The sequence below is a fragment of the Orcinus orca genome, chromosome 10, assembly GCF_937001465.1.
Source record: "Orcinus orca chromosome 10, mOrcOrc1.1, whole genome shotgun sequence".
Classification (NCBI taxonomy): domain Eukaryota; kingdom Metazoa; phylum Chordata; class Mammalia; order Artiodactyla; family Delphinidae; genus Orcinus; species Orcinus orca.
In genome coordinates this window covers 64570766-65147481 of record NC_064568.1, presented here as the reverse complement: position 1 = coordinate 65147481, position 576716 = coordinate 64570766, and the positions used below count along the sequence as shown (strand labels likewise).

Below are 576716 nucleotides of genomic sequence, written 5' to 3'. Positions count from 1 at the left end.
TTTTAAATTTTTCTTTCTTTTTTTTTTAATTGAAGTATAGTTGATTTACAATGTTGTATTAGTTTCAGGTGTACACCAGAGTGATTCAGTTTTTTTTATATATATATATATATATATATATATATATATATATATATACACACACACACACACGCACATACACATACATACATACATTATTATATTCTTTTTCAGATTCTTTTCCATTATAGATTATTACACGATATTGAGTATAGTTCCCTGTGCTATACAGTAGGTCCTTTTTGATTATCTATTTTATATATAGGAGTATGTCTCTGTTAATTCCAAACTCCTAATTTATCCCTCTCCTCCCCATCCCCCCTTTAACAGAATCCCTTCCTCTTTAGTTATGTGGTTTACTAGCTCAGGAGCTCATGAAATAAGCAGAAGCGAGAAGCTGGGAGCAGGCCGTCTGGAAGATGGCGAGTCAGGGAGATGAGAGCTGAGCTGCACAACATGAACTGGAGTCTGTGGGGGAAAAGGAGCCCTGGAGGACTTTCTGATGGCTAGTGGCTGAAGTACCTGGAGCAGCAAAAGTGCCTCATGATCTGTTTTCAGTGGTTTGCATTCTGCGGGGTGAGGACTCTCCGTGGCACAGAAGTTTCGGTAAAGCCTGCTCTCCATAAACACTGGGTGGGTGTTTTGAGCGGAAATCAATGAAGGGTCACCCAGGTGGGCAGAGATGACAGGAGAGCTATGGAGATAGGCTGTGATGGAATGTCCAACAGAGGGGTCACTTGGGGTCAGAGGTGACAGACACAAGCCTAAGGCCCTTGGCCAGACCCTGAAATGCAGGTGAGGGCATGGAACTTCCCAATGGCAGTGACTTTGAGAGGTCAAGCCAATTTTATTTAAATATCAGGGGACTTCCCTGGTGGCACAGTGGTTGGGAGTTTGCCTGCTGGTGCGGGGGACACGGGTTTGATCCCTGGTCTGGGAAGATCCCACATGCTGAGGAGCAGCTAAGCCCGTGCACCACAACTACTGAGCCTGCGCTCTAGAGCCTGCGAGCTACAACTACTGAGCCCACACGCTGCAACTACTTAAGTCTGCATGCTCTAGGGTCCGAGTGCCGCAACTACTGAGCCCACATGCTGCAACTACTGTGCCTAGAGCCCGTGCTCTGCAGCAAGAGAAGCCACCGCAACGAGAAGCCCACGCACTGCAATGAAGAGTAGTCCCCGCTCACCACAACTAGAGAAAGTCCTTGTGCAGCAACGAAGACCCAACGCAGCCAAAAATAAACAAATAAATAAATAAATATCAAAAAGGCCTGGAGACCTCAGCTGACGTCTGGGCCACACCAGAGTTAATCCACTTGTCCTCACTGAGAAGGACGTGCTCGTTCGTGGACGGGTCACAGGGAACAACAATGCTGTCTCCATCTCTTTTTTAAAACAATTTTATTTATTTATTTATTTATATAGCAGGTTCTCATTAGTTACCTATTTTATACATAGTAGTGTATATATGTCAATCCCAATCTCCCAGTTCATCCCCCCCACCCCCACCCCCCACATTGTCTCAATCTTTATTGTGGAGATGGAACCTGCCTGCGAGAGGAGCTGTTAGTGACTCTGCGAACAAATGGGACACACAGAATGAGCAGAGGCCACATGCCAAGAATTTCCAGATAATAGACTCCAAGCATTACCTTTTCAAGGGGAACCAAAGGGAGATGTTTTATTATTCACACACGTGTAGGTTTGAAGCAGGAAGCCCTGGCTAAGATAAGTTCAGGCCAGCAGCACAGATGTGTTCAGAGTTCCCATCAAACTCTGACTTCCGGAAAATAAACATGAGGTCCATCAATGAAGTAGAAACTTTCGTGGAGACTGCAGCTAACCCAGTGAATTCCCACTGCTTGTCCCAATAACTTCTAGAAATGCCAGCTGTGCTGGGGCTGTGCTCAATATAGTTAAGAGCTTCTTGACGTAAGTGGACACTTGCGAGCCATATGCTCTGTTGTGACATTTTAAAGGTGGCAGCACTGTTTTGGATAAGACACACTTGGAAAGGAGAAAACATGTACATTGCAAGCACTTCTGAAAGTATGAGGCAGTTTGCAAAACACAGAGCACGAGTTCTCTGACTCTAAGCGTATAGTCACTGAGGGCTGCCTTTTGGTGTCAAATAATGAAAACAGTATACGCATGAAAGCCTCGAGGACCAGCTCTCATTTGCGGTGGCACCATTGAAGAGTCCACCTTCTAAAATGTAGACGCCTGTTAATCAGAGAACTTGCCTTCCTGGCAGCGTTTGGCTTAATAAAAGTGAGATACTGAGTCCTGTGGCCACACAGGGTTAAAATAATATGTTTCTTTACCAACAAGTTTTGATAGCATATCTTGTCCATCAGTAACCTTCTTTTCATCGATCCCTTCCCTGACGTACCTGCCTGTCTCTTTCCCACCCATCTCCCAGACTTTTCTATGTGCCTTCTTCCATGTTCCTGCAATGCCACAGGCATAGCTTTGTCTCGTGACACCTGCCACATTATACTAACGTGGTTTTCCCCTCCCTAGCCTATGTGACCCTGAAGGACAAGGTCCTTGTAGTGTCCTTTTTTTTTTTTGAATCTCTGTACCCAGCATGGTGCCTGATACCTGATCAATGCTCAAGAAAGTTTGTCATTCTAGGGATTTGCTTGTATTAATAACCCACTAGCTCTAGAATAAAGCAAGACTGAAACAAGATTAAACAAGACCCCAAAGATTAGCTTCTCATTTTTCTCATTAGCTACATTGTCAAAAAAACAAAAACAAAAACTGTTTCTGTGACCCTTGGAAGTAATTTAAGATGGAGCTAGGAGGTTGAGAAGAAGAGAAAAGAGAGCAAAGAGAGAGGATTCCTCTGAAGGAAGTTCTTGGGAGAGCTATGGCATTTTCCCTTTTGGGGGGAGGGGGAGAAGTGTGTGTCCTCCCTTCTCAATCCAAGTGAGAAAGGCTTTGAGGGAGTCACTTCAGGTGCTTGATCTGTGTCCTCTGGAATTCAGTGGACTAGTGTCTGAACTCTGAGGATGGCTGTTTAGGTTGCACACTGTACAAGTCTACAGGTCCCATTCACAGAGATGACAATGTTTATAACCTGTAAAACTGTGCTTGAACTCCCTGGGTGTCTGACTCTCCATGAGGCTATTGTGGCTGGAGCTGCAGTTAAGTAATAGCACTGGGAGCAAGCTGTAATTTTTCCAACAATGGGACAAGGAGGTAAATGCTTTTCTGATTGATTGTGTGAGTTCTTGGGAGGGACCTGGCCTGGAGCCTTCTTTTCTTAGGAAGGATTGCCCAAAGAAAAGGCTTTCTAGAGGGTTCTTCAAAATAGAAGCCTGAGGGTTGAGTGATGGTGAAAGTGGGCAGGCCGAGGAGTTACGCTGTCATCATGGAGTTCCCAGTGGGGAATCTTATGAGGGAAGCACCTTGTAACAGAGTCAGCCCTGAATGCCAAGTCCAATGAGCAGCAGCTCCAGACCAGAGGCACCATCCATAGAAGACTGTGCCCTTCGTCCTAACCCTCTTGCCCTGGGCCCAACATGGAGGGGTGGGAAAGGCAGCTAGTGAGGGAAGGCAGTGGAAGAGGAAAGATGCCCGCCTGCCCTGATGGCCCCTGTGCCCCTGACCCCCAGGACTCCCACTCCAGGCTTCTTGGCCTAAATCAGGCCTCAGCTCAGGGAAGGGAAAAATTTTGGAATTTGATTATTATACTAAACTGAACATTATTAATTACTAAAACAAGACTTTCCTAAAGACCAAAGGTGACCTCAGGACATTACCGCCCACCCAAGAGTGACTGTTTGAGACTTCACACAAGGACAGGTGAAGAACCAGCCCATGCAGCCAGTGCAAAGCAGCAGAGGCTGGGGAGCAGACCCCAAAGTTTCTCTTTGTACCCTATTGAGCACCAAGCCTTCCTAACCAGACCACTTGCGAAACCCTTCAAGAGATGCCTATCAATCCTGAAGCATCTTATTTACACTTGAAACTTAAAAATGTACACTCACCCCCAATTTCTCAATGTACAGCCAAGGCCTTTTGTGTGAGCATAGGTGAATAGATCTTTCTTTAACTCGCCCACAAAACATTGATTGTGAGTTCCAATTTTGGTTTCCTTATACTGGATTGAAAATTTTGAGAAACTTGTAAGGAGACCTAAATATAGTTATAAATGTATATGATTTCTTTTCTCTTGTCTTATACAGTTGTCTCATCCACACCCATTTTTAGAAGCTTGCATTTAACTGTGTTTTAGAAAGCATTCAAGTTAGCGTTTCATAGAAACAACAACCTTCTTTTTGTACTAATATTTCAATTGGTTCACATAATATTTAATTAAATTATTTAATTAAATTCTGTAACAGGTAGTTCTGGCATGAACAGGCTTGGGGACACACCCAGCTGCCTCTTGGTAAACACACGGTTGAACCTGTGGGAGCAGAAGCCAGGGTGTGCTGGAGGACAGCCACTGCCGAGAGCCTCTGTGCATCCCGAGCGTGGCCTACACCTCTCAGGAACCGGAAAGCGTGGATGCTCTGCTGAGTTGGCAGGTGGAGGTCACTTGAGCAAGCCCCCACTTTCAGGTACAAAGTTGGAAGTAGCCAGCTTAAGAAACCCACATTTCCTGAGTCTCTACCATGTGCCTGGCAGGACCCCGGGCATGTGACAGCTCTTCAGGTTTCACAGATATGATTTTCCCCCATTTTATAATAGAGGAAGGTGGAGTTTGCAGAGATTAAGTCATTTACTCTAGGCCAATAAGTGGAATAGTCAGTGCCTCTCAAACTCTAATGTGCCCAGGGATCACCCAGGGTGTACGACGTGAAATGCGTATTTTTTTAATGTATATATATATATATATATATATATATTTTAAAAAATATTTATTTTATGTATGTATGTATATATGTATGTATGTATGGCTGTGTTGGGTCTTCATTTCTGTGAGAGGGCTTTCTCTAGTTGTGGCAAGCGGGGGCCACTCTTCATCGTGGTGCGTGGGCCTCTCACTATTGCGGCCTCACTTGTTGTGGAGCACAGGCTCCAGAGGCACAGGCTCAGTAATTGTGGCTCACGGGCTTAGCTGCTCCGCGGCATGTGGGATCTTCCCAGACCAGGGCTCGAACCCGTGTCCCCTGCATTGGCAGGCAGATTCTCAACCACTGTGCCACCAGGGAAGCCCCTAATATATATATTTTTAATTGAAGTGTAGTTGATTTACAATGTTGTGTTAATTTCTGTTGTACAGCAAAGTGATTCAATTATATATATATTCTTTTTTAATATTCTTTTCCATTATGGTTTATCATAGGATATTGAGTATAGTTCTCTTGAAATGCGTATTTTGCTGGCAAAGGCCTGCAGTGGGGCCTGAGATTCTGCATGACTAACAAGCTCTCAGAGGCTGGTGATGCTGCTGGTCCGCAGACCATGCTTTGAGATGCCTCAGTTCTACCCCTGAGATTCTGACTTTCTTGCTTGAGATGGAGCCCAGGCTGTCGCTATGTTCTAAAAGCTTTCCAGAGTAGAAGTGATGAGTAGCCTGGGACCCTAGGGAGGGCAAGAACATTGAGAAGTGGACTGCTCTAGAGGTGCTTAGTTTTGAATACTTCAGTTAAGCAAGTGTTCTAAAAAGATGAGTAATCTAACTTGAAACTATGAAAGTTTATAAAATAAAAGAATCCTCCATTCTTCACATAGTATAAAGAATATTTTTTTTTTAAATCAAGCTATCCCTGCACGCACGTATGCCACAATTTTCTAACTCAGCATGTCATGAGCCTCTTCCATCGTCAGTACCTGTAGACCTACTTCGTCCTTATCGACATGGTGTTGTATTCTACAGCGCGGTTGAGCCATAATTCATCTCACCAGCCCCTCATAAGGGGGACATTCAGTTGACTCTAATTTTTCTGTTTTACAGATAACACTGTGTGCACACATCCATGGGCACATGTACATGATGTTCTGTAGGACAGACTTGTAGACGTGGAATTGCTGGGTTATTTAAATAGCTCTTCTCAAATTGCCCTCCAAATTATATCTCTAAAAGGCTCACCAAATTACATACGCATCATCTCATATAAAAGTGTCCCTTCTCCCTACCACCTTGCAATTAATGGGTATTATCAATAGTTTCAAGATTAACCGATCTGATATGTGAAAAGTGGCTCCCATGGGTGTGTTAATTTGCACATCATGATGAAGGCATGAAGATGAATGTCTGTTAGACTTAAGGATCTCTTCTTGGGATTGCCTGTCTATGGCCTTTATCCCTTTAGCTGTTTGGTTACTTAACTTTTTACAGTAATCTTTTGTCTACTATATGTTACAAGTATTTTCCTTCTAGACTATAGTTCATTGTTCAGTCTGTTTGACAATGGTTCACAGACATGTTCCCTTTCTATATAGTGAGGTCTGTCAATTGTCTTTCATGACTTCTGAGTTTTACTTCTTGTTTAAGAAAGACTTCCTCATCACAAGCTTATAAAATATATCCCTGGTTTTTCCATCTACTACTTGCATAGATTTGTCATTTATTAATCCATTTGATCATTCGTCCGTGCACAAAATACATATTTTACTTATGACTTAAAGTTGAGCTCTTATTGGGTTGACCAAAAAGTTTGTTCGGGATTACCCACAATACTTTGTGTCTTTTATTTTCAAATTCCATCCTCAGCATCGAACAGGCCTTCTGAATTTGAAATACCTCCTTTATCATATAATCAACCTCACAGATATAATCTGGTTCCTCTTTTCATCTCTTTTTTCATTTGTGTGACTGTCCAAGCTGCCATAATTTCTGCAGTTTCATAGAACTTCTAGAAAGTTTAGTTTTCATTTTTCTTCTTTTTTTTAAACAAATTTCTTCTCTACTTTTTTCCAGATGGATTTAGAATTCCCATGGCAGGTTCTAAAGCAGTCTTATTGGAATTTTTACTGAAATTGCATTTTAATCCATTAATGTGAGTGGAATTGATATTTTTATAGTATTTAGTGCTCCATGCAAAAACAAGGCCTGTCTCTCCATTTATTCATGTATGTTATTCATATATATTTTAATACTTTCTTCACATACATAGATCTTGCACATTTATTGTTAAGTTTCTTCCTGATACAGATAGAGAGATATGTCATCATTCTAACTGATTATTAACAGTTTATGACAGCTACTGATTTAAATGTATTTATCTCCTAAATATAAATCTTACTAGGCTCATAAGCCCTAATAATTTAATTGATTGTCTTTGGAGTTATTAAGCCTTCTTTTTACAAAACTCATTTATTTAGTTTCTCTTTAAAGCTATAAAACTAACAAGTATGAAATCAAGAAAATTAGAAATGTAGAAAAAAATTACCCCAACAAACAAGGACAACTATTACTATTATATTATTTTACTTGTATCAATTTTCATTCCTTTATTAAAATCTTTTAAAATTTTTATTTATTTATTTTTTTTTTATTGGTTGAAAGTTTGCCTTACAAGGTCTTTTTTTTTTTTACATCTTTATTGGAGTATAATTGCTTTACAAGGGTGTGTTAGTTTCTGCTTTAAAACAAAGTGAATCAGCTATACATATACATATATCCCCATATCTCCTCTCTCTTGTGTCTCCCTCCCACCCTCCCTATCCCACCCCTCTAGGTGGTCACAGAGCACCGAGCTGATCTCCCTGTGCTATGCGGCTGCTTTCCACTAGCTATCTATTTTACATTTGGTGGTGTGTATATGTCCATGCCACTCTCTCACTTTGTCCCAGCTTATCCTTCCCCCCACCCCCAGCCCCGTGTCCTCAAGTCCATTCTCTACGTCTGCATCTTTATTCCTGTGCTGCCCCTAGGTTCTTCAGAAGCATTTTTTTTTTTTTAGATTTCATATATATGTGTTAGCATACGGTATTTGTTTTTCTCTTTCTAACTTACTTCATTCTGTATGACAGATTCTAGGTCCAACCGCCTCACTACAAATAACTCAGTTTTTTTCCTTTTTATGGCTGAGTAATATTCCATTGTATATATGTGCCACATCTTCTTCATCCATTCATCTGTGGATGGACATTTAGGTTATTAGACATGTCCTGGCTATTGTAAAGAGTGTTGCAATGAACACTGTGGTACATGTCTCTTTTTGAATTATGGTTTGCTCAGGGTATATGCCCAGTAGTGGGATTGCTGCGTCATATGGTAGTCCTATTTTCAGTTTTTCTTAAGGAAACTCCATAGTGTTCTCCATACTGGCTGTATCAATTTACATTCCCACCAACAATGCAGGAGGGTTCCCTTTTCTCCACACTCTCTCCAGCATTTATTGTTTGTAGATTTTTTGATGATGGCCATTCTGACCGGTGTGAGGTAATACCCCATGGTTTTGATTTGCATTTCTCTAATGATTAGTGATGTTGAGCATCCTTTCATGTGTTTGTTGGCAATCTGTATATCGTCTTTGGAGAAATGTCTATTTAAGTCTTCTGCCCATTTTTGGATTGGGTTGTTTGTTTTTGTGATATTGAGCTGCATGAGCTGCTTGTAAATTTTGGAGATTAATCCTTTGTCAGTTGCTTCATTTGCAAATAGTTTCTCTCATTCTGAGTGTTATCTTTTCATCTGGATTATGGTTTCCTTTGCTGTGTGAAAGCTTTTAAGTTTCATTAGGTCCCTTTGTTTATTTTTGGTTTTATTTCCCTTTCTCTGGGAGGTGGGTCAGAAAGGATCTTGCTGTGATTTATGTCATAGAGTGTTCTGCCTATGTTTTCCTCTAAGAGTTTTATAGTGTCTGGCCTTACATTTAGGTCTTTAATCCATTTGGAGTTTATTTTTGTGTATGGTGTTAGGGAGTGTTCTAATTTCATTCTTTTACATGTAGCTGTCCAGTTTTCCCAGCACCACTTATTGAAGAGGCTGTCTTTTCTCCATTGTATATTCTTGCCTCCTTTATCAAAGATAAGGTGACCATATGTGCGTGGGTTTATCCCTGGGCTTTCTATCCTGTTCCATTGATCTATATTTCTGTTTTTGTGCCAGTAGCTTTGTAGTATAGTCTGAAGTCAGGGAGCCTGATTCCTCCAGCTGTGTTTTTCTTTCTCAAGATTGCTTTGGCTATTTGGGGTCTTTTGTGTTTCCATACAAATTATGAAATTTTTTGTTTTAAAATCTTTTTTTAAATTGAAGTATTGCAGACGTACGGTATTATATTAGTTTCAGGTGTACAACATAGTGATTCAATATTTTTACATATGATCACCACTATGAGTCTAGTTACCCTCTGTCACCATACAAAGTTATGACAAGAGGAACTGTGTTCAATATCTTGTTATAACCAGTGATGGAAAAGAATCTGAAAAAGAATAGAGATGTGTATATATATATATATATATATATATATATATATATATATATATATACATATATAACTGAATCACTTTGCTGTACACCTGAAACATTGTAAATCAACTATACTTCAATAAAAACACTTCACAAATTTTGAAAAGGTATGACAAGATATACTTGCACAGCTTCTTCTACATAATTGTAATCACACAGCATAATCGACTGGTGTACTTTTTAAATGAATAAATGCCTTCTATTTGCCAAAATTGGTTTGCTGGAGGTATATTTGTCTTACGAGGAGCCATGTGCTTCTTACTAAGGGGCAGAAATGCTAATGTAACCTGTGCACTGAGATTACTGAGTTCAGGTCAGTCCTTCTTCTCCTGCCAGCCTGGCCTGCTGGCGTCTGCCCCACCTGGCTACGGTTCAGTGTAACCAGGCCCTCTAGCCCTCACTCCACACATAGCTGCTAACCTCACTGCACACTCAGCTGTCCCTTTGCAGGCCTCTGCGGAATTACGCTCAGGGCACAGGTGACGTGGAGGTGGCTAGGGCTTTATGATTCCATTTAAAAGGCTGACCAGACTGTGACATGATAGAGGTTTCTAAAGAACACTTTCAAAAACCTTTTCTCATGTGGCTCTTCCATGGGTGGATTGGGGGGCAGAGTTGCTGGTTCTGGAATTGGTGCATCTCCGTCAACCCTACGGGGACGTGGCTGGCTCCCGCTGCTGGATGTGATGGTGCCTTTCCCCCCTTCTCTGGGCTTTAGCATACTTCCCTGCAACAGGAAAGAAAGCATTTACCTGATACCCTATTACTCTGCTAGTCTAGCTATTGTCTTGGGAGTATTGGAAGGTGACATCTGGGGTGTCAGGAGTTTCTGTGAGCCACTCAAGCCATGACAAGTTGATGACTTTCCAGTATAGCTGCAATCACTCACATGACCGACGTGAGGAGTGAACTTGGGACGTGGGCTTGGAATTCCATCCTTGCTTGTGTGGAAATGAGCAGAAATGTCAGCAAATGGCCGCTGAAGATGTTCAAAGTCTAGACGAGGCTTTTGCCATTTGGAAGCGAGCCAAGCTGGATGAATGACTTTGCACCTGTCCAGCTGAAGAATCTTAAAATGATAATCCCAAGGGAGCAGAACTAGTCCTACACTTGACTAAGTCCGGTTTCCTGGGTGGAATAAAACAACCACATTTTTTTAGGTTTTGAGGAGTTGGTGAAGATTTCATATTTTTTTCCTTCAAGCCTGTTAACAGGCTTCAATTTTCTTTCGCCTGAGTTACGAAGGGGCCCACTTTAGCATAATTCCATAGATTGGAGCTTTACTAAGTGGTGATCTCAGTGGCAGCTTTGAGTATCTAAAAACCCTGCGTGGAGCAGACCCAGGTCTGTACCCACAAGAGCAGCAAGGAGGGCGCTCGGTTCAAAGGAGCAGATCAGACTGAACAGGGCCCCTACTAACAGACACCATGACAGACCCCACACGAGGCCTTTCCTCTCCAGCAAATGATATCTGTGATGGAGAGAGAGCTGAGACACGCAGCAGGACAGAGTTTGGCAAGCACAGATCATCCCCGAGCCTCAACCTGGCTATCTCCTCTGAATTTCTAGAACATTATGGCTTGAGAACCCAAAGTATTTGCCCACAGTTGGCATGAAGCTGAGGCGTCTTCACTTGCTGCAAACAGCCTGCCAATGTTGAAAAAGGGACTCATCTCATACACAGCTTAGATTGCTGATTAAGTCGGCTCCGACTGGAGCGGTTTAAAACAACCGCACTGAAATTAACCAAAGAGCCACATTACTTTAAAAGAAACATGTCATAGGCAATCAATAAATATATGCTGAACGGAAGCACAGAGCTGTCTGAACTGCTGTTTACAGGTGAACAGGGAGACGTAAGGAGAGCATTGGAAGGGCTGCTGGATTTCATGCATGTGACTGGAGGGTCTGCTGACACCAGAGTGTCACCACACCACCAAGGGTGGTCCTGGGTTCCTACTCCCCACCTCCATCTTCACAATCTCTCAGCAAGTCCTGCCAGGTCCACCTCCAAAATACAACCAGATTCGCCTGCTTTCTCCATCACCAGGAGTCCTCCCTGGCTTCCTCTCCACCCCACTTATAGCCATACCAGCAGCCCAGGCCACTTCTCTGCTTACCACCCTCCAGTTCATCAGAGCCCACAGGGCCCTTCACAATCTGACCTCTGCCTCCCTCCCTCCCCTCTGCTTGTACCTTTTACCCTCAGCGCAGTACATGTCAGACACACTGCATGCTTTAGATTCTCTAACGTGCCTCGTAGCCTTCGCACTGCCGTTCCCTCTGCCTTGACTGTTCCTCGCGTGGTTCCTCACTCAGCTCACAGCTTGAACATCATCTCCTTAGAGATGCCCTCCCTCGCTGCCTAAGTCACTGCTCAGTCACTCTACTGAGTGACCTCACTTTATTCCTTTTATAGCTTTGTTACAACCCAGCATTCTTCGTTTGCTTACCATCTCCCTCTAATTGAGGCAGTGACTTTGTCTTATTCACTGCCGTGTGCCCAGTGCCTACTCATTCTCAACTAATAATGGTTGAGTTAATGAAACAGATGCTACTTTTCCTCACCATTTCTTTCTATTTGGACTGTGACCTCTCTGCGCCACCCCCCCCCGCCCCCTGCAAATCACAGAAATGTGACGTGGGACAGTTGACAGGAAACTGGGACCACGCACTCCCCGTCCCTCACGTTGGGATGGGGGGCTGGAGGTTGCAGTTTCCAAGGCAATTTGCCCAACAGCACACAGCTCACCAGGGGCAGAGACCAGAATAAAGCCAGGTCTCATGACTATCTGACTTCCTCCCTACAAAACCCGTGGACGGAGCCAGGCTCCAAAACAATTGAATTTTGTGGCTGAGTGAACAGTAAAAAGGAATATGTGATGAAAGGTGGAAGGAGAGCCTCGGAAGAAAATATTATAAGACCTCTTAACGGGGATAGGGTACAAGATCCCGGAATAACAAGTAAAGGAAAATACGTGCGTGGGGAAGAGCAGTCGTTATTATGGGCAGTGGAAGTCATGAGTACAGGGTTTATGCCAGGGCCTCTATGGCAGGCAAAGGATGTGGAAAGGGTGTGGAGGCTGCCTTGTAAGACAGCGTGCTGAGCACCGAGCCAGGTAGGGAGGGCAGACCCCGCCTGCAAACATTCACAGGCACTTCTTAAATGCTCTTCTGGGCAAATGTAAACTTTTTACGGGGCTGGATTCAGCCCAGGGGCAGTCAGTTTGAATCCCCTGACACAAACCCTCAGAATCTGATTGGGTCTTGGGTGGTTCCAAATATATAATGAACTTGAATTGTGGTCAGTGCCAAGCAGAAGATCTCTGATGGGAGAAATGGGAGAAAAAGCCATAGGGTTGCTTCTAAATCTGTGTCATCTTCTCTTTCTCCGAAAGCCATGCTCAGGGTTTGACTGTGCAGGCGGAAAAGTGACTCAGGACGCGGCGAGAAGAGGGAGCTGGCTTGTTGGCTTGTGCTGTGCGCTCTGCACGCACACCTGTGCACATACCTGTGTGCATACCTGTGCACACACATGCCATTCTTCTTCTTTACATGGACTCCAGGCTGTGACGGATTGTGTCTGGGACTTAAAGATGGTCAAGTACTCTGGTCCCTGGGTGGAATCCCAGAATTTGCTATTGAGTTAGCAAGGAAATCCAGGATTGGTCTGGAAAGCAAGGCTGATGGGAAAAGTTAGGACATTAATATCGAGGATGGATATAGTGAGAGGTATCAGAGGGTAGCAAGTAATTAAAAGGAGAACTCTTTAAATGCAAGGATCTTTGAAAGGTAGGAAGACTACTCAGGGTTGCATCCATCAGTCTACTTTAGTGACTTATTCTTTAACTTATTTATCATACCTAATAAGCTGTGTGTGTGTGTGGGGGGTGGGATTTGGATAAAAATAAATAAAAACAGACCAACGAAAAACGCTTTCAAGGGACCCACTGAAGTAGTATCTGATTTCTTTGCGGGTTAACCTGACCCCAGAGAAACTTTCTGAAAAATAGCAATACAAGATCCTAAGACTTGGCTTATTTTGGTGGAAAAATGTTCCGAGGACAATAGAACTTCATCTAACGCATTGCACTGGCTGACGATGATGCCTGCTGCACATTACATTCCAGTTCAATTCACAGATGAATGTCTTCAATAAACTGGGCAGGAGGAAAGTGAGAGTAACGATAGCTTTAGGGCAGGAGGACTGCTGCCACGAACCCATCCTCTCCTGCCCCAGCCCCTTAAATAAGGCACACGCTAGCTTGGAGGTCTTTCTTCCTGACTTCTGTGGCCTGTTTGACCACACAGATGAGAGCACAGGCTCCGGAACCCGGTGAGGAGGTGTCCACGTGGAGGGACAGCCTGTGGGGGTCAGGAGGTCTGTCTATGCAGGGGCAGTAAGGTCTGGGGATCAGGGCTCAAGTGGAGGGAAGAGGTCATACGATGTAGAAGAGCGTGGCTCAGGGTATCGCATCCAAGCAGAGTGAGGGAGGTGTCCACACAGGGCAGACTGTCAGAGCACAGGTGGAGGGAGGGGAGCTCCCACGCTCCCGTGGGACTGACATGGGAGTGGAAACAGGGTGGGAGGAAAGGAGCAAACATCGGGGAAAGGGGTGGCAGCGGCAGTAAGAACGTGGTTATAAGGAGGGGATTGATTCGATAAGTAAACGTATCAAGAATGGTGGGTGCCAGGCCTCTCACTGTCAGCGAAGGGAGCTATAAATATGAAAAGGGGGGAAAGCAGAAGGAACCCTGTGGTGTGTGATTAGAATTGGCACTGATGCTGTGCATTCGTGGGTGTGTGTGCATGTGTGTGTGGAGATAACCGGCTAGAGTTCTGTTTGCTGAGACCCTGGGAGCAGGGATGCTCCATTACCTTTGCGATAGGACTCTGAATTCTAAATACCATTTTCTATGAAAAGGAACCGGGGGTCATTGAAGAATTCGGCTGATTCCAGGGCAAGGGCAAGGAAAATACATCTAGAAATGACCGTGCTTTTGTATTCACCTTTTTTTGGAGGTCTTCTACCACTAGGATGATCTTGTTCTACAACAGCCTGTGTGTTATTTGTTCTCCTCTGCACCTCCAGCCTAGCACACTATAGGTTCTCAGTATAAATATTTGCTGAATGAATAAGTGACACTTTCACTTTCATCTTTTGGAAAGCTTTTTTCATCTTTTGGAAAGCTTTTGAAAACACAGAAAGCTTCAAAAAACTTCTACCTTAAATTTTAACTCAACACTTCTATGCTAAATATTTTATTTATTTACTTATTTTATTGAAAAATAGTTGATTTACAATGTTATGTTAGCTTCTGGTGTACAGCAAAGTGATTCTTCTTCAGATTCTTTTCCCTTATAGGTTATTGCAATATAGTGAATACAGTTCCCTGTGCTATACAGCAGGACCTTGTTGTTTACCTATTTTATATATAGTAGTTTGTATCTGCTAATCCCAAACTCCTAATTTATCCCCCTCCTCTCACCATTGGTAACCATAAGTTTGTTTTCTATGTCTGTGAGTCTGTTTCTGTTTTCTAAATAAGTTCATTTGTATCATTTTGTAGATTCCACATATAAGTGATATCATATGATATGTGTCTTTGACTTCACCTAGTATGATAATCTCTAGGTCCATTCATGTTGCTGCAAATGACATTATTTCATTCTTTTTTATGGCTGAGTAATATTCCACTATATATATATTCTTTATCCATTCATCTGTTGATGAACATTTAGGTTGCTTCCATGTCTTGGCTATTGTAAACAGTTATGCTAAATATTTTAACGGGAACGTTACTTTCAGCCAATTCATTACTTAAGAGTATGACCCAGGCATCAAATGGGAACACACACTTATTGAATATTTTGAGGGAAGAGGGAAATTATAGAAGTTAAGATTTTTTTCCTTTCTTTATAAAAGCATTAGAAAATTCTCCAAATTTTAGTGGAAAGTTAAAGAATAGTTTAATTTTTCTTTTACTCTCTGGGCCAAGAGATTTCCATGGAATTTTTCACATGCTCAAGTCTTGCATATTGTATGGGAAACTTTTTTTCTTTTAAAGGCAACTGCCCCCTGACAAGGCAAATCTACTGGGAGAACAGGTTAAGCGGAGAACGCTACACGGTGAAGGAGCCACAGGTGGAAACACACCTGCTCATTTCTACATTCCCTCTCTGGACCAATGGCACCCCCACATCTGTCACCTAAGACATAAAACTATTGGTTGTGAAAGGTCCCCTCTCCTTTATGCCTCCCAGAAAACACCCACATACGCACCATGAAACCCATCATCTTATTCTAACCTCTTAAATATCTCTTGTCTCTGCCTGGGGCCAGCTTCACGGCTTTGCAACCCGACAGGGCCGGGCTGTCAGGGGAGCGTGTACTTGGGGCTCAGCGCTCTGCAGCTGTTGTCTCGCAAGTCTTAACCAGTTTGTCTGAATCTGTGTTTTGTGATGAAGTCTAACGGGGGGATGGAGCAGGCTCCAGGGGCCTCGGAGCCTGGGTTCACCGCGGTCCCGCCTCCCCGCCGGGAGCTCTCCGCCTGCTCCCCGGGGCCCCCAACATTTCTCACGCTGTCCGGGAGCGTCGGAATCAGACACGTGGGCCCTGTGCCGTCTGGAGCGGGGGTGCGGGTGGAGGTTGGCGAGGCGGCTGCGGTTCCCATCCCGGGCTGGGGCCGTGTGCGGCGGGCGGGGGGCTAAAGGAGGACGCTCTCTGTGCAGCAATCTCCCCGCCCCCGCCCCCGCTCCCCTCCCCAAGCGGAGGAGCGCCTCCGGGCACGGGTTTAAGAGCCTTGGGAGATCCTGTCCCGAAGGGCTTGGGGCTGGAGGCGGTGGGAAGGGAAACGCCTGGTTTGATTCCCCCAGATCCCACCTGGACGCGAGCAGCACCTTGGGAACCCGGGGGCCCTCAGACGGGATCAAAAGCACCCCGTGTCTCAGCCCCGCAGCGCCCGAGGGCAATTCGTGCCTCGGGAATCTCTTTCCTCCTTCTAGCCTTCCTGGAGGAACCCTCCGGAATGAGCCACGAAATTCAAAGTGTGTAATTCCGCAGTTAAAAACTCTGATATTTGTACTTAACACTGGCGTCGCACAATATAAAGATGAGGGGTAAAATTCATTGTAGTAATGTAGAATTTATTTTTCTTTACTGGCAAAAGCATTAAGTAGCAAATAAAAAATACCCTAAGTTGAGAGAGGTTTGGGGTGGAGGTGGGGGGCTATGGAAGAAAGGAAAACACTTGTACCTTTCACGACTTCTTGACACTGTCCCTTGAACAAGGGGCTCTGCCTTTCGGTTTGACACGGAGCCCTGCAAATTCTGCAGGCCCCCCCCAACCCCCCTCACCACCCCGCCTCACCCCCGTCTCAACCTCTTCATCTTCAACCCGCGGCTACTTCCTTGGCTCCGGCCCTGATCTATCTCCCGGACCGTTTCAACAGCCTCTTCCCTGTCTCTCTGAGTCCTGCCTGACGCCGTTCCACCCCAATGCTTTCTCCAGTTTGCAAAAGCAAGATTTTAAAATGCAAGATTTTAAATTTAAAATTCTAGTGGTGTCTTCTCTGCCTGTGCAAACTGCATAATAAAATTCCAGTCACCTCTCCCGCCCTGTCATTTTCCAGTATTCCCTTCCGCTTCACTCCGAAAACCTTCCTCAGTGCCTGTGAGTTCCCAGGGCTCCCTGGCTGGGTCTCTGCAGGGCCTCCTCCTTGGTCCCTGATGTTCACCCCACCCTCATTCTCTCTTAGGAGCTCACCCTCTGTGTCTCAGCTCAGGTGACCTTACCAATACTGCCTTCTCAGTTTGCTCCAAAGTTAGACACTTGCCCCTTCTCTCTTCTGAACTGAACTTTGTATATTTCTATAGTAGCATATTTATTCCATCATATTATAAAAACTTCTTTTGCATTTACTTCTCTTTTTGAGTCAATAGCAACTTGAAGCCTAGTTCTATTTATTTCTTAATATTCATTGATTTATCTGTTCAGATATTCTTGTTAGGTGTCTAGGATGTCCTAGGCACTCTTCGGCTAAGAATCCAATGGGTAACATTAAAAAATACCTGCATTCATGGAGCTACGATTTAGTCGTGGAGATAGACCCTTAATAAGTGAATCACATAGTAGATTACATTTCAACAGAGAGGAGTGCTTTGAAGGGCGCTTCATGGGGGTCTGATCTAGTGAGGGAAACAGAGATGGCATTCCTGAGAAAGAGATGGTTAAGCAGAGAGCTGAAGGCCGAGTAGGAGTCCCCCAGGCAGAGCTCAGGGAGAGAGGTTTCAGGAAGAGGGGAGAGCGTGTGCAGAGATTGTAGGGAGACCTGTGAAGCTGGAGGTCAGGGCGTGAGGACCTAGAGGGTGAAACAAGACCAGAGGATAGGTGGGGTTTGGTTTTGTGCAACACAAACCCAAGAAGTAAAGGAAAAATAGATTCAGCAGAATCTGACCATACTTTCTGATGGTAAAATTCAAAAACACCTGGATAATATCAGCCAGGGTGAGAGTGTGGGAAATCAGGGCTCTTGTAGGAAGCTGGGGACACCTTTCTGGATGACAGTTTGGTCAAGTGTATGATAAGCCCCTTAATATCATTTGACACAATAGTTCTACTTCTAGGAACTTACCGTAAAGAAATAACCAGATGAGGGCACTAGGAGAGTATTATTTAGACTTTGCATAAAAGAGGATTTCACACATGGGAGACTGTTACTTTTTTCAGTATTCCTGAAGGAATTCCTCTTAATTGTTCTTTTTGAGTATGCAAATCAACTTATTTATCTGAATGTATATTTTTTTCTGCCTATGTCCATAACAAAGTAAAAATAAAACATTATTCGTTTAGTCAATATCTTAGTTGATTCCAAATATGATAAGGCCATTTGTTAAGAATGTAGAGATTTTTTTTTCTTTTAAAAAAAGAATCCGAACCACGTGTCTTGGTGGATCTTGCTACTTAAGGTGCTGTTTGGGAGTCACAAATCCCTGCCTGTCCACGGCAACTGTTGTAAGTAATGTAATTTTGCAACATGGCAGCTTGGACGCTGGCCTGCTTACGCCTGCAAGTGATATGGGTCGGTTTTCCTGCCTCCACTATATAATATGGTGGCCCTGGCAGGTGGATTATAGGCCTTCAGGTCTACAAATGTGATTTTACAGTGATTTAAATGCGGTTCCACGCATTTTGGAATGTCCTCAAGAACTAGGGCTACCAACGATCACCTTGGAGTTCCTAGAACCACATTAATACTCAGCATCATTGGTCTCACCAGGACACTAGTAAACCATACATGAACCGGGACTCAACTCTAGGATCCACGAACATGGATTCTGCTGCTTCCAACAGTTACCTAACCAGGAAACAAGAGATATGTTAACTTCTCTGAACCACTTTCCTTATCTACAATTGGAACTAACAGTAGTATCATCCCCTCAGGTAATGCATGTGGATTAAATCAGCTAATACAGGTAAAGAACTAAGAGCTATGCCTGGCTCACCATAATCCCCAAACAATGTCAACCATCCTGATCCACCATAGAGAGATGCCGTGAGAGATGAAAATTTCCAAGTTAAAAGTAGTTTTGAATCCACTGGGAGAAAAATGCTGTTATTGAAGAAAAGGGAGACACGTCTGAGTGTAGCCTTAAAATTCCTGCTTCAAGAAACCCAATCTCTTTGTTGCCAGCCAAAAAGTGACAGAAGAAGAACTGCTAGTTTCCGGGTGTGAGAGGAAGGGGGCAGACAGATGTGGGAGATCTGGGGGAAGAAGAAGTGACCAGAACCTACAATACTGTCCTGGTGGGGAGGCTGGGGGTAAGTTGGTGGAGGCAAATTTAAAGGAAGCAAACTGACTGGACATAGAGAATGAATGGTTACCTTGGAAGAAATCATCTCTAGATAGTCACGGGCTACATGACTTTGTGGTAAGCACAAACCTCCAAAATCCTAGAGTCTTCTTTTCTATTAGAGGGTCTATGTCTTTTCCTTATGGTTACTTGACATCTTTCAAAGGGACAGTTTGTGGAGGTTCAGTGCACAGACCCTGAAGTCAGAAATGTCTGGATTTGTATCCTGCCTTTGCCACTCTCTTAGCTGTGTGACCTTAGGCATGTTAATCAATCTCTCTGGGCCATGGATGATATTAACTACATCCCCTTCAATGAGCTGCTGTGAAAATTGTGATAATCTGTTTATACATAAACTGTTTCGGTACTGACTAGCACTTACCAAAATGCTATTATTATATGTACTGTTATGTCTTTTTTCATCTTCCAGTCCCTGGAGCCCTGGTTATTTTTAATAGATGCTCAGCACCTTTCTGGGTTCTCCCTCTCTCTCTCTTTTTTTTTTCCTTACGAAGCCTGGGCTCCAGCCTGTCATTTTACAGTAACATCCTCCACTACGCTGGATTCCCTGCCACTAGGACCTAAGGTAGGTTGCTGAATGGAGAGGGGGCAGGAGAGCTCAGCTGCATTTCTGCAGGATGTCAAGGCTGCTACTATTTGAGAATAGCAGCTTTGGAGTCAGATGGATCCGGGTTCCAGTCCTGATTCTGATCTCTGACCGTCTACATGGCCTTAGGCAAAGGAGTCCCTCTACGCCTCAGTTTGCTCACCTGTCAAACGGGCCTACAGCACCGGTTGCGATTGGAGCTTATCCAGGGCTTCGCCAGGTGGCGCCCTTCCCCCTCCAGCCCTGCTCTGTGCTCCGGAGGCAATAGGCAGCCCCGCTCCACATGGGAAGCACCCAGAGGTCTGTTCGTACAGCCCCCTCCCAGGAGGGCGCACGTCGGTTCAGACTTCGGCAAACGCAGCTCTAATGTTGCTGCTGGGCACAAAAAGCCTAGCCCGTGGAGTGAGTCTACAATTGTCGCCTGTAATTTTACATAGTTCCTGACGCGGCAGGAATCTAACTCTGATCTCTTCTTACTCCGCCTCATGCTGATGAATCCAGATCCCTCTGGTCACCATCTCCGCGGGGCGCGCACGCAATTCCCTGCCTTTCTGCCTCTGCCAATCCCTGCCGGGTCCTGACTGTGCAGGACTAAACCTTGCCCTTGCTCGCGGCCTGGCTCAAATGCCTTCAAAGGCACCCCCCTCTCCTCCCAAACACAGGAACTGGTCTCTTGCAAGAACCCCCATTCCTGTGTGTGTATCTTTCTTTTGGCACTTCATCACTTCCTGCCTGGATTATAATTGCACCTTTTATTTCCCATGTTGTTTTGGAAGTTTCGTGGGGAAATGCCCCGGTGCCCCCACAATTACCTGCCCACGGAGGCAGCTCAACAAACACTTCACGAATGAGGCGTGTTGTGTTCGTGGGTGGGTGACGTCCACGCGCCGGTTGAAAGGGTGATACAGACTGGATTTGCTTGTAACCAGCACTTTGGGGGATGTTCAGCTATCTGAGTAAGCATTGTGTTTCTGTAAAGCACTGCTTGGCCTGGGGGGAAGGATGAAGAGTAAATTCATCTCTAATCTCTCTTTTGGATCACTGCTACTTATAGTTCATGACAAAACCCTGTCTAAAAAGGCCTGCTCGGGGTAACCCTGCATGGATGGTGATATTCCAGAACAGATGGTGGGCCCCTGGGAGGGGAAGGTAAGAAGGGAGAGGGCAAGGCAAAGTTCTCACTCTCTGCCTGCCAACCCGGAAAAAGAAGACACATCCTCTACGCTGCAGTCTTTGATTCCCCTCTCACATTAGGACACAGGATGAATTATGTTTATGACTCAGTGATAAATTCAGTCAAGATGTATGAACTTGCACTGGGTGTCCTGGCACTGCCCCATGCTTTGGAGGATCCCAAGGGCTGGAGGCAGGGTCTCAGTGTGTATCGCTCAAATTTCTGTGGGAAGCAAGATCAAAACTATACCATCCACAGCAAGGAGGCACATGGATTTGTTCATGATTTGACAACTTTCTGCCCCAAAGCCATTCATGAGTTGAAAGTATTTTAATATAATTTGAGATCACATTACATGGGCCAGATTCTCCATGCCTACGTTACTCTCTGGGAAGAAGTAAGGTTCCTTTAAGGCAAGCAGGGGTAAAAATAGCTTGCCATGAACTTTGAGTTTCCCTCTTAGGAAGCAAGCTTCAGTGGCTCCTTGCCTTTTGGACTCCAGACCCGCCCATAACTTCTGTCCCTCATCTCAGAAGCTCAAACTGACACTGCTGGTTGTGGCCATTGGAAGGGAAGTGTGCAGACTGGCCTCGGGTCCTGGGGGTGGGCTGGGCTGCTGGCAGGAGCAGGGAGCAGGTTGGGTGACCCAACACCCAGCCGGTGGAGCCCGGGGACTCCTTTCCCCTAAGCTTCTATTTAACTGGTACTATTTCAGATTCGTTTACAAAGTCCGTTTACAAAGTTCATTTCCATTACATGGAAATGAAGAAATGAAATTTCACGTTTTTTAATGATACTTGCTTCTCTTGTCCGTTTTCCCAGCAGCCCGCTTCTTAGGTTGGTTGGGAAGATGAGCTCAAATTGGTTAAAAGGCTTGGCAGAGTGAAAGCGCAGAGCAGCATGCAAAACTATTAGGGGTTATGTATAAGGTTCATCACTTACTATTCTGTGTCTCAGCCTATTAACTCCTTGAGAGCAGAAACTATAATTGAATCTTTCCTGATTACAACCTAGCACGTGGCATAAATACATTCCTCACTTGTACTAAGTCATTAATACTATCTGATGATGGATCCTAAAAAAGTGATTTTTAATAGTAACTGCTACAAATGAGTCCTCATCCCACGTGTTTATTGCAGATATCCCTCAATCCAGCGCTACGTGGTTCGGGAGAGGGGACCCTCCACCTTTGGGCCGGCGGGGCTCCCTTGCTCAGAGCAGTATTCAGAGCAGCTTGGGGACAGCCTTGGTGTTACTGCACTTGTGTACGTTTTTTTTTTTTGGTCACAGATGGACAGACATCAACTCTCGCAGCTGCTCTAATGTCTCTGTCCAAAGGAAAGCCACTCTCAAAATAGAATCAAAGGGAACAAATGGTCTGCCTAATAGACTATTTTGAGGTACAGGAGGGCGGAGGATCCAAAATTGAAAGAATGTCCTCAAGTAGGAAGAGAGGCACGTAGAGTTTGGAGAAGTTTGGGGACGTGATTTTTACAAAAAGTTTCAGTTGGCCAAGTTCATGGCTCTGTGCTGCCTCTAAGAGACTAAATGTGTAAAATTGTCAATATTGGATACAACCCAATGTTTAAAGTTTTACATGATGCTTCCTATATACAGCAAAGTCCTCTGTATCTTCAGGACACCATTTCAAGTTTTCAGAGTAAAACTCAGGCCTTAACAATTGTGTCAGGGGCCTGTAGGTGTCCACTTCAGAGAACATTTACCTTCTCCACTCCTGGGACGCCTGGTATCACCTTGAAATAAACCAAGCTCCAGCATGATGCGTACAGCCACCCGGGACTCCATCCATGAGCTCACAGCCTGAAGTCTGGCCCGGGCATTCCCCTCATCCCCGTGGGCTTCCAATTTTCCTTTCCCTCTCAGTAAATTGGGGGTGATCTAAATGAGGGGTCAGCAAATCAAGCAGCAGCACAAAATCCATTTGCGTGGACTGATGTCATACATGGGAACCCCGAGTACTGTGTCCAGAACCATTGTTAAGTTCTTAGTGCATGTTCTAAGACAGCGTTTTAAATAATTATAGATGTAATTATACTATTTATACAGTTATGTTTTTTACCTTTCCACCTATCTTAAAAGTCTTTTCACCCATAATACATTCATTACATCTTTCAAATGACTTTGTCAAATGTTTAAAAATGTAAATAACATACAGATGTGTCGGGTAAAAAGTTAAAGCTTCCTCCCGTATCCTATACCCAAGAGGTACTAGTCCTGTGTATATTTTTCTAGAGATCTTTATCTATGAGTGTGTGTGTCTACATAAGCATGTTTATGTATAGAATAATTTTTGTTTACACTTATGGAATCAGTATAAACAAAAGTTTGGCAACTTGTTTTTTTCACTTAACAATGTACTTTGTGTTGTCAGATTTAGTACATAAAAATACAGGATGCCTGGTTAAATCTGAATTTAAGATAAACAACAAAAGTTTTTAGTGTAGGACTTCCCCGGTGGCGCAGTGGTTAAGAATCCACCTGCCAATGCAGGAGACATGGGTTCGAACCCTGGTCAGGGAAGATCCCACATGCCACGGAGCAACTAACCCCGTGCGCCACAGTGACTGAGGCTGAGATCTACAGCCTGCGAGCCACAACTACGGAGCCCGTGTGCCACAACTACTGAAGCCTGCAAGCCTAGAGCCTGTGCTCCGAAACAAGAGAAGCCACTGCAATGAGAAGCTCGCGCACTGCAACGAAGAGTAGCCCCTGCTCGCCGCAACTAGGGAAAGCCTGCATGCAGCAACGAAGACCCAACACAGCCAAAAAAAAAAAAAAATTTTTTTTAGTGTAAATATGTCTCAAATATTGCATGAGATATACTTATGCTAAAAAAGATTCATTGTTTATATGACATTCAAATCTAATGGGGCATCCTGTATTGTGTACTACAAACTTGTTTCTGTATCCACACATTTAGATCCACCTCTTTGTTTAGAGCTGCCATACTTTTCCACATGCCTAAATGTGGCCAGGCAATATCTCCTGGTAGTAGAGTTAAGGGTAATATTTATCTTCTTATTTTTCCTCCTTTGTCATTATCAGAAGTCTATCACTGTAAGCGCCTTATAAGGAGGGTAGGTCCTGCCAAAGGAAGGCCTCTGTGTCTATAGAGGACCTTGATTGGTGGGGCCATGGAAGCCTGGGAGGGAGAATGTGGAACTTTCTTTACTCTGCTTTATATGAAGGAGAAATGCAGAAGGAAGTAGATGAGGAGAAGACCAGTCCAGCCCCTCATAGGGTCCTCAAAATCGTCCATCGTCCTTTAGTGCCTGGGACAGATGGGGTCAGCAGAACATTCCAGGTGGGGGACCCTGAGCCCAGACCAGGGTTTGTATAGAGTCCCAGGTTCCCTGAGGGCCCTGGCCCCTCTGTCTTCCTTTTGCGGCACCCTCTGATCCTCCACCCCCACTTCCCACATGTGAGGTTGACCAGATGTCCTGAGGATCTCGGAGACTTTGGGGCCTGTGGAGTTTTCTGGGAGCCCTGGGGCTGGGCCCCAGTTCCAGAGGCTTGGCAGGCGGGTCACCCCCACTGCCCAGCACCGTATTTCCTTCATGAAATGCATAAGGTTGGACAGCCGGTATGGGGCTGACATGCTAATTTTGAGTGACTCAAATGGTTTGTACAGACAAGGGGGCAAAAAATATTTGTCCTCTCCCACCTAGCACCCTAGGGGCAGTCCTGGAGAAAGGAATGGGGAAGCTGGACAAAAAGAGGGTGCCAAGTTGCCAAAGGGGCTGAGAGAGGCCAAGAAACTCAGCTGAGAAGGATTTTGGAGAATGTCCAGTGATAATAATAATATATAATAAATGATAGCTAATTCCCACACAGGATCCTTATCGTAGCCAGGTGTCTAAGAACTTTACAGATACTAACTTGTTCCATCCTCACAACAACCCTAGGAGGTAGGGGCTATGGCCACCCCAATTTACAAGAGAGAGTGCAGGGAGAAAGGGAGAGAGGAGGGAAGGAAGGAAGGAAGGAAGGAAAGAGAAAGGGAGGAAAGAAAGAAATTGGAGCCCAGAGAAATTAGGTAACTTATCCAAGATCACACAGCAGCTAGGAGGTGGTAGAGCCAGGGTTTGGTTCCTAGAGTTGACTCCAGAGGCTATGGTCTGAAACAATTGGCCACATGTGTCTAACGTGGATTTTTAAGTTGTTGACTGCATGGTGCGAGTTATGATCATTTCTGTTACCCCCAACTTTCCCCCCATACTCATGAATGACTGACTTTAAAAATCTTACTGTGTTAAGGAACCATTAAAATAGCTGCTTCTTGTTTAGATCCATAAAGTGAAGAAGCAGGGTTGCCTGGACAGCAGTGCACATGTGACCATAAGACCTTCTGGAGTCCAAAGGAATCACTGGGAAGGAGTGTACATATGTCAGGACACCAAGAGGGAAAGACCACACCTTCAGGGGGTTTAACTGAGAAGAGTTTAATGAAAAAAAGAGGGGGACAGTGTTAGAGGAACCAGCAAGCACAGGTGACACACAGGACTAGCAACCCAAAGGAGCCTTCACACTCCTGAAATTGAGCAGGACCCTGTGGGGCTTTCCCTGGACAGACCTCCACATCCCCACTCCTTGTTTGTAAAAAACCTTTAGCCACCTAGGCCTTCCCTAAGTTCCGAAGAGCAAATTTAATCAGAGACATGAGAAAATGCAGAAACAAAGGAAAAGAGTCAAGCAAGACAACATAATAATAGTTTAGTCATAAAACAAAGTCAAGGACCTTTAGTTCCCCCTCAGGTTACAAATGATATCCTGAGTCATAGCTTTAACTTGTTTTGCAGATATTAAAACCCCCACCAGGTGGAGGAAGTTGACTGCTGGCCACCAGCATGTAGACCCCAGACCAGTTAGAACCAGTAGGTTGATGACTGAGATTCCCAAAACAGAACCTGTTACCTCACCATCAACCAATTAGAGAATTCTGCAAGAGCTGATCACACACCCCACGACCCTCTCCCTCACACTGCCTTTAAAAACCTTTCCCTGAAAACCATTGGGGAATTTGGCTCTTTTGAGCACCAGCTAGCTGCCTTTCTCCTTGCTTGGCACCTTGCATTAAACTCTGTACTTTCCTTCACCATAACCCAGTGTCTGTAGATTGGGCTTTGTTGCACGTCGGGTGAGCAGACCCAAGTTTGGTTTGGTACGCGTGCAGTCCTTAGGGGGCAGAGGGAGGGAACTGCATTATCCAAGTCCACAGAGAGCTTGGAACCTTGGAAGACAGACTGTTCACCTGGAGCTAAGACTACAGAATGTAGGCAACAGAGGACAGAAGCAGAGGGAATCCGTGTCTCTTCCTTTTGCTCTTTCCACTCACTGATTTTCTGTATGTGTTTCAATTGGCCAAACCCTACCGAGAAGCCAGGAGGCCAGGGACCGTGCAGGTGCCACCTGCAAAGTTCAGCCCCCTGGGACACAGAGCAGGCAAGGAGGGATGGGGCAGGGGAAGCAGACAGAAATAACTAGCACTGGAAGCAGGACTTCCACAGGCTCTGGAATTGGAGGTTCTGGACAACTTCCCCATGTCCTCTCAAGTGGGGGACCCCAGCTGATACCTGGGTCATATTTGTCTTCTGATATTTCCACAATGAACGTGTGTGTGTGTGTGTGTGTGTGCGCGCGCGCGCGTGTGTGTAGAAAGATAGTAGTTTGGATTTGGGTTTGGGTACAGGCTCTGTCTAGGTTGAGTTTCAGAGGTTCCTAGATTTCCCTGAAAGGCCAGGTATATCCCAGGGAGAATGAGTTCTCTGAAGGGATGTACTTGGCCTCCCCAGGAGAGGACACCACCTGTCCTGCCCAAGTCAGAATGCCAAACCCAGGGCTTGGCCTGGACCATCTGGCTTCCCGAGGCCAGTGGCTCACCTGTCTGGTGTCTCACCACCTCTGGACCAGGCACAGTCAGAGGGACTCCCACCACTCAGATGCTGGTGGTGCTGATGGTGAGGGATTCACAGACTATCCCTGTGTTCCCCAGACACTGTCCAGCTCATGTGAAGGACATTACTTTGTGATTCACTGTTTTAAAAAAATTTTATAATGTTGTTTGTAGTCTTAACATACCACATAAGTGACACCTAATTCTCATTTGCTTATTTTAGGTGAAATCTTCATTGGAAACAGTGGTTGCTTTTACATTTTACTAATCTTAAGATAAAGAGATCTTTTAGGGGGGATTTTATCTCAGAATAAATTTCTCCTGCATAGGCTTTCATTTATTATCCTGAGAGCCCCACGAGATCTAATTGTTTGAACTGCAATATCTTTTGAAATCAGAATTGCATCTTCTTAGAATAGGGTCAGTATTATACTGATCACGATAAAATGTGACTGCCATTGTGTGGTTTTCCCTCTACCCTGTAAACCTGAAAGGTGGAACAGGGAAACAGTTAACAGTTTTTAGGAAGCAAACTGTTGTTAAAGCCACAGCAATTCATCCACAAGCATTTATTTTATCAGAAAATGTCAGATATGTGTTGGCCAGCCAGTCATTGGAGGCAGCAAAGGTGATTATCTCCTTGAGGATGGAGAAATGAGGGTGACGTGTTGATGTGGATTTTGTGGGGTGGGCTTCCTCTTTTTTTTCTTTTGCATTATAGGTTATTACAAGATATTGAATATAGTTCCCTGTGCTATACAGTAGGTCCTTGTTGTTTATCTATTTTATTTATAATAGTGTATCTATTATACACTAATCCCAAACTCCTAATCCCAAACTCCTAATTTATCCCTCCCATCTCCTTTCCCCTTTGGTAACCATAAGTTTGTTTTCTATGTCTGTGAGTGTTTTTGTTTTTGTAAATAAGTTCAACTTGTATAATATTTTAGATTCCACATTCAAGTGATACCATATTATATTTGTCTTTCTCTGCCTGGCTCACTTCACTTAGTATGATCATCTCTAGGTCCATCCATGTTGCTGCAAATGACAAAATTTCATTCTTTTCTGTGGCTGAGTAATATTCCATTGTATATATGTACCTCATCTTCTTTATCCATTCATCTGTTGATGGACACTTAGGTTGCTTCCATGTCTTGGCTATTGTAAACAGTGCTGCTACGAACACTGGGATGCATTTTTTTTCTTTGAGATTTAATTTAATTTTTATTTTTATAATTTTTCTTTACATCTTTATTGGAGTATAATTGCTTTACAATAATTGTGTTAGTTTCTGCTGTATAACAAAGTGAATCAGCTATATGTATACATATATCCCCATATCCCCTCCTTATTGAGCCTCCCTCCCACCCTCCCTATCCCACCCCACTAGGTGGTCACAAAGCACCGAGCTGATCTCCCTGTGCTATGCAGCTGCTTCCCACTAGCTATCTATTTTACATTTGGTAGTGTATATATGTCTGTGCCACTCTCTCACTTCGTCCCAGCTTACGCTTCCCACCCCTGCTGTGTCCTCAAGTCCATTCTCTACATCTGCGTCTTTTTTTTAAAAATATTTCTCTTTAGGTTTTTTTTTAAATTAATTTATTTTTATTTTTGGCTACGTTTGGTCTTTTTTGCTGCGTGCAGGCATTCTCTAGTTGTGGCGAGCAGGGGCTACTCTACGTTGCGGTGCGCGGGCTTCTCATTGCGGTGGCTTGTCTTGTTGTGGAGCATGGGCTCTAGGCTTGTAGGCTTCAGTAGTTGTGGCTCGTGGGCTGTAGAGTGCAGGCTCAGTAGTTGTGGTGCACGGGATTAGTTGCTCCTTGGCACCTGGGATCTTCCCAGATCAGGGCTCAAGCCCATGTCCCCTGCATTGGCAGGTGGATACTTAACCACCGCACCACCAGGGAAGTCCCCTACATCTGCATCTTTATTCCTGCCCTGCCACTAGGTTCATTAGAACCATTTTTTCTTTTAGATTCCATACATATGTGTTAGCATACGGTATTTGTTTTTCTCTTTCTGACTTACTTCACTCTGTATGACAGACTCTAGGTCCATCTACCTCACTATAAATAACTCAGTTTCATTTCATTCTATGGCTGAGTAATATTCCATTGTATATATGACCTATGTCTTCTTTATCCATTCATCTGTCGTTGGACATTTAGGTTACTTCCATGTCCTGGCTATTGTAGATAGTGCTGCAATGAACATTGTGGTACATGTCTCTTTGAATTATGGTTTTCTCAGGGTATATGCCCAGTAGTGGGATTTCTGGGTTGTATGGTAGTCCTATTTTTAGTTTTTTAAGGAACCACCATACTGTTCTCCATAGTGGCTGTATCAATTTACATTCCCAACAACAGTGCAGGAGAGTTCCCTTTCTCCACCCTCTCCAGCATTTATTGTTTTTACATTTTTTGATGATGGCCATTCTGACTGGTGTGAGGTGACACCTCATTGTGGTTTTGATTTGCATTTCTCTAATGATTAATGACGTTGAGCATTTTTTCATGCATTTTTTTGCCATCTGTATGTCTTCTTTGGAGAAATGTCTATTTAGGTCTTCTGCCCATTTTTGGATTGGGTTGTTTGTTTTTTGATATTGAGCTGCATGAGCTGCTTGTATATTTTGGAGATTAATCTTTTGTCAGTTGTTTCATTTGCAAATATTTTCTCCCATTCTGAGGGTTGTCTTTTTGTCTTGTTTATGGTTTCCTTTGTTGTGTAAAAGTTTTTAAGTTTCATTAGGGCCCACTTGTTTATTTTTGTTTTTATTTCCCTTACTCTAGGAGGTGGGTCCAAAAGGATCTTGCTGTGATTTATGTCATAGAGTGTTCTGCCTATGTTTTCCTCTAAGAGTTTTATAGTGTCTGGCCTTACATTTAGGTCTTTAATCCATTTGGAGTTTATTTTTGTGTATGGTATTAGGAAGTGTTCTAATTTCATTCTTTTACATGTAGCTGTCTAGTTTTCCCAGCACCACTGATTGAAGAGACTGTCTTTTCTCCATTGTATATTCTTGCCTCCTTTGTCAAAGATAGTGACCATATGTGCATGGGTTTATCTCTGGGCTTCCTATCCTGTTCCATTGACCTATATTTCTGTTTTTGAGCCAGTACCTTACTCTCTTGGTTACTGTAGCTTTTCTAGTATAGTTTGAAGTTGGGGATCCTGATTCCTCCAGCTCCATTTTACTTTCTCAAGTAAAATTTTACTTTCTCAAGTAAAATTTTTCAGGGTCTTTCGTGTTTCCTTAAAAATTGTAAAATCTTTTGTTCTAATTCTGTGAAAAATGCCATTGGTAATTTGATAGGGATTGCACTGAATCTCTAGATCGCTTTGGGTTGTATGGTCATTTTCACAATATTGATTCTTCCCATCCAAGAACATGGTATATCTCTCCATCTGTTTGTGTCATCTTTGATTTCTTTCATCAGAGTTTTATAGTATTCTGAGTACAGGTCTTTTGCATCCTTAGGTAGGCTTATTCCTAGGTATTTTATTCTTTTTGTTGAGATGGTAAATGGGATTGTTTCCTTAATTTCTCTTTCTGATTTTTCATTGTTAGTGTATAGGAATGCAAGAGATTTCTGTGCATTAATTTTGTATCCTGCTACTTTACCAAATTCATTGATTAGCTCTAGTAGCTTTCTGGTAGCATCTTTAGGATTCTCTATGTATATTATCATGTCATCTGCAAACAGTGACAGTTTTACTTCTTTTCTGATTTGTATTCCTTTTATTTCTTTTTCTTCTCTGATTGCCGTGGCTAAAACTTACAAAACTATGTTGAATAATAGTGGTGAGAGTGGGCACCCTTATGTTGTTCCTGATCTTAGAGGAAATGGTTTCAGTTTTTCACCATTGAGAATGATGTTGACTGTGGTTTTGTCACATATGGCCTTTATTATGTTGAGGTAGATTCCCTCTATGCCCTCTTTCTGGAGAGTTTTTATCATAAATTGGTGTTGAATTTTGTCAAAAGCTTTTTCTGCATCTATTGAGATGATCATATGGTTTATGTCCTGCAATTTGTTAATATGGTGTATTACATTGATTGTTTTGAGTATACTGAAGAATCCTTGCCTTCCTGGGATAAACCCCACTTGATCATGGTGTATGATCCTTTAAATGTGTTGTTGGATTCCGTTTGCTAGTATTTTGTTGAGGATTTTTGCATCTATATTCATCAGTGATATCAGTCTGTAATTTTCTTTTTTTGTAGTATCCTTTTCTGGTTTTGGTATCAGGGTGATGGTGGCCTCATAGAATTAGTTTGGGAGTGTTCCTTCCTCTGCAAGTTTTTGGAAGAGTTTGAGAAGGATGGGTATTAGCTCTTCTCTAAATGTTTGATAGAATTCACCTCTGAAGCCATCTGGTCCTGGACTTTTGTTTGATGGAAGATTTTTAATCACAGCTTCAATTTCAGTGCTTGTGATTGGTCGATTCATATTTTCTATTTTTTCCTGGCTCAGTCTTGGAATGTTGTACTTTTCTAAGAGTTTGTCCATTTCTTCCAGGTTGTCCACTTTATTGGCATATAGTTGCTTGTAGTAATCTCTCATGATCCTTTGTATTTCTGCAGTGTCAGTTGTTACTTCTCCTTTTTCATTTATAATTCTCTTGATTTGAGTCTTTTTTTTTTCCTGATGAGTCTGGCTAGTGGTTTATCAATTTTGTTTATCTTCTCAAAGAACCAGCTTTTAGCTTTATTGATCTTTGCTCTTGTATCCTTCATTTCTTTTTTATTTAATTCTTACCAATCTTTCTGATTTCTTTCCTTCTGTTAACTTTGTTTTTTTTTAAAAATATAAATTATTTATTTATTTATTTTTGGCCATCTTGGGTCTTCATTGCTCCATGCAGGTTTTTTCTAGTTGCGGCAAGTGGGGGCTACTCTTCATTGTGGTGTGTGGGCTTCTCATTGCGGTGGCTTCTCTTGTTGCGTTGCATGGGCTCTAGGCACGCGGCCTTCAGTAGTTGTGGTGCACGCGCTTAGTTGCTCCACGGCATGTGGGATCTTCCTGACCAGGACTTGAACCCGTGTCCCCTGCATGGGCAGGTAGATTCTAAACCACTGTGCCACCAGGGATGTCCCAACTTTAGGATTTTTTTATTCTTCTTTCTCTAATTGCTTTAGGTGTAATGTTAAGTTGCTTATTTGCGATTTTTCTTGTTTCTTGAGGTAGGATTGTATTGGTTTAAACTTCCCTCTTATAACTGCTTTTGCTGCATCCCATAGGTTTTAGGTCATCATGTTTTCATTGTCATTTTTTTCTAGGTATTCTTTGATTTCCTCAGTGATCTCTTGGTTATTAAGTAGTGTACTGTTTGGCCTCCATGTGTTTGTATTTTTTACAGTTTTTTTCCCCTGTAATTGATATCTAGTCTCATAGTGTTGTGGTCAGAAAAGATACTTGATATGATTTCAATTTTCTTAAATTTACCAAGGCTTGATGTGTGACCCAAGATATGATCTATCCTGGAGAATGTTCCATGTGCACTTGAGAAGGAAGTGTATTCTGTTATTTTTTGGATGGAACATCCTATAAATATCAAGTAAGTCCGTCTGGTCTAATGTGTCATTTAAAGCTTGTTTTTCCTTGTTTTCCTTGGCTGATCTGTCCATTGGTGTAAGTGGGATGTTAAAGTTCCCTACTATTATTGTGTTACTGTCGATTTCCCCTTTTATGGCTGTTAGCATTTTCCTTATGTATTGAGGTGCTCCTAGGTGGGGTGCATAAATATTTACAATTGTTATATCTTCTTCTTGGATTGATCCCTTGATCATTATGTAGTGTCCTTCTTTGTCTCTTGTAATAGACTTTATTTTAAAGTCTATTTTGTCTGATATGAGTATTTCTACTCCAGCTTTCTTTTGATTTCCATTTGCATGGAATATCTTTTTCCATCCTTTCACTTTCAGTCTGTATGTGTCCCTAGGTCTGAAGTGGGTCTCTTGTAGACAGCATATATATGGATCTTGGTTTTGTATCCATTCAGCCAGTCTGTGTCTTTTGGTTGGAACATTTAATACATTTACATTTAAGGTAATTATTGATATGTATGTTCCTATTCCCATTTTCTTAATTGTTTTGCATTTGTTTTTGTAAGTCTTTTCCTTCTCTTGTGTTTCCTGCCTAGAGAAATTCCTTTAGCATTTGTTGTAAAGCTGGTTTGGTGGTGCTGAATTCTCTTAATTTTGCTTGTCTGTAAAGATTTTAATTTCTCCATTGAATCTGAATGAGATCCTTGCTGGGTAGAGTAATCTTGGTTGTAGGTTTTCCCCTTTCATCACTTTAAATATGTCCTGCCACTGCCTTTTGGCTTGTAGAGTTTCTGCTGAAAGATCAGCTATTAACCTTATGGTGATTCTCTTGTATGTTATTTGTTGCTGCTTTTAATATTTTTCTTTGTATTTAATTTTTAATAGTTTGATTAATATGTGTCTTAGCATGTTTCTCCTTGGATTTATCCTGTATGGGACTCTCTGTGCTTCCTGGACTTGGGTGACTATTTCCTTTTTCATGTTAGGGAAGTTTTCAACTATAATCTCTTCAAATATTTTCTCAGACCCTTTCTTTTACTCTGCTGCTTCTAGGCCGCCTATAATTCGAATGTTGGTGCATTTAATGTCCCAGAGGTCTTCGAGACTGTCCTCAATTCTTTTCATTCTTTTTCTTTTTTCTGCTCTGCAGCAGTTATTTCCACTATTCTATCTTCCAGGTCACTTAACCATTCTTCTGCCTCACTTATTCTGCTATTGCTTCCATCTTGAGTATTTTTAATTTCATTTATTGTGTTGTTCATTATTGTTTGTTTGCTCTTTAATTCACCTAGGTCTTTGTTAAACATTTCTTGTATTTTCTCCATTCTATTTCTGAGATTTTGGATCATCCTTACTATCAATACTCTGAATTCTTTTTCAGGTAGACTGCCTATTTCCTCTTCATTTGTTTGGTCTAGTGGGTTTTTACCTTGCGCCTTCATCTGGTGCATATTTCTCTGTCTTCCCATTTTGTTTAACTTACTGTGTATGGGATCTCCTTTTTGCATGCTGCAGGTTCATAGTTCCTCTTACTTGTGGTGTCTGCCCCCAGTGGGTGAGGTTGGTTCAGTGCCTTGTGTAGGCTTCCTGGTGGGCAGCACTGGTGCCTGTGGTCTTGTGGGTGGGGCTGGATCGTCTCTCTCTGGTGGGCAGAGCCACGTCCAGTGGTGTGTTTTGGCGTGTCTGTGAACTTACTATGAGTTTAGGCAGCCTGTCTGCTAATGGGTGGGGTTGTGTTCCTGTCTTGCTAGTTGTTTGACATGGGGCATCCAGCACTGGAGCTTGCTGGCCGTTGGGTGGAGCTGCGTATTAGTATTGAGCTGGAGATCTCTGGGACAGTTCTTGCTGATTAATATTACATGGGGCCGGGAGGTCTCTGGTGGTCCAAAGTCCTGGACTTGCCTCTCCCACCTCGGAGGCTCAGGTCCGATACCCTGCTGGAGCACCAAGGCTCTGCCAGCCACATGGCACAGAAGAAAAGGAAGAAAACAAACAAACAAACAAACAACGAACAGACAGAGCCCCAAGAGAAATGGTAAAAGCAAAACTAAACAGACAAAATTACACAAAAAGAAACATACCCACACACACTCACAAAAAGAGAAAAAAAAGGAGGGGAGCAACAAAACCAATAAACAAACCCACAAATGAAAACAAACACTAAAAACTAAAATAAGATAAACATAAAACCCAAAACACATCAGACACAGAAAGCAAACTCCAAGTCCACAGTTGCTCCCAAAGTCCACCACCTCAATTGTGAGAATACTCGTTGTCTATTCAGGTATTCCACAGATGCAGGTATTCCACAGATTCAGGTATTCCCTGCGCTGGTTGCAGGGATTTAATCCACTGCTTCTGAGGCTCCTAGGAGAGATTTCCCTTTCTCTTCTTTGTTCGCACAACTCCTGGGGTTCAGCTTTGATTTTGGCCCTGCCTCTGCATGTAGGCTGCTCTCAGGCATCTGTTCCCTGCCCGGACAGGAGGGTGTTAAAGCAGTAGCTGATTAGGGCCCTCTTGCTCACTCAGGCTGGGGAGAGGGGGAGGTACAGTAGTCATAACTGGGATGCCGGGAGTGTCTGCAGCGGCAGAGGCTGGCGTGAAGTTGCAACAGCCTGAGGCGTGCCGTGTGTTCTCCTGGGGAAGTTGTCCCTGGATAACAGGACCCTGGCAGTGGCGGGCTGCACAGGCTCCCAGGAGGGTGTGGGTAGTGACCTGCACTTGCACACAGGATCCTTGGTGGCAGCCGCAACAGCGGTAGCAGTCCATGCCTGCCTCTGGGATCTGAGATGATAGCCATGGCTTGCACCCATCTCTGGAGCTCACTTTAGGCAGCGCTCTGCCATCTGTGGGCACAGAGAGCAGGAATTTCCTCTCTTTGCGCACTCCATAACAACGGTGTCTTCCCTCTCCGGCAGGTCCAGACTTTTTCCCGGACTCCCTCCCGGCTAGCTGTGGCGCACTAGCCCCCTTCAGGCTGTGTTCATGCAACCAACCCCAGTCCTCTCCCTGGGATCTGGCCTCTGAAGCCCGAGCCTCAGCTTCCAGCCTCCACCCGCTCCAGCGGGTGAGCAGACAAGCCTCTCGGGCTGGTGAGTGCTGGTCGGCACCAATCTGTGCAGGAATCTCTCCCCTTTGCCCTATGCACCCCTATTGCTGCACTCTCCTCCGTGGCTCCGAAGCTTCCCTCCCTGCCCACCACTCTTTCCACCAGTGAAGGGGCTTGCTAGTGTGTGGAAACCTTTCCTCCTTCACAGCTCCCTCCCACTGGTGCAGGTCCCGTCCCTATTCTTTTGTCTCTGTTTTTTCTTTTTTTTCTTTTGCCCTACCCAGGTGCGTGGGGAGTTTCTTGCCTTTTGGGAGGTCTGAGGTCTTCTGCCAGCGTTCAGTAGGTGTTCTGTAGGAGTTGTTCCACGTGTAGATGTAGTTTTGATGTGTTTGTGGAGAGGAAGGTGATCTCCACAGCTTACTCCTCCACCATCTTGAAGGTTGCCTCACATGTATCATTTCGAATTTGAGTTTTCTCCAGATATATGCCCAGGAGTGGGATTGCTGGATCATATAGTAACTCTATTTTTAGTTTTTTAAGGAATATCCATAGTGGCTGCACCAGTTTACATGTAGGATAGGCTTCATCTTGATTCCAGCAGTGGTGTCAGAGTTTTGGGGCTCTACTGAAGCCTTCTAGCACTTTCTGCTATTACATCAACTGATCTATGTAAGTGATGTCTCATTTGATTCTGATCTTAGCTTCTGCTTGATACAGTGAGAAATCCAGGATAAGGCATCTAGTGTGATACTCCATGATTTTGTGGGTAACATGACACTGTAATATACATATAATATATGTGTAATATATGAGATTATCTTTGAAACCCTTCAAGGGTTTCATTCTTACCTTTTTGGGGAAGGAGCGTTGGCCCTTTATGCTAGGGATTTCTTGCCCTTTTTTATCTCCTTGTTTTTCGGTACTCTGTATCATCTTGGCTTTGGCTCTGGCTCTGTGGTTATTTTAAGGCCACTGTTGTGACCGAACTTCTCAGTGAACTATCCCAGCGTCTCCCAGGGCACAGGGGGGTGAAGAGAGGGCTGGACAAGCTGGAAGAGTGAGGATGAGAGGGTCAGGCACTTGGAAATGCCACCCTACTAAAACCATTCACAAGGGGGATAAATTCCAGCAAACATACCTTTCCAGGTGTTGCTGAACTTCCAAGCTATTAAAGCAATCCCTAAAGGCAAAAATCTTAAAAATAGGGCTTCCCTGGTGGCACAGTGGTTGAGAGTCCACCTGCCGATGCAGAGGACACGGGTTCGTGCCCCCTTCCGGGAAGATCCCACATGCCGCGGAGCGGCTAGGCCCGTGAGCCATGGCTGCTGAGCCTGCACGTCTGGAGCCTGTGCTCTGCAACGGGAGAGGCCACAACGGTGAGAGGCCCGTGTACAGCAAAAAAAAAAAAATCTTAAAAATAAAAACAAACCAGAAACTAGCATGGGAAGAGAGAGCTGTCCTGGGAGCCCAGGCAAAGCCGATCTGTTGTGCCTGCTTCCTACACACGAGTCATTGCTGACCATGGCTGTAAATTGAGAAATGTCAGTAAATTGGAAATGTGGAAGTCTCTTTGGCTCAGACAAGATTTCCGCCCCCAGGATGTGAATGCTTTGTCAGCTTCCCCTGACACTGTGGTGGAGAAATTCCATAATGAGGGGAAATGCATTCACCCCGAATTCTTACCCAGTTTGGTCATTTGTTCTGTCTTAGAAGTGCTAACTGCACGAGTCTCCTCCATCTTCGTGCAAAACAAAGCACAAAGGATCAGAGCATCACTTCCGGCCCCACCGTATTCCACACACAGCCTCGGCTGTGGCTGCATCTCCACCAGCAGCCTGCGAATATTCGGGGTCCTTGTTCTACACCCCTTCCTCATCCTCCTTAGCCAGGCCACTTTCACCTTTTCTTCTAAGGCTCTCTATTGACCATTGTATTTCTTTTTTTTTTGGCAGGTAACATGTGGCTCCAACCGTTTATATTTTTATGAGAATCAGTATTTTGTTTGTTCCCAGAGTCTCATTGATTGAGTTGCCTGCCTCTCTCTTTTTTTCCTCCATGAGCCATGTTGCTTTTAATGTAAGATATCACAGACTGTGAGGCGTTTATTTTTAGGATTATATACATTTATCAAGTGTTGGTGCAAACCCTGGGCCAACACAGCTGCTGCAGCCGAAATAACCCCGCCCTCTAGTGGCACAAAGGTGTAGGCGCAGCGGCTGCTCTGCCTTCCAGCTGCACGGGGCTGCCAGGGATGAATCCTTCAGCCCTCTTCGTTTCTCAACCTTTCCCTTCCAGTCCTGAGAGCTCTTGCTCGAATTCTTGTTTCTTGCCAGACGAAGATGAACTTTACTGGGCAGCAGCCGTCTTGGACCCTAGTTTGAATTAAAGTGCTTAAAAAATGTAGGACCTCCAGCTGCAAAGAACATGCCGCTTTGCAGTAACCACGATGGGATCCAGCCCCTTGATGGAGCCTCCAATTCAGCGCAGTGGTGGCTGATTGCAAGCTGTCAGGGAGCTGTGGCAGGGCCGGGGTCCCCCTCTTCACCACTGCCTGTATCTTTCTCACACTCTTTCCTGATGGGGAGTGCATGAGTCAGCCAGAGAAGAAATAAGAGATTTTAGGTATAAATATAAATATAGATGAATTATACTATATATATTAGAGATAGAGATTTATTATACGGAGTTGGCTCATGCAGCTATGGAAGCTGAGGAGTCCCCGGATCTGCCTTCTGGAAGCCCAGGAAAGCTGGTGGCGTAATTCCAGTCAGCATCTGAAGGTCTGAGAGCCAGGAGGGCCGATGGTGTAAGTACCAATCCAAGCGTAGGAGAAGACCCAGATCTCAGCTCAAGCAGTCAGGCACAGAGGTAGAATTCAACCTTCCTCTGCCTTCTACTCTGTCTGCTTTACTCAGCCCACCAACTGAAATGCTTCTCTCTCCCGGAAACACCCTCACAAACATCTGGAAATAATGTTTAACCCGATTATCTGGGCATCTCACAGCCCAGTCAAGCTGCTAAGTAAAATGAATCGTCAAAGGGAAAAATGATTTCAATGACAACATAACAGGAAAAAATTAAGGAATGTGTTAGCACAATAATGAGAGGAGATGAATGGTGGCAAAAGGAAGGCTTGTCAGTCTTGAAGATGCTCTGAGAGGAAAAATTCTAAGTTGCTTACGGTCAGCACACGTACAAGCTCAGTAGAGGCTGCCACCCAAAGTCCCAGATGCAGCCAACAGGGAGCTTCAGAGATGGGGGCATCTCAGTCTACTGTTCAGAGATGAGGCTGGGACCCCCAGGAAAGGGCAGGGAGGTCCTCAGAGCATCCTGAAGAAAGCGCAAAAGAAGGACCGAAGGGAGGAGTTGTCAGATGCTCATCTGAGGGGGACTCTAGAAATTAAAAGGTGACTCATAAGAACAATAAAAATAAATATTTTGGCACCCTTCCTACTGTTTATGTATTCATTTTAATTTTAATACTACTTTCTTTGTGAAAACAGATTTTACCTACATACCATTTCAGGTGTTGAAGGTGCAAGTAAAAGTTAGATAGAGGTTTTAATCCATTCCTGGTGCTCTAGAGAAGAAAAGGAGGTGGTGGGTATCCTGAACTGGAATTTTGTGTTTTCCCTACGAAATGTCATCTGCGTATAACTCAAGAGGTCTCCACCCTGACTTCACGTTAGAATAATCTAGAGAATCTTCAGAAATTAAATTGGACCGGGGGAGGGGCAGCAGGTAGGACATTTGTGTTTTTCAGAAGTTCCCCGAGTGATCTGAAGCTGTCAGTGGCCAGGATTGAGAACCTGAGCACTTAGCACTCCTGCACTTCGGGGGGATTAGGTGGACATTTTGGAGAAGTGGGGACATATTCTCACATGACCCCTCTGAGGAAACGTCCCCACTACCAGCCAGCAGCCCTGTCACCCCCTGGGGACGGCACACACTCTAAAGATGATATTCCAATGCCTTATCTCAGGTCAGTGTGGTTACGCTGTTGTTTTCTTCCTGGATTGTTTTTAACCCCAAACCTGAAAACTAGAAAAGTTTCTGGTTAAAAGAACAGGGTTTTTTTGGTTTTGGTGGATTTTTCGCGGGCTACTAGCTATTGGCTTTTTCTCTTATTTTGCATTTGGATTTTGGTTTTCTGTCATGTATTCTGTTATACGGAAAGCACTTTGTCAAAAAGCCATCTCTGTTCCTGCCTGGTTTTTCTCCTTCACCCGGTGATTTCTGATCTGGTCTCTGAGCCTCAGCACACTGAGGCCTTGGGGATACACTGCCTGCAGGCTCACACCTCATCTGACTTACACCCCCTTCCCCCGAGCTCCCTCACGTTGCCTTTAGGACGGTGCAGTCTGCTGATGAACTCACTTGTCGGCCTCGCCATAATACACCTGCGGCGGGAAGTGTCCAAGAGGCGCTGGGGTCCGAGGCCAGCACAGCCTCGGCTCATGCAAAGGGCTGAAATATTTTAATGAATAAAATTTATCAAAGGCAAGAATCTTTTCTTCCAAAGAAATATTGAATTTCAAAGCAATTCAAGTACTGCTTGCCTGGCCACCCCGCCGCCCCTTGCCTTCAGAGGTGACTCCCCCAGTGGGATGCGAGTTAAGGGATGGAGAGAGTCCTGAGTGGAAGTAAGGTCCGCCCCGCCCTTAGCCCTTGGTTCCCACTTCTGCTCGGGGACAGCGCTTAACACGGAAGGGTCTGCGGCGCCCTCTAGTGGTGGACACGCCGCATGACCCCTCCAAAGAATACCTTCAGGAATTATTACTCTGTAGTGGTAGTGATAATAATAACAATAGTAGTAGTAGTAGAATAATAATAATAATAAGCTCTCCACGGTTGTATTGGAATGCCAGCCTGTGTAACAACCTGTGTATGACATATCTGGCTGTTCTCTCAGCGTTCTTTTGCTGTTTTCCAGAAGAGGTGAGGGATCCTATGGTCAGGGTCTGTAGACATATTCAGCAGGAGATTTTGTGTTTAAGAACAGTCCTCACCACTCTACATGTTGCGGGTCCCAGCAGCAACCCATAGGCCGCTTCTTTCTTCCCAATTCCAGATATTTCCCCATTGGTATAGGGGCACCTGTGCAGATCTGACTAGGCAAGGCTCCTTTAGGCTAAATATTCAAATAAAATTCTATCATAGTAATTCAACATAACTGACCCACTATGAACCCTGAGATATTTCATCAGGCTTTACTGAGTTAAAGAAAATTACTTTTGTTTTTTTAAATTGAAGTATAGTTCATTTGCAATATTGTGTTAGTTTCAGGGGTACAGCAAAGCAATTCGGTTATACACACATATGTATATATCTATATTCTTTTTTCCATTTCCATTACAGTTTATTACAAGATATTGAATATAGTTTCCTGTGCTATACAGTAGGACCTTGTTGTTTATCTAAGAAAGTTACAAAAGTAAGTCTCTGAGTTTTGTTGTTGTTCATGGTGGTGGTGGTGTGATGACTTTTTGTTTGTTGAAGTTTTTCATTTAATCATGACAACAGAAATCAGTTGTGGGGCTTTGGGGATGAAATCTAGATTATCCCCGAGGCCAGCAGCTTTATGGACCCGACCACACAAAATCTGTTGATAAAGGAAAAAGACACTCTGATTCCCATCTGACCTTTTTTAGGTAGGGGCTGTGTAGACAGTGAGGGACAGTGCAGGAAATAACACGGTATCTGCAGAGAGTGCCTGCTGCCTGTGACCAGCGCTGTGTCCTTCGGACTGTTACAAACACTCTCTCCAAACTGCAGGCACATTTTTGAGTTCCCACAGTGCGGTTCACGAAGTAATTTGTAGTCCTGGTTTCTTTTACAAAATGATGATGTTTAAGAACATCTAGTAATTAGGCCAAAGGAAAACAGTGTTTATTCTATGAGCGGAGGGGAGGCTGCGAGTCTGAGTTCTCATTAACCCAGTGGTTGATTCGCTAACGCCCAGTGTCTGCTATCAATGAAGACGTGACAGCGGTCTGACAGGTAACGTTTGCAAGGGGCTTCTTTATAGCAGTAGCTCACAGGCAAATGCTGGTTGCTCCATACCCTGAAGCAGTCTAAGGAAATGTGTAACGATGAACTGGATTCTTCTCACTTCAAACCTATGTGGGAGGAAACAGACTTCCCCCCAGAAAATGTGTACAGTAAGGCCCCTGGAAAAATGCAAGTATTCACAGATGAAAGTATTAGTCCATGCATTTTGAACAAGTAGAGACAGCAAGGCTTAAGAGACAAAGCTCTGATTTCAGGGCTAGATCACAACCGACTTCAGCACCCCAGGGAGCTAGAGTCAGAGCTGGTGTCTTGGGAAGGCTTTGTTCACGTTCTGCTTTCTTTTTGCAGAATTAAGGCTTTGACTGAAATGCTAATTGTAGAAAAAAGTCTCCTTGGGACCCAGTAGGGCTCCACTGGGTCCCAGGCCCAGGGAGATTAAAATGTTATGACAGTTATGAAGTCCCTTTCTGGTAAAGCTCCACAAGCCTGTGAAAAATGTCAAGGATTAATTAATGCAAAAGCAGGACTTCACCTTGTACCTCAGAGTTGAAGGATGGAGTAGAACATTAACTTTAGTCACTCCAGTGTGACAGAAATGCTACATATTCCTGCTGCCTCAAGTCCTCAGACCGTTCTTGATAACACACACACACACACACACACGCGCGCGCACACACACACACACGCGTGCACGCGCGCGCGCGCGCACACACACACACACACACACACACACACACACACACTAACCTCCTTTAGTCTTTCTAGCAGAGTGTGTTTCCTTGCTGGTGGTCCTCTATGTGGGAGGCAGGTTAAGGAGAGAAACTCTAGTTTAAGTGGAGGCATGAGCTCTATTTAAGAACTTGAACCTTGTACCCCAAGGCCTAGGTACCTGGATGTAGCATGACTCCCACCTCGATGGTAACTCAGTTTAGCCGTGAACCCAAACAAAAACTCTCATCCTCCGCATCTCCCTCCCCTCCTGTCCGGAGCTTCCCCACTCCTTCCTTCCCCTGACTGCCCTCCTCCTCTTGAAGGGAGCTGACTTTGGGGTCAGTTTCCTTCTCTATCTGCTTTCCTTGGTGCTTGACTGATAGGAAAGGGCAGGAGAAAATACCACGCGGACAGCAGCGCCGTGAGTCTGAGTGATTCCTTCTAACTCAGTTGTCTGCTGCCCTTCAGAGAATCTCGAAAGATCCCCCACTTCTTGCCCAGCCTTTAATCTCGTTGTGTGGCGTTTCTCAGTTTAAAATGGGGGTGTTGAGGCTGAAGATCTGCAAGAGGTGGCCCCAGGCAGAATCGTGGAACAAGTACTTGGCGTCTTCCATCACCTTCTAGTTTCTCACCCCCTCTTCTCCCCTTCGCTCAATTCCTTTCCTTCCTGGCTCATTCAGTGCAGAACCTTCCAGGAGCAAATTTGCAGCCCTCCCACCTGCCCCCTCTTCAGCTGATCACCGGCAGGCCGGGAGGCGCACTGCATTTAACGAGGGGTCTTCATCCCTAGTGGTGACAAGCTGGTGGGCAGCGACCCTCTCCATCCCCTGGGATCGTGCCCCTGTGGAGGCTGCCCTGGGATGAATATGGTCAAGTTCTTCCTGGATGACTCGGTTGCTCTGACAGCCTATTCTAGGACTCTGCTCTATTGCCAGCATCGCCTGCAAAGTTACCAACAGAAGATTGACGATAGTTACCCACGTGAATTTCTCTGATAAAAGTTGATTTTTGATCTTAGAGGGATTTCTTCTTGCTTTAATCCAACAGCTACTGTTTTCGTGGGACACAGCGTTTTTCAGATGTGACCATTTTTTCGAAACAAGCCTGAGCCTGCAAGGATCTGGGTCCTCAACTTCGTCTGCCACTTGGCACTGTGTGGCCTTGAGCAAGCTGCATCCATTCATTCTACGAACATGAGTGCCTGTGGGTACCAAGCCCTGGGATGCAATAGTGAGGAAGACACAGGACATGGCCCAATGGCACAGGTCATGACAATTTGTGCTAAAGGGAAAGGACATGACACCAAAGAACAGAGAGGAAAGAACTCCTGGGTCTGTTGGAGGGGGGGGCCTTTCACAAAAAAGGTAGACTATCAGCTCTAGTGCCGTGAAATACCTTGTTAGCCGCACTCAACCACAAGCTTTTTGAGAGCACCTGTTGATTTGACAACTATATATTTCATTTCTCTTGGTGGTGATGGTTACAGTCTGATCACACATATGTGACTTTCAAAGTCCGAGGTTAACAAATGCCTCTACCTCCTAATAGACTTTAGAACATTCTCAGCCAACACTTTCCTCTGTCTTGTCATAACTCCATCCTTTTTTATAACCACGAGTCAATATAGTTATTAGGCTGCTTTATGCCATCAAGGCCTATCTAAAAGAATGATCTAAATAGTTAGTGATTTCTTTGCTTACTATACATTTTTGTATCTCAGTCCTTCCTTCTGAGTTCAATTTTTTTCTTCCTGGAATAAGAAGGTCTGTTAGGGGTACACTCTCTATTATTATATTAATGATATTTCAGTCCAGCACAGAGTTTTAGGTTGGTGACTCTATTATCTCAGCCCTTTGAAGATTGGAGTGTACTGTCTTCTGATGTACAGTGTTGCTGTTGAGAATTCTTATATGAATCTTTTCATTGTACATTTTGCGTAATCTGACTTCTCCCTCTGACTTTTGCCTGGTAAGATCTTTGTCTTTGCTATTCTTCTGCTCACTACAGTGTGTTTATTATTTACTTTTATTTATCTTGATCAAGATTTCTGTTCTTTATTGAAGTATATCAATGTTGTGTTAGTTTCAGGTGTACAGCAAAGTGATTCAGTGATATACACACACACACACGTAGTAGGAAAATCGTACAGCTGAAGGGGACCTTGGAGATGAATGTTTTACTTTGTCCATCCATCCATCCATCCATCAGTTATTTGATTCATGTTTACTAAAATGACCCAGAAACTGCTGGGGATACAGTTACTCCTCTTATAAAGCTTATCTTCTGATAGGCAGCAGCACACAGTGAACAGTAGACAAGTGATTAAGTAACATAGTTGCAGATGGTGATAAAGGCTGCAGAGAAATAGACAGTGAGCGCTGGGGAGGCATCAGCTTCTATGAGGAAGCAACAATGAGCTGACCCTAAACCATGAGAAGAAATCAGTTACAAGAAGAGCCAGGGCAGGAAGACAGTCTGCAGTTCAACTGGCGGCGGGAACCCAAGTGAGAAACAAGGGCAGACACATGGTTTCAGAACCCAGAGTCCAGCTGTGCCAGAGTTGGCCCTACCCGGTGCTCTGATCCTACCTCTGCTCTTCTCCAATCCCCAGCCTCTCACATGTGGCTAATCCTCAAGCCAGCTGTCCTGCTTGGCCCTGTCTTTAGACAAGCTGTCATCTCCCACGTCAAATAATTCAAAGCGCCCACACGAGCCACACGGATACCTGGAATGCCTGCTTCTCAGTTATTTTGTGTCTCTTGTTCCAAATCCTCAGAGCCTCTGCAATTAATGACTCTGAGTTCTTGCACCTGTTATTTTTACATGATTCCGTGTGTGTTCACTTGAATAACCACTAATTATGTTCTGGTATAATAAATATAAAATTTGCTGTTATGGTTTTAGAAACAAAGAAAGTTCTTGATATGTTAATAGAAAAATCTCTAGCTTTAATTGTAAAATTCCCATTCACTTTTTTTACGTATAGATCTATACGGTGGATTCAAGTTAACAAGAATGCATATACACATCCAGGTGTATATGTATTTATATGATAGTCTCAAAAGAAAAAGAACTCTTTGGAATTTTATTGAGTCTTCTTTTCCTTATAATATTAGTGATTAATAACTGCAGATTCTTTATACTTTTAAAATATTGTTTACTTGATTTCACCTTATTTTCATAATAATCATATAAGCTAAGCAGTTTATTTCCCTTCTTTTACAATGATTTGAAAAGTGAGTCCATAAAGGGAACAGATTTGTCTATGATGGCCTAACACAAAATATTTCTGAGAATAGAGGAAGGGTAAAATATTTGTACTAAGTGAAGGGCATCCACATTTACAACTTAATTTGCATTAATTCAATATTTTAAATAGCTATGTCGTCTCCTATCATTAGTAGGAAGGCTGCGGTGCATGAATTTTCTTTTAAAATAAACATTCATTGACCAAGATTCGTTATTGAATCTAATATCTAAATTAAAATTTCAGGGCTTCCCTGGTGGCGCAGTGGTTGAGAGTCGGCCTGCCAATGCAGGGGACACAGGTCCGTGCCCCGGTCTGGGAAGATCTCACATGCCGCGGAGCGGCTGGGCCCGTGAGCCATGGCCACTGAGCCTGCGCGTCCAGAGCCTGTGCTCTGCAACGTGAGAGGCCACAACAGTGAGAGGCCCGTGTACCGCAAAAAAATAATAATAATAAAAAAAAATTCAATTTTTATACTTAGATATGATTTGATGTTCTTTACCTTGTTTTTTGAAGGCCTTTCGATAGGAAGTCAGGGTCTTTTATGAATTCTAGAATAAGATATATTTTTGAGACATTCATCACATTAAATGGAGTTATGTTCATTAATCCTCTGTTGAGCAACTGGAAAGAGATGTTGAAAACATTCAGCTTAGACACACAAACATCCCGTAGGAGGCCCATCCCAGGACAGCCGTGTTTTCTGCAGGTGCAGTCTTAATTTAATCTTAGTGTCAGCGCCGCAAATGGAATATTAGGATTTGGACTGTTAGCACTTGTCACGTGACTTTTCTCAGTGACAGTGTTGTCTCAGTGTCCCCATCCTGACCATCCTGTCACACTCCTTCATTATGTACTTCAGGACAAGTTAGAACACAAATCAGGAACTGAAAAGCTTTCTGACGAAGCTACGCTGCGTTTCTGGTTTTGTTTTACTTGCTCTAGTTAAGTGTCTTCAGTTGATGGAGAGGTACTCCATCCCCTGATGCCTATAAAACGTGCCAGTCAGGACAATAAATTGTATGGAATCACGCGCACCTGATTTCTAACCATGTCTTGAATAGCTAAGCTTTGGGAGGAAAAATAAGACTTATCTAGGATCTTCACTTATGTATACTAGATAAGTCTGTATAGTACTGTACTGTAGAGTACTGTAGAGACTGTCCTTCACTAGAGGCTATAAATAGAATGAGCAGACAAAAAATAGTAAAAATGTGAGGATTTAAGCAACATGATTAACAAGCTTGACATAATTGACATATACATATTGGAAAATGCACCCAACAACTGCAGACTACACATTTTTTTCCTGGTACATATAGAACATTATAAAAAATTTGACCATATACTTGGCCATCAAGGAAGTCTTAACAAACATCAGAAACAAATAGTGCAGAGAATGTTCTCAGACCACAATGTAATTAAGCTGCTAATAAACATACCAATATGAAAATCCCACAATTTTAACAATTAATGCTACATTACTAAATAACCCAGTGGATCAAATCAAAAATCACAGTAGGTATTTGAATATATTTTTAATTGAGTGTATTGAAAATATGAGACATCAAAACTTGTAGGCTGGGGCTTCCCTGGTGGTGCAGTGGTTAGGGATCTGCCTGCCAATGCAGGGGACATGGGTTTGAGCTCTGGTCCAGGAAGATCCTACATGCTGTGGAGCAACTGGGCCCGTGCACCACAGCTACTGAGCCTGTGCTCTGGAGCCCGTAAGCTACAATTACTGAGCCCATGTGCTGCAACTAATGAAGCCCACGCACCTAGAGCCCGTGCTCCACAACAAGAGAGACCACCACAATGAGAGGCCCGTGCACCGCAAAGAAGAGGAGCCTCCGCTCGCCGCAACTAGAGAAACCCCATGCGCAGCAACAAAGACCCAACGCAGCCAAAGATAATAAATAAATTAATTAAATAAATTAAAAACAAACAAAACTTGTAGGCTGCATCCAAAGCTATGCTTCAAGGGAGATTTATAGGTTTAATTGCATCTACTAGAAAAGTAGAAAAACTGAAAATGAATGATCTAAGTCTCCATTTCAAGAAGTTCGAAACAACAGAAAACTCAAAGAAAGTAGAGAAGGTAAATAATAAAGAACAAAGTAGAAAACAAAACAAACATCCAATGAAGTTTGTCTGATCTAAAAGTTCTATCATTTAAAAAAAAAAGACTATTAAGTTGACAAACACCTGGCCAGTCTAATCAAGAAGAGAGAGAGAGAGGGAGAGAACGTGCAAATAAGCAATTTCAGGAATGAAGTCGTTGAAAAGATCATAAGATGTCTCTGTGAATAATTTTATGCCAGTAATTTTGAAAATTTAGATATGGACAAATTCCTAGAAAACCCAGTAAGAAATAGGATTTAAATCTACATCTGTATAAGTATAACTGAATCATTTTGCTGTACACCTGAAACTAACACAACACTGTAAATCAACTATACTTCAATTTAAAAAAAATAAAAAAAATAAATCTACATCTGTTAAAGGAACTGAACCTATAATGAAAATCTTTGCCAACTTAGATGATTTACTAGTGAGTTCTACCAAATATTTAAAGAGATAATAAAATCAATCTTATGTAAACTTTTCCAGAAAATAGCAAAAGAAGTACTTTTTATGAGACCCACATAAGCTTGATACCTAAACCAGACAATGACATACAAGGAAAGAAGTTACAGGTCACTCTCTCTTATAACATACATGCAAAAATGCTAAAAAACAATAACAAATCAAGTCCAGTGATAGATTTAAAAAGAGAAGCTGGGTTTATTTCAGATACATGAGATTGGTTTTGAATTTAAAAATCAATGTTTAAATTCACCACAGTAAGAGATAAAAGAAAAAATATTATATGACTATCTCAGTAGATGCATAAAAAGTTTTTTATAAAGCTTTTGATAAAACTCAACATTCATTTATAATAAAAACTCTTGCCTTCCCCAAAATATCTAAAAAAAAAACCCACAAGTAATATCATATTTAATAGGTAAATATTGAAAGCTTTTCCTGTAAAATCAGGAACAAGACAAGAATGGTTTCTTCAGTTCAACATTATATTAGAGGTTCTAGCCAGAGCAACAGGAAAAAAGGATTAGATTAGGATTTAGAATTAGAAATTCTAATTAGATTAGAAAGAGAAATAAATCTTTAGGATTAGAAAGAGAAAGAAATCTGTCATTATTCATATATAATATAATTTCATAGGTAGAAAAATCAAAGATGTCTGCAGATAAACTATTAGAATTAAAAGGAGAATTGAACAAGCTCACTGCATAGATGGTCAATAAACAAAATCATGTAGTTCATTTCCACATATAATTAAATTTCTATAACCTGACAATAAGCAATTAGAAAATAAAATGTTACACATAATACTATTTATCAACAGAATACAAAAAGCGTATGTCTAAGAACCAAACTAAAAAAATGTTCAAGACCGTGACACAGAAAACTACAAAACGTTGTGGGGAGAAATGGAAGAACATCTAATAAAGGAGAGATTGAGCGTGTTCATGAGGTAGATTCACATTATAAAGGTGTTGTTTTGTTACCACTCCAGAAGTAGTGGCTGAAATCAGCAACAATTCTATCATTGCTGATGACTCCATAGATTGATGGACTCAGCTGGACAGCTCTGCTGGTCTCACTGGGGGTCCCTCCTGCAGGTGCAACTGGATGGCAGCTGGGACTATGACGTCCAAAACGGCTTCATTCACTGTCTGACGCCTTGAGGGACAGCTGGGAGTCCAGGCTTCACTCCTCGTTTTCACGTAATCCAGGGCTTTTCCCTCCGCACATGGCCTTTCCATATGATCTCCCCAGCGGAGCATCTGATATTCTTATACAGCAGCTCAGGGATCCCCAAAGTACAGAGTGGAAGCTGTCTGGCCTTGTTGAGGCTTGTGTGCAGAACTGCCGTGATGTTACCTCTGCCCTACTCTAATAGAGAAAGCAAATCACCAAGTTTAATGTGGGAGGGGACTGGCCACCTAGGGGCCTGAATCCCAGGAGGTGAAGCTCCCAGCTATCACAGTGTACTTTCTGGTCTTCAAGGAGTCACCTGCCTCACAAGCAAAATGTACTTACACCTACCTCTCTCTGGACTCCCAAAGCCTCACCCCATGATGGCGTCTTGTCATCTAAATCATGTTCAAATTCAGATGGGGCTTTTCAGAAATTTTCCCTCAGACATAACTCCTTGGGTGTGGTTCCTGGGTTGCAGATACAGATTGTGTAGATTGTGAATCAGAAAGAGAAGTTATTCTATCTCTTTCCTCCCCCTCCCCCCCCCCCCACATACACACACTCAACATACATCTGTAAGCTAGAGGTAGACACTTGCATTCAAAAGGGGCGAGTGACTAGAAGGTACAGAGCAGTTAGTGATCCACAGCAATTCCAGAATCCACTGGGCATGTGTTGCTAGTTCGGCTTCTTGGAAGAGTTCTCCAGCGTTCTCCAGGCCAGCCTCTGGGAAGCCTCTGAGACATACTACCTTTTTCATTAAAATGACCTGTGTTTGCAGCTGAGAAACGCTTACCCTGATTTCTCCCCATAGAAGTTTGAGGACCCGGAAGCTCTTTTCATTTTGGCACGTCTCTGCTTGAGCTAACACAGTTCTTAAAAAATCCTGTGGGTTTCTGATGTATCAGATGATACATTGACTAACTAGTATAAAGTACCAGTTAGTGGGGAGAAAGACGGGTAACATCCTATTTCTTGGCCAGGTGGTCCCCTCATTCTCCACTGTGTCTCCGTCTCAGACCCTCTGAGTCCCATTTGTGTCCTCTGTCTTATTAGTGATCTCAGGTGGCCTCAGCCTGCAGCGGCTTGAAGCAGGATTTCGTTCTCAGCCAGAGACTGAAGTCAGGCTGCGGCAGTGACCAGTGACAAGGCCCTGGTTCCATACGGCTTTGCAGGAAATGAATTTCCACTAAGAAACGGAAAGTAGTGAAACAAGTAAAGTGTTTACTAGGAGGGAAAAGAGTACGTGTGGATAGATACACGGGTGGGCTCAGAGACAGAGTAGCACCCTCGTGGTAGTTTGAATCACTTATATGGGGCATTTCTTCTGGGTTTCCTTTGGCCAATCATCTTGCCTGGTTCTGAGTCTGTATTTGGTTTATCTAAGGGTCCTCCCATGTGTTCATGTGCATCTCTTAGCCAAGATGGATTCTAGCGAAGAGGCCTATGGGTAGGTTGACATCACTTACTATGGGGTGGCGCCCGCTCCCTTTTTGACCTTCAAGGAGTCTCTCTGCTCGTGTGTAATCAGGAAGGTCTCCTTGACTTCGAGAATGAGGAATATGTGGTCTTTTGTCTCTTGTTTGAGCAGGACTCAGCTTTTCTTGCCTCCAGCTATTTTGGAGTATCTGTCCACAGGGGATGAACTACAGCTGCTCGGCCTGGGGCCCATCTATCTCCTGCCTCATTAGCGCCAGAAAAACACAGGATGATCAGAACTGGATGTTAGGTACAGAATTCTTAGTGAAAACTGCTCCTTTGAAGTGTATTAGTGGTGACAACTGAATGAGTGTCCCAAACCCAAAATACCAGGGAAGATGCGTATACAGGAAAGTCCCTGCCTGAGCATTCATTTGCTACAAGTAGCATTTCCTGTTTTTCATCAAGTCCGAACCAGCTATTATTCTTAGGCTTTTCCTCATCCAAACCAGTTCTACCTGTTATAATACTTTACCTCCTAGAGCTTGATTGTTAAGGAAATACTCCCCCCTCCCAATGGCAAAATGAAAAAATCTACCTTGTTCAGGTCACACAAATAGGAACCTAACAAACATACAGATTTCAAACTCATTGATCAGAGAAGTGTTAATTAAGATGCAATATTATTTTGCAGGTATCAATCATATTGGCAAAGATTTTAAAGCCTGATAATGCAACTGTGGGAAAAAGGAAACTCATACACTGCATGTGAGATTGGAAAATGGTTTGACCATCTTGGAGTGTAAACACCCTAAAGAGTTAAAGGTGCACTTACTCATTGCCCAGAAATGCCTCTTCTGGGTAGAAACTGTGCAGAGACTCTCAAACACTATCATGAAAACCCAGTGCTTTCCTTTTGAATTTCCAACCTATTGAGGATCAATATATTTATAAAATAAAAGAAAAAGCAATTCATAAAACAAACGAAATTTAACAACAGACCTACAAAATACAAGCCTGACTAATTTTTTAAAATTTATTTATTTTATTTATTTATTTTTGGCTGTGTTGGGTCTTCGTTGCTGCGCGTGAGCTTTCTCTAGTTGCCATGAGCGGGTGCTACTCTTCATTGCAGTTCGTGGGCTTCTCATTGCGGTGGCTTCTCTTGTTGTGGAGCACGGGCTGTAGGAGTGTGGGCTTCAGTAGTTGTGGCTCACGGCCTCTAGAGTGCAGGCTCAGTAATTGTGGTGCACGAGCTTAGTTGCTCTGCGGCATGGGGGATCTTCCCGGACCAGGGCTCGAACCCGTGTCCCTTGCATTGGCAGGTGGACTCAACCACTGCGCCACCAGGGAAGCCCCTAATTTTTTATTATTAGATTTGAAAGACGTAAAAGTCTCAGTTGAATTACTTTTAAAGTTTCTAAATGTTTATCCTACAATTCTGCAGTTTCTAGCCATGAATTGCTAACAGTCTGCAGTCCCCAATTTGAGGAACAGTGCTATCAGTAACTCCAGCCCATGGCAACAGGAGATTCATTTAAAGGAGAATGTTCATTGCTGCACTGTTTTGAATATAGAAAAAAATTAAAATTTACTATCATAGGGGAAAATAAACATTATAGTCATACAATGAAATACAGTACAGCCATTAAAATACACTATATCTATCGACACATATTAACATGGATAGATCTTTTAATTAATTAATTAATTATGGCTGCGCTGAGTCTTTGTTGTGGCGTGCGGGCTTCTCTAGTTGCGGTGTGTGGGCTCTAGAGCGCGTGGGCTCAGTGCTTGTGGTGCGTGGGCTTAGCTGCGGTATGGGGGATGTTACTTCCTCAACCAGGGATTGAATCCAGGCCCCCTGCATTGGGAGTGCAAAGTCTTAACCACTGGACCACTAGGGAAGTCTCTAACATGGATAAATCTTGAAACCAAAACACTGAGTGAAAAAAGAAAATGTCAATAGAATCTTTCTTGTATGATGTCATTTATAGGCAGACCTCATTTTAATGCATTTTATTGTGCTTTGCAGATATTGCATTTTTTACAGATTGAAGGTTCGTGGCAACCCTGTGTCAAGCAAGTCTATTGGAGTCATTTTTGCAACAGCATTTGCTAACTTTGTGTCTCTGTCACATTTCAGTAATTCTCAAATGTTTCAGACTTTTTTTGTTATTATTATATGTGTTATGGTGATCTGTGACCAGTGATCTTTGATGTTACTATTGTAATTTTTGGGGGGATCCATGAACCAGGCCCATACAAAATGGCAAACTTAACTGATAAATTGTGTGTTCTGACTGCTCCACCAACAGGCCATTCCCCTATGTCTCTCCTCTCCCTGGGCCTCCCTATTCCCTGAGATACAACAATATTAAAATTAGGCCAATTAATAACTCTACAGTGGCCTCCAAGTGTTTGAATGAAAGGAAGAGTTGCATGTCTCTCACTTTAAATCAAAAGTTAGAAATGATTAAGCTTAGTGAGGAAGGCATGTTGGAAACCAAGATAGGCAGAAAGCTAGGCATCTTGTGCCAAACTGTTAGCCAAGTCACGAATGCAAAGGAAAAGTTCTTGAAGGAAATCAAAAGTGCTATTCCAGTGAATAATAAGAAATGATAAGAATGATAAGAAAGTGAAACAGCCTTACTGCTAATATGGAGAAAGTTTTAATCTCTGGGTAGAAGGTCAAACCAGGCACAACATTCCTTTAAGCCCAATCAGAGCAAGGCCCTAACTCTCTTCAGTTCTGTGAAGGCTGAGGGAAGTGAGGAAACTGCAGAAGAAAAGTTTGAAGCTAGCAGAGGTTGGTTCATGAACTTTAAGGAAAGACGCCATCTCCATAACATAAAAGTGCAAGTGAAGCTGCAAGTGCTGATGTAGAAGCTGCAGCAAGTTGTCCAGAAGATCCAGCTAAGATAATTCATGAAGGTGGGCTACACTAAGCAGATTTTCAATATGGACAAAACAGCCTTATACTCGAAGAAAATGCCATCTAGGACTTTCATTTCATAGCTAGAGAGGAGAAGTCAATGTTTGCCTTCAAAGGACAGGCTGACTCTCGTGCTAGGGGCTAATGCAGCTAATGACTTGAAGTTGAAGCCAATGCTCACTTACCATTCCAAAAATCCTACGGCCCTTAAGAATTATGCTAAGTCTAATCTGCCTGTGCTCTATAAATGGAACAACAAAGCTGAGATGATAGTACATCTCTTTACAACATGGCTTACTGAATATTTTAAGCCCACTATTTAGAACTACTGCTCCGAAAAAAAGCCAAGGAGATTCATGTTATTTTCATGCCTGCTAACACAACATTCATTCTGCAGCCCATGGATCCAGGAGTAATTTCAACTTTCCAGTCTTATGATTTAAGAAACACATTTCATAAGACTATAGCTGCCATAGATAGTGATTCCTCTGATCGATCTGGGCAAAATCAATTGAAAACCTTCTGGAAAGGATTCAGCATTCTGGACGCCATGAAGAACACTTCTGATTCATGGGAGGAGGTCAAAATATCAATGTTACCAGGAGTTTGGAAGAAGTTGATTCCTCATGGATGACTTTGAGGGATTCAAGACTTCAGTGGAGGAAGTAACCGCAAATGTGGTGGGAAAAGTAGGAGAACCAGAATTAGAAGTGAAACTTGAAGATGTGACTGAATTACTATAATCTCAGGATAAAACTTGAATAGATGAAGAGTTGTTTCTTATGAATCAGCAAATAAAGTGGTTTTTTGACATGGAATCTACTCCTGTTGAAGATGCTGTGAAGATTATTGAAATGACAACAAAGGATTTAGAATATTATACAAGTATTCAATATTCTAAATATTTATAAATATCACCCAAAGTTCATAGTTTACTCTTGGTGTTGTACGTACTATGGGTTTGGACAAATGTATTCATCATGTACTTTTTGTTTCAAAGTTCTGTCTTAAAACTGGAATACTCCATAAACTTAGTAGGGCTGATAGAAAAAGCTGCCCCCTTTTGAACACAAAATCTATGTCCCAGTCCCAGGTCTTCCTGTACCCACAGGAAGAAGAAAAATCACTGGCTTTGAAGTGAGGCAGATCTTGGTGTGAGTTCCAGCCTTGTTCTGTTGGACCCATGGTTACTCATCTTTAAGTACAAATCACATATAGCCTCCCTGACAAATGATGTTTACAATGAGTGTCTAATAAGTGTTATTTTCTTTCACCCTCCTTAAGCTAAGGCACAGAGCATAAAGACACTCCATGCCTGCCTAGAGGTGATGAGACAGACAAGTAACAAAAGATAGCAACTGAGTCAGATAAGGGCCGACTAGATACACTGGTAGTACTCTGAGGTCGTTGAAACAGCAGCAAGTAACTATTATGCTATACTGTGTTGCCATTTAACTATCTGGGTTTCAATTTATTCACTTATAAAATGGCTCTCTGCTTACTATTGATTGAAAAGTGAGAGCATAAAAAATGAAAGTCTTGATATGTCATAAAGCATAACACCAGTAGGAGGCAATGTTCATGCCTCACCCCCCCCATTCCCTCACCTGTTCGCTAGGCAGAATAATGGCCTATCAAAGATGTCCATGTCCCCATGTTACCTAGCAAGGTGGACTAAAAGATGCTAACCAGCTGTTCTTAAAATAAGGATCTCATCCTGGATTCTCTGGTCAGTTCAATATCATCACAAGAGAAAAGAGTCAGAGAAAGTTTTGAAGATGCTTCACTGCTAGCTTTGAAGATGGAGAAGCCACAAACCACAGGAGCGCTGGTGGCCTCCAGAAGCCAGCAAAGGCGAGAACATATTCTCTCCTGGAGGCTCCAGAAAGAACGCGGCCCTGACAGCAGCTCGACGTTAGCCTGTTAGACCATTTCAGACTTCTCACCTCCAGAGCTGTAAGGTCATAAATATGTGCTGTTTTAAGCCATTAAGTTTGTGGTAATTGGGTTACAGTGGTGTTGGGGCCCAGGGCAGGCTGCCCCCAAATATGCCAAAGTGGTATATTGATTATCTTGAATGAAAGTTACTTAAGAAACAGCCAATGTAAGAAGGACGCTCTGACCCTCCTTCCTGTCTCCCTGAAAACAGGAAATAAATTTCCCATGTGAAAGGTGCCCTCCCTGCTTCTGGCATCCTTATCACCAGAGATTGGGAATTCAGGGCCAAAAAGTCTCTAGAAACAAACCTTGTTACTTCTTTACTAATTTACCATCCAAGCCCAATTCCATTTCAATTCTTCACTAATTAAGCACCCAAGTCTAAATTTCTTTGTCCTCTCCATTCCTCTTAAACTTACTGTTTCTTGTCTAAAGAGTATAAAAGCTGCTGCCTTGGTTACTAATTAGGTCTGTTTCTATGAGACCTTCGTAGATATGAATTAAAATTGTTTTTTCTCCTGTTAATCTGTCCTGTGTCTTTTTACTGATTAGACCAGCCAAGAGAATTCAAGAAGGGTGGGGGGAAATTGTCCCCCTTCCCAACAGTGGAAATATGAAATGAATACAATCCTTTGAAGATAGCAGCATGAAGAATGGATTAGTGTGGAAGGTAGCATAGAATGTGTGTCCTACTTTTCATCTTTTAAATGTCACTGTCCATCAAACCAAAGACACGGGGTTCAAATGGCCCCAGGTCGATCTGGGCCTAGTTTCAGCAGGAGGAGGCCTTTCATTAAATTTCCTCTAGCTCAGGGCAGCTCTGGCAGCCACAAGGCAGTGCTCATCACTATGTACTAGTGGCTCTGGAATATTCCATGACAGGCGCTGAGCATGGATCTCCCAGAGCATCCCTGACCCATATCCCTCAGAACATTTCTTGGAGGCCAAATACTGTGCACGAATGTTCCTTGATTTCTCTTGATCCTTATGTCAGCTGTAATCATCCCTCAGGATGTAGAGCCAGGGTCCTCTCCTTTGGTAATTGAGTTTCGGGCCCCACTTCTTCACTTCCCTGTAGGGCATCCACACTGACGTCATGGAAAAGTGGAGTATGCTGCCCGGTCCCTTGACTTTGGGTGTGGCCATGTTACTTGCTTCAGCCAGTGGAATTTTAGTGACCACAGTGAGAGTTGAGACTTGAACTCTTTTGGAACAGTTGAACTCTCCCGCTCTTTAGAGATGCACTCTGAGAACAGACTGTGATCTAAGGAGGAGGAGAGCCATGTGGAGTGGAGGAGAGGACCCCAACACAGCCAGCAGCCTAGAGCTGGAACCCAAAGCCTGGAGTCAAGCTCAGCCCAATGGTTTGGCCATTGTCTTGTAGACCATGAGCCTAAGGATTATTGTTTTCAGTCACCACGTCTTTGAGCCATGAGCTGCCCAGCATTACCGTGGCCATAGCTGGCTGATACTCCTCCTACAGGAAAGCTTTTCTAACTCCTCCCACCTGATAGAACTGACCATGCCTCCTTTGTGCTCATCATCCTGTCTTACTGTTCTCATATCCGTCTCCCCAACTGGACTTAAGTTCCTTGAGGGCAGGTGCCAGGTATTGACTTTGTATGTATGACCCCAATCATAATGCTCAAAATATAATAGCCTCCTGATACTTTTTTTTTTATGAAAAGAAACAATTGAATGAATGGATACAAGGAACACGCTTTTCCAAGTCTGTGACCTTGAAATAGGGACAGTGAGGGGAGGAGGAAATCATAGGTTTCTGGGCTGCTGCAAATTGCATCCAATTCATCAGGGGCCAAACTTTGTTGGTCGACTGAAAAAATCATATTTTGCAATGAAATTTTCCAATAGCATAAATGCTATTTTGATTCATGAGACAAACAAATTTACTTCAAAGTCACAGCAAAGGTGCAGCTGCTAGTGATCATTTATATGTTTCCTCAAAAGATGTATTCAAAAAGAACAACTCAACTCATAGGAGGAATGAAAAGTTTTGACATGAAAAAGCAGCCTTCCTATTCCAAAATATTGAGAACTATTGTTCTAGATGATTCCTTTGAAAGACGCCATCAAGAATCCAGCTCCTGCTTGTTGACTTATGGCCCATGGAGCAGGGACATAGCGTGTCTGTCTGGCTTATTCTCACCCTGAATCTCCAGGTCACTGCACGTTTACATCATCAGGGCAGAACTACTGTCAGCTTTCAAGACACCTCAAAGAAAATTATAAGCTTTCATTCTTTCTCCACTCTTCCTTTCACAAAAGCTGTCACATCACCGCATTTTGCAGCTCAGTCTTGGGTTTGTAATTATAGTTGTTGCCATAAGAATGCTTCCAAAAGAGAGGCTTATTAATAGGAAGGAACTCACATACACAAAGGAAAAGACTGCCAGTACAGGAGTAACGACTGAACGCTGATCATTTAAAACATGAAAACTATACACCAAACGTGGCTGGGAGTTGACTTCAGCCATGTGTCTTCCTGTCCTAAATGTTTATAGCAGCAAAGAGGTTTCTGTGCAACTGTTGAAGCACTTTCTTTCTCTTTAACTGTGTTTATTTTCTTTCATTCTAATTCATTTAAAGGATGACATCTCAAATCTGTGGCTGGAACACAAGATTGAAATATTGAGGGAATTCCCTGGAGGTCCAGAGGTTAGGACTTGGCGCTTCCACTGCATGGGGCACGGGTTCGATCCCTGGCCTGGGAACTAAGATATTGCATGTCGCATGGTGCAGCCAAAAAAAAATTATTGAAGGGTTCAAGGGCATTTTATGGGGACTGAGAGTGGAGGTTGGGGAGGGGGAAGCAATAGACCAATGGTGACTTCCCTTAGAATCTTTATCTACTCACCGGTGACTTTCAAGGTCTTAACTAGGCCATGACACAGCCATAGCTCTCTGGGGCTGATGCAACTAATAGGAGATATGGGAAAGGATATTAGATAAATATTTGCTGATGAACATGTGAATGAGTAAGTGAATAAATGAATGCGTGCCTCAGACTAACCCTTCACTCTCGTGCTCCCCTGGTCATCGTCCCTGTAATCCTGCAGCAACAAACTGCATGCGATTTCCCAAACATCATGCTTCTTCTTGCTGTAACTTCTGGCTTCCTTATCTGCCCCATGCAGCCCATCATCACCTTGCCAGTCCCTACTCAACCTTCAAGTCACAACTCAGGCTCCAGGCTCGGGCAGTACTTCATACCGATATCATGACGCAACAGTTGTTCCCCAACTTAAGTGCAGGAACCACGTATTTTAATCATTTGCACTAAGCAACTGGCTTGGTGCCAGACACGTCACAGGTATTCAATGAGTGATCACGGAATAACCTTTATGCTATTTGACTCCTCCAGTGCCTTCCAAGTCAGACTATAAATTACTTCAATGCAGGATGATCTCCTCTAAAATTCTTTACTTATGTGTCTTCCATTTCTCGTGCATGGCAGTCCCTCACTCTGCCCCAAAATTGATCAAGCAAGGAGTGGGGGAAGACACAATTCTGGGTGTTGGGTGCTTCCAATGGGTTAATCCATTGGAAGGATTTTAGTTGGGACTGACGTCATCACATCACCTGTGGGAAAGAAACATTATAGTTTAGAGAGAACAGCATTTAGAAGTAGACAAGAAGGTCATGGGGACAGTCCAGAAAAAAATGATTGCAGATTATTACAGATTTTTTTGTGTGTGTGTGGTACGCGGGCCTCTCACTGTTGTGGCCTCTCCCGTTGCGGAGCACAGGCTCCAGAAGCGCAGGCTCAGTGGCCATGGCTCACGGGCCCAGCCGCTCCACGGCATGTGGGATCCTCCAGGACCGGGGCACGAACCCGCGTCCCCTGCATCGGCAGGCGGACTCTCAACCACTGCGCCACCAGGGAAGCCCTACAGATTTTAACTAGGTTCAGAGCAGTGGGAATAGAGACTTGGGATGTATGTTATATATTTCAGAGATGGCACTCACAGGATTTGGTGGATGACTAATAATGGTGCAAAGGATGGAGGAAATCTAGGATGACTCCGAGGTCATTAGCTCAGGCAGATTGTGTGTCCTTCAACACAGTGGGGGAATATGGGAGGAAGAGGTCCACCAGCAGAGGGAGAAGTGCCCTGAGTTCAGTGCTGCTTTTATTGCAAATGAGGAACCTGTGGATCAACCAGAAGATAGGTACCCACCCGCAGATGGTGGTTTTGGAGCTCAGCAGAGCGATCTGGACTGAAGATGCAGATTTCAGAGTCATTAGCAAGTGGAAGTTGAAGATAAGGTGATGACTGACTTTGCCCGAATATTGTATAGAGCAGAGTTTCTGGGGGTCTGGGGTGGGAAGAGGTTACATGGGAATTTCCCCATCTGAAAATGTTTAGGTTTAGTCGACCTAAAGAACACGTTAGATACGTGTTCCATATGGGCCGTAGCAGCTTTATTGAGACTTATTGAGAGCATAGAATCCTCCCCCAGGGGTGGCTCCCTGTGTGTGTCTGATATCATCTCTTGTGAGCCTCTGTGGAATCCACTTCTAGAACCCAGGATACACCCATTCACAGATTTGACTTTCCTGCTAGGTTCTGCCCTATTGGAGAGCCGGAAATTTGTCTTGTTCAAAGTATATCCCTAGTACTTAGCAGAGGATCTGGCATGCAGGTTTTCAAGTGTTTTATGAGTCAGATGATCTCACTTACTGTTGACTTCATGAGGTGTGGCTTGTCACTGACATTTTAGATGTGAGAAAAGGAGGCCCCACAAGATGAAGTAACCTGGTCATGTCACACAGCTAATAAGTGACTCAGCAAATCTTCTGCCCCAATGTCAGTGCAGGGCTCTCCCCTGTAGCACACGGCCTCTGCTCATTCCTGACCTGCCACCACCATCAAAAGGTGGGATGGGAGATTTGAAGCAACATGGATGGACCTGGAGATGATCATACTAAGTGAAGTCAGTCAGAAAGAGAAAGACAAATACCATATGATATCAATTATATGTGGAATCTAAAATATGACACAAATGAACTTATCTATGAAACAGAAACAGACTCACAAACACTGAGAACATACTTGTGGTTGCCAAGGGGGAGGGAGTGGGGAAGGGATGGAGTGGGAGTTTGGGGTGAGCAGATGCAGACTATTACATATAGGATGGAATAACAACAAGGTCTTACTGTATAACAGCTATATTCAATTCTACTGTGATAAACCATAATGGAAAAGAATATGAAAAAGAATGTATATAAGTGTAACTGAATCACTTTGCTGTACAGCAGAAATTAACACAACATTGTAAATCAACTATACTTCAATTAAAAAAACTACTGAACAAAAAAAAGAAGAAAATAAAGTTGATAAATGGTTGTTAAAAAAAAAGACTCTCATTAACCAAAAAATTGATAGGTGGATGCTGGATTTAATATAGAAAATATACACAAAGGAAAAGGAGAAAAGTGCTGAGAAAGGAGGAGGGGGCTAGAATGGAAACTTTGTGATTGAAAAATGTAGAGGGGGCAGTAGGCTCCTCTGAGGTGGAAACATCTAATACCCGTCGGAGAACTTGGATTCTCCACTGGCCAGAGCTCCCCGAGGAAGCCTGCAGCTTCCAGAGCCCGTGGGTCCGAGTGGAGACAGGAAGACCCTGAGAAGCCAGCGAGGCTTCAGGGAGTTTGTCTGAGCCTGTAGGTTCTCATGGAGGGGATGCCAATTGGAGACTCAGTAGGGTAAAGGGCCAGCAGTCACTCAAACTTCATCGGGATTAGTATGATCAGTTCACTGTGTAACAAATAATAGTGCCTCCTCAGGTAAGGGGGTTGAGTTGGGGCGGGCTTAACACCCTGGAGGAAGTGAAGGACAGAGGTGACCTGAGGCAGGAGAGGGGTACAGAGGTCAGAAGGGTGCCAATTGTGCCATTACAGAAAATTTGCTAACGGCCTACTGTGCCCCAGGAAAGGGGAAAGAATTCTCTTTCTCTTACCACAGACCTGGAAGCCTTACGGACATTCCTGGGTCCTTCCTTTCCCTCCTCTGCCCTTCAGGGTTCCTTGTTCATCCTCTACCTATAACAGCTGTTTTTGTAGTTTTCTGAATTGACCCCTTGATTTAAGCCCACGAAGGGAAATAACACTTAACATTAATCAGACATACTGGCTACTTTTAAAATTATTTCATCTCATTCTTATGACAATCCTTAGGGCAAGAACTACCACCATCTCCAGGAAACCAAGGCTTAGAAAGATAAACATTTTGTTCAGATTCACAAAGCACCAAGGAGCAGAGAAGAAATTCAGATCCAGGTCTCTCTAAATCCCAAATCCGTCCTCCAGACACTGCCTGTGTCTCACGAGGCCCAGGATCATGTCTAGCATCTTGTTTTCCACTCAGAGTACCCAGCATGGTAACCCGCATGTGGTAAGCGCTCAACTCACATTTACTGAATTGATTTTGAGTTGGTCAATCTTTCTTTCTTTTGTTGAATTGACCTCAGGGTCACTGAGAACGTATGCTATCAGGGATGTACCCGATGCAATTCTTGTCTCTTCTCAGATTCTCTCAGCTGCCTCCCCTCCCCTCCCCCCCACTCCCTCCCTCCACTCCGAATTTGGATTAAAGGTCACATTCAGGACATTGGAGCTGGCTGAATGGCCAGATGACACAAGACTGAAATGTGGGGGAATTAGGTTCCAGTGGGATGAAACTCAACCAATGGTAGGTGGAGAGAAGAGGGAGCCGGGCGGATAAACCTTGTCCTTTCTTTTCTTGAACCCTGTGGAGAAAGTCCCTGATACTGGAGAACAGAACCGTGTTCAGCACAGAGCTGTGCTTTCTGAGCTGGTTGGAAAGTGGTGGCCAGCAGGGTAACTCATTGCCTCACCCGGCCTTGCATTTTTCCTTACCTCACTTCCTTTTTGCCTCACCTGCACTGCCCTGGGCTTTCACCTCCCAAGGAAAATGACAGCACCAAGACAAGGAATAAAGAGAGACATTATGTGTCGTAATGGGAATAATCCAAGAAACTAAAACAAACATGTACTTATGTGTACCTAGCTACAGAGACTTGAAATATAAAGAAAAAAATTGATGCCACAGGGAGAGATGGGCAAACTCTAAATCATAGTGGGAGGTTTTTATTTTTTTAATTTCTATTTTTTTTTTTTTTTGCAGTATGCAGGCCTCTCACTGTTGTGGCCTCTCCCGTTGCGGAGCACAGGCTCCGGGCGCGCAGGCTCAGCGGCCGTGGCTCACGGGCCCAGCCGCTCCGCGGCATGTGGGGTCCTCCCGAACCGGGGCACGAACCCGTGTCCCCTGCATCGGCAGGCGGACTCTCAACCACCGCGCCACCAGGGAAGCCCCGTAGTGGGAGGTTTTAATGCACCTCAGAGGCTGATAGAAAGATTTCAATACTTCTCCCTTTGAAGCGGAGAGATCAGGAAAAAAAGAAACAGTAAGTCTATGCCGGATTTAAGTGGGAAAAAAATGCAACATATCTTTGAAAACCCAAAGGAGACTGGAATTCTATTCAACAGTTATAACATAGTTTCTATGGACATATAGGTTTTGAGAGTTCAAAAAAATTTTTAGGACATTACAACTTTATAAGTATGGGGAGCCCGGTCCACACCCCTACCCCACCCCTGGAGGGACTGTTCTGTGCGTCAGTAGAAGGTAGGCCTTGGAAGGTTTGTGGTTTTTGCCCCCAGCCTCCTACTTTAACTCTATCCACGTGGTGAGTCCCTACTTTCCAAGCAGAGTTAACTCTGAGCGCTTCCAGAGAACTGTGAGAAAGTTGTTGTGATGTTAATACCTTTACTGAGTTATGCATTTGAGATTCTTGGTGGTCTTTTACATGAGTGAATAAGCAAGGGAGTAAGTGTAAAATTTTACCCTGTCAGAGTTTTCGTCTTCTTCTCTGTATTCAGTTGCTATTAGTTTGAATTCCTTTTTCCCTGAACAGCTTGCTGTTTGGAGTTTGCCAAGGACACATTTTATTAATTTAGAAAACACTTTTAATTTTTTCTCATTATAAAAGCAATACTTGTTCACTGTACAAGACTCAGTAAATACAGAAAAGGAGGAAGAAGGAAATAAAATGCATTTATTATCCCACCACTTGGGGGCAGCCACTTTCACTTTTTTTTTTGTGAGCCTTGAGGCAGGCGGGATCCTAGTTCCCCGACCAGGGATCAAACCCATGCCCCCTGAAGTGGAAGCGCAGAGTCCTAACCACTGGACCGCCAGGGAAGTACCCACTTTCACATTTTATTTGACCCCTGTGACAACTTTTTGAAGCTCACTAACTGGACTTTCTGAAGACCTCAGGCCTGGCCTTCTCCTCCACCTCCATCCTTCTGCCCTGCTTCTCGCCTCTCCCCTCCGCCATTTCCTTTACATCTGCCACTTAGCACTAAATAACAAACCGCCCCCCCAAATTAAAATTGTAAATGTCACTATGAATATTGTATTAACTCAGAAAATTTAGGTGGGACAGATCCAGAGGTGAAGATGTGAATTTGCCCAACAAATCTGATATGAAAGGTAACAACTAGCACATGTCATCTGAGGAATGAATTGGGTGAGAACCAGGAAAGAGTTAGCTCCAGGGTTACCCAAAAAGCTCACTTTCCCCAGCTTTACAGAGTTGGCAATCTGGACTTTTCTAGAGCAAAGGCTATCTTGCTTACTGTGTCCTAATAATAATGGTACACAGCACACAGCATTTACTATGCACCAAACCCTGTTAGAAGTGCTTTATATATACTGGGAATTCCCTGGTGGTCCAGTGGTTAGGACTCAGCGCTTTCAGTGCCGGGGCCAGGGTTCGAACCCCGGTTGGGGAACTAAGATCCTGCAAGCCATGTGGCCCACCCAAAAAAAAAAAAAAAAAAAGTACTTTATATATATTAAATTCATGATGCTATCACTCCCATTTTGCAGATGAGGACACTGAGCCACAGAAAGATTAAGTAACTTGCTCAGTGTTGTGAAGCTAACAGGAAACACAGCTGGGATTTGAACCCTGGCTGTCTATTTCTAGAACCTGTAGTTTCAAACCCCTGTGCCATGCTGCCTCTAAAGCTCTTTCATAGGCTCTAAGCTATGATTTCCACAGTGCTGGATGTGAGACAATTTTAGGTGGTTCTTGGAGAAATTTTTAAAAATACCATGTCTTTCATGTCTGTTAGAAAAAAAACTCTTGCACAAGTGTAATGTCACAAATGTTTTCACATAGGATGAATAAAGTTTAAAAGTCAGCTCCAAGAAAAATATTAATAACAGTACAAATAGTATGAAAAGTTTGCAGAGATAATAAAAGTGACATGCTAGTGAAATCTGGGAAACACTTAATTTAAAAATCAAAACCAAGTCCCCACTTCCAACACAGTGATGCACCTGGGGGAGATTTTCCACCAGCAGAGAGTGGTTCGAAGGTTCAGAGGTGGTGGGCTCAGACCTGCTGTATAGCACAGCGAACTATACTCAATATTCTGTAATAACCTATATGGGAAAAGAATCTGAAAAAGACGATATATATACATGTGTGTGCATGTGTGTGTATGTGTGTGTATATATATATATATATATATATATATGACTTAATTGCTTTGCCGTACACCTGAAATTAACATAACATTGTAAATCAACTATACTTCAATAAAAAATAAATTAATTTAAATAAAGTAACACTCTTTACTCTCCCATAAATTATAATCCTATTAGTTTTTAAGATATTCTCTGCCTTGAAAAGTTGTCAGTGTGGGTTTCTGAGGTTCTACCCAAGGGGCAGGCAGGGAGCTGACAGTTACTGCATAACTAATCTTTACTATATTTTTATCGACTTGCCGAGAAATATGTTAGAAATAATATTGATGCAAGATTGTGTGCAGTTTTTATGACCAGTGCTTCGGCCGTGGGTTGGTTACGTGAGAGGCATACAGACCCCCTGTCACTGAGCTGTACCAGACTCTCCCCCCAGAGGGGTCAAGGTCGGGATGGACAGTGTGTCTTGGCAGCTCTGGTAGCCGTTTGCAGTGGATAAAATACACATGTATTTTAAACAAAACGTGTTTTGTCTGCCCCTCCTTGAAACTTATGCTTCAACGACTTGATTGATGCTGTAATCTTATAAAACTCTTGGCTGTACAGAAGTTGAAAGAAGTTTTTCAATTTTTTACTAGGTCCTCTTTTTGACAATGCAGGAGGCATTATTTCCTCTAGTCTCAGTTACAGAAATAGATCTTTTTATTTTAGCAGATTGTGAAAATACTCCTTGTTTTCATACAATAAAACTCAGAGCCCAATGAAACCCTCTGTCTTAGCCATCAGTGGCTCTCATATCTCACAGACACAGGACCTAGAGAATGCAGTTTTTTGACTGCTGTCTCATAATTTTCCCACTTATTTTTCATTTGGCTTATATTTTTCATTCTTTTATTCAAGATTGTGTTTTCTTCCATGGCACATATATCCGTATAATCCATTTTATGTCTTACACGGAATAAACCAGAAGGTAAATAAGGAAAATTATTATTCCCCAAACATTAAATAGATTATGACTCAAATTGCTAAAGGCACAGAAACCGTAGAAAGTGTTTTTTTTTACTGCCAATCACCATTAATTTGGCTATGTGAGTCAAACCTAATGTATGCATCGTTTCCAATCCTACTCCCAGACATACATATTCATGGTACATTTGACAGCCTGCTTCTCCCCTGGTGCTTTATGTCTCAATAACAGAGCTAATTGCCTGGGTGTGGAGCCCATGCAAGCAAGCCTTTTTTTTTTTTTCCTATAAAGACTGTCCAATCTATTTTAGACAGGGTCTGGATATTTGTAATAGGCACGATTCTCTTGTTCTGTTACAGTTCATGGTCATTCTGATCATAGATCTATTTAAACCTTTAAAAAAAAGCTGAAGAAATTCACAGCAAGAAGAAAGAAGTTAGGAAAACCAAAGTGCTAGTCAAAACACTTTCCTGAGGCTCGTGTGTAAAGGCCTAAATAAACATCTTTGCCTTGCCCTTGTCAAACTATTTTTGGTTTAGCCTTTTAATTAACCTGTCATCAGGACCTTTTTTAGAATCCCGCTCTACCCTCTGCTGATTCTGAAGATGGGGGGAAGTTGCATACACACCTCAAGATCTCAGTGATCACTTGAGACTCAAGTTTTATCTGCCAGGGACACAGGGAGCTCACGTGTGGGCTTCCGGGCGTCTACAAACTTGTATGCAGAATTTAAAAAAATTTATTTAAGTGTAGTTGATTTACAATGTTGTGTTAATTTCTGCTGTACAGCAAAGTGACTCAGTTATATATATATATATATATATATATATAATATATATATATATACATTCTTTTTCATTATGGTTTATTACAAGATGTTGAATATAGTTCCCTGTGCTATACAGTAGGACCTTGCTGTTTATCTATCCTTATATAATAGTTTGCATCTGCTAATCCCAAATTCCCAATCCATTCCCCTGCCCATTCACCTCCCCCTTGGCAACCACAAGTCTGTTCTCTATGTCTGTGAGTCTGTTTCTGTTTCATAGATAAGTTCATTTGTGTCATATTTTAGATTCCACATATAATTGATATCATATGGTATTTGTCTTTCTCTATCTGTCTTACTTCACTTAGTATGATAATCTCTAGGTCCATCCATGTTGCTGTAAATGGCATTATTTCGTGCTTTTTTATAGCTGAGTAATATTCCATTGTGTGTGTGTGTGTGTGTGTGTGTGTGTGTGTGTGTGTGTATCACAACTTCTTTATCCATTCATCTGTTGATCAGCCATCAGTTCTTAAATACTCTTGTCTGCAAGGATCAGGAGGCCATGAGGGAAACAAGGATAGTTCTGGTCTCATCCAGGCCTTCCAGGAGTCACAGTCTGATCAAACCTTCATGTGCAAGAGAATCAGCTAGGGATCCTGTTCCAATGCAGATTCTGATCTCATAGTTGTGGGGTGGGGCCATTTTCTTCTACATAGAAAGAGTAATTATTAGTCATATCAGATACTTTACACATGTGCCTTACTTGAAACAAGCAAACTCAATGATGGCAAACCTGGATTTATTAAACAGGTAACCAGGAGCCGATCATTTGCTATTGTAAGGAAGGCACCGTTTAGTACATAGGGTCCCCTGCTCTGCTCACACTGCAATCACCTGGGAATCTTTAAAAATCTCCTCCTGCCTGGCCCCCACCCCCAGACACACTGATTTAATTGGTCACGGGGCCATAGGAATTGACAAGCTCCCCAGGAAATTCTAGAGCACAGCAAAGCTTAGGAACCACTGATCTAATAGCCACCATCATTGTCTCTGCATCTTCTAACTTCTGAAAGTGATTAGCAAAGTCAAGATAGAAACCTCGATCTGCCTGAGCCCTGAGCCTCCTCCTACCAAAAGAGAACTTCTGAGCTTTCAACTCAAACACTTCATACCCATTTTTTGTGAGTTTCTCTGAAATGTTTTCTAGGACTTAACTCTTACATTTTCCTATTATGGTAAAGGCCAATCTTGATACTGAAGCAAAGCCAGAAGAAATTAGTTGTGCAGGGTGACATAAAATCTATATTGCTAAGTATAATCCTAAGTGGTGCAAAGAACAAAGAATAGTTCAAAGCAGTATTAACAACTGCTTCGTAAACAGGTAATGAAAGTTTCCTGTAAAAATATGTAAGATCCTAAAAGTGGGTTCTGGACCCAATTTCCAACATGTGGCTGAGGTGTTTCTCTCCACACCAACAAGCAGTTCTCTAGACACCCACAGGTTAGGGGCCCTCCCCGCCTCACTTCTGATGCCAATCAAATGCCCAGGCTTCTGCCTGGCCCACTAGAGGTCAGAGGTTCCAATGATCCCAGCCGTGGGTTCTTTTTTTTTTTTTTTTTTTTTTTTAATTTTTTTAAACATCTTTATTGGAGCATAATTGCTTTACAATGGTATGTTAGTTTCAGCTTCACAACAAAATGAATCAGTTATATATATATACATATGTTCCCATATCTCTTCCTGCTTGCGTCACCCTCCCTCCCACCCTCCCTATCCCACCCCTCCAGGCGGTCACAAAGCACCGAGCTGATCTCCCTGTGCTATGCGGCTGCTTCCCACTAGCTATCTACCTTACGTTTGGTAGTGTATTAATTTGCTCACAGAGCTCAGAGAAACATTTTACTTACTAGACCACCAGTTTATCATAAAAGAATGTTACTTGGGGGCTTCCCGAGTGGTGCAGTGGTTGAGAGTCCGCCTGCCAATGCAGGGGACACGGGTTCGTGCCCCAGTCTGGGAAGATCCCACATGCCGCGGAGCGGCTGGGCCCGTGAGCCATGGCCGTTGAGCCTGTGCGTCCGGAGCCTGTGCTCCGCAACGGGAGAGGCCACACAGTGAGAGGCCCACATACGGCCAAAAAAAAAAAAAAAAAGAGAATGTTACTTGGGAACAGCCAGATGACAGCAGTGCATAGGGTAAGGTATGTGGGAAAGGGTGTGGGGCTTCCGTGCTCTCTGAGAAGGACCCCCGCCCCCATCTCCGTGTATTCACCAACTGAAGGCTCTCAGAAGCCAGTCCTTTTGGGTTTTTATGGAGGCTGTGTTACACGGGCACGACTGATCGAATCAATTGCTGATTGATTCAACCTCTAGCCCCTCTCCTCTCCCTGGAGGTCAGGGATGAGGCTGAAAGGGCCAACCCTCTAATCACGTGATTTGTCTTCCTGGCAACCATATAGTGTTTCTGGATAAAAGAACTAGAAATAGAACATAACAGTGAACTAGCTGGACTAGAGAGGCAGACTCCTGTTTGGGTCCCAGTTTTTCCATTTATAACCTCATGACCTGGGACCAGGATTCACGGGACATGGAAGGTGGGTACGATCAGGCCTCAACCTCAGGATGAAGGCTGTCAGGACCCACCACAGCTGCGGCCTCTGGGTGACCTGGGGCAGAACTTCCCAAAGTCTAGTGTGGGAATCACCGGGGTGTCGGGGGTGGGGGGAAGGGTGGGGTCAGAATGCAGATTCTGATATAGCAAGTCTGGGATTTGGCCTGAGATTCTGCATTTCCAACAAACTCCTGGTGATGCCACTGCTGGTGTACAGACCACACTTAGAGAGGATCTAAATTTCCTTAGTACGAGAGCTACTCAATTCCCTGTTTTGGTGCTTGACCGACATCCTGGTTCTTTCTCTGTTTCTGTGTCTCTCCACGTATCTGTAGCTTCTGTTCCTCTTCCAACTGCTTGTATCTTAATTACAACTAATTACAAATTTCCGCAAGAGAAAAGATCGAATTGATTCATCTCAAGGTGGTGGAAATATAGGTACTTTTAAAAATATTCTTTCATCCTTTCTAATACTCTTTCATCTTTCTAAATATTCTTTCATCTTTCATACCTTCTAAATGTTCTTTCATGAGCTAGCATAACTTGCATAATCAGAAAAAAATTATTTTCTCCTGTTTGGAAAGGACCACATTATCCCTTTGCTGTCTTATGTGCAATGCTGGCCAAACTTAAGCCCTTCAGAAACCCACAGAACTGGAGAGGAAAATACAGATTTGAAAGGCAGGAACTAGAACCCAAGGCACTAAATGACACATCCTAAGGACACAGCCAGCATCTTTGGAAGGAATTGCAGGATTCCAGAGGGTCCAGCAAATGGCATCCAAACTTGACGAGTCCTGCTTTCCTGGCCTGAGGAGATTTTTGATGTTCTTGTGTGTCAGGGGGTCCGACCCCACGCTGCAGCTCTGAGGGCTTATTTTGGAAGAGAGCAGGAGAGTTTTGTCACTCTGCGGTGGCTTCTGTCTTTAGACAAGCTTGCAAAAATTCCACTGCCTGCCATGCACAGTCCCTTGTCATGTGAACACAGTTAAAATGCAAGAGAAGCTTATCTGAGCATGTCCACAGCAGCTAGAATCGGCCTGTGGGTAACTAAAAGGCCTAAGAAGATTGTTCTGCAGATTTGTGCTAATTACTGGCTCAGGACTTCACTGGCACAAGATGGCATGTTCTACCAGCCTTTTCTATTTTGCAGTCAGTAACTTTGTCAGAGAAACAAGTGCCTAACATAATATAATAGGGTGTAACTCCCCTTCTGTGGAAAGCTCCAGGATTTGACTGAAAACTGCTTCATAAAATGGTCCAAAGACTCGCAGTCCTCTCAGCACTTCAGAGCTGAAGGGTGGTTCCACTTTTGTTAGGCTTCTGACTCTGTTTCTACAAAAGAAAGGGCTTTTCTGAGCCTGGGGCCTTGCCCTCCCCACTGGTCACTAGCCTTTAACAGCAGCTGCATGAGAGCATTGTTTTCTGGACTCAGGGGGCCTGGAAATCAGTTGATCCTGCCTCCTGTGGACCCCCATCTCCCACCCTCCAGTAGATGTCATGTAAAACTGCACTTGCCTGAAGATTGACCCTAAAGTTCCCCACTCATATTTTAGTGGGAAGGACCACCCTCCATGCTGCCCTTTGAAAGGTTCTACCAGGGCTTCCCCGGTGGCGCAGTGCCGATGCAGGGGACGCGGGTTCGTGCCCCGGTCCGGGAAGATCCCACATGCTGCGGAGCGGCTGGGCCCGTGAGCCATGGCTGCTGAGCCTGTGCGTCCGGAGCCTGTGCTCCGCAACGGGAGAGGCCGCAACAGTGAGGGCCACGCGTACCGCAAAAAAAAAAAAGTGTTCTACCAGTCCAACCCCAGTTTTCCTGCTGGGGGCGCTCAGAGCACACAGAGCTGCCAGTAGCATCTTATGAGCTGCTGAAGGTCTCAGACAGGCAATGGCGAGGACCACACCGCATTTCCCAATTCAGCGCAGGAACCATATGCACGTTGCAGACATTATCCCATTGTGTAATTTGAGCCCATTGACATGTATAGATATTCCTATCTAAGCCATAGCAACTGTTTTCCAGGTTGGTTTGTTTTGCTGGCATTCCCACTTCATCCCTGCCCCAAACCTTCAAACACCAGCTGCCCCTCCTTGATGTCATAAAGACTTTCTGTGGTGGCTTGAGGCCATTTGCTTCCTTTTTCTGTGCCTTGCCACAGTGGTTCAGAGAAAGCAAATTAAAACAAGGGGGAAGGTCAGCGTGCTTCTAGAAGGAAGGACAGAGAAAACAAGGCCCACCCTAGTGGCAGAGCTGAAGAGTGTCTTCAGGAGAATAGAAAGGTCTAACGGGTAATTTTTAATGTTTGCTGACCGCGGGCAATGCAAATCCCCTCTGCTGTTTGTCGCATAAAATCTTCACTAAAGGATATGGTTCTGACTGACGATTTTGTGTGAATGAAATATGTAAGAGCATGTGAAGATTTGCTGCATTCAGGTTCTGGTGGATGTGAAGAAAACACAGCACTCCCGGGCAGAAGGGCTGGAAGATGGGGGCCCCCGGGTGTGTTTGCCCAGGTCGTGCGCTGCCTGCAGAAGCCCTCCTCATGTTGGAGGTGAATGTCGCCCCCAAAAGTGCCATGTTCTCAACTTGCACAGCCATCTTTGGGGGCCCTAAATCAAAGGTCAGCTGTTAAGTGGATTTGCATTTTTATATCAACACAGTTACAGAGCATCTCCTGTGTACATGGCTAGAATTTTATTCTTGCCCTGGAGTTTCCCATATGATGTATGGAAGGTGAAATGAAATGAAGAGAGAAAAATATAACATAGCATATGCTAAGTGTCACATGAGTGGTGCAGAAAAGTCTTCTGAGAAACTCTAGTCCCATTAGATGCTTTGTGAACTGTCCCAGAGTGCATTAAGCTGGGGAAACACTCATGGGGGCCCCTTCCTTGGAGATTCTCTGTGCATATTAGCCTATGAAGGCTGGGGGGTGTCTGCTGCAATGTAATCTGCAGACCTTTTGTTAATGCCAAGTTCCCCATTTATTTGAACATGGAACACATTTTTGTATAAAACCAATGAAACATTCCAAGAAAATGGGGAGATGCTGTTGTAGAGGATACACACTGAGGATTTAAGGATGGAAGAAATCAACCTGGGCTGGAATCATTGTTCTAGGGAAGCATTTCAGGGAAGCAAAGGAAAAGCAGCTCAGCCTCCCGAGATCGGCAACAGTCAGATGAGCAGAGCCAGGGAGGGAAGAGAATGCTCGAGAACCATGACAGCAAGGAACACACACACAAACACACACACACACACATGCGCACAATACATGCACACACACACACACACATACACAGACATAAACACACATGCACACACATACACAGGCACACACATACACATACAGACACACGGGCACACACATGCACACACATACACATACAGACACAGGCACATACACACACATACACAGACACACATGCATATACACACATACACGTACACACAGACACATACACATATACACATATACACACACGTACATACACACAGAGACACACAGGAACACACAGGCATACATACACTACTGTACCACAAGGGGTTTCAGTGTCCTGGCTGCCAGTGAAGAGTTGTGTTGAGGTTGCCTGGAAGATCCCATCAGCCTGTATCATTGTATCATCTTAGGTCCTGGAATAATCATCTTAGAGGGAACCTAGTCTTAATGGTGGTAGAATTGCTATTAAACTTAGGTTTCCAAAATATCTTACTCTTAAAAACAAATCAACAGGTTGATCATGTGACAAAATGGCACAAGTTCTTATTTTTTACCCATTTCTTCTGGTATTTTTAAAGTTACCCACAGTGAATAAACTGGCATTGCTTAGTCTATTATACAGAAAAGAAGTATTCCCCTCCCTATTACCCCTTTGATTGGTTACACTCATTAGGAATCACTTTGGATAACTCTGTAGAAAAATAGGTAAGATTAAGAACTTTATTTCCATTATACCTTTAGGCAAGGCAGAGATTTTGTGAGGCTTTTAAAGGTAAGGATAAAACAATGAAATGTATGTTACCAGAAGGTGTGGAGAAAAGGGAACCCTTCTGCATTGTTGGTGGGAATGTAAGTTGGTGCAGCCACTATGGAGAACAGTATGGAGGTTCCTAAAAAAACTAAAAATAGAGTTGCCATATGATCTAACAATCCCACTCCTGGGCATATATCCAGACAAAACTATAATTTGAAAAGATATATGCACACCTATGTTCATAGCAGCACTATTTACAATAGCCAAGACAGGGAAACAACCTAAATGTCCATCAACAGATGAATGGATAAAGAAGATGTGGTACATATACACAACGGAATATTACTCAGCCATAAAAGTGAGTGAAATAATGCCATTTGCAGCAACATGGATGGACCTAGAGATTATCATATTAAGTGAGGTAAGACTGCCAGAGAAAGACAAATACCATATGGTACCACTTATATGTGGAACCTAAAATACGACACAAATTAACATATCCATGAAACAGAAACAGACTCACAGACATAGAGAACAGAGTTGTGGTTGACAAGGGGGAAGGGGAGGGATAGAGTGGGAGTTTGGGATTAGCAGATGCAAACTATTATATATAGAATGGATAAACAACAAGGTCTTACTGTATAGCACGGGGAACTATATTCAATATCCTGTAATAAGCCATAATGGAAAAGAAAAAAAATGTCAAAAAAAGAAATATATGTTACCAAACTGAACACAGTTATATCAATACTTTATCATTTAGAACAATGATTCTCAACTGGAGACAATTTTGCCCCCCAGGGGACATTTAGTAATAACTGGAGACATTTTTGGATGTAACAGCTTGGGAGAGGGGTGCTACTGGCATCTAGCAGGTAGAGGCAGGGATGTTGGTAAACATTCTATGTTAATAGTGCCAAGGTGAAAAAACTCTGATTTCCAGATACAGACAGGGTGGCTCAAACCTGTCTTCTAGTTTCTCAAGTGAAATGTTTCATAGGTGTATGAACAGAGTTCTTGTTAAAAGAGGGCAAAAAATAAAAGTCACTGCATGAAGCTTCTCTAAATTTCATAGGGATAGAGTTGGTGGCATTCAGCTGATGGTAATGTAATCACCACTTCCGACTTCATTTTGGAGCACAGAGCTTAATTATACATGACAGCACCCGTGGTGAGAAAAGAAAATTGTCATGATGGTACAAGAAGACCACCTTGAAAAGTCCTGGAAAAGTTTTAACAACAAAAGTGGTAGCCAGTGGAAATCGAGGCAATTGACAGTCACCCTGTTCCTGAAACAGCTGAACCCTCCTGGAGGCAACTGCCATCAGCGTGCTGTGTCAAAAGGACCTTGTCAAGGAAAGGCTGTAATTGCCAACACGTTCCCTGGGAAGAGGGCGAGAGAAAGAGCTGAAAATTTCCATCATTCTGTGAATTGCTGAAACACAGAGCACAAAGGGGAGGTGGACTTGACAGCTTTTAAGCAAACAGCCGCTCTAGGTGAGCTGGGAATAGAGCGACCCTGCAGATGTTTGTTTGTTTTTAATTATTAATTTAATTAATTTATTTTTGGCTGCGTTGGGTCTTCGTTGCTGTGCGCAGGCTTTCTCTAGTTGCAGCGAGCGGGGGCTACTCTTTGTTGAGGTGCACAGGCTTCTCATTGCAGTGGCTTCTCTTGTTGCGGAGCACAGGCTCTAGGCGCACAGGCTTCAGTAGCTGTGGCACGTGGGTTCAGTAGTTGTGTCTTGTGGGCTCTAGAGCACAGGCTCAGTAGTTGTGGCGCACGGGCTTAGTTGCTCCGTGGCATATGGGATCTTCCTGGACCAGGGCTTGAACCCATGTCCCCTGCATTGGCAGGCGGATTCTTAACCACTGCGCCACCAGGAAAGCCCCCGTAGATGTTTAATGAGTCCATAAGAAGACACTTTGCTCCATCCCACTAGATGCAGACGATTTTCACTAACATCACTGACTAGGTGTGCAAATGTTTCTGAGTAAAATGTCTTGCCATTTCTCTTGGTTGCCTATAAATACATTGGAAAATGTACGCCTTTGTAGAATTCTAGTCTGCTAGAAATAGAAGGAGGTAAAGAAACGAATGGTGGGTACTGTTTACTCCTGCACAGGACAGAAGAGAGAAGATTCTGAAAACTGGTGAGTGCACAAAACATCCGGAATCATTCACAAAACATCAGTGAATGGTAGGTACCTTCCCTTTCTTCCTCTACACTGAAAACACCCCCAACTCAGAGTTGCCTCAGTGCTCTTCCAGTAGATGATAAAGGATGGTAGGAAAGAAACCGGGAATGGGAGAAACGTGTCTGGTGGGACAGAGTTCTGGGGAGAAGCACACTGCTGGGGAACATCCCAGAATGGTTTCCAGAGGCTGATTTCCAAGGTCTGAAGGCGAGTGGCCAGGGATGGGGGTACATATGTCCCAGCCGCCAGCAGGAGTGCAGCTCGGGCTAAATTAGAAAAGAGGACCCTTCCTCAAGAAGCTTTTCTGCTGTCTTCCAGAAAATTGTCATAATAATTACGCAATCTACAATGACTACTATGTCAGCTCCCCACCACTCGAGTTGTGCAAAGCACAATCTACAAAATCATAAAGAAGCAGCTTTGGTGAAAATAACAATGGTCATTAAAGCCTGAAATTTTGAAATTCAGTGGTCCTAGTTCGTCCCCAGTTAACAAGAGAAAGCTCTTTCTTCCCAGAACAAAGCCAGCAAACAGATTTAGGAGAAAGTGTGGAACTAGAAAACGCGTCATTTTTGCAGCTCCCATTTAAATAATTGATGTAGCCAAAGATCATCAATGAATGCTAAAACTACTAGGTGAAAGGTCATTGGAGAATAATATTTCCATGGTGCCTAAGTATCACCCTAGAAATTACTTGTTTTTTTGTTTTAAAGAACCAAACATGTCTTTTTCTTTTCTTTCTTTTTCTTTTCTTTTTTTTTTTTTTTGCGGTACGCGGGCCTCTCACTGTTTTGGCCTCTCCCGCTGCAGAGCACAGGCTCCGGACGCGCAGGCTCAGCGGCCATGGCTCAAGGGCCCAGCCGCTCCGCGGCATGTGGGATCTTCCAGGACCGGGGCACGAACCTGTGTCCCCTGCAACGGCAGGCGGACTCTCAAGCACTGCGCCACCAGGAACGCCCGTCTTTTTCTTTTTTCATTTAACTCCCCCAATATATTTTTACTTATTTGTACACTGTATTCATTTACCATTGTGCTAATGTATTTCTAAAACACACACACACAATACATCTAAAAGAGTGAGTTAGAATAAACAGAAAAAGGTACGAGGCAGGATCAAGATGGCAGAGTAGGAAGACCCTGAGCTCACCTCCTCCCATGGACACAACCAAAACCACGACTCCATAGAGAGCAGCTCTCTCTGAAGTCTAGGAGGACAGCTCTTCTGCAGCTAAGGATATAAAGACAAAAATCACATGGAGATGGGTAGGAGGGGCAGAGATGTGGTCTAGCTGGACCCACACCCCCGGTGAGGGGACCCACAGCAGGAGGGGAAATCACAAAGGCGAGGTCCTCCCTTAGGAGAAAGGTGTTCAAGCCCCACATTGGGCCCCCTGGCCCTGGAGACCTACACATGGAAGACGAGCCTGCATAACGCGTGGCTTTGAAAACTAGGGGTGCTTACATATGGGAGGGCCGCGGAGCTGTGGGAAACTGAGACTGCACTCTTTTTTTTAATCTTTCTTTAATTGAAGTATAGTTGTTTTATAATGTTGTGTTAATCTCTGCTATATAGCAAAGTGACTCAGTTATACATATATATACATTCTTTTTTATATTCTTTTCCAGTATGGTTTATCCCAAGATATTGAATATAGTTCCCTGTGCTCTACAGTAGGACCTTGTTGTTTATCCATCCTATAGATAATAGCTTGCATCTGCTCATCTCAAACTCCCACTCCATCCCTCCTCTGCCCCCTCCCCCTCGGCAACCACAAGTGTGTTCTCTGTGTCTGTGGAGACTCCACTCTTGAAGGTTTCACAGCCAAGTCCCAGTGCAGAGGCAGCGGGTTGAAAAGTGCCTGTCCATGTGTGAAAAAGTTTCGCTGACTACTTTTAGGGTGAGTGCCAAGGGGTCAAGGATCTGGTGGAACTTTTGCTAGGGACCGAATCACTGGTGGGTTCCCCCTCTACCTAGCTGGTGGGGTGCCACTTCTGGCTTTGGCCAGCTGCCTTGCCAGCACTGCGCGCCCCAGCATTCCCCTGTAGACTCGCCCAGGCTGCACCCCTCCAAAGAGGCTCCCCACTCCCACCACACTCAGAAGGCAGCCTTGGAAGCCACCAATGCCCTGATCACCCTGGTTTAGGCAGCATGACCCCTTCTTTGGTCTTTCCAGCCCCTTTTCCTGCTTTAAAATCTCTCTCGCGGTTATTACTTTCCAAATGTGCTCATGCTTTGTGTATGTAGATTTACTCTGTATATTACGTGTTGATTGCCTCTCTTGCCTTATTAGAACGGAAGCTCTGTGATGCTACCCTCGTGGAAGCGTGATGGTGCGCCATAAGTTGCGTAGCGTTTGCTGAATGAAAGAGCTCATTATGCATTCATGGAAGGACCGTGGGCCTGATGGTGTTAGGACAATAGGAAGATGGATAAAATGCAGCCTTTGCTCCTTGCAGACAGGGTCCACATGCCTCCCTGCCTCTGCTCCCAGCACTGTTCTCACAATCATTATCTCACAAACACAGACCTTTTGTTTTTATTCCCCTTTCCCTTTTCTCATATTCTAGTGTTGTTGTTGTTTTTTCTGCCTCAACTCTCTCACCCAATTATTGTAGGGAAATAGTTTTCCCTCCCTTAAAAAAACAATCACTCTGACTAATGAGCATAAAAGGCAGTACTAGTAATTACATATTTATTAACAGAAAGGCAAATTTGAAGAGAAAACCATAATAATAGTATTATCAGTTGTGAACATCTATTAAGTGTCTGTCATATGCCTGACTCTCTGCCAAGCAGTTTCTATGCGTGGCCTCGTTGAATCAGTACCAATAAGGAAACTATGCCAGCAAGAAGTAACCTGTCCTGGTCATAGAACTAATAATTGGTCTGAACCCATGTCACTCTGATACCAGAGCCAGAGCCATCCTGGGGGGTAACAGAGGCCGTGCTGTTGTGTCTGATGTAACCCACATGGGGCTTTCCTCCATCCCCTCCCCACGCTACCACCATTCATGTTCCTGCAGAGAGCTGCTCACACCCGACTTCAGCTCTTATCAAGTGAAATGTGAGGCATGTGTCTGGAAGGTGCAATCGGGTGTGATTTTCCACTCATTACCAGTGTCATTCATTGCAATTAGCGTAATAGAAGCAGGACCTTCATGTATTATTAGCATATCTTCTCACAAACCAGAGTTCAAAACCAGCATCTGCTACTTACTAGCGCTATAGAGTTGGGCAAATTATTATTATTGTTATTATTATTATTGACTGTGCCGTGGGGCTTGTGGGATCTTAGTTCCCTGACTAGGGACTGAACCCGTGTCCTCAGCAGTGGAAGTGCAGAGTCTTAATCACCGGACCGCCAGGGAATTCCCTAGGGTCGGGCAAATTATTTAACCCTTCTGAACCGTAGGTTATGCATGTGTGATGTGGGGAGAACAGTTCCAGTGTTTCAGAGTAATGAGAATAACCACAGATGTGTCTGTAAGGTGCCTGGCACACAGAACAACACAGCTGCTCCGTGAGCTGTGTCACCGTCCACATCTCTCCTGTCCCATCCCCTGCCTCCCTTGATTCTAACTCTTCCGCTGGACCTTATATAGCATTTCAGCTATGTTATGTGTTACCTGTCATGGTTTGAATTAGTCATCTATGGCTGTGCAACAAACTACTCCAAACTTAGCAGCCTAAAGCAATAAACATCTATTATCTCCAGGTTTCTTTGGGTCAGGGATCTGGGCACAGCTTCCTGGGTTGGTTCTGGCTCAGCCTCCTGTTGAGATTGCAGTCAAGATGTCAGCTGACCTGCAGTCAACTCAAGGCTCAACTGGGGGAGAACCTGCCTCCGAGCTCACTCACGTGGCTGCTGACGTGTTTCAAGAGATCTGCTTCCAAGCTTTTCAAGTGGGTGTCTCTGCAGGGCTGTCTCAGGCCATGGCACTGGCTTCCCCCAGAGCAAGCCACCTAAGACAGAAGGGGACAAGACACCTAAGATGGAAGCCATGGTCTTTTTATAATTGAATCTCAGAGGTGACATCCCATGACTTTTGCTGCCTTTTTATTCCTTAGAAGCAAGTCAATAAATGCAGCCAACACTCAAGAGGAGGGAATAATACAAGAACCTCTATTGTATACAGAGACGTGGAGATCGTTGGGGCCATATGAAAGTCTGCCTACAATGTGGTTTAGTCTTACAGAGCTAGCCTGGGGATTGTGATGTGTCCAGTTGTATTTCATCACTTTCATAGGAAAGTTAGTCCTGTCTTTCTGTAAGAGACTCACACCCTTTGGGAACAAAAACACTGCTAAGCAGCTTAACCAGCTGTATCAGAAGAGCTTCAACATACCCCACGAAATAATAACAATCATGACTTCTTTTGCATAGTATCACAATACAACAGTGTTACAACTTATCACACCATGGCTACTTTCAATTCCCACTCTAAGCCTAGTTATACCTTTCCTCTGATCTGGTTTGTTTCTTAAGAACCTTTTCCCCTTTGGCTATCTCCCTGGTACATTTTCCACGTCCTCCTCTTTGGTCTACACACACACACACACACACACACACACACACACACACACACACTCCAGCTTCCTTCCTCAGGGAGCCCTAAAGATCAGGAAGGTAGTCATGGTGACATGTAAATACCACTCCCAGCCCACACTGAGAAGGCAACTTGTTTATTATTCCCAACTAAGCCACTGTGTGCTCCAGCCACCTCCCCAGGGTGAAGTGTTCTGCCTCTGGATGATCTCTCGGCTCTTCTTTCCTCTTTCTCCTGCTGGCTGCCCCTTGGCCATGGCCCTGCCTAGCTGCATTAGGCTCCCAAGAGGGAACCATGTAGATCAAATCTGACAGTTGCATCCTTTCAGGTTTCAAAGACAGATTATGTAAATACTAAACTATGCATGACGTAACTAGACAAACCTATCATAAATACTAAATTAGTATTATAAATATTAACATTTTACTGTATTTTTATTGTACAAGTAGAAAAACCTATCTTTTATATAAATACGACTTGCTTGGAGATTAAGAAGTTCAATCCAACAATTTGACACTTTGTGTTCTTCTGTTTCTAATAATTACTGAGAGTCTATTTTATTAGGGACAATATTTAATTATTGGGCTGTCTGTGACAGCCAATCACTCTATTAAACTTAACAATTTCTGTTTTTGAAGTATTCTTTCTCACTAAAGTAGAGAGAAATGAGGAGCCAGATGAACAGACAAAGAAAAGAATGTAAGGGACTATGAACAGTTGAATATTCTGAGGCAAAGCGATTTGATGATGACAGTTACATTGGGAAGAGGAAAAGTGATAATGGAAAAATGGAGATGCACTGGCTGTGAACCCTGAAAGAGAAATGTTTACAAAAATGAAAACGTGAAGGCTCATTTCCTTATGATGGATTTTGTGCCATTTACTCTTGCTAAAAGGTACACTGAGCAGAACATTGTGCAGAAGAGGAATTATAGTCCTTTTAAAAGGAGTTGTCAGAGACCTTATATATAATGCTTTGTCATCCCATCTGCTCTGGTTAGAGATGAGAAACAGGCACAGGAGAGATGAATCTTCTGATGTCCAGTGTTATTTTGTTGAAAAGCCAGGACTGAGACTCACTGAATTCCTAATTCAGTGGTTTTTATTAATAATTTTACTTTATGGTCTAGAAGAGAATTAGTTTAAGTTTTTCTTATAAATGTGAAGTTTGTTATTTTCTATATCACTTAAGATGTTTAAAAATATGAAACAAGCCTACTGTATAGCACAGGGAACTATATTCAATATCTTGTGATAAACCATAATGGAAAAGAATATGAAAAAGAATGTCTATATGTGTATAACTGAATCACTTTGCTGTACAGCAGAAATTAACACAACATTGTAAGTCAACTATACTTCAATAAAATAAATTTTAAAAAAATATGAAACAAGCCTATCAAGTAAACTCTCCTTATACATGTATGTAGATTTTAGCAAGTTGTGCTTTTAATGTGAATTTTCCTCAATTCTTCTTACACAGCAGGTCTAAGAGAGATTCAAACTGTCTGGTGAACGTTCATGTTCTGATTGGCTCCGGACTTTCACAGAGTAATGTCTTCACTGTTAAGCACAGGTCTTGAATAATAATCATATTCAAGACTAATACAGTTATACTTAGCTTTGTGCATTAGAGGTCTACCTACAAAATTGTATGAAACAATTTTTTGGTAAGTAAAATTCAATTTCAGTGTATTAAAATAATGATCCATTTAAATCCTGCAGTAAATCTTTTTTGGCAAAGCAACAAAATTGAGAGAAAGCATCTCCCCATCGAAATTTGCTATAAGATTAGGTATGTTCATGCTTGATTTTCTTATAGCAGATATACGTGTAGTGTTGTCTTCCTACAAATTGATTCAGCTTATCCAAATGATAGATTTATAATAATATTACTTACTGATATTTTCACACTAACATTTTAATTTTTTACCTCTTTTAAGGTGCCAGTAGAATTAATAAAAAGAAATGCATTTGTTTACAAATTACTCAACATATTAAGAAAATAAAATTTTTTACAGCAAGATAATGCTCTTTAGAAAGATTTCTTCCTTGTGTTTTGTGGGGGGAAATGGAAAAAAAAAAGATTTGATGATTGATCCACTAATGGAAAATACTAAGAATAAATTAGAATTGAGGAGGCCTCTAGATGGTTTCTGAAGTAAAGAAATATGATCGGATAATATATAAATACTGTACTTTTAAATAAATAAGTAAATAAATAAGACATATTTCTTTATTGTTTGATTAGTAATATAATTGGAAGATGAAAAACAAGCTACCTGGTATTTTTTTTTTTTTTTTTTTTTGGCGGTACACGGGCCCCTCACTGCTGTGGTCTCTCCCGTTGTGGAGCACAGGCTCCAGACGCGCAGGCTCAGCGGCCATGGCTCACGGGCCCAGCCGCTCTGAGGCATGTGGGATCTTCCCGGACTGCGGCACAAACCCGTGTTCCCTGTATTGGCAGGCGGACTCTCAACCACTGCGCCACCAGGGAAGCCCCGCTACGTGGTATTCTTAAACAGTTAAAAAGTTTTTTTGTTTTTTTTTTTGGGTAAATGTCAGCCTGGAAGTTCACAGCTATCTTTCTTTTCTTTAAGAAAGCTTCATTAGCGTCCCAGTCTAAGACAGCAACATAGGAGTCTTCTAAACTCACCTCCTTTTCTGGATACACTAAATCTATGGTTACACACAGAGCAATTTCCTCTAAAAGAAATCCAGAAACTAGTTGAGTGATGTCTGTACGTTGGGCAAATGAGAAAATACCCATATTGAAATGAGCCTTGGCACACTCTCAATTACTGGGAGCCAGTAAGAACAAAGAAGGCAGCTTGGACAATCACAAAGGTTTCAGAGACAACAAATAGCTCAGGTCAGGCTGAGCAATAAGGTTAATCTCTCACACAAGACCACTCTGTCCAGACTGGGAGAGATGGTTGTTTTACCCAATGTGCAGAATTCAGCACAGAGAGTCAAAGAAAATGAAGAAAAAAGAAGAGTATGTTTCTTCTTCCAAATGAAGAAAAAAGAAGAGTATGTTTTATCTTCCAAAGAAGATAAAACTCCAGAAACAGACCTTAATGAAATGTAAGTGATTTACCTGATAACGAATTCAAAATAATGGTCAGAAATATGCTTACTGAAGTCAAGAAAGCAATGCATGAACAAAGTGAAAATTTCAACAAAGAGAGAATATAGCAAAGTACCAAAAAGAAAAAATAGAGCTGAAGAAAACAATAATCGAACTGAAACATTCAATAGAGGAGTTCAATAGCAGACTAGATAAAGAAGAAGAAAAAAATTAGAGAATTCAAAGAAAGGGCAGAGAAACTCATCCAATCAGAAGAGCAAAAAGAAAAAAAAAGAATGAAGACAGCTTGAGGGACTTATGGGAAAACATCAAGTGGACCAATATTCATATTATAGGGGTCCAGGAAGAGAAGACAGAGAGAGAAATGGTCAGAAAACTTATTTGAAGAAACAACAGCTGAAAACTTCCCTAACCTGGGGAAGGAAATAGACATTCACATTAACAAACTAAGGTATAAAAATCATATGATTATCTCAATAGATGCAGAAAAAGAATGTGACAAAATTCAACATTCATTTATAATAAAAGCTCTCAAAGAACCGGGTATATAGGGCACATAGCTCAACATAATAAAGTCGATATATTATAAACCCACAGCTAACATAGTATTCAATGGTGAAAAGCTGATTTTCCCTAAGATCCAGAACAAGACCAGATGCCCACTGTTGTCACTTTTATTCAATAGAGTATTAGAAGATCTAGCCAGAGCAAGCAGGCAAGAAAAAAAAAAAAATAAACGGCATCCACATCAGAAAGAAAGATGTAAAACTATCTCTAGGGCTTCCCTGGTGGTGCAGTGGTTGAGAGTCCGCCTGCCAATGCAGGGGACACGGGTTCGTGCCCCGGTCCAGGAAGATCCCACATGCCGCGGAGCGGCTAGGCCCGTGAGCCATGGCCGCTGAGCCTGCGCGTCAACCTGTGCTCCACAACGGGAGAGGCCACAGCAGTGAGAGGCCTGCGTACCGCAAAAAAAATACAACAAAAAACTATCTCTATTTGCAGGTGACATGATATTATATAGATAGAAAACTCTAAAAACTCCACCAAAAACTGTTAGAACTAATAACAAATTTGGTACATTTTCAGGATACAAAATCAATAGACTAAAATCAGTTGTGTCTCTATTCATTGATAATGAACTATCAGAAAGAGAAATTAAGAAAGCAATCCCATTTACAATTGCATCAGAAAGAACGAAATACCTAGGAACAAAGTAGTGAAAAATCTGTACACTGAAAAAACACTGATTAAAGAAACTGAATGAAACACAAATAAATGGAAAGATATTTCATGTTCATGGATTCGAAAAATTATATTGTTAAAATGTTTATACTACTCAAAGCAATCTACAGAGTCAATGCAATCAATATCAAAATTCCAATGGAATTTTTCACAGAAATAGAGCAAACAATCTTAAAACGTGCATGCAACTGCAAAAAACCCTGAAAAGTCAAAGCAATCTTGAGAAAGAAGAATGAGGCTGAAGGCATCAAGTGTCCTAATTTCAAACTATATTACAAAGCTATTGTTATCAAAACAGTATGGTATTGGTAGAAAAACAGACACATAGATCAAAGGAACAGAATACAGAGCCCAGAAATAAATCCATGGATATTTGGTCAACTGATTTACTACAATGGATCCTAGAATATAAAATGGGGAAACAATAGACTCTTCAGTAAATGGTACTGGGAAAACTGGAGAGCCACATGGAAAAGAATGAAACTGGACCCCTTTCTTATACCATACACAAAAATCAAACAGAGAAAGGTAAATACTACATAGTATCACTTACATGTGGAATCTGAAAAAAAGAGTCAAACTCATAGAAACAGAGAGTAGAAAGGTGGTTGCCAGGGGGCAGAGGGAAAAGAGTGAATTTGGTAAAAGGGCACAAACTTTCAGTTATAAGATGAATAATGTCTTATGAGCTAATGTAAAACATGGTATCTATAGTTGATAACATTGTATTGTATAATTAAAATTTGCTAAGAAATTAGAACATAAATGCTCTTACCAAAAAAAAAAAAAGAAAAGAAAAGAAAGAAAGAGCTAAGTGTGTAAGGTAATGGATGTGTTGATTAACTATATGAAGGAATCCTTTCACAATGTATACAAATCACCATGATATACACTTTAAATATCTTACAGTTTTGTATGTCCATCATACCTTAATAAAACTAAAATTAAAAATAATCCTTATCAGTAACCTCACAACATTTTATTCTGACAGGGCTTAAAAGGTGTTATTTCTCCAATCAAGTTTACATAAATGTTATGGATGGTGCAAAATTCACTGGAGAAACATGACCTTTTCTAGGTTTATTCTAGTGAACTGATCAACACACTTTTATTAGCAGTGGTATTTGAATTGTCTGAATGACCCTGGTTGTTAGAAGGAACACAGTTCTGCTCATTGATATCTTTTTCTCTTATTTTTTATGCAGTAGGTCTTGGCCTTCAGTGAAGACTTAGTGTCCATAATACTTTAATTTCTATTGTAGGCACCATAAGTATAAAATAAGAGTGATATGAGAAAAGGATAATCTTTATGTTCTTCTTAAATCCTTTGTGGATCAAGGTGGAAAACAAATGAAGCAATAAATGAAGGCTCTGTGTTTATCCAAATGACTAAAAAATACATTTTGATCAAGTGAGATGGTGTATGTTATGGCTCTTTAAACTAAAAAGCATTATACAAATGGAAATCGTCGCTCCAACCCGAGGAAGCGTGCTCATGAGCCTCCTTTAGGCTTTGCCCCATGTGTTTCTGTTTACTGGAGAGGGAAGGTGTGAGACAGAGGCAGAGAAAAAGATGGATTCAGTGGTGGGTGCTATAGTTTGTACTGGGCTCCTCTGGTATAGTCTCTTTCATGTTGAAAACTTTACAGTCTAACTTCTCCCAATCCAATAATTTACATATTGTTTACCCAAATGGAGTACTCACAGGATAGGCTTTCTTTTGGCTGGTAACTGAGAAAAGAGTACTGACAGTGACTAATGTCTAATGTATAGTTTTCTGGGGCACGGAAAGCTCTTTTGACTACATTAATCCACAGTTTTCTTGACAGCTTTTTGAGGGTGGCATTTTTCATCTCTTTTGCAGAAATAAAGAAAATGAATACTGGAGTTAATATGAATCACCCAAGATCTCATCCCTAGTTAGCAGCAGATGCAAAAATTCAGTGCAAAATTATGAGTTTTTTCCACCAGCCTACATGACAGACAGTGTTTGCTCATCTCCATCAAGGCAAAATGTTGTTCAATATTTGTCTCATCATGAGCACATTTATCAGATTGAGAAAGACAGAAGAGTAGATAAACACAAACTGGTCATCTGTAACTTCTCTGAATGGAGGAGCAGTTTAAGTCTTCGTAATGTGAAATTTTAGACTGTTTACATACTATTACAACCTGTAAAGCTGAATAAATAAATGATTCTGATTAATAAAAAGCAGGGAATAGTGTTTTATCTTTAGTAATGACTGAGTGGGAAGGTTATCAGACCAACCTTCCCACAGATAACAATTATAATGTTGGACAAAATATTAAGAAAAAACTATCTGAAGATCCTGGAGAGTGACCAAAAGCAAGTGGAAACTGAAGGGGAGTCTACACTGGAAAGAGGAAATAACACTAGGTGAGGTTCTGTTTTCATGGTTTTAACAAGCGTAGCCACTATTCTCTACTGCACAGAACAGGTAATATTTCTTGTATAAATGAAAACAGCTAATGTTTAGAGCAGTCTGACAGAGCTGAGGTGACCACAGCAGTTGGCAAGTGAGAGGGGGAAACCTCAGAAAGGATTGAGTGACAGTGGATGCTCCAAATTCTGCATAAACTCTGCCTGTATCTCTGACTGACCTTTAATTATGCATGTGTAGGTCAGTTTTCAAGCATCTCAGTTAAGCATAAAATAACTCAACACAAAATTTCAGCTGCCATCCAGCAGAGAAGATAAAATGCTATAGACTGAATATGTGTCCCTCTAAATTTATATTTTGAAATGTAATCCCCAATGTGATGGTATCTGGAGGCAGAGACTTTGGATGGTGATTAGATCATGAGGGTGGCACCCTCATGAACAGGATTAGTGCCCTTATAGTAGAGACCCCAGAGAGTTCCCCTGTTCCCTTGTACTGTGTGAGGACACAGTGAAAAGACGATCATTTGTGAACCAGGACGCAGGTCCTCACCTGACATCATATCTACTGGTGCCTTGATCTTGGACCTCCCAGCCTCCAGAACTCAGTAAATTGATCAGTGACTGGCACATAGCGGCCACTCAATAAATAAATAACACAACATGACTTGGCCCTGGATGTAATTTACAACTGCCTGTTGGGTATATTTACCTGTATACTATTTGTTAACTTTTTAAATTAATTTTATTGATGTATACATTTTAGACAATAAAAGGTTCCCATTTTAAGTACACAGTTTGATGAGTTTAATAAATGTACACACCCACATAACAACCACAATCAAGATGTAGAATATTTCCATCATCCCAAAAAGTTCCCTCATGCCTTTTGCCATCAATCTTTCTATCCACATCTCTTCCTGAATCCCTGGCTGCAGGTACCCAGTGATCTACGTTGTACCACTTATACTAGTTTGCATTTTCTAGAATTTATATATGTATATAAAAGGAATCATACAGTATATACTTTTTTGTGTCTGGCTTTTTTTGCTAAGCATGCTGTTTTTGAAATTCATCCACATTGTTACAAGTATTAGTAACATTAGAAAAGTAGTAGAAGAGGAACAAACTTCTTTTTATTGTTGTTATTCCATTGTTTCAGTGTACTATTCATTTATCTGTTGATGACTATTTGGATGGTTTCCAGTTTTTGGCTATCTTTAACAAAATTGCTATCAACATTTGTAAACAAGCTTTTGTATGGAAGTACCCAGGGGTAGAATGGCTGGATCATTAAGGTAGGTATATACTTATAAAAAAACTTAAAAATTGTTTTCCAAAAGTGGTTTTATCATTTTACACCCCCACCAGCAAAGCCTGAGTTCCAGTTGCTCCATATCAGTAACATTTGAGACTATCAATCTTTTTCTTTTTAGTCATTCTAGTGGATGGGGGTGGTGTCTCCCTTTAAAATTCACATGCTCAAACCTCTGAATCCCCATTTTACCCCATCTTACCAGCTATCACTTTGGACTTTCACTTTAAAAGAAATTAATATCAACCATCATAGTCAAAAAATTAATAATAGTACAACAACAACACCATAAATGGAGAACTTTTTTTTTTTTTTTCCTGCGGTATGCGAGCCTCTCACTGTTGTGGCCTCTCCCGTTGCGGAGCACAGGCTCCGGACGCGCAGGCTCAGCGGCCATGACTCACGGGCCCAGCCGCTCCGTGGCACATGGGATCTTCCCGGACTTGGGTACGAACCCTCACGGCAGGCAGACTCTCAACCACTGCGCCACCTGGGAAGCCCCCCATTAACGGAGAATATATCGTTCTTAACCTTAGAGTATAAGCTTCATGAGGGCAAGACCTATCTGCAGCACCATGTGTGGAGCATGGTAAGTACATTTACTAGTTATCTGTTGCTGTGTAACAAATTACACCAAACCTTAGCAGCTTAAAATAACAAACATTCGTTTCACACAGTTTCTGAGAGTTCGGAATCCAGGAGCAGCTTAGTTGAGTGGTCCTGGTTCCTGGTCTATCAGGAGGTTGCACTTAGGGGATTGGCTGGTTCTACAGTCATTTGAAGGCGTGACTGAGACTGGAGGGTTGGCTTCCAAGGTTACTCACTCACATAGCTATGGGGAAGACTGTCGTGTGGGTCTCTCTATTGGGTTGCTCAACACGGCAGCTGGTTTCTCCAAAGTGAGTGACCCCCAAAACAAAGATAGACGTTGATTACACAGACAAACCAGTACATAGTGAATATTTATTGATTGAACAGATGTGTGCCTGACACTATGCTAAGCGTTTTACTAACACCATCTTATTTAATCCTGATAACAACCCGTGGACCATTGTCCTCATTTGTGCTGATAAAACCGAGGCTTATAAAAGTGAAGCAACCTGTTCAACAAAGCTATTAGGTGGCAGAGCCAGAGTTGAAAGTCAGACCTCTCTAGCCCCAATGGATGTGAAAAATGGTTCACACTGAAAATGAATTGCATTATTCCAAAAAAATTAGATTTCTATGGCCGTTTAAATTTTGTTTGAGTCCAAATCATATACATATGGGGAAAGAAACTAGAAATTATATCAATAGGGAAACCCTCAAACTCTTCAGGAGGCTAAAGAATTGCTTCCCTAATTCTCCACTTGGCAAAGTGTTTTCATTTCTTCTCTCTTACCAGACTAATGTTTCAGATTCTCGGCAAATCTTTGGCAATGAGGAAAGTCAAGAATTCTGCCACTGACTTTCCAAAGAGCCAAGACAAGCCGGTCATTCAGTGTACATATGGAACTATGGTAGTTGTAGGGGTCTACAGAGCAAGTGAGAGAGTACCTGATGTCCAAAAGGTCACAGTCTTTTGGGGATTAAGGTGATACAAAAATAATCTAACACAGGGAAGTATAAGTGCCATGGAGAGGCACACAGGGAATGCTTCTTGAGGTTTGAATTTTTAAAAAGATCAGCCACATTTTAAAGACACATTTGGTGTTTATTATAATAATCTAGTGTGATAATCTCTGGAAGTCAATAGAAGATTAAGATGGGGGGCCAGGCCTTCTTTATTTTTATTATTATTTTTAAGCAGTTGGAAAACTTACAAGGCCAGTGACTTGCTTACCATTCCAGACCCAGGCTCTCAGGCAGGAACCACAGTCTCCCACTAAAGGTGGCACAAAGTGGGTTTCTGGAATGCAAGAATGAAGGAAGAGTGACTAAGGTTCAAAGTCCGGGTAACCTCCCTTGAGAATGTAGGAATCAAGCCAGGACAAGGTGGAGTGGGTAGGGCAGTGGAGTTTAGGGATTGATTTGAATTAGAGTTAAGGTGATAATGCCAGGGTAGAAGCAGACAAGGCAATGGTACTTGGACCTATCCTCACTGACTGGGAAGTGAAAAGCTGTCCTAGTAGAGTTGAAATGATGAAATGTTCCCCTCCCCACTCACCCCAGGAAAACTGTCTGGTGCACGGTTGGAACTGAGACCACATATGCCTTGCAAAAACTAGTTTTGGACCCAGATTTGCTTTGGCCATGGAGCGCACACAGCTTTCAGTCTTCTGCAGAAATGCGGATTCTGTGGCTCCAGATTTTAGCAGTTTGGGGGCAGTAGTGGGCGTGGAAAAGCCTGGGTGGTGTCTACTCAGAGGTCATAGGCCCAGTTCACTTGAAGCAGAAGGTGTGAGGACTAGGGAGGGGGCCAGGTGAGGAGTCAGAGTAGACCCCCAAAAAACAATCCATAAATGTGATTGGTTTTCACCTGGTCAGCAACCCTTTGCGAAGGAGCCAGTTTGGTTATTTGGAGATAGGAGGAGGGTCAGTTCAGGGTTCTGGTCCTAGTCCCTTGATACGAATCAGGGGCAAGGGAATGGTCATTATCACCCAGTGGTGAGCCTCCTGGGTCCTCCCCAGCTACTCCTTGGGCTGCAATCTACTGTTTGCAAGAGACTGGGTGTTGGTGCAGAAACGCAGGAGCCAGATGGAGGATGCTCAGCCGGCAGCCCCCACGAGACCTGCCCCACCTCTCCCGCTCCTCCCTCCTCACCTGTCCAGGCTAGTCGCCAGGGACCAACATCTGGCCAGGCTGGAACGGGCTCAGAAACTAATCTTTGCCAGCTCGTTTTTGTATGTGGGCTCCTGATGGGGTGCATCCACATCTGTGAGAATCTCGTAGACTCTCTGACGCCTATGTTGGTGGTTTGCGGAGAGGGATCTCCTATTACTGTGTACAGAGACGATGATTACTGAGAATGCTACACAGCCTGCAGGCGGTGCCCGAGGACCAGGGGCAGGGCAGGGGCCGGGGGCGGCCCGCTCACTTCGGGGGGTGTTGGAGCAGCGCGCACGCAAGTGGCCAAGAAAGCCGCAGCCAGGGCGGCGGAGACACCTCAAAACCACACGGAACCTTGGGGCTCCGGCCGCCCACGGCGCGCAAGGTACGCTTCGGGGCGGTCCCGCCTGACCCCGGAAGGGAAAGTGGTTTTGGGGAAGGGGAGCGAGGAGAGCGAGTTAAGTAAAAGTAAAAAACAAAGTTATTCTGCTCCCCCCGGGCTGCCTCGCCCCTGCCTCTTCTTTGCCCCGGGCTCCTTCAGAGGGGCTCCCTCCGATGCCGCGACACTCCCTGGGTCCCAGCCTGAGTAGGGGGACCGCTAGCGTCTGACCGCTGCTACCCCGACCCTCCGGATCCAGGTCGCCGCGAAAACCCGGAGCGGAGCATCTCTCGGGCGGGAGCCGCCCTGGGCGCGAGCCCACTGGCGCGCATGCTCAGTCGCGCGGCGGCGGCGAGTAGGAAGCTCAGCGCGGCGGTGGCGGCTGCGGTGCGGCCGGAGGGTGGGAGGGGCGCAGCGGCGGGCGGGCGGGGGCGCGGGGCCGGGGGGGGGGGGGGCTCTCGCCCGAGGTTCCTGGGCGCCTTTGGGAGCGTGGAGCCCGGCGCGAGGTGCGAGCGAGCACGGGGGCCAACGAGCGCGGGGTGGGCGGCGGGCGGAGCGCAGCCGCCGGGCGGGCGGAGCGGGCGGGGAGCCTAGGTCTCCGCGGCTCGGGACCCGGCGGCGGGCGGCGATGTTCCACTGCATCCCCCTGTGGCGGTGCAACCGTCATGTGGAGACCATCGACAAGCGCCACTGCTCGCTGGTCTACGTCCCCGAGGAGATCTACCGCTACGCCCGCAGCCTGGAGGAGCTGCTGCTGGACGCCAACCAGCTCCGCGAGCTGCCGGAGGTGAGTGTCCAGCCTCACCTGCGCGCCGCCCTGGGGGAGCGCGGCCGGGCCCCGCCAGCCTCGCGCCCACCCCTTCCCCCCACCCCGTCCCCTCCTCTCTCGCCCCCTCTTCCACCTCGGGACCCGGCAGGCAGGTCCCGCGGAAACCACGTCTACGTTCATTCACCTGCTGCTTCCTCCCACACTCCTCCTCCTCCCCTCCCCTCCCCCTCCCGAAAAGTTCCTTTTCTTTCTATACAAAGCGACTTGCTGTTTTCTGAGTAGTTGTTGTAGCTTGTGCAGTTGGGAAAACGTTCTGTGCCGATAAGTAGTTTATATACATATCTAGGTACTAGTGCCCGGCACTTGTGACCGGGCAGGTGAGGAGCCAGGTGGCCGGGGCCGTTCCCGGCTGGAAGGACCGAGCGCGGCATCCGGCTCCCGGGGCGGTCTCCTTGTCTCGCATTCCCCGATCGCTGGCCGGGGCGCCTTTTCCCTTCGGCCTGGACTGGGCCGGGAGGAGGTGGGCAGCGCGCGAGAGAGCCGCGCTATCTCGGCATCTTCCGAAGAATGTGCTCCGGGCCTTATCGCGGGTGGGCCGTGCCGGGAAGAGCCGTAGCTGCCCGGGCTCCGGGACCGGCCGTGGGGGGCGGGGCAGGAGGGGGGCTGCGCGCGCGGAGCTGTGGGCAAGTGCCCTGGTGCCCTGCCTGCGTGGACCTGTTGCGTGGAAGGAGCCGCGGTGAACGTCAGCAGAGGCTCTGCCGTGTGGGCCAGCCTTTCAGCCGCCGCTCCCAGAGCGGCCAGGTTCAGCCTGCTGACTTCTGCCCTTGCAGCGATGAGTTACCTCTTCAGAGTTGTTTATGTAAATTAATCACCCTGCCGCGGCCAGGCTTGTCAAGCGACACATGCTGGTTGTGCTTTAATGGAGGGTCAGGGACTGCGAACTTTTACCCTTCGAGCTTGCCCGGAAAACTTAGCTTGAGTAAGCCTGAAGGAGGAAGGTAGCCCAAATCCAGGGCTGTGCAGGAAGTCGGGGCAGTTAATCCGAAGGTGTGCAGGAAGTAGGGAGGCTGCTGGCAGGCGAGAGAGGATCTGAAGGCCCGAGCGTTGGAACTCAGATGTGTTGCAGGACCCTTTGTTAACACAAAGCCAAGACATGGTCACAGAAACACTCACCAGTCAAATGTTCTGGCATGTTAGAATGACCCGATTTGTCCTCCAGCCCGATAGAGTGTTTTAAACAGCAGAACTGTGTTTTTCTCAACATTTCAAGTGTTGTTATTCTTCTTGGATTAACTTTCCTTGGTCTGTGTAGAATTCATTGGATGGTTTGCTGTGTGCAGTGGGGGTGTGTGTGTGATTATCCTCACTAGGATCTTTGCAAAGCCCCCCAGGCTTTATTTAGCTTAGAAGCAGAAAAGCCATCCAGTTCTCTCCGGCATTATTATTTTGCGGGCATTTTCAAACACATGGTTTTGTCTGGCCTTTAGCTTCCTTAAATTTGACTTAAAAGTCATGAGTTCACTTACTGCCTTAAGTTATAATAAGTTTTAGGCATTGCTACTGCCAGGAATATAGAATACTGTATGTAATTTAATACTTTTCAAGGGCTTCAGAATAAAGTTGTTAAAGCTTGAGTGAAAAGCTGTTGGACTAGAAATGTTTCAGTGCTCTTTGTGGTGTTTTTGTTTGTTTGTTTTCTTTTGTAGAGCTGGAAGGTTTCCTGTGACTGGATTGGCTTTTCACTCCCTTCTGCAAAGTTTGTGGGTTTTTCTGTAATGTTGGGGGATTCAGCTTGGTATGGGAAATTATGGGGTTTGGATGTGTCAGGTATTTCTACTGATTCTAAATGGAAACTTCTCAGAAGCTCAAAATACAGTCTGATAGCCCTCAGTAAATATGGTAATAAACAAGCTTTTCAAAGGCTAGAAGTGGTCTGGCATATGGGTAATTGCTCTTACAGCTCTTAAAGTAGTTTCATAGTTTTCAAGTTGTGTAAAATCTGTTTCTCCCTGACTTTTCGTGTGCCTGGGTGTGTACAAGCCAGACTCCAGCAACCACCTTCAAAACACGGATGTTTCATTCACAGTCTTTGCTTGGGCATCCGTTGTCTCCCGTCTGAGGTCTGCATAACTCATTACCGCTGCTCACTGCAGTCCTGGCCCCCTCCCCCAGCCCGTCTTCTTACCTGCCACGTCACCAGTGGGCCTCTTCTTCGGACAAAGCTCCAAGGTCCTCGTGGTGGTGGCCATACCTGTATTATGTTCTCGTCTCTGCGATTCATTTGCAGCCAAAGGGGAAGCCTGCATCCCCCAACCCCAATAGCAAAAGTACACATGCTCCCCAGCCTTCAGCACTGAGAAAAGCATCTTCTCTCCCTGAAAGTCTGCAGCCTCTGATTTGCTCCAATCCCCTTGTTTTCCAAATTGAGACTCAGGATTGAAGTGACTTTCAGGGCTGTATAGCTGGTGTGATACAGTCGCTATGGCCAGCTCCCCCCCGCCCCCCACCCCACAGCTCTCCCCTTTCATGTATCTGCCAACTGAGCGGGAATCTGGACTATTGGGTTTCTCACCTCCATCAGAAGAACCTCAGTTATTTAGCCCCTCCTTGTTTACTCCTGTCATGAAAGCTTGACCTCAGTAGAGCCTTTATTGACCCTCCAGGATTTGCTAGTTGTGGGGGATACAGAGATTAAAGAAGGTTTAATCAGCAGCTTTGTGGGGAGACAGTGACTTTGGTACAGGTGTGGTGGGTGTGGTTGGAGCGGGCACTGCAGTTATCAGATGCTGCAGTGGTTACTGACCTAATCTGCCGACCTTTTGCTGAACCCGCACCACCGTCCTCAGCAGTGTCTCCACCCTGTGAGCCTCTCATGGCTGCAGGGGACTAGAGCCCTCACCTTTGGCCTCACTACCCCTTCCCATCCTCCAGCTGGTCCCCTCCCCCAGCCCCATCCCTTTGGGGTGTGTGTTAACAGAGACACCTCGAGGTGCCCCCTTGGGAGCACGAGCTCGGCGTCCAGTGGGTCCTGCTGGGTAAACCCCCGTTTATCTGTTGAATGAAGGCTGCTGAGTCTGATGCGGATCTTTCTCCTCTGCTGCTTTCTTGTCCCCTGAAGCTCATCACTGCTCCAGCATCTGTCCTTCTCTAATGGAGTCAGAGAATATCCAGGTCTGCAGAAGTGAAGGTCATCCACGTGGTGCGGTTGTTTTGTCTTCCTCTCTGTGTTCCTGATGACATCAGTTTTCCCCTCAATCTGTGCACGATGCTCAGATACCTTCAAACATGTGTTTACTGTGGTCTCTCTAGACCACTGCAGGGCCTGGTCTACTAGGCAGCAGACACTTGGAGTGAACACTCTCAAGCCTCTCTAGCTTAAAAAGTTGAGTTTCATCTTGTCACCTCCTCTTAGAGTTCAGTCAGTCCTTCCGTGATCGCCAGATGACATTATCTCAGATACCTGCCCCTGCCCTTCCTTCTTTCTCGTATCCTGCTTTATTTTTTTCCCTAGCCCTTAGAACATTCATCACCCCCTGATTCCAGACTGTGTCCTTGCTTGCTCGTTCTTTGTCTCCTCAGCCAGAACTTAAGCTCCGTGCCAGCAAGGGGGTTTTTGTTTGTGGCTGAACCTAGGACAGTATCTGGGACACAGTGGGCATGTCTGTTGCCTGGATGAGTCCTTACGTGCTGTCATGGGGAGATAGCCCTGTTTCTTCGCCATCGTGATTGCCTGTCCCAGACCTGACTTGTACTGTGCACTGGTCTATTGGAATTAGTAAAGACACAGATGTTCAGAATTCAGTGGTCCTGTCCTGCCTATCTTTGTTCTCCATCTCTTCTATGCTGGACGCTTTTGTATTTTGGCCGTGCGTGAGGCTTGTGGGATCTTAGTTCCCCAACCAGGGTTTGAACCTGGGCCCCCGGCAGTGAAAGCACCAAATCCTAACCTGTGGACCACCAGGGAATTCCCTTGTGCTGGACACTTTTGACCGACTTGTCTGTTTGAAATAATCTTCATGCCTTGTAAACATAATTCCTGTGTAACGAGACTTCAACCTCTTCGCCTGTGATCTGTTGAGAGGATATCCATCCCCACTTGGAATAAGTCCCTTTTGTCTTAAACCCACTGTGTTTCAGTTTAAGTCTGGCCCCCTGCACTGGCTTCTCTCCCCAGCAGTTCCATTTCTGGAGGCCGGGCCAGCCGTTCTTCCTGGCTCACAGGTTCAGGGACTTACCTTCTTGTCTCCATCCATCCTGTCACTAGGTCCTGTCATTTCTTCCTTGAGAATGCCACCTTCCCTCTGCGTCTCTCTCTCCCCCAGCTGGTTTCCCCTGGATCCCTGCTGTGCGTGGCGGGCCGTCCTCTGCAGAGGCTGTCAGGGCTGGTCTGGAAGGAGCAGGGGGCATGGCTGCTGGAGTCAGTTTAGGTGCTGCTCCATCACTTTCATTCTTTCTTCAAGCCTCGGTTTCCTCACGTGTCACAGTAGCACCTACTTTATAGGGTGGTTCTTGGGATTGAAGAGAGGATGCACCCAGAACACTTACAGTTAGGTCTGTGATGTCTAAGATCTTTCTGGATACTATGGCAAGACGCTTTTATTGGGAAACCATGTTTTTTCCCCATATAACAAATTTATAGTATTTATACAGTTACTCAGGTCTTTCACCAGAATATAATATTTTCTTGATTTTTGAGGAAACAATGTGTTTTAAACTAGAGTTTAAAGACATCTTCCTGGGAATTTGCAAGTTATTTTTTAAAACCAAAAGTAAATTTTTAATATTCTTTTAAATAATAATTTAAAAAATCATAGATTCTGTAACATCCAGGTGACCTTCCAAATGAGGCATGTCATAAAGATTTCCTGCCAGCGTTAGACTGCGCACCCCTTTGATCGTCTGTTGCACACCCCTTTGCTTGTCTGTAGCGAAGGGGAAAGGACAGATGTGGACTTACCGCAGAAATTGTGTTTTGGGGTCAGACGAGGGCTGGAAATTCATGAACAAAGGGTTCACGACAGTCCGTTAGAGAAGAGCGGTGGCTGGCTGGCTGAGGGGATTCCAGCCCCGCGGTGGTAGGGCCCCACAGAGTTGCCAGGAACTCTCTCCAGGTATTCTTGTACTTAACACACTGTGTGAGCAGTCGAGCACACGGAACAAAATTGCATCATTGTCATACGTCACGTTCAGCGAAAGCTGAGCTCTCTTTTATTGGTTTTTATCCAATTTTTACATTGTCTCACCTTACAGTTTTATAAGGGCTAAAGCGTATGAAGCTTTAGATTTGGACAGACTTAAGTAGCATTGTAATGAAAATAATTTAAGGCAAAGCCCAGGAGGAAGGGCATCCAAGAGAGCGCTTGCCCCTGAGAGCCGTGACCTGCACATTTCTCAAGTTAGGGAAACTTAAGTTCTGCTTTCTCAGAGAGCCTGCTGCTGTTACACAGTTTAGCTCTTTGTTGTTTTCCTGTTCTGTTCCGTGTTAGTCCAGTGCCCTTCCCTCATCTCCTGTTCCCTCTCCCCCCACCCCTGCTTTACAGGTGAGGAAACTGAGGCCTGGGGAAGATGTCATTTGCCCCAGGTTGGTGGACGTTGGAGTGTCTTTGATTAACTTTGAGTATCTGCTACTTATTAATAATATTCTACTAGACGCCACTTTCTGAGATTTTACTGAGCTCCAAACATTGCATTAAGTTCTCTCTAGAAATTAGTTCCCTTAAATGGAATCACCGCTCACTTTAGCCCTTATATTCCAGTTTTGCCAGTGTGGGCACCGAGACTTACTTAGGGAGTTGTTTCGGAGGCTCGTGTAAGGAACTGGGCCAAGGTCAGCTGTGGAGCCAGGGCGTGCCTCCAGCTCCGTGTCACTTGCCCCTGGGGATGGGGCCTGGCCCTGTGACAGCTCTGAGGCATCTCCCCCTTTGGGGAGATGAGGGAAGACTTCAGAGGGGGTGACATTCACGTTAGAAGGAAGAAAAAACCTGTCGTGGTCGTCAAAGCCCATCCTTCCCAGGTGGCTCGAGCGAGGCTGCCCAAGTGGTCGCGGGACTGGAGAGGGGCCAGGCGGGATCTGGATGGTGTGTCAGGAGAGGCGCCGCACAGGTGGACCTCTCTTCTGGGAAGGTGGTCCTGGGAGGAGCAGAGGATGCTGTCAAGAGCTGCTGTGGTGGTCTGGGTGGGAGGAAACAACCCGGCACCTGTGGGGTGGGCAAGGTGGGATGGATCATGTCATCAAGGACGTTCGGAGCCGGGGGGGGGGGGGGTTTCCTGCCCTCTGGTCCAGCACCGTTTCTCCTCTTCCCCCTGCCGTGTTGTGCTGACTGCCTGAGGCCCTTCATCAGGGCTCGGGGGACACTAAGCACAAAGCATTTACCTCCTTGTTGTGGACACATTTTCCTCGATTGTGGGGCGTGTCAGCATTGAACTTGTAAATTGCTCGCTAAGCTGTGTATGTAGGCATTGGCTTAGGGGAGAGATGGACGGCCAGAGGTGCTGGGGGTGGGAAGAGTTTTTTTTTTTTTTTTTTTGGTTTCAGTTGAATTGGGTCATCAAGTTAAAATTGCAGCCATAGTAACACTGGAGATCCTGTGGGTTCTTTTTTCCCAAGTAACATGAGTATGTGTTATGTGTGTACTGGACCACGGGCCTCAGTTTCCTCTGTCCTCTGTTGCTGCTTTAAAACACTGATGCTTGGAGCCTTTTGATTTCCAGAGTCACTTGAAGTCAACTCGTTGCTGAAATGTTGCAAAAAAAATTGCTCAATTCTTTGAGAAAAAGTAAAACTATTCACTTAATAAACCTTTCCTAGAGTTGAGAAAGTTGAGTCATGCTGGTAACGGCAAAATGAACCCATTTCCCCAGTCCCCCTCCCCTCTTCCCAGGGGCTTCCAGAGGGAAGGGTCCACTTCGGCCCCTCTCACAGCTTCCGGAGCGTTATCCTCTCTGCCAAAAATTGCAGCTTCTGTAACTCTGATACTTGGGTACTTGGGATTTCCTTAAAAAGGACACTTTACGCAGGCTTGAAATTTGGGGGGTAAAGCATAGCTGATATTTACACAAGAGGGTCAGAAATAGCAGGGTAAACATTTCTCAGCAGTGATGACAAAAATCCCAACCATGGTCTCGCCGAGCCATGAACGGAAGCGTTGGGCTCTTCTGGGTGTGGATCCAGTGAGGCTGCAGGCTTCTCTCTTTGCTCACAGAAGTCTAAAGGAAGTTTGCCTATTTTAGGATTTTCCCCGGAACACGGGGCTAGATGTTTGTCCTCCACTTCATGGAATAGTTATGAGGGGCGATGAGATCATGGGCCAGATCTTAGTAAATGCACAGGAGAAACTGCTGGATGTCCATTTACTTTCTCTTGGGTATTATTTAGTGGACAGGGATGGTAATTTACTATTGCATGTGGTATTTTAGAAGATCTAATCGAGTTTGTGTGTGTGTGTGTGTGTGTGTGTGTGTGTGTGTGTGTATGTTCCTGTAGTGTAAAATACTTCGAATTTCTAGAAGTAAGATGGAATACTAATTTTTTTTTTTTTTTTTTGCTTATCACTGTCTGGAAGAATTTCCTTATCCAGGCTGTAACTTCTAGATTCCAGAGAATTTGACTCAGTTGGGAGACATTTGGCATTTCTGTTTCCGAGAACCACAAGGCATGGATTTGTCATGTGGTGGGTGGAAGGTGTTACACCTAATTGCAGTGTGTTCCAGACTGATTCCTGGATAGCGTGGCCTCCCATCCTGACCGCTCTGGTCACCTTTCTTTCCACAATGCACACCCACTTCTGGGGGAGAGATAATCGGAGGGACTATCAGCTGACTTGTGGTGGACGTGGGGAGCTTGTCAGATGAGCAGCTGTGAAGCCCAGAAAGGAGCTGCCAAACCTCTGAGGAGGTGACCTGGGCTCTGACTGCCTGACCTGATGTGGAAGATGCTGAGGCCTCTGAGGCTCATGCTGTTAGTGCAAGCTGCCTGAATTTGACTATGATGTGGCCTTGTTTTGTCTTGTTATTATGTGTTGGATGCATAGAAGAATTCAAAGAATAAAAAATGTGACATTTTCCTTGATTCCTTCCAAGTGATACCAGACATGAACAATTTTAGAACGTATCCTTATAGACTTTTCCTCTTCACATACCACCATATATTTATCATTGTTAAAAGGAAAAGAGGAGTCCTATATAAATTACTTCTACATAAGTTACTATATAAGTTGCGTCACCGCTTGCTGTTTTGTACTTAACTCCGTATCCTGGATGTCTTCTGTGTCAGTATGTATAGATGTATGTTAACATCAGTGCTGGTGCTGTAGGTTCCCTTATATAGGATATACCATAATTTATTTATTTCACCATTCTCCTATCGCTGGACATCTAAATTGTTCCAAATTTTTGCAGCGATGAACTACACTAGATTGAATGTTCTTGTTCATATTACTTTGTACACACATGCAAACGTTTCTTTGCATGGGTTCAAGGTGCGTAATCCTGGGATGAAAGGGTACATACTTTACAAATTTCAGTAGATGTTGCTAGCTTGTCAAAGATGATTATTTTTTAAATCTGAGTTGGGTGGAGGCCTAGTGATAGGAGACATCTACCCACCTTACAGCTAAACAAGTGCAAGACGAGTGAGGTAAAGTGATGGATCAGAGCAAAGTGAACATGTGGGCGGTCCTCTCCCACTCCTGGCTCCAGGTCCTGTGCTCTTTCGGGGGGCTGGAGAAATAGGTGGGAAGATGGGTTCTGTCATCTCTGCCCCCGCTCTCCTCGACTGGGGCTGTTTCCCAGAGACCTGGGAAGACCCTTGGGTGGGCTTCCGTCAATCCGATATTCGTTCCGGGTCTTTGGAAGATCGACATCTAATGCTTGCATTCAGGTGGCTTATGCTGTTTAGTCGGGCAGAGAGGTTGGCGTCACGGAATTCCTAATGTGGGTTGATGTGGTTTCTGGAGCAGGAGGGCAGGGCAGCGTGCAGGCTGTAGGGGCCCGGTCAGCCCCTCCCTCCGTCCCTTCTACTGATGTGTTGCTTCTGGCCTGGATCTCTTGCTTGTCAGGAAAGTGTGTAGCGTTGGTTAGGAGATCGACCCCTTAGCTGTGACACCTGGGACAAGTAACTCAGCCTCACTGGGCCTCAGTTTGCTCATCTGTACAAAGGTACTAATAGACCCCACCTCCTGTGTGTGAAGAGTAAATGGGTTACTATGTGTGCTGGAAACAGTGTCTGTTACATAGACAGCACCCGATCAAATCTGCTGGCTGTTGTCATCGTTCTTGGCTGTTTTGTGAGAGAGGCTTCAAAGCCCTTCGTCCTGTCTTCTTCAAATCCTGTCTCAATTCTTGGCGGGAGAGATCTTTCTAAAACACAGATGTGATGGGTGACTTCCTGCTGCAGTGGCTCCTGGCCTGCAGGATACAGCCTGGCTCTTCTACCTTATCTCGCATCTCTTCCCTGCTTGAACCTTGCGTTTCAGCAGCACTTAGCTGCCCTTGGTTACCAGTCTTTTCATGCCTCAGAGTCTTCAATTTTGTGCTCTGTCTCCTGGGAGTTCCTCTTTGTTGGCTTCTTTGTCTGCCTCCCTGCTGGTCATCCCGTGGGACACAGCTCAGGCGATCACTTTCCTCTGAGAACACTTCCCTTCCCTCTTCTCTGGTTTCTGGGGACACCTGTGTCCTTACTGTTACCTCTTTGAAATGATCTCTGTCCCCCATCGAAGCCACAACACACCTTTTCTTCTTTGCTTTCCTGCTGCGTCACAGAGCAGACATTGAAGACATATTCGAGCAGCATTCTTGGGGACGTTTTCAGCCCTTTTGGCAAGTGGATTTAGAAATGGGTTGGGGGCAGACTGTAAGTTGAGCTTGCCGATTACTCCATGAAGAGCCGGGCTGTCTGCCATCCTTGCTTGTATGGATGGCGTCATGGTGGTGGTAGCACTGGTCTTGCAGTTGGATAGCCCTGGGCCTGTGTCCGTGCTCTGACTGACACTAGCACTGACCTTGGGCAATTCACATAATCTCTCGAGCCTCAGTTTCCTTATTTGTCTTGAAGAGGTGGTGTTAGTGATGTTCAAGGTCTCTTTGAGTCCTGACCTCCCTGGATGCTAATTTTATGACGTTTTATGACTCGATGCCACAGCGCCAACCTGAGGGGAGTGGTCCCCACTTGTGCACGTGACCCATGAGGTTGCTCAGTGAGGTTTAGTAGAACCACAAGTCCAGGCTTAATCATTATAATCAAGGATTCGATAATAAGGAGAAGCTGTTCCAAACGCTTACCCTCCTGTGGTCAGTTGTTGATTCCCAGAACCAATTAAGGGAAAAAGATCAGCAGATTTTCTTTGGTTAAAACACACACACACAGACACACACACAGACACAGACACACACACAGACACACACACACAGACACACACAGACACATACACAGAGACACACAGACACACACACAGACACACACACAGACACAGACACAGACACACACAGACACAAACACACAGACACACAGACACAGACACACACGGACACACACACACACACACACATACACACACACACACACACAGGCACACACACACACAGAAACACACACCCCCCAACAACCTCTGAACACTGAGTTTTTTCCCCTGTGTCAGTTGCGTTCTCCCAGCTTTTAGAAGTGAGGTAGAATAGGCACCTTGGCTGGGGCTTTTTGTCTCCTTTTTAAATGAACTCAAGCAGAGTTCAGAGGCGGTTGTTTGAAAGTTCACTCTGGGTTGATGTGAGCACCCGAGACTGTACTTTGGGAAACCTAATTTGGGGACTGATGATTAAGGAATATCTGTGAGTTAAAATCAGACTGAGGTGGCTTTTCGAGGAGTATATTAGGATCAAAAGCTACAGCCTTCTACTCTTCTGCTGAAATTTGCTTTCCTGACTAGATGCTGGTGTCAGGCTTCCCAGACAGTGTGATTCAGGAGTGGGGGTTTGGGGGGTCGATCTCTGCTGGGTCCTGGCAGACCCTCCCTCCCCCTTCCCCTATGCACCCTGCATCTTTATTATTTATTTATTTATTTATTTATTTATTTATTGCGGTACGCGGGCCTCTCATTGTTGTGGCCTCTCCCATTGCGGAGCACAGGCTCCGGACGCGCAGGCTCAGCTGCCATGGCTCACGGGCCCAGCTGCTCCGCGGCATGTGGGATCTTCCCGGACCGGGGCACGAAACCGTGTCCCCTGCATCGGCAGGCGGACTGTCAACCACTGCGCCACCAGGGAAGCCCCCTGCATCTTTATTGAGTGCCAGCTGTGCTACAGGCATCCTTCTGTCTGGCAAGGTGGGTATTTTGCCTTGTCCTAACGGAGCTTCCATTCCAGGTAAGGGAGACTGCTGGTAGATGGATAAGCAAATAAGAATTTCAGATAGTGATCAGAGCTATAAAGCAAACCAAATGGGGAAATGTGGTTGAGAGCCATGGAGAGGTTTCTGTTTATTCCGAGAATACCTCTCCCAGGAGGGGACCCTTGCCCTGATGCGGTGAGGCAGCTGTGAACAGTGCAGAGCTCCTTGCAAAGGCTCGGGATGAGTTTGGGGTGTTTGTGGGCAGAACGAAGGTCAGTGTGGCTGGTATGACAGGGTGGGGGGTGGAAAATCAAGGTGAAGATGTTGGTGGGGTTAATGTATGTTGGCGCTCAGAGACCCCGGTGAGGAGTTTGGATTTTTTTTCACCAATTGGAAGTATGGCAGATGGTAAGCCTATAGATATCTGATTTGTATTTTAGAAAGTTCACTCTGCTGGCAAGTGAGAGTTTAGTCTCGAGGGAGGAAGGGTTCACAGAGCAGAGAGACCTGGAGAACTGATGGGTTCTTGGACCGGGGTGGTAGCAGTGAGTGATGAGATTTATCTTGGGGGTACAGTCAACAGAACCTGCTGATGTATTGGATGTACGTTTTTGGGTTTATCAGCTGGGGTGCTGGCAGAGCCTGTACGGGGTTTGGGAGGACCAGGAAAGGGAGTATAGTGGCCTAGGACCTGGTAAGTCCTTGAGTTGGGATGTGGTGAAGTGTTTATGAGACCCAGAACTTAGGGGTGGAAGCCTGGGTATCGATAATTATAATAAAGACAGCAGACATTTTTTGAGCAATGTGCCCCGAGCTGTGCTTTGCCTAAACACTTCCCATGATGAACTCACTCAATCCTCACAACAAACATAAATAGCTTTATTATCCTCTTGGGGACACCAGGACGCGGAGAGATGACTTAACTTGCTGAAGTCACACAGCTAGTACGAGCAGAGCTGGGGGTCACAGTGGGGCTGTCTGGTTCAAGAGCCAGTATTCCTAACCACTGGACCGTCTTTCCTCAAGGTCACATGCACAGAGACCACGTCTTTGGCACCAAAAGCCACCTGATGGGCCAGGAGTTGCGTCCACTCTGGGAAAGGGGACAGAGACACCTGTGCCCCCTGGGTTATTTTTGAACTGTTAAGAAAAAGAGCACTGAGCTGAAATATTTTAAAAATTAGGTCACCAAATATTAATGTGCTTATTCACGCTTAATCTTTCAAAGAAGATTAGTGGCGCCCATTTTGGGGGGCTGGATTTTTTTTTACCTTCAGGAGAGAAAATGAGCGCTGGTTTTATCCTAGGAGTGTCTCCATTATAATTCTGCTGCCAATAATTCAGCTATTATACTGTTGATCTCTGTTGTCAAAGCATGATATCAAGTGATTAGTTCATGAGGCAGTTACGAGTCTTGACTGTAAAGGTCAGACTCATAAAGAGGTTCTAATGTACTTTCTGGAAGTATACACATTCCAATACTGCTACACATGGACGCTAATAAGATTAGGTTAATAGAAGCTATGCGTCTTATAGGAGATGCACCTTACCTAGTAGCATGTGACAGTAACTCACCTACCTTGATTTGCGATAACTTGGTTCTAAAATGGCAAGAGGCGGTAGAGGAAAGTGTCACGTTCTCTCTGATAATGGTGGTGATTTACTGAAGTTACACAGAGGCCAAGAGAAAGCAAGCCCTACCCCCACTCTTCAACCTCACCCACGCCCACCCCTCTTTAGCACTTACTGTTCGAAAAGAAAATATCTCTCAAGATGTCTTTGTCAGGCAAGTAGAGCAGGGGGTAATTGCTTGTGAGGTGTAGTTCCTGTAGTCTTTAAAAATTTCTATATTCTAAAATGTTTGATTTCGACATTCGGGTTTAGGTCCAAAGTAAGGTAACTTGTATGGTTTCAGCTCACTGGTCATTTCCCCTCATAGAGGGTTTCAGCCTTGAAGAAACAGGAGCGCCTTTGGAATATTCTTGTCTGCGAGTGACAAACATCTCAACCTAAGATGCCTTAAGTGACAGAGGCACTTAGGGCCCTCACGTGTCAGGAGGCCCGAAGGAAAGTTAGGGTTAGTTTAGCAGGTCGGCAGTGCCGGGCACTGAGGGGACTCCTGAGTGACCTGCAGTTCCTCGTATGGTGGCACCCGGGGATGGGCGTATGCAGGGTCACGGGTGGACCCTGGACTCTTTTTCTGGCCTCTAGTGGGAGGCAGGAGGCAGGGAAGGTGAGGGGTAGACAGACGGGGTGGGGATGGGTGTGGCTGCAGTGCTTCTGAAAGGAGGAGGGGCAGAGACGGTGCCGCCTGCTGGCCCTTGCAGATGCCCTCCTTTTGTGACGTCTCTCTCGTTTAACGCTGTGTCTTCTGCCAGAAACACAGGGACCGTCTGCTGAGGAAAAGTCTCTGGCAGGATTGATTTCTGTTCCAAGGTATTCTTAAGAAAAAGAAAAGCTTGGACATGTCGATGTTTTCCCTAGGTTTCCTTCTCACTATGTGTGAGAGAAAATTTGTGAGAGAAGAAAAAATAAGTCAAGAAGATATTATAAAGATTGAATTACCAGATATACTTATTTTCTAAGTTGTTAAATTCTAACATGCTAAGTACATTTTAGTACTTTCTGACTGTGGTCTTTAATGGTTAAATTTCTGTGACTCAGTGGTCTCGCGTCTTCCAGACCTCCATGCCTGTCGGTTGCTGTGCGCTCCACTCAGAAACCTCTTCTCCAGGGCAGATGCTGCCTCCTCTGAGAAGCCCTCCCAGCTCTGCAGCCATACCCATGACCCCCTGTCCCCGCAACCACCCCCCTCCTTCCCCCCCCACGCCCCCCCACCGCAGTCCCTCTTGACTCACCTCTCTCTTGCTGTTCCTCAGGGTTAGACTTAGCTGTGCATCTGTTTGTTTCTCTCGGTTTGTCATCAGGGACTTGTTTTATGCATCTCTGTCTCAGGCAGTGGGGAACTCAGTGCTTTATTCACAGGAAATGTTCAAAATGTCTGTTGCATTGAAAAAAAATTTTTTATGGGGTAGCTGAGATACATAAACCCTCGGACGTTTCCCTTTGGTGCCACAGCGTGGTGAGTTACTCCGAGGGACCGGTGGTGCCGCAGTCCAGCCTCAGTCAAGTTCAGCCTGCGCCTGGTGTCCCTGGAGGGACCCGCCGGCAGCCAGCGGGGCGTGTGGTGGGGCTTTGCTCTGCACTCGGGTGGGAAGCTGGGGCTGAGGCAGGGTCCAGGGAGAACACAGCATTGGTCCTGCTCAGGCCTGTGTCTTTGCAGAGGTGTGCATGAGGAGTGAGATGGCCAGGCGGTGCGGAAGGTCTGCCCATGCGCTGGACCGCCTGCCCTCGCCTTGGAAGAGCGGAGGGAAACCTCAGCTACGGTTTTGAAAACACCCAGTGGAGCTCTTTGCTGACCGCCTACCGTGTTTCAGATGCACAGCTAGGCACATACTCAGGATTTGCCTGGTCCTCAGGTCAGCCTTATGTGGGAGGGTTTTTAAAGGCCCCATTTTACAGATGAGAACACAGAAGCTGAGCCCTTGCCTGAGGTCACCCACGTGGGAAACAGCCTGGTGGGAAGTCCAGGTCCGGGGGCTCCAGAGGCCCTGCTTTTTCATGCCATGTTCTCATTAGGCAGAGCCAGGCCGGGGGCCCTGAGATCAACACGCAGCTCACGTGCGTTGAAAGGCCAGTGCATTTATTAGGTACTGGGCGTGCAAAAGTGAGCAGGGGCATCTGACACCCGGGCACGTTGTGCCGAGCCCGTGGAGCTGGTGGCACAGGCTTCCTAGGGGTGGAGGGAGGGGTGTACAACCCAGCCACATTTTTAAGGAGAGGGGTCAGGACAGCTGGAGCCCCGTTGTGCGTGGCTGTGAAAGCCAGGTTCAGGAGGCTGGGCCTTATTTTGTCGTGGAGGCGTGTCGTCAGTGGAATTTCAGTAAGCCCTGGGGCCCTGATCAGACTTGTGTGGAGACGGCTCAGCCTGTTGGCAGCCTGTGCGCGGATTTTCAGGGGAGCGGGACAGGGGCAGGGTTTGGTGACGGACTGGCTTGGAGGGTCTGGGCTCAAGGATAACGGCTGAGTTTTCAGCTTGAGGAACTGGGTACCACCTTCAGAATTGGAGGACAGAGGGAAAGGGTGCGTGTGGTTAATAAAAGATCAGGGCTGGGGGCTTCAGTATTCTCAGTGGAGGACGGGGTGGGGCACCTGCAAGGTGAGGGAGGAGGGGGCGCGGGGGGGCTCAGGGCATTCCTGGGTGGGTGTGAATTCCCGGGGGTGCCTTTGGCCTTCGTGGGTTTTTCTGTTTTCCTCCAGAAGGCTCAGCTCTACTGGCCTGGGATAGAGGAGGGTGGGGTGTAGGTGCCCAGTCCACCTGCGGGGGAGGCCGGCAGGATGAGAGGGTGTGAGGCCCCTGAGGTTTCTGATGCATAAGGTTTGGGATGCTGTTTCGTTGGGGAGAGGGGAAGTTTCCTGCAAGGGGAGAGGGTCGAGGAGAAGCAGAGGTGGAGGTCGTGGGAGAGGTTGTGGCAGGTCTGGAATATCGGAGTCGAGGTGAGTGACAGGAAGCAGCTGGAGGGGGGTCAGCGTTCCAGGGTGTGACCAGGTGAGGATGGTGACGCCCAGGGTGTGGTGGTCACTAGCCTCAAGGAAGCCGGGGGCTGCGAGGCTCGCCTGTCTCAGGATCAGCTGCGCAGTGACAGGTGGGGGGCGTGGGATGGGGAGGTCCAGCCTGAGACAGGCCCGTGGGCAGGAGGCGCCCACACCCCATCTGGAGGGGATGCCCCCACCTGACCAACCCAAGGTGGGGATGAGGGCCTCCTGCTACTGCCTAACTCAGTGCTTTGTTTTTCTTTTGCTGGAAAACAAGATTTTCTATGTGAGGTCTCCTGATTTCTAATTGTTGACATCTTATTAAACAATTTAAAAACCACACCGTGTATCAAGTGCACGGGTTGGGTTTGGCTGGGCTCCTGTCGTCCCCTCTGCTCTACAGACCCTAGGACTTTGCAGGGGTTCGGGGGTGACTGGGAACTGGAGCCCCCTGTCTCGGTAGCTCCGCGCCTTCCTGGGCATCGCCTTCTGTTTGGAGGATGGAGGTTTTAAAGATAAAGTCCTAACTAGCTAATTAGTTTCCCAGTGGGAGCTAATAGGGGGGTGATAGTAATCTGAAGCCTTTGGCTCAAGTGAACTGCAGATCCTGATAAAAATGTGTGAGCAGTCCCGCTCCTTTCCTCTGGACAGAGTGTCCCTCTTTGGCAATCCTGTTTCTTTTTCCTTTTTTCTAGTTTGCTTCTTGACTTGTCCTTCCTCTTTTGCTTCCTTACAGCATTTTCTTTCCTTACCCTTTTGCCCATCTCTTCTTTCCATATTTACTTTCTCCCCAGTTCATTTTCTCACAGAGTTCGGCTCAAGTTAGTTGGCTAAAGCAATGTGTAGATCAATTTTTTGGGGTGTTGATTCAGTAAGCTTTTATGTTCTATTTTCTTAGTTCTCAAACTTGGCGAATGAGCTGTAACGTAGGCGCACGTGCATCCAAAGGCATGGTTTGCCCTTCAGATTAATCACCCTGCCGGGTTTTACTCAAATTTCAAAAACACTGTTTATCCTCAGGCCACCCACACATACCTTTGACCATCCCTGGAGTTTGCAAGTCTTTGTTCCTTTGAAGGGACATTTGATGTTTGGGACAGGCTGGGACTAAGTCTAGAGAATAAGGTTATGGATCTGTCTGGGAAATAGCGTAGTTCCCTGAAGCACTGACCCGGGTCTTCTGTCTTGCTGGGTGGAGGGAGGGGCCCCAAGGTGGCTCCAGTGGGGAAGTGCCCAGATGTTGGAGCAACGGCGCCTGCCTGGGGTCTGTGCCACTTCTCTGTTCTGTTTTCAGCCTGGCTGTAAAGGCTTTGAGTCCAGACACACTGTATTTGTGAAGTGATGAACCGTTAAATTTTCCCTCTTCCAAAGACATTTCACTTAGACCTGGAGTTAGGTAACGAAGGTGTGATTTCTCTTGGCCTTTGAAATACTGCAGTGGACTCCGAGACCCGTGTTACTGTCTTCGTGGGCCTTTTGGGCTCTAGGCTCTAGGTTGGGAGCCCCTGGGGTCTGGGCTCCCTCAGTGGGGACTGTAAAGAATGATGTGCATGTGGCCACACGCCGGCGCGGCTGGTTGGTGACCAGCACGCGCACGAAGCAGGTTTCTGGCCGCGCTGCCTCCTCTGGCTGCTGGCGGGCAGGCACCACAGGGGTTCAGACTTGGTTCTTTATCAGAAGCACCTGCGGAGTTCTTTGGAAACCTATGGATTCCGGAGCTGCATTTCCAGAGATTCTGATGCATTATGTGCCCAGGGAGGGTGCGCCCCAGGTGAGTGGTGCTGGGGGTCCCGCAGCCACACCCTGAGAACCCCGGGCTCAGTGGGCTTTGGTTCGAATGGGTCAGGTTCCTGCCCTGCCTCCTCTGTACTGATTCCGTGGTCTCGCCGAGTTACTTCACCATCTTTGAGCCTCGTTCTCTCGTCCTTATTGTTTGTTTTTGTCTTGTTTAACTTTTTTTTTAACATCTTTATTGGAGTAAATTACTTTACAATGGTGTGTTGGTTTCTGCTTTATAAAAAAGTGAATCAGCTATACATATATCCCCACATCTCCTCCCTCTTGCGTCTCCCTCCCACCCCTCTAGGTGGTCACAAAGCACCGAGCTGATCTGCCTGTGATATGCGGGTGCTTCCCACTAGCTATGTTTTACATTTGGTTGTGTATGTATGTCCACGCCACTCTCTCTCGTCCTTGAAGTGAGGCTGGTGGTGCCACCCGGGGAGGGCGTTGGGAGGAGTGCAGCCCGTATACACAGGGCACCCGCTCTGCTTGGCACGTGCTATGGTGCTCATCACCTAGGGTTGGAGGTCAAGGGTCTCCATCATACTCTGAACTTCTGGTGTATTTGTCGGTGGGAGTGGTTAGCTGCTTCCTCCTCTGGCCTAGAGTCCCTTCCTCTGTGGGGCCCATGGATGATGGGCCCCCTGTCCTGTTGTCTCTGGAGTTTGTGGCTCAGCCTATAGGTCCAGGTGTGCCGTGGGGCCCTTAGTGGCCACAACTTGAGATGTGCCCTTCTCTCGTTTTCTATTCTGCTCTCCCACTGGGCCCTTCCTCTCGCGTGCTTGCACATGTGCACACACGCGTGTACACACACACGTGCACGCACAGCTGAGCTGGTCCCAAGGAGCTGTATTTGAGGCCTGGCTCAGGCCCAGTCCTCTCCCCCCAGGTCCCTGAAACATGGTGACAGTTGTCTGTGGGCCTGGCCTGCCAGGGGGACTCTGCAGCCTGTCAGAGCTGGCTTCTGCCTGCTGGGCCTGCAGGGAACTCAGGCACCAGTTTTCAGGGACAGACCTGGGTTCTCTTCTCCCTCCCCTGCATCCACAGGCTAGTGAAGCAGGCTCAACGCACAGACAGCTGTCTCCGTGAAACTTCGTCTCAGCCAACGTGACCTTGATCTTCCTGGAAGACAGGCAGGCCAGCTTTTACGAAATGTTTTGTTTTTATTGGTTTTTAATGCTAGCCCCAAAAAAGAATGCCTTGGTTTTGCCTCAGGGTTCTGTCAAAACAAAACCCTTCCCATATCCAGGATGGAAGCAGGTTTGCCGAGGACCCGAGCACGTTGCTGTTGAGTTTCCATCTCCCCTTTGTGACTTTTGAATAACTCCGCATTCTTTTCTCACTAATCATTTAAAATCTTAACTGAAAGTTTGGCTCTCATAACGTGAGCAGTTTTGGCAAATGCATGAAGGTGTGTCTGATGTAATTCCAGTCTCAGAAGCAGTTTTTAAGGAAAAGAGGCTTTAATCTTCAATGCCTTTGTCACTGGGCTGTTCACTAGATATTTTGAGGATATAAATTACGGTGAGCACAGCACCAAAGGGCACATTTTTGTTTCTCGTTTGGTATATTTCCTTATTCTTGGCTTGCTAATTATATTCGGTATAATTTAGGCTTGGACTACAAAGTAGGTGTTGGGTCTGTGTTCTCTGATTGTTATATACTAATACTTCTGCATTCATTACCTGATGGAATATCCAAATGTATTTTAGGAATTGAACCCCTTCGTCTCTCTCCCAACAGGCTCTTGAATCTTAAGCAAAAGAAACACGTGGGGAGAGAGAAATCATGGAGGTGGAAATTCTAAGTGCCTGGCGCCTATAGAAGTCAGTCAGAAGCCTTTTTTTGTGTTCATTTTGAATTACCAAAATCAAAATAGAGCTAAACTTGTAGTCAATGGTTTTGAATATAGCTTATTTCCACAGAATATTTAAATAGTATGTTCAAGTTCCTTATTCAAGATTTTAATAATTTTCTAGTATTCTTTGTAAACTAAGTATTTCTTTGAAAGTCAGCTCATGGGGACTAAAGGGAAGGGTGATAGGTGTGTACCAGCCCTTCTTTCCTGTTCTTTCTGATTCACGCATCTTGGGAATGCTTTCCTAGGTGCCAAACAATCTGAAACAGTGTGAGGGCGCCCGAAAAACCCAGCTTTCTTCCTCTTTACAAACATTTCGTCACATTAGTTTCATGGTAAGACAGAGAAGATAGCCAGAATTTTAATTAGTGCTTCAACTTTTAAGCTAAAGAAAGTTCAGCTGGGTTGATAGTTTCGATGCTGCCAATTGATTTTGGGGGGTAGTATTTTCTTCCCTGCCTCTGATTACAGAAGTGATACTAATGCCCATTTTGGGAACCTTGACAAATGCAGAAATGTTTAACGAGGCGGAAGAAAGTCCCCCATAATCGCACCTAAGATTCGAGTCCCTGACTTCAGTGAGAGGTGGTGATTGTCTAGAGCTCCACTGCAGGGCATCCAGCCAGCTCCCCAAGGAGCCCAGGGGCTCATCCTTCACCCTCCAGCATCCTGGCTGCCACCTGGCATTGTGGATGTCTTTCTCTCTACTGGACTCGGAGCACCTTGAGGGAAGGGCTGCCTTAGTTTTTTTTTTTTTTTTTTTTTTTTTTTGCGGTACGCGGGCCTCTCACTGTTGTGGCCTCTCCCGTTGCGGAGCACAGGCTCCGGACGCGCAGGCTCAGCGGCCATGGCTCACGGGCCCAGCCGCTCCACGGCGTGTGGGATCCTCCCGGACCGGGGCACGAACCCGTGTCCCCTGCATCGACAGACGGACTCTCAACCACTGCGCCACCAGGGAAGCCCATGCCTTAGTTTTTGTATCCCTAGAATCTAGAGTAATGGAGGCACTCAAAAATGGTAAAGTTGGGGCTTCCCTGGTGGCGCAGTGGTTGAGGGTCCGCCTGCCGATGCAGGGTACACGGGTTCGTGCCCCGGTCTGGGAAGATCCCATATGCCGTGGAGCGGCTGGGCCTGTGGGGCATGGCCGCTGGGCCTGCGCGTCCAGAGCCTGTGCTCCGCAGGGGGAGAGGCCACAGCGATGAGAGGCCCGCGTACCGCAAAAAAAACCCCAAAAAAACAAAAAACAAAAAACAAAATGGTAAAGTTGAAATGAAATTCCATGCATTTTAAGCTCACACCATTGAATTACACATGGCCAGTGCTCTTATTTGGAATGTCTAGAGATATTTTAGAGAGCATTTTATATTTTGAGTATGTAGTGTATGGACGTGGTAAAACATTAAGACAGCACCAAAAATGTGTATAGCGAAAAGCAAAAAGCAGTGCCCCTTCCTGAGTCCCAGGCCTGCACTTCCCTTCAGAGGAGAAAGCCACTCTTTTATTACCTTGTATCTTTCTAGAGGTAGTCTGTGCATACACAAACACCAATGCCAATTATCTTCTAAGCAACCTGCCTTTCGGATGCAGGGCAGGGGTGGACATGTGAGTGATAGGGCCCTTCTGGAAGCTGTTCCTGCACTATCGATGAAAATTGGACGCCCAGCCCAACAATTCCAGCTCTGACATTCTGTTTGAAAAATAGAAATACCAGCGTGTCAAGATGGAGATTGAAGAATTTTTATTAATGCATTTTTGTGGTGGCCAAAAAAAGGGAAAAGGAAAAGGAAATAAAGTGAACGCTTGTCAGGGAAATGATTGTGAATGAGTTGTGATGCACACACAGCATGGCTACGTTGCCGTCCTTGCAAAGATGAGGTAGTGCTTTATTAAGTAGTTGTTATGGAGAAACTTTCTTGATATATTTTTATCTAAGAAAAGAAAGATGCAGAGAAGATCGTACAATGTCTCCTTTTTACAAAATAATGAGAAACTCTGCATGTGGCTGTGTGTTTGTATGTTTACGTGTGATGTTATGAGCGTGGAGAAAGATGGGGGAGGGGCGAGTCAAGTCAAAAAACGCTTTCTAAATTAAATTTCTTTTTCTTCGTTTTCTTAAAATATGCCCTGAATCCTTCCTGGAATAGGAGGCGTCCTGGTCATTGAAGTGATTTGCCAAATCTCCTTCCTTTCACTTCTAGGAAATGGACTTGGGTACTTAAATCCTCACGTAATCTCATTTCACGAGTGCTTTTATCGTTTGGGGTCCGAGTCACCAGGGAGCCCAGGGAGCAGAGCCCAGGGACACCCATGGAGTGCTAACTGCCCTGGCACCGCAGGTGGCAGGTCCTGCCCTGTGCTGGAGATGCTCAGAGCCTGCATGAAAGCTCTGTGGGACCAGAAAAAAGAATTGCTGAGGCTGTGGAAGAGCCAGAGATAATTGAGGGTCCGATGGTCACTGGAGGGTCTTGCCAGAAAGGTGAGTTAAGTGGCATAGTGACCCGATGGTGAAGGCAACAGATGGAAAGGCGTCGGGGAGAAAAAGGGGGTTTGGGGGTCTCCGCTGGGTTTGTATCTCAACACATCGCTTTGTGGCCTTTCACATTTATCTTGTTAGCCTTGCCTGGATTTATGCTTGGGGCAGGTAGAGCTGGGAAGAGTGGGAGGTGTAGGTGTCGTTCAGGGGAGCCTTGGAAAGTGCTTGAAGACCTCGTGTCCCTCCCCCGCCCTCACAGACGTGCCTACATGCTTCCTGAGTGACTGTGTATTAAGTCCTGGGAAAAAGTCTAAATTGCTATTAGCGGGACCCTAAATTATTGAGTCTTTCGTTGAGGAGGTACCTTATCTGCTCAGACATCTGTAAAGGAGTCTAGAACCTCCGCTCCGGACCAAAGTAGTGTAAATGTCAGATGGAAGGGATGCGGGCAGCGGGGGCTCTGCCTGTGTGTGAAGGGATGTATACCAGCATCCTCTCTGCCGTGATTCTCCCCTATCCCCTTCTATAGAATCTGGTCTTCGATTTAAACTTTCTAGTTCCTTTATTTTGCCTCATTATGCTCCTAGAGGAGATGTTACATTTCACCAGAGACGCTTTTTAAAACACGGTGCCCCAAGTGAGATTTACCAGTCAGCGCAGAGAAGGGCTGCTTTCTTCGTTCTGGGCATAACATGCTCATAAATGCAGTCTGAGAGCATATCAGTGCATTCCTAACTATTGAATGCGTATTGTGTTTATTTTTTAAAAAAATATTTATTTTTAAATTTTATTTATTCTGGCTGCGTTGGGTCTTAGTTGCGGCACGCAGGATCTTCATTGCGGCATGCGGGATCTTTTTAGTTGCAGCATGCATGCGATATCTAGTTCCCCAACCAGGGGTAGAACCTGAGCCCCCTGCACTGGGAGCGCAGAGTCTTGCTCACTGGAACACGAGGGAAGTCCCTAGTATTGTGTTTATGGCTTAGTTCGTATGTATAGTCTGGGTTATAAAATGCTTGGTTAACACCATCCCCCAGTCTTGCTCATGCATGTTGCTTCTTTCAGGCTGAGTCTCCATAATTCTGTATAGGATTTTAGTTTTTATGGATCCGAATGCAAGACTTCACATTCTTGGGGCTAAATTTAATCTCATTAGATTAGCACATTAGCTCTACTGTAGCTGCCTTTCGAGAGATCTTTTTTTCCACCGGATTTTCTAACAACTTACCAGCTAGTTTCAGGGACCCTGAAAATGAAAGAAAAATGTGTCATCAAATGGAAAGAAGGTGGAGCTGGGGGCTGAACTTAGATTTCAGCTGTTTGCTGGTTGTCTGACCTTCGGCAGATTACTCAGGCCTGTGAACTTCCATCCTGTACGCTACCCTTGGTGTGAAATGGAAACTTCTGTCTCTCCCAGGTTTGTTATAAATAAGGGTGTGGTGAGTCCACGCACGGCAAGCATCTGAAATGGAGCTTTGCACATCATAGGCTCCCTGTGGAGGAACATCAGTGTCTTATACTCATTTGTTACAGCACCGTGTGGTGTGAAGCCTGACTGGTGCCCCGTGGTCACTCCTGCAGTTGGATGACATGCCCACCGGCCAGCGATCTCTGAGTTGACCTAGATTGTTCCACCAGTTTCCAATCCCCCCCGTTTTCTCTTCAGCTCATCCCTCCATTGGTCCAGGGCACCCTAAGAGGTGTTCCCACATACCTTGGTGAATTCCAGATGCTCTATTTAGAGACATAGGAGATGATTCAGGATACAATATTACAGGAAAAAGGCAAGATGTTGGAGTGTACAAATCACAATTTGATGAAACAAAAAATTTCAAAGTGGAATAGATATGACCAGGGGAGAGAAGCATGAGGCAACACACTCAACGTCAGCACTGATGTTACGGGCACGTCGGCTGTGTTTCCATATCCAGGGTGGCGGCCACACAGAGCAGCTCCTTAAGGGCTTGTTGGCTCCTTTGCTCTTTCTTCAGGTGCCAGAGCTTGTTTTCTCTCTGCTTTTCAGGGAGCACTTGGGCATCTGTCACCAGCACCAAGCTTTCTTTGAACAACTGAAAGAAAAATGATTTTTTTCCTTTCCTCTGTGCCTGTTGTAATCTGCAGAGTGGAGCCCTCACTGCAGAAGGTCATTTGTGTCACCGTCCCCTGGGTCCCCGTGTGTCTGCCGCGGGCCCTGGGTAACCAGCCTCACTGGCATCTGTGTTTCCTCTGTGGACGGAGCTGGGCATGACTGTCCTGGGGCCCGCTGCAGGCACTTTTCCTTCATGCGCCCCTTCCTTCATAAAAACATTACCAGCTATATTTTACGAGTGTGATATATAATCTTATATTCATTTTTTTCTTTTGATCTTAAATGAATATATTTTTGAGCCCCTCAGAGTATCCTGGGCCCTTGGCACCGGGCCTCCTAGGTTGAAAGGCTCAGGAGCGCCCCCTCCACCCTGAGGGCCACGCGATTTCTGGTGGCTGTGCCTGTCCATTTCGTATCCTCATTTACTCTGAGAATACTGGACGGTCCCGATGACCATCTGAGAAGTCACCACTTGCGTTTCCCATCTTCATTTTCTCTCTCTGCTCTTTTCTAGGGTGTCGGGCCCTGGCTGCCTTTCTCAGATTTTGTGCAGACCTCTGTGCTATTAAAGACGGCTGTAAAGGGGACATTTTTTTCAGTAGCTGTCTGGCCCATTGAGAGGCTGACTTTGGAAAGACTCTAAGGTTAATGCGTTGCCTTCTAATGCTAGGCTTTTAAAACCTTAAAAAAAATTTCTTTTCAATGTTGTGAGACCATTCTGTTCTTTTCCTTTTTGAATGGAGCGTGTCAAACATATTTAGGTTTTGTCAATAATTATCTTGAACTAAGACTCGTGAAAGAAAATATAATCACTGCACTTGTCATGGATTGAGAGACCGTTTGCTCTTGGTTCTTAACCCAGCTGTATATTTCTAGGTCCTGTTAGGAACAGTGCATCCACCGTTCAAGTGTCAGATGGCTGGTGAGGGGTACGGCTCCTTGACAAGAAGAGCATAGCAATTGAGGGAGGAAAATTGCAGAGGAGTTGGGGAAGATGCAGCAGCAGCAAAGACTCAGACACCAGTGAGAGAGCAGGGAATGTGGTTTAAACTTGCTTGTTGAGTGTCCAAACAAATGGGCGACACTAAAATAAAGGCCTGCCAAAAGCTAGAGCCAGTACCCTTGAATGAAGTCCACCCTCGGACTGGACAAGGTCAGGGAGAAATAGGACGAGGCTTGTTCTGTGTCTTGCTGTGGCCTAATCAGAAAGGTGGCTCTGGCATTTTGAGAGCCAGAAACACTGTTGGCATCTCCATTGTGCTCTCAGGTAAGTGACCTGGAGCAGTGAAAGCGTGTCCTCCTAAAGGCGCTGGGGAGGGCGAGCGGCCGGCCAGCGCTCGGGTGGTTGCTGGGCAGCATCCAGGTCCTGCCGGGCTCGTGGACGGAGGAGCGGTTGGTTCAGTTTTCTGTGGTTCACTCAGGATTAGTAGACAAATGGCCACCTGGCCAAGTACCAGAATCTCATTGACTAGAATTAAATGCCCTTTCGCTTCTTGTTTGCATCCTAGGTCCTAGTGGAATGTGCTTCTTTATAATGGGTGGGAAGAATGGCTACACAAAGAATTCATTCTCTCTTCTTCTTGTTCTTGTTCTTGTCCTTGCAGACGTGTGATCCACGTGTGTATTCTCGGGAGACGTGAGTGTGTTCCCGGCAGTGGGGAAGGTTGAGCCCAGTTTAGGTGGGAGCCTCTGGGCGCTGGAAAGGGCTTGAGCAGGTGCGGTTGTGTGAGGTACTCTCTGGCTTCTCCAGCTCAACCGTCACCGGTATAAGGATGGGGATTGGATGCCAGGATGCATCTCCCAAGGTCAGATTCCGAATTCTCCGTTTCTGTGACCCTTGGGGTTATCACACCAGCCTTAAGGCTGTGGCCCACCTCACCTGGACCTGCTATTCTGTACTAGGGAAGGACCGTAGTATTCCATTACACATTAATCACTAAAGAGATGTTGCCTATAAGCTTAAATTCTACATAATGGCCCATGTCTGGGAACCCTGCCTCCCAGGTAATGAGCGTCAAGCTAAAATACCTTTGTTTAGCTCACAGGAAATGTCCTGACCAGGCCCACCTGTGAATGAAGGACTGCAGGAAGGGAGGAATTAACACATCCCCTCTGGAGACTGACCAGAACCAGGAAATGCTTGACTTGACCCCCTCCCTTTTAAGTATAAAAGAAGCCTGAATTCTGACTCAGGCAAGATGGTTCTTTGGGACACGGGTCCCCCATCTTCTCGGTCTGCTGGCTTTCCGAATAAAGTCGCCATTCCTTGCCCCAACACCTCATCTCTCGATTTATTGGCTTGTTGTGCGGCAAGCAGTGCGAGCTTGGACTCAGTAACAATTCCCACTCAGTGCTATTTTCATCTATGAGGTCAGATCTTTGGATTTCAAAACAGAACAGAAACCTCCTATTAGCATGGAAAGTATTGATAGGAATCAATTAAAATTCCGTATTTTAAAAGTTCTTTGTAACTCCTGAGGGAGGACACAATCCTTTCTTGAAGAACTTAACATATTGACGCCCGCGTCCTTGTGAAGAAGCCAAGTTGGTGATTCTGTCTTGCCAAACTCTTTCTTTTCTCCTTCCTTCCGATACCTGTGAAAAGTCGTGCTATGTTTTTGCCACCTGACTTGGTCAGTGCTTCCTTATTTTTCTTCTCATTCACCAGGGGCTGTGACATCACATTCTGACTTGAATTTTGGATGCTGAATTCTGACCCCAGATAACAAGAGATTGCTTTGCTGCCTCTTGCAGACACTGTACTTGGTGCTAGCTAATTACAGGCCAAAGCGCGTGTCACAGGCTGTTATCTAAGAACCTGGGTAGATTTTGAGTGGGAGAAGGAGCATGCTGAGGGAAATTGAACTTGCAGAATCTCGGGGTCAGACAGGCACTTTCTAGATTCACTTCCCATCTAATCCATCAGTTCCCGTCAGGAAACTGCACTAAGCAGTCATCTGCCCTGTGCTTGGGCAGGGAATTCACCGTATCCCCAGAGGACCCCATCACGTTTTAGTTGAATATATAGAGGGACTTTTTTCTTTCTTTGGTTGGGCCCTACTGAGCAAGTCTGATTCTTTTACCACGTGATAGGTCTTCAGATACTCGTAAGCTATTTGACAATCCCTGCAAATCTAACTCCCTTTCGGTTCTTCCTGGGGTGTGATCAGGGCTCATCACTCATCACCAGCCTTGCTGCTCTGTACTGAGCTTGTTCCAGTATCCTGTGCAGTCCTCGTTTTTGCCTGGCAAGCATGCATGGGAAAGAGTGTGACGTTGTCCTTAGACCTTCGGTCTGTGTGGTTCTTAGATATATTGATACTTCATAATGGCAATCAGTTCCAAATCTTGTATATGTGGTGGGAGAGGAATGCACTTTGTTCTTTTTAAATTGAAGTATCGTTGATTTACAATGTTGTGTTAGTTTCTGGTGTACAGCGAAGTGGTTCAGTTATACATACATATGCGTAAATGCATATTCTTTTTCATATTCTTTTCCATTAAGGTTCATTATAGGATATTGATTGGGTAAAAAGGCTTCCGAGAGGTTGTGACATTTGGGGTGAGTGAGCTGTTGCTAGCCGGAGAGAGGTGCTGGAGGCAGTCAGTGCCTGGTGTGGAGCAGATGGTTCCCTGGGGCTGTGGGTGTGGGGACTGAGGTCAGAAAGGCCACTGGGCAGTTGAGGGCAGAGGTTAGACCAGACACCAGACTTGCAGCCAGGGAGGCTGGACGTGAGCTGTGGCTTGGTTGCCTTACGTACCATATTGTCCTTCTCAAGTTCAGCTCGAATGACTGATTGCTCCATGGGCGGTTCTGTGGGTGGCGTGAGGTACGAGGCAGCACTTCGCAAGCTGCCAAAACCTATAGAAAATGTTGATGCTTTTAGTAGAAGATGCCCAGGTTAGGAGAGCCCCAGTTGTGCCCCTCCGAGGCCTGTGCCTCGTTCTGTAAGCAGTGGCCGGCGGCTGGAGGCTTCAGGAAGACACATCCAGGCTGCTGGGGGTCGAGCAGACTCGTGGGGTGATCCGGAGACTCGGCCACGTGTGCAGTGTTGCCCCCGTGTGTGCAGAGATGCGCTCTGAGCTTCCACCGCTGACCTGCAAGTACATGTTTGGAAGCTGACCCGTTTGAGAGGTGGAGGCTCTCGGTTCAAGGCCAAGGGGGAGAGACGTGGGCAGTTGCATCACCCGCTCTCCTTCCTTTCTCATAATTAGACTCCCAGGCTGTGGGCCCTGGAAGAGAGCCCAGAGCCCTAATTGAGTCCCTTTGGCATCTGGAGTGCCCAGGCCTCTGCTGCTGGTCATCACAGTGCCAGGCCTGGAGGAGCCGGGCCCCAGGGCAGCACCCACTGGCCCGAGCCAGGCAGCCCTTGAGGGGCCGCTTCCCAGAACCGGTCTCTGCCTGCGTGGGCTCAGCCCTCCTCCTGGGCGGGCCTCCTGGCCTCCCCTCCCACTTGTGTGCCTCTCAGGACCAGGCTTGGCCCACCCTGAAGTCTTGACTGACTTTGCCCTTGCCGGGTCACTGAGCTTCCCCGAAATCCTTCCAGCCCTTTCATGTATGTTTTAGTTCACTCTTGCTTTATTTTGTTTTCGATGATTTGATGAGTAGGAAATACTGCTTTCGAATTTACTTGCTGTGTTTGGATAGTAGCTCGAGTACTGGGTAGACTGGGGTGACTGGACTTGTTAACTGACATGTAACGTTAACTAACATGTAAGGACCTCTCCAGGTCCTGTAAGCATTTGGTCTCAGCAGTCTGTTGATTTATGTGTAATAATGTCTTTTTGTTTGTGGTCTTTCTCTGCTTTTGAAAATAACTGAAGTCTTGAAATGTATGGGCATGGTTCTCATTTAGCACTTAGCTTCATCCTAACAGTATAATCCAAGGGCAGCAAGATGTTATAACTGGATCTTCATTTCTTACACTTGAAAAGTTTAAGTAGCTTGGATATATAGGAGGGAGTGCTTTATGGTGAGATAATAGTAATAATTATAGCTAACATTTATTAACCATTTCTTATATGCCAGGCACTGTTCTACATATTTGACCTCGATTCACTCATATAATTGTCACTGCACTTCTGTGAGGGATGGGTACTATTATGACCCCCTTTTACAGATGGAGAAACTGAGGCATAGAGCAGTTAAGCAGCTTGCATGAGGTCATACACACAGCCAGCCAGTAACTTGGGGAGCCAGGTCTACAGACTTTGGACTCCACAATGCTTCTTGGCCTTGCTGTTTATAGTGGACAGGTAGGAACTTTGGACCGGAGTTTGAATCCTGGCACTGACACACCTGTGTAAATGGGGCCCAGGTGTGTACCCTCCCTGTGCTGCACTTTCATTATTTGTGAAATCCTGGTAGCTGTCAGGCTCAGGGTGGTTTTTAAGATTAAGTGAGGTGATGTTTACAGAGCCCCTAGCCTAGTACCTGGCACCGTAGAGGCATCTCTTATTTAGTTTAGAGCTTCTTTGGTGAAAAGTGAAGTGCTGAAACTTTTTGAAATTAGACTTTCAAAGTCTACTCTGGTCATGTAGCATTTTAATTTTAAATTGCTTGGACCTATGCATACTTGATGCTCTTCCCAAGTCTTTGATGCGTAGTCAGCCGCAGTGCCAGGCTGTCGAAGATGCTTTCCAGAGAGAACGTGGTGCTGGGTCGGGGTCAGCCCCTGTTGGTACTGATGGGGTGGGTGGGAGGTGCTGATGGGATTCCATGACAGGGATGAAGGGATGACCTGATGTCCTTTTATTAGACGCATCTGGCTAAAAAGCTGGACTCAGGGCTGGGAGTTGGAGGCTGGGGGCCTGGGGAAGTGGTAGCACGGAAGCTACTGGGACCCTGGAGCTACTTCAGAAAATTACGCCAAGAACTTACGGGGGATGGTCCATGCCATTGTGTCCAGACACCTGATAGGTCTTGCTTGTTTCCTGGGGTCCAGGAGCTGAAGGAAGGTGGCTGTCTCTTCTCCTTCGCTTTGGGATTCATCCAGGAGTTCCCTTTTTCTCAAATGTCCTTTTTGGTCACATGCCGAAAAGAGAGGTTTCTGATCCAGAACTCTTGAGGTGATGACCTGAGTAAGCACTTCTCCCAAGGAGGCGGCTGGTCAGCGGCTCGAGCACACTGCGGGGACCTCTCTGTAGGGCTTGGTGACAATGGAGGAGCTGAGTCCTTAGCTGCTGAGCTGAACAAGTGGAGTGGCTGATGGGGCAGCCTCGGGTCCCCACCCAGCACCGCTGTACTTTGCAATGTTGAACGAACACCAGGAATGTGTGTGTGGCCTCTGACCAAGGTTGTTGGCAAACAGTAGCAATAAAATCTAAAGAATGTCCAAAAGAGCAGCTTAAAGAAGTGGCTGGGGGAGAGCTTTGCCTGTCCTCTCCACACACAAAGCGTTTACTCAGATGGAGACCATGGGGGTGCAGCATGTTCTGGGAGACACTGATGGTTTCTCTTGTTCCTTACACGGTAGGCAGTTCAGACAGTTTTCAGAATTAGGCCTTGTGTTTCTTCGTCTGGATTAATATGAGAATTTAATATCTCGTTCAGCTCATGGAGCTAAAATGCAGGGCTCGGCAGGTGCTCCGTTATGTTTTTGCATAACTGTGTGGGAGTTGCCAGGGAATCTACTCTCGGGTCTTACCATCTTGCTTTGCACTTAGCTGTTTGGGGCAGCCGGTAGGAAACAGTTATGCATTGAGCGTGTGTGAGAAGCTTGAACACGAGAGATGATCTCTTTTGAAGATGCAAGGCCACTCTCATAGGAGCTAGAAACACTTTGGAACCCAAGCCTATCTAGGTGGAGAGACACGCTCATCCTAAAGTTCCTGAATTATGCCATTTTAATCTTAAATTGTGATTACAGATGCCAAAGTACATGTTGTAGCTCATGCATATTTAGAATATATTAGAAAATGTTTGGCGGCAAGGTAAGCCCTTCTGCACTATTAAATTTGACAGCGATCACTATATTTCTAAATGCCTGAAATCTGGCTGGGGCCTAACAGTGACTTCTTCATCTGTGCAAAGACCGAACTGCAATATTTAAATTGTCTGGAGTCTTGTGGGGCCTCAGCAGATGTGCATCCCGTGCTTGGGTTATTTCTTCTCTTGAGTTTCCTCTGTTACTCGATGATGCGCCCCCCTCCTCTCGTGGAAAAGTCCTTTGGCAATTCCTCGAAACAAACTCTCCAAAATAAATATGGTACTGTGATGAGTAGCACTGCAGGGCCCAGCCCCTGCAGCAGTTTGTTGGACACAGATTCTGGGTGGAAATACATCAGATTCACTGGTGACTCAGGTCCCTCCCCCATCCTTCAAAAATCTCTCGATAGTGGTTTATGACAGTTTGGTCATCTTAAGTGTTATTGAGGATAAGAGATAAAGTCCTTTTCTTTCCCTTTACTTATAATGAGTGTGCACCCAAAGTGCCGTTATATGTCACCTTAGAAGATTAGGAGCCATTTTTTTGTCTTGTTTTGATTTAATTTATTTCAAATCACATTGATGGGCGTTTTAAAATTCCTCCCTGGGACTTCCCTGTTGGTGCAGCGGTTAAGAATCTGCCTGCCAATGCCAGGGACATGGGTTCGAGCCCTGGTCCGGGAAGATCCCACATGCCGTGGAGCAACTAAGCCCGTGCGCCGCAACTGCTGAGCCGTGGTAGGCACATTTTCTGTGTAGTGCTTGCTACTGCTCTAGAGCCTGGGAGCCACAACTGCTGAGCCCGCACGCCACAACTACTGAAGCCCGTGCGCCTAGAGCCCATGCTCTGCAGCAGGAGAAGCCACCGCAATGAGAAGCCTGTGCACCGCAACAAAGAGTAGCCCCTGCTCGCCGCAACTAGAGAAAGACCCTGTGCAGCAACGAAGACCCAATGCAGCCAAAAATAGATTAAAACAAAAAAAGGATAAAAAATAAAATTCCTCCCTTACAATCAAACGTCCTGTGCATTGTTTTCAGTGCATCTCCTCCTTTGGGTATCCCAACCCCTTCTCTATTAAGGGCCTTGAATCTTGCCTCAGCACCTTATATCCTCTGTCAGCATCAGATCAAACACGGGCTCTCATGCCAACCAGAGAGAAAAGCCAGCGCTCTTAAAGGTAAGTGTGGCCTGAAGGGCACTGGGCAAGTAGTGTGCGATAGCCCAGGATGTGCTGTGTTGACCTTCACACTCCTTCAGGCTTCAAATCCACGGCAGACCCTGACATGGTTTTATATTGACATTCATATGAACAATTCTAAGATATTCTGCATATGTTACAACAAGAAGTCACACAATGACTGTTTTCACAATGTGGTATCTCCAAACAAAATGTTCCCCTGTGGAAGGGCTTGGAGTCTCTGTGACGTTTCCCTAATGGACACTTCCTCCATCTTAGGACTCAGGCTGATTCGGGGCATCGTGGAGTTGGTAGTGTGGTTTGACTGGGGACGGTGCAGAATATTCAGGGGGAAACGACACAGTACAATGTGATTTGTTCAGATTATATAGAAAAAGACTCACAAATTAGGCCTGTCATCACTCTAAAATTGTAAAGCCAAAGAGGTGTTGATGAGCTTTCTGGTTACCAAGAGAGAGTCTTTACCAGTTTCTTGAGTGATTGTGATCTGGTAACTCAGATTACTTTTTCTTTTTTTTTTTTTTTTTGCGGTACGCGGGCCTTTCACTGTTGTGGCCTCTCCTGTTGCGGAGCACAGGCTCCGATGTGCAGGCTCAGCGGCCATGGCTCACGGGCCCAGCCACTCCGCGGCATGTGGGATCTTCCCGGACCGGGGCCCGAACCCGTGTCCCCAGCATCGGCAGGCAGACTCTCAACCACTGCACCACCAGGGAAGCCCCTCAGATTACTTTTTTAAATGCTGTGTCAGTGACTGTGTTCCTCCATTTCTTGCTCTTTCTCCAGAAAGATCAATCCTTGGCTAGGGGTGCTATTGATTTATTACTATAGAAGATGGAAAACATTAACGAATAGGCAGTGGCCATATTCTCTTCATCCAAGATATGCGTTCATTAGTGTTGCCCATATCTTTTTTCTTAGCTGAGCCTGGAAGAACTCAGAGCATTGATCTAAATGTTGGTGAATTTTCTGAGAAAATTCAGAAACGACCTTCTTAACAGTTTCTCTGAATAATCCATTCTTAAGTGATGTCTCATAGGAATCTTTGATCTTATTGGTGTGGTGTGATTGACCATAAAATAGCCTAATGGACCTTTTTTTTTTTTTTTAACCTGAAGGAGCATAATAGATGTAGTTTCTGACAAGACGTTTATTATCCTTTCTTAGTATTTTGAACCTCACTTGTGATGATTTGCACTTTCTCCCTTGTATTTTAACTACTTGATCTACCTGTTTGTGTCAGCCCCTGGGTGTCCCTTGAGATTAAGGACTACACCTGTTTGATCATCTTTTCCTCCACTTCAAAACCCTGCACGTGGTAGGCACATTTTCTGTGTAGTGCTTGCTACTGCTTGTTAGCTTGGATAAATTGTATTGAATCTAAGCCAAAACATCCCCCGAACACAGTTTTATTCCATTTGAGTCATGTAATGCCTTCGTGAGTACAATGTGTGAAAAATTCAATCTTATTCAAAATCCTGTGTCAAAATATAATAGAAAGCCACTTTAATAACCTGAATTGAATATCTGTTTGTCTTCTTGCTGGAAGAGCTGTTTTTTTGTATGTAAGCTGGTTTTAGCTCCTTCCTTTCAAGTTTTGCTTGAAGTTGGTTCAAGTTTGAAGGAAAAACAACTCTTTCTTCAGATAAATAGTCTTTGGTTTTCTGTGGTACAAAATATCAATACCCCAAAGTTGAGTGATCCTTAATCATTGAATTTAAGTTCTTTTTTTCTCAGCAGATTTACCATTTTAAAGTTGTTTTTTAAAAAAATTAGGGATCAAACCCATGTCTCCTGTATTGGCAGGTGGATTCTCAACCACTGAGCCACCAGGGAAGCCCTTAAAGTAGTTTTTTCCCTAAAACTATATTATATATATATTTTTTAACATAATAGGGATTGTATAGTTTATACACTTTTTTTTTTTTTTTTTTGCGATAACGCGGGCCTCTCACTGTTGTGGCCTCTCCTGTTGCGGAGCACAGGCTCTGGATGCGCAGGCTCAGCGGCAATGGCTCACGGGTCCAGCCGCTCCTCAGCATGGGGATCTTCCCGGACTGGGGCACGAACCCGTGTCCCCTGCCTCGGCAGGTGGACTCTCAACCCCTGAGCCACCAGGGAAGCCCTAGTTTATACACTTTTACATTGTTTTTTCATAGCCCTAGAACACTTGGATTTATTGTATTATTAAACATTCTCCAGAAACATTTTTTTTTTTTGCGGTACGCGGGCCTCTCACTGTTGTGGCCTCTGCCATTGCGGAGCACAGGCTTTGGACGCGCAGGCTCAGCGGCCATGGCTCATGGGCCCAGCCGCTCCGCGGCATGTGGGATCTTCCCGGACCGGGGCACGAACCCACGTCCCCTGCATCGGCAGGTGGACTCTCAACCACTGCGCCACCAGGGAAGCCCTCTCCAGAAACATTTTTAATGGCCATACAATAGTTCATTGTTTGACTTTACCAGCCTGTGTTTAATCCTTCCCCTTTGTTAGTGTTTCAGGTTGATATCTTGTTCTCACCACGGCATGTTTGACCCTTCCCATGCTGGACCACTCCTGCTCGTCCGAGTCTGTCCCTTCTCTCTCTGTGCCATCAGCCTGCCCTCCAGTGACCCTGGCTTTCCCCTCATTCAGGTTCTCAGTAAAGGAACGCTGTCCTAATCCATCGTACTTTCAATGAAGGTTTCTCTTCTCCAAGCCATTGCAATACCAGTCCCAGCCTCATCCAGGCTTCTGATCATAGCATGATAAATGATGCATTCCTGGTTTTATGATTTTTCAAAGTGATTCACACCTGAGCTGTTTTAATTACCAGGGGTGCACCCTTGAGGCATTCATATCCTCGTTAGTGTTCATTCATGATGCCAGCTTGATAATGTAATGAAAACACTGTAAAAGTGTGAACATATATTAGCAAATGAGAGAGGGTAAAATGATTAGTGGAGACCAGAGACAGAAAAATTGGGAAGAGAAATATTCCAAGCAAAGTAAACATCCTTATTATAAATGCTCAAGTATACATGTCAGCACTCAGTGGGAAACTCATTTGCTTCTCTGAACTTTGATTTGACTGACTTTCTAGGGCCACGCAAGGAAAAGAATCCGCACTCGTTTTGTTGCCAAAAGAAAAGGTACCTGTGCTGCTCAATCAGGAACTGATTAAACATTGTATTTTAGAACAGGAGACTTTTTCCCCTGTGGTCTATCTCATTTATTTGTCTTATGGGCAAATCAGTGGGCAAGGAAATATATTTCTCCCTGCTTTGTATTAGTTTTACTGAAGGGATTGAACCTTTTATCTCATTTCATGTTTCTTATCTGTACCCTGGCCCAACGCAGTAGTGTGCGGATATAAGCTTCCCATTTTGTGAATCAGCGTTTCAAATTCTTTAGTATCTGTGACTCTCTTTTGAATTCCATTCTATATCTATCTGAAAATCGTTCAGAAAATTCGAATTGCCAGTTGAATAGACAGTGTAGTCAGTCTTTTTTGAATTCCACCAGGGCTGCCCTGCTGCTGGGTGATGTTTCCTCCTTTGCCTCCAAAAGTAGACCAAGCCTTTCTTCTTGATGTGCCCCTTTTGCTCTGTCATGTTATAAACTTGTATCACATTCTGTCTCCTGGTTTCCTGTCTCTTTCAGCCTTTCCCCTGGCCTTAGGCTTTATCTGGAGTTACCTCTCCAGGCCCAAGATCCTCTAGAAGTTACTCACTTTCTTATCTATCTAGATTTCTTCTCTTTCACGTCTGCTCTCTCTGCCTGGATTGAATTGGCCACAGTGCCCCTGCCATGAGGGCTTGTTAGCATGTTCTTTTCTTTCCTACAGCGCTGGCAACATTTTAGTGTAATACCTATCCTAGCCCCAATTTCCCCTTCCCATGACTTTGTTTCACTTAGCTCTTTAGAATATAGTTTCACAAATGTTTTTTGTTTGCCAGTTACTTGAAAATTTATTATTCTGTGATCCTCCAATGCTGTTATGCCTGAAAGAATGTTATTAACTAGCAGCAATATCAGGGAGCCGTGAAATATTGCTGAAACCTCAGTTTCCTCATCTGTGAACTGAACATAAAAAACTTTACCTCACTGGTGCATATAGGGATTTGATTAAATAAAAGTGTCTAGGAAAACTCTAATATGAAAAGATATATGCACAATGTTCATTGCAACACTATGCACAATAGCCAAGACATGGAAGCAACCTATTATAAATGTCCACTGACAGATGAATGGATAAAGAAGATGTGGTACGTATATATAATGGAATATTACTCAGCCATAAAAAAGCATGAAATAGTGCCATTTGCAGCAGTGTGGGTGGACCTAGAGATTATCATACTAAGTGAAGTCAGTCAGACAGAGAAAGACAAATACCATATGATATCACTTATATGTGGAATCTAAAAAAGTGAGACAATTGTACTTATTTACAAAACAGGAATAGACCCACAGACATAGAAAACAAACCTATGGTTACCAAAGGGGAAAGTGGGGTGGAGGGGAGGGATAAATTAGGAGTTTGGGATTAATAGATGCACAGTACTATATATAAAATAGATAACCAACAAGGACCTACTGTATAGCACAAGGAACTATATTCAATATCTTGTAATACCCTATAATGGAAAAGAATCTGAGAAAGAACATATATATATATGTGTATATATATGTAAATATAACTGAATCACTTGCTGTACACCTGAAACTAACACAACGTTGTAAATCAACTATAATTCAATTTTAAATAAAATGTCTGTGTGTTCCTAGCTTAGTCTTTCATTACCAAAGGGGATTCCTTCTTTATTGTCTACCAGTTCTGTGTGTGATTTGACATCTTTATTAAGATTAATTCACAGGCTATACAATTCCCCCATTTAAAGTGAATGATTCATGGTTTTAGTATATTCGCAGGGTTGTGCGGCCATTACCACAATTAATTTTAGAATGTTTTCATCGCCCCAGAAGGAACCCCATACCCATTAGCAGTCATTTCCCGTTTCCTAGGCAACCACTAATCTACTTTCTGTAATTTTATGCATTTTTAACTGCATGCTTATTGTATTGCGCGTTAATAGGATTTTCATGTTTCTTATGGTACATTGAAGGTATTTTGAAATGCGGTCCTAATATTTTTAGAACTAAAAACAGCCCTTCAATCATTTAATGCTTATTTTTTACACAGGGACACAGAGGACCAGGGAAGTCAAGTGATTCACCTGGGGACATTACCATTTCATCCCTCTTTACTAAAACATATTAGAAAAAGTATCTTATTGATGCTTATTTCATCAATAGTTCTTATTTTTGAGTGTTTGCTGAAACCCTTTCAAATTCAAATTCTGGACGTGGGATATGATTATTTGAATTCTCTGCTTTAGCCAATGGATCTTTTAACTATTCTGTGAATATTTCTTGGGCTTTTCCTTTTATCCCTAACTTTCTCGTGTATCAAAAGTCATGTCTTAACCAAAGTTTATTCAGTATATTATTATATTTTCTGTTTAAATTTCCTTGGGAAAAATCATTACTCTGTGATCAACCATAGAATTTTCTAGGATAATCTGTGCAGTTTTTATATGTGTTCTTCTGTGGCACCCCTGAGGCCCCTACCTCATTTTGCGGTAGACCATTTAATCTACCAGATTTCTACCCTCCCATGCCTCTTTTCAGTGTGATTTTTGCTGCTCTTTCCATCTGCCAGTGGAGACTATTTCTCCACTCCCCTGACTGTGGACTGAAATGACATGGTGCAAATTTTAAGGTCTCGTCCCCAAGAGTCCTCCCAGACTCTTTGTCCCTTTTGAATGTTACTCAGAGAGCTTCATGTAAGAAGCCACTCAATCGTAAGGGAGAGGAAAGAGACCTGTGGAGAACAGAGGTGCTCCAGCTGGGTGCTGGCACTAGTTGCCAGACCATAAGCGTGAGGCCAGGGTGGTCTTCCAGCCCTTCCAACCCTCCAGTTGCTTGTAATTGCATGAGTGAGCTCAGGTGAAAACAGCAGAGGAACTGCCCAGCAAACCCACAGAAATGTGAGAAATTTCCAAAAGTCATGTTGCTTTTGAGTCACTAAGTTCGGGATGCTCTGTTATGCAGCAGTGGCTGACTGATACATGTAGGTGTTAGCACTGTGGTGATGTTGAGACGACTAGAGTATGTGATCCAGGTAAAGTCCTTAGCTCACTGCTGAGCACAGAGAATCCGTCAGTAAAGGTTGACAGCTATATCATAATGGCTACAGAATGATCATTCTAATGTTGTTGTTTTGGTTACTATTGGTCGTTTTATTTCTCCTCCTTCTCCAGACATAATGCCATTGCTTTTTATTATCATTAACTCTGATGAGTTAAAGAATTTGATGTCATGGTGCTAATTGTCTGGTATTTTTTCTTCCTGATTAGTAAGTAGTTTAAAGCTTTAAAAAGACTTTTCTTACTGTGAAATAAAAATATTTCACATATACTGAAAAGTGCGTAAGGCATAAATGTACAGCTTACAGTATATAACAAATTATAAAATGAATACTCGTAACTGCCACTCAGCTTAGAAGGTTTAACATTGGCAGGCCTCCTAATGCCCATTGCATGACCTTCCTGATCATAATGTTTCCCTCACACCTAGAGGTAGCCACTAACTTGATTTAATAGTAATCACATCTTTGCCTTTTTTAAAAATATTTTTTACCGCCTCTGTACGCATCTCTAACAAAGCAGTTTAGTTTTGGTGATTTTTCAACATTATATAAATGGAATAATACAGTATGCCTTCTTTTGTGTCTGGCTTCATTTGCTGAATATTATTTCTAGATTTCTCCATACTATGACTAAGAGTAAGCTTCCATTTTCATTGCTGTGAAAAATTTTATTACAAGAATATACCTCTGTCAGATCTACTATTGATGGGTATTTGGGTTATTTACAGTTTTGGGCAATTACGAACAATTCTGTCACCCACGTTCTTGTATATATTCTGGAATAGAATATGTGAGAGCTTTAAAAAAAATTATAAGGTATATACCTAGGAGTAGAATTTCTGGGTAATAAAGTCACAGTTACGTTTTGTAAGTGTCGCAGAAAAGAACACTGCCAGATGATACCAATGATAAATACTGTAACAAGTGTTATTCTCACCTGGAGATTAGAACCATTGATTTACAACATCTTTACCAAGGAGGCTGACCACAAAGGCAGTTCAGGTCTTTGGGGACAGGAGTAGGGATGTGATGAGAGTTATGCAGGATGGCAAGGGGTCAAATTTAGTTGAAGGGTTAGAAGACCCCCAGAAGGAAGTCTGTGAGTAAATTTGGTGTCATGACAGCTCAAACAGTTTTTTCAGGAGTTTAATAACATTCTTTATGTTGTCATCTCCCAGGTGAATCTGTAACAGTGGTTCATGTTTTCTTCACCTTATGGGGACATTTGGGCAGTGGGGGACAATCGATCATTGGCCGTATAGTGATAGCAAAGGACACAGCTCTCTTAGGACTGAGTATTCCTAAGAAGAAGGGAGAGGAACTCACACTATCAAGAGAAGGAAAAAGAATCTTGCCAGAAATGGAGAATGGGAAAAAGAAACATTCTGTTCAACCAGATTAAAGACTCTGTATCTACTAAAAACAATGGTGGCTATAAGAAGACTGTGGTGTAGCAAAGCAAGCCAAGGCAATTTGGGTTTCTTTCCATGTCATTGTACAAAATGTGCTCTAAGTGGGCCAGTGCGCTGTAATCAACATGGTGTGGTTGAAGAATGGTGTCTGTGTACCCTGTCACATGATCACCCTGCTGAGGCCTCCTGCCAAGAGGGCTACAGGAATTGTTCCTCATGTGCCCTGGCTCATCTCAGAGAGAAGGCAGAAGCGTTTATAAGCTTGTGGAGTTTTCTTCCATGACGATCTGCGGAAGTTGAAAACTTGAAGATTTAATCAGTCTTAGTGGCATTGTGTCTATCTTATAGAATGTAGTTAATTTAAAGCATTTGGACACCGAACTAAGATCCCATCAGGATAATGAGGGAAGGATTGAGGAATCACTGTTTTCGTTGTGGGATGCTGTCAGATAGGGTTGTTTTTCCATCTGGTATGTGCATCCCCAGTTGAATAAAGTAGTATTTGTGACAGGTCCTTTTTGAGGATGCTTTTACTATGCAGAACAAAACTTAAATTTGCTTGCTTTAAATTAGGATTTAAAATTAGGATTAGGATTAAATTAGGATTTCTATTGGACGTTGGGATTTGCAGGTTATCATTTCCACAGACATACAACTAGCTTATTATTCACTGTAGATCTAAGTCCTGGTTGACTTGGTTTCTTGTATTATTTCTGAATGGTCCTTGAATGTATGGATTTGGTGATGGTTTTTGTGCTGTTGCTGTTATGCCTTTCCTGGAAAACAAAGTGAGCTTTTCATGCCTGAGTAAACACATCGATGCATTATTAAACTGTCAGACTCTTTGAACAACTGGCATAAGCTCAGTTATTCAAATGTGACTCTTTTGAATGGCTTTTGTGTCAGCTAATGCTTTAGTATAACCCACATAAAGAAATTTCAATACCTTTCCTTAAGAAATTAAATTTCAGCCCTATGATTAAAGAACTCCAGAGGATTAGTCCTTTTGTTGAGCACGCTCATTGTCATATATAGCTAATTGGTAGCATTCATTTGCTGAGATTCATAGTTCGTTTTATTTTAAAACATCTTTTTTGTTAAAAAAATAAAGTTGTTCATGCATTTCCCTTGTTGCCTAGCATAACTTTTTCCCCCCTGTTCCCTTTTCAACATGCACGCGTGCTTTTTTCCATAGAGTACCTGCCATTTTGTCTTCTTTTAAAATTATATTTGCGTCGTCAATCTTTTTCAAGTTCTCTGGTCTTTACAGTAATCGTTTTTGTTGTTTGCTTGGTATTGAGTTATTAATAACATGCTAAGCATTTCCCTTATTTGACATGCTTTTCATTTGTAATGATAAGAATGCAAAGGCATATTGTGCACCGTAGCTGGTTTTTCTTATTTTCAATTATGTTAGGAGAATAGATGCCCCAAAGTATTGTTATGATGTCAGTGGACTTGAAAAACTTTTTACGTTTTGTGTATTGCCCAACTGGTTGTCAAAGATGATGCCTTCTTTTTGATTGTATAAGTTACAATCCCTTTTACCAAAGGAAAAGAAATGATGAAGCTTATTAAATGTTACCATCCTTTGCAACTATCATTTGGAGCACCCTGTCATCTTAGTAGAGACTTTTTCCTTTGTAAATTCAATTTCTATTTTTAGCAAGGTAATATATGCAAATAATGTTTTAAAAATCCAATAAGCCTCTTGCCCTCCCCCTCTCCCACTCCAATTTCTGGCTTTTGCGAACCCTCAGCTCTGGGATGTTTCTATTGACATTAGCTTCCACATTGCTAAATGGCTTGATTTTACTGTTTGATTCCCCCCCCCCACACACACACTTTTTAGTTATTTATTGATTTCCTTCTATGGAAGATGAGTCTTTAGCACTTGCAGTTTCTTTCCCATCCTCTCAGTATTGACATAATATAAATTTTGTTTTTGACAGTATATAAATATTAAAATATTATGACTGTATAAGTATTGTTCATAACCAAATTTTATATTTATATTATGACTATATCTTCTTTTACTCTGTATTTTTTCTGGAATTAATAACTCCCTCCTTTTTTGCTTGCTTTGTTTTCTGTTTCAGTTTCTAATTTGTCACCAAATAAATCTTCCTGATACTTCCAAAACATGTCAGATAACCCCTCACATGTGTTGGTATTTTTAATTTTTTTTATGGGAGCCCTCATATTTTCTTCAGTGTAGACAGGTTGCTCTTGGGACCTGCTGCTCGGTTGCCATCTTGGAATTCCTTCACTGTTTTGTCCTTTGTCTCTGTTTTGTTGATTCTCTGATTTCTGGATCTCAGATCTTCCTCCTTTTAGATTTATTGGGTTGACCAAAAAACTCATTCAGTTTTAAGTGAAAATAAGAGACACGTTTTTCATTTTCACCAAGAATTTTATTGAACAACATAGTCACTAACCAAATGAACTTTTTGGCCAACCCAATACTTCCACGTTTTGATGGATTCTGTTTTTTTTTTTTTTAATGAATTTGTTTATTTTATTTACTTATTTTTGGCTGCATTGGGTCTTCATTGCTGCGCACGGGCTTTCTCTAGTTGCGGCGAGTGAGGGCTACTCTTCGTTGTGGTGTGCGGGCTTCTCATTGTGGTGGCTTCTCTTGCTGCAGGGCATGGGCTCTAGGTGCGCAGGCTTCAGTAGTTGTGGTGCGTGGGCTCAGTAGTTGTGGCTCGCGGGCTCTAGAGCACAGGCTCAGTAGTTGTGGCGCACGGGCTTAGTTGCCCCACGGCATGTGGGATCTTCCCAGGGGCCAGGGCTCGAACCCGCGTCCCCTGCGTTGGCAGGCAGATTCTTAACCACTGCGCCACCAGGGAAGTCCCTCGATGGATTCTTGAGAAAGGTCCAAGGAAGATAAATTTTTTGAGACCATGCGTGTCTGAGAATGTCTTTATTCTGTCACATACCTGACTGATGGTTTGGCTGGGTATGTGATTTTAGGTTGGGAATAATGTTTTCTTGGAATTTTGAAGGCATTGCTCCATTGCCTTCTTACTTTCAAGGTTGCTGTTGAGTCCAGCACCATTCTGATTCCCAATCCTTTGTTATGACCTCCCTTCCCCGCCCCACCCCCCAACCCCTTGGTCTCTGGAAGCTTTTAGAATCGTCTTACTTCTGGAGTTATGAACTTTTATAATATTCCTTGGTATCCCTATGTGTTCTGTGTCATTCATTTTATTGTCCACGTGTTGGGCCCTTTCAAACTGGAAACTCATGCTCTGCAGTCCCTGTGTTTTCTTTCTCTTTGTAATACCTATTCATTGGATATAGTACCTTGAGGACTGATCCTCTAATTTTCCTATTTTTTTCTGTCCCGTTTCTCTACCTCATTGTCTTTCTTTTCTACTTTCTGAGGGATTTCTGTTAACTTTATTTTTCATCTCTTTTATTGGATTCTTATATTGATGCTGCACTAGTTTTTAATTTCTGAGAGTTTATTCTTTGAAGCTTGCCTTTTATGGCATCATGCTGCTTCACTTCCTCTTATTTCTCTGTGGCTATTAATTATATTTTTTTTGGTTGGTGAAGTTTTTCCTGCTCCCTACATCACATTTGTTTCTTCTGAGATGTGTGTGGGTGCCCACTCTCTTGCATGTAAAGGGCTTTCCTCAAGTGTCTGGAGAACCTTGACTCTCTTTAAATGAGATCCAGGCACTTGAAGTAAAAAAGGAGAGAATTGAAGCTCTGAGGGCATGGGTGGGGCTTGTAACCTGGGGCTTCCCTATTGTATAATCCGTGTCTGTAAGTCTGTCTGTTTCCCCTGCTGGGAGCCTGGCTGCAGGGAGGAGGGGGTGGATCTCAGTGAGGAGGCTCTGACCCCCTCCACCTGTTTCCAGTTGGGTGCCTCACCCCTGCCCTTAGCTGTGCTTACAGTCAGCTCTTCTGGGGGAAATTTCCATTCCCCTGCCTGGTTGTGCAGGGGAGAGGAGGGCTTATGGGGCCTAACTGTCTTTATATCCATTTTCAGACAGTTCTCCTTCCTTCAGAGGTACCTGGACCTAATCTGCTATTGGCTACTCACTCCATAGGCTTAAATTTCAGCTTTGTATCGATTCTTTCGTTAGCTGTCATTTAATTTATCTGTTTTCTAGCTTCAAGGATTTTGTTGCATGTCTAGTTTGCTTCTCATTCCCTCTCATCTTGAATTGTCTTCATGCCTTTATTTCATATTTTTATATCTATATCCATCTCCCTATAAATTCCTTTAATGCTATTTTAGTACAGTTTTTAAAGGGTGTGGCGCAAAAGGCACCTCTGTGTGCCGTGGTTAATGGAAGGATCCAGTGCAGGCTCTTTTTTAGATTGGCCAAAAATAATTTTTTTCTCCTCCACACATTTGTGGGATATTTATATATTTTCTAATGCACAGTAATTTCTTTTAAAAATGTTTAAGAAATATTTTACTCTAATTTTCAAATATCTTTATTTAACATTGCAGATTTCATATCAGGTTCCATAAGTAGAAAATGTGACCACCTACTGGATAATATAAAGGAGTCATTACTATTCTCATTGAGTTACTTATTCATTGTTAAAAAATTTTAATTTTGAAATAATTGTAGATGGTACACAGAGATGGCCTGTGTACCCAGTTTACCCTGTTGGTGACATGGCCACATGACTTTGGTACAATATCAAAATCAGGAAATTGACATTGGTGCAATCGTCACTAATTTTTAAAAGACATATTGTTTTTAAATTTCATATTGGGCAAAAAGTTTACACTGCAAATAGATGTGAGACCTACATGAAACTATTTTGTCTTTCAGCAATTTTTCCAGCTAGTCAAGTTACGAAAGCTCGGACTTAGCGATAACGAAATTCAGCGGCTCCCTCCAGAAATAGCAAACTTCATGCAGCTGGTGGAACTTGATGTGTCCCGAAATGGTAAGAAAAAATGATTCCACCTGAATTGTTCATTTGTCTCTTCTGATGCTGGTGCTTACAAGTTTTAGTAAATATGGCTGGATAAATGTTCTTGGAGGAAAGCTATGTATATGTTTTGGGATGAAATTAATGCCGTTATTGAATACTTTAGTCACCTCATACGTATTTACCCAAAATGTCATGACAGTTTTTAGGCGATAACTTTCTCCAAGTTGGTTCAGTCTGATTCACAGCGGTGGAGCTGCGGACAGGCAAATCCGCAGCTTGCCCCCACGTTTGATTGGAGGTGACATTGAGGGCTACTAGTATGGTCATTTGTCCAGATCTCGGAGGACTGCTGTGGCGGGGAAAGCGCCCTAGGGAAGGGTTGGTTTCTCCTGGCTGTGGCCTGGTTGCCTGGGCTGCTCCCCTGAGAATCTGTCTCCCTGCTACAGTGAACAGACCTGCTTGCCGTCCAGATATTTCTGTCAGTTTCATTCAGTTCTGATTAGGCCCCGGGTAGGTCTGCCCACTTGAATTATTTGTGTGGCATATTTGTGAGTTTATTTTGATTTTCAGATTTCACTGTAATGTTGCTTCCTTTTAAGTGAACGCCCTAGCAGGGTGTTTATATCCTGTTTAGCCTTTCACTTTTAAATGGGTACCCTGGTTTTACCTTGGGTCTTATAGCCCTTAGAGCATTCCCCGGGCAGACTGGTCCCATGGCTTGTTGGAGCATGTTTGATTAATTACTTCAAGTTAAAGTGGCAGCTCCCAGGGGTCCTGTCTTTAGTGATGGAATTCAGTCCTTGCAAGAACTCCGGTTTAATGTCCTGAGGATAAGCCCATATGTAATCTATTGTTTATAAAAATGATAATCCTTTTCTGTCTCTCCTGTTACACACCAGCATTGTGTTTTGTTTTGCTTTCCTACAAAAATCTGTAGGTTCCTTCTCAGTGACCCTCAGGTCTGGCTCTTTCAATCTGATGTCCTCTGCAGAAACCCCAAGGCTGGGATAATAGTATTTTCCTGTGAGTCACTGTTATAAGGCAGCAATAATAATCAGTACTTGATTGAAAACGTGGTGAAGAAAGAATGATTTTACCCTCCACTTTGTAAATTGCTACCACCTCTCAGATCCCATCCATTGGAAACTGTCTTTAGGCCAAGCCATATGCTCTTGATATAGCGTCTACCTTTATTTGTCATGAGAATTATTTCTTCCCTTGCAGGTACTAGAAAGAGTGAAAAACATTAGTTTGGGAGGCTTGTTTACAATGGCTTATTTGGTTGCAGGGGGGTCAGCTCTGCTTAAGTAAAAGGGATTTGATGGTAAGGATGGGGTGTGGGGTGGAGCTGACTTGCTAAAAGCATTGCCCCGGGGTCCACATCTGACACCATTTGAGTGGTTTCTTGGCCTCTCTCTTCTGTTTCTGGGTGCTCTGTCCTTTGGAGCTGGCCTCTGCAGACCCGGTTTGTTGTGGTTTCTCACCATGCACTTCTGGGCCTCTGCCCTTGCTGTGGCATCTGGCTGCCATTTCTAAATGAGGCCTGGTTGACCCAACTCATCTTTTTAAGCCAACCGTAAGCCATAGCGCCCGGTCACTGGGCACCCTGGGTATTGGCTACCCTGGTACAGGGGTGGCAAGCAGTACAGAGCGCGGCCCTGCCCTCATTGCAGAAGTTGTTGATGGGCAGCGTCCCCTCACACTGCAGGGTGGCAGGGGGCGGACCTCTGAGGCCAGCCTTGCCTCTAAGGCTGTCCTGCGTCTCCCTTACCTAAGGCGTATGTGATTGAAACTGCTCTCTCTTGTCTTAGGGATGATCTCAGTTGTAAAGACTGGCTGGCTATGAACTCTGCAAGGAAGCAGTGACTTTGAAAAATGGTCGCTGAAATCACACAGTCCCAAGAAATCAAATAGTCATTTTGAAATTGGCATTAGGAAGGAAGAGAAGCAGGGGTCCAGAAATACTTGAGACAGAGGAGAAGTATTGGCTTTAATTATCTGGGAGCAGAGAACGCATAAAGCTTGAAGGTTGCAGTCCTGTTATTGACTCTGATGGGAAGAGATGCTCTGTGGGAATTCAGCATTGTCAAGTGGCCAGTTTTACCAGATTCCACATCAGCTGTGTCTTTTCAAATATTCAGAGGAAGAAAGAAGGGCTACGTGCCTCTTTCCACATGTCCATTTATACCTTCCAGCATGTTGATAAGAGGAGGTGAGCTTTCACTGTAGTCGTGTCAGGTCACACAGTGTTTTATCTCCCTGGGATGCCTACCCTCCTTTTCTCCCCGCCTCATTTTCAACCTCTCCTTCTGCAGGTGTTGGACTTTTGTGACGGATCCCGCAGATCGGCTCCCTTTTAATCAGGCTCTTGTAGAAATGCTGGGGGAGTTAAACTCCCCCTTCGCCTATTGGCAAAGCCTTGCTCTGGCTCGTGTGTGTGGTGGGAATGGGGTGGTGGTGGTGGAGGGGCCTTTCTTTGTGGTTGTGAAAAAACTGCACAGATGACAGAGCAGAACAAGGTCATGGTTTTACTATAACCAACAGGAACGTGGGTCTGGAGCTGTTTCCAGGTCAGGCAAATCTCCCTATGTCTCCTTTCTCATTCTTCTGGCCCATAAAATCCCATTAATGTGAGTTTCCTAGGCAGCTGAGTAGGTGAATCCAGGTTACAGAGTCTGCAGCCTGAGAGGCAGTGGGAGGACCCGCACTTTGCGTGGATGCAGGTGTTTGTAAGGGTTTGGGGCTCGTGTCTGGAGCCCCGTGTGTCTTCTGCAGCCCCAGCGGAGAAGGCCCTCTCCGTGATCAGAGGCTTTTCCTGCCCAGTCCCTGGGTTGTAGCAGGGCCATGGCCAGCACTGGCCACTGTCGTGGTAGGACCTTTGTTGCCTTCCTCAGTTCCTGATTTTCCGGAAAGTGTCGCTCGCCCATGGAGGAGGGAGGCAAACGAGATGTTGGTGTCAGACCACTCAAGCCCTTTTGGATCAGTGCTTGTCAAACTTGACCGTGCCATGAATTACCATTGGATTTTGTTAAAATGTAGATTTTGATGCAGTAGGTCTGGGGTGGGTCTGGAGATGCTGCATTGCTAGGAAGCTCCCCAGGGATGCCAAACACACTGAGGAGGAGATCTTAGCCATCCCCACCCCCAAGCCCGCTCCTAACAGCCCCTCAGCAGCTTCCTGTGGCTTTGAGCCCAGGTTCGCTGTTTCTCTTGGTCCCGCACCTGCCCATGTGGAAGGTGGGAAACCTCCAGGATATTCCTGGCTAAAGGGTAAGAGGCTAGAGCTGACTGAAGTTCAAGTCGGCTTTGATTCCAGGAGCAAAATTAGACGTTTCCTAATGTTCCCTGCTCAAGGGAGGGAGATAGTACTATAGGCTTCAAGTTAAGGTCTGATGCAGTTTTCTGTGGTGAAGCGCATCCGCTTTCATGCCCGGACTTTTTGTCTGTTTTCTCTGCTCACTGATTCTTAGCTCTTGGAGACAAATGCTTTCTGGATACGTGAGAAGAGGTACTACCCCAGAGTACTATCTCGCTGTCCACAAGTGTAGGGTGGACTTTCTTAGTGCATCATGAGTCCTGCCCAGAGGGTTAGTAATTTGAATTTTATAGTCTATGCTGTAATTCGACTTACATCACAGTACTGTATCATTATCTGTTTAGTTCAGTTTTTTTCCCCCAAAGTGTTAGGCATACGCCACCAGCACTGCTAGAGAAGATTTTAAGTGGTACTGCAAAACAGCAGTTTTTAATATTGAATCAGAGCGAGGAAGTTATCCTCTTTCCTTTTTATTTAAAATTTTTTTTACTCCCTTTAGGTTGCTTTCTGTAAAACTTAATCGCACTATATTGTATTGATTGTTATATTTATCTTTTATATCTGGTGATGATAATGGCTTTCTATTCATGTTAGTGATTTAAAAATAAATCTTACTCAACAAAGTTGATTTAAAAGAGTGAGGTAAATAATAAAGAACACAGGTGCTCTGCCAGGATGACAAAAATTGTGAAGGTAGAACAGGGATGGATGAAGTTAAGGAAATGCTATTAGTATTAGCACAGCCAAAGAAGTCATGAGTTTATTTCTCTTATGGGGCAAGTAATACTGCATGCCGAACAAACATGGCCAGAGACTGCACATTCTGGAGAATTACTTTGCAAACTTGAGTGAACAAGAAACTAAAAGACAGTTTTAGTACAAAACCCTCAGTGGCACTGGGACAGAGCTTCAGAGTTAGGAGATGGACAGCTTATCCAATCCGTCAGCAGGATCATCATCCCACAAAGTCGAGAGGCTAGACTTGGATTAAATGTTTGGGTTAGTTGCCCTCTGTACAGCTGCAAGATGGGGATCAGTGTCTGTGCTCTGTGGCAGTGGGTTTGTTTAATGAAATCTAAGATCAATTTTGAAGCCTGCTGAAATGCCCTTGTATAACAGCACGTCTTGGTGCTTCTGAGTGTGTCCTGAAAAAAAGCTCTTTCTGGCAAGCCAGGCAGCCAGTGCGCCTAGAAGTCCTCCTTCTTGGTTATGAACAGTTAGTGCTTTTTGGGGGTAATAACTACATACACCCACAACAGAAGTGTGACAGAGGCCAGTTCTCGCCCACGCAGGCTTAAGACTTTACACAATCAGGCCATTGTTCCCTTCTCTGTCTCTGCCTAATTTGGGGCCAGGCTTAGTGCTCTGCCTAGCACACCGCTGGATTAACACAGACTTAATCTGTGTTATCAGTCGGTGAGTTTCTTTGTCACAGTCACTGTGAAAATGGTACAGGAGACACCCCTCAAAGAGAAGCCCCACAGGGCCACTCTGCCTTGAGGGTGGAGAGCTGACAGTTTCTACCCCAGACCTGGCTTGGTTGTCTTTACAAGTACTGCCACGTTCCTATCACAGGCCCTTTCTCTGTCTGAACTTTTTACCTGTTCTTTTGTTAGGGAGAGGGGTTAATAATAGAAAACATATAATTGCCTTCCACTCACATTTTAATTCCAGATAATAATAATTATTTTCAAAGTGGAGGTGGAAAGAAATTTGGCGTCTGTGACGTTTTCTAATCACCTTTCCATTTTAAACACTGAAAGAGTTGGAATAAACTATGCAAACAGATCCTTCCTTCCTTTTTTTTTGTCCCATAAAGAAACATCCATGATATTTTATCAGATAAACGTGAAAATCTATCACAAATTAGTGATGCAAATTGTTAAATCCGAAGGGAAATTTTGACAGCAATGCCTCTGCTCAAAATGATTTTGGAACTCTTTCAGAATTTGTCACTTTGCGTATCCTCAGACCAGTGGTTTCACGTTTTCGAGTGGATCAGTTTTCAAAAACAACCATGCATTACTTAAGGCTGACTTAGGTAAATAAACCAGGACACTGATAATTTTATAGTACTCAAAATCTGCCTCGGATGGCAATTTCAAAAAAGTATAAAAGAGTAAACTATTGTTACTCTTTATTAATTCATATGGTTCTCTCCCACTTACCAGAAAAATTGTGGCTGTGCTGAATAAGTTGTAGGTTTATATAACTTTCTCTTTCTTGTTTTCTCTTTAATGAGCAGGTTTGTAATAGAGATGGTGCCCTGAGTTTGAGGTCAACACCTCTGAATATATTTTTTAGGTCAGTACGAACTTCAGTCAGTCCTGGGTTCTCTAAACGTTTAGAGATTGTCAGTAGCTCCTCATCCCTCCTCCACCCCTCCCCCATTCAGTCATTCACTCAGTCCTGCACTGCTCTGTGGCCGGGTGATGAATTTTCCAAAACAGTGTTGGATTTACACAGAATGGGCTAAGATGAAGGCACATAATTGTAGTGTTTTCTCCTGAAGTAAAACAAAACCCTGGGCATATATCCAGAGAAAACTCTAACTGGAAAAGATACATGCACCCCTATGTTCATAGCAGCACTATTCACAATAGCCAAGACATAGAAGCAGCATAAGTGTCCATCGACGGATGAATGGATAAAGAAGATGTGGTATGTGTGTGTGTGTATATATATATATATATACACACACACACACAGGGAATTATTATTCAGGCATAAAAGGAATTGAAATAATGCCATTAGCAGCAACATGAATGGACCTAGAGATTATCATACTAAGTGAAGTAAGCCAGACAGAGAAAGACAAATACCGTATGATATCACTTATATGTGGAATCTAAAATATGACACAAATGAACTTATCTGTGAAATAGAAACAGACTCACAGACATAGAGAACAGAGTTGTGGTTACCAAGGGGGATAGGGGTGGAGGAGGGATGGATTGGGAGTTTGGGATGAGCAGATTCAAACTATTATATATAGGATGGATAAACAACAAGGTCCTACTGTAGAGCACAGGGAACTATAGTCAGTATCCTCTGATAAACCATAATGGAAAAGAATATGAAAAAGAATGTATAGATATGCATAACAGAATCACGTTGCTGTACAGCAGAAATTAACACATTGTAAATCAACTATACTTCAGTGATAAAAAAAAAACCCAACATGTGGAATGCCAGTCTCTGCTCACTTTCTAATTAGGCAGTTTTCCTTGGTATCAGGTTGACAGTGCCCAGCTGTAAAAGTGGTTGAGGGTGGGTGGCCATGGCGCTTCATTTTTGATTTTGAGGTCACCTGTTTTGTCACGTGACTTGGGCTGGAGCCAAGAGATGCTAAGCCTCCAGGCAGCTGAGGGCTGGATGGCATCTCTCCCTAAGAATGGTGACAGCAATATGCTGCCATGACCAGAAACAATGCTCTGAGCTTATTAAGCTAGAAAAGACACGTCTTAGAAAAGGATGAAGAAGCCGAGGAGGAAAGGGGGACTGAGGAGCAGGACTGAGAACTGAAACTAGAGGATTATATATAGAAATGATTTGGTTTTTATTTTATTTTATTTTATTATTTATTTTTAAATTAATTAATTAATTATTTAACTGGCTGCGTTGGGTCTTCTTTGCTGTGTGCGGGCTTTCTTTAGTTGCGGCGAGCGGGGGCTACTTTTCCTTGCAGTGTGTGGACTTCTCTTTGCGGTGGCTTCTCTTGTTGCGGAGCACGGGCTCTAGGCACAGGGGCTTCAGTAGTTGTGGCACGCGGGCTCAGTAGTTGTGGCTTGCAGGCTCTAGAGTGCAGGCTCAGTAGTTGTGGCGCACGGGCTTAGTTGCTCCACAGCATGTGGGATCTTCCTGGACCAGGGCTCGAGCCCTGGCTCGTGTCCCCTGGATTGGCAGGTGGATTCTTAACCACTGTGCCACCAGGGAAGCCCAGAAATGATTTGGTTTTTAAATTGACTTTGTAAGTATTGAATATGTCCTCAGTCTAACACACCTGCTCCAAGCTAATAATAAATTTTGATTCTTACATCTTTTCAGTTTGAAAAAGCCTTGGATCCAGGCCATTTTTTTTTTTTTTACTGTTTGTGGTTATCAACTATAGCTCATAATTATTATTTTTTTAAATTCAAGCAACATTTATTGAGTACTTACTGTGTTTGTGTAAGGCTCTTTGCTGAATTCTTCTATCCCTTAAGGAGGTAATTCTACAGGCACAACAGACATATGTAAGTAATTTAACATTGATGGCTTATACAGTTATACAAATAAAGTGCTCAGGGCACACAGAGAGGTGTCAGTTACAGTGTAACTGATTTGAAAGAGACTTGAGAGAATAATGGGGATTTTTGGTTTGAAGTTGGAAATCATGCAGTCTTTAACAATTCTTATACTTGAGTTGCAAATTTGGAGGGAGTTGAAGAGTGGACTCCTCAGCTGAGTTGTTGTTTGTTGGAAAAATTTTTCAAATATTTGTTATACATTTATGGAGTCAATGATATCATTAAAATGCAGATATCTCAGTGCTTGTCTGTTGGTTACTCACTGAAAATGTTAAGATTCATCCAAAATCAGAGAAGAGGGAATTCCCTTGTGGTCCAGTGGTTAGGACTTGGCGCTTTCACTGCCATGGCCCTGGGTTCAATCCCTGTTTGGGGAACTAAGATCCCACAAGCCGTGCTGCGCGGCTAAAGAATTCTCAAGGGCTCAACAGAATGAGAAATTTTATTGCTGATCAATTTACAGTCCCTTCCAGTGTGTGTGTGTGTGTGTGTGTGTGTGTTTTTGGTGGGGGTGTGTGGAATGGGGAGGTGGTTGTGAGAGGCTCTCTTCTGTATATTCAGGGATCTATATATCTTCCTCCTTGGATGCATGTGTTGCTTCAACTAGCGGCCACCAGGGTCCTTGTGGGAGGGGAAAACGGGGTTTGTGCCTGGGTGATTTTTATGGGCTGTGTTGAGAAGTGGCCTACGTCATCCCCATCCATGGTCTGTTGGCCAGTTTCATGTCCCCAGCTTAACTGAAAGGAGGTGGGAAGTGCAGTTAGGTATTTACACAAGAAAAAGAGAAAGCCAGCTGTTGGTAAGGCGTGAGCAGCAGCTGCCCCAACTGGCATTTAATTGAATCCTGGAATTGTACGGTTTTATGTCACTGATCACATACAGGCCTAGTAAACACACACACACACAGACACACACACGATTCTGTTGCACTGTCACAACCTTCCAGTGAGTGACCCATGTGCAGGAAATTCAGATGTGTGCCCCCAAAGAGGAAGGGTAGCCTCCTTTCCACACCTGCACGGAAATGTGTAAACCCAGACACGGATCGACATGATGGGTGGCCACCCATTTGCTAACTGCATAAGACCTGTGCAAGTATGCATGATTTTTTTTTTAATTTGAATTTTTAGAAACTGGTTTAAAGTATAATTTGAAAACAAGAGTTTTATGTATGAGGGGTGTTTGAGGCGCTTGCTCTGGTGAACATGGGGTCCTGAAAGATTTTCAGGACAGGGGTCACCATCTTGGATAAGTTATTTCAGTTCTCTGTGTCTCAGTTTCTTCATCTGGGAAATGGTATTGTGACTCTTAAAAGAGGCTGTGTGTGTAAAGGGCTTAAAAACATGCCTTGCATGTAATGAACACTCAGTGTTGGCTGCTGGAATTAACCCTGTTATTGTCCTTTGTTTTGGGTCATGAGGATCTGCACTAGGACTGTGAGAATAAGCATGCAGGGCAGGGGTGAGGACACGAGCACGTCTGAAGGCTAGAGTGACACAGGGAGCTTTCTACCTGAAGTGATGTCTAGATACTGTGTGCCTTACGCTAGGCATTGTGCTGTTTCGTCACACCCGTATTTTATCTACTCAACGCACCAATCTTGGGAGCTGGGTAGAAGCATCTCAGGGTGACTGACGAGGATGAGGAGGCTGGGGCTTGAAGAAGTTGTGGTATGCCTCCAAGTTGTATTTCTAGTTAGTGATGGAGCTGAAATGGGAAACCCAGAGGGGTGGCACTTTTCATTATTTGGGGAACATTGAGCATGATAAAGGTAGAGCTGATAGTTCTAGTCTATTTTGAGAGAAAGAATACAGGCAATATTTATGACTAAGTGCTCTTTGCATTTGGAGATGAAAATAGGAAAAAGTCATCCTAAGAGAGTTAAACTCATGAAATTCTACCTAGTGAATGAATTCAACCACCAGTAGAACTGGTCCACCCTATGAGGTGATTTGTCCATCTTTTTTTTTTTTTTTTTTTTTTTGCTGTACACGGGCCTCTCACTGTTGTGGCCTCTCCCATTGTGGAGCACAGGCTCCAGATGCGCAGGCTCAGCGGCCATGGCTCACAGGCTCAGCCGCTCCGCGGCATGTGGGATCTTCCCGGACCGGGGCACGAACCCGTGTCCCCTGCATCGGCAGGCGGACTCTCAACCACTGCGCCACCAGGGAAGCCCGATTTGTCCATCTTTTATGTCCAAAAAGGAAATATCATCTAATGAAAGAACATAGGGCTTTCTTGGGATGCTCTGATGTGACCCTTCTAAGGTCATCGTTGTGCTGTCTTGGCAAAAGACCGGTGTGTTGCCAGAAGCGTAGAACAAGGAAAGCCAAAAATGAAGACTGTATGGGGCTTTACCTTTGAAAGAAAAGTAAAGAGATTAGACAACGTGAACGTCCCAGGTCCCTTGGAAGTAGGTGTGGCCCTCTCCTATGGATAGGACTTTGTCTCTAACTGCCAGTGGCTAAGATCATATCATGTTCTTTTCTCAGAGTGTGAATATTCTGCAAGCACTGTGATGGGGCGTTTTATTCTTGAAAAGGACGCTGAAGACAGGTGACACGCTGACATGTTGACATCAGTACCTGGCTCCATCGGCATACAGATCGATCACTGGTCCCACGTGAATTTACTTAGCGTGGCACACATTTTCGTAGCCTTATCTTCTCTGAGCACACTGTCACTGACCTGGCGACTGGGTGACTCACCTGCTTAACCCACCGACATTCATCTCACCCATGGAGTACACCTGAGGCTCTGCCTGGGCTAGCCAGCAGGTTTCCCTCTGGGAAATTCTTCTTTGCAACATAGAGTAGCCCCAGTTTAGCTGGTGTCCTTTTTTTTTCTTTTTCCTCACTGTACTTAAAGTGAATTCCATTTGACCTGTCCTTGAGAAGACTGGGGAAGGGTAGAGCAAGGAATTATCAGGATCGTTGCTTTTCCAGCTTATGTGTTTTAAAGCACATGTTGCTTGTTGAGAATTAATAATAAGGAAACGTAAAGAAACACTGTTGAAAACCCAAGAGAACTGTGTGAATCTTTATCCCCAGAACACTTACTGAGGGCTTACTGTGTACGAGCTGTGAGGCTAAGCAAGTGCGTCGTGTGTTATCGCCTTTAATCCTCAAACCACCTCCAAGAAGGAAATTTGCATCCCCCTTTTTAAACAGGTGAGAAAACCGAGTCTCAGATTTAAAAACCTTGTCTTTGGTGGCAGGGTGAGTGAGCAGTGGATCCAGGTTTGTTAGATTCCAGATCACAGTTCTGTCTCCCCAATAGAAAAGTGTCATATCTTACTACCCAGAAATAGTCATCATTAATGTTTTTATGTTTTCTCTTTATCTTTTTCCTTTTCATAACCTGCTTCACAAAAATTGGGGTTATGCACCACATAGATATTTCTGTCTTGCTTTTGTTCACTTCACATAGGTTTGCGAACATTTCCCAAACCTTTATTGTTAAATATTTAACTGTTTTAACAAGGCAGATTCATCAATAACTCTTGCCTTTTCGTCTTTCTGGAGAAAACACGAACTGATGTGTAACTTTAATGTCAACAGGAAGCTACAGGTTTCAAAGGTAGGATTGGTGTAGATAACCAACAAGATGGAGAAATTTCCAGAGGATGTGATAAGTCAAAGGCAGCCAGACAGAGTGAGGCAAGAGGTGAGTAAGAAGTTTAGAAGTCTCTACCTGACTTAGGATTCTCGTGCTGAAATCAGTCAGGGAGACACAGCCACCCCCAGGGCCATGTGGCTGCAGAGAGAGGGACACGGGAAAGAACGTGGGCAGAAGCAGACCCAGCACTAGCGCTCCGCTGCTTTTAAGGTTCTGTGAAGCAATCAGCTCCGTGTTTACCTGACATACGTTTTGTTTGTGAAGGTGCTCAGTGGAAGTGCTATTGCACGTTAAGGGTTGATGCCCTGGAGTGTTTAACTTTGCTCTTCACCCTTTGTTTGATGGCGTTGCAGGATGTGAAAGCATAGGCTTCCTCCATTCAGTCGGGTGGATGAGTGGTAGACCAAGAGGAACAAGGGGGCCTGAGCAAGGTAGACAAACATGGGAGGGCCAGGTGCCAATGACTCCACACGCGTCCCCAGCAAAAGGCGGCCTGGAGCTGGGGAGTGGGGTGGGGGAGCCCCAGGTAACACCACAGAGGCCTCAACTAAGTCGGGGTGGCAGCAGGCACCCCGGGAACTGAGTGGGTCACGGGTGTTCCTCCCTCCCTCACCTAACTCGGGCCTTCATAACTTTTTTTAAATTTAATTTTTATCTTGTATTGGACTACAGTTGATTTACAATGTTGTATTAGTTTTAGGTGTACAGTTAAGTGATTCAGTTACACGTATACAGCCATCCATTCTTTTTCAGAGTCTTTACCCATATAAGTTATTACAGAGCACTGAGTAGAGTTCCTTGTGCTTTACACCAGGTCCTTGTTGGTTGTCTATTTTTATATATAGTAGTGTGCATATGTTAATCCTAAGCTCCTAATGTATCCCTCCCCCCGCCACGTTTCCCCTTTGGTAGCCATACATTTGTTTTCTATGTCTGTGAGTCTGATTCTGTTTTGTAAGTTCATTTGTATCTTTTTTTGTTTTTTAGATTCCACATGTAAGTGATATCATATGTTATTAGTCTTTCTCCATCTGACTTACTTCACTTAGTATGATAATCTCTAGGTCCATCCATGTTGCTGCTAATGGCATTCTTTCATTCTTTTTAATGGCTAATATTCCATTATGTGTATGTACCACATCTTTTTCATCCATAAGTCAGACCTTCTTATCAAGGTCCCTGCCTTGGGCTTTTGTCCTGGACCAGTCAGCCTTTATATGTGACCCACTGGACCATGGCAAAGAGGTCTCCCTGTAGCTCGTTGGCATTTCCTAAGCAGATGGTCTTCTGGAGACCTTCCCTGCAGCCAGCTGAAGTTATTCTTATTTCTAAAATGCCTCTTGACTGTGCTGGCAACCATTCTGACCTTCCTCAGGGATCCAGATGGGAAGAGAGAAACTCAGATAAGCGTTCTAAATAACGGCAGAGTATTTCCAAAGGCCCAGCAAAGCACTGGTGAAGTCTTGGCCGGAACGCACACTTCACTGAGATAAGGGACAAGGGAGCAGGAACAGAGTTTTAGAATGAGTTGTATTCATTTCCTGAATTTTTAAACTAGCACCAGGTATTCGAGTTCTGTGCTAGGAGCCAGTGGTAGCTGGCTAGTGGTAGATTGGCGATGGCTCTCAAGGGATTTAGGGGACAGGAATGAAAGGACCAGGTCCATCTGCGATGACAGGACGGTGTCAGAGGTGTGCCTGAAGGAGCCCAGGGTGGGGTGGGGTCTCCGTCATTCCTGGGGAAGGGAAGAGTATTAAGAAGACTTCCTGGGAAAGATGACATTTACTCAAGCTCTGAGGAACAAGTTGCAGGTAGAGACGAAGAAATGACAAGAAGGACAAGAAGGATGTTCCTGGGCAGATGATATAGCATGTGTGTGTGTGTCTGAAGGTCTGAAATTTGGGAAACGCAAGGTATTACCGTAGCGCATGGCAAGAGACGAGGCCGGAGAGAGGTGGATGGCGGCGGGATCACGGGGGCCTGTGGGCTCGGCTAGGGAGTGTTTTCTTGAAACCCGGGGGGTGGGGGTAGGGTTGGCGCTGTGAAAGGGTGTCCAGCCGGGGCGTGACTCCCAGGTCTCCCGGCACCAGCAGGGAGCATGGGGTTGAATGGGGGCAGCCTGGAGGCAGAGGCTAGGCATCCATGTGGGTAATGGAGAGACTGGAGGGGGGGGGCAGGAAAAAGGGAGATACTGGACCAGGCGTGTGGGTGACAGATGGGGAGGGGATGTGTTGGATGTGGAGGAAAGGGCGAGTGAGAGGTCTGCGACTGGGATAAACTCCCACTTCCCACCGTGGGGAGACGGGAGACGCAAGACAGGACAGGACTGAGAGCAAAGATGAGGGGGAGATGCCTTTGGAAGATCCCAGTGGAGGTGTTCGGTGGGCAGCTGAGTATCAGGGTCTGAGGCTCAGGGGAGGTGAAGGTTAGGGAGGCATCCTTGTGCAGGGGATATCTGGGGCTGCGGGAATGAAGGGCAGGGGCGTGCAGGATGTCACCATTTAAGGCAGAGCAGAGGAAGATCCAAGAAGGAGCGGCGGTTGGTCTGCTCAGCAGTGCTGGCTGGTGTCACAGACAAGCCGAGCGAGAGCGTGGCCGACTGCCACCACGTCAGACTCCCCGGAGGACTGACCTCACGGGTGGAGCTAACGCTTGCAGATCAATGGATGGAGTTGTCGCCACAGATGAGACGGTCCAGGCACGGCTGTGGGAAGGCAGGACCTTGGGGAGCACCGTCGTGAAAGGACCGATGAAAAGGAGCCTGAGACAGAGGCTGGGAAGGAGCAGGTGGAGAAACGGGAGCATCCCAAGACCTTGCCTGGGAGCCAGATGCGGGAAGCACATCCGGGAAGGCTGCCTGGAAAAAGGGGCTGGATGGGCAGTGAACGTGGGCTGATTTGGCATCTGGGAGGTCATCTGTGACCGGAGAAGCAACGCCCGAGCGGTTTATGGCATTCATTGCTTGTTGTTTTGTGCCTTTCTCCGGACTCTCTTTGCGAGATCAGAGAAGTGCTTGAAAAACACCTGCAGCCCCCATTTCCAGGAGGAAACAACAGCCATCACGGTTTCCTGCTGGATCTGCCAGTTCTAAGGCACGGGAGCGACCCTGACGTGATGTGTGTCTTGGACGGCTGACCGTGATATAATTAATGGAGGAGTTTCATAAGTTGGGTCATAATGTGTATGGGTTTGATGGGTGTCTGGCATGGGAATGAGCCGTCTCAGGCACACCCAGAAGGCAAAAGGTGGGGGAAACCAGTCACCAATATTCTTTTTTCTGGAGTCTGGTCATCAGCGATGGTTGGGACGAGAGTGGACTCTGGCATTTTAAGCCTGGTTATTCCATGTTAAGTGTTGAGGACCACAGACAGTGTTTCTCCTTCTAAGATCCTTTAATGGTTGCATTTACCCATTGTATTTCCAAGTTTATTTCACCTTGGGATTTTTTTTTTTTTTTTATAATTAGGAAAGCAGTATATGGTTCATTATAAAAAGTCAATGGAGGCAAAGTTTAAGTCATCAACCTGCCCTTCCCACTCACAGGCTCTCCCCGCCCTGGTGAGGTTGCCCGTGTTGGGTGTCACACTGCACTGGGCTTATTTTTATGACACCTCTCTTCCCCACTGCATTTTAAGATCATTGTGGGCAAAGGCCGTGCCTCACCTTTGCCTCCTTAGCTTCTGCAACATAGCCTGACATAAGTCACCAGGGTTCACCAAGTATTAGCTGCGTACATAGTCTGATATAGGGACACGTGAATGAATAGGGTGCTCTCTTAGGCTTTGCCCTTGCTTCCGTTTTAACTTCAGAGAGAAACTGGATACAAGAGGAGAGCCCCTGTTCTTGTCGCTTTTTGATTTGTAGGGGCGCTTATTCTCTGAATGGTGCTTTGTAACAAGGTGCAGGGTCTGCAGCCCCTCTATCCAGCCTTAGGTGCAGATTTCTTGAATTATGTGAATTAATCAGTTCAGAAACTGGTAGATGGCTGGCAGAGAATCAATGAAATGTGAGGTTTAGCACTTCCATGGCATTATAAGGTGTGATCTTTATAACGGATTTTAAGTTCTTGAAAAGAAGCACATAGGAACTTCGAGAAAATTTTATTGTGCTTTCTCTGCATGCCAGGAGCTGGCATGTTATCACAGATAGAGCAGAAGGAAGAATCCTGTCCAAGAAACGACAAGCTACAGTCTCGCCGCAGAGGCCTACAGACCATGTGGGCAAAACCATGCTTGTAGGTGTAAAAGGGAGGATGGAGAAAAAGATGACAAAGTCCAGCAAATCAGAATGTCCTGCTGACCATCAGACCACAGAGAAAGGGGATTTCAGATATGATGGGAGCAAGAATTCTTTCTACCTGGAAAGTTAGACTTTGGATTTTGGTCTTCCTTCCTTCACTTGGAGCAGTGTTTCTCCAGGTGGGCTCTGGGACCGCCTACGTCAGAATCTTTGTTAAAATTGCATATTTCCCACCTTCCCCAAGGACTACACGTTCAGAATTCCCAGAGCAGGATCCCCGGAGTCTGCATTTTAATCTCCAGGGAAACTCATGTAAATTAAATTGGAGCCAGGAGCCACTCATTTAAGAACCTAACCGTAACCATAATTTGAAAAGATACATGCACCCCAGTGTTCATAGCAGCACTATTTACAATAGCCAAGACATGGAAGTGACTTAAATGTCCATTGACAGATGAATGGATAAAGAAGATGTGATTGATATATCTGTCTATCTCACAGATACACAGATGTATATATGTTTACCCACACACACACATACACATATATACAATGGAATACTACTCAGCCATAAAAAGAATGAAATAATGCCATTTGCAGCAACAGGGATGGACTTAGATATTATCATACTAAGTGAAGTAAGTTAGACGGAGAAAGACAAATATATGATATCACTTATTTGTGGAATCTGAAAAACAAAAGATACAAATGACCTTATATAGAAAACAGAAATAGACCCACGGACATAGAAAACAAACTTATGGTTACCAAAGGGAAATGGGGGGGAGGGATAAATTAGGAGTTTGGGATTAACAAGTACACACTACCATATATAAAATAGATAACAAACAAGGACCTACTGTATAGTACAGGGAACTGTACTTAATATTCTGTAATAACCTATAAGAGAAAAGAATCTGAAAAAGAATCTGTCTGTATATATCTATATGTCTGAATCACTTTGCTGTACACCTGAAATTGTTACTAATATCATACCTTTTCTACAGTATTTTTTGGAATAGCATAAACATGTTTTTGAGCCCTTTTTAGAATACTTTTGCACTCTGTTTTCTAGTTTAACCTCTTTTCTTTTTAGGGTTAGTGTTGAAAAAGTGTACTTGTATTACAGGTAGAGGGAGTTCTTAAAAATTGATTTTATCTAAAAATGGGAAGGAGGCCGTTAATTAGATTCAAACAGACCCCCTTTGCATCTTTACCCCACCTCTTCCCCCTACTCTTGTCCCCATCTTCTTCCAAACAACACGACAGCTTTACTTTACCTCCCATCACTGTTCTGGCTCCCTTTGAAGCAGTCTGATCAAGCAGGCGCTCAGCGCACGTAGCCTTACGTGTTGTACGCTGGGCTTCCGTCTAAGAGCAGAAATAGCTTTACTCTGGAGGTGGATGGTGGACAGGAGCTGTGAGTAATTGTCGGGTAAGTTGGGTACCACACCAACACAGCCAGGGCCTCATCATCAGTGGGCCCTGACCTGGCTGCATCTTAGATTCACCTGAGGTAGGGTTTTTTGTTTTTTTTTATTGCCATATAGTTGATTTACAATGTTGTGTTAGTTTCTGGTGTACAGCAAAGTGGTTCAGTTATATAAATATATATTCAGTTATAAAAATATATATGTAAATAAATATGTTAAAAATATATTCTTTTTCAGATTCTTTTCCATTATAGGTTATTACAAGGTATTGAATATAGTTCCCTGTGCTATACAGTAGGACCTTGTTGTTTATTTATTTTATATATAGTAGCGTGTGTCTATTAATCCCAAGCTCCTAGTTTATCCCTCTCCACCCCCTTTCCCCTTTGCTAACCGTAACTTTGCTTTCTATGTCTGTGAGTCTGCTTCTGTTTTGTAAATAAGTTCATCTGTATCATTTCTTTTAGATTCTACATAGAAGTGCTATCATATGATATTTGTCTTTCTTCCTGGATCCCACGCAGGCTGACTTACTGCAATCTCGGGCGATGATGACACCAGGTGATTCTGATGTGCGTTCAGGGCTGAGAACCAATTAGGTTAAATGCCTCAGTGTTTCTCGTGGGCTTGAAGACCCTTTTACTCTGCATCTCCAGGAGAGCTGGATTAAAATGCAGATTCCTTCTCCAGACCCTAGACCCTGTGAATCCGTTGGCTCGGAGTGGGCCCAGCCCTTTCATCGAGTAAGCGCTCCGAGTGATTCTTCTGTTCTGTGAAATTTGGTAATCCCCAGCCTCTGGGATCCTCAGTGTTTTTTTTGGCCCCGGGTTAGGGATGTGCCCTGGGAGGGGCTGGTGGGAACTCTTGACCCTCAGCGTTCTGGCGAGTTCCTCTGGGCCAGGAGGCTTCTCCCTGCACTTGTGGAGAACACACTGTCGCCCCCAGCCCTGCGCCCTGTCCTCTGTTCTCTTTGTTCCACAGAGCGTGGCTTTAGGAGTCTGAATGACTCACCCCAGCCTGTGGTCTGTCAGTTGGCAAACACCGTGTGTGGTGTGGTGGTGTGAGAGGATGTTTATCTCAGCTGACGGTCACAGATGCTAACTGGAAAGGTGAAGTACACTTATAGAGGTGTCACGAGCAGCACGGGGCCAGACCCACGGAATCCACGTGCAGGGGGACCCTGACCCAAGGTGCTTATCTGCAGTTCAGGGGAGGGAAAGGGTGTGCGGTCTCAGAAGATGGAGGGGCTTGGGGGAGAGCAGAAGCCTTCATTTCTGGATCATAGCATCCTGGATCCATTGGAAGACCTCATTTCCCTAGAGAATTTTGGTGCATAGATACCAGGAGTTGTGATTTTGTCCATATCAAATGGGAGTAATTAAAATGAGCGGTAATTTTGAGTGACTGTTAAAATAGCTGATGAATACAAATATTGTTTTTTGGTTTCGATATTTAGTTGCTGTTATCTTGAGGTTTAAGTAGACATTATTTCAAAGTCCTATATATTTTATTTTGGGAGGAGGGCAAATAGAAAGAATGCCAAACTGTCCACATTCCCCCCAACCCCCCTTCTTATTCGGTATGAAACCTAACATTTACTTTTCTGTAATTCTTTCTTTCCGGTGAAATTTTTTATTTTTTTTTCCAAAACAGGAGATCTTGTATCTCGGGACATATTTGTGTTTATTGAGCCAACTCTGCTGGGGAGGAAGAGCTGAGGAGTAAAGGTTATTTTTGTAATTGTGGCTGGAATTAGGTGAAAACCCTCTGGGCTGGGAAAATTTGTTCCCAGCACAAGTTACCAAGACTCAAAATAAAACTTTGACAAAGGGCCCGTGTCCCACCTTCCCCATGCACCACGCAGAGGCCACGCCAGCCTTTCTGCCCTGCACTGTCTGTTCCCATTTTTCCTTCCCGATGCTGGAAAGGCTGCCGGGGCAGGAATCACGTCTTTTGTCTACAAAGGCCGGCTGCCTCCTGGGCGAGTCCCTGGGTGTTGGAATAATGTGATAACTGAGATGGTGCCTTTGAAAACAAAAAATGTCCACTTCACATTATTATTTTTTTCCCTGCACACCCTGAGGAGCAGCTGGGGCAGCAAATGCAGACTGGGATCACGCGTTCATACTGAGCCTTTCTTGACAATCCCAGGTATTTTTAAGCAGGATGGTATCAGGCAGCCAGCAGTCAGCCAGCCCGTTTGGCACACAGGGCCCTGTTTTACCTGAGTAAATAGTCCTCAATGAAGCAGCATGATGGTACAGAGCGAGCCTGAAGTCATAGCATTCAGTATTTCACCACGGCCCGGCAGCATCTCTTTTCACGCGCTCATTCTGTTCACGGCTGGTTGTTTAGTCCTTGTGTTTGAATCCTGTCTTTGGCCAGGCCTGCATTCATGGTGTTTATGCGTGACGGGATCCCCCTCTCCATGCCAGGGTGAGCCTCCCGTCTTCCCTGCCCACTGCATGCACCTCGTGGATGCGGGGTTCACTGTTTGCTGAGCATGTTTCACGTTGGGGGTTTTGTCACCTGCCTCTGCTGTGGGAATGGGCATCTCCCAGCCTGTGGGCTTCTCCCTCGTCTGCACCCGTGCCTCCAGGTGCCCCTTCCGTCTTTCCCTGTGGATGTGGACAGGGACGGGGTTCTGAAGCCTCCACCCTCAGCCTCCCCACGGCCCTGCATCCCCTCCGTGCTGCCTTCTGAGCAAAGACGGGCATGAGCACCCACGCTCCTTCATCCTACTTCTGTCTGCCTCTCCGCGCCCCCCGCAGATGTCCCAAACAGAAAGATCAGACCCAAGCACGCTACAGTGAACTTTCCCCTTGACCTTGGTTTTCTCCTCAAGCCATAACCCCCTCCCTCCTCTTCCCCCTGGATTGCCAGGCCTTTTGATGGCACACTCCGAAGTCTCCAGGCTCCAGGCTCGCAGACTTTCAGATGTAATGGAACAGCAGGATTTAGTTTAGAGGGATTGTGACACAGGATTGCTAAGTCTTTATTTTGGTAAGAACTCATTGTCATTGAGTAAAAAGCCAGGAGATTTCGAGGCCGCAGTCAGGCTATAATCTCGGATTAAACAGAGCCCAGAGGACAGTGACCCTTGTCAATACACACATCTGGCTTCATGGTCGGAAAGTCGTGCCGCTGTCTCCCCGTTTCCCCATGTTGCTGACCAGGAGCCCCGTGTCTGAGACTGGAGTTGGGCAGCTGCTCTATGCCCTCCGTTCCTCTCTGTCCACAGGAACCGGCAGGCGACCTGGCTTCTCCACCTTTGCGGTTTGATTCCCCTCAAACCACTCTCTCTGTTGGCGCCTCTGGACGGTGGCAGCAGATCCCTACGGCCCAGCCCGTGTCCCCTACCTGCTGGCCGCACCATAGACCCACCCCCTCGGGGACCCCTTTGCTCCCTCGACCTCTTGGCTCTGCCCCCAGCTGCCTGTTGGGGGCTCTCACAACAGAGTTCACCCACCCCGTCTCTGGGTGAGATGACTGCCCAGGCCTCTCTCGGAACCGCGGGCCTGTATTCCCACCTCGTCTGTCTCCCCAGGTGCATTTCCTCCAGCATCTCTTTCTCCAGCACGTTTGGAACCGATGGAATCTGACTGTCCTCTTCCTCGCTGTGAAGCAGATGGACCCGAATTTCAAAGCTCTGCTCCTCCACACGTGAGCACAGTGACCTTGGGCTGTTTAGTTAATGTTTCCAGGCCTGCTTCTGCATCTGCTTGCGGGACCACCACCATCCATCCCACTCTTTGTTTTTGGGATTAGATGATGCATGAAGACCCTCAGAAAGGCATCTCTTCTTATCTGGGGCCACACGGTCAAGTGGTGTAACAGGGTTCGGAGGAGTTCCTCTTTCAGACCTGTACCTGTCACTTCCTGACCTTGAGTCTGTCCCCTGCTGTTCTCTCAGTGCCTGAGACCTGCTACTTGTGTCCAAGGTGGCGGTGACAACAACTGTCAGGTGACCGATTGTAAAGGGGGCTTCTCAGAGCTCCAGGCAGTGGGGAGCAATTTCAAATCTTCCTCTAAAGTAGAAGTACTGTGCTAAAAAGTATAGGTGTATATGTGGTTGAAGGGAGGTGTGTGTGCGCATGCCTCCATGGCGACCAGCACTGGCTGGTGGGCCCTGGTGCACATTTATTCCCAGGACAAGTCTCGAGGTGGCTTGTGGAATGTCACCGCAGAGGCCAGGGGAGGTTAGAGTCTGGTACCCGGGTGCCTCTGGGACGGCCAGGTGGCTGTTGGGTCACCTCTGCCCCTGGATCTCTGAGGGCAGTTCAGGGGTGGCTGTCGTTGCCATGGCGCCGTTTGCTTGTGCTGTCTTATTTTTTGTTTGTTTCTGATGTGGTTTAGTATCAGTGATGCGTTGAGGTACTGCCCTCAATGCCTGACGGTTCGTGCAGCTGCACATTTCTCTGAGATGGGATACTGATAACAAAATGCTCAAGTAGAGACTCAGTTCCCTCTGTGCTGACAGAGGTCTTGAGGACAGTTTCCCCTCTGGTCTGAGTGTGTCGGGGTGAGAGGAGGGGGGGACCATGTGCCCCAGATCCCACATGTTGATAGAAAAAGTGACAAAGCCAGCCTGTGCCCCTCGGGGGAGAACACCTCCCCCCACCTAGCCCTTTACATTTGTGTACTTTACCACGTTACCCTGTACATCATCTCATCGTACCTCTCAGTAGCCTGGGGTGGTGGACAAGGCAGAGAAGGCCAGCAGCCCTTTGCGAGGAGCAGGGGCGCCCGGCAGTGAAGGCATCCCCGTGCGCAGGGCCTGGAGTCTGTCTCTGGATCCCAGGCCCAGCGCAGTTGGTAGGTAATTCAGTAGTGTTGCACGCCTGCTGCGGGCCTGCAGACTTTCGTTCTGCTTCGCATTTCATGATCTCTTGGTGGAGAGAGCCTCGTACTGTAACTGCGGACCTCAGACAGGTCTTGAACCCAGGAGAAGAGATGCTGTTTATATAGAACCAGAAGAAATGCCAGTGAATAATTCAGTTATTCAGAAAGAACTTATTCCGTTGAGCACAGGGGCTGCGATCATAGACTGGACAGGCCGTTCGTGCACCGTTCTCTGTGACAGGAAATGCCCTGGAAGGTTCTAAACTCCTTAGAAGGAGTTAGAAGGAAGGTCACACAGTCCAGCCTGTGCCTATCCCAAGGGGGGACCCTGAGATGGTGACAGCTTTTCAGGAAAGGGCGTGGTCCACCTTGAGGCTTCTGGGCATCGGACTCCTTATAGAGGATAGCAGGCTAAGGCTCTGTATTACTTCTGAGGGTTAGGGGGCTGGGGAAGGTGGAACCCCAGCCTGATATGTTAAAAATGGATGCTGAGAAAATAGGAGGAGTGCCAGGAAGGGCAAGCACTGTCCTTCTAAATCACTTTCTAAATGACAGTATCTGCGGTGAAAAGTGTATTCTCTCTCAGAAGCCCTTGGGCTCATGGTGCCAGGACGGTTGTCTGCTTGGTGGTGGTGACGATTTTTGGCACTGCAGAGTTTAGAACTGATTATCAGTCGCCTGTATACAGGTGGTAGTGATGGTTATATTGGTAAACAACAGATTCAGTATTTTTATTTTTGAAGTGCAACCACATCTCACTAACTCAAAGCAATTCTGATTCAGAAATGATGGTAGTTTAGAATGGGTCTGAATTGAAGGTTATTTTAAGAAAATGGTAGGGAAGAGATTACTTAATTTTACAATCATTTTCAGACATTTCGTAAATATCAAATTTTATGCTTTTGTTCTTGGACGTATATAAGACAAAGCCAGTTTAAATACATGAAAAATATGAGTAGAGATTTTTTTGTTTGTTTCACCTTATATAGAAGCTTGAACTGAGCTGAATGTTGGCAGCTATAAGTTTGGGGGCACCTTCTTTAATGAGAGGAAAAACCTCATGAGTTATTTCTAGTATTTGTATGTAAATAGATGTTCATTCAGGGTTTTATTCCTTCTCGGATAGAAGCAAAAGCCCTCTCAGGCCTCTCATCTCTATTAATAACGCCACTCTTCTTCAAATTATTCGGCCTTCATTTGTAGCAACATGGATGGACCCAGAGATGATCATACTAGAGTGCAGTAAGTCAGACAGAGAAAGACAAATACCAGATGATATCACTTATACGTGGAATCTAAAATACGACACAAATGAACCTATCTGTGAAACAGAAACAGAATCAGAGACATAGAGAACAGACTGGTGGTTGCCAAGGGGGATGGGGGTGGGGGAGGGATGGAGTGGGAGGCTGGGGTTAGCAGATGTAAGCTATTATACGTAGGATGGATAAACAACCAGGTCCTACTGTATAGCACAGGGAACTATATTCAATATCCTGTGATAAACCATAATGGAAAAGAATATATATATGTATAGCTGAATCACTTTGCTGTACAGCAGTAATTAATACAACGTTGTAAGTCAGTTATATTTCAATAAAAAAATTATTTGGCTTTGAATGGAAAATAGTGGTCCTCTCTACTGATCCCCCACCCAGTATAAAAAAGAGGTCCAGTAGAGTGTACCATGTGCTTTTATTTGTGTGACTCTCCTTCATTCTTTTGCAACCCTAAGCTGGAGCTGTGATTATCCCTCTTTTAGAGAAGAGGAAACTCCTTGTCTGGCAAATTAATTGTAAACAGCTCAGCCTGGCATTGGTAGTCTTCTGTCAAGAGATTTCTCCGGCCTCCTCTCCAGACACCCGCAAACTGATATCCTGAAGTTCAGGCAAACTGTGCCCAGGGCCTACCCTCTCCCCACTTTGCATCCAGTGTCACATTCCTGCCTATGCTGCTCCTCTACTCTTATTTGGTTCAAAGTGTAAGTGTCCTTCTTTGTTTCATTTTCTCCCTTCTCTGAACTTCTGCAGCACTTAAGGTATGATATACTGGTATTATTTGAAAATATCTGTTGATGACCCATTTTACAGATAAGGAAATTAGGCACAGGTAGGTTAAATAGTTTATCCGAGGGTGCAGACCTCATAAATGCAGAAAAGGTTGGTGGTCAGCCTTGGCCTCATTGAGAAGTGGTTTTTGTCTATAGTTTTTCATATGTTTAGTCTTAAACCTCACATTTGTCCAGAGCAAAACACTTGGAAGACAGTTAAAGGGGATTGCAGCTGGGAATAACCTGCAGCCTTTATACTATCTCTTGTAAGAGATCTGGGACCAAGCAGTTTTCTTACTAGTAAAACAGAGATAATACCCACCCTACAGGGGATATTTCATGACTCAGATTAGAGAGCAACTGTCTTTGCAGAGATTTAGCAATGTGAGTTTCTCATTTATTCATTCAGTACCTGTGGGCTGTTTAAGCTTAGTACAGTCACCCCTCGGCCCCCGTGGAGGACAAAATACCAAAATCCGAGGATGCTCAAATCCCTTATGTAAAATGGCATAGTATTTGCATATAACTTTGCATATCTTCCCATATCCTTTAAATCACCTCTGGATTACTTATAATACCTATTACAATGCAAACAGTTGTAAATACAATTTAAATACTGTATAAATAGTTGCCCAATGAGGCAAATTGAAGTTTTGCTTTTTTTGGACCTTTCTGGAATATTTTTTTAATATTTTGATCCACAGTTGGTTGAATTCCCAGATGTGGAACCTGTAGGCCGACTGTACTATGTCAGCTTTGGGGAAACAGCAACAGACAAGGCCCACATGGTCTTTCTTCCCAGTGAGCCTAGAGTTCAATAAGGGAGATTGACCATCACCAAACAATTATTTAACTAAAACTGTAACAGATTTCAGGAACCTGAGAGCACGGGGATCCAACCGAATCTTGGGGCCCAAAGGAGGTGTCCCTGAGGGTGTGATATTTTAGCTAAGTATTTAAGAAGGAACAGACGTTCCCTTCCTTAGTTTTCTGCTCTGATAATTTTAGTAATTTAAAGCAAACCAGTAAGCAGGACTCTTCTAGCCACACTGTTGCCTTCCTTGTCTAAAGCTCTTATTTTTACAGGCAAATACCTTCTTTTCAGTTAAATTAGCAACATGCGTATGGTAGAAAGAAATGGTCTTTGGAGTTGAGACCTATGTTCTGTTTGCCGATCTTGTGTACAAACTGGTTTGCCTAGGGATGGAATGTCTTCCTACAAGGCAGCTCTGTCTGGACTGGGTCCAGCTGTGTTCTCTGGAAGTTGCTGTTGTTACCCTCAGATACCCTGACTCCAGACCAGCCCCGACCAGAGTTCATGTGTTCCTTGGTAGGCCCATCTTCCTGAGCTTCAGGGATGTTTCTGATGGTCTGAGAAATATTAAAGACTTCTACCAAATTGATGTGCCTTTCCTCTTTCTCTGTTTCCTTGATCTTTTCCTCAGATCAAGCAGAAAGCTGCTGTACAGTGTGTGTGTGGGTGCCAGCTTGATCTTCCCTAGCACTTGTGAGGTGACGGGTGCAGCCCTTGCACCTCTTTTTTCAGCCTTATAAAAACTGCTCACTAGGACCTGAAATGGTGGCCGAGGAGGGACAGTCAGGAGTGCAGGGCTGACCAGCACCTTTTACCTGGGCAGGCCTCACACCCTGGATAGCCGTGCTGGTCCTGTAATGATGGATGGATGTACCTTTGTTTGTTCCTTCTTTTGTTTTTTCGGTCTTTTCCTTTTTTTTAAAATTGAAGTCTAGTTGATGTACAATATTGTATTAAGTTATAGGTGTACAATATAGTTATTCACAATTTTTAAAGCTTATGCTCCATTTATAGCTATTATAAAATATTGGCTATATTCCCTGGGTTGTACAATATATCCTTGTAGCTTATTTTATACCTAATAGTTTGTACCTCCTGCTTCCCTCCCTCTATACTGCCCCCCACCCAACTGGTGACCACTAGCTTGTTCTCTATAGCTGTGAGTCCACCTCCTTTTTGTTATATTCACTAGTTCATTCTTAATGTGGATAAGCCATATATATATACACACACACACACATATAGTGTGTATGTATGTGTACACACGCATGCAACATGTATGTATACACACATGCACACATGTATGTGTACATATGTATGTATGTGTGTGTGTATGTGTATATATATATATGTATATACTGCTATCATATTTATGAAACTAGGATCATTAATAGTATGTATTCTTCATTACCTTATACGACCATGCAAGGCAGAGAATTGTGTGAGGCAAATGTTACCACAAATTTAAATATTTGCAGCTTTTAAATTTGTACTTGGAGCTTTTATGTAGCTTCTGATTACTTTGTGGTGTTGGAGCAGGGCATCCATTTTTCCCTTTATTTCTCCCGTCTCCTTTTCACCCCCAATTTAGAAATATTTGGTATGTTTTGGCTCTGCTTGCCTTTGTCGAGCTGGTGGAAGAAATGGCATGGGATCAAGAGAGCCTTTTCTATTTTAGCCCTTCTTAACATTAGTACGTCCAAAATAAATGTATTCTTGAAATTAAATGCTATGAACTAACCTTTTCCAGCCCTGAAAGCTGTAACCTCAGGGTTTAAACCAAGAGAAAGAGGAATTTAAAATAGCATTTTTGGTCATTTCAAGAATCGCAATGTTTAGTGGCAGGTAAACGTGGGGAAAAATATTCAGCCTCATTAGTAATCAAAGGAATATAAAAGAAAATGTTGCCAGACTATTTTACCAATAACATGGGCAGTTTTTCAAATGTAAGAGAAAGAAAGGAAGAAGGGAAAGATGTTGAATCGGGTGGTGGAAGTATAAAGGTGTACCTTGCCCCCTCGAAGGCAATTTAGCAGTATTTGTCAAGTGCTGCAGAGGTGTTAGTGCCTCTGACACTGATTACACTCTGGGAGCTTAGCCTAAGGAAATAACCAGAAATGGACATAAATATAATTATAACGTTAGGAACTTGGAAACAACCTAAATGTCCAACAACTGGGGATTGGTTACATGAAATATGAAAATGTGTGCAGTGGGCTTTTGTGCCACTAAGAATGGGAAACTATTTGGAAAAATAATGACAGGGGAAAAAGCTTGTAAAATAACATAAAGTGAAGCTTGAACCTAGTATTTTGAAATATGATCTATTTATACGCACACTCTGTATGTGTGTCTGACAATTAAAAACATACATCAGAATAAAATATTGTCTCTGGGTGATGGGAATGTTGGTGGTTTTTTATTCTTCACTGGAGTTTTCTGTATTTTCCAAATATGCCTATAATCAGAAGAAATTCCATAATTTTAAAATGCATACTTTAGAATACTTTGTACTGATATAACCATATGAAAACATAGGGGAAATAAAGCCTACAGGGAATTACCAACCGAATGCCCTCAGTGAGTTTTGATGAGGTGATGGGACTTGGTGGGGTGGTTGTTTTTTATGTTTTTCTTGAACGTGCTTCTGTTTAGAATATATCTTATATTAGGAAAGCAAATGTAAAATAAATGTAGAAAAGTACTTCAGGAATCCATGCCATGTTTGAGCGGAGTTAGTACTTTGTAGATATTCCCTTGCGACTGTGGTCCATCTTGAGGATGATGAAAACTGTTAACAGTCGTGGTCAGTGATAGACGTTTTCTTTCCTTCTGCAGATATTCCTGAAATTCCAGAGAGCATCTCATTCTGTAAAGCACTACAGATCGCTGACTTCAGCGGAAACCCACTGACTAGGTAACCTTTCTGCTTGCTTTTCTGTCCATAGTACTAAGGGTACCCTTTTTGAACACGGGGACGTCAGGAGCCCCTCCTGTGGCTCCTGGCTCAGTCGTGAGCCCACTGACCAGTGGATTCCAGGTGCCTGTGTTGCCAGGGTAACTGAGTTGATGCCCAAACAGCAATGCAGGGACCAGACCTCCAGAGTCCATTCTAGATGTCTCTCTGGGCCAGGTGGGCCCATTTATAAAATTTCTCAAGACTCTGTAAGCAACCTCGAAGAAAGGAAAGTACTCTTCCTTTCCTTTTCATTCCCTTTTTTTTTGTTTTTTTTTGAAGTGTCTAGAAAAATTGAGATTGAGTTAAAATTTGGGATTCATCTCATCTGTCTCAAAATTGCTTAGATCTTCTTGGGTATGGAGTGCTGGGGAATGCCCTATTTCGTTTTGTTTTTCCCGTATCTGCTTATTTTTAAGAAGTATAAATATGTCTTAAAAACAATTCTGGTTTTTGTCTTTTGAATTTTAGTTATTATGTTACTAGTAATATTTATTTTTATGAAAAATAGTACTCTAGTAGGCTCTAGCCTGATAGCTTTCTAACTCACCACCGTTGTCACGTCTTGTCCTCTTTCTTAACCATCATCCGTACGGTTGTCCCTCTTTCTCAAACCTTTCTGTAGCTCCCCGTCCCTGTAAGATCAAGTGGGAGCTCCTGGTGTGCTGTGCAGCCTCCCCACCGCCCTCTGTCTGACCTTGGCCGGCCTTTCCACCTGCATGGCCCTCAATTGCCTTGTCTGATGTTGTGGCCTCTGTAATAAAGGCTCCAGGTCTCTGATTTCACTCCCCCTCGTTTTGACGGTGCCAACCCTTTCGCTCTCCTTTAAGATGCAGCCTGAGCATCACATTTCTTCAGGAGGCCTTTCCTGACGACTCACCGAGGCCCCTCCTCTGGGCCCTGTAGCCCTCTGTGCGTACTTTTCTCATAACACTCGAAACCTACACGTAAATGATCACTTTGACCAAGGCCCGCCAACGAGATATATTCCTCTGTCATTTACGGTTCTATCTGCAGCCCTACTGTACTTTCTGGAATGGAGTGAGCCCTCAGTGTTTGTTGAACTGAACTGAGCTATTTGTGCTCAAGGCAGCTCGTAGGCTTGGGCAGCTGGGAAATATTATGCTGTTCTGGAGTTTTTTTGTTAACTCTTCAGTTGCTTAATCCCCTTGTCTACTACTTTAGTGTTTTTCCCCTAATGTCTGCTGATATGTGACTTTATCATCATTTCAAAACTCTCTTGACCAGAACACACTGCATCGTATGAGGCCTTACTCAGTTTTCACCCTGGACTTGTTTTTGGCAGGTTTCTTAAAGGAAAGCCGTTTTAATTTGGCAGGTGTGCTCTTTTAAGAATTAAGACGATGTCTGTGAGTTGAAGGGACCTTAAAAATTATTCAGCGTGGCCTAGTGATTTTATGGCTGAACAAACTGAGGCTCCAAGAGGTGAAATGACCTTTCAAGGTCATGCAGCCTCTGAGCAGCAGCTCAGACTAGCTTTCCTCTCTCCCGACCTTAAGTCTGGCCTTCCTCATCGGGTCACATCACTAGTTTGGCTCTTAATGTTAAGAGCCAGTGAAAAAAGCAGATCAGCCATTTAAAGATACAATTTCCTTATATTTACGATCATTTTAGCTAGTTTTAAAATTATATATAGTTTCTGGTAAAAACTCAGAACTGTTAAGTTGCATCTTTTGATATATAAATTAAAAAAATCTTAGCTCTATTACACTATGGAAGAGGTTGCAACTTTGTAAAAACCATTCCTGAGAATGTATTTCATCGATTATGAAAATCCTAGTTAATACTCTTGTCTTTCGGGGCCTGCATTTGGTTTTGAAGTTTGGAATTACCTGTATTAGATGTCAAACAGCATAGGAATTTTTTTTTTTTTTTTTTTTTTTTTTTTTGCGGTACACGGGCTTCTCACTGTTGTGGCCTCTCCCGTTGCGGAGCACAGGCTCCGGACGTGCAGGCCCAGTGGCCATGGCTCACGGGCCTAGCCGCTCCGCGGCATGTGGGATCTTCCCAGACCGGGGCACGAACCCAACCACTCCCAACCACTGCGCCACCAGGGAAGCCCAGGAATTGTTTTTTAAAAAAGGAACCTAGAGGGGCTTCCCTGGTGGTGCAGTGGTTGGGAGTCCGCCTGCCAATGCAGGGCACACGGGTTCGTGCCCCGGTCCGGGAAGATCCCAGATGCTGCGGAGCGGCTGGGCCGTGAGCCATGGCCGCTGAGCCTGTGCGTCCGGAGCCTGTGCTCCGCAACGGGAGAGGCCACAACAGTAAGAGGCCCGCGTACCGCAAAAAAAAAAAAAAGAACTTAGAAAGAGGAAAGAAATGAAAGATTCTAATCTAGAGACTATCACTAAGGCAAGAAGTCCTCACCACCCCCTGCAAAAAAATGAGTTATGTGTTCTTTTCTCCATGTTAGCAGATTTATGTATAAGCATTTTAGATGCAATGAGATGTTTTTTACTTTCAGTTTGTGTTTTTTCCTCTCCAAATAGTAGTAACCATAGAAATATTGAAAGTAAACTTTCTTTGCAGGTATTTAAATAATACTTTTATTTTGAATCCTCACTCTTCAGTAGCCTAAGGGAAGTATACAGAATTTCTCTTTGTGTAGAACGTTGTGAAACATATAATCATCTCACATGATTGGCATATTAAATCAAATCAAAAGAAAAATATTAAGAAAGTAGCAATTGGCTGTCAGCTGATCAATTGTAAGTAATCCGTAGCTTTGCTCTGGGTATTGTAAGCTATAGGAAGAAAAAAAAATCAAGCAACTCTCTTGTGTTTTATTATAATATTGTGGACTAAAATTTCTATTTTCTGTTAATCAATAAAGTATTTTCACTCTTAGGCACTTTCAGCTTCAGGAACTATGTATCATTTTCTTTCATAGCCATACACTCGGTAGGCTCACAACATTGTTTCTCCTTTATTCTTACAGCTTGAATATCTTTCCTCTCTAATTATTTCTGGATCACCCTGTCAGCAAGTATTTATCATACCCCGGTACTGCTAGGTAGACCAGGTCCTTATTTTTTTCCTTATAAATAGAAAGACAAGACAAATATGCCATACATAAAGTAATTTTAGGAGGTGATTTCAGTCAGCATACAGAAGAAGTCTTTATATTTATGTTAGTATGCACCATATATGCACTTCTCTTTTTCAACTATAACATTTTTTTTTTTGTTTTAGATTGCCAGAAAGCTTTCCCGAATTGCAGAATTTGACATGTCTTTCTGTAAATGACATCTCACTGCAGTCTCTGCCTGAAAATATTGGCAAGTAAGTTTTTATGTGAAGTTTGCGTATACAGGGTGAAAGGGCGTTTATATCATCAACTCCACTTCCTTCGCTTTTACAGGTCTTGTTTTTCTACTCAGAAAGCCATTTAGCCAGTCTTCAGTATCTCCCTCAAGAAAGATCATGCAATATCTCCCTCAAGGAAGCCTCTGTGTTTTTGCATCCAGTTGCCCCTAAATTTTAATGGTTAAAAAGGATGCTGCTACTTGTTACTAGTGAAAAACCTAATTTGTTTTGAAGTTTTCTCTAAACTGATGGATTCCAGAGTAGTTAATTGAAGCGAAGTAGCATGTGTTATATAGGTGGTTATTAAATACTGTCAGAAACGACTACTCGTAGTAATTTCATTGAAAACATAGGGCATGTGCCCTAAACAGCAGCTCTGACAGCGTTTGTGTGCCGTGGACCTGGGAACAGGGAGTTAGGGTGGTGTGTCTGGAGAGCAGGTGTGGTGTGTGTGTGTGTGTGGGGGGGTGGGCTGGGGAGAGGGGTGGGATGGGACGGGCACGTGTCCACGATGCTGGCTCGGAGGTCGGGGAGGACAGCCATGTCAAGAAATAAAATCCTGTGGAGAAACTGTATGCTGGTGAATCAGTGTTCTTTTGCACATTCCCACAGATGAACTGATTGATGGAATTATCTTAGTAGGTCTTCTCGTCTTCTCCATCCCTTCAGGACAGACATTGGCTTAAAGCAGTCTGGTGGCTCATGCTTGACCACTTAAAAGCCCACCGTGGCCAGCTGACACTGGTGGACCGGTGTGTCCTGCCGTCATAAAGGATTTCTCTCGGCCTTACCCGTCCTGCCTAAGTTCTAAGATAAAACAGAAGCTCGCCTTTTGGGGAACTGCAGTGTATCTGGGTCTGTTCTGCAAAGGTTCTCTTGCCAGACGTCTGAAGCCCCCTGCGTCCCCTCCTTGCAGGAGGAGGACGGCTGGCTGCCCTGTTTCCATCTGCAGGTCTCTGTTCCTCCGAGGTTCACGCTGATGCTTGGACCCTGGGCCAGCACATGTGCTGATTAAGAACTGTGCGCCTTAGCTCTCAGGAAGGGACAGAGACAAGAGGGTCCCTGAGTTCATGGTACCCGTTGTGGAGGAAATTAACAGTGTTTTGCCATGGATTTCATGCACTGCACTCTTGCTGTGTCAAGTTTCATATATTTCTAATTAATATAATAGCCACTGAAATACTGCTGCTGCCCTCCTCCTGCCCCTTGGGGTCTCTGGAATCTAATTCCCTTGAGACCCTCCTCCACTCTCCCCGGCCTCCCACTGGCCTGATGGCTGCCCCTTCCATCCCCTCATTCATGTCTTTTTAAACAGGTTTCATGCTTTGAGAGAAAATATGTTCTTATTAAACCAGAGTTCCCTCTCACTCCCTACTGCATTGTTTTTATGGAAAATGTTACTTAACAATCCTTTCAGGATAATTTACAATAGTCTTTATGCCACTTTTCTGTTAATATCTATGTTTTTGTCAACGTTCAGCGTTTCTTGTGTATCTGCTTTTTTGATCAGTAATAAGGGCAGTTTTTTGTTTTGTTTCAAGTTTAGATTTAATCAGCTTGTGTTATTATTACAGCCTCATATATACCGCTTGTTTCCAAAATAAAATGCCACTTTGAACTTGAACCGTGTGGTGAATAATCACCCAGAAAGTAAGAATATTGGTTAGAGGAGTGAATCAACTGATTTTTATTAGGTCAGCTGGTGAAAATTAATGGGAAACGGGACGTTTCCTATTCCTGGTTTTGTTACCGTAGCAAGAGACTCCATGGTTTCTTCCTGTTGGACTTAGGGTTTATGTGTCCGTTCTCACTTAGTAGAAAGAAGCGGAGAGCAGACTCCTCCCTGGGGAAGACTGGACCCCTCTTGTGCCCTGGACGGTGCTGAAAAGGCACTTGAAACGGCTGCGTTGGTGACTGTCCAGGAGATCTTCTGTTTGCATAAGCATACTGTACTTTAAACAAATCGTTATTTGACACTTACCAACTTTCCTCTTGGAAGGGACTCTTCAGTTTCCCGAAGATTCCCACATGGTTGCTCGGGAGCATTTAACCAAATATTTAGTAACCAGAATACTTCTCAGAGACAGTATGGTATCGTAAACAAGGCACAAAGATCGGGTCTTACAAAAAATACGAAAATGACATCGAATGGCCACTTGCATGACGGATACTCACTGTTGTCTCTGTGGATTCTGAAGTGGAGGTTTGGGCATAAATTAACCCTGCCGGTTTGGTCAGATGGGGCAGCTACCTCAGCATTGGCCTTTTGAGCCTCAGTTGACGATGGGATCTCGGCGTCTCCTTTCGGCACCTGGCACAGCACGTGGCCTTAACTGGGAGAACTGTGGGTTTCTCCAGGATTGGGTGGGCGTGTCCCGCCTGGAGGAGAGAGCCCAGCCTTTAGGACAGGCAGCCTTGCAGGGCCTCGGAGCTGAGGGCAGCCTGTCCCATCCCGTGTGATTCGCTGACGGCAGTTTGAAGAGCATTCGGGCGTTGATGGCAGAGTTGGAGGTGGAGTCCGGCACTCCTGGCCCCAGGCCTGCTTTTCCCCCACTCCACCCCCATCACTGTAGGACAGCCGCCTCCCGTGGCCCTGAGGGGCTCAGCGACTTTCTCCTCATTCCCCTAGCGACACCTAACAGTCCATTTTTTAAGTAGTCAGGTCCAAACAACTTGATAAGCATTTTTGTCCTAACAACCTAGCAGCTGTTCGAAAAAGTAATAGTATACATTGAAAGACTGAATGTTTGTATTTCCTTCTTAAACATCCCCAAATCTGTGCTCTGGGAGGTGGGTTACCCGATGGGCACCTGCCCAGCTTCTCAAAATACCATGGCATTTCCTTTTCCACGTCCTCGGTGTTCGTCACCGCTTTGCAAAGATGCACTGTCCTCGACAGGCGTGCAGAGGTCCCGTGAGTTTGCCTCAGTGCACGGTAGCCCGCTGCCGGCGGAATTGCTGAGTGCACTGTTTGGGTGCTTGGGAGTCTGCAGCATCAGCTGTTGGTGATGAGCAGCAGCCAGCATCACCCAGGTGGTTCATGTTCTACAGGGCGTGGCTACGTGCCAGGTAACCGTCAGTGCAGTTACCTTGACAAAGCAAGTCTCTCAGGTAGTAGAATCTTCATAATACTTGTGGCAAGATGAGAAATGATCAGGAAAATCTTTTGAACCACAGAGAGTTATACGGGCTACTTCGTGCAAAAGCACACATTTTTCTTTCACTAGAATAAAAGTGTCTCAAATTTGCTGACTCTTTTCTGTGATGGCCCGTGAGTACATTACTTGGTCCTTCAAAGGAAAGGTGATACCTAACAAAGAGCGGGAAACGAACTCACCTTCAATGGGTGTTTTAAAACCCCTTTGTTAAAAATAGAAAAATACACCTTCTGATTAGTCTTTATGAGCAAGTGTTTGATGTTGGGGAAGATGGGAATTTATCAGCTGAATTTCAGCAAAGACCTTTCCATAATCAGAAGAAATTTGAAAAAATTGGTCCTAGGGTGATTTAATAAGTGCAGCTGATGACGCAGTTCTTGGATCAGTGTAACTTTGTGAGGTGTCTTTTTCACCTGTTACAGCCATTAAACAAGTATCAAAACAAATCATTTAGAATCAGTTTTGTCCCCAAATGTAAAACAAAAGATTTACTACATAATACAGTATTTTCAGTCTCATTGCTTTCACTAATGAGAGCCAGAAAGATTTTTGTATCTTTAGTGAAATATTTAAAAATATTTTTTCTTTTGTTTTATCTTCTACTTAAATTTTTTTGGTTTTATATATTTTATAATGTGTACAATATAATGGCACATAGTGCTTCTATATATATTTTTTAAATAAATAGAAGGATTAGGAAGGTTTACTCTTTCTTTTTTTTTTTTTTCTTTTTTTTTTTTGCTATACGCAGGCCTCTCACTGTTGTGGCCTCTCCCGCTGCGGAGCACAGGCTCCGGACCCGCAGGCTCAGCGGCCATGGCTCACGGGCCCAGCCGCTCCGCGGCATGTGGGATGCTCCCGGACCGGGGCACGAACCCGTGTCCCCTGCATCGGCAGGTGGACTCTCAACCACTGCGCCACTAGGGAAGCCCCTGAAGGTTTACTCTTAAACGTGTGGGGACCACCACTCTAGAGCAGACTGTTTGGGAGTCCCTTAAGCCAGAGACCAGTGGTTCTCAAACTCTGCCTTGTTGGGCCCCTAGGTGTTCCCGGGAAGTCTCTGCCGGGAGTTGTGGAGAGTGTGGACCAGTGCCCTGGTTCGTGGTCTCTGCTGGTCCCTGTTTGTACCACCACAGCTCTGCTATTAGCTTTAAAGTTTTTTTTTTTTTTTGTATCAGTGTTCCATATAATATTTTCATTTAAAAAGTCTGCTGTATATGTGTTTCACTCGAAGTTTGGAGACCCCTGTTTCAGATGCTTGGTGGTGCTTGTTTATTGTAGCAGCATGCATTGGGGAGTTTTCACTGGGTTATAGATCCCGCTGAGCTCTGCTCAAACCAAGCAGAGAGCTTCAAAGCCTTTTATGAAAGTGAACTTCAAAATTCTTTACCTGCCTCCTCTCTTTACAAACTGGCTGAGGTTTTTCCCCACCTAATGGTTGAAATTCTGCCTCTTTCATGAAACCTCCAGTGATTGGAAGAGGTGAAATAGATCCCAGACTCAGATTCCCTGACCGCCCCTCCCCTCCCCCCACATCGCACACACAATCAGCCCTTGAGTGCTTTGTCTGTGCACAGAAGGCTAGTTCAGTGTTTGATTGTGTGTGTGTGTGTGTGTGTGTGTGTGTGTGTGTGTCTGTTAGCGTGTGCACCCAGGCCACCTTGTCTCCTGTAGCCGTGGGGCTCTGGGTCTGAGACCCTCTTTGTGTCTCTACTGACCCTGCCGTGGCTCTGACACGCTGAACAAGTTCGTGGGACAAGGTGCACAGTGTTACCTCCTGCATGCTGCTGGTTTCCAAGCTGACATCGTAGATGATCCAGTTAGGTTCCAGACGCTTTGTGTTGGGACCTCGTTAACCTGTTCCTCCACTGTCACTTTTTGGGCTAAATGCTATATAGTTTCTATAAAAGGTTGACATAAAGAAATAACTATGAAAAGAACCTGCTTCCATTGCCCTGAAATCTTCTACTGAAGAATAATTATTATCCATTAATATTGCTTAATTTCCCCCATATAAGGAGCCACTAGGGAGAGATTTTTAATATATTTATTTTTTAGAGGGAAAAATGCCTCACCGGGAGAACTGTAAGCGTCTTCCTTTTAATAACAGTTCTGACATTTATCACATTTCCCTTTCTGCTTTTGTTGCCAGAAAGCTCAGAGCTGGTTCCCACGATCAGCGAGAGCAGCTGTGTTAGTTTCCATGGGATGAAAGGACCTGGAGACCTGGGAGCAGAGGTGCTGCGTGGCATGCACAGTGGGTGGGGGGGAGGCGGGGCGGTGCTCTGATGGGCACACCTGTCCTGTTACAGCACCCTACTCACAGGTTAGCATGAACCATCCCTAGTTTCATTAGCTTTGTCTGTAAAATGGGGGTAAGTAATCTGCCCGTGTGTGTGTGTGTGTGTGTGTGTGTGTGTGTGTGTGTGTGTGTGTCGCTGGTGGGTGGTAGAGCGGGGGTTTGAACTTGGTTTCTCCCTGGAAAAAGCTGCATTTCCTTTGCTGCAGGTGCCCCACTGAGCACACTAGTTTCCTCCTCCCTTGCCCGGCCCTCATTTTCTCATTCATGAAACTTTTTACATATTTGCACTTTTTAAAGAGCTCTGTAAATCCCTCTTAGAAAAAGTTGGGGTAAAGTTAAGTAAAGGACTTTATCATCGAAGGTGACACTTAGCACAGAAGGGCAGCGGTGGAGGAGGAGGGAGACCTTCATAGGACCTTTGAGAGTAGAGTTCCACGTCCGGGATGGGCTTTAAGAAAACTGTCTGAATAGAACGGATTTTTCAGATAGGCCCTTGAAAACAGTGCCAAGTGACAATGACTTTTTACTATCGCTAAACACACCCGGAAGATTCTACCGGTCAAGCCCGAAAGGATAATTTTGCTTTAAAGAGTTTTCAAACGTTGGTACAAAGTGTGAATGAATTTTTCTCTCAAAAGAGCTTGTTGATAGTGAAAATAGTTTTCTTGAGACCAGTTGTATCAATTTCTACTCAAGTAAATCACAAACTGCATTTTTTTGCTTATCGAAAGTGAGGTAGCCTGCAGACAGACATGATATTGTATATAGAGAATCCTAAGGAATCCACAGGAAACTATTAGAGCTGATAAATGAATTCAGCAAGGTTATAGGATACAAGATGAATGTACAAAAATCAGTTGTATTTCTATATAATAGCACTGAACAATCCAGGATGAAATTAAGAAAACAATTCCACTTATAAAGCACCAAAATGAATAGAATACTTAGGAATAAATTTAACAGAAGAAATGTAAGACATGTGCACTGCAAACTACAAAACATTGTTCAAAGAAGTTAAAAATGACCTAAATAAATGGGAAGACATCCTGTGTTTATGGATTAGAAGACTTAAAATTGTTAAGATAACAGTACTCCCCAAATTAATCTACAGATCAACTCAATCCCCATCAAAATCCTAGCTGGCTTTTCTGTAGGAATTGATGAGTTGATCCTAAAATTCATATGGAAATATGAGAGACTCAGGATAGCCAAAGCAGTCTTAAAGAAGAAGAGCAAAGTTGGAGGAGTCATGCTTCCAGATTTCAAAACTTAACTGCAAAGCTACAGCAATCAAGACTATGTGGTACTGGCATAAGAATAGACATACAGATCAATGGAATAGAATTGGAAATTCAGAAATAAACCCTTGCATTTATGGTTAACCAATTTTGACAAGAGTGCCAAAACAATTCAATGAGGACAAATAGTTTTTTTTGTGTGTGTGTGTGGTACGCGGGCCTCTCACTGTTGTGGCCTCACCCGTCGCAGAGCACAGGCTCCGGATGCGCAGGCTCAGTGGCCATGGCTTATGGGCCCAGCCATTCCGCGGCATGTGGGATCTTCCTGGGCCGGGGCACGAACCCGTGTCCCCTGCATCGACAGGTGGACTCTCAACCACTTGCGCCACCAGGGAAGCCTGAGGACAAATAGTCTTTTCAACACATGCTGTTGGGACAACTAAATATCCATCAACATGCAAAAGAATGAAATCACACCCCTACCTCACACCACATACAAAAATTAACTCTAAATAGAGCAGAGACCTAAATGTAAGAGTTAAATCTTTGATAGGAAAACATAGGGGTAAATCTTTGTGACATTGAATTAGTCAGTGGTTTCTTAGATATGACATGAAAAGTCTGAACAACAAAAGAAAACATGGGTAAATTGGATTTCATCAAAATCAAAGGCTTTCCTGCATCAAAGGATACTATCAACAAAGTGAAAAGACAACTTACAAGTGGGAGAAAATATTTGCAAATCATATATCTAGAATACATAAAGAACTCTTACCACTCAACACTAAAAAGACAAATAACCCCATTAAAAAGAGGCAAAGAATTTGAATAATTTTTCCAAAGAAGATATACAGATGGCCAATAAGCACATGTAAAGATGCTCAACATCATTAGTCATCAGATAGATGCAAATCAAAACCACAGTGATACACCACTTCACACCCATTAGATGACTGTCATCAAAAAGATGAATGAATGTTGGTGGAAAAATTGAAACCCTCATACATTATTGGTGGGAATTTAAAATGATGCAGCTTAGGGGATGTAAATTGGTGGAGCCACTATGGAAAACAGTATGGAGCCTCCTTAAAAAACAAAAAAAAGTTTTACTGTATGATCCAGCAGTCCCACTCCTGGGTATGAATCTGGAGAAAACTCTTAATTCGAAAAGATACATGCACCCCAGTGTTCATAGCAGCACTATTTAATACAATAGCCAAGACATGGAAGTAACCTAAATGTCCATTGACAGATAACTGGATAAAGAAGATGGGGTATATATATACAATGGGATATTACTCAGCCGTAAAAAAGAATGAAATAATGCCATTTATAGCAACATGGATGGACCTAGAGATTATCATACTAAGTGAAGTAAGCTAGACAGAGAAAGACAAATATATGATATCACTTATATGTGGAATCTAAAAAATAATACGAATGAACTTATTTAGAAAACAGAAACACTCTTGCAGGCATAGAAAACAAACTTATGGTTACCAAAGGGGAAAGGTGGTGAGGGATAAATTAGGGGATTGGGATTAACAGACACACACTACTATATATAAAATAGATAAACAACAAGGACCTACTGTATAGCCCAGGGAACTATATTCAATATCTTGTAATAACTTATAATAGAAAAGAATCTGAAAAAAGTGTATATATATATAACTGAATCATTTTGCTGTACACCTGAAACTAACACAATATTGTCAATCAACTATACTTCAATAAAAAAGATGCAGCCCCTCATTTGAGGGCGCAGGTCCTTCCTCAAAAAGTTCAACATAGGTACTATATGACCCAGCAGTTCCACTCCTTGTTATGTTTACCCAAGATAATTGAAAACATATGAAACATATGTTTTCATATGGGGAAAACATATGTCCCCAACGCAGGGGACACGGGTTCGAGCCCTGGTCCGGGAAGATCCCACATGCCGCAGAGCAACTAAGCCCATGTGCCACAACTACTGAGCCCATGTGCCACAACTACTGAAACCCGCACGCCTAGAGCCCGTGCTCCACAACAAGAGAAGCTACTGCATTGAGAAGCCCACGCACCGCAACAAAGAGTAGACCCCACTCGACGCAACTAAAGAAAGTCCGAGTGTAGCAACAAAGACCCAGTGCAGCCAAAAATAAATAAATTAATTTATATTAAAAAAAAGAAAACATATGTCTATAAAAAATGTGTGCATAGATGTTCATAGCAGCATCATTCATAATAGCCAAAAGGCAGAAACAACTCAAATTTTCATCAGTGATGAACTGATAAACAAAATATTCTTATGTCTATGTAATGGAATATTATTCAGCCATAAAAAGTAGTGAGGGGGCTTCCCTGGTGGTGCAGTGGTTGAGAGTCTGCCTGCCAATGCGGGGAACATGGGTTCGTGCCCTGGTCCGGGAAGATCCCACATGCCGCCAAGTGGCTGGGCCCGTGAGCCGTGGCCACTGGGCCTGCATGTCCGGAGCCTGTGCTCCGCAGCAGGAGAGGCCACAGCAGTGAGAGGCCCGCATACCGAAAAAAAAAAAAAAAAAAAAAGTAGTGAGGTACTGACACATGCTACAATGTGGATAAACCTAGAAAACATGTTAAGTAAGGAAGTCAGACAGAAAAGGCCACATGTTGTACGATTCCATTTATATGAAATGTCCAGTATAGGTAAATCCGTAGAGACAGAAATTAAATTAGTGGTTGCCAGGGGCAGGGGTGGGGTGGGCCAGGGTGAGGGGAACGGGGTGCGGATAAGGAATGGCTTCTGATGGGTCTGAAGTTTCTTTTTGGATGATGGAAATTTTCTGGAATTAGGTAGTGGTGATGTTTGTACAGCCTTATGAATATACTGAAAACCACTGAATAGTACACATTGTAAAGGTGGATATTATAGTATGTGAAATGTATCTCAATGAAAAAAATAAAAAGAATGGACGTTAGGCAGACTTGAGCCTGGTGCTGCCGAGGGATGAGGCTATACCTGGGAAATGGACCTAGGTTTACTCTTACAGGCACTCCTCCCCGAGGTAAGCTTACAGGCAATGTGCTGAAGTCGTTTTGTCTCAGTTACTGGCACCTGCTGATCAGGAGGTCTGCACAGCCAGAGCCTCCAAAAGGTCCAGGTGTTGTGGAGGGGTGGGGGCGGGGTAGGGAGGATATAGAAGCCCCATCGGGAACTTGTGGAGGATTTGGAGAATCTGGGGAGGCTCTGCCTCCATCGGGAGCTGCTGTGTCTTGACTTTGTGTATCTGGCTCCATGAGATTCCATATCCTTTGCCATTAAAGAAACCGGTGGCATCAGAAAAAAAAAAAAAAGTTAAGTTAGCCTCAATATGTCTAGACATCTCTACTCTGTTTAATTAAAATTTCTCCTTGAAAAAGAGCATTCTTTAAGAAGAAGAAATATAAGCAATGGACTGGCATGGTGCCCAGAACCCAGTGGTCAGTCACTAAATGGTTATTATCAATAAAGATTTGATTGTCACCATATGCTAATAGAAGTGGAAGAAGCAGATAAGCCCTGGGTTCTCTGGCAGATTGAAGTCAAGTGTGTGGTTGTGATTTTGTGTCTGCTGCCCTTGGGAATGGTGACCTGTTAGTACGTGCTGCCTGTGAGGAATCAATCTTTTTGAAAACTGTTACTGTATTTAATGGTCTTGTTTTTTTTTTTTTGAGGCCCAGAAATTTCTGTAAAATATTTGTTGTTCCAAAAACAAAATGAACAATTTTTAGAAAAATTTCTAGAGCAAAGCCACCATAAGGAAGTTTGTAACTAGAGATTTCTTAAATACTAATCTGGTATTAAAAAAGCAGAAACACTATGAATGTGTGTTTCTCCCCCGTTCCAGTCAAATGTTATTGCCGTAAATGTTTACAGATTTTATATTTTAATGGTTTAATACTGTACTGCCATTTGTTTGCTCGGGGCACCTTAATTTATTCTTTACTTTCTTAATGATGTTGGCCACCGAAATGGAAAAAAAAATCCAAGTGGTTTAGAAAGGAATTTTTGAAATATAGTGGAGAACAGATGTAAATTTTTTTAAAGTAACCCCTCATCCAGTCCCTGAAATAGAATCCTAAAAATATAGTTGGCCTACATTCTGGCTTACAGAAGAGTATAACTCTTGTGCCTGCTCTCAGGGACCGTGTAGAACATTAAGATCAGTGTTCTGGAAAGAAAGCCTTCTGTGCACACTCTTTCTGCAGGAGCTTGTTAGGTGTTTGTCTTTCTTTTCTTTTTTTAAGCCCCATTTGGTGGTAAAAACGGCGGGAGTGAAGGGAGGATAGAAGATAGTGGTTTCTGTAGGAGGAGGATGAGGTCCTCCTGATGGTATCACATAGAAATTTAATTTGCCAGAAATTAAAATTGAAGGGTAAAATATCTGTTACTAGGGGAGTGGTTAAAAAAATTAAGGTCTATATAGATAGAGAGATACTATGCAGTTAAAAAAATACTGGGGTGTACAGATAAGAAAGGAGACAAATATCTGCTCTGTATAGGATGCTACCTTTTGTGTGAAAAAAAGGAGATAAGTCTATACATTCATACCTGTTTGTCTCTGCATAAAAGGCAACTCTGGGTGAACACATAAATATCTAACAAAAAGGGTTATTTCTAGTGAGAGGGTCTAGGTGGTAGAAAACCAGATAGATGAAAGACAGAAGTAGGAGGAAACTTATTACTGAATACTTTATTTTACATACATGTAGGTTCATGTATTACCTATTCACAAAGTTGACTTCACAAACTCAAGGGTGAGAGATGGCAGAAGATGGTGATTAAAAACGCAGATTCCCTGGTGAATCTTGGCTCTGCCCCTTCCCAGTTGTGGAAGACCTTGTTCAGGTCCCCTCTCTGTGCCTCCATTTTCTCATCCATAAAAGTTAGTTCTTGGAAAGCGCTTGCACCAGTGTCTGTTGTATAGTAATCTGCTGATATCATTATTAGAAGTCGGAGGATTAAAGACCAGTCATTCTCAATTTGCATCTCAGTGTCTAATCCTTGGTCACATATGTAAAAGTATTAGAAGTACCGGATGCTTTCTTTCATCTCTATAATACCACGTGTTGACTGAAGCAGCTGATAAATGCATGTGGAGTTTCTCTTGGCCTGTGGTTAAGAGCCTGGCCTCTGAAGTAGACAGAATTGCATTCAGGTCCCCCAAATGCATCACTTCTCAGCAGCGTGTCCTTTACTCGGTACTGCTGAAAGATATGCAGAGATGCTGGAGTGGAATTGACCAGGTTGCCTTGATGGGGAAGGCTCCATCCTGAAATCTTTTTTTTCTAACATCTTTATTGGAGTATAATTGCTTTACAATGGTGTGTTACTTTCTGCTATATAAGGAAGTGAATCAGTTATACATATACATATATCCCCATATCTCGTCCCTCTTGCGTCTCCCTCCCTCCCACCCTCCCTATCCCACCCCTCCAGGAGGTCACAAAGCACTGAGCTCATCTCCCTGTGCTATGTGGCTGCTTCCCACCAGCTATCTATTTTACATTTGGTAGTGTATATATGTCCATGCCACGCTCTCACTTTGTCCCAGCTTCCCCTTCCCCTTCCCCATATACTCAAGTCCATTTTTTAGTAGTTCTGCGTCTTTATTCCTGTCTTGCCCCTAGGTTCTTCATGACCATTTTTTTTTCTTAGATTCCGTATATATGTGTTAGCATACAGTATTTGTTTTTCTCTTTCTGACTGACTTCACTCTGTATGACAGACTCTAGGTCCATCCACCTCACTACAAATAACTCAATTTCGTTTCCTTTTATGGCTGAGTAATATTCCATTGTATATATGTGCCACATCTTCTTTATACATTCATCTGTTGATGGACACTTAGATTGCTTCCATGTCCCGGCTATTGTAAATAGAGCTGCAATGAACATTGTGGTACATGACTCTTTTTGAATTATGGTTTTCTCAGGGGTATATGCCCAGTAGTGGGATTGCTGGGTCGTATGGTAGTTCTATTTTTAGTTTACTAAGGAACCTCCATACTGTTCTCCATAGTGGCTGTATCAATTTACATTCCCACCAACAGTGCAAGAGGGTTCCCTTTTCTCCACACCCTCTCCAGCATTTATTGTTTGTAGATTTTTTGATGATGGCCATTCTGACTGGTGTGAGATGATATCTCATTGTAGTTTTGATTTGCATTTCTCTAATGATTAATGATGTTGAACATTCTTTCATGTGTCTGTTGGCAATCTCTTCTTTGGAGAAATGTCTATTTAGGTATTCAGCCCATTTTTTGGATTGGGTTGTTTGTTTTTTTGATATTGAGCTGCTTGTAAATTTTGGAGATTAATCCTTTGTCAGTTGCTTCATTTGCAAATATTTTATCTCATTCTGAGGGTTGTCTTTTCATCTTGTTTATGGTTTCCTTTGCTCTGCAAAAGCTTTTAAGTTTCATTAGGTCCCACTTGTTTATTTTTGTTTTTATTTCGATTTCTCTAGGAGGTGGGTCAAAAAGGATCTTTCTGGGGCTTCCCTGGTGGCGCAGTGGTTGGGAGTCCGCCTGCCAGTGCAGGGGACGCGGGTTTGTGCCCCGGTCCAGGAGGATCCTATGTGCCGCGGAGCAGCTAGGCCCGTGAGCCATGGCCGCTGAGCCTGCGCGTCTGGAGCTGTGCTCCGCAACGGGAGAGGCCACAGCAGTGAGAGGCCCGCGTACTGCAAAAAAAAAAAAAAAAAAAAAAAAAGGATCTTGCTGTGATTTATGTCATAGAATGTTCTGCCTATGTTTTCCTCTAAGAGTTTGATAGTGTCTGGCCTTACATTTAGGTCTTTAATCCATTTTGAGTTTATTTTTGTGTATGTTGTTAGGGAGTGTTCTAATTTCATTCTTTTACATGTAGCTGTCCAGTTTTCCCAACACCACTTATTGAAGAGGCTGTCTTTTCTCCATTGTATATTCTTGCCTCCTTTATCAAAGATAAGGTGACCATATGTGCGTGGGTTTATCTCTGGGCTTTCTATCCTGTTTCATTGATCTATATTTCGTTTTCTTTGTGCCAGTACCATACTGTCTTGATTACGGCAGCTCTGTAGTATAGTCTGAAGTCAGGGAGCTTTATTCCTCCAGCTCCGATTTTCCTTCTCCAGATTGTTTTGGCTATTCGGGGTCTTTTGTGTTTCCATACAAATTGTGAAATTTTTGTTCTAGTTCTGTGAAAAATGCCAGTGGTAGTTGGGTAGGGATTGCATTGAATCTGTATATTGCTTTGGGTAGTAGAGTTATTTTCACAATTTTCATTCTTCCAATCCAAGAACATGGTATATCTCTCCATCTGTTTGTATCATCTTTAATTTCTTTCATCAGTGTCTTATAATTTTCTGCATACAGGCCTTTTGTCTCCTTAGGTAGGTTTATTCCTAGATATTTTATTCTTTTTGTAGCAGTGGTAAATGGGAGTGTTTTCTTAATTTCACTTTCAGATTTTTCATCATTAATGTATAGGAATGCAAGAGATTTCTGTGCATTAGTTTTGTATCCTGCTACTTTACCAAATTCATTGATTAGCTCTAGTAGTTTCCTGGTATCATCTTTAGGATTCTCTATGTACAGTATCATGTCATCTGCAAACAGGGACAGCTTTACTTCTTCTTTTCTGATTTGAATTCCTTTTATTTCTTTTTCTTCTCTGATTGCTGTGGCTGAAACTTCCAGAACTATGTTGAATAATAGTGGTGAAAGTGGGCACCCTTATGTTGTTCCTGATCTTAGTGGAAATGGTTTCAGCTTTTTACCATTGATGATGATGTTGGCTGTGGGTTTGTCATATATGGCCTTTATTATGTTGAGGTAAGTTCCCTTTATGCCTACATTCTGGAGAGTCTTTTTTATCATAAATGGGTGTTGAATTTTGTCGATAGCTTTTACTGCATCTATTGAGATGACCATATGGTTTTTCTCCTTCAATTTGTTAATATGGTATATCACATTGATTGATATGCATATATTGAAGAATCCTTGCATTCCTGGGATAAACCCCACTTGATCATGGTGTATGATCCTTTTAATGTGCTGTTGGATTCTGCTTGCCAGTATTTTGTTGAGAATTTTTGCATCTATATTCATATATTCATCAGTGATATTGGCCTGTAGTTTTCTTTCTTTGTGACATCTTTGTCTGGTTTTGGTATCAGGGTGATGGTGGCCTCATAGAATGAGTTTGGGAGTTTTCCTCCCTCTGCTATGTTTTGGAAGAGTTTGAGAAGGATGGGTGTTAGCTCTTCTCTAAATGTTTGATAGAATTTGCCTGTGAAGCCATCTGGTCCTGGGCTTTTTGTTTGTTGGAAGATTTTTAATCACAGTTTCAATTTCAGTGCTTGTGATTTGTCTGTTCATATTTTCTGTTTCTTTCTGGTTCAGTCTCAGGAGGTTGTGCATTTCTAAGAATTTTTCCATTTCTTTCAGGTTGTCCATTTTATTGGCATATCGTTGCTTGTAGTAATCTCTCATGATCCTTTGTATTTCTGCAGTGTCAGTTGTTACTTCTCCTTTTTCATTTCTAATTCTGTTGACTTGAGTCTTCTCCCTTTTTTTCTTGATGAGTCTGGCTAATGGTTTATCAATTTTGTTTATGTTCTGAAAGAACCAGCTTTTAGTTTTATTGATCTTTGCTGTAGTTTCCTTCATTTCTTTTTCATTTATTTCGGATCTGATCTTTATGATTTCTTTCCTTCTGCTGACTTTGGGGTTTTTTTGTTCTACTTTCTGTGATTGCTTTAGGTGTAAGGCTAGGTTGTTTATTTGAGATGTTTCTTGTTTCTTAAGGTAGGATTGTATTGCTATAAACTTCCCTCTTAGAACTGCTTTTGCTGCATCCCATAGGTTTTGGGTCGTCGTGTTTTCATTGTCATTTGTTTGTAGGTATTTTTTGATTTCCACTTTGATTTCTTCAGTGATCTCTTGGTTATTAAGTAGTGTATTGTTTAGCCTCCATGTGTTTGTATTTTTTACAGGTTTTTTCCTGTAATTGATATCTAGTCTCATAGCGTTGTGGTCGGAAAAGATACTTGATACGATTTCAATTTTCTTAAATTTACAAAGGCTTGATGTGTGACCCAAGATATGGTCTATCCTGGAGAATGTTCCCTGAGCGCTTGAGAAGACAGTGTATTCTGTTGTTTTTCAATGGAATGTCCAATAAATATCAATTAAGTCCATCTTGTTTAATGTATCATTTAAAGCTTGTGTTTCCTTATTTATTTTCATTTTGGATGATCTGTCCATTGGTGAAAGTGGGGTGTTAAAGTCCCCTACTATGATTGTGTTACTGTCCATTTCCCCTTTTATGGCTGTTAGTATTTTCCTTATGTATTGAGGGGCTCCTATGTGGGGTGCATAAATATTTACAATTGTTATATCTTCTTCTTGGATTGATCCCTTGATCATTATGTAGTGTCCTTTGTCTCTTGTAATAGTCTTTGTTTTAAAGTCTATTTTTTCTGATATGAGAATTGCTACTCCAGCTTTCTTTTGATTTCCATTTGTATGGAATATCTTTTTCCATCCCCTCACTTTCAGTCTGTATGTGTCCCTCGGTCTGAAGTGCATCTCTTGTAGACAGCATATATACCGGTCTTTTTTTTTTTTTTTTTTTTGCGATACGCTGGCCTCTCACTGTTGTGGCCTCTCCCGTCACGGAGCACAGGCTCCGGACACACAGGCTCAGCGGCCATGGCTCACGGACCCAGCCGCTCCGCGGCATGTGGGATCTTCCCGGACCGGGGCACGAACCTGTGTCCCTTGCATTGGCAGGCGGACTCTCAACCACTGCACCACCAGGGAAGCCCCCGGTCTTTTTTTTGTATCCATTCAGCCTATGTCTTTTGGTTGGAGCATTTAATCCATTTACATTTAAGGTAATTATCGATATGTATGTTCCTATTACCATTTTCTTAATTGTTTTGGGTTTGTTATTGTAGGTCTTTTCCTTCTCTTGTGTTTCCTGCCTAGAGAAGTTCCTTTAACATTTGTTGTAAAGCTGGTGTGGTAGTGCTGAATTGTCTTAGCTCTTGCTTGTCTGTAAAGGTTTTAATTTCTCTGTCAAATCTGAATGAGATCCTGCTGGGTAGAGTAATCTTGGTTGTAGGTTCTTCCCCTTCATCACTTTAAATATGTCCTGCCAGTCCCTTCTGGCTTGGAGAATGTCTGCTGAAAGATCAGCTGTTAACTTTATGGGGATTCCCTTTTATGTTATTTGTTGTTTTTCCCTTGCTGCTTTTAATATTTGGTCTTTGTATTTAATTTTTGATAGTTTGATTAATATGTGTCTTGATGAATATGTGTTTCTCCTTGGATTTATCCTGTATGGGACTCTCTGTGCTTCCTGGACTTGATTAACTATTTCCTTTCCCGTATTAGGGAAGTTTGCAACTATAATCTCTTCAAGTATTTTCTCAGTTCCTTTCTTTTTCTGTTCTTCTTCTGGGACACCTATAATTCGAATATTGGTGTGTTTAATGTTGTCTCAGAGGTCTCTGAGACTGTCCTCAATTGTTTTCATTTTTTTTTTTTCTTTATTTGGCTCTCCAGTAGTTATTTCCACTATTTTATCTTCCAGGTCACTTATCTGTTATTCTGCCTCAGTTATTCTGCTATTGATCCCTTCTAGATATTTTTAAATTTCATTTATTGTGTTGTTCATCACTGTTTGTTTGCTCTTTAATTCTTCTAGGTCCTTGTTAAAGTTTCTTGTATTTTCTCCATTCTATTTCCAAGATTTTGGATCCTCTCTACTATCATTATTCTGAATTCTTTTTCAGGTAGACTGCCTATTTCCTCTTCATTTGTTTGGGCTGGTCGGTTTTTACCTTGCTCCTTCATCTGCTGTGTGTTTCTCTGTCTTCTCATTTTGCTTAACCTACTGTTTTTGGGGTCTCCTTTTCGCCGGCTGCAGGTTCGTAGTTCCCATTGTTTTTGGTGTCTGCCCCCAGTGGCTAAGGTTAGTTCAGTGGGTTGTGTAGGCTTCCTGGTGGAGGGGACTAGTGCCTGTGTTCTGGTGGATGAGGCTGGATCTTGTCTTTCTGGTGGGCAGGTCCACGTCTGGTGGTGTGTTTTGGGGTGTCTGTGGCCTTATTATGATTTTAGACAGCCTCTCTGCTAATGGGTGGGGTTGTGTTCCTGTCTTGCTAGTTGTTTGGCATAGGGTGTCCAGCACTGGAGCTTGCTGGTCTTTGATTGGAGCTGGGTCTTGGCGTTGAGATGGAGATCTCTGGGAGATATTTGCTGTTTGATATTACGTGGAGCTGGGAGGTCTCTTGTGGGCCAGTGTCCTGAACTTGGCTCTCCCACTACAGAGGCTCAGCCCTGACGCCTGGCTGGAGCACCAAGAGCCTGTCTTCCACATGGAAGTTGCAGGTATATTGCCTGTCTCAAAAAATATCTTCTGGAAGAAGATCTTCAGGAGAAAGTCTTCTAGTCATGCACTTAAATCACTTTTTTAAATTCCGTAAGACATCTTCTTAGTAGAATAGGCCAGTATCCATTTTTTAAGTGCTACGGATTACAATGGGAGTTCCATCTTTATATTCCATACACTATCGGAGGCCTGAGTAGCGGAAGCTGTGGACCCGTGTTCAGGGCCGGCTGAGGTCTCCAGTCTCAGAAGGGAACCGCTGAAAAGGCACAGATGGCACCTGCCACCTTCAGACCAGTCCCGACTTCAGGTTAGGTAGCGGTAAACTCAGTAGCTGTAGCAGGACCTTCTTGGCAGCAGCCAGCTCTTCCTTCACGACCTCCCCAGCGTCTTCCCATCCTGAAGTCTTGATTGAAGATGCCGTGTTTGGAAAAGCCAGGAGGGGAGATCATTCGTCCATTCATTTTGGTCTTAATGTCTCTGGTCTAAACGTGCGTTCAGGCAGACCATGTTTTATGTCAGTTCTTCCTAGAACGGCCTGGAGAACCACGTTCTGGAGGGGCTGGTAGGATTCTATGTTTGGTCTGGGACTGTCCAGGGCAAGTTACTGATGAGAACCAAACCCATGGTTTCATTTGAGAATCAGTTAATGATCGAACTGAGAACGAACAGTCCAGCTTACACTCCGAGGTTTGGGGTTACGTGGGAGGTGGGCGTCTGTAGTCAAACCACTGTCTTTGCTTTTTATTCATTGTTGTTCCTCGAGTCACCAATTATGGGTGATGTATCCTTAAAAATTGGCCAGTGCCAGCCGCTCCGCATCTGTAGGCCTGTCCTTGGAGGAGGTTTTGGGCAGAGAGGGTGACTCCTGTGGTTGATAGCATCTTATAGCAATCTTGGGGCACACGTATTTGTGAGGCCCCTGATTGAGCTTGGGCACTGGGCTATCTCAAGGAAGCAAGGTACCAAACTGGCTCTGTTAACTTGAAGGGAATATATATCATGCCCTATTTACTGCAATAGATATGACTGTATTCATTTTAGGGGAATTGAGGTGCTGTGATGAAGCACTTCAGCCAAGCAAGTCCAAGTAGTTGTGAGGGATGGCCCTCGTTCCTCTCAGACTTTTTAGATGACCTTGCATCAGTGGGTCCCTTGAGTCTGATTATAATATCCCAGTTTCTTCAGTTTAAATAGTTTAAGATAATGGGGAAGCATCGCCCCAGAAAGGATATTATTTTATACACTTTATTTTAAATTAATTTTTGAGTTTTGAAAGGTTACAAAAATAGGATATTTTTTGTTGTCACTGTAACTAACACCCATGCATCCACATTTCCCTACTATCCCCAAATGATAGAAACTAAGAGGTTTTATAGTCAGAACCTTCTTACGGTGTTATAGGTGTTATATTTGGGTGTTAGCACGATAGGTGATGTTGTTATTATAAGTTCTGTATATTCACAAGCCTGTTGGTGTTTTTGCAGCATTTTCACTCAAGAATGATTTGCTTTCAGTAACTGTGGCCTGTGCCTTTTCCCCTTAAGACAAAATTTAGAGATAATTTCAAAATGTGTTATCATATTTTTAAAGTGACATAAATCAACAAAAACCCCAATGTCCTTGGTGTGGTTGAGGAGGTAAGATTTCTATATTTGCCCCAAATTGACAAGTGTTTTTATTTTATTTTATTTTATTTTTAATATTTATTTATTCGTCTGCACCGGGTGCTAGTTGTGGCACGTGTGATCAGCATGCAGGATCTTCGTTGTGGTGTGTGGGATCTTTAGTTACGGCATGTGAACTTTTAGTTGCGGCATGTGGGATCTAGTTTCCTGACCAGGGATCGAACCCGGGCCCCCTGCATTGGGAGCGCGGAGTCTTAGCCACTGGACCACCAGGGAAGTCCCTGACAGGTGTTTTTAAAATGTAAAGTATAAAGAGAGAGTTCCAGAGAATGGTGTTCCCCAGGGCGAGGGCAGAGTCTTGGCTTTCACCAGATTTGAATTGTGGCTTTGCCGCTGTCTGATGGACCTCACTTTCCTAATGGTGTCATCCCAGTGGTATTGACAATGTGCTGGTTGTTCCTGGTCCAGAGATGACCCAGGTAAGGCGCCTCAGCCAGCGTCTCCTGCCCCAGGTGGCGTCCCAGGTGGCGGGCGGGTCCCAGCTCTGTTCTGTTTCAGGCAGGAGGCCTCAGACCAGGACTGCAGACCTTGGTGCAACACTCAGTAGCAGGGCCTGGGTGACACTGCTTCTTTGCAAGATGCTTTTGATGCTGCCCAGGGAGTAAAGATTTTGAAGCAAAGAAGGACTTTTCCCCTCCTTTCATTAGTGGATGTCTTTAGTGGGTCAAAAGAGGCATGAAAGTAATGACCATTAAACAGATAAAATGACAATTCTATCAGTGGTTTTTAAAATAGAAATGTGAAAGCAGCCAAATGATGATCACCTTCCCCATAAAACTGGTTCCAGGAGCATTTAACATTGGAAACAAAGCCCTTTGTTTTTAAGTTTTTACTTTTACAGTGAGTTAACGTCCTGTCTCCCCCTTATCTACAGGTTGCTTTTGGGGGCAGAGACTGCACCCTCTCCCTCCCACGTTCTATTTCTTCTACATAAAGCCTTGGCCCCGAGGCAGTAGAACTGGGTAGCTGCGACTCCCACCTGGGTGCATTTTGGGGAGAGACTAATTGATATTAAATTCACAATTACTTATTAGCAGGGATATTGACTTTTTCTTTAAAAAAAGTATGTTATAAAGAGTTGTATTTGTTTGCTCTTGCTTTAATTGTGAAAACCGTTACTCAGCTTCTAAATTTCTAAAATTAACTTTAGTTCTCTAAAATTAGAGGAGGAGATACCGTATCTGTGCATTTCCTAGTATAGTTCAAATACGCTTTCAAGCCCATGGGCTTTACGTGTGTATATGTATCGTTCCTGAAAATCAAATTTACATTTCTGATATTATGAAACCGGCTTTGTCAGTGCCCGCGATTCTGGCTTTGATGTTGGAAGGAGTACAGAGGATTAAGGCAGATGAGAGTGTTGGGATGATGTCTGACTCCCCGTGTTCTGTGCGCTCACACGTAAATGCCTTCCAAATCTTGTCGTTCCTCTGGTGACATTAGCAAAAGCTGGAGTTCTCTATTGGTTAGAGCTTAGCACAGTGGCTGCTGGAGAAATAGACCAACCGATGATCTACTGAATCAGTACCTCGTGCCAGTGCTGACATACTTGGACGTGTGTGGTGTCTGCTGATTCAGAATTGCCACTGCCACCCAGATCGTCGGCATCTGGGGAGAACATCTGTCTCCTTGCACCGTGTTCCTAGTAGACATGGATTACAGCTGAGAGGCAGGAGAATCTGCTGAAAAGAGTGCCATTCGGGGTTTATTAAGAATAAAAGCGGGCTTCCCTGGTGGCACAGTGGTTGAGAGTCCGCCTGCCGATGCAGGGGACGCGGGTTCGTGCCCCGGTCCTGGAGAATCCCACATGCCGTGGAGCGGCTGGGCCCGTGAGCCATGGCCGCTGAGCCTGCGCGTCCGAAGCCTGTGCTCCGCAACGGGAGAGGCCACAACAGTGAGAGGCCCGCGTACCGCAAAAAAAAAAAAAAAAGAATAAAAGCAACATTACCACAGCCACTGCTTATTGACCACAGTCTCGCATCGTGGGCACCGCGTGGAGTATGTTATTACTTGAGTCCTCCTGCATCTCAGTGCTCCCTTGCCCTGTAAACTTGTGGTCTTAAGTAGAGCATGTGGACTTTCTGGACCGATATGCCCACTGCTTTCAAACGGGCATGGTTTCTCACTGATGTTTGTAAGAAGAGCTCCGTGAGATTAAAGGCTTTCCTGTTTTTATGGCAACAGCACATTTTCGACATTCTAAAGCCTAGAAGCACATATTCGGCTGCTATCTTGGTCCTGGGAGTGGTTGTCTTTCAAGGGCTAGAGAGTTATTTTCACATATCAACTGTACAAAGTATAGGCATGAGGGTGCCTTACTGTGATGACCCTGCTCTTTTTATTTTAATATTAAAACTTGGGAAGTGGAGATGATGCTGTTTTCAGTGGGGGTGGGGGTGGTCATAGATGTTTTCCCCTGGGAAGTGACGTACAAGGTCTTATTAAGAGTTGCTCCTTGTGGAGTGTGTACTTTGCGGGGGGTGGAGTAGGAAGAATCTCAGGAACTTTCCTTATACTTTTTCCTTCTGTTCATTTCTAGTCTTTATAACCTGGCTTCACTGGAACTGAGAGAGAATCTTCTTACGTATCTCCCTGAGTGAGTCTCTGGGGAAAAGGAGAGGGGGTTATGTACTGAATGAACTTCTTGAAGCATTAAAAAGAAAAAAAAGTACTACAGTATCTTGTCAAAAAGAAATTCTGTGTCTTTTGGAAAATTTGAGAGATGCCAGCCTTCTCTCAATAGTCCTTCCTGTGCAATAATTATGACCATAAAATCCAGATGAATCTTATTTTGGGAAACTAGTCCAAGTGAGGAATGCCGTACTGCTCAGCATTTCTAAGTCCTAAGAGCTCCCTCCCTTTGTTTTTTTGTTTTTTTTTTAATAGCTCTCTAACCCAGCTACGGAGACTAGAAGAACTTGATTTAGGAAACAATGAAATATATAATTTGGTAAGTCTGTACTGAAGAGAGATTTGAATTTCACCTTGTCCTTAGTCACGATCACAAAATATTTGGGGGGAGATCTGTAGGGATGCTTGTAAGCCAGTGTTTCCACGGATACAGCTTGGCAGCATTAGAGAACGTGCTTCAGTTCACACAGGTTAAGAATGATGATTCAGGGGTGGAGGGTCACGGCTAGAGATGATGGGTATCAGTGGAAACAGCTGGCATTCTTGGGGAGCATTGGGGATACTTTTAGGAAGGGGGGCTGATATTGGAGAAGTACCAACGAACGACCTCTACAGTACCCCATTACTAACTGTTGAATTAGGGTTCTTTCTTAATGGAAGCCTTGAAATTGGAGCTTTGCTACCATAACATTGCTTTTTGTTTTAGCCAGAATCGATTGGCGCTCTCTTACATCTAAAGGATCTCTGGTTGGACGGAAATCAACTGTCAGAATTACCTCAGGTGAGTGGTAATTTCACACTGTCTCCCCCAAAAGGTAAAACCACCACCACCTTCATGTGTTTCCTGCCTCTACATCAGATTTTCTGTAGGAGGGATCTTGAAAACCAAAACATTGGTTGAAAAAGCAGGTTTGGAAAAATATATTGAGCATTCACCGTGCTGCCTTGCTGTAGGAAAACTGAAAGCCTCCACCCACCATTTCTAACGATAATAAATATATCCTGTAGTGTGTGAAGTCTGCATTTTATTTCATCCTTGCTCTATGCTTGGCTTGCCTGCTTGAAGCCCAGCAAATTTGGAAGTTACCAGGATGCCAGATTGAGATGGTAGAAGTTTCTGCCACTGTTTGTGATGTGCCAAGTGCTTTGGGATAAGTTGGCCCCAGTTTGCCCCGTAATAGTTGATGTAAAAGCAATGCAAAAAGCTTTTATTTCATATTTTTTCCAAGTGTTGCTATGGTTTAGCTGGAATGTCACACGCTGTTCATGTTTTTCCTGCTGTTACCGAGCGTGAGAACCATGTTCGGAATGAAATGGAGTCTCGTGTGGGCTTCTGAGTACGTCGTGGTCACCTTGTGGGTCCCAGCAAGCAGGACCCGCTTTCTGGTCAGTTGAAAGAGAAACTTGAACTAACAACAACACACGGGCATTTCCCCCCTTACTTTGTTTTTCTCCAACTATTACTGAAGTTTACTCTTTGCTGTCTCTTACAGCCAGGGTTAAAGTCAGAATATATTTCATGATGGTCTAGGTGTGTGTATTTTACAGTAATTCAGAAGCTGTCTGCTGGGCTGTGTGAACCTGTCGTAATGGGACCGTGTACTTCGGGTGGGAAATGTGTATCGGTGCAGGGAAGCCTAACACTAGAAAAAAGCATTTAAGTAAACTTCTAATTGTTGTAGTTATAGTGCTGGAATTACCATTGACATCACCCACGACTAATGCAACTAAGGAACTAATTTGAGTGTATTTCTGAGTTCTTGGCTGCATTTGGGAAAAGGATAGGACAGAACAGTAACTGGTGTGGGCAAGGGTTTGATTAGCACTTAGATTTCTCTAGGAAGTTATGAGAAATCTTGATTGAGAGGATTCTAGTTACTTAAGAGTCAAAGGATGGGGGGAAGATGCCAGGAAGTTATTAAGAAAGTAATAAAACATCAGCTGTATAGGATGGATAAACAAGGTCCTACTGTAGAGCACAGGGAACTATATTCAATACCCTGTGATAAACCAGAATGGAAAGGACTATGAAAAAGAATATATATATATATATATATGTATAACTGCGTCACTTTGCTGTACAGCAGAAATAAACACAACATTGTAAATCAACTATACTTCAATAAACTTGAAAATATCAGCTATTAGACATGCAGGGGGAGAGTATATGTGTGGACAGATGTACATAAACAATTATGTGCAAAATGCCATGTCCCAAACACAAAGAAATGAACACGCCACTGGTCATGTTATTAATGGTTATTTCAACATCTCATTTGCCCGCTTGTATAACCTTCTATTAAGCCAGGACTAAACACATCAGACAGTCCCAGATAATCAGAATTATTTTCCTGTCTTCACAGATGACAGAAAGAAAAGGAGACAAAGCCATTGTTAAAAGGAATGAATGAAAAAGTGGAAGAACCTCAGGGGCCTGGCATGAAATTAGTAGAAATGTAGTCTGATTTCCTACAGGCAGGGAATGCAGGGGTGGGGCTCACAGGATGTATATTAGGTGGGAGATAAACTTGGAAGAATCGATCCCAGTTCAATGCCGGCTGAGGAGTTTGTGCTTATGTAGCCATCAGGGAGCCACTGGAGTTAGAGGAGGGGTCTGATTCCGTGACTGGAGCGATGTTTCCTGGAGGGAAAGATGGAGGCGTGGTTTGTGAACAGACGTGGGCAGAGGATGCCCAGACCAGTCCAGGTGGGAGGGTACTGAGAGTGGGAATGTAACAGACTGGCAATGGCACGGAACAGTGGAGGCGGTTATCAGAGAGAAACTGTGCCCTTGGAGAGCGGAAGGGTACGATCTCTCTTGAATGGAATGTGAGACTCATAGAGGCACCTCCCTCACTCATGGGTTGGCTCTTCTGCTTCAAAGCAGTCTGCCTTTCTTGTCCCGGGTGTTAACGGTGTCGGCGGGTCTGTGTGCTCCAGTTTGGCTGGGGAGCAGACGCACCGATGTCGTAACAAGCGCTGTCTGTCATGGGAGATAGAAAGTAGATGGCTTCCTTCCAGGACATCTCAGGCTCACTCTCAAGTACGAGCTGCCTTCTGAGTGATTGATTCCAAACTTGGAGAACTGGATTCTAGCCTCCTTTTTTTCCCCCCACTAATCTGTGGGACCTTAAAACGACTCATCTTCTCTTGGTGCCAACCTCCTCATCTTATTAAGGGAGTGATTCCTCACCTGCGTGGCGTCGGAGGGCTTGGCGTCCCTCCCAGCTCCGTGTGTGTGATTCACACTGCTTTCGGTTTTCATTGGAAGGGGGTCTGGAAACTTACCCCTGCCTTCACACTCACACCGGCGCTAAGGAAACATCCTTAGGACCACTCTGGGATTCGATTTTGAAAAATCGCTGTAACAAATTCCTCCATACCGTGGCAGGTTCAGGCATGACTTTCTTTTCCTGTGTCGTTGATGTAGGAAATAGGAAATCTGAAGAACCTGCTCTGCTTAGATGTCTCTGAAAACAGGTTGGAAAGACTTCCCGAAGAAATCAGTGGCCTGACGTCATTAACGGATTTAGTCATTTCCCAGAACTTGTTAGAAACACTCCCAGATGGCATTGGTGAGTATTGAAAATAACTAACTACCAAGGTGCTGGCTCTTCTCAGGTGCTGGGGACGTGATTCCTTCAGTCATTTGTTTTTAAAGAAGGAAAGCAAGGAATATTTAATACAATTAAAGTTTCTCCATATGCAAGCGTTTCTGTCGCCCTGGTCTGGTAGCAGTTATACGTGTTGTTACTTTTAAGTGTTGGCCCCTGTCTACTTCCTCCACATCTTATTTCCATGATTTCAGTAGGGATCAGCCCAAATCACAGAATGTGTTTCAGACATATGAACAACCACTAAGACATTTCTAATTGAGCATCGTAAATAATTTATGGGAAACGACCTTTGACCTTATGGTGTGACCCAGGTAAGGGCTGTTACGGGGAGAGTGGGTGTCGTATGGAACCTTTTCTGGTCTATCGAGAATCATCTTTTCCTTGAACCATTCTTTGCCATTTCCTTTAAAAAAACGTCCAGACATTTTCTTTCCCGTAAAGGAACACAGCCCAGGGTGAGAAAATAAATGCAAACAGAGAAGATATAAACAGACATACGCTGTCAGCTCCACTGTAGCCAAGCTGCCTAGAAATTGTAAGAAATTATATTTAACTGTGTGGTTGACATAGGATAGCTGTCTTTGACCTTCACTTAACTTGTATTCAGAACATCAAAGGGAGTTTGGGGAAGGTTTTCAGTAGTTGGAGAAGCTGTGTGACAGAGGACCCCTTCCTTTCTGGTATTTGGTCCAGATGATAATAGCGACCTGGCAGAAATACAGGCTCTGCATTTTGGTTGAGGCTGGTTGGGAAATTGATGGGGACTTTGACTCCAGGTAGAAACATTTGCTGAGAATCATATATGGCATCGGAAAGCAGTTGTAGGGACTGGGGATGTTTTGTCGTTGGGAAAAGGGAGAAATAGGAGTCATGAGACGGTTGATGTCAAGCCTTTGAAAGGCTGTCAGGTAGAAGGAGATTTATCCCGTCTTCTAGTTCAAGTGGGTGAAAGAAAAGGGTTGCTAATCTCAGTTTGATTTAAGAAAGAGCTTAAAATGCATCTGTTTGGGCTGCTTAGTGAAGAAATGAGCCTCCCATCCCTAGAAGTATTCGAGGAAAGGCTGTCGGACCACTTGTCAGTGATGTTGTTGAGGAGATTCTTGGAGTGAGCTCTGTCAGCTGTAGGGTTCCATGCCTCGCAGAAGGATATGGGTCTCCTGGCCTGAGGACTTGGGGGGACTCTCTGCGGACAGTGTTAGTTGGTACTGATTATGCTAAACAAGGAGCCTAGCAATCGGTGAGTTCCTCTGCCTTGCCCCGGGACCGCACGCAAAGCGAGTTCATCCCTTCAGCATCTCCACATCTCCAGATTTATGTCTCTTTTACGATAGAGGCTGTTCTCCGATTTTCCTGGGGACAGTGTCATCATGCCGGCCACTCTCTGTGGATAACAAGGACCTCTGCTCTGTAGGCTCAGCCCCTGACGAAGTAGTAGTTGAAAGTGAGAATCTGGTGATGCAGGATCTCCTCCATCCCGCGGGGGCTGAGGAGGCTGCAGTAAACCCCAGTTCCTTTCCCGTGGCCTGAGGGCATTGCCCGTGGGTCCGTTTTCCCCACCCAGAGTGAAATAGATCAGTCTTAATGTGGCTTTTCAAAGATTACCATCTTTTTTTCAAAAATTTATTTCTTTTTGGCTGCGTTGGGTCTTCGTTGCTGTGCGCGGGCTTTCTCTAGTTGCGGCGAGTGGGGATTTCTCTTCGTTGCGGTGCATGGGCTTCTCATTGCGGTGGCTTCTCTTGCTGCAGAGCACAGGCTCTAGGCGCGAGGGCTTCAGTAGTTGTGGTGCATGGGCTCAGTAGCTGTGGCTCGCGGGCTGTAGAGCGTGGGCTCAGTAGTTGTGGCTGGCAGGCTGTAGAGTGCAGGCTCAGTAGTTGTGGCACGCGGGCTCTAGAGCACAGGCTCAGTAGTTGTGGCTCACAGGCTTAGTTGCTCTGTGGCATGTGGGATCTTCCTCGACCAGGGCTCAAACCCGTGTCCCCTGCATTGGCAGGTGGATTCTTAATCACTGCACCACCAGGGAAGCCCAAAGATTACCATCTGACTCTGCATTGACAGAAATACTTCATCGTAGGGATCTTCACGGAGTCATTGTCATCCACAGGTGATAGAATAAACTGCACTGTGCTGTCTTTTGTTTTTAGTGAGGATGATTGTTAGAGTAACATTAACGTCTCTCCTCTGTACACGAGACATTTCGTCTTCTCAAAGATCCATCAGATTTCCTGAAATCTCTGGGCTTTGACGTATTTTTAGGTAGTGGCTTTCCAAAGGATTTGCCGCTAATTGCTGACTGTTTCTGACATTCTGAACAAATGATTTTAACTCTCAACTGTTCGTGGTCGAAATGAGAATGGTACAGTTTCATAATCTGAAAAGCTGGGTGAGGAAATCAAATGAGCAAGGACAGCCGATAGGAAGTACCAAGCGGTGATCAGGAAGACAGTGATAACTAATGAGTTTGAATAACGCTTTTACAGGAAAACTAAAGAAACTGTCAATCTTGAAGGTGGATCAGAACAGACTCACCCAGTTGCCCGAGGCGGTTGGGGACTGTGAAAGCCTCACGGAATTGGTTCTTACGGAAAACCGGCTCCTGGTGAGTGTGGTTCCAGGGTCAGAGGGAGACTTATGTTGTGGGTTCTGTATCACAAAGGCTCCTTAGGTTCGATTCTACTTATTTGTAATTTGGGTAGACCAGATGGAAATTGCCTTACATTGTAACTAACAAAGGGACCTGAGAAGCAAGCATGTGACATAAAGATGATCCGTTTTGACGTGTCCAGGTCCCCCATCAGAGAGTGTGTCCCCATTGTGATGCTTAGGGTACAGGGACTGAGCTGGACACTAGGGGGCCCAGGGAGGCGGGGGGCGGGGGGTGGGTGGGGACTGGCCCTGTCAGTGGAGGTGCTGATGCCTCCATCGGGGAGTCCGAGGATGGGCCAGAGGGGGAGGGAATGGTGGTTGTCTCGGGAAGCCTTGGGAGCACTGGGGGTGGGGGGATGCTCTTTTGGAGGAGCCAGAGCACAGCTTTGACCTTGATCTTGCCCCATCTGAGAAGCTGGGTGAGGCAGTTCAGGTTCCCCGGGCTTGGACCAGAGAGAGGCCTCTGCATCTTCCCGGGGCAGCACCTGCTGGGGCGGGTTCCCAGGGCGACGGCAAACCTCAGCTGCTTCTCGCCTCCTGCTGCTTCCTCTCCGTCCATTGTCCTTCACCTCCCACCCCATCTGTTCCCCTTTCTCCTCTTGTCGTTGTCTTGTAGCCGCTGTTTTCTTTAGTTTATTTTCCTGCCATTCTCTTTTCTCTATATTTTGTCACTTTAGTTTTTACTCTACTTTCCTTTTTCCTCTTTTCTTCCCTTTTCTCCTCTCTTTATAAACAGAGTAAGTAATGCTCTTTAGGTGAAAAGATCAGAAGAAGACAGCAAGAGTGAGTGAAGGATGTATGGTTGGTAGTGCGGGGTGTGCCCGGGCATCTCCCCTCAGACAGGACAGTGGCCTCCTCGGGCAGGTTGGGTGGGAGGGACTAGGCTCTCCTTCCTTGTTTCTGGGTTTAGAATTACAGATGGTAGAGACTTCCCTGGCGATCCAGTGGTTAAGACTTCGCCTCCTAATGCAGGGGGTGTGGGTTCCATCCCTGGTCGGGGAGCTGGGTCCCACATGCCTCACGGCCAAAAGACCGAAACATAGAACAGAAGCAATATTGTAACAAATTCAATAAAGACTTTAAACATGGTCCACGTCAAAAAAAAAAAAAAGAAAAGAGGAATTACAGATGGTAGTCATAACAGTCAGAAAAATAATATTCATCCCTGATTCCATCAGGGTTGAAGACCCCCCCCCTCCCCGTGGGCTCCCACACCAGCCCGGGTGGCCCCCCTCCTTCCCCCAGCCTCATGGCCCCCACCCCCCGCTCGGGTTCTCACTGCCTGCTGAGCTCTCTGGCCTCCACAGGCATCTAAGCCACCATCTCTTGGAGTTCTCAGAGGTGCAGGCCGGGGAGGGATGAATCTCGAGGTTGCAGATTTCACTTTGTTGACTTAAAGAGCCTTCAGTACCTCTTTTACTTGGTGTTTCTCAGTTCCCAGGCCTGTGCCTTTGACCTCATTTCATTGAAACATACTCTCATTTCTACAAAAATACAAAATATGAGATGCCACGTCCCCCAAGTGAGTGTTACAAACACCTGATATCCAGGAAGAACCGTCACTTCTCTTACTGGATGAGATTAGATTCTCTCAGTTCTTGAGAAGATCTGTTTTACTCTGAGCTGTGTGAAAAGTATGCAGTAAGTTAATAACAAAAATGTTACTTTAACAGACTTTACCTAAGAGCATTGGAAAACTTAAGAAGTTGAGCAACTTGAATGCAGACAGAAATAAATTAGTGTCTTTACCAAAAGAGGTACGTGCTTTTAAGAAAATAATATAATGATAATTATAAAGAAATAATAACACATAAGGGGTCAAAGATGTCAACTACTTTAAAAGACTTATGTGATGCTTTTTAAAGGTGTCAACTCTCATCTGTGGTTTCAGGGATGGTTGGAGGAATTGTATGAAAGAATGACCATCAGTAACACTAAGGAGAGTAGGTGGGTCCAGATGGTTGTGAGCAGAGTTGAGAAAGGTGAATTCGTTGGGGGACAGAGAGAACGACATTTTGGGGTTGACCTAGGAGAACAGTGACACCACGGACAGGAAGGGGTGATCTGGGAGTTGGGCAGAGGAAGGGGATGACTTTGGGTTTGACTGGGTTTGATGAGGAGGTTAAACTGCCCCATAACCATTGGAGTCATAAAAATGGATCTTGATGGAACGTCTTCCTGGGCAGAGGTTTGCCTCCGGGAGAGAGGGAGTGAGCCCTCTAGGTAGAGGAGGACGCCCGCGAAGGTCGGGCCAGGTTCTTAGGATGTTTTGGTCAGTGCTCCAAGCAGGAGAAAAGAGACAGTCACCATCGTTTGTAGGCATAGCTGTGCAGCTTAGTGGCGTTTCATTTCTGGCAAAGGAGGTGCCAATACTGAGAATGGGGAGGAAACCTGAGACAGATCACACAGGGAGGCATCTGGGCCATTGTTTAAAAGGAAGACTCTCTTTCTATTTGGAACCAGGAGAACCTGATTGGAAATGGGTCGTACTGAGCTTGATTTTTTATTAGCAATAGAGCCTAAAATAAAGTTTAAGATGCCGTTTCTCCACTCTCCCCCCCCCCCCGCCTCCGCCCATCAAGTGAGCCGTTGGTGAGCCCCTCGCCCTGGCCAAGGCCTCATATGAAAAGGTGCTGTGTCCTCTGATGTGATGACCACTGGCCAGGCACCGTTTCCTCCTTATTTCTCTGTTTGACCCTTTCTAACATCTGTTTTGGAATAGTTTCAAAGCTGCCCTCCAACCAGCCAGAGCTCGAGGGGTTCTTATGCTCCCAGGGCCGCTTCTCTGGGTGTCCGACTTGGCTTGGTCTCTTCTTTCCCTTCCCCATCTGGGTGTTCTGCTCTCGGCAGCCCAGGCTTGTCCCTGGGTGAGAACGGCCAGCCTTCCTGAGTGGAAGCATAAGGATGTTTGTTATAAATGTGACTACGTTCTGTTTCCAGCAGAAAGACCTAATTCTTCATCTCAGCTAAACTGGGACAGCAGAGAGTCTGCTCATCAAAATGTTTTGGTTCCAGTCTCAAAGCAATAAACCGAAACACAGAGCTGGTGTTCTGAGCATTTAATTGTACTCTTGTTGGAGAACACGTGTGGGTGGGTGTAGATCGGACACATAAACACATGCAGAGAGAAGTAGAAAAGATTCATGACTTCCTTTCTCAATGTCCTGCACTACACTAGCTGCTGTTGTGTATGTTCATTGAATCGTCACAGCAGCTTTTTGAGGCCGTGAGGGTTTCCTCACTTTACAGATGAGGAAACTGAGGCTGGTGAGAAGCTTTCCCCACCGGGGCTCACACAGCTGGGAGTTGGGAGAATGGGTTCCAGACGTGTCCCCAGATGGCCAAGCCCATAAAAGCAGATTGAACCTACCTTTTCATCGCTGTGACCTTGACGTAAGGCAGGACCTTGATTGGGTAAAGGAAGGTCAAATCATCTTTAGTTTGGACACTTTAGAAAATTAATACATTTGAGGAATAGTTTCAGTAAATGCCAAGGAGAGGGCTTCTGAGTATGATATTAATCCCCAGCAAGGTCACCACCCACCTGCCATGTCCCCATCCCTCTCTTTGGATCTGCTCTTTCAAAGGAACACATTTTAGACAAGAATGTGAGGAGTTTCTTCTTGTAAACTGTCCCCATCATATTAGCATCAGCCCTGTTGTCACTCTGAGAGAATGAAATTATTGATATGATTGCTTCCCTGGCATTTGGAGTTTCATCAAGGAATGAAGTTTGTGCCTTTTCCTTCAGCTGCCCGAGAAAGCAGAGCTGTTTAGGACCCCAGGGACTGGCTCTTTTCTAGCCCATTTCACTCCGACTCACATACTCTGAGCTCCCAGGCTAGGACGTGTCCCAATTCTGCTGTGGGTCCCAGCTTGGTGACCCTGCAGAAACGGGCAGTGCTGGCCTCTGACCCTCGGGCTGAGCTGCCGAATCATCGATGGGCCCCTCACCTTCAACGGGGTCTTGTTTGTTGGTCTGGTGTGAGTGTGAGTGTGTGTGCAGGGGGAATGCCACGTGTGTGCATACACTCTGCCTCCAAGCTTGATACCATCCTATCAAATCCTGCACTCTCCTGATTGGATTCTTTTCTTTCCAAACGTGATTACTTCCTCTTGAACAATTAAGTCTCACGCATGACACATCTAAACTGAAATGCTGACCAGTTCCATTTATATGCCCCAAATCCATAGTTGTATTAATGGCCATTGGTCTGGTGTGCTGTGTAGTTGTTCCTCTTTTTTGTCTTTTTTTCCCCCCATTGGATAGTATCACATATTGTCAGTTTTACAGCACAGTTCCTTCGTCTATAGCAGCATTTATTTGCATTTTTTCCCCAAATGGTTGAGGGGAAAATGTTTGCACTGTGTGGGTCACAATAATAGATTCTGTTTGTGTTGTGTGGTGTTATGTGTAGTAAACATTTGCAAATCAATGAATGTCTCTTGTTTTCTTAATTGTTAGCTGCTTGGAAATTTAGAAAAGTCAGGTAAACTTGCAATCTTGTAAGTATTGTTCAGACCACAGTTGCATCTCTGACTTCCATTCTGCTTCTCAAATGCATGAAGATTCAGATCGGCTGACAGCTTTGTGTGCTCTTCATTGTAAAACATCGGACATTTTCCTCGAAACTCAGTTTTTTTTTTTTTGTTTCTTTAAATGACTGCATGGCCTGGAGCCTGGTTTTGCTATGTGTTTGTCAGACTTGTTCCGATTACTCTCTCTCAAAAGAATGCTTTTCTGTGAATTACATCTTAAGTTATTCAGAAATTCTGAAGGGCATACCTTGGGGGCTCATCTGCCTTCACCAAATTCTACTTTGTTGGCACGGTTCTGTCTCTGAGGGACAGGCTAGGATCGCTTTATTTGCTACATGTGGCATGCTTCTGATTTTTCAATCCACTTACCTGCGTCTTTTATTTCTCATCCCGTTGCTCAAGTGTGTATGTTTCTGTGATAAGGAAGTTCCCTAAAAAACCCTGTTTTTGGTGGAGGGAAGAATTAAGGGGAAGAGACTCTGATTCGTGGATAGACAGGACGTCGGTGTATCTGTGATCATGGGTATGAGGATAGACACAAACTTTATAGTATTTCTAGCCACATCTTATCGTTAAATGACCTAGACCACAGAGAGTTTCTGGCTGGAAGAAATGGAGTATATATCCAAGTTTAGGGCTTAGTCTCTTGTCTCCATTAGGTCAAAATGGAAGTGACTCTACCTACATCATACCTGTCCAGTCAGATGAGACAAGGGAGGATTTGCAGATCATTCGTCAAAGCTTTCCTTTATCAGGCAATCTGTAAACACGAATCACCCACAGATATTGTGCTATTCAGAAATGTCCATGGTGATAGAGTATTCATTTTGTAGACAGCTTTCTGCCTTCTTATTAGTACAATTTAAAATTCTTCTAGAGTAAGTTCCCATGATGTTCTAAAGTAAATTATTGATAAATAAAAGAGATACGACAAAACCTAAAAATGCTAGAATTAAAAAAAAAAAAAAAAAGCTGACCGTTGGGTTTCAGGATAGAGAAGGCATTCCTAAACTTGAAAGAGGAAATAACTCATAAAAAAACAGTTGATGGATTTGTCTATGTGAAAATGAGATTTCTGACCTTCAAGAAAATAAAGACAGGCTGGGGGAAGGGTGATGTTTACAGCATCACACGTGAAGGCTGTCTTTCCTTACTCTGTTAGAAATTCTTTCACATCATTGAGAAAAGAGATGTACCCACTCTAGAAAAGTGGACAGAAAGAAAAGCAAAGAACCCCCCCACAAAAACCAGTGATTCACAGGAGAAAAAAATAGAAATGACTTTTAATGTGAGATCATTATTCACAAAATGTTAATTGAAGCATTTTCACCTATCAGATTTTCAAGATTTAAAAAATATAATAATATACCAAATATTGGTTAGAGTACAGGAAAGTGCCTGTTATCATGGAAATATAAATTATTATGGCTTCTCTGGAAGGGAATTTGGTAGTAGTATTAAAAATTTGAAAAATAGGCATACCCTTTGATTCTGTAATTCCACTTCTAGGAATTTATCCTAGGAGAACTATTATGGATGTACACTGAGAATCATGCATGAGATTATTTCTCCCAGTGTATGCAGGAGCGTCTAGCATGTTCCAGGCACCATGCCAAACATGTCCGGAGGCAGCTGACATGTGCCAGGCCCTGTGCCAAGTGCCTTCAGGCTAATTCTTGTCTGATTTTCACAACAATTCAATGAGGTATAGGTAAATCATCATCAGCATCCAACAGATATTGATTTCTAAACTAAGACTCAGAGAGGTTAAGTAACTTGCCCAGGATCACACAGCAAAGAAATGGTAGAACTAATTAGCAGTGTCTACAGTGGTGATCTGCTAAGTAATCTGTGATACATATGTAGAAGGAAATAACTATGTGGTCAGTAAAAATTCTGTTAGAAGCAAAATGACCTGGGAAGACATTCTTGATTCTGTATGCAAACAAAGGTGCTAAAGATCATAGGGCTGGTTCTAATTCTGTTGAAGTGCATATTTATAATCACAAATGCATGGCATTTGAACCTCAAAATGTTAAGACTGATTATCCCTTCATGGCAGGATTTGGTTTGAGTTATTTTCTCATTGTGCTTTCGTGCGTGTGTGTATGTGGTTTTTATTTTCCAGTCAACTAAGTTACTTTCTTATAATTAGAAGAATGCTGTCGCTGTTAGTGGATATTTTGATGTCAGTGGCCCAACAATTCAGGGAGTCCCAAAACCACATGGTTTCCAAAATATTTCTGGAGCAGGGAACATTTGAATAATATGCCACAGATGACCATGGGAAAGGCAAAAAATAGTCTTTGGTTTCTAAAATTATACCTCATGTTATTTCTGTTCAAATAGGATTTTGACCAGATTTTGCTTATTGTACATTTTCCCTCTTGCCAGTGAAATGTGGGTTCAGTTCTGTTACAAATAATATTGAAAGGAAGATGCCGAAGGAAAATGAAAGTTCCTTTCCACTCGGGGCAGGTATTCACAAGGCAGGCTACAGGCAAAGGTGACCAACACAGGCTTTCTCTTTGAGTCACGCAATCTGTCTGATTAGCTCCTTTAAGCTGTCACCTGCAGGCAGTTAATACTCAGGGAAAGTTGACCTTACTGAAGGTTTGCTCAGTGATCTGCAGGTCCCATATCCTTGAGATGGATCAGATCAGTGCCAAAGAGTTAAGGACAGTATTGTCTTGAATTAGGAGAACACAGAACAGCTCAACAAGGATCCTTAGCTACGTTCTGTAATTCTCAGAGAATCCAAGTCCAAGCCCTCGTATTCTTTTCTCTGGTGCTGCCTTCCTTGTGTGCTATTTTGTGGTTAAAGGGAGTTTGAAAATATCAGCTTCCTACGTAACTGGTAATAAGTTATTTAAACAGTGACTCTGCTTCCCAGAATTTCTAAGTGATGGAGACATTTTATCCTGTTGACTCCTAAGGAGCCTGTAAACTCTGCCTCCTGAACCCAAAAGAGAAAGCACAAATACACGCGAATGATGCAGAATGCAATACTGAGCTCAGGCCAGTTCTTCAGTCCTATGAACACAAAATGTCACTGTGATGCACCGTCAGGGGGACAGTATTTTAGGAGGTTCTGGGGCATCCAGGGCGGAGGTGGGCAGCCTCAGCACAGTTCCAGCAACATGGCAGGGGCTCAGGTGTGGACAGCCTGTCACTGGGACCTGGGACTTTCACTTCTTGGAAAAACAACAGCTACATTTATTTGGCAGCAGCAATAGGCCAGGTCCTAGGATAGGGGCTGTGAGATAGGTGGTTTCGTTCAATCTAATGCTTATTGTTACTTTTGCTAAAGTAACATATCCAAATCCACAGGACCTAGGACGGAGCCTAAGTTCCACCCCTGGTCTGTGAGATCCCAGAGCCCCCCCTCTCCGTCACCCCGCATCCCCCTCTGACGTCTGTGAAGAACTCTGTCTTTTGAATCATGGTTTTGACTGCTCGATCATCTCTTCCAAAAGCCAAAGCTTTGCGCCGTGCCCTCCCAGCTGGCTTGGTGTGAGCGTGTCCTTTGCTTTTTGCCGCGTTAGGCAGCCCTCACACATTCAGCCCAGATGGACTCTCTGTCCTCATCGTTTCCTGAAAACATGGCCAGTGGCGCTCAGAGGCCACTCACCTGCCTTGTCCGCCCAGAGTGCCTGAGGCTCTTGGATACACTGCCTTCCTCCTCTTGACCTCTCAAATGGTGTGAGAGTAGAGCGGGGAAGGAAAGAGAAAAAAATAAATCACAGGCTGTAAGCACGTAGCCAGTGCACACCCTCCACTCGGAGTTCCCGTTCTTTCCCCCAAAGTATGTAAGCGGTGTGAACTTGTCCAGAACTTTTATTGCACGGGCGACTTTCAGAGACCTCTCTGACCCGCTTTCATTAGTTAATTAATGTTTAGGAGTAGATGATATAGGCACACGGTACAAACTGAAAATGTTCACATGGTGTATGCAACAGTAGGCCCCCCAGACAAAGACCCCACCGGTGGCGGGGGCAGTGGGCGGCTTCCTGACAAAGCGAAGCCCCAAGTCACGATGCAGCCTCGGCTCTGTGTGTAAATAACCGATACCTGCTTTGCCTCCCTGGAGTCCAGATAAGCCCTGTCTCCTCAAAGCCAGGCCGGCATGAGGCGTGACCAGCCTCAGCCACGTGCTGACCCAGTAGGCGCCCCTTCCTGGCTCGCAGACCCGGTGCGGATCCCCGTCCACATGGAGCGGGGCCGGGCCCCACGGGGACCTCCGCATGGGTCGATCTTTGTTGGGGGTCACCTAAATTCATCAGAGCGAATCTAATCGTGTCAGTCCTCACTCGATCCAGGGTGTCCAGGGTTTTGATTCCTTTCCTTCTGGGAGGTGCCTGGGCACCTGGGTTAGACTGAGCCCCTTCCTCAAGGGAGGGAAGAATGCCAGGCCCCACAGAAGATGTGCCTCTTTTAGGACATGATATTTACAAAACGTGAGAGGCCGCCCTGGTAATTCTTACCAGGGAAAAGAGTTTTGCGGTCTCCATTGTTACACATAGAAGCAGATGACAACTTTAAGTAGCAGCCTTTCAGTAGTAAGTAAACAAATACAAGTGTGTAGACATACCTTCATGAGGAATGTTGGTAGGTAGCTGGGCTTCACCTTTGGGCAGAGAGGATGCCAAACACCCTGATGACATGTAAGCGTGCAAATTAAACAGCCCCTTCAAACGATCTGTCAGAGGGTTTGTATGGACCATAATTAGAAAGGAAACGAATTGACGTGGACCAGGGGCTCTGGGAAGGCTTTTCGGGGTAGAGGATGTTTAGCTAATTGGGGGTGAAGATTTAAAAAAGACAGAAAGAAGAAGAGTGTATCTATAAGAAACAGTGCGACCAAAAATATAAGATGTCTTTTAGAGGACAGTGAGCAAACCAGTTTTTCTGGGATGGGAAATGTGAATACTGAGAAACGAGGGGAACAGTATGTCTCTGGGTGTTTCCAGGTGACCAGAGAGGAATGTTAGTCTGTGTTTTCTTGTGTGTTTAGTTTTCTTTTACATTCATTATGGTTACATGCTGTGGTTAAATATATTATTTCAAAATCCTTATATTAACTCCTAAGGGAAGACATAAAAAGATTGTGCACAAAGGTAATTATGTAGCGGTTTCATAAATGTGCATTCCGCTTTTTAAGATACACACGTACATTTAACACAGAAATAAATAGAAAAGGGCAGAAGGTATATTCAGATACTGACGAAGAGCTGGGTGTCTTGCTCCTCCTCTGGCGGAGGCTCTGGGGTATTTTTCCATGTATCAGAATCAATAGGTCCCTTCATCAGCCCTTTTCCCCAGCCGCCCTGAGTCAGAACAGCGCATGTGTGGAGAGTGTAGCGTGGACGCGGGCCTGCGGGATGTTGTGTCTGGGACCCAGCTGGTTTTGCAACCCCTTCGTTCAGCTTTCCTGACTGTAGAAACCACAGACAGCTTATTCAAGAGAGTCCTTGAATTCTTTTGCGAAGACTAGACTCTTACTAAGCTCAGTTACCTTTGAATCGGTTACTTAAAATAAAAAGGGAATCAAATTTGGTGTGGACGCAGATATTGACTTGTGCTTTCAGCAGTAGGTCTTAGCCGACCAAATTCATTTTTTGCTACAAGATGGTTCATTTTGCATTTGTCAAAGGGCAATGAATTTATCAAATTAAGTTGTGAATGACCAAAGGCTATTAAAAGATGTATGGTAGAAATCAATGTATCATCTCTCAGATGTTCCTCGTTTTCTTTTATTTTTAAAGAAACTGGAACACTGAAGTTAACATAATGGGCAGGTCTTCAAAGGGGTGTGTGTGTGTGCATGTGTGTGTATCACCTTTGGCCTGACTTTTGAAACCTAGAATTCTTTTTTATTTAATTTAATTTTTTATTAAAGTATAGTTGATTTACAATGTTGTGTTAGTTTCTGGAGTGCAGCAAAGTGATTCAGATATTTATATATATATATATATATATATATATATATATATATATACACACACACACACACATATCCTTTTTCATATTTTTTTCCAAACTAGAATTCTTAAACTCCCATATTACCAAATACTATATGTCTGGACCTGTGTTGTCTGGTTAACATATTTAAAAGATGCAGTTGCATTAGGTAGCAGTAGAAAATGACTTTCTGTTCAGAATGCAGTTTTTGAACTGTATTGTTTATTTTCTTGACTTAATTTAGAACATACGTGTTTAATGTTTTGCAGAGATTTTTAAGCTTACTGGACGACTCAGTGTTTTATATGATTTAAATCAATCATAGCTGGTCATCAGTGAGACTTAAAATCGTGTGATGTTATTTTGTGCATCCTTTTCATGCCATTTGATGAACAAGACCCTCCAGTCCCACCCCCATCTCCCAGAAAAACCTGGAAAACAGTCATGTTTTCTTTCCCATCATAGATCGGCGGGTGCAGCAGCCTCACCGTGTTCTGCGTGCGCGACAACAGGCTGACTCGGATCCCTGCAGAGGTGTCACGGGCCGCTGAGCTGCACGTCCTGGACGTGGCAGGGAACAGGTAAGCCCGAGACAAGCAAACGGTCATCCACCCCAGCCTTGGCTGTCTTGCCTTTGCTCCACCTTGTAAAATATATACTGATTGGTCACATTAGCCAGGCCTGGAAGCTCCCAGTCTGGGAGCTGGAGTGATGGAGCCCGATGGAGTGGACAAGGTCAAGGGCAGCCAGAGCGTGGAGTCCTTTAAGGTTGCGGTGGGCACGGCCGGACACATGCTTTCCAGATGACGGTACCGCGATGGAAGGGGGAGGGAGACCTAGGTCTTGGCTTTTATAACCGGCTTCCGTATGTCATTGTGGACCTTGGTTTCCTCATCTGAAAAAAGAGCTCCCATGAGTCTGAGCTAGATTGTAGCCAGGGGTCTTGATGTGTCTTGCCCGTGACTCTGAACCCCCTGACATTGTGAACAAAATTGTATTCAGGGACACTTTGCTGGTGAGAAGATCCACAGCTAATGTCAGAATTGCCAGGTGTTTCATAGTCTAAAAAACCTGACGAGCCACCAGTCGGTGTCCCCAAGGTCACAGCAGCGCCATCTCTCGAGTTCTGGGTCAGAGGCCTGCGGGCTGCTTGCCAGACTCTGGAATGTGGACTAGAGTCATTTCAGCCATTCTGAACCAATTTCATCACTGCGAATGTCATCGCACTTTCCTTCCCCTGAGCCCGCCTACCCAGGCTCTTCTTTCCACCTCTGACACCTTCTCTGTTTCCCCACTTTTATCCTTTGGCACTCATGTTCCTCTTTTCTCCAGGAAGCCTCCTCTCTGGGTCTGCATTTCTGAATTACCCTGATGATAATTGCTTGTTTACCTGCATGCGACCCTCCTGAAATTAAAGTTACCTAAAGTTAGATGTGATGGTTTGTGTGTCATTGTGATTTGTCCCTTCAGTTGCCTGGTGAATATCTGTCGACTGAATGGAAATGTTAAAAATGTTCATTTTGCAGAATGGCTGGCAGGCCACTGCAAAGGGCCTGATATCACAGGCTATGTTGCCAAAAGGAATTTAAAAAATGCTTTTGGGTGTTATATAGTTAGATGGGAGAGAACGTGCTGGACCAGGGGAAGATGATCAATGCTTCAAAATGGTAAAGGCCAGCGATCCAAAGAGTGTCTGGGGGATTGTGGCCTACGTGATTCGCTGCTCACAGGTCAGGCACGAGCCACCATTTTTCACTCCTGCTAATGGATCGTGGACAGCCGTGCTAAACAAACAGCAGGACACGGGGGAACCTGGTGATGAGCTATGGCCTCAGGAAACCCTCACCGTTTTAAAGTTGATGCTTTCAGGACATCTTGATAGATTCTTAAGGCCATTCACTGGTGACTGGAAATTCAGAATTAATTTGAGCTAGATGTTGAATTTCTGCTTGGATTAAGCCCAACAGGAGACATGCAGCTTGAGAAGGGCCCTTCCATCCTAACCTCTCCCTACAGCAGTAGAAGCTCGGTGATTCCAGACCCGCCCCAGTTCTTGCCACTTTGGGGAGCATGGATTTGCGTCACTAATTCTCGAGCAGAAAGATGGCTCTGACCTCTAAAAACTGTTTTTCACACGAGTGAAGACCCCATTCTCAAGTTCTCAGGAGAAGGGAAAGTTCAATATTTATTATGCCTGGGCCAGGGTGGACAAACGCCAATTAAAAAGTCGAGTGCCATAGCTGTCATCTGAGTCAGTTAGGTGTGTCCTTTAGTCCATTGTATATATAGACGCATAACCAGATTTTAAGCTTATTAAAATATTTAATTACTACTTATTTAAAGTATCAGTAGAGAAACTGATACCCTCCAGGTGAAAAGAGGCTACCATGTTAGCTTTTCAGCTTGCAGAAATGTCACACCATGGGAAGTCCTACCAAATACAACAGAAGTTTCTGCCTCTGCCCACAAGCATATAAAAGTAGCAAACGGCACAGGGAGGCTGCATATCAGTTCCCAGAAACTTTTTTGACACGTTTGATAGGAAAATTATAGCAAGGATAACGCTGAAATGCCACTTGGAGACTAAAGCCCCAAGCCTTCTGGTTCAGTAATAGAGGAGTTGCCTTGTATCAGCAACCACCTATGGGCCCAGAGTACAGATGTCCTTAACTCTTAGGTTCTTTCCCATATGACTATCCACCAAGTACACAAAATCGGGTATTGGAGCATCTTCCTCACAATATTACTAGTACCAAACACTGCAAACCATGGCTGTCGACGGAGAAATCGTTTGTAACTTTGAATTTCATGATCCAAAAAATAAATTAAAAAGCCTAAAAGGTATCACCTTATACCTATTAGGGTGGCTTTTTATCAAAAAGACAAGGGGTAACACGTGTTGGTGCTGACACAGCAAAAAGGGAACCCTTGTGCAGTGTTGGCGGGAATGTAAGTTGGTGCGTCCACAATGGAAAACAGTTTGGGGTGTCCTCAGGAAATTATAAATAGAACCACCGTATGATCCAGCAGTTCAACTTCTGGGTATATACCCAAAGGAAAAGGAAACAGGATATCCAAGAGGTATCTGCACTCTCATGTTCATTGCAGCTTTCTTCACAGTAGCTAAGATATGGAAATAGCCTAAGCATCCAACAGGTGAATGAATAAAGAAGATGTGTGTGTGTGTGTGTGTGTGTGAGAGAGAGAGAGAGAGAGAGAGAGAGAGTGTACACACATATATACATATATATGAAATGGAATATTACTCAGCCATGAGAAAGTCGGAAATCCTGACATTTACAACAACAAGGATGGAGCTTGAGGGCATTTTGCTAAGTTAGACAGAGAAAGACAAATACTGTGTGACCTCATTTTTATGGGAAGTCTAAACAAGCTGCACTCATAGAGACAGAGAGTGGACTGGTGGTTGCCAGGGGCCAGCGGGTGGGGGAAATTAGGAGATGCCAGTCAAAGGGTACAAATTTCCGGTTAGCAGATGAATAAGTTCTGGGGATCTAACATACAGCATGATGACTGTAGTTAACAACACTGTATTATATCCTCTAAAGGTGCTAGGAGAGTAGATCTTAAATGCTTCCAACACACAGACACACACACACACACACACACACACACACACACACACACACACAGACACACACACACACACACACACACACACACACTGTGGTGATTATGTGAGGAGATGGAGATACTAAGCCTACTGAGGTAATCGTTTCCCGAAACAGTCATCCCTCTGTATCCCTGGGGGGATTGGTTCCAGCACCCCCGAGGGCACCAACATGGGCAGATGCCCCAGCCCCTTATATAAGATGCCGCAGCAGAGTTGGCCCTCCGCATCCGCAGGTCCTGCATCCTCAGACACTGAACACCAACTTTATATATCAAATCATCACATTGTCCACCTCAGATTTACACAGTGGTATATGTCAATTAGATCTCAATAAAGCTGGAAAAAATATTAAAAGACAAAACACAACAGTGTAGCCAGACTGTGGAATACTGAGCAGCTAGAGAATGATCTGTTTCTCTGCGTTGTGACCCACGATGCCCAGGGCAAAGAGTAAGTGTGGACAGTGCCTGGTGCTCTCATTTTTGTTTTTGTTTTTAAAAAGTCTTACCTATAGAGAACACCAAAATATTAAGTGGTTCCCCTAGAGGAGGGCTGGAAACTTGAGGTTACAGGGGGCTTTCACTTTAGATATTTTGGGATTGTTTAATTTTTTCACTGATTATGTTCTCTCTGTGTATCTCTTTAAACATTTTTGAAAACGTTGCTTAAAACTAACAATTCTACTAGGAGGTAACAAACAGATGAAATATTCAGTTGTAAGAAGCATTCAGCCATAGGTCTAGTTAGTATAACATGAATCAGTAGGCCATGTTTAGGTGCTAAATAAATTTGATAAAGCAACTGCTGTCATAGCCAGAGGTGGGGAAGGTCACTTCAGTGGGCTGGTCACCGATGTATCTGGAAACGAGAAGCTCACGGTTTGGTTGTTCATTTGCTTTATTCCTTGTACTGTTGATGTAAATAGTAACCACGGGCTTTTTATTTCTGAGGCGATGTGGTCCTAAATGTAGCACAGAGATGTGTACAAAGGGGGCTGCGGCTTCTTGTGTTGATCCTGTAGTGAACAGAAGGTACCAGCATAAACCAAAAATGTATTACTAACTCCCCTGGAAAGCAGATTTTTTAAAAAATCTGTTTTCTGGCTTGTATCTGGGATGGCTCACCCAAGAGAAACAGAGGAGTGTGTGTCTTTCTCCCCAAGGCCGCAGTGAGTCAGTGACAGGGTCGGCCCAGCCCGCAGAGTCTCTGTTTGCAGACTGGGCAGGGAGCAGGGCTTTTTTCCTCTTTGACACTGGGAACACCTCTGTCCATAAGACACGTGTGAACGAGCTCATGTGTGGTGTGTGCTTGGCCGGCAGCAGCGGAATCCAAGCTGGCACGTTGATTCTTTGCGGGAAAACCAGTGTTCTAGACCACGCATCCGTCTTACCTGGCCTGGTGGCATGTGATTTTAAGACCTGTTGTTGTGGAGTCTAGTAATTTATTTTAGCTTTGATGACATGATTTGCATCCTTAGCAGCTGTTATTTATTATTGATGCTCTGTTTAGCCTTTTGTTTATACCTTTGCTTTAGCACTTATCTGGGAAGCCAGTTATTAGTCTGAGAAGGCACGACGACCATGTTTTTAGTATCTGTGTGTCATGCCAGCTTTCAAATCTTGATTTATTTTTTCTTTACTCTCTCGAACGTAGAGACGCTGACTATAGATTTCTTGCCCAAGACGTTGAAACTTGAAACATTCTGGAGGATATTAGCTTAATTCCTTTTTAAAAAAGAAATAGGGACAAACTTTCAAAAGAAATTACCCTTTGGTTCAATAAAATGAAAAAGGGTTTGATGTCTTTTAAGCACCCCCCCCCCAGTGTATTAGGATATTCTTTTTAAAAAGTCCTGTCACAGTGTCTGGCAGATACCTGCCTTGTGTCTTTAACTTCCTTGCATTTGAGTATGTGTGTGACAGCCTTTGGGCAGAGGGAGAGATCATTTGTACGCTTATACAAATAAGCACAGAGATTTCACTTTCTAGTCCCCTCAAAGAACCAATACCTCAGAATCAGGGGAAGTGGGGCTGTGAGTTGCTGCGCCCTCAGACCCCTCCAGGCATCCTCCTGGTATGTGCATGTCACTGCACTGGGTGGATTCTGGGATTTAAAAACACATATTTCCCACCCAGTTTGGCTGTCATTGGTGAAATAGTGGCGTGTACAACACACGGAGTCTTTTCAAGGGTCCTTTCACGTAGGCAATTCTCATGGCATCGACCTGAGAACCTCACTCCCACGTGGACACAGTTCCCTGTATTTAACCAACACTGTACCCACTGAGTGTGTATGGGATGGGTCAGCCTTGACTGGACTAACTTTTAGGAAAAGAAAATATTTTCTCACCTCCATAACTAGGACATGGGAAGCCTTTTGTGAAATGTATTCATTATTCTTATAGAAAGTTTGTTAATACGCTGTCTGCATTCTTTGATCATTTCTAACTTCATCTGTTAAATTAACTTAGTTGGTCTGTGCTTACGTTTTACTTGGATTCGTTTTATAGTATTGGAGTATAACTGCTTTTTCTAGTTTATTTCTAGTTTATTTCCCATAAGTCTGTCAATTCAAAATACGTCTGATAAGTCTGCATTAGTCTGTTGGTGAGACATTTAGGCATCTCTCCCATATATGTTAAATGGAGATAGAGGTACCATTTCTTAGAAGAAAGAACCCCAGGAATACACGCTGTCACATAATTTCTTATAGAATTAATGGGCCAGAGATTTCTTTTAAGAAAATGTGCCTCCTATTGTAGGTAACAGACTGTGATTAGCTTATTTTTAGCTAACGTATGAAGTCATTTCTAAGATGGAGCTATCCTTTAATCCACGGAGCTGTCCTTAGAGTGAAAATACTTGATCAAATATAACCTTAAGTTCTTTAAACCTTAAATCCTGGTATCTGCAGAGGTTCGGGTGTTTTCAGCGTGAATTAAACTTGTGTAAAGCCTTGGTTTTTACCAGAGCAGCGTTTCACCCTTGGCAGCGTTCCATTTGGGACTGGATAGTTGTTTGTTGCGTGGCTGTCCTATGCGTTGTAGGGTATTTAGCAACATCCGGGCCTTGACCCACTAGATGTCAGTAGCACCCCCAGAAATGTCTGTAGACATTGCCAGGTGTCCCCGGGGGCAAAATTGCCCCTAGTTGAGATCCTCTGCTCCAAGTAATCTTCGCCAAGTACCAAGTGCATATGATTTCTGGTGACGGTCATCACTAAATAGATTTAACTGGTCAAATACTTGTACAAACATAGGTAGAAAACTAATCTTTAGGTATCACATTACAGTTTTTAAAGTGCTTTATCTCCTTCGAAACTGAAGCAATCTGAGGTGGAAATTAATTATCACGTAGGTGTCTGAGAAGTGGAAGCTTTCAGAGACTTAAAAGTCTAAAATGGAATACCTAAAATAATCTCCCCAGAGAGAGCAAGTGGAGTCCATAAAGAAACACTTTTAATCTTTATTTTAACTGCAGTTTAAACTTTGCAGCGCCCAAGGCCTCACCTTCCTCACGTCCCGATTTGCCAGGTGCTACCGGGGGCAGGTAACGCCATGGTCTTATTCCAGCCCTGCGGGTGAGGCTGTCCCCATTGACTTAGGAAGAACTCGGATTCTGGGTTCTTCCACAATTAACACTGGCTTCCCCACTCCCCCGCCCCACCCCGGCCTTTAAATGGAAACTTCCCAAGAGTAAACAGCGCGTGCTGTAATTTCCTCATTTTTTGCCCCATGGCCTGGAGGTGCTAATGAGAGAGGTGATGACAGAAAAGGGAAGCACAGTCACCCACTGAAGCGTCCACTGGCAAAGGGTAAATCGAGTATCTTATTATAAACATAATACCTTTTCACATATTGAACCCAGTCCCAGGAAGCGGTTTTTATTTTTTTTTTCCTGTTTTGTTTTGGACAAGACTTGATTTAATCACAGATTGTAAGCTCCCCATGTCTCCTTTTGTTTTCATCGAGGCTGTCGCACCTGCCTTTATCCCTGACTGCTTTAAAGTTGAAGGCTCTGTGGTTATCAGACAACCAGTCCCAGCCCCTGCTCACGTTCCAGACGGACACTGACCACACCACCGGGGAGAAGATTCTCACCTGTGTCTTACTTCCTCAGCTGCCTTCTGAACCTGCCTGCCAAGGTAAATGGAAGGACCAGGTTCACTTGGCCCCGAGAATTAGCAGCAGCTAATGCCTGTCCTTAAGGCCTCTCACTCACACACGGGACTGCGTTGTGTCTTATCTGCCTGCAGAGCCAGCCTAGGTGTGAGGTCATTGTGGGTCTTTTCTGGGAAGCTTCCCCTGTATCTCTGCAGAAAAAACGTGCTGCTCATACCCGTGTATCACATTTGATATTCTTTAAACAGCCTTCTGGTTTTGAGTTCTAGCTAAGGCTGAAAATGCAAATACATACTCCTAAAAGAGGTAAGAGTCCCTTAAAATCCAAACAGTTTGGAGGATTAGTATTGAACATCTCCAGCAAACTCTTTTTAAAACAGGGAGTTGTTTTGAGTGACTGTACCTTTGTTTTGTAAATTATGTGTGGTTTAAAAAAGCATTCAGGGCTTCCCTGGGAGCGCAGTGGTATGAGAATCTGCCTGCTAATGCAGGGGACACCGGTTCGAGCTCTGGTCTGGGAGGATCCCACATGCCACGGAGCAACTAGGCCCGTGAGCCACAATTACTGAGCCTGCGCGTCAGGAGCCTGTGCGCCGCAACAAGAGAGGCCACGACAGTGAGAGGCCCACGCACCGCGATGAAGAGTGGCCCCCACTTGCCGCAGCTAGAGAAGGCCCTCGCACAGAAACGAAGACCCAACACAGCAAAAATAAATAAATTAATTAATAAACTCCTACCCCCAACATCTTCTAAAAAAAAAAACGTGATTACTTTAAAAAAAAAAAAAGCATTCACACTCATATCACATGACTGTCATAAATCCTTTTCTGGGAGCTGGTTTTGATAGAATAAAGGGAGAAGGGTCTGGGCGAATGGAGCCACCTTGCCTATCCCAGCCTCGTTAGAGGAGCATTTAAGACCCCAAGAGAACAATTGCGGTAGGTTGCGCTGCCAAGCAAAGTACTAGATCCAACATGTGCGGCCAAATCATGGTCAAGAGGAAGTTTCTGAAGTGAGTGTGTAAAAAAGAAACATGCAAAAGAACTCTATGAACCATGATGACATTCTGGAATGAAATAGTAAATATTGATTTAGCAGATATCTTATGATCTTAAATAGAATTATGCATCCTTGAAAAGAAAGGGCAACCTTGCCAGTCACGGGAACCCTGCTGACGTGGTCTTTGTCCAACAGAGAACCTGCCTCGCTGTGGTGCCCTGGAGAGCTTGGTGAACGATGTGTCCGATGAGGCCTGGAATGAGCGTGCAGTGAACAGAGTCAGCGCAATCCGATTTCTGGAAGATGAAAAGGACGAGGACGATAATGAAACGGTATGGGATTCGAGCTTCTTGGCTTCCACAGACGTTCAAAGTTTAAAAGCCTTCCGAGATTGAAAGTGACACCCGATAAAGATCTCTCTTATTTTCAAATAGTCTTTTCTCTGTTCTGCCTTCAACATCTAAGAATTGTTTTTAGAAGGCAAAACTGGGAGTTTCTAAGGTTCTGAGTCACCAAATGAGACTTTGTTTGTTTGTTTGAATAGTTTGTGGGTGCTTCTTTTTCTTTATTTGTGATAGTTACCCCTCCTGCCCCCACTGCTTTCTTAAAATTGGTTGGGAATTTTTTCTTCTCTGTTGTTCCCAGTGAACTGAGTCTCTCCCTGCCCTCCACCCCCATTTGTAGCCGTACCATGGGGATTCACCCATGTTTCACCACGTGGCTTAGCTTGCCTGCTGTCCTCCTGGACTTCTTGCTTATCTTCACATAACCGGGAGCCTTCACCTTCATGCAGAGAGCTTGTGATGTTAAGTAGGATTCCCTTATGGGTTTTCATTCAGAAATCAGGAACAGGTTTGAAAGGACCACTCAGCCCTACTTGCCTCCATCCTCCGTATGTGTCTCAGCCATCCAGCTGAGTCAGGGACAACTCTCGGAGTCTTCCTGCAGTTTGGCTTTGGCTTCGTAAACTCCTTGCACTAATTGAGATTTTCATAAGCAGAACTCAGAGGGAGTACTTGCAGCCCCCAAGACAAAGGGCAGTTTTTAAATTACTGCCTGGAGTCTTTGTTATTCCAGCTGTCCCCAAGTGGGCTTTCATTCACTTACAGTGGCAGAGGGCAAAGTAGGAATTAGGCATGACAAAATGACTCCAACGTAAATGACTTTATCTCGTGACTTCTTAGAGCATGATTATTTCACCAGTTACGCGTTGCCTTAGTACCGCTCCTCCTTTGTTAACCTATCGTAGCTCCTCCTGAAACTCCCGGACTGGCCATTTATAAGATGTAAATACTGTTTTAGGAGCAGAAGAGCACAGAACATGTTAAATAATATAATTTTAAAAACATTGCCCATACCCTGTCACTTCACTTCCCACCCTGTGGTCTTTATTAGAAAAATGTGAACTTTCTTCAGTAGGTCATAAATAAAACACAGCAGCAAAATTAGAAAAGAAGTCCTTCCTCACTTCCCTTTTCCTTCACCTCCCGTGCCTCATGGGTTGAAGGAAGCCAGAACCGCTTCAGATAATAGTAGAACATTCTAGGGATTTTAATTTTAGAATTTTTTTGACTCCTTTCTCTTCTTGCTCCCCTCCCCCCACAATTCTATCTCACAAATCTTTTATTTTTTTCTTACTGCACGTGGAACTTTGTTCTTATCGTAACACTCATCTCGTATTTGCAAAGTATTCTTTTATTCTGAAAGGAGCCCTTCCATCTTGACTAGGTAAGTTATACTCAGCACTTTCATCTTCCCTTAACCGCGAGGGAGCAGTTGATAAATGCACGTACCTCCAAAGCAAGCTTTTCGCCCACTCTGCCTCTTAACCTCTAGGAAGGGGAGACCTGTGTTGGAAAGCTACCCAGGAAGCTTCGCATTTGAAGGAGTGATGGAGTAAAACCCAAACACTCACCCCGCTCCTTGCTTTCCAGAGAACACTCCTGAGACGAGCCACGCCCCACCCAGGGGAGCTCAAGAACATGAAAAAGACGGTGGAAAATTTACGGAACGACAGGAATGCTGCTAAAGGACTGGATTCCAACAAAAACGAGGTCAACCACACCATTGACCGCGTGACCACGTCGGTGTAGATGGCGCGTCCACGTCATACCTCCCGAGTCGTCCTGCTGCGGAGCCAACCTGTCCCCGCGTGGAGCCCCCAGAGGCCCTGGCCTCCACCGGACCCCGCACCGGTCCCCACCCACGCGTCGGGCTGCTGCGCCCCCGGGAAGTGCCTTACTCTGATCCGGCAGCCAGTCACTGCACCCACCCGTGGTCTCCGGCCTGATTTTTTTTTTTTTTTTTTCCTAAATTTCAGTTGTTTGTAATAAGTAGAATACACTACTGACAACATCTGACCTTTGTTTTTGTCTTGTGTTGGGGTCAGGGAGAGCAGGAAGGGGAATTTTGACCCTCCTCCCTCCCATAAAGTGCTGGGACATTGTGAACCCAAGTTCTCTTGGACCTACTGATGAGAGAGAGTTTTATGTATGGGGGAGAAATTGATACTTTTTTAAACCCTTTTTGGCAGCTCAGATGGTGTACATTTAAACATTTTGTATAGGTATTTCATAACAAAAAATATGTATTTCTTTTTGTGATTTTATCTTGGAAACGGTACGTGCAGGAAAAAAAAGCAACCACCAGTCCTAAAGTATTTGTTTTTATTTGTACCATCCACTTGTGCCTTACTGTAGCCTGTGTCCTGTCAAACCAGTTGTCACAATGGCATCTTTGAGCAGAGAGGAGGCTGGAAAGGTGGTACTTTGAAAGCAATGTTGGATTTTAATCAGTAATCTACCAGGTGGATTTGTTTTTAACCAAAAAGAAGAGTTACCACCAATTCGTAAATTATACCAGTTGATTTTTTTTTTTAAGGTGAACCAAAGGACTAGACTGCTAATATTTCATTTCTTTTACAGTCTGACTTTTTCATGAATGAGTCTCTTAGGATGAGTGTTGTGTCTGCTTGTACCTACTCAGAAGGTATGTGCCATTTGTAAAATAAAACAGAGCAGAAAAGCACAAAAAGAAAAAACCGGCTCAGAAATTCAGTGGGGAAATGCATTATGTACTATTAAAGAAAGTATGGTTTTTACTGAAGAAAGCTTTAAAAGTTTTATATTGAGATATAAAACCACAATAAAGCAGAACCTACAACCCCGTTAGAAATGTTGCTGTCTTTATAAGTGCAATTTAATTTGTACATAGAGTTTGGATCAAAGTATAACAAAATATTGCTTCAAGTTTTAATTTTAAGTCTGCTAATTTAAGGGGTCTGGGGGTATGTTTTGGTGTGTTTCTGTTGGTTTCTTTTTTTAAAATTTTGTATGATGTGATAAAAGAGGAATGAAAAGAGGACACAGCCTGTCCCTGTGTGGTGTTTAGGAAAATCATGCTGTTGGTGTTGTCTTTTTATTCTTTCCATGAAATAAAGTCACCCTGGACATGAGCTGTTACAGCTTTTTAAAGTTGATTTCTCCTCGTATGTTCAAATGATAGAAGGCAGCCGAGGTCTTTAAGAATGCCCTCCCTCTCCTCAAATACCTGAGCCGCCGGTGGTTTTATGCTAACCTCCTGTGGGTCTGAGTACCCCTTCCTCCCACCCGAGGCGGAGCCCAGCATCGCCTTCAAGTCTGGCGCCTCACCTTGGGTTGGGGCTGTCTGGCCAATCAGACTCCTTAGAAACCTGCTTTCAACCAACCAACTGCGATACCTTCTTTTACTACCAGGAGTTTCACTTTGCTTTTCGGTGGTTTGTACGTGCGTGTACGTTTCTAAGACCGCTGACTTGAAAGCACACGGCACATAAGTGGTTTTTGGCTGCTCAGTTTTATCTCTCGTTCCCTCATCTGTGGGCACCCCTTTCCTTTTCTCCGTTTTAAGATTCCGGCATACTCGGTTTTGTTTTGCAAAAGATGATGCCACAGACTCATGGGCTGCTAAGAGCAGCAGATCGGCCTTATTTAAGGAGAGTTTTCTTGACCCTGAAGAACGGATACAACTTCCCTGGTATTTTGTTCGTTTGTCTTCATATAAAGCCCACCCTTTACTACTCAGTTCACCATGGCTTTGGTGGAATAGAGGTGGACAGAATAGTGTGTGTGTTTGAATTTTTCTAGAAAATTCTACATACCTAATTACTTGTTTCCTTTGGCCTGTCTCTTCTACTTCACATTCACTTGTGGTTTTTTGCTTTGTTTTGCCTTTTGTTTTCAGTCTTGGGATTAGTTTCCTCCCCCTTCCTTGAGCAGGAAAAGTCACCTTCACCTTAGTCGTTTACTCTGGGTGACACTACGATGCTCTTACCCTCCGGATGCTGGGACAGGTGTAGGCGTCATGATGGAAACAGCACCCACCAGTCAGACCCAACCCAAGAACATGCCGGCCTTTTCCAAGGAAAAGGAAACAAATAATTAGGTACATAGAAATTCCTAGAAAAATTTAAACACACACACTGTTCTGTCCACCTCTGTTCCACCAAAGCCATGGTGAACTGAATAGTAAAGGGTAGGCTTTATATGAAAACAAACAAAAACCACCATGGAAGTTCTCTCTGTTCTTCAGGGTCAAGATTTCTCCTTAAATAAAGCCAATCTGCTTTTCTGTCAGCCCATGAGCCTAAGCATCATGTTTTCTTTTTTCATTTAAAAAAATTCTTCCTTTATTGGTAAAAAACAGAGTGATTCTACAAAGCAATTTCAAGGGCCATCAAAGTGTTAAAGACATCAGGTGTGTCAGGCAACAGGCATAAGCATCATATTTATAAAATAAAACCGAGTATGCCAGAATCTTAAAATGGAGAAAAGGAAAGGGGTGCCTGCAGATGAGGGAGCAAAGTTTCTTGTCGTTATAAGGAAAATTTAAACGTGAAAGGATTGCCTTGTGAGGCCAGTGCCAGAAGTTTCTGACCTTTTCCTGAGGAATCCTTCTCCACAGCCCGGTCAGCCTCCACCCCCTCTCTGGCCCTTCCTTTAGGAAAGGGAGGAGTAGCTGTAAGGCTTGACTGTTTGTCTTGGGGGGAGTGACAGGTAAAAGCAGGGACGACGAGTATGACCTGTTCATCCACTTGTTCGTAGCCCCTAGTTCCTCTTCTTTAGCAAGGAAATTACACCTAAGTGGATAAAACCTTCAAAATGTAGAGGAGATAAAATCATGAAATCATTGATGATGAAAAGAGGGGCAGGTGAGAAAACTATTGATACAACAGTTTGCCTGGATCTTCTGTTTTTTTCTGGAAAGTTTGGAGCAATGGTCCTGACCAACCCCATCTTTCTACCTAAAAACTTCCTGGGGTAAAGAAGCACAGGTAAGTCGTTTGCACCAGCCTTTGACAGCCATCCTGCCATCTCTTGTGAAATGGACCACACCCAAGAAGGCACGCATAATGGATGGGGTGGAGGCTGGGAAAATTCCTTCTTTGTCGGAAAGTTACTCGGAGCAACCAGTTCTAATCGTATAAGATGACTGACACCCCTGCTACGGGCATGCTGGCTGGCGGGCGGCGAGGCTGCACAAACACACGCAGTCTGACCAGGGACAGCCTTGGCGCTGCTTGTTAATGGGAGGCAAGCAGGGACCTTGCAGCTGGGTGAGAGTTAAAAGCTCACATCCGCCTTTAGTGTTGACTTCACCCAACTTTCCAAAGAGCCAATTAAAAAAACTTTAAAATATGGGTCATCAAAAACATACAAAAGTAGAATTATGTAGTGGACCCCCATATACCTGTCCCCCAGTGTCAGCAGTTACCAACACGAGACCAATGCTGAGTCATTTTACAAGATAATTGAGTAAAGTTCCCTGTGCTATATGGTAGGTGCTTGTTGTTTATCTATTTTATATACAGTAGTATCAATCCCAACCTCCCAATTTATCCCTCCCCCCCTTCCCCTTTGGTAACCGTAAGTTTGTTTTCTATGTCTGTGAGTGTATTTCTGCCTTGTAAATAAGTTCTTTATTTTTTATTTATTTTGGATTCCACATACAAGCGATATCATATGGTATTTGTCTTTCTCTGTCTTACTTCACTTAGTATGATAATGTCCAGGTCCATCCATGTTGCTGCAAATGCTAAGCCGTTTTAAAGGAACCAAATTATGTTTCAAAATACATCCATAAGGAGAAGACTGTACAATGAAATAATTAAAAAACTCGGGGGGAGCAGAGAGCAAGCGTACCTTTTAAAGTAGCCTTTGGAGTTTAAAATTTTGAGAGTCAGCACAGCACAGCCGTTGCAATCATATGGATGTGGGTTTGAATCCCAGCCCTGCCATGTGACTTTGGATAAGCGACTTAACCTCCCCGGTCCTTCATCTCTAAAATGGGGCAGTGATACCTCTTACAGGCTCGGAGTGAGGATGAAATGGGTTGCATAGGACACAAGCTCTCAGGGAGTGTGTGGCTGCAACTATTACAGGTCTTTGCTGTTGTTGTCATTACAATGGTGTTATTAGCGGCTCTGCACTTCCTACCACGGACTCAGCAGTGTGTGATCACCAGTGTCTTGTTCCCCGGAAATGAGGACACATGCTAGTTCTCTGGTGAAGAAAACTTCATCTGAAAACTCTCTCTTCTACGATATTCTCTAGAGACCCATGAGTTATGTAATGGGCGAGGGAAGTTTTGTCTGGTCAGCTCACTTAATGGTAAGGTTAGCAATGGTCCCCTGGTAACCCCTTCATTGTAACTGGACTTTACTAAGCTAGCTGTCCTTAAGGGAAATCTAGTTTCTACCAAGAAACCATTAAACGCCTAATTGAGAAAAGGGTCTCTGGGTTTCCAGGCCACATCCCCTCTCTGCCAAGTCCTCAGTGTTCTGGGCTTTGGTCTGTTGTGCCCATTTAGTATCTTAACTCTATTTCACCTTTGATTTTTATAACTCCCTCCTTTTTCCCCCTCTTGCTGTGTTCTGTCTCTTCTCTCTCCAAGGGAGACCCTCTGAGGCTTTTCTGTACCAGGACGGGCAAGTAGACTTAAGACATGGAGCATCAGTGGGAAAAAAAACCTACTGCATAAAAGAAATCAATGCAGCCTGAGCTGGTGCATGTGCGGTCCACTCCCATCTTGCTGGACTGTTTTCTTTTTGAAAAGGTGACAGCTGGCGGGAAGGGGAGACCGACCAGAAGAACCTGATCTGGTTACCTTCATTCAGTAGGCTGTGGAGAAGGTTTGAGACGAGCTTTTGTGTCTCACAACTGGCAGATGGACAGTGTACACTGTGCGAGTGGGCAGTCCCTCCCTGTGACAGACCCCTGAGCTCTGATTGGGTGAGAATCTAATTGGGTTGATCCTCCAAGGGCCTTGCAAGGCATCAAGAGTTTAATTTCTAAGCAAATGATGAGCTGCCCCTTGGTGTTGGTGAAATGGCAGCTATTACTATGTGCCACACCCCAGGCTGACTGAACACAGTCTCAGTTTTCCAGAACAGCCCATGAGCTAGGTTGTGGCATTTCCATTTTGCAAAGGAGAGAATTAGGATTCAGCTAGTTTTGATGTATTTGTGGGAGGAGGGGAGCTCCATGTCCTTCTATTCCATCATCTTGATCTCTCCCTGCAAGATTCAGATAGTTTTTACGACTTTTCCAAGATCCAACAGTAAATGACAAAGTTGGAATTTGATTCACATCTCCGTTGACTAGATTCTGATCTCCATGACTCCCTTATTTTCCTTTGCCCCCCATCCCTCCCTCAGCTAAAACACTGTGAAGCTGCAACTATATTCAGAGTTGTATTTATTGTAGACGCGATGGCTCTGTTTTAATTTTTTGGGATCATTTAGGCCTGGGTTATGGACAAAGACTGGCATAGAACTCAGTGAAATTTAGCACCATCTCTGCAGACCTGGATCTTCCTCTGTGCCCAGTTTGGGTGGCAAATGCTATGCCCCCCACTCCCCTCCACCCCTCCCCCTGCCCACCCCACATCATGTCCTGTGGCAAGGGCTCTGAAAATGTTCATGGGATCTCTGTCCTACCATCTCAGACTGTGTGCAATCCTTGAGAAACTTGGGAGAAAAAGTATTTGGTTAGTGGGTGGCCAGAAAAAAATTGATATATATATTTTTAATATTGACTGAAGTGACAGTTGGGGAACTGGCTCTTGAGAGAGCTCTAACATGTTTCAAAACTTGGCAGTTAGCCCTGGCGTGAACTAGTTAATCAGGAACGATCTTCATCCTCACTGCCTTTCACAGCCTCCCCTTGGAGAAAAGATAGATAAGGAAGACTTGGAGATCTAGAGTGCTGCAGCTTGATCTCGATGCAGTTTGAGGGGAAATAGGAAAGGTGACTCGTGATTTATTATTTCAGATCCTCCCTTTAAAAAGTGTTGTGAAAGATTTGACAAATAGTGATTATTCCCCTTTAGGAATTTTCGTTTAATCATAGACGCAGCAAAGCAGAAGAATAGAAAACTTGTGTGACTGAGCAGCATTTAATTTTGTTGGAAACTGGCTCGATCACCCTGGTTGTAGGAAGAGACAGCCTTGGGCAGTCTTCACGTGGCAGGAAACCGGGAGCATCGGGGCCTGATGGACACCTGATACCATGTAAATAGAATCCACAGAAGCTTCTCTAGAGGGGCTTTCTAGAGCTAAGGTCTGGCTGTTTGCAGACAGGTTTGCTCCTGTCTGGACCCCAGCATCCTGTGTTAACACACCTGGCTGCGGCCTCCCATCCTTCCCTGCCGTAGGTGTGAGGGCTTGTTTGTTTAAACCTTGATGAGCACTGCTTGGAAAAACAAAACAACACACTCACTTGTCTGGGCATAGAATATTCTTCCTGAATTGTTGTCCTGCCCATTGGCCCAGAGGCACTCTGGGTGGGGCGAGTTTCGGGGTTGGTTTGGGGAGTTTCAGGAATGGGCTCTGGGCTGGGTCTGTCAGGTGGGGGTTGCTCTCGGCTGTCGTCATTCTGGAACGTCTGAGGGTCAGGGAGCATCCCCCTTAGATGACTGCGGGGTTGTTAGGTTCTGGCCCTGCCACTTTCTCCTGTGAGGGCGGACACAGCTGGATAGGCATTTACCCTAAGCCTAGCCCTAACCCTGCAGGATGGGAGGGAACCCTCATCTGGGTTGTATTCTCACCTGGACACCTGAAAAATCACCGGTTGGATGGGGTCCCTGCTTGATGGTGACTGCCTCCCATCAGCGGCTGCCTGTTTCCGCATCTTCGTCCCTCCCCAGCCGTCACCCCGCGTTGATGTTGCCATCGGATGAAGGTGGTGTGCCCAGGGCCTGGAAACCCAGCGTTTGTCACCTGTGGTGATTGACTCTAAGCTAGCTACCCAACCTCCTTTACCGCATCTTGGTGTACAAGCACATAGGTTGTTAGAAGAAACATGTCAACAAAATACGCTGAAGCTCTGGCCTGGTTCTTTCCCTCTAATCACAGCTGTTGGTGATAGGATCGCATCACTCTTTAAGGAGCTGGCATGGGGCGGCCAGAAAAATCAGTGCCTGCTGCCCTGTCTCCCCCCTCGGTGCTCGGGGGCGAGCCCATTCCTGCTGGGACCACTACAACATTCTGTCTTTCTTGGAGGCAACGTGCACCAGAGCCACTTGGTGGCCGTGTTAAATTGGATTGCTGGGTCCCACCCCCAGAGTCTGATTCGGGAGGGCTAGGTTGGGGCCCGAAAATCTGCATTTCTGACAAGTTCCCAAATTCCCAAGTTCCCAGTGTAATGGCTGGCCCAGCGCCCACACTAAGAGAATCACTGCTCTGTGTATGGGGAGGAGCAGAAGCCTTAGATTTGAGCAGAGCTGGGTTTAAAAGCTACAGCACTGGGGCTTCCCTGGTGGCGCAGTGGTTGAGAGTCCGCCTGCCGATGCAGGGGACACGAGTTCATGCCCTGGTCCGGGAAGATCCCTACATGCCCCGGAGCGGCTGGGCCCGTGAGCCATGGCCGCTGAGCCTGCGCGTCCGGAGCCTGAGGCCCACGTACCGCAAAAAAAAAAAAAAAAAAAAAAAAAGGCTATAGCACTTACTTAATTTTGAGACCTTGAGAGGTTTTTCTTAATTTCCCCAAGTCTTAGTTGACTCAGTTTTAAGATGGGAATGATACCTAGTGGAAGATATTTTTAGAGAATTAGGGGACAAAGCTGGCACAGAGTAGGCTTTCAGGAATTGCCTGCTCCTCGGCTGACCTGAAGTGTGCGTGCAGTGGTCCCACAGGTGGGCAGAAGGGCATCTGGTCTCTTTAGCCAAGGGCTGGGCTTGAGGCTTCTGTGAACATAACCAAGATAATGGGAGTCGAGGAGGTGCCACCAGAATTAGACACTCTGCTTCCCTGTGGAGCAGCTCCCCAGAGGAAGCCTGGGAATGCTCATGGCCAGATGGGATCAACACTTCCTGACTTGCCCGATGGCAGGAACTGTGTCCTATTCATTTGTGTGTCTGTGCCTCACACTGCAGCCCCAAATCTCCAAACCCATAACCTCTCTTACACCTGGGCTGTTGGAGGAAATCTCCCAACCGCGATGTCTCTAAACATTTCAGGGTCCTAAACCTCACCTGTGTTCTTCATGCGCTCATTTTAGTGTCTTAAGAAACTAAAGTCACGTTGTTTTAAGTCAACTGTCCCAAGGTTTCATTTTTCTCCCCCAATCCATTATCCTCCTCCTTGTTATTGCAAAGATGATCTTCAAAGTGAGTATCTGGTATGGAAAAAAAAATCAATACATAAATGTTAAATTATATGCCTCGTTATTATCTAAAACAAAATTATATATATCATTAAAACTATTGGTGGAAAAACCCAAACGAACTTTCTGGCCAAGCCAATACTTTCATAGAGATCTGACTGGTGGCGCTAATCATTTATCATATAATTTCCAAATAAGTTGTGCATTTTTAAGACTTGTTTAATGTAGTGGTCACTGAGTGATGTGTTTCTCTGAGCCATGATTTGCTTTGGGAACAATAACAAACTTTTTTGGACAATATTCCTATCAAAACATTTAAGTGTGGGGGGTCCTTAAACTATGGCTCACTGCCTGTTTTTATAAATAAAATTTTGTCACACAGCTGTGTGTGTATTTGTTTATGTACAGAGATTGGCCCTCAAAGCCTTTTAAAATATTATTTGGCCCTTTACAGATAAAGTTTACAGGAGTTTCTGCTTCTAGTCATAGGTCCCATATGGTACTTTTGCCACCAGAGGGCGCTAAGTGTCCTGTTTGCTTATCACAGCCAGAGGCCCATCTGGACACACTGGCTTCCTGCAGGGGCTGAACTCAGAGAGCCAGCACCTTGGTCCCCGCCTCTGACAGTACAGCCTTCCTGCCACTTGCTCTGCCAACGTGGGATGCTCTGGGACATGAGTCCCAGGGCCACCCCTTCTCAGAATGCTCAGGGGCTAGGACAAACCCTTGGTGCCCTTCCTGGGCCCCATGACCATCCTAGGCCTGGCTGAACAATATCGTTTTCTGTGACTTGTTGTCTCCATAATTGAAATTATTTAGCATCCTTCAGGAAGAGTTACAATATTTAAAAAATTGGAAAGGCAGCATATTTAGATACCTGAATGCCTGCCTTATTTTATGGGGGAAAAGGCAGGCTTTCCCATTCCCCACTAGGGGCGCCCACTGGGCATCCATGCTGGGCTCTCCTTTCCCCAGACCCCACTCCCTGGTCACAATCTGCCCTCCTTAGCCTCTCTCCTCGCTTTGCTCCATCAATGACCCACTTTGCCCCTTAACTTCAGCTGCTTCTATAAACTTATTTAAATCGTATCCTAAGTAAGCAATAAACATTGATCTTAAGTCCCCTCCATAACTACCTGTTTCCTCTTTTCTCTGCCAAGTTTCTTGAAAAGGAGGTCTAGTCTTGCTCTCCCTCCTTCTAACCCCCCCACCCTTTCCACCCAGTTCCGTGGGCACTTCCTCCAACACGCTGTGGAAAGTGCTCTGATCAGCTCACCAGACCTCTGTGTTGCCATATTCAATGGACATTTTCCCCAGCTTTATTGAGATATAACTGACATATTGTGTAAGTTTAAGGTGTAGCCTGTGTTGACGTGATACATTTATATTTGCAAAATAATGACCACCGTAGCATTAGCTCCCACGCCGGTGGACATTTTGATTCATCGCTTGTGTTTCTAGACCCGTCGGCTCTGCTGGCTTTGGCTCTGTGGACAGCCCCCGCCTCCTCGGAACTCCCATCCGTGCTTTTTCCAATTATTTTTATTGCAAATCAACTTATGAAGGAAACTTCTATGTAGTAACCCAGTATGGGTTACTCAGCTGAAACTAACCTTTCCCAACACAGTCCTTATCCTTGACTATATGCAAGAACTCTAATAATTCCAGTTTCCTTCTTCTTCAGTGCTGGTCACAACTAAGTAATTGATTTCATAACCCAGTAATGGGTCCAATTCTGTAGCTTGAAGCCCATGCCTTTGCCTCCCCTGACTCTCTTTTCTCTGCTTCTCCTCACACATCTCTCACCATGCTCCTTGGTCCCTTGGAGGGGTCCCTTGGTCCCTCCTTGGTGTTTTCTGATGGTCTCAGCATTCTGCCTTCAGCTTTCTGTTCCTTATGTATGCGTTTTCACTAGGTGGTCCCATCTTTCCTCTTCATGCTGCAGACTGCAAAATCCGTCTCCACTCCAGACCTGCACACTGTACTCCTGCAGAAAATGATGTCAGCCCCAGATTCGATTCCCAGAGCCCTGCCCTGGGTCAGGTCAGGGGAGACTGGTCATAGGGTTGAAACAACCTGGGGCTGATCTAGGACAAAGCCACCAGCAAAACCAAAATAAAAAGCCATCTGGGTTTTTCTGCGTGGACCTTAGACAGAGCCAGCGTTCTCCATTGTAGAGTTCCCCAGTTTCTCTTCCCTATGTTTCTCATTCCCTGCTCTTTTGTTAGAAGTAAGCCGCTAAGCCCAGCCCACACTCTAGGGGACTCGTCTGGCTTTATCATCAGTAGAAGAAGAGATAATAGCTCTCCTTTGCTGAGTGACTGCCATTATGTTTCAGGCACTATCCAGGCTGCAGAACGCACACTAGTTCAATTCAGTTTTAATTCCCACAACACTCGGAGCTTGGTGGTCTTATCCACATTTGAATGACTAAGACATTGAGGCATAAATAGATAACTGACTTGCTCACGGTGGCAGCTCTTGTGCCTGAACCAGGCCTGTTCGATTCCTCCAATGGTCACTTGCAAAGGCAGTCCCAGCCCCAGTGCTTGCAAAACTCTTCAGCTCAAAAGCCAAATTCGGGTTGGTGCTGACAGAAAGTCAGAGAGAGACACAGAAATACAAGCTACTCCAGCACGGCCTCTTGATTGGTCCCCCAGGTCAGGCTCCTGGCCAATCAACTGCAGCGGGGGCGGGGGCGGGGGTGGGGGCGGGGGTGGGGGGAGTCCAGTTGAATAAAAATGGCGGAGGGTGATGAAGCCCCTGGAAGCTTCTTACACTTGATTGGCATCTGTGGTTCAACTGGTAGGAAGTTGTGTGGGAGGGAGCGGGGGAGGAAAGAAGGGGAAGGTGAGGTGTAGTGGGTGTTTGTGACGTGGGTGTGGTGAGGAAGGGGTGGTGATGAGAGGAGATTGGGCTTGGAAACAGAACACATGGGGGAGGTAAAGAGATTGGTTCCAGAAGAAGAGGAAAGGCATTTGCCTACTTGACAGGCCTGTTGTGAAAACTTCTGAAGCAGAAATGTAGTTTCATGGTATCTAGTGAACTTTTGGAAGAGAGATACGATGTTATCATGGAATAAGAATCGCAGGTGGGTGTTCCCCACATATTAAAGATGCCAGGGAAAAGCCTACCCGAAATGGGCATTTTCAGTGGCGACCCCCATTTTCCCCACCACTGGACGCTCTGTTGGGCCAGGCTTCCCCGTTACATTTATGCATTGTATCGAGTTAACCTCTGCCTGCCTCTCAGTCTAACAGTATTTCAGCCTAAGAAATTGAGGATTTTCCAGAGCTACGGCTGAGATAAACTCCCCTGTTCACTTTCTAGACGCAGCCCATCTTTTGAGAGTTGCACAGCGTGTAGGCACTGTTTCTATTCCTGTGGGTGCCTGGTACTCTGACTTTTACTGTCTGAAGTCGTTTCTTTACCATCTTTGAATGGCAAACAGGGAAACTAGATGACGGCGTGAAGACAAACTAGAAACCACTTTACTTCTGGTTTGTTTTACTGTTGTTGTGATTCCCCAGGTCACTGGCTCTGAGACGGAGATTTGCGTGCAGGAGATTTGCTGGGAAATGTTCTCTGTGGCAACCGTTGAAGGGAGTGTGAAAAGCAGGACTGGGCGTCTGGGGAAGCCAAACAGCAAGGCCACTGGGGCAGAGACTTCAGCCTGTCTGATGGGAGCTTGGGAGCCCAAGTGAAGCAGGAAGGTGGCCTTTGCACCCATGACCAGTAATTAATGTGGCCTTCAGTGGAGGTCAGCTCCTGGGTTGGGGTGGGGACCCACGGGCAGACATCAGCAGCCAGCTCACTGGACAGTTGGGCTGGCAGCACCCCACCTCTGAATGAGCATCTGTGCTGCCCGCTCTGCAGATGTTGTGTCCACACCAGCAATCTTAAATATCTGGTTATTGTCTGGGTATTTGTTCAATTTCAAATTTTCTCCTAGGATTCATTTTTTTAAAAAATATTATTTATTGTATCTTGTGGCAAGAGATTAGGAAATTATTGACTTCTTAAACAACACTGTATCCTGACTCCAAATGCCCAAAATTGTCTTCTGAACGTGAAGCACATCGTTTATATTTTTTCTCCTCTTTCTGGTTCTTAATCCCAGGAGAGCCTTCACTGTCTTCTACATCGTGAATTAGGACTAAACCACTCAGGATACAATTTGTCAGTAATGGTTTTAGCTAATCAAAGGGCTGGAGAGGTTGGATTCTTTTACTTTTTTCTTAGGGAATATTTAAAACGTAGTTGTACAAAATGGCAAATAGTCCATGACCTCCTGCTTCCTTGATTTGCTGAAGTCTCCGTTTCTCCATCACCAACCGAAAAAATCCAAAGTCAATGTGGGTGCTCAGCGTCCAGTGAGAGATTGGCAGGAGAACAAAAGGCTCCTTATTACTCCGCTAAAAAGGTTTAAAAGGGCCAATGGCCACTTTGATTTTTATCCAATATACAGTTATATTTTATGTGCATTTCAAAAAATACTATATAAAGTTGTCTCATTTTATGCAAACACAAAAAAATTGCCTCAGGGAGCCCCAGTCTGAGGGGAGACACAGCCCTGACTCAGGGAACCCCAGTTATCCTTAGAAAGAGTTGGAATTTGCTGGGGCTCTCCCCTCTCCCAGTAGCCCCCACCCAGGTGTCTGCCCCCTCCTCAAGGCCTGCAGGAGGGTCTTCAAAGGGACCCACTCCAGACATCTAGGTCTGGGCCTCTTAGTCTCAAAGTCTAAGTAGGTGGAAGAGGGGCCCTCCTGAGAAAGCTCAGTCTAGAAACCAGCTGGACAGCTGAGTTAAGGAGAGCTGCTTTGGGGTAGGGATGGACCAGACTTCCCAGAGCTTATCATTAGTTTTCTCCTGCTGAGATGGGGGTGCAAGTGTGAGACACAGCCTGAGGTCCCCTGAAGGGACCCAATGGGCCACCTGGAGGGGCTGACATGGCTCAGCAGAGAGAAACTAAGGATGGGAAGGGCTCCTAGGAGCTTGAGGATGGAGACGCTTGTGTTGGGGTGGAGAGAACTACAGGGGAAGGTCCACATTGACGATGGGGGTTCCCAAAACACATACACAAGCACCAGGGAGGGGGACAGTCAGCTTTCCCCATGGCCGGGCCCAGAGGGCATGAAGCCAGACATCAGTGCCGGTCAGGGGAATACTTTCCTTCCTCCTGACCCCATCCTCTTCTTCTCACAGATCTTTCTTCACTGCGACAGGGGGCAGTTCTGCGGGGCTGGCATCCTGCCCGGAGCATGGCCTCCCTCGAGGAAGGTTCCCATCTCACGCCCATCGGACAGGGGCCTGGGTTTCACACTTCTGGATCAAGGATGTTTGCCTTAGTTATAAGAGACTAGAAAAATCAGAGGGACAGCCCGGATTTTCAAAGGGCCTGGAGAAGCTGGGGGACAAAAATGATTTTCTGCTTCTATTTCCCCATGTCAGACTTGTTTAATAATTCAAATTTTCCTGCCTATTTTTTAACTTGTAAAGGATGGGAAATGTTTATTATTCCTCGTGATTTCTGCCATAATTAAAGGAAAGAAAATCAAGGGGCAAAGCAATGCGCTAAGGAAACTTTCTAAAAGATGGCTTCTGAAAAATGGCAGGATGATGTGTGCGTGCGTGTGTGTGTGTGATATCAGTGAGTCCTTTTCCTTCTTCCCCTTCTCAGAGGAAGGGGCATGGATACCTGCATTTCTGTTTTAATAGGCACTTCTTGGTAAGCAGCCTAAACCCTTCCGGCCCCAGCCTAGCTGGACTGGTGCCAATGCCCTCCATGTAGGATAAAATTAGTGGGGAAGTCGATCACCTGGTCCCGTCTTCCCACCCAGGATGTGGTAAGAGGCTCCTGAAACCTCCTAGGAGCTCCTTTGCCAGGTTCCCACTGGGGCTCATTACAGGGAAAGGTGGTTTTCTGGACATGCTCAGCTCAGCTAATGAAAAATGGAAGGAAGAGTCAGTCCAGTGCAAGAAGCTGAGGAGATAGAGCTTCCACCTGTGAACGTGAGAGAATAGGTCCTTGGAAATAGAATATACTAGGTTTTTAAAAAATTAGTTTTAGGCCTTTCTCTTTGCAGCTATAAAATAAATATTAACTAAAGAAATATGCTTCTACTTATAGTCCCCAAAAAAGTGTGCTCTGAATGGAGATGATAATATTGCCATTTTGGGTGATTCTTTCCCCCTGTCTAGTGTGGGTTGCCTCGATTCTCCCCATCCTCTCAGCACTGGTCCCCTTTGTGTTTGGTGGCATGTTGCCATGGTACCATCAAGAAGCACTTTCCTGCCATGACCTGTTAATGGACTTTTCTATTCTCAGGATCAGGAAGGGAGTGGGGAGGAAGAAGAATATCATTTAATGACTCGAATTAATTGAATAAATCTCATGAATGTCAGTGAAATAATGGTGAACGTATCTGTATGCAGAAGAGTTAAAAATAATCCCTCAGCAAAATACTCTTCATGCACAGTGTGCTCCAATTGTGCATTTAAAAATTATGTTTTTATTTTTTTTTTAGTTTGCTTTGAACTTTCCAATGCTTGACCCAATGCTGGAGTTTGCCTCAGAGGACTTAGTCAGAAGATTATCTTCTTATTAGATCTTAACAGTCAGTTGACATTGTATTGTTTCTTATAGGACATCACTTTTGCAAATGAAGGTGCTTCCTCTATAGTGATTTAAAATTTTTTCTGTGTATCCTAAACAAGATTTTTTGCTATAATTATTCATTGTTGGCAGCATTGCCTACAGCTTTTAAGCTTTTAAACAGCTTTGAAGGCTGTTTACTGATTCTTTTAGTAGGTTGTCTCTCATTTCGGTAACTCCAGGTTTAAAAATTTTAGAGAGTCAGCAAAATCCCTCCAAATCACTGTCTCTTTGAATGGCTTAATGAAATAATTGATTCTATTTTTAAGCACTTTACTTTTTTCCCCCTCTGTATTTATATTAAAAAAATGTTAAGCCTTTAAACTTGAATGTACTAAAGATGTGGCTGGGCCCAGGCATCTCTCTTAAGACAAGGTGAAGACGCGGAAAGGAGGACCATTTGGGAGGGTTAAAGTGCTGGTATCTTTAGAATGTCTGAAGAAAGTGCAGGAATAAAATATGGCAAAGAGTGAAAATAATCTATTAAAGATGTTCTCTATGCTTTAGAATATTGTTCACTAGATGAATGTTATCACTCAGCTTTATCACCTTTTTAGAGGCTGCAGAACATTTATTTTTCTTCTTGAAATCCGAAGCAGGAGCCAGTCCTTTGGCAACCTCTTGACTATTAGAGTCAAAAGCAGTGACCAAAGAAATCCCTGGAAAGTTTTCACGAGAAATCGAAGAAGCTACATGCACAGTGAGGATTTGGTTGTGGCCAAGAAGAGGGTGATTTCTTTGATTCTGCTTTCAGCAGTTTGCATCAAGTTTCCAGCCACGTCTCTGGAGACGCTCAAGGTTACTCACATTCTAGGAATGACACGCAGATATAGCAATCCTTCAAGGTAAAGCTATCCATGCAGGAATATGTTGCCATCTTGCCACTTGGAAGCATTCTGCTAGATGGCAGATGGCCTCATTGTGTGTTGGTGTATGTGCGTGCGTGTACACGTGTGTGTATGCACACACATGCCTGTGCTGTGGTGTGTGAGTTGAAATACACAGTGTATTTATCCATTGCAGTCGATTTCTCTGGACCCACAAATTTAGAAACCACAAGTTATTTTCAGGCTTGAAAAATAAAATAAAATTTTCTTAGTTTGATAGTATAATATAAAAAAAGTTTACCTTGCACTCTGACATCTGAAGTGGGGTTACAAGGGCAGAACTGGCTCGGGAGATGGTGGCTGTGTCTTGGTCTGTGATCTATTACTTACTGGCTGTGTGTCCCGAAGTAGGTAGCTTACCTGCTCTGGACATTAGTCTCTAAATCTTTAAGAGATTTAATCTGTATGGTGTCCAAGTCCCCCATACAGAATCTGTGGGAAATAAAGATCTTTCTCTTAGGTTTTTCAAGCTCTTGAAAAGCCAGGCATTTAGAGGAGTAGCATAGAGAAATAGAGAACGCCACTATCTTAATGAGTTTTATAAAAACTTTTCAGAAAGTCATGCCTGGACTGATGCACACGGTTGATTCATTTCTATCAGGGGTGTTTTCTCCTCTCTTGGCACCCCCTTCCCTTCCTCTCTTCTTTTAGAAAATGCTGATCCACACAAAGAAAATGAACACTTTCTGAATATTTTGGTGAATTTCCTTCTAGGTAAATTATAGCTATTTGTGAAGAAAAATACAAGTGTTAGAAAATAAAACATAACAACTTAGAACTGAAAAAACCCGAGAACTTTCTTATATCTAAACTCATGACCTGGGTGGTTTGCAGAGTTTATTAAGCTTCTAGTTATTAAACTAGAAGTTATTAAAATGCAAATGTAAGAAAATACAAAACACGGAAGACTATTGATTAAGAGCTAATCGTGTCCCTAATGGTAATTTGAATATTATTTTTAAGAAACGAAAGCAACTCCTGGACAGTTTCCTAGGCTTTTGCATCTACAATGTAGACAAACAGAAAGCAGCCCAGATGTGAACACAGTTATTTTGCAGAGGAACGCAGTCACAGATATTCCCATTTGCAGAAATTTGCCTGGGATGAGAAGCATTGGCTCAGACATTCCACTTACATATAAATATTTTAAAAACACCCCGAGGCCTACAGGAAAAATAACTGCCCCTATTTTGTGTGCTAGTCCTTGGGGGAGAAGCAGAGCTGATATGTGAACATTAATGGCATAGATTCACTTTTAAAAAGTAGCTCAGCTCCAAATTGTGAGTCAGAAACAATTTTCTAGCTGAGTGGCTCTCAGCTTTACCATGGGTTGGGAACACCTTTTTCACATCTAAAAAGAGTGACAGACATCTCCTTCCCACAAAACAAAGCAAAATAAAACAAGAAACCTCACACAAAATGCTGGTAGCCATTATATTTTCACTTCTTTCAGTTGAGTAAATAAAGCAATAAAAAAGTTACTATGAATTTGGTAATTCTTCAAGAAACTTGTATTCCTTTTTCTCCTTTCCCTCGATTTTCTTTTGCATGTGTATTGACTTTTTAGTTACATATGTATTTTGATATGCCACCTCAGATTCTTTGTGGGAAGAGTATATGTATTAAAAAAGAAAATTAATTTAGGAATTTTTTATAGGGTAAGTTATTTGGTAAACTTAGGAGTAGTTTACATTTAAACTATTTAAAACTGCACATGCACAGAGCTTAAGAAGTCAGACAAGTATACGGGGCTTCCAATAAAAAACGCAGCATTCCACTGGGCATCTCCCAAATTTCCACTCCTTGGCAACAACCGCTTCCAACCAAGTGAGCTCTTTTATTGAGATTTATTTCCATATCCCTATATGGCAGATTTCTGTTGTTACTTCTTTACTACAACTTTATTGTTACTAAAGTTTTGTAGTTTTAGTCATCATGTATTGATTGATAGTCTTGCTTAATACTTTCTCTTTTGACCTACCATACATTTGACTTTCTGCCTTCTCCCCTCCCTCCTAGTAGAGATATACAAGAATTTTGGTTAGAGGAATATTCAATGCTATTATTTTTGCTATAAAAATGCTAGTTGGGAGTAGGGGAGGGATGTACTGGGAGCTTGGAATTAGCAGATGCAAACTATTATATATAGAATGGATAAACAACAAGGTCCTACTGTATAGCATGGGGAATTTTATTTAATATCCTGTGATAAACAATAATGGAAAAGGATATGAAAAAGAATGTATACATATGTATAACTGAATCACTTTGCTGTACAGCAGAAATTAACATTGTAAATCAACTATACTTCAATACAATAAATTAAAAAAATTAAAAATGCTATTTTACAGATAAGGCAAGTGACGTACAACGGTTACTTTTTCTCTTTTGTAAAATGCTTTATTTTCCTTGGAGTTAATAATGGTTTGCTTCATTATTTTATATGCTTGTCACCAATTCAACCCCATACTCTGTCAGTTGTCCAGATTTTATCAGCTGCATTAAGTCCTGTCTATTCATCTTCTTGAAGAAATCCCCCATTGTGTTTCCTAACTTGCTCTAAACTCTCCTAGTTTCTCTCAAGACCTGCTTCAGAATCGTCTACTTGGGAGCTTCCTGCACATCTTCCTGGTGATTTTTTTTGCTTTTATGTTGGATTACCTGTTTTTTGCTTTCTTTGTCTTCCTGTTTCTTGGTTTACTTCCTTGTTTTAGTGTGACATAATCTTTGGTAGTTTTCTGAGAAAAGTATATTTGAGAAAAGGTTTTTCAGACTTATCAGAAAATATTTTTTATTTCACTGTAACTTTTAATCAATAGTTTGGGTATATAATTCTAGGTTGGAAATCATTTTCCCTTGTAATTTTGACTTCTAGTTTCCACAGTTTCTGTTGGGTTTTCCAATGCCGTTCTGATTCTTGATCTTTTGCAAGGAAAAAAAAAAAAATTGAAGCTTTCAAGATCTTCCCTACCTTCCTGTTGATCTGAAATTTCACGATGCTATTGCTTCATGTAGGTTCTATATTCATCTATTATATTAGAGTTTTGTGTACCTTTCAAGGTGAAAATTAATTTTCTTCCAATATGGGGAATTGAAAAAAATTATCTTGACTATTTACTCTCTTTTTTTCTCTTCCCTCTTTCTGGATTTTCTTTTTTCTCTTTTAATATTTATTTATTTATTTATTTAAATTTTGGCTGCGTCAGGTCTTAGTTGCGGCATGAGGGATCTTCGTTGTGGCATGCGGGATCCTCTGCTGCTGTGCATGAGCTTCTCTGTAGCTGTGGCGCAAGGGCTCAGTAGTTGCAGGGGGTGGGCTTAGTTGCCCCGCAGCATGTGGGATCTTAGTTCCCCGACCAGGGATCGAATCTGTACCCCCTGCATTGGAAGGCAGATTCTTAATCACTGGACCACCAGGGAAGTCTCTCTGGATTTTTCTATTATTTGGATCTTTGAGCGACTGGACTTTCTAATTCTCTGTCTTTTAATTTCTATTTTCCATATTTTTGTTTTACTTTCTGGAAGATTTCTTCTTCCTTCTAAGTTTTTTATTTCTGCTGTTATATTTTTGATTTCTCGGAGCTCCTTTTTTTGAAGTATTTTTTTGCTCACTTAAAAAAACAGTGTCCTATTCTTCGTGGTTGCAGTATGTTCTCTTATCTTTTTGAGGATATTAATGATATTTTGTGAAGAAATTTTTTCTTCCTGCATTGTATCTGTCTCCTATAAGTTACTTTTTTTCCTGTTATTTTCTCTGGTCTCTGTCTTTCATATGAGACACTATCCTCAAATATCTGGTGATCCTTATTTGGGTGCTTCTTTTCTTCTTTTTTGGCCACGCTGCATGGCTTAGGGGAATCTTAGTTCCCTGATCAGGAACTGAACCTCGGTCTGCTCATTCTTAAGTGGGGCATTAAGCTGGCTGGAAGCTCCGTGTCTGTGAATGGGGCTGGTTGCCATGGTCTGTCCTGTAAGGCAGTCTGGTCATGTCAGTATCTTTAGAACTTTTCTACTGGGCTGGTGTGAATTACCAGAGGAGTTTCCTCTAATTTTTTTCCTGAAATGTCTGTACCCAGTTTCCAGTAGCTGGTGGGGAAGGCGGAGGAAGGTATCTCAAATTCCATCTTAACTTTTGCTTAATTCTACCTATACGGTTTCATAGAATGATTTTTTTGTGGGTTCTTTAGATGTAAAGAGGAAAGGAAAAAGCCTCTAAGCCCTGGGGGAGTTTTTATGGTCATCCTACAAAAGCAGGAGGGACCCGCACTCAGAGTTTGCTTCAGGTGTTGAGGCTGATGACATCATAAACACACCAAAGGGGTGTGAAATGGTTTGTTAGTTACGTAATGGGGATTTCTGAGGGTGAGCAGGCAGGCCTCTCATGCAGGTCCAGAATGGCTTGAGCTAGCAAGGGAAGGAGCGAAGGAAACTGGCCTTTTCTTTTGTGGTCGGGGGGGGTGGGCTGGGGTGAGAGTTCACGTGCAGAGAAGATGCTGTGGTTTGAATCTTCCCCCCTGCACCAAAGCAGGGAGCACCCTGGCTTTCTTACCCGCTTCCTCAGATGCTGGCACAAGGGGAAGAGGGAAGGGTGAGGTTTGAGATGATAAAAGAAATTTTCACATATTGAGATTATAGGGAAGTCATTCTGGCTTATACATGAGTTAACTTGAATTTGATGCCAACTAAAATAGCCTGTTTGTGGCCTATCAAACATACATTGTACATCTGCCTTAATTATTAAAGAAAAGTAAAGAAAGTCCATGTTAAAAATAATGATTAAATGCCCCTTTTCCTGGGACGCCAATGCTGGTCCTCCTTGGATAAGACTCCCTTCCCAGGTACCAAGGCCATGCTGGACATGCTGTATGTGCACGTGCTGGTCTGTTTTTTTTTGAAACCTTGGAGAAATGTTTCCCTGACTTGTTTAATGTTCTTTGTTCTGACAAGATGTAAAACTGTGCTGAAAACCCTGCTTCTCAAGAGCAGTTTCTCAGAGTAATCTGGGAAGCGGGCTTCCGGGCTACAGTCCTCAGTTTGACTCAAATAAAACTCTTTTCTATTCTTTTTTTTTTCAGAGTTCATTAACTTCTATTGAAATAAACACAGGAAAAAGCAACCTCCACTTTTTCATAGCATGTTTTACATATTTGCAGGTGCAGAGAGTTCTACTAGGAAAAGGAGATTTTGTTGATATTGATAGACATCAAAAACGAATATGCACTAGTATATAGTATGGATCTGTGGTTTAAAATTTATACTAATGGCATCATATAGTGCTTGTTCACTGCAACTTGTTTTTTCCCAGTAAATATATTTTCAAGATTCAAATATGCTGATAAATAAAGGTTAAGTTCATTCATTAAAAAATGATTATGCATTGATGGGATACTTTAGATATGCTATCAATTGCTTTGGATATATCCTTTTTGTTCTTAAAAAATTTGTTTTATTGAAGTATGTTTGCTTTACAATGTTGTGTTAGTTTCAGGTGTACAGCAAAGTGATTCAGTTATACATATATATTTTTCTATTCTTATTATTGATTACATATTGATTATTTTCATCATCAGAGAGCTGCCAGCAGTCTAACGTCCAATGATGGAGTCAGAATCCTCCCTACAGCTCTGAACAGAGGGCAGAACAAATGTTTTAAGGATGATACAGAAAATGTTCCTAGGGGAGATGGTCCTGCTCAGTCCCAAGAGAGAGAACAACTTATTTAAAAGTCCAGTTCTCCCTTTGTGGGGCTGATACGGGAGCCAGGAGCTCAGAGGTGATTCTGTTGTTAGGAAAACTTGTTCAGAAGCCTTCAGAGTAGTGGTTTGCAGAGTGTGGCCTGTCACCAGCAGCAGCAGCGGCTCCTGTTAACAAATGCAAATTCCCAGGCACCACGCCGACCTACCGACTCTGAAACTCTGTGGGTGAGGCCTGCACCCTCTGTTTTAACAAGCCCTCCAGGTGAGGCCAACACACGCTCCCACTGAGAACCACAGATGGAGAGTTTACAAGTGAAGACAAGTCCGGAAAGCAGCCGGAGAACTAAATGGCACAGCATCATGAAGAAACAGGACTTTAAAAATTTCCACTGGAAGGTGGAAAAAAAACAGGTCTCTGAGAAGGGCAGGAGGAGGGGAAGTGTTTGCAGAGGGGAGAGGAGCCCAGCCATGTGGCAGAGGTGAGGGTCTGAGTGGGGAAGAGAGTTGGTAAGAATTTCCAACAGGTAGGGATGACCAAAGAGCTCTTACCAGTGGTGATGTGTGATGCTCTGCTGTAAGTTGACGTCAGTTTTACATGACCAACTTGTGTGGTGCAGTGGGGAAGGAAGGGGAAGACGTCAAAGGGAAAAAAAAATTCATCATACTCTGTGTAAAAAGGGTAATTAAAAATTATTTTATTGAAGTATAGCTGATTTACAATGTTGTGTTAGTTTCAGGTGTACAGCAAAGTGACTCAGTTATACATAATATAGTCATTCTTTTTCGTATTCTTTTCCATTATGATTTATCACAGGATACTGAATATAATTCCCTGTGCTATACAGTAGGACCTTGTTGTTTATCCATTCTCTATACAATTGTTGGCATCTCCTAACCCCAAACTACCAATCTAACCCTCCCCTACCTCTACCACCCCCTGGCAACCACAAGTCTGTTCTTTATGTCTGTGAGTCTGTTTCTGTTTTGTAAATAAGTTCATTTGTGTCATATTTTAGATTCCACATATAAGTGATATCGTATGGTGTTTGTCTTTCTCTTTCTGACTTACTTCACTTAGTATGATCATCTCTAAGACCATCCCTGTTGCTGCAAATGGCATTATTTCATTCTTGTTTATGGCGGAGTAGTCTTCCCTTGTATATATGTACCACATCTTATTTATCCATTCATCTGTCGATGGGCATTTAGGTTGTTTCCATGTCTTGGCTACTGTGAATAGGGCTGCTATGAATGTAGGAGTGCATGTATCTTTTCGAATTATAGTTTTGTCTGGATATACGCACAGGTGTGGGATTGCAGGATTTTATGGCAAGTCTATTTTTAGTTTTTTGAGGAACCTCCATACTGTTTTCCATAGTGGCTGCACCAAGTTACATTCCCACCAACAGTGTAGGAGGGTTCCCTTTTCTCCACAGAGAGGTACATATTTTTTATTTTTCCTTACCAATGCGTTCCCCAATGCATTCAGTATCCACTGACTAAATAAATGAAGTGTCTGAGTATTTTTAGAATTTATGGCAAGGACCTAGGCATATATATGTAGATAGTTAGATAGAAAAAAATTTAAAGTAATTTGTTGCTGTAGGCATCTTCTATATTAAAAATAGAAATAAAAGATAATTGGCATGCATTTGATTTTCCTCCATAAAGGTGATATGTAAATTCCTCTTAAATAGAATATACCTATATCTATAAATACCTATAGAAGTAGTCCAAAGCATCTACATTTTCCTTGAAAATTGTTAAAATGAAGCCTATCCCTGTAGACAGATGTCTTATAAGCTTCCAGAATAGTTTCCCCCATACTTTAACAAGGTTAAACATTCTAATTAGGGAATACTGGAAAATAAAAATAATGCAAAGAAGAACAACTGAAGTTATCCACAGAACCACACCTTGAGGTGGACAGAATCCTGTGGAGTTTTAGGGCCGGGAGTCCCCGTGGTTGGCACCCCCCCCCCCACTTCCCTGAACCCCCTTCTCTCCTGACTGCCAGCTCAGGGTCTTGCCCTGCACACTCTTGTTTATTGATTTAGACCAAAGCTTCAGTATCAATTGTCATCCTTTACCATTTTGAGTACTTCTCCATCATGGCCATTGCGGATGAAAAAAAGGTCAAAACTCCTTCCTTGAAGAAGCTGTGCTCTTTCTTCCAAGTGTGTCTTTTTCTTTACTATCCATTAATTCTTAGTATCCATGAATCCTGCTCTGTGAATCCATCCATTCTTCTGGCTCCCATGACCTCAGGCTCCCCTACCGATTTTTTGATCTCAGCTCTCTTTTCTGTAATAATTTCACGTCTCCATCTGCCTTTCTTTGCGCTCTGTTTCCTCCAAGTCATTATGTCTAGAAGGGAATTCTGGTTTCCTCCTCTGAATTCAAAAAAAAAAAAAAAAAAAAGAAAAATAAGGTCAACTCTCTGGATTTACCTGTTTATGTCACTGGCATCATCGTTCTTTTTGTCACTAATGCTGTCAACCAACTCCTTCTCTCATCTCTGTTCTGGAACCTCCATCAGTTGGTAGTTCTTGCATGAAAGCATCTGTGCTGACTCTTTTTTTTTGGCTGCACTGCACAGCTTGCAGGATCTTAGTTCCCTGACCAGGGATCGAACCCAGCCCCCCTGCAGTGGAAGTGCTGAGTCTTAACCACTGAACCGCCAGGGAAGTCCCCTGTGCAGACTCTTAACTCTTTTTGTTTCTTACCCTTTTGCGCTTAAATTATTGCAGTTATCTCATGGATGGCTTCCCCTCCAAGCCTCACTTCCAAGCGCTGCAGAATTAACCTTCATAAAGACATTACTCTTATCCATCATTCTCTTGTTCAGGAAACTTCAGGAGCTTCCTATTGTCCAAAGGATAAAATCCACCATGCTCGTCCTGGTGCCTGGCCCTCCCACAATGGGCCAGCCATCCTTCAACCTCATCTTCCCCTATTTTCCAATGAAAGAGCATCCCTCTAACTAGGATGTCCTATATCCACTCCTCTGAATCCCCCTCTTCCTCTGGCTCACATTTTCCCTTCCAGTTTTACTTCAGATGCAATATTTTCCTTGTAAAACCTTTTCTAATCAACCAACCAACCCACAGCAATTTTCCCCTTGTTTGAACTTTGAAAGCCCTTCCTATCCCATGTATTTGGTTCCTAATTATAAAATTATAGCTTCTTTCTGTGGAGCTGAGTCCCTACTATGCACCCAGCACTGTTCTAAGCTGTTCTTAATTCATTTATTCATCACACAATGAGTGGAGTAAGTCCAGTTATCACCTCCATTTAACAGGTGAGGAAACAGACATGGGCAGGTGAAGTAACTTACCCAAGGTCACAGGATGGTAGAACCAGGATCTGAATCCAAACGGTGGCTTAGAATCTGCCCTCTTATCTACCCATCACTGCCTCCCTGTATGCATTGCCTTCCACTGCTGTTATGCACCACTTGTTTGTGCACATTTGTATGTGTGTTGCCTTCCCATTTAAGTTGTATGCCCCTTGAAGGCGGGGGCCACAACTCACATGCACGCTCCAGAATGCCCAGCAGAAAGCTGTGTGCTTCCATAAACGTTAAATGTTTCCGTTGAATGGTTTGTGGAGACGTTTTTTATTCCTGAGATGATCTAGCTCGTGTTCATGAATTGAAAAGGTAGTCTCCAAATCAGATCTGACTAAGTCATGACCAAAGGTAAAAAAATCAAGGAGTAAGCCAGTGTCCTGGCCTCGGGGCTTGGGTTCAGTGGAGTCTGATCATTTCACAAATGACACCTGAAGTCTGAAGGGTAATGAGGGCTTAACCCGCCTGCACACCTCTCCCTGTGCTTTGCAGTGACTGGAAAGTGAACTTGGCTAAGGCCTGCATGTCAGCAAACACCTTGACTCTAGAACTTGCAGCTGAATGTCTATCATTGAAAACGCAATTACTCTTTTCCACTGTTTTTTCTTCTTCTTCTTCTTTTTCTACTTCTTCTTCTTTTGAAGCCAAGCGTGATCTGTGGGTAGAAAGGTTTGATACAATTCTTCTGTGCTCTCAGGGGCCTGGCTGACAGACTGCTCAAGAAAAATTCCACCAAAATGCCTGGTGTACCAGGAAGAGGCAAACAGCTGGAGGGATGATAGAGAAGATATGACTTAACCCACTGAATTGTGTCACAGGCTTACTTAAAGCTGCATCACAAATAGTGGTTTTTGATTGTTTCCTCTTCCTAGAATGAAATGTCTTCAGAAGCCTTTTCAGATTACTTTAAATTATTTGTAAGTTTAGGCAAAACCATCTTTCTTAAGAGCCATTCACTTAAAAACATCTTTTTTAAATTTTTAAAACATTTTATTGAAATATAGTTGATTTACAATGTTATGTTAATATCTTCTGTACAGCAAAGTGATTCAGTTGTACATATATGTATTCTTTTCCATATTCTTTTCCATTGTGGCTTGTCACGGGATATTGAATATAGTTCCCTGTGCTGTACAGTAGGAGCCATTCACTTTTAAAAAGCGGATATAGATCTCAAGTTATGTGCCAGCTTAGTGTTGAATAGCATTTTCTAGTATTCTTCAAGGACTTTATAAGTGAAAAGAATGACCTGTAGTTACTTTGTGATGATGATGATGATGATGATGATTATTTTGCGATACGCGGGCCTCTCACTGCTGCGGCCTCTCCCGTTGCGGAGCACAGGCTCCGGACGCGCAGGCTCAGCGGCCATGGCGCACGGGCCCAGCCGCTCCGCGGCATGTGGGATCTTCCCGGACCGGGGCATGAACCCGTGTCCCCTGCATCGGCAGGCGGACTCTCAACCACTGCGCCACCAGGGAAGCCCTGTGATTATTATTAACCTGCATAAAATTTGCCTTTTGCAAAGCCCTTAGAGACACACGTACACTTTGAAAGAAAGAAATGATTGTTTATTTTGGGTCATGAACTAGACCTATTGTGCACAGAGTTGGGCCTAAACAAACCTGGGCCTGGTTCCTGCCCTGGAGGCATTTGCCCTCTGGGTGTGAAGGCCAGACTAGGCCTGAGGCCCACCTGTCAGCCACACACTCTTCCTCAGATGTCTCAGTACCCTTGATAATATTCAACCTTTGTTTACACTCTGCCGGACCTAGATTTGATTTCTGGGGTTGTTTTCCCTGTGGAACTGGGAGGTAACCACCCGCAAGGCTGCCGGTTGTGGTTTGCAAGCCGTGCACCCGACTGGCACTTTGCACGGTTGTGCAGTGCCCAGCCTGCACATCAGCACATGACGGCTCTGAACACTGTGTCTAGATGATTTTTGCAGATCGCCAATCTCATTTATTTTGTATTGGTATCACTGGTTTCACACTCAGGGTTCTGGAGGAGGTCACCGTAACTTTTATCCCCATGGACTAATGCTGTAAGACACAAATGACAGAAAAGAAAAAGCAGAAGTTCATTTTAAATACAAGACAACAATAAGCTACAGATTAGATGACTTGGAAGATGCATTCTCAAACTTCAGAGGTGGAGCCATTATAGTGGAAACATGGTTTAAGTGTCAGAATATTTGGCTTCTACTACGGGTTCAATTTATTAACATGTTGACCCTTGGTGGGGGGGCATTATTTAACTTCTTGGAGCCTCTAAGAAGGGCCTACCCACTTCCCTGGGCTGTAGGAAGCTCACAAGAGCTGCCGGAGACAGTGGCAGACAGAAATGCTATGGGCACGGGTAAGGCCCAGTCCTCGCTCTGAGTAGGGATGTGGGAGTGGTCTGCGAAGGTGAGTCCTGAGAAGGGATTACATTTTGCATTGGTTGTGCTCAGACTGAAGGAAGGAGCAGTGTTCCTAACCCTCCCTGCCTCCAACACTTAGCACAGAGTGAGGAGCTCCTTGTTTTCGAGATGAATGGAAAAAAATAGATGAAATTCACAAATCCAGAGAAAAGTGGAACACACATGGACCCAAGCTCTCAAATTTTCCAAATCAACAAATATCTTCTTAGAATGCTTACCGTGTGCCAGCCATAAATAGGCCCTGAGTGTATAGCAACGCACACAACAGGGCAGTCTTTGCCTTTAAAAGGTGTGCTGTGCTGGCAGGGTGAGAAGACTTGTAAAAAGTGATTAACAATATATTGCATATTATAAGGAGAAACCTAGGTGCATCGTTAAGAGTCTGACAATTGCTAATTTTACGATTATTAAACACATTGAAATCCATGTGCATAACTTACCTCTAAAAGGAGTTTTTAGAACAAAATGAGAGATTGATAAGATTTGCTAGACTCCTTTTCTCCTGTAAGAGAGGCTTGTTTGTAGATTTTTTGTGGTGTCTATTTATAGAGACCCAATGCATGATGCAAAAAGGACAGATTTTCCCAGAGAACATCTAGCAGCATTATCAGCTTAAAGTTATTTATCTTCGAAGCATTTATTGAACATTTACTAAGTGTAAAGAGATACCAGACCCTGCCGTTAGAAATCACTGCTCAATACAGCCCACTAGACACATGTAGCTACTGTGTCCTTGAAATGTAGCTAGTTCAAATCGACATGTGCTATAAATGTAAAACAGACCCTGGATTTTGAAGACTTAATATGTGGAAAATATCTCATTAGTAATTTTTTATATTGATTACATATTGAAATGATAATCTTTTGAATACATTAAATATAATCTATTAAGATAAACTTTACCTGTTTCATTTTACTTTTTAAAATGTGGTTACTAGAACATTTACAGTTATTAAGTGTGACTTACATTTGTGTCTTCTATTATCTTTCTGCTGAACAGTGCTGCTTTAGAAGATAATAGACTAGGGAGACAGGCAAGGAAACAAATCATCAGAAGTCACCAGGGCAAGTGCTCTAAGGGAAAGAGGTATGAAGCGTAGAGGAGGGTGCAGCCCTTTCGCTGGTGCGATCAGAAACAGATTCAAGGGGGGAAGGAACGTAGGCCAGGGAGAGAGAGAAGAATGCATGAGGCAGGGAAGAAAGCGTGGCAGCTTTAGGAAAGCATCTACCTTTAGGGGGACAGAGGAAAAAGCCTCGGGGCAGCAGCAGGAAACTATAGAAATACTGTTTTCAAAGCATCCCATGATATAGTTAAAATTGTGTGTCTCTTATTTAGAACATTATTATTTGTTTGTCTTGCCATCTGAGTGACAAGACTATTTTTCTTAGAAAAATTACTCGAATAGCATGACTGTATTACCTCAGGCACCCCTAGATGGCACTGTGCTCTAGGACTGAAAAGCCGGCAGGTCAGGAAAAGTGGAGATTTCTTGGCTGTCTCAGTGGCCTAAATTTTTCAAGAGTACCTCTATCATTTTTGAGCATGCGAACCCGATACATATGTGTCTATTTATTTAGACATATATATACCTAATACTGCACTAATACACTATGTCCATCATTAGACATACATATCTTTCCTGCACTCTGGTGGATTGCTTTTGGGTTGCGTGCATCTCCCCAGGGTGTGTTCACGCCACTTTGAAGAACACAGGTCTATTTCATGATTTTTATCTTTATGAAGATGAAAGTAACACCAAAAAAAAAAAATCGAAAACAAAAAACATTTTACTACACACGGGTATTAAAATAGGCCTTGTAGTTACATGTCAATCCACTTAAAGTACTAAAATTAAAAGACTAAAATGAGAAAAGGTCAAGACTTGGTTGCCTGGAGATCTTTATAGTTTTCCATTTTAAGCCAGACTTGATCTAACATATCAGAATCATGAATGGGTTAAAACAGCAGACCAAGTACTATGGAATTTTTAGGAGAACACTTTCCTGACTTTTTAGACCAATACTATTTCATTCTTGCCCTGATTTCATAGAATTGACTCTGTAGAAGGAGGTTTTCGTTGTTTTGTAAAATATGATGGACTTTTGGATTTCAGAGAACATGTGATCCTCACTGGTCAGGTGATCCTGCTGGTCATGTGATCCCTGCTGGTCATGTGATCCCTGCTGGTCCATTCAGCTGTGGCAGAGGCAGGGGCTGAATTGCAGAGAGATCAACTTGAGACCCACTCCTGTGATTTGGAGGTGACATCAGATTTCAGAGAATAAGGATTATGAAGTAGGCAAAACCCCATGTGTATTATTTAGAGAAGGATAATTCCAGGTAATTACATTTGTACAAGATTAATTTTTTCTTTTGGTAAGACATGTGCAGTGTGGTATTGATGCGGAAACTGGATTTAGGAGTTAGTAACCTCCATGATGACCATGATGCTCTTCTAACCAGTGTTGACTTAAAAAAAAGGCACAATGTGAGAGTTGCGAGTTAAGTTTTATTTGGGGCAAAATGAGAACTGCAGCCTGGGAGACAGCATTTCAGATAGCTCTGAGGAATGCTCCAAAAGAGGTAGGGGGGAAGGTCAGTATATATGTGATCTTGGTGAAGGAGGAGTACATGCTATCAAGCACATATTTTTTTTACAGAAGGTTCCTGCTAGTCTCGTGCAGGTTACTGCCAGTCACGAGGAGCAGACGTCACCATGAAGGATTTTAGTGCTTTTCTAGATATGAGGAGATACAAGAATTGGGCTCGTAAAATCAGCTCCTGAAAATATCTAACTATCTGAAGACCTGTTGTGCCAGTTTCTCCCAGAGCACGGAGGGCCTCCTTTCTGCTCTCCACCCTGAACTCCTTTCAGGGGGTGTTGAGAGTCACCAGCTGCAGCAGCACATGATTTAATCCTTGTAGAGGTAGATGGCAAGTGCCAATTTGTAGCTGACACTAGTTTGTTCATCAGTCTGAACTCACTGCAATTCAAACAGGGAACAGGGTTCTTTTCCTCTTGGTGTGGACTCCAACCACGGTCTCTCAAACCTCATATGCTGCCTTGTAATGACTCTCCGGACACTTGTACTAACTCTGCAGATATTTTTAGGGCATTTAAAAACCTCAGTTCAATAGAATTTAAATTCTCATTTCCATTCTAAAGTTCCCCCTCCCTCCACCCACTGGCCAGGCTGGTGTTTTGGGGTCTGGGAGCAGTGTGTGTGTGTGTGTGTGTGTGTGTGAGAGAGAGAGAGAGAGAGAGAGAGAGAGAGAGAGAGAGAGAGACAGAGGGAGGTTGCCTTCCATGCATACTCCCTCTAAACAGCAAGGATGCTCAAGTTCAGCTACCTCCCATGGTGTGCACTTGGCCCACAGGAAACCCAACATCCCTGTTTAGCCAAACCACACATGGGCCACTCGCCTCTCCCCATCTACCATTTCTGTCCAAGTTACTCTTTCCTGTCTAGGGCAGTAGGGCAGTAGACAGCCAACTGGGAGAGGCACCAGCTCTCCTTCCTGAGGCCCCAAGTTTCTATCCAAGGATTCTCTTGAAGCCTCCCTGGCTTGCTTTCATTCAAGAGGAGAAGAAGCCACCTTCTTCCACCTCCTCCTAGCGTGCTGAGCCATGGCCTCCCATCCTGGGCAATTCCATCCACCCACCCCACCCCCCGCCCCACCCTCCAACCCCCAGGCATTATCATTGAGTACAGAGCATCCTTTATACTTACTAACTCAATCTTTAAACCAACACAATAAGATACTTCTTAGGAAGTGAGGAAACTGAGACACCAAGAGGTGAAAGACCTTGTCAAGGTCACACAGCTAGCAGGTGTGAAGACTAGGATTTGGAACTAGACAGTCTGGATTTGAAGCCCAGGATCTTGGGCAGGAAGTTTTCTGAGAAGTGTGTGGCAGGGGTAAGGGCCAAGGTGTGTATATGGTGCTGGACCTGGGCTGGAGGTAACAGAGCTAGGTGACTGTCTCTTACTAAGTCCTAGGAAGTCAGTACCCTGGGTGTTTGTGGCTTTCTTGAGAAGTCTACTCAGCTTTGAATATTTTCTACTTCCAAGACAAGAGGAAGATGATGCCTATAGGATCCCTAAAGGCACTTGTTGCCTTGAGTCTTTAAAAAAATTCTTCATGTGGTAATATTTTAAAGCAGATCGGCCATGACTACATGATATAAAGAGCCCTAATTTAAAAGAATGCTCGAGCACATGGGACACCTGTCTTTCCTCAATGTCCATGCTGCCACTAGAGTTTTGATGGATGGATTGATTAAGTTGATAGTTTTCTCCTTTTATTTTATTATTATTTTTTAAAAATTGAAGTGTAGTTGATTTATAATATTGTGTTAATTTCAGGTGTACCACAAAGTGATTCAGATATATATATATATATATATATATATATATATATGTTCTTTTTCAGACTCTTTTCCATTATAGGTTCTTATAAGGTATTGAATATAATTCCCTGTGCTATACAGTAGGTTCTTGTTGGTTATCTACTTTATATATAGTAGTGTGTATTTGTGAATCCCAAATTCCAAATTTATCCCTCCCCCACCCTCTTTCCCCTTTGGTAACTGTAAGTTTGTTTTCTATGTCTGTGTGTCTGTTTCTGTTTTGTAAATAAGTTCATTTGTACCATTTTTTAAGATTCCACATATAAGTGATATCATATGATATTTGTCTTTCTCTGTCTGACTTACTTCACCTAGTATGATAATCTCTAGGTCCATCTATGTTGCTGCAAATGGCATTATTTCCTTTTTGTTTATGGCTGAGTAATATTCCATTGTATGTATGTGCCACGTCTTCTTTATCCATTCCTTTGTTGATGGCCATTTAGGTTGCTTCCATGTCTTGGCTATTGTGAATAGTGCTGCTATGAACATTGGGGTGCATGTATCTTTTCAGATTAGAGTTTTCGTCTTTTCTGGATATATGGCCAGGAGTGAGATTGCTGTGTAAGTTGCTAGTGTCATGGTGGGGGTATTTTGAGTGGCCATAGTTTATCAAAGTAAGAAGCAGAATTTAGGGAAGAAAGTAAGCTGAGGACTTACTAAGGCTGACAAAGTCTATATTTTCTCTCAGTCACAAACCTGGATAAATAATAAAATGTTAGGTTGATAAGTAACAATAATTTCTTTTTTAAAAGTCCTTGTCGAATATGTTTATGTATGACTGATTCACTTTGTTATAAAGCAGAAACTAACACACCATTGTAAAGCAATTATACCCCAATAAAGATGTTAAAAAAAAAAAAGAAAAAAAAAAAAAAAAAGTCCTTGTCGAGTAACTTGTCGAGTAACTGAAGCACAATTTTGACAACCTTTGGCAATTCACCTTTGGAATGCATTTTCTGTCTGCTTTGGTCCTTGGAAGTAGCAGAGGATTTGAATTTATGACCTTCCTCACTGTGCTTTACTGAATGAGTCATTCCTGGTGGGGCGGGGGTGGGGTGGGGGTTTGGGGGCGTTGGTCATGCCAGTTGTCTTCATTAAATCTGGAGAAAGTCACCATCTCCATGGCTCTGGGGATTAGATTCTGCCATAGTGAGGTGAATGGAGGGTCCTGTGGATAAAATTTAAAATTCAAAACAAGAAGTAATAAAAGGGACGTGATGAGTTACTTTTTGCCCCACAGGAAGGAACTGTCTCAGATCTTGGCTGACCTGATTCTGCTGATGACTCAGCTCCGAAGGGCACCTCATTCCGGAAAGTGAATCAAGTAATGACGGTAAGTTATATATGTAACAGAGAGAGAGGGCTCCCTGGTGCTGTATTTAAGCCAATGTTTTGTCACTCCTTCTGTCTGTGATTCCTCAGATATGACATTAGGTCAGCGTAGGGAAATGAGCTTTTCTGATGAGGATGTGATCACCAGGTTAACTTGTTTTGCCTTGATTGTGCCATTTTGAAGATCAAGTTCTTGAACTTCCCAGACTTTGAATTAAAGAAACATTCAATTTCAGGTTAGCCTTGGGGGTTCCAATGCTGTGACACGACTTCTATTGAAAAATATAAACATCACACCATGTGTGTGACATTAGTATTTTCATGGCTTTGTTTGTAGGTTACATGTGTGTTACATGTTGATGTCTGTAATGACACTAGACCCAGCTCTGCTTCTAGTCATGATCCATTGATATTAATGCATTTTCCCTGTCTTACTGAACTCACTTAGGATCAAAGTTCTAGAATTTTACTGTTAGTCTATAACACTTGTAAACTGGGGACAGAACTGAGCTTTAAGGATCAACCAACCTACTAGGCAGCATGTAATCTTCTATATGACAAAATTAAACAGAATATATTCTTTAAATATTCTTTATTGTATTTCTGTGTTCTGCAGAATTTTGGGGGATAAGGCACTGATATTAATGAACAATTTTATTTATATATTGTGTGGATCTGTAAATTATTTAAATGCACTGTGATATTATTCGATAATGCGCATCATAAAACATATACAAACTTATGATTTTTAAAAAGGATGAGGTAAACAAATATAAATTGAAGCTCTGATCTTTTCTTCTTGCCTATCCTGGGGTACATGCTCTCTACTTGGACTCCTTTGCAGAGGTTCACAGACTTACAAGTAGATCCACCTTTTGCATAGCTATGTAAATAGAAACAAAAAACCGATATCATCATTCTGGAAGGAACTTCTCAGAGTCTGCTTGTCCAGCTTGTTTTTTAGGCACAATTATGAGGTTATTTCTAAGGTGAAAACTAATTCGACAGTTCTCAAAGTTCTAAATTTTCAAGGAACTAGCTCAGTCGTGTAGGAGTCGAGTTATCCCAAATAAGTGGAAAAACCTCAATGGGTGACATCACCCTCTGATTCATGCCTCCTCTGTGTGTCCTTCGATCTCCATGGAATCAAAATTCACTTGAGAGACAGTGGTGCCCAGGACCTGGGAAAAATACATCTCCATCCAGGATCCCTGCTCTGTGGCCTGAGTCACAGGCACACAAAACCATGTGGTGGTTAAGGACCCATGTGATACCAAGGTCGGAACCTACTCACGGGAGTAACTTCATTTGTTTCATCTCTGGAAGCCCCTATAAGGCCACTTCTAACTGACAGAATGGAAGGGTACATTCAATTTTTCTTCTTCCATGGTAGTTTGCAGAATGGAAGGGTACATTCAATTTTTCTTCTTCCATGGTAGTTTGCAGAATGGAAGGGTACATTCAATTTTTCTTCTTCCATGGTAGTTTGCAACCAAGCAGAGAATATCTTGTTCAAATGAGAAAGGGTAGGGCATTTATTTGAATCAATATTGAGAGCCAGAGAAGAAACTCATCTGTGTCTAATATTTCCATTTGCTAGTGGTGTGTCTAAGCCTCATTACCATAGCTTCTGAGAGCTTTCACCCAGACTTGGATGGGGTTGGGTTCCTCTGGAACGCCATCTCTGCTGGGATGGCCCTCCTTTGGCATCTTTCTCTTCTCCAAGGCTGTTCACGTCTCACTTATCCAGGGAGAATGTTTCTTGATTCCACATTTTTAAAGTCCAGCTCAGAAAATTTCACAGTGTTTTCAAAGATGTCATTTCATTTGATCTTCATAATCCTCCAAGGTGGCTAGACTAGGTTGTTGGTGTCCCCATTTTATGGATAAAGAAACAGTCTCAGGGAGGTTAAATGACCTTTAGTGAGTGGCAGAGCTAGAATGAGAACGCTGGTCTTCTGACTTCTACCCCAAACAAAAGATAAGAAAAATTATAGCGTAGGAAGTGTATTTTATTATTGCATTAAGCATATCCCAATGAATTCTGGTGTATATTTTATTATATCCCAATATAAATACCTTGGCTGCACCTGTATTCCCTCCTCCCAGCAGAACTAATTATCTTAGTGCTAGAAATTGATTATAAGGAAACGAAGTGTTCAGTGACATCTTAAGAAGGCCCCATTGATTGATTGATTGATTGAAGTGTAGTTGATTTCAAGTGTACAGTTATATATATATATATGTACATATATATATTCTTTTTCTGATTCATTTCCATTATAGGTTATTATAAGATATTGAGTATAGTTTCCTGTGCTGTACAGTAGGACATTGTTGTTTATTTTATATAAAGTAGAGTGTATATGTTAATCTCAAACTCCTAGTTTATCCCTCCCCCCTTTTCCCTTTTGGTAACCATATGTTTGTTTTCTATGTCTGTGAGTCTGTTTCTGTTTTGTAAATAAGTTCATTTCTATGCCAACATCTTCTTTATCATGCATCCTTTTGAATTAGAGTTTTCTCCAGATATATGCTCAGGAGTGGGATTGCTGGATCATATGGTAACTATGTTTTTAGTTTTTTAAGGAACCTCCATACTATCCTCCATGATGGCTGCATCAGTTTACGTTCCTACCAGCAGTGTCGGCGGGTTTCCTTTTCTCCATACCCTCTCCAGCATTTATTATTTGTAGACTTAAAAAAAATAATACTATCATATTTGCATTTTATGGTTCATTTTTTAATTGAACTGTAGTTAATTTACAATGTTGTGTTAGTTTTTGGTATACAGAGAAGTGATTAAGTTATACATATATATTTTCCCTTTTAGATTCTTTTGCATTATAGTTTATTACAAGATACTGAATGTATTTTGTAGACTTTTTGATGATGGCCATTCTGACTGGTGTGAGGTGATACCTCATTGCAGTTTTGATTTGCATAAGAAGCCCCCTTTTAAATGAAACTCTTGAATTCAGTGTTGCCTTGGAAATGTGTTCTTCACTTCCGGGGACATTTAACTGCCTTGTAGAGGGACCAGAATTTACATTCTCGCCATGGGCTGTCACAGAGATAAAGCTGGCAGCTTAAGAGAGCAGCCAGCTAAGTGAGGTGTGTTAGTCACCAAACAGCTTAAAAGTTCTTGGATCACTTTTCTCTACTTTATTGTTCAGTTTTTGTTTGGGGAAAGTGAACGGTCTACCCTCTTGCTTCCTAACTCAAGATTCCTCCAGCTCTGGCTACTTCGGTGTTTGCCTCTTGGTACCTGGAGCTGCCTCTTTACATTTTGCCTCTTTTTCTCCATCTACTCCCAGGTTTCTGTCTTACTATCTTTCTCTCTCCTTTTATTTCCCTTTGCTTCTTTCTCATTTTCTCTCATATTATCTGTCACTTTGATTTTCTATAAACACATAAGTATCACTAACAGATTACAGATTCTTATAAATGATGAGGGGAAATTTAGAACAGTTTTCTTTGAGAATTTTCAGATTATTCTCTGTGTGTGTATGTGTGACTAAAATTTAGTTTATTTATTGACATGTTATTTTCTTAATCCTAATCCCTAAATGGATCACTGAAATACACTGGAGTCTTGCTCACAGCCACTCTCTTGCATAAGTGCCGCGATGGGATCCTTTCCAGAAAACTCTGCCATTCTAGATCAGATACATTTGCATAGGTAGTATTAGAATCTTGCAAAAACATGCTCCTTCTGAAATGTGACTGCAGGGGAGACGGAGGCCAGCAGGTGTCAGGCTCACCCAGTAGAGGATCTGAGAATGTTTTCTTGTGTTTTTTTTTTTAAGGTAGTTTGCTTTTTTTGAATGAACTTTTGAAGGACCAAAGTTAGGCTCTTGTTGGTCTTAAAGCAAACTGTGGGTTGGTTGAAAGAGAAAGGAGATCATTTCAAGCCTGTATCACCACATATCCAAAGTGGTATGCTGATTATCATTTAATAGGTGATTCATTTTATTTTCACTTGCCAGGTGATTGATTCATGATAGAGAAGAGAGGTCCCATAGCTGTGCCTTTGGATCCATACAGCAGTGTCCTAGCCCCCGGAGTTTTGGAGTTAGTCATCATCTACACCAACCACACACCCACCCACCCTATTTTCAGATGAGGAGAGAAGGATCTAGAAAAGATTTGTTTAAAGACTCACAGGAAGAGGATCAGTCAGGATGAAAATCAAGAGTCAGAGTAGGCGAGTCTTCAACAAGCTTGAATGATGATAAGGCATTATTGGAGTCCAGAGCTTGGGACCATGATATTGACCTTGGGGGTTCTCTGGACTCCAGGCTCTGTTCTCAGTGTCGTCATGTTCAGATCAAGGGGGCAAGAGAAACATCAGACTGGAGAGGGCTGTCCAAACCTGCGCTTGTTCACAAGTGATGACCCTCAGGGTAATCCCCATAGCAACGAGGATGAGCATGATTATGCTGGAGGAGGAAAGCAAGTCTAGAAATGGCCTGTTTGAGGGGGGCTGTTAGGCAGTCAGCTCCCAATGTTTCTTCTCCTCAGGCACCCCAGCTGTTTGAGAGGGGCCTGGGGAGGTTGCTGTTTACATCATCACCTGGAAAGCACTTCTTGTTGGTCTGTGGTTTTAACTGACTAGCAAGCCAGAAATCACTGTGGTTCACTTCTTCTAGTTCCTGAAGATGTCTGAAGTGAAGGACACTCTGCCATTTGCTGGGGGTTCCCTGAACCTGAGCAGACCGCAGAGCTGTGGGCCCAGCTCTGACCCAGGGCCAGACGCCGATGGTGGCTTTTACAAAGGAGAGTGCTTGCCAGCCTTGCTGATGTAACTGGCTCAACAGACATGGGAAGCAGCTCAAGGTAGCCTCCCTAAGAGCGACTCTCCCTGTGTTTCCAAAGTCATGTAGGAATGTCAAATACTTTTTGTTTAAATGTTTGTTTGTTAAATGGAACTGCTCTACAGAGCAGAGGATACAGATAACTTTGAAAGAGGCTGCTAGGTAAGGCCCTAGTCTAGCCAGTTAGTACCAGCTTGGTGTACACGGAGTGTACTGCCTGGATCTTTCTTCAAGGAAGAGCTTGCCGGCCAGCTGTGGGGAGTGCAGTGAGCAGACAGTCCGAACTTGTCACGTGTCCTTGTGTGTCTGCCTCGGCGGCAGAGATGCTTTGCCCTGTCTCCCTCTGTTCAAACAGCCCCCTTCCAGTGACTGACATGGCGAAAGGGATGAAAGCCTCGCTGGCCATCTCCTCCCAACCAGCTCTAATGGGCCCCGCTCGCTGAAGCTCCTAGCTAGGAGTTGAAGTTCCCTTTTCCCTTCGCCCAATCCAGCTTTGTGTCCCTTATCCTTCACAGCTGTTGATCCCCAATCCATCTTGCATCTGTTTTTGGGAAACCCAACCTGCAACAGTTAGCCTATCTCTGACTTGGAAAACATTATGGCCCCATAAAGTAAATGCCTAAAAGTCTTTTGTGATCATTTAATTTTTAATACTATTTACATAAGAAAGGAAAGGATTATTTGCACAAAATCGCAGAAAGAAAAAAAAACATAGTTATTGTGTACTAATACCATAAAAATAGTCAGTTATTATAAATTGACTCTCAACACAGCCCACTTAAACACTTTTTACCATGGGAGGAGAAGGTTCCTGAATTCTTGATGTATAAGATGCCACATACTCTGAAGGTTTGCACACCCAGTTTTTTAAAATTTGATTAATGAGTTGCCCTAAATGTCTTCACATATTTCTAGTTGTGCTTTGTGGCTTCATCCACCTTTGGAGCTAGTCTCAAAATACCACAGCATTGCCTCAACCTTGTTGGGGGTGGGGTCAGGCAGATGGGGAAGGGGGCAGGAGAGGAGGAATGAATTGGGTCGGGAGGGTGTCTCTAAGGCAGCAGGCTCCACTCTACAGCCCTTGCAACTTTGTTTCCAGAGTTGGCTGGATCTGTACTTGATCCTTTAATTACCTAATTGGGTGGTATGGAATCTAACCGCTTCGATCAGGAAAAGAAAAAATCTGAAGGAGTAAGTTCCCTCACCTTGAAGGTGCTGCACAGGTTATAAGTAGAGGTCATGAGCCATGTTCATGGTATTGGGAAATTTATTTTTGAGTTGATCATGTGCTAGATATAGTCTAAAAAGTAATATGCATATACCACAAATTGGGTTACGTGAAATCTGAAAAATTTCTAATTTAAAAGGTACAGAGCTATAAAGCAACAATTCTGCCCAAGTCATATTTAGAACTGCTTTTAATATGATACTGTGGGGTGATATCCTTGTTCACACAGGGGCGGGATTGTGCCTGTGTGTTAGGACTTAGATACCATCATGTTCTTATCTATATTTCAGGAAGCATTCTTATTAGAACATAGAAGAAAGCAAGTTATATTAAAAAAGATTGAAACATAAGTCCATTTTCAGTATTGAAGAATAATGAAACCCCAAAATATGTATCTTGGAAAATTTAGTGAGAGTAGATAGTTAAAAAGAAAAGAAAAGAAAACAGATGACCAGGAAGAGTTAGTTTTTGTTTCTGGAAATAGGCACTTTTTCTAATAATATATGTATATATTTCTGTCATGAAAATATGATTTAGGGTTCTCTCAGTAAGTTGTTAAAGCTATTTTGCTTGCTCTGATATGCTTCTCATAAAAATTTCAACGAAATAAAAAGAAGAAAAAGTGACAAACTTCCTACAAAATGGAAATGTCCTTTTTCTCAGTGATGATTTAAAATATTCAAAAATATTTTCTCACAAAGCCACTGATGGAATTGTCTCAGAAATATACATTTTAAATTCTGATACATTTCTGGTGTGTTTAACCCCAAATAGGGTGGTATGTTTAGCCCAAGTGGTGCTGTTTCATGTTTATTCAACTTGGCAGTGCCAACATTTCCTTAGCTGGACATTAGGTTATTAAAGCATCTCTTAAACAAAATAGACTGGCTTCAAAATGAGTGACTCCACCACGGGTTGGCTGGCTTCTTTGCTGGGTCCATACTATAGAAATCAGAAAACATTTCCTCCCAGCTGGCCTGTCTAGAACATTCCCCCCGCTTTCTCATTTCACTCTCTGACCTTTAAAGTGTTTCAGAGGGGCACCCTTCTGGCTTCTTTACTCTGCCATCACTGTTCCTCTCTGCTGGTCTTTGCGTTCTTCCATTCCATCATTTCTGGGGTTTTATTTGCCTTTCTGTATGAATGTTACTTTTGTTTTTTTAATCTACTGGAAAGCCTTCTTATCATGGTCACTTAAAAGCACTGGTGGCACTTTTCAGAGGTCTTGATTGTACTTAATCCACCTTTCAACTGCCAGTATTTTAGACGTAAAATGAATGTTATTGATCGGCTTTAGGCTCTCTGAAAGATAGTAGGGCAGAGAGAAAAATGACAGAAGTTTGTGCAATTACCACATCACAGGAAAATGTTCTTGCTGGGTCACCTGGGGATGTCTAGGCCAGTTTGGAGTTTTTCTTTTCATTGCTTTTCATTTGTTTAATGCTTTGAGTAGCAATGCTCAGAACTTTTAAATTCCCGTTAAAAAATGTCCTCATTTTGTCATAAAACTTCAATTAAACCTCTTAATTTATTTTTCTAGATATATTACACTAATGTTCAGAGGAGTCATAAAGAAACTGTAAAGAGACCTCAGTCCTCTATATTTGCCATCTCCTTGATAGCGTTCATCAGACATTGTGACTCTCTTCCTAGCAGTAAAATATTGATGTTAAGAAAGAGAATATCACCTGAGAGCCCAAAGAAGCAACATTCTCTTGGGCTTAATTGTCAACTATTTGAACTGTAAGAACAAAACTCAGGGTATGAATGTAACACCTGGAAAGGTCATCATGACCCACTTCAGCACCCACTCCGTGGGTACCTGTCAGTGCGTGACATTGTCCTGGAACCAAGAACTCTCCCTCCCCCCCATGTATGTATGCATACATATGTGTGTTATCTGTATGGACACATGGCTTCATGTGTCCCCTCCCCACCCCACCCCAAGTGGCCTCTAATTATTATCCTCATTTAGTTGTTGTTTTTTTTAAGATTTATTTTATTTATTTTTGGCTGCGTTGGGTCTTAGTTGCAACACACAGGATCTTTCATTGAGGCACGCGGGCTCTTTGTTGCAGCACATGGACTTCTGTCTAGTAGTAGCGTGAGGGTTTTTCTCTTCTCTAGTTGTGGTGCATGGGCTCTGTAGTTTGCGGCACGCAGGCTCTCTAGTTGAGGTTCACGAGCTCAGTAGTTGTGGCATGTGGGCCTATTTTCCTGCAGCATGTGGGATCTTAGTTCCCTGACCAGGGGTCAAACCCATGTCCCCTGCATTGCAAGGAGGATTCATTACCACTGGACCACCAGGGAAGTCCCCTCATATAGTTTTAAGCTCATATTATTCCAGATTTGGCCAGTAGAGCCCCTTCAAGATGGCTCCTTGTGCCTGGGTCATATTTCCATGATTCTTTGGAGCACATTTTTACCTTCTGGTGTAACAGAATGTTTCAGGCTCATCTTGTAGCTCCAGGATCACCCTTCCCCAGCCCGGCTTTCAGCCACTTCTCCAAGGACCCTGGTTCCTTGTTGTGGGGAGTGGTATTAGAGATCAAGTTCTGCACCTCACCTGTCCTCATTGTTCCTGGAAAGAGCCAAGAAATATACAAGTGCACCCACATGTATAAGTACACATGCACACAAGCACGGGGTCTACACATATACATGGGCACATGTACCTGCACAGACACATACATATACACACACACCCACACACATAATTATGCGTGCACACATGCATATGTTCTACACACGGGCACATGTACATGCATATATATGTACATGCATATACACACACACACGTATTTTAGGTATCATGTGTCTATGCCAGTATCTCCAATTCCAGTTTACCTTTTCTTGCCTTCTCCCATCCCACATTTACGTGTCCCTCCTTTCCCAGTGAGAATCCTGGCTTCCCGAAACATCAGCATACTGACTCATCTGCTCAATCCCGTGTTACATCTGAGATAGTATCAGAATACCTTCACCCACATGTACTACAAAAAATAACCTGCTAAAAAGAGTTCAGGATCTTTCCAGTTCTCCCATCTCCCTGCCCTGCCCGAGATGGAGGACAAGCAGGGCATGTGGTCAAAACTTATAAATTATTCAAATTAGGTTTCCCCCTACATTGTGGTTATAATTATTTATAATGATTAATTATAAATATTATCAATTGTAATTAATAGATTAGGTAACCAACTTAATTATTTCTGTTTTATTTTTCCCCTGTAATTTTTTTGTAAAGAGAAGTAGATATATGTATGTTTTCTTAGTTCCCTTCCTCTTCTTTCTTTCTTTCTTTTTTTTTTTTTTTTTTTGTGGTACGCGGGCCTCTCACTGTTGTGGCCTCTCCCGTTGCGGAGCAGAGGCTTCGGACACGCAGGCTCAGCGGCCATGGCTCACGGGCCCAGCCGCTCCGCGGCATGTGGGATCTTCCTGGACCGGGGCACGAACCCGTGTCCCCTGCATCGGCAGGCGGGCTCTCAACCACTGCGCCACCAGGGAAGCCCTCCTCTTCTTTCTTAAACAAAAGTACGGGATATGATGTTTTGTGCTTCGATTTTTCACTTACGAGAGCTTTTGGACCTCATCTCGCATCACTTCCTAGAGAGTTTCCTCTTTCGTTTCTAGGAGGGGATAGTATTTGTTGTGTGTCTGTGCCAGAGTTTATTCAACCATTTCCTGTGCTTGGACATTTAAGCAGTTTCCAATATTTTGCAGTTACAAATAATGCTGCAATGAATAAACGTGTGCATATATACTTTTATATTTTTGGAGGATTAGCTTCAAGATAAATTCCTAGAGGTGGGACTGCTGGGTTCAAGGGGAGATGAATATATAATTTTGTTAGCTATGGCCAAATTCTCTTCCATGGGGTTTGTATCATATTGCATTCCCAAGCATAACATACAAAAGTGGGTTTGATGGAGTGGATGGGGGAGGGGGTCATGGGATCACTTTTTGAAAAGCATAGGCTTAGAGGAATGGGACGCATACATGGGATGTGTACTCGAGGCAGAGACGTGTGCAAGGTGATAGTTATATTATTTTGATGAGGACAAAAGGAAACGCAGGCTTTCCACTACATACAAAACATGAGAGTCACTCAAAGAGCCAGAAGTTTACCACCAGGGTCGTTGGAAGCAAATCCACTTTTTGTAATCTTTCTATCCTTTGGATGCTATTCACAGTTGTTTAGACATGAGATCCTCAGACCTTATAGTCTTATTATTGTTCAGGAAGAGAGGACTCTGAACGACTTATTTTTGTGATAAAACCTCATTTAGGCCACAATGATAGGAAGGATGCTCTGATTTCCTGAGGTTAGAAATGAGATTAAATAAGTAAGTACACTTGTTTAATATGTATTTTACGTTGGACATATTAACATTACTTCATACATGGCCTCCTACCATCTGCAAATTAGTAATTCTGAAATGTTCTTTCAAAACCAGGGGTCTAAATGGCTGAGCGTGGAAACAATGATTGGTGCATCTCTCTACCAAGCTTTGCCTTTGTGTATTTGTCTGTAGTGTGCACAGTATATAAGAAACACTTGCTTCCATTTTCTGTGACTGATTAACTGAATCTTCTCATCCAGATTAGTTTCCAACTGTCTGTTCCTTTGTTTCACAGAATATAGTCTACTGTGATTCTAATCTCTGTTATGCATGTTCTTTATGAATAAAATTCCAGGCACACAGGCGTATATGTACACATTTTACTATGAGATAGTAAAATCTCAGTGTAGGGGGACCTCATCCCAGTGTGACTTTATGGTTCCCACTCTTTGCAGTTTTAAACTTTTATGTGAACCTGGCATTCTGGATGGGTCATAGCATATATAACAGCCATAGGATAGCTAAACTGGGGGAGGCTTGTTGACAAGGATTTGAATATCTGCCCTCTGGCTTTTTCTTGTCCGTATTTCATAACAAAAAACTAACAAGGATTCATTTTGGTGAAATCTGCCTACTAAATGATGCTTTTACATAATACATTCATCAATTAGCATTTGGATTTTGATTAAACCATTTTGCAAGTAATTTCACCCATTATGCAAGTAATTTCACTTTGGTGGCAGTTAAAAGTATATTTTGAAAGGAAAAATATGTTTTGTCATTGAGTACTTTGAGGCTCTCTTCAGTGTATCAAAATCTATGCAAATTGTAATATGGCCTTTCAACGTACAGGTGAACCCTTGTGATCCCAGCATTTACTACCATATGATACATGAAATAACCCACACATCAAAATTGTCAATAAAATAGCAAAGTCAGACTGACATTCTTGAAGTGTGTAACACTGTTATTTGCTTTTCTATCCCTAATTGGATCCATTGTCTCCTTTTTCCCGTTCTACTGCTTAAAACGTTTGCCTCGTTGTTTTATTCATGCTTCAGTCACATCTTTGTCGGCAATTACATTTATTTGATTGCTTATCTTCCATGATGATTCCTGGCATTTGGCTCGTCTTTTTTTGTTTAGCCTCCTTCCTTTTGAAATCCCTACATCTCATTTGTCAGCAACCTCTGATTATCTCAATTATCTCAAGGGACCTGGAATTATTCTGACGTGTCCTTCTACTTCAGATGAGGACCCTGACCTGGGATCTCAAGACCCAGGTGACTTCAGGATGGAGGATGGAGCCGCTGGATGTGTCTTCCCCTATTCAGATGTTTGAATAAAGCTTTTTACTTGTCTTCCTCTCCTAGAAAAACAATTGAATATTTTGCCACTTATATTTTTCTAATATTGTACTTGAGTCATGCTGCCTTAATCATAGTTTAACAAGTTGTTAGAAATTGTTTTAAACAGGACAAAGTAAATCCAACTCCATAGAGATTGTCTTTCATTTGCAAATATTAGAATTTGAGTTAAAAATCATATAACTTGAAGCCGTCTACATAAAATGAAGTTGTTGGTATATTAAAAGTGTCCTTCTTTTCAAGTACATTTTATTTTAGTGTATTTTATAAAAACTCCATAGTCAGTGACTCGAAAGTAACCATGAATGTATTTTTCGTTCCTTATATTTTACTGGAAAAAAGTGGTTAAAGTAATTGTATAGATTTTTACCTTATTCTTTGGTGTCCTGTGTAACTAATTATTTGCTTTAGGTACAAATGACCTACTTGCTAAAGACTGTTCATTTTCTGCTGGAATAAAATACCTTTTCAATTTAGTGATTAACTTGGGATGAACATGCATTTGTTTGGGGGGAGAGAGTAAGTAATAATAATTTAATTCATTATGTGTAGTTTTTTCTTTTAAGGCATTTTCCTTTAGGTTAATTTCCTCCAAGGTTAATTCATACATGGAATCATATCTTTTATTAACCTTCAACAGAACAAGTCTCTCCTCCTAAAATAGTGCTCTATCCTTGAGTAAATGCTCCTATTCTTTATAATACTTTAATTAGAATTTTTAGAAAACAGTGCCTTTTCCTCAAATGAAAGGCCCAGACAGCACTGGATGGCAGAGTGGGTTCAACGATAAATGACGTCAAGTCTAACACCTCTGCAATTCTCTTTGCCTTTTCCTTATAGTCACAAGAAGGCTGCCATCAATCTAGCCATCTTATCTACTATCAAGGCAGGAAGAAAGGGAAAGGACCTGCCTTTAGCTTATAAGAAATAGATACAGGAGGATTTATAACTTGAAAATAGAAATGTCATAACTTTTCTACTTGGAGTCATATTTTACTTTTCAAATTACTTATCTGAAAGGCTATAAAATATTTTTATTACATTATTATTTAGCATATATTCATTTAAGAAATACTGTGCACCAACTATGTGCCAGACAGTATTTTAAAAGTTGAGACTATAAACTCTAATAAAGCAGAGATTTTGCCTTCAAGGACCCTCTGGAGTCATCCAGAAGAAGTGCAAGAAAACAGACAAATACAGTTCTGTGTGATAAACTATACAGCGTAGCACTGCCAAGGACAGGATTAGAGTGCGGAGTTGCTAAGTGATACTTGGAACAGGTGAGATGTGGCCCGGAATCTGGAGTATGAAGATAGGGTGACCAGTAAAAGCGAGAGGAGGAAATAGAGGGTGTCCAGGCATCAGAACAGCATGTGCCAAGGCCCAGAGGTGATGGGGTTCACAGTTCACTCAAGAGCCACAAATAATTCTCCATGTCTGGATCACAGGCATGAGGGATGGAAATCTAGGCAAACACTTCACTTTTTTCAGGACTTTGGTCTTCATCCTATCCTTGGTAATTATACTATTGTCTTTTAGTTTCACCTGATTCTCATTCCTTAGAACCTAGTCCCAGGTTCCACTATCCTGGGACCCCTGGGCTAACAAGCCAACTACTTTCTTGTATTAACACTGGAATTCAATAGAAGCTGTATATTGGTGGTCTGCTGGCCTAATTGGACCTATGGATGTGATTAGTGCTGTGTTTGTATTTTTTTTTCTTTTCTTGTACAGCATAAAAAAATTGAATTAGTTTCCCACATTTAAAAATGAGGAGATTTCATAGAAGAATCCAGTTTCTCTAGAAAAATGCGAAGATCTGGAAATACCAGGCCCGTATTCTCCTATAGGAACAATAGCCTGGAGCTGAGTAAGGACCGGCAGTGTCCAGTTCGCCATGGCCCTCATTTTGGTTGTTTCACAAGTGCCCACTTGACTAATTTAAGGTTGGCTGGTTCCTGAAAGCATTTATATTTGCGACCTCTACTACAGTACATGCACTATTTATATAGAGAGGGTTTGTGTTCTCCATATGTATGTGTATATATATATGTAAATATATATGTGTGTGTGTGTAGGTATGCATATATGTGTTATATATATGTGTGTATATAATGTATGTGTATATATATTAAGTGTGTGTATATGTGTGTGTGTATATATATATATACACATATATATCTTCTTGAGGAAACATTACTGGGTTAACTTGCACACTAGCAATTCTTGTCAAGGTACAGTGACATAATTTTCTTTCTACTGACACAAGCTTATCACATATCATTGAGTTTACACTGGCTACCAGCCTGCTTGAGTGAACAACCATGAAGCACCTCTTTATTATGAATCTCACTTCTAATTATCCTATACAATTTTTGTGCCTTGCAAAACGATTGCTATCTGGTAGACATTACAGTCTAAAAAAATCCCTCAGCAGGTTATGACAAAAAGAGCAAAATAAGACCATGAATCTTCAGACGTGATGTCTACTTGGCTTTTGTTAACCCATTTAGTTTCCTTGACCTGCAGTATCTTCTTTTGGCAAATAGCTGTAATGTCCCCAGCTCTGTCTACATGATGAGGTTTTCACTGATATTCAAGTGGGACGGTGTATGTCAACAGTACTGTGAGTAGCTGCTGAGGCCCTTCAGATGAAAGGGGCTGTTATTATCATTACTTGTCTTGGGGTCTTGATAAAAAGTTTTACCAGAAAGTGATATTGTTCTAAAAAAACTGTCCAACTTTAAACCTCTGTGACATCTTATAAAAAAAAAAGGATGCCAAAGAGTGGGACTCCATATGTATGGAGGCTTTGGGGACTGTGGCCAGTAGACAGAGTCTTCTACTATCTTCTAAATCTTCAAACCTGGTCGTCGACTAAGGTTTGAAGATTTTCTGCCTTATGTTTTGCTTAGATGGTGGATGAAATTTATTGAAACTATATGGCAGTGTTAGATTTCTAGAACAAAAAGAAAAGATAGAGATTATCTTGTCTAGTTCACTCATTTTAATGATGAAATTATTGGACCCCTGGCCCCCTAAACTCTCAATCCAGTGCCTGTGATATCACTTACAAGGCAGTATTTGATACCCACATGGGTTTACCTGAAATCTGTTTAATTTTGCTATTTTTAAAGGAAGGTAGAGACTCTTTTCTTCTGTGTCTTTTAAGGCTTATTTACCTTGTGAGTCAAATAGGGGAACCTCAATAAGTTATCATCTTGGATGGGTTCTGTGTCCTTTAAGGCTTATTTATCTTGTAAGTCAAATAGGGGAACCTCAATAAGTTATCATCTTGGACGGGTTGGGGGTCAATAGGACTGCTGATGAGATTTGGTTTTTCAGTGGTTGGAGGAAACAGGAGAACGATTGCTCTACAGCCTCAAATAGTCTGGGAAGTAGAACTCCCAAGCATGTCTTACTCTTTTGGTTGTTGAAGTCATAGGTCTTCAATCCTCCAAACACAAGAAGAATTTTCACAACTGAAAATCCGGCATGATTTTTCACACTGACAAGAAAACCTATTAGAGGTGAGTAAAACTGCGTATCACCTCCAAGAAATGTTCTCCATCTAAGAAGTTTTGGTAGCATTTTATCTGAAGCATATTTTCATTTTTGAAATTTTAACAATGCTAATTCGAAATGACATTGCCAGTTTAAAATGTTCTTATTAGAAACAATAAGCTTTGCTATAAGAGGCAAAGGGCCTTTGATAATGCTAGAACTGGATTATTATACTTTTATAGATTACTGTTGTAAACTACAACATATTATTAAGTGATTATATTTTTAATATTAGCTAATATTAACCCCAAAGATGAATTCTTTATATTTGTTTGTAGATTGCCAAGTCCTTTTCATTTTGTTTTTTGTCTTTCCCATCTTCTATTTCCCACTCTCCACCAGCCACATTATATCGTACACACCTTCCTAACTGATTTTCCTGCATTAGCTCTTTCTGTTGAATAGTGCCTATTGATAACCTGGTTAAGCTTTGAATCATATCTCCTGAATCCCCTTCCTGCTGAGTTTCCCTTAGTTTTGGTCAAGAGAGGAACTTGGGTGGAAATATAGAAATGGAAGTCCACCAGATCCGGGGATGAAAAGATGTAGAAGTGCCTGACGGGTACCAGCTTGTCCTCGCTGTCCTTCACTTTGTGGCCCTTTCATCTTCCAAACCACTGGATCTGCTAACAAACTATGGCCCCAGGTCCACCATCAGATGCTTGACTTCAGACCCACAGAGGCAGTGACTGCTAGGGGCCACAGCCCCCCTGTAACCACCGCGAGCTCTTCTTACAGCCCCACTTCAGAGGCTAACTGTGCTCAGCTTCGCAGGTCTTTCTTCAAGCTCTGTGTCTTGTCCAGTGGGGTCAGTGTACCCTGGAATCTGGCTAATGACTCTTCTGTCCTCTAAGTCTTCTAGACCTTTCTGCTCCTCCCACAATTGTGAAAACTTTAATTCCTATAGTAAATCCCTTGTTGCCATAACACTCATGGTGGCTTTGCTGGACTGATCTACCCCAGGCTCATCCCTTGCTTTTCCCAGAGCAAAATTCTTACAGTGGAAATGATCTGAACTGACCCTTCCTTTCCCCATTAATGCTTGACCATCAGCGTCTTGCTTTTAAAACTCCCACTGTACAGAATTCCGAAGTCCTTCTCCCTGGCCTACCTGCCCCCCACACCTACCTCCTTGGGAGTGTGAGGCCTCTGGTCTGACCAGTCACGCTAACACCGGAGGCTAAGATGGAGGGTAGAGCCCATCTCGATTCTGAGTCTCCTTCTGTCCCTTTTGAGCTGGGGCCTTGGGCAAATTATTCGACATTTACTGGGTGCAGCTTCCTCACTTGTAAAAGGGAGAGGATGGTCCCAGCTATCTTATGGAATTGGTGTGAGATGTCAGTACAAATGGAAACCAAAAGAAAGCTGGAGTAGCAATTTCCGTATTAGACAAAATAGACTTTAAAACAAAGACTATTACAAGAGACAAAGAAGGACACCATATAATGATCAAGGGATCAATCCAAGAAGAAGATATAACAATTGTAAATATTTATGCACCCAACATAGGAGCACCTCAATACATAAGGAAAATGCTAACAGCCATAAAAGGGGAAATTGACAGTAACACAATAATAGTAGGGGACTATAACACCCCACTTTCACCAATGGACATATCATCCAAAATGAAAATAAATAAGGAAACACAAGCTTTAAATGATACATTAAACAAGATGGACTTAATTGATATTTATTGGACATTCCATTGAAAAACAACAGAATACACATTATTCTCAAGTGCTCATGGAATATTCTCCAGGATAGATCATACCTTGGGTCACAAATCAAGCCTTGGTAAATTTAGGAAAATTGAAATCGTATCAAGTATCTTTTCCGACCACAACACTATGAGAGTAGATATCAATTACAGGAAAAAATCTGTAAGAAATATAAACACATGGAGGCTAAACAACACATTACTTAATAACCAAGAGATCACTGCAGAAATCAAAGAGGAAATCAAAAAACACCTAGAAACAAATGGCATTGAAAACACAATGACCCAAAACCTATGGGATGCAGCAAAAGCAGTTCTAAGAGGGAAGTTTATAGCTATACAAGGCTACCTTAAGAAACAAGAAACATCTCAAATAAACAACCTAACCTTACACCTAAAGCAATTAGAGAAAGAAGAACAAAAAACCCCCAAGTTAGCAGAAGGAAAGAAATCATAAAGATTAGATCAGAAATAAATGAAAAAGAAATGAAGGAAACAATAGCAAAGATCAATAAAACTAAAAGCTGGTTCTTTCAGAAGATAAACAAAATTGATAAACCATTAGCCAGACTTATCAAGAAAAGAAGGGAGAAGACTCAAGTCAATAGAATTAGAAATGAAAAAGGAGAAGTAACAAGTGACACTGCAGAAATACAAAGGATCATGAGAGATTACTACAAGCAACGATATGCCAATAAAATGGACAACCTGGAAGAAATGGACGAATTCTTAGAAATGCACAAACTTCCGAGGCTGAACCAGGAAGAAATAGAAAATATGAACAGACCAATCACAAGCACTGAAATTGAAACTGATTAAAAATCTTCCAACAAATAAAAGCCCAAGAGACCAGATGGCTTCACAGGCGAATTCTATCAAACGTTTAGAGAAGAGCTAACACCTATCCTTCTCAAACTCTTCCAAACTATAGCAGAGGGAGGAACACCCCCAAACTCATTCTACGAGGCCACCATCACTCTGATATCAAAACCAGACAAAGGTGTCACAAAGAAAGAAAACTACAGGCCAATATCACTGATGAACATAGATGCAAAAATCCTCAACACAATACCAGCAAACAGAATCCAACAGCACATTTAAAGAATCATACACTGTGATCAAGTGGGGTTTATCCCAGGAATGGAAGAATTCTTCAATATATGCAAATCAATCAATGTGATACACCATATTAACAAATTGAAGGAGTAAAACCATATGATTATCTCAAAGGATGCAGAGAAAGCTTTCAACAAAATTCAACACTCATTATGATAAAAACCCTCCAGAAAGTAGGCATAGAGGGAACTTTCCTCAATATAATAAAGGCCATATATGAAAAACCCACAGCCAACATTGTCCTCAATGGTGAAAAGCTGAAACCATTTCCACTAAGATCAGGAACAAGGCAAGGTTGCCCACTCTCACCACTATTATTCAACATAATTTTGGAAGTTATAGCCACAGAAATCAGAGAAGAAATGGAAATAAAAGGAATCCAAATTGGAAAAGAAGAAGTACACCTGTCACTGTTTGCAGATGACATGATACTATATAGAGAGAATCCTAAAGATTCTACTGGAAAACTACTAGAGCTAATCAATGAATTTGGTAAAGTAGCAGGATACAAAATTAATGTACAGAAATCTCTTGCATTCCTATACAATAAAGATGAAAAATCTGAAAGTGCAATTAAGAAAACACTCCCATTTACCATTGCAACAAAAAGAATAAAATGCCTAGGAATAAACCTACCTAAGGATACAAAAGACCTGTATGCAGAAAAATATAAGACACTGATGAAAGAAATTAAAGGTGATACAAATAGATGGAGAGATATACCATGTTCTTGGATTGGAAGAATGAAAATTGTGAAAATAACTCTACTACCCAAAGCAATATACAGATTCAATGCAATCCCTACCCAACTACCACTGGCATTTTTCACAGAACTAGAACAAAAATTTCACAATTTGTATGGAAACACAAAAGACCCCAAATAGCCAAAGCAATCTTGAGAAGGAAAAACGGAGCTAGAGGAATCAGGCTCCCTGATTTCAGACTGTACTACAAAGCTGCTGTAATCAAGACAATATGGTACTGGCACAAAAACAGAAATACAGATCAACGGTAAAGGATAGAAAGCCCAGAGATAAACCCACGCACATATGGTCACCTTATCTTTGATAAAGGAGGCAAGAATATACAGTGGAGAAAAGACAGCCTCTTCAATAAGTGGTGCTGGGAAAACTGGACAGCTACATGTAAAAGAATGAAATTAGAACACTCCCTAACACCATACACAAAAATAAACTCAAAATGAATTAAAGACCTAAATGTAAGGCCAGACACCATCAAACTCTTAGAGGAAAACATAGGCAGAACACTCTACGACATAAATCACAGCAAGGTCCTTTTTGACCCACCTCCTAGAGAAATGGAAATAAAACCAAAAATAAACAAATGGGACCGAATGAAACTTCAAAGCTTTTGCACAGCAAAGGAAACCATAAAACAAGACAAAAAGACAACCCTCAGGATGGGAGAAAATATTTGCAAATGAAGCAACTGACAAAGGATTAATCTCCAAAATATATAAGCAACTCATGCAGCTCAATATCAAAAACACAAACAGCCCAATCCAAATATGGGCAGAATAGTTACATAGACATTTCTCCAAAGAAGATATACAGATTGCAAACAGACACATGAAAGAATGCTCAACATCATTAATCATTAGAGAAATGCAAATCAAAACTACAATGAGATATCATCTCACACCGGTTAGAGTGGCCATCATCAAAAAATCTAGAAACAATAAATGCTGGAGAGGGTGTGGAGAAAAGGGAACCCTCTTGCACTGTTGGTGGGAATGTAAATTGATACAACCTCTATGGAGAACAGTATGGAGGTTCCTTAAAAAACTAAAAATAGAACTACCATACAACCCAGCAATCCAACTACTGGGCATATACCCTGAGAAAACCATAATTCAAAAAGAGTCATGTACCACAATGTTCATTGCAGCTCTATTTACAGTATCCAGGACATGGAAGCAACCTAAATGTCCATCAACAGATGAATGGATAAAGAAGATGTGGCACATATATACAATGGAATATTACTCAGCCATAAAAGGAACAAAACTGAGTTATTTGTAGTGAGGTAGATGGACCTAGAGACTGTCATACAGAGTGAAGTAAGTCAGAAAGAGAAAAACAAATACTGTATGCTAACACATACATATGGAATCTAAAAAAAAAAAAGAAAAAGAAAATGGTGAGAAGAACCTAGGGGCAAGACGGGAATAAAGATGCAGACCTACTAGAGAATGGGCTTGAGGATACGGGGCGGGGGGGGAAGGGTAAGCTGGGACAAAGTGAGAGAGTGGCATGGACATATATACGCTACCAAACGTAAAATAGATAGCTGGTGGGAAGTAGCCACATAGCACAGGGAGATCAGCTTGGTGCTTTGTGACCACCTAGATGGGTGGGATAGGCAGGGTGGGAGGGAGGGAGATGCAAGAGGGAAGAGATATGGGAACATATGTATAACTGATTCACTTTGTTATAAAGCAGAAACTGACACTCCGTTGTAAAGAAATTATACGCTAATAAAGATGTTAAAAAAATAAAAATAAAATAAAATTCCGGTGGGCAGGTATGGAGATCTGCTTGTCTTGTCGTCACCCAAGACAAGCCTCACATGGAAGTTCCCTTGCTTATTTAATCTGCCACCTGCCAGTCTGGAGTGTCTGACTCTTTCTCCTCGCCGTGAGTGTCAAGGCCAGTTGGTGAACCAACAGTCTGCCTCTCTGGGTATTTCCTGGTGGCTGGATCTCAAGGCAAGTGCCCTGCCTGACTGTGGGGTTTGTTCAGTCTGTCACGGGCTCCCCTTTGTATAATTCTGACCTATTTTCTCTGGAACAATTGGCATTTCATTTCAGGAGGACTTTCAATCTTATTTTTAAAAATCTAATCAAAATAAACAGAAGAGAAAACTCCATTTCTAGTAACCTTTTACTTGTCTATCACTTATGTCCATAGGGAAGCTTAAAGAATTTTCATCAGTACACTAAAAAGTAGATAGTTTGCTGTGCTGCAAAACTTTTCAATGCTCGACTCCAAATCTCCAGAACTGCTGAGACTTTCGTATTAAGAAATCATCTGGGGAAACTTCGCAACTCCTGTTTTCATGAAGAGGTCCTAGTGGGGATGAGGTTTACGCCTAACTCTTTTAAAATTTTGTTTCTGTATCTTGTGCCTGGGATCCAGCATTAGTTACAGAGTAAACAGTATTTTCCAAAGACTGACAGGGTCAGCTGCTCGGGGAATGTGGCTGGTGACCTCCCTGATGGATGGCCGTCCTGCAGGCTGCTTCCAAGTCAGTTGAAAGGTAAGCATTCTTTCTGTATAAGGGCACACTGCCTTGAAACGTGTTTCAGTTTCCACTGATAAAGCTGAAAGTATATCCTGGGTATATGCACGCTGTCAAAGGGCCCGGAGCCGTGACTTTGGGGGCAAAGTGATTTGTCATGTCCACACATGACAAAGCTGCTGGGGTTAGGGGAGAAGCGAGTGATGGTGTAAAATCTCATTGCTTTGCTTAGCTGCAAAGACACAGGAGAACTTAAATCCAGAACTCCTTTCTGACGTGAGAAACACACACTGGAATTCTAATATTCAAAAAGTAAAGGCTTTCATCTTTGAATCCTTTTTCCTGAAATCTTGTTAATCTTGGCTGTTGTCTTCACTCCTGAGACAGCAATGGTGTGTGTGTGTGTGTGTGTGTGTGTGTGTGTGTGAGAGAGAGAGAGAGAGAGAGAGAGAGAGAAAGAGAGACACTGAGTACTGGGAAGTGTATTTACTATTCAGAGGGCCTGCACATACAGCGTATATATTTTTGTATATATAAATATTTGTGTATATATAAATATCTGTGTATATGTAAATATAGTGTATATACTATATATGTGTGTGTGTATGTGTATATATATATATGTGTGTATATATATATATACTGTATAAATAAGGTATATTGTAGGTGCTGAGTATAGCACAGTTCAGAAAACGAAACTTGCTGGACTTGGATCCTGGGCTGATTCTTCCCAGCTTATGTGTTACAGGCTCTGGAGATAAGGATTTCGTTTCATATCAGAATCATTGCTCTTGTCAGTGTTGATTGGTGTTAGTGTTTGTTTTAAAAATCTCTCATTTTATTTTTCAATAAGTTTTGATAAAAGAATTGCATTTTTCAGTTGCACACATTAAAAAAGATAACACTTTTCAAAGTTCTCACAGCTCTCGCTTAATTGAAATATTTTCTAATGCTCCAAACAAATGCTCTACCATCAAAGGTGATTTTGTAAAGAAAATATTCTTTTCCTTCCGTTGACTAAAATGTGTTGCCTAGAATCATTTAAAAAATTGGCCCAGAACCAAAATAAGGGATCAAATAGTATCAGAAGTCAAAAATATCATATTCCAGTAGAAAAGGTTTGTGTTTCATTGAAGACTGGTAATTACAAAGGTACAAATTTGTTAAGCTGTCATTATCATAATTATCATATAATGATATTTTGGGGTTTGCTTTTGTGTCCACTTGGCAGCTTCCACTTATAAAAAATGTTTATTACATAGTGGCAAATTCAACTTTAAGAAATTCCTCTGTTGACATTATCTTTTCACAAGCTATGGGCATGTTCCTCTGGCCTGCAGAAGCCATAAAGGGGCTTACAAATGGTGACAGTGGGAGGTTAAAGTCTTTGGGTCTTTGCCTATTTGCCAGATGCACAGACAGACTGGAAGATAAGAGTCAGAAGGATTTTCTAGAATAAGAGTTCACAACTGCTGCCTGAGGGTTCACAGCGGCCAAAGCTGATAAACAGACTCAGGCAGGCATGCTGGGAAAAACCAGGGAATTCTGGGGGCCAGTCTCTGTGTTTTGTTTTTCACTGTCACTCCTCCCCCTCATCCCATTGGACCATCAAACAGAGCCTCCTAGAGACATAGGCATACATTTTGAACCAAAAGCAACACCAACAGATCCAAAGTTAGCTGTTTGAGTGAGATAAGTTCTCAGCGCTGGGTGTAGTAGGAATTGCATTTGGTGTTTGAGTGCCACAGGAAACACAGCCCTGGGGTGGGACGCGGGTGGTTCTTGGGACAGGATATGGCACCTGGAGGCATGTGCTGAGTGCAGTGTCCTGGATCACTACTAAATGGGTGTGGGGTTACATGGGCTTCTGACTTGACTGTGGAGAGCACGTAGGACCCATGTCTGGGAAATGCTGTGTAGAATGATAAGAAACCCATATAAAAGGTGTTCCTTGTCTCAGAAGAGGATCCTATCTTAATAAAAAGATATTTATCCTTGGCACATACAATGAGGACGATCTTCAGCTGTCTACACCATGCTCTGCAGACATGTCATTCTTTTTTTTTTTTTTTTTTTTTTTTTTTTTGCGGTACACAGGCCTCTCACCGTTGTGGCCTCTCCCGTTGCGGAGCACAGGCTCCGGACGCGCAGGCTCAGCGGCCATAGCTCACGGGCCTAGCCGCTCCGCGGCATGTGGGATCTTCCCGGACCGGGGCACGAACCCGTGTCCCCTGCATCAGCAGGCGGACTCTCAACCACTGCGCCACCAGGGAAGCCCCATGTCATTCTTTTAAAAAGAAGACAGCATTTGTTTTTCATGTCTCGTGGGTGTCTACCTACCTTGTGACGTTTCAGCAGCAGAGCATTTATCTGTGCTTTTGTTGTGGAGATGAAAGATTCTTTCAATGGCAGGTGTGGAGGAAGTTACCACTATTAAACAAAACAAAACAAAACGATATTTAACTCTTGGATCCAGTAGATGAACAAGTCATTTTAATGGCTGCAAATTCTACTTTCCCCCAGTTTTTGAATATGAGCACAAAACCTGAGCAGCTGGGATTTCCCCAGCCCCACAAGGCATATGGTGATGATGCAAAGGAATGGAGTGAGGTGGCAGTGCCTTGAAGCAAATATCATTTGCTGAGGGTCATTTCTTTCACTTTTGAATGAAATTCTCGCTGGCCTACAGTAGAGTAGATTTTAATTTCCTGTTTGGAGCGACCCGTTGCTCATATTATATTCCTAGGGAAAAATCATAAATTCCCATCTTAGAAAGGAATTATAGATCTTCCTCTTTTTTTTTTTTAAATAATACTTTCAGTCACATACCATAACATTCATTCTTTCAAAGTATACATACAATTAAGTGCTTTTTAGCATATCCAGAGTTATGTAGTCATCATCATTATCTAATTTCAGAATATTTTCATCACCCTCAAAAACCCCATCCCTACCCACCAGCAGTCACTCCACAGTCTGCTTTTTCCCCTCAACCTCTGGCAACCATTATCTATTTCTATGGATTTTCCTACTCTGGACGTTTCATATAAATGAATCGTAATATGTTACTTTTTGTGACTAGCTCTTTCACTTCAGGGTTCATCCACATTGCTGCATGTATCAATGCTTCATTCCTTTTATTGCTGAGTAATATGCCTCTGTATGATATGTCCCCTTTCATGTGTTGATAGACATTTATGTTTTCACTTTTTGACTATTATGAATAATGCTATCATGAACATTTTTTTAGAAGTTTTTGTATGAACATATACAAAACTTTTAGGTATATACCTAGACGTAGAATTTCTGGATAATATTGTAACTCTGTATATAAGGTTTTGAGGGACTCCCACACTGTTTTCTAATGTGATTGTTCCACTTTGTAACCACCAGCAATGTACAAGGCTTTCTTTTACCCACATCCTTGCCAATGCTTGTTACTGTCTGTTTCGATTTTAGCCATCCTAATGGGTGCAAAATGCTGTCTCCTTGTGGCTTTGATTTGGGTTCCTTAATCACAATTTTGTTGAACAGCTTTTCTTGTGCTTGTTGGACATCTGTTTGTCTTCTTTGGAGAAATGTGTATTCATATCCTTTGCCCATTTCAAAAATTGGGTTTTTTTGTCTTTTTTTATTGTTGAGTTGTAAGAGTTCTTTATGTATTCTGGATACAAGTCTCTTATCAGATAAATGATTTGCAAATATTTTCTCCCATTCTCTCTGTTAATTTTTTTGCCACATTTGTTAGGACTTTGATACTATCTTTGAAGTGAACTTTTTTTCCTAGATAAACTTCACGAAGCCCGGGGAAATAATGGCACGCACTTTCACCCAGAACCTGCTTGATGGCAGACACTGTGTGAAGTTCTTTGCACCTGTTACCATATTTTAATTTTTGTCACAACATTAAGAGGTTGATATCATCCCTTTATTAAAGGGAGAGGGCACTGAAATTCTGAGAATTAATTTGCTCAAAGTGACCCAACTAGAAAGTGGCAGAATCTGCAAATAAATTCAATTCTTCCCGCTTCCTGAGTCTACTTATTTCTCCTTTACTCTAATGGTTAGTGTTTTGAGTAAGATAAGTGAGCAATCCATATTGTACTCATCTATAGTATGATTTGTATTGGATAAACATGCATTTTATTCCTGTGTTTCCTACCAAAAGTCTTTTAAATAATAGTTCATTAAATGTCTTGTCACATCCATTTGATACATTTCCCTCGTTTCCCCTCCTTCCCTTCCTCCCTCTTTTCTTCTTTTCTTTTTCCTTTCCTTCCTCTCATTCCTGCCCTCTTTCTTTTACAGATTCTTTATTTAGTTCTTATTATGTTCTAAGTGCCTGGATAAAGTGGTGAATAAAGCACCCTCTGGTGCTTATACAGTAGTAGGAGAGATGAACTGCAAATAAATGTTAGATATGTATAAACTTCAAATATCATGTGAAATAATAGACTGCCAGAGGTGATAAGAGCTATGAAGGAGAAAACGGCAAATGAGTGGACAGAGGGTTTGCTATTTTAGATGGTCACTGGGGAAGCTCTGGATGAAGGGAGAATGGAGCCACGTGACTCTGGAGAGAGGGCTCTCCAGTCAGGGGAAGGAGACGTGTTTGTCGTGACTGATGAACAGGAAGGAGACCCATGTAGCTCGTCTCTTCTGTTGGACCAGCAAGTGGACAAGGGCTGGCTTTTGCATGGGCATGATCTTACCTAAGAAAGCCCCTGTCCCTAAAACATATGTAAAATATATTTAAGCATATCTCTGTACATAGGTGGAGTAAGTGGTCCTCACCGTACAGTGCTGGGGCTACAGACCCGCTTGCCCTGTTGTGCCTGGGATGAGATTACTTGTTCAGAGGTGCTGAAGTGCCCAGTGGGTAGGTGCTTGGGCCAGGGGGCTTGAGTGCCAGCTATTGGCTGTGTAACTGTCTTATCTTTTCAACTATGAAATGGGTGCATTAATTTGCTAGCGCTGCTAGTCTGTTAAGTCACAGACTGGGTGACTTTAAGAACAAAAATATATTTCCTCACAGTTCTGGAGGCTAGAAGTCCAAGATCAAGGTGTCAGCAGGGTTGGTTTCTTCTGAGGCTCTCTCCTTGGCTTGGAGATGGCCATCTTCTCCCTGTGTCCTCACATGGTCTTCCCTCTGTGTGTATCTTTGTCCTAATCGCCTCTTCTTACAGGGACACCAGTCGTATTGGATTAGGCCCCCACCCTTATGACTTCATCTTAAATTAATTACCTCTGTAAAGACCCTATCTCTAAGTATAATCTTATTCTGAGAGACTGGGGGTTATGACTTCCATGTATGAATTTTTTGGGGAACACAATTCATCTCATAACAACGGAGAAAATAGTAGTATCTACCTAGAAGTGTTTAACAAACACCAGAAAGAAGTAGGCAGAATAGCATCTACCTTCTAGAAGTGGTTTGGAGAATTAATTGAGGTAATATATGGAAAGTCTTAAAGCCGCTCCGGGCACATGGTGAGTGCTATGGGACTGGGCTATGTAAGAGTGCTATAATATCTTATTTATATACAGTCACGTTTACATTGTGAGTTTGTTGGGGAAGAAAAGTAGAGATTGTATCTTTTCACTTTATTATTGTTTTTATTCATTATTTTTTAAAAATCTGCCTGAATCTAGGGTAATCTTCACCCATTATGTATACTCAGTACATGTTTGTTGAATTAAACTTTCCATCCCTCCCACTGGCACTGGCATGTCCCTGTCATTATACCTGTTATTTTCTCCTTCTCCAACCGGCTCTGCATCCTACCAACCCCCTACTCCCAACTGGATCCTGAATTTCACCTTCCGGCATTACACTAGCAATAACTGTTTCCTTTTGCAGCCATAGCATGCCTTTTTTTTCCTAGAGAGATTTTGGAAGTTCCCTTCACATAAAATTTCAACTCTTGCCTTGATTTTGACATATACCAATCTTGCCTGCTATTCAGCCTATAAGACTTTATTGCAAACGTATTAGGACAACATGTGTGATTCCCTTTCTGGATCTCAGAGGTGAGCCAAAGAGGGAAGCCCCTTTGGCCCATGAGTCTGATAGACCATTTCTGAATTCTCATCCTGAAGCAGGGCTAGCTAGGTTTATTTCTACTAAATGTTTCACTTCTGGAATCCTCAGCCCTTCCATCCTGATGCAGAATAAGCTCTAGAGCAACCCTGCCTGGCAATAGAGAACCAGCTGTAATCACGCTAAAGGACAGAGCCTCATAACTCATTTTCTAAAATGTTTCCTAAAAGTGGAGGAAAAACCGATAGGTAATTTGAGATACGATCACAAACAGTTGTGAAAATGATGTTTGAAAAGGCTGAGAGACTAGGCCACCGTAGAGATCAGTCTTAGCTTACTCTGAAAGCCATTTTTATGTTTTATTGCCATTCGCATATGTAGTTTGCTGCAAAAAAAAAAAAGAACAAAAAACCCCGGAGAGCTAATTACCATCATGCCACACAGTTAATTTTCTTTCAAGCATGTAACACTTTCTAAAGAATTCTGAGAACATTTGTTCCATTGGAAAAATGAATTTCATCTTCCCTGTCAAAACTTTGTTCCCAGTAGAAAAGCCAGGATAATGAAGAAAAAATCAGTTTTGTGAAGGAAAACACTTTCCTTTCACAACACTTTCCTGAAGTTTCTAAATATCATTTGCCCACTTTTCATGGAATAAAACTGACACCCATTGAATATATGTGTTGTGTGTCTGAATAGTTTTAATTAGTTAGCCTTTGAACTTCCCTTTAAGTGACTTTTTAAAGTTTTGAGCTACAAAATAATGCATAAATGTCTAGACTACCGGGACCCAAATTGGAATTTGGAAGAATGGGACTGGCTGATTCATATTTGCTATATGACCATCACATTTGTCCTTTTAAAATTGATTTATTAGGCCCATATTCTAGAGTATATTTTATTGTGCTGCAATGGCTACTAATGAATTCTTTGATAGTGGCTTTTTGTCACAGACATCTTTCTTGACTCAGGTAACCTAACGTGTTGGGATATTCTCCTGTTGGAGAGTTTGCTGTTACATCAAGTGACATTTATCATTATCTAAGGCCAGCTGCCTGACTTCTCTTCAGTGCTCTGTTTATGGGGTTTGAACATCTATAAATGGAAACACTAGCTAACCAGAAATTATCGCCAGGGCTTTCTGATAGTGTCCTGGGCTCTCACAAGTTGGAATGTCCTGCAATATCTAACACGTAAGCACGTCACATCGTTTTCTAGACAGAATCGGAATCTCACTTTTTCTGTCTCTCTCTCTCATTCTCTTTCAACATGGAATTTGAAAAGCATGAAAAAGGAAGCTTATTAAACCAGAATTTAGAGGAGAAACTGACGGTAAGACTGGTGAGATTTTGCAAACACAGCTTTATGATGTGACTGACGGAGTAAAAATCGGCTGTCATAGTTTGGAAAAGTTGTACCAGGCAGCCTATGTTTCCATGTTTTTCTGGTCAACAACCTTGAAATGAATGAATTTCAAGGGCTTTACTGAAAACAATGTGATAAAATTATTAATGCATTGTCATTACCAGAATGTGGGCAGATTTGATTTAGTTAATGTTGTGGTTTATCTCCATTTTTAAAACCAGAATCCACTTATTTTGAGCCCTTGTTGTGATTGTCTCAATACTGGGAGATTATTGTCTTTACTGATATGAGGTTTAACGAATGTTCAAAGCCCAGTTTCTCTCAGAGATACCAGGAATATGTGTCAGGGGAAATATAAGAATTATGGACTGTTTTAATGTTTTATGGAATAAGTTAATGATCTTCTGGTGTAAGGATGAAGTTCACTCTTCAAAAAGTTTTTAGTTTTTGGCTATAAAAGTTGTAAAAGTAGCTTTATCTTGATGTTAAGAAATTCAATGTCAATGAACATAGTGGTCACTTCTATTTGCTCAAACATAAAATATACTGTAACCTAGAGTAGAATGTATTGTTCACGGTCCACCTGATGAGTATAGGAGGCTAATTATGTTTGTAAAGTTACTGTGGCTTCAGAGTTAATGTTAGAACAGGGCCGGCTAATTTTAAAAGCAGTGCAAGTAGCAAAAAGTAAAACCATATTGGGTTTAAGGCCGTGGCTTCTTAAACTCGTGAGACTGCATCGTTCTGGATTTCTGACGCTCAGATGTATGCACTAGTAGTGATATCCTTGAAAGATAGAAAGAAGAACAATACTGGGTTGAAAACTCTTAAGGTGTATTAGAATTTCAAGGTCTTGAAGAAATACATTGGATAAAATACAACCTTTTCTTAAAGGATTTGGGTCATTTTGAATATCGACTGTGTACTCTCTATTCTAGGTGGTTGTTTAAACATGTCATGGTCATAGACTACTTTGCTTTTTGACTGTTTTGAAAAGCCATGTATTGTTGTAGAATTAACCAGGGGTTTTGAGTCAGAAAGATCTGGTGCAAATTCTCACTCCATAACTTCTAAATGTAGGACACTGGGATTTTGTTTAAGCTATTTGAGTCTCAGTTAACTTACTTGTTGATGGGGAGCAGTAATACCTAATTTTGAAGGCTGTCATGAGCATTAAAAACTATAATGTATGTGAAGTCCCTCAGCTGAGACTGATGTTTTCAAACTGTTCCTGGCCTGACTTACTTAGCAAGTACATACCCAGGGTTTGTTTCTATAGAAAGAGAAAGCTGAAATGCGTTTCAAAGTAAAGGGAAAACTCAGATATGTTAACCATAATGGCTTAGTGGTTATAAAACCTTGATGGAACCAGATAGAGGGTAAATAAAACACGAATAAGAGTTGCTATGAATTAGCGTGAAATTTGACCTAGAGCTCCCTGGCAATCTCTTACAGGAAGTTTTGCAAATAAACATAGTGGATATGGGGCACGTGAACGAAAGTGAAAATGATCTCTTGGTGTATAAAAATTTCACTGCCTGGGAGGTCACACATTCTGCATGCCGGACTCTACCTGGAACACATCTATGAATCTAGAAATGAGCAAAATCCTCTCCTTAGAGGGAGTAGCTGCCACAGAGTTCATGGACTTTACTCTGGAGGGGAAGCCTAGGTCTGGCCTCTGATTAATTTCCAGAAGACTGGAGGAAGATCTGGGGCCAATCAAAAGACAACAGAATATCCAATCTGAGTTACTGAGCAGAAACTGTTCTCAGGGAGGGAAGGAACACAGTAAATAAAGTTCAGTACTTGGGGAAGTTACCTGTACAGATAAATAGATAAATAATAAGTAAATAATAAATAAGTAAAATTCAGGCCAGAAATTCTGACTACTCTCTGAACTCTTTCTTTTAGATTATTAAAGGCGTCAACAAAGAATTTCACTTACATTGATCTTCAACTGAAATTTCTTAACAAAAAGGAACAATTCATGTATTAACATAGTAAAAATGGTCATGCACTTCAGGGCATTCTGACATCATAATGGTTTCTTTCTCTAAAAGATGGTAAGAACAAATAGATCTCACACATAAGTCCAATAATTTCTATCACATTAGTATAATATATCTCAAGAGACAATTCTATCTCCCAAGCAATAAATATTCAGTAAGTATCACAAAAATAATGATAATGAGAAGGGTATTGCATCCAACTCATTTTATATTGATGCTTGTTAGAAGCAAATTAACATAGTAGTCAGTTGCTGAATATCATCAATATTGCTTTTTTGAGTAAAAGTAACTGAGATTGAGAAAGAAATTTGTCATCTGACAGTTTTTTTAAACAGGTTGTATCTAACATAAGAAGCTAAAAACTTGTATTTTAAATAAAATTCTATCTTTAATATTTAAAATTTTTTTGACTTATTTTAAATTTGAGGGTGAAAGACTTATCTGATGCCATGCAGATTTCCTTAGAATCTCACAAAAAGCATTCTTCTCAATTTTAGGAAAAGAGAATCCTGCCACTTTTAAATACAATGAAAGAGAAAAGACACTGAAGAAAAAACTATGGGTAAAATATAAAAACACAAAGTATACATTTAAAAATTCTGTGGTAATTCAGTGAAGGGTAGCACTTTAAGGTTATTTTAGTTATCAATTCATAGGTTCATTAATACAAAAAAATTAATTATTTTCTAAGAAGAAATCTGTTAGCAAATAAAACACGGAACTGCTGTTTTGGTTATAATTCCTGTTGTTATTAACTGATGACAAGTTTGAGTTTTGTTTGGAGCATCTTCAGAGATGCAACCTAGTGTCTATTAGGTAGGATTGTCCTCAGAAAGAAACAAAAAAGAGGCTTTCAGATCAATACACATTCCTGAATGCCTAGTTGGAATAAGACAGGTACTAAGGGCTGCAGCAGAACATGCATGATAAAGAAAGTCTTGGCCATCAGGGAGATTATTGTTTTGATTATTTGTTAGTAGATTATAACAGAATAATGGTAAGTTTTAGTAGCTTAGACGTATTCTAAGTGTACAAAACAAAAATATTCCAAATTATTTTTTCTCACATAGACTAGGGACAGCAAGATTATAATTACCCATCAGAATGTCTTAGCAATGGGAACAGTTGTAACGCATTTCATGCAGTAACATATTTCATTTCATTATAAATGTCTACTGTTGGAGGAGGTCATGGGGAGGACATGACCTCTGGTTGACCCAAGAGAAGGACCCGGGCAGTGGAAATCTCCTCACCCCTCCCCTGTGCTTAGAATGTGCATTCTGCCCACAGTTCCCACCGTGGGAGCTGTTCCAAGGATGCAGCCTTGAGAGGAACGTGATGCTGAGACCAGCTGGGTGGTACCATCTGACTGAACCCAGTTACGACCGCTCTATAAACTCTTAAGGTTCTGGCAAGCGATCCAGGGGATCCACGCCTCTTGCTGATGCCCGAGACAAGCCTGGTATATAAGTTACCTGCTTTTTAAACCTGCTACCCACCAATCTGGAGTGTCTGCCTCTTCTCCAGTCTCTCCTTGCCCTCCCTGCATGGGGACCAATTTCAAATTTCACCCAGCAAGCTCCCAAGGCTTCAAACCAACATCTATATATCTATTTTTCTAACTGTATCTAACTAGGGTCCCTGGTAACAGGTACTCAGTAGGTGCTGACATACCTGAAAAAAAAAAGTGTATACTGCTGATGTCTTTGGTGAGTTATCTAGAGATTATTTTCAGTATAGCTTGAGTGTTGTTTCTGATCTATACGTAATTCCAGACAAGATAGCATCACATAATACAATAAGTGGTAAATTTAGGGTTGTAATTCTCTGGAGGTAAGGTACTGAATCTCTCTATCTTTATATCATAATTGATTGCCTTAAATCCTTAATAAACTAATTTTGGTGATGACCAAAATGAAGGGAAATGAAAACGAATGAACAATGTGACATCTCCTTTTCTTTGACATTTGATTATTTATTTTGAAAACTTTCTTCCATTTCTTTGCATTTGTAAGAGTGGATCAATGACTCTTGCTATGTTCTGGATTTTACTGAGAAAGTTGCCTTGGATGTCCATTGTGTCTGATCATTTTGATGGTAGAGGATGTGAGTTAATTTGTTCCCAAACCTTAACTCCTCCATGCTGCTGGCTCGTTTGTTTTTATGGGTGGCACCATCATGGAGCTTGGTAGGCATTTGGGCATCTCTAAAAATGCTGCTGGTCTCTCGGGCATGTCTGTGGTGCCTACTATGCATTCTACACCCCTATTTGGCACCCCTGCCAAGACAGCCCATTCATCACCAGTATATTTTGAATTCACTATTCCCTTTTCTCCAGAGAGGGCCAGAGCTCTGTAATAAGTTGACACCCAGCATATTCTGCAGAAATAATTATTTTCAAAAAACAGATGGGCGGTAATGAACACGATTTTATAGTAAATGCCTCAATAAGCATCCCTCGACTGGAAGGCAAACAGGAAACTCAGAACTAGGGTTCTCTGAATTTCTGAGCTCAGTGTCACTTCTGAATTTTTAGTAAGATCAGTTACGTTGTTCCCATGACTTATGGGGATAAGAACTCTCTGAGAACTCAGTAAAGAGGATATAGGCTTGATCAGTCTGTACCAGGTATTCAGGAGTTCATTGATTAAGACATGCTCTCCAAAGCACTGAAACAGCCCTCAAGCATTATGAGTAGTAAGAAGAGTCTGGTTTCACCCTGGCTGAAGATGCATAGTTGCAAAGAGTAACCGTGAATCCTGATCATTTGGTAGATCAAAGTGAAAAACTAAATAATGGCTCTGAAAGCACTCTTTCATAAGAAATAATCCCACTCTAAGCTCTCTCTGTCCTCCTTTCCATAGAGTTAGTAACAAAGGTTTAAAAATTCCTGAAGAATATGTAGCATGAAATAAAAAAAGGAGGGAAGAGGCGGGATGCCATGACGGTGGTGGATCACAGGAATCAATGGGAAATCCACTAAGCAGTGGGAATAGGGTCTTAATGGGCATCATTGCAGAATGAGGTGAGACTGGGAAAATGATGAGTTAGGGTAGGAGAGGGCATGCAGGTGTTCTGAGGACCATCCTACCATATCTATGAAAATCAGAACAGAGAACCTATGCCTCTGTGTGTGTGTGTGTGTGTGTGTGTGTGCGTGTGTGTGTGTGTGTGATTGTATGGTGCTGAAGACTTCTTATTCCAAAGAAGATGCCTTCTTCCCTCTTCCTAAGTGCCATCTGGTGTGGTGAAAAGCATGTTGTATTTGAGTCTAGGACCAGTATTGGTGGGAAAGTTGTTTGTGTGGCTTTTGACAAATCACTTAACCTTTGGTGTCCTTATTTACAAGGTGAGAGGCTGGGTTGGATTTTCCAAGATTGCTACTCTGTCTAAAACTTCATGAGTCTGTAGAAAAATACCCTTTGGCTGTGTGCTGATTAAATCCTTGCCATACCAAACAATGCCTCTTTATTCAAACATTGAAATCGTTAATATTTTTATGTCGTCACTGACCGAATGTAAAATGTAAAACAGAAGTCCTTGTGATTAGATTAAACCTTCCTTGCAGTAGGACGTTCACAGTTCAGTACTCACGCATTGAATTGCATATATTTTCGGTGTTTTCACCGAGAAGTGAGAAATGACAAAGATTTGAGAAGATTTGAGGACTGAATCATGCAGGAAAATTATGGAATAGATGGAGAAGGAAGCATGTAAATGCCTCAATATTAATATTGAGATATTATCGAACTAAGGCGTTCTATTTTCTTACGATATAACATAAAATAAAGGGGACACTTTATTTTCATCGGGAATAACAATTTAGAAAATATGAGCTCTGTGTTTTAAATGTTATTTCTAAGATGGTTTGTTTAGGGCGTATTCATTCCCTTTTGTAGTTCTCGCTGCTCCCTGCAGTGTGCCTGACACAGATAACTTGGTCCCTTTGCAACTCTAATTTTAGTCTCTTTTGCAACTCTAATTTTAGTCCCTTTTGCATCACTGAGGTTGGGGAAAAAGTAGATTGCACACGAATGGCAAAATCCTAGTCACCCTTAAGATTTTTCTTTTCCCTTGAAGAAAAAATGAGGGCTGTGCCTGTTAGAACCCAGGGCGGGGAGGTGAAGAGTAAAGTGAAACTGATGAGGATCCAGATTTATACCTTATGGTTCACACGAAGTTCTCGAAGCCATCCAGTCTTTTGAAAACCACTGCTAATTAAAGCAGTGTCTGCTGATAATGTAAGTCTGAGATGCACTGTTTGAATGGATCTTTTGCTAGAGCTCTGTGTGATGGTGAGTAACAGAAGAGGGATGGATGACAGGCTTTAACCGAGCTGTGATTTCACAGTGACATTTATAATACCCTGTACGTGTGGTGAGATAGCTCCTAGGTTCTCATTGTGGGAATTACAGTGACTTACCTAGCCAGCTCTGTTCTGAGTATGGCTCCCCCCAGGAAATGACAAATAGGCTGCTGTATTAGTGATGGAATTATATTTGAGAGCCATGGGCTTTATTTTGCTATCTGATCTTCATAAAAATAAGGAGATGATTTTTTAAAATGGCAAGAGAATGTCTGTGGTTTAACTGCTGGTTTCTCTCTTTTATTTATAACCTATTTTTCTCAAGGGTCCTTTCATCAATTTCCTTTTCAGTTAGTGGGCGTTACCTTGCATGGGTAGCTTCTCGGGAAGACCTCATCCCAGATTGTTCTCCGAAACAAGCTGGATGTCAGGATGTAGCCATTCAGAGACCACTTCATGCTCTTAAATACTGACTTGATGACATTTATTTTTGGAGCAGATGAGAGAGCCCATAGGATTGCTTTCCTGAACCTGGTATAATTTACTGGGATATCACGTCGTCATGGGGAAGCTGAATGAGAAAAAGTCAGCATGAATTAATAAGCTTATCACAGGGAGTGGGGAACTCCTTTAGAAAGTGTGAAGGAAATATGGAAAATCAAGTGTTTCCATTTCTGTTTTGTTTTTCCGGTGGAGCTCAGCTTTCAATCTGGGAATTCCTGTATGCTTTTTTGTTCTAATTGCTTCTCCTTATTTATTCATTCATTCATTCGTCCAGCCTGGGAGTCCTCTGCATGTAGCTTGCTGACCTCGTGGCTGCCCGTACTCCTTTGCAGGGGGTGTGGAAGGAGAAGGGGGTGGGGTGGGTCTAAGAGACCTCCAATGAATTCTCTCCTTTGCAAATCTACTACAGTCATGCCCTGTGGAATTTGCCTTCCTTGACTCTTGTGCCTCCAGGGTTTGGAAAGGCATCTTTTAAGGGTCCCTTCCCGGCTGCAGCTCTGCTTCATAGAGCAATACACCTCCATCTCCTTTTTATCTTCTAGAAATTTACAATATGGTTTTTCATGCTGATTCCCCTCCCATGCCAGATCTCTTATTGTTGTGGGTTTATTCTTTTAAATTCCTTTCCTCTCCTTTAATGAGGTGCACGGAAGGATGTGAGGGAATCTCCTGGGTTCCATCAGCCATCTTGAACCAGAAGACCCTTGACTTATTTTTAAAGCTCTTCCTCAATGCTTTGTGTTGGAAAATCTTTTCAATAGGTAGGGAGTGTTGGAAACATACTGATTCTTCACTGCGAGAGAGGCATTATGTAGAAGTGTTGTATAAGCTATGGTACATGGCATGCCAAGAAATATTCTGAGCATATAACTAAAAGAATTATGCTGTTTCTAAAAGTTTGAAAATTAAGAAAGTTATAGTTTTGACCCTTCTTTTTGTGCCATAGTGATCGTGATGGTTAAATTCAGGGACTCTGTGGTGAGGACTCTTGTGTGTTCAACCTATGTCAACCTATGTCAGCTTCAGCTTCCTTATCTGTAAAATGGGATGTGACTTGCCTCCCAGAGCTGTTATATGGACTGGAAATAAGGAAATTTTGGAAAAGCACTTGCACACAAGAAGCCTTCAATACACGGGAGCCATTAGACAAATGAGAATCGCAGTGGGGTATAACTTACTTCTTGCATCTGGTGAAGAAACCCTGGACTTGTACTTGGGATTTGTCCTCTGCAGAGGGAATGTGATCTCAAACCAGAGGCAATGCTGAGGAAGTGTGCCATCATCAGAACTCGAAGTTTTAATTTTGTCTGTCCTGGAAGGAGGACAAAGTTCCAAAAGTAAGAGCATTTTAAAAACCTGGTGCCCATTCTGAAAGACATTATGGCTTTGTCTCAGCAGAGGATAATTATATTACATTAATGTAAGTACTATGTAGGAGTAGAACAAATGGCTAAATTGTGAGGTACAAATAATTAGGACATACCTAATACAATTAATAAAAAATATACCAATGACTGCTAGACTTATCAAGGTGGGGTGTTTGTAGGAGGGGAAGAATAGAGGTAAATAGGAAGGCATCGTAGTGCGTGTGTGTGTAGAATGTTTAAAAGAAGAACAGAAATATGGTTAATAGTGCTGTTTGGTTGAAAAAAGTTTTAAATCCAGAAACGATTCTGTTCAAGAGATCATAATTTAGGTCTCTCACCTTCATCTGGCATTTTTCTTCCTTGTACATAATGTATTTTCCTGGGAAACCAACACCACCAATGGTTCATTTATTTTTTTATTTAAGAATTTTTCTATAAAACATATAGTTCCTATACTACAAGTAGGACTTATACTGGCACAACTTTTCTGGAACATAAAGCGTATCAAGGCTTTAAGCGCTTACGTAGCTACTGGCCAGGTCATTTTACTCCAGGAATTCTTTGAAGCAAAGAAATATACAAATATTAGTTATAATAATGTTTATTACAATGTTGTTTTGTAAAAGTGAAAATAATGGACACAGTAGGGAAATTAGTTACTAATCTATGATAACATCATATGAGGAAATTTAAGGGCAGTGGTATAGTGGACAATATACTCCATCTCTTCCCTACAAAAATTCAGATATTATACAGTGTGGAATGAACGAGTCTTTTATGGACCCTCCACATTGGCAGGACATTAACATGCAATCAGTGAATATATTTGTGTAGCACATCTCTTAATAGTCTAAACAAAGACAGCAATACTGTGTATTGAACTATATTTTTCAGTTTTACTGAAATTTCAAATAGCTCAGAGTGATATTTTTTTCATAATAACCTCACGTTTTAATGATCCTGATGAACTGATGAGATTGAATCAGAGAAGAATGCAAGGTAAACTGATATTTGGTGCACTATTGTTCACCTGAAAGCAGACTTGTAGACATCTGGTGAGTTTTCATCTTTCGGTCAAACAGCCTTGGGCCACCAGCAGACTGCAAACCCCCCAAGGTCAGGAACTTGATTTTCATGGCACCAAGGGCTGTGCCTGATGTATACCCAATAAATCTCAGTTCAACTGCCCAGGTGTGACTTTTACGTGTGTCTGTGTGTGGGTGTGCAATGCACTTTGACTTCATAGGTAGCAGGGATCACAGACTAAGCCTACACTGAATTCATCCTAAGATTCAGCCATGTCTGGAGAGCTGGTAGCTTGGCACTTTCAAAGGACTGTTTTTAAGAGACACTGAAAAGCTTCCCAGTGAAAGACTTATCCCCAAGTCCTCGGGGAAAAGACAGATGAGATTCTTATGGTTTTGTTCATAGAAAATAAGGGACCCTGAGTATGGCAGGCAGCCTCCCCTTCTGGTTGACCTCCAGCTCGACCTCAGCAGTTTTGCTTGTAAGTAAAAATGGACAGTTGTCTTCCATGAAGTCTTTGAGCAGCGTAGAAAGCACTAAATGCCGGTGTGCTGGGTGCTGGCAGCTTCGGCAAAGGCATCAGCATTCTCAACGCAGAGCCCTGGACACCTTGGTGTGGCCGTCGGCAGGCAGTGATGGCATTGGTGGCAGAATTGTAGATTTTGGCACTGGTGACAGCATTGCCAGAGTGTGACAATAGGCCAGCATGTGACAGGAGGAAAGTGGCAAACTCCAAATGTGAGCTAAACCACTAGTTCGTTGGAGCAATGAAAGAATGACAGAGGCATGGAACTTTCTCAGAGTGGGTAGAAATATAGCCACAGTGATACGATTTTTAATACCATTTAAAATAATTAGTTGGACTTCATTTTTGCTCCAAGAACAGGTTGGGTTTACAAGTCCCTTGTGAAAATTAAGTACTATGAAAAATGGCGATTAATTAGATATTTTCAGATACCAGGAACCTCTACCACTGGCAGTTATGTTTAACGAGATGCTTAGGATGTCAATAAAATCTGCGCTATCCTTTGAGGATTACTATGTTTATTTTTGAGGTGTTTATATTTTGCTAAGATTCATTTTCTTTTTCTACCAAATACCAGTGCTGCAAGGTAGATTATCCCTAACCTACTCTGCAGTATAAATTGTAGACTCTGGATGAAGTATAGCGTATCTATTCTGGAGATATCTGGAATCTTTGTGCATTTGGCTTTGGTTTGTTCTTATAATGCTTGAGATGTAAAACGGATTGTTTTTGGTTTCCCATGTATTTAAAGTCCTAGGTAAAATTTTAGGATGATACTTACCCCTCGCCTTCACCCCCTTCCCCCCTTTCCCTTCTCCCCTTCTCCCTCTTCTTCTTTCGCGCCTCTCCCCCTCTTCCACCTCCCCTTCGTCATTGTTCTCCTCATCCTGTCCTCCTACTTCTACTCATCCTCCTTTCTACCTTCTTCTTCTTTGTCTTTGGATGTCCAAATGTTCCAGCACCATTTATTGGAAAGGCATATATACTCTAATTATCCATAATAGAAAGAATCCCACATACTATAGATTCTCTTTATCACCAGGGAAACATTTCATCAACTCAACAACAGCCACCCATACTACTAATACTTACATATTTTTGCTATGACCTAGGCATCACTGTTTATATATATATATATATATTTATATTTATAAATATAATATATATTTATAAATATAAATATATATGTTTATATATATAATATATTATATATATGTTTATAAACATATATATGTTTATACACACACACACACACATATGATGTATAGCTCTACACAATAACCCCCAAATTTGATATTATTTCTGTTCTACTTTTATGTATGGGGAAACCAAGGTAAGAGAAATTAGTTACACAGTTAGTAAATGGTGGAGCTCATGTCAGACCCAGGCTGTCTCCAAGTCCATGCACTTAACCACCATATCATGTTGCCTTTAAACTCAGTTTTCTTTATGGTTAAATTTGCACAAGAATACATTTTGGGATAAATGTATGTAACAACTTATTTGCTTTCTAATTAGTGTTTGGGTCCAAATAACAAATAATGCTCCTATAGGAACACTAAGAATGATGGACTGAAACATTAGTTTAATTAAAGACTCAGATGGACATGATTACTGTTTTAGAAAGATTATAGGAAATATTTTCTGAATGAGGCATTTGCAATATTTTGCAAGTCTGAACTTTATAAGAACTTACTTTGAGATATCCTTCTACCTGAAACTTTATAACTTTAAAGAATGACAAGATAGTTTCAGGGGAACTTTTCTCATTTTTATGACCAACCACTTTAATTTCCTCTATGGTACTATTGGTATTTATTTTTAAGTATCAGAGTTCTTTATGTGATGGACAGATTTTTAAATTCTTATTTAATCAGGTGACCATGTGATTTACTATTCAAACAGGGATCCTTTTGAGGGTAAAAGGGGGCCCTATTAATAATTGCTTCATGACCACAGGCACTAACCAGGACTGTCCCAGACAAGCCAGGGCACGTGGGCAGCCGATACTTAACTTACACATGCATGGAGACCAGGGAATCACTGATTCCAGGGGTCAGGGATGGCTTCTAGATTCTTGAAGAGTTGAAAGCATTCTCTAACAGATAAATGTCGTTTGCTTCTGTTCTTAGCAAAAGGACAATTTGAATCCACTTACCGACATTCTTTTTAAGAGCTTGAACTTAGCTTTCCTTTTTGTGTATCAGGTTATCTTGTGTGACAGAGATAGAGATGGTCTTTTATGTCTTTGCTTCAGGGCTACAGAGTTAGTGGTGCAGCCATTGCCCCTGACCGTGAAGAGAGAGGGAGAGCTCAGCCTAGTTTTCCTAAATGTTGGTTAATTTCACTTGTGAAATGAGAAGAATCCAGTAAGAGAAAGAGAAGGGCCATAAACAAATAGCTGCAGTTTTATCAATTTCCCAGTGGATAGAATATTATATCACTTTATTCAAAGGTGTGGAAGCATTTTGTTCAAAGGTGTAAACGGTACTCTTTTTTTCCCCCAGCATCACAAATCTTGTCATGCTGTTACTAGGGAACATTAAATGTTGCTCTTTTCCTTGGCCTCTTGTTCTCTGAGTGAAGCCAAGTGGAATTGTGGAAAGAATGAGGAAAGCTTGACGATCAATTTAAGCATGGCTGGGACAAGTCACTTAACTTCCCTGGGTCTCAATTTCCTTATTGGTAAAAAGAAAATATTAAACTGGATCATTTGAGGTTCCTCTCAGTTTTAATTTATGTGATTCTATGACCTCCTGAGAGGGTAGAGCTTAGATTCTTGAAAGTTCTGATGGACATACCATGCCTAGATTTCATGCCTCACCTACAGAAAGGGGAAAATCCAAATCCTTCTGGGGTATTTACCACAGGGAATGACACTTGTACAAGTATATTTAATTGTTGAGGTTGAACCTTTAAAAGCATAGGTCTGTATACCGTAAGAGAGCCATGTTATGAGGTCCCCACGCTGCAGTTAATAAGAACGGGCAATGTAGAAGAAGTATTGGTCAAAGATGAAAACATTTGCAAAAAAGAACAGTTTATTGGTTTAAAAAAAATGCCAGTTTCTCTCTCAGAATATTTGAGTTGGCTTAGCCCAGTGTTCTTAGGGACAAAGGGATACTATACATGGTGGTGAAGAGCCCTGGCTTGACAGTCACACTGACGTAATTCCTGGCTCCCACGGTTCACTGTGTCATGTGGGGCATTTAACCTTGTCAAGTGTATTAACTTGTAATGAAGTTTATTAACTGCTTTAAATGTCAGACTCCTTGTCTGTGGAGGGAAGATAATAATAGCGCTCATAACAAAGGGTTATTGTTACAAATAACACATGTAAAAATCTTGATACCTATTTCCCTGTAATTCCAGCCAGTCGCTAAAGTTTTAATGGGAAGATTCTTAGGCTAATTTACTTGTATTAGGAGGGTAGTCTAAATAGGTGTTATAAGTAGACCCAAATATATTGACTTAACGCTATGAAAATTAATTTTTCTCTCACACGTCAGTCCTGGAAGGAGGGATGTGGGAAGAGAGGTTTCCAATATGGTCCCCAGTGAGTACAGAGTAGAAACAGACACTTTGTTGTCGGGGCATCAGAGATGGGGGAGAAACACGCAGACCCTCTTGGGAACGTGTGGATAATGCCAGGACTTACGAATGTTGTTTTGAGAGAGGAGGAAAGTGGTTGCTAGGGGCTGGGGCATGGGAGAAATTGGGAGATATTGGTGAAGGAGTACAAACTTTCAGTTATAAGGTGACTAGGGTCTGAGGACCTAGTGTATAACATGGTGGTTATAGTTGATAACACTGTATCAATAGTTAAAATTTGCTAAAAGAGTAGAACTTAAATGTTCTCACCAAATGGAAAAAAAAGATAGGTAAGATTCTGGAGGTGTTAATCAGGTTAATGGGGGGAATCATTTCACAATGTACACGTGTATCAAACCATTACAGTGTACACTTTAAATATCCTACAATTTTATTTGTCAATTATAACTCAGTAGAGTTGGAAAAAATGTTCCTTCAGTGTTACCTTTTGAGAGTCACAGGGACATAGTAAAAATCTGTGATTCTTACTGATCTTGTCCTTGGTTGACACACAAGGCAAGGAGTAATCAAAAAGTTTGGGCAGTCGCTTATATGTGGAATCTAAAATACAACACAAATGAACTTATCTATGGAACAGAAACAGACTCACAGACATAGAGAACAGACTTGTGGTTGCCAAGCGGGGGAGGGGGTGAGGGGAAGGAAGGATTGGGAGTCTGGGATGAGCAGATGCAAACTATTATATATAGAATGGATAAACAGCAAGGTCTTACTGTATAGCACAGGGAACTATATTCAATATCCTGTGATAAACCATAATGGAAAAGAATATGAATTACAGTGATAAACCATAATGGAAAAGAATATGAAATATATACATATATGTATAATTGGATCACTGTGGTATACATCAGAAATTAACACAACCTTGTAAATCAAATATATTCAATAAAATTAAAAACAAAGTTTGGGAGTTGGAAGGAGGTCTCTAATAGGCTGCATTACTTTTTCCCATTTCATGTTCTGCTTTTGTTCTTACTTGATTGATAATTCTGTGTGTGCTCTGCAAAGGACAGGTAGTAAAGTTCACTGTGTTTCTATGATCCTGAGAGCTGGAGGACATTTTATACTGCTCCAGCTGCACATACATGAATTCCACATGCTTGGCATCTGGAATCTTGCCAATCTTCCATTGCTTCCCTGGATTAGCTCTGTAACCCAACACAATTAAGTGGGTCCATATAGGGAATTTCCTCTCAAAGGACATCTGTAAGTCACTAAAATTGAGTGTATGCTTTTGTGTATACGTAGGGGTGTGTGTGTGTGTGTGTGTGTGTGTGTGTGTGTGTGAGTGAAAGAGGGGAGAGAGAGAGAGAGAGAGATTTAAAGCACAGTGAGAGACATCTTGATAGATACCTCCAAACAATAACCTTTTTCCCCCATCATGATTTTGGGTTAAGGAAGTGTTGTTGTGAAGTGACAATGTCTATTACAAGGGCAGGGGTGATATGTTCATCCTTGGGGGGATTTACAGAAGTTTGTCAGGTTTGTTGAGAAAGCAAAATGTCAGCAGGCTTGGGGGTGCCTTTTGAAAGGGGAAAGATCATTCTGATAAAGAGATGGATGGTTATCGCAAGGAAGATTGGGGGTAAAGGTCCCAACCAAGTTGCAAGTGCTGAGGGCTTAAAATATCACGTTGGATTCAGAGATGGAATCACAGTTCTGGTGACTTCCAGCTATGGTGTTGTCTTCGGTCACTTTTTTCCAGTGAACCTTAATTTTCTCTTTTTAAGTATTGTTGCTAATATCTACTGATGATATTTTTATGATTTAATGGGAGATTAAATAAAGATACCACCTAGATCAAGGTGTATGGTGTTCAGAAAATTCTCGTTTACACTTCCCCTGACTCCCCTGCTCCCTTAGAGTTCTGCCGAGGGTCAGCTCTGGTCCTGACATGTGGCCTGAGTACCCATCAAATACATACTAGACTATTGGATATGCCCTCGGATGTGTCATCAGTAGACTTGTTCTCTGATCTGACTCCAGTCTAAGTTAAGGTTACTGGTTTCATAGTGAGGTTTTCTCTTACGTATGGTTGGAAGAATTGAAGCTCCTTGAGATAGAAATGAAGACCTCAGAAGGCTCTCATTAATTCATGGTGTTTTCTAGAAGACTGGCTGCCAAAACTGATTTGTGGATGACTGCTTGTCTGCGACAAGGTTTTACTCACTCCAGAGTAAATGAGAAAAATAAGAACAATGCAGTCTCCTTCATAAAACAATTTATGTTTATTCAATTTATTTAATGGATTGTCCTTTTTATGGGGAGAGTACATCTTTTCTCATTTTTTTGTTTTTAAAATTTTCTTTCTACTTATAAAATGATGATGAATTTTTTTTTTTTTTTTTTTTTTTGCGGTACGCGGGCCTCTCACTGTTGTGGCCTCTCCCATTGCGGAGCACAGGCTCCGGACGCGCAGGCTCAGCGGCCATGGCTCACGGGCGCAGCTGCTCCGCGGCATGTGGGATCCTCCCGGACCGGGGCACGAACCCGTGTGATGATGAATCTTTAAAAATCAGTGACTGATCCATGAAGTCCCAGTGGAAAACCACTCTTTCTGACATTTTGGTCTCTGCATTCAGATGTCCTTAGAAAGGTCTACTGGATTTTGTTTTGTTTTTGGCATTGCCAAACTGTGACTTCTTAGCATGTACTATATCACATTTTCTTTTGTATCTTTTAGAATCCTAATTTTCTTACTTAGCATACCAATCAGTTTTTGTTATGTATAAACACTCGTTTTTTTATTTTTTATAATTCTTGTCACATATGTAAGAAAGAACATTTACTTTTCACGTTAGGAAATTAGAATCAAAACCAACAAAGATTTTGAGCACATATCATGAGATAGACATGGTCCTTGGGATTTTATATGCATTGTTTCATTTTTACATCACCACAGCCTTGCTTTATGTTCCCTAGGAATTTGAGGTTTCTTTTTCTCTTATGGAACTGGATGTGTTGTGGGTGGTAACTGAGAACTTGTAATATATCAGGTGTTCAGAATGTTCTTTTGGAGGAATTTTTTATTAATGAAGCCCATGATTAAAGTTAAGATGGGTGTTTTATCAGAACCCTACCCAGAGAGAATCTCAAAAAGACCACAATCCCATCATAGAACTTAATAGAAATAGAGTTACTACTGGAAAATTCATCTCTAGTTGGAGTAGAAGAGGCATAATAACCATAAAAATCTATAAAACCAATTTAAATAATTTTTAAAGATTGACATGTTTTAGATCTTTGAACAATAAAAGTTTCACTAATAAAGGGGATGAGCAAAATTGTAGGAGCTCTTTGGAAGTTGGTGTTTCTGTCATTTTTGACCATGTTCTGGAAAAAGTTTAAGTTGTTTAAGTTTGGCTTTCATCTTAGTTTTCTGGGTAATTTGTTAGAGAAAGTGGTACCCTGTGATGACATTTTATGAACCTTAATAAATCATTTTCCTCTGAAAACCATTCTGGGAGCTGCCATTTAAAAATAAACAAGCACAAATAAAATAACTCAAGAGGAATAACTAGGTTGGATTTTAAATGGGTGAATGTTACTGAAGTGTGTTAATGGCCGAGACTGATCTTAAAGCCAGAGTCCACTTGTCCTTCAAAAGGGAATGTCCTTGGGCTTGGCTGCAGTGTAGACTGTTGTGTCTCTCAGGTTTAAAGAAGTGACTGCCAGTGATGAAAACACAAATTAGAAAATTCTCTTTGACAAGAGAATTGAACATATACACACTACTATATATAAAATAGATCATCAACAAGGACCTACTGTATAGCACAGGGAACTCTACTCAATATTCTGTAATAACCTAAATGGGAAAAGAATCCGAAAAATAATGGACATATGTATACGTATCATTGAATCACTCTGCTGTACACCCGAAACTAACACAACACTGTGAATCAACTATACTCCAATATAAAATAAAAATGTTTTAAAAATGTTAAAAAAAGAGAAAATTCTCTTTGGCGTGGTGCTGACCTGTTGACCGTGATTTCAAAGAAGCAGATGGGTGGTGGGTCCATGTGTGAAACTGCGTGATGCAGGTTTACTCAGTGATCTAAACAGGAAAGATATGACAATGAAGAGCCCTGTATTTAAATTCTGTCCTTAACTCTCCCAGTCTCTTTTGATTTTTTTTAAAATAGTCACCATGCTGTGCATTACATCCCCAGAATTTATTAATCTTATAAATGGAAGTTTGTACCTTTTGACCACCTTTACTCATTTCCCTCAGCCCACACCCTGTAAAATGAACTATAAAATGAAGGTGAAAAGAATAGAGGTAATGTAATAAATGCAGTGTGTGTTCTGTGTTATAGTGAGTTGTAGATGAACTGGTCAGCCATGCTAAAGTGTTAACCATCTTTAGAGCAAAACAAAATAATAGCTACAGAGTTCTCCCCTTTTAAATGCTAGAACATTTAAAAATAAGACAGTGACAATGACAGTATAAACACAGTACATTTGACCCAAAAGAGGATTTGACAGCACAGGCACTTGTTAGCAAGTTCTATTTTTGTGCTGAGTAGAGTATGTTAAAAGATAAACTGAGGCATATTAAAAGTGTTAAGAGTTTTATCTGAGCAAAAATCAATTGAATTGGGCAGCATCAAACCGGAAGTAATTAGGAGAACTCCACTGACAGGAGCTGGGAGAGACTTGTACAGAGAAGAAGGGGAAGCAAAGCGAGGAAATGATCTGATGGGCTGTGGTTTAAGTGGCCGCCTTATTTGGGAAAGTCTAGTTGGCCGCTTGTGACTGGTTGTCCTGAGTTTCGATTTCTTAACCTTGAGGTGTTTCAGGCTTAGGTTTTGGTTTGCTTATGGGGGCAGCTAAAGTGTTGAAGCCACTCAGTCTAATGGCCTCTTTGTTTTGTTGATTTAACAAGCAGAATCGTAGAGGTTTAGATATTGCCTCTCATTATCAGTTTTGAACACTTACTGTGTGCAAGCCTACTTACTCTCATTCCTCAGTCATTCATTCATCTACTTTAACTACTTGAATGTCCTTTGAGCATCTGCTGTGGGTCAGGCATTGCTCTAGGTACTGAGGATACAGGAGTGGACACAACCAGCTGGACCACAGCCTTCATGGGACCAGCGTTATAGGGGAGGACGGTGAGAGAGCTGACAGTTGTGCATCAAACAAATGAATAAACAAGGTAATTTCAGGTAACAATAAATGGAAAAAGAAAATAAAACAGGAAGAAGGAATAGAGATAGATGGAAGCGAGAGAGTGAGTGGGGGCAACTCAGGAACCTTCAGGAAAGCCTCTCTCAGGAGCTGACACTCCATGAGGAGGAGATGGGGTTGGGGGGGAGCATTCCCCACAGAAAAACAGGTGCAAAGCGTTCTCAGCATCTTATTTGTATATATTTCTCATTTTGCAACTGTGCAAGGCTGACTGTCCAAAGCAGCACAGTGAGGAACTGGTGTGTTCTTTCCTTGAAGGATGTTTGACTCAGAGCCTATGTTTTCAGCTACTGTGTTCTACTGCTTAGTGGAGATGGACTGCTGATTGAGCTCTGCTTGATCTGTACAACAGAACAGACAAACCAACCAACTGACCCATCTTAGGTCTGGTGACCAGAGGCCTGACCTGGGCTCCCACAGTGGGAGCCGTCATGCCTCACCCAGATTCCAGACCTGAGTTATTCACACTCAGAGCCTCCAGAAGGAAGGAGAGGCCAGGTTTAAAAATATCCACTTCTTTCTCTTTCATATACCCAAATCCAATCAATCAAGAGCAATGGCAAATCAATGAGTGAAATTTTAAAAAATCACCATAAAGAAATAAACAAAGGACATAAGCCAGATGAAGAAATAGAAAATGCTAATGAGGATGCAAAAAGATGTTTATTCTCATTAATTACCAAAGAATTACAAATGAAAACAAGGCACCACTTTATCCTTTTCTATTAGCAAATATGAAAGAGGCCAAGAATATCCAGGGTTGGTGAGGTGTCTATCACAATTTGGGTGTGAATATTTTATAGTCTAGTTCGGGCACATTTAACCGATCTTACAGACTCCGTGTTCACATGTTATAAGGTGTAGTGAGTTTCATGCTCTCAAAAGGTGTGACCAGACAGAACCTGTGAATGTGACCTTCTTTGAAGAAAGAGTCTTCGAGGGTGTAATTAAGGACCTCAAGATGAGATCATCCTGGGTCAGAATGGACTCTTAATCCAAAGACAAGTGTCCTAAGAGAAGTGGAGAAGACAGACACATGGGGGCAGCTTGGCCTGAGCTGCTCGAAATCAAGGAACACCTGGACCACTGGAAGCCGGAAGAGGCAAGGATTCTTCTGTATCCTTCCAAGGGAGTGTGGTCCTGCCAACTACTCGCTTCTGGGCTTCTGGCCTCCAGAACTGTGAGAGAATATATTCCTGTTGTTTGTGGTAATTTGTTCCAGCAGCCCTAGGAAATGAATGCACAAGGTATATCCACCTTTCATGTGACAATATTTTGTAATAGCAAAAACTGGAAACAATCTAAATGCTTGTCAAAGTGTGACTGGTTAGCTGAGTTATGTCATTTAAAAAAAAGATAGATATAATTACACTGACAACTCATAGGTGATATATTGTTAAGTAAGGAAAAAAGACATTATTATTATTATTTAAAAAGAAAACCAAATCATCCATTTGTAAATATGTTTGATATAGAGTGACCTTGAATGGGAGGTGATTCTCCATTTTTCTGATAGGGATGCCCTCAAGTTTTTTTGGGCAAGCTTGAATATGTAAATCTTTGGGGATATAGATGAAATAATCAAAAGTCTACTCATAAATTATTAATGTAGCTAAACATGCATATTCAACATCAGAAGTGTACGATAATATTAACCTAGACAGATTTTTTTTTCCTCTTGCATTTTGGCAATTTTATTCAAATTCTTGACATGTTAGGTATTGTTTGAGATCATTATAGGCTAATACTTCTCCCCCTCAAAACTGCTGCTCTGACTAAACTTAGAGTTAGTGTCTGAAAGGCACCACAAAACTGTGGAGTCCTCCCAAGCTGTTTTTAAGGGGTGATACAGAGAAATCTGATAGCACAGTTACAGGCGTTGGAGAAAAATAAAACCATTTCATATTTGTACTCTACTGAGCTCAGTCTGGTCAATAAATTGTATATATTTAGCATTTGTGCGTGCACAGAAAAATGTTTGGGAGGATATAAACCAAGCTGTGTCCAAGTTAACAGTGGTTACCCTGGGGTGTGGGATTAGTAGTGATTGTGTGTGTGTGTGTGTGTGTGTGTGTGTGTGTGTGTCTTTTGCCAATTAGTTTTCCATCTTTTTTGTTGGAATGTGTTACCTGGGCATATATTACTCCTGTAGTACTAATACTATTAATTATAAAAGTAAAAAAATTAAAAAAACCTACCAATCCCTTAAGATCCAGGCTACCTTTGACCTGTCCTCATTCTTATCTGGAAATGATTTCTCCCCACTCAAATCTCCCAGTGATTTTTCTCTGTCTCTCTTTTATGCATTATAACTTTCCAATGTGTACATTTATCCTTTGGTAAATAACTTTTATTTGTTCTTGAAAGCCCTGCTGCAAAGGAAAAAGCTGCTGAATAAATATATCTGGTAATTATTTTTCTCATTTAAAATTTTATTTTTAAAGCAGCATACCATATAATTGACTTTTTTGTGTACAGTTCTATACCATCAAAGTCGTGTATACAAATCTATACATGAACAGTTCAATCACCTCAAAAAACTACCCTGTGGGGACATAATATGCAATTTCAAAATTGTCCTTTTGAAGTTATATCTTTCCCCTTTCTCCTGACCCCTGGCAACCACTGACCTATTCTGCAAAACTATGTCTCTTTTGCTGTGTCCCTTTGAGACATTCATTTCAATAGAATAGTATAGTATGTAACCTTTTGAGACTGGCTTTTTCCACGTGGCATAATGCCTCCGAGAGCCATTGAAGCTGTTGCATACCTCCTTAGATCAATACTTTGTTTTTTTGTTATTGAGGAAGATTCCATTGTATGGATGTGCCATGGTTTGTTTAACCATTTAGCCACTGAAGGACATTGGGTTGCTTCCATTTTGGGGCTATTATCAACAGAGCTATTACAAACATTAGTGTACAGGTTTTTGTGTAGACGTGAGCCTTCATTTCTCTAGAGTAAATAACTAGGCGGAGACTTCGGCATCCTGTAAGTAAGTGTATGTTTACCTTTATAAGAAACTGCCAGACTGTTTTCTGAGAGTAACAGCACTGTTTTGCATTCCTACCAGTAATGTGTGTGCATTCTAGATGCTCCGTATCTTTACCTGCACTTTACCTATATTTTCAGCATTTTTTATTATAGCCATTCTAATAGGTATGTGCTGGAGTCTTATCATGGTTTTGTCTTGTATCCCTAATAACTAAGGATGTTGAACATCTTTTCATGCGCAGATTTGCCATTTGTGTATCACTGTTTAAGTGTCTATTCAAGAATTTTTACAGTTGTCAAATAATTGGCCATTGGTTTGTTGAAAGCAGTGTTTCTCAACATGCTCACTGTTGACATTTGGGATGGTATAATTCCTGGTTTTGTAGGCCATCCTATTCATCGGAGCTCATTTAGATTCCCTGGATTTGGGACACAAAATGCTCAAAGCACGTGAAGTTGTGATAACGAAAAAACACTCTCACACATTTCCAAACTCCACGAGGAGGATGGTACCATCTAATAAAGACCACTAGCTTAGAAATTAGGATATTCCCCTAAAATCAGGTCGACTTCCCCCAATTCACATGGGGTTTGTGGCGGAAGGGTGAGTAGCTTAACCATATCAGGGTTCTTCTTGGGAAGAGGGGAATTAATGCTAGACAGATGAAAAGCAGAGTCCACTGGGATTTAACTCACTTTTTTTCTCAATAGTCTATGTGTCCATGGCTAAGCCTTTAGGTAGCCTTTCTGTAAATAAAGAACTGACAACAACCTCCTTAGATGTGAAAAACATTGCTTTGGCCAAGCTCCTCCCATAACCTAAGGTATTTTTTTGTGATTTTCTAGCTGAGAGATGTATGAGAGGGGAGGATCAACCACTACCTGCTTTTTCATTCTTCCCCCTCCTTTCCACCCACCTCCCTTTCCCCTCTCCTCTCCTTCCCCCTCCCCTTCCTCCTCCTTCTTCTTTTTTTGGATTTCAATAAATATATTTACAGATTTATGGCTGAAGTTTTAGCTTGTTTCCCTAGCAACTGATTTTAGAATCCCAAACAAATTACTTTTCTTTAAAGTCATGACTGTCTATGACAACAAAGGCAGAAAATTGAACAATATAATAACTGAGATTATCATCAGAAAGTTACAGTTTAGTTGGGGACAAAATGTGAACTTACATAAGAACAACTAAAATACCTGTAAACAAGTATTCTGTGATATAAACTAAACATCCTGAGGAAACAAAGAACAGAGGAGCTGCAGACAAAGTCTTAGCGTCAAGGGCAGCAGACCAAGAGTCACAAGACTCTGTCCTGACCAGGAACAACGTGGTGAAACTCAGTTTCCTCATTTATAAGTTAGGGATGAAGTTACTCCTCTATAAATCTGACATGACAACTGCTAAGATACCATGATAATATATACAACATAAGTGGGTATAAATGTAGGTAATGTGTATATATGTAACGTATATATATGTAATGTATATCACAATGCTTTGAAATCTGGAAAGGTAGGAATCAGTCCATCAGCATCAACATCATCATAACTGTATTAGTCACGGTTCTCCAGAGAAACAGAAACAATAAGATACCTATCTCTCTCTCTCTCTCTCGCTCTCTCTCTTGACATATAAGAGGAAATTTATTATGGCTTACATGGTTACGGAGGCTGAGATATGCCACGATACACTGTCTGCAATCTGGGGAAACCAGGAAAGCCAGTAGTATAATTCAGTCCAAGTCTGAAAGCCCAAGAACTAGGAACCCCAATGTCGGAGGGCAGGGCTCAAAAAGAGAGACAATTCAGACAGAAGAAGACAAATACTGTATGATATCACTTATATGTGGAATCTAAAAAACACAACAAACTAGTGAATATAACAAAGAAGAAGCAGCCTCACAGATACAGAGAACAAACTAGTGGTTGTCAGTGGGGATGATGGTGGCGGGGGGGCATTACAGGGGTTGGGGGTGGGAGGCAAAAACTACTGGGTGTAAGGCAGGTTCCACACGGGGAATGTAGCCAATATTTTGTAATAACTGTACATGGAAACTGACGTTTAAAAATTGTATAACTTTTTAAAAATTAAAAAATCTAAAAAAAGAAAGAGAAACAACTCACCCTTCCTTTGCCTTTTTGTCCTACTGGGGCTCTCAAAGGATTGAATGATGCCTCTGTTCAGAGTGGTGTGGACAGATCTTCTTTCCTCAGTCATGGGATTCAAATGCTAATCTCCTCCAAAAATATCCTCACAGATACACCCAGAAATAATGTTTTATCAGCTACCTGGACATTCCTTAGCCCAGTTTTCCTGGCACATAAAATTAACCAACATAATCAACCTCATCCTCATTCTCATCATTCCTTAGCTCGCTTGGCAAGTAGGGAAGGGACCATGAATAGGAAAGGAGCATGAAATATAACAGGGGACAAGATGCCATCTGGAAAGATTTAGAGCCGGTTATGTGGGTTCAGTGCAAACTGTGGGCAAAGGTATTGAGACTCAGAAATTTTCTCCCCAGGTGCTCTGAGATCTCTGCCAGTGGAGCCCCCCTCCAACACAACCCTTTTCCTACAACACCCCTAAACCTTTAGACCCAGTGCTGCTTCCTTCGAGTTCCCCCTCAAGTCAGAGGAGTGGGAACAAAGACCCCCAGATACTTTGTGTAGCCTACTGTTGTCTCCTTTAAGTTAGACAGTTTTAGAAAATGTCTTAATTTTACCTTAAAAAAGGAAATGTGAATTTTGCATTTTTTACCCCATGATAGTTTTGTATTTGTTTTAGAGGAAAAATGATGTTTTCAATGAATAAGAACCAGTTTTTACCTATCTCCCTGGTGGCTAGTTAAAATGTAATGAATTGAGAAAATCAATTTTGAGGAACTGAGCTGAACTGCAAAAGCTCAGCCCAGTATGCCAGTTTCAACAGCTACATCATCCTCTTCTTGGTGTTTGGGTTTATCCCAGGTGTTTTTATTCTTGCCCACCCTCAACCCTCTCTAAGGAAAGCTGCTCTACCTACAGCCCTATAATTCTTTGTGCCAAGTATGTTCTCCACCCACCTCCATGTACAGTTAACTGAATCAGGTGACCCAGCCACCCAGAGCCAGTACGGAGAAAGATACCTAGCCCAGAGATGGACTGGACTCTCTCTTAGGGTCAGGGAATAAGACACCAGTCAGTGATAAGTTATCAGGTAGAAGGAAATGGGGGAGTTACATGGGAGAGCAAAAAGCAAAGCCCAGAGTCTCAACTAATACTTAGGAAGTATTTCAAGTGATCCAAATGCTAAAGACGGCATTATACAAGATTTAGCATGGCAACAGTGTGAGGAATGAATGAGAACAAAGAGAAGCAGGAAGCTAGACAAGCCTCACTTAACCCATAATTGTGAGGTGAAGGTGACCTGGAGGGGTATTGGCTGTGGAACAGAGGAGATTCAGATGTATGGGAAGTGGTGTGTTTTGCTGCTTTATGTTAAAAAGTTACCAAAGAGATGACTTCAGTGCGTCTTTCTTCCTTTGCAGGTAGAGTAGAAGTCAAATTTCTTGGACTTTTAAAAAAGAACACTGACGTTATCACTCTATTGTTAGTGCAGATTCAGGGATTCACAGCAAACACAGTCAACCGTCTGGTCATTTTGAGTACTTAGTCCTTAAATTTGACAAATGTGACAATTACCTTGACCCATGGTTCCTGGTTCAAGAATGAAAAGCCACAATTCATTTTAAAAGCTGCCACAATTCTGTAGGAGTGGGCGGAAATGGAAGGCCAGGCAGCCACCCTGCACTGCCTTGCTTTGTGCTGTCATCTGCAAATGTGATGAGTGCTCTTGGTGGGACGTGGAATTGCTGTCTGTGCCCGTGAGAGTCCATTTGCTCTGGCCCAAATGGGACACTCTCTGTCCCAAGATCTCTCAATACTGTTTAAAATACACACCTTGGTTCTTTTTTCTTTTGAAAAACTGCAATGTTTAGGAAGTATTTCAAGCCAATGGGCATGTGCTCATTATTGCTCGAATATGTAGGTCAACCATGTGACTGCTTTTGCCAATTTTTAGGTGTTTGAAAGTAGTCTTTTCCAGTGGTGGCAGGCCTTTTTTTTTTTTTTTTTTTTGCAATATAACATGATTTCAAAAGAAGACTTTAAAATTCATTCTAAAACCATTAATTTGTTTGTTTTTGATATTTTATTTATTTTTTCTTTGTACATTTCTTGTTTTTTCAAATTGAAATATAGTTGATTTAAAATGTTTCAGTTGTACAGCAAAGTGATTCAGTTATGTTATATATATTCTTTTTCAGATTCTTTTCCATTATAGGTTATTATCAGATATAAATATAGTTCCTTGAGCTATACAGTAGGTCTTGTTGTTTATTTTATATACAGTAGTGCGTACCTCTTAATTCCAAATTCCCCATTTACCCCTCCTCCCCTTTCCCCTTAGGTAATCATGAGAAAACCATTAATTAATATGGGCTTCCACTATGAAGACTTTGGGGGTTATTGGGTCAGTGAAATCAATGCTACGAGTATTAGAATAAAATAGCAAGAGCTGACCAATGGAAAGGACTCAGGGAACCAAGGATTTCTGCTTTGAAAAGCTCCTTTAAAAGTTCTTCTCCAGGGTATATGCCCAGTAGTGGGATTGCTGGGTCATATAGTAGTTATATTTTTAGCTTTTTAAGGAACTTCCATACTGTTCTCCACAGTAGCTGTATCAATTTACATTCCCACCAACAGTGCAAGAGGGTTCCCTTTTCTCCACACCCTCTCCAGCATTTATTATTTGTAGATTTTTTGATTCTGACCTGTGTGAGGTGTTGCCTCATTGTAGTTTTGATTTGCATTTCTCTAATAATTAGTGATGTTGAGCATCTTTTCATGTGTTTGTTGGCCATCTGTATGTCATAATTCAAAGGGTCACATGTACCCCAGTGTTCATTGCAGCACTGTTTACAAAAGCCAGGACATGGAAGCAACCTAAAAGTCTATCAGCAGATGACTGGATAGAGAAGATGTGGTGCATATATATAATGGAATATTACTCAGCCATGGAAAGGAATGAAATTGGGTCATTTGTAGAGGTGTGGATGGACCTAGAGTCAGTCATGCGGAGTGGAGTAAGTCAGAAAGAGAAAAACAAATATTGTATATTAATGCATAGATGTGGAATCTAGAAAAGTGGTACAGATGAACCTATTTGCAGGGCAGGAATAGAGACACAGATGTAGAGAACAGACGTGTGGACATGTGGGTGGGGGAAGGGGAGGGTGGGATGAATTGTGAGATTAGGTTTGACATAAATACACTGCCGTGTGTAAAATAGATAGCTAGTGGGAACCTGCTGTGTAGCACAGGGAGCTCAGCTTGGTGCTCTGTGATGACCTAGATGGGTGGGATGGGGGTGGGGAGGGAGGTCCAAGAGGAAGGGGATATAGGTATACATAAAGCTGAGTCACTTTATTGTACAGCAGAAACTAACACAACATTGTAAAGCAATTGTAGTCCTATAAAAAAAAAAAGTTCTTCTCCAGCATGGCTTAGGTGCATCAACTTTCCTCCCACCTACAAGAGACAAGTGTGGAATAAAATTTCATATTGAGCTTGTATATCAGGAAATAGTTCATGAGATCATACACCGTGTTTGACATGTAGGGAATCTAGATTTTTATTTTAAAATGTTATATTTGTCTTAAACTTAGTTATTTTAAACTTGGCTTCAAATTGTGGAATTATAGAAATTAGAAATTCATGAGGCGTAGTGGCTCTGTGTGCACGGCCGAGTTTGAGACTCTTAAACTTCTCAAGGAATAGGCTCATGGCAAAAATATAAATTTGATTTCCCTGTGAATCAGCATGACCTATTTTATTACATAGGTGAGTTGCTAGGGATGTTGAGAGAGTAACAGCACACTTGACAGAGACCTCGAATTTTTCATTTCTTTACCATCAGCTGTATTTGGTGGCAGGCTCTCTCTAGGCAAGATTATGAAGTGGGGGGCTTCCCTGGTGGCGCAGTGGTTGAGAGTCCACCTGCCGAGGCAGGGGACACGGGTTCGTGAACCGGTCCGGGAAGATCCCACATACCGTGGAGCGGCTGGGCCCATGAGCCATGGCCGCTGAGCCTGCGCGTCCGGAGCCTGTGCTCCGCAACGGGAGAGGCCACAACAGTGAGAGGCCCGCGTACCGCAAAAAAAAAAAAAAAAAAAAAAAAAAAAGATTATGAAGTGGGGAAGCTGGTATTTTTATCCTCCTCTCTCTTTGACCAACCCAGTCATTGGTGGCTATATTTCTCTTCCATCTAGTGTCTTCAGAAACTCATATCTCCTCTTCACCAAGAATCCATCAATATATACTTCCACAAATGTTGAATAACCTAATTTATATTAATACTAAATGTTCACCAATTAAAGACTATTCTTAAGGCATAGGTCTTTTTTTTGACTATTATTTCTAATGGTAAGAAAACATTACCTTTTTTCTCCTTCCTGTAATTTAACACATTTTCATTGTAGAATACATAGAAAGTAGTTGAACAAAAAGAAAAAAAATATTCCATGATCATATTTCTCCAAGACTATTTCTGCTAATTTTGATATACATTCTTCATATAACAAAATGAAATCATCCCTGTGCAAATTTTAAACTGTCTCTCTTCTCTTAATTTATGATGATTTTTTATATCTTTAAACATGCTGATAAGTCATATTTAATATTTCCATGGCTTGTATTATATGAGTGTACCCTAAGTTATTTAACAATCCACTCTTACTTAACATTAAAATTGTGTCCATTACTTTGTTTTTATAAGTTGTTGAAATTAACATCCTTTTACCTATTTCTTCAAGTGCAATCATGATCATAAGGGGAAAAACCTTGGATATGATACCTCATTGCCAGTGAACCAGGGACAGAGAAATTTCTTGCCCCTTGAAATCATATCTCCTCCTTCAGGATTTTTTTCTGCTTGCTGCTGAGGATAGCCTTGTTTGTTAGCACTCAAAAATGAACAAAAACTGAGCTAATTTGGCACTTACTAAGGGAGAAAAATAATAGCAAATAGTTGAAAGTTTGGAAGAGCTTTATGTCACATTGAAAACACAAAAAAGTGAATTATCTGACCTACAGTCCACCCAATTAACTATGATGTTTGGAAATACTACAATAAAACTGAGTTCACAGCTTTGGGATTCGATGCAGAGCCTTTCACATGAAAGTTACTCATGGTTGAAATAGTCATGATTCTCAACTGATTTCTCCTGAACTGTGAATCTTGGTGAGTGTCAAAGTTCCAGGGCAGGTGGGTCAGAAAGCTTGAAACGGGTGTTGGGGAGCTGACCACGAGGAAAGGCCAGTGCACGGAAAGGAACGTTACACAGGCAAAATTTGTGAGATTGGACACATCATCAGCTATGAGGGAGGGAGATGGAGGATGGGTACTAGGAGCTTGGAGGCAGGAGGATGGCCTGCCATTTGTTGAGGAGGAGTAAGGTGTGTGGATATAGACAAATTGCACAGCAGGCATTGAGCCTGGGCTTCTGCCAATGAAACCATGTGAAGATATCCCAGTGGAGAATTGGAAACGCAAAATTAGAGCTAGAATAGTAAGTGCACACAATTCATAGTTTTAACCAGAAGAAGGATAAGTGCCTATAGAGAAAGGATCCCAGGACCTCCCTGGCGGTCCAGTGGTTGGGACTCAGTGCCTCCCCTGCAGGGGGCACGGGTTCAGTACCTGGTCTGGGAACTAAGATCTCACAAGCTACCTGGCACGGCCAGAAAAACAAAAACAAACAAACAAAAAAACCCAAAGAAAACAAACAAAAAAAGAGACAAAGGATCCCTACATTTGAAGAGTGAAGTGAAAACTATGATGGTAGAGAGTTAGCAGACAGGGGCATGGGAGGGGGCAGTGTCAGGAGGAGGCCAGGAATGATGCAGCTTTGGGGACAGATGAGGACTGAAAACCACTGACCCGTGACTTACTGTAACTGTTGAACTTCAGCTAAGGTGTTCCAAATGAATGCGTGTAGAAGCCAGAGAATAATGAAAAAAAAAAAAAAGTAATGACAAGAAGAAAATGTAGCACGTGCTAAGAATTTACTCTGCCACAGCTACTGGGCTGAGCACATCATTTAACCCTCTCAGCAACAGCTGGGATATAGAAGTTTTCATTGCCCACCTTTTGAAGAAGCTTAGCTCATTATTGAAGAAGGAGAGAGATGGTAATGTGGAAGAGAGGTTCATCCAGATTGGGGCATTGAAAGAGGAGCCCTCCCCAGGGTTGAAGGGGAAGATGTATTTTGCCTTAGTCAGTCACCATAGACAATGGAGTGCATTCTTAATATTCTGATGAGTTGCATGGGCATCACTGTATTTGTCCCCCAAACTCTTTTGAGATTTTGAGAATTCTGAAAGCCTATTGAAGACAGGAAGTTCTCCTGGCATTATTTCCCTAATACTACTTTTTTTCTTTTTTTGTGGTACGCAGGCCTCTCACCGTTGTGGCCTCTCCCGTTGCGGAGCACAGGCTCCGGACGCGCAGGCTCAGCGGCCGTGGCTCACGGGCCCAGTCGCTCTGCGGCATGTGGGATCTTCCCGAACCAGGGTACGAACCCGTGTCCCCTGCATCGGCAGGCGGACTCTCAGCCACTACACCACCAGGGAAGCCCCCTAATACTACTTTGATACACCTTTCACGTGAACTCTTATGGATCCAGGGCCGCCCTGTTTACAAACATACCCTGAATTTTCAGGTTTCTGTACTCATGCCATTGACCACCTCGGAAGCTTTTTTTTCACCATATCCCCAACTCGGGCTCCAGAAATCCAACCCTTCAGCAAAGCCAGCTGAAAGCCCACTTTTCCCAGAAAGTTTCCCCAAGTCCTTCAGGAGGAATTGATCTCCATCCCTTCTGTGACCATCTCTCCACTCCTCTTCCCCTGACAACCACACCCAGGCTCCTTCGTGGACCCAGTCTAATACTCTGTCTAATTGCTACAGAGTATTAACATTTGAAGTTATACATAGTTAATATTTGAAGTTATTTAATAGTTAATACATAGCATTAATATTTGAAGAGCTATATCCTGAAGTACGGTTTAGTCATCTTTGTTTTGTTTGTGATACATTGTATAGTGCTTTCCAGTGCTTTAGATCAATGTGTGCTCTTTGTATTAAATTGTACACCTATCTAGACAATTTAACGAGAACTTACTGTGGACTAGGCATTATGCCACCAATTTTACATGTTTAAAAAAATTTTTTTTATTGAAATATAGTTGATTTACAATGTTGTGTTAGTTTCAGGTATACAGCAAAGTGATTCAGTTATATCTATCTATCTATCTACCTTTTCAGATTATCTTCAATTATAGGTTATTACAAGATATTGAACATAGTTCCTTGCACTATACAGTAGGTCTCTGTCATTTATTTTACATGTGTTTTTGGTTGCTGGTAACAGAAATCCAAGTCAACTTGCTTTTAATAAAAAGGACTCTATTAGTTGGTGTAACTAAGAAGACCATGGATATATGGACTTCAGGCACAGCTGAGTCCAGGAGTTCAAATGACGTGTCCAGTGCTCTGACTCTCTCCATCACCTTGCTGTTCTGCCTTTCTCTCTGTCCATCTCCTGGCTTCTCTGTGTTGGCTTCACTCTTAGGTAGGCTCATGTGATACCATGACAAAGATGGATGGTGACAGTCTCAAGCTGGAAAATTATGAGTGAGGACTCTAACTTGTCAGGTGTAGGTCATAGGCTTAACCCTTTGTCCAATCACTGGGTCCTGGGGAAGAAATATAAGGTCATCCTAGGCTGTGATGAATGTAAAACTGGGTGGCCATGGGGCAAATGTGATAAATAGCCTTACAGGAGCAATGAAGTAGAGTAAGAGGCACAAGGACCATGGAGTCAGGGAAGTGTATTAAACTCCTATCAAAATCATGAGTCTTGGGGCAGAAGAAAACTTAAAGTTCATCTATCTATTGTTCAACCATCCACTGAGAATATCTATATTCTGTCTGAAACTCTGGCAAAAATAGATTTAGGTGATGTTTAAAAACATTGATTTTAGAGAATTAATTAGCATTTTTGTTTTTAAAAGACACAGAGGTCTATTTTTATTTTATGCAAAGTTACTGAAACAGTAAATAATTATCTACTTAAGATGGATAAACATAGTAATGTTTACATAATGTGCTAAAAATCCCTTGAGTTATTATGACAAGTCTTACCACACATTCAAGAGTGTTCTCTTCTTCTGTCTTCTTAGAGTGAAATTATAAGGAAAAATTTATTCTTCTTGAAATGGGCAACGTGATGGTCCAAGAGAGAAAAATGAGAAAACACGGTGACACATTTTAAGTAAATAATTCTAGAATGAGAGAATAAATTAGGTCACAGAGTTGAACCTTTCCTGGGTTCTAAAGTGACTTTGACACTTATTTCACAGAAAAATGAATAGAATTGCAAATGAAGACTCATATTCATATGCTGGTCTACTTAGATTGAAGAGGTATTGTAAGAGGAAGGTATGTGGATTGGGGGCTTGTTGGCTCCAACGTACCTGAGTAACTTATACAATGGTCATCTTAGAGCATCCTTTACTGCCGAGAATGGGATGGGTGCTCCAGTGAGTGCTTTGTCTGAATGATCTTCTCACAAAGGCGGGAACTTTCATCAGCCCCACTTTACAACGCAAGGACCTTTGACTGAGAGCAATAATAATGTGCCAAGGTCACAGGCCAAGAAAGTGGCTTTATCAGGTCTTGAACCCAGGTCTGCTTGGCTCTGGGCCCATATCCTGGAGCACCACTCTGTTATCTGGAGGGTTGAACCACGTGGAAATGCCATTTTTGTGGTTCAAAACAGATATCAGCTATTTTACGAGGTAAAAGAATGTGCATGGCACTGGAATTTTTGAATGTTAAAAAGGTGATCTTTGTATTTTTCTACCTTTAAAAAATCTCATGTGAGAATCGTGAGCATTAACGATGTCTCCTCTTCCGTGGTTAAGAGAAAAAAAATGTTCTTTTCTCCTAATTTGCATGCTAGGTGAATACAATATAAAGTTGGAATTAATAGTCTTACTTACCATAGGCAGAAACTTGTGCAAAATCTCGCTATAAAGTTCAAGTGACATGATATTATTTTCTTGATTTACTATAGCAGGTGATCATGAAATAAAAATGGAAGAAAGTAATGCCAAATTGCAGGATACTCTCCTGACTAGTTTTGTGACTGTGGGCAAGTAAATGAACTCAATTCAGACATAATAATCTAATATATTTTTAGAGTGATTGTAAAAATTAAATTAGAAATTGCAAGTGAAGGGCTTAGCACAGTGCCTCGCTGAATAAATATTCCCTGCTAGTATTATTTTCATTTTATTTCCAGATTCTTAAGTGGGTATTTGAGAATGGTATCCATCTGGGATATTCTGAGATGGCTTGCTGATGCAAGTTCACCAGTGGCTGAGATAATAAATGATGCAGGAATCACTTGATATGTAAGCACTTCCAGCCTGTTTAAGCCTTGGCCCTGCTATCTTAGCTTATGGTGCTGTTTATGACCAAAGCTTATTTCAGAATTTAAATTTTATTTAAAGGAAAGCATCCAACGTTGTTATCTGAGCTATGTGAGAGAAATTTAACCTCGTACCATTTAGTGATGTTCTGGAGTGTCGCTTATCTCCGAGTTTGCTCTTTCTCACTAAAAGACCAAAGGGGCAGAAGTTCTTGGCAGCCCGGTCAACTTGTTAAAAGGCGCCCTCTCCTTCCCTTGCCGAAGGGCTCTCCTCTATCAGTGCTTTCACAAGAATTTACATCCCACAGTGAGTCACGCAGTCAGTTCTGTGCTTCCCGGCAGGCAGCTTAGAGTCAAATTCTGCAACTATTCTTAGCTGCTCCACACCCTGTAATGGAAGATACTGGATGAACTTGCAAATAACACATTGTACTGATGACAAACAGGGTGGTTGGCTCAGATTGAGTTTCCAAGTCTCTGCTTTCCTTGGTGTATTAGGGACAGTGGAACAAACCAAGGAGAAGAATCTTCTTGTGATTTCAGGACTGTGTCGGATACAGCACCTTGGGATGGAGTGAGCACTGAACAAAAACACACTTCTTCACAATTCTCTGATTTCCACACTGTTCCCGACCTATAATCAGGGCTAAAGTAAAGATCTCAAAACTGTTACAATCTGTATGTCACTTGCAAATCTCATTGTGATCGCGAATGGTTTAGAAGCATGGCTTTGCTTTTGAATGGTAAGTAAAACATTTTATCATCATGTGCACCAAAAAGATAACATTTTCCCCGGCAGCTTGGCCATTAAAGTAATGCGTATATATAAAGTGCCTTTTCTCTAATGAGATAACTGTTCCCTCCTTTCCCTGGCCATTTTCTCAAGAAGCCAGACCTCTCCTAAAGCAGAAGAAATGCACGTATATTCATTATAGTGCTTATCTAGTTGCAACATCATTAACTTTTATATGTCAGTTTCCTAAGTACACATTTTTAGTCATGTGGCCCTAGTGCATAACATCATGCCAGACACATAGCAAGAATTGTACATCAATATGAATATATGTGTATGTATATTGAAAACGGGATCATATTATGTGTGTTCATTCATAATCTGACTTTCAAAATCTAACAAACATAATGGAAAATTTACATGCCATAGAATATAGAAATATATATTTTGATATATTTTATTTTGTAGAAGAATTATAATTTATTTGCCCACTCCTCTGTTATTGGACTGGTTTATAATGATTAAACCAACTAAAATTAAATCAATTAAACCAATTAAAATTGTTCATAATTATTAGGAAAAGGTACATGGCAATGTGTTTTTATTTAATCTCTCTTCACTCATTAATTTAGGAATCTTTACTGATTGCCAGCTCCATGCCAGGTACTGTTTAAAGTTAGGAATATCAGAGCGAACCAACATTTTAGCGAGAATAAAGAGATAATAAACAAAATAAATAGGAAAAATATATAATGTGGAATCAACTGATCACTTATGATCTGCTATTTTTCTTAATGAATGTGACACATGAAAAATGATCAGTAAATATATATTGAATATTTAATAATTTATAATAATATTTATATAATATATATATAATGTTCAGATGTGATCAGTGCTATGGAGAAAGATTACACAGGGAGTACTGGAGGGAAATTTAAAATAGAGTGACAGACCTGAGCAGGGGACATCTGAAGGAGAGGAGCCCTGCTGAGTTCCTCAAGGGCTGGGATCTTGTCTCCTGGCTCATTCTTATGTGAGATCCCTGCCCATGTGGAGCTTATACTCTAAGGTCTATCGTTATCTGGATTATTTCTAAGTTGTGAGATTCAGGACAATTTTCATGTTGTATATATATTTATATATACTATTACATATAAATAAAATATAAATATTTTCAAACTTTTCTACAATAACCATGTACCGCTTCTATAATAAGAAAAATGACCTCTTCACTTTAAAATACATGCTTCCATGACTTTGTGAGCGTATCACGTGGCGGCACCAGCCCTGATGAGAAGCCACCTGCCCCCTCAGCCTGATGCACTTGAACCGCTGTTGAGTTAAGCCCCATCGTTCATCAAGCACAAAGGCAATTCTTTTTGGCTCTAAATGCAAGGCTTTGCATTTGCATCTTTAAGTTCTGGCCCTAAGTTGAGCAAGTTTGGGAAATTGGAAGATTCCACTGAAAATCTGAAAGAGGACGCCCTGTACAGCAGCTTGAATGCAAAAGGTCAGGCAGACCTTTGGGAGTGATTCCGAGAGCCTTTTGCTCATCTCTCCATCTTCTTTCCCTACTTAGAGAAGATGCTGCTCTTCCTCTTTGTCAGAGGTCATTCTGCTCCCTGCACCTTTGATAGACCGCTCTGTGAATGATGCTCCAGGGAATACTTGCTGAAGTAAACAGTGGGAGGCCCAGGAGCCAGGGTCCTGTTCTGCTTCCAAGAGAATGCTTTCTGAAAAAGCCCTGATCTTCTATATGCAGAAAAATGCTAAAACCCATCTCTGAAAACTTATCAGCAAGAATGCCTCTATTGCTACAGCTATTGTCTAACTGGATGTAAAATTCCTATTTGTTTTTAGTGAAACTTTTCTCTTACAGAGTGAAGAAGAAAGTTACAAAGTACTTTCAACTGAAGGAAGGCAGAAAGAAAAGAATTTGCTTAACAGTCCGTAATATTCATTTTATTCATTCCTGGCATTTGTATAGAAGCTGATCTATTTCAAAGCATTTTTACATCTCTCCTGTGATTTTCACAATGCCTAAAGTGGGAGCGTTATTTTCGTAAGTGCTTGAGAATGAGAAAACTAAGACACAGAAAAGATAAGAAAATTGCCCAAGGGCATAAGATTAACATTTATTGAGTCCTACCTGTGTCAGGCAGGATTCTAAGTACTTTATATATTTGCTCATTTATTTGCTCTTTCCAGTGGCCCAGATAATTTTGGTATTGTTTTCATCCTAATTTTTCGGACGAAGAAATGAGGTGTTGAGAAATTAAATGACTCACTCAAGGACATGCAAAGCTAGTTAGTAGCAGAGATGGCATTTACCCCTGCAGAACCCTAGTTCTAATCCAGAACACTGAAAGCCCTATTCAGTACAGCTGTGCCACTGGATAGATGGGAGACTCGTGCTGTGATTGTGGAATCTGAACCCTGGGAGGTCTCTAAGTTGAATAGTTGCAGTCCTGGTATGAGTGCTGCCTTGGGGTGCAGAAGGAAGGCAAATTAATCTTGCATTCTTTTTTACTACAGTGAGCTCACAACAAAATGTATTCCTAGCAATTCTATTACATTCTGTTGTCCATATAGGATAATAAATTAATAAAATACCTGTGAATTTGCATTCATAGGGATGGTAGTCACTTTTTAGGCAGCAGGACCTGTGTTCTTAGGAAACGTTGAGTATACAAATCTTCTCAAACTTTCTTTTTTCCTGCAGGAATGTCTTTAGGACACCTGTGACAAATACTGCTTGATCACGTCCAGTCATGGCAAGTCCCTTAATGTTTTGAGGCAGTTTGGTCTATTTGGGGAAAACTAATTGTTGGGAACTTCTTTAAAAAAAAAAAGCATATATATATATATATATATATATATATATATATATATATATATATATATATATAGTGTTAGTTTCAGGTGTACAGCAAAGTGGTTCAGTTATACATATACATATATCCATTATTTTTCAGATTCTTTTTCCATATAAGTTATTACAGACTTTTGAGTAAAATTCCCTGTGTTATACAGTAGGTCCTTGTTGTTTATCTATTATATATATAGAAGAGTGTATATGTTAATCTCAAACCTCTAATTTATCCCCCCTCCACATGTATATTTTAGATCAAATCTATGTCCTGACTGCAGTAAAATATTTTGCTTTGAGGATTTCAAGATGCAGTATGTAAACTCTGCAGTTAAATAGAGCTCCAGTTTTATCAAGAGAATGCAGGAGGTGTTTCCAAACTGTTTGGGACAGGCACATGAAAATAGAGACCACATGTTTAACAAACATATTAATAGTTATTAACAGAAGAGAAAAATCTAACCTGTAATAATACACTGTGTTAACTTCCTTAGGGTCTCCCACTTTACCTCTGAAACTTTCATTGTAAAGCTAGGTTGTATTAGTCAGACTAATATAAGCAAATAAATTTGGGTTAGAGGCTAGGAACAAAAAAAGAATGTACAATGTGTGTGAAGATATCGTGTGTGTGTGCGTGTGTGTGTGTGTGTGCGCACGTATGTATGTGTTTTAAGAGGACGGAAAGAGAAAAGTGTAGAAAAATTAATTGAAAGCCTCGATTTATAATTAGGCTTTCAGTTCAAATGTCGGAACTTTGAATACTAAAATTCAATTTATTAACTAATTATCAAGCATTATCCAGGTGGCAGACTTCATGTTAGATACTGGGGAGACAGTGGCGAAAGCACAGATCTGATCTCTGCCTTTAGAGCATTGTGTGTGCTTGTGCCTGTTCCTGCCACGGGCGTGAGTGGGACTGAAGTGTGGGCAGAATTGCACTGGATAAGCTTGCATCTGGGTGCCTGGGGAGAGGGGACGTTTATCTAACCAGCCCAGACCTGCTGTCTGGGCTTATGGCCAACTGCCTGCCTTTATAGGGTTTACATTCTAATAAGAAATGCAGTCTTTAAACACATAACTATGTAATTAGTATTACTAAGAGGAAGCATGAGACACAAAACTCTTTAATTTAGGTCAAAAGGTCAGGAAAAGCCTTGAGAACATGACCTTTAAGATGAGCTCTGAAGAATGCCACTAAGAACAGAAGCCGCACTGGTTAGATGAGAAGAATCAGTTCCTCTTACAAAAAGGTGTTGGTGACATTGGCCCCTCAAACAAATATCAAATATTGGCTCAACGACAATTGTTGTACTTCAGTTAGTTGGGGTAGGAACCAAATGTCTAGGGGAGGATAAAGAGAGATAGAGGAGAAAAAGGAGGGTATACAGAGAAAGTTACATGGACATGAACTTAACCCCTTCATCCGCTGCAGTAAATTGGAGCTTAAAGCTCTGTAGTTGACCCCAATGGTTTCAATATCAACAACAAAAACAAACAAGTCCCTAAGAATAATGAGACATTATCAGTTAGAAGGTGATGTATTGGTTGGGTGTATCTTTTCAAGACAGGGAGAAAAGAGAGAGATGGAGATAGAATAAGAGAGAGAGAGAGAGGCTATGTTGACCACTGCATTTTCAAAGATATGACTCAGTGTGTTCACACATCTTGCTTTCTCTCCTTTCTTCCCTCTGTTCCTTTCAACTGGAATGTGCTGTTCTACCATTTTGGATGGAGTAAAAGATGGTGCATAGGCCTCGAATCAGCTCCAACTTCTGATTGAAGCCTTTCACTGGGGAATCTGGTATTTGGACAGTTATTAATAAAATGCTACTTGATTTGTCTTGGTGCATGTAGCTCCCTTGGAACTCCTTGAAGTTTAGGTGACTGGCCGAACTCAGGCATTCCTATGCGCCTTGCCATAATACTATGAAAATACTGCTGCTAATTCCTGTTAATACCTCCTCTTCATTCTCAAAATTGAAATGAGACTAACATATGAGGAATAAAAACACTTGAGTGAATAGGAAATGAATTAAAGTTTGATGGCATTAATAAAACTTTGGAATGTAAGTGTCAGAAGGGAAAGACTCGTCTGCAAATTTCTCATTTTATGGAAATGACATAAATATAAACGTGCAAAGTCACATAGTTAGTGAGTGACTGACCCTGGATTCACCAGGGAATATTATTTTAAATATCCTGCGGACCATAAATAATGAGTTACTATTATTGGCATGATTAAATGCTAGCATTTCTTTTTTTTTAATTTTATTTATTTTAATTTTTAGAAAACTTTATTCAAGTATAGTTGATTTACAATGTTGTGTTAATTTCTGCTGTACAGCAAAGTGACTCAGTTAAACATATGTATATATTTTCTTTTTCTTATTCTCTTCCATTATGGTTTATCACAGGGTATACCATAATGGAAGAGAATATGAAAAAGAAAATATGTAATCACTCCATTGCCTGATCAAATTTAGTTTCTTTTCTCCAGTGGGTGTTTTCTCTTCTAGTTCTCAAAATATTTTGAACCTGGATTGAAAATGAGATCTATTTCATTCATAATGGGTATGCACTGATTTCTCCCAAAATTTTGTCCAAGAAGTAGACTTCGGTTGAAAGATTTTTAAGATTGTAAATGCAATGCTCTCGTATAACATTATTACACTCAATTTATAAATGGGGAGAATTAGCGCAGTGGAAAAGTGGAATTGACATATTCTATTGCTGTGTCTGGAGAAATCTTATGTAGTTTCAAATATTCCCCCAGAAACGCCTAGATACCTTCAGAGCCACTGAAAGCTATAGTTATCTACTCTACTTTTAAAAGATGACAGTATTATGTCTTAAATATATAGCATTCTTGCCAAAATTCTAAAGTGCTTAAATGACATTTTCCTGAATCATAGTTATTTTAGCGACTCTTTCTTCTTAACGAGTTCAATGGAGATGTAAGAAATCTTAGGGGACATGTTATTTACCTGTGTTGTAATTTGACCTTTCGCTATTAAAACCAATACTCCTAAGTGTCTCCAAAAGGCCTGGTCAGAGAAAACAGGAAGCACCTCAGCCAGATGAGACTGTTCGTCTGGTTCCGTGTTTAGTGATTCTGTGTGGAGGTCAAAGTTATAAGACGTGACTCCCACTTTACATCCTGACCTGAGCTGTGCTATCTCATTTATATGCCTCAGTCATTCAGCTAATACATATTTCAACAACGTTTAGGTATCTTTAGATGAAAGTAAAATCTAAGAAATGGGGGTGAGAAACATTTTTGCTCTCAAGCGCAATTCATTAGTCAAGGTTACATAAGTAACAATTGTGCTAACATCTTAGTTTTGGAAGTAGATAGCTGCAAAAGATAATAGAGGATAAAAAAATATTTAATAAGGACAATAATTTAGCAGGAAGAAGGTTAGAAGAGAGAATAAAAAAGAAAGGATATTCAATCGCAGTATGAGGATAGAAGACAGACAAATAGAAAAAATGTACATATATTTAATAGGGTAAGAAGTCACACAAACCGATGTATAGTTAGTCACAATGCCCTTGGGAGGCAGTCAGATGGGGGCAGAGGGGGGAGAGAGATCTAGGGATATTTATTAAGGACTGAAGTTTAGACTTATATCAATTCTTTGGGTAAAGAAATTTATATTTCTGTTGTGTTTCAAAATTCTCCCCATGGACAAGGCAGACAATGGGGGAAAGTTTACTAAAGATCCAAAGGGGTTGAGCTATCTGGGGGAAGTGTCTGGGTCACTAGAAGCTGTCACCTACAATTTGTTAATTTCACTCCTTGAAGCAGTTTTCCCAACTTGCTTCTGTTTTGCAAGTATGTCACCTTATTAGTAGAAAAGCAACTAGTTCCGGAAGAAGACGGAAACAAGGAAATGGAGATGGTTCAGTTAACTGAGTGACTTGTCTTGAGGACGAGGATCAGATAAGCAGTGGACCAGCTTGTATCAGGAGGAAGCTGAGTTCTAGACTGTGCCTACCAGCCATGTAGTCCTGAGTTGATGGCTTAAAATGTGACCTTGTTCTTTATCCATACCTGGGAGTAAAATCTCGGCTTACTGGACTGCCTTGAAGATCAAATGTGATAGTGTATGTTTTTTCCTAACTGTAAAGTGGACAAAATAAGAAAGTAACCTCTGTCACTGTTATTCCATTGTGCCCAAGGCTTTATATAGGGCACTGGGGTCCAACCTTGGCAGAATTTATGTAATTCTGGAGGCAAAACATACAAATTGAATTTAAATGGCATTGAATAAAATGAGACCTTTTATGTATTAAACACTATGCCAGTATCTGGATACGAAAATGAATAAGGTATCATCCCCACCCTCAGGGAGTTTCCACTGGGGAATTAGTGTAAAAAGTGAACGCAAACTATAATAATATAGTCAACTTAAAAAAATGCACAATGTGAGAGTTGCGAGTTAAGTTTTATTTGGGGCAAAATGAGGACTGCAGTCTGGGACAGCATTTCAGATAGCTCTGAGAAACTGCTCCAAAGAGGTAGTGGGGAAGGTTGGTATATATGTGATTTTGGTGAGGGGGGAGTACACGCAATCGATCACATATTTTTTGGCAGAAGGTTCCTGCTAGTCACGAGGAGCAGTCATCACCATGAAGGATTTTAGTGCTTTTCTAGATATGAGGAGATGCAAGAATTGGGCTCATAAAATCGGCTCCTGAAAATATCTATCTGAAGACCTGTTGTGCCAGTTTCTCCCAGAGCACGGAGGGCCTCATTTCTGCTCTCCACCCTGAACTCCTTTCAGGCGGGTGTTGAAAGTCAGCAGCTGCAGCAGCACATGATTTAATCCTTGTAGAGGTAGATGGCAAGTGCCAATGGCGAGTGTCAATTGTAGCTGACAGGGTCCCTTCATGGTCATAAATTCAACCATGCCTTGGGAGGCATTTCATGACCGTTTCATCCCACGTTGCTAGGAAGGCTCATTCCTAGGTCTGAAGAAGATTTTGCTAATAGGCCACTCAATGTGCTATTACCAGACTAGGTCTTTTAACAGTAACTAAGGACTCTGGACCACCTGTCTTACTAATCTGTTACGGTCCAGGAAAATTCCCTCTTGTTGTATCTTCCCATATCTATTTACACTATTACAATCATTGATCTCATATAAAACTATATATTTTTGTTGGAGGCTCAATCACACATTTGTTAATGCAGGAAACAACAATCTTGTAAAACAGGCAAAATACAAATAATATAACTAGCAGTATTATTAAAGTCATAAGTGAGAATTAAGCCAAGAACTTCCATTAGGTGCAGCCCAGTGTATCCTCAGGGGATCTGACTTAGTCTGTTCTGTACCAATCTTTATCTTTCAGGGGAAATGATATATCGGCACTGTCCATAAAGCTCCCAGCCCAATTTCCTAGTTACTAGGCTGGTTATCCTTAGTATAATTTAATTGTTCCCAAGGTAAAGGGGTGCCTTAAAGCTTAAATGACCATAGCCTGGTGTTAACCACATAAATCCATTCCATAGTTGTGGGAGCTTTTATTCCTTGGCTGAAATTTTGCTTGTTGCTCTGATTGAGCTTGAGTAACTTTAGAGGAAAATTCATTTTTATGGCCAGGGTCAGAGCAGGTATTATTAGTTGTCTAGGTGAGGGGATCCCATCTAGTAATATCAAGAGTAACCTAAACAGGACTGAACTTTCTTTCTTCTAAAATAAATGTCCTAAGGACCGTCCAATTAGAGCCTTGGAGTTGAGAAATGCACCAAGGTAATACAGAAGTGCTAGACACAGGTAATTGGCCACAAACCCAACAAATGGATTGATTTTTAAAACTAGCATAGGATCGTGTCCATGATAGAAAAACATTTGATTTATATGTAAAGGTCCAAGAAGTCAGAAAACATTATAAATGATCATACGAGTCAGGTCGAGCATCTTGGGTAAGCTGTCTACTTCTGATGTTGTCTTCTTCTTGTCCTGGTGTGAGTGTAGTTTCCTCTGAGCATTGTTTTAAGGTGATTTTGACGTCAGCAGTCCTCTCTGTAGACCAGTCCCGTGCAGGGACACTTTGTAATTGGAAATTAATCTGAGTCATTTTCCTTTAATTTTGTTGTACATGAGCTAATTAAGAGTACCTGGTGAGGGCTTTTCCATCTGGGTTGTAGTGAGTCTTTAAATGATGTCTTTTCCAATATACATAGTCCCCTGGTTGCAGGTCGTGAGGCATCTGATCTTCATCCAAAGATAGATTACTAAGATAAGTTTCAGAAACAAACTTAGAGTGTCCTTTTAATAATTCAATTTAACTTTATGTCAATATAATATAATAGCAAGGAACTATCCGGGAAGTGAGTCTTAGTAAATACAGACCTCCATTAACAAAACTGGGATTTAACATTCATTGAAGCATCATTTTCTCTCTAAAAGTACCCTAATTTCTACCAAATACAGCCAAATTAAGAGTAATTTGTTTGCCAAATAAATCTGGTCTCAATAAACTTGGCCTGATGATTGATATAACTATAATTGATCATGCAGGCTTTTTTCTTTGCTGAAACTTTTATAAGCGGTCTCAGACTGAACTTTTAAATTAATTTATTATTTATTTATTTTTATTTATTTTTTATTTTTTTGAATTTTATTTATTTATTATACAGCAGGTTCTTATTAGTTATCTATTTTATACATATTACTGTATATATGTCAAACCCAATCTCCCAAATCATCCCACCACCACCACCCACCACCCCTGAATTCCCCCTTGGTGTCCATACGAATTCCCCCTTGGTGTCCATACACTTGTTCCCTACATCTTTGTCTCTATTCCTGCCTTGCAAACTGGTTCATCTGTACCATTTTTCTAGATTTCACTTATATGTGTTAATATACAATATTTGCTTTTCTCTTTCTTATTTACTTAACTATGTATGACAGTCTCTAGGTCCATCCACGTCTCTACAAATGACCCAATTTCGTTTCTTTTTATGGCTGAGTAATATTCCATTGTATATATGTACCACATCTTCTTTATCCATTCGTCTGTCGATGGGCATTTAGGTTGCTTCCATGACCTGACTATTGTAAATAGTGCTGCAATGAACATTGGGATGCATGTATCTTTTTGAATTATGTTTTTCTCTGGGTATATGCCCAGTAGTGGGATTGCTGGGTCATATGGTAATTCCATTTTTAGTTTTTTAAGGAACCTCCATACTGTTCACCCTAGTGGCTGTATCAATTTACTTTCCCACCAACAGTGCAAGAGGGTTCCCTTTTCTCCACACCCTATCCAGCATTTGTTGTTTGTAGATTTTTCTGATGATGCCCATTCTAACTGGTGTGAGGTGATACCTCATTGTAGTTTTTTTTCTTTTAACGTATTTATTGGAGTATAATTTATTGGAGTATAATTGCTTTACAATGGTGTGTTAGTTTCTGCTTTATAACAAAGTGAATCAGCTGTATATATACATATATCCCCATATCTCCTCTCTCTTGCATCTCCCTCCCACCCTCCGTATCCCACCCCTTTTCGTCTTGTTTATGGTTTCCTTTGCTCTGCAAAAGCTTTTAAGTTTCATTAGGTCCCATTTGCTTATTTTTGTTTTTATTTCCATTAGTCTAGGAAGTGGGTCAAAAAAGTTCTTGCTGTGATTTATGCCAAAGACTGTTCTTCCTGTGTTTTCCTCTAAGAGTTTTATAGTGCCCGGTCTTACATTTAGGTCTTTAATCCATTTGGAGTTTATTTTTGTGTATGGTATTAGGGAGTGTCCTAATTTCATTCTTATACACGTAGCTGTCCAGTTTTCTCAGCACCACTTATTGAAGAGACTGTCTTTTCTGTATTGTATATCTTTGCCTCCTTTGTCATAGATTAGTTGACCATAGATGCGTGGGTTTATCTCTGGGCTTTGTATCCTGTTCCATTGATCTATATCTCTGTTTTTGTGCCAGTACCATATTGTCTTGATTACTGTAGCTTTGTAGTATAGTCTGAAGTCAGGGAGTCTGATGCCTCCAGCTCCGTTTTTTTCCCTCAAGACTGCTTTGGCTATTTGGGGTCTTTTGTGTCTCCATACAGATTTTAAGATTTTTTATTCTAGTTCTGTAAAAAATGCTATTGGTAATTTGATAGGGATTGCATTGAATCTGTAGATTGCTTTGGGTAGTGTAGTCATTTTCACAATACTGATTCTTCCAATCCAAGAACATGTTATATCTCTCCATCTGTTTGTGTCATCTTTCATTTCTTTCATCAGTGTCTTATAGTTTTCTGAGTTCAGGTCTTTTACCTCCTTAGACAGGTTTATTCCTAGGTATTTTATTCTTTTGTTGCAATGGTGAATGGGATTGTTTCTTTAATTTCTCTTTCTGATCTTTCATTGTTAGTATTTAGGAATGCAAGAGATTTCTGTGCATTAATTTTGTATCCTGCAAGTTTACCAAATTCATTGATTAGCTCTAGTAGTTTTCTGGTGGCATCTTTAGGATTATCTATGTATATAGCATCATGTTATCTGCAAATAGAGACAATTTTACTTCTTTTCCAATTTGCATTCTTTTCTTTTCTTTTTTTTCTCTGATTGCTGTGGCTAGGACTTCCAAAACTATGTTGAATAATAGTGGCGAGAGTGGACATCCATGTCTTGTTCCTGATCTTAGAGGAAATGCTTCCACTTTTTCACCATTGAGACATGTTTGCTGTGGGTTTATCATATATGGCCTTTATTATGTTGAGGTAGGTTCCCTGTATGCCCACCATCTGGAGAGTTTTTATCATAAATCGGTGTTGAATCTTGTCGAAAGCTTTTTCTGCATCTATTGAGATGATCATATGGTTTTTATCCTTCAGTTTGTTAATATGGTGTATCACATTGATTGATTTGCATATATTGAAGAATCCTTGCATCTCTGCCTGGGATAAAACCCACTTGATCATGGTGTATGATCCTTTTAATGTGTTGTTGGATTCTATTTGCTAGTATTTTGTTGAGGAATTTTGCATCTATATTCATCAGTGATATTGGTCTGTAGTTTTCTTTTTCTGTAGTGTCTTTGTCTGGTTTTGGTATCAGGGTGATGGTGGCCTTGTAGAATAAGTTTGGGAGTGTGCCTTCCTCTGCAATTTTTTGGAGGCGTTTGAGAAGGATGGGTATTAGCTCTTCTCTAAATGTTTGATAGAATTCACCTGTGAAGCTATCTGGACCTGGAATTTTATTTGTTGGAAGATTTTTTTTCTTTTTTCTGGTATGCAGGCCTCTCACTGTTGTGGCCTCTCCTGTTGCAGAGCACAGGCTCTGGACAACAGGCTCGGCGGCCATGGCTCACGGGCCTAGCTGCTCCGTGGCATGTGGGATCTTCCTGGACTGGGGCACGAACCCGTGTCCCCTGCATCGGCAGGCAGACTCTCAACCACTGCACCACCAGGGAAGCCCTGTTGGAAGATTTTTAATCACAGTTTCAACTTCATTACTTGTGATTGGTCTGTTCATATTTTCTATTTCTTCGTGGTTCAGCCTTGGAAAGTTATACCTTTCTAAGGATTTGTCCATTTCTTCCAGGTTGTCCATTTTATTGGCATAGAGTTGCTTGTAGTAGTCTATTTTGATGCTTTGTATTTCTGTGGTGTCCATTATAACTTCTCCTTTTTCATTTCTAATTTTATTGATTTGAATTCTCTCCTTCTTTTTCTTGATGAGTCTGGCTAAATGTTTATCAATTTTGTTTATCTTCTCAAAGAACCAGATTTTAGTTTTATTGATCTTTGCTATTGTTTTGTTTCTATTTCATTTATTTCTGCTCTGATCTTTATGATTTCTTTCCTTATACTAACTTTGGGTTTTGTTTGTTCTTCTTTCTTTAGTTCCTTTAGGTGTAAGGTTAGATTGTTTATTTGAGATTTTTCTTGTTTCTTGAGGTAGGATTGTATTGCTATAAACTTCTCTCTTAGAACTGCTCTTGCTGCATCCCATAGGTTTTGGATTGTTGTGTTCTCATTTGTCTCTAGGGTATTTTCTGATTTCCTCTGATTTCTTCAGGGATTTCTTTGGTTATTTAGTAACATATTGTTTAGCCTCCATGTGTTTGTGTTTTTTATGTTTTTTTTCCCTGTAATTTATTTTTAATCTCATAGCATTGTGGTTGGAAAAGATGCTGGATATGATTTTGATTTTCTTAAATTTACCAAGGCTTGATCTGTGACCCAAGGTGTGATCTATCCTGGAGAATGTCCTGTGTGCACTTAAGAATAAAATGTAATTTCCTGTTTTTGATGGAATGTCCTATAAATATCAATTAAATCTATCTGGTCTATTGTCTCATTTAAAGCTTGTGTTTCCTTATTAATTTTCTGTCTGGATTATCTGTCCATTGGTGTAAGTGAGGTGTTAAGGTGCCCCCACTATTATTGTGTTACTGTCGATTTCCTCTTTTATAGCTGTTAGCATTTGCATTATTTACTGAGGTGCTCCTATGTTGGGTGCATATATATTTATAATTGTTATATTTTCTTCTTGGATTGATCCCTTGATCATTATGTAGTGTCCTTCTTTGTCTCTTGTAACATTCTTTATTTTTAAGTCTATTTTATCTGATATGAGTATTGAATACTCCAGGTTTCCTTTGATTTCCATTTGCATGGAATATCTTTTCCATCCCCTCACTTTCAGTCTGTATGTGTCCCTAGGTCTGAAGTGGGTCTCTTGTGGGCAGCATATATATGGGTCTTGTTTTTGTTTCCATTCAGCGAGTCTATGTCTTTTGGTTGCAACATTTAATGCATTCACATTTAAGGTAATTATCAATTTGTATGTTCCTACTACGATTTTCTTAATTGTTTGGGGTTTGTTTTTGTAGATCATTTTCTTCTCTTGTATTTCCTGCCTAGACAAGTTCCTTTAGCATTTGTTGTAGATCTGGTTTGGTGGTACTGAATTCTCTTAGCTTTTGTTTGTCTGAAAAGCTTTTGACTTCTCCATCGAATCTGCATGAGATCCTTGCTGGCTAGAGTAATCTTTGTTTTAGGTTCTTCCCTTTCATCACTTTAAATATATCATGCCACTCCTTTCTGGCTTGTAGAGTTTCTGCTGAGAAATCGGCTGTTAACCTTATGGGAGTTCCCTTGTATGTTGTTTGTTATTTTTCCCTTGTTGCTTTTAATAATTTTTCTTTGTCTTTAATTCTTGTCAATTTGATTACTCTGTGTTTCTGAATGTTTCTCCTTGGGTTTATCCTGCCTGGAACTCTCTGCTTCCTGGACTTGAGTGGCTATTTCTTTTCCCATGTTAGGGAAGTTTTCATCTATAATCTCTTCAAATATTTTCTCAGTTCCTTTCTCTCTCTCTTCTCCTTCTGGAACCCCTATAATGCGAATGTTGGTGTGTTTAATGTTATCCCAGAGGTCTCTTAGGCTGTCTTCATTTCTTTTCATTCTTTTTTCTTTATTCTGTTCTTCAGCAGTGATTTCAACCATTCAGTTCTGGGTCACTTATCCGTTCTTCTGCCTCAGTTATTCTGCTATTGATTCCTTCTAGTGTAGGTTTCATTTCAGTTATTGTATTGTTCATCTCTGTTTGTTATTTCTTTAATTCTTTTAGGTCTTTGTTAAACACTTCTTGCATCTTCTTGATCTTTGCCTCCATTCTTTTTCTGAGGTCCTGGATCATCTTCACTATCATTATTCTGAATTCTTTTTCTGGAAAGTTGCCTATCTCCAGTTCAGTTAGTTTTTTTTCTGGCGTTTTATCTTGTTCCTTCATCTGATACATAGTCCTCTGCCTTTTAATTTTGTCTATCTTTCTGCAAATGTGGTTTGCATTTCACAGGCTGCAGGACTTTAGTTCTTCTTGCTTCTTCAGACTGAACTTTTAAAAGACGTTTCAGGGCTAGGAAAGTCATGCCAAGGGCTTATCACTGATTTTACCTAACAGATCTAGATGAATTCCTCCCTTTTTAAGGTCCCCAAAATACCTTGAAGTTTCTGTACCTGTTATTGATTGGCCTTCCTAATTTATCTGATAATGCTGCTGGGATCCTAAGAGTTTACAAACTCTGGAGGGAGCAGGTAGAGAAAAAAGATAAATGTTTCAATTCTGCCTACAAAGGTATAATTTACCATATTAATGTAAACCATGATTAGTTTGAGAGGAAGGTTTTCCTTACATCTGGAAAACACAGATTCAAACCAATAATTTTTCAGATAGAAAGCATAAAAGTTATAACCGTATTTACCAGTTCACTCAGTCTTATGTAACTAATCCTTTTGGTTAACAGCTGTATGAAGCCATCAGGTTTTTCACTAGAATTCTTCAATTTGTTACCCAGTTCAGCATTATGGTCTGAAAGTCAGAAACTTGTATTTATCCAAAAGTACTTTCTATAAATCTTCTTGAAGAGGAAGCATATTTGCAAAGGCATTGGAATAAAACCGTAAGTGTCTATAATGACAAAAGACTTAAGAAGGCATGTTTAAAATCTGATTACTATGCAATGCAATTGACAGAGTAACTTGGTTATTGCTGTGACATACAACACTTTAAGATAATGACTAGAATTATGACTGATAACATTTTACCAGGACATATCAGAATTTTAGGTATTCCATATAATTTCCAGAATATATATATATATATATAGTAACATTTGCCATACAATATAACCTAAGAAGATTTATTACTCATTTGACAATTATTCCCATGTAACTCAACACACAAAATGAACCTAGTTTATATCTCTCTTTGGGATGTTTCAGGGGCCCTTTGAAGCAACCCAAAGTTAGCTAGAGGTCAAAAGGACTTCAATAGAGTTTCATTTAGGAAGTTTCAGCAAAAAGTATCAAAAAGGGTTTAGAACACTCAGTCAGATAGGATCACAGGTCACCATGAAACGATAGTTATTCACTTAGCCAAAGTAACAATAAAAGATTTCAAAGGCAGATACAGAACAGATCACTTAAAAGGTAAAGAAACTTGAAATCTGTTGTGAAACGCAGTTCAACATTTAAAAATATCTTGTCCTCTTGAGAGAAAAACCAAATTCAAATTTTGCACGTGCTTACTTTTACAATTCATTTACTCAAATTTATTTTAACCTTAGTCAATCTGGACCATGCATAAAACTCTTCTTGGGGTCCACTTTCCACAGCACTTTTTATCACTTTCTGTATCCATCACTGTATTTCCCATTCAGAAACAGCCAGCTATAAGTCAGACCTACACTTTTCCCTTGATAAAATGCAATTCCATTCCTCATGTCTTCTTTACTGAAAACATACATTCTACTTTCCTACTGTACACTGAAATGTTTCCTTTATTATTTCTATTAGCTTTAGTTACATGTTTAAAAAGAAGTTACTCTATCATTTTCTCTTTTAGAAGCTTCTAGATACCAATCAAAGTAAGCATTCCATTCAGTCTGTTTGATTGTACAGCCAGCTTTTTTCTAACCGTGCATGCAAAAATATTAATTTTGGAATATCAAAAGAACTCCAATTTGGCGATTTTAGGTTGAGATCTCCTTTAGTATAATTTCCCCAATTAAGGAGGTACTTGAAAGTATGTGTTTTTGTACATACATAAACCTGGCTGGAGTGTTAGTCAGAGGCTGGCTTTCTGATACCCCTTGTTTCTGTGTTTGAGAGGCTTTATTTCCCATTTTAAAGTTGAATTTGTCAGGGATAAAGTTTACTAGTGAAGTTGTGTGGTGGCCAGTGTGCTGCTTGTGAGCTTAGCTCCTCTAGGCATCACCCCAGAGTCGTTTCAGCCCTCTTACATGTCTCGGTTTCTCCCTTCGGTGGTCTCAGATCACCACGGGTGCTCGAATTGCTGAATCACCAATTCTTACCCATGACCCCTGGATGAGCAAGTGTTTTAATCAATGAGTGGATTTCCCTATAGGACCACAGCACGGCATGAGGATTCTGTCTCCACCACTCCCATAAATTTCCTAGTCGCCTGAGAAAGCTGTAACTGGCCAGTAGGAGTCTTGTCCCTTTTTTTCAGAGCAAAGCTCTCACGTAATAACTTACTTTTATCCCAACAAATTCTATTAAGGCAGCCAAAATGAGGAAAAGCATCAGATCAATCTCATACCTAACCACTCAGTGAAGACCACTCAGTCTCCTACAACTGAGCAAACCCTGGTACCTTTCAACAAGCCCCCTACCCCCACAGTATCTTTCACTTGGGTGGGTATTCCTTGGTATCTTTCAACTGAGCCCCGCCCCCAGTATCTTTCATCAGGGTGGGTATTTCCCTGGTATCTTTCAACTGAGCCCCACCCCACCAGTATCTTTCAACTGGGTGGGTATTCCCCAGTAGCTTTCAACCCAGTCCCCCCCAGTATCTTTCAACTGGGTGGGTATTTCACTGATATCTTTTAACCAGGCCCCCCCCCCGCCCGCCCCCAGTACCTTTCAACTGGGAGGAGGCAGGTACCTGCTATATACCGCCAAATAACACTCAGGATCATCAACCAATACGGGAGATCCGAGAACCAGGAGAGACTTATGCAAATTCGTCTGGATTCTCAGAGGAGGCAGATGGGTGCCTCTGCTGGTACTAAGGCTCTGGTTCCTCATAGAGTTCAGGCGAAGGAGAGAAGTCCTCTCTGTGTCCCTTTGTGGTCGCCATAAACTGTCAACTTAAAAAAATGCACAATGTGAGAGTTGTGACTTAAGTTTTATTTGGGGCAAAAAGGGGACTGCAGCCCAGGAGACAGCATTTCAGATATGCTCCAAAGAGGTAAGGGGGAAGGTCAGTATATATGTGATTTTGGTGAAGGGGGAGTACATGTAATCAAGCACATATTTTTTGGCAGAAGGTTTCTGCCAGTCACGAGGAGCAGTCGTCACCATGAAGGAGTTTAGTGTTTTTCTACATATGAGGAGGCACAAGAATTGGGCTCATAAAATCGGCTCCTGAAAATATCTCTCTGAAGACCTGTTCTGCCAGTTTTTCCCAGAGCACAGAGCGTCTCATTTTAGCTCTCCACCTTGAAGTCCTTTTAGGGGGGTGTTGAAGATCAGCAGCTGCATGCACAGCTGCACATGATTTAATCCTTTCAGAGGTAGATGGCAAGTGCCAATTGTAGTTGACAATGTTAACAACGCAGGTGTGAAAGACAAAGGTGAAATGACCCAAGTGTCACAGGGGTATAGAGGGAAATCTCAGAAGGGGTGGGAAGAGAAAGCAAAGGGCAGTTTAGAAGTCCTAGAGCACAAGGATGGCCCAGGGATTTGTGACATATCCCATTACTTTCTCAGGTTGGTGATATCTATTTTTTTTAAAAAACACTCTCTTTTAAAAATCTTTGCTTTGAAATGTACTTATTTTCACTCTGCACATTTAAATCACGTCATTTTAGGAGATTCCTGAAATCTTTTCCAGCTGACCTGATTTTACATCAAACACCTTTGTGATAAACAAGGTAATAGTCTAGGGAGTCATCAATTCTGGTCCTTCCCCATCTGAGTGATGGGGGCAAATGAACCAAAGCAGAGAACAAATTACTTTCAACATTAGAACTATGGAGACTTTTTGGTAGTGTTTCTTACTTCCAATACAAACACTATCCTCATGTATTCGTTCTCTTGCTGCTAGCTCTCTTTTTTCTTACTATCCCAATCACAATTCTCACTTTCCTCCTTTCCCTATCCCCCACTCCCCTCTGTTGTCAAGTTCTGACAAAGCTTTCTCTAAAATGTTTGAATTCAATCCATCAGTCCATCTATCCCCTACAGCTAATATCTTGGAATATTTTAAGATGCTTTCTCTCTGTCCGTTTCACTCTGCGGACCACAGTCAGGTCAATAGTCTGAAAAGCACCTTTACAATAAATCAGGCTATTTCCTTATTTAAAAACTTTATAGAGGGGATATATGTAAACATATAGCTGATTCACTTTGATGTACAGCAGAAATTAACACAGTATTGTAAAGCAACTATACTTCAATAAAAATTAATAAAAAAATTTTATAATTCTCCATGAGGAAGTCAAAACCGCTTTAGACTTTCAGACAATCTATGGTCTAGGCCAGTCTCCACTTGCTCACTTTTCTGAACCTTTAACTGTAATCTGATTTACACACCTTTCCCAGAAAACAGAGGCCCTTTAGTTTTCCACCCCCGGCAGTGTCATAGGATGAATGGGAAAGAGGAGAGAGGTGAGAAACAAAAGTGCTTACTCATCCCTCAACGGAATTCTTCTCTAAGCCTCTGTTAATCCTGGCTTAACTTTAATATCCATTTCACAATTTTCTTAAGTGGAAAAAGATAAAGGAAGTTGTCTATGGTCATTGGCAAACAAATGAAAATAAGGAAAAAGTCAAGTTTAAAGTAGTTTCTTTATATATTTTTGAACAGATATCAGGTCTTGTGTCTGCCATTTAGTAGGTTCTCCATAAATGCTTGTTGAATGAATAAATGAATGTTCAGGGCCAGAATTAAAATGAGCCAGAGTGTGAGACCCTTTTCTTCTTCCTCTCATCCCTCAGTTCCCCTGCCTTTGTCCTATCACCTTGCTTTTCTTTTAACCTGAAAACTCTCTTGTCAATATGTATGTATGTGTGCGTGTATTTGTGTACTTAGAAAAATTAATGGAGAAAAAATTACAGTTGAAGCCTAATAATTTTGTAATATTTGCAGGAAATATTTTACATATGATAAAGTTATTATGGCTTTGGCATATTTAACAATAATATACTAACTCTGTACATCTTTGCTTATCATCTAGGTGCAAATGCAATGCAAATAGGTATTAAGCAATTTAAACCATTTGTACTTATCTAGTAAAACATGGTTATGGTAAGTAAATTTGCTCAAGATAGATTCACCCTAAAAAGTCAAAGCTTTTTAAAAACAAACATGATAAGTTGGACAGATCATGTGTCCAGGGGGTGGCAGAGCTGGGGCATTGGTGTGTGTAGTGTGCATGTGCGTGAGCTTTCTTAGTACAGAGAACGAAAATCTTCCAAATTTTATTGCCCAAGGCAGATATTTGTACTTAACGAATGCACTGGGTACTTTTAGAATTCAACCCTGAATTTAACTGGTACAAAGAGTTAGAAAGGTCATTTATAGGTTTAAATTAAATAATTTGCTTTCTCAGAAATTCCAATTAGCGTTTCACTGGAAACAAGTGAAGCCTGCTTTAGAAATTGTCTCTTGTCTCGACTTCCCTTGCTTGAGGTTTTAATACTGATGAGTTCTGCTTTTCTGACTACTAAAAACTGTTGGCTCTAATTTGGAAATAACCCAGATGTGTGGGGATATTTTTGACTTAAAACCATAGAAAATCATAAAAAATTAAGACTGAGAAATTATGGTGGACCTCGCCTAATTTTTCCTCGTCTATTTTTGTGTGTTAACTCCAGTCAATCCCCAGGGTCAAGAATCAACAAAAAGTCACACATTTATTTGTAGTCCAGGGCATGTGATTAAGTTATTCAATTCCGGGGAAAGAAGCATTAGAAGTTTGAAGATTTTCACAGTATCAGGTCACTGGCTGCTGATGGCTAAAATACAGCAGCCTGGAGGTTTGTCCCCTTCAACTTGTTCCCCAGTAGCATCAATGCCCAATACGACACGGGGGGTTTAATTTATCAGCACAGTAAGGAAGAGTGTGTGTTACACAAAGTCTCTTTCAAAAGCCTCTCAAACTTTGATAACCACAAGACAAACATTTCTCCCCTTGTATGAGTCAATGTCAGCTTGTAGCTTTTTGGAACTATTAAGAGGAGTCTGGCAGGAAGACGATGTTCAGGAACACTAGGACAAAGGAGTTAATCGACACTAAACCAAATAACTCATCTACAGCAACTGATAATTTTTGAAGCATTAGGGAGTTTAACTGTATACATACACTGTATCATAATTACTTCTGAGTTCAGGGTTGGGAGAATCTGGAATTAGCAAGTTGCTGCCCTTCAGGAGATCTTCCTTAATAGAGTTTTTCCATGTTGCTAAGATGATTATTAATTCCCTCATGATTTTTTTTTAATTAATTAATTTATTTTTGGCTGCATTGGGTCTTCCTTGCTGCGTGTGTGCTTTCTCTAGTTTCGGCAAGCGGGGGCTACTCTTCATTGCGGTGCGTGGGCTTCTCACTGCGTTGGCTTCTCTTGTTGCGGAGCACGGGCTCTAGGCACGCGCGCTTCCGTAGTTGTGGCGCACGGGCTTCGTTGCTCCGCGGCATGTGGGAACTTCCTGGACCAGGGCTCGAACCCGTGTCTCCTGTATTGGCAGATGGATTCTTAACCACTGCGCCACCAGGGAAGCCCTCCCTCATGGTTTTTTAACAGGAGGGAGCTAATGCTGAAAGAGAGGTAGTATTGAAAGTGATTGAGTGGATTTTCATTTAGATGGTTGGTGTATACATCCTAGCTCTGCTCAAACTAGTTGAAAAATCTGGGGCAATGAACTTCTTTCTCCCTTGGTTTTCTAATCTGAAGATTATAAATGTTCCCACATCATATGATTATTATCTGGTGAAAATGAATTGCTTTGTGCTAACCCCCCAGGATGTTGCCCAATATACACTCATTGTGTGTTTGCTATTATTAGGACTAAATTATTATGAATCATTTCTTATTTCATCAAAGCTACCTCTAGTTAAAAAGAATCAAGGATAGAGACTTCTTAGTTTTTTAAAGAGGATTTAGATGCATATGTAAAGATAACTAAATGTATAAAAGGAATTGATTGCCCTGAGCATGAATTCTAGCGAACTCATCGTTTCTTCCCAGGGAAAAGCAACCACAAAAGTCTTAAACTAAAGCACAAAGGCATTAGAGAAACTATAAGGAAGAATATACCACTGAGACTTATGATTAGTTCTATTGATGTGAGGTTATAGCTCTGGGATTCTTCATGCAGGTCAAACTTATGCAGCATTTGAAGCACTTGGGTTAATTTTTTGGCGTCCTCCATTCTCGTGGGTTTCCTTGCTATTCTTTCCATGGGCTGCTGAAGCCCTTCCTGGAATGTCCAGTCCAGGCCACCTACGATTTACTTAGTCAATATAAATTTTATACACTCTTCCTTGTCCTCATCTCAAATTTTTTGCAGATTTAATAGTTTTTACTTTATCAATAATCTTCTCAAAATGGATTTCTGGCTTCCCTGGTGGCACAGTGGTTGAGAGTCCGCCTGCTGATGCAGGGGACACGGGTTCGTGTCCCGGTCCGGGAGAATCCCACGTGCCGCAGAGCGGCTGCGCCCGTGAGCCATGGCCACTGAACCTGCACGTCCGGAGCCTGTGCTCCGCAACTGGAGAGGCCACAGCAGAGAGAGGCCCGTGTACCGCAAAAAAAAAAAAAAAAAAAAATGGATTTCTGACTCAGATAACTGTATATGTAATCTTTTTTTGGATGATCTCTTCTAGTTTTCATACCAGTGAAATTGTATGTAGTTGTAATCAAAAGGTATATATTATGCTGTATTTTCTTTTGTCCGCTCAACATCATTTTTCTATATCCTTTCTACATTTATCTTATCAGTAGAATTAGTCATCAAATTTCTCTATAACTCTCGAATACTTTTCCTATTATTGATTATTTGGCTTGTTTTATACTTTCCTCTTAAAATGCTATTATAAAAGTCTTTGCTTGGGCTTCCCTGGTGGCGCAGTGGTTGGGAGTCTGCCTGCCGAAGCAGGACACAGGGTTTGTGCCCTGGTCCGGGAAGATCCCACATGCCGCGGAGAGGCTGGGCCCGTGAGCCATGGCCGCTGAGCCTGCGCGTCCGGAGCCTGTGCTCCACAATGGGAGAGGCCACAGCAGTGAGAGGCCTGCATACCACAAAAAAAAAAAAAAAAAAGGGAGAGGCCACAACAGTGAGAGGCCTGCGTACTGCAAAAAAAAGTCTTTGCTCATTTTTGTTTTCATTTTCACATTATTTACTTAGAACAAATTCCAAATGTTGGATTATTAGGTCAAAAGCATAAACATTTCTATGTATCAGAGACATATAGCCAGGTCTCACTCTAAAAGTAATAAGCAAATTTCTATTTCTAGCAACATTAAATGGGTGCAATATACTTGGCTCATAAACCCCCATTATCCTAATTCCTGAGGTTTCAGGAAAGAAATAATTTGACTAACTCCAATTAATGCATGAATGACTGATGGCTTTTTCTTTACTCATTTTAGAAAAGAATTCTAAGCAGTATGAGTGTGTGTGCATACACATTAACATAAACTTCTGAATATTTAGAGGCAAGATGACTTTCTGGTATTCTGATCACACTGTATAATACACAGTAAAATTTCCTTACTTAGAAAGTTCAGTTTAAGCAGTTTAGATAGATACTGACTGAGGGAAGGCAGTAAATGTTTCTCCCAGCATTACATTATTATAATTTAATGAGAAGTAGATCAGTTTTGCAGGTGATTTGTTATTTCAGCAAACACTTATGGAACTTCCTTATTGTCCAAAGACCTGAATCAGGTGTAGTGACAGCTACAAAGATGTAAAAACCACAGTCTCAGCCCTCAGTGACTTTCTAGTCAAATAAGGGGGATAACACATGACCACAAACCAATACAATACTAATTGGAAAATGACGTCTCATCCAGAAAAATGGAGAGGTAAGTGGAGAAAGAGATTGCTTTGATGAAGTGATGATTTATCTTAAACTTAAATATTCAACATCAGTGATATCTAGAGGAAAAAAACTCCATTCTCATTTCCACTTTAAGGCCAATGAGACTTCTTTCCCAAACTAATTAGGTAAGCTTTTCTGCCTTTATCAGTGGCATTGACACATGAAAATATTTGGGAAACCTTATGAAATTCCAACATCCTTATGGAAAGCAAATGCACTGTAATTTTCCCAAAGGCATTTGTTTATCAAGGCATAATCTCTTCTGGGAAAGATGGAGGTTGAGATTAATGGGAGAACCACTCAAGAATTTCAATTTTCATGAGTTGGCATTTGATCTTTGGCAGGACACTAAGATTAATTCAGGATACAGTATGTATTTGTAGCTGAATTAATCAAATATACTGAAATTGATAAAAAGAACAAAGAAATTGAGTTTGACATATTGATTCATAGATGTCATTACATTAAATGCCCAGCACATTCAATAAATCACAGTTAGTTCAGAAATAAAACAAAGGGTAAAAATCTAAAATTGGCACTTTAACTCTTTCTTTTAGAACTGTACTAATTAACCTTCAACAGCTTCTGCAGAATCCTTAAAGTGGCAGATTCTTTAGAAATACACATAAAAGTTGTCCTTCTTTAAAATCATCAGCTCATTCTAATTCACTTTCTAGAATTAGATTTGATCACTTTCCAAGTTCAGGCTAAATTTTACTGTTCTCTTCTAAACAGTCCATCAGCATTTTGAGATTCTCTTAGGTTGAAAGCCTAATTGCCCAAAGTGAGCTCTACTTTTAATATTCAAGTCGCAAAGTTAAAGCTGTTCTGTACACAGCCTATACCTTGAACATTGTAGGCAGAGACTGAGAAAACCTAGGATGCCACAAAACCTAGACTATTTTCATTATAGTCATCAGGACTGGTTTAAGTAATAGGAATCAAACTTTATATAGTTTAGGCCAAAGCAGTAATTTATTGACTCACACATCCAAGCCAAGGTTGAAAATCCAGTCAGCTGAGATTGGGCTGCCCAGGCCTCCAGAGATATTTGAAGCTGGGACTTATAGCAGCCGGGTTATTCCCTGGGCACCCATCTCTGGTTGTTTCTTTGTCAGCTTCTTTCTTTCCCACCGCAGACTGGGGTTGCCATGTGTCTGGACAGGTCACCAGTGGCACCTGAATTTTGTCTTAAAACTCTGCCATCCCTGTGGGAAATGGGCTTCAATGATCCATTCCCCAATTTAAAACATCCAGAAGAAAGTTCTTGTTGGCCCCGCTTAGGTCAACTCTTAATACTGAACGTGGTCTAATGAAATAATGAATGGAACACTTTTTGTCAGAAGCAATCTTACACACTGTCAATTAATTTTTAACTTTGTTTCTCACAACAACTCTATGAGATCAGAATTATTACAACTTTTATTTGATACATGGTATGCTCAAGGCTTCTGAAGAGTTAGGTGACTTGCCTCAATTCAACAGCTTATAAATCTCTACAGCCAGGATTTGAGCCCAGGATTTGCTTCAGGGTCTGTCTTTTTACAGAGCTCCCATCATCCTCCCCTGACTATCTCTGTGATTAACTTCTTCTGGGTCAGGTGTGCATCTCCTAGTCCATTGCCAGATGTAGGGACCATGAGGGAACATGTCAACTCCCAGAGTAGTTAAGGTGAAAGTGGTGGTTGGAGGTGGGCAAACATCCCAGAGAAGAGAACAATGTAGCAGATGTCCTCTACATTCCTACTGTCACCTATGGATTTTGGTGATATTTGTTACCCCAGCCAGTGTTGATTGCCCTGACTAATACATGAACACATCTGATAGGTCACTTCACATTCAAAGTGTTCCAAGTGTCCTAAGAATCCTCCTTGTGCCTCTGGAGGTCACACTTTCACTTAACATTTTTTTTTTCCTACCATTTTATTTATTTACTTATTAGAAAAAGGTGATATATTTGTTTCTTCTTGAGACAATTTCAAGATCATTCAGTGAATGTTATCCTTTCCTTCTCAATTAAGTGGATTAATCTTTCTCATTGGGATGTTTACAGATAACAAATAGTACAAATATATTTACATATACATGTTCAAGGGGCACCTTTACAGTTGCTTGCTGATGAAAATAATGCTCTTTATTTCCAAATTATTTAAAATACTCAACAATTTCAGAAAATATGTCTTTAAAAAAAGACTCAAATGAGCTATATTTTTATTTCAAGCATAATATGGACTGAACTACAAAGTGAGATTAAGATATATCATATTCCTCTTTGGTACCCTAGTGTTTCATCAATAAGATTCTTTGGAAAGTTGTGAAAAAATACTGGCAAAATATGGAGCAGTCAAGTTAAAAGTTTTGACTTACTCAACAATCTTTTTTTTTTGCTAAGCGTTTTTTATCTTTGTGCCAATGTGTCAACTATAGTTATTTATTTTTTTCCATATTTGCCCCTCTGTGCTCCCTTCAGAGGTAAACCGCACCAAATGATCGCTTTCATTCTTTAGTGTTAGGCGTTAAGGGGTGGACCCCTCCTGACACCCATGCACAATGACTTGACCGTTTTCCTGAGACAGCTGTCCAACTCATCTCCTGACTCAGTCCCCCTGCCTCATTCATCACTTTTGTTGTTTCTCCTTCAATTTTCTCAGCTACTTAGTATCATTCTGGGATTAGCTCAGCTTGATATAATGTCAAATTTTCCATTTCTTTTTTTTTACCACCTCCTACATGGTTGATATCCTGGATAATGGTAAACTGTTAAACTAGACTGCTTTACTAGAGATTCTCTGCTGACATTTTGGTCATAGAGAGAGTAGGTACATTCAACTCATAATTTATGTAATGTGCTGACAGTTTATGTAATGTGCCTCTAGGACCGTGTTACTGCTTTTGCTTCTGGAAAGGGCAGGGCACACCAAGTTTATTACATGCAAAATTTTCCTTCTAACCTTGGGGAACCCTTTCCAACTGCTATTATGGTATCCTGTAATCTTTTGCTGCCCTGATCAAAAAGAAAATAGACTCAGAATCAGATTCATAGATGTAGAGAACAGACTTGTGGTTGCCAAGGTGGGGGGGAGGGATGGAGTGGGAGTTTGGGATTAGCAGATGCAAACTATTACATATAAAATGGATGGACAACAAGGTCCTACTGTGTAGCACAGGCAGATATATTCAGTGCCTTGGGATAAATACTAATGGAAACGAATATGAAAAAGGATGTATGTATATGTATAACTGAGTCATCTTGCTGTACAGCAGAAATTAATACAACTTTGTAAAACAAATACACTTCAATTAAAAATAAATAAATATAATAAATGAACTCATTATATAACCTTTTTTGAGCCACCTCTTTTCAGTAGAAGGAGGCTGATGGTTCCCTTCTTAGCATATGGTTTTTACAGTCACGCTATAAAAGACATACCATAAAGAAAACCACTTATATTGAAATACAGACCTCAAACTATCTTTTTTTTTTTTTGGCCTTGCTGCACAGCTTGTGGGATCTCAGTTCCCCGACCAGGAATTGAACCCTAGCCCCGGCAGTGAAAGTCCAGTCCTAACCACTGGACTACCAGGGAATGTCCCAAAATGTTTTTTTAAAATTGTGATATAGGGCTTCCCTGGTGGTGCAGTGGTTGAGAGTCCGCCTGCCGATGTAGGGGACACGGGCTCGTGCCCCGGTGCGGGAAGATCCCACATGCCGCAGAGCAGCTGGGCCCGTGAGCCATGGCCGCTGAGCGAGCCTGCGCCTCCGGAGCCTGTACTCCGCAACGGGAGAGGCCACAACAGTGAGAGGCCCGCGTACCGCAAAAAAAAAAAAAAAAAAAAATTGTGATATAGTAATATGTGCTTCATTCATTAAATAACAAGATTTGGAGATAGGTCTAATAACTATTGTAATTTCAAAGTAGTGATCCGTGATATTTTGCTATACCTGCAATATTATATTGTAATGTGATATATTTTAAAATATTGATGATTTCTTTAGGAATTAAAGTTACAGTGCTAATTCTACAGTGATTGATTACATTCATAATTGAAGGAAACGTTAAATTTCACTTAGGGATTAATGCAAACAAAAAGTAATATATTCCACTGCTATAAATTGTAGGTGACTTAATGCATTACTTCTTTCCTAGGTATTTGCATTTTAAAATAAGACCTTCAGGGAGAGAGAAATGGTTTACAAAACATAATAATGGAATTGCAAGCACTGTATGGTCCTATTTAATGGGGGTGTGTGTATATATTTTGCTGTAATAGTGGTAACACACATGACAAAATCAAACATGTATAAATGCTTTCTCTATCAATGTTGTCACTTCCTTAAGCTATGATAACATTTGAAAACTATTTATATTAGAAATTTCGTGGGAAAAATTCTTCCTTAATTTTCTTTATAGACAGAATCCTAATCTCCTTTGTCCATGGTATATCTTTCAATAGCAGGTTGTTAGAAAAAGGCAAAAGTCATGATGAGGTAAACTGTTTAGGATTAAAAGAAAAAGGGTGGACATTTAAGGCAGTGAAACCAGTTTTTTATGTTTCCTAAATTACTTTTTAATTTAATCCTGAGAGAGATTTCAAACATCTTTTGAGGAATGGCAGAAACACTAAAGAAACATATGGACTCCCCAAGGTAACTTTCTTTGTAGATAACGTTCATAAGGATATAAGTTTAAAAAATTCTGACCTCAGGGGCTTCCCTGGTGGCGCAGTGGTTGGGAGTCCGCCTGGCATGCGGGGGGGCGCGGGTTCGTGCACTGGTCTGGGAAGAGCCCGCATGCCGCGCAGCGGCTGGGCCTGTGGGCCGTGGCCGCTGGGCCTGCGCGACCGGAGTCTGTGCTCCACAACGGGAGAGGCCACAGCAGTGAGAGGCCCGCGTACCGCAAAGAAAAAAAAAAAAAAAAATTCTGACCTCATGAGCCATGTGCTATAATTTGGGGGTAGAGAGACCCTCCTGTTGAACTTCAAATCCCACGATTTAGACATTCATCTTTTCTGCTTCAGTGTGAAACTAGTTCTGGCTACTTAGACTCTGCACATTCCAAGTAAGATGATGCACTGATGATGGTGGCATCCATTGGTTAATAATCATGTTTTGGAGTTTCCCAGGATTCTGCTGCTTGAAGCATCCTATAATTTAATTTACATTGAGATGCCTCTGTGAATCTTTTTGAGGAGTTTTATGGGAGCAGAAACAAAGTCTTGTCTGAATCTCTCATCAGAAATAATCTAGCTCTCCTCCCCTCTGTGAAAAGTTTGTGTAAATTAATCTAGTGATTGATTTCATTGTCTCTGCTTTCAAATGCCTGCGTAACAAACAGCCCATGGATGCAAGTAGACCCTTTCCAAGCATTCCTCTTTTTCTTCTGCCTCAGGGGCTGCTGTTGACTTTCTCAGCTTCTGGGGGGATTTTGCTGTAATATTATATTGTAATGTGATATAAAAATATGGATGATTTCTATAGAAATTAAAGTTACTGTGCTAATTCTACAGTGAGTGACTGATACATTCAAAATCTCTGGAGATTTTTGCCATCCCTCCCTCCACCTTGCCGCACATTGTCAGAGCTCCAATGGCAACAGTCATCACTCACTCCCTTCTCCCATTAGGGAGAACTCAGCCTCTGCCACCACTCCCCTGTGACCTTGTCCCATTTTCAAACTCTGTCCTCTTCCAGTGGGGTTGGCCTAGAAATGGGGGTAAGAGCCCTGGGGGAGCAGGATTGGGAGAGTCTTTTTACCTTCCTCGTACAACTTGCCCACTTCCCTGTATCAGCTTTCAGCTTTCCATAGTTATTTCTGGAAGGACATTCCATTACAGTGCCTATTAAATTGCATTTTTAGTATGATAGTTCTAATTTTAGAAGTTAAATTGGCTTTGTGGATTGGACTGAGAATTTTAGTTCATTTTCCTATGTTCTTCTAGAAAACCAAAGCAGTTTGCAAGTAAACTTTTCATTTCTGTAAATTGAGAATTACTGTAGTGTACTTTTCCTTTTGTTAGTCCTAAAGACACGTATTTTAACCAATTCTTGTAAACCAGAACACTGAGTTCATGGACCCTAAAATAGTGGTTCTCAAATTTTAGAATTTCCTAAAGGCTTGTTAAAATATAGGTTGCTAGGCCCCATCTCCAGAGTTCCTGATTTAGCAAATCTGAGGTAGGGCCTGAGAATCTGCATTTCTAACAAATTCCCAAGTGATTCCTTGCTGCTGATCCAGAAGCAGACTTTGAGAACCACTGGTCTAGAGGACAGGCCACAGACCTAAAATTACTGTCAATCTTTATTATTCCTAATACAGTTTGAATCCCAAATTTTCACCATAGTGTGAATTTTAAATTTCTCTGGCAAAGTCACAACTAAATAGAGGTGCATCCAGGCTCACTTAGAACTTACATTTAATTGACGATTATCAGGTTTGCTATCAGATATTAACTTCATAATTTGTAATAAAAATTTTTATAAGTTGGCCATAAATGGGCTGGTATTCATGAATTCACATAAAAATGTGTGTTCAACCAAACTAAGCTTACTTGTTTTGTCATCAGTTTTCCTCCCAGCTATTTCTTTTGCTTTTGAGCCATACTTTCTTAAGTCATGTTTTTCAGGAGTTTTAAAAAAGAAATTCCACCAAGTTTGTTATCTTGGTAAAGTTATTATTATTTTTTCGAGGCTCTATTGACGAACAGCTGCCAGTATGTGCCTGCTGCTATAGATGGGAAAAGGTAATTGATTTTATAGTGATTCTGAGTGCTCAGCTCTGGGACCTGCCTGCACTATGCAGACCTGTGAATTGAATAGGGATAGGAGACTTTCCATTGCTAATCACGGCAAGACTCCAGACTGTGTTTGGGAGGTGAATGGCCTGGGATTGCTTTTCTTTTCTGGAGAAAAAGAGAAATCAAAGCTATATATATATATTTTTAAATTGAAGTATAGTTGATTTACAATGTGTTAATTTCTGCTGTACATCACAGTGATTCAGTTATACATGTATATACATTGTCTATATTTTTTTCATTATGATTTATCACAGGATATTGAATATAGTTCCCTGTGCTATACAGTAGGACCTAAAGCCACATGTTTTATTTCTGTTAGCTCTCATGATCTCACTTCCAAAAACAATCACCTTTTGATCATCGTGGAGCTGTCTTAGTTCAGTTGTCATCCTGAAAGATGAATAATTTTGATATACTGGGTTGAGGTTTGCCCCTAACTGAAAGAAGCCTGGGTTTGGCCTAATTTATGCAAATTGATGGGTGTTCCTGTGTTTGAACTGGAAACTTCTAACTACTGGGGAAGCAGAGCAGCATCAAAGGACGAGCCCAGCCTTGGGGACATCAGTTTTGAGTTCAAAGCCCAAATGTGTCATTTGTTAGCAAGTGTTCAGTTTCCTTGTTTATAAAATCATACGGAGCCTGCAGGCTGTAAGGGATGAGAAACACTAGATGGAAAACACCTGATACACAGTAAACAGCTAATAAATGGAAATTATTTTTATAGACAGAAATTTGCTCAAAAATTTCAAATTTTCTGACTTCTTCATTTGCAAAAGCACAGCTGCTGTATTCATTTGAGAAAAAAAATTTCCCAAGGCCCTGAATAATAATCAGAGAAATACCTGTGTACCTCTTACTGAAGTTTTATTCAACGTGATTTATGCTTATTTGTCCTCGCTTTCGTCTACTGTGTGGAGATGGATTTGTGATTGGTTTGTTGAATTTTAATAGCCACATCAGACCTTTTACCAATTTGATCAAATTCTTATTTATTTATTTATTTATTGAAGTACAGTTGAGTTACAATGTTGTGTTAATTTCTGCTATACAGCAAAGTGATTCAGTTATACATATATATATACTCTTTTTTAATATTCTTCTCTATTATGATTTACCATAGAATATTGAATATAGTTTCCTGTGCTATAGAGTAGGACCTTGTTGTTTATGAGTAAATTCTTGAAAGCAACGTTTAAGTATGTCATACTTATATATAGGATTTCTATCACGAGTCTGGTAAATGTTGAAAATCTCTACCGCATTGCTTAGCATATACCATTTATCTGATAAATATTAATGATTTTTGTTAGTAACTGTACTATCGAAAGATTCCATGATACATGTTTCCAGATTCTAAATGTTTTAAGATATGAAAGGGCTATTTTTTTCTCACCACTACTTATACGGGGCCATAGTTAGGATGCAAGTTAAGATATCACTTCAGTGATATCTCACAAAGAGCTGCTTCCTCTTTTTATTCCTGATGGCCTCCTGGTTTCCCAAGCCATTGAGGCAGTGAGGCAGTGACTCAGAGCCCAGCACCAAGACTACTGCCTCCCTCTATCTAGAGTCTGTCAAGTGATGCCCCCAGGGGTCAGTCCACGAAGCCAACCCAAGACTTGCATTTGTCACTTGTTTCACTACAGTTAAAAGAGGGGATTTGAATGAGTATATTTCATCATTACAGAACCATTTTTTATCTCATTTTTTTATGGTTGACAAATGATTCAAAGGGTGAGAAGATAATTTCTATCCCAGTTAAGAATGCTTTTCAATAATAAGGTGAATGATTTCACTGGTTTTTAGCCTTCTAAAGCCTCCTGCTCTAGTGAGCATCAGATGACACATTTCTGACCTTCCTGGAGAAGCACTTACCTCCCTGCAATCACCCATCCTTCCCTGCCCCAATGAGTTTGGGATGAATGGATGTACCAGGGCGGATTAGGATGGAAAACCTAAGGCCCCTCACTGTAATCTCCATTGGCCTTCCCAAAGCAGCCCCCCCAGGCAAATAATCATAAATCTAGCTAAAAATCGCATGCTGACTGCGCAGTCAGAGGAAAGTGTGGATACTGTTTTCCTCTACCCAATCCACACCTGGTTGATGTCTCTGGGCTTTGCTTGAACAAAGTCTATTGGACCATCTTTCTGGAGGAAAGCATCTTTAGTGCACTGCCAGTAAGATTTAATTAAAATGAATGCAATGTAAGGCACATATATTCTGTATGAGGTGTGTCTGTGGCCAGTGTTTGATGGGAAACAGAGAGCAGCCTCATAGATGGTCTCTGGGTGGCTTTTCCCAAGCTTCAAAGAATAAATTTTGTATAGCGTCCTGGAGGTTCCACCAACATAGAAGCCTGAATACAGTTTCATCTAAAACCGCCCTGCATGAAAAGTAATGCATCTCTTATATTCCCCAAATGAGTGTGTACCAACTGATTAGGAGGACTGGTTTGGGAGTGTGTCTAGGCGTGATTTCGGCTAGTGTTTTCTGGTGGTGAGGGTGGGATTTGACAGAGGCTAGAACTTTAATGGATTTTTTAGTTTCAAAAAGATAAAAGGAGAAAGACATCAAACTGAGTTGTTAACTTGATTCTTATAGCAACTGGATAACTAGCTCTTATATCTGCCAGGAGCAAAGGATGGAGGTGAATGACCCACTGAGAATGGTTTTTGCATTAGACTGAGTGAGGAGAGAGCCCCTTTGCCAGGCAGTGTGTGTGTATGTGTGTGTGTGTGTAAAGCTTTATTGAGATATAGTTCACACACCATGCAATTCACTCATTTAAAGTGTATAATTCAGTGGTTTTTAGTATACTACAGAGCTATGCAACCATCACCACCATTTAATTAATTTATTTTTCTTTATTTTTCCATATATTTATATTATTTATTTTTTTAGTTATATTTAACATGCAAAATTTTATTAGTTTCAGGTATACAACATAAAGATTTCATATTTTTATACATTTTATACAAATAATCACTGCAATAAGACCAGTTATTATCTGTCACCACACAATGTTGTTACAATATTGTTGACTATATTCCCTGTGTGTACTTTCTATTCTCTTGACTTATTTATGTTATAGCTAGAAGTTTGTACCTCTTAGTTTCCTTCACCTATTTCATCCATGTCCCTATAACCCCTACCTTCTGGCAACCACAAATTTGTTCTCTGTATCTATGAGACTGTTTCTGTTTTGTTTTCTTTGTTTTGTTTTTTTAGATTCCAAATATGAGTTGAAATCATGCAGTATTTGTTTTTCTCTGTCTGACTTATTTTACTTAGCACAGCACCCTACAGGTCCATCCATGTTACCCAAACTGGCAAGATTTCATACTTTTTAATGGCTGAGTAATATTCCAGTGTGTGTGTGTGTGTGTGTGTGTGTGTGTGTGTGTGTGTACCACATCTTCTTAATCCATTCATTTGTTGATAGGCACTTAGATTGCTTCCATATCTTGTCTATGGCTTGTGCTGCCATGAACTTTTCAAATTAGTGTTTTGAAACACTAATAGTGCTTTTCAAATTAATGTTTCTGTTTTCTTTGGATAAATACCCACAAGTGTAATTGCTGGATCCTATGGTAGTTCTATTTTTAATTTTTTAAGGAAACCTCATACTGTTTTCCATAGTGGCTGAACCAATTTACATTTTCATCAACAGTGTACAAGGGTTCCCTTTTCCCCACATCCTCACAAATACTTGTTATTTATTGTACTTTTGATAATGGCCATTCTGACAGGTATGTCAGAGAAGGTATCTCATTGTGGTTTTGATTTGCATTTCCCTGATAATTAGTGATGTTTAGTACCATTTCATGTCTGTTGGCCATCTATGTCTTCTTAAAAAACATCTATTCAGATCCTCGACCCATTTTTTTTTCTCTACCCATTTTTAATCAGTTTATTTTTCTGATATTAGTTGTATGAGTTCTTTATATATTTTGGATATCAACCCCTTTTTTTGGATATCAGAAAAAGATATTTGCAAATATCTTCTCCCATTCAATTGCATTTTCTTTTTGTTGATGGTTTCCTTCAGTGTGCAAAAGCTTTTGACTCTGATGTAATCCCATTTGTTTGTTTTGCTTTTGTTGCACTTGCCTGAGGAGACATGTCCAAGTTGACAGTGTTTTAGACTTTGTCTCTCTTCACTATGCAAAGCCTGAATTATCAAAGCTGCCGTACTATTCTAAGTATATCCAAATCAGCTCCAGAGGAGCGATCTGTCCCCTTGACTGGTGGTAAATGTTTATTTAGACCAGAGGTTGGCAAATCTTTTGTGTAAAGACCAGAGAGTCAATATTTTAGGCTTTATAGGCTGTAACTATTCAACCCTGTGGTTGTAGCAGAAGACAATGTGTAAATAAATGAGTGTGGTCGTGTTCCAATAAAAGTTCCTTTTCCAAACTAGGATGCAGGCCAGAATTGGTCTGTGGACCTTAGTTGCAGACCCCTGGTTTAGACCATTTATGGTCAACCTATAAAAAGTAGACTATATTAATATATTCAATATTCAAAATAATTATTTAATGTGATCTTTCTTGAAAAACATACCAAACTCAACTTTTCCTTAAAAAATTAAAATGGGAAGGAAGCTTTAAAAACCACATGCCCTATAGCAGTCAGAGACTGTGTGTCTTATTAAGGTTGGGAAAAGGACTTCCATCTATAGACTGATGAAAAAGCGGGACCCATAGCAGCAACAGTTTAGAGCACCAGCTGACCTTGGCACAGCATTTATAGTCTGCAAGCAAGCAAGCAAGCAATGCTTTAAGAAACATATGGATAAAGCTCAATCAAGAGCGTTTATCTTCCAAATACATGACTCGGGACATATGTTTTCTTGCCAGACATGTAGTTGGATTATTTAAACTGTTACTGAAGGTTATGGACCATTTTTGCATTAATGAGAAAATAACTTTAAATTCAGGTCAAAATCGACTGTTTCATGTATCTGGAGTCCACTTTGCTATGGTCCAGGTTGTTCTCGTTTTCACTCATCAGTTTAACAGAAAAATGGAATAATGACCTGAATAGGTTGTATGACCATCTGACCTACTGTCATTTTGGCAGAAATGTTTCAACTGGTTCCATTTACTGCTCCTGATAGCCAGGGGGGTCTTTGTTGTATCAAAGCTACTCCCTTTGAGACACCTACTGCTTCAGGCTTTCACAGATTAGGTTAACAGTGCTTGAAAATGGATATGTAATCAATTCATTTCACCCATTTCTCCAAAAAAAAATGTGCTCATAAAATACCACACAGAGAGTTAGTAGACAAAGTAGATCTCTAGCTCTTGTTTAGGTCTTGGCACAAGACCCAAAAGTAGATCTCTAGCTCTTGTTTGGGTCTTGGCCATTTTTAGCAAATAGAAACACAGGAGGCCCAGTTAGAGTGAATATCAGGTAAATGACAGATCATTTTGGAGTTTAAGTATGTCACATGAACTATTGGGAACACGCTTATACTAAAAATTATTCCTTCTAAATATTTGTTGGGGCATAATTATATTAAAAACCTATTTGGTGTTTACCTGAAATTCAAATTTAACTGTATACTGAAGCATGTTCTAGTAAACGGAGCTTTTGCTGTCTACTATGTTTTATATTGGGTACTGCTAAAATTGAAAAATGCAAATGCTTCTAGTGGACAATTCTTTAAAAAACATTTTAATTGAAGTATAGTTGATTTAAAATGTTGTGTTACTTTCTGGTGTACAGCAGAGTGATCTAGTTATATATATTCTTTTTCATATTCTTTTCCATTAAGTTTTATTACAGGATATTGAATATACTTCCCTGTGCTATACAGTAGGACCTTGTTGTTTATCCATTCTATATATAGTAGTTTGCATCTGCTAATCCCAGACTCCCAGTCCATCCCTCCCTGCCTCAATGCCTTGGCAACTACAAGTCTGTATCTGGGAGTCTGTTTCTGTTTCCTAGATAGGTTCATTTGTGTTATATTTTAGATTCCACATATAAGTGAAATCATATGGTATTTACTTTTCTCTTTCTTACTTCATTTAGTATGATCATCTCTAGTTGTAACATGTTGCTTCAAATGACATTATTTCATTCTTTTTTATGGCTGAGTAGTATTCCTTTATATATCTGTACCACATCCTCTTTATCCATTCATCTCTGTTGATGAACATTTAGGTTGTTTCCATGTCCTAGCTATTGTAAATAGTGCTGCAATGAACATTGTGGAACATGACTCTTTCTGAATTATGGTTTTCTCTGGGTAAATTCCCAGTGGTGGGATTGCTGGGTCGTATGGTAGTTCTATTTTTAGGTATTTAAGGAACCTCCATACTGTTCTCCATAGTGGCTGTATCAATTCACATTCCCACCGACAGTGCAAGAGGGTATCCTTTTATCCACACCCTCTCCAGCATTTATTGTTTGTAGATTTTTTTGATGATGGCCATTCTGACCAGTGTGAGGTGATACCTCAATGTACTTTTGATTTGCATTTCTCTAATGATTAGCGATGTTGAGCATCCTTTCATGTGTTTGTTGGCTATCTGTATATCTTATTTGGAGAAATGTCTATGTAGGTCTTCTGCCCATTTTTGGATTGGGTTGTTTGTTTTTCTGATATTGAGCTGCATGAGCTGCTTATATATTTTGGAGATTAATCCTTTGTCAGTTGCTTCATTTGCAAATATTTTCTCCCATTCTGAGGGTTGTCTTTTCATCTTGTTTATGGTTTTCTTTGCTGTGCAAAAGCTTTGAAGTTTCATTAGGTCCCATTTGTTTATTTTTGTTTTTATTTCCATTACTCTAAGAGGTGGGTCAAAAAGAATCTTGCTGTGATTTATGTCATAGAGGTTTCTGCCTATGTTTTCCTCTAAGAGTTTTATAGTGTTTGGTCTTGCATTTAGGTCTTTAATCCATTTTGAGTTTATTTTTGGTATGATGTTAGGGAGTGTTCTTATTTCATTCTTTCACATGTAGCTGTCCAGTTTTCCCAGCACCACTTATTGAAGATGCTGTCTTTTCTCCATTGTATATTCTTGCCTCCTTTATCCAAGACAAGGTGACCATATGTGCATGAGTTTATCTCTGGGCTTTCTATCCTGTTCCATTGATCTATATTTCTGTTCTTGTGCCAGTACTGTACTATCTTGATTACTGTAGCTTTGTAGTATAGTCTGAAATCAGGGAGCGTGATTCCTCCAGCTCCATTTTTCTTTCTCAAGATTGCCTTGGCTATTCAGGGTTTTTTGTGTTTCCATACACATTGTGCAATTTTTTGATCTAGTTCTGTGAAAAATGCCATTGGTAATTTGATAGGGATTGCATTGAATCTGTAGATTGCTTTGGGTAGTATAGTCATTTTCACAATGCTGGTTCTTCCAGTCCAAGAACATGGTATATCTCTCCATCTGTTTGTATTATCTTTAATTTCTTTCATCAGTGTCTTATAGTTTTCTGCATACAGGTCTTTTGTCTCCTTAGGTAGGTTTATTCCTAGATATTTTATTCTTTTTGTAGCAGTGGTAAATGGGAGTGTTTTCTTAATTTCACTTTCAGATTTTTCATCATTAGTGTATAGGAATGCAAGAGATTTCTGTGCATTAATTTTGTATTCTGCTACTTTACCAAATTCATTGATTAGCTCTAGTAGTTTTCTGGTGACATCTTTAGGATTATATATACTATATATAGTATCATGTCATCTGCAAAGAGTGACAATTTTACTTCTTCTTTTCCAATTTGGATTCCTTTTATTTCTTTTTAGTCTCTGATTGCTGTGGGTAAAACTTCCAAAACTATGTTGAATAATAGTGGTGAGAGTGGGCAACCTTGACTTGTTCCCGATCTTAGTGGAAATGGTTTCAGTTTTTCACCATTGATAATGATGTTGGCTGTGGTTTTGTCATATATGGCCTTTATTATGTTGAGGTAAGTTCTCTCTATGCCTATTTTCTAGAGAGTTTTTATTGTAAATCAGTGTTGAATTTTGTTGAAAGCTTTTTATGCATCTATTGAGATGATCATGTTTTTTATCCTTCACTTTGTTAATACGGTGTATCACATTGATTGATTTGCATATATTGAAGAATCCCACATTCCTGGGATAAACCCCACTTGATAATGGTGTATGATCCTTTTAATATGCTGTTGGATACCGTTTGCTAGTATTTTGTTGAGGATTATTGCATCTGTGTTTATCCGTGATATTGGCCTGTAGTTTTCTTTTTTGGGACATCTTTGTCTGTTTTTGGTGTCAGGGTGATGGTGGCCTTGTAGAATGAGTTTGGGAGTGTTCCTCCCTCTGTTACACTTTGGAAGAGTTTGAGAATAATAGGTGTTAGCTGTTCTCTAAATGTTTGATAGAATTTGCCTGTGAATCCATCTGGTCCTGGGCTTTTGTTTGTTGGAAGATATTTAATCACAGTTTCAATTTCAGTGCTTGTGATTGGTCTGTTTATATTTTCTATTTCTTCCTGGTTCAGTCTCAGAAGGTTGTACTTTTCTAAGAATTTGTCCATTTCTTCCAGGTTGTCCATTTTATTGGCAGATAGTTGCTTGTAGTAATCTCTTATGATCCTTTGTATTTCTGCAGTGACAGTTGTTACTTCTCCTTTTTCATTTCTAATTCTGTTGATTTGAGTCTTCTCCCTTTTTTCTTGATGTGTCTGGTTAATGGTCTATCAATTTTGTTTATCTTCTCAAATAACCAGCTTTTAGTTTTATTGAGCTTTGCTATCATTTCCTTCATTTCTTTTCATTTATTTCTGATCTGATCTTTATGATTTCTTTCCTTCTGTTAACTTTGTTTGTTTTTAATAAATTTATTTACTTATTTATTTTTGGTTGTGTTGGTTCTTCATTGCTGCATGCACGCTTTTTCTAGTTGCAGTGAGTGGGGGCTACTCTTCGTTGTGGTGTGTGGGCTTCTCATTGCAGTGGCTTCTCTTGTTGCGGAGCATGGGCTCTAGGCACGTGGGCTTCTGTAGTTGTGGTGCACAGGCTTAGTTGCTCCACAGCATGTGGGATCTTCCTGGACCAGGGCTCAAACCCATGTCTCCTGTATTGGCAGGCAGATTCTTAACCGCTGTACCACCAAGGAAGTCCCAACTTTAGGACTTTTTTGTTCTTCTTTCTCTAATTGGTTTAGGTGTAAGTTTAGGTTGTTTATTTGAGATTTTTCTTGTTTCTTGAGGTAGTGTTGTATTGTTATAAACTTCCCTCTTAGAACTGCTTTTGCTGCATCCCATTGGTTTTGGGTCATCGTGTTTTCATTGTCATTTGTTTCTAGGTATTCTTTGATTTCCTCTTTGATTTATTCAGTGATCTCTTGGTTATTTAGTAGCATATTTTTTAGCCTCCATGTGTTTGTATTTTTTACATTTTTTTCCCTATAATTGATATCTAGTCTCATAGCCTTGTGGTTTGAAAAGATACTTGACATGATTTCACTTTTCTTAAATTAACCAAGGTGTGATTTGTGATACAAGATATGATCTACCCTGGAGAATGTTCCATGAGCACTTGAGAAGAAAGTGTATTCTGTTGTTTTTGGATGGAATGTCCTATAAATATCAATTAAGTCCATCTTGTTTAATGTATCATTTAAAGCTTCTGTCTCCTTATTTATTTTCATTTTGGATGATCTGTCCATTGGTGAAAGTGGGGTGGTAAAGTCCCCTACTATATTGTGTTATTGTCGATTTCCCCTTTTATGGCTGTTAGCATTTTTCTTATGTATTGAGGTGCTCCTATGTTGGGTACATAAATATTTGTAATTGTTATATCTTCTTCTTGGATTGATCCCTTGATCATTATGTAGTGTCGTTCTTTGTCTCTTGTAATAGTCTTTATTTTAAAGTCTATTTTGTCTGATATGAAAATTGATACTCCAGCTTTCTTTTTATTTCCATTTGCATGGCATATCTTTTTCCATCCCCTCACTTTCAGTCTGTATGTGTCCCTATGTCTGAAGTGGGTCTTTTGTACACAGCATGCATATGAGTCTTTTTTTTTGTATCCATTCAGCCAGTCTATGTCTTTTGGTTGGAGCATATAACCCATTTATATTTAAGGTAATTATTGATATGTATGTTCCTATTACCATTTTCTTAATTTTGGGGGTTTGTTATTGTAGGTCTTTTTCTTCTCTGGTGTTTTCTGCCTAAAGAACTTCCTTTAGCATTTGTTGTAAAGCTGGTTTGGTGGTGCTGAATTCTCTTAACTCCTGCATGTCTGTAAATGTTTTAATATCTCCATGGAATCTGAATGAGATTCTTCCTGGGTAGAGTAATCTTGTTTGTAGATTTTTCCCTTTCATCACTTTAAATATGTCCTGCAACTGCTTTCTGGTTTGCAGGGTTTCTGCTGACAGATTAGCTGTTAACCTTATGGGGATTCCCTTGTATGTTATTTGTTGCTTTTCCCTTGCTGCTTTTAATATTTCTTCTTTGTCATTAATTTTTGATAGTTTGATTAATATGTGTCTTGGCATGTTTCTCCTTGGATTTATCCTGTATGGGACTCTCTGCACTTCCTGGACTTGACTATTTCTTTTCCCATATTAGGGAAGTTTTCAACTATAATTTCTTTAAGTATTTTCTCAGTCCCTTTCTTTTTCTCTTCTTCTTCTGAGACCCCTATAAGTTGATTGTTGGTGCATTTAATGTTGTCCCAGAGGTCTCTGAGACTGTCCTCAATTCTTTTCATTCTTTTTTCTTTTTTCTTCTCTGCGGTAGTTATTTCAACTATTTTATCTTCCAGGTCACTTATCCGTTCTTCTGCCTCAGTTATTCTGCTACTGATTCTTTCTAGAGAATTTTTAATTTCATTTATTGTGTTGTTCATCATTGTTTGTTTGCTCTTTATTCTTCTAGGTCCTTGTTAAACGTTTCTTGTATTTTCCCCATTCTATTTCCAAGATGTTGGATCATCTTTACTATCATTACACTGAATTCTTTCTCAGGTAGACTGCCTATTTCCTCTTCATTTGTTTGGTGTGGTGGATTTTTACCTTGCTCCTTAATCTGCTGCTTATTTCTCTGTCTTCTCACTTTGCTTAACTTACTGTGTTTGGGGTCTCCTTTTCACAGGCTGCAAGTTCGTAATTCCCATTGTTTTTGTTGTCTTCCCCCAGTGGGTAAGGTTGGTTCGGTTGGTTGTGTAGGCTTCCTGGTGGAGGGGACTGGTACCTGTGTTCTGGTGGATGAGGCTGGATCTTGTCTTTCTGGTGGGCAGGACTGCGTCCAGTGGTGTGTTTTGGGTTGTCTGTGAACTTAGTATGATTTTAGGCAGCCTGTCTGCTAATGGGTGGGGTTGTGTTCCTGTCTTGCTAGTTGTTTGACATGGGAAGTCTAGCACTGTAGCTTGCTGGTCGTTGAGTGGAGCTGGGTCTTAGCGTTGAGACGGAGATCTCTGGGAGAGCTCTCACTGATTGATATTATGTGGGTCCAGGAGTTCTCTGGAGGTCCAGTGTCCTGAACTCATCTCTCCCACTTCAGAGGCTCAGCCCTGACACCTGGCCAGAGCACCAAGACCCTATCAGCCACACGATTGTTGTTGGCAGGAGCCAGTTCCTCAGAAGCTGGCAGACTGAGGAGGTCAGTTCCTCACTGGTTGTTGGCCAGAAGTCTCAATCAGTTCTTTGCCATTTGAGTCTTTCCATAATGTATCTTACACATGGCAGGTAGCTTCCACATGTATATGTCTGCAGATCCTCTCCCTGGTAGGCTGCTGTCACACCAGTGTTCCCTGTCACTCATGGAACATCCAGAAGCTGCGGAGGCACACTCAGGGAGCTAGGCGCATGCAGCAGGAGGACGAAGCAATGCTATGAACATAGGTGTGCATGTATGTTTTGAATTATAGTTTTGTCTGGATATATGCACAGGAGTGGGATTGATGGATCACATTAGGAGAGTTCTCTTTTCTCCACACCCTCTACACCATTTGTTATTTGTAGTATTTGTTCCGTCTTTTACATGTATACATATATAATAGGTAGAGCATGATGTCTTGAATATTTGAAAACACTTCAGCTGTGAAACATCACCTTTAGCATTACCATTCTCTGATGGACCTTCAACCATCACCCTGGTTGTCACTCTTCCTCTTTTCACATTGTTTAATCTCACATTAGAAATGGGCCCTCTCACTGCATTCCTCCAAATGCCACTAACACAACACTGTTGTATGAAGTTGACTTTTACTGGAGGTTAGAAAGTCAGTGGGGGTGGATCTACAATGTAGCACAGGATGGGAGGTACTTGACATTGGGTACAGAACATTCTGTTCTTAGAAATTTCTCTGCCATCACCAGCTGTGGGGCTTTTTCACTGGGCTCTGGCCTCCTGCCCTGTTGTAATTCCTAATGCAATACAATACCCCTTCCCCAAGACTTCTACTGGGTGCCTCTTCTCATTCTAGAACTCTGAATACCCTTCCCCCAGTGCCTTTGCTTCTCTCACCTCCTTTAGACTCTAAACTCCCAAATGCTTATGACTTTATTATGTACAGCACACAGTAGATGCTTTGTTTCACCCTCTCCTCTCCCTGGCCTTTCCCAGGGCTCTTAGATGTTCTCAGATAAAAAAGTTATATTTTTAAATTTACATATTTATGTTTTAAATTGATATTTATATTTTTCATATATTTATATTCTGACTTTTACAACAAAGTCATTAGATTAAGCCCCTTTATTAACCTTTAATAGATTAATAGATTTTAACAGATTTAAAAATCTATTTATCTACCTATCATTGTTCTTTCTCTCTCTCTCTGTCTCTCTTTCTCTCTCTAGATATAGATATATATAGATATATATAAATTTTTGTCTGAGAAAAAATTATATATGTACCACACCTTCTTTATCCATTCATCTGTTGATGGAAGTTTAGGTTGCTTCCATATCTTGACTATTATAAATAATGCTGCTATGAACATTGAGGTGCATTTATCTTTTCAAATTTTAGTGTTTTTGTTTTTTTCAGACATATATGCAGGAGTGGATTGCTGGGTCACATGGTAGTTTTATTTTTAGTTTTTTGAGAAACCTCCATACTGTTTTCCACAGTGGCTGCCCCAATTTACATTCCAACCAAGAGTGTACAAGGGTTCCATTTTCTCCACATCCTTGCCAACATTTGTTATTTGTGTTCTTTTTGATAATAACCATTCTGATAGGTGTGAGGTGATATCTCACTGTGGTTTCCATTTACCTTTCCTTGATGATTAGTGATGTTGAGCATCTTTTCATATGCCTATTCGCCATCTACATGTCCTCTTAGAAAAAATGTTCAGTTCTTCTGACCATTTTTTTTTAACATCTTGATTGGAATATAGTTCCTTTACAGTGGTGTGTTAGTTTCTGCTGTATAACAAAGTGAATCAGCTATACATATACATATATCCCCATATCTCCTCCCTCTTGTATCTCCCTCCCACTCTCCCTATCCCACCCCTCTAGGATTCTGCCCCTTTTTAAAACTGAGTTATTTGTTTGTTTGTTTGTTTTTTGATATTGAGTCTTATGAGCTGTTTATATATGTTGGATATTAACCCCTTATTGGTCATATAATTTGCAAATATTTTCTCCCATTCAGTAGGCTTTCTTTTCATTTTGTTGATGGTTTCGTTTGCTGTGCAAAAGCTTTTAAGTTTAATTAGATCCTGTTTAGTTTTGCTTTTATTTTCTTTGCTTTAGTAGATGTATCCAAAAAAATATTGCTGCAATTTATGTCAGAGTGCTCTGTCTATGTTTTCCTCTAGGAGTTTTATAGTATCTTACATTTATGTCTTTAATCCATTTTGAATTTAATTTTGTATATGCTGTGACTGTTCTAATTTCATTGTTTTACACGTAGCTGTCCAGTTTTCCCAGCACCGGTTATTGAGGAGTCTGTCTTCTCTCCACTGTACACTCTTGCCTCCTTTGTCGTAGATTAATTGGCCATAAGTGGGTGGCTTTTATTTCTGGGTTCTCTATCCTACAGATAGATATATAAATTTTTGTCTTAGAAAAAATTGTATCTATCTATCTAGATAAAGATATAATATAGATATATAGATATAGATATAGATGATATAGATATAGATATAGATGATATAGATATAGATATACCATCTACCCAAAGAATCAGAAGAAACTATGAAAGTACTGTGCACTTTCTGTTTCACTTGAGTCAGACCAATTTTTCCTGGATAAGACTTCATCACCAGTCTTGGTGAAAGAACATTTATTTCACCTCCTTTTATGCTCTGCTTCCCCCAATCTTCCTTACCCTGACCTCACAGACCTTGTTTAAAACGAGCTCTATTCCAACGCTTAAGAGTCATGATTTTGTGATTCTGCCTGAAGTGCCCTTCAAAACTTCTGTGAAGGGCCATTTTATTTTATTTTACTGTTCAGACCAGCCTCTCCACCTCCCTGGTCCCCTCTGGCAATGATGTACCCGCCTCTGGTGCCCTCGTTTATTCACGAGTCTCTCTGGGAGCTTCCTGCAAGCAGTAGATTACTTGCAATTCACCTCCCTCCATTTGCTCATGACAGTGGCTGAACACAGTAGGTGATTAATAAGTGTTGACTACACTGCTGAACTACTGCATGGCAACATCAACAGACAGATGCCATCTCTCTCTTGCTCTCAACATCCCTCCATGGCTGCCCACTGGTGGGATCAAGCACTGTTCAGTATCACAGAAAATATTTTGCTCTGAAAGTGAGTTGCTGTCAAGCAGTTTGATTTTCAAGAGGAGCAAGATCCTGGGGAGGTGCTACTTTCATATTTGTAAGACGCTCCCAGGTTTCCATCGGTGGTGATGAAAAGAGGGACAATTAATGCTTATGCAGATTACATAGAATATTTGATCATAGCAACTATGTTCAGAGTCTCAGTTGCAAGCAAATGAATAGAAAGCAGTGAGCTCTCTAAATCAGTGTTTGGATGAATATATTTTTATCAAAAAATTTTAGGATATTCTGACTTCTCCATGGCAGATTTATTTTTTGATACCATAATGACCCACCATCATCTTATTCACTTTAATTTCAGTGTTATTTACCTTGAGGCAGAACCAATTGCTCCTTTACCTCTGCTTTTGTTGCAATTTTGGAGTTTATTGTTAGTATCTTAAAGTAGTTCTGATCCATAAGAAAGAGAAATAATGAACTTTCAATATTAAAGGAAACTTCTTATCTACCTCTTTCTATCTTATTTTTCTCACTCTTGCCCAGAGTTTACTATCCTGGGTTTAGTGTTCATAATTTTCATGAGCATTTTATACTAATACCACCTATAATCTATAAAATTATATGTAGCTGGTTTTGTGGTTTTTTGAATACTACACAAATCATGTTATGGTAGTTATTCTTTTACAATTTGCTATTTTCACAATATTCTACTTTTAAGAGAGAGGTAGGTTGATACATATAATTCTAGGGAATTAATTTTATTGCTTTGTACTATTTCACGGATAAATACATCAGATATATTTATCTATTCTTAAGTTGATGGGCATTTAGACTACTTTCTTCTCGTTTTCCTCTAATGTAAAACATCAATACAATATTCATGTACGTGATTTCTTGGGCCGGGTGCAGGAGCTTCTCTAGGGTATACATCTAGGGATGAGACTGCTGGTCATTGAGTGTACCCACGGTCTCCTGTTCTGAGGTATTGCCAAACTGCTTTCCAAGGTGGCCTTACTCTCCCTTTAGCTGTGTGTGATGCTACCTGTTGCTCTGCATTCTGGCAGCATCTAATGTTGCCAATTTGGTGGGGAGGATATGACATTTCATTATGGGTTTCATTTGTGCTTTCCTGATTACTAGGAAGATTGCATATCTTTTGCTGTTTTGTTTTTGTCATTTGTGTTTCTCATTTTGTGAATTTTCTCCTTCCATAATTTGCTAATTATTCCATTTCATTTTTTAAAACTTTTTCTTAAATAATTATTCCATTTCTTAAAAGCTGATTTGTGGAGCCCTTAAAATATGTTTTTGACTTATGAATCCTTTTTTTTTCGATTTTATGTACTACAAATATTTTCTCCCCATCTATGAATGAGCATAGCATTTTCCCCATCTATGGATTAACGTAGCAGTTACCTCATTGTTCAATATTTTGTGCTTGTCTCTTTCTCTCCTAAGGCTATGAATTCAAGTGAGAGCAAGAACAGACCTTTTCATTTTTATTTCCTTAGTTCCTGGCATATAGATGATACCTAGCAAAATTTCTTGAGTTGACTTGAGAGTGCCACTTAATTTAATGTAGATGCTATTGTAAATCTGAGGTTTTTACTTAAGGCTTTCAATTTAAAGTTGTTTCTGTCAATCTTAGTCATTTGATATATACATATATATTCATATACACACACATGTATATACATGCATACATACATACATACATATCACTTGAAAGAGTGACACTTTTGCAACCGAATCAGATTAGGCCCTTTTCATAGCCTTTAAAATAGGGCTTCCCTACATTTCCAGACAAAGAGTTTCTCTTAGAACACTGCTAAGGTTGAGACAGGTTGATATATTCAGATGAGATTGCAATAACAGATGCATTTCTATTTCTGGTCCAGAGTTGTTGGGGAAGCGGGAGGAAGGAGGGCATAATTGTACAATGCTTTGCCGTCTTTGCAGCTCATCAATATCAGCAGCTGGCACAGGCAAGTGTTTGTCAATTAAGGTCTGTCGGCTGACCCTGACCTTGTCGTTACAATCACTGCTTTCTTGACATCTACTAGTTTGACATGTGGCACCAGGCTCTGTAGGCAGCCTGGACTTGAATGTACTGTGAGTTCTCTGGCATTACTACTGAAATTCCTTGTTATTGTCACCATGTCATACTTTTGACATCTACGATTACTATGTCTTGTCTTCGTGTTTCTTCTTTCAAATGGCAGTAGTTATGTTGTAGTTGATGTGACTGTTTACAATGTAAAGATGACAAGTGTTCAAGTTGCTGTGGATGCTCATCTTAGAATTGCTCCAGGAAAAGTTGATTTTACTGTAACTTTATATAACAAGAAGTAATTTAAGTAAATTTTGGGTTGGAGTGAGCATCATGAGTTTAAAGAATTACTTTTTATTTAAGACGTAACTAAACTTTGAAATGTATTAAAAACACATTTCAAAATGCAATTTTAACTTCTTAACATATTCTTAGCTATGCATTGGGATAGCAAAATTCAGAAGCCATGGTTCTCACTCTTCCCCCTTGGTCCTTCCTTGAACTTCCCTCCTATTTCTCTTTCTCCCTCTCTCTCTCCAACCCTCCCTTCTCTCTTTCGTAGCCTGGCATTCAAACATTCCTACGCTCTTCAGGTGACACTTTGCACTCCACTTATGAAGTTTCATTACTGTATTTTTTTCCAATAGTGTCCTTTGAAACTGAAATTTATCCACAGTAGTAGCTGGAGATAACGTTGTTTATGGTGCTGTACATAATTACATTTTGTGTTGGGTATGTCAGGCCTATGACGATGGAATAATAAATGGGTACAGAATGTTCCTGCAGCTTTTATTTGCAAGGAATTGCTCATGCAGTCAGGGTCACATGCAAGATGCAAGTGAAATAGGACAGGGAGAAGAGGATTTATCTATTCCACCATGAATGCATTCCAGAGTGATTTGATTGTTTTTCTATACCTTCTAGCAGGTGGATATGTGTACAGCTGCAATAGCTGGGGACATTTTTTATTTCAGCTAATAAGGAGATAAAAGTGTTCTTTGCTTGCAAATTCAGGCATTTTTTTCCTTCTAGAATTCCTCAAATTGGGAAGATTAGTGCATTTTCATTGCCTTTTAAGCTTGTTCACCCAGGGTAGCACAGCTGTAACTCTTCCCAATATATCCTGGCTATTGTAAAGGCCTTTTTATCTCAGAGTCAAGGGAGCAGCTGAATACTAAGTTTTTGTTCCAGAAATTCAGCCGTTGTGAATTTCTGTAAACTTCTGTCTTTTCTTCAGTTATATTCTGTCTGAAAGTTGTATATGTTAAGACTTGAAGGTTCTTTGAGATGATGTCAAGTTACTCTAGAAATGTGTTCTGGTTTTGTAACAAGCACTTACTTTTTGCAAGATCCAATAAGCATGGATAGGTCTGATTTCAAATCCACTGCACTTATCCTGTAGATGGCTTTTCACCAGGAATTGCATCCATGGGAGACTTTTCACCTTTAGTAAATCCCAGGCTCCAAATGAGAGTTCCTTAAATGGATAACTGAGGGACATGGCCAGGTTAACTGAGAGTACATCTCCATCCAACTCCTTTCTCTTTAGTCCAATCTTTTCATTTCCAGCTGGCCACTGTCATGAGTTACACCTCTGAGAGGCATCTCTCTGAGAAGTATTTTAGGATAAAATGGTTAAGATCACAGTTCCATGGAGTCAGAAAGACCTGGATTTGAGTTCTGGATCTATCATTTTCTTGGTGTAGGTCCTTGTGAGAGGTTATCTAACCATTAAAAAAAAATTATTAGGACTTTATTTTTTAGAGCAGTTTAAGGCTCACAGCAAAACTGAAGGTCAGGTATAGAGCTTTCCCATATACCCTCTGCCTCCACACATCCATAGCCTCTCCCATTACTAACATCCCTCACCAGAGTGGTACATTTGTTGTGATAGATGAACCTATATAGACACATCATAATAACCCAAAGTCCATAGTTTTGTGACCATACAGTCTTTCACGGTGTTCCCTTGTTATTCTTTTAATGTCCATAGCATCTGTAGTGATGTCGCCTTATAACCATCTCCCAGATCAAAATATAGAATCTCACCAGAATCCCAGAAGCCCCTCATCCTCCCTTCCTTTGAAGAGGTCATTGTATATAGAGCTGCCTACCAGGGTTTGTCCTCCTATAAGCATCTATTCATACTCATTTTCTTACTCAGGTCCAAAACTTTGGAGTGACCATTGACTACTCTCTGTCATACCTCATATCCAGTCCATTAGCCTCATCATAGATCTACTCTGAAAATATATTGACTCTCCTCAGTTCTCACTTCCTCCACAGCTATTGCCCTGGTCCCAAACTCATGCTTTCTTGTCTATACAAAATTAGAGCCTCCAATCTGCCCTCCTTTCTTCTCCCTTGTCCCCCTGTAGTCTATTGTCTTCTTCTTCTTTTTTTTTTTTTTTTTGCTGTACACGGGCCTCTCACTGTTGTGGCCTCTCCCGTTGCAGAGCACAGGCTCCGGACATGCAGGCCCAGCGGCCCCTGTATTCTAGTTTTAAGTGTAAATTTTTATTCTCTTGCAAAGTTTTAGATCCCCCCACCCCTGTTCTTTCCTAGGATATCTTGTCATAACAAATCAGTTTAAATAAGCCAGTATGATTAGCATCTATTGCCAAATAACTGTCTGTACCTTCAAAATAAGTAAGTAGTGACAGTTCAATTGTATTTTTGCTTCTGGCTAACAAAAGCACATTGATAGCTGATATTTCTGATTTGTTAGAACTAAAATATGCATATTAAAACAGAAACATTTTAATAGATATATTCTTTTCAAACTTTTAACCTTTTTATTTAAAAAATATCAAAGCTACAGAAAAATTTCAAGAAAACTACAGTTAACACCAAATACCCTTCACCTATATGCATCCATTATTTAACATTTTTGCCACATTTGCTTTATATCTCTATGTATCTATGTACCTATTTATGTATCTACCTATCTATCTATGTATCTATCTGTCTATCATTGTCATCAACATTTATAATATTCTTCTTCATTTTTGTTGAACCAGTTGAGAGTAAGATATGGACATCACAATATTTTATCCCTAAATACTTCTACATGGATCTTCTAAGTATAAGAAAATTTTCCTATATAACCCATTACAGTTATCAAATTTAGGAAATTTAGCATAGATACAATACTGTTTTTGAACATATATTTTATATTAATTTCCACAGCTAGTACCCTCATCCCAAATCATTCTTTCTTGCCCAGATTAGTGCAAAATTACTGCACTGTCCTTTATAACACTGTTTTTATAACACTGTTTTTTTTCAATCCAGAATGTAACCCGGAGTCATGTACAATATTTAGATGTATGCCTTTTTGGTTTCCTTTATATAGGACATTTTCTCAGCTTTTCTTTGTCTTTTCTGACATTGACATTTTGAAGACTGAAGATATTTATTTTGTAGTTCTTTTTTAAAATTTTTTTGGTACACGGGCCTCTCACTGTTGTGGCCTCTCACATTGTGGAGCACAGGCTCCGGACGCGCAGGCTCAGCGGCCACGGCTCACGGACCCAGCCGCTCTGCTGCATGTGGGATCTTCCCAGACCGGGGCACGAACCTGTGTCCCCTGCATCGGCAGGAGGACTCTCAACCACTGTGCCACCAGGAAAGCCCTGTAGTCCTTTTTTTTAAAAAAAAAAAATTATTTATACAGCAAGTTCTTATTAGTTACCTATTTTATACATATTAGTTTATATATGTCAATCCCAATTTCCCAATTCATCCCACCACCCCCACCACCCCCACTGCTTTCCCCTCCTGGTGTCCATATATTTGTTCTCTACATCTGTGTCTGCCTTGCACACTGGGTCATCTGTACCATTGTTCTAGATTCCACATGTATGCATTAATATACGATATTTGTTTTTCTCTTTCTGACTTACTTCACTCTGTATGACAGTCTCTGGGTCCATCCACGTCTCTACAAATGACCCAGTTTCATTCTTTTTTATGGCTGAATAATATTCCATCGTATATATGTACCACATCTTCTTTATCCATTCGTCTGTCAATGGGCATTTAGGTTGCTTCCATGACCAGGCTATTGTAAATAGTGCTGTAATGAACATTGGGGTGCATGTGTCTTTTTGAGTTATGGTTTCCTCTGGGTATACGCCCAGTAGTGGGATTGCTGGCTCATATGGTAATTCTATTTTTAGTTTTTTAAGGAACCTCCATATTGTTCACCATAGTGGCTGTATCAATTTACATTCCTGCCAACAGTAGAAGAGGGGTCCCTTTCCTCCACACCCTCTCCAACATTTGTTGTTTGTAGATTTTCTGATAATGCCCCTTCTAACTGGTGTGAGGTGATACCACTTTGTAGTTTTGAGTTTCATTTCTCCAAAATTAGTGACATTGAGCAGCTTTTCATGTGCCTCTTGACAATCTGTATGTCTTCTTTGGAGAAATGTCTATGTAGGTCATCTGCTCATTTTTTGATTGGGTTTTTTTTTTTTAATATTGAGCTGCATGAGCTGTTTATATATTTTGGAGATTAAGCCTTTGTCTGTTGATTCGTTTGCAAACATTTTCTCCCATTCTGAGGGTTGTCTTTTTGTCTTGTTTATAGTTTCCTTTGCTGTGCAAAAGTTTTCAGTTTCATTAAGTCCCATTTGTTTACTTTTGTTTTTATTTCCATTACTCTAGGAGGTGGGACAAAAAAGATCTTGTTGTGATTTATGTCAAAGAGTGTTCTTCCTATGTTTTCCTCTAAGAGTTTTATAGTGTCCTATATAGTGTCCTATATAGTGACTATAATGTTTATAATCTAACATTTAGGTCTTTAATCCATTTGGAGTTTATTTTTGTGTATGGTGTTTGGGAGTGTCCTAATTTCATTTATTTACATGTAGATGTTCAGTTTTCCCAACACCACTTATTGAAGAGACTGTCTTTTCTTCATTGTATATCCTTGCCTCCTTTGTCATAGATTAGTTGACCATAAGTGCGTGGGTTTAACTCGGGGCTTTGTATCCTGTTCCATTGATCTGTATTTCTGTTTTTGTGCCAGTGCCATATTGTCTTGATTACTGTAGCTTTGTAGTATAGTCTGAAGTCAGGGAGTCTGATTCCTCCAGCTCTGTTTTTTCTTCTCTCAAGATTGCTTTGGGGGGTTTCCCTGGTGGCACAGTGGTTGAGAGTCTGCCTGCCAATGCATGGGACACGGGTTCAAACCCTGGTCTGGGACGATCCCACATGCTGCGGAGCAACTAGCCCTGTGAGCCACAATTACTGAGCCTGTGCATCTGGAGCCTGTGCTCCGCAACAAGAGAAGCCATGATAGTGAGAGGCCCGCGCACTGCGATGAGGCGTGGCCCCCACTTGCCGCAACTAGAGAAAGACCTTGCACAGAAACAAAGAGCCAACACAGCCATAAATAAATAAATAAAATAAATAAATTTAAAAAAAAAGATTGCTTTGGCTATTCGGGGTCTTTTGTGTCTCCATACAAATTTTAAATTTTTTTGTCCTAGTTCTGTAAAACAATGCCATTGGTAATTTGATAGGGATTGCATTGAATCTGTAGATTGCTTTGGGTAATATAGTCATTTTCGCAATACTGATTCTTCCAATTCAAGAACATGTTATATCTCTCCATCTGTTTGTGTCATCTTTCATTTCTTTCATCAATGTCTTATAGTTTTCTGAGTTCCGGTCTTTTACCTCCTTAGGTAGGTTTATTCCTAGGTATTTTATTCTTTTGTTGCAATGGTGAATGGGGTTGTTTCCTTAATTTGTCTTTCTGATCTTTTGTTGTTAGTGTATAGGAATGCAAGAGATTTCTGTGCATTACTTTTGTATCTTGCTATTTACCAAATTCATTGATTAGCTCTAGTGGTTTTCTGGTGGCATCTTCAGGATTATCTATGCATAGTATCATGTTATCTGCAAAGAGTGACAGTTTTACTTCTTCTTTTCCAATTTGCATTTCTTTTATTTCTTTTCTTTCTCTGATTGCCATGCCTAGGACTTCCAAAACTATGTTAAATAATAGTGGCAAGAGTGGACATCCTTGTCTTTTTCCTGATCTTAGAGGAAATGCTTTCAGTTTTTCACCATTGAGAATGATGCTTGCTGTGGGTTTGTTGTATATGGCCTTTATTATGTTGAGGTAGGTTCCCTCTATGCCCACTTTCTGGAGGGTTTTTATCATAAGTGAGTGTTGAATTTTGTCAGAAGCTTTTTCTGCATCTACTGAGATGATCATATGTTTTTTAATCCTACAATTTGTTAATATGGTGTATCATATTGATTGATTTGCATATATTGAAGAAGACTTGCATCCCTACCTGGGATAAATCCCAGGATATTGATCATGGTGTATCATCCTTTTAATGTGTTGTTTGAAGCTGTTTGCTAGTATTTTGTTGAGGATTTTTGCATCTATATTCATGAGTGATATTGGTCTGTAATTTTCTTTTCTTGGAGTATCTTTGTCTGGTTTTGGTATCAGGGTGATGGTGGCCTCACCTAACTCCTTCCTCTGCAGTTTTTTGGAAGAGTTTGAGAAAGATAGGTGTTACCTCTTCTCTAAATGTTTGATAGAATTTACCTGTGAAGCCATCTGGGCCTAGAATTTTGTTTGTTGGAAGATTTTTAATCACAGTTTCAATTTCATTACTTGTGATTGGTCTGTTCATATTTTCTATTTCTTGCTGGTTCAGTCTTGGAAGCTTATACCTTTCTAAGAATTTGTCCATTTCTTCCAGGTTGTCCATTTTATTGGCATAGAGTTGCTTGTAGTAGTCTCTTAGAATGCTTTGTATTTCTGTAGTGTCCGTTATAATTTCTCTTTTTTATTTCTAATTTTATTGATTTGAATCCTCTCCCTCTCTTTCTTGATGAGTCTGGCTAAAGGTTTATCAATTTTGTTTATCTTCTCAAACAACCAGCTTTTAGTTTTATTGATCTTTGCTATTGTTTTCTTTGTTTCTATTTCATTTATTTCTGATCTAATCTTTATGATTTCTTTCCTTCTACTAACTTTGTGTTTTGTTTTTTCTTCTTTCTCTAGTTCCTTTAGGTGTAAGGTTAGATTGTTTATTTGAGATGTTTCTTGTTTCTTGAAGTAGGATTATATTGCTATAAACTTCCCTCTTAGAACTGCTTTTGCTATATCCCATAGGTTTTGGGTCATCATGTTTTCATTGTCATTTGTCTCTAGGTATTTTTTGATTTCCTCTTTGATTTATTCAGTGACCTCTCAGTTATTTAGTAACATATTGTTTAGCTTCCATGTGTTTGTGATTTTTTACATTTTTTTCCCCGTAATTTATTTCTAATCTCATAGCATTGTGGTCAGAAAAGATGCTGGATATGATTTTGATTTTCTTAAATTTACCAAGGCTTGATCTGTGACCCAAGGTGTGATCTATCCTGGAGAATGTTCTGTGTGCACTTGAGAAGAAAGTGTAATCTGATGTTTTCGGTTGGAATGTCCTGTAAACATCAATTAAATCTATCTGGTCTATTGTGTCATTTAAAACTTTTGTTTCCTTATTAATTTTCTGTCTGGATGATCTGTCCTTTGGTGTAAGTGAGGTGTTAAAGCCTCCCACTATTTCTGTGTTACTGTTGATTTCCTCTTTCATGGCTGTTAGCATTTGCCTCACGTATTGAGGTGCTCCTATGTTGGATGCCTATATATTTACAATTGTTATATCTTCTTCTGGATTGATCCCTTGATCATTATGTAGTGTCCTTCTTTGTCTTTTGTAATAGTCTTTATTTTAAAGTCTACTTTGTCTGATATGAGAATTGTTACTGCAGCTTTCTTTTGATTTCCATTTGCATGGCATATCTTATTCCATCCCCTCACTCTCAGTATGTATGTGTCCCTATGTCTGAAGTAGGTCTCTTGTAGACAGCATATATATGGTCTTGTTTTTGTATCCATTCAGCCAGTCTGAGTCTTTTGGTTGGAGCAAATAATCCATTCACATTTAAGGTAATTGTCAATATGTATATTCCTATTGCCATTTTCTTAATTGTTTTGGGTTTGTTTTTGTGGATCTTTTTCTTCCCTTGTGTTTCCCACTTAGAGAAGTTCCTTTAGCATTTGTTGTAGAACTGGTTTGGTGGTACTGAATTCTCTTAAATTTTGCTTATCTGTAAAGCTTTTGATTTCTCTGTCGAATCTGAATGATATCCTTGCCAGGTAGAGTAATGTTGGTTGTAGTTTCTTCCCTTTCATCACTTTTAATATATCATGCAACTCCCTTCTGGCTTGTAGAGGTTCTGCTGAGAAGTCAGCTGTTAACCTTATGGGAGTTCCCTTGTATATGTCATTTTCCCCTGTTGCTTTTAATAATTTTTCTTTGTCTTTAATTCTTGTCAATTTGATTACTCTGTGTTTCTGCATGTTTCTCCTGGGTTTATCCTGCCTGGGACTCTATGCTTCCTGGACTTGGGTGGCTATTTCCTTTCCCATATTAGGGAAGTTTTTGACTATAATCTCTTCAAACATTTTCTCAGGTCCTTTCTCTCTCTCTTCTCCTTCTGGGACCCCTGTAATGCGAATGTTGTTACGTTTAATGTTGTCCCAGAGGTCTCTTTGTCTTCATTTCTTTTCATTCTTTTTTCTTTATTCTGTTCTGCAGCAGTGATTTCCACCATTCTGTATTCCAGGTCATTTATCCATTCTTCTGCCTCAGTTATTCTGCTATTGATTCCTTCTAGTGTATTTTTCATTTCAGTTATTGTATTGTTCATCTCTCTTTGTTCTTTAATTCTTGTAGGTGTTTGTTAAAAATTTCTTGCATCTTCTCGATCTTTGCTTCCATTCTTTTTCCAAAGTCCTGGATCATCTTCACTATCATTATTTTGAATTTATTTTCTGGAAGTTTGCCTATCTCCACTTCATTTTGTTGGTTTCTGGGGTTTCATCTTGTTTCTTTATCTGGTACATAGTCCTCTGACTTTTCATTTTGCGTATCTTTATCTGAATGTGGTTTTTGTTCCACAGGCTGAAAGACTGTAGTTCTTCTTGCTTCTATTTTGTAGTCCTTTAATTTAGGTGTTTTTTGCTTGTTTCTTCATGATGAGATTCAGGTTATTATTTTTGTGTAGAATGAAACACAAGTGATGTATTCTGTTATAGCACATGAGAAAGCACATGATTTCAGTTTGTTAATTTATTGTTGATGTTCACATTGGTTACTTACATAAGTTGGTTCGACCATAGTCATCTACTGTAAAGATATCCTTTCCCTTTGCAATTAATAAGTAATATATGAGGAGATACTTTGAGACTATATATCCTGTTTCTGAACTTTTACCCGATGGCTTTAGCCTTCATTAGGATTCATTTTTTTCTAATTCTTATATTGCTTCTGCTATTAGTTGGCACTTTCCTGCTAGGAAGAACTTTCACTCTACCCCATCTATTTATGTTCTATATGTAATTTTTAGTATTGTTACTGACCAGGGTTCTTGGCCTCCTTAATCATTAGAAATTGATCAGAGGCCAGACAAGAAATTCAGGCAAGGCTTTATTGGTGCCCCTGCTGCAGCAGAGGGAGCAAGGACAAGAAACAGTTTCCCTTGCTCATTCCCTGAGGGGGGGCGAGCTGGTTCCTTATATGGCATGAGGGTAGAGGTGTGTCCAGTGGTTGGGCTGGATCAGTAGCTTAGGTGGTTTGCCCACCCCTTTGGTGGTGTTGTGTGCAGGGGGGCATGCGCAGTACCCTGCTTTTGCTCCCAGCTCTTCAGAAGTGACATTTGGGTTGTTTTGGTCTTTTTGTATCTTATTGTCCATAATTTGCCCCATCTGTGCATGCATGCAGCTATTTTTAGTCCCTTATAGTTTCTTTGTATTTTGTTCCTCAAGGAGGCATCTGTCCAGGTGCAAGCACTGCAGTAAAGGGTCCCAGGTCCCAGGTCCCAGCCTGTCTCAGTATCATCTTGTACTTCTCTTGACTCAACTTTGGAATCAGTCATTTCTCCAACCCTTGTCCATTTTAGGGGGGAGTGGCATATAGGAATCAAGATTTGGGTGCCCAATATGCTCATTGTTTCTGGGGTATCATTGCCTCTAGGTCCTTTCAGCAGACAAAACTAGGATAAACCAATATTTTTCTTGTCACCTCTAACATCCAACAGATTGGGGTTCTTCCTTATCTTCCGCCTTCATATTTGTATCTCTTTTCTCCCACAGTAAAGTTTCTACAACTGCACATAACAGTATGCATTAACCTTACACATATAATATTGAGAAAAACAAGCCAGACTTAAAAGAGTTCATACCATAAGAGTCCATTTATATGCAGTTAAAAAAAAAAGGTGGAGGGGACACCAATCCATGCTGTGAGAAGTTAGGTAGCAATTACCCTTGGCAGGCTGGGGTGTTGGTAGTGACTGGAAGGGAGGATGAGGGCTTCTGGGGGTGCTGATGAGGTTCTGTTTCTTGATCTGAGAGATGGTTGTAAGGGTATATTTGATTTTATAAATACTTTCAGTTGTACACTGATGTTTCATGCATTTTTTCTGGTATATATATATTAAACCTCAAAAGTTACTTGGATTAATTTCTTTTGCTTTCCTTTGTGTGATTATGTTGTCACTTCTATATCTGACTATGTTAATTTGTTTCTTTTTATAGGCACTCGTAGGATTCCCCCCATTATTGTTGATTTAATTTTATCTTTTTGAATATGTAAAAGACTAGGGTTATATCAACCGTCAAAACTATGCAAAAAAAAGTGTCCTGGAGAAGTAGACTCCCTTCAGTATCATCCTGCTTTTCCAACCCCCTCCCGACTGCAAGTCACCAACTTATTCATTTCTGTCTTATCATTTCCTATTATTTATTCCTAATACAGCCAGAATGACCCTTCCAAAGTATAACAAGATCATGTTACTGCTTTGCTCCAAATATTCCAAGAGTTTCCTGTCTCACTCAGGATAAAAACCCAAGTCCTCACAGCAGCGGACAAGCCTTTGCATCTGACCCCTGTTCTCAAGCCTCTTCTTGCCTCATCTCCAGGGGCTCTTCCCCAAGATGACTCATCTTCAGCCACCCCAGCTTCTGTTCCTCAAACATGTCAGATCTTCTCCCCTCTTTGGTTCTTTACTTTTGTAGTCCCCTCTTCCTGGGGTGTTTTCTCCAGGTATCTGCATGGTTCATTTCCTCACTTCCTTCAAGTGTCTTCTTAAAAGTCACCCTCAAGGAAGGCTTCCTGTTCACTTTATTTAAATATATTATACTCCCATCTCCACTCCATGGCACTCTCTATCCAGCTTCTACAGTTATCTTTTTCTCAGCATTATCACATTCTAGTACATAACTTGTTTTCTTTTATATTGTCTGTCTCTCTCCTGTAAAATAGAGGTTCCAAGAGGGCAGGGAGTTTTATGTGTTTAGTCCACTGCTGTGTCTCCAGGACCTAGAATAATACACAACTCATGCTCAGATTAACATTTATTGAACAAACAATGAATGCACAGAGTTGAGGAGATAACAGTAGGGAAAGGCCTTTGAAAATTCCATACCAATATGTCACCAAAGCCAAAATGACATATTTTAACAGCAACTCTTCTGTAGCTGTGAGCGTGGAGGGTGGGGCGGGGGTGTTACAAAATCTGCCTCAGGGACATACACTGCTGAGGATGTGGAAGTTTCAAATTGATAACAATAAGCTTTGCGGTTTAGATTGTCTACCAATTAATAAGAATGAACCTAATGACTCAATTGAGGTGGATATTTCATGGAAGGAAAGTGTTTCAAGAAAAGGAAGGGAAAAAAAGAAATGGAAAATAAAGGAAATGAGGGAGAAAAAAATAAGGGCAAAGGGAAAATGAATACAATTAAAATAGCCAAGGAATTTCAGGTAAGTAAGAACACCCTTGAAAGCTCTTTGTGGCTTCTCCTGAGTGCTTCTGCTTCTGCACCGTGGGGCACATGCTCTTAGAAGTATGCGTCAGTGAAAGGAAAAGAAGGCAAGCTCTCAACCCATGTGGACACATTTCTTGGGAGAATACTACTTTGCTTAAATCAGAGAAAGCAGATTTAGCCTGGGCAATGCTGCCATTTATTGAACTGATTAAGAAAATTTTAAAAAGCATAGGATATATTCAGATGCTTGTGAAGGAAATTCCTGTTTTGGACTCTTCTATTTTCCCTTGAGATCCTTACCCTTTGCCAGAAGGCCTGTCTTTCTGAAGATCCTGAAGCACTGCGTGGGGAATGTGTCCAACGGGAAAACACCTGGGGGGAGAGGGGAAGGCCAAGCTTACTCTGTATTGAACTTAACTTCTTGAGCTGAGCAGCTGTGTTTGGGAGTCTTCAGAAAGGACTCTGGGGATATTTTCCCATTTGCTCTTGTTCTGAAGAAGAAATGTGCATCTTCTTATGCTAATGTGTTTTCCAAATGTCAGACATTTAGTTGAAACCAGGTGGTTTTAGAATTAAAGTACAAGAGTTTGTCTTTTCTGAAGAAAATCCCAGGAAAAGAGAAACTTGTGTGAGGTCTCTGAGGTATCCAACTCCCTGAAGACATCAAAGGTCCGATGCTGGAGGTTCAGGGAAGGAAAAGGTGTGAATATAACCTAAGTGGGAGATCTGAGGGACTGGCAAGGCACACAAGTGTAGGACTGGCAAAGTATAGATTTATTTTACCCTTCATTGCTTCCATGGGGTTCTGTGGCAAGTGAGACAATGTCCAAGCCAGAGTTGGAAGAGGCCAGAGAACATGACCAGCCATAAAGCCTGGGTTGTGTCTTAACCTTATACATGAATGTAAATGCCCCTTATCCATCCCCACCATCTCTCTAGCCCATTCTTTAAATTACAGGGACATCAAAGAACGTCTCCAGAAGCACATCTGTCTCTTGAATGTTAGGGCAAACTGGCTTCTCAGCTTTGGTGAGTATTGTTTACCAATCCCCATGAAGTTCAAAGTATACTGCGTCATAAAAATCAGCCATGCATGGTGCTTGAGTAGCTTGAGTTATACCTATTGCTGTGGTCTCAGAATGGGTAACACATCTCAGCGGTTGTGCCAGGCAACCTGTTAGTGATCTCGGCAGTGAGGTGGCTGGAAGAAAGACCTTGGTCCTTGTCTTCTTTGAAGAAAGAATTCAGCAAAGAGACCAAGATAGTGAAACAGATAAAGCATTTATTAGAAGCAAAATACATGTGGAAAAGCACACGGGTAAACTCAGAGTGAGTTGCATGCAATAGGGGCAGCTTAGGTTGCTTGTATGGGGTTAGTTTCCAGGTTGTCTCTGGTCAGTCATCTTGCTTGTGCCCATGTTCGGTCTGAGTCAGGGTCCTTCCTGGTGGGTACACGCATCTCTCAGCCAAGATGGATTCCAGCGTGAAGGTTTCTGGGAGGTTGGCAGGACATATTGTGGGCTGGCGGCTCTTCCCTCCTTTGGTGCCTCCCTAGACTGAGGACCTTCTCTGTGCATGTTCCAGGCTGGGAAATCCCCTTGACCACAAGAATGAGGAAATTGTGGTCTCTTTGTCTTCTTCTCAATCAGAGCCTGATGCTCCTGCTAGTATCTTATCTTGAAGTCTCAGCAGGAGACTGGTTGCAGCTGCTCAGCCTGGGGCCTATCTATCTCCTACATCATTAGGGCATGGGGAGAAACTATTAATCTGAATTAATTTTTGTTTTCACTATTTTGATTGACATTTAGGTTCAAGATTTACATTGTACGTTTGTGCAGGAGTACATGCACAAGATAATGAATAAATAAGTAAATAAACAAAAAAATAAATATTCATATAATGGATGCATGTGTACAGATTATTTTACTGATGGGTGCATACTCCAGGAATCTTGGAGACCACTGCATGCACTTTTTTTTTTTTTTTTTTTGCTGTACGCGGGTCTCTCACTGTTGTGGCCTCTCCCGTTGTGGAGCACAGGCTCCGGACGTGCAGGCTTAGCAGCCATGGCTCACGGGCGCAGCCGCTCCGCGGCATGTGGGATCTTCCCGGACCAGGGCACGAACCCATGTCCCCTGAATCGGCAGGCGGACTCTCAACCACTGCACCACCAGGGAAGCCCCGCTGCACGCACTTTGATATCCCCACCTCAATCTAAACAATCTTTATGTGCTAACCCATAAGACTGACACTTAAGTGTTTGTGTCCTGTATACTCAACATGACAGAGGATGCTGACCCACTGGAAGGGATTTTCTTTGTCTTTTTAAATGGATATACTCATTCTTATGCTGTAGATGATAACTCAATACACTTTCTTAAAATTTTTTTTTAAATTAAGCGTTTTTTCCCCAAATTAAAACTTTGTTTTTTGAGGCCAATAGCAAAGAATTTGAACTGTTTCTAGTGGAACATTAAAAAAAAAAATTTAGACAAAATTCTGGTGGATTTTTAAGAAAAAATTGTTTCCATAGCAAAAGTATAATATGAGCATCTTTCTTTTCAAAGACACCTGGTTTTCTCTGAGAGTTTCAGTTAAATTAGAAACAAATCGACTTCTTAGGATTTAAAAGATATATATGAATTTTCAGAGGTTCTCTACACTTGTAGCCGTGTTGAGTTACATTACTTTAATGATTAAAAAGAGAAGTCCTTTTATGATAATAGTATTTCAACAAGGCTGAAATACCTATTTTTCAGTATATAAATACTATTGGGAATTACCTTAGCTGAGCTCGAATTGTGGGCTGCTTGACATTTTATATTACCTGAATAAGCTTTTATCCCAAGGTCACAAGATAATTTTCCTTTCAGGATTCAAAACCGTACTTCTCTTAATAGAGTGGAGAATGTGATTGAAAATACCTTTTGGTTCTGAGGAATGACAGGTGAGCTGAAAGGTCTAGATTTCGGGACAGTTCTAATTCTGACGGACGGAATGCTCATGCAACAGCTCAAAGTCTGAAACTGTCCCTCCCACAGAATTTTCCTACCTGACTGAGTCTTTCAGCAACCAGAATCAGAATCCCATTGAAACACCATCTCAAAAAAACAAAATGAAAGGCCAGGTCCCATTACACCAAATATCCTTGAAGAATTTGCTAAACCCTGAATTAAGTCCAAATATTGAGTTTATTTTTTAAACTAAAATCTATATTGAACAAAGATATTTTTAAAGGATTTCTTTTGAACTGCTGCCAAACTTGAATATTTCAAAAACTACAGGACTTTTACCAAACAAGGCCATCAATATATCCTCTGAATGAAATTGGACTTGATCCAGTGCCTTGGTGGTATGTCCCTGGATTGAACCTGCTCACCCTCCCACACCTCTGCAACAAATTTCCCATGAATCCTTATGGATACTACCTCCCCGCCTCTTAAATAAACTTGTCTCTAATTTGGAAACATAATTCTTAGAGAGATGAAAGTGGGTAATCTATCAGGTTTTGTTTCCTGATTCTTGATTTCTTTTCCTGTGCAGTTGCACATTTAAAGTAGGAAGAAACATGGGGCTTCCCTGGTGGCGTAGTGGTTGAGAGTCCGCCTGCCGATGCAGGGGACATGGGTTCGTGCCCTGGTCTGGGGAGATCCCACATGCCGCGGAGTGGCTGGGCCCGTGAGCCATGGCCGCTGAGCCTGCACGTCTGGAGCCTGTGCTCGGCAACGGGAGAGGCCACAATAGTGAGAGGCCCGCGTACTGCAAAAAAAAAAAAGAAGTAGGAAGAAACATAAGCAGCGGAACTCAGACTTCATCTCCCCATCATCAGAGGGACTCTGATCCCTGAGGGATTTATGTTTTCTTCTCAACTCTTCATCAGTAATAATCCTCCTACCATGTCTCCTTTGGCAGAAAAGGCTCAGACAGCTGTATAAAGTGCACCAGCTATCTTATAAGGATGTCTCGAGATACAGAGGTTATGCACAAGAATTATGTTGAAGATGCCTATTCTCTGTTGGAATCCACTAGACTTACAGATAACTCTAACCCTCTCAGCAAGATACTCCCACTCTGTCATCAGTTGGCATGTCTGACAGCCTTCTTCTAAGTTTTTCACTTTAGTAGGTTTTAATTTTCACCTTCTCTCCAGAGCAACTTTCTTTGACCGTTAGAATCTTTATCCTTCTGACTCCAAGGTAATCATTTTAGCCCTCTCACTCTGAGGTTGGTGTGGGTAACAGCCTTCACAATGGAAGGAGCACAAGCAGTGTGCAGGGCATACTATCTGTGTTAAGTAGAGTGTGTTTGTGTGTGTGTGTGTGTGTGTGTGTGTGTGTAAGAGAGAGAGAGAGAGAAGCGCCCCCCCACCTACACACACACAAGACAGGACCGCAGATTTTAACAGGCATGACTTTAAAATTCTCCAGCAATCCTGAGTTGCTAAGTCATGGAGTCATGAAGGGATCTGCAGCTTTGCTAAGCATGAACTTGAATCCCATCTACTTGAAGTTAAGGTGAGGGAGCAAGTCACTTAGCTAATATTTAAGCCAACTGTACAGACCAAAATACAACACTGTTGCAATCATGCTGTTGTTTTTGTTGTTGTTGGGGAAACACTGTAAAGCAGGTTTGTCACCCTCTGCACTACGGATATTTTGGGCCAAACAGATCATCGTTGTGGAGGGTGACCTGTGCATGGTAGGATGTTTAGAAACATTCTTAGCCTCTACCCACTAGACACCAGTAGGAAACCTCTCTCCATGTTTGTGACAACCAAAAGCGTCTCCAGCCATGTCCTTGGGGGAATAAAATAGTCTGGGTTGAGAACCACTTCTGGATTGATAAGTGATACTTAAGTCACTGGAATTTTATTAAAACTTTTATTTTTTAAGGACATTTATTAAATATGGAAAATGAAATACTCTAAAATCTATGTTTCTTTTAAGGAAGACATCTGACAGAGAGGAGGCCTCTAAAATCTTATTCACTGAAGTTTGAACTAATATCTTCTTTTTCTGTTGAATATCAATGTCTTCAATATAGGCATTATTCTTTGATGTTGTTTGAGAGAAAATATTTATCAATTGAAGATAAGATGAAATGGAGAGTGGGGAAGATTTTATTCATAGAATCTGTTTGGGAGACTATATGGATTGCCTTGTCAATAAGATAGGAGTAAGGATGTGTTTTCAAGATCCTTGGGAAGAAAAATCAGTAAGTTCCAAATAAATGCTAGCTAAAAAATTTTATTTTATTTTATATTGGAGTATAGTTGATTTACAATGTTTTGTTAGCTTCAAGTGTACAGCAAAGTGATTCAGTTATATATATATATATATATATATATATATATACATGTATACATTCTTTTTCAGATTCTTTTTCCATATAGATTATTACAGAATATTGAGTAGAATTCCCGGTGCTATACAGTACGTTATGCTAGTTTTTATTACACCAGTGAAATCTAACCATCCCCTGACTGCAGTGTGAACAAGCAAAAACTTGACCCTTACAGTCTGGGAACAGCCCATGTGCTCAGCCACTGCTCTGAGGATCAACTCTGGTGATCCTTCTAAATCCTGGGTCTCCAGCTATAGATTTCTTTTAATTAAACTCATACCAGTTGTTGGAAAACTGGTAGACATTCAGCACATTCAAAAATTCTTATTTTACTGTCTCACTTCTTTGTACTAACGAGTTTTACGATTTCTACTTTTAATTCTTGTTTTCAGTCTTTCTGTTTTCTGCAAAACTGGCACTAAACTGAGCTTGTGTTTCTGAATACTAATCCATGAAGATGGTTTTCAAAAGGGAAATGGCAGCTAAAGGAAATGGCACTGATAATTTGTCAATCTGGATACTTCTTACAACATGACTTGACTAGGATCTGGAATTAAATGCCCACAAGAGAGGATTAAAAATAGAAAGGGTTTCAGTTTCAGAAAGTGAATTCTTGAAGTGTCTTTCCTGTCCTCTTCATTCAATTTATCACACACCCTGGCACCCTGGCACCATTTCTGCAAATGGTGCAGAGTGTCCTCTGGGGTTTCCAGATTGAAATGGAACCCAAGTGCTGAATTCTTTTGGCTGGATTTTTTCTACAGACTGGTGAGTTGCCATTTCAATGAAAATTATAACATACTGGTCCAGCACAAGCATTGACTATGTCTTCATTTGGAAACAAGAACTGGAAAGCTTTGTCCTCTTTGTATATCTTGGTACATGTTTGATTCTTTTCAAAGTGGTTCCTACGCATATATACACTACCAAATGTAAAATAGATAGCTAGTGGGAAGCAGCTGCATGGCACAGGGAGATCAGCTCGGTGCTTTGTGACCACCTAGAGGGGTGGGATAGGGAGGGTGGAAGGGAGACGCAAGAGGGAGGAGATATGAGGATATATGTATATGTATAGCTGATTCACTTTATTATAAAGCAGAAACTAACACACCATTGTAAAGCAATTATACTCCAATAAGGATGTTAAAAAAAAAAAGGGGTCCCTACGGAATGTTTTATTTGGTCTTGTTTTACTTATACGTAGGCAAGGAGGGACAAAAAATCAGGCAGGTTTTTCAGAACTTATTTCTTTTTTGATCATATTTTCCCAAAGTATATTTAAATATGGATATAATGACATTGTATCTATAATGTAGCAAAAGTGTCATTACTATTAGTTAAAGTATTCATAGTGTTACGGTAATGATCTAAAGAGCATTGTAATAGAATTCATAATATAATAGAAATGAATTTATAATAATAATAGAATGGTTATAAAGAATTTCGCAACAATTGCCAAGACTGAGTGCTGGGGAGATTTGTAAGAATTAAAATTCTATTGACTTTCCATCACTTCAGTGTGTGGTTTGAGTGGTTTTATTGCAGTGAGAATAAGTTAGGGAGTTATTGAATCTTACAGCTGCACAAAGCTCTCAGATCATTTGGTCCAGTGGCTTTCAAATTTGCGGCCCACAAATCCTGTGTGTGTGTGTGTGTGTGTGTGTGTGTGTGCCCGTGTTTATATAAATCTGAAACAGTCTCTCAAATAGTGTTTATTGGGATATTTTCTATTACATTTGATTCTTTTCCATTCTGTTCTTTTCTTTAATTCATTTAAAAATGCTGACCGCAGTTCACCATGGTCATAACTTGTAGTTTGAAAAACACTGATCTAGTGAAAATTTTTTTTCCTAAAATCTATTTGTTACTATCTGACACCTGTTTTTTCTAAGTCCGTGTCTCATTAAAGGGAGGACTGGTTCAGGGGATGAAAAAAGTTTTCCTAAGTTAAACTGTAGAGATATTTTTCGGCATCGCGATGCTTTCTTCAAGGCTTGGCTGTGTTTGCCCTGTATATTGGTTCCTGAAACTGACAGATATGAAAGTTTGTGCTAGAAAAGCTCGAGAGGTATTCTTCTCAATCTGTTTATCCAGAAAGTCATCTAGGTTTTCTTTTGTAGATGAGTAAACTATAATCCCCTAAAAACCCCCAGAGAACAACAACAACAAAAACAACCCGAACAAATGCTGACAGAGTCCAGCAGCTGTGTTTCCTGAGTCAGAATCTGGGGCCCTCGTGACTTGCCTTTGGGCCAACAGCTCACTGGCAGCTAAAGTGAGCTCTCTTCTAAACACACATATGGAATTTCAGATTCATGCCATTCAGCACTTGGCTCTAACAAAATGATTTATGGCTAGTCCAGAAAGTACGTTCAGATTGCTCTGGTGGAAATCAGGAGGCGGGCCTTACCCACTGCCACTGTGCATGCACACACACACTTGCTCATCTGGGTGACTGGCCCTGTGACACCCAGGCCAAAGAAACCCGACTCATGTTGCTGGCTTTTAGTTACCTTGAGACCTTGGGAAAAATAATAAATTCCTGAGTTTGGCTCTTTACAACTCTGAGACCTGGAGAACCCACGTGGATGACACAGCAGGAGGAAAGAAGGGAGCCGGGGCCAGGTGAAATGCCCCCTCTGCCCCAGGACACTGTCATGGTGCGTGCCTTTGAGAAACCATTTAACCTTTTTGTACCTTAGTTTTTCTCATCTGCTGCATGGGCATAATAACATAGTACTTCTCTTCTTCTTTTTTGTGAAAATCAAATGAGAGAAAAGAGTGAAAACTTTTTGAAAGGCCAAAATGGCACCTACATACTGAATGAATATTGAAAAAATTTTCCCTCTTGTCAACCATCAGGTATTTTTTTTCTTTATTTTTAAAAAATAGGAAGGCACAAAAATGATTATTGATGATTGTTCTTGTGTTTCATCTGAAGAAAAAACAGTAGTAAAATCAAACATTGGATTTTCTGGTTCTATTTTTTCATGCATATTAAAATAAGGGGAGCTATTAAAATGCTTACACGTGTATTTCCTAAAATCATCTTGAATAGCAGTCAGGCGTACGTGTATCACACTCTGACAAGGTGGAGAGCAGATGGCTGGTTGCCTTGGTGATGGCTAGACCTAGGGTCTCACCCTACCCTCCATCTGCTCCCTGTGTGACTGTGGACAAATGACTCCATCTCTGATATGCCTGGTTTCCTCACTGGAGGAATGAAGATGCTCCTGCCAAGCCCACAGCCTCGTGAGGATGCTGATGAGATGATGTGAGCTGGTAAAGCAGGGCCAGCAGCCCACATCTGGCCCACCGTCTGCTTTTGTAGATAAAGTTGAACTGGAACACCAGCATGCCCATGATGTGCACGTTTATTGTGACTGCTTTTACCCGACTGAGTAGTTGTGCCAGTTGTGACCCCAAAAGCCTAAAATATCTACTCTCTGGCCCTTTACAGAAAAAGTTTGCCAACTCCTGAGAATTATTTCATCATGAATGTAGAACACTTACCGTTTCTGGCACATGGTAAATTCCAAAGAAGAGCAGCTATTCTCATTATATAGTGGTAATAGAGTTTAGGGTGAATTATGATAGTGTTGTTGATGATATTAATAGAGATGATGATGTGTTAATAGTAAAGATGGTGATCATGATGAAAAATTAATTCTTTGGCTAACAGCTTCAAATTCTTTTACCCTATTATAGAAACCACCCCTTCTATTGCCAGATACCTAACACTTAAGGAGTTTTTCCCTTCCCCTGGTATCAAAATTAATTTTCAGGAAAGGATCTGAAACTTTGCTACAAGGTAAAAGAATGAAGTTCTAGATTTTAGGCTTCATCAGCAGATGTAGGGAGATATTTTGAAGGGAAGCCCAGAACTTCTCCTTGTCCATTTCTGAAAAAAGTGGCCACTAATCTCTTCTTATTTTTTCATTCTGGACAACTCCTTTGAAGATGTATGTGGAGTGTTCATGATTTTTGTTTTACCCTAAGATCACGCTTAAGTGTGTACCAGAGGCCTTCACCTGTGTTGGGCTTTGTGATGAGTCCTGGTCATTTTCCCAGATCCCATGGATTTCCTGGGGAAAATGTTGTTTGCTTTTCTTGATTTGCAAAGCTAAGAAAAGGGGAAGAAAGAATTGTTTTTATTCTTAATTTCTAGGCTACAGTAAGAAGGTTTCCTATAAAGTGTATAATTTTGCTAATCTATGGCCTAAAAAATGTAACCCATTCTTACCATCAAGTACAATTCGAAGTGAGACTCACTCAGAAACTTAGCATCTGTTTCTTCTTCAGGTTATAAATTCACAAATAGGATCTGTTTCTCCCTTGCAAGCAGTTTCCCTGGCAACGAAACCACCTTTCTATGATCAGAGCACTTTGTCACTTTGGAAGTTTGACTTTCTGACAAGGCTTCTGGCTCAGGGAGATGAAGAAAACAACATCCAAACACAAACATTTCAAAGACACCCAAGTGGTGGATTACCAATGGGAACTCCATTGAGGTGACTTTGCTGTGGACGGTGTGTCAGACAGCATCACCGTCACCCTCCCCAGCCAACCGGCGAAGACAGCAATCTCTGGAAGTAGCTATCTTTGTAGCAGAGAACAGATGGGAGTGATGCTCTGAGCGGATAAATTACCATAAAGTTATATTCTGGGAAGTGGCAGGTAGAGGAGAGGTAGAAAGATTTGCAGCAGGCCGCCTCGCCAACTTGAGCTCACCTAGGGATTGTTCAATCTTGCTCATCTCTAGGCTAAAATAAAAGTATTGGTCACAACCCAGATACATCATAGGAACACAGCCTTCTCCTCCCTATGCTCACAAATGACCAGGATCAAGTGAAAGGATGCTGGTCTTGGCTGATCCTCTGACTGGTTTTTGACTTATTACTATTATTATTATTGTTTAGCCTTGGTGCTTTCTCCCCCTGCTTTTTTCCCCTATGGTCAACCAGTGACCAGAGTCAGAACCTCATTCAATTCTGGGTTTCCTTCCCCCCAAATCCTGTGCCAACCCCCGCTATAACTGGAGTGCAGTTGGGGGTGGATGGTGTATTTGGGGTAGGAAAGTGGGCAGAGTAAACAAGAAGGGTGCCTGTTTCCTTATGTCAACTGCTACTCACCCTTCAGAAAGGGTGAAAAGACCTATAGAAATTGACGAGACTCTGCAGAGACCCCTGGATGAGCTTAGAGTGAAGGAGGATTGGAGGATCAGAGAAAAACAGAAACCATAACGGGGGAAACTTCGTCAGAGTGTTTTTGTCGTGAGCTTGCTTCCACGATCTCCAGATGAACGGTGAGTTTTCTTCCTCGGAAGATTTCCCCCAGGAGAACAGTGTTCCTCATAGAAGCAAGTCGAATGGGCAGCTCCGTCCCACGTACTCCTACTTCATATTGTGTGTGTTTGAAGGCCCTGGCAGCATGGTGGGAGGCATTAGATGGAATTAAGAAAAAGGCATGTTCTGCAAAACAACGGATTTAGAGCTTTTGTGAAGTCAGTGCTGATTCCAGGAAGCAGAAGGAAAAGGTTTTAAAAAGTTTCTTCTTCCCTTCCTTCCTTCCTTCCCTCCTCCCATCCTCCCTCCCTCCCCCCTTCCTTCCTTCCTTCCCTCCCTCCCTCCTTCCTTCCTTCCCTCTCTCCCACCCTCCCTCCCTCCCTCCCTCCTTCCTTCCTTCCCTTCCTCCCACCCTCCTTCCCTCCCTCCTTCCTTCCTTCCTCCCTCCCTCCCTACCCCCTTCCTTCCTTCCTATGTTGGCTGCTCTGCACGGTTTGCGGGATCTCAGTGCTCCGACCACGGATCAAAAGTGGGCCACGGCAATGAAAGTGCCAAATCTTGACCACTGCACCACCAGGGAACTAAAAAGATCTTTTCTTATAAAGGCACTTTTAAAGACCTTTTCTAAAAGTGTGAGTGGATTCATCTCAGGAACTTCATACTGATTACGTTTCTTAGGCTAGGCATAGAGTAAGTCTTCTGTAAATATTTATCAGACACCTATTGTTGGTTTAATATTAAAATTGGTGTGTTGGGCAGAGAAGCATAGAACTCAGACACAGGGGGGTGGGCACAGAGATGGGTACCCAGCTTCCTCTTTGAGGAAGGTCTTACTGCCCAGTACAGGGAGTGTGTTGGGCAGACAGCTTCTATCTGTCACCTCGCTCGGGTCTGCCTCACCTGCAGAGAGATGCCATGCTAAAGTCACACCTTCCCAGCGCAGCCCACATTGGGCAAAGGCCTGGCCACTTTGGCTGGATGTGGGATGCTGTTGTGGTAATACTCACTCCTGAGCTCCCTACACAATCAGCCTCAGCATCACAGTTCAACTTCTCCCTCTCCCAATTCTGCTTCTGCCCCATCCCTCTCACTGTTGTTGATCTCTTGTAAATACCTGACACCCTGGACTTTGTCTCGGGATCTGTTTCTGGAGAACCCAACTTGTGACCCCAGGTTATTAATGATCTTACAGATAATCCAAGAGGCAAGATTATCCTATGGGGATAATTGATGATGTGGAACAGAATAGAAATGCTACAACATTCAGATGAGAGGGAGAGAGGTGAGCATTTCAAAAATCAGTTATGGGCTCTTGCTGGATCTGGACCGTTTTGCTGAGCAAGCCCAAGACACTTGAGGGTGAGAAAGCAGTACAGGCAAAGTGAGTGGGAGACTGTGAGGGAAGGGGACCTGACTAGAGTAAGGGGTGCATGTCAGAGGAGAGTCAGCAATCGAAATGTTGTTAATTCACTTAAGATCAGATCTGGCTGTAGACAGGAGAGAAACCTCATGATAGACATTTACTTCTCTCTCACATTATTAAAAAAAAAGTGTTCAGAGGTTGTTGGTCCTGACCTTGATTGGCGGCTCCCCCTGTCAATTCATGAATCTATCATCTTTAGAGTGAAGCTTTCTATCATCAGGGTCTCATATAGCTGCCAGAGATCCAGCCATCACATCAAAATTCCAGACAGCAGGATGGAGAATGAGACAAAGAAGGGCATGCCACACCATTTTAAGGAGACTTACTTCTAATTACATCTCATTGGTCACAGCTTAATCCCATGGCCACACCTATAAGTAAGGGAGGCTGTAGAATGTAACCTTTAAACTAGCCAATGACATATACAGCTGAAAAACATTCTTTTTATTACAACTGAAGAATATATTACCATATTTTCTTTTAGATGATGGAAACAAATGATAGAAAATAATAAAAAGCCTAAAATCTTGTGTCTTGAAATTGATGGGGACAGTAAAACATTTTAGAACTTACGGAGAAGAAGAGTTATTTAATATAAGAGTGTGGAATGGCAAAAGATTTTGGACATATTCAATTGGACATTAATATTAATAATCATCTAACATGCTTTCTGTGGACCAGGAACTATGTCAAATGATTTATATCTGTTGTATTGTTTAATGGAGCCTATGAGGTAGATTTTCTAAATGATCTATTACAGATGAGGAGATGGAGATTTCCAGAAATTAAGAAATTGATCAAAGTCACACAACTTGCAAATGGCAGAGCCAGGCTTCAAACCCATGTTTGTCAAGCCCCCCAATCCAACCACTTGCACTATGGTGCTCGTATCAAACATCAGAGAGGAAAAGCTGGAGCTCAGGAGAGAGGGCAGAGGTGGAGGTGCTGGTGGGGAGCCAGCCAGCGCCTAGGAGGGTTGAAACCATGAGAGCAGAGGACAACCACTGGGATGGAGAGAATCAAGCAAAAGGAAGAGGAGGCATTAAGTGCTGAGTCTTTGGGCTCTTTCTCCTGGAGGAGGAGAAGCAAAGGAGAGACTGGGGAAGAACTAGGCGGGGTGGGGGGGTCCGAGAGACCCAGAGAAAGACTTTCTTGACTGTGAAAGGAGCCAACAATGTCTATAACACAGACGTTCAGAAAAAAGTCAATTATCTGAGCAGTAAGAGGTCATTCACTCTTTTGAAGTAAGTGTTGAAAATGGGATGTGGGAATGGGTGGAGGAAGGTTGGAAAAAATGGACCAACTATTTAAAACTTATCTGGTCATCATGTTGTTAACAATGGTTGATCATAACCGTGAATATTTATGGAGTGTTTACTCCATGCTGGGTTCTGTTCTAAGGGTTTACGTGCACCCCACGGGGTAGCTACTCTGATTATTCCCATTTTACAGATGAGAAAATTGAGTCATCGGTCTAAAGTCACACAGCTATTTAGTGGTAGAGTTGGGACCCAAACCCAGCAGTCTGGCTCATGAGCTCATGGTTAGGAGTCTAGAAAAGCCAAAGTTTTCTTAAAAAGTAATGAAATGGCAAGAGTCCACAGATGTTTTTTTCTGAGGTAAAAATCTCACATCCATCTTCATAGGAATTGTTAAAGGTATTTAGTGATTATTCATTCTTCTTTCCCTAAAAACCTGTTTCGAAGAGGGATCAGTTTTGTTTTATTTTTTCCCGTGTCAGTTTTTAAAGAGAAAAAGTAGTTTAAAAATAATTTAAGTGAAATTTGAAAATATTGAGGGAACATATATTGCATTTTTGATGGTAAGCTTATTGAGAGAATTGAAATGATACATTATGGTCCTTAGTAAATATCTCCAGAAAGAAAGAGGGCATTCTCTTTTTACAGAAAAACATTTTAATAATTCTGCACTGGAACAATGATTTTTTGTGTCTCAAATTCCTTTATGCCTACAGACTGTCCAGCTGAATGTCATTAGAACCTCTAGAGCTTATTTTCACATAGCTTGAAGCCTCACTCATCGCCTACACAGTCACATGTTGATTTGAAAAAAAAAAAAATATATATATATACATGTAACTGCATATGATACACATGGGCAGCCTATTGGGATCTAAGACTTACAGATACCAGCGTTACAGCATTCCTAACCCTTTCAGGTAACCAGATTTATTCATGTCAATATGGGCTTTCAAAAGACTGAGAAGTAATTCTTAAAATACTTCTACCTGGAATCTTATGGTTCAATTTTCAAATAAAATAGTACTATGATATTCAAAATTAGAGACTCTGGAAAAGTGTTTCTGTTTAGAATTTGCTGGTTACTGTAATAGGCAGATTTGAAGGGAATCGATTTGCCTTTCCATGCAGACTAATCAATGAACAAAATCATAGGTGGGAAGAGAGTTTCATTGTATATAGAGATGTAAAATAAAAAGGCAAGAAAAAATAGTAAAAGTTGATCAGAAAAAAAAAAACTCAAAATACTCATTTTAAAGAAAAGTACTTGGGAGTATATATTCAGTAATAATATATATTTTTGAAATTTTAGAATGATTACAGAACTTGCATTTATTGGTTTTAAATATATACTTAATGTTACATTGCTGGTCACATTGGGCAACACAATATTATAGCCTACAGCTACAACAATAGCTGATCATTTCTGAGATTTTATCATATGGTGGGCCTCATATTGAGAATGTCTCATGGATCATTTCATTTAATTATCCTCAAATCCCTATGAGTTAGATAATCTAGTTTCTTTATGGAAATGAGGGAGCCATTCTTCACTGCAAATTTTATTTTTTTAAATAATTTTTTTAATTTTTATTTTTGGCTGTGTTGGGTCTTCGTTGCTGCACGTGGGCTTTCCCTAGTTATGGCGAGCAGAGGCTACTGTTCATTGTGGTGCGCAGGCTTCTCATTGTGGTGGCTTCTTTTGTTGCGGAGCACAGGATCTAGGCACACAGGCTTCAGTAGTTGTGGTACACGGGCTCAGTAGTTGTGGCTCACGGGCTCTAGAGTGCAGTCTCAGTAGTTGTGGTGCAGGGACTTAGTCACTCCGTGGTATGTAGGATCTTCCCAGACCAGGGTTTGAACCCATGTCTCCTGCACTGGCAGGCAGATTCTCAACCCTTGTGCCTCCAGGGAAGCCCCCTGGTTTTTCTTGAGAGCACAAAAGATGCAGGAACCTCCCATGCACTTGTGAGTTGTAAGCTGCCTAAAGCTACGTCGGAAGATGTCCAAGTGCCATAAAACCTTATCTTTGATAAAGGAGGCAACAGTATACAATGGAGAAAAGACAACCTCTTCAATAAGTCTTCACTGCAAATTTTTAATGCTCTCTTTATTCTAACCTGTGGACAAATTTGATAAGTAGGTAAAGTGCTTTTTTCAGGTAAGATGGTTGCTATTTCAGTTTCCCTTTCATGATGTATAAAATACCTTAAAATGATCTATTTTATTAACTTGAAAATCTTCCTTCTTACATCCTGCATATTACTTCATTGTACACTGAGAGAAGATAATGAAGAAACATGTTTTCCTTGCATTATCTCCTGTATTGCTTCTTAAAATCCCACCTTTGAAACCCTAGCCATTTCTGAACTAGGAAGCATCCTGTCATCTAATGTGATGTAGTCAGAGAAGTGACAGTGGAAGGCTAAATTACGGTAGCTACTGACTTACCACTAATAAGGTGAGTCATGGGGAGAAAACCTTTGCCTTTTATTTTCTATTTCTTTATACTTGACCCCTAGCACCTTTATTTCTGACCTCTTCTTTTCTTTAGGGTTGGCATGCACCATTAATTAATTCATTCAACAAATATATATTTAGTATCTACTCAGTGTTAAGTACCAGAGATGCAGTGGTGATCCAAAAGGGCATCATTAATTCCTGTCTTCGTGGAAGACTGCTCAGCAGTGTTGGTCCCAGGGACACCTCTCATCCTGGGGCAATATACTGGCTACTGTAGCGGTCAGCTGGTTTTTCCCTCTGTGGAAATTCTGGTGTCAACCTAAAAAAAAAAGAAAAGATCATCCCAATGTGCTTTGATTCACTGGCATCTCTTCACCCACTGAATTACTCTTTTACAAATGCATATGCACCTTGTTTCAGGACAACCCTTCGGTCTAAGTCATGGTTGATTCTGGAGGATATGGAGCACTGAACGTTGAGTCTATTAATGTGCTGCTGGAGTGTTCTGTAACTCCTGATGAATCTGGTTTTCTGCAGTTGTGGGCAAGTCGCAGCGTTTGTAAAGGATCTTTAGGATGACAGTAGATGAGGATGAAGATGGTTAAAATCTGCCTTTCTGTTTTGTTTTGGAGTGAACACGTTAAGGGGAGAAAATAGAGGACACCACAAGAAAACATGGTAGTATTCTGAGACTGTATCCATTAGAGATTTTTGTTAAACCTTATACATTTCATCTGTCCTAGAAAGAGAGAAATTAACATTTACTGTGTGCCAACTGTGTGTTGGGCCATACATCAGGATCTTATATGTCATCTCATTTAATTTTCACATTCACCCTCTGAGATTTGGATGCCTTTATTATGCCCATTTTATAGATGGAGAAATGAAAGCTCATGGAATTTAAATAACTATCATAGTGTTGTTGGCTAATTATTGGTAGATTTATGGTTTGAATCTGACTCCACATTTCATTGTTTCCATTAGTAGAATTAATAAATTGATGGTATAAAACATGTCAGAGTTCACACATTAGTTTAGATGTTTTTGAAGATAAATATTGTTTATTAAATATAAGGAAATACTTGTCATAAACATATTTAGTGATCCAACAATATTTTTCTGGGTCTATGTTGCACTATCCATATTGAAATTTAGGTAGCTTTAGCATTCATACCAATACAATTGGATTTTTTGCTGATATCTCATTTCCATTTTAAAGTTATGTTGCGAAATAACCATGCATTGTTTTTATAGCAAGAATGACATAGAGACAGAAAATAATGGTGATGAAAGCTAGAAAAGTCAGAGTGTATAGCCTCATTTTGGGAATGAATACTGGAGGCTTTAGGGAAACATTCACCTGAGTCCAATTCTCTTTAACGTTGTTAACAACAAAATCTTTGCTGGCTGCTCTCTCCTGAACCTTTCTTATCACTTGTCTGTAAGTGAGTAGCTCTATGGTAAGGCTGGGAGAAGCAGTCAGCAAATAAGAGTCCACATGAAACTGGGTTCTAGCCAGGCAGACAGGGATTCAAATCCAATTACATCTTGTGCTCGTTAGGCAAGTAATTTAATCTCCCCAAGTCTCAATTTTCTCACTTGTCTGATGGACATGATAATTCTCTTGCTGGCTTGTTGTGAGAAATTCAAGAGATGATCTATATTAAGTACCCAGAATAGTATCACATAAAACTCGTTAAATGGTATTTATACATAGTATAAATTTGATCAAATCTGTTCCTGTGTTGCAGGAAGGGGAACCCCTTCCAGGGTCCAAGACTGGGCTCTTGTCTAACACTCAGAAATGAATCATCTGAGGAGACACACGTGCTGACAAAGCAGAAGACTTTATTGGGACAGGGCACCTGGGTGGAGAGCAGCAGGGTAAGGGAACCCAGGAGAACTGCTCTGCCACGTGGCTTACAGTCTCAGGTTTTATGGTAATGGGGTTAGTTTCTGGGTTGTCTCTGGCCAATCATCTTGCCTGGCCCATATTTGGTGTGACTCAGGGTCCTTCCTGGTGGTGCATGCATCTCTCTGCCTAGAAGGATTCCAGCACGAAGGATTCTGAGAGGTTGGTAGGACATATTATGGGCTGGCATCTCCTCTCTCCTTTTGGACCCTCCCAAATTCTCCTGGTTAGTTTTCCTTGGCAGCACCATGTTCCTTGTCGGGAACTCCTACTGTGAGATAACTCATGCAAGTGGTTATCATGGTAGTTGGCCAAGGTGGGCAGTTTTGGTCAGTGGTTCCCTAACAACTGTATGTTCCTTGAAGACAGAAATCTCTCTTGCCCTCTCTGAATCCTCCATACAACCGTCATGTATGCCCATGGTCATTTGTTTATTTAATGGACATTTATTGACCCCCTGCTATGTGATAAGCACTATACTAGGTGCTGGGGGTACAGCAGGAGACCAAATAGAAATGTCCCATTGACCTGGTGCTTATGTTCCAACTGGGGAGCCAGACATTAAAGAATTCACTATACATGTAATCACATAATTTTAATAGCAGCACATGCTATGCAGAAGTACAAGGCCTAAGAGAGCAGCAACAGGTGGCTGTATCTCACCCAGGAAATCATGGAAGGAGTCTTCAGGTAGTGATTTTATGAAGTATACTGTGGGTGAGCAATTGTGTTAACCTCATCATGCAAATTAAAATGATTCACCATAGAATCTCTGAGTTTCTTAGAACTCAGCAGTGTGAAGAGAAATGAAGCAGGGAGATGGTTGCTGGAGAGCACTGCAAGCAGAAGAAGCAGTAGGTCAACCATTTATCTTGCTCCATGTTTTAAAAGATAACACAATTAGCCCTTCACATCATCCCCAACCAATACCCAACTGTTATTTATGAGAAGGGAAAAATAACTTATTGAATACGTGCTGTTAAACTTCCTCCGTAGCCTATTATATCATGCCATTTTTAACCTCACAACACGTTTGAGATATTATGGCCTCAATATTGCAAGTAAGTAGGCTGATTATGCCTTGGTTTGCCCCTTATAGTCCCATTTTATGCCTGTTGCCCTGAAGGAATTACTAATTGTGCCCCCCATGCCCCCATCTTTCACACTCGGGAGTGTCCCAGTTTGTGTGATGAATTCTGTGGTCCTAAATAAAGGAAGCTCAGAGAGATCAAGAATCTGCCTTGGGTCACACAGCTAGTAAGTAGCAAAGGGTGGGGATACCACACCAGTACTCTCTCACCCAAAGCCCCATGTTCTCTCTTCTGTATTGCAAACACAGTCAGTTAGTTCTACCCTTCTTCTATTGCTATTTTATTCTTCTAATTATGGTTAGGTAGTTCAGGAAAAGAATGGACCGACACTGGCTTTCTGACATCTGTCTTCAGTTATTCTGCAGAGTCATGAATTTCAATAGAGTACAGTGAAAAAAATGATGGATTAAGATAAAATATAAAATATGTAGAGGAAGTAGTAGTTGTTTTCTTGGTATGCACATTTTTACACTTATATCTAACCTATTCTTTATGTTGACCAATATAAGGAAGCTAACTTAAAATACAGTTGCTTCGGAAAGAGCAGATGTGACTCGAATGACAAAACATTGGTTATGATCTCTCTGTGACCAGATACCTGTGGGCAGGGGTGTTTCATGACTTGTCCTGGTGGGAAGAGCCTGAATGTAAAGAGCTTAGAGCTTTTAAAAATAATCAATTAAAACTTTTATCTGAGCCATCCTAAAATCACTTTTTGAACACAGTTTTCATCAGCAAAACTGAGTAATACAGATAAAATTTGTATCTGTAGTATATGATGAAGGCTTTTGAGGGCATTCTTCATATGTAAGTATACCTGGAACATAAAATAGGAGGTTATCGCTTCGCCTTTGTTTTATTTTTGTTAACATCTTTATTGGAGTATAATTGGTTTACAATGGTGTGTTGGTTTCTGCTATATAACAAAATGAATCAGCTATACATATACATATATCTCCATATCTTCTCCCTCCTGTGTCTCCCTCCCATCCTCCCTATCCCACCCCTCTATGTGGTCACAAAGCACCAAGCTGATCTCCCTGTGCTATGCGGCTGCTTCCCACTAGCTATCTATTTTACATTTGGTAGTGTATATATGTACATACCACTCTCTCATTTCGTCCCAGCTTACCCTTCCCTCTCCCTGTGTCCTCAGGTCCATTCTCTACATCTGCGTCTTTATTCTCGTCCTGCCCCTAGGTTCTCCGTGACCATTTTTTTTTTTTTTAGATTCCATATAAATGTGTTAGCATACGGTATTTGTTTTTCTCTTTCTGACTTACTTCACTCTGTATGATAGTCTCTAGGTCATCCACCTCACTACAAATAACTCAATTTTGTTTCTTTTTATGGCAGAGTAATATTCCATTGTGTATATGTGCCACACCTTCTTTACCCATTCATCTATTGATGGACACTTTGGTTACTTCCATGTCATGGCTATTGTACATAGAGCTGCAATGAACATTGCAGCATTGTGGTACAATGTTTGACTCTTTTTGAATTATGGTTTTCTCAGGGTATATACCCAGTAGTGGAATTGCTGGGTCGTATGGTAGTTCTATTTTTAGTTTCATGAGGAACCTCCATACTGTTCTCCATAGTGGCTGTATCAATTTACATTCCCACCAACAGTGCAAGAGGGTTCCCTTTTCTCCACACCCTCTCCAGCATTTATTGTTGTAGATATTTTGATGATGGCCATTCTGACCAGTGTGAGGTGATACCTCACTGTAGTTTTGAATTGAATTTCTCTAATGATTAGTGATGTTGGGCATCCTTTCATGTGTTTTTTGGCAATCTGTATATCTTCTTTGGATAAATGTCTATTTAGGTCTTCTGTCCATTTTTGGATTAGGTTGTTTGTTTTTTTGATATTGAGCTGCATGAGCTGCTTGTATATTTTGGAGATTAATCCTTTGTCAGTTGCTTCATTTGCAAATATTTTCTCCCATTCAGAGGGTTGTCTTTTCATCTTGTTGATGGATTATTTTGCTGTGCAAAAGCTTTTAAGTTTTATTAGGTCCCATTTGTTTATTTTTGCTTTTATTTCCATTTCTCTAGGACATGGGTCAAAAAGGATCTTGCTGTGATTTATGTCATAGAGTTCTGCCTATGTTTTCCTCTAAGAGTTTTATAGTGTCTGGCCTTGCATTTAGGTCTTTAATCCATTTTGAGTTTATTTTTGTGTATGGTATTAGGGAGTGTTCTACTTTCATTCTTTTACTTGTAGCTGTCCAGTTTTCCCAGCACCATTTATTTAAAAGGCTGTCTTTTCTCCATTGTATATTCTTGCTTCCTTTATCCAAGATAAGGTGACCATATGTGCGTAGGTTTATCTCTGGGCTTTCTATCCTGTTCCATTGATCTATATTTCTGTTCTTGTGCCAGTACTGTACTATCTTGATTACTGTAGCTTTGTAGTACAGTCTGAAGTCCAGAGCCTGATTCCTCCTGCTCCGTTTTTCTGTGTCAAGATTGCTTTGGGTATTCGGGTTCTTTGTGTTCCTATACAAATTGTGAAATTTTTTGTTCTAGTTCTGTGAAAAATGCCATTGGTAGTTTGTTAGGGATTGCATTGAATCTGTAGATTGCTTTGGGTAGTATAGTCATATTCACAATGTTGATTCTTTGATTGGAAATCCAAGAACGTAGTATATCTCTCCATCTGTTTGTATCATCTTTAATTTCTTTCATCAGTGTCTGCATACAGGTCTTTTGTCTCCTTAGGTAGGTTTATTCCTAAGTATTTTATTCTTTTTGTTGCGATGGTAAATGGGAGTGTTTCCTTAATTTCTCTTTCAGATTTTTCATCATTAGTGTATAGAAATGCAAGAGATTTCTGTGCATTAATTTTGTATCCTGAAACTTTACCAAATTCATTGATTAGCTCTAGTAGTTTTCTGGTAGCATCTTTAGGATTCTCTGTATATAGTATCATGTCACCTGCAAACAGTTTACTGTTTTACTTCTTCTTTTCCAATTTGGATTCCTTTTATTTCTTTTTCTTCTCTGATTGCTGTGGCTAAAACTTCCAAAACTATGTTGAATAATAGTGTCAAGAGTGGGAAACCTTGTCTTGTTCCTGATCTTACAGGAAATGTTTTCAGTTTTTCACCATTAAAACGAGGTTGGTTGTGGGTTTGTCATATATGGCCTTTATTATGTTGAGGTAAGTTCCCTCTATGCTTATTTTCTGCAGGGTTTTTATCATAAATGGGTGTTGAATTTTGTTGAAAGCTTTTTCTGCATCTATTGAGATGATCATATGGTTTTTCTCCTTCAATTTGTTAATATATGGTTTATCACATGATTGATTTGCATATCTTGAAGAATCCTTGCATTCCTGGGATAAACCCCACTTGATCATGGTGTATGATCCTTTTAATGTGCTGTTGGATTCTGTTTGCTAGTATTTTGTTGAGGATATTTGCATCTATGTTCATCAGTGATGTTGTTCTGTATTTTTCTTTTTTTGTGGCATCTTTGTCTCATTTTGGTATCAGGGTGATGGTGGCCTCATAGAATGAGTTTGGGAGTGTACCTTGCTCTGTTATATTTTGGAAGAGTTTGAGAAGGATAGGTGTTAGCTCTTCTCTAAATGTTTGATAGAATTCTCCTGTGAAGCCACCTGGTCCTGGGCTTTTGTTTGTTGGAAGATTTTTAATTGCAGTTTCTATTTCAGTGCTTGTGATTGGTCTGTTTATATTTTCTATTTCTTCCTGCTTCAGTCTCGGAAGGTTGTGCTTTTCTAAGAATTTGTCCATTTCTTGCAGGTTGTCCATTTTATTGGCATGTAGTTGCTTGTAATAATCTCTCATGATCCTTTGTATTTCTGCAGTGACAGTTGTTACTTCTCCGTTTTCATTTCTAATTCTATTGATTTGTGTCTTCTCCCTTTTTTTCGTGATGAGTCTGGCTAATGGTGTATCAATTTTGTTTATCTTCTCAAAGAACCAGCTTTTAGTTTTATTGAACTTTGTTATCATTTCCTTCATTTCTTTTTCATTTATTTCTGATATGATCTTTATGATTTCTTTCCTTCTGCTAACTTTGGGGTTTTTTAATTCTTCTTTCTCTAATTGTTTTAGGTGTAATATTAGGTTGTTTATTCAAGATGTTTCCTGTTTCTTAAGGTAGGATTGTATTGCAATAAACTTCCCTCTTAGAACTGCTTTTGCTTCATCCCATAGGTTTTGGGTTGTCGTGTTTTCATTCTCATTTGTTTCCAGGTATTTTTTGATTTCCACTTTGATTTCTTCGGTGATCTCTTGGTTATTTAGTAGTGTACTGTTTAGCCTCTATGTATTTGTATTTTTTGCTGATTTTTTCCCTGTAATTGATATCTAGTCTCATAGCATTGTGGTTGGAAAAGATACTTGATATGATTTCAATTTTCTTAAATTGACCAAGGCTTGATATGTGACCCAAGATATGATCTATCCTGGAGAACGTTCCATGTGCACTTGAGAAGAAAATGTATTCTGTTGTTTTTTGGATTGAATGTCCTATAAATATCAATTAAGTCCATCTTGTTTAATGTATCATTTAAAACTTGTGTTTCCTAATTCATTTTCATTTTGGATGATCTGTCCATTGGTGAAAGTGCGGTGTTAAAGTCCCCTACTATTTTTGTGTTACTGTCGATTTCCCCTTTTAGGGCCGTTAGCATTTTCCTTATGTATTGAGGTGCTCCTATGTTGACTGCATATATATTTATAATTGTTATATCTTCTTCTTGGATTGATCCCTTGATCATTATGTAGTGTCCTTCTTTGTCTCTTCTAATAGTCTTTATTTTAAAGTCTATTTTGTCTGATATGAGAATTGCTAATCCAGCTTTCTTTTTATTTCCATTTGCATGGCATATCTTTTTCTGTCCCCTCACTTTCAGTCTGTATGTGTCCCTCAGTCTGAAGAGGGTCTCTTGTAGACAACATATATACGGGTCTTGTTTTTGTATCCATTCGGCCAGTTTATGTCTTTTGGTTGGAGCATTTAATCCATTTATATTTAAGGTAGTTATTGATATGTATGTTCCTATTACCATTTTCTTAATTGTTCTGGTTTGTTATTGTTCCCGTTGTTTTTGGTGTCTGCTTCCAGTAGGTAAGTTTGGTTCAGTGAGTTGTGTAGACTTCCTGGTGGAGGGGACTGGCACCTGTGTTCTGGTGCATGAGGCTGGATCTTGTCTTTCTGGTGGGCAGCACCATGTCTGGTGGTGTGTTTTGGGGTATATGTGAACTTTTTATGATTTTAGGCAGTCTCTCTTCTAATGTGTGGGGTTGTGTTCCTTTCTTGCTTGTTGGCATAGGGTGTCCAGCACTGTAGCTTGCTGGTTGTTGAGTGCAGCTGGGTCTTAGCATTGAAATGGAGATCTCTGGGAGAGGTTTCATTGTTTGATATTATGTTGGGCCAGGAGGTCTCTGGTGAACCAATATCCTGAACCTTGCTCTCCCACCTCAGATGCTCAGGCCTGACACAAGGCAGAGAACCAGGACCCTGTCAGTCACATGGCTCAGAAGAAAAGGGAGAAAAAACAAAGAAAGAAACAAAAAAAAGAAAAACTGAAGAAGTAAAATAGTTATTAAAATAGAAAATAATTATTAAAAAAATTAAAAAGTAATAAAAAAAAAGAAAGAGAAATAACGAAGGAGCGACAAACCAAAATACAAATCTACCAATGATAACAAGCACTAAAATCTATGCTAAAAAAACCCCAAAGAACCCAAAAAAACCCTAACTCTAAACACAGGACAAATGGCCAAAGCAAAGCTATATAGACAAAATCACACAAAGAAACATACACACTCACGAAAAGAGAAAAAAGAAAAACATATATATATATATATATAAGAAAGAGAGAAACCAAATCAATAAACAAATCTACCATTGATAATAAACTGTAAATACTCAACTAAGATAAACATAAAACCAGAAACCCATTAGGTGCAGAAAGCAAACTCCAAGTCTATAGGTGCTCCCAAAGTCCACCGCCTCAATTTTGGGATGATTCATTGTCTATTCAGGTATTCCACCGTTGCAGGGTACATCAGGTTGTTTGTGGAGATTTAATCTGCTGCTCCTGAGACTGCTGGGAAAATTTCCCTTTCTCTTCTTTGTTCACACAGCTCCCGGGGTTCAGCTTTGGATTTTGCCCCGCCTCTGTGTGTAGGTCCCCTGAGGGTGTCTGTTCCCTGTCCAGACAGGATGGCCTTAAAGGAGAGGCTGATTAGGGGACTCTGGCTCACTGAGGCTGTGGGGAGGGAGGGGTACAGGATTAGGCGGTAGAGGCTGGGGTGTGTTCTTCCCGGAGAGTTGTCCCTGGATCACGGGACCCTGGCAGTGGTAGGCTGCACAGGCTCCCGTGAGGGAAGGTGTGGATAGTGACCTGTGCTTGCACATGGGCTTCTTGGTGGCTGCAGCAGCAGCCTTAGTGTTTCATGCCCGTCTCTGGGGTCCGCGCTGATAGCCGCAGCTCTCGCCCTTCTCTGGAGCTCCTTTAAGTGGCGCTCTGAATCCCCTCTCCTCGCGCACCCCGAAAACAATGGTCTGTTGACTCTTAGGCAGCTCCAGACTTTTTCCTGGACTCCCTCCCGACTAGCTGTGACACGCTAGCCCCCTTCAGGCTGTGTTCACGTAGTCAACCCCAGTCCTCTGAAGCCCGAGCCTCAGCCCTCAGCCCCCACTAGCCCCGGTGGGTGAGCCGACAAGCCTCTCAGGCTGGTGAGTGCTGGTCGGCACCGATTCTTTGTGCGAGAATCTCTCCGCTTTGCCTTCTGCACCCCTGTTGCTGTGCTCTCCTCCGTGGCTCTGAAGCTTCCCCCCCCCCCACCCCCCGCCCGTCCCCACCAGTGAAGGGGCTTCCTAGTGTGTGGAAACTTTTCCTCCTTCCCAGCTCCCTGCCAGAGGTGCAGGCCCCGTCCCTCTTCTTTTGTCTATGTTTTTCCTTTTTTCTTTTGTCCTACCCAGGTACGTGGGGAGTTTCTTGCCTTTTGGGAAGTCTGAGGTCTTCTGCCAGCGTTCAGTAGGCGTTCTGTAGGAGTTATTCTACATGTAGATGTAGTTTTGATGCATTTGTGGGGAGGAAGGTGATCTCCGTGTCTTACTCCTCTGCCATCTTGAAGGCGCCCCTCTTCCCCTTTATTTTAAATAAAATATGTTTAAATCATACTATACCAAAAGTCATTTTGGAAATAAATATTACTTTGCTCTGTTCCTTTATGAAATTATGCTGTAAACTCTAAAGATGCTAGTGTTACTCTATTCACTTACAAATAAGACTTTATGAATTGTGTTGTGGGCCAGAATTTAGGTTTCTCTTATGATGTATATAGAAGTGATTCTCTATGTATGGAATCTCTGAGTATTTCTATTAAATAATATGCTTTATCCCCAATGCTTTGCACCACACTTTATTAGTATCTCTCTGGATATGTTTCAAGATCTTCTAGTCAATTTATTATCCATATTTTCAGTTCATATTCCTGTGCTGTTGAATATATTCATGACCCATGGGCCCATGTGTATTTACAGTGCCCACTAGACATGGAATGTGGACCACCTCTTCCTTTCTTCCTAATTCAGAGGACTTCTGCCAATATCTATCTATCTCACTGTTCTCCCTTCCAAACCCAGATCAGGAATAGCACTTCATCTAGTAACTTTGTGGAAACTTCTTGATTTGTTTGACCAAAATATCTCTTTTTCATGCCTTCATCAAATATCACAGCAGAAAGACACCTTTGTGGACAGCCCAGTTCAGCAGTTCACCCTGTGAGTGGGTTGGAAGTGGGCATTGGGAAAGCCAGGGCTTCTGTGGCCAAATAAAGGTGAGAAACTGTGGGCTAAGCCAAGCTTGAAGGGCCTCTGGACCATGAGACAACTCCACAAGGTCGATATGGAATAAACCAATTCCTAAATTTATTTGACTACATAATCCTTTCATCACTATTTATCTTGCAAGGCTGTTATTCTAAAGAAGGCACATCGGGAAACCAACGCTGATTCTAGAATGTTGTTTTAGAAACAAGTTGTCCCTGAGAAGTTAAGTGACTTACCCAAAACCTCACAACTATTTGGTGGAAAATTTGAGATCAGAACAAATTTTGTCTGCTTTTGACCTAGATGGTTGGACAGTGCATAGCTCTGAGCATCTTGCTATTTCTTGCTACAGGTATTTGTATGTAAGAGTCATGGGAGGAAGCTGACTGCCGTTACTCTCATTTTGCTATGACCTTTAGCCTCTAGACCTTTGATTCTTAGTAAGGACTTGTGAGCCCCAGCAGCAACTGGCCCAGTGGAACCAAGAAACTTGAGATTGGGATGATTCTGTTTTCTTTTAGAGAGTCAATTCAAATTTAATCAAAATTGTCCTTTTCATTAGAAGAAAAAAAGTGCAAGAAATATCCACAAATAAGGATCTCAGTCAGTCAAGAAGTTCACTGGATAAATATTTATGGAGTGGTAATAAGTGCCACATACTATTCTAGGAAAATAAAAGTGATCAAAACCAAATCCTTACCCTTATGGAGTTTAAAAACCAATGATAAAATTGTATGTGTATTGTATGTATAACTGAATCACTTTGCTATACACCTGAAACTAACATGACTTGTAAATCAAGTATACTCCAATATAAAATAAAAAATTTTTTTAAAATGACAAAATTAGATAGGAATCAAGCGTGAGAATTTGGTACGGGCTCTAGAGCAAATAACATGGGCAAAAGTGGATACAGAGTACGGGGAAGGGGCTTGAATTGGGGTTGCAGTCTCATGTAGGGTGGTGAGGGACATTTTACAGTTAAAGTGACTTTTGAGCAGAGACCTGAGGAAGTGAAGGGACAGTAATAAGCTTGGGAAAAACATTCGAGGGAGTGGGATTTGCATGCTGTAGGAATACACAAAATTCATCGTGGCTGGAGCTGAGGAAGCAGGAGGGAAAGTCCTAGGGACCAAGTCCTGTTGAGCTGTTGACTATTTTAGGGAATTTGGCCTAGCCTCTGGGTGTCAGGGGAAGCTGCTGGAGGATGTTGAATAGAGAAGTGACGTGGTCTGACATGTTTTAAAGGCTTAATCTTGCTACTGTGTGGAAAGCAACTGGGGAGATGTGATAGATCAGTTTCCCAGGAAGAAGATTCTGAGATAGAGATTAGCATACAGGAAGTCTTCCCTCTTGGAAGTGCTCTCAGGACCAACACCAGTGGGAGATGGGAAGGAAACAAGATTATGCAGAGGGAGAATTGGGCTGCAATGAAGTCTCAGTAAAATGTTAGCCAACTTGAGTGTAGCTCTGAAACTGGGTTCACCCTTCAGCATTGTCTCAAATTGGAACAGGAGTGCCAGGTTTTTGTATGGATGCATCAAGCAGCCATTGGATACAGGCTGCCCCTGAGAAGGGGGGTGACTTTATAAGGAGCTTTATTCAACCAGGAACAACTCTTGGGGAAGATAAACAGCTGAGCACTGTCACAGCACTTCCAGCATCTGGGGATAGTCCTCCAGCCAAAGGGAGATGTGGGTGGTTTATCAGATATTGACTATAGGAGGCAAAGTAGAAGCAGGGAGACCACTTATGAGAAAGTGATTCAGAAAGGAGATTATGGTAGGTTCTGCTACTAAGATGTTAGAAGTAGAAGTAATGAGATAGACTTATTTTCTAGATTTATTTTGAAGGGAGAGCTGACAAGTTATACTAATATATTGATGGGAGGTTATGAGAAAGCAAGAATATCAGTATATTGACCAATACTGATATATTGATGGGGGATTATGGGAAACCAACAAAAACCAATATAAGCCCTCATTTTTGGCTTATGCAATGAGAAATAAGTACAACTATATGCTGGTGGGGAGAAATTAGGGGGAGGGGTGGGAAACAATTTCAGGATAAACACAAATAATTCAGTTTCAGACGTATTAAGTTTCAGATGTTTGTAAAATATCTAAGTGAAGATGTTAGTTGGCTATAGGGGTGTATTATCCAAGGACACTGTACGGGCTGGGGAAACAAATTTGGAACTCAATGGCTTATAAATGTTAATTAAAGCTATGGGACTGGATAAGATTATCCAGGAAGTGACTCCTGGGCCACTTCAATGCTGCAGGGTCAGATGGTACAAAGCAGGCAGAGAAGGAGGGTACATGGGCTATGAAGGGACCAAGAGAAATGGTATACCAGAAGCCAAGCTGGAAAGTGATTCCACAAGGGGAGAGTGACCACCAGACACTTATTCCTGTTGGATATATGTTTCTTATCATTGTCTCTGTTCTCCTTTCAAATTCTACCATGTACAAGGCCTATTTGCCTCTTCTGAATATCTAAGTATGTCAAACATTTTCACTTAGGTGCTAGATTTTCTTCAATACTTTGAAGCTCTTGGTTTACTTGAATTAAGGTGGACTTTTAGTATCATTTTACCTAGGAGGATATACCCTCAAGAGAAGAGACTCTACAAGCAGTAGTAACAGGAATAGAAGAAATCCAGATGAGGCCAGCACACATGCCAATATAGATGAAGACAAACTTAGACTGTGACAGTGTTATCAAACTCAGGTTTGGCTGCTTGTTCCTCAAGAATCCAATACTGAGGCACAAGTGTTGGGTAAAAGGAAAGATAGCTTTATTGAGGAAGCCAGCAATCCAGGGGAGAAGGTGGATTCATGTCCTAAAGAACCAACTCCCAACTCCCCAGGTCTTGCTTGGAGATAATATAGAGAAAAGAGAAAGGAGCTACATGCTGGGGAGAGGGTAGTATTCTATTTTCAGAGATGATTATCATGATCATTGGTGCCAAAGTTTTGTCATGTCTTGCTTATGATTGGAACGTCATTTTGCCATGAGTCTCTGGTTAGTTATCTCTAAAAAATAAGGAGCAAGTGTTAAAGCAAAATAGAACAACTAATCTTCCATTTCAATATGCATCATTAGCTTATTCTTCTGTAAACAAGTTAAAGTTGAAGGGGAACTAGGGCAGGAGTCAGGCTTAGCATACTTGAAGCTGAAATTCCTCAGTTACAACAGGATCTCATGCTTTTTTTTTTTTTTTTTTTTGCAGTACACGGGCCTCTCACTGTTGTGGCCTCTCCCATTGCGGAGCACAGGCTCCGGATGCTCAGGCTCAGCGGCCATGGCTCACGGGCCCAGCCACTCCGCGGCATGTGGGATCTTCCCAGACCGGGGCATGAACCCGTGTCCCCTGAATTGGCAGGTGGACTCCCAACCACTGTGCCACCAGGGAAGCCCCCTCTCATGCATTTTTTATGAGATGTCAGGATTCATTTAAATATCATACAGCTAATTCTGAGTTGTGATTATGATTCCTACAATCACCTATTATTCTGGAGCAGGGGTCCAAACCCTGGGTGATTCCCATCTTCAGAGGAAAAACACCACCCAGGGCTAAAACAGAATGAGAAGTGATTTTGATGTTGGTTACCAGGAGTAGAAACTAAGTGCAGAAGCTGAGTGAAAGCTCCCTGGGGATGGCCTGAGGCTGCTTCCCCGAACAGCCTAGATTCAGCACATCACTTGCCCTCTCCTCTAACTTCATTCACCAGTGGTGTAGCTGTGAAGGTGTCTCCTTCATGAGAAGGAGACTTCATGAGAATGGGGTCCAAGTCTTTATCTTGATGTCTCCTAGAGCTTAGAATAGTGCCTGTCACTCAACAGGGGTTTATTAAGATCAATAAATGGGATTTCTAGTGACTTTTTTTTAAGCACAAGGCATAAGAGCAGTCAAATAGACTTCTGGATGGTCTTGACAGCTGGATCTGTTTAATAACTTACATGTTTCTTAGCAATATTTTGTGGAGGTGTCTATTTTTTTTTTTCCTCAAATTTGTTTTCCATGTCAGGAAGAGAGACTATTTGTTCTATACTGTTTGTTTTAAAAGTAATACCTTAAGATTCTCTTGGCTGGAAGGTATTGCAGTAATATCTGTTTAGTAAGAAGGGTGAAGGATGCCCTACTTCAGCCATCAATAATGCCATATTTTAAAGAGAATTTTGGATTATATTTGTCTGTTGCAATGTTCAACAAACTTTACTTTCTTTTGGGAATAGATTATTCAACAGAAAAGTTTGTGTTCCTTAATAGGAGAGAGATCATTAAAAGTTTGTGTTTATAAAATGCTTCAGGGTCTTAGGCAGACCCTACATGGCCTTCTTATCTATAGAAAAAAGTAGTTGTAACTGGAGGCTAGACTCTCCCCTTCTCCCACCCCCAATCCTGTGTCGGTAACTCACTTGGTCTTCATCATCCAAGACTGAGGCCTATTTTTTGACCAGGTGCCATCATTTTCTATTCCAATGAGGATGGTTTCTATAGAAATTGTTCTAAATACATGTGCTCTTTGAGTATATATGCAGTTACTAAGCAGATGGCTGAAGCATGCTATTATAATGCATGACTGTTCTGCTTTTTGTTAAGTAAAAATTGCCTTCTATCAATATAAGGAATAGTCTATAATGCCAACAATTACTAAGAAAACAAGGGAAAGAAAATGAGTACAGAAAAGTTCCCAATAAGACACAGAACAAAATAGCAAAATAATGGATTAATTTCATTGGTTCTCATTGTAAAATGACTCAAGGAAGAAATCAAGTAGGACAAAAAATAGGGGCTGAAGTATTTCCTCTCCCAAATCTGACTGTACCAACATGTGTGAATATTGCTTTATGTTTGGGGGAGGGAATGAGAAAAAATAACAGAGGGAGAAGGACAGAATGAGATATAGGAAAAGAGCTTCCTTATTGTTTGAATCCACTTAGAATAAACTGATTGAACCACTGACAAGGGATGGATAGTGGAGATGAGTGTGGTCTCTAGGATTTGTTAAGGCTCCCCTATTCAGTAAGGAATAGGAATTAGGATTTTATATATATATATGATGATATATATATGCATATACATATATTTATGTAATTATATAAAATCTTTGCTCCTATTCCCTACTGAATAGCATCAAAACATCTTAATTCAAGATCTCTGATAATCTACAAAGGGGAGGAGAGATGAATCTGAATGTAGAAAGTAGAATAGTGGTTACCAGGGATTGGGGGTTAGGGTAGGGAATGAGGAATTATCGTTTAATGGGAACGAAGTTTCAGTTTGACAAAATGAAAAAAAGTTCTGTGGATTGATAGTGGTGATGTTTGCACAGCAATGTAAATGTAATGCTACTCACTAAACTGTACACTTAAAAATAATTAAAATGGTAAATTAAAAAAAATCTCATGATCTAGACTGAACCTACTTTTCTAGTCTTATTTGCCTTTATTCTCATGTATGTTATTTACCAAACTGAGTAACAATAGTGTTCACAGGTGTAACATTTATTAAGTATTTGCCTGACACAGAGCTTTACATGCTGAATTTAATTGTAATTTTCATGAGAACCCTGTGAAATAAATACTATTTTGATCCATATTTTGCTGGTGGGGGACTGAGACTTCGAGAGGTCCTGTAACCCCGACTTGGACCCAGGTCCCACAGCCAGTGGGTGATCTGACTCCCTGGTTCCCTGCTCTGTGGCTACCCCTGCTGCTTTCTGCCGTTCTGATAGGTGCCTTCACCTGACCTTTTCTCTCTGCCTGAAATAAGGGCTATTCTATCTCACCCTTCAGAGGTCCTATTCCGCTACTCTTCTAAGTGAGTCCAAATGCCACTTTATCCTTGAATTACTTACCCCAGGTGACTATGATCTCACAACCCTCCAAAAATTCCTCTAAGTCTTTGCTACTCTGAGTGTCACAGACCAGCAGCTGGGTACCACCGGGAGCTCGTGGGAAATGTTGAATCTGAGGCCACACCCAAGATCTCCGCAATCAAAAGCTGCATTTAGGGTCTTCCCTGGTGGCGCAGAGGTTGAGAGTCCGCCTGCCGATGCAGGGGACACGGGTTCGTGCCCCGGTCGGGGAAGATCCCACATGCCGCGGAGCGGCTGGGCCCGTGAGCCATGGCCGCTGAGCCTGCGCGTCCGGAGCCTGTGCTCCGCAACGGGAGAGGCCACAACAGTGAGAGGCCCGCGTACCGCAAAAAAACCAAAAGACAAAAAACTGCATTTAAAAAAAAATATTTTATGCATTTAAGAAAAATGATTTACAGTTGATTTACAATATTGCGTTAATTTCTGCTGTACACAAAGTGATTCAGTTATACATGTACCTAACAATACATTCTTTTCCAGATTCTTTTCCATTATGATTTATCACAGGATATTTAAGAAATTGCATTTTAAGATCTCCAGGTGTCTTATGTATAAACTTTGAGAACTGCAGGATGGGAATTTTTCTCTTCTTTTTTGCTTTGCATCTCTGTACTTGTACACCTGTTTTATATTCCCAATTGGACTGTAAGCTCTTTAAGGGCAGGAGGGTATTATAGTCTCTTGAATATCCATAAATATACATAGCATAGAGGAAGGCACATAATTTGTTCTCTGATGTAACACAGCACTCACATTAAAAAATTTAGATCATTTACTAGGTCAAAAAGTACTGGGTTATTTGGAATAGTTTTTCCCAGTGTGCTAACAGTATCACTTTTGACAATTGGTTCACTTGTAATGTTTCCAAGAATTCAGGCTTCTGATAATGGTGAAAATGTTAAGAGGTATAATCTAGGTCCCTAAAATAAAACCTTCATTCCTTCCCAGAGCCTTTGGTCTATAACCAGCCCTTGTGACACAACGTCTTTCATCACCAAAGCACAAATATAGATATTACAGATTTGGAGAAAAATCAACACTTAGAAAATGGAAGTGCGAAAGCTGAAGACTCCAATCAATTTCACATGTAAAGCTTTGACGTTTGTCTATAGTCAGGAAACTCACTGTCTTCCAGGAACATTGGAATGGAATTTAGTTTTGACAAATATTTGATTCCAAGCTCTATTTCAGAGCAAATTTAGTTAATAGCAAAACTTCAGTCACTAGAGACACTCCTGTACCATTGCTCGCTAGGTACATGCCAAGGACCACTAATTAAAGCTATTGATTTTTGAAGGGATGACTGTGTGTTTTCTCATTCTTTATTTAGACCCAGTGTTTGCATGTATTTGTACCTCTAAATGTTCCCAGTGAGTGTGACCAACTGATTGCTGGGATTGTCAGCTGTGCGGGTCCTTCGATCAGCTTCTTGTTGCTGTACAATCTGGCTTCTCTGTTCTTTTTGCAGAATGTTTAATTGGACTACATGCATAAAAAGAAAAGAGGGGAAACACATATAGGTGGTAATTCTTCTTTTACTTCTACTGGCTCCATTTCAGCAGTCAATCTGACCTCTCCTGAAGTTCCAAATCTAAAAATTGTCTGAACATAAATCTACTCTTTGGAGCTGACAAAACCCTTTCGTTCAGGGAGGATTCCTCGTTACCTCTTTTTTAGAATTCTTTTTTTCCCTGTGAGTGTGTGTGTTGTTTCAGGGGGTGGCTCCCTTCCCACCTCACTCATTGGTTTGCTCACGCCCTTATGGGATGAATCAATGCTTCCAGAAAGCCGGGGGCTTCCGAGGGACTGCGGGAGCAATTACTTCCAAATGATCTCGTGCATCTTAGCAGGGAGCATTCAGACCACACCCCAGGTAAAAGGAAGTCTTTCCTTCATGCTTTTGAGAACTTTGAAAGGCTATGCACTCTGGTGTTTACTGCAAGAGGGTTTGAGGGAGAGATGCCCGGGTGTAGATAAATTTGACTATATCAAAATGAAATGTTATAGGCAGTTAGTGGAAAGGATGAGCAGATAAAGGCAAAACTGCTTACTGGCAACCAAAGAAGATGCTCAGGACAGTCCTTGGCGCAGTGTAAATGCTGAGAGACACCCTGTCATGTCTCTTCTCAACAAGAAGCTAGTGGCCATCTGTGAGTGTGGGTGTCAACGTCAGAAGGAAGAGAACTTCTAGGGAAATAGAAGAAAGGAAGGCACTGGAGCCTGAAACTGAGCAAAGAAGCAGTGAGCCTGCATGGCACAGGGGGAAAACAGTTTCTTAAATTATTAGTCGAGTGGCCAGTGAGAAGGTGACAGTCTCAGAGTTTCGAGCACTTGAAACTATACTTAGGAAAATATTTTCATCCTTTCAGCTCTAATTTTTATTGTTAAACTAGTTTCTCAAGGATAGGAACTAAAATGCGTTTTTAAACAACACTGACAATGGAAAGTGTTAACTGGCATTTAACCAATGCAATGATATTAACATGCATCTGGTTCTGCTTTGTGTGGAAAATGATTTTTCATCACCATAGCAATTCATTTCTGGGCTCCATTGGAACTGGGCTATGGTATGCAGTAAACAGCAAAATTTTTCTTTTTCTTTCCTGAATAAGGGATTCAGCAGTCCACCGGCTAACACGGGGCTCTTCATCTAAATGTTGTATAGTGTAGCTAGTATAATTTCAAATCCTTTTCCAACTAAATTTTGTGCAAAAAATTCTGTACATCCTTGTTAGGATAAGACGATGCTAGGTAAAAGTGATAAAAAGAGCCTCATGCTAACAATGTACTCTCAGCTTAAAAGTGAATACCAAACCATTGCCCTTTTTGTGGTTAATCTGAGGATAGGAATTTATCCCTGATCTTGTTCTCTGACAGTAAACTAGGAAGATGAAAAGTCTTTAGTACTGTTGGATTTTCCATTTTTAATGTTATTCTTGATGACATTATATGTTGGCTCAACTAAAATTAAAAACAAACTGTTCTCCTTACCTGGTGAAGAAATTTTATGCAGGCTATGGATGTTCCTGTAAGAAAATATAACAATAAAAAAGAAGGAAACAGTTTTACTTATTTTCAGTTGCTTTCATTGTCAACATTTGGTTATGTTTAGAAATTCCTTTGAGGATATGTTCTAAAAGCACACCTCATTCATTGAAGCATCCATTTTTATTCATACTTTGTTTCAATTTTATTCACTAAAATTGTAACTATTAACCTTTAAAAAGTCAATAGTTCACAATGTATCGGTAGTGATGATCTATTTGTATTTTAGAGACTTTAGTAGCAAGCTAAAGTAAAGAAGTAAATTTTTGGAGAAATAAATCTTGGTCACTGTATATGCTTTAGAAGGCAAAGCCACTTACTGTTAATAATGGTTATATGTATTTTGTAACCACAGGGCACTTATACTAAAGTGCATACCTCAGTATTTAAATTTCATCTGGATAGAACATAAGATAGACCTGTAGTCATCATGTGGGGAGATGAGGGCAGGCCTATAGCACCTGAGGACAAAGTCACACTTTCACCTCTTCTTTGACTCCTAAAAGACTATCTTTATTTCCTACCCAAATGAAATTCTATGATAAATTATCTGAACTACCCTCAGTGATTTCCTTGTTAAAACCCCTCTCCACCCATCAAGATATTGATGAGATTAGTCATGTAAAGAAGGCTTCCTAGAAAATAATCCATCTAGAAAGTGTGTTGTATTGTGTATCACTGATAAGACTAGTGGGTTCCCTGAATCTCATGAGGGATCTAATGTCCCTTCCTACAAAGGAAAGCATTGATTTATTATTTTTGGATGATAAGCCTGGGAATTGCGACCTGAATGCCATGGGGGAATAGACAATTATTTTTAAAGGCAGAAAATAATATTGAAAAATGAAAGTTGGCTCAGAAGGGTTTGTCTGTGTATTTTTTATGCCCTAAGGAATAGACATTGTTTCTAGAAACCCTAACCCTAACCCTACTCTGTTATAAGCCTAGACCTTATAATCATCTAGTCTTATCACCCTACTAAATCCTAAGCTCTCATAACCCATACTGTGACCCTGGGCCATTCTCCCCAACACCCACCATGCTTTCAAATCTGATTCCTGAACCAAAGAGACCACTAGTCCCTTAGTCTGAAGTCCCTCTTCTTCCCTGTCCACGTTGAACTTCATGGTTGACCCTTTGCTCTTCTCCCAACAGTACCCTCAGTTTCCTGACACTCACAACATTCTTCTGCCAGAGCCACCTCTGAACATCAGTTCTATAAATGCTGCAATTCACTTTCTCTGTTCCTATGATAGGCAGTTGAGCATTCCTGGAGACATTATCAAAAAGCCAAGCAAATTGCTTTTACTACAAATTCACAGATTTACATTTAGGCTGGGCCCTCACAATAGTCTGTCAATCCTTTTACTTATTTATAGTCAGGCTTCTTTCTCACTGCATCATCCTACATCAGTGGTGTTCCAGGATTTTCCATTTCTCTTAAAATCCTGTGTCACCTTTGCTACTTCTTCCTCAGCTACTGGACCACTTAATGGTAGAGCTGGATGGTTCAACATTGGACCTCTTCTTTTCTTATTTGTGCTGACTCCCCTGATGATCTCATCTGGTCTCATGGTTTTCAATACCATGTAGAGGTCAACAACTATAATAATTTTATCTCCAGGACAGACTTTCCTCTGAACTTTTCTCTCATCCCCACATTTCCACTTGGATATATATTTGTCATATCATATTTGATCTTTATTTTCAAACCAGCTTCACCTCTTGTTTTCCCTGTTTCAGTGAAGAATATCTTATTTCATTCAGTTATTCAGGTCAAAAATTTTGTACTTGTGTTGACTCTTGTCTGCCTCTTATATCGCACATCTAATTTTTCAGCAAATTCTAAGTTTTTCCTTTAGATTCCAGCCAACCCAAGTTTTACCTATCATTTTCTCTCCTATGGGTTATTATACTAGTCTTCACAGCACTTATCACAATTGAAAATCCTATTTTATTGCATATTTATTTGGTTTCCTGTCTCCCTCCCACCAGAATAGGTACAGGGTTTTGTTCACTGTGTGTCGTCAACCCCTAGAATAGAGCCTAGCATCTGGTAGGCATTTAATAAGATCTTGTTGAGTAAATGAAAGTAAGTAGAAGGCAACGTATTCAAGTGAGGTTTGGTTTAAGTAGGAGTGTAGTAGCAGGACTGATGGCTATGTAAAAGGACAAAGATGTAGGTGGGTGACTCGATGTGGTGATGAGGGTTTTGGAAGTTCTCTTCGGATTGCTTCAACTATCTCAGTGAAGTGGGAAACAAAGTTGTCAGCTCAGAGTGAGAATGAGGAAGAAGATGTAGGGGTTTGAAGAAAGAGGAGAAGGTGTGAGTTTTCTAGCGAGTGGGAGAGTAAATGGGCTCTGGAACTGTATAGTATGATTACAGAGAAGAATTAAAGTGCCAGATTGAGGCTCAGGGTCATAAATTTGAAGTGAAACTAGCAAGCGGGGTCATGTGATTTTTTTCTGTGACCACATTTACCCTTGTGGTGCAGGAGGAGAGTAGGTAGGTGGTAGACTGAGTGACCACTATGATTTACCCGAAGTGGATGGTGATGTGAAAGAAGGTAAGGTATTTGAAGGGCATGCACAGGAGGAGTTGTGGTCAACTCGGTCATTAAGCCTGGCCAAAAAAAAAGAAGTCTGGGAAAACTTAATGTTGGAAGGATCAGTAGACTTTCATTTTGGTGGTTTCCCAGAAATGTTGGAGTCCAGAATTGAAGAGATGGTGTGGAAAGAAAAGAAGTGTTGATCAGAGAAGGAAAAAACCCTGAAATTATGGTGGTGTTGTGGCTACTGGTTGTTGCTAAGGATGTGAAGGGCAAGGAAGAGTAGAGGTAGTGAAATACGCTATTAGAAAAATTACCCATGGGATAGCATATTGGGTATTATAAAAAGTGCGGTGTTAGAAGGAGTGGAATTAACCCCAGAAGTAAATCTTCAAAGAAAGAAGGGTTTGACTTGGGGGTGGGCAGATGGCTGTAACAAGAAGAGGTAGTGAATGGTGTAGACTTGTGGACGGCAGGAGCTTCAAACCTGGAAGTTTGTAGGTAAGAGGGAAGAAGAATGGTCTGGAAGCAGAAAAGAGTGCACAGAGGATACCTAGCCTACTTCTGGTGGGTCACCCAGTGTGAGAGGAAACAGAGAGCTTCTTGGGAAGCAGAGTCCTTCAGCAGGAACCATGTTTAGTTAGAGTCAGAACATGTAGAGAAGAGGTTAAGGATGTGGAGGGATGTGTGACAACTGCCTGAATTCCAGAAAGTGTATGGTGAAAAGTTTCCAAGAGTTGGATCATGGTATGTTGCTGAAACTCAGTCTCTGTTCACCAGTACTGAATAGAAACTCAGAGACAGAGTTTTGGGTGAAGTAGAAAAGACTAGCTTTTATTGCTTTGCAAGGCAAAGGGGGCCACAGTTGGCTAATGCCTGCAAAACTGTGTGTCCCGCCCTGGAGGGGGTAGTGTTCAAGGAACAGGGTGTGGTCAGCTCATGGACATTCTTCTGATTGGTTGGTGGTGAGGTAACTGGGAGTCAGCATCATCAGCCTGGTTCCAACGAGTATGGGGTCTATGTGCTTATGGGCAGCAAACAGTTAACTTCCTCCACCAGGTGAGGGTTTCAGTAGCTGCAAAACAGCTCAAAGGACATGGCTCAGAATATTATCTATAGTCCTTGAGGAAGAACTAAATGCCCTTGACTTTGTTTAATGGCTAAAGTATTATTATTTTGTCTTGCTTGACTGTTTTCCTTTCTTTCTGCCTTTTCTCACTTCCCTGATTAAATTTATTCTTTCACTAAAGTTTTTCTACAGGCAAAAAGCAGGTGAAGGACATGGGTGGGGATCTATTCTGGGAAGGCCTCATAGGGTCCTTCTCGGTTACAGGTACAAGAAGGGAACAAAACTAGGGGTGTGCATTGCACACAGAGACACAGGGATGGCTGGGTTTCTCATGCAGCTGATGTGATCGTGTTTAAAGGGCATGTTGAGATACGACACACAAGGGTGGCACGACCTGAAGGGAGAGGAGCCTGGGGGTTCCTGCCGGGGCTATTGCATTTCTTGTGACAGAGGCATGGAGGTGGCAGTGTGGCAGTTTCCCTCTGACTAGATGGGGCTGATCGCATCGTGAACATGGATTACGTACCAAATGAGTCCCCTCACCTTCCAGCTTCTCTCACTGCCTCACAGTCAGAGCTTTTCTGTATCTCCGTTAATTTTCTCCATTCTCAGAAGAGGCCATGTTCTTTCTGTTGTTACTTGAGCTTTCACTGCCTGCTTCCTCCAGGACTTTGCTCCACTTTCCTTCCTACTGGTTCCTTCCCCGAGTCTACAGACGTCTTCACGTCTATCCTGTTACAGACCAACAAGGGCACCTCTTTGACTGGACTTTCCTTTCTAACTACTCTCCATCTCTCTTCCTCCTTCTCACCCAAACGTCTCAAAAGAGAAATCTCCAGCACCATCTTCTCTTTCTGCCTTTCCATTTAGTCTTCCGTCTATTACTCTTGGCTTTCTGTCCTGATCACTAGCCTTGGGTCTTATAAAACCAGCATTACCTATCTGACATGCTAATGAGACGATCTCATTCCCAATCTACAGCACATGGTTCTCAGTGTCAAAAGGACAGGACTCAAGCTTGATTCTCACCCAGTGCTGTTTTCCATGCCTTCACTCAGCTGGTTTCCTCAGCCTGGAAGACCCTTATCTTTCTCTTTACTAGGACTTAAATTCCAGGTGCTGCGTTTTATGGAGCTTCCCAGACTGGGTAGGCATCCCTTATCGCTTTTCCCTTCCTATTCTGTGCGTATGCTTTTCCGACTTGTGACTGGTCTATTGGCTGTTTCTTATTTGCTGTTATATCTCTAGCTCCTGAGTACCTGTCACACAGCAAATGCTTAACAAAATGGTTTTTGAATGAATAAAGAATGAATGAAAGAGAAGGTATATCCTCGAGAAGAGGCATTGGTATCCTGGCAGCAAGAAAAGTAAACTTTCAATTTTCAATTCACATTTTAGCATTCTCATTCATGATATATGTCAGAAGTTTCACACATGCTTGGTGATTATGAGTCACACTGAACCTGCTAACCCAGAGTTAAATGGATAAAAGTCCTTGACCTCTGTGGGGTCATCACAAACACAGCATCTGGTCTGTTTTGAAATTAACTTTTATCCATGTTAACTTGCAACATTCCAGCAGCTCAACTTGCCAAGCTGCTCTTCTGTTGCCATGTCCTACAGTAGGATCTTCCTTGGGTTGTATTTCTTTCTCCGATAAATATTTTCACAAAAAAAGGGTCAGATAAACTATGAATATTTTAATAGATGTTCTCTTTGCCAACCATACACATGATCATAGGACAATAGGCAATTTATCAAAATAAATGAGATAAATATAATATGTAGAGAGTAAAGTCAAAATAAACCTTTGATAAGACTGAAAGTCTAATTTATTACGTGTCTCATAGGTCTCTTCTGGTGATTCTGAAGCCAAACCTCTGATCTTCACATTTGTCCCCACTGTCAGAAGACTACCAACCCAGTCCCAGTTGGGTGACACCTCTAAATTCATTGTTAAAATTCCTGAGGAACCAAGTGATAAGACTCCAGAAACTGTAAATAGGGTAGGATTATTTTTTACTATTTTTTATATCAAGCAGTTAACATTAAATTATCCATCATAATGACTTGCAAATTTGTATGGTTGTTTATTTTCTCTGCTTAAAGTGAGATAACTGGGAAATCTAAGATTGGCTAAAAATATAACTATGTAATAGGAACTTCAGTGTTATCAAATTTCAGGTTCTCTCCAATACATTATTCTCAACCCTTTTGATTTGATATCCTTTTGTTTGCTGTTCACGTGATATATTCGGCCTCCTGACACCTCCCCTCCCAAATGTATCTTAAAATAATAAAAACAAAATATTTACAAAGTTTAAATTTATCTTTAAAGAATACTAGATAAAACAGCAAGGTGTTATTTTACGTGTAACAGATTAGCAACATTAAAAAAGTGTAATATCTGAATTTGGGGCAATTGTGGATATGTTGGCAGGCTCACACTTTGCTGCTAGTTTTGTGAATTTGTACAATTTTGGTGGAAAACCCTTATCCACAGTCATACAACTGTGTATAACCCTTTAATGTTTAAACTCTTGGAAATGCATCCCAGAGAAATAGTACAGAGGAAAAAAAAGTGTTATATAGGAAAATAATTAGAGAAAAATAAAAGGAGCCTAATATCTAACAATTAGAGAAAAGCTAAGCATATGATAATACATCACCTTGACAAAGTTATAATTATAATGGTTATGTAATTTCATGGAACATGTTAATCTTACAATATTAAGTGATACAATAGATTATAAAGTTGTATTTATACCCTGATTGTACATATCTAAAGAGACACCAAGACTGAAAAAGAAATTAAAACAGACAAAAACCTAAAAATGACTTGTGTTAAGTAGTGACATTTTGGGTAAAAAATTTTTCTCTTTAAAATGTATTTTAATACTATCTTATTATAAATAAAATGTGACTGGGGGAACTTTGTGGTATTTTTGAGCCAACTTGTAGGAGATAAAATTATCTGATTCTCGTTGTCTATATGAAAACATCTTATCTAGCAAGAAGTAATATATAACCTGGGACTTACAATGTCATCTTATTTCAAAGACTGTTGGGACCAAATTATTTCAGAGAAATTCTGAATGCCACATAAAGCACTTCTGGGAAATTTCTCCCTAACAGTACTCAAGTACACATAATATATTCATGGGATCCTTTGTGATTAGGTGCTATTAGTGTGGGACTATAGATGTATGAATCAATCTTGGTTGCAGATCTCTGAAGCCTCCAAAGATAAGGATACAGATGGCAATGGTATCTACACAGCCACAAGTTTTGCTTGACCATTAACTAAACCCATGACACATCCCCATTTGTTTTGTGAATGTCTTTATGGAAAACATTGCTCTCTTCCTCTCTTTTTAAAAAGTCATATCAGGATTTATTTGAAAACAGGTTTTGCTGACTTTGATCCTGAGCCCTAAATTGTTTGGGCTTGGACCAGGACAAACAAGTGGGTTAGTAAAAGTAAACCATTAGCTTCAACCCAAATCTCTCCTATGCCAACCTGATTTTTAGATATATTCGTAAAACTTTTGTCCTTGGGGGTTATAAGCAGATTAAGGTTTTAAGAAAGAGTACATGCAAAAAAGCATTTACCAAAGCCACATCAACGCTTTTATGTCTCTACATTTATTGCAGTCTGATTCCAATGAGTACTTGACCTTGAATGTTGGGAGCCAACGGGAGAGAGACCGAGGAACATTGACTTATCCTTTAGAGGTCAAGGACAAGGCTTCCCAAGGAAGGGGATTTAAAGCAAACGAACCTCAAGGAATGCAGCAAAGTGACCTCTTCAAAGCTGAATATGTCTTTATTGTGGACTCTGAGGGGGAAGATGAAGCTCCAAGCAGACAAGGTGAACAAGGCCCCCCAGGAGGGATGGGCACCACAGCTGCTCGGCCCACGTCTCTAGCAATCTCTTCCAGTCTGGTCTCTGATGTGGTACGCCCCAAAACTCGGGGGGCAGACGTCCAGGTTCTGTCACATCCTGAAATGCCTCATGGGATGGCTCCTCAGCAAAAACATGGGCCGGTAGGTTTTTCTCCTTGTCATTAAAAAAAAAAAAAAAGTTTCATACCCTTTGTCTGCAAAGACCTTTCTATTTATTCAAGGCAGCAAGGTGTACAAGACTCTCAAGGAAAGAGATATTAAAAAATGAAAATCCCAAGATCATAAACCATCACAGTGTAAATATAGATAATAAATTCAAAAGAAATAAATTTCATAAGATGAAAAGGATTATATACAATTATGCTGTGAACTGGCTGAAGAGAATATGTAAAACACTTAGCTGGAGTGGATTTGGGGGAATATTAACCCTTCCTTCTGAAAATTCTTGGAGAAGGTCAGTACAGGGAATTTCTTAGGAGAGAGTTCTTGGTGGGCTGGGTGCATGAAGAAGCACATTTCAGAGATGAGAAAGATCCAGCAAAAAGACATCAACTGGATGCAGACACTTTACTTTTAAACTAGTAAAAGAGTAGTAAAAGAATACACTAGGAATTAAGAGTGTGTAAGGAAAATCATTTCCTCCTGTGTGACTTCAGGGAAATATTGACTGTATTCCTGGAAACCACCAGAAGCAGGGCTGGCCTCAGAGAATTGGGGAGAAGATCCCACCCCAAAGCTTAGCAGCAAGATTGAATAGTTCCTTTAAGGTGTCAAGGGTTTGATACAGTAGGAGAAGACTCATAGCTGTGACGGCAGGAAAGAAAGGGGGTGAAGAGGGTGGGAGTTTGAAGGGAAAAAAATAGGATGACTGGCTATTTGTTGTCATGAAGCTATCAGATGACTTTGACAAGGCGTAGAATGTTAGGAATGCAGAGACTGGCTTGGCTTTGGGAGTAAATAATGGGTGCAGAGCTCCCTGTGACAATGAGGATGAGTCAGTACCAAGATGTTCTATTTAGAAACTGCTAGACCAGGCACTTGCAAGCATACCAAAGTAGTTGGGAGAACATTTTTATTGTTGAGTTGGCCTTTTGGTACTACTAGGACCTATGCAAAACTGTAGCTTAGGCATCTTATCTTTGGTGCCACCTTATCTTTATTTATGCAGCCTTCACTGGACTTCCTGATGATGTATTTATGTCACTCTCAAGCATCCAGTATCCTCATGCTGTCTTTTGGTGATAGAAGACTCTCACTGGGGTAGCACCACCCAGGTCTATTGGATTAAAACATTTATTTCTTCTTGAAATTTATTCTTAGCTAGTTATTGGGAATATTCTAATCATATAATTAAACATATTCTCAGTAAGTGGTGGTAGGCTTAAACATTTCTTTCTTGCCTTAGGAAAGATGATGAAATAAGCAAGTTGGCAATGTGGAAGTTTCCATAGTGTGTGGAGTGTAGTTTAACATGGCCTTTGAAGACATGGTGATACCAAATATAAATAAAGAAAAGTATTCTTAATGAAGCAATGTTTGGATTTTCAATTTACTCTTTTCCCCAACTGATAGATTTCTTCTGCTGAGTTGGTCATTTATTTTGTTTTCATGTGACCAAATATATAGAGGGCAAACCAGAGACAAAACACACATTTGGGATCTTTTTGCCAAAATCAGTTAGTTAGAAGTAGGTTATAGCTCATGGTATCAAAGCTCCAAATGAAAAGGCAAAGCTCAGCCTAATTCATTAGTGGTGGATGAGCATTATGATTACTGCAGATGGAGGAAAACTGGGTCCTGAAATGTTTGGGAATAACCATTGTTCCGGATTCCATTTCCTATAGTAATCCATTTGAGTGATGAAGAGTAGGTCATCATGAAATAAACATTAAAAAAAAGAAAAGTGAAAATGAGATGACTGTTAAATGTAAGCTAAACAGAAATGGCCAGAGCATTGAAGAAGTCACTCTGAGAAGTTAGTACAGTCAGTAGTCGAAGCTTAGTGTAAAAAGCCCAAAGATTATCCCATAATTGGATTACCTGATGCCAACAACATCAGCTTTTCAATCAGAAATGTAGTTAATTATTTCTGGTCCACCTGGTAAAAATGAATCCGTGTATAGAATTGTCTATATATTATCACTATCAGTTAGTCAGGAATAATTTATGAAGCTATTCCTAAAAAAAATTTACTTAGCTCCTAGTCTGACCTTTAACCTTTCTATAACCTAGCCTAGATATCGTTTTCTATCCACATTGGTACTTCTATTCTTCAGCTCTCCTGAACTGTCATCGAAGTATACACGTCATACCTTTGCATCCCTGGTCCTTGATTACTCTGTGTGTGATTCTTCTCTCTTCTCAGCCCATCTACATGTGGCCACAGCTACTTGATGTTCTAAGCTCAGCCCAAGCAGTACCTTTTCCTAGAGACATTCCCTTTGAAGACGAGTTAGTTTCTCTCCTATATCTTTGTCATTTTCCTTGTAGTTTGTAGTCTTTTTAGAAAATCTCCAATATAACTCCTTTTCACCTGATTATAATGGTGGATTTTATCTTTCTTCCTCACTAGACTGAGAACTATTTGAAGTCAAGTTCTGTCCCTTGTACATTTCTGTACCTCTAGCACTTAGTAGAGTGTCTTGCATATACATGAGGTTCAGTAAGGTGTATGAAAAGCATAAATATTTAAAAATTCGCATCTTTGAAGTCCTTGCTCAGATATTGACTCCTTCATGAAGCCTGCTTTGGTTCCTTCAGTGAAAGCAAACTCTCCCTCAATATAATTCTGGTAGCTTTTTCTGTACATCTTCTATAACAATTATCCTATCCCAGCATGTATTATAACTATTTAGGTTCATGCCTTATCTCACTTAACAGACTGTAAAGTTTTTAGAGGTAAGGTCCATGTTAAGCCCATTTTTATTAAACACTTTTTTCTCTATAGTGGTTACTATATTATCTTGAACAAAGTCAGTGTAAATATTGGGTTGAGTGTATTTTGTGTTCCAAATACTTTTGCTGAGGTGGCATGTTTAAGCAAAAGTACGTTATGTTAAAAATCATTAAAGAATTTAAAATTTTAAAGTGTAAGTCAAAATTAAAAAGACTGTATAATATAAGCAGTTGAATCAAAAGCCTTTCAAATAAAATTCAGAAAGAAAAGAGTAATGTTTTTGAATGTTAATGTCTTGAATGTTGGTGTAGATGGCTAAGAATTGACTTTCCTAGGGATAGTATTAGACTTAAAAGAGAGGTGAATATACACGTATAAAAACAGAATGATTTGTCTGAAAGACCTACAATAAAGCCTGGAGCTAAGACAGTGTCTGTGGGAATAAAAAGAGGGACTTTGTGGGGGTAGAATGAACTGGATTTGTTCATTGACCACATATGGAAAAAAAAATCAGTGATGAATGAAATTTATAACCAAGGAAATTGAATGAATGTTGGCATTAACTGAGGAAAGAATAACAGGTCTTGGGAAGGGATAAGAAGAGATGACATATCTAATGTTGAGTTTGAGATGCCTGGTGGCAGAATGCAATGCTATCAAGAAAGAAGCTGGAAATATGAATCTGGACATAAGAGGGAGATGGGAGACTGGAAGTATTTCCTATATGAGCTGAAGCTATGAGAATGGAGCTGTTTACTCATGGAAATAATGCAAAACAGGAAGATACAAGATACAACACAGGACGCAGTCAAGTATAAAGGGCCAGTGAAAGATGAGAAGCCAAAGAAGGAGGCTGAGAGGGGACCAAAGAAGTTGGAGAGAGGGGTTTCATGCAGGGAAAGCTAAAGAGACTTTCGAATAAAAAGTAGTTTATAAATGAGGCCAAATACATAAACTATATAAACATTAATTAATTAATCAATAATTTAAACATAGCTCAGTAATGTTTTCTTTCTAAAACTCAAATGAATCTGTTATCAATCATATCCATTCTGGGATACAAAATACCAACCGTGAAAGAACATTCGGGTGGCATGACATGTTTTGAGAATGAACATGGAATTATCACATAGGAATCATATGGTTCTCCCTGTTTTATGCTGGGAGACCTCCTGGAGAATGCAGCTTTCCTCTCCAATATTGTACTTTCATATTTTCTAGCTGCCTTGACGACAGATTTTCTTACTGTCCTGCAGCAAGTAATTCTGCCAAGTGGGACAGCCAGGTTAATATATGCTGCTGCTTGATTTAGAGAAGATTAGAAGCTAGGAGATCAAGAGGCCAAGATCAAAGGGAAGGGAAGGATCAAAAGGCCTTTTGCTGATAGAGTTGGAGGTGAAGCACTAGGGGTCCCTGCAGGGAGGTGTGTCCTCTGCAAGGAAGGGAGGGGACCCTCTCCTGCATGATTATTATTAGAACCAGATGTGTAGGGATGGGGCTAGGGATGCGGGGTCTGACCTGGCCGCTGTCTCAATTTGGGAGCCCTTCTGCTCTCCCAGGTTAGAGCCCAGAGTCTGGTCCCATTACCTGCTTGGACACACACCTCCTCTGGGCTCCTCCTCTGGGAGAGGGGATGGGGTTGTCCAGCATGTGACCAGCTCTGCTCCAGAAGAGCAGCCTGGCACCTTCTACTAAAATATTATTCTATAACATGATTTATGAAAATAATATATAACACAATAGAAAATATTATAAATTTAATACAAGTCAAAATAAAATACAAAACAAAGCCAAATAAAGTAGGGCCTTCAAAGTCCATTAAATATAGGACTTAGGAGGTCATTTGGTGACCTTGATGGGAACAATGTGAGTGGGGTGATGGGGCAGAAATCAAGTTGAGGAATGGATAAGTAGTGAAAGGGAGATCACACAGTAGAGAGATGGTATGAAAAAGCAAAAATGAGACTGGCAACTTATGGTCACACTCCTCTGGGCAGTTACTTGAGGTCATAAACTTTAGTGTCCTCATTTGTAGAATGGGGTGATGCTATCAACCTTCCTTGGGAAGATTAAATGCGATTAAATATATGGCCTAGAAGAGTTCCTGGCCCATAAGTGTTCTCAGGAATGATTCGGTGTATTTAAAAAGTTGGAAATGGCAGCATGTTTGGGGGCACAGGGTAAGGAACATGGGAGGAGGGAAACATTTTATATATTCGTTCAAACATAGCTTGGATGTCAGAACGGAAGAAAGGACACAAAAAATAAGATCAGTAGAACTAGTGGTGGCCAAATAGAGGAGGCTAGTACAAAAAATTCTGGGAAATTTGGACATTGGCACTCATATTAATTAAGAACCTAGATTTTAGGGATCCATGGAAAAGAGATTGCAACAAATTATTTGGACAGGGCATCAGACATAGAAACCTTTTTTATAGTCGTGGGCCTTTGTTCTATAGTGAAATACCCTATTCATACCAGCACATTGTATCAGAGTAGCTTTTATATGTCTCTCTTACACCAGTAGATTTGTGAGCCCTGTGATGACAAAAAATCTTCTCGCCTTCTGTCTGCATCACCTAACTCCAATGCCTGAGACCCTATAGGTACTAAGAGAGTATCTGATGAATGAATGAATGAATGATCCTCCTTTTCCCATGACACTGCCATATAAATAGGGAACAGACATCATTACATAACTCTCTTAATTTACAGCAGAGAAAAATTATATTAGAGGAGGGAAGACAGCCTAGGACTCCAGCCTCATAGCTTGGCTGTTGTTTTGTATGTTGCCTGTTAAAACACATTGTCCATAGCTTTGGGCCTAGGGATTTAGAGGTTTAAGACTTTGAAAAAAGCTGGGAGGTTAAACTTCCATGTTAGTTCTGCTAACTGCTAGTCTTCTGCTACTCTAACTGCTGAGAAGACTAGCTTGGAGACACAGGTTCCTGAAAAATGGCATGTTTCTATTAAAATGCAAGGAAGTCATTTGTACATGCCCATCAGCAGGATGACTTCCTAACTGTAGGCAGAGCAGAGCTACATGGGGCCCAGCAGCAAAGAAAACAAAACAGGAGTCTGCCTTGCATAGCAGGTGGGAGGTCATCCAAGTAGTATCGCAGATTCTGGCTGGGCCCACTTGATCGTATAATTGCCTTGAGGCAGTTGAGATGATTAAAAATGTAGAGGGGGCTTCCCTGGTGGCGCAGTGGTTGGGAGTCCGCCTGCCGGTGCAGGGGACATGGGTTCGTGCCCTGGTCCGGGAGGATCCCACGTGCCGCGGAGCGGCTGGGCCCGTGGGCCGTGGCCGCTGAGCCTGCGCGTCCGGAGCCTGTTGCTCCGCAGCGGGAGAGGCCACAGCAGTGAGAGGCCCGCGTACCGCAAAAAAAAAAAAAAAAAAAAAAAATGTAGAGGCCCTCATTCTTTTAATTGATATACATACCCCTGACCAACTGATTTTATTGCTTTAAAAACCTTTCTCTAGCGCTCTTCCCATTGCCAACTCCCCATTTCCTTTCTTGTTTAGGGTGAGTATATGATTCCATCCTATTCCACCCACTTAACCTACGTTGTCACCGTCCATGGTGAGTGACACTGGACACACCAAGGAGAGTTCCTCTGACTCAGTGGGGGACCCTGGCTCTGCTCTGATGCTGGCAGAATCCCTGTGATGCCTCGCTGGTCGTTGGTTGCTTCTTCTGATTGAGATCAATTGTACCAATAGCCCGAGGGGCAGAGGAAGTGCATTTATGGAAAATCAAGTTGCTTTGACAATTTCAGCAGAAGGGTGAGGAAGACTTTTAAAAGGAGGGACTCCCGACTTTTGGTATCAGAACTCAAATATTTGTCTTGCTGATGAGGAAAAGACAGACCTGTGGATCTAAGAGCCATCAGTCTCTCCACCCTCATGCCCAGAGTCTGGAGCAGAATAAGAGGGGCCAACTGTGGAGGGAGGTGATGATGCCACTGTGGAGGGAGGTGTCAGGATGTGACACCACACCCTCCTCTCTGGCTTTCTGTTCCTACACCCATTTGACACTTTATTTCCTCATTCCTGCATGAAGGTAACATGCCAGACATTAGACACTAGGAGAGTAAACTTTAAAAGAACTTAGTACCTGCCTTCAAGGAGCTTGGAAAACAATTGCACCTGAAAATGATGCCAATGAAAGGTGACAGGTTCAAGGAACAGTGGGGCGTCTAGAGGGAGGACACCTAGATCATCCTGGATCACCAGGAAGGGTTCACATTGTCTGAGCTGAAATGTGAAAGATGAGTAAAAGTGCTCTTGGCTGACGAACAGGGCCCAGGCATTCCAGACAGTGAGGACAGCCAGGGAAGTACTGACACACAAGAAGAGGGTGGAAAAGAGGAGTATGATAAGGGCTCATCAAATATACTAGGAAATACACTAGGAGAGAGAGATGATATAGAGGCCACAGATAAAACAGTTTTGAAAAGGAGGAAGAGATTGCAAGTCAGATTCTGTAGAGAAATCAGAAGAGATAAGGGATTCAAGTGCCTGAGGGGCTTAGGAAAAAATAAACCATTGTAGATATTGGTGATAACAGTTTCTGCAGAAGAGCTGGGGGTAAAATCTGTTAAGAAGTCAGGGGAAGTATATTACTTTTCTATTGCTGCATAACAGATTACCATATATTTAGTGGCTTAAAAAAAACACCTATTTATTTTCTCCAGGGTTTTTTAGATCAGAGGCCTGGGCACAGCTGAGCTGGGTCTCACAAGTTTGAAATCAAGATGTCAAGTTCATCTCACCTGGAAACTCTCCTAAGGGAAGGGTCTGCCTCTAAGTTCCCCCATGTTATTGGCAGAATTCATTTCCTCGAGGCTGTAGAATTCATGGCAGCTTGCTTCTTAAAGCTGCTACCTTGATCTCCAGCTTTCTGACCCTCTTTTAAAGGGCTCATTTTATTAGTGTTGCCAAGTCTGAGCTCGTACTGTTCACTGCATGTCAGGCTAATAAATTGAGAGATGAGTTGTTGGGGCCAGGAATAGTGACTTTATTTGGAAAGCTAGCAGACCAAGAAGATGGCAGACTAGTGCCCCAAGGAACCAGCTTCCCTGAGTTGGAATTCAGTCTTCTTTTATCTAAAAAGGGGAGGTGGTTTAGTTAGTTGTTGCAAACTTCTTGGTGTTGGAATCCTTTGTTTTTGCAGCTGTCCACATAGGTCTGTAGGTCTGGTCACAATGTTCCTATAAACCTTCAAGACGGATGTTACTCTGTTCTGCAACTTTTTATCTCTATATGAATGGAAAAGTGTTACACCTTTAAAGGTTAGAGCCTTGAGAATGCGCTATCCTGCATATTTCAGGCTATAGGCAACATTCTTAACTTGTAGCTAAAGCAATAGATACACAGGTTAAAGTAAAAGAAACACATCCAATATGGAGTCAGATTTGTTCTTCCCTATTGCATTAGGGCATGCCTACTCAGGAGGATCTCTTATTTGATTAAGTTAAAGTCACCTGATTAGGAACCTTAAATATATTTGCAAAATCCCTTCACCTTTCCCAGGTTCTATTAGCTAGAATCAAGTCACAGTCTCCATCTACATTTAAGAGGAGGGGATTAAGGCAGTCTGTGTGGGGGCGGCTGTTTGAGAAGTCATTTTAGGGTGTGTTGGCCAGAATAAGTAAGTAAATCAACACAGTGATGGTAGGGAAAGGTGTGACTGAGAAGAAATCTACATAGACCTGTAACTAGGGCATTTACAGGCACCACAGATCTTGGTGCATGTGTGTGCATGTGTTTTTATCAGTTAGATTTTGTTGCTTAACAAACAGTACCAAAATTGTGTTTTCAAACAGCAACCATCTATTTAGCTCAAAAATCTGCAGGTCAACAATTTGGCTGTGTTCAGCTGCGTGGTTCTGCAGCTCTGGGTCAGGCTTGGCTGATCTTTGCTGTGGTTCACTTACGGGTCTGCAATTGGCTGCTGGGTCAGCTGCTGGCTGGTTAGCTGTCTGGTGGTTGGTTAGCTGAGATGTGGTCTGGCATCTTCCAGTGGACTAGCCTGGGCTCATTTACATTGTGGTGATGCTCTGCACTCAGCAAGCCAGTAAGCCCCAATGCACAAGTGCTTTTCAAGCCACTGTGTCTTGTATCACATTTGCTAACATCCCACTGGTCAAAACAAGTCATATGGCTAGGTGAGGTTAAAGGGTGAATGAGGAAAAGGACTTTGCCTTTCTTATGAAAAGAGTAGAAAAATGTGGACATTTTTACAGTCTACTACATGATAGTTATTATTATCTTTTTAATGATGGGAAGTATTCTGCTTTATGTTAGGATGAGAGAACCAGTAAAAAAGAAAAAGGATGAATACATAGCATACAGGGGATAGTTAATGAAATGGGATCCCTGAGAAGACAAGAGCTGCTGGGATTCAGAGTACAGAGGGAAATTTACTCTTAAAAAGGGAAAAGACATTATTTTTCTTTAGAATGAAGGAAAGGGGATAAGAATAGGTCTAGAAAAAATTTAATTTTCCCAGTAATCATAATTTTCCTTGGAGAAAAGGAATCTCAGTTATCTGTTGGACACAGTGAGGGAGGTTCTGGGAAAAGGGTTAGTGAGTGCTAACTTTGTGGAAGGCTGTTGTTTAGAACAGGAGAAGAAGCTGAGGTCAAAATATAAGAAAAGAAAAAAAAAAATCCCAAACGACCCAGAAAAAAGCTGAGTGGTACACAGCGCAGCTGAGACTATAGACCTTAAATTTATGATGACACCAATTTACAGTGCCTTACCCAGCCCATGTGTGAATTAGAAAAAGGTACCCCCTCTGCTTAGTGTAGGAAAGTTCAGCCCCACTCTCAGCTGGTGCCCTTGTACAGGACAAGTTCTTAAATCAAGTGCAGTGGCCCTGGGTTCCGTTATATTTTTAAAATAACAGCTTTAAGTAGACTAGGTCTAGGAGCATAATTGATTTAAGAATAATGATTTGCCAAGTGGATTAGCAAAAGAACAAGATGGCTAGAGTGTTGACAATATTGGCAAGAAGGTTGAGATTAAATAAGTATTTCTAAAACCTAAAATGCAAAATAGCAGGGGATGAGGGAGATGAGACTGCCTAGGAGGAGAGGGGCTCTGTTGTGGAGGAACAATCTTGAGTTCTTGGTAGATGTGGGAAAGTATTGGTGACATCTTGAGCATCGGTGTGTTTTGATTAGATTTTTTTTTTTTTTTTTCCGTATGTGGGCCTCTTACTCCTGTGGCCTCTCCCGTTGTGGAGCACAGGCTCCGGACAGGCAGGTTCAGTGGCCATGGCTCACGGGCCCAGCCGCTCCGTGGCATGTGGGATCCTCCCGGACCGGGGCACGAACCCGTGTCCCCTGCATCGGCAGGCGGACTCTCAACCACTGCGCCACCAGGGAAGCCCTGATTAGGTTTTTAACAGGTCAGTCTGAAGATAGGTGCAATTGGGTGCAACTAGAAATAGGAATACCAAAAAGATGACTTAAATTGTTCAGGTAAGAAAGGCTGAGAATCTGCTCAGTCACATTGCAAGTGTCCATCAGTGAGAAGAGGACAGATCAGCAGGTTTGTTTAGGAGGCCAAGGAGCTATAATGTAATGATTGCATGCAAGGACAAAGGAGAATCAGGAGTTTCTGCCTTGCAGAAACTGTACAGATTCGGGAGAAAGATCACAACTATATGGACCAACATGGTTTAAATCTTGGGAACTATTCAGACCATCAGGCAGCAGATCAGACATTTTCGTTTTTATTCAGATGTTTTGGAATCTCATGGACACATTAGGAAAAACTGAATATACACAGAAGCAGTTAATTTTATTTATTTATTATTGAACTATAATTTATTTACAATGTTGTGTTAATTTCTACTTTTCAGCAAAGTGATTGTTACACATATATATACATTCTTTTTTTTTTATATTCTTTTCCATATGGTTTACCATAGGATACTGAATATATTTCCCTGTGCTATACAGTGGGACCTTATTGTTTATCCATTCTCTCTATATATAATAGTTTGCATCTGCTAATCCCAACCTCCCAGTCCATCCCTCCCCCAACACCCTCCCTTAGCAACTGCAAGTCTGTTCTGTATCTCTGTGAGTCTGTTTCTGTTTCATAGATAAGTTCATTTGTGTCATATTTTAGATTCCACATATAAGTGAAATCATATGGTATTTGTCTTTCTCTTTCTGACTTACTTCACTGAGTATGATAATCTCTAGTTATATCCATGTTGCACAAATGCCATTATTTCATTCTTTTTTATGGCTGAGTAGTATTCCTTTGTATATAATACCACATCTTCTTTATCCATTCCTCTGTCTATGGACATTTAGGTTGCTTCCATGTGTTGGCTACTGTGAATAGTGCTGAGAAGCAGTTAATTTGAGATTGACTAAAGTGACAAGGCAGCTATACTACAGAGACTGGTTGTTAAAATAACTGATAGCCTCTATTATGCAGGATCCAATATGGATTTAGGATTAAGACCATCCACTTGATGAGAGCAGAATATTGTAAGCATCCTCTGTTACAGAGATTACTGTGAATGTATTCAGAGCTCAGGATAGTTTTTCTAGGAGAAGAGAGTTTTGAAAATGATTTTGGAGGAGGTATGTGGTAAGGGGGCTCAAGGAATCAGAAGAGGGCTGGGGATTGGAGAACATAGTCAGCGGTGATTTTAGAGAGGTGCCTGAAGCGAAGACATCAACAAATATCAGGTTAGAAATAAATGGTGGAGAAGACAGAGAACAGGTTTGAGAGAGAAGGAATTAGAGAACCTAGAGAACAGAACTGGGGTTATTAATGGGAGAGGATGAAAAGATTGATATAATTTGTAGGCATCATCAGAGAAGTTTATTATCATCAGTAAGGGATTTACAGGAAAGAGCTAAAATAAAGGGCCTATTTCGAGCTACTTGACTGAACATTTGACAGGTATCCATCCTTTCTTCCCGCATAAAATTATTCATGTCTTTACTCGCTCTTTTTTTAAAGTTATTAATAAGAGGAGCTCAGGAAAATGAATCTTTTTCATTAAAAAATGCATTCCCCTCTCCTGGAAATTTTATAAAAATATGGTGCCACATTTTTATATTAGTATAAATTAGGATAACATCAAATCAGAAAAAAACATATTGCAAATGCTTATTAATACATCAAATAGGAAAATATAATAAAAAACATTCTTAGATTTTTCAGAATCTTTCCCTTTGAACTTTTCTTAGAAGTTCTTCAATGATAAGCTATTAGAAAGTACAGTAAAATTAAGAGTTACTTATATTAGGTAAGATATGACTTCATGTAATAGAATGTTTGGTAATTAGAAGCCATAGTCTTGGGGAAATTAGAGGCAACAGTCTTTTCCTCTGATGAGACCCTCAAAATCACAGTCCTGAGATTTTAACATGATAATTTGGTAGATAATCAGGATGAATTAATGAGTTTGTTATATAAACTGAAGTTATTTGGAAACATGACAGAAAAGGTAATGGAATTTTTGTGGCTGTTATTAATTTACAATTTTTTTATAACAAAAGCTATGGCATAGCATGCAAAGAGACTGTACATAGCCTCGAAATTTCTTCATTCTTTCCATGAGGACAGAACAATCACAGGAAACAATTAGAGAAGACCTTTCACTTATGGCTAAACACATGAGTTGGTTTTACAAATACTGGATAAGTGAATTGTTTTTAAGCAAAACTTATGTGAAGGAATTGTTAAGCTTTCTTTTTCAATTTGATTGAATTCTGTTTGATTTTCAATTATTGATGATTTTCAGATATTCTGGGTTGCATGCCAAAAGTATTCAAAAATAATTTATGTGACAAGAATTCTGTGTTGCAAATACACAAATGAATTTGCATATAAATAGAGAAGAATATTTTCGGTACATTTGCTCAGAAACTTAGAAGTTTGGGGTGAGTTGTTTGAATTTATCAGTTTTAAATATTTTTAGAACTCAAAACTCTATGATATGAAAATCTTTGCATTAGGTCTGATGGACACCTTCTTAACATGTTATAGAGCAAAATCAAGAAATATCTTTTACTGAGTTTATAAATGAAGCTTTTGCTAAGTTTAATTATTATGGTCGTACACTTTTCTGCTATGTAATGCAATGTATATAATATTATACAACTTAATATATAACTTAATAAATTAAGTATATAACTTAATAAATACAAATTAATATTTTGAATAACAGATATTCCCTAAATTCTGTATTAGGTACAAATATTTTCTTTTCTCTTATGGATCAATAGACTCAAATCAATAATTTTAAAGGGAAACCTCTGTTTAAAAGATTTGGCTTTAGAATCATTTATAATTTCAGTATTTGTCTTAAAGTACTGGATAATTTTAAAAATAGGGCAAGAAGAGAGCTACTCAGTTATTTTACAGGCTCTCCCTAGCTTCTCTTGAAAGTGATACAATATTTCTTTATTTTCTTTTTATTTGATGTGGGATTGGTGGCTTGCATTGTTTCAGGCAGATTAGATGAACCTATTTGCAGGGCACCTATAGAGACATAGACGTAGAGAACAGACATGTGGACACAGTGGGGGAAGGGGAGGGTGGGATGAATTGGGAGATTAGGTTTGACATAAATACACTACCATGTGTAAAATAGATAGCTAGTGGGAAACTGCTCTATAGCACGGGGAGCTCAGCTCGGTGCTCTGTGATGACCTAGATGGGTGGGATGGAGGCAGGGGTGGGAAGGAGGTCCAAGAAGGAGGGGATATAGGTATGCATATAGCCGATTCACTTCATTTTACAGCAGAAACTAACACAACATTGTAAAGCAATTATACTCCAATTAAAAAAAAAAAAAGATAATGTACTCTGGCTTCTTTCCATATGAAAGAGTATCTATTCATTCCTTCCAACATAACTCACATCATTTATTAACTGTTCATTCTGACAAGTAATTAGGGAAAATATTTTTCATAAGCTAAAACTCCCTCTCTGTTTCAGCCTTGGCTTTCAGTCTCTCAGTTTGTTACAGTTATGTTGATGTTAAGCACTGCATCTTTTGAATTCTGGGCATTATTTTCAGGTTTACAATATGTAGGAGTAGTCCAAGTTTTTAGAATTTTTAACGTTCAAAGTGAGGTAAAGTTTTTAAGGATTGTAGTCATTATTATTATATTATGGTTTATATTCTTGCAATGGAAGAAGACCTATTTCCTTTTCCAAAGTGCATTTTGAAATTTATATTGACGGTGATTTAAATCTTTTCAAATCACACAATTCCAAAAGAAGATAACTCTTTTAGATTTTTGTCAATGAATTATCTTCCAAAGGGAGACATGCAAATACAATTTTATATTGATGTTCATTCTGGAGAATAAATGAGATATAGTATCTAAGAGTTCACCGTTTATTTATATTTTATTTCAAATTCAAAGCAATGCCTCATTAGCAAAACAGAATTTCTGCCATTTTCTCAGAGGTTTAAGGGCCTCTTTTTGTGTAAACTAATAAGACTGTTTGCATAAATGCACAAGTGACAAGAATGTTTTGACAGTTTCACAAATGATGTCCTATGACCCTGTCTATTTCTCTTTCCTCTAGTTAACTTCTCCCACTGCCTCTGAGCAGCTTGCCTATAAACCACCTGCTTTCTCCTTTGTTTCTCCAACTAATCAGAAAACACCACCTGTCCCAGTCGACCTAGCCGGAGCCTCTGTCCTGGAGGAGTTCCACCCGAGGAGGCTGGATGTCAGTGGGGCCCTGGTGGAAGAAACAGCCATGTACTTTCAAACTTCCGCTCACTCTGCACCATTTTTTGCACCGAAGGGCACGTCCTCGACGTCACAGTTCCCCCATCCCGCTCAATTATCAGGTTCTCACTCATCCAGTCCAAGTGCAGTCCAGCAAAAACCTGGCCTGACGTCTGAAGTCCTCAAGAAGACTGTCACCTCGCATGTCCTTAGTCCCAGAGAAAGTCCGAGAACCTCTTCTCCTTCGCTGCCCTCCGGTGCTTCTCTGAAGTCGAATTCAGCCTCCTACATCCCGGTCCGCATCGTCACGCACTCACTCTCTCCGAGTCCCAAACCCTTCCCCTCCCCTTTCCACGGCTCTTCTTCCACTGTCTGTAGCGAAGTGTCATCCAGCGGGAACTTCTCAACGTCAGGGGTGAAATCCCCAGTGCCCTCCCGGCTTTCCCTCCTCACTGCCATCCTCAAGTCCAACCCTTCTCACCAAAGACCCCTTTCCCCGGCATCCTGTCCCACCTTCTCTCTCAACTCCCTGGCTTCTTCCAGCCTCACACTCGATCAAAAAATTAAACAAACCTCTCCTACGCCTAAAAAATCCCTCTCAAGTTGCTCCCTGCGAGCGGCGTCTCCAGAGCAAAGGGAAAACCAGGTTTCTGATCTCAGCCAGCAATCCTTTCCCTTCCCTTTTTCCACTAAAGCTGCTCCCCTTCCTCTGGCATCCTCCCTTTCTCCCCCGAAACAGGGCAGTAGCAGCCTTGCTTCTTTGAATGTAGAGAAAACGCCATCCCCCACTTCTTTAAAGAGCAGCCCAATGATTTCCCAGCTGCAAACCAGTACCTCCAGTTCTACAGGTCTGCCTCCTGTCCCTCCAAGCTTTTCTCCTTTGTTTTCCAAGGGCAGACAGGATGCTGACCTCAGGGGCCCAGGAAAGCCCAGGGATATTTCCCCACATCCTTCTACGTTAGCCTCGTCGGCATCGTCTTCGGTGTCTCCTCCCACTAACCCAAAAGCCAGGCTCCCCTCTCCAGAGAAATGCTACCATCCTTCCCCAGCTCTTTCAAACCTGATAAACAGATCCAAGAGAGCATCAGCACCTCTCTCTGGCCCGGGGCAGACGCCTTTAGCTCCTCCCCCACACCCTGTCTCCAGCGCTGGCTCTGCCTCTCTTCCCCAACTGGGGTGCTCCGCTCTCCCTCGTGCTAATCCGCCCACCGAGGTGCACCACCTCAGTCCCTCAGCGCTGCACCCAAATCTTACCCTGCCTTCAAGACTTGGGAAATCCGAAAGCTCCATATCTGACCACAGGTCATCTGTTTCATCCCCATCACCTCCCATCTCTCTAACAAGAACCAACGAGCTGATTTCACCTTGTGCATTGTCCATGTCAACAGGCCCTGAAAATAAGAAACACAAGGTATTTTTTTTTTTTTTTTGCACGTTGCATGGTGCATGTTTCTTTTGAAATACGGAATCATTTTTTTTTCAGGGGAAAAATCATCAATTATGATATTCTTTCTGTTCCTACAAGGAGATAGTGCAAGGGGATCTAAGATTTGGTATATTTGAATGTGTAGATGAATTATAAATGGTCTAAAATTGTGTATGTTTCTGAAAGCCTCTTTGATGTTGCAAATCCTCTTATGATAACCTTTTATATCTGTGGCTCCAAGGGCATTTTTTTCCAGGCATAATATGAGTTATATTATTGATCCCGAAGATGGAATTTAGAGCAGTTAGATGGAATTTGGGAATATGATACATTTCTGATTCTTTAATAACATGGACCCTATTATCCATCAAAATATCCTGTACTGATAAAATCGTAGACAGGATTACTGTAAAATGGACTATTATCATATATCAAGCCCCATATAACTGCCCAGACAATCTGACAACTTTCTATTTCCTTTACTGGCATTTATTTATTAGTAGTAATTTTCTTCCCCTTCCACCATGATGATTTCTTTATTGCTCTCCATACACCTCAAGCTAAATCAATATGGATTTAGCTATATATATGTTGGGCAAAGAGAATAGAAATTTCCTTTGTATGTGAAAATTATTTGATTTATTATGAACACTGAATACTTAATGATTATAAAATACAGAAAGGATGGACAGGCTGGGTAGAGGGAAGTAAAGTTAAGAGAGGAGAAGTATTGACTTTTAAATGCTCTGAAGCGACCCATTGAGGAAGGATGTGAAATCAGCATTTACTTTAATATGAGAAGGGAAACATTTGAAGGAGTTACCCATAGCATTCATTGTTCCTTTTTCCTGGAGGAAGGCAACTCTGCCCTAGAGTGTAGCAGCTTCCCAACTGTTCTCATGTAATTTAAGATATGGAGTTTAGACACTTAGGATTCAGTCAGTATTCTATAAATGAAATAAAATTATGAAAGTGTCTGTATTAGGAGGGGGTTTGGATTTTCAGTTCAGTGCATTGAATTAACACCATTTTAGAGTGTCCAAGTTGGTTCCATGGAGATTGTATTCAACTCTGTCACTGTTGGGATGATGAACTTACCATGGAAAAGATGAAACAGCCCACATGATGCTGTTAATATGTTACAGTACAATTCAACTTACAAAGCATGCATTAGACATCTACTGTATGCCCACCACCATACTAGCTTTTTTGTGGATGTGTTTTATTTTTAAGGAAAATAATCCTTTATCTTAAAAATATATTTTATTCAGCAAAACAACATATACATATATATAATGTGGAGAAGCTATAGAGAGTTATTAAATCTACAGTAAAGCTAGAAAACAAGGATAAGGCAATATTAATATAACGTAATACAGATTGTGTATAAGAGTTCACTGAATTCAGTATAAGAGAAATATTATTATGGGATATGTTTAGTAAGGGAAGTTATCATAAATGTCAGGCCTGTCGGAAATGTTTAGGATTTAGCTTAATGAAGAGGAAAGCAGGTGGCATTTCAGAAATGGTAAACAACTCCACCAAATATACAGAAGATGATCCCAGAGGAGTATATGTGGACATGTAAGAAGATTGGCCTTATCATCGAATAGTGATGATAGTAATGATAATTACAGTAACAGATATCAAATACTTTCTGTGAGTCAAGGACTATCCTAGTAGTTAAGCAAAGTAGTTAAAATTTAATTAACAGGGACCGTGTTAGTTAATTTTGTCATGACCATATGAGATTGGTAATATTATTTTCTTCATTCTGTATACCAAGAAACTGTAGTTCAGTGAATAACTTGCCCAGGTTACATTTCTTATACTGGCAGAGCTGACATTTATATTAATTGAAATCTACTGATTCCTGAAGCCATGTTCTTTATTACTGAGATTTATTGCTACAAAGCAATAACTCATATTAATTATCATTTTAGCCTTATTTATTAATTCTTATGAAGGAATGAAATGATGATTAGAATTATCAATTTGTATAATATTTGAATCACTTTAAAATGTATTTTTCAAGATTATTAAGTCCTTGTATTTTAAACTTCAAAGCAAATGGGATGGAGGAAATCTAACTTTCTCTCTAACTCTAAGTTTGAAAATATGATTTATTTGAGGTGAAATGACCTGGTGATTATCTTTTCAATACATATGTGTGATTATGGTATTCATTTGTAATGTATTGAAAAAAAACCCCTGGTGATCTAAACATTACTTTTTCCTGAATTTATTGGCAATTGTCTCTTAAACCATACTGCCTTACACTTATTCTTTACCTCTATGAAAAGTAGTGTTACTCCACAGGTTTCTTAGAGGGTTTCTGTTTGTGGTTCACTCTGTTTTGTTCATGTTTTGTCCCATTTTTGGAGAGTTGGAAAAGAGTGAGCCCAGAGCGGCTTCTGATGAAGTCCTTTTTTGCCCTAAAATCAAGTTTTTTGAAGACCTGTTCCTCCCCAGCTCATTTACTGCCCCCAATATTGAAGAATTTTCAGTGTTAGCTTTATTTTTTCTGCTTATTTTCTTTATATCCAAGTTAATAAAGTTCAACTTGTAGAAATGCTTCTTAAATTTGATGAACATGTATGAAAATATGGAGAATGATTATAACTAATCCATTTTTATCTGTTCCTTTGAACAGAAAAAATGTTTCTTATAATGGGTAAAATTTATAATAACTTTTGCAAAATTGGTTTCTCTCGAGACATATTTATCATATATATATCATATTTGTCATATTTATTTCCTCCTTGCTTCTTGCTGTTATCTCTGTAGGTAAAAAATCAGTATGTGTATATATATATATATATATATATATATAAAACTATTCTTTGCAAGAATTGTATCTTGAGTGTAAAAAGTTCAGTAAAATGGACACTGTTGGATACTGGAAGAGATAAATCTTATCGCAGTTTCTTTTGATGTTTGACTCGTTTTGTTTAAATTGCTAAGATTACTTTATAGATTGATAGGAGGAAATAGACAAAAGCTTTGGGATATCAAAGAATTTATATGCTTTTAGGGACTGTTTCTTGTCTGGCTCGTTCCACTGTGGTGCTAATCTGAGCACAGGACCCTCTTTGAAGTCAAAGAGTTTCAGATTTAGATCAGCTTCACTCAGTGCCAGATCCTGAAAGGAAAGAGGTCCTAGAATACAGATAGCCATCAAATTAAAACATCAATGCTTGAAAGATATTAGTTCCAAGTCTGGCCTTACTGTCCTTTGATATGAAAATGAACTGGAACAGCTAGCTTAGGCTGAGCTAAATTCAGGTATAAGGTATGTTTGATGTTTCTTTCTCATAGATAGAATCTTAAAGTTCTGAATCTGCTTTTATTAGTATAACGGCTATATTTTGATTTCAGATATGGTTGAAAAATATTATTTCACATTAGAATCATGGTCCTAGACAGGATGGGTGTCTCCCTGAATGTTGCTCCCATGGCTCTTTGATCAATGTGTATATTGTCTGAGACACTTTTTCCCCTTGGGAAAACATGAATATCAGAAAATTAATCTATGGAGTTGTATTTGGGTTCCCAATATCTTTTGCCTTCATTATAATTTACATTTTTCTCCTAGTGAGTTATCATGGTGTTCCATATGGAAATTTGGGATGGCCATTACATCAAAACCTCATACATTTTGCCCCTCAGTGATGATTGTCTGAAGCTCTGTGCGGGCTCCAGTGGTGTCACTGTCCTGGCCTGAAAGCTAGCTGGACACATGGATTGGTTAGGGAATCAGTTGGGAGCTTTTAGATATTTTATGAACTTTTATAGTTGATGTTTTATTTATAAATTCTCATTCTTTTAAGGCATCATAACATTTCCAAGTATATCACACTGAAAACTTGATGGTTACAAGCCTCTATGTGACTTTCTCCATTTCTGCTGATCCTTACATAATCTGGGAACAGAATGAAATGTACCTCTATGAGCAAAAATGGTCAATCTGAGTTCAAAAAAAATCACTCATTTGTAAAATAAATATGTATTGAGTGCTCATTATGTACAAGTTTCAAAGTTGTGAAGATGCTGAAACAAATAAAATTGCAAAAAATGCCTGCTAAAAGAATATTTATATTCTATAGTGAAAGAGAAACAGTCCACGACCCTCCCCCTCCCCAATAAGTAAATTTTCTTGTATGTTAGAAGATCATAAGTATAGAGAAAAGTATAGCAGGGTAAGAGGTGGTTGTCACCAATTTACGTTGGGTGGCGGAGATAGGTTTCTTTGAAAGGGTGACATCCAAGGAGGTGATGCTTCTTGAGAGAGTATGGTCAGGCCCTTCCTCAGGGTCTTGTTGTTTATGTAATTTGAGGTCCTGCCATTTACCTGTACTTAAAGTGTAACCATGAGTTCAAATCCCTGATTCTCAAGGCAAATAGTACAGTTTGTTTTGAGATCTCATAGGTCTTTATTACTAGAGCCTGTGGTGAATTTTGTGTGTCAGTGATGGGGGTGGTGGTGAGGAGAGTGGTGGGAAATATTTTCTGAAGGGGAAGGGTGTGTTCTTGCTATCCCCACCTTCACACCCAAGATTTATGTTACAATATCTAGCACTGCCTATAAATAGAATTAGCTCTGATAATCTCACATACAAAATGTAATTTCCTTTTTTTTTTTTTTTTTTTTTGCGGTACGCGGGCCTCTCACTGTTGTGGCCTCTCCTGTTGCAGAGCACAGGCTCCGGACGCACAGGCTCAGCGTCCATGGCTCACGGGCCCAGCCGCTCCGCGGTATGTGGGATCTTCCTGGACCGGGGCACGAACCTGTGTCCCCTGCATCGGCAGGCGGACTCTCAACCACTGCGCCACCAGGGAAGCCCCAATTTCCTTTTTTAAACCTAAACTTTGCCCTGTACCTGTTATGTAGTGAATATTTAACAGATATTTATGGAAAGATGGCTAAAAACATAGATTGCAAATTGGAGAGATATAGTAGTTATCACTGAATTTTTTGCTGGATTCAAAGTCAGGCTGGTCGGTTCTACCTTGTATGACTAGCTAATGGTGATTCCAGCCTGTAATATTACAGCCTATTCTTATTATTTAAGTTATAATTACAGTGACTAGAGTGATCTGTAATTTTAAGCCAAGGAAGGGAAACCAATGAATTTGCTTTCATACCTGGAAGCCTTGACATACTAAAAAAGAAATATGCTCCAAATTTGGATATTGTTAGGAGAACCTAAAAGAAATATACTGAACACAAAAAGTATCTCTTATGGCAACAAGAATGATGTTTGGACTGAGAAGGAAAGGCTACATATGTCTTAGAGATGCATAAAGCCCAAGATAGATGAAGAACTAGAAAGGACAACTAGTTGCTCTAAATAAGTTCATATCTCCTGGTCTAGATAAATCGTATCTCAAAAAACAGATGAAATTCCTAATTTTATTGCAAAAGAAGTATTGTAAATGATGGGAAAGAGGAGATTTACCAGAAAAAAGAAGCAAGCTGTTTTTTTAACACAAAAAATGAAAGGTAAATTCTGAAAATTATGGCAAATTCTTAGGTTGTGAATGTTTACCAAAACAGTTATAACTGGAAGTCAGACATTTTCTTCAGCAAAAGACATTTATTGAATTCTTTCCAGCTTCTAGCTTTTGTGATGTCTTTCATGATATCTTGAACAAGGAGAGATATTTGAGAAGTAGTGATATATTTCTGTGAATTCTGAATGCTTAATCCAAAGCATCCTCGAGATCACTGTCTATCTCATCACCTTATTTTAATTTTATGCATATTATTATCTCTCTATGGTTTTTCTTTTGCTTTCTTATTTATTTGTTTGTTTATTGTTTGTTTCAGTTCATTAAGATGTAAGCTCTAGAGAGTAAAGGCTTTGTGTGTTTGTTTACTGCTGAATCACCAATACTTAGAGCAATGCATGTCACAAAGTAGATACTCAATAATATTTTGTTGAGTGAATCTATTAGTTGAACTGCTGTATCCAAATAAATTTACAAGATGGATTGATGCCCACCAGCTTGGCAGAATGCAGTAGGCAAGAGCTCCCTATTCTTGTATGTGACTTGAATGAAGATAAAGATGATATGCCTAAAAAATGGTTCATGAAATAGTATAAAATTATTATCTTTGCAGTTTACAATGACTGACAAATCTAATCAGTGAAATTGGATAGAGATAATACCTAAAGTACTATTTTTGGATCTAGAAGGAAAAAAGCATAACTACAGGATAGAGGTTAATTTCAACAAATGTTAAGAAAAAGACGAAAGGATTAGGAATTTTAGGTAATAGCATACACAGTGTGATCCAACAATATAAAATGACCTCAACTTCATTCTGTGTATTCTAAACACACCACAAAAATCAAAGAGGCAATGCCAATGAGTATCATCTTCACTGTATTAATTGAGTTTATTGTCAATATCATGTCAGTGATGATGATATTCTACTTTGTGTTAAAAATACATCTAGATAAACACACCTTTAAAAAATTTATATATAATAGTGTGTTAATCCCAAATTCCTAATTTATCCTTCTCCCCACGTTTCCACTTTGGTAACCATAAATTTTTATTTTTTATTTGTTTTTAGAAGAAATGTAAATGTTCTTTTATTTTATTTTTAATTTTTTTTTATTTTTTGGCTATGTAGGGTCTTCACTGCTGCGTGTGGGCTTTCTCTAGTTGTGGCCAGTGGGGGCTACTCTTCGTTGCAGGGTGCGGGCTTCTCATTGCAGTGGCTTCTTTTGTTGCATTGCATGGGCTCTAGGCGTGTGGGCTTCAGTAGCTGTGGCACGTGGGCTCAGTAACTATGGCTCATCGGCTCTAAAGTGCAGGCTCAGTAGCTGTGGCACATGGGTTTAGTTGCTCCGTGGCATGTGGGATCCTCCCGGACCAGGGCTCAAACCCGTGTCCCCTGCACTGGCAGGCAGATTCTTAACCACTGCGCCACCAGGGAAGTCCCCATAAATTTTTTTTTGAAGTCTGTGAGTCTGTTTTATAAATACGTTCATTTGTATCATTTTTTTACACATTGTAAATCAACTATAATCTAATATAAAATAAAAATTAAATTAAAAATATTTAAAGGAATATTGACAGAGGAAAGGGATAGTGAAATTCTTCAGCTGAGGATCAGTAAGGAAGGGGTAGGTGGAAACAGCAGTATAACTATCACACAGAAGAGAGCTTTTAGTCCAAGCAGGGAAAAAGAGGACCAAAGTCCTATAGGAGTAAGTTAGCAGGAAACATATTTTGGCTCAATATAAAGGGGAATTTTGTACCAATTCTAACAATTAGACCTAAATGTGCTGCCTTGGGAGGTAGGCAATTGTTCATGGTGTGCCTGAACAGAGAATCAGAGAGATTGATGCCTTGGATGAGGGGGTTGAAACAGATTGCCTTCAATATCACTTCTAATTCTAAGATTTTATGGCATTACATTTATAATAAGATATTGCTCTGTAGAGGCTTCGTCAACTATATTCTTTAGGACAGCTGTGGATAGGAGAACAAGCATTATAAATGATCACGCATCCTGAAAGGAGAGGCAAGAGCATATGGCAGGTAAATCACAGTTGTTGAGCTGGAGCACCCTTGTCCAAATCCCAGCTATGATTTAGTAGCTAGTGACCCTGGATAAGTTTCTTAACATCTGTTTGTTTTAGTTTCCATATATAAGGTAAACATAATGTAATACCTACATAATAGGTTTGTTGTGAAAACTAAATGAGATAATACACATTAAGGTTTCAGAAGAGTACCTGGCTTGTAGTGATTGTTATCTATTATTATTGTGGCAACTATTGCTACAGTTAAATATCCACAAACCATTGTGGAGTATTAATAACATATTTTATTCTGCATTATTTGTCTGTTTAGATATTCCTTGGGAAAAAGTATCTTATAGAGAAGCATGGATATTGGATCCAGATGGACCTAGATCCCAAATCTGTTTGTTTTTTATGGGCTGTGGTCTTAGATGAGTCACCTGAGCTCACCACATCTTCTTTTCCTAATGACTCTTTAGTTATAGGGATTCTGCAAAATTAAATGAGGCAATGCATGTTATTCGCCTAGTCATAGATGTCAGCTCTAATTCCACATGCTGAGATGGCATTTTATTTTAGTACTTATCCAAATACATTATTTTCTGGAGACCATAGCAGTGCTGGATCAATAGAGAGACTTATAATTAATGACTTTAGTCATTAATTATAAAATTACAGAATTCTGCTTCAGTAGGTAAGCTCAAGTCTTGAAGGGACCAGAGACTTTCTTCTTCCAGGTCTGGCATTTTGATTTTTTTCTACTTGAACTTCTTCCTAAGGAATATGAATGTGCCAGTCTCTTACCTTCCTCACACCTGTTGAATGAGGGTACACCAATCCCATCCATAAAATTCAAGGTTTTATTTTACTTGATTACCATGTCTTCTTCTGTAGATCCTTTGGTCTTCTTTCCAGGGGACGAAGACAGCCTGGAGCTGTGTGCCAGTTTCCCGCTGGCTCTGGGCGAGTGGGGAAGTTGCCTGAGAGCTTTTGAAGTGAGAGGAACCTTGAGCTTAGTTAAGCAGCTTGGGATCCAGAACAATATCAAAACTGGGCCTTTGGTTATGTATATGATACTGGTTTCTACAACTTTCTCACGCTCAACCCTCTCCCCCAAATACTTCCCAAAACTGAACTAGATTACTCTGAGTTTTACTTAAAACTCAGAATGTTGGGCTTCCCTGGTGGCGCAGTGGTTGAGAGTCCACCTGCTGATGCAGGGAACATGGGTTCGTGCCCTGGTCCGGGAAGATCCCACATGCCGTGGAGCGGCTAGGCCCGTGAGCCATGGCCGCTGAGCCTGCGCGTCCGGAGCCTGTGCTCTGCAATGGGAGAGGCCATAACAGTGAGAGGCCCGCGTACTGCAAAAAAAAAAAAAAAAAGAAAACTCAGAATGTTTTATCATTTGATTCATTAACATCACTGTATTAGAAAGTGCAGGAAAGGGTGATGAGGTTTAAAAAAATGAAATTAAGATCAAGAGCACAGCCTTCTAGTTTTTCCATTATGGAGTTAAATTGCTGATATCACTTCTATTCAAAATATACTACTCTCTAAAAATTACTGCTAAATTTTACGTGTTCTGATCATTGTTTTTATGAATGATGCAAGAGAATGTATTGAGTTCAATTAAACTTATTGGCATAATATTTGTTAATTATGACACTATAAAAAAAGAATTGCTTTCCTTTGAGAATCAAGCAAAAATACCCCAAATATTTATACAATAGTATTCTTCTCAGGGTATGCTGCTAATGAGAAATCTATATATAACTTTGTAAAAATGAATGTTTTTAAGTTCTGAAATGATATAGCATATACTTGCCTATAATCCCTAGGCTGATATTTTACTGTGATATTTCTTTGCTTCTCATTCTAATAAAATATTAACATGATAAACTAATTTTTTTCTGTCAAAAACAAGTTGTTGAAGCATAATCACTGTTTTCTTCATTTGATAACATGTGGTTTAACTTGGTAGAACTAGTCTAAATTTATGTCACGTTCTTTCCCCTTTTCAACTCCACTCTTGCTTTCTGGTTACCCCCATTCTAGCAATACAAGACCAAGTCCAGCTACAAGGCTTTTGCAGCAATCCCAACAAACACATTGCTTTTGGAACAGAAGGTCAGTGTTGGCTCAGAAGCAGAGTGAATTTTGGTGATGTTTTCTAAAATTGCTTATGTCATTTTTGTTATGTTTAAAAAAAAATTCTGTTTTCAAGTTCTGCCTTTACTAAAATAAAATGCTGCTCTTAGTTTAGGATGACGTAGTGAAAGCATCTTGGATAGAATCGGAGACATCACTGATTTATTGGTAGAGTCTTTGTAGGAGCCTGGAGTTATCCAAGCTACTAAGCAGCTCTGAGAAACTTGATTCAGATTTGGGTACATCCCTGTCCTTTGGAATTTTAAATGGTTATTAATATTTAAGAGCTTCTACCTCTATTCACATTGATCAATAGAGTAGAGGTAAAATGGGGTTACGTGTGGGCAACTGGCCACCTTTGAAATTGGATGATTAATAGTGGCTTCCACCGGGTGGAAATATTATAGCCAAACATCCAACTTAGCCTCTTAAATCCCATCACGGTCTGAACATCTTTATCCATTTTCCTCAGCCATTGATCTGACCTCCATGAATGGGAGGGAGGGGTTGAAATCCCTTCCAATGACCCAGCTACTTTCACATGGCTCCAGGGTATTTTTGACTTGCTATTGAGTCATTAACTATAAAATTACAAGATTCTGCTTCAGTAGGTAAATTAAATTAAAGCCCCTTGTTTCATAAGTCATTACAAATACTCAAATGAAGCCCCAGTGGAGGATCATATCAGAATTGAAGTGAAATCAATTACCAAGTCTATGACATGATACATTTCTTATGTTATTTTTATGATATTTATTTTGGCAATTTATCTTTGCATGAAGCCCATTTTTTTTCTGCGCAATTATAGTGTTTCAAATAATGTTATAATTTGTCAGAATGTTAATGTTTGCAACCAGGTGGTATTTTGACCACTGGCTTATAAGCCTATATTCTTGTTATTTTAGCATGATCTGGAGAATAAAACTGTTATATATTCTTTTGTCTAAAAAAGTAGGAATTGTTAGTGGGATATTCTAAGTGGTATATAGGTGAACATTGGTTGGCAGTATCTCTTATATCATGTATCTCTGATAACAAATTCCCAATTATCCACCTGTGGCCCAGAGTCTATGCTCTATATATCTGAATGCCTTGAACTGGAGGTGGGAGGTGAGGGGGCCATCTGTAACTTTTTCTCTAGCTTCTCTTCTGAATTTTGACCTTCTATGGTTCATTGAAAGATGAGATGGGCGTAAAACACCAACTTCAGGAGGTTTCAGGAGGCTTCAAGAAGTGACACCTTCACCAGATGCCCCTTATCCTATTTTCTAGAGTTAAATATTATGTGGAGTCATAGTAGAAGTGTTCCCTCACCATAGACCTTCTCCCCATTTCAGATGGACATTTCCAAAATCTGGTCACAAGTGCCTGCCTTCACAGAAATGGGAGAAGCTCTCCCACTCAGTAGCCAGGAAGAGAGAATAGGGGCTGTTCTGCCACAGTGTCCTTCCCTCGTGCTGGCCAGCTCTCTTCTCTTCCAATTCAGTGGATTTTAGAGATTATAATCTATTAGTCAGTCATTAAAAATGAGGAATGATTAGCTTAATTTCAAATTGCATCACAAACCCATTTCATAAATGTCTATGGTGGTATTGCTTTGCATTGAACCTAATGCAAGTTCATTTGGGAGAGGTTTTGTGTTTTTAATTTTGAATAAAACATACTCTTCAGTAAAACTATTATTTTTATTTTTAGTACCACAACATGTAAATATCATGATATCTAGTTTAAAATATCTAAGTTTAAATATCATGATATCTAAATTAAAATATCTAATAAAATTATCTAGTGTGGATAATGGTCTCTTGGCTAAGATGTTGGTTTTGGACAATAAATATTTGAATTCTTCAAAGGTCACAGGATATAACATGATGTTTGTTTTTCTTTAGAGCCTTTTATAATTCCACTTTTTTTTTTTTTTTTTGCTGGCTTTCCCATGTTATGTATTCCTCAATAAGAGATTTTACTTTGTAAGAATTTTTAAATAACAAAAGTATTATCCCAAGATTTATGAGAGTTTATTAATATTTCTTGAATGGTATTGTGTTGTTTCTTTCATGGTTGTTGTTTTTAAAAAAATAAATCTGGTAATTTCTATCTTTTTGCCCATCTGTTTATACAATAGAACTCATCCTATGCCATTAAAATCAAAGGGACTTATTTCTGAGTTGAGTGAGTAAATTAAAACTGTAATCATCAGAGACTCATCTATTTGGGAGAGGATTAACATTTTGGAATATTTTAAATCACAGAAGCTTTTCTGAGATCCCTTTAATATCTTACAGAACAGCACAATTAGGGGGTAGGATGGTGGCGCAGTGTCATTACAATCTTCTGTTAGGGTCTGTGCTGTGGAACGCCTTGAAGATAGAAAAAGCACATTTACTTCGTCTTAAGATAGATGGACAATTAATTCTCTCCCCCAACCAGATTTTTTAAACCACATTCTGTTTTATAGCATATAGTTTAATTAATGAGGAACCAGAATCACTTTAAAAAATAATACTATTTTTAAAAGCAAAATTTTCTCCAAATTGAAATACAGGCATCCCTTCCAATCAGACATTAAGCTTTCATTGAATCCTTGGATTGGTTTCAGTTTTAATCACCCCTTGATGAAGCCCATAATTTTCAAAAGAGTACATTTTGTTGGCAGGGGACATGAGGTTTCTGATACTTCAATTCTGTAATTTATTGTCTGTGTCAAACTTAAATTTATAGCTTATTCCATTTTCTATCATTTTTTCCCCTATGAACTTTTAGGAAGTAAGAATTTTTAACTAAAGCCTTAACTAAGGCTTTACAGCCATCATATTTTAATGTGTTGGTGTTGGGGTCTTTGACTTAATCTCCTGCCAATAATCATCTTCTCTAAGATTGAGATGAGGATGTAATACAAGTGATTATAAAGCAGGAACAAAATAATCAGATGAACGTGCATTTGTGACTGTCCTTATTACAATATGTTCAACAATATACTGGACTCTGTAGAGGAAATAAGTTTGATATAGACATTATTTTTTAGTCTCAATGTGGGTACTGCTGTCCTTTTCAGAGAATGTTGAAGATCTCTCTCTCTCTTATTGACTAATTTTTCTTCCTAATCATCTGAGTCTGATAGCAATAGGTAAAAAGTTAAAATTAAACTGAAGGGCACATTTTAATATTCTAAATAAATGGATTATTATTTTTATTGAGCAATTGTATTAAGGGAAGGAAAGATGAAGGGATATTTCCTTGAAATCAAATATTGCGAATATATATTGTCTCAGAGTGATTAATTTTTTTCCATGAAAGAATACACTTTTTCCTTGTAAGTAATTTATCTGTTCCCTTCCTCACAATTATTTCTCAGGATAAAATCAAGGCTATGGTTAGGTACTGTTTCTCAACAAATGATATCACTATGCATTTAATTCATAAGCTTAATGTGTTTGAAAGAATTTTAGAGTAGCTCAATTTTATAAATAGCACCTATAAATTATAGGATTAATTATTTAAATGAAAGTTACAGGAGAAAAATTATTTTATTTTTCCTGGTGGAAGGAGGATAAAGAACAACTGTTTTGAAGACAGTAGTAAAAACTGTGCTACAAAAACAGAAAGGTAAAGATTTGAGATATCTTGTCAATTGTCAAATCATTTTATTCTAAGTTGCCAGTTTAATTTTTTAAAACATGAGTTGGTAAACTCCAATCTGATTAAACATATGTCTTTGGGTGAGACTATTTTAGGATCATTGCATGTCTCAAAAATTTAACAAAATCTGGTTACCGAATTAGCATATGGTCTAGACTAGAGAGACATCTCTTAATTTAGGTTAGTTCAAGAAGTAAATGTGTTTCCAATTTCTTTAACAATGGAAAAGTGCCCAGGACCCAAATCTATACCAATTGGTTCTTCTTGGGCAGTTGTCTACCATGCAACTATTTCTTTTAAGGTGCTTAGTAAACCATATTAAAGTATGCATACTGGTTTTTTTTTTCCTACTATAAACTATTTGAGAAAACATAGTCGTTTTTGTTAAACATTCATTGAATGAATTAATTTAGTTTGCACCTGGGTAGGTCTCTTAAATTTCCAATTTTATTCCACACGATTTTAAAGCAATTTTTTTGCTCATAGGATTGTAAAAATAAGGGGGCCTCGTATATGGCAATTAGGATGATGATAAGCGTCTTCCTTTAGGGTAGAATAAGCTTCATCAATTCTAATTCCATGGAAAAGATATAAAAGGCCTTCTGCTACAAGGAAAGTAAGTTGGTTTTAGACTTGGTAATTTTTAATGGTTAAATAATACAATCACAATGGCTGCCATACTGAGTACTTTAGCTGTCAGACACTGAGCTAAATGCTTTACTATCCTCACAACTCTGAAAATTTTGATGCTCCAAAATGTCAACTAAATTTCCCAAAGCTGCAGGGCTAGTGAGTTGTTGAAATGGACCTTAAGTGGGATCTGATTATCCCCTAGCTTTTCCCTGTTCACCATGCAACAGTGACATCAATTAGCTAAAGTGAAATATTGAGCAAGAGGTGATGTTTTGGATAATTTTTTATTACTTGCTAGAATATATTTAAATCTTCATTAAATTAGAGCAGCAAAAGTTTATTTATTTATTTATTTTTATTTTTTTAATGAGGAACAGTTAAAGGGAATTGGAAATAGCTTAGTTCTGACAAGACTTGAGTTAGTGAGGGTTTACAAAGCAGCCCAATTTTTTGAGTTATTAAAAGAGAGGTGGTGAATTACAGTAGAGGAGGTGCTGGCTGGGAATCAGGAACACCCTTCTGATATACTTGATTAAACGAAGAAAAAGTCTGGTGGCTTTGCCATTAAGTCTTCAGGAACAGGTTTGAAACTGGCCGTAATGACTTGCCAAAACTCCCTTCCTTCTGGGTGAGAAGAACAGACATTTAACCCTCCAGAGATCTTGGGATTAAAAACACCAAGTAAATTTCCTCAATTCTTGAAATTTTTAAACCAATCATATGAAAATAATCTGCTGATAAATATTCCTAGACCTTTAAAGAAGCTGTAATTTTATATACTGGAGGCCCCTTTGGCTTACAGCATACATTTCCCCCTTTTCTTCAGATCTGAACGCTATTCAGACCTGAATCTCCAACTAGAGAATCAAAATGAGATTTATTTAGCTGAGAATATCTCCAATCCTACAAATGGTTTTGTATTAATGACTGAAAATCAAGCAAATCTCTTGTTCTCACAGGATTTATTCTACCAAATAGCTGGTCAGATTAACAAAGTATAGCAGTTTTGGGGTTTCTGCCTGAATTGTTTTTTGGGAGGTTAATTTTATCATTATTAAAATACAGTACTCGCCCATTCAATTTTTGAAATCCAATCCAGTTAGATAGTCCAGGCATCACAAAAAGTTTACAAGCCCTTTTAGAGTATCCTCTCTTTGGAAGCAGTTTACTTTCTAACTCTTAGAGTGCAACTAATTCATTCTATTTTCAGATTTTTAGAACTTAATCCTATTTCCAAAGAGAGCAGGTTCTAATCAGTCTGCTGATTCAATATATCTGACTTAACAGTGTTTGCAATTCCATGAGAGATGCTCCTTTTGGATGGGGAACACCTATTACAGTGTGCGGTCATATATTCTCATAAAGACTTTGATTTACAATGCTTGCTCCTAGTTCTTGCCTCTTAATTATAATGTCATGCTGAGCTCAGAAACTATTTTCTTCTAAAAGGAGATTCACTATGTCTCTTTTCAAAAACTGGGCCCCAAAGTTGGTTGTGCTGAGTAAAATATAACTTTTAATGAGACTATTTCTAACCATTAGTTAAGAATCTTTAAAAATAGGATTCAGGGCTTCCCTGGTGGCGCAGTGGTTGAGAGTCGGCCTGCCGATGCAGGGGACACGGGCTCGTGCCCCGGTCCAGGAAGATCCCACATGCCGCGGAGCGGCTGGCCCTGTGAGCCATGGCCGCTGAGCCTGAGCATCCGGAGTCTGTGCTCCGCAACGGGAGAGGCCACAGCAGTGAGAGGCCCGCGTACCGCAAAAAAAAAAAAAAATTAGGATTCAAAGCATGTTCCATTTGTGCCTCACTTGGCTATCAGCCAGTTTGGTAGAAAATATATGTTTTTGAAATAAAATCTTTAATTGGAGAATATTCTGAGAGAACTTCACTCAAAATGAATAAATCTTAAGAAACATCAGTACAATCCTGCCGGGCTAAGTTGTCAAAAAGCAATCTACGGTCAGGCTTCACATTAATGGAGATTTAATATATTTTCTTTTAATACATTTTTGTACTACAGAGAAAAAACCTACTTTTTATGGCTGCTAGAAGGAGTGGATCAAGATGATATATTTGACAGAGAACTCCTTGTCAATAAAAAAATCAATTCTAGTGAATTTCAAGGCTATTCAAACTTAGAATAATCCCCCTTCCAAATTTTAATGCAGTTCGAGTATTATCTCCATTTCAAAGTTTCAGCATTACTGACTAAATACTAGTTATCTTCCTTAATTTTCCAAGCATTCTGAGTAGGTTGTTTTTTCATTCTTTGAGTAAATTTCAATACTTTAAGTAGCATAATAAAAGTTGTGTTTGCCTATAGTAATTTCCCACGAAGTAACCAAGATAATAACCCTATTTGATTTTGGCTGAAAAAATATTTGCTCATTATATTAACATGGATCACATACTCAGATCTTTGATGGTAAACACATTTAATTGAAATATGGGAAAATAAATTGTTACTTAAAATATTCAGAGTTTAAACTCCTTCTCTAGAGCATTTTACCGAGGCATATTAAGATCATATTGTTTCTATGATTCATTTATTCATTTAACTCCATTTATTTGTCAGTCTGCCCTTTCAAGTCATCCTAAAGATCTTTACTGAAGACATATCATGTGTTCTATCCTGAGACTGCCAAGATAAATACCATAGTTTCCTAATTGTTATAGGACAAATGGTCCAGTAGAGAGGAGATACAGTTGAAGAGTAATGATGATACAATATGCTTAAGGCATGTATGGAATGATGCAGTGCCCCAAGGAGGGAGGGGCAGATTTTGCCTGGTGCAAACGCCAAAAAATATTATAAAGGAGCTGGATTAGGATTTTTAGGATGAATACGAATTCTAAGTGAGCTGAGGATGGAGGAGGGATAATCTAGGCAAAGTTAATAACGTGTGCTTGGAAGGTCAGCACAAGTTCAAAGAACTCAAGTGATCCACTGTGGTTAAAGAGCAGCATGCCAAGTGAGGAGTGGGTAGAAGGTGTTGTTGGAGAGCAAGGAAGAGCTAGACCAAGGTTCTCTCCTAAGGAGTTTGTTGTTAATCCTGGTCACTAATTAATTGTTTTCTTCTTCTTTTTTGTTTTTTTTCCTTTTTTAACTTTGCAAGTATTTTCTCCCAGTCTATGGCTTTTTTTTTTTTTTTTGAATATAATTGCTTTACAATGCTGTGTTAGCTTCTGCTCTACAATGAACTGAATCAGCTATATGTATACCTATATCCCCTCCCTCTGGGTCATTAATTTCTGACTTTTTTCTTCTCTATAATGACCGTCATAGTTAGAAGCCATGTGTAGTGTAAAGTCTAAAATTAAAGCCCAATACTACCTGCTTGGCACCTGGTAGAATTGGGAGGGCCTCAGCTGGTCTAATTGCAAGCTCACCTCCCCACTCTGCTCCCCCAGATAAGGTCCCCTAACCCTCCCTATCAAACCAACCAGGTGCAGTGCCTACTTATTCAAACAAGCCGACCACACCCTTCTAAGGAAGCAGGGATGCCTCACTCTCTTGATCCTACAAAACCTGCCTTCCACAGTCCCTGTTTTTCACTGTTCCCCGAGCACAGCTCTTATGTGGCCCTGATGGAATGCACAGTTTCTTCCCCTGGGCCGTGAGCACCTCTGATTATTAAACTGCTGTTGATTTCACTTGTCCAGTGTCAGGTGTCATGTATTCGGCCATCCCCATCACCACAGAGTGGGAAGCCCTTCCCCTCCCCACCAACAGGGTAAATAGGAGGTGATTAGAACACCATGTCAAGGAAAAATTAAGCTGTCTGAACACCAGCAAGGAGTTATCTTTACGACATCTTCTGTTCCCTGCTATCCATTACTCATGATTAATCAAAAATATAGAGGATGGGCTTCCCTGGTGGCGCAGTGGTTGAGAGTCCGCCGCCGATGCAGGGGACACGGGTTCGTGCCCCGGTCCGGGAGGATCCCACATGCTGCGGAGCGGCTGGGCCTGTGAGCCATGGCCGCTGAGCCTGCGCGTCCGGAACCCGTGTTCCGCAACGGGAGAGGCCACAGCAGTGAGAGGCCCGTGTACTGCAAAAAAAAGAAAAAAATATATAGAGGATGGAGGAGGAGAGGAAAAGAGATTTTTTTTATGGTAGGAAAGAGGCAGTCTCAAGGGTTTCTATTAGGTTATCATAGCCAATATTTTATATTTTATTTAATGCAGAGAAATAGATTTTGCAAAAATGATTTTCAGACAGTATTTTCCTTTGTGAGTTATTGAAATAAGGGGGATAGCTTAACATAATAAATGTTTATTTCCTCCCCACAACACAGTGAGGTATAGCTCAACTTGGCCATTCAGTATGGCTCTCTGTCGGTGACTCAGCGATGTAGACTATTTCCATTTTGCATCTTAGGTATATGCTAATAAAAACATTTGGTTGTATCAGGCAAAATAGAGATTAAGACACAAAGCACTATTAGGGATATAGAGGGTTACCTCATAATGACAAATCTTTATTTCATGAGGAAGGTATACTTCTAATTATGAATGTAGCTAATAAAATGGTTTCAAACCACATTGAGAAAAATTGCTAAGATCACAGGGAGAAATTAACAGACTCACTGCAATTCTGTGAGATTTTATGGTGACTTTCAATTAATTGATGATTTTCAATTATTAATAGAATAAAGAAAAAGAAAGAAAGTAGTAAAACTAAGATGATTTGAAAAAAATGAAAAATCGTGATCTGATAGATACACACACACACACACACACACAGCTCTGCAGCCAACAGTTAGAGAATAGATGTTTTCTTTAGCATAAATGGAATGTTTACAGTTCTCTAATTGTAACTGGAATATTTACAATTAGAGAATAGATGTTTTCTTTAACATAAATGGAATATTTACAAAAAACTAATCATGTCTTATACCATAAATCTCACACTACATAAGAAATGGCTATTTTGAAAAGTTCTATGGTTATAACTAAATAAATAGGTAATTTAAAAATTGGGGGAAAAAAACCCTTATATTTTAAAAAAATTAGAAAGAAAAACTACCTTAATGGAAATACCTAAAAATGTATTTAGAATTGAATGACAGTGACCATACAACATATCACAACTTGTAGAATGCAACAAAAGGGATTCTTTGAGGGAAAATAGGATAAATCCAAAGAATGTAGAAGGAAATAAATAGTAAAGATATGAACAGAAACTACTGAAATGGAATGTGAGTATGCCAAAGAAGATCAAAGCCAAAAGTTAGTCCAATTAAGAGATTAGAAATGGATAATTCTACATGGAACTTGATTAAGAAAAAAGCAGGTGGACACAAATAATTATTAGAAATGATGAAGGGGATGGACCAAGATGGCAACATGGGCAGCTTCTGAACTTCTCTCCTCCTAGGGACACATTGAATATAAAGCTGCACATGGAGAAATTCCCTCTGAGAGAAATCCAGAAACCAGCTGAGTGACTCCAGCATCTCAGATTAATAAGAAAATACCCATACGAAACCTGGCAGGAATGGCTGAGATACATTCTTGCCATCAACCCCATCCCTGGCACAGTGCCAAACAATTGGGAGGGAAACCCCAGCTCCCAACTTTGCCCTGAGGTTTTAGGCTGTACATCTAATGTCCCAGCTTTTAAGGCTCCCACCCAAGGGACAAGCCCCCAAAATACCTAGCTACAAAAGCCAATGGGGCTTGTGCCTACAAGAACTACAAGACTCCTTATATTGGAGATACTAGTTCCACAGGAGAAAGTAGGCAGTTGTGGGCAATGCCTCCAGGTCAGAGAATAGCTCATCAAATGTTTCAAAGATATTTCTTCTTGGAAACATTGAGACATACAGGGCTTTCTTTGAATTCAGAATTTACTACATGTATATTTGACTAAAATCCTCACATGAGAACTATTTCATTTATTATCACTAGGCACTAGACGAACCAGCCAAGACAGAGAGCATCTCCAAGGACAACACATTAGATCCACCTCTGGAGGTAATGGCTTCAGATCACCTCTGCTTTTGAAATGCAATCCCGAAACTCATTGCTAACCCAGTACCTGGTTTCAATTCTTCCAGTTGTGTTTCCCTGAACAGCTCAGGCAGCAAACTGAAGAGCTCTGTGCTACCATTGATAAGGTCTTACAGGATTCCTTGTCTATGGTAATGCCTTAGACTAGACTGTGCAATTCAAACCTTTGCTTTGCTTCACTTCATTTCCCTTTGCTTGGCTAGGATGGATGCATCATAAGCTTGTCCTTTTTTTTTTTTTTTTTCCTAGCATTCTTCTGATTCTCCTTCAAGTTCCCTACAGACATTTTTCGGTTCTGACACAATGAAAGTATGTATGTATTTAATATAATTTACTGAACCATAATATAGTAATATTAATGATTTTTAAACTGCAGGTCAAGGCCCAGTAGTGATTTGGGAAATTAGTGGATAGCAACTAGCATTGTGGTTTTTTTGTTTGTTTATTTGTTGTTAGCAAACAGCATATTAAAATAGAATAATAAGAATGTAAACTATCAATCAGACTGTATTATTCCAAGCAGTGAGTAGGTATTGTTGACATTTATTTCAATTCGTTTACATGTACAGGTATAGGCACGTGTATATAGATTGCAGTAAAATCTATTTCTAACTGTAGGTCAAGTTCAAAACAGTTTGAAAGCCAAAGTATTAGACTGTGTTGTTATATGTTGGCATTTAGGATATAGAAATGTATGTAGAATTTGTGACTTATTCTCATCCCAAACCATAGCTTCAGTCCTTATGTAATTCAGAGCTCTTACACTTGTAGAAACTGAAAATGAGGTAGACTAAAGTAGTGTTAGTCTTAGAGCTTTAACACTGGTATTATTTCTGGAATTCTTTTCTTTTGGTTAACTGAATTTATTTCATTGTTTGTTGACTCAGAGGGACAGAATCCTGGATATTTTAGATCATTTGAGGACTACTAAAGCATTGTTATAATTGAATATTTAAGTATTCCCTTCTTATCATGTAGCCTTTTTCATTTGTTGGGATAAAATATTACATTTCTCCAAGTTATTTTTTTTTTTGAATGCTTTGTACAGATCTACTTACCCAAATTTCAAAATGATTGTGGTTTTTCTTTTATTGATAATTGTTAGTTTTTTTTGGTCAGTTTTATTTTCTCTCTTGGAATTAGTATAAATACTTTTTGCATATTCTTTTTCAAAACTGGACATTGTATGTATCAAGTAGATTTTATTGTATTTTACTTATTTAAAATTTTTATTACAGTTGATTTACAAAGTTGTGTTTCTTTAAACACAGATTTTAAATGTACAGATTTTAAAATGTACACATTTTAAAATGTAGATTTTAAATGTACAGAATTGCCTATAACTAAAACAGTATTTCTAATTTTCAATTGGAACATTATAGACGAATATCCTTTAATAATGATGTAGAAGCCAGGTAATCACTCATTGTCAGTATTATTACATTTTAGTAGAGAGAACCTGCAAATGGATAGTTATAGCTTCTCTATTTGTAACCTATTTTGTATATTCTTTAAGTCTTTTAATCTAAAGATAGAAAAGTTTGATTTGCCAGAGACTATATAAATTTTAAATGTATTTTTTTCTCATTTCATTTGTTGAACATATAAAAATACCCTATATTACATTAAATGTAATAGGAATAGGACTTAAGTAACATGTGAGTAATAACCTGTATTATTGATTTATTTAACAAATATTTAACGCTTATAGTGTTAAAGATACATTATTCTAGGCCATTCAATTTAAGGCAATTTTTCATTTAACAAATATTTATTAGTGCTTACTATGGGCTTGGCACTGTGAGGTACTATGGTGATAAGTGTGAGCAAGGCAGAGTAATCGGAGAGGCGTATTTCTTTTTTTTAATTGAAGTAGAGCTGATTTACAATGTAGTGTTAGTTTCAGGTTACAGCACAGTGATTCAGTTATACAAATATATGTATTCTTTTTCAGACTCTTTTCCCTTATAGGTTATTACAAAATATTGAGTATAGTTCCCTATGCTATACAGTAGGGCCTTGTTGTTTATCTATTTTATATACAGGAGTATGTATATGTTAATCCCAGCTTCCTAGTGTACCCCTCCCCACACCCCCTTTCCCCTTTGGTAACCATAAATTTGTTTTCTGTGTCTGTGGGTCTGTTCTGTTTTGTAAATAAGTTCATTTGTACTTTTTTTTTTTTAGATTTCACATATAAAGTGATATCATATGGTATTTGTCTTTGTCTGACTTACATCAGTTAGTATGATAATCGCTAGGTCCCTCCATGTTGCTGCAAATGGCATTACTTCATTATTTTTTATGGCTGAGTAATATTCCACTGTGTATATGTACCACATCTTCTTTATCTATGCATTTGTCAACAGACATTTAGGTTGCTTCCATGTCTTGACTATTGTAAATAGTGCTGCAATGAACATTGGGGTGCATGTATCTTTTCAAATTGGAGTATTCTCTGGCTATAATCCCAGGAGTGGGATTGCAGGATCATATGGTGGTTCTATTTTTAGTTTTTTAAGGAACCTCCATACTGTTCTCCATAGTGGTTGCACCAATTTACATTCCCACCAACAAGGTAGGGGGGTTCCTTTTTCTCCACACTGAGAGGTGTACTTTGGATATAGCGATCTGAAAGTAGGATTCAAACTGAGACCATGAGGGAAAGAAGCCAGTCATAGAAAGATTAGGGAGAATAGCTTTCAGGAAGAGGAGTAAACATGTGCAAATATCCTGGCAGGAAAGAGCTTAGTGTGCATGAAGAAGGCCAGTGTGGTTGCAGTATGGTGAACAGTGTGAAATGAGGTGAGAAAGGGGTGTAGGGACGGCGAGGATACTTACATGCCATGCCATGAAGTTTGAATTCCAGGGAAAATGGGAAGATATAAAAATATGGGGGGAATAATATGAAACCATTGAGAAAGCTGGCTGATGGCTGCTGTGATGAGGCTACCTAGGTCAGAGGAACCATGACGGTGGCCTGGTGCAGAGGAGCTGCAGAGAAGCACTGAGTATGAAAGAGATATTGCAGCCTTGCTTGGGTTTGGATGTGTGCAGAGAAGGAGAGGAGAATCGTGGAAGAGCTCCTGCTCTTTGCCTCGACTGTAGACAAACGTGAAGGAGGCTCAGTGTGGTAGAGGGAAGAGGGTTATGTTTATTTGGATAAGGTAAGTTCAAGATGTGTGTCAGGGAGGCCTTAAACCTGTGTGGCTGGAGCTGGTACGAGAGATCAGGGAATGACTGGTACCTCGATGCTGTGGACACCCGGTATGGAGCTCCCAGGAACAAAATATTGCAGGTCCAATCAAGGAGAATGAAAGTCTGTTGTGCTCAGAGCAGTGTGGTAACATGGAAGCTACAAGAGCACAGTGGTTAAGAGAGTGTGATCGTGGTGATTGTTGCCAAGAAAAAGAGAACGAATAAGGCTAGAGAAGTGTTCATAAGATTTGACTTTGATTTTGAAACTATATTGCTATTGCTTATGTGTTTATTCTCATCATTTTGATTTTTCTAGCCTTTATTAGCCTATAAAGTCCTTGTGAACCTGAGGCTGTTCTTTTTAGTCTCATATGAAAATTGTGACCTTATATATTGATACATAACATATATGTAATTTTTAATTCATGTTTTCCTAGATGTATCTTTTATTACTTTTTTCTATTATTATTTTTTTACTATTTTCTATTACTTTATTTTTTTATCTTTTTGTACACTCATCTTATTTTCTTCAAGACAACATATTTCTGGATATCACTTTTATAGTTGATCTGAAATTCTGTTTATCTGGGACCTTAAGCCATTAGCAATTACTGTAATTCTTCTTATATTAGGACTAATATCTCCTATCTTATTTTATATTTGCTACTTGAAATGTTTTCTTTTTTGACTTTCCTGCTTTCCTTTGGATATTTTGATATTTACTGGTTTGAAAATTTTACTTTGCTTTTTTGTTACTTTTCATATTTACCTCTAAATTATTAAAGACAATAATTATGTTTATTTTCCTATCAATTTTAAAGCTTACATATATCTTTTTCTAAACTTAAGTACCACAGGATTTTTCACTTTCCTGTTGTTTTTAATCAAGATCTATCTATCTATCTATCTATCTATACATATGTATGTAGACATAGTTTGTTAGTATTTTTTGGACTTCTAGATCTGAATTTTATATGGTTATATTTTTCTTGATTTCTTCTTTATTTAGACACATACTTTATTTAGATCCTTATTTCTTACACATTCATAGCTTTTTCCTGGATTTATTTTTCTTCTTGTTGACCTCTTGGTTGTATTCAATAAGGTCTTTTTGTATTGATTCTATTGCCTGTGTTCCTGAGATCATCATTATTTTGCCCTTTCTTTTATTTATTTATTTATTTTTAGTTAAATTTATTTATTTATTTTTTAATAGAGTATTGGAGTATAATTGCTTCACAATACTGCGTTAGTCTCTGTTGTACAACAAAGTGAATCAGCCATATGCATATATATATCCCCATATCCCCTCCCTCTTGAGCCTCCCTCCCACCTTCCCTATCCCACCCCTCTAGGTTGTCGCAAAGCACAGAGCTGATTTCCCTGGGCTATGCTACTGCTTCCCACTAGCTATTTATTTTACATTTGGTAATGTATATATGTTGATGCTACTCTCACTTTGCTCCAGCTTCCCCCTCCCCTGCCCTCCATGTCCTCAAGTCCATTCTCTTCTATGTCTAAGGCTTTATTCCTGCCCTGCCACTAGGTTCATCAGTATCATTTTTTAAAATTTTAGATTCCATATATATGCGTTAGCATATGGTATTTGTTTTTGTCTTTCTGACTTACTTTACTCTCTGTGACAGACTGTAGGTCCATCCACCTCATTACAAATAACTCAACTTCATTTCTTTTTATGGTGAGTAATATTCCATTGTTTATATGTGCCACATGTTCTTTATCCATTCATCTGTGGATGGACATTTAGGTTGGTTCCATGTCCTGGCTATTATAAATAGTGCTGCAATGAACATAGTGGTATGTCTCTTTTATTTAAGATTTTTTAAAAAAATTTATTTATTTATTTTTGGCCGCATTGGGTCTTCATTGCTGCATGCGGGTTTTCTCTAGTTTGGTGAGGGGGGCTACTCTTCGTTTCAGTGCGTGGTCTCCTTGTTGCAGTGGCTTGTCTTGTTGCAGAGCATGGGCTCTAGGCAGGTGGGCTTCAGTATTTGTGGCACGTGACCTGAGTAGTTGTGGCTCGCAGGCTCTAGAGTGCAGGCTCAGTAGTTGTGGTGCACGGGCTTAGTTGCTCTGCAGCACGTGGGATCTTCCCAGACCAGGGCTGGAACCCATGTCCCCTGCATTGGTAGGTGGATTCTTAACCACTGCACCACCAGGGAAGCCCACATGTCTCTTTTTGAATTATGGTTTTCTCAGGGTATATGCCCAGTAGTGGGATTGTTGGGTCATATGGTAGTTCTATTTTTAGTTTTTTAAGGAACCTCCATACTGTTCTCAATAGTGGTTTATCAATATACATTCCCACCAATAATGAAAAAGGGTTCCCTTTTCACCACACCCTTTCCAGCATTTACTGTTTCTAGATTTTTTGATAATGGCCATCTGACAGGTGTGAGGTGATTGCTCATTGTAGTTTTGATTTGCCTTTCTCTAATAATTAGTGATGTTGACCATCTTTTCATGTGCTTCTTGGCCAGCTGTATATCTTCTTTGGTGAAATGTCTATTTAGGCCTTCTGCCCATTTTTTCATTGGATTGTTTGTTTTTCTGATATTGAGCTCCATGAGCTGTTCGTATATTTTGGAGATTAATCCTTTGTCCATTGATTCATTTGTAAATATTTTCTCCCATTCTGAGGGTTGTCTTTTCATCTGGTTTATGTTTTCCTTTGATGTGCAAAAGTTTTAAGCTTAATTAGGTCCCATGTGTTTATTTTTGTTTACTATTTTGTTTTCTATTTTGTTTTTATTAATCTAAGAGTTGGGTCCAAAAGAATCTTGCTGTGGTTTATGTCAAAGAGTGTTTTTCTTATGTTTTCCTCTAAGAGTTTTATAGTGTCCAGTATTACATTTAGGTCTTTAATCTATTTAGAGTTTATTTTTGTGTATAGTGTTAGGTAGTGTTCTAATTTCATTCTTTCACATATAGCTGTCCAGTTTTCCTAGCACCACTTATTGAAGAGGGTTTCTTTTCTCCATTGTATGTTCTTGCCCCTTTGTCATAAATTAAGTGACTGTATGTGCGTGGGTTTATCTCTGGGCTTTCTATCCTTTACCATTGATCTATATTTCTGTTTTTGTGCCAGTGCCATACTGTCTTGATTACTGTAGCTTTGTAATATATTTTGAAGTTGGAGAGCCTGATTCCTTCAGCTCCGTTTTTTTCCCTCAAGATTGATTTGGTTATTTGTGGTCTTTTGTGTTTCCATATGAATTGCAACATTTTGTGTTCTAATTCTGTGAAGAATGCCATTGGTAGTTTGATAAGGTTTGCACTAAATCTGTAGATTGCTTTGGGTAGTATAGTCATTTTCACAATATTGATTTGTCCAATCCAAGAACATGGCATATTTCTCCAACTGTTTATGTCATCTTTGATTTCTTTCATCAGTGTTTTATAGTTTTCTGAATACAAGTCTTTCACCTCCTTAGGCAGGTTTATTCCTAGGTATTTTATTCTTTTTGTTTCAGTGGTAGATGGGATTGTTTCCTTAATTTCTCTTTCTTATTTTTCATTGTTAGTGTATAGGAAGACCAAAGATTTCTGTGCATTAATTTTGTATCCTGCACCTAACCAAATTCATTGATTAGTTCTAGTAGTTTTCTGGTGGCATCTTTAGGATTTTCTATGTATAGTATCATGTCTTCTGCAAACAGTGAGAGTTTTATTTCTTCTTTCCCAATTTGTATTCCTTTTATTTGTTTTTCTTCTCTGATTGTTGTGGCTAGGACTTCCAAAACTATGTTGAATAGGAGTGGTGAAAGTGGACATCCTTGTCTTTTCCTGATCTTAGAGGAAATGCTTTCAATTTTTCTCCATTGAATATGTGGTTTAATGTGGGTTTGTCATAAATGGCCTTTATTATTTTGAGGTAGGTTCCCTCTATCCCCATTTTCTGTAGAGATTTTGTCATAAATGGGTGTTGAATTTTGTCAAAAGGTTTTTCTGCATCTATTGAGGTGATCATATGGTTTTATTCCTTAATTTGTTAATATGGTGTATCACATTGATTGATTTGCATATATTGAAGAATCCTTGCATCCCTGGGATAAATCCCACTTGATCATAGTGTATGATCCTTTTAATATGTTGTTGGATTCTGTTTGCTAGTATCTTGTTGAGGATTTTTGCATCTATGTTCACCAGTGATATTGGTCTATAATTTTTTGTGTGTGATACCTTTTCTGGTTTTGGTATCAGGGTGATGGTGACTTTGTAAAATGAATGTGGGAGAGTTCCTCACTCTGCACTTTTTTGGAAGAGTTTGAGAAGGATGGGTGTTAGCTGTTCTCTAAATGTTTGATAGAATTCACCTGTGAAACCATCTGGGCCTGGACTTTTGTTTGTTGGAAGATTTTTAATTACAGTTTCAATTTCATTCCTTGTGATATGTCTGTTTATATTTTCTAACCCTTCCTGGTTCAGTCTTGGAAAATTGTACCTTTCCAAAAAATTTTCCATTTCTTCATAGTTGTCCATTTTATTGGCATATAATTGTTTGTAGTAGTCTCTTATAATTCTTTGTATTTCTGTTGTGTCAGTTGTGATTCCTCCTTTTTCATTTCTAATTTTACTGATTTGCATCCACTCCCTTTTCTTCTTGATGTGTTTGGCTAAGGGTTTATCGATTTTGTTTATCTTCTCAAAGAGCCAGCTTTTAGTTCTACTGATCTTTGCTATTGTTTTCTTCATTTCTATTTCATTTATTTCTGCTCTGTTCCTTATGATTTCTTTCCTTCTACTGAGTTTGGGTTTTCTTTGTTCTTCCTTCTCTAGTTGCTTTAGGGGTGGTGTTAGATTGTTTATCTGAGATTTTTCTTGTTTCTTGAGGTGAGATTGAATTGCTATAAACTTCCCTCTTAGAACTGCTTTTGCTGAGTGCCATAGGTTTTGCATCATCGTGTTTTCATTGTCATTTTGGTTCTATGTATTTTTTAAATTTCTTCTTTAATTTCTTCAGTGATCTCTTACTTATTTAGTATTAGTAGTGCACTGTTTAGCCTCCATGTATTTGTGTTTTTTAGAGGTTTTTTTCCTGTAATTGTTTTCCAGTTTCATAGTGTTGTCATCAGAAAAGATGTTTGATATGATTTCAGTTTTCTTAAATTTTCTGATATTTTTTATTTTTATTTAATTAATTAATTTATTTATTTGCGGTACGTGGACCTCTCACTGTTGTGGCCTCTCCCATTGCGGGGCACAGGCTCCAGACGTGCAGGCTCAGCGGCCATGGCTCACAGGCCCAGCCGCTCTGCGGCATGTGGGATCCTCCCGGACTGGGGCACGAACCTGCGTCCCCTGCATCGGCAGGCGGACTCTCAACCACTGCACCACCAGGGAAGCTCTGAGGCTTGATTTTTGACCTCAGATGTGATCTATCCTGAAGAATGTTCTGTGTGCACTTGATAAGAAAGTTTATTCTGCCACTCTCAGGTGGAATGTTATATAAATATCAGTTAAATCTATCTGGTCTATTGTGTTATTTAAAGCTTTGTTTCCTTATTTATGTTCTGTTTGGATAATCTGCCATTAGTGTAAGTGGGGTGTTAAAGTCCCCTACTATTGTTGTGTTACTGTCGATTTCCCAATTCATGGTTGTTAGCATTTGCCTTATGTATTGAGGTGCTCCTATGTTGGGTGTATAAACATTTACAATTGTTATATCTTCTTCCTGAATTGATCCCTTGAACATTATGTAGTTTCCTTCCTTATCTCTTGTAACAGTCTTTATTTTAAAGTCTATTTTATCTGATACGAGTATTGCTACTCCAGCTTTCTTTTGATTTCCATTTGCATGGAGTGTCTTTTTACATTCTCTCACTTTTAGTCTGTATGTGTCCCTAGGTATGAAGTGGGTGTCTTGTAGACAACACATATACGGATCTTGTTTTTGTATCCATTCAGCCAGTCTGTGTCTTTTGGTTGGGACATTTACGCCATTTACATTCAAGGTTATTGTTGATATGTATGTTTATTACCATTTTCTTAGTCGTTTTGCGTTTGTTTTTGTGGGTCTTTTTCTTCTCTTGTGTTTGCCACCTAGAGAAGTTTCTTTAGCATTTGTTGTAAAGCTGGTTTGGTGGTGCTGAATTCTCTTACCTTCTGCTTGTCTGAAAAGGTTTTGATTTCTCTGTTGAATCTGAATGAGATCCTTGCTGGGTAGAGTAATCATGGTTGTAGATTTTTCTCTTTCATCACTTTAAGTATATCCTGCCACTCCCTTTTAGCCTGAAGAGTTTCTGCTAAAAAATCAGCTGATAACCTTATGGGGATTCCTTTGTATGTTATTTTTTGTTTTTCCCTTGCTGCTTTTAATATTTTTACTTTGAATTTAATTTTTGTTTTTCTGATTAATGTGTGTCTTCATGTGTTTCTCATAGGGTTTATCTTGTAGGGAACTCTCTGTGCTTCCTGGGCTTGGGTGACTTTCCTTTTCCATGGGAAAGGATTATAGTGGGAAGTTTTCCACTATAATCTTTTCAAATAATTTCTCAGACCCCTTCTTTTTCTCTTCTTCTTCTGTGACCCCTATAATTTGAATGTTGGTGTGATTAGTGTTGTCCCAGAGGTCTCTGAGCTTGTCTTCAATTATTTTCATTCGTTTTTCTTTATTCTGCTCCTTGGCAGTTATTTCCACCATTTTGTCTTCCAGCTCATTTACTCGTTCTTCTGCCTCAGTTATTCTGTTATTGATTCCTTCTAGTATATTTTTCATTTCAGTTATTGTATTGTTCATCTCTGTTTGTTTGTTCTTTAGTTCTTCAGACCTTCGTTAAACATTTCTTGTATTTTCCTAATCCATGCTTCCATTCTATTTCTGAGGTTCTGGATCATCTGTACTATCATTACTCTGAATTCTTTTTCAGGTAGATTGCCAATTTCCTCTTCATTTATTTGGTCTTGCTCCTTCATCTGTGACATATTTTTTGCCTTCTCATTTTTTTTTTTTTTTTTTTTGATGAGTGGGATTGTGTTCCTGTCTTACTTGTTGTTTGGACTGAGGCTTCCAACACTGGAGTTTGTAGGCTGTTGGGTATAGCTGCATCTTAGTGTCAAGATGATGACCTCTGGGAGACATCACTCCAATGAATATTCCTTGGGGTCTGAGGTTCTCTGTTAGTTCAGTGGTTTGGACTCAGAGCTCCCATCACAGGACCTTTGGCCTGACTCCCGGCTTGTGAACCAATATCCCGCAAGCTGTGCAGGGCAGCAGCAAAAAAAAAAAAAAAAAGAACAATAATAAAGTAAAAAATAAAATTAGACTAGGAAACTAACAGATATGTTAGAAAGAATATAAAGATAAAAATATAGATGAAACAACAACCAGAAGGCAAAACAGAACCACAATAGTAAGAAAGAGGAGGAGAAAAAACCCAAAAAGGTGGAAATGGCCTTGGCTGTGGAAGGCGTGTCCTAAGCAAGGGTGGGGTTTGAGCAGTGGGTAGGACCTATGCTTAAGACCCACAGGGCTGGCAAAGGCTCTGGCAGGTATGGGGGGTGGGGCTTAGGCTTAATGGAACAGAAGGGGCCCAAGTGTGCCTCCCACCTCTGGTCTCAGAGAGCAGGGGCCCCACCTGGGAGCCCAGCAGGCTTCCCAGGCTCAAGTAGGCAAGGCAAATGCCCTCCGTGCCTCTCCTTCTCCTCTGGCCCTGGAAGGTCTCTCCCTCCTGCCTCTCTTGTTCTCCCCCCAGCCTCCATCCTATGCCCCCAGGACCAACGCAGCCCAGAGGGTGACTCTGAATGCTTAGGACATGGCCCAAGAGCCAGGCAGACTTCCCCAGCCTATTGGGCAGGGGAAACTCTGGCTGCACTCCCCCCAGTCCAAGCCCCTGAGGGTCCCTCCACTTGGGAACCCCTCCCCTCTCTCAGCCACCCCTCAGGGGCACCCATCCTGTCTGGCCTCCACTTCTCCTCCCCCTTCAGTCCCCCCACATCCTACCTGTTCGCTTGGGGGTTCCTCTCATTTCCTTGGGCATTGAGGTCCCCCACCAGTGTCTGGCACATACCCTAGTTGTGGGGAGACACGAACTCCACATCTTCCCACACTGCCATCTTGACTTTGCCCTCCCTTCTTTTAAATTATGGTTTTGCTGGATGTAAAATTATAGGTCCCCTCTTTTCAACAGTTTTTGCCCTAGGTTCTTTTTTTTTCAACAACATAACTTGTGAAGTATTTTGTCAGCATGATATTTACTCCTCTGCTACAGAGTGATCATTTACAGAGTGGCACTGTTATCTTTTAGAATTTTATATTTATCTATGATGTTACTGATTTTTCCTATTATGTGTCTAAATGTGCTTTGTTTTTCTCTTATGTATCTCTTTGACCTTTCATCTGAAGTTTTCACTCTTTTTTCCCCCTTACATTTAAGATAGCTTTAGTCATTATTTTTTTTCAAATATTTCTTTCCTCCTAGGACTCTTACTAGACTGATTTTGTCACTTTTGCTTCTGTATTCTATAGCTCTTAATCTTTAAATATTTTCTTAATTTATTGTTTCCTAATGCCTCTAAGAGGATTCGTCAACCTGATATTCCAGTTCAAGGATCTGTTCAGTATCTACTATATTCTTCAGTCCCTATGTTCAGTTCTTTATTATAGCTTATATAGTTCTGTTTTAAAAGTCAGGTTTATGGAGGTATAATTTACCTACTGTAAAATTTTCCTTTTTAGTATACAGTTCGATGAGTTTTGACAAACATAGAGTTGTGTAACCTCCACCACATCCAAGATATAAAACTTCCATCAAAAGAAAAAGTTTCCTTGTGCTCCTTTGTAGTCTATTCCTCCCTGCAACCCAAGTGCACTTGCATGTATCCATAGCTAATTTCTTATTTTTTATTGAAATATAGTTGATGTACAATATTATTTCATAATTTTTAATGAAATCAGTTAGCTTAATTGAGAGAGTTTCCTCAGCCATGTTTTGCATCTCCAATACAAATTTAGAGAAAATATATGATACGGTCCATCCAGGTTTTTGTTGTTGTTGTTAGTTTTTGTGAGTTTGTCACAAGGAGAGAAGGAAGCAAGATAAATTAAGGTACTATTAAAATGGCTGAGAATATGAAACATGTAATGAGAGAGGCAGTAAAGCCATAATGGAGCTGGGAAGGCTCATTGATTTTGAAGTCTCAGTGAGGCTGAAGAAATGTTGTTTTGGGATATTTGAGAAATGAAGATGGTAGATGAGAAGTAGAGTTCTAAGAGGAGGATGTGAAAATGAAATTTCAAAGTTTTCCATTTTATTTGTGAAGGTAACATCTAGGAATGGTCCTGGCAGCGGATGATTGAAAAGGAGTGGATAAGAATATCTTTGGAGTTGAGCGGCTCAAAGAATTGAGGGGATAGAGACTTCCGTGTGAATTTTGAAATTGCCAAAATTACATAAGGAACTATTATGATCCATGAATGAACATCATCAATAAATAAGATAAAACTTCCTAGAAAGCTGATCAATAACAGCAATGAAAAAAACAATAAAGTGATAGTATTTAATGAAATAATTTTCAAAGGGACAGGGGGTTTTGTAAAGAAAAGAGGGAGCAATGGTTAGAAAGTCTTAATAGGAAAAAAAAAAGGTGAACATATTTATCCCAGAGGTTGATCTTTTAACATTTTCTTGATTACTTCAGTAGTGTAATTGCTTTTATTTTCATACAGATGCCTACAACTCTTCCAAGAGCAGCTGGTCGAGAAACCAAATATGTGAGTCTCTTCATAATTATACATACTGCTTTTATTTTATTTTTTTTGCGGTACACAGGCCTCTCAGTGTTGTGGCCTCTCCCGTTGTGGAGCACAGCTCCAGACTTGCAGGCTCAGCGGCCATGGCTCATGGGCCCAGCCGCTCCGCGGCATGTGGAATCTTCCTGGACCGGGGACGAACCCGTGTCCCCTGCATCGGCAGGCGGACTCTCAACCACTGCGCCACCAGGAAAGCCCCATACTGCTTTTTTAATGGGTGCATGTGCATGCTTTGGAGGAAACTCAATTATATAGTCATTTAAATTGAATTAGTTGAATTTTTCATAAATGGAAGGGGTAGGTGGAAAATCATGTTATGTCAGGTAAGTTTATTGAATAAATTCCTTCTTAAGTGAGGTCTCATTTGATTAGTTTGGCTGAATCAAACAGAATTCTAGCACCTGCTTTCTGTCTTTCTAATTATCAAGGCTTAGATGACATTTTCATTTCTGTAATGGTTTATCATGCTTATTATGAAAGAGTCAACTCACATAGCTGAAACATTAAGATTTGTCTGTTTCTAATGGGATTGCCAATTTATTTGATTTGGACTAGTTTGTTGCTTTCTTTCATTTAAATTGTTTTCAAATAAATCGATTTCCACCTATGAGCAAAAGTATAGTAATAATGGGTACGTAGGTATAGACTCACACACTTGATTCAATTAATTGTGGAGATCTGGCTCCGAACATCCTAGATGCACACTCACACACATAGCCTCATCCCATTCCTATTCTTTATTTACCTAATAATCCATCATGTGGCCAACTTCTGCTTCTGATCCAACATATTCTAGTATAAGCAAGATTGTCTCATAAGCAAGTGTTTAGCTTTTAGTTTGAAACAAACCAGTAAACTATTCCCTTTAGTTTATACTTCATATTTTCTACTATGTCGTTTTCATCATCGTCATCATTCAGAGTCAATAGTTAGTAAATATAAATTTTGTGACATATCTTCTTTGTAATTTATACATTTCTGCCTTCTTTAGAACCTCCCTAAGGCAGCTAATAAATTGGGTGAAGTTACTGAGCTTCATCACATTCAGAAAATAATGTTTGGAAGGTATGGATGGGAACACTGCTTAGAACATTTTCTAGAAGCCTTCACTGTTATTTTCTGTTATTACTGGAAGTCATTTGGAGTAATACTTAAAAGAGTGGGGGCATTTAGTGGGCTATACCCAAGTTTTAATCACAGTGTTGCTGCTTGCTAATGAATCCTGGAAAGTCACTTAACCTCTCTATGCCTTAATTTTTTTCATCTATAAAATTGGGATACTAATATTTAGTTGATGTAAGATTTATAACTGTTAACATATGAAAAGCCCTTACTGTAGTCTGACACATAGAAATGATTCAATAAATAATGGTTCTTCCCTTTTTCCCCTCTCTTTTTCCTTTGTTTTTCCCTTCATCCATGTCTCCCCCCTTCTCTTCCCCCTCCTTATCTTGGAAAGACTAGACGCACCATGATTTAGCTGAGTTCCTTGATTCTTCAGTTGGATATAAGAAAAGAAAGTCCCTAAAAATGCTTCTATTTTTTTGTGACTGAGACATTCTACAAGAGCCAGACCCAAGAAAAAGTAGCTAGAATATTCTTTACTCTCACCTTCCTTTCTCATCTACTCCTAATTTGCACCTAAGTGCATCTGATTTAGACTCATTTATAATGAGGTACAGAGAGCTGATGCCTCCTCCCACACCTCCTGGAGGTGGATAATTTGATAACAATGGAAACAATTCTGGAGGGGCTGCTTCAATCTCCATAGTTAGAGGTTATGTCACATTGTTCTTCTGTCAGTTATCCGACTTGATTAAAGGAGGTTAACATTTGCCGCAAACTTTGTGAGAGCATTTGAGTCATTCAAAGTTAACACTGAATCATCAAATAGATTTAATATAGCCTCGAACAAATATAAACTCTAATTCAGATAAAATTATTGGCTTTGATTAAATTTGGTTTCTTGGAAAAGCTTTGTTTATTAATTTCTCTCACAAAATGACATTTGAATTGTTGTTTGTGACACCTCAAATATGTCCATGTCTTTTGAAAGACTAGATGGGATGATTTTATGGTGGAATGGGAAAACCAATTTTTGGTGCCATCAGAGAGAAGTCACACTTGTAAATATTTGGCTTCAGTTATTACGTTTACTAAGTGATGTCTGATACAGTGTTTTTGAGGAGAAAAATGAAATTTTAGAACAGAAGTGTTCCTTAGCTATAAGCCTTAATCATATGTCAATAATTGACCTTGAATACACTATGTCCTGAGTTTTCAAAAAGAATGATATTGTAATATTTTCTTTCTTAAAAACTTTAAATTTTTAAAATTATTTTTATTAAATTTTTTTTTATTTTATACTGGAGTGCAGCTGATTTATGATGTTGTGTTAGTTTCCAGTGTACAGCAAAGTGATTTAGTTATACATATATCTATTCTTTTCCAGGTTCTTTTCCCATGTAGGTTATTACAGAGTATTGAGTAGAGTTCTCTGTGCTATGCAGTAGGTCCTTTTTGATTATCTATTTTGTATATAGTAGTGTGTAAATATATGTTAATCCCAACCTCCTAATTTATCTCTCCTCCTGACACTGTAATATATTTTTCTAGAAATTCTAATATTCATATTAGCAGAGCTACAAATGCCTCATATTAAGTACAACTTGAATAGTTTTCCCTTAATTAATTAATTAATCTCCACATTTTTCTCCCTTCCTCTCCCATGGAAACTCAAAAGCAAATCTGAGAATCCTACAAACTGTAACATTTCAATATTCTACCATCTCTCTTCAAAACTTTGAAGAAAGTAGGCATCTTCACAGTATACAGCTGCTGGGACTTTGTAGAGCTTCTTAGATTCTATTCTAAAGCAGGGATCATGCAGTTTACCAATGTCTGCACCACAGAGAAAAAAAAGGGAAAACTTAAATTAGAACCAAGAAAAAAAAGTTTTGTTACACTTGAGGGTGGCCTCAGCTGCTTAGCACAGTCCACTCAAAATCCCTGTTTCTGGGGGCTCTTTAAAAGTATAGTATATAGTCTGTGAATTGTGATGAGTAGAAAGTGTAGTCAGTTCCTAGCTCTATTATTCAATTTTCCACTGTTTTGACAAATATTTGAGTGTCTGCCATGCCCCAGTACTCATGTGGAGTCACTGAGGTGTGAGGGATGAATAGAACAGCAAGGCCCCCATTTCTGAAGCATACCATGTGGGAGACAGTAAACAAAATAGGAAAGACCAATCTTGCAGAAATTGGAGGAGAGCTAGCCAGAGCACTGGCTGATGTTAAAACAAATGTACAAAGTTGCTAGTTTTCAATGTGTCAGTATGTCCACTGGATTTCCAATTTTCCTGGGATGATGAGAGTGGTTTAATAAAATAATGAGAAATGATATGACTAATTCCTCTTTAGGGGACTTTGACAAAAAGCTGACTTTCCTTCATCAAAAAAAAAAAATCCATGTAAAACAATTCATTTCCTTTTCTTAATCTTGATTGCACATATTGTTACATTTCACTTAGTCTGTTTTTTAGGATGAGCCAGATACAGTAAAGGACCTTCAACTTAGACTAATTAAAGTCCAGGTTTTTCTTCAATTCATCGTGTACTTGAATTGCAGTTTAAAGTAATTTAATTGAGGTTCTCTTAAGTGTCATAGAATTTAAACAAGGTGAACAAACACGTTGAGTGGTCCTGATCTCCACAGGTCACCTGTGGGATTGATTAATTTATCATTCGTATTTCACTTGATTGCTTTTAACAGATGCCAAATTCAACAATCATAATAACTAGTGTTTTGAGTTCTTACCTTGCAAATCAGTTTTAACTATCTCATTTAACCTTATACCAGTCCTATGAAGTGGGTATGATTATTTCAAATCTCCATTTTATGGAGGAGGAAACAAAGTCACAGAGAAGGTAAAGTCCAACCCAGGTCTTCCTCATGTCAAAGTCCCTGTTGTTATTATTTGCGTGTACCAACAGGGGCTAGAAATAATTTGTCTTCCTTAAATATTTTATCCATTAGTATTCATATTCTGGGTTTAAATTAATTCTTCATCCCCAGTAAACTCCAGCTTAAACTTTGAATGAATAATTTCATATTTGGTGACAACTTCTAAGATGATAATGTTTAGTATATTTCTAATGTTTTAAATTATTTGCTTGCATGTAAATTAACTCATAATTTATCAGTTAATCTACAAGTGATTTTTTCTCATGGCACTCATTTTTAAAGAGTTTCCTTCCCTCTATGTAATGGAATGAATTTTCTAATTAAATTTCTATTTCATTCTGTTTTCACTCTATCATCTTTGGAGGGGAGTGTTATTTTTTTTTCTTTGCATTATACTTGCCTTAGTAAATGTTTATTATTTTTCATTAACTGCTACCAGTATAAATTCATTTCACTCATGTAATTCAAAACCACAGTATGCTTTCTTAATAAAGAGCGATCTCAGAAAATAGGGCAAATATTTGGACCTATTACTAGTTTATCAAAAAAACTGTCATTTGGAGTCACATTCTATTGATAACAACTTATTTAATAAACTCTCTACATTTAAGAAGTTACTTTTAAGTGCCAGAGAATTAACAAAGACAGCTTTATTGAATATGATATAGCATAGAGGTAAAATCTCATTTTAATGAGCTTGAGGGACAGAAAAATATCATTACAGTGGAAGCATATTGCTTTAAAAATATCACAGAATATGAAAAATGTGTCAAACTTTATTAAGAATATTTCCCTCTATATATACAGATGTTCAAATAAAGGTCATCTTCTCCAATTAAGCCACCTCACACAGTCCCCTTGTTGCTATGCTTGGAAACGTTGCTATGCTGGAGTGTTTCAGAGGTGATGTGCCCTAATGCAGCCATAGATCTTAAGAGTAAGAGGTGAAAAATCCAATCTACTTAAATCCAGACATGGATCTAAATCTGCTTCTATATGTTGTGACCAGAGATTTGATGAGTTATGAACAATATAAGCAAGAAATTCCACTCTACTGATCATTCTTCATTCTGTCTTTCTTTCCTTTTTTTTTTTTCCACTGTTCAGAAATGTTTCCAAGGTATGCATGTGTGAGAGGGGATGAGGAGGGAAAGGAAGGTAATTATATAGGCTGAGCTAAATGAGGAAGAAGAGAAATGATTTAATGAGACATCCTTTATGCCTTGGTCCTTCTCTTCATCATTTTAGATGTCACCAAAAATGAAGGCGCCATATTTCAGCCACACTTCCCTTGATCTGATTTTTTATTCCTCTTTTGCACATGTAAACTGTGACTGTCGCTGGTCACTATGCCCTTTTATTCTGCCTACCAATTATGTTCATAACAATGTGGAATCATCATTCCCTAAGTTACTGAGTCAAACTTTTTAAATACTTTCAACTCTACTTTTTATATTTAGACCTTTTGGGGACATATCACTAACTCATAATATAGCTCTTAGTGAGATATTCATATAGGGTAAGGTCTACAAGTAGAATAAACAGTATGAAGCAAGAAAAATATGATGTCTCATACATATATCTCTCTGTCCTTGGTGCCTACCATGCTCACCATTGGATTCAACTTTTTAAAATTTTATTGAAGTGTAGTTGATTTACAATGTTGTGTTCACTTCTGCTGTACAGAAAAGTGAGTCAGTTATACATATATAGATTCTTTTTCATATTATTTTCCGTGTTGGTTTATCACAGGATATTGAATAATTCCCTGTGCTATGCAGTAGGACCTTGCTGTTTATCCATTCTATATAGAGTAGTTTGCATCTGCTAATCCCCAACTTCCAATCCTTTCCTTCCCCACCTCTCCTCCCCCTTGGCAACTGCAAGTCTGTTCTCTATGTTTGTGTGTCTGTTTCTGTTTCGTAGATATATTCATTTGTGTCGTATTTTAGATTCCACTTATAAGTGATATCATATGTTATTTGTCTTTCTCTTTCTGACTTACTTTGCTTGGTATGATAATCTCTAGGTCCATACATGTTCCTGCAAATGGCATTATTTCATTTTTTCTATGGTTGAGTAATAGGCCATTGTATATATGTACCTCATCTTCTTTTGGATTCAGTCTTTTGAGTAGTGCCTTATGTACAAATAACAGGAATGCTCTCTAGATAAAGGGTAAGACAGTGTCTTATCATCTTATAATTTTATATTTCCTCAATGCCAAGCTCAGCAACTCAGGGATTATTAGGGGCTCTGTTGATATTTTAAGTTTTACCTTTTTGCTTGTCTGTAGATCAGTCTTATCTGGGAGAACTAAAATAATTCAATTAACACATTATCACTAATTAGAGTTCTTTGAGCCTTAAGAAAAGAAAACTCAGGACAATTAAAGTCAACAGAGAAAAGGTCAAAGAGAAACATTTTAATCCTATTGAATTGGATGTTATATTCAGGGAGGAGGGACATGACTGCTGAAAGGGAAAAAAATATTGCCCAAAGTAGAAGTGCATAGGGTAGAAGGCAAAAGTAACTGTTCAACACTTTTTACCTGATACAATTTGATTTTGTCCCAATCTCCCAAAAGGTGTCTGCTAGTGTGATGCCTGACACCCATGAGTCGAGAATGGGGAAAAGCTGTGGATTGCAAGGAAAAGCAAATCTAGACAACAGCTGAGGAGCTTGGATATACTTTATGTGACTCTGGCATGAGGTCTTTGGAAGAAGAAAATGGTTTCTCCAAAGTGGGCTTGGCCTAAGTGGTGGCTTTTGTGTAGCAATTTATTTTTCAGTGGTTCTTAAATCTTCATTTCTTTCCTTAGTCTTAACTCTTTCAGTTTGCATATAACCTACCGCTTTAATAGGTTTTCTTTGAAATATGAAATTTTGACTTCCCAATTTTTTGACTGCTCTGTTTTAAAGTTTTGTTTGTTTCTTAATGGTGATATGCTGGTTAAAATCCTCCTACTCTATCTTCCTCTCACTTTTTTTCTTTTGTAATTAAAATGATGTCAAAGGCTGTAGAATACAGGTTATGGGATCTTGTTTCACACAAGAGTCATTCTTATACTCATCTCTAACCTTCTTTATGGTTAGTATTAGCGTGGATAGAACAAATGACTAAAAGCATCAGTGCTGTTCAAGTCCAATTTCAAGTTTATTTTTAGGTACCTCATGTTGCTTCTCTTCCTTAGTTTAGTTGACCAACTGGCAGTTTTTTAAATATAGTAGCCTTCTCTTGCTACTCACCATTCCAATCTCAGCTCACCAGACAATCTTTCTTTACTTTTCAAAAATCATTGCTGCAATATTGTAACATAACTATAGCTACAGAATTTAATAAACAGTAACATGTATTGGGCAAGCAGAGGGAAGCTTCTCAAAGAGTTTGACACACCTGGGTTAGTTGAAAGCATCTGGTTATATTTGTGATGATACACATAAGCCAATATTCTTTTTCTTTGATAAAGGATCTGCAGTAGCTTTATAAATATTAACTCTACCCTGAGGTTCAAATTTAATTCTGTTTTTTCCTCTGGGAATAGTTTCTCATAATAGTGATATGAAGTCCATTATATTAGATGAAATAAAACTGTACTGGGGATGTCTAAATCACCTTATTGTTATGTCATAATTCCCAGTGAAGAAATTTTGGGGACTTATGGAGACTGGATACTAAGATATTTGTGTTTTTCCCTAATTTAATTAATGTGTTTGCCTGAGCACTTTCTCTTTTTTCCTTATGATAGTTTGGTATTATTTAGCACAAAGTACTGAAAAATGTTAGTAATATAGTTAAATTGTGCAAATACTTTATTTTTAGTGTGTGACTTCTTTTTTTCCTATAAGTATTGAGGTAAAAATATAACTATATTTTGTTCCTGTCAAGATACATTCAGTTCAGCATATTTCATAGAAGTCATTTAACTTAGGGAATTCATAGAGAATTCTCTCATTACTGCAATAATGAAGAATTAACCAAAAGGAAAAGATCCTAAGACATTAGAAGAAATCGTTATTACTCATATTACATTATGAGGTTAAAAATGAAACCCTAGGTGAATTGAAAAATCACTGGGATAGGCATTCTGCAGGGTAATATTCTGCAGCACAGAATAACCATGAACCTCAGCGCATGGTAACCTGGTCCACAGCAATTAGAGGTGGGGAGCAATTAGCCAGGACATACTGCTGCTGTAGAGCAAGCAGGGATGGCAGTGAGCAGTGACCATCCTGGTGAAGAATGTCATGAGTCAAAAAATCAAAAACAAACCATGTTGGACACAGTATGAGAAGGACAGCAGGTGCCTGGTCGTTATGTTTAGTGACTCACACTCTTACGTACTTGGCGATACCATAGGAACCACTCAGCTTTCAGTTATCATTCACTTCTCAGAGAGTAAAAGCAATATTGACACATCTGTCATAACCCCGAAAATATCTGCAATTTCAAAAAGAATAGAGATAGTGTAGGAACACAACTTTATCATGTGTCAGCCAAGTATATTTATGATTGTGCATCTGTATGTTGACCACTTCCCTGATGTGGAAGCCTGGTCTCCCATTCAAGGGCAGAAAACTTGAGAAAACATAACTATTAAAATATATATATGTAACCCAATCTACAAGAAAGAAAGAGTAACTGTGAGTGTCAGAAATGAAGAGGGAGCTCCAGGTGGGAAAGTTAAGAAGAAGCTTAAGCTCTGGGGGAACACAGGTATGTCAGAACCCAGGTGACAGTAGCCAGGAGCTTAGAGTTTAACTTTCACTATATAATGAGTCAGAGCTGTGGATGAATCCTTTGTGTGCATCCAGGAGCCTAGAAGGCCACATGGCCATGAAGCATGTGATAGAAATAGACATAAATCCTCCCACCATCTTTAATTTACACTCTTGGGTGGTAATATAGTCATCCATGAGAAAATGGGTCCTAAACGTGTGAAAGTTGAAGATGTGGGGACCTGCCACCCTGTAAGTTCAGGAATATGAGGGTGATGAAATAAAACGGAAACTGGTCCAGAATCAGTGAAATACCTGGGCCCCCCATTAGGGCAAATGTGAAATGTATTGTAGGCATGGTTTCCCAACCCAGGGTTTCTCAGATACCTACAGAAATCATCACTGAAATTACCCTGACTGAAGAGGAGCTCAAAATCAAAAGTAAAAAGCCATCAAATGAGTAAAGAACATCATGGGGCAGAGGCATGAAGGAGAGTCAGCAGGTACAAGAAACAAGGGATTTAGCCAAGAGAGATCATAGAAAAATCTGGAATGAATTTATAAATATAATAAAATGTTGAAATAGTTAAAAGGAATTACAGATACCATAAAGAAGATTTGATAAAGAACCAAATTGAACTTCTAGAAGTTAAAAATAATGTCATTAAAATATAAAGTTCAATGGCCGTGTTAAATGTATTAATATACTGCTGAAGAAAAATGTGTCAACCGTCAGGCTTATATGTGGAAACGATCAGGAATGCAGCATAAAGAGATAAAAAATATGACAGGGAATTTTATAGAGATGGAGAATGGATTCAGAAGACCAAACATATATTTAATCAAAGCTCCAAAGAAGAGATTAGATATAATGGGAGAGAGGCAATATTTGAAGTAATTCCTGGAGGATTTTCCAGAAATGAAGAAAGATATGTATTCTCAGAATGAAGGACTACACCAAGCCCCCAAAAAGGATACATAAAAAGAAGTCCATGCCCAGACACATCATAGTGGAATTACAGAATGTCATGGAGAAAAATCTTAAACACTAAGCAAATGTGAAAACGGATGATCCAAGTTATGACGTTTACATTGACAGCAGTAATAGAAGTCAGAGCAAGTGGGCAGTCCTCAGAATGCTGGGAAATAATAACTATTACCTTAGAATTCTATGTCCAAGTACACTCTCATTCAGGATGAGAACAAAATAAAAACATTCTCAGACAAAGCCCAAGACAGGAAGTTCTGAAAAAACTACCAGAGCATTTACTTCAGCAAGAAGGAAACTAAATCCAGAAGAAAGGAGTGAAATTCAGGAACCAAGGATGATGAAACAATATTAGCCTCCTCTTTAATTTAAAGCAATTAAAAATTTTTTTCATGAAAACTTTATTTTCTAATATGAGTAATTTAATGAAAAAATCTGTTATTTGTTTCATTTTGCTGTACATAAATATAAGTAGCTAACAATGTTGGTAAGTTTGAGTAAAATACGGAGTATACAGAGCATGACATATTACAACACCTTGAAGAATTTTTGATGTCTTACGCTAGTACTTGTGTTAAGATGTTAAGGAAAAGCAACATAGAAAACATCATATTTACTATTATGTGAGCTGAATAAAAATGTGTAGGAGAAATATTGTAAGGCAATGTACAAAAAATGTAAAAAAAATCATTTTTTGGTGGCATAATGATATTTTTTCTTTTACTTAATACCTGTCAAAATTCTACAAGGGACATGTATTATTTTAGCAATAAAAAAACTTCAGAATACTTGAAAACATAGATATATTATCTTACTAAATTATGAATTTCACTAAATAAACACTACGTTTATAATTTTGCAGGCAAACCTCGCCTCACCATCTTCTACGGTATCTGAGAGTCAGCTGGTACGTATCCTCTTACTAGACATAGACCTGGTACTTTAGAAAATTCTGATCTTTTAAGACAGCTTTATATGAACAAATGTGAACTGAGAACAAATTGACTGTATATAAGTTTATTTGCTTACTTGTCTAGTAAAAGTTCACCAATGCTTTACTAAAGCTCCATGTGGTTGTTTTGCAAGTCACAGACATACATAAAAACATATATAGAACTTATTTGCCAGTAACTTGCATCCTAGTAGTGGTGTTAGGATAGAATGGGCAAGGCCAGAAGGAAGATGCAGATGGACGTTAGAGACAAGGACTCACTTCCGGATGGGAGAGATCAGAAAAGGGTTCAAGGACAATGTAGCCTTTGATCATGTAGAGTAGGTTCTGCAATTGAGGAAATGAGATATTTCAGACAGGAAGATTAACATGTGGATGATCTAGACCAGGGACGAACAATAGAAATATAGTGTGAACTTCAAATACAAGCCACATTTGTAATTTAAAATTTTCTAAGAGCCACGTTAAAAAAGTAAAAAGAAATAGGTCACATTAATTTCAATAATATATTTTATTTATATACATATTATCATTTCAATATATAATCAGTATAAAATTGAGATTATTTTACATTCTTTTTTTGGGGGTAAAGTCTTTGAAATCTGCTATGTATTTTACATTTACAGCATACCTCAATTCAGGCTAGCCACATTTCAAGGGCCCAACAAGGGGGCTGGTGGCTACTGTGTAGGACAACACAGATGTAGGCTCTAGAATCTGTTATTTATAGATAAAAATTTGATTAAGTAGGAAAATTACTTTTTCTAACAGTGTTTTGTATTATTGTTACAGTGATGAGCAAATTGGAACCATGATATGTTACCTAGATATTATTAAATATTTTCTTTATTATCTTTTAATTTTTATTGTTTATAATTAATTATAAACACCTTCAGTAAAATCGAATGAAAATATCTAGTAAAGCACTGTAAGACATTAAGAAGACAAAATCAGTTTAATACTGATTTTTCCCCCTATTTTAAGCAATTATTTCTGTGTCCTACATCCATAGCCAACAAGTCATCTTGTCATTATCATGCCAAAATGACAATGGTATTTTTATTTGTAGTGCTGGGAAATCATAAAAAGTGTAGTTTGACTCTTAAAATAGCATGATTGAAGCAAATGGCTTAGGCATGTTGGTGTTTATACATGCAGTGTGTATATGGGGTGTGTTTGTGTGTGTGTGCATGTATGTGTGTGTGAAGTGTTATTTTAGTGTCGGTTGATTTAGAATAGTGGGCAGCAGTATAGGATAGTTGAAAGAATGCTGGAACGGGGCCAGGAGACCCATCTTTTACTTCTTGCTCTAACGCTAACTACTGGGCTGATAGTGGAGAAGTCAAGAATCTGGGAGACTGGGCTTCAATCTTCTAAATGAACAAGCCTCTGTCCAAGCCTCTCTAAGGCAGTGAGTCCATGGTTACTAGTTCAGGGGAGCAAAGGAGTTGCCATGGAAATAAGAGGTACAATAACATTGTGAAGTTGAACAGTTTCTCACTTTAGTATGGAACTATTGTTACAACTATTTTAATATTTAAAATAATGATATATGTACTTGTTTCTTGAGAGTAATGTGTGAAAATTAAGAAATATTTTGTATACTCAACATAGATACAACAGATTTTAGATGTTGAATGTGTGTGAATATATATTATCAGACTGACATATACATATATAGATAGATAGATAGATAAATATTAGTTCTTGACAATATTTTAAGAAACTATTTCAAAGAAGCAAATATAGATAATGATTTCATAAATTAAGACATAGTGTAAATGACCCATTGTAAATGTAATAAGTGAACTTTTTTGGCCAAATAATTCTATGAATTTGATGTTTGTGTTCTGAGAAAAATACGAAGTGTTGCTTTGACTGACTTTGATGATATTATTTTTGCATTTACTTTAGACATTTTCTCTAGAGAGTTCAAGGAATTTCTTAACCAAGTTTTAAATTAAGTTTTAATACCAAAATTCACTTGAGATCTAGGTAGGTTTGTGAAGGGATTATTATCAAGCAGGCTATCACACACAAAAAGAACATCTCTTGGATGGATGTAATTATTCAATTCAATCACTGACTTCTACTTCATGATATTAACCCTGTATTTACATTCTGTGAATATAGAATAGAGTAGAAGTAATTGCATGCAAGGGATGCTATATGGATTTGCTTTTTTAAGGATTTGTAATATTTTCACTCCTAAGCATTGTAATTTATGAATGAATTATATTTTTATGAATGGATTTCCAATATTTGCCATCATGAACTCTCTTCAGGGTTAAGTTCTGAGTAATTTCAGTAAATAAGAATGCCTTTGAAAAACAAATATGTATATATACACACACAGTATGTGTGTGTGCTTATAACATATACTATACATATAGATGCCATATGACAGGTAATTCTGATAGCACACACACACATATACATATTGCTTTCTGTTTATATGTGTGTGTACATGTGTATAGCACATAAATACACGATTTTGGGGAACACATGATAGATTATAGTTAAATTATGTAAGTAAATATTGTATGTTTTGCATAAAGTAAGCAATTAAAATTATTTGATTCCTATTTTAGGGGAGAAATGTAATAAATTGAAGTGAAAATAAATGTTGAATTGCTATGATAGCACAAGCTTAACACAGAAGCCATTTTGCTTTTGAGCTTTGGCTTTTTAAGAATATATCATGTTTTCATATTTTTTCTTTTTAACGTGGCTTAGCTATTTGCTTGTTTACATTGCAACTGTACCCATTTAACACTGGAAGGAAAAAAAGAAATATGACCTTGCCCATTACTCTTAAAATATTTCCACCGTTTACTCTGAAAACCAAATTATGTAGCATTAGGCTCAGAGAGAAGTGTTTTGGGGGTCCTTATGAAACTAGTTCACCATTTTGTGCCTCAGTTTCTCTTCTTCTATTAAACAGTACATCAAAACTGGGAAAGACTTAGAGATGAGGATGTTTTAAATACACATCTAGAAAAAATGGAGGTTGGGACAATTACCCTGTCAACCTGAAAGCGTTTTTGTAAGGCTCACATATCATAAAATGTAAAGTTGCCAATGTAGCCCTGTACATATGGGGTGGGGGGTGTTATTATTGCATATAAAGTCTCTGAAATATTATCTCTGAGATTTAACGAGTGGCCATTTTTTACAGATAAAGAAACAGAGGGTCACAGAGTTTGAGTAGATCAACTAAGATCACAGTGTTCGTGGTCATCTTTGTTCCGCGTGACTTTCAAAAGGAATCATTATTGATTTTAAATAATTCAAGGGGAATAAAAAAGGCTGATGAAGGAGTTGGGAAATAGGACCTCTGCAGAACTGTGACTTCCACCGGCACATGTGATCATTTTCTAAAGAGAAGGGGCTGAGTAGGATCAGTTAGGGTCCTGAGGCTTCACACCTGTAGATAGTGCATCCCGTGGCATCAGAAAGGGAACAAAAGGAAAGGAAGATCCCGGATCTAAGCTGAACCTTCACAAAGCTTTCCTAATTGCTGAGCTGACTCATCATAATATTAACAGAGGCTGGTGGGGTCTCTTTTCTCTGGGTAGGAAAACAGGTTAGGCTTTATAAAATGGGTAAACACTGGTCTTCCTTGGCAATAGGTAAGGGAACCTGGTTTAGGAGATATTTGGCTTTTGCTTTTGAAATTTCATGCCATTACAAAATGCTCATTGTTGCCCAAGATGGAATACTGAATTTAGAGAGTACAAAACAATAGATTTAAAAAATAAACCACATGGTTATATATAGGTAAAAGCAAAATGGAGCTTACTGGAACACTGTACAGAAGAGGCGCTTAACCTTGCAGATACTTTGTTCCCAGTTCTGAAAGCCAACTGATGTGTCCTGTTTTAGTGGTGCATGACTGATCTTTCTAAGGGCCCTTGAGGTCTCTGTTGTTCAGAAAATGCAGCCCTGAAAGCTTTTGCATAGAACTAATGTCTTCTTCAAGCTTGAAGGTGGTTTGTCCTTGACTAATTTTCCTTGACGCTACAAGCTCAAGTGCTACAGCATTTATCATGTATGCCTCTTCAGGTCCGAGTCATGCTATTTTCTTTTAACTGTTGAAATATTTTAAACTGGCCAATCTGTGTTGTGTACATTCCAAAAAATATTTTTGGAGTTGTGACCTATGGTTTATAATTATTGAAATCCTGCATACATTTATTTTAATACAGCGATCATAGTAATTATAAAATATATTTTTGGAAAAAGCTCATCAGATAAGTATTTTCCTGGGTAGTCTAGATCTTTTGGTATCAGTACTCTGTATTATATAATACAAAGTGCAAAAACAGGAAAAAGGAAAGGTTTTTTTTTTCCTTTCAAGTTCCTTTTATGATATTTTTTCTTTACAAATTTCTGTCACGCATATGATCTCCTTAGATTCACACGATCATGTTGTGAGTTAGTATGGCATTGATTGTTATTTCCATTATTCTGATGGAAAAAATCCTGAAGTCTAGATATCTACCATGTGTCAACAGTCTCACACCTAATGGGTGGTATTAAAAACTGCCCCCTCCTCCCTAATCTTGGAAGCTTTACTCTGTACTATAGTGTTTTGAAATGTTTCTTTGAGGGGAAAAAAAAAAAGCTTAAGTATTTGCTTCAAGCATATAATATTTTTATTAAAAAAAAGAATTAGAGTTAATAAATTTTTATTAATTGTGAGTGAATCCGCTAAATAATTTAGAAAATATTGCTTTTGTCAACAGTCTTGACTAGGAGAATGTTTTTGAGTTTCTCTGAGCTTGTTGCCACAGAAATTCTAAAGAAAAAAAAATAACACTGGAGAATATAGACAAGACAGAAGCAAATGGCTAAAAGAAGCAGCGATGGTACTTTCACAAACTCCTTGGATCCATCAAATTAGTCAGACTCACAGAATTTTCTATATGATGTGTTTTATTACTTTCTTGCTTTTTTTTTTTTACACATCTTATTTCTTCAAAAAGATAGAAATAAACCCTTGAAAACTGGGATCCTATTCTTTATTTCTTTTCTTTTCTTATCCCATGACTCCAGAGCTTACTACCTCAGTCAAAGGCAATTAAAAACACCAGTCCACTAGTTGGAGTTAATTTATGAAAGACGTGGTTCTAAGAAGGCATTATCCATATAATGTATTCTCTAGGTCAGTGTTGACAGTTAATTTTCAACTTTGGTCTCCAGCCAGAGGCAGTACCAACTTGTCATAGAATTATGGTTATAAGTTCCAAAGGACAGAAACAATATCTATTTTCACAGTGCCCGAGTAGCAATATTCAAGGATAAGTGTATACTTGATGAATTATAAACACAAATGAATAGTGGGATCAGTGCCCTACAGGCCATTAAAACCTGCCCCCAGGCCCCGGGACTCCACATACTGTATCTCTTGGACTTTTTCTCCCTTAAGACTAATAATAGAGTTAGATGTGATCTCCCAAGTTCCACCCACTCTTGAATTCTCCAAAGAAGATTATATCATTTTCTTCCATGTTAAGACTTATTGCTTATCACTGCAATCAAACAGGGGGAAAAAGAAATGATTTTTTAAAAATAGAGTTAAAATCTTGCAAAGTCCTTAAAGATGTGGCCTCTGGTCTCTGGTCTTGACTTCCTGTATCATTGGAGATGATAACTTCGGCTTTCTACTCTTTCTTATCTCTGAGGGTGGAGCTCACCAACTCACATTCATTCTTCTGGTCCCCTAGCGGTGAAAGGCATGTAGATCTTCTATCTGGCTAAGTTCCTTCTTCCTGGTTATACTGTAATCAAAAAGTCAGTCCAGGAAAAATAAGGGGAGACCCATACTGGATCATAGCCAGCATATTGAACTTCTGCCTGTCAATTAGTTTATTCATCCTTCAAATGTCTATTTAGCGTCTATTAGGTTCCCAGCACAGTTTTAGGTTTTGGAGAGATAACAGTGAACAAAACAATGATCTCTGGTCTCACAGATCTTAAATACATTCTAGTGGAGAAAGGAAGAAAATAAACATAAACTGAGTTCAGATTGTGTTAAGTACTATGGAAAAAAAATAGGGTGAGTAAGAGGAGGTGGGGATTGATATTTTACATGGGTCATTAGGGAAAACCTGTCTGCTAATAAGGTGGCATTTGAGCAGAGACTTGAAAAATTGAAAGAGAGAGTCCTGGAAAGGGAGAAGAGAGTTCCAGACAATACAAAGAGCAAGTTCAAACTCCCAGAGTAGGGAACACAGTGTGTGCCAGAGTGGAGAGTGAGGGAGAGAGAGGGGCAGTAGCAGGAGACAAGATTGGAAAGGGAGAAGCTGGTTGGAGAGTGAAAGATTAGGTCATATGGAGCCTTGTAGGCATCATCCTGCAGGCATTGTAAGGGTTTGGGTTTTTACTCTAAGTGAGAAGATGAGGAATTAGAGTGCTTTGACTGGAGTCCTGTGACATGGCTTGATTTACTCAGTGATTGTTCTGTGCTTAACTCACCTGAATTGTGAGCCCTCTGAGTACAAGTGTTATGTCTTATTCATCTGGGTAGACACTACAGTTACTGACATAGAATAAGTCTCACTTGGCAAAATGCCTGCAGAGAGCATCTGACAGATGGTCTGATAGAGGAATGCTTCAGAGCTCCAAGACAATGGTTGCTTTGTCTTTAAGGCACTTCAAAAATGTCAAGAATACATACATATACATATATGTCATACATACGTATATGTCAAGAATACATGAATACATACATGTATATATATGTATATATACACGAATACATATATGTATACATATATATGTATAGCAACATATACATAAATATGTATAACTGAATCACTTTGCTTTACACCTGAAATTAACACAACATTGTAAATCAACTATACTTCAGTTTTTAAAAAAAGACTTTATCAGTATTGTGCAAACTACTCTTCTCATCAAAGCAAATGGAGAGCAGAGTTGTCCATGATTGTTGGGATCTAGCACTCTTGGAATTGTGTCAAGAAGAATATAAACAGGCAGACTCCCCATCCAATAAAAGCCCATATGTATTCCTGGCTCTAATGAGGTTCTCAGATTTTAAAACTTACAATAACAGAATCACAGTATTCTGTTATCAGAATCACAGTATTCTGGTTCCAGTTAAAAATAAAACATCTGCCTACCCTTTTCTGCAATGATAATGCTTTTTTTCTAAAGGTGGGGGAAATATTTTACTAGCAAGAATGAAAGATTAACCTTTTTTTTTTCAAAATATAGCTCCAAAAGAGGGGGAAAAAGTCTTACATCCAGTGTAAATCAATTCTCAGGAGGTTCATCACAATACATTGAAATTTGCTATTTGGAGAACGTTCTTGTTGTTCTTTCTGTGCTCCTTTTGCTGACTATGGGAGTCATTACCTGTTTTTATTTCTCCACGTAGGCTGGAACGAAAATTATGGTGTTGCTTTCCCTGGCATTGTAAGAATGACATTTGTTTGTGTCACTCACGAGTCTAGCTGGATCTTTCGATTCTTTAGCAGCTAAAAAATGAAGGAAGGGCTTCCTCCGGTGAGTTTAGTTGTCATGTTGCTGACAATGATCATCTTAGAGTAGCTCACCTTTTTAGAGTCTTCTCATTTGTTAATCTAATTTCCTTTGTTTTTGTTTGGATGCAGACTTAGCAAATTAGGTTTGCCAGAATTAGCGAACCAGTCTACTTAGAGTCTGAAGATACCAGGTGACTATGAGCAAGGAGGCAGCATAGATTAGGAATTGATAAAGGACAGTCTGTTCTAAACCTTATGCAATAACTTTGTGTGGTGTGGTTCTTGAGGAGGCAGGAATGTAAATAATCAAATGTGCCATTATTCATTATTAAAGGACCTAATCATGCAGGAGGATTAAGATCCTTTAGTTGATGGTCCGGACAGGTCGAATGGCTTTTTTCCGAGGTCATACAGTCTATTAACACTATTGCAAAAATCAAAATCTATGTCCTTATACTTTCCCCCCACCAATATCATGCTGCTTCTTGGGACTGGATTTTATACCAAGTCCAGAGAAATATCAGTATAAATTTTGATGTCTGGCTGTGCAAACTACAGAATCCTTTAGGAGGCTAAATGTAGTGTTTGTGCCCTGCTTAAGGTAAGAAAAACTGGATTTACTAAGACTAGTGAAAAGAACAGTAAAATGACATGTAATGAGTTAACCATGGCCTAAGTCATGAATGTGGCAATTGGCAGTGGAAATAAAACAGAAGCAATGGATTTAGAAGGAATCAAAAACATAAAAATACTAGGACTTTGTTAGTGATTGCCCAGAGGACGTTATAGAGAGGTGGGTGTTTAAAAATCATGTTAAGTTTCTCTCTATGCTGTTTCTCTCCCTGTCTCTATCTCTGGAGTAGACATCAGAGTAATTAAAACCCTGGGTTTATGATCAGACTAGACCTGGATTAAACCTCGACTTGTTCACATATTAACTGTATGGCTTTGGCATGTGACTGATTCTAAGTCTCTCACAGGGTTGTTGATAAGGAATTGATGAGATAATCAATTTAAAATATTGAATGTAGTGCCTGTAAGATACGGAATCTGGGTCTATGGGATAATGATGATGTCATTATCTGCAATGAATCCTCAAGTGTTTTGAGGCTGGTTTCAAAGCATGTGGAATGGTATGAGCAAGGTGCAGAGGCTGCCATATACAGGATTGATCAGTGTACCATAGTTTATGGAGAGTACATGAGGCTCAGAATTGGGCCAACAAGGTTTGAGTTTCAATTTGACCAAAGGCCAAGACACAGTTAGGTGTGAAGTGTATGGTTAAAGGTTATAGGGCAGGGCTTCCCTGGTGGCGCAGTGGTTGAGAGTCCGCCTGCTGATGCAGGGGACACGGGTTCGTGCCCCGGTCCGGGAAGATCCCACATGTCGCAGAGCGGCTGGGCCCGTGAGCCATGGCTGCTGGGCCTGTGCGTCCGGAGCCTGTGCTCCGCAGCGGGAGAGACCACAACAGTGAGAGACCCGCATACCGCAAAAAAAAAAAAAAAAAAAAGGTTATAGGGCAGGAAGTGTGAACAATGTCAAAGGCAAACTATGTTTAGTCTTCCTTTGCCTGGAGTTGGCTTCCCTGTCCATGAAATGCTGGCTGGTAAGTGACAGCAAGTTATGGTGCAGGAATAAAAACAGGACTAAGGAAAGAGGTAATGAATAAAATGGAAGAATTGGGGCAACTGTATTGAGACCAAATAAGCAAACTAGAATGAGGAAAATTCAGAGATTTCAGGTAGACCAAAGCCTAGGAACACAGAGTCCAAGAAAAGAGCAGGTGGAAATAGAGGAAATAGGGAAAGAATCCTTGTTCAATTGCCAGACAACTATCAAATCCAGGAAATTCATAGTAAAAAAAAGCATCAAACCTGGCAAAGAAATAAGCATGAAGGGTCAGTAACTGATTCTGATATTAAAGCTACTTGATATCCAGCCAACCAGAGGACTGTCTTTTCTGGATTCACCCTGGAGGATGATGATCCCGAGAGAGATGATCTGAGTGGAAGTTTCCAGGCCAGGATGACCCAGAACATCCACCTGCTAGCAATGCAGGAACCAGGGCATCAAGTTTCTCTGGCAGGGGGATTCTCACAGCATATCAAGTGCTTCTGGTCAGATTTCTTCCCTCTGCTTTCATCTTTTGGCTGGTGCTGCCAAGTTTAGTGTCTAAACTTCCGTGTTGGTTTTAGAACCCGGTAAGCCCTGAGTACCGGAGTTGTACTGATTGCCTGCTTCCCAAAGGAGCAGGAGAGAAGGTACAAGCGTAGGAGCAGCAGGAAGGAGAAATGAAACAGGAAGTCACGTGGAAAAGAGAGACAGGAAATCTGGACAGTTTCGGATCATGACCCAGGGATCAGGCGTCTCCCTATGACAGGTGGCTGTAGAAATCAGCACCTGCTTGAGCTTTGCTCTCGTGCTGAGTTCATTGGAGGATATTACTCTCATATGTATACTCAACTGTGTGACGTCATGCATAACTCGTTGTTACTTGCTCATCTTTTCCCCTGGAGAGAAATCAGAGTTCCTTAAGTGGGAGATATTTCCCTGCCTGGGGAAGATAGAGATTTTTTTCTCAATCTTTATTCCCCCAGTTGGCATAGATATGAAAGCCAGCTGGGAAAATATGGGTTGAAAAAAATATTGCAGAGTGGCATTTATTCAAGACTCAAAATATAACGGGTGGCTTATAGGGCAGAGAGATAGATGTCCTCCCTTAAGGCTTAATTCGAGAGCATCAGCACAGACTGAGGAGAGCTAATTTACTATTTTCTGAAAGGAAATGGGCTTGAGAAGAATGATTACAGCAAAATGCTCAAACAGAAAAAGCATCACAACTTTTTACTGAATTCTTGTTTGGGATTTTTTTGGTAAACTTATCAATCATTTTGTGACATTTTACAGTGTAACGAGATTTTGGTGTTCGTGAAACATCATTTTGAAATTGCCCCAAACTAGATTCTTCTCTCTCTCTCTCTCTCTCTCTCGTCAGACTGACATTGGGTACAAATCCACGAATCTGAAATGACTGGTCTATTCACTCAAACTCTTTTGATTGCAAGTTATAGAAGTCAAACTGAGTTGGAAAAAAAAAAGGGAATTTTGTGTAAAAGAAAAGGAAAATCTTAGGAAGCCTCAGAGAAGAAATTCAGCTGGATCCCAGGAATGTTTTGGAATTCAATTCTGGAAAGCCCTCAAGTGTGTCTCTTCTCCATACACTTTGCTGTATTTTTCTTGATCTCATCAGATCTGCTTTTATGGCAGATTAAGTCTTTCCCATAGCTCCCAAATCCACATATTATAATTTCAGTCTCCCAGCATGGCCGCAGAGCAGTTTAAAGCAGTGTTCCATATTCATGAAAGAGAACATCTGTTTGCTACCCAGCCCCCAGTCCCTTGTGTCAGAAAGCCACCCTTGGTTTCATCATACACAGTCTGAACATGACTTCTGGGATTTTAGGGTTTCCAGGAAAAGAAAGTTGTTCTGGGCTTGCTGGATTGTACTAGATTCGTCTATCCTATCATGCCCCAAATGAGTACGCTGTCTGGTACCGAGGATGCTCTCAATAAATATTTATCAAATGAAATATTTATTGACTGAATACACTGGCAAGGATATAGGAATATGTTTGAATAGATAAAGGAAGATGTTTTTGCATTTTGAACGTCATAATAGTAGATCTTAATGAGTTGATTGTGCTGTAACAGGTAACTAAAACTACTAGTTACATTAGTTAAAAATCATTTGATTTCTAGCTGTTTTTATGTATTTATAAAATCATTTTAAAATAAAAAAAATTGCTGTGAGAATATATGAATGACTTAATATACCTATGTATTCATTTTCATAGTATTTTTTCCTTTATTTTTTAAAAATTTGATATTCATGAAGACGAAGCCTGGAGTAATTCGTCCCGTACCTGTAAAATCCAAAATATTACTGAGAAAAGAGGAGGAAGTCTATGAACCCAACCCTTTCAGTAAATACCTGGAAGAGCACAGTGACTTCTTTTCTGATCAGGTGAGTGTGCATATGAGAAAGTCTTTGATATTTGGATAAATAACTGTACAAAATATAGAGATGCCTCTATGAATATGGTGTGTGCAAGAAAATGTTTGTGATTGAAATATCCTTAGTAATAAAAAAGATCTATTTTTTTACATAATAAAACAATTCTTAAGTATGCTCAGGATGATATTTTGAAGTATTTAAATGTTTTTTCCTAAAATTTTTCTACCTATTGTTGGTATTGTTTTGGGGACCAAGATATTACTTCCTATAAAGACATCATGGAGTCACTGATTAAATGAGTCATATAGGTGCTGCAGTCTTAGTTCTAATATCCTGCTTCCTTTTGAAGCAATGCAATGCTTTAGGTTTGGTATATTAGCACATTTGACAGAAGATCTATTGTTTGGATTCATATCAACATAATAGAGATGATGTGATACCCTAGATTGAGTGTTACTAGATAGGGAATAAGGGCTTAAGTTCTTTTAAGGCACCATTTTTTTTTTGGTTTATGTGCAAAAAAGGTATACTATCTTCCCCTTATATATCCTATATGTTGAAGAAGGTATAATGGAAGGTTGTTGATGGTGCTTTATAAGATATTCAGGAAAAACATGAAAATACACATTTATGCAATATAAAATTTCATAAATTATCTCAAAGGGAAACCTTACATCCTTATTTGTCTTCTTCAAATGCAACAAAGCGACATGGGTTATATATTTTATATCTCAAATATTATTACATGCTTTAGCAATGCAAGCAATCCAGAAATCTTTGTGGGTACAACCAGGGTACGCAAGATCACCACCACATTTGGTAATCTATGATAGAATAGACTTGCAAAAGAATGTAAGGTGCTATACTCTTTTTAAAGTTCAGTTGGAAAATGATAACTAACAATATTCTTGAAAATAGAAATTACAGTCATATTTGTGAAGCATAAGAAATATCTTGTCTCGTATTATACTAGCTCTATGACACTGAGCAAGGTATTTCATCTCGCCCAGTTTGTGTCTTAATGCATAAAATGAGGCATTCAGAAGAGGTACTTTTTAAGGATCCTTCAAATTCTAAAATCTGGGTTATTTAAAATCTAAGAACTGTGAGTAGGCTAAAAGCCTTGAAAAAGTTCATTATAAATACTTTCTCATGCTTAGCTACAGTTTTTATTTATAAAATGGAGATGATAATGTTTTCTGCTTATTTATATATACTTTGTGAAGACTGATAGGATTTCAATAAGTTAAGCATTTTTAGGAGACACTAATATCATTGAAAATGATAATTAGAGGCAATTATTCTCATTTTATAAAATAAAAGGGAGCCCTTAATTAATTAAATTAAATAGGGAAATCTTATTGATATATAAGGTGTGTTCACTAAATCTGCACATAAAAGAAATGGAAATTCCTGTTCGGAAGGCATATTTCCATCATCAATGAAAATATTCATTATATATCTATTGCTTATATGACACTGATATTTTAGAGGCTTAATGTGACATTTTAGACAGTATGGGATTATTATAAAAATTTATAAAAGTAATCTAGTATTATATGACAAAAATGCCAACAGTTAAAATAAATTTCACATATTATCCATGCAACGTATTCTTCAAATATGATCTAATTCTGTAAAATAAAAGTTTTGTTCTTTTGTATTAGTATAATTTTAAATTCATGCATTTTTACCTTAAACAAGATTCTTTGTAGAATGTCAAGTTAACCTAACTATAATTTATCACAATTTATTGTCCTCTGGAATGATAAACTCCATTTTCCGCTGTAAGAAATTCTTTTCGTTAAAAGGAATTGCCAGTTCTTTTCATAGCTTTTCCTGACTATACAACAAGTTTAAAGCTCTGTTTATGTACACATAAACCTATGTATTTTCAGATAATTTGTAGAAAATTTGAGTTCTTCTGCAAGTATTTTGGTGGTGCATAGACTTATTTATATTTTCTTTCAATCAGTTTATTCTTGTGTATATCCCAATTTCTGTGTCAGCAGACTGTCAGAATTGAAAGAAGTCTAGCAGAGCACTTAAAAGTGAATTCCAGACCTTCCCTGATCTTATTCATTGACCTTGCAGGAGAGGAAAATGAATATACTAGGAAACCGGGAAGCTGCATATACTATCAACTGGCCTCTACATGGAGCTATAACCACCACTTCATTGTGGCCAAAATCTACAGTGGAGGCAGACACAAAAGACAGCTCACAAGCATAAATGCTGAAAACTCCTTAAATAATGAATTGAGTAATAACAATTTATGATCTCAGCATGGCTACTTCATCAGAACTTAACTCAAATTCAGTTCTGGTCGCTATTGCGTTCTCTTTTGCTGCTGCCACAGAATAAATTGAGTGGTTCTAAACTCAGTTGATCTCACCATCCATCCATGTAATGGAAAATTCTTTAGCCCGACAGTTGAGCCAAACTGAAACAGCTCACATTCACTGATCTGCCCTGTCCTGGGGACAGTCCCATATGACAGGAGATGTTGGATAGGATTGTTAAATCCATGAATTTCCCCTAGCACTTCACTGCCATAAAATATGATTTCAAAACTCTGTTACAAAAAGTTACACACCAAAGATGATGAGACAAGACAAAAATGTATTTATTGTAGCATAAGAAGGTACAACCAGGCAGACTTTTGAACTTATAATGAACTGAAAAGTTGCCTGGAGATAGCCCCTGAGCACTAAAAGCAAAGTTTGAAACCAAATGCTTAATCAAGTAATTGAAACTTATTAATCAACAACTTTTACATCAAAATGGCATAGGCCAGGAAGCATCATTCTATTTTTTTTAAAAATTTAACACCTTTACTGGAGTATAACTGCTTTACAATGGTGTCTTAGTTTCTGCTTTATAACAAAATGAATCAGCTATACATATACATATATCCCCATAACTCCTCTCTCTTGCATCTCCCTCCCATCCTCCCTATCCCACCACTCTAGGTGGTCACAAAACACTGAGCTGATCTTGCTGTGCTATGTGGCTGCTTCCCACTAGATATCTACTTTACATTTGGTAGTATACAAAAGTCCATGCCACTTTCTCACTTCATCCCAGCTTAATCATGCCCCTCCCCATGTCCTCAAGTCCATTCTCTACATCTGTGTCTTTATTCCTGTCCTGAACCTAGGTTCATCAAAAACATATTTTTTTGTTACGTTCCATGATATGTGTCAGCATGCAGTATTTGTTTTTTTCTTTCTGACTTACTTCACTCTGTATGACAGATACTATGTCCATCCACCTCACAACAAATAACTCAATTTCGTTTCTTTTTATGGCTGAGTAATATTCCATTGTGTACATGTACCACATCTTCTTTAAACATTCATCTGTTGATGGACACTTAGGTTGTTTCCATCTCCTGGCTATTGTAAATAGAGCTGCAATGAACATTGTGGTACATGACTCTTTTTGACTTATGGTTTTCTCAGGGTATATGCCCAGTAGTGGGATTGCTGGGTCATATGGTAGTTCTATTTGTAGTTTTTTAAGGAAGCTCCATACTGTTCTCCATAGTGGCTATATCTATTTACATTTCCACCAACAGTACAAGAGGGTCCCCTTGTCTCCACACCCTCTCCAGAATTTACTGTTTGTACATTTTTTGATGATGGCCATTCTGACTGGTGTGAAGTGATGCCTACTGTAGTTTTGATTTGCCTTTCTCTAATGATTAGTGATGTTGAGCATCCTTTCATGTGTTTGTTGGCAATCTGTATATCTTCTTTGGAAAAATGTCTGTTTAAGTCTTCTGCGCATTTTTGGATTGGGTTGTTTGTTTTTTTGATATTGAGCTGCATGACCTGCTTGTAATTTTGGAGATTAATCCTTTGTCAGTTGCTTCATTTGCAAATATTTTCTCCCATTCTGAGGGTTGTCTGTTCGTCTTGTTTACGGTTTCCTTTGCTGTGCAAAAGCTTTTGAGTTTCATTAGGTCCATTTGTTTATTTTGTTTTTATTTCCATTACTCTAGGAGGTGGGTCAAAAAGGATCTTGCTGTGATTTATGTCATAGAGTGTTCTCCCTATGTTTTCCTCTAAGAGTTTTATAGTGTCTGGCCTTACATTTAGGTCTTTAATCCATTTTGAGTTTATTTTTGTGTATGGTGTTAGGGAGTGTTGTAATTTCTTTCTTTTACATGTAGCTGTCCAATTTTCCCAGCACCACTTATTGAAGAGGCTATCTTTATTCACTGTATATTCTTGCATCCTTTATCAAAAGTAAGGTGACCATATGTGTGTGGGTTTATCTCTGGGCTTTCTATCCTATTCCATTGATCTATATTTCTGTTTTTGTGCCAGTACCATACTGTCTTGATTACTATAGCTTTGTAGTATAGTCTGAAGTCAGGGGGCCTGATTCTTCCAGCTCTGTTTTTCTTTCTCCAGATTGCTTTGTCTATTTGAGGTCTTTTGTGTTTCCATAGAAATTGTAAAATTTTTTGTTCTACTTCTGTGAAAAATGCCTTTGGTAGTTTGATAGGGATTGCATTGACTCTGTAGATTGCTTTGGGTAGTAGAGTCATTTTCACAATGTTGATTCTTCCATTCTAAAAACATGGTATATCTCTCCATCTGTTTGTATCATCTTTAATTTCCTTCATCTGTGTCTTATAGATTTCTGCATACAGGTCTTTTCTCCTTAGGTATGTTTATTCCTAGGTATTTTATTCTTTTTGTTGCAGTGATGAAAGGGAGTGTTTCCTTAGTTTCTCTTTCAGATTTTTTGTCATTAGTGTATAGGAATGCCAGAGATTTCTGTGCATAAATTTTGTACCCTTCTACTTTACCAAATTCATTGATTAGCTCTAGTAGTTTTCTGGTAGCACCTTTAGGATTCTCTATGCATAGTATCATGTCATCTGCAAACAGTGACAGCTTTACTTCTTCTTTTTTGATTTGTATTCCTTTTATTTCTTTTTCTTTTCTGATTGCAGTGGCTAAAACTTCCAAAACTATGCTGAATAATAGTGGTGAGAGGTTTCCTGATCTTAGAGGAAATGGCTTCAGTTTTTCACCACTGAGAATGATGTTGGTTGTGGGTTTGTCACATATGTCAATATACAGCCTTAATTATTTTGAGATAAGTTCCCTCTATGCCTACTTTCTGGAGGAGTTTTATCATAAATGGGTGTTGAATTTTGTAGAAAGCTTTTTCTACATCTGTTGAGAAGATCATATGATTCTTCTCCTTCAATTTGTTAATATGGTTTATTCCATTGATTGGTTTGTGTATACTGAAAAATCCTTGCATTCCTGAGACAAAGCCCACTTGATCATGGTATATGATCCTTTTAATGTGCTGTTGCATTCTGTTGCTAGTATGTTGTTGAGGATTTTTACATCTATGTTCAATAGTGATATTGGCCTGTAGTTTTCTTTCTTTGTGACATCTTCATCTGGTTTTGGTATCAGGGTGATGGTGGTCTCGTAGAATGAGTTTGGGAGCATTCCTCCCTCTGCTATATTTTGGAAGAGTTTGAGAAGGATAGGTGTTAGCTCTCTCCTAATGTTTGATAGAATTCACCTGTGAAGCCATCTGGTCCTGGGCTTTTGTTTGTTGGAAGATTTTTAATTACAGTTTCTATTTCAGTGCTTGTGGTTGGTCTGTTTATATTTTCTATTTTTTCCTGGTTCAGTATCAGAAGGTTGTGCTTTTCTAAGAATTTGTCCATTTCTTCCAGGTTGTCCATTTTATTGGCATATAATGGTTTGTAGTAATCTCTCATGATCTTTTCTATTTCTGTAGTGTCAGTTGTTACTTCTCCTTTCTCCTTTCTAATTCTATTGATTTGAGTCTTCTACCTTTTTTCTTGATCAGTCTAGCTAACGGTTTATCAATTTTGATTATCTTCTCAAAGAACCAGCTTTTAGTTTTATTGATCTTTGCTATCGTTTCCTTCATTTCATTTTCATTTATTTCTCATCTGATCTTTGTGGTTTCTTTCCTTCTGCTAACTCTGCGGGTTTTTTGTTCTTCTTTCTCTAATTGCTTTAGGGGTAGGGTTAGGTTGTTTATTTGAGATGTTTCTTGTTTCCTGAGGTAGGATTGTATTGCTGTTACCTTCCCTCTTAGAACTGCTTTTGCTGCATCCCATAGGTTTTGGGTCATCGTGTTTTCATTGTCATTTGTTTCTAGGTATTTTTTGATTTCCTCTTTGATTTCTTCAGTGATCTCTTGGTTATTTAGTAGTGTATTGTTTAGCCTCCAAATCTTTGTATTTTTTACAGATTTTTTTCCTGTAATTGTTAAGTAGTCTCATAGCATTGTGGTAAGAAAAGATAGTTAATATGATTTCAATTTTCTTAAATTTACCAAGGCTTGATTTACCCAAGATATGATCTATGCTGGGGAATGTTCCATGAGCACTTGAGAAGAAAGTGTATTCTGTTGTTTTTGGATGGAATGCCCTATAAATATCAATTAAGTCCATCTTGTTTAATGTATCATTTAAAGCTTGTTTTTCCTTCTTTATTTTCATTTTGGATGATCTGTCCATTGGTGAAAGTGGTGTGTTAAAGTCCCCTACTATGATTGTGTTACTGTCGATTTCCATTTTGGCTGTTAGCATTTGCCTTATGTATTGAGGTGTTCCTGTGTTGGGTGCATAAATATTTAGAATTGTTATACCTTCTTCTTGGCTTGATCACTATGTGGTGTCCTTCTTTGTCTCTTGTAATAGTCTTTGTTTTAAAGTCTATTTTGTCTGATATGAGAATTGCTACTCTAGCTTTCTTTTGATTTCCATTTGCATGGAATATCTTTTTCCATCCCCTCACTTTCAGTCTGTATGTGTCCCTAGGTCTGAAGTGGGTGTCTTGTAGACAGCATATATATGGGTCTTGTTTTGTATCCATTCAGCCAGTCTATGTCTTTTGGTTGGAGCATTTAATCCATTTACATTTAAGGTAATTATCAATATATATGTTCCTATTACCATTTTCTTAATTGTTTTGGGTTTGTTATTGTAGGTCTTTTCCTTCTCTTGTGTTTCCTGCCTAGAGAAGTTCCTTTAGCATTTGTTGTAAAGCTGGTTTGGTGGGGCTGAATTCTCTTAGCTTTTGCTTTTCTGTAAAGCTTTTAATTTCTCTGTCGAATCTCAATGAGATTCTTGCTGGGTAGAGTATTCTTAGTTGTAGGTTTTTCCCTTGATCACATGTCCTACCACTCCCTTCTGGCTTACAGAGTTTCTGCTGATTGCCTTTTATGTTATTTGTTTTTTTCCCCTTGCTGCTTTTAATATTTTTTCTTTATATTTAATTTTTGATAGTTTGATTAATATGTGTCTTGGCATGTTTCTCCTTGGATTTTTCCTGTACGGGACTCTCTGCACTTCCTGTACTTGATTGACTATTTCCTTTTCCATATTAGGGAAGTTTTCAACTCTAATCTCTTCAAATATTTTCTCAGTCCCTTTCTTTTTCTCTTCTTTTCCTGAGACCCCTATAATTTGAATGTTAGTGCATTTAAAATTGTCCCAGATGTCTCTAAGACTGTCCTCAATTCTTTTCATTCTTTTTTCTTTATTCTGCTCTGCAGTAGTTATTTCCACTATTTTTTCTTCCCAGTCTCTTATCCGTTCTTCTGCCTCAGTTATTCTGCTATTGATTCCTTCTAGAGAGTTTTTAACTTCATTTATTGTGTTGTTCATCATTGTTTGTTTGCTCTCTGTTCTTCTAGGTCCTTGTTAAATATTTCTTGTATTTTCTCCATTCTATTTCCAAGATGTTGAATCATCTTTACTCTTCTTACTCTGAATTCTTTTTCAGGTACACTGCCTCTTTCCTCTTTATTTGTTTCGTCTGTTGTTTTTTATCTTGCTCGTTCATCTGGTGTGTGTTTCTCTGTCTTCTCATTTTGCTTAACTTATTGTGTTTGGTGTCTCTTTTTGCCCACTGCACGTTCGTAGTTCTGTTGTTTTTGGTGTCTGCCCCCAGTGGCTAAGGTTTGTTCAGTGGTTTCTGGAGACTTCCTGGAGGAGGGGACTAGTGCCTGTGTTCTGGTGGATGAGGCTGGATCTTGTCTTTCTGGTGGGCAGGACCACTTCTGGAGGTGTGTTTTGGGGTATCTGTGATCTTACTATGATTTTAGGCAGCCTCTCTGCTAATGGATGGGATTGTGTTCCTTTCTTGCTAGTTGTTTGGCATAGGGTGTCCAGCACTGTAGCTTGCTGGTTGTTGAGTGGAGCTTGGTCTTAGCATTGAGACAGAGATCTCTGTGAGAGCTTTTGCCATTTGATATTATTTGGAGCCAGGAGGTCTCTGGTGGACCAATGTCCTGAACTCGACTCTCCCACCTCAGTGGCACAGGCCTGACAGCCGCCCTGAGCACCAAGACCCTGTCAGCCACATGGCTCAGAAGAAAAGGGAGAGAAAAAGAAATAAAGATAGAAAGAAATAAAATAAAGTTATTAAAATGAAAAATAATTATTAAAAATTAAAAAAAATTAAAAAGTAATTTTAAAAAAAGGAAAGAAAGAATGAAGGGAACATCCAAACCAAAAAACAAATCCACCAATGATAACAAGCACTAAAACCTATACAAAGAAAAAAAAAAACAACGGACAGACAGAACTCTAGGACAAATGGTAAAAGCAAAGCTATACAGACAAATCACACAAAGAAGCATACACATACACACTCAGAAAAAGAGAAAAAGCAAAATATATATATATATAAACAGGAGGAAGAAAGCATCCAAATCAATAAAACAATCTACCAATTATAATAAACTCTAAATACTAAACTATGATAAACATAAAACCAGAAACAAATTAGATGCAGAAAGCAAACCCCAAGGTTACAGTTGATCACAAAGTCCCCTGCCTCAATTTTGGGATGATTCTTTGTCTAGTCAGGTATTCCACAGATGCAGCGTACATCAAGTTGATTGTGGAGGTTTAACCCGCTGCTCCTGAGGATGCTGGGAGAAATTTCCCTTTCTCTTCTTTGTTCGCACAACTCCTGGGGTTCAGCTTTGGATTTGGCCCAGACTCTGCCTGTAGGTCGCCTGAGGACATCTGTTCTTGCCCAGACAGGATGAGGTTAAAGTAGCAGCTGATTAGCGGGCTCTGGCTCCTCAGGCCCGAGAGAGGGAGGGGTATGGAATGCGGGGTGAGCCTGCTGCAGCAGAGGTCGGCATGACGTTGCACCAGCCTGAGGCATGCCATGTGTTCTCTGGGGGAAGTTCTCGCTGGATCACGGGACCCTGGTAGTGGTGGGCTGCACAGGCTCCCGGGAGGGAAGGTGTGGATAGTGACCTGTGCTTGCGCATAGGCCTCTTGGTGGCTGCCGCCACAGCCTTAGCATTTCATGCCCATCTCTGGGGTCCATGCTGATGGCCACAGCTTGTGCCTATCTCTGGAGCTCATTTAGGCAGTGCTCTGAATCCCCTCTCCTCATACACCCTGAAACAATGGTCTCTTGTCTCTTAGGCAGTTCCAAACTTTTTCCTGGACTCCCTCCTGGCTAGCTGTGGCACACTAACCCCCTTCAGGTGGTGTGCATGCAGCCAACCCCATTCCTCTCCTTGGGATCTAACCTCTGAAGCCAGAGCCTCAGCTTCCAGCCCCCTCCCACCCCAGTGGGTGAGCAGACAAGCCTCTCAGTCTGGTGAGTGCTGGTCGGTACTGATCCTCTGTACAGGAATCTCTCTGCTTTGTTCTGTGTACCCTGTTGCTGCACTCTCCTCCGTGGCTCCGAATCTTCGCACCCACCCAGCCCCTGTCTCCTCCAGTGAAGGGGCTTCCTAGTGTGTGGAAACTTTCCTCCTTCACAGCTCCCTCCCAGAGGTGCAGGTCCCATCCCTTTTCTTTCATCTATGTTTTTTCCTTTTTCTTTTGCCCTACCCATGTATGTGGGGAGTTTCTTGCCTTTCGGAAAGCCTGAGGTATTCTGCCAGCGTTCAGTAGGTGTTCTGTAGGAGTTGTTCCACATGTAGATGTAGTTTTGATGTATTTGTGGGGAGGAAGGTGATCTCCATGTCTTACTCCTCTGCCATCTTGAAGGTCTCCTCTCATCATTCTATATTAGATGGATTTTTAAACAAAGACACTTCAGAATGAAGTTTATGCTTCTCTAAAATTACCTTTCAATCCATTATTATATCAATTTGTGGTCCTTTTGAGTTCTTACAAAATATCCTTACACTCCATCTACGGATATAATACCATGGTGATGTACTTTGAGGCATAGTTCTATTGATAACTAAAGGCAGAGTTAAATAACTAATAGAATTGATTGGACAAATGGGCATCCAGAAGACATAGAGGCTTAGAAAATCAATTCACTAATTAAAATGAAGATAGCAAAAAGAGGAATGGTGTTTTGTTTATCTGACTACTCGTGAGTTTGCAAAATATACTGATTGCTTTCTGGTCATTTAATGTATTTAATTAAACAAAAGTGATTTCTGCCCTGAAGAGTCTCAACTTAGTAGAAAAAGCAATTGCTAACCTAGTTATATAAAATTTGGTATAAAATATTTTTCTCTCATTCTTTATAAATTAGTAATTCAACCCATGACATTAGGTATGTCATTTCTTTCTTGAAGCCCTATAAAAATGTATAAAAATATTGTGGACAGAATTGAAAGGGGGTTGTATTGTAGTTTCATCTCATTTTCCTGGAAATGTTTTCCTTTTTTCTTTTTTTTTAAAATGAGAAATAGTGCTTTCCAGCATGTATGCCTCTTAAATTTTATTTTCCTCCTAATTTGCTTCAATAGGGAAAAGAGCATGTTTTTGTGTGAAAATGACCATTTAACGAGTTTCCTTCACACCAAAGAGAATGTAAATGGGTAATTGCAGGGAATTTTCTTTATTGTAGTATTTACATTCTTTCTTTTCTTCTGAGTTTTCTTAGACATCTGACTTCCCAACCAAACTATCTGTTTGACTTTCAACTTTGATGACAATGCGGGTGACTTTCAGTTTTCTATCTAATTATTCATCAAATTATCTATCTATCTATCTATCTATATATATATATTTAACATCTTTATTGGATTATAATTGCTTTACAATGGTGAGTTAATTTCAGTTTCTGCCTTATAACAAAGTGAATCAGTTATACATATACGTATGTTCCCATATCTCTTCCCTCTTGCGTCTCCCTCCCTCCCACCCTCCCTATCCCACCCCTCTACTTTGGTCACAAAGCACTGAGCTGATCTCCCTGTGCTATGTGGCTGCTTCCCACTAGCTATCTAGTTTACGTTTGGAAGTGTATATATGTAGCTGTGACAAAGTGAGAGAGTAGCATGGACATATATACATCAAATTATATTTTTACTGTGACCTTCACCTGCACTTCCTTATCACCCATGTGTTACAATTATAGAGCAAACACCTTTGTTAAAAGGTGAACTAGATAATATTGCCTTTTATTATGAATGACTACTGGCTTTGTCACAAGTTGCTACTTTTTCAACATTTGTTTCTCAATCAAGATGGCTCAATCTCTTTTGTCATAAAATTATCTTTTTATCATTGCTAACCTTTTATCAAGAAATTTTTTCAGTTTAAAATGTTTAACAATTTTAGATCTAGAAATGATTAAGTGGTTTACTGAATAGTTTTGAGGGAAGAGAACCAAAATTGCTTGCAGGGTTACATTTCTTTTGGAAGAGTTAAGACCAGAGATTTGGCTTCTCCAACTGTTACCAGGTTGTTTTTGATTATTCAAGTAATGAAATCCTTGTGAGTTTTTCTCTTCATCTTTTCCCTTTACTCCCTCTGTCCCTCCCTCCCTACTCCTTCCTGCCTTCCTTCCTTCCTCTCTTCTTCCCTTCCTCTATATGTAATAGGTAACAGACAATTTATCATATACAGGTTATGTATGATATGTAATAGATAATTTATCAACACAATAAACTTTTTAATGTTAAAGAAATTTTCCTATAGAGACAATATTTACTTTTTCTTCCAGGATATAATCATATAGGAGCTCTTCGTCAAACTTAGGCTTTTATCTCTCCCATTTATTATTTATTTATTTATCATTATTTTTATTATTATTGCTTTACGATTTCTCTTGACCTTGTGTATGTACCAAGGAAGACAGGAACTAAGGAGTTCAGGTTTCCACATTGCTAAGGGTGTGGGTTTCCACAGCAAAGATTTCTTCTCCTGCCCCTCTTCCATTGCTTTATGTAGGTTTAAAAATCTTAGATTTTTACTTGCTTTATTTATTTATCTTTTTTAATTTTAGAATTTTCTTTAATTTTTTATACAGCAGGTTCTAATTAGTTATCCATTTTATACATATTAGTGTATATATGTCAATCCTAATCTCCCAATTCATCACCCCCCCCAACACTTTCCCCCCTTGGTGTTCATACGTTTGTTCCCTATATCTCTGTCTCCATTTCTGTCTTACAGAATATTTGTTTTTCTCTTTCTGACTTACTTCACTCCGTATGACAGTCTCTAGATCCATCCACCTCTCTACAAATGACCCAATTTTGTTCCTTTTTATGGCTGAGTAATATTGCATTGTATATATGTACCACATCTTCTTTATCCATTCATCTGTCGATGGGCATTTAGTTTGCTTCCATGACCTGGCTATTATAAATAGTGCTGCAATGAACATTGGAGTGCATGTGTGTTTTTGAATTATGGTTTTCTCTGGGTATATGTCCAGTAGTGGGATTGCTGGGTCATATGGTAATTCTAGTTTTAGTTTTTTAAGGAACCTCCATACTGTTCTCCATCGTGGCTGTATCAATTTACATTCCCACCAACAGTGCAAGAGAGATCCCTTTTCTCAACACCCTCTCCAGCGTTTGTTTTTTGTAGATTTTCTGATGATGCCCATTCTAACTGGTGTGACGGGATACCTCACTGTAGTTTTGATTTGCATTTCTCTAATAATGATGTTGAGCAGCTTTTCATGTGCTTCTTGACCATCTGTATGTCTTCTTTGGGAAAATATCTATTTAGGTCTTCTGCCAATTTTTGGATTGGATTGTTTGTTTTTTTAATATTGAGCTGCATGAGCTGTTTATATATTTTGGAGATTAATCCTTTGTCCATTGATTCGTTTGCAAATATTTTCTCCCATTCTGAGGGCTTTCTTTTCATCTTGTTTGTAGTTTACTTTGCTTTGCAAAAGCTTTTAAGTTTCATTAGGTACTATTTGTTTGTTTTTGTTTTTATTTCCATTACTCTAGGAGTTGTATCAAAAAAGATCTTGCTGTGATTTATGTCAGAGTGATCTTCTGATGTTTTCCTCTAAGAGTTTTATAGAGTCCACTCTTATATTTAAGTCTCTCCATTTTGAGTTTATTTTTGTGTATGGTGTTAGGAAGTGTTCTAATTTCATCCTTTCACATGTAGGTGTCCAGTTTTTCCAACACCACTTATTGAAGAGACTGTCTTTTCCCCATTGTATATCCTTGCCTCCTTTGTCATAGATTAGTTGACCATAGGTGTGTGGGTTTATCTCTGGACTTTCTATCCTGTTCCATTGATCTATATTTCTGTTTTTGTGCCAGTACCATACTGTCTTCATTACTGTAGCTTTGTAGTATAGTTGAAGTTAGGGGGTCTGATTCCTGCAGCCCCATTTTTTTCCCTCAAGACTGCTTTGGCTATTCGGGGTCTTTTGTGTTTTCCATACAAATTTTAAGATTTTTTGTTCTAGTTCTGTGAAAAATGCCATTAGTAATTTGATATGGATTGCATTGAATATGTAGATTGCTTTGGATAGTATAGTCATTTTCACAATGCTGATTCTTCCAATCCAAGAATATGGTATATCTCTCCATCTGTTTGTATCATCTTTAATTTATTTCATCAGTGTCTTATAGTTGTCTGTATACATGTCTTTTTTCTCCCTAGGTAGGTTTATTCCTAAGTATTTTATTCTTTCTGTTGCAATGGTAAATGGGAGTGTTTCCGTAATTTCTCTTTCACATTTTTCATCATTAGTGTATAGGAATGCAAGAGATTTCTGTGCATTACTTTTGTATCCTGCAACTTTACAAAATTCACTGATTAGCTCTAGTATTTTTCTGGTAGCATCTTTAGGATTCTCTATGTATAGTATCATGTCATCTGCAAAAAGTGACAGTTTTACTTCTTCTTTTCCAACTTGTATTCCTTTTATTTCTTTTTCTTCTCTGATTGCTGTGGCTAGGACTTCCAAAACTATGTTGAATAATAGTGGCAAGAGTGGACAACCTTGTCTTGTTCCTGATCTTAGAGGAAATGCTTTCAGTTTATCACCAGTGAGAATGTTGTTGGCTGTGGGTTTGCTGTATATGGCCTTTATTATGTTGAGGTAGGTTCCCTCTATGCCCACTTTCTGGAGAGTTTTTATCATAAATGGGTGTTGAATTTTGTCAAAAGCTTTTTCTGTATCATTTGAAAAGATCATATGGTTTTCATTCTTCAATTTGTTAATATGGTGTATCACATTGATTGATTTGTGTATGTTGAAGAATCCTTGCATACCTGGGGTGTGTGATCTTTTTAATGTGTTGTTGGATTCTGTTTGCTAGTATTTTGTTGAGGATTTTTGCATCTATATTCATCAATGATATTAGTCTGTAATTTTCTTTTTTTGTGGTATCTTTTTTTGGTTTTGGTATCAGGGTGACGGTGGCCTCATAGAATGAATTTGGGAGTGTTCCTTCCTCTGCAATATTTTGGAAGAGTTTGAGAAGGATGGGTGTTAGCTCTTCTCTAAATATTTGATAGAATTCACCTGTGAAGGCATCTGGTCCTGGACTTTTGTTTGTTGGAAGATTTTTAATCATAGTTGCAATTTCATTACTTGTGATTGGTCTGTTCATATTTTCTATTTTTTCCTGGTTCAGTCTTGGAAGGTTATACTTTTCTAAGAATTTGAAAATATCTTCAAGGTTGTCCTTTTTATTGTCATAGAATTGCTTGTAGTAGTCTCGTAGGATGCTTTGTGTTTCTGTGGTGTCTGTTGTAACTTCTTTTCCATTTCTAATTTTATAGATTTGAGTCCTCTCCCTCTTTCTTGATGAGTCTAGCTAATGGTTTATCAATTTGGTTTATCTTCTCAAAGAACTTGCTTTTAGTTTTACTGATCTTTCTTATTGCTTTCTTTGTTTCTTTTTCATTTATTTCTGCTCTAATCTTTATGATTTCTTTCCTTCTAGTAACTTTGTGGGGTTTTTTTCTTCTTTCTCTAATTGCTTTAGGTGTAAGGTTAGGTTGTTTATTTGAGATTTTTCTTGTTTCTTGAGGTAGGATGTTATTGCTATAAAGTTCCCTCTTAGAACTGCTTTTGCTGCATCCCATACAGTTTGGATCATTGTGTTTTCATTGTAATTTGTCTGTAGGTATTTTTTGATTTTCTCATTGATATCTTCAGTGATCTCTTGGTTATTTAGTAACGTATTGTTTAGCGACCATGTATTTGTGTTTGTTATTTTTTTTACCTGTAATTGATTTCGAATCTCATAGCATTGTGGTCAGCAAAGATGCTTGATATGTTTTCAATTTTCTTAACTTTACTGAGGCTTGATTTGTGACCCAAGATATGATCTATCCTGGGGAATGCTCCATGTGCACTTGAGAAGAGAGTGTAATCTGCTGTTTTGGGATGGAATGCCCTATAAATATCAGTGAAATCTATTTGGTCTATTGTGTTATTTAAAGCTTGTGGTTCCTTATTAATTTTCTGTTTGGATGATCTGTCCATTGATGTAAGTGAGGTGTTAAAGTCCCCCACTATTATTGTGTTACTGTCAATTTCCCATTTTATAGCTGTTAGCAGTTTCCTTATGTATTGAAGTGCTCCTATGTTGGGTGCATATATATTTATAATTGTTATATCTTCTTTTTGGATTGATCCCTTGATCATTATATAGTGTCCCTCTTTGTCTCTTGTAACATTCTTTATTTTAAAGTTTAGTGTATTTGATTTTTGATTCCTATTTGCATGGAATATTTTTTTCCATCCCCTCACTTTCAGTCTATATGTGTCCATAGGTGTGAAGTGGGTCTCTTGTAGACAGCATATGTACAGGTCTTGTTTTTGTATCCATTCAGCGAGCCTGCGTCTTTTGGTTGGAGCATTTAATCCATTCATGTTTGAGGTAATTATCGGTATATATGTTCCTATTACCAGTATTTATTTATAATGTGTTTCTTTTATTTTTTGGCCGTACACGGGCCTCTCACTGTTGTGGCCTCTCCCGCTGCGGAGCACAGGCTCCGGACACGCAGGCTCAGTGGTCATGGCTCATGGGCCTAGCCACTCCACGGCACGTGGGATCTTCCCGGACCGGGGCACGAACCCGTGTCCCCTGCATTGGCAGGCAGACTCTCAACCACTGCGCCACCAGGGAAGCCCTGTAATGTGTTTTTTTTTTTAGGTCCTTTTCTTCCATTGTGTTACCCATTTAAAGAAGTTCCTTTAGTATTTGTTGTAGAGCTGGTTTGGTGGTGCTGAATCCTCTTAGCTGTTGCCTCTCTGTAAAGCTTTTGATTTCTCTGTCGCATCTGAATGAGATCCTTGCCAGGTAGAGTAATCTTGGTTGCAGGTTCTTCCCTTTCATCACTTTAAATATATCATGCCACTCCCTTCTTGCCTGTAGAGTTTCTACTGAAAATCAGTTGTGAACCTTATGGGAGTTCCCTTGTATGTTATTTGTCATTTTCCCTTGTTGCTTTCAATAATTTTTCTTTGTCTTTAATTTTTGTCAGTTTGATTACTATGTGTCTTGGCGTCATTCTCCTTGGGTTTATCCTGCTTGGGAATGTCTTCACTTCCTGGGGTTGGGTGGTTGGGTGGCTCTTTCCTTTCCCATGTTAGGGGAGTTTTCGACTATAATATCTTCAAATATTTTCTCGGGTCCTTTCTCTCTCTCTCTTCTCCTTCTGGGACCCTTATATTGTGAATGTTGTTGCATCTAATGTTGTCCCAGAGGTCTCTTAGGCTGCCTTCACTTTTTTCTTTTTTTTTCTTTGTTCTGTTCTGCGTCAGTGAATTCCACCATTCTGTCTTCCAGTTCACTTATCCGTTCTTCTGCCTCAGTTATTCTGCTATTGATTCCTTCTAGTGTATTTTTCATTTCAGTTATTGTATTGTTCATATCTGTTTGTTTGTTCTTTAATTCTTCTAGGTGTTTGTTCTTTAATTCTTCTAGATCTTTGTTAAACATTTCTTGCATCTTCTAAATCTTTGCCTCCATTCTTTTTCTGAGGTCCTGGATTATCTTCACTATCATCTTTCTGAATTCTTTTTCTGGAAGTTTTCCTATCTCCACTTCATTTAGTTGTTTTTCTGGGGTTTTGTCTTGTTCCTTCATCTGGTACATAGCCCTCTGCCTTTTCTTCTTGTCTATCTTTCTGTGAATGTGGTTTTTGTCCCAAAGGCTGCAGGACTGTAGTTCATCTTGCTCCTGCTATCTGCCCTTTGGTGGATGAGGCTATCTAATCCTCATCCACTGAGGATGAAGGTGGGGCTGATGGGTGGAGCTGGATTCGCTCCCTCTTGGTTGTCTTGCCTGAGCTGACCCAACAGTGGGTCATACCCAGCTCTTTGGTGGGGCTAATGATGGACTCTGGGAGGGTTCATGCCAAGGATTACTTCCCAGATCTTCTGCTGCCAGTGTCCTTGTCCTCATGGTGAAAGACAGCCACCCCCTGCCTCTTCAGGAGACTCTCCAACACTAGCAGGTAGTTCTGGTTCAGTCTCCTATGGGGTCACTGCTCCTTCCCCTGGGTCCCGAAGCACACACTACTTTGTGTGTGCCCTCCAAGAGTAGAATCTCTGTTTTCCCCAGTCCTGTCAAAGTCCTGCAATCAAATCCCACTAACCTTCAAAGTCTGATTCTCTAGGAATTCCTTCTCCCATTGCCAGACCCTCAAGTTGGGAAGCCTGACGTGGGGCTGAGAACCTTCGCTCCAGTGGGTGGACTTCTGTGTTATAAATATTCTCAAGTTTGTGAGTCACACAACCAGCAGTTATGGGATTTGATTTTATTGTGATTGCGCCCCTCCTGCCATCTCATTTTGGCTTCTCCTTTTTCTCTGGATGTGGGGTATCTTTTTTGGTGAGTTCAGTGTTTTCCTGTCAATGATGGTTCAGCAGTTAATTGTGATTCCGGTGCTCTCACAAGAGGGAGTCTCTTTACTTGCTTTAAAACAGCCACACAAAGAAGACCTTTGCCACTTCTATCATAATAGATGGAATACTTCTATCATAATAGATGGAATACTTCTAATAATTAGTTAAGCAACTGAATTCTAATAATTAGTTAAGCTTTGAAGCATTAGTAGTTTAACAAATTGGTGAATATGTAGTGTCTGACTGTATCCCAGTCTATTGGGAAACAATGATAATCTGAAAGCTTTATATAAATATGTCCTATGTTTTGTTAACTCGTGATGTCCCCAGATATCTTTATTTATGAGAGGTGATGATTACCATATTTAGAACCTCTCATGTAAATTATATTCCTTTTTTTTGTTTTTTGTTTTGGTTGAATTCAATCTTTATTTTCATTTTTATCTACATCTAATAGGGTTGAAGTTTATGAAATAAAAAGCTGTAGTCATTATATCTAAACTTTTATTACTTCTATTTGGAAGGCTAAGTTTCTTTTCTTCAAATTTTTAAAATTAAAAAAAATTGTTTTATTTTATTTTTATTTAAACATTTTTGTATATTATGGTTTTAAAGTAAGGTTTTATTTCCTTTATATTTGTGTGAGAAAAGCCAGGGAAAGGCAAGACAAATAGAACTTAAAATAAGGTTTTGTTAAAACAGAGTTTAAAATTCTCTATTGGTTTCACCTGAAAAGTATCAGACAACAGAATTTTAAGAGGAGAAGGTAGCTGTGTAAAAATAATTTTAAGTAATAGCCAAAATAAATATTATTCAAAGTTTAGAAAGTTCATTTTATTTGTTGGCAAGAGAAAAGATGTGTTCTTATGTTTTACTTCAGAGGAGTCTATTTCTCAAAACTTCTTGAACTTTGAGTCAGTGTCAGCCTGTGAATAGAACTATATGGTGACAACAACATGGCTTTGGTATAGTTTTGTCTTTTATACTGTATGTCACACCTCTCCCAGGACATTGTCTACAATGATCTCCTCCCTCCCCCTCTAAACAGATTCAATTCTACAACTTCCTTAACATATCTGGGGGGCTAGTTATCAATAAGTGTACATAGGAAATGCAACCTGGGTGAGGGGCTTGTGGTTTTCTTTTCTCTATGAACATTTTCTTTGACCTATGAGAAATGGACTCTAGGTAGAATATATTTAGAGGAGGATGTAGTAAAAAACTGTATGTATTCTTTGAATATAAATGCTAAGATTGATGTGTTTAGAATAAATGTTATAATCTCTAACCATTGGAGAGATTGTTAGATATTTTAAAGTGTGGGTGAGATTAGGCCAGCTTTGCATGATGACAAATGTAAAGGTCACAGCAAGATATAGAAATTTGAAGCTGAGTCATATGAAGAGACTTGGAAACTTTCTCTTCCTCACTGTGATCTAAGATAAAATAACTGTGAGTTTGTCATTTTGGCAGAGAAAACAATAAATCCAAATGAGAAGAGCAATCAAGAGGGTGCACAGGACAGAATGAAACAGAGAGCTAAAACTGGTAAATAAACTATTTTTTAAGTTCCGTTAAAGAAACCAAAGACAGCTTTAGAAGTCCAACCTGTGAAAACTGAAATCAGGTTAGTGAAGCAAGTGATTTAAAATAAATATATGGAAAAAAAAAGCGCCAGGATTAAAAATGTACTTTTCTTTATCTCAAAGGCTGTGTGAAAAGAACAATCTGTAGTAAATTTGTAAGTTCAAAACTGGTTATTCCTTTGAGATGGGAGAGCTGGTAGGTTTATAGGGTTTTTAAAAATAATGTTCTAACCTCCAAATCTAGACATCCTAAGTGAAATTTAATCTACTGTAGCCCAGCCATCCAAATACAAATTTGTTTTTTGAACCTTTAGATCTTTAATATTTTTTACCTTACTTTTCCTTGAAAACAGAAAATGCATTTGGTAAGAAACAACTTACCAGGACCCAGATTGTCAGTTATCTTTGTCCAGTAGAGCTGAGAGGCTTAGCATCTTTTACCTGCTCAAGTAAAAGCAAGTATATATGATATTTATCCCATAGGGTAGGCTCAGAAAAATAGAGGTGTTTTTCTCAATCTGTGGCTTAATGGCTTTTGGGAAGTATTAGGCCCTCATGAATTGCATTTGATAGAAGGACTGGCCCTTTGCAGCATATTCTAAAGTCAGGCTAGTTTCACCTCACATTTCAGAAACCACATTCATGCAAATCTGATGCCCTTATTCATTATGATACATAATTGAACCAAAGGGAAACTAGGGCAGGTTGGTTTTTCAGAAAGAGCTCTGAAGTATGTGTTCTAGTTGTGATTGTGTGGTTAACCAGTTCTACTCAGTGCATTTGTGAAATGAGGGGACCAGTGGTTCTCAACTGGCATGACTTTGCCCCAGATATTACTGTCATGACTGGGGCTGAGCATGCTGCTGGCACCCAGTGGGTAGAGGCCAGGGATGCTGCTAAACATCCTACAGTATCCAGGACAGTCCCCCACAGCAAAGACTTATCCTATCCCCAATGTCACTAATGCTGGGGTTGAGAGACTCTGGGCTGGCCCACCTATTGCCTCCCTTCCAGCTCCAAGAATTCTATGACTAATGATGCTCAAAGCTACCCCTGCCAGGGGCATTTCCTTTCAAACAACATTGATTAGGTGCCTTCTTTTGTGTTTGAACTAAGAACTTTTTCGTATTTGATTTACACAAAAGAGGTAAGTGAGCCTCCATTTATGAGAATTTCCACATTCCATAGAGCCACTACTCATAATGATAGCCCTGTTTGACAAGGGACATACATTTTCCTTGGCTCTATGTCAGCAAAATTATGGCTTTACCACTTTTCTAGACATTTCTCTTTCTTGTATTTCCCCAATTGTTAGGTGTAAGGACAATTAACTGAAAGAGAAATTTTAAAAAGTCAGGCAGTCTGATGTTAACTCTTAAAATGCATGCTGTTAGACTAAGTCATTCCTGATCCTGGATTTAATTACACATCTGCAGAATGAGTGTGTTGTATGAAGTACTTTCGAAGATACCTCCTTACTATGAAATTCTGTGTTCGTGCCCTTAAATATTACTGGAACCCTTCTGATATTTCACATCCTTAGATGATCCAAAAAGAAAAAAAAGAGCAAGTATTAATCAGGTCATAACTTTGGAGAGATGGAAAATCTTATAATCTACTGTCTAGGTCAAAATCATGACAAATAAGACTAGTTCTACCCCCACAGAGTTTACTTTGATTCTTTTCTTTTTGATTGAGAAAATTGGGGTAGGGAATATTTTCTTTTATTTTGATTTTTTTCCTTTTTAAAAAAATCATGTCCTATTTACTTCCTATTTGTGGAGTAAGAAGAAATTATCAATATGATTCATTGTCATTATTTCCCTTTGAATAACTATACTTTGTTTTGCTTTTCCTTAAACTAAAATCCCTGGGAGAGAAATGATTTCTTTTCAAAATTAAATTTATATATACATATATAAATGTATATATAACATATATACATTTATATATGTGTGTGTGTGTGTGTGTGTGTGTGTGTTCATATAAAAGACACACATATATAACAGCCTGTATCAGGGTCCTGGTATTTGCTACTAAAATTACTTTTTTCCTTTTTTTACATTGGCAAACTTGACAACTATTTCCATTGCAAATATCCTGAATAGGAAGGCTAAGTAGGCAACCTAAAATTTAAACAAAGATGCTTTCTATAATGAAAGTGAAGTCTTGGCTGTGTCTGGATTTCTTGTTTCTGCATCCTTTAAGTGTAGAAGACACCATGCTTTGATTCCTTTGTTTCATAATCACAAAAGACTCTGGGATAATCCTTGTAATGAACTTTGGGGATAATTTTTGCCTTTCTAGATCTCTCTGAAAAGTGATTTTAGACTGGGTGACAGGCTGTGTACAGGAAACACAATTTAGTTGGTGAACATCAACACTTTCACTTAAATTTCTTGGTAAAACAATAATAGAGTCAAAGGAACAAAACCTCAGGATATTAAAAACCACAAGATCATTTTTCTTTAAAATTATAACACTTTGTTAACATGAACAATATGAAGGATACATTTAATGTATCTTGTACATTAAATGTACTGAATTTCTCTTTGAAATTCAGTTTTAACAGTCACTACCAAAATCCTACCCTGAGATATGAAGATGGTATTAAGCCTTAGCTGCCCATGTTGGTGGAAGGACCACAGAGCACAGGAGTGTAGGGGAGAAGGGACTGGAAAGTATTCCTGAGCTTGTAGTCCTTGCTGTGGATGGTGTCCCTGATGGATGGTGTCGCTACTTCTATCCACATTCACTTCCCTTCTGTCTCTTCTTAGCATCCAGCCATTTATGTTTGTGCCAATAAAGATATGGGTGCTTTCTCAGGAAACAGAGCAGACAATATCCTTGATCCCATGGCGCTTATATCCTAGTGGGTTCTAAATATCTGAACCTTGGTCTCTGTCTCTTTCCTGCTACTCTTAACCTTCTCTGCAACCCTCTGTACTTTCTTGCTCTTACCTGTCTACTTCACACTCAGGCTACAGACTCCAAGGCCTGGCCCTCTGGTTGCCTAATCCATTAAGGGACCCTACCTTCACTATTGGTTACTGGAGCCTACTGCTCCAGCAGTAACTTTCCTGCTTCCTGCAAAGGAGAGAAACATTACGATAGAATGCAATGGAAAGAACATGGGCTTGGTGTGATCCTGGGAAGATCAGTCAACTCTCTGAACTTCAGTTTCATCCTAGAAAAATGGGGCTACTAATCTCATTTCTAATGGTACCCATACTCATACCCATTCATGATTTAATGAAACAGTCACTGTGAAAGAGCTCTGGACACCTTAAAGGGAATGCAAATTTTTAAATGTTTACTGTTTTTATCATTTCTTTTAGGAACATTATAATTTTGGAAGAAAGGAGTTGACTTCCTACTAAAGGGCCGCCAAATACATTCTCTTCTTTCTTCCCACCATGATGAGAAATCAGAGAAGCCTCTTTTCTGTGTTACTTTCTAACTTCTTCAACTTAAATTGCGCCTTTTTCCCCAAATGCATCCATGTCAGAATGTAGGATGAAAATTAAACTATATGTATAGAAAAACATAAAACTCAGCATTTTCATGCTCTAGTGCCCACTGTGATTGATTATGAAATACTTCCTCTTTCTTTTCTCTTGAGCATGTCTTAGTCAAATATCTTCACACTTTATCTATGCTATCTGCTCTGTGAAACTTGCTTTCAGACAACCACAAACTTTCAGAACTAAATAGTCCAAATCCTATCTTCACAATTATGTTTTAGTCCTTTAATTTTTTTTAATAGGGAATTTGAAGTAGCTAAGCATATGCTAACTTTTTCATATTTAACAAGTTCAAATTTTTTTGTTCAAGTCAGGGTCTGAAATAGATGTGTTGCTTTAAGTATGACTGTTTTTAAAATTCACATGGATGCTTTAAAATTAGGGCTGATAAGCAAGAAGTTATGCCATATGTTCAAAATTAAGAGACCTATGTTATCTTGGCTTGATCTTAGTGAAATGTAGATGATTAGAATCTCTTCTTAGTAATTTGGAGTTTCTGAGATCATGTCTGTAAAATGTTGATACCTCTCTGGCCTAAGGAGGCACTCTTTAAGAAATACATTGTAATCGTCCTTGACTTTATGAACGGGGTGTTGTTTTAAATTAAAACTTTAGCAGAAATGCTAAAATTCTGATTTTGGATTACTATAGGCTCCAGGCAGGAAAGAAAAGCTGACTATAAATGCTGCATTTAAAAATGTGTTGTTAAAAAAAGAAAAAAATTCATTTTCCCAAAGAGGTGGGAAAAGGGAAGAAAGGATGGAGTTAAAGGCTCCAGTAATTTCACGCAGTGGTGCTCTGAGTTTCAAAAGGCACAGATAACTGTGTGTGGTGTGTAGAGGGGACAGTGAGAGCAAAGGGAAAATGGATTTTCACCTTTCACTACCAAACCACAGGAAAGGAGGTTTAAAAAAACAGATGGAACAAAAGAGCCTCAGATGTGTAGGCTTTAATGAAGAGCCCATATGCATTCCAATGTCCTTTTGAGTGTTGCAATGGAAAGAGCTTTTATGATTAAACAATTTGACTTGATGGCTGAGTAGAAAGTGGGCTTCTTCTAGAGTGATGAATGCATCAGATACTGCTATAGCATTACTTTTATGTTGTCTCTGTCAATATCTAATTCTACTGGCTCTGTAGTTCTTTTAACAAATAAAGCTAAATGAATTTATTCTCTGCATGTTTTTGGTAATCTTTCTGTAATGAACAAAGATGTTATTTGCTTCATAACTTCGTGTGTTCTTGAAGTTTTGCAGGATATGATAATCAAGCCAAATTGTCAATTCTTTTTTAAAAATAAAGCTCTTAAATAAAGCTTCTTTTCTTTTGAAAAATTTGTTCTAAGTATTTTTACATTGAAAAAGACAATTCTCAAGTAAGTGAAAAGCACTGTAAGGATTTTATGGGAAATAACTATGTTCCATATCTCACTGATAAAAACACATACAAGAGAATTTTACGATTCCTGTTCTTCCCTCAAAAACTAGAACCTTATGAGATTCATCTATTGAATACCAAAGCAGCGTAGAATGATGTTCATTTTCAAGAATCATTTTGAATAGTGATCTCCAAAGAAAAATGTACCAACCTCAAGATAATTCATTGGAAGGGAGGTAGGGTGCAGGTCAAACGTTAAAAAGATTTTATTAATGTGTGTTGTTTTCAAACCTTTAGGTTTAGAAGCTATAGCCTGTGGGTCAGATCTGATTCACCACCTCTTCCATAAAGCATTATTGGCACACAGTCATGCTTATTCATTTATATATTATCCAAGGCTGCTTTCACACTATCATAGCAGTAGTAATTGTGACAGAATATATGGTTTGCAAAGCCTACAAAATACAGTATCTGGGGTTTTTTTGTTCTTCTTTCTCTAATTGTTTTAGGTGTAAGGTTAGGTTGTTTATTTGAGGTGTTCCTTGTTTCTTGAGGTAGGATTGTATTGCCATAAACTTCCCTCTTAGAACTGCTTTTGCTACATCCCATAGGTTTTGGGTCATCGTGTTTACATTGTCATTTGTTTCTAGGTATTTTTTGATTTCCTCTTTGATTTCTTCAGTGATCTCTTGGTTATTTAGTAGTATATTGTTTAGCCTTCATGTGTTTGCATTTTTTACAGATTCTTTTCCTGTAATTGATATCTAGTCTCATAGCGTTGTGGTCAGAAAAGATATTTGATATGATTTCAATTTTCTTAAATTTACCAAGGCTTGATTTGTGACCCAAGATATGATCTATGCTGGAGAATGTTCCATGAGCATTTCAGAAGAAAGCGTATTCTGTTGTTTTTGGATGGACTGTCTTATAAATATCAATTAAGTCCATCTTGTTTAATGTGCCATTTAAACCTTGTGTTTCCCTATTTGTTTTCATTTGGGATGAGCTGTCCATTGGTTGGAATGTAAATTGATATAGCCACTATGGAGAACAGTATGGAGGTTCCTTAAAAATCTAAAAATAGAACTACCATATGACCCAGAAATCCCACTACTAGGCATATACCCTAAGAAAACCATAATTCAGAAAGAGTCATGTACCACAATGTTCATTGCAGCTCTATTTACAATAGCCAGGACATACAAGCAACCTAAGTGTCCATTGACAGATGAGTGGATAAAGAAGATGTGGCACATATATACAATGGAATATTACTCAGCCATAAAAAGAAACAAAACTGAGTTATTTGTAGTGGGGTGGATGGACCTGGAGTCTGTCACACAGAGTGAAGTAAGTCAGAAAGAGAAAAACAAATACTGTATGCTAACACATAAATATGGAATCTAAAAAAAAAAATAATAATGGTTCTGAAGAACCTAGGGGCAGGGCAGGAATAAAGACACAGATGTAGAGAATGGACTTGAGGACACGGGGAGTGGGAAGGGTAAGCTGGGGCAAAGTGAGAGAGTGGCATGGACTATATACACTACCAAATGTAAAATAGATAGCTAATGGGATGCAGCCGCATAGCACAGGGAGATCAGCTCAGTGCTTTGTGACCACTTAGAGGGGTGGGATAGGGAGGATGGGAGGGAGATGCAAGAGGGAGGAGATATGAGGATATATGTATATGTATAGCTGATTCACTTTGTTATACAGCAGAAACTAACACACCATTGTAAAGCAATTATACTCTAATAAAGATGTTAAAAAAAAATACAGTATCGGGGCCTTTACAGAAAAAGTTGGCTAACTCCTAACCTAAAGCAGTAAAAAAGATTTTAAGCTTTCCTATTGTATATGGTTTTACATTGGTCTCTTTTGTAGTTCTGAATGCTAGACACAGCTCATGTATATTCTAGGTGAGATTTCCTGAGTAAGGGTCTCTTGCCTCATCCCGTACTTTCCATCATCATTGAGATTCTTTCAACTACAAGAATCTAAAAAGTATAGTCCTGAGGGTGAAAAAAAGAGTCATGGCTCTCCAACTTGTTGCAATGGACAGAGAGTTCTTAGTTGGTTATCCTTAAGCCTGTTGCACCCTATTGCTGTTCATGTGCCCAACTGGGTATATGACTTATCATTTCAATTATTTTTGACTAAAATAATCTTCAGAGAGTGAGAAGATAACTTTACTAAAAAGACTCCTGCAAAATAATCTAGATTAAATATTCCACTATTCATATAGACATAAACAATAAGAAATGACAGAGGTCATCACGTAACACCTAGGTCTAGATAAGCTATGTTATCAACCATAAATATAAGTTATATATTTATCAGTGTTAACCTACTGGAATTTGACAAGAAGTAGGCTAATTTTTTGAAATTTTTGAAATTATTTGCAATAAGATTTTATATCTGCTTTCATTATTTTTAAAAAATTTTATTGAAGTATAGTTGCTTTATAATTTTGTGATAATTTCTGCTCTACAGCAAAGTGATTCAGTTATACACTACATTCTTTTTCATATTCTTTTTCATTATGGTTTATCACAGGATACTGAATATAGTTCCCTGTTCTATATACAGTAGGACCTTGTTGTTTATCCATCCTACATATAATAGTTTGCATCTTCTAATCCCAAACTCCCAATCCATTCCTCTCCCCCACCTCCCACCCTTGGCAAACACAAGTCTGTTCTCTATGTCTGTGAGTCTGTTTCTGTTTCATAACTACTTTCATTATTAACATACCTAGCCCTAACCTTATATTTTTGCCTTGAATTTTAACTAAAAATTGTATTATGACATCATAATTAGTAAGACATTTCCAAAGTAGGCATCTGGGGCTTGGAAATGATGTTCAATTTTCAGGAATGTTTGAAGACAAAGTACTCAATATTATAATTTTTAAAGTTTTGCTTAAGTAAATGTTGAGAGTCTTTTATGAGGAATCTTAATAAAGGAAAAATTGAAAACCCAATTTAATTGGGGATACATGTGTTCTTCCTGCTACAGTAGACATCATAATATAATACATAGAAAACAAAAGAATGATGAACTGAAATTCATTCCGTTGTATCAAATACCATTAGAAAATGCATAGAAAATGCCACTGAAGATTTGAAAAAGTAAGAATAAGCAAATTATGTTATATTGGAATTTTATTATTCAGCCGGATCAAAGTATCAATTTAAAAATGTTCTCAATTTATAGCATTTGTGTTCTAAATATGAAATATATGAGTGACATTTTTTTCAGACTTAAAGGAAAAATAAGTCAGCACATATTTTATTTTCTAAAATAAGTGACTTTAATAAAATCATTTTTTCAGACTTTAAAGGAAAAATAAGCCAGAAATAAGTCAGAATATATTTTATTCTCTAAAATAAGTGAATTTAATGAAATCACTGTTGTTTGGGAAAATACCCATCTTGGATGTGTGGGATACACCTTAATATGCAAACCCCCAATCCCTTGTCTTTGCATGGGTGCATATGTTGGCAACAGAAGATCCCTGAACTGATTTTGTTCTAGGAATCGGAGGAGGTAAGGCTATAGAGTGAATCACAGAGGAAGTCATATTTGCAGGAGGCTCTCTCTTTCTGTGACAGCCTGGACACAGATAAGTTGCTATGTGAAATACTGTATAGCTGACAGTCTTCATTGTTTGAGGAAAAATAAAGACTAAACAGACTCACACCCCAAAGCCTGTATCTTTGGAGCACAAAGACAATCTCAGGCGGTGGTCTCTTCCTCATATAAACCTCTTGCAAAAATTTATGGTCTAGGAAAGATTCCTTTACTATTGAGATAAATAAATTTTTAAAAAAAGGAAAAGAAAAGTTCCTAGATTAGATAACAGAAAAAGCAGTCTTTAAGCTGGGACTGTTAAACCAAGTGATTGAGAACAGCTGAGGATAACAACGTGTTCTAGGTGCTACAAACAAAAGGAAAGGAGAGGTTATAATGTTCAGAATGCGAAGGTTGAATTCAGGCCAAAATTTCCTTAAACAAGACAAACAAGACCCCCTTATATGCTAAAGGATAAACTTTACATGGAAAATACAATCATTAGAGTATCTAAACATTAAAATATAACATCAACGCTCATAAGGCAAAAGCAAGAGATAGGATGAGAAAAAGTGAAAATATATTGGTGGTAAAATACTTTAACTCATTTTATAGTTGTTGATAGATTACATAGGACAGTAGGTAAAAATAGATCCTCTAAAGTAAATTGAATTAATATATATGTAGTTGGGCTCTGTATCCTGCAAAAAAGCCAAACCAAAACAGAAACTATTCTTTTGCATATCTGTGGACTCTTTACAAAACCCAACCATGTATTGAGATTAGGCCCAAAAGGAAAAGCTTTTAGTTGCCATGATAAAAGTAATACAAGATAGGGGTAGGGAATTAAGAGCACAAACTACTATGTAGTTATTTATTTATAAAATAAATAAGCTACAAAGATACATTGTAGAGCACAGGGAATATAGCCAATATTTTATAATAACTATAAATGTAGTATAATCTTTAAATTGTGAATCACAATGTTGTACACCTAAAATTTATATAATATTGTAAATCAGCTCTACCTCAGTAAAAAAACTATTAACTTCCAAGATAAAAATAATACAGAGAAATTTCTCTGATCACAAAAATTTTATAAATTAATAACAAATTTAGAAAACACAAAAAGTCCCTGCCATCTGTATGTTGAAAAATTTGCTCTTTAACAAATTATTTTATTAAGGGGAAATTCAAAATAAAATTTCTATGTGGAGAAAAAGACAATGAAAAACTCATCTATTATAACTTATAGAATATAGTTAAAATAGCCCTTGGAAGAAAATTTATAACTCTAAATATGTTTAATGAATAAGAGAATAAAAATAAATCAATTAAATATTCAATTTGGAAAATTAAAGAACAGTAAGATCTCCTGCTCATAAGAAAAGTAAAAGAAAGGAACTGATGAAAATTGACAAAAATAACTGTAAAACAGAAAAGCTGTAGAAATCATACATAAAAAATATGTTTTTGAAAAAAGTGTGTAAAATAGTAACAGTGTAGTAACACTATTACAGTATAACAATACTTTCAAAATTCTGAAGGAAATTATTTTGCAACTTAGAATTTTGGATTTAATTTTAAAAATTAAATGATTTAATCCAAAAAAATTAAATGATTTAGTACAAAAAATTGTGCAAGGACAGAACAAAGTTTTCAACATGCAAGGTGTCAAAAATTGGCTTCCCAAATTCCATTTTCCCAGGAAGCTCCTTTAAGTCCCAGTGAATGAGAAGAAACATGGAAAAGAAAAAACATGGGCTACTGGAAACAGGAGATCAAACACAAGAGAAAAGCAAAGCAAATTCCCAGGACAAAGGTAAAAAGAATCGCAGGATAACAACCTACACAAAGCCTAGAAGACAAGCAGCACAGATTGGAAAATGTGCCTCCAGTGACATACCTGTAGAGGCTGTCACCACCAACGGTCCTTTCTGCTTTGTACAGTCCTGGCCACAGACAGTGCTCAAGTGAGCTTGTCCAAAATTCTTAGCTCTCTTTGGCCTGTGCAAATGCTGATAAAATTCTGCTCTCTCCTCCCTGCCCAGCTGCCTGGAATAGCTGATACCATCTGACCCTACAGAAGTGTTCAGGTTTGACCGACTCCTGAGAGATGGAGGTTAGCCCAGAGAGTTTAGAAGTGTAGAACACAGAGCAGCACACCCTCTTCAAACTTTTCCCTCTGGATTGGTTAGACCTTGGTTAGATTGCTCCCTATAAGGAACTCTTGGATTCCCCTGGATCACTACAGGCTGCCTCCTGACATTTTCTCACAATGGATTCTTGAACCATCTGAGACAAATGATACAAATGAACTTATATACAAAAGAGAAACAGACATAGAAAACAAACTCATGGTTACCAAAGGGAAAAGGTGGGGGAAGGGATAAATTAGGAGTTTGACATTAACATATACACACTACTGTATATAAAATAGATAAACAGCTAGGACCTACTATATAGCACAGGGAAGTATACTCAGTATTTTGTAATAACCTATAAGGCAAAATAATCTGAAAAAAATAAATATATGTATGTATAACTGAATCATTTTGCTGTCTACCCAAACTAACACAATATTGTAAATCAACTATACTTCAATAAAGATAAATAAATAAATTTTAAAAAAACATTCAAGGGAAACAAAAAAAGCTGAAGCCAGACTATAAACCAGAGACTGTTCAGCTCCTCTTCCTAGGCACTGTCAACTATCAATAACAATGCTGTCTTTTTCTTACACAGCTAGTCTTTGTGCTTACTACTCAATTTTCATATTAATCCTTTTCCACACTGATTAATTAGTTGTTGATAAAATAATGAAATGGTTGATTGAGAAATAAAACTCAATTAGAATACATTTTAATCTAAAAGCCATCTTTAATGGGCAAATACTACAACCCTTCCATTAAATTGCACATTAACGTGACTATTATTTAATAATAATAATGTTAGAGGCAATAGCCAATAGGATTAGACAAAAGAAAGTCCTGAAAAGTATAAAAACTGGCAAAGAAGAGATAAATTTATGACTGTGTTAGGTGATTTAATATTTTAGGTGATATACCTGGGACTTCCAAGAGAATCACTGAATGATGATTATCATCAGTGAGATAACTCAGTAATGTGTGTTATAGGGAATCCATAGCTTTCATGTACTGATATAGAAATGTTCCAAAACTGTAATCAAATGGAAAAAAAAAAAAAACTCAAACAAATAAGATGCAGAACACTGTGTATAGGATGCTATCTTTTTAATAAGTGTATGTTTGTAGTCTGTGTGTGTGAAATGAGAATGTATATTTGTAATTGCTTGATATATAAAATAAACACTTGAAGCACAAACAAGAAACTAATAAAATAAAACACTTTTAGTCATATTTTCAAGATACATAAGGTTAAAACCCCTCATTTTTACAAACTTAAAACCCCTAGAATTTAATTTTCTAAGCTGCTTAAAATTTTCCAAGAGTTTTTTAAAGTATGTTTTGAAGTAAGTTTTTAAAGTAAGTTGAACCCATTGTGGGGGCATCTACTGATACAGCAAACACATTCAGCATAAATTTTAGAAAACCAATCGGTGGCTTAAAAATACGGCTTTGGCAAAATCAATTCAGCTTACATGAAAAGAAATATTAATTGTATAGTCTTAAAAGTTGAATTTACCTGTTTAGCTGAATGTCATTTTGAGCAATGTGCATTATTTTGTACTGAATTTCCATTTCACACAAAGCCAAACACATTCATTCATTACTAATGGCATTCTTGACCTCATTGAAAATATTATATTCTTTTGAAAACTCAATTGTTACTGCATTAAACATCTGCTCTATTAGGCATTATGCTTGATGCTGAGGTCTCAAAGGTGAATAAAACAGGTTTTATTTTAGAAGTTTTATCCCCTAAGAGGTTTTACTTAGGATAATCACTGTCAATTTATTACCTTACATTAAAAATTTCAGGAATATAAGAGGTGCTTTAAAAAGATCTGCAAAATAGTAGCCCTTTTCTTTTATGATGGGTATATATATATATGTCTTTCTTGTGAGTTTTCTTTGTAGATTCAGGACTTCCCTCTTGTGGTTTCCTTGTTCTGTTCACATAATTCAAGGCCTCATCTAGCAGCTCTTACTTTCTCAAAGACTTCCTCAGGCAGGCATCCCTTTCCAGGGGATGGAAAGACCCTCTCTAGTTAAGACCTCATTACCTTTCCCCTCTACATTTGACCACGTCTGTTTGTTCTCCAGTTTCTTTCCAAAGTAACACCCTGCCTGGAATGGACATCTTCGTTCATTCTTTCTAGACTCACCTCTTCCTGAGCCCTTCCCCATACTCAGCTCAACCGGAAACTCATGGCACCATGAATTATACAATGATTTGATACCCTCTATGATGCCCTCCCCCTTTCTGCCCCCAGTTTCTTCCAGACCAAATCACAAGCACCTTTAAATTAATTTCCACTGTTACTACCTCTTCAATGAAAATTCTTCTAGTCCCATCCTCCCCACTTTGGGATGAGCTCTCTCCTTCCTTAAACAAACATGGCCCTGTTGGGAGACTCTGTGGGCACTTGATCAGTTCTGCAAGAGAGGCTGGAGATGGGCGACCAACGGGAATTACTGGAAGAGACAGACAATGCACTATAAAAGCAGGAGTCTTGTGAGGATCCAGAATATGATAGGAGGTTTCCTTCCAACTAGTAAAAGATTCTGATGCAAAGTCTATAATATTTAGACTTAATTCCAAGTGAGCTTGACCTTTGCCCACTAACATCCTCTTTATGCCTTTCTTCTTCCCAGGATGTGCCTGTCCCTCCCAAGCCTTTTTCTCTCCATCCTTTATATCAAACTAAACTCCATCCTCCTGCTAAGTCTCTGATGCATCCACAGACCCTCCCACATGCTGACTGTCTTACCCCAGGACCCTTCAGTCACTTGTCCTCCTTCTCCCTGAGTGATGAACAGGAGAATTCTCACACCCTGTCTAGTCACAACGCATATAATAAGGTGAGAATGCCCTGTGCTGTGAACCTTCTTCATGCTTAACTTTCGAAACTTATATGTGGATGAAACATATATTAAGAATATTTAAATATATTAAGAATGTTAAATATTTGTGTGAAGACACATGTCCTTAAAAAAAGATAATAATTAACCTTGGGGAATTATGAAATATTTATGTTTCCTTTAAAAGTCATTTCCTAATTTGCATTGCTCATTGTTTCATGTTCTAATCCCAAGGTGGAAATCCCAAGACATGTTTCAAAACCTTAAAAGGTGCTATTATTAATTTATCTTCTAGTCTTAGTTTAACATTCTTAAAAAGCTTCTTAAAATGACAATACCTTGATGAGGAAGCATTTATAATTGCAGTCAGTGGGCAAATAAGTAATTAGAATTTCTGCAGATATCTGCAATAAATATTAATATTTTATTTAAAAATGTAACTATCTGCCTCATAATGTATAGTGATGGGATATGTAACAAGTAATGAGGTGTTCAGTACCTAAAAAATATGTATATATATTTTTAAAAAAGCAAAAATACTTATAGTTGGCTTTGGAATGTAATCATAAATATTCTATTAGAAGCAAGCAGTCAATAGCACATAAGGCTTATGTATAAGCATCCTTTGCTCTTCTGAGCATCACCATGAAGACATTCTGGCTTAACACAGACTCTCAGACCTTGAAACTTTTCTAAAAGAATTGACTAGTCAAAATCAACCTGCAATTAAATCTTTTTTTAAAATGTAAAATCTTGTTTTAAAACATTTGTTTTGCAAATTCTCTATATTTAATGAAATACACCTCTATATTTGGAAATCAATCAAGGGCATATGTAGTTGAACAATATTCCTTGGGCCTTAAAGCATTAAAAAAAATGTTCATAAACCCAGTCTAAACACAAAGAATCATCTAAAAAGTGAATATAATTATATGAAGAAAAATTATCTTTTTATATTTAACACCATTTATCATGACTGAGTTGTCAACCCTGAATTAAATTTTTAAAACATCCGTTTTCTGCAAAACAAATGTTTTTAGGCAAAGTTCAGGATGACATTTGTATGGCCTTGGTTGCTTCTCATTCTAGGTCTAGAAAAAGAAGTATTTCAGGGAGAGTATGATATTTTAAAATGATTTTATATTATCTGTAATTCTCCCTCTTTTAGTACTAGCCAACGTCTATGACATCCATTTAGCTATTAAATAGAGTTAAAAATTCTGATACTAACAACCATTTTCTTATATAAATTATCATCTATGATAGGATTATAATTGTATTTTATAGATATCAATTGCTTCAAATAGCTCTTCTTTTGACATTTTTAGTGGTGTTTTCTGGAGACATTTAGCAAAGGTAGAGTCAGTATTTCATTCATAATTTAGCCTTTGCTTGGTCAGGCTGTGAAAAACAATATATGAAAGCCATTTGAGGCTAGACAACTATTTTCAGTCTACACAAGCTTCACAATAGATTTCATCTTTCAGTGTCTGAGATTTATTGATATTTTCACACCTGAAATAATAATAATGATGATGATGATGATGTTGTAGTTAGACAACATTTCTTGATGGAAGATTCAGTTGCTTAGTTTTGTATTTTAATTGCTCCTATTAAAATGTATTAATTTTACTCAATTTGATATCAATGTTTACAAACACTGTGTTGTAAATATTCAGCCAATAGCATACCAAGTTATCAAGACTTGTGTTTCTTTTTACTGAAAATAGCTTCTTGTCTGAAATTGTAAAACATAACTGTCATTTAAATTAACTTCTCTCCAATATCCTAACATCCTTCCCAGATCTCACTTTGCAGCTTTATCTGCTGGGCTCATCTCCAAACTCAAACCTTCCCTTCCCTCCCCTCCCCCAGAGGTCCACATTGAACTTGACCTTACATAACTGCCTCTGGGGCTCCCTTATCAACTGGGGCTACAGAAGATGTTTGACAAGTTTTGTTCTTCTGTTTCATCTGTAGTGTGTGCTTCTCTCTTGTCCTAAATACTTACACTAATCCCTGTTCTATTCTCTTACTGTCATTAGTTCATATGATGAACTTTATATGATGTCCTATCATATATGAAGATGCTCAGGTGTTTCCCTGTTATTGTGCTTAAACCAGTATTTCCTCTCTTTTCCCCGTCTCATGAAGGGAGTCATTACTCTTATTTCCTTCTTTAACCCTTATAACTAGCATAGCCCAATGGATAGAGCATGGTGTCTTTAGTCAGTCCATCTGAGTTCATTTCTTGAACCCACTCCTTCCAGGTGGTGATAGTGGGCAAGTGAGGATGATAATAGTACTGTCTTAATAGAATATTATGAGATTAAGATGGACTAATATGTATAAAGCACTTAGAATAGTGCCTGGGACATAACAAGAACCATATAAGAGTTAGGTCTTTGTATTAATAAGCCTTCCTGAATTGTCATTGCCATCACTCTCTTACATCTTCATTTGTTCTTTTTCCATTGAACCCATCTTCTTTGTATGCAGAAACTTCAAAACACAAAATAAAATGAATACTTCCCCTTCCTTTTCCTTGCTGATGCTACAAACCTAGAAATTTCAAGACTTTCTCTCAAAGTGATCAGTAGCCATCCCTCTTCTGTAAGTTACTCTTTAATTCATTCTTGAAGGCATTTTGTCTTTCACCTCAACCACTCTACTGAAATTTCTCTCTCAAGGGTAAACTGCTTGTCAGCAAACTCAGCTGAATTTTCTGAGTCTTCTATCTCTTTTATGCCTTTTAGCAGTTGACACCGTTGATCATTCACTCTTGAATCTCTGTCATCATTCTGCTCTTGGGATAATATGTACATTTCAACTCCCTGACTGTTCCTTCTTTGTTTTCTTGGTGGACATGTCCTCCTCTACCTCTTCTCTCTAACTGCCTCACTTCAGATATTCACCTACTCACAGGCTTCTGGGGTGATCTTACTTGTACTGATAATCCTCAAATCCACATGTCCAATTCTGCTTCTCCTCTGAGATCCAGTTTTATACCTTCAGATGCTTGCTTGTCAGTTCCCCCAGGGTGCCATGTTGTCACCTCAGACTTATCATTCATGTCGTCTCAAACCAATTCTGTTCTGGCAGAACCCCAAATACCCTGTATCGTAAACAACCCAACCCATTAAACTCAAACACAATCTCCACCTTCTCACTCTCTAAAACGTATAACACTACTAAAAACTCTACCACTAATCCTAAAAGAAATGCTCCTAACACAACCTTATTAGAAACCCAAACCTCAGGGTACTGCTCAGTAGCCATAGTTGTTGTGTAACCAAACACAACCAACATTCCCCCCAGATAAATCAAAAATACTATTAAACCTAAAAATGAACCACCAAAGTTTAAAACAATCCCACACCCAACACCACCACCCACAATCACTCCTAAACCCTTATAAATAGGTGAAGGCTTTGAAGAACCCCCACAAAACTAATTACAAAAATAATGCTTATAATACAAACAATGTATGTCATCATTATTCTCACATGGACTTCAACCATGACCAATGACATGAAAAATCATCGTTGTCATTCAACAAGAACACCAATGACCAACATTCGAAAAACACACCCACTAATAAAAATCCTCAATTACACATTTATCGACCTTCCCACCCCATCAAACATCTCTTCATGATGGAACTTTGGCTCCCTACTTGGTCTCTGCCTAATTGCACAAATCCTAACAGGCCTATTCCTAGCAATACACTACATACCAGACACGACAACTGCCTTCTCATCTGTCACGCATATTTGCCGAGACGTTAATTATGGCTGAATTATTCGATATCTACATGCAAACAGAGCTTCCATATTCTTCATTTACCTTTACGTCCACGTAGGACGTGGCCTATACTATGGCTCCCACGCCTTCCAAGAAACATGAAACATTGGGGTAATACTACTATTCACAGTTATAGCTACTGCATTCGTAGGCTATATCCTACCCTGAGGAAAAATATCATTTTGAGGCACAACCATCATTACCAACCTCCTATCAGCAATCCCCTACATCGGTACCACTCTAGTCAAATGAATTTGAGGTGGCTTTTCCGTTGACAAAACAACACTAACACGCTTCTTTGCCTTCCACTTCATTCTCCTCTTTATCATCCTAGCACTAGCAACCATCCACCTACCATTCCTCCACGAAACAGGATCTAGCAATCCCACAGGAATTCCATCCAACACAGACAAAATCCCATTTCACCCCTACTACACAATCAAAGACATCCTAGGTGCCTTACTACTAATCTTAACCCTACTTACACTAACCTTATTCGCACCTGACCTGCTAGGAGACCCCGACAACTACACCCCAGCAAACCCACTCAGCACCCCAGCACACATTAAACCAGAATGGTACTTCCTATTCGCATACACAATCTTACGATCAATTCCCAACAAACTAGGAGGAGTTTTAGCCCTACTACTCTCAATCCTGTCCTAATGTTCATCCCAATACTCCACACATCTAAACAACGAAGCGTAATATTCCGACCCTTCAGCCAACTTTTATTCTGAATACTAGTCGCAGACCTCCTAACCCTAACGTGAATTGGAGGTCAACCCGTAGAACACCCATACATAATTGTAGGCCAATTAGCATCCATCTTATATTTTCTCCTAATCCTAGTGTTAATACCAGTAACTAGTCTTATCGAGAATAAACTCCTAAAGTGAAGAGTCTTTGTAGTATAACAAAATACCCCAGCTTTGTAAACCGGAAAAGGAGAAAACCACACCTCCCTAAGACTCAAGGAAGAAGCATTGCGCCTCACTGCCAGCACCCAAAGCTGAAATTCTACATAAACTATTCCCTGAAAAAGGTTTATTGTAGAATAACCACAAGGCTACAGTGCTATGTCAGTAATGAAAATAATTTATTTTATAATACTTTTGTTATATAAATCATACACACATGTACCTCCACGTGTCAATAATAGCGTCTTCCTGTAAATGTATATATGTACATGCTATGTATAACTGTGCATTCAATTATTTTCCCCATGAGCAGTTAAAGCTCGTATTAAATTTTATTAATTTTACATATTACATAAAATTATTGATCGTACATAGGACATGTCCTGAAACAAATTCAAGTCATCTAACACTATGGCCGCTCCATTAGATCACGAGCTTAATCAACATGCCACGTGAAACCAGCAACCCGCTCAGCAGGGTTCCCTCTTCTCGCACCGGGCCCATAAATCGTGGGGGTAGCTAACAGTGATCTTTATAAGACATCTGGTTCTTACTTCAGGACAATTTTAACTTAAAATCGCCCACTCGTTCCCCTTAAATAAGACATCTCGATGGGTTAGTGACTAATCAGTCCATGCTCACACATAACTGAGGTTTCATACATTTGGTATTTTTTATTTTGGGGGGAGGGATTTGCACAGACTCAGCTATGACCTTAAAAGGTCTCGTCACAGTCAAGCAAATTGTAGCTGGACTTGTATGTATTTGTTATTTGACTAGCACAACCAACATGTGCAATTAAATTAATGGTTACAGGACATAGTACTCCACTATTCCTCCCGGGCTCAAAAAACTGTATCTCGTAGTGGATCAAACCCCCCTTATCCCATACAAAACTAATCATCTGCTTAGATATTTACCACCCCCCTATACAGGTTCCTCCCTAGATCTATGAACCATTTTATTCATAAATCAATACTAAATCTGACACAAGCCCCATAATGAAATTATACGAACATCTTTTACACCCCATAGGTTAATGTAGCTTAAATTTTTCATAAAGCAAGACACTGAAAATGTCTAGATGGGCTCGCCAGCCCCATCAACATAAAGGTTTGGTCCCAGCCTTTCTATTAATTCTTAACAGACTTACACATTACAAGCATCCACATCCCGGTGAGAATGTCCTCCAAATCACAAAGATCAAAAGGAGCGGGTATCAAGCACGCTACTCTAGCAGCTCACAACACCTTGCTTAGCCACACCCCCACGGGACACAGCAGTGATAAAAATTAAGCCATGAACAAAAGTTTGACTAAGTCATGTTAACTAGGGTTGGTAAACTTCAAGCCAGCCACCGCGGTCATACGGTTGACCCAAATTAATAGAGACACGGCGTAAAGAGTGTTAAGGAATCACACAGAATAAAGTCAAATCCTAATTAAGCTGTAAAAAGCCATAATTAAAACTAAGCTAAACCACGAAAGTGACTTTAGTACAATCTGAGTACACGACAACTAGGACCCAAACTGGGATTAGATACCCCACTATGCTTAGTCATAAACCTAAATAGTCACAAAACAAGACTATTCACCAGAGTACTACTGGCAACAACCTAAAACTCAAAGGACTTGGCGGTGCTTCATATCCCTCTAGAGGAGCCTGTTCTGTAACCGATAAACCCCGATTAACCTCACCAACCCTTGCTACTTCAGTCTATATACCGCCATCTTCAGCAAACCCTAAAAGGGAGCAAAAGTAAGCATAACTACCATACATAAAAATGTTAGGTCAAGGTGTAACCTATGGGATGGGAAGAAATGGGCTACATTTTCTATACTAAGAACACCCCTCATACCCACACGAAAGTTTTTATGAAATCTAAAAACCAAAGGAGGATTTAGTAGTAATTTAAGAGCAGAGTGCTTAATTGAATAAGGCCATGAAGCACGCACACACCGCCCGTCACCCTCCTCAAGTACCACAGCAGAGCCCCAGCTCACTAACCCATGCTAAGCTACGAGAGGAGACAAGTCATAACAAGGTAAGCATACTGGAAAGTGTGCTTGGATAAAACAAGATGTAGCTTAAACAAAGCACCTAGTTTACACCTAGAAGATTCCACAACCCGTGTATATCTTGAACTAAACCTAGCCCACACCCCCTCCCACAGCTACTACCATAAACTAACCAAATAAAACATTCATCATACATCTAAAGTATAGGAGATAGAAATTTAATCACCAATGGCGCTATAGAGAAAGTACCGTAAGGGAAAGATGAAAGAAACACTAAAAGTAAAAAAAAGCAACGCTTACCCCTTGTACTTTTTGCATAATGACTTAACTAGTAACAACTTAGCAAAGAGACCTTAAGCTAAATTACCCGAAACCAGACGAGCTACTTACAAGCAGTAACCAGAACAAACTCATCTATGTGGCAAAATAGTGAGAAGACTTGTAATAGAGGTGAAAAGCCTAACGAGCCTGGTGATAGCTGGTTGTCCAAGAAAGGAATTTCAGTTCAACGTTAAATAATACTAAAAACCACATCAAGTCTTAACGTATATTTAATCGTTAGTCTAAAAAGGTACAGCTTTTTAGAAATGGATACAACCTTAACTAGAGAGTAATATAAACATAAACCATAGTTGGCCTAAAAGCAGCCACCAATTGAGAAAGCGTTCAAGCTCGACAATAAAACAATGTTTTAATTCCAACAATAAGTAAACCCACTCCTAGCCTGACTATTGGACTAATCTATACAACTATAGAAGCAATACTGTTAACATGAGTAACAAGAAATTTTTCTCCTCTCACAAGCTTACATCAGTAACTGATAATATACTGATAATTAACAGCTAGTAAATATAACCCAACACTAAATTATTTATTAAAAACACTGTTAACCCAACACAGGCGTGCATTAAGGAAAGATTTAAAAAAGTAAAAGGAACTCAGCAAACACAAACTCCGCCTGTTTACCAAAAACATCACCTCTAGCATAACCAGTATTAGAGGCACTGCCTGCCCAGTGACAATCATTAAACGGCCGCGGTATCCTGACCGTGCACAGGCAGCATAATCACTTGTTCTCTAAATAAGGACTTGAATGAATGGCCACACGAGGGTTTTACCGTCTCTTACTTTTAATCAGTGAAATTGACCTCCCCGTGAAGAGGCGGGGATAACAAAATAAGACGAGAAGACCCTACGGAGCTTCAATTAATCAACCCCAAAATCACAAACCCAAACCACCAAGGGCTAACAAAGCTTTATATGGGTTGACAATTTCGGTTGGGGTGACCTCGGAGTACAAAAAACCCTCCGAGTGATTAAAGCCTAGGCCTACTAGCCAAAGCATAATATCACTTATTGATCCAAAGTTTTGATCAACGGAACAAGTTACCCTAGGGATAACAGCGCAATCCTATTCTAGAGTCCATATCGACAATAGGGTTTACGACCTCGATGTTGGATCAGGACATCCTAATGGTGTAGCCGCTATTAAGGGTTCGTTTGTTCAACGATTAAAGTCCTACGTGATCTGAGTTCAGACCGGAGTAATCCAGGTTGGTTTCTATCTATTACGCATTTCTCCCAGTACGAAAGGACAAGAGAAATAAGGCCAACTTCAAATAAGCGCCTTCAAACAATTAATGATCTAATCTCAGCTTAATAAATAAGCGCAAATCATACCTGCCCAAGACCAGGGCTTTGTTGAGGTGGCAGAGTCTGGCAATTGCATAAAACTTAAACTTTTACACCCAGAGGTTCAAATCCTCTCCCCAACAAAATGTTTATAATTAATATCCTAACACTCGCCCTCCCTATCCTCTTAGCTGTAGCGTTCCTAACACTAGTAGAGCGCAAAATCCTAGGTTATATACAACTCTGAAAAGGACCAAACATCATGGGCCCACATGGCCTGCTCCAACCCTTTGCTGATGCAATCAAACTATTCACTAAAGAACCCCTACGACCAGCTACATCCTCCACCACTATATTTATCATCGCACCCATACTTACCCTAACCCTAGGCCTCACAATATGAAGCCCCCTACCCATACCATATCCCCTCATCAACATAAACCTAGGAATATTATTCATGCTAGCAATATCCAGCCTAGCCGTCTACTCTATCCTGTGATCCGGCTGAGCTTCCAACTCAAAATACGCACTAATTGGAGCTCTCCAAGCAGTAGCACAAACAATCTCATATGAAGTAACACTAGCCATTATCCTCCTATCAGTACTCCTAATAAACAGCTCCTTTACCTTAACCACACTAACCACAACACAAGAACAACTATGACTATTTTTTCCTTCATGACCATTAGCCATAATATGATTCATTTCCACCCTGGCAGAAACTAACTGAGCCCCCTTCGATTTAACAGAAGGAGCATCAGAACTTGTATCCGGCTTCAATGTAGAATATGCAGCAGGCCCTTTCATCCTATTCTTCCTAGCAGAATATGCCAACATCATTATAATAAATATATTCACAACTATCTTATTTCTAGGAGCATTCCACAACCCCTACACACCAGAACTATACATAAAAAACCTCATTGTCAAAACACAAAACAGTACTGCTCACAATATCCTTCCTATGAATTCGAGCATCTTACCCCCGATTCCGATATGATCAATTAATACACCTACTCTGAAAGAATTTCCTTCCCCTAACACTAGTCCTCTGTATATGACACGTCTCACTGCCCATTATAATAACAGGCATTCCCCCTCAAACATAAAAGACAAGAAATATGTCTGACAAAAGAGTTACTTTGATAGAGTAAATAATAGAGGTTTAAACCCTCTTATTTCTAGAATAATAGGAATTGAACCTACCCCTAAGAATTCAAAGTTCTCTGTGCTACCATTTTACACTATAATCTACAGTAAGGTCAGCTAAACAAGCAATCGGGCCCATACCCTGAAAATGTTGGTTTATACCCTTCCCATACTAATAAATCCATCCATCCTTATCATTATCCTAATAGCCCTCATCCTAGGCACAGTAATCATAACCACCAGCTCTCATTGACTATTCGCCTGAATTGGATTTGAAATAAATACAATAGCCATTATCCCCATCATAATAAAAAATTCTAATCCCCGAGCCACAGAAGCCTCCACTAAATATTTCCTAACACAAACTACCGCATCCACGCTACTCATAATAGCAGTCATTATTAACCTACTACACTCCGGCCAATGGACCATCACAAAACTATTCAACCCAACAGCATCTATACTAATAACAATGGCCCTAGCTATCAAACTAGGACTATCCCCCTTCCACTTCTGATTACCCGAAGTAACACAAGGCATTCCCCTAACTACAGGCCTAATCCTACTCACATGACAAAAACTTGCACCCCTATCAATCCTCTATAAAATCTCACCATCAATCAACCTACATCTAATACTAATTATATCTTTACTTTCTATCCTAGTTGGAGGCTGAGGTGGACTAAACCAAACACAACTCCGAAAGATTATGGCCTACTCATCAATCACCCACATAGGATGAATAACAACTATCCTACTATATAACCCAACCCTAACTTTACTAAACTTACTAATCTATATCTCAATAACTTTCACCATGTTCATGTTATTCATCCAAAACTCAACCACCACTACATTATCACTGTCCCAAACATGAAACATAATACCCAACACCGCAACCCTCACCATGCTCACCCTACTCTCCATAGGAGGACTCCCTCCACTTTCAAGTTTCATACTCAAATGAATGCTTATTCAAGAATTAACAAAAAACGATATTCTTATTATACCAACATTCATAGCCATTACAGCACTACTCAACTTATATTTCTACATACGCCTCGCCTACTCCACAGCATTAACCCTATTCCCCTCTACAAACAACATAAAAATAAAACGACAGATTCACTCCACAAAACAGATAACCCTCCTACCAACAGCAATCGTAATATCCACAATACTCCTACCTCTCACACCAATACTCTCCATCTTACTGTAGGAGTTTAGGTTAAATCAGACCAAGAGTCTTCAAAGGCCTAAGCAAGTACAATTTACTTAACCCCTGCCTAATAAGGATTGCAAGACTATACCTTACATCAATTGAATGCAAATCAAACACACTAATTAAGCTAAATCCTCACTAGATTGGAGGGATACATCTCCCACAAACTTTTAGTTAACAGCTAAATACCCTAATCAATTGGCTTCAATCTACTTCTCCTGCCCCGAGAAAAGAAAAGCGGGAGAAGTCCCAGCAGGATTGAAGCTGCTTCCTTGAATTTGCAATTCAAGATGATCATTCACCACAGGACTTGGCAAAAAGAGGACTCTACCTCTGCCTTTAGATTTACAGTCTAATACCTACTCGGCCATTTTACCTATGTTCATAAATCGCTGACTATTCTCAGCTAACCACAAAGACATTGGCACCTTATACCTGTTATTTGGCGCCTGAGCAGGAATAGTAGGCACGGGCCTAAGCTTATTAATTCACGCTGAACTAGGTCAATCTTGCACACTAATCGGAGATGACCAAGTTTATAATGTACTAGTAACAGCCCATGCCTTCGTGATAATTTTTTTCATAGTCATACCTATCATAACTTGTGGGTTTGGAAACTGACTAGTTCCCTTAATAATTGGAGCACCTGACATAGCTTTTCCCCATATAAACAACATAAGCTTCTGACTACTTCCTCCTTCCTTCCTATTACTAAAAGCATCCTCAATGGTTGAAGCTGGTGTGGGCACAGGCTGAACTGTACATCCCCCTTTAGCCGGAAACCTAGCACATGCAGGAACCTCAGTAGACCTTACCATTTTCCCTCTACACCTAGCCATTGTATCCTCAATCTTCGAAGCTATCAATTTCATTACAACTATCATTAACATAAAACCACCCGCTATAACCCAATACCAAACACCCCTCTTCGTATGATCAGTCCTAGTCACAGCAGTATTACTCCTATTATCACTACCCATCTTAGCAGCCAGAATTACCATACTATTAACTGGCCGGAACCTAAACACAACCTTCTTTGACCCTGCAGGAGGAGGAGACCCAATCCTGTATCAGCACCTATTTTGATTCTTTGGCCACCCCGAAGTGTATATTCTAATCTTACCTGGCTTCGGAATAATTTCACACACTGTAACTTACTACTCAGGAAAAAAAGAACCTTTTGGGTATATGGGAATAGTCTGAGTCATAGTTTCTATCGGGTTCTTAGGCTTTATTTTATGGGCTCATCATATATTCACGGTTGGTATAGACGTCGACACGTGAGCATATTTTACATCAGCCACTATAATCATTGCTATCCCCACAGGAGTAAAAGTCTTTAGTTGATTAGCATCACTTCACGGAGGGAATATTAAATGATCCCCTGCTCTAATATGAGCCCTAGGCTTTATTTTCCTCTTCGCAGTAGGTGGCCTAACTGGCATCGTTCTAGCTAATTCATCACTAGATATTGTTCTCCATGATACCTACTACGTAGTCGCCCAATTTCACTATGTACTTTCAATAGGAGCTGTCTTCGCCATCATAGGAGGGTTTGTCCACGGATTCCCACTATTCTCAGGATACACACTTAACTCAACATGAGCAAAAATCCACTTTATAATTATATTCGTAGGTGTAAACCTAACATTCTTCCCACAACATTTCTTAGGCTTATCCAGCATACCTCGATGATATTCCAACTACCCAGACGCCTACACAACATGAAACACTATTTCATCAATAGGCTCTTTCATCTCACTAACAGCAGTTATACTAATAATTTTCATTATCTGAGAAGCATTTACATCCAAACGAGAAGTATTAACAGTAGACCTCACCTCCACAAACCTTGAATGACTAAATGGATGTCCTCCACCATATCATACATTTGAAGAACCAGCATATGTCAACCCAAAATGATCAAGAAAGGAAGGAATTGAACCCTCTCTAATTGGTTTCAAGCCAACACCATAACAACTATGTCTTTCTTTATAAATGAGTTATTAGTAAAGCCTTACATAACTTTGTCAAAGTTAAGTCACAAGTGAAAATTCTGTATATCTCCATGGCATATCCCTTTCATCTAGGCTTCCAAGATGCAACATCATCCATTATAGAAGAACTCCTACACTTCCATGATCATACATTAATAATTATTTTCCTAATTAGCTCCCTAGTCCTCTATATCATCACCATAATACTTACAACCAAACTAACACATAACAGCACAATAGACGCCCAAGAAGTAGAGACGGTTTGAACTATCCTCCCAGCCACCATTTTAATTCTAATTGCCTTACCCTCCCTATGAATCCTCTACATAATAGACAAAATTAATAACCCTTCTCTGACTGTAAAAACAATAGGCCACCAATGATACTGAAGCTACGAATACACCGACTATGAAGACCTAAACTTCGACTCTTACATAATCCCAACATCAGACCTAAAACCAGGAGGACTATGACTACTAGAAGTGGACAATCGAATAGTCTTACCTATACAAATAACAATCCGAATACTAGTCTCCTCCAAAGACGTGCTACACTCATGAGCTGTTCCCTCCCTAGGCCTAAAAACAGATGCAATCCCTGGACGCCTAAACCAAACAACCTTAATATCAACACGACCAGGCTTATTCTACGGGCAATGTTCAGAAATCTGTGGCTCAAATCATAGTTTTATACCAATTGTTCTCGAACTAGTACCCTTAGAGAACTTTGAAAAATGATCTGCATCCATACAATAATCTCATTAAGAAGCTAAACTAGCATTAACCTTTTAAGTTAAAGATTGAGAGCCAAAGCTCCCCTTAATGACATGCCACAACTAGATACATCAACATGACTCCTTACTATCCTATCTATATTCCTAACCCTCTTCACACTATTCCAACTAAAAATCTCAAAACATTTCTACTCCCCCAACCCCAAATTAATATTCACCAAAACACAAAAACAACAAACCCCTTGAAACATTATATGAACGAAAATCTATTTACCCCTTTCATGGTCCCAGTAATACTAGGCATCCTTATCACCGCTCTAATTATTATATTCCCCACTATGTTATTCCCAACACCAAATCAACTAATTAACAATCTCACAATTTCCATTCAACAATGACTAATCAAACTTACATCAAAACAGTTAATAAATACACATAACCTTAAAGGACAAACCTGATCTCTAATACTTATCTCATTTCTCCTATTTATTGCCTCCACAAATCTTCTTGGAATATTACCCCACTCATTTACACCTACCACACAACTCTCAATAAACATAGGAATGGCTATTTCTCTATGAGCTGGCACCATTATTACAGGTTTCTGCCACAAAGCAAAAACATCCTTAGCCCACCTTCTACCACAAGGCACACACACTTTCCTCATTCCCATATTAGTAATTATCGAAACTATTAGCCTACTTATTCAACCAGTAGCACTAGCCGTATGACTAATCACCAACATTACAGCAGGCCACTTATTGTTACATCTAATTGGAAAAACAACTCTTGCACTAATAAGCACCAGCCTATTCACCCCTCTCATCACATTCTCCATTCTTACTCTGTTAACCATCCTGGGATTTGCTGTCACCTTAATTCAAGCCTACGTATTCACTGTCCCAGTAAGCTTATACCTGCATGACAATACATAATGACCCACCAAACCCACTCATACCACATAGTAAACCCCAGTCCTTGGCCCCTCACAGGAGCTCTCTCAGCACTTCTTATAACATCAGGCCTAATCATATGATTCCACTTCAACTCAATAATTCTACTAATCTTGGGCTTACTCACAAACATCCTAACAATGTGCCAATGATGGCAAGACATCATCTGAGAAAACACTTTCCAGGGCCACCACACACCAACCGTCCAAAAAGGACATCGATACCGAATAATCTTATTCATCTTATCAGAAGTCCTATTTTTCACAGGCTTTTTTTAAGCCTTTTACCACTCAAGCCTTGCCCCCACTCCCGAACTAGGTGGATGCTGGCCACCAATAGGCATCCACCCCTTAAACCCTTTAGAAGTCCCACTCCTTAACACCTCTGTATTACTAGCCTCTGGTGTATCTATCACCTGAGCCCATCACAGTCTCAGAGAAGGAAGCCGCAAACATATACTTCAAGCCCTTTTCATCACAATCATACTCGGCCTTTATTTTACCCTACTCCAAGCTATTTTACCCTACTCGAAGCTCCATTCACAATCTCAGACGGAATCTACGGGTCCACTTTCTTTGTTGCCACAGGCTTCCACGGACTACACGTCATCATCAGATCCACTTTTCTCATCATTTGTTTCATACGCCAAATATAATTCCACTTCACATCAAATCACCACTTCGGTTTCGAAGCCGCTGCTTGATACTGACATTTCGTAGACATCGTATGACTATTTCTCTACGTATCTATCTATTGATGAGGTTCATAGTCCTTTTAGTATTAATAAGTACAACTGACTTCCAATCAGTTAGTTTTGGTACACTCCGAAAAAGAACAATAAATCTCCTATTAAGACTACTAACAAATACAACACTAGCCTTACTATTCGTATTTATCGCTTTTTGACTCCCTCAACTAAACATGTATGCAGAAAAAACAAGCCCCTATGAATGCGGATTTGACCCTATAGGATCTGCCCGCCTACCTTTCTCCATAAAATTCTTTCTGGTAGCAATTATCTTTCTTCTCTTTGACTTGGAAATCGCCCTCCTACTTCCCCTCCCCTGAGCAACCCAAACAAACAACCTAAGCACAATACTTACTATAATCTTATTCTTAATCTCCCTACTAGCAGCCAGCTTAGCCTATGAATGAACCCAAAAGGGCTTAGAATGAGACAAATATGGTACTTAGTTTAAAACAAAACAAGTGATTTCGACCCACTAGAGTGTGATTCAAACTCACAATTACCAAATGTCTCTAATCCATATAAATATCCTAATAGCCTTCACCATATCTCTTGTAGGCCTATTAATATACCGATCCCACCTAATATCTGCACTACTCGGCCTAGAGGGTATAATGGTATCACTCTTCATCCTAGCAGCCCTCACAATCCTAAATTCACACTTCACCTTGGCCAGCATGATACCAATTATTCTCTTAGTATTCACAGCCTGTGAAGCAGCCATTGGACTAGCCCTACTAGTCATAATCTCCGACACATACGGCACTGACTACGTACAAAGCCTCAATCTCCTCCAATGCTAAAATTCATCATTCCCACTATCCTGACTATCAAAAAGCGACTTTATCTGAATTAGTTCCACAACTCATAGCCTACTAATCAGCTTTACAAGCCTACTCCTCCTCAATCAACTCAAGGACAACAGCCTTCATTACTCCCTAACATTCTTCTCCGACCCCCTCTCCACACCACTCCTAATCCTAACAATATGACTTCTTCCCTTGATACTAATAGCAAGCCAATCCCACCTTCTCAAAGAACCACTCATCTGAAAAAAGCTTTATATACAATACTAATTATATTACAAACACTCCTAATTATAACATTCACCGCCACAGAACTAATCCTATTCTACATCATATTTGAAGCCACACTAATCCCCACTCTCATTATTATTACTCGCTGAGGTAACCAAACAGAACGACTCAATGCAGGACTCTACTTCCTATTCTACACATTAATCGGGTGCCTCCCTTTATTAGTAGTATTAACATACCTGCAAAATACAACAGGATCTCTAAATTTCCTATTATTACAACACTAAGCCCAACCACTATCCACTTCCTGATCCAAAGCTCTCATATGACTAGCCTGTATAATAGCTTTCCTAGTAAAAATACCTCTGTACGGACTACACCTTTGACTACCCAAAGCACACGTAGAAGCCCTTATTGCAGGTTCAATAGTCCTTGCAGCTGTACTACTAAAACTTTGAGGTTACGGCATACTACGAATTACATCAATGCTTAACCCTTTGAGAGAACATGTAGCCTACCCTTTCCTCATGCTCTCCTTGTGAGGAATAATCATAACCAGCTCTATCTGCTTATGTCCAACAGACCTAAAATCACTCATCGCATACTCCTCAGTTAGCCACATAGCACTCGTTATCACAGCTATCCTTATCCAAACCCCCTGAAGTTACATAGGAGCTACCGCTCTAATAATCGCCCATGACCTCACATCCTCTATACTATTCTGCCTGGCAGACTCAAACTATGGACGAATCCACTGCCAAACCATAATCCTAGCACGAGGCCCACAAATCTTTCTCCCACTAATAGCCACCTGATGACTACTAGCAAGCCTCACAAACCTCGCTCTACCCCCCACCATCCACCTGATCGGAGAACTACTCGTGGTTGTATCAGCCTTCTCATGATCAAACCTCACTATTATCTTAATAGGAACAAATATTGTAATCACCACCCTCTACTCCCTGTATATGCTAATCACAACAGAACGCGGCAAACATACTCACCATATCAACAACCTCACCCCCTCCTTCACGCGAGAGCACGCTTCAGTAGCCCTACACGTCATTCTCCTACTACTTCTATCACTAAACCCCAAAATTGTCCTAGGTCCCCTTTATTGTAAATATAGTTTAAGAAAAACACTAGTTTGTGAAACTAGTGACAGAAGACCAAAACTTCTTATTTACCGAAAAAGTATTGCAAGAACTGCTAACTCATGCCTCCACACCTAACAATGTGGCTTTTTCAAACTTTTAAAGGATAACAGTTATCCATTGGTCTTAGGAACCAAAAAATTGGTACAACTCCAAATAAAAGTAATAAACCTATTCACTTCCTCTGCTTTACTCACATTACTAATCTTAACTGCCCCAATCATAATATCCAACACAAACCTCTACAAAAGCAACAAGTACCAACACTATGTAAAAAATATTGTCCTTTCCACCTTCTTCACTAGCCTAATCCCAACAATAATATATCTTCACACTAACCAAGAAGCACTTATTTCAAATTGACACTGAATTACCATCCAAACCCTTAAACTAACACTTAGCTTCAAAATAGACTACTTTTCACTCATGTTCATGCCCTTGGCACTGTTCATCACATGATCTATCATAGAATTCTCAATATGATATATACATTCTGACCCCCACATCAACCAATTCTTCAAATACCTGCTCCTCTTCCTCATCACTATACTTATCCTCATCACAGCTAACAATCTCTTTCAACTCTTCATTGGATGAGAAGGAGTAGGCATTATATCCTTCTTACTCATCGGCTGATGATTCGGATGGACAGACGCAAACACAGCCGCCCTTCAAGCTTATATAATCACATCAGAGATATCGGATTCCTTATGTCAATAGCATGATTTCTATGTAACATAAACACTTGAGATTTACAACAATCTTCATACTCAACCAAAACTCCTTAAACCTTCCTCTCATAGGACTCGTACTAGCCGCAGCTGGAAAATCAGCCCAATTCGGACTTCACCCCTGACTCCCTTCAGCAATAGAAGGTCCCACCCCAGTCTCAGCCCTACTCCACTCAAGCACAATAGTTGTAGCAGGAATTTTCCTACTTATCCGCTTCCACCCTCTAATAGAAAACAACAAACTCATTCAAACAATTACTCTTTCTCTGGGCGCCCTCACCACCTTATTCACAGCCATTTGCACCCTCACCCAAAACGATATCAAAAAAATTATTGCTTTTTCCACCTCCAGCCAACTAGGCTTCATAATAGTAACAATTGGTCTCAACCAGCCTTACCTAGCATTTCTACACATTTGCACACACGCCTTCTTTAAAGCTATATTATTCTTATGTTCCAGCTCTATCATCCATAACCTAAACAACGAACAAGACATTTGAAAAATGGACGGACTATACAAAGCCCTTCCCTTCACCACAACTGCCCTTATCATTGGCTGTCTGGCACTAACAGGAATACCATTCCTCACTGGATTCTACTCTAAAGACCATCACTGAAGCCGCCACTTTGTCTTATACCAACACCTGAGCCCTATTATTAACTCTAACCGCTACCTCCCTCACAGCTATTTATAGCACTCGCATCATCTTCTTCACACTACTAGGACAACCTCGCTTCCCTCCCTTCATGAACATTAATGAAAATAATCCCCTATTAACTAACCCTATCAAATGCCTATTAATCAGAAGCATCTTCACTGGATTCATTCTATCCAACAATATTCCTCCAATGACCACGCCCTTAATAACCATACCATTACACCTAAAACTAACCGCTCTCATAATAACGACCTTAGGCTTTATTCTTGCATTTGAAATCAACCTCAAAACACAAAACTTAAAATATATACACCCCTCAAACTCCACTAAATTCTCCACTCTATTAGGATATTTCCCCACAATCATACATCACCTACCCCCTCACCTAAACCTATCAATAAGCCAAAAACTAGCAACCTCCCTGCTAGACCTAACTTGACTAGAAATCATCTTACCAAAAACTACAGCCTTTATTCAACTAAAGGCTTCCATACTAACCTCAAACCAACAAGCCCTTATCAAACTCTACTTTTTATCTTTCCTTATCACTATTACCCTTGGTATGCTCTTATTTAGTTACCCCGAGTAATCTCCATAATAACCACAACACCAATAAACAATGACCAACCTGTAACAATCACCAATCAAGTACCATAACTGTATAAAGCAGCAATTCCCATAGCTTCCTCATTAAAAGACCCAAAATCCCCTATATCATAAACAACCCAATCTCCCAACCCATTAAACTCAAACACAATCTCCACCTTCTCACTCTCTAAAATGTATAACACTACTAAAAACTCTACCACTAACCTTAAAACAAATGCTCCTAGCACAACCTTATTAGAAACCCAAACCTCAGGGTACCAGGAGGTCTCTGATGTTCCTCTGTTATATGTGGATGCTGATATCCTTTGGCGTGTCCTCAGTTCTGGCTGGTACATGACCATCAATCCTATAATACATCACTGCATCCTTCTTTCTTCACCTGCACGACATGACTTCATTGGCTCTAGGTCAGCTAATCCTGAACATCTATAGCATGTATGGGAGCATCTATAGCATGTATTGCTATTGTTACCTACATTCTGGGAGCAGATAAATTCTGAGGCCATCTCAGAACCATCAGCTTAGAGACTCTACATATTCTCTCCTCTTCTGTTCCTGCTCCCTTTGCCATAGGGAGTTCCACAAGATTCCATATTTGTTAATTTGCCTACTCACTAAAAAGTCAGTACTCACTGCACTTCTGTGGTCATGTGTGGACATATGGGAACAGTGGAAAACTTGATTGACCTGTGCACATGTTCCCAGCTGAGGTGAACAAGGTGATGTTTTGTTTTGTTTTTCTTACGTTATAAGTAATGGTTCTTTTCATGGACAATCTAGTCCCACGTGTTTGGAATTATTGTGCTTTTCTGTTGGTGATTTTGCTATTTTAAATGGCCCCTAAGCCTAGTGCTGCAGTGCTGTCTAGTGTTTCAAATGCAAGAATGTTGTGATGGATGTGCCTTACAGAGAAAATGTGCATGTCAGGTAAGCTCCTTCAGGCATGAGTTATGGTGCTGTTAGCTGTGAGTTCAGAGTTAATGAATCAATAATATATATTAAATCAGATGTCTTTAAACAGAAGACAAGGTAAACAAGGTGATGTCTGATTGGCTGATGAAAATGTAATTAGAAGCTCACAGGAACCCAATCCTGTATTTCTTCTCAGAGCTATGGTTCAGGATTTGCTAATTCCATGGTTGTAGTTACTTTATGGGACAGAACTACCGCAAGTAATGAGAATCAGTCATATCTTGGTTTGGATTTCCCTGAGAAAAGGATTCATATATTAGTAGTTAATTTGGGAGGTTCCAAGGAATAGCAATTAAGGTAGTGGAGACTGAGACAAGGGTAAAATAAAGGGTGTATCACCAAGCAAGGTGCCACTGTAGCTAACTGGAGCTTGAGTTTCCCAAGGGATTCTGGGAGCCAGTGGAGAGCAGACAACTCAGAGTTGGACAACCTGAGGTTGGGGAGGGGAGCATTCCTCCTCAGAAAGAGCCCTCAGGCCAAGAGAAGCAGGGACAGTCTTTTTAAAGTTGAGAGGCTGGTATTAAAATGTCAGGGTCTGAGATGACACATGTGGTTCCATGATTTATAAAATATATATCCACACATACCATGTTTCTGATCTAAATTTGAAGTCCGGGATCCTGAAAACCAAAACTTTGGCTATCAAAAATAGAGAGAATTTTCTTTATTTTTGATAATTATGATTTGCTACCTATAACTACTGAAAAAATAAAGCTACCAAGGAATTTGTGTCTGGGTGTGTGAGGCTACTATCTTAAAATTGTCTCTCATCTAGAGTCATTTTGCCAATTTTTCCTCCATTTTGCAATGCATTTAAAAATGTTTATCTTCAAAGCTAATAAAGTACCACCCACAACACATCTTTTGTGTTTAGGTCTAGTGCCACCCACTCTCTGTTTTTAAGAATTCAGTTCATTTAGAAAGATTCCTCTTCTCTGGCCCCATTAATACATCGCCGTGGGGTCTCAGCTACTTTCTTGACCCTCAGGTGAGAAAACCTACGTGCATATAACGTGCATCTGTGGGAAGTTTATCACTCTCCCAAATGTTTAACCTTTTCTCCAGCCTCTGCCTCATTTATTCTGTCTTCCACTCTCACAATCTCTGAGGTAGCCCTGTCTTTTTAGTCTAACCCAAATTCTAACTCTTCTGGCCCACTTTCACAGTGGGTACTCAGAAGTACTCACAGTGGGTACTCACAGAAGTACTCAGCTTTGTGCACCTTTTCCTCTTTTCTTATCCCTCCTACATTTTTGACCTTTTATTTAGCACAACCATAGGCTGTGGAGACAAGATGCTATTTCTTATATTTCCAGCAATTTCAATTTGAATATTTCAGTGCTTGTCTCTGGAGTAGCCTCTGAAAATCCCTTCCACTCTAGCTTTCCCTTCAGAGCAGGAGAGAGGTAGTTATTCATCTCCCACCTCTATTCTTCCTGTCCAGAACACTTCTCAGCCCTGTCTGAGGTAGGAGGTAGATGGGCTCTGGGGATGAGCAGCTGGAATTTGTCAAGCTGAGTAAATTGGGGCTTGTCTCCAACTTCAAGGAAAAAGTTAATGGCAGGAGCTGAGCTCTGCTAGAGTAAAGGGATAAGATGACCACATCTATCATTCTTGGGGTCAAGGGGACCTCCCTGACTGCACATGTGCAGAAAGGCTCCTTGGGGGTCAAAAAAGCAGGGGATGCTATCCCTCTGGGTGCTGTCAATCTCCCAGAGGACTGCCCCCCAACACTGGCATCCATCTTGGCTAAAAGATGCATACACGTATCGGAGAGGGCCCTGGGCCAGGGCAGATGTGGGAAACTAAGTGAGATGATTGGACAGAGGTAAACGAAGACCCAGAAGAACTGCCCTATATAAGTGATTTAAATCACCTCCCTAGTGCACTCCTCATTCAGGAGGACACCTGCACTCTTCTCTAGATGTGTATTTCTGCCTTGCTTCTGTCTTAAATAAACTGCTTCTTTGTGTGCTCTCCCACATGTTGTGCTGTGCCTCTAATAATAAACTTTGTGCCTATTTTTACAGCTTCTGTCTCCTTGAAAAATTCTTGTTTTCAAGGGGGACAAGAGCCAGGGTGGCTCTAGTTCCAGCCACTATCCCCTGGTGGACTAGCAGTTAGGATTCCTGGTTTTTACCCAGGCTGCCCAGGTTCAATTCCTGGGCAGGGAACTAAGATCTCACTTCAAGCCACTGCTCACTGCTGTCTCCCCAAGGTCATGACCATTCCTAGTGCAGATGCCCAGGCTGCTGTCACCATTGCTAGATGTTAGGGCAAGACTTTAAGGTCTCCCACAGAGAGAGGAAAATGTATACTCCTACATAGGATAACCATTCATCTTGATCTTTCCCAGAAATTTTCTTTTTAAGGATACCAATGTCTTTTTCTATTTTTAAAAATAATTTTATTTAAAAAAAGCTTTTTTGTAAGTAAATATTTTATAGGTGTATTAATGTAACAAACCATTTTAATCAATCAAATATTTTAAAATGATATGGTTTCAGTTATTTTTACTGAGCCTTCTCATTAGCAGGTGTTTTGATTTGATCAGTGGGTATACCTATAGTGAAATACAGTTTAAAGTTTGTCTACAGACTTTATAATAAGATATCAGTTACTGACAATTTGGTTGAATAAATGAATTGTTTTATGTCTGTATTTGGAAAAGCAATTCAAACTCTTTCTTTAGTTTCCTTACCTATAAAATAGCAATAAAAATAGAATCTCTAGCATAGAATTGTTACCATGATCAACTGGTAAATGAAACTTTCACATTCCACCTTAAGTACCCAGTTTTATATATTTTTCAACATGCTGTCTATTATTTGTAGAATTTTGGTGCTGGAGTAAAGAAATAATCCATCAACATAGCTAGTAGGACAATACTCTCATCTAAAATTGTCTTTTTTCTTTTATTAGAATCTATTCATTACTTTTAATCCCTCCAAATTTATTCACATATGTATTCTCTTTCATTCTGATTTTTCACTTTGCTTTCCTTCCTCCCCTAGGCAACTATACTGAAGTGATTTTTGTTTCCGTTTTTTTTTTTTAGTATATTTTCTTTCAAAAGTTGCATTATTATTTTGTGTGTCTATAATTAAATTTACATAAATGCTATTGTGTCACATACTTCACTCTTTTTCTGTGGGTTTCTATTTTTTTTAGCTTTATTTATTTGGTTAGTTTCTGCTTTATAACAAAGTGAATCAGTTATACATACACATATATCCCCATATCTCTTCCCTCTTGCATCTCCCTCGCTCCCACCCTTCCTATCCCACCCTTCTAGCTGGTCACAAAGCACCAAGCTGATCTCCCTGTGCTATGCAACTGCTTCCCACTAGTTATCTATTTTACATTTGGCTCAATAGTGTATATATGTCCATATATACACTACCACTCTCTCACTTTGTCCCAGCTTACCCTTCCCCCTCCCTGTATCTTCAATTCCATTTTCTAGTAGGTCTGCATCTTTATTCCCGTCTTGCCCCTAGGTTCTTCATGACTTTTTTTTTTTTTTTTTTGGATTCCATATATATGTGTTAGCATATGGTATTTGTTTTCCTCTTTCTAACTTACTTCACTCTGTATGACAGACTCTATGTCCATCCATCTCACTACAAATAACTCAATTTTGTTTCTTTTTATGGCTGAGTAATATTCCATTGTATATATGTGCCACATCTTCTTTATCCATTCGTCTGTCAATGGACACTTAGGTTGCTTCCATGTCCTGGCTATTGTAAATAGAGCTGCAATGAACATTGTGGTACATGACTCTTTTTGAATTATGGCTTTCTCAGGATATATGCCCAGTAGTGGGATTTCTGGGTTGTATGGTAGTTCTATTTTTAGTTTTTTAAAGAACCTCCATACTGTTTTCCATAGTGGCTGTGTCAATTTACATTCCCACCAATGGACAGGTCATCCCAAATGAAAATAGGGAAACACAAACTTTAAATGACACATTAAACAAGATGGACTTAATTGATATTTATAGGACATTCCATCCAAAAACAACAGAATACACATTATTCTCAAGTGCTCATGGAACATTCTCCAGGATAGATCATATCTTGGGTCACAAATCAAGCCTTGGTAAATTTAAGAAAATTGAAATCATATCAAGTATCTTTTCTGACCACAACGCTATGAGACTAGATATCAATTACAGGAAAAAAATCTGTAAAAAATACAAACACATGGAAGCTAAACAATGCACTACTTAATAACCAAGGGATCACTGAAGAAATCAAAGAGGAAATCAAAAAATACATAGAAACAAATGACAATGAAAACACAACAACCCAAAACCTATGGTATGCAGTAAAAGCAGTTCTAAGAGGGAAGTTTTTAGCAATACAATCCTACCTTAAGAAACAAGAAACACCTCAAATAAACAACCTAACCTTCTGTGGGTTTCTTTTTTCTCATCAGTAATAGTAGCGTATTGGGTTTGGTTCCAAAACTCTTACTCTTGGAGATAAACTGGGCTGACTGCATCAGAATTACCTGGAGATCTTAGACAAATGCAGATTACTGGGACTTAGTTGGAACTTCTAAACTCAGAACTTCCACTGGCCTGAGTGATCTTAAAGTATTTACTCCATTGAAAATTCTATACTTCCTCCATGATAGCAAAACTTTCCTCTTTTGCTTTTCAAATTCTGTAATGATTCAGCAAGAAAATGAACTTCATTATGAAAAATAACTTTACAAAGAAAAACTGTTTATACTGACATGTTTATAAGTGTTTGATTATAATTGATTTTTTTCTCATAAAACCCCTAGTAAGTAAAAACAACTGTTAAATAGTATATATACATACTTAGGTCACAGGATTTTTTTTTTTATTAGAGTAAGTTGTAAAATGTAAGGTTGAGTTCTTAGTCAAAATTGTACCTATGTGCTTGTAGCATTTACAATTGGGTTGAGTGTTTATACATCCAGTATTCTTGGACTTATTGAATCAGAGGTACATATCTTTTTTCCAGTGCACTACTTCAATCATTAAAAGTCATTTCTCTTTGAAAAAATACCACAGCTGCCAACATGCACTTTCTTATGATTTACTTTTTAAGAAATTAAAGTGTCTTTTTCATAAAAAGAGATTTTAAAGTATAACAATCTTTTATATTAGAATTATGTTTTTACTAAGAAAGATGAAGTATTTTACTTGAAATGTATTTTATCCTTATGATATGTCAACAGAATATTTACTGATCCGTTTTATTAGGCTGTTTCCAAGCAGCTGCTTTTGAGATTGTAGATTAAGAATAAAAAGGAAATATAACTTCTCTGTGATAAAAAATGAGAGTTCAGTGAGCAAAATGGTGGTGTTTTCAGCCCAATTCCATCCATTATTTGTCTTTTCTACATAAAGGATCATTCCACTTATAATAAGCCAAGGGTGAGACATCTATTAGAATAGTGAGGAATCTACCTAGAAAATGTGTTATGAATGAGAAGTACACAGTTTCAGAAATAGGAGGGAAAAAAAAAATGATTGTAATAGACAGTCACATCTTTGAGGGAATTGGGTCCTACTGACTTTTATTTTCACATAACAGAGTATTAGGGGGTAGGTGCATGGACTATGAATGAGGTAGGAAGCCAAGGAAGGAAAGAAACTTTTATATCCAGGATGGTCAGAGGGACAGGTCTCTCCAGAAATTGGCTTTAGCCTGCTTCCTAGATCATGACCATCCTTTCTTTAAAATTTTGGATATTTCACCTTTAATGTTGACGTTTCTCATTCTTTTTTCCCCTATTTTTATCTCCTACTTCTTAATTTTCAAATTTAATCCATTTGTGAAGTTTATATTTTTACCATTATTGAGACTATCTTAACTGGTACAATCATTGCATAGCTACTTGGAGAACTGACCCTATGAACCTATAGAAATTCAATAAATGAATTAAAATATTAATATTAAAGACATATTTCCAACATGAGTTAAATTTTTTAGTAGCTCCTCTGAAATGAGATTTCTTTTCTGAGGTTTCTTTTGATATTTTAACAAAATCAATCAACAGAAGTTAAAGCAGATTATGACTCAGCTGGAGAACGGAAAAATTTAAAGTAATTCTAACTTTCATCAACTGCTTCAAAGGCTGAAGGGGCTTCGAAATAAAAACTTGCTTTTCTAATGTAAGCTGTAAATATTTAGATCTAAAGATGTGAAAAATCTTCTACAAATATATAAAGAATAAAGCAACACCCCTTTGAGCTAAGCAGTTTATAACTGGGCATAGCTTCAGAAGGAGAAAATGAACACTAAGTTATGTGACTGGGTTCAAGTTTACAAAATCCTTGTCCAACAAATAGCCTAATTCTCCACCAATAACAAAGAGCATAGACCTTGCAACTTTTTAATTTCAACACAAAATCTAGGAACTCTGGAGTCTGGCAGTTGACAAAGCACACTATATTCATTTCACAAAGATTTATTGAGTACCCCTTATTTGCAAAGAGCTGTGTCTGTGACGGTCATGCATTGGAAAGCAAGGGCCTTTGCCAGGTACCTCTTCTCTATTTGGGAAAAACAGATATAACAAATAAGCAAAAAAAAAATCATTGTAAATGATCGTTGTGACACCTGCTATGCAGAAAACAAGTAGTTATGAGCACATAGAACAGAGGTCCTGATCTCATGTGATGAATCAGGAAAGGCTTAGTAAGGAAATGATGTCTCATCTGAGGTTTGGAAGGAAGCAAAAGTTGGGGCCGGGCTGGACATCCAGGCAGAGGGAACAGCATGGTTAAAGTTTTCCAGGCAGGAAAGAAAAGGAACAGGATGAGCTTGAGAAAATGAAAGCAAGCCAGACTATTGAGGAAACCACTGGGATTGGGAAATATGGTTTAAAGTTAGCAAGAAGTAAGACTGCTGGACCGCTCTTCCTCTCTGGCCTCATCTGAACTTGTGAGAAGAAAGCAGGGAATGAGGTGAGGCATCTCCAAGATTTTGTGCAAGAGGAATTGATATTTATAAAAAGTAGACCACAGGCCACTTCCTTTGTAGACAGTATTTTATTTCAGTTTCAAAACAATCATAAAGTAGGTTTTATCCCCTTTATTCTACATATGAAGAAACTGAGGCTCAGAAAGTGTAAATAATGTGTACAGGATTCCACAGAATGGGCTTAAAAGCTGGTACTTGACTGATTTTTCTTAAGAAACTGCCCCCCTTCCCAAAAAAAAAATCTATCGCTGAAGCTGCATCACCACCCTCTTGGACATCTCCCCTCTGGAATCACAGGCTGCCTTCTGGTTAAATGACAGGATAGGACGGAGATATCAGAACAGGAACTAAGTAACCACCAAGGCCACCTGACTTCCTTCACTTTCCAGATGAGGAAACTGAAGACTAAAGATGCCAAGTGACACACCCAAGGGCCAGTGTGAGTGATTGCCAGAGCCTGGGTTTATTGTGAACCACCTTCTTTGGCAGCCACAGTTCCAAAGGTTAGTGGCTAAGAGAGCCATTGTTTATATAAAACTCTGACAAAAATTTACTGAGGTAGCCACATTTATTGAAAAAAGTCATCTTGACTTTTGGAAGCAAAACCTCTTTTTATCCTCCTCATTAATAATGTCTGTTTGTGTTCTGTCTACATAATTAGAAATCCTTCTGAGTAAATCAAGGTAATTTATTTTCTATCATCATGGAGATAACCTGCCTTGCTCCTAATTCTAAAACTTCTCTGACAACTTTTGGAGTTAATGAGAATTGGATAACTATTAAGATGCTTTAGAAGAGAACATTTGAAGTGGGTGGAATAGGAGAAGAACCTCTATAAACTCAAAATTGGTTTTTAATGTTTGAGATTTTTCCGGAAACCAAAACCTGAGCCCTGTTGGCCTATGCCAAATTGTTTTCTAAATGGATGAATTTGTATAATATGTTCAGGAAGAACATTCTGTTTAAAATGGCTAAATGCAAACTAATTGGACTTTTAACATTAAAAAAAAAAAGAATGCCAGTGAGCAGGTATTTTAATAGAAGCAGTTCTGAAAAATTAAGTATTAATTATATTTTGTTAGATTCTCCACTAGAGGGCAAAAAGAACATATCAACACAATAGGTGCCTTAATGACAGGCTGGCATTTGAAACCAGGCATGTTTTGGGTTATCTCACTGTCAGTTATCATTTAAAAATGTACTTAATATAATCACAAGCAGTTGACTTGTATATTTATTCCAGAAAAGAAGAACAATCCAATTTTTATGTATCTGTCCCTAAGCCCACGTATTGCCATCTAGCTGAAAGTTTTCATTGTAATTCTTTTAATAAAATCACCTTAAAAATTAAGAATTTGCTAATTCGAAAGAGATGTGCAGTAGGATGCAGGCTGGATGGCATTTTTAGCATGGAAAAGTATATTTGGAGAACGATTCATTTTAAAGCTCTTGTAAAATAACATGCTGGCCCCTTAGAATTGATAGACCATGCTTGTGTTTCGTAGGCATTGTTTGCACCTTGTTCAGATGGAGGCACTAAGGAAAAATGAGCCCCTGGTGTTTCAAAGCACTCAGCTGCCACCTGTCCCATCCCCACTGCCTGGTGTCTTGGACCAGGTTCCTTAGAAGCTGAGCCTGAGACAGGGTTTCTGGTATTTGTGATTGGCTGAGGGCATGGCTCTCCAGAAAAACGTCCTGTAAGGGAGGGTGTACATTGTGATTTGGAAGGGCAAGGAGAAGAGGAAGAGTGATCTCAGACAGGCTAGCCATTGCCTAATTCACAGGGAGAGGGCTCTGGAGCATAAATTGCAAGGTCACCCACACTTGAGGCAAAGGAGCTGCCCTTGGATACACCTTACCAGTCATCATCAGCTGTGGGTCTCGGTGTGGGTAGAAGGTCAAGGAATTCAGCGTTGGGATGCTCTTCTCAGCTAAGGGTGATGGTCTGTAGAAGGAGGCAGCTGCGGGCTCTGAAATAAATGAAATCCCTGATGGAGGCGTTTATCTTTGCAAACTGAGTCTTTAAAATATATGTATTTTGTACGTATGTATTCTGTGCTCACTTCGGCACATACATATATACAAAATACATACATATATTTAAAAGATATTTAAATATGTATTTCTTAAAAGATATTTAAGAAAAGGAATAGCATTAAAAGAAGGTTAGATAAGCAACTATCTTTTATATGGGGTTGATCCCTATGAAATTGCCTTATTCAATAGTTCTTGATGTAGGAAAACATCAGTTTTATCAGTTTCACATAGTTCAACCTAATTGTTGGTCTCATTGCTTTCATTTATTTTACCTTTCTACTTATTCCATGCAACAAAAGCCATATGTGATATGTGGCATTTACATAGTTAAGGAGTCTCTTATTTTGAAACTTAAGGGCAAGTTTCCTATGTTGCTTCCTTTTGCTTAATGTAACTACTGTTTTACTTCTTTTACTAAAATATGACCATAAAATTGTTTCCGATTACTAAATTTGTTGACGTTTACCCATGTGTGACTGATCAAAGTACAACTAGACACTTGATTAATAGCCATCAAATAATGATACCCATTTGTCCACATATAAGCCATATGTTCCATATGTCCTTTGAATCAAATAGAAATCTCTTTTGCACAAGAAGGATATCACAGTGGGATTGGACCTTTCCTCAGGTTGTATAAAAGTGTTCACTTAGCTCCAATTGGACACTGAAATGCTTCCTTAGTTCTTAAGACATTCAAACGATGTGTAAGATCACTCCTCAAAGAATTACAGCTCAATCATTGGGACATCTTAAAACTTTGGGACTATATTATTAGGAATGCATGTTTATGATGGTCACATCTTCCTGTTCAGTGAGTTTTTTTTACCAGCATGTAATTATTTTTGGTCCCTTATAAAACTTTTTCTTGAATTCCATTTTAAAGATAATAAGGCTGCACTTCTAGTTTTATCTTGGCTCATATTGGACAGATACATCTTTTCCTCCTTTTTTTCAATTTTTATATGTCTTCTTGTTTGTGTGTGTCTCTTACTGAGCGTATATTCTCCCATCTTGATTTTTTATTTTATCACAAGAGACTTCTCTTCGTGTCTGAGATTATCTTATTGCATGACATTAATTCTGCCATATTATTTTACATTTTCCATTACTATAATTTCTTATCTCTTCTTTCCAGTTTTCCATCCAAGAGATATGGGTTTATTAGCATAGAATTTATTCATCCTACTTTGTTGTTATGGTTGCCCTTAGCTTAGGGCTCATATTCACTTTTATACACCCCTGTCAATATCTATGTTTTCTCCCAGGAAGACAAGTTCATTTGGTCCCTTCCATTATCTTTCATCATGTTCATATTGTCCAATTCTAGATTTTTATTTCTGGGATTTTATGGTTATAATTTCTCTCTTTCTTTCCCATAGCTTTTTGTGGCTTTTTTTTATGGCAATGATACACTTGCTCAGGGTGTTTTATTACCTTACCTTCCTATATCTTTTGCTCCCTCCTTCTGTGTTTATTTATCTTCTTATTTGAGTCCTTGGTCCAAGAAAGTTTTAAGGTGGGTCTTTATTTGACAAATATTCTCAGGCCCTGTATGACTGAGAACATATTTTATGCTTCTGTATTTATATGATATTTTATCAGTGCATCTAATTTTAGGTGATAAAAATCTTAGACAAATATGGTAGCATTTTTACCCTGATTTTCAAAAGGTATCACTCACTCTTTGGAATGGCTGAAACCTACTAACATAACATAACTAAACATAGAGTTTTTCCATGGGTTTTTAGCAACCAGTAAATACCCCACCTATTTCATGATTTTTAACTTGGATAAAGAGATACCTTGATGTTAGGATGTGGTTCTAGCAGGAACGTAGCAGGGAGTGAAAGAAGACAGTCTCCAGAGGGGAGGTCTTAGATTACAACAAGGCTCCAGAAAGCAAGGCTGTCGGAATCCCTCAGGAATGGCTGCCATCTAAGACCAAGTTGCAGCGCCTGGCAGGACAATATAGTTGGGGCAGGGGCCGGTGGTGGGGCCGAGAATATGCGTGCACTGAAAGCTCAAAGGCATATAACTGACATGATAAGAGTGTTAGGAGGTGCTTACATCGTTCCTGAAATGTGGCTTGGAATAATGCAGAGGGAGATGTGGGGATGAAGGAACAAGGTCCAAGTCCAGGGAGGCAGGACTGGCAGGCACCATGCAGGAGGCAGCCTTCCACTTGACCTGTAGGCTTACTGTCCTCAGCTCATCTGCCTACCAACGATTCACATGTCCTCTCCCTCAAAGATGCTGCTGGGGTTGTCGTTTTAGGAGAGAGCAGAGTGGGGTCTGGTCCGGGGTCTCTGGAGGTGATGGGGGCACAGACTGACCCCATCACAGTCATGCCTGTTCTTCATCTTCAGAAACACTTCCAAATTTTTATGATACACCAGTTGACATCTCTTGACATACTCCTGGGTTCTAGGGTAAGTTTCTTGCAACTAGTTACAAATTAGGAATAGCTGGGGTGGGGCAAAGGCAGGGCAGGGATTGTATGTCACATTGGAATAAAATGGCTAATACCCTTTCTGTTCTATAGAAGAGAGAGAATAGAGGGAGAAAAATTCTGCCAACATTATCTTTTGTGAAGGAGACATTTGGTTTATGATTGTACTAGAGTTAGTACTAGATTCTGAGAACAACTGAAAGGGATGTTTTGCCTGTAGTACTAAGCAACTAATTGTGCCCTTAAAGGATAGAGGAAAGAAAGAGAACAGCAAATATGCTTCCTTGTCAATTCCAACTTCAGGTTCTGGAATTTATTCTGAGTCCTAAAATGTTGTTAGAAGGTAGATTTTGCTTCCTTTCCATTCCAACCCGGGAGCTGTGCAATGAAGAAAGTGAATGAGGTAATTAATCCCCCAGGGGATTAAGATTTTTCAATTAAGAAAGAAGCAACTTTAGATGAAAAATGTGAGTAAACACGGGGAGGTGGTGTTTGCCTTCAAAACAGGATGAACACATAGAAGAAAAAATTCCATCCTGCTGCCTTTTTGAAGGTGGTCTTTTGAGGAAGAGGGAATTCAAATGTGTCCCGAGTCTGGGCCTCCTAGGGTGGAAAGAAAAGGCCAAGAATAAAAAATAGTATAATTGCGGAATTTACAGCCATATCTCAAAAGACCTATTACAAAGATCAGAGCAGAAAATTCCTGTTTTCTTACTGGTATAAGACTCAACTGGTCCTTAGACACCCATATAATGATATTAATGATCAGAACTTAACAGGGAGTTGCCTGTGGGTTTTTAAAACAATTAACATGTACCAAATTCCAGCTCAGCATTTGAGAATATTCAGGGAATACCCAAAGGAATGCTGTGCAACTTCATAGTGTTTATAAAACTTCACACACGGAGCAAGTGGCACAGCTAAGAACTGATATTAAAGATCCCAGGTAAGATTCCATGGAGGGGTCATTTTTACCGTCCCTGTAGGTGTAACTTCTGCCTCAGCTGTGGCTCAGTGCAGGAGATTCCAAAAAGGAAGAACTCTTTTTTTTCAGAGACAGCATCATTTATCAATGAAGAGATTTTTGCTTCATCCAAGGATAGAAGGAACTGGCAATCACCTAGTTAGCACCCAGAATTTAAAGATGAGAACACTGAGGTCCAGAGACAGAATGGTTTTTCCCAGTTTACATCAGAAGGTAGTGACATAGACAAATGTGTAAACATTTGGGCATCACCCAAAAAAGATGCTGTACCTTTAAATTCTAAAAATAAATATTCACGCTACTGAAGTTTTATAATTAAAAAAAAATCCCAGGCTAATGCAGATGAAATCTTTAAGACATATGGATAGGAGTGGCATGTTTCTGATCATCATGAAAGTAGGTGTGTCCTCATAGCACATATCGTGAACTGACCTCATTAAGGACAAACTCAGAGCACTTCCCATGTTTTGTTCCAGGAATAGAATCTTTTTTTTTTTTAATGCACATAGTCTAATCTCCTGACTTTTTAAAAAAAAAATAAAGTATAATTGATTTAATACAATGTTGTGTTAGTTTCAGGTGTACAGTAAAGTGATTCAGTTATATATATATGTGTGTGTGTATATATATATATATATATTCTTTTTCAGATTCTTTTCCCTTATAGGTTATTACAAGACATTGAGTATAGTCCCCTGTGCTATACAGTAGGTCCCTGTTGTTTATCTATTTTATATATAGTAGGTGGATATGTAAATCCCAAACTCCAAATTTATTCCTCCCCCAACCCCTTTCCCCTTTGGTAACCGTAAGTTTGTTTTCTATGTCTGTGGATCCATTTCTGTTTTGTATATAAATTCATTTGTATCATTTTTTTTTAGATTCCACATATAAGTGATATAATATGATATATGTCTTTCTCTGGCTTACTTAGTATGATAATCTCTAGGTCCATCCATGTTGCTGCAACCAGGCATAGAATCTTGAGCAGTAAAATCAACCAACTAGTGCTAGCATATTATGGACCCTGTCCTCTAGCAGCTTGCAGTCTTTCTGGGCAATGAGACAGACTCATATTAAACAGCCTTGATTCATTTAATGAGTATTTTCAAGGGCTTAATCCTTGACTTCCGAAGTGGAGCTGATGCAGGCAAAATCCCTGCACAGTAATTCTCTAGCCTCGGTTTCTGATTTTCTCACTCGTTTGGTCCATTCATTCTGAATTTTCTCCTTATTTTCCCATCAGCCCAACGGTGAGTAACTTCTTTTCAGCTACTTACACCACATGAACTGTGTCTCTCTTATCTCTATGACAAGAATTATCCTGTAGATTTCAGCCTCTTGGGAAGAGATTCCTTCCTATTTCTAGACCAGGTCTGATTTATCTGTGATGAACCCTCCTAGCACTCTGAACTTGCCCTTCAGAACACATTATATTGTGTTTGTTTCCGTATATTCCTGATTATATAGTTAATATCTTCCTCTCCCACTGCACTGTGGTCTCCAAGAACAGCGAGGATGCCTGTTCACTTGCTGTCATATCTCTAACATCCAGTAAAGTGTCCGGTACACGAGCACGTACTCAATAAAAAAGTGCTGTGGTAAAGTATTTAATTACACAAGCACAGTGTAACTTAACTGACGAGGACATTTTGAATACAGCTAATTTCAGTTGTGAATAGGTAAATATTTGAAAAACATCAATTCCATCAGTTCATACAAAAATCTTGGCTGTGGTCTCTCTCCTCAACTTATGGTATTGTTGGTCTCAGCTGAGACCCGTTAGAAATGCAGACGCTCAGGACCCTCCCCAGACCAGCTGCGTCAGAATCTGAAATTTACAGGACTCGCCAGGTGCTTCCTATGGGCTGGGATGTGTTGTAAATCAGAGATTAAAAACCCAAGTGTTTTGTTTGGCCAGGCAGATCCCCTAGGTGAGTGAAGTAGATCAGACATTTATGTATAAGCATGATCATAGGTGACTTCTGACCCTTGACTTCCCTCACTGGGAGTGGTGGGCACTGTGTTGACCTGGAGATTAGCTTCATCTAACAGGGACAGCCATGTGCATATCAAGATGATTGCAGGCCTAGGGTTGCAGGACGCTTGAGCAGTTCAAGAGAAAAAGACCCAAAACTGCAAGTAGAATCTGTGGACTCAAGCACTGACAACTAAATTCAGTTCTTTTTATTTATTATTTTTTCTTTTTTTAAAATTAATTAATATACAATGTGTTAGTTTCAGGTGTGCAGCAAAGTGATTCAGTTATACATACACACACACACACACACACACACACACACACATATATATATATTCTTTTTCAGATTCTTTTCCATTACAGGCTATTAAAAGATATTGAATATAGTTCCCTGTGCTATACAGTAGGTCCTTGTTGTTTATCTGTTTTATATAGAGTAGTGTGTATCTGTTAATCCCAAATTCCCAATTTATCCTCTTTGGTAACCATAAGTTTGTTTCCCATGTCTGTGGGTCTGTTTCTGTTTCGTATATAAGTTCATTTATATCACCTTTTTAGATTCCACATAAGTGGAATCTTTGGTAACCATAAGTTTGTTTCCCATGTCTGTGGGTCTGTTTCTGTTTCGTATATAAGTTCATTTATATCACCTTCTTAGATTCCACATATAAGGGATATCATATGACATTTGTCTTCCTCTGTCTGACTTTAAGCAGAAGAATCATGAAAGACTTAAGCCGAATGCACACGTGCCATAGTGCTGGTTGAAACGTCTCTAGTTTGCAAAATTTCTTATCAATGAAGAGACTTTGGGGAATGCAGTAAACAATTCTAAGTCTTCACTAATGCAGATTTCTCTTTTCTCTATTTCATTCCTTCTCTCTTTCATTTTAATTTATTTATTCAATACACATTCTGTGTCTCCTGTGCTGAGTGGTCCCTTTGCCAGGTACAATCGACCTAAAAGTGAATAGCATCGAATGTACATGACATGCAGTGGCTCACAATCTCACGATGACAACACTGTACTCAGGAAACACAGTGCTTTATGTAGGTATCACTGCAATAATTGTCACGTCTATTTCTGAGAGATGTTCTTAAGAAGGTTACACTGTAGCTTGAGTGGTTCACAAATCTCAGTGGGAGACAGAGTAGGGGGGGACAGCTTCCTGAAGACAAATGGAGCAAAGGAGGTTTACAAGAGGATGTGGTTCAGCTAAAAAGCAATCCCGAGGAGTGAATTCTGAATAGCAGGTGTAGCACCCTCAGTGATTTAAAAATGGGAACGTTTCTTGTGACACTTCATCATTTTTGGAAGGCAAGAAAATCTACTTCATCTTTGCACAGGCGGGAGAGCTGTTTCACAAAGTTACAGCTCTGAATGCCATTCCTCGGGTAGATTAAGACTTAATTGATTTCACCACATTCGGCATATTTTCTTCTTTTCTAGTTGTAGGATTCTCTCCAGTTGGTTGGAGGTAATTTTATCTGTCTTTGTCAGAGAAGTTAGCTCTGGAGATGCAGTGACATTTATGAGAAAGCCCCACACGGATAACAAACACTCCACAAGGCTTTATATTTGTGTGGTGGCAGCTGTGATAAAGAATGTAATAAAACTCAACCGAAGATTTCATTCAAATACAGCTTGTTGATTAGCCCACAGTGGTGAGTGAGCAAAGGTCTGATGATGTTATACAATATCTGGGACTGGAGTTTCCATCCAAGATGAAAGGATGTTTTGTCTCATTTCACTCAAGCTTTCCATTTCATCGATCCATCTATGTTGAATAATGGTCTGATGATAAAATTTGTAACTTTTCAGGTTTTTTTTTTTTTTTGAGACAAAATAGTAATTTGTCCTCTAGAACACTCACCACCAAGTAAACAGGTTTGGAGGACTCTCTCTGTCTTCCTGTATCCACTGACTCTGGATAACAAGCCATCCACCTATATGGAATTTATTTCAATGTTTTAGTGTCATCATTCTCATTCTGACTGTGAGAGGATGTTCCTGCCATATTTGTTCTCCCCATATGACATCTCCAGACCTCATGTTTTACAAAACCTCTGCATTCTGCACACATACCAACTTCAACAGTATTCCTCTGGAACATTTTGTAGTTTTTCTTCCCTAATCAACAAAATATCAATGTGTCTGCCTGATGCTCCTTCACTCACACTAGAGAGTAGGGGGGCCTAGAGTCACCCAGGAAATCTTGAATTTATTCTGTTCTCTAAGGCAACTCTTTCATTTAGACTTTCTTCTTTATTCTCTGTCTCTCTGATTACTTACATAGTTTCCAACCCCCCTCCCCCATCTATATTCTGCACATCAGCCAGGGTGACATTATTTGACATGAAAATCTGATCACACGTGTCCCCTTCTTGCTTGGAGATTCAGTGGTTTCTCACTGCCTAGAGAATGAATCCCAGACTCCTCGTCTGACATACGAACTTCATTGTCTGTGTCTCCTGAATGAAGACACCAGCTACACCAACCACTCCAAACTGCTTCTGACTCTGACACTCTTACACATGGCTTTCCCTTTTGCAAAATGGCACACACACCACTCCCTCCCTCTGTCTCCCCGCTCCTGTCTCCCGAGCTTCTTCCCAGTGACATGTTACCACTTCTTACTGCTTTGAAAGAATGGTCTCCAGAGACTGTCACTCTGGATTCCAATCCTGACTCTGCCACTAGCTCTGGACCTTGAAGAAGTTATCCTGCCTCTTGGTGCTTTTGTTTCCTCATCTGTGAATCAGGGTAAAATTAGCGCTCACCTCACTAGGTTGCTGTCAACACTAAATAAACAAATACATATAACGAATTTATCATGTGAGTACACAATAAATTACTATGACTAACTCCATTAACAGTATCACATTTTATGTAATGTTTTTGGTCACCTTGAGGATAATAAGAAAGCAAACCTATTGGGACCCAAGATCATAGAGGAAAGCATTCCAAAGCCAAATATAAATGATTTGGGGATTAACAATTAATTAGGATCAGTCATTTGCTGTTCTCTTTTGTTGGTTAGCATAGTTAATACATAGTTTTTGAAACTGAAGATTAGAATAAAATGGATTTAAATGAATGAATACCTATATTGGAAAGATGGGATAGAATGTAAAATAGATATCACATAATTACTCAATTGCTTTTCCAATCTCAGTTGAATATTTTATTGGGGCAACAACATTTTCAAACTTTAGGATGTTTATTCTACTCTATATTAGGAGACTAGGAGAATGGGGATTTGCCATGGTACAAACTTCAATGATTCATAGAATTATCATACCATTTAGCCTAGGTATGCTAAAGATTTTGCTGTCTCTAGGACCAATTGTCTTGGTCTGAAGTTTGAAGGGGTACATAGCATCTGATCCTAAGCCAGGTTTACAATCTCAGGGGACCCTGATGAACAGGAGAAAGTAGGTGCTTTCAGCTGATTTTTGGAAAACTATTTGAATCTCTAGCTGGCTTAGGGACAGATCATGTTTCTATTTAAGGTAATGGTCTCAGGAAGCTGGGATCCCTGATGTTATGACACGCCAAGAATTTCATAGTTGGGACAGAGTTTGATGGTTGGAATTTAACGAAGCTCTAGCTTTAAATAAAAGCAGGCTCCTTTCCCTCTAGAACAGAGGGAAAGTGAGATGGGACCTCCTAGGCCTCCCCAGCAGCCTCTGGTGATGTCCTCCTAGGGCCAAGGGTGCATCGCTAGGACCCCCGGAATCGCCCCGGAGCATCAGGGGCAGATCACTGATCCGATGATTTATTGATCAAATCAGGACCAGGTTGAGAGTAAAAGGGAGCCAATTATTTCCACAGCCCGGATTTGCCCAGGATAGTTGTAGAACCTGGGGATGCTCCAGTAAAATCAGGTATTATGGTTACTCTAATGTTGGAGTGAGGAGAGACGGTTAAAAAATAAAGGGGGTAAGCAGATTTATTATAAATGATTGTTTTCTCCTTGTCTGTGTCCCTCATTCTGTCTCTTTTGCTTGCATATCTATGACTTTTCTTCTGTCTGAATAGGTTTAAGTGTATGTATAGTGCTCAGAAGACCCATGCAATAATAAAAATTCCTATATAAACAAAAGAACCTCCCTCTGTTAAAGTGTCACTGTGTCGTAAACTGCATGATAATAGTGTCATCTGGTAAGATTACAATGTTTATGAAGTCCTTGTGTTTTGAGATTCTTAATGTTTACAATAATGCACAATGTTTTACATTTCACTTAAGCGTTCACTACAGATGCATCTGCATTGCAGGTCTAAGCGTGATTTGTCTCTTTTGCTTTGGAGCTTTTCGATTTGAGAGCTATTGTGACAGTGGTAACATAAATTTAACTTTGTTTCCTCTCTCTGATAACTGCCAGTGTGTTTTAACAATTCATTCATTCAATAAACATTTAATAACTGTCTATGCTGTGTGCCAAACACTGTTAGAGTTTATGTGGGACACAGAGATAAATAAGATGTGGTCTTAGGCTCCAAGGATTCACCATCTGCTAAAATTTTTTTCTATGTTAAGAATATCTTCCTTTGTTTTTAATAACAATCAAATCTTAATGTTTACATTGGTAGAATGTGATCAGCAATAATATACTTACATCATCATTTAACTGTCAACTTAAATGAAATTTAAACATTTATCTCTCCTTACTTCTATCCCTGTTCACTTCCTGGGCGTCTTTTCTGTGAAGTTGAGTCATCCAATGATGGCTATTCCGGAACACGAAACTCTTGATTCCGAAGAGGTAAATGGAAGATACAATTGAGATCTGGTTATCTGTTTCCATGTGATATTAGGTTGTAGAAATAAGCCAATCTTATTTTTTAAAAATATTAATAAAATCAGTTTTTTTTTTTAAAAAAAGAAAGAATGAACTGGTCTACTCTGATAGTCACATGAGTAAATTCTTGCTGCTTCTCAATGTAGAAGTTGTACTAGAGGTCCCCATGTGTGTAGCACCTTGGTCACAAACTAACTTCTTTCCCCTCTGTCTTCGTGATTTTCTCTTTGGATTCATATGTGAAACCACTGTTGTCTTCTTTTTCTAGGATATCCAATAATACTTATATGTGTCTTCTGAGTCAGAGGTCTCAGGACCTCGTGGTAGCTCAGTTTCCCATCCCCCAAGTGAATTTTGCATATGGCGGGTAGCATACAGACCAGCGTGTGCCATCTCAAACATACCTCTGAATTTCATGCAGTGTTTAACCACTTTCACATTTTGAGCTAACAGATAAAAATAAATGCAAAAAACCTTTTTATTTTTATAAATGTTATGCCAAAGAGACACGAAAAAGTTTTGTAAAAAAATTTAAATTTTGTGTTAAGAGCAAGAATAACTGAACAATGTTTTCTTTTTCTATATCCCTTCAGACAAAGTGGTAAATATGGAAAAAACAATGCTTTTTAAAGGACTTATCTTTAAGATGGTAAAAAGTGAGCTTATTCATTCATTCCAGATACCCTCACAAATGAGGCCTGCTCAGTTTTGTAGCCTCTAAGTTTAGAAAAAATAGTAATAATACAAAAGAGCAATAAGAATAATACAATTCCAAATAAGGTTCTAAATGAAATCTGAATATTTTGCCAAGCATATTTTCCACAATTTAGGTGTATTTCATAAAGTCACATCCCTATTTTTGTAAATTTTGAAACGTATCATACAGGACCAATGTGTCTCTCTGCTATACTTTAGTCATTAAAATATAAAGGCATGTTATGAATAGGGGTGAATTTGTATCCTTGACCATATCTCTGATTTTTTTAAAAAATCAGGATTATTGGTGTAATGAGTATGGACATATGGGAAACTGTTGATACATGTAGCCAAGTTGCATTGCTGAACAACTGTAGTAATTCACCTTCCCAGAAACTTGTTATAATACCTGTTTCTGTGTACTATATATCTGTCAGCATTGAGAATTATTATAATTGCCAATTTATTGAGAGTTTATTATATGTTACCATGTTATGCACTTTAGATGCATTATTTTACTTAATCTTCACAAAACATTGTAAGTTAAGTATTATTGTTCCCATTTTACAGATGAGGAAACTGGGGCCAAGAGAAATCCATTTATTGCCTAAAGTCAAATAGCTGACAAGTGTCTGTACAGTCAGGAATGGGATCCAGATATGACTGCCTGGGGCCTATGCTCTTAAACAATCTACTTTCCTCTATCCAGCTATCTTTATCTAAATCTCTATCTATACTATTTAAATCTTTTTCCCCTTTAAAATCATGCTTTAAAATATTTGCAGTTTAAAAGAGGAAATTATCTTTCATTTTTATTTGCATTTAAAAGTTCTATCTTTTTCTGTTATTCTTGTCTATTTTGCTTTTGCATCATGTTAAGCATTTATCTACTGGTCTAGTAATATTTTTATTATTGAGTTGTAAACTCCCTTTATATATTAAGGAGATGAACTCTGTCAAATGTGCCAGCTCTTTCACTGTGATGGTGGCAAATTGTGTAATAGTAAAACAATTGGACAAATATGTAGTTCCAAAAAAAGGAGAAAGTTTGAATAAATTTTGTACATTTTCAATGAATGTTAAAAAATAATCAAATGTTCTCTTTCAAACATCATAATTTTGGCTCAAGCTTACAGAGACTACAGATAGAAATAAGAATGTTTCTACACAATAACAGAAAGTCAGTTGGTTGTTTAAATAACAAAAGCATCTGGTTCAGATAACAAATGCTGAATTAAGAGAATCTTATGTAATGTGAAAGACTCCATTGCTGAAAAGAACAGAGTAGATGTAGTATTTACACTTTGGGGGCACCAGTTATCACAATCCTAGAGATAAAACTTAGCATTAAGCTAGTGGATAAGATTGTGAAAAACTGATTTCAACTTTCATGTTTAGAATATATAAAGCAATACCATAAAAACCCCTACAGTTTGAAGTTTAACAGTTGTGAGAGATAGTGAGTTACTCTTAGTATTAAAAGAAATGTACACACACACACACACACACACAAAAATCACAAAATGGAATATTACTCGCCATAAAAAAGAACAAAATAATGCCATTTGCAGCAACATGGATGGACCTAGAGATTGTCATACTGAGTGAAGTAAGTCATACAGAGAAAGTCAAATATCATATGATATCACTTATATGTGGAATCTAAAATTTGACACAAATGAACTTATTTGCAAAACAGAGATAGACTCATAGGTATAGAAAACCAGCAAGGTTACCAAAGGGGAAAGAGGGGGGATAAATTGGGAGTTTGGGATTAACAGATACACACTACTATGTGTAAAATAGATAAACAACAAGGTCCTACTGTATAGCACAGGGAACTATATTCAATATCTTGTAATAACCTCTAATGGAAAAGAATCTGAAAAAGAATATATATATATGTATATATATATATCTGAATCACTTTGCTATACACCTGAAAATAACACAACATTGTAAATCCTATACTTCAATAAAAATAAATAAATATATATCAAACTAAAAAAAATAAAAGAAACATAAATAATTAAACTACCATTTTATCCACCTAGTATGCTGGGTTTTATGTCTTAGTTATACTGGCACATTTGGGAGCAATTTAATAACGTTTTACAATTCCTTATGATATGTGATCAGACTGTAATATTTACCCATGTATTTTTCCCAAACCCTCTTTTTGATATGTATTTACCCACAAAATAAGAAAACTACCTGTTTTTATAAAGCACCAAACAAGAAAACTACCTGTTTTTATAAAGCAATTCTCGTCTTATAACCATATGAACTAGGGAGTAAAGCTAGTTACAAATCCAGTGCAATTAAACACTCATGGAAGAACCTTGATCAGATCTGAGAATTTCCCTCTTCGTTTTCTCTCATTTCCTAAAGACAGCAGTCTCCCTTTCTTACTGCCAGACTCCTGTTTCTTGCATTTGATCCTGCTATTTGTAGACACTAGTTTTTCAAATAGATCAGTAATTCATTTAAAAACAGAGACCTCAGATTTATCTGATTTAATATGATCATCATTTTTACAAGTCCTATGATTTATGAAATCCATTTAAAGACAACTAACTCAAAATGACAATTTGACTTCTCATCTAGGTCAGTGGTTCTCAGCTCTGGCTCAACATTAGTATCTCCTGGGACTTTTTAAAATCCCCAAGAACAGGGTTCCACTCTAGGAAAATGAAATCAAAAAACTTAAAATAGAACTACCATATGACTCAGCAATCCCATTACTGGGCATATACCCATAGAAAACCTTAATTCAAAAAGACACATGCACCCCAATGTTCATTGCAGCACTATTTATAATAGCCAGGACATGGAAGCAACCTAAATGTCCATCAACAGAGGAATGGATAAAGAAGATGTGGCACATATATACAATGGAATACTACTCAGCCATAAAAAGGAACAAAATTGGATCATTTGTAGAGATATGGATAGACCTAGAGACTGTCATACAAAGTGAAGTAAGTCAGAAAGAAAAACAAATATCATATATTAATGCATATATGTGGAATCTGAAAAAATTAGTATAGACAATCTTATTTACAAAGCAGAAATAGAGACACAGACATAGAGAACAAATGTATAGATACCAAGGGGAAGGGGGTGCTGGAATGAACTGGGAGATTGGGATTGATGTACATACACTATTAATACTATGTATAAAATAGATACCTAATGAGAACCTACTGTATAGCTCAGGGAACTCTACTCAGTGCTCTGTGGTGACCTAAGTGAGAAGGAAATCCAAAAAAGAGGGGATATATGTATACGTATAGCTGATTCACTTTGCTGTACAGTATAAACTAACACAATACTGTAAAGCAACTGTACTCCAATAAAAAAACTATCAATCCAAAAAAAAAAAAATGTCTTCACTGGTCCCTTGATAAGTTTTAGATTCTCTTTAGAAATCAGAGAAATTGAAATGGAAAAAAAAATCTCATTATTGCTCTGGTGCTCTTAAAAGCACGTGTTTTTTTTTTTTAAAGCAATGCTTAAAAGTATTTTTTAAAAGTCAAAATCAAAGTAAACTGTTAAGCTCAAAAAAAAAAAAAAAAAGGAATCTCTGGAGGTGGGCAAATGCTGGTTTAAAATCTCCACCGGTGATTTACATGTACAACAGGAATTGAGATCCTCAAATTCTATCTCCTTCACTGGCAGTCTAGAAAAGTCAATCATTTGGAACCTTGGAAACACAAATTTGAAAGTAAAAGCAGGAGGATCATAAGAAATGGTGTTTCAGGGAATGCTTTGAATTAATAAAAATTTGGGTCACAAATTCTTCCTGTCTGATGTCATAAAAGTTTAACCTGTACTTTAATCTATGGTAGATTACTTCTGAGATATCTGTTCTATGCTGAGATTCACTGTAATTGAGTTAGTAAAACCTAATGCTTTATGCTTCCTTTGACATTCTACACAGGTTTGGAAAATACTTAGGCTGGGGTCAGGCATAGCATTTGTTGTGAGTTAAGTCTGAGGGCTAGTACTTCCAAAGAATGTTTTATTTAGCATTTTATTTGGCACTTTAAAAAATACTTGGCCACTGATTAATCCTCATAGAAGAAAGAGAGACCCCTAAACAATGGACTTAACCATTGTGATCAGCTGGTTGATCAATTTTCAAAGGAAGATCATTTTCATATATTTTTCTTTTGAGTGTGCTTGCATTTATTTTTTAAATTTTATTGAAGTATAGTTGATTTAAAATGTGTTAATTTCTGCTTCACAGCAAAGTGATTCAGCTATACATATATATACTCTTTTTCATATTCTTTTCCATTATGGTTTATCACAGGATATTGAATATAGTTCCCTGTGCTATACAGTAGGACCTTGTTGTTCATCCATCCTATATATAATAGTTTGCATCTGCTAATCCCAGACTCCCAATCCTTCTTCCCTTCTCCCAACCCCTTGGCAACCACAAGTCTGTTCTCTATGTCTGTGAGTCTGTTTCTGCATCATAGAGATGTTCATTTGTGTTGTATTTTAGATTCCACATATAAGTGATATCATATGGTGTTTGTCTCTTTCTGATTTACTTCGCTTAGTATAATAATCTCTAGTTCCATCCATGTTGCTGTAAATGGCATTATTTCATTCTTTTATATGGCTGACTAGTATTCCATTGTGTGTGTGTGTGTGTATATATATATATATATATATATATATATATATATACCACAACTTCTTTATCCATTCCTCTGTTGATGGACATTTAGGTTGTTTCCATGTCTTGGCTATTGTGAATAGTCCTGCTATAAGCATAGGGGCACAGGTATCTTTTTGAATTAGTTTTGTCCAGATATATGCCCAGGGATGGGATTTCTGGATTGCATGGTAACTCTATTTTTAGTTTTTTGAGGACCCTCCATACTATTTGCCATAGTGGCTGCACCAATTTACATTCCCACCAACAACTGTTGACACCAATGCAGTAATCTCCAAGTAGGTGTACATATGACACCATCTAATTTAAAGCAGACTCTCTGCCTGAGATAAATGCTTTTTGATTATAGTTACTTAGAAAAAATTAAATTCCACTAGCAACCATAATTTATGATTGTATTCATCATATCTGGTGAATTCAGCAACTTGGATCCACAACACGTCTCTATACCCACTTCTCTCTCTACAGGTTTAAATGTGAAAGTCATACTGGGGATGAGATATAAAGCGACCTGCCACTCTTCACATCACCTGCTACACTCAGTCCTAGGCCTATTTTATTTTTAACTGAGGGTCAATTGATTTTCAAAAACATGATTAAACGCATTTGGTTCTGACCTTTCATATCCACTTGTTATTAACACAACTGGAGAGCTAATCATTCACTACCTGCCCACAGAACACATACTAGGCAAATTCTTCTCCTGTTATCTTATTCCTTCTCTTTGCGGATTTTTAATAAACACTTCAGGGTTCCCAAGATAACAATTCTGCTGGCAAGGTGACCATCTAGGATTGATTTGTTCCTGCAGTGTATATAAACTGCAAAACAAAAACAAAAATATAAGTTTTTGTGTTCATTTTATTTTGAATACCAGAACCTCCATTGATGACTCGAGTTCTAATTTTATGGGACAGGTGTCTCATTCCTTTATCTTTATCCTCCAGATTAGAACACATAAAAGAGAAAAATAAGTTATTTGTCCATGGAAGCAACTCTCATTTTCTGGTTTGATTTAAGGGTAAAAATGAAATTACCAAGAGGAATGGGCCCACTCTATTCTCTTCAGGCAATTTCCCATAAATATTATTCACCAAAATCAAGCTTTGGTAAATCTTGGATTGCAACATTCAAGGTTGTAACCGTAGAGAAGAACTTGGTATCTGGATATTTTTAACTGCTGATGAAAAGAAGATTCATATGCTTTGATCGACAACTTGCTAGAGGGCCAGGGTAAATCTGTCTTATAAAGAAACCTCATATGAATACCTGAATGAGTAGCTACCTTGCCCAGCCATCCAGGTGGGCAAGAACATTCTGACAACCAGATTTAGCAACAGTGGACCCCATCAAGATGACCTTCCTGTGTTGTAAGCCCACAGCCTGTGTTGAGGAAATAAAATTTAAATATATATATATTTGCCAACCCAGGAGTCCTCTTCACAAAGGTGGTAGAGAAAGAAAACACTTATATTATTGACTAAGCATTCAAACCAGAATGTGATACCTATCACAAACACTAAGAGACTGAAAAGAGAGAAGAAATCTCACGCTTCATATAGCCGAGCAGGTGTAACCCATTATATATATGTTCTCAAGATAAACAATAATTCAATTTATCCTCAAGTAAGAGGACTTGACAAGCACCATTTATTACACACAGTTCATCCTAAATCACCTGTTAATTGGGGGGACCATCTATGTTAGTTCATTGGCTTTACCCAAAGGAAAAAGAAACTTCTCATATCTTTATGACAGGAGGTAGTTTTATAACTTAGAGCCAGGTGTCAGCTAAAGTTAGGCTCCCACCCTCCCTCAGAAACTCGGAGAAACTCGGAGATAAGGCTGCTATCTCCCTCGGATGTTTACCTTCAAAGGAGATGGTTCTCAAGTCCTTGAGACTTTCCTGAGTCTCAAAGCTGACAAAATGCCCATCTAGTTTTCACAAGGATTTATCACCATTTCAAAGAGAGGAAAATGTACTTATAAAGACAGTTTTCTAAAATAAATTGCTCTAGGAACAAGGGAGGGAAATCTCTTCACTTATTTTCAACAAGGGGAATTAAGTCTCTTTTCGAACGTTTCTCTTTGTCCTTACACCTGGCTGACATGGGGCAGAACTGAAATCTCAGAGTCTGGCCCTGAAATAGCCACTAAAAAGAAAGAAGTCTCACTGATTTTTCTTTTCTAGGGACTCCGTTGATAATACTGTAGGAGAAGTGGGGGTTTGACAGTTTGGGGGTTTCTCCTTCAAAGTCTTTTCAAGAGCTTAATGTTGATTTTTATATTGTAGTGAATCACAGTAAAAAGCTGAGCAGAAGTCAGAAAGTAGAAGGACAGACATTCCTGTGTGTGCTAGTTTTTCAAGATAAACAAACAAAATAATAGAATCAGGATTAATAACTATGTGGAGGTCAGGTAACCCAGATATTAAACGGTTTTGACCCCAGATTCAATATTGTCTTTCCTAGAGTTAATTATATCCACATTCTCCACCTACCATCCTACCTTTGCAGGACCTTAGCTAATGAACATCTTATCACTTCTGGCTTACAGATAATAAATTCTGATACTAGATCTTGTATTTTTACACCATAGTTAGTAGTTATGTAAATGTCCAAAATATATTTAAAATCATTCAGAAAAAAATGAATATGTAGCTGTCAATAAATTATGATATACATTTTCTGGAAATGACAATTTGCTCTGGTTTCATCTTTATAAAAACATATATGTAGATCATGCTGCTTTCATTTGGCAGATAAGAATATTCAGAGTTGGTTATGTATTAAAAGGGAAGGAAAAATCAATTTACACAGCACATTCTTTAAGAACGTTCTTTCTGTAATATTGGATTAAAGTTTCACAGCTACATTATTTATTACCCAAAGTTAACTCTAAGCAAAACAAATTTTGGAATGTGACTCCCTTCAAAATTACGATTTTGTAAATGTCTTAAGGTCTTTCTTATTTATATTTTCTTATCCAAAATAACTCTGTTGTTCAACTGGTGATAGGATATAATACTGAGCCTTCACTGTCAGCGGTCTAGTCTGAAAATAATGATTTATTTATTTTATTAATGATCTCCATCTTTCTTAAATGTAGACATTTGATTTTCCCAGGTTATTCAGCTCTTTACCTATACTCAGATTGGCAAAGCAAAGTAGAAACGCCACAAAAGGCCCAAAATCATGACTCTACCTGTCATTGCATCATGCCATTTCAAACCAGCTGCTGAATCGTGGTGGCAAACATTACTTTGACCTTCCATCGCATTCAGGAAGAGCTGAGAAATAGTGCTCAGTTTGCCAGCCTGGTGTCAGAGGATGAGGTACTTATTCCTCTTCAATCTCATTTAATTATTCCTATAATTATAACATCCTACATTTGAAAGATAATTGAGAGGACATTTAGTCCAATATTTTATTGAATGTTATAATCCCGTATAGCCTTATAAGTCTTCTGTTGAAACTCTTCTGGTGACAGAGAGTTTACCATTTATAAGCCAGACGTGATATATGTTTTAATATGGATGAAACAAACTAATGACTGCATGAACAACAACAAAAAAAAAACAAGAAACATTGAACAAACGAGGGTTTAGTTTCAAACACTGTGGCCTTGGGCATGATATTTAATCTTTGGAGCCTCAATTTCATTCTCTGTAATATGAGATCAAAGGATTATGGTGAAGATTTGCATTCATGCATGTAAAGTGCTTAGTATTGATATGTAAAATAAATAGCCCTTCATAAAGATTAGCCAAAGAAGATGATTTCTTTAAATCTTTTGTGAGAGTAAATACCAAATGTTGTTACTCTCAGGAAAATCAAAAACATGCTAATTTTTATTTGTTAGAAAGAAAAGGAGGAATTGAGGCTTTTTCTCCTTTCATTCGAAACCTTCAGAGAATTACAGATGATGAAAGCTACAACTCAGTTATTTCATGACTATTGATTTTCTGTGGCTAGAACAAATCAGTGCAGGAGTGAAGCTACTTCTTGTTTTAGCAACTTTTCCTCCACCTACTCCTTCTCATCTAACAAATACAGCTCCTCTTCCATGATGCAGGACGTGTCCTGTTTCACCATCCTGCTCAGCCACTTGGCTATGCCACCTGCAGTTTTCCTGTCTGCTTTCCTTATGCCTTGCACATACCCCATGTCCACCCTGGAGCCAACTTTGAGCCACAGCTTTCTCAGACGATTGCTTCTTCACCCTGTGATCCAGCCCAGGACAAAACAACGAACCAAACAACCAACAACGAACCAAACAAACAAAAAAACAACTTATTTACAAAACAGAAATAGAGTCTCAGATGTGGAAAACAAACCTATGGTTACCAGGGGGAAATGGGAGGGGGGAGGGATAAATTGGGAGTTGGGGACCGACATATACACACTACTATATATAAAATAGATAATGAATAAGGACCTACTGTATAGCACAGGGAACTGTACCTAACACTCTGTAATGACCTATATGCGAAAAGAATCTAAAAAAGCGTGGATATATGTATAACTGATTCACTTGACTGTACACCTGAAACCAACACAACATTGTAAATCAACTGTACGCCAATAAAAATTAAAAAAAAAAAAAAACAAACAGGGCTTCCCTGGTGGCGCAGTGGTTGAGAGTCCGCCTGCCGATGCAGGGGACACAGGTTGGTGCCCCGGTCTGGGAAGATCCCACATGCCGCGGAGCGGCTGGGCCCGTGAGCCATGGCCGCTGAGCCTGTGCGTCCGGAGCCTGTGCTCCGCGACGGGAGAGGCCACAACAGTGAGAGGCCCGTGTACTGCAAAAAAAACAAAAACAAAAAACAAAAAACAGAGAGAGTTGCCCAAAGAAGAGAAACTGACCTCCCTCAATTTCCACCAGCCATTTTGGGATGAAATGCTCCTTTGACAGCCATGCATTGGCACCTGGAAATACAAACTTATGGTCATTTCCTTCCACTGATGTCATTTCATCACATTGTTCTATTAGAGTACAGTTTTAGAACTAAATTTCTCTTTTGCCCTCCTCTCTGATATTTTCTTTTATACTTCTTTCTCGACTGGTATGATCTGCTAATACCAATCTCCACTCAGTTAAGTTTATCTTGTCCGCTCCAGACAGTGTAACCCTATCAAATACAGATTGATGGATAAAGAAATCAGTGCAACCACTCCACTCCATACTCCATAGCAAGAGGTTCATTTGCTGTCTCTCACTTTTGTAATGTTCCCTTTTGTGAAAGCTGGGACTTAATCCAATCCCAGTTCACTTTACCTCCTCCGTGTTTTAGAGGTTACATTTTACGGAATGATGCACTCAGTACTAAAGGAAAAGGTAACCAAGCGATTGAAAGGTGAGGAGGTGTGGGTGGGTTATGGCAGGGCTGTTCCTTAAGGTGGCATCAGCCCCTCAAAGCCATGGTCACCCCTCTCAGTAGGCCAGAACTGCCCTGCTGAGCTCTTGAGAGATCAGGGTCTGATCTGAAGATACAGCTGTGTGTCTTTATCCTGCCATTAACTGTATAACAAGAAAACAGCTACTGAGGAAAAAAATAAACAAAAACTTCCTACTCCAAACCATTTTTTTATATGAGATGCTACACCTGAATATGAATGGGGCATAGTTTTTAAAATTCTATATCTCCATTAACCTGACTACTATTTTCTCTTATTTTGCAGCAATGAAGATGAAGAAGTGAAAACCCAGACTGGGCTGAAGCTTTTTGGAGTGCTGGTGCTAATCACTTGCTAGATTTAACTTTTATTACTATTTTTTTTCAGTCTTAGTGTTTCCTTTATGAACTGCAGTGGAACTAAAAAAAAAGTTTCCTGCAGGCATATAACATGGAAGTACTCACTAATACCTGACATAGGAGATATTTACCTACAGTTTCTCCCACCACTGTTAGAGCCTTGAATGCCTTCTAGTAAGCTGACAGCAATATTAACATGCCCCTCTATTTAGCAGCCAAATCACAGGGAAATAGAAGGATGGGTGTGACGATTTTTCAACACCAGTTTTTTTTGTTGTTGTTGTTTTTTGCGGTATGTGGGCCTCTCACTGTTGTGGCCTCTCCCGTCGCGGAGCACAGGCTCCGGACGCGCAGGCTCAGCAGACATGGCTCACGGGCCCAGCCGCTCCACGGCATGTGGGATCTTCCCGGACCGGGGCACGAACCCGTGTCCCCTGCATCGGCAGGCGGACTCTCAACCACTGCGCCACCAGGGAAACCCAACACCAGTTTTATTTAATGCACACATTACTCCCTGAATCAAGATTTATTCCCCTTCTGCTTAATTTCTTTTTCATGTAAAAAAAAAGAACAGCAACTTTTTAAAAAGGAGCCCCTGCCTGCTTTCAGGAGTTCATTGGGGGAGCTCTTGAATGTGAGAAAGTTGGTATTTTCACAAAACGCATGCTATTTTCCTGTTCTGTTTGGGTTCTGTGCTTGATGGGACAGACAGTCATGTTGAGGTGGTGTTGCTGGAATGTTTCTAACATCACTGTCTCTCTGACCATCACCACATGATTCTTGCAAAGGCTACTTCAGTGTTAGTTTGTACCCATAATCTTGGGAGCAGCCAAGACTATAGAGCAAACCACACTGTTGGTGACAATCCCGGAGCCAACCTTCAGCAGGCCCAATGCCCACCATATTGGCCGTGGTCTCTTTTTTCCCAGCTGCCATCCTCAGTATCCTGTGCTCACCTTTTCTAAGTGGTTTCCTTTTTTCTAGCCTTCTACTGGGGCAACACACTAAGGAAGAGTCCACAATAGTTCTGGACAGTGAGCTCCTGGTAGCAGAGGACTCTCAGTAGAGACTATACCCTCGCACACAACACATGCTCCCCTGGGAGCCAGCTCTGTCTGAGCCATGGCTCCCTCAGACCACTGCTCCATCACCCCCATCATCCTGCCACAGGCCATTTTGGAAGGCTCCATTGCCAGTCATCAGTTGGCACCTGGAAACACAAAGTTCTCATCATCTCCTCCATTAGTGCGTGAGAAGCAGTGGAACCTTAATAAAGCTTTCTGCTCTCTCTCCTCCCCTAAACAAAAATCTCTACCTGCTAAATTGTGTGAGGCATCACTTTAGATTATTGATAACCATCTCTAGTATTCAGTGTGCTCTGATCATGTGTCAGGCACCATGAATTTGATTTAACCTTCACAATGAGCCTGTGAGACAAGTAATAGTATTTTTCAGATTTTATGTTTGTAAGAATAGGCTTCAAAAGGTTAAATCAAGTTAGTAAGTGGTAGAGACAGAATTAACATTCAGATAATCAGATTCTAAGACCAAGTTATTTATTCAATCATTTATCCATTCATTTTTGACTTTGAGAATGAAAGGTTGAGTTGATCACACTCCCTAGTTCATTGCTGTTTTAAGTTTGGGCAAGACCCCCTCTTCTGTGTACTTGTTGATTGGATGACTGATTGATTAACTTTTATAACAATTTCTATCTTCCCTTCTGCTAAAAGCACACATTCTTGTGTTTGATAAATATTCTTTACCTATATACGTTTTGAGGATGTGCATTGTTTTTCTCTGCATATGTATTTAATAAAAGTAAATGACATTATAGTTTATATTTTGTTTCTTTTCTTTTTCCACTTAGCACATGGTTTTTAAGCTCTATCCACATTGTTCTATAAATACCTAATGGATTGTTTCCTCACAGCTACCTGGGGTGCGGTCTTCACATCTCACCTGCCCACCTGCCCCACGGTGAGCTGTCAGGATGCATCCCTCTACCAGGAACAGCTGTGATGTGTATTGTTGCATGTAACCCCCTGTGGACCTTTGTGAGAATTTCTCTGGACTACATACCCAGGTTTAGAATTGTTTAAGTCTGTATGTGCTTAATTTGATGAAGTGCTCCCAGACTGCTATTCTCTAGAATGCATGTCCTCATTTTTATTCCCACCAGCAATGTGTTAGGGTTCTTATGTCCCTGAGTATCTCTCTACTTGGAGATATGAGCTTTGAAACCTCAGGCTTTACCATCTTTGAAGGCAACTTATAAGACAGGAAATTTGTTTGAATATGGTGTCCTATTCACCTTAGGTTTTCCAATTCTCAGAGACTTCTAGACCCTCTAACTCAGCGCAGTTGTTACTTAGGTGTTATTGTTTTCATATAATCGATGAAAGCCTTATTTCTGAAGGATTATTTGACTGAGGTCAAATAAGGTAGTGATGGATAAACCTAGCACAAGGCCTTTTGGCTTTCCTACTATGCTATTTCTACCAAAACAACCTGCATCCGAACATCATAGTCCAATCTGTTCAGCTTCTCAGCAAAGATCAGAGTGTTGAGACCATGAAAACAGGATGGACAAGTTGGTTGCAGGGAGAACATGGAGAACAGAGTGCTTTTCAGGTTGGTTGGTACTAGCATCAGTGTCCTGAGCAGCTTAGGAGCACAATGATTCTTGTGAGGAGGAAGGAGGTGGGAGTAGGTAGAGTGGAACAGACAGATGCCGAGGGTGTATCTTTATTTGGGTTCTGTGGCAAGCAGATTTGAAGACAAGTATTTAGCGTGATGAGTTTACCTGGGAGGTGACCATAGGCATCCCTGGTAACGGAGTGAGGCAGTGAGTCAGGGGAGGGAAAGAACCAGTAAAGAATCCATCAGAAGGCCAGTTACTACAGTGGATGACTGGAGCTCCTCCCCCTGGAGCTCAATCCCCCTGTGCAGGGAGGTTCTAGGACACAAGGTTGAATATGTCTCACAGTTGATTCAACTCAGAGGAAAGGAAACTGGGGTTGTCATTCTAAAGCTGGACTATCAACCTTTACTCAGCCCTGATTTCTTTCTTTGTAAAGTTTTTTTTTTTTTTTGACTTTTCATGATACATTTCTAATAGGACTCATTATTTCCTTATGAAATTTTAATTTGGAAAAAATGGGAAGTCTCTTGAATATTGTTCTTTATAGTCTCTGAAGAACATACAGGAAGGAATAGTTAATGGAAAGCTTAAGGAATAAGGGGAATTCTCAGGATTTTATTTATTAAACAAGCAGACAATTCTGCAATTAAGACTAGGAACAAAAATCTTTCTTTAACTCGACTGCCCTGGATTTTCACATTTGAAATAATCTTTCTCTATTAGAAATTAAATAAACTGTGTGAGAAGGTCATTTGGTTTGTAAGAAGGAAAGATTGTTTTCCTAAAGCAAGTCTAGAGGCCTTAGAATAATTAAATAGTAATTAGGAAATATTATTGAATTTGTTTAAAATATATATATATATATATATATATTACATTTTGGGGACTTTCCACATATTCCTGTGGTATGTCATAAAATTATAATTCCCTCATACTTTAGAACATATTATTCTCAATATATTTGACTAGAAATCCTTTTTCTTTATTTTATACTTTAATGAACACACTTTATTTTTGTAAAGGTTTTCTAATGGATTTATTTGGAATTGTTCAATATCACTTAGGCACCTGAGTCTAGACTTTCCTTAACTGAAAACTCTGGGAATAAATTTTAAAAAAATGAAGCTATACAACAGGCAAAGGAAGCTTAGTAAATAATGTAAATAAAAGACAAGATTTTTCCAGGGGGCTACAGATGGTGACTCAGATACTGAACAGAATCTCTAAAATGAAAACAGTGAAAGATTCAACCCAATGGAAAAAAGAAATCCCTGTGCAATATTTAGCTGAAAGCATGCCTCATGGCAGTTCCAATAGAGAGGCAAAATTCTGGATAATAATGGGGATGGGACTGAAAAACTTTCCTCTGTCATGTTCTCCCTCATCGCCAGGCTGCCTGAATTTGAAACTCATCCTAGGCTCTGACCTGACGCTTGCCCGAGGGGCTGATCCCTTAACTCTAGGGACCTCTATGCTAGAAAATTTGCCATATTCAGGTCTCTGGTGCAGCTGTGATCTCAAGCCCCAGGGCTAACCTACACAGCAAAGGGGATGGGGGAGACTTGACCTTAGACCATTTGGGAGTCTCAATTTGTGGTTATGAATTGAATGATAAGCTATGGAGAAGGGGACCTGTGCTTTTCACTCTGTCTCAGAGTATGGGGAGAAACAGTGAAAAGTGCTGTGGGACGAAGTGAGAGAGTGGCATGGACATATATACACTACCAAATGTAAAATAGATAGCTAGTGGGAAGCAGCCGCACAGCACAGGGAGATCAGCTCGGTGCTTTGTGTCCACCTAGAGGGGTGGGATAGGGAGGGTGGGAGGGAGATGCAAGAAGGAGGAGATATGGGGATATATGTATATGTATAGCTGATTCACTTTGTTATACAGCAGAAACTAACACACCATTGTAAAGTGCCAATAAAGAGGTTAAAAATAATGCACTTGACTATCTGGAAAAAACTCCCAAAAAACTTTTTTGTTTCTATTGACTGGCTATGTGAGAGGTGTGCTTCCTTTAGAAGATCTAAATGGAGCAGAATATACAAAGCTGAGGTTGCCTGTCAGTTGTGAAACCCAAAGTCACGTTTGTTTTATAAGATACCTTTTTAGGCTTATTACCAGTATTTCATGTCCGGCCCTCTCCTGAGTAGTAAGTGATTTATCTCTACAATTAATAGGAAATATAAGTGGAAACCTGCAGCTTGCATCCTACTTCCATATATGCCTGGAGACAGAATTTAACTAAGAAAATATGCTTTGTACACCTGATAAGGTTATGCTTTGTTGAATTGCCCTGGGGAGGGAGTTTCAAATATTTCCTGCGAAGAGTGTCCTTGGCTGTCAGGGCCAGTCCATACACAACCTCAGTGAAGGTTTCCCTGGCAGACACTTCCCAGTCAGCTCTCAGGGCAGGAAAGCTGTTCAAGCTGACATCTCATGGCCTGGGCATTGGCAGTGTCACAGCCTGTTAGCACTATCACCAGATTTGGGGATGGGAGTAGGGTAGACAGGGAACAAAAGCAGATGGGGTGTCAAATCAACCTTTCATTTTTAATCCAATCACAATTCTCCAGTTTCTGAGTGCTTCTCAACTTACAAACTTACATCACAACACACACACACACACACACACACACACACACGCACATGCACACTCTCACACACACACATTCTCTCCCTCACATACCTATACACACACACTAATAGTTGCACTGTACTTCAACACTGACAGCTGAGTTATAAGTATTCTTTTTTTTCCATTCTGATGGCTCTAGAATAATCTAAACATAATCCTGAACGTTATAATACAAACCAGTGAGTACCAATATGATGGTTTATGTAAGCTTTTATAGAGATCCAAGGTGTAAGGGGTTGAGACAACTCTTCTCAGCCAGAGTGGAAAACATCTGACATCAGTTTCCCCAACCCCCATCCAGTACTCATGAAGCATCCTTTCCTGATCATGGTCTTGAGCTACGGAGTCTGGGTTTGGGTTCAGAATCTCCCACACAGAGGTCCAAGCAGCCATAATCCAATGGCTGTAATTCACGTTCAAGAGGAAACCTGTTATGACTCCTGCCCTGATGTATTGCAAGTTAGCTCTTGGACAACACTTTCCTCTGTGCTCTTATTCCTCCTCCCCAAGGACTGTTCCCTCTGATTGTCTAAATCAACCCAGGTCCCCTGTACTCCCCTTATCCCTGGGCAACTGGGGCTGATGCTCTGGAATCTCCAGTTTAGGGGTGGCTGAGCTTTGAAGTGCTTTCTTCAAAAATGTCTGGACCCCTCTTTAGGCTGGAATGAGTACAGGTCAACAACACCACCCAAATGGGGCATCCTGAGTTTGGGTAGGAAACATCATAAGCTCTAGCTAGACCCTGTATCTCCCATTCAGGGTATCTCAATCATCTACATCATACTTGGGGCAGCTAGGT

General features: G+C 40.6%; 2 protein-coding genes, 1 long non-coding RNA gene and 1 pseudogene across 25 annotated transcripts; 3 read left to right on the top strand and 1 right to left on the bottom strand.

Annotated features, from left to right (window-relative positions):
* Positions 1–45464: 45464 nt before the first annotated feature.
* Positions 45465–50101, bottom strand: LOC125965648 (uncharacterized). The gene is made up of 2 exons (XR_007479826.1): positions 49858–50101; positions 45465–49753 (listed from the first exon to the last, which is right to left on the bottom strand). It is a non-coding gene; the product is annotated as an uncharacterized LOC125965648 (long non-coding RNA).
* Positions 50102–91272: 41171 nt separating this feature from the next.
* LRRC1 (leucine rich repeat containing 1) lies at positions 91273–263308 on the top strand. 9 transcript variants are annotated; one of them, XM_049716245.1, is made up of 15 exons: positions 92014–92153; positions 136785–136902; positions 148056–148161; positions 164330–164408; positions 167661–167750; positions 190079–190135; positions 190426–190489; positions 190877–190951; positions 193601–193745; positions 196265–196383; positions 198104–198187; positions 207396–207511; positions 214535–214707; positions 215879–216015; positions 217618–219137. In XM_049716245.1, the coding sequence occupies exons 2-15, from the start codon at positions 136888–136890 to the stop codon at positions 217774–217776; spliced, it is 1419 nt and encodes a 472-aa protein (XP_049572202.1). In that variant the 5' UTR covers positions 92014–92153; positions 136785–136887; the 3' UTR covers positions 217777–219137. The 9 variants fall into 9 exon arrangements, 8 of the variants coding, with proteins under 8 accessions (XP_004267816.1, XP_049572200.1, XP_049572199.1 ...); XM_004267768.4 differs by lacking the exon at positions 148056–148161 and having other exon boundaries at positions 91273–92153; XR_007479816.1 differs by lacking the exons at positions 148056–148161; positions 214535–214707; positions 215879–216015; positions 217618–219137 and adding exons at positions 250989–251081; positions 253598–253644; positions 262679–263308 and having other exon boundaries at positions 91824–92153.
* A 15511-nt stretch (positions 263309–278819) lies between these two features.
* Positions 278820–572467, top strand: MLIP (muscular LMNA interacting protein). Of its 15 annotated transcripts, none has more exons than XM_049716228.1 (14): positions 278827–279865; positions 413562–413717; positions 415366–415758; positions 430173–431657; positions 441269–441340; positions 451549–451614; positions 451698–451781; positions 451900–451959; positions 464537–464581; positions 475153–475197; positions 486649–486777; positions 519717–519923; positions 559398–559451; positions 570558–572467. In XM_049716228.1, exons 1-14 carry the CDS (start codon positions 279803–279805, stop codon positions 570561–570563), a joined length of 2865 nt encoding a protein of 954 aa, XP_049572185.1. In that variant the 5' UTR covers positions 278827–279802; the 3' UTR covers positions 570564–572467. The 15 variants fall into 15 exon arrangements, with proteins under 15 accessions (XP_049572197.1, XP_049572185.1, XP_049572191.1 ...); XM_049716227.1 differs by lacking the exon at positions 278827–279865 and adding an exon at positions 406787–406921; XM_049716241.1 differs by lacking the exon at positions 278827–279865 and adding an exon at positions 406787–406921 and having other exon boundaries at positions 430098–431657.
* LOC117200637 (ATP synthase subunit a-like) lies at positions 533653–534421 on the top strand (annotated as a pseudogene).
* Positions 572468–576716: the final 4249 nt, after the last annotated feature.

What these genes read in the sequence shown, in the direction of transcription:
- MLIP (XM_049716241.1), top strand. Translation starts at nt 406,823, where the DNA reads ATGCTTCCAGAAAGCCGGGGGCTTCCGAGGGACTGCGGGAGCAATTAC. An exon ending in CATTAGATCCACCTCTGGAG is followed by an intron (nt 451,615 to 451,697) that starts GTAATGGCTTCA and finishes CAATTCTTCCAG; the next exon opens with TTGTGTTTCCCTGAACAGCT. An exon ending in GTCACAACGCATATAATAAG is followed by an intron (nt 519,924 to 559,397) that starts GTGAGAATGCCC and finishes TTTTCTGTGAAG; the next exon opens with TTGAGTCATCCAATGATGGC.
- LRRC1 (XM_004267768.4), top strand. Translation starts at nt 91,995, where the DNA reads ATGTTCCACTGCATCCCCCTGTGGCGGTGCAACCGTCATGTGGAGACC. An exon ending in AGCGGAAACCCACTGACTAG is followed by an intron (nt 164,409 to 167,660) that starts GTAACCTTTCTG and finishes TTTTTGTTTTAG; the next exon opens with ATTGCCAGAAAGCTTTCCCG. An exon ending in ACAATGAAATATATAATTTG is followed by an intron (nt 190,490 to 190,876) that starts GTAAGTCTGTAC and finishes TTTTTGTTTTAG; the next exon opens with CCAGAATCGATTGGCGCTCT.